At 43.6% G+C, this 531,600-nt stretch overlaps 2 protein-coding genes across 2 annotated transcripts; both read right to left on the bottom strand.

Annotated features, from left to right (window-relative positions):
• Positions 1 to 47,092: 47,092 nt before the first annotated feature.
• LOC141105655 (alpha-2-macroglobulin-like) lies at positions 47,093 to 192,351 on the bottom strand. Its single transcript, XM_073595632.1, has 36 exons — positions 192,195 to 192,351; positions 179,976 to 180,159; positions 179,388 to 179,580; positions 173,794 to 173,846; positions 166,737 to 166,757; positions 163,747 to 163,900; positions 161,358 to 161,442; positions 157,522 to 157,642; positions 155,696 to 155,816; positions 155,483 to 155,592; positions 142,894 to 143,061; positions 138,136 to 138,366; positions 126,416 to 126,482; positions 120,804 to 120,949; positions 112,725 to 112,874; positions 107,319 to 107,486; positions 98,284 to 98,371; positions 97,937 to 98,159; positions 93,156 to 93,381; positions 89,917 to 90,043; positions 88,468 to 88,589; positions 87,459 to 87,519; positions 87,290 to 87,373; positions 85,323 to 85,499; positions 84,083 to 84,161; positions 79,042 to 79,198; positions 74,374 to 74,448; positions 73,929 to 74,091; positions 70,669 to 70,871; positions 67,422 to 67,637; positions 64,479 to 64,603; positions 60,967 to 61,057; positions 60,731 to 60,799; positions 54,503 to 54,605; positions 52,904 to 52,943; positions 47,093 to 47,276 (listed from the first exon to the last, which is right to left on the bottom strand). Exons 1-36 carry the CDS (start codon positions 192,281 to 192,283, stop codon positions 47,270 to 47,272), a joined length of 4,497 nt encoding a protein of 1,498 aa, XP_073451733.1. The 5' UTR covers positions 192,284 to 192,351; the 3' UTR covers positions 47,093 to 47,269.
• An 11,281-nt stretch (positions 192,352 to 203,632) lies between these two features.
• On the bottom strand, positions 203,633 to 449,183 carry LOC141105653 (alpha-2-macroglobulin-like protein 1). Its single transcript, XM_073595630.1, has 36 exons — positions 449,021 to 449,183; positions 433,130 to 433,310; positions 430,581 to 430,773; positions 426,324 to 426,376; positions 412,507 to 412,527; positions 411,518 to 411,671; positions 410,748 to 410,832; positions 409,048 to 409,186; positions 408,182 to 408,296; positions 384,399 to 384,508; positions 378,769 to 378,927; positions 378,302 to 378,532; positions 377,091 to 377,157; positions 369,722 to 369,867; positions 354,901 to 355,050; positions 351,105 to 351,236; positions 345,690 to 345,774; positions 343,977 to 344,100; positions 330,996 to 331,221; positions 292,358 to 292,484; positions 283,783 to 283,904; positions 279,641 to 279,695; positions 277,200 to 277,283; positions 273,557 to 273,733; positions 257,640 to 257,721; positions 253,167 to 253,323; positions 246,997 to 247,071; positions 243,968 to 244,130; positions 241,876 to 242,081; positions 237,938 to 238,153; positions 237,736 to 237,860; positions 222,879 to 222,969; positions 222,617 to 222,685; positions 217,159 to 217,261; positions 207,592 to 207,625; positions 203,633 to 203,776 (listed from the first exon to the last, which is right to left on the bottom strand). Coding segments are annotated over exons 1-36 (4,419 nt in total). The 5' UTR covers positions 449,182 to 449,183; the 3' UTR covers positions 203,633 to 203,775.
• Positions 449,184 to 531,600: the final 82,417 nt, after the last annotated feature.

The following is a 531,600-nucleotide window of genomic DNA, read 5'->3' as shown; positions in this document are numbered from 1 at the left end:
ATACGTGTCCTGTAATAAACATTTGGGCCAGAAACAGAATTGTGTAATGTAAACTTTAAGGTACAGAAGTTTAAAGGATTTATCCGCCTCCAGTTGGTGATACACCAGTTGACCAGGCTGACTGTTTGTATAAAGAAACACTATTAGGATACATGTATTTTAACCTGAGCGTCTCTTCAAAATACATGTATTATACTTACCTTTACATCCTTTGTTGAATGGAATCTTCACGGTCTTCTGTTTAGTTACTACAGATATTTACAATATATAGCACTAGAAATATGTGCAGGGCTTTACATTTTGTACATTTACATCAGTCCCTACCCTTAAGGTGCTTACAACCCTTACTTTACATGCAAACATTAGGTCAATACCAGGGTCCTACTTGGGTCAATTTTAGACAGGGGCCAATGAACGTACCAAAATTGTGTTTGTAGCGCTACCCCTGCAGGAGCTGCTGGTGAATGTTGGTTATCTCCCATCCTGCACAGCCAGGCACATGAATTTTCCAATCACTCCTGAGACAAGAAGCAGTCCTAGCAGCTTTTTTTTTGTTTTATTTAGGGAAATTTAATTTGGATGGGGAAGGGTTGTTATGGGACTCAACTATATACATACGGTATATATAAACTTCTCCTTCTACCTTCAGCACAGACTTGCTTCTAGAACTACAACTCCCAGGACCAGCTATCATTGAAAAGATGGTCTGACAAGAGCGTAATCAGACCATAGCAAATGCCTTTTGCAGGCGGGGACCGTGGGCCACTTTGGTAGTGTAGCAAAAATAGAGGTCTTTGGTACTAGCTCCAGGAAATGATGTAGCTGGCAACTCCAGAATCCCATGAAAATCTTAATTTTCTACATAAAGGTCAAGATTAAAAACAGTTGACGGGTTTCGGCATAAAGCCTTGTTCACAGCATGTTTAGCATGTTTCATCGGATTCTGGAGTTGCCGGCTACATCTTTTCCTGGAGCTGCGTTTTTAATGACTAGAGTCTGTTTGAGTCAGAGCACCCAGTAAAGGACTCCACCCTTGATCTATGAGGTGTGTTCCCTGTTGTGAGCGCTGTCTTTGTGCTTTGCTTTCCTCTTTGGTACTAGCTGTCCTCTCCTGTGGCTACCGCTCCGAGTACCACTTCTTCAGGCACTGCCAGCCCTCCTGGCTGCAGTTGCCCCTTTCTCTAGCCCTCCTGGCTACTTCTCCACAGTCCTCCCAGACTGTTGACTCTGTATCCATCCCAGACTGCTTGCACCCATGCCTCTCAGTCCTCTGACTGTAACACTCACCAGCCCTCTTGGCTGTCTTTCTCCTTGGAGATTTGCCCAGCAGTGTTCTCCTTGCTCCCGTGCCTCCTGGTCAGAATCCCTCCATGTGTCATGAGAAAGAGTCCCTTCCACACCCAAGCCCAGGCCTGAGTTACCCCCCCCAGACTGGGGAGCTACTCTCAAAGGCCCCCGACAGCCTAACACTCCATCCCCATCTTCCACCCCGAACTCCACTGCCCCCAGCTGGGCTGACCCTAAGTATTTGAGGAGGCCTGTTCCCTGCCAACCCTTCTGTTGGGGATTGGTCAGGACCCTCAGAACACTCCAGCTAGCTCCTCCTAGATCTGCTTCTGGAATCTTCTCCAAGTTTCCAGCAAGCAGGGAGAGTCACCAGATGCTGCTGAGTCATCCAACCTACCTGAGTCACTCAAACCCTGACTCAGAAAGACACACACAGGCTTGGCTGCCAGCCACGCCTGACAATTTACCTAATCTAACAAAAATCCTATCACTAGCACTCCAGCCACGCTAGGGGATGCTACATGTTTATTTACACAGTGCTTTACATAACCACCTTCCGTCAGCGCTATAGCCGAAAGACAGCTGCAACGCGGACCTAATTTGCCGGGAGGGCATCCATGGATCGCTCTGTGATCAGCGAGTCTATAAAGATCGGAGTAAGGGGTCGATCCTGACCCCTACCACGTGATCAGCTGTCAGCCAATGACAGCTGATCATGTGATGTAAACAGAGCTGGTAATCGGTTAAAAAAAAAAGCGTTCACGGCAGCTGTGAGAGGGACATCAGTCCCGATCGTGGAGAGCCTCTGCAGAGGCTTCTGTGCCCACCTGTGCCACCTACCAGTGCCCACCAGTGCCACCTACCAGTGCCCAAAGTACCACCTATTAGTGCCCACAGTGTCACCTATCAGTGCCCACAGTGCCAACTATAAATGTGACCAATCAGTGCCTCATCACCAGTGCTGCCTATCAATACCACCTACCAGTGCCCATCAGTGCCACCTACCAGTGCCCATCAGTGCCACCTATCAGGGCCCATCAGTGCCACACATCAGGGCCATCTTATCAGTGCCCATCAGTGCCATCTTATCACTGCCTATCAGTATTGCCTTATCTGTGCCTATCAGTGCAGCCCATCAGTGCCCATCAGTGCAGCCTCATCAGCGAATATCAATGAAGTTGAAAAATTACCCGTTTGCAAAGTTTGAAAACAAACTATGAAACATGTTTTTTTTTTTTTTTTCCAAAAATTTCTGTCTTTTTTTTGTTTGTTTAGCAAAAAATAAAAACCCAAGTGGTGATTAAATACCACCAAAATAAAGCTCCATTTGTGTGAAAAAAAAAATTATAAAAATTTAATTTGAGTACAGTGTTGTATGACCGCGCAATTGTCATTCAAAATGTGACAGCGCTGAAAGCTAAAAATTGGTCTGGGCAGGAAGGGGGTTTAAGTGCCCAGTAAGCAAGAGGATAATGTACATTCACATCTGCCCCTACCCTCAAATCCAAGGTCTCTATCTCACATGCATACACATACTAGTGCCACTTTAGGCAGGAGCCAATTAACCTAATAGTAGAGTTCTGGTGGGCATTCGAAACAAGGACCCTAGTGCTGCAAGGCAGGAATAATACCCACTAGAGTTACAGATTTTGCTGGGATACCTCTGAGCATGTCAGATACTTTGCTCTCTCTGCTGCCCACTGTGGTTCCTCCTGCTGCTAGCCACATACCAAATGCAATATTTCAGAGCTGTAGGGGGACACTAATGACATGGCGCCATATTGGTATAGCTACAGTGCAAGAAGGAAACACAGGTGTCAGACACACCCAGAAGTGTTTGACGTAGATATGCATCCTAACAGCAAAAAGGAATCTAGCAAAGCATCTGGACACAAATCAGGCATTTAGCAATGTATTTGCAACCGTTTTTTTTTTGCATTTGTGACCCCTACATCTACAATCCTGAGCAGCAAACTGAGACAGATTTGTACAGGTCTGAGACAGATTTAGTACTGAGGTTGAGATTCTCTCTCCAGCGATGTTCAAGATGCCCTCAGACATCCAGTACACTCCTCCTCATTGGCTGAGACAGAGCAGCAGCGCCATTGGCACCTGCAGCTGTCAAACAAAGTCAGTCAGCCAATCAGGGGAGAGAGGGGGCGGGAGGCCAGGTCAGGGCTTCGTGTCTGAATGGATACATGGAGCTCTGACTCGGCTTGGGTGTCCCCTGTTAAAAAACAAAAAACAAAAAAACAAGCCATTACCATCACTTTAAGGAAACGCAGACCATAATGTGCATTAATGCACCACAATGGACTGCAAATAGGGTTGCCACTTTTTCTTTAAGACAAACACGAACACTTTAGCGATGCACAGCAATTTTTTTCTTTTTTTTGTATAGACAATAAGATAACAGACCTGGGACACCTTTGGGCGCTCCATAGAGAGGAGTAATATGGCGTGCATAGTGCCCCTCACCCTCCTGTCAGGCTATGTTCCCAGCTACATTTATGTCTGAATAATGTGCCCTGGTTTCAGGGGAACTAAAACCCGGACACATGATTCAAAACCCGGACACATGATTCAAAACCTAGACCGTCCGGGTGAATCCTGGACAGGTGGCAACCCTAATTACAAAGGTTTAAATGCAGCATTGTTGAAGTGCAGTAATTTCCCCTCCTGTTACAATCGGTACAATCTTCTTTAGGCCTCCTATACACTGGGTGTTTAGTCCATGTGCCAGAGATCCGGGCATTTTCATGTAGGTTGACAGCACAGGGCACAATCCAGCCCTGCTGCTGGCAGCCTGTAAAAGTCTATGAGATTTTGGAATCTGATGTGGCTGGAGGGGGCTGTATTCTGTACTAATGTTTAGGGCTGTATGTGCCCAGGGGCAAGTGCCAAGAATGCAGGCCTGGCTGCATATGGCCCTTAACGTTAGTGCCACTCGATAAATAGAAATTGTTGAGTTTCTTCTCTAATCTGAGTTTTATGCTATCCATTACAGCTAGATTTATTAATCTCTTCACTGTGCTACTAGGCAGGACTTCAGGCTCTTTCCTTATGATTCTGTGCTATGCTACCTCTGTCTAATGCTCCTTGTGTGTGAGTAGGTCTGCAGTGGTTCAGAGAGAATGGTGTTTGAATTAATGAACATGAGGGGCCACAATCTCTCAGTTTCCAGCTACTTCAGTAGGTGAGGATATTGGCAACTATAATGCCCCGTACACACGGTCGGATTTTCCGACGGAAAATGTGTGATAGGACCTTGTTGTCGGAAATTCCGACCGTGTGTGGGCTCCATCACACATTTTCCATCGGATTTTCCGACACACAAAGTTTGAGAGCAGGCTATAAAATTTTCCGACAACAAAATCCGTTGTCGGAAATTCCAATCGTGTGTACACAAATCCGACGGACAAAGTGCCACGCATGCTCAGAATAAATAAAGAGATGAAAGCTATTGGCCACTGCCCCATTTATAGTCCCGACGTACGTGTATTACGTCACCGCGTTCAGAACGATCGGATTTTCCAACAACTTTGTGTGACCGTGTGTATGCAAGACAAGTTTGAGCCAACATCCGTCGGAAAAAATCCTAGGATTTTGTTGTCGGAATGTCCGAACAAAGTCCGACCGTGTGTACGGGGCATTAGAAGTTAGTTGGTGGGACAACCATGTGCACAGTATGGAAGGGCGGATGAACCCAAGAGTCATTCAGCAGGTAGGTTGTATCTCAAAGTAACTTTTTTTTATACAGTATCTGTTCGGATGGTACATCTCCAGTCAATGTGACCCATTTATTATCTTCCTATCAGTACAACTGAAACTAAAAGAAACATAACCAATATTTTGGGTTTCCACCTAGTTTTGTGCCCTGTTATGCTATTTATGGATTGGCAGCAACAGTTAATTCTGAATGCATTATCATCCTGTGCTTGATAATAATACCTAAGCCATTTGCAAGTACTTGGAGACCTTGAGATATGGAAGTGGAACGTTTTCATCCCGTTATCTGCTGGATTCTGGTTTGAAGTTCACACAAACATTTTACAGGTATTTGACGAAGGAGTAAAGGTCAACTTTGGTTTTAGTATTTGCCAAGTAGAATTTACAGAACCCAGGGCCTGCTGTTATCCTTGTACTAAATAGGTTTGTGACAAGAAATGGAATTTCTATAGTAAAATTGTCTCCACAAGATATAGTTCAAGATGCAAAAACAAAATTAATGGTTTTGATTTGAGGTGTGTTAAAGTTTCTATTGATGACATTGGCAGCACAAGAAATCACATGTTAACTAGGGATGGGTTATGATTTTTGCCCTGTACACACGATCGGACATTGATCGGACATTCCGACCACAAAATCCGTCGGATTTTTTCAGACGGATTTTGGGCCAAACTTGTCTTGCATACACACGGTCGCACAAAGTTGTTGGAAAATCCGATCGTTCTGAACGTGGTGACGTAAAAACACGTACGTCGGGACTATAAACGGGGCAGTAGCCAATAGCTTTCGTCTCTCAATTTATTCTGAACATGCATGGCACTTTGTGCGTCGGAATTGTGTACACACGATCGGAATTTTGTTGTCGGAAAATTTTATATCCTGCTCTCAAACTTTGTGTGTCGGAAATTCCGACGGAAGAAGTCCTATGGAGCCCACACACGATCGGAATTTCCGACAACACAATCCGATCGCACTTTTTCCGTCGGAAAATCCGACCTCGTGCACAGGGCATAACTCTATTTTCGGCCGAACCCAGAAGTAAGCTGTCATTGGTGGCCAATGAGCTGGGGGCAAGGGGTCCCCTGCCCAACAGCTGCATGAACAAAACTGGACGGTGATGCTCTTGACATTAAATGCGCCGTAATACTATCAGTTTTTGTTCTTGGGATTAGATACGCTTTAAAGTGACATTAAAGGTTCATTTTAAAAACAAACAAACATGGTTTTGCCCAGAATAGCCCGGATCCTCCTCTTTTCAGGTCCCCCACTGGCTCTCCTGGCTCCTCCTCTTCAGCCAGTGCCCCCAATAGCAAGCTTGCTCTGGGGGAAGTGGTGCATGCTTCCTCCCGAGCCCTACTCTGTGCATCTATAGGACACACAGATCTCAGGCTCAGCCTCCCCCTCTCCTCATTGGCTCGCTGGCTGTGATTGACTGTAGCAGTAGCCAATGGCTTCTGCTTCTGTCTCAGTCAATGAGGAATGAGAGACCCGGTAGAAGCTCAGCTCTCGTGTACATTGCTGAATCGAGAGGGAGCTCAGGTCAGTATTAGGAGGGTTGGAGGAGCCACTGCACACAGAAGGTTATAGAGATTGCATGAAGATAAAAAAGATCTTGAGCCTTTAAAAGCATTTTAAATTGTAATTCCAGTCTAAACCCAACTAAGCCTAAATATACTTGCAACCACATTCTAAGCCTATTCTAACTACCCTGTAAAGGAAAGATGTCCATACTTACCTTTCCTGGGGCACTTTGGTCAAGTCACATGATCTCTCCAGCAGCCGGCTTCAGTAAAAGGGGAGATCGCCGGCAACACCTGCAGAGCCTGGGCGATGACGTCACCCATGACTATGGGACATCCATTGTCAGCTGTCCATCCTCTACGCCAGCGTTTCTTAACTCCAGTCCTCAAGGCGCCCCAACAGGTCATGTTTTCAGGCTCTCCATTATTTTGCACAGGTGATTTGATCAGTTTTACTGCCTTAGTAATTACCACAGCCGTTTCATCTGAGGGAAATCCTGAAAACGTGACCTGTTGGGACGCCTTGAGGACTGGAGTTGAGAAACACTGCTCTACACTAAAGCAAGTGCTGGGATCAGATCACGTGACCAGACTACCCTCAGAATAGGTAAGTATACACATGTTTCCTTTACAGCAGGGATATGCAATTAGCGGACCTCCAGCTGTTGCAGAACTACAAGTCCCATGAGGCATAGCAAGACTCTGACAGACACAAGCATGACACCCAGAGGCAGAGGCATGATGGGACTTGTAGTCTTGCAACAGCTGGAGGTCTGCTAATTGCATATCCCTGCTTTACAGGGTAGACGGAATAGGCTAGAATGGAGGTGGGAGTAGGTTTACGCTTATTTAGGTTTTGACTAGAATTACACTTCAGATCAATCTAAAGCATCTATGATTTGATATATGGCATTTATGTAAGTGTGAAGTGCAACTTATGGGTGGAGTTGCCCATGTTAACCACCACTGCCAGCAAAAGTAGTAAGAAAAAAAAAAAGAGGCTAGAAGTTTTGGGATTATTTGAAAAAAATATCATCATTGCATCTTCAGTTCAACATATACTGGTTTATTGAATACACTCAAACCATTTTCATATACTACTGTATATATTTCATTTATGGAGCCCTTCATAAAGAACCAGTATGGAGCAGAGAGCAACTGTTAATCTACTCAAATGAACAATATGTTAAAATCTTAAAATAGAAGCTTCCAGTATCATTTAGGCCATGTTTTGCCCTTGTTTGATTTTCTTAAATCAGAGACCTAGAAGATACGCTTTGTATACATAATAAAGATGGCTGGGCAATTCATAATGTCCCGTGAGGCTCGTGTGACTTTGATCTTGTTTTCATGTATTTGTGTTTTCATTTGTATTTTTTCCTGTATTATTTTACCTATGGGAACCGGTTTTATAATGCTGACCAACGTCATCATTCTTATGAAGAGGATCACAACAAAGGCTCAGGAAGCAGGGAGGACAATCAATGGATCTTCTGCATTACATGATCCCTGGCAAGAGTCTGGTGTCAAAACATGAAACAAGATATGTTTCCCATTGAAAAGCAAAGTCACGTAAATTACAGTATTAATGTTCTTCATAGTAATACTTAATTTTGTGCAAATATCCGTTGACACTGACAGCTCCAAGCAAGTTTATTGGAGCAATTGAGGATGGGGAGACTGTTGAGTTGGTCTACTGAAACATTTCTGCTTCTCTTATCTTTAGACTACAGAACACTTCCTTCCCTCTTTATCTCCATAACATAGGAGGATGGTGTTTTATAATTTGGCGAGATAGCAGCGGAGGCTAATAACATTGAAATTTTAGTTCATTACACACAGGGGTGGAATGGGACTCTGGGGTCCATAGGAGAAAGGGAAAAGGAGGGCCCATGTGCGGTAAAAAGTGGGTGTAACAACAAAGCACTGCATGTTGGGCGTGGTTTAGAGGCCTGGCGGGTCTACAGGGTGGCATGGCAGAGGTGGAGATGGAGGTGGAGTGATACCCCCCCGTCTTTTCCATGCTGTGGTTGAGACAGCTTGGGGAGGAATGTGGAGACCGGGTGGCACTAGCCGGTACAGTGAGGTCTGCTCTGAAAGCAATTTCAGCTACAAATTGTGGCCATAAAATGATGTAAAAGTAATTGGTGGGGGGTTGTCATTTGAAATGACAGATTCCCACTAGGTACTTCCTATACAATTTTTCCCATATGCTTGGGGCCCACTGGGGACTTCCTATGTCCTCCTGCGGACTAGTCTGCCCCTGGGTATGCTTGAAGCATACTAGATTTCAGGAATCATCAATGGGTGTGTAGGCAGGTGCAGTCTGCTTCCTCCACTGTAGGTGGTGCCCAATCAGAGAGGCAATACAGCCTGGAGAGGAAGTCAGGGGAAGCTCTTCTTCTCAATGCTGCATCCAGGTGACCCTTAGTGGCCATCTTGGGTCAGCAGAGTCTTTGCAAGGCCCTGCTCCCCAGGGTTTGGCATGCATTTGCAAGTTGATAATATAGTGACAGGTTCCAAGTCTGTCATGGACAGTACTAGCGGCAGGTAAAGGTTCCAGACCAGAGGAGGGAAAGCATAGGGTTTGCTATTTCTCTGGACTTCCTCCTGCTTGGGCAAGAGATGGTCAGGCCACTTTCTGCCCCTCCTAACAGGCTCTGAAACCTGCTTCACTGCACACTGTTGGGATTCATGAGTGTTCCTGGTTGGGCTGTTTTCGTACCAGGTTTGTTGTGAGCTGTCTTTGCTTTACTTCAATAATTCAGTTCTTAAAGTGATTGTAAACCCTTACAGACTACTTTTTGCCTACAATAAGGCTTACCTGTAGCTACCCTGGATATCTCCTAAACCTTAACGGTTTAGGAGATATCCCCTGTATTTGCATGTGCCGACGTCATCGGCCATGCGCACTGAAGCAAACTGAAGCAAGGGCACGTACGTAGACTGTGCCGTTACCGGTGGCTTCCGCCCGCATGTGCGGGAGTGATGTCCTCGCGGCCCTGGCCAATCACAGCGCTGGAGCCCACGATACCGGACCACTGCAGGGGCTTCGATTTAAGGTAAGTAATATATAATGAGCTAGTATACTATGCATATTAGCTCATTATGCCTTTGTCTTGCAGGTTTTGTTTTTTTTTGCTTGGGTATACAACCACTTTATCATTGTACCCGTGTGTTTTATTACCATTGCACCACGCTGCACTCACCTACAGGTGTTTTTCTGTACCTGCAGAAATTGTTCTCGGCCTGAAATAAAAGAAACCAATGCGGACATCACATAGAAGATCTGGTAGGCTGGAATACATTACATTTTTGCATATTGTACTTTAACTCTGCTCTGCCAGACAGGCTGTGCTGTGCAGCTGTGCTGTGTAACTCTCAGAACTGGATTGACAGACAAAACAGGTCATTTCTATGTATTCCATCTGTGTAGTTAGCTGTTTTCTGGAGTTCAGATTTAATTGTAGTCCCTGGTCCACAACTCTGCTCTCTGGGGTTGGGCTACTATCACTGCTGCTGCACTTCCTCATCTCCTCTCAAGCTGTTAAGGACAGGAGTGCCAAGGACAGAGAGGAACAGAACACTGGCCATCTGCAGGACTATCTGCAGCCACAGAGATAGCTGGGAGAAAGTCCTACCCTGCATCCGAGATCATAGAGAGGAAACTGAGTTGCTGTGGATTGTGGGAAGGACAGAGCCCGCTGGGTGCGACTATGACTTATGGGAGATGTACTTCCCAGACAAACTGAGCCTGTATTATAGATTGGAGGAGGGACTATATATCCCAGCATTACCAAAGCTCTGTGGAGAGGAAAAGGAAGGTCTTTGCACAAGCTCAAGGCAGATGTGAGACAGACCATGCTGCAAGCTGTTAGCAGGAGATTTTACCACGGCATCAGGGATCATGTAGAGAGGCAGCGTAGTGGAGATCTCTTGATACTTGAGAACACCACTGTCGCTGACTGGACCTGACACCCAATCATTGGGGAAAATGCTGCTGCTGCTGACTTCACTGAGCCACTGAAAGAGAACAAAGGGAGATGAGCTGTCACCCCAGGAGTTAGTGAAAGGCTGTTGGGCCAAATCCTACTGCACCCTATTAAAGAGGAACAGCATTGTTAGCTTGGGAACAGTGCAGGCACCTATACCTTGGTTAGGAGGAACTTATCGTGAATACTCCAAATCCAGATCGGGGCCCCAACATGCTGGCCAGCATAGAAAGGGACACAGGCTATTAGACTGTTATTGTAACATAGCCCCTTATGCAGGACCATCCCCTTTACTGTATAGGGCTTAGGGGTCATCCCCTGCATATACATATATACAGGGTTTATATATATAAACAGTATATGCTGTATATATTACCAAATGTATACCCCTATTTGCTGCTGGTTTATATATTTGTTTGAGGGGTTGTTGCCATTTCATTTGTCTGATATATATATATACACACACACACACACACACACACACACACACACACACACACACACACACACACACACACTATATTACCAAAAGTATTGGGACACTGCCTTTACACGCACATGAACTTTAATGGTATCCCAGTCTTAGTCTGTAGGGTTCAATATTGAGTTGGCCCACCCTTTGCAGCTATAACAGCTTCAATTCTTCTGGGAAGGCCATCCACAAGGTTTAGGAGGGTGTCTATGGGAACATTTGACCAGTCTTCCAAAAGCGCATTTTTCCTGGTCAGGCACTGATGTGGACGAGAAGGTCTGGCTCACAGGCTCCCCTCTAATTCATCCCAAAGGTGTTCTATCAGGTTGAGGTCAGGACTCTGTGCTGGCCAGTAAAGTTTCTCCACCCCAAACTCGCTCATCCCTGTCTTTATGGACCTTGCTTTGTGCACTGGTGCGCAGTCATGTTGGAACAGGAAAGGGCCATCCCCAAAATGTTTCCACAAGGTTGGGAGCATGAAATTATCCAAAATGTCTTGATATGCTGACGCCTTAATCAAAGGAACTAAGGGGCCAAGTCCAACCTCTGAAAAAAAACCCCCACGCCATAATCCCCTCTCCACCAAATGATTTGGACCACTGCACAAAGCAAGGCCCATAAAGACATGGATGAACGAGTTTGGGGTGGAGGAACTTGACTGGCTGGTGGCTGGTGGAGTCCTGACCTCAACTCGATAGAACACCTTCGGGATGAATTCGATTGGAGACTGCGAGCCAGGCCTTCTCGTGCCTGACCTCACAAATGCGCCTTTGGAAGAATGGTCAAACATTCCCATAGACACACTCCTAAACCTTGTGGACGGCCTTCCCAGAAGAGTTGAAACTGTTATAGCTGCAAAGGGTGGGCCAACTCAATATTGAACCCTACGGACTAAGACTGGGATGCCATTAAAGTTCATGTGTGTGTAAAGGCAGGTGTCCCAATACTTTTGACTATATAGTGTGCGTGTGTATATATATATATAGTGTTGTTTTTATTTTTTATACCAAATGTATACCTCTATTTGCTGCTGTTTCATATACTTGTTTGAGTGGTTGTTGACGTTTCCATTTTTCCATATCTATAGACCCATTATTACAATGAATTTCCCCTCTTCCGCCCAGGTGTGTCAGAGAGCATGATGCTGCTTACAGAGTAAACGACTCTTGAACAGGGGACCCCGAGAAAATTCCAGCTCCTTTCGGGGGTATGTACTATGTAATCATTTTAAAAAAAAGTGTGCTGTTGTTTTGACAGAAACATGAAATATTGACTTCAAAAATACATGTGATAATTGTCCTGTTCATATGCTTCACAATGTCAGAGATATTCTCCAGAGATTGGTACAAAAGATTGACATGAATAGGATTCTCCACCCATGAATGCACATTGTCCCTAGCACTTGTATAAAGCTGTATGCTCTGTATGGACTAGCCGAGGAGTACAAGATGCTGCTCTTACCCGTGTACCTGGCTGTGTTATGGATTCTGCAGAACAGAGGTAATGTACCACCAGCTTGCATATGAACCATCTACTTCTGGGTTAATGCCAGCGCAGATTTCATTTTGGTGACAGGGCAGTGTAGAGTTAGGCAGATGATGGAAATGAATACATCTAAAGCTGGCCATACTTGTATACATTTCTTTCATTCAGCCTGCAAGCTGAACGAAAAAAAAATCAAAGCTGAGCATATGAATCAAAGAGTTAGCAAAGCACCAACACAGGACGGAACTGCGGGGGGCTTGAGGTAGCGCAGTGTCACATCCTAAAAGTCAATTACTTAGAGAAAGTGGAAAAACGGACTTTCCAGGCACCAATCATAGAAATTAAACAATAACTTTTTATTAATAATTAAAACTTAGAGATAGAAAAACAATCAAAATAATCGCAGAGGCAACTAGACCTCTCCAATATAAATCATGAGTGTCAAAACCATGCCATACCAGACATGCATGACTGTAATAAATTACAGTAAAACCTTGGTTTGAGAGCGTTTTGCAAGACAAGCAAAATTTTGAAATAACTTTTGACTTGATATACAAGCGATGTCTTGATATACAAGTAGCGTCATGTCACAACTGAGTATAAAAGAGAAGAGAGGCGCCTCTAAGTGTAGCAATATGGTTACATTTAATAAAGGTACAACATTTAGAAACTCACATGGTTGATGATTAAAAGAGGCACATCTAAGTATGCAGGCATCCGGGGTAAAGCTGTCCACATAGACCGTCCTCCTCACCTCCATTGATGCCGTCCCTTCCACGCTGCGCTCCACGAACGGTTCAAGTCTCACTTTCAGATCGCTCTACTGCAAGGTAGTCTTCCCGGTCACGATTGCAGACCGACAGCGGTGAGAGCCGGAGGTGAGGAGGATGGTCTATGTGGACAGCTTTACCCCGGATGCCTCCATACTTAGATGTGCCTCTTTTAATCATCAACCATGTGACTTGCTAAATGTTGTACCTTCATTAAATGTAACCATATTGCTACACTTAGAGGTGCCTCTCTTCTCTTTTATACTCTGGAGCTCCTGCTGGATTTACTTCTAATCCCCTTGTGGAGGCTTCCATTTGTGGATGGACATTTTATGGTTATACAACCTATCACATTGCTATAATCTTTTTATATGGAAACTGAAAGACCTATGAATAAATGGTTGTGGAATTAATCATTTAATTTTCCATTATTTCTTATGGGGAAATTTGCTTTGCTATACAAGTGCTTTGGATTACAAGCATGTTTCCCGAACGAATTATGCTCGCAATCCAAGGTTTTACTGTATAACATTCAAATATGCTCAAGCTTATTTGAATGTTATAATTTTTTACAGTCATGCATGTCTAGTATTGCTTGGTTTTGACACTCATGATTTATATTGGAGAGGTCTAGTTGCTTCTGCAATTATTTTGCGGTATTTTAAATGTTTTTTATCTCTATGTATTAATTGTTAAAAGCTATTGTTTAATTTCTATGATTGGTGCCTGGAAAGTCAATTTTTCCACTTTCTCTAAGTAAAGCTGCACATGTGGATGCATCTTCTGCTGCTGCCCATGTATTCTGACATCTGACGGCATCAGAAAACCCAAACAGTGCCTGCATCTGATTGGACACAGGGGAAGTTCTATGGACAGTTTTGCTCCTGTCTTTTCTATTTTTGATTTTAAGGATGTCCGGTGGAGTGGTGCCAATAGAGGCTCCCACAGAGCGTACTTGGCCGGTTCATTAGGATGCAGCCCAATTTTGCTCAGTGTATGGCCAGCTTAAAACATAATTAAAGGGGTTGTAAACCCTCGTGTTATTTCACCTTAGTGCATTTTATGCATTAAGGTGAAAAACCTTCTGTCACTCAGCAGCCCCCCCCAGCCCCCCTTTCACTTACCTGAGCCCGGCTCCGGCCGGTGTCTTGTGTCCCACTGCTGTACAAACCAGCGAATGTTAAGTCAGTATACAGCCATACGTGTGACCAATGACTAATTATGATAATTACCTGCAGGCTGTGGGAATAATTTCAAAATGAGGAATTATTATTACTATTATTAATATTATACAGGATTTATATAGCACCAACAGTTTGCGCAGCGCTTTGCAACATTGGGGAAGACAGTACAATTACAATACAATTCAATACAGGAGGGATCAGAGGGCCCTGCTCATTAGAGCTTACAATCTAGAAGGGAAGGTCAAGTAGAACAAAGGGTGGTAGCTGTGGGAGATGATCAGATGGAAAAAATGAAAATACAGTTGTTAGTTGTGGGTAGGATAGGCTTCTCTGAAGAGGAGGGTTTTCAGGGATCATCTAACAGCTAATAGAAAAGGAGATAGATGGACAGATTGGGGTAAGGAGTTCCATAGGCTTGGAGAGACTCTGGAAAAGTCCTGGAGACGAGCATGGGAGGAGGTGATGAGAGAGCTAGAGAGCAGGAGGTCTTGACAAGAACGAAGAGAACAATTAGGTTGGTATTTTGAGACTAGGTCAGTGATGTAGCTGGGGGCAGAGTTGTGGATTGCTTTGTAGGTAGTTGTTAGTATTTTGAATTTAATTCTTTGGGTGAGCGGAAGCCAGTGGAGGGATTGACAGAGAGGAGTAGCAGAGACAGAGCGGTTGGTAAGGTGGATGAGTCTGGCAGCAGCATTCATGATGGACTGAAGGGGGGGATAGAGTATGCTGAGGTAAGCCAATGAAGAGGGAGTTGCAGTAATCGAGGCAAGAGATAACCAGGGAGTGAATTAAGAGTCTTGTTGTGTCATTGGTTAGAAAGGGGCTTATTTTGGAGATGTTCCGGAGGTTGAGGTGGCAAAATTTGGACAGTGATTGGACATGGGGCTTAAAGGAGAGTTTAGAGTCCAGGACTACTCCTAGTACCTTGGTATGTGGGGATGGGCTGATAGTTGTGCCATCGATTTTGACCGAGAGATTAGGGGAAGAGGCACGTGGGGGCACATGCGTGGGAATTAGTACTATAGCTTCACACTTGGTGATCATTGAACAACTTGCTACTGTATACAGTCCTTGGAGCACTTGAATATCTTTCCCTTTTTCAAACCATTTACAACTTATCAGGACAAGATTACTACTAGGATGTATAACATACACATCCAATTACGGACTGACTGACTGACAACTGGGAGTCCTTCGGGTGGTTTTCAACCAGTGCCTTAGCTATGTCTTATTCCATTGAGGGACAGTGAGATACAACCTGCTTTCAGGAATCATTTGCATGACTTTGGCCTTACGGGTGATCTATGTGTTTCTATCAGGTATACGTAGGGGGTGCTCTTATACTAGGGGAGGGATTAGGTCTGCAGACTGTGTCATTTATTTGTCCCCTCCTATCCTGTGAGGGGGTCTCTTCTAAACACATCATTTACACAGTTTGTGTTTTTTAGCCTTTGGGCTCGGTTAGAGCACTGGGGAGAACCCCCTTTCTCTTTTCTTGGGGGCCTTCCCCTCTGGCCTAATATATAAAGGGATATAGGGATTAATGCTTTTTTCTATGTATTATCACTTTTTGAAGGTAATAAAATCATTGTCGTTTAACTCATGTAGGTATGTGGAGATCTATTTCGTTTTTTATTTTATTGTGTTGGTTTAGTCTAATATTTGATCACACCCCCTGATACTCATTCGGTGAGTGCTACTATTTCTGATAGGTGGGATTCACATGTTTTTGCTCTCTTTATGTATTCCAGACGAGGTCTTACTAATGATTTGTACAGGGGCAAAATGATATCTCTCTCTCTGGAGTCCATACCTTTCTTAATACAAGAAAGGATTTTGCTCGCTTTAGAAACCGCAGCTTGGCATTGGTTATTTCCAAAAAGAACAGAGGCTGCCCACCACAGCAAGCACCAGTCCATTCACATTGGCTCCAATAACACAGTATAGGGGATGTCTTTTTGAGATTTATTGCTTGAAGAAACTTCAACTGTAGATGGGTTAGGGCATGGGATCCTCCAAAATGATTAGTACTTAGAGGGAAATCTTTCCCTGAAGTATTTGTGAGAGCTGGACAGTCTAATGCCTCACAACTGAGGACCATGAGGCAGGTTTTTTTTAAGCAGTTTAAGGCCTCATAGCTGAAGACCATGGGTAAAGTCATTTTATTTGGGTATCTTGAACATATGCTCAACTACCGTTAGCCAATGCACTTTAAGGTTTTTACTCACAAGACCCCAAGATAGCTGCCACCTTCCATCTTCCTCTGGACACAGGTCACTGAGTGTTGTGGTCCTTCTCCAGACCAGACCCCATGTGTTGAGGTCCAGCAATCAGCTTCTAGCAAGATCAATCCAAGATAGCTTCCATCTTCCTCTGGACACAGGCCAGTGATGTGGTCCTTCTCCAGACTAGATCCCATGTGTTGAGGTTCAGCAATCAGCTTCCAGCAAGATCAATCCAGGCCCTCAGCCCTGATTCCACCTCAAGAACAGCTTCACGGTTCATGGTAGCAACCTCTCAGACTTAGAACCCTCCTGGGGAATGAAAGCCCAGATCTCCACTGCTTCTGACTATTTATATCGATTCCAGCCCCCTATTGGACACTCATCTCCAGGGATTGGCTGGAACATGAACAATATTCAGGCTGGTTATTTGCATCTCCCCCCTCTTCTTCTAGATTCAGGGGGAAACAATCAAACTCCCAGCCTGTGAAACCTTGAACGGACCAGGACATATGATCACTGCTCCCTTAATTACAGAAGGAGCCAAAAACGAAATCTACTTTGCATCCTACGGTAGGAGGGTGCTACAAGCGAAAAATATGTAGTTGTGTGTTACTGATAATAATGCCTTAAGAGGAACTGCAGTCTGCTCACATATTTTGTAATAAAAACACCTTTGCCATTCTGATGCTTACCTCCAACAACTTTGCATATTATTTCATATATACTGTGATTCTGTACTTGCCAAATATGCTGCAGAAATCTCCCTCCACTGAGTCTGGATGCAGCCATTTTAACTGTGGGCAGCTGAAGCTGCTGCCTGTTTACTTTCTGGATTTACACAGACACACAGAGGCACACCTCCAGCTCTGCAGCTATCATTGGCCCTCTTATGACTCACCCCCCTCCCTTCCCGGCAAACTCTCAGGAGAGTGATAGAGAGAGCTGTGCATGATGTCATAAGCCTAGGCTAATGAAGAGACAAGAAACAAGAAGTGGGCTGTATAAGGTCATTACTGGCAGAAAAAAAAAATGTTTTATTATCCAAAGTTAAAACAACAAGGGCAGAAGATTTAGAGCGGAGTTCCACCCAAAAAAAAAAAAAAATTAGAAGTCAGCAGCTACAAATACTGCAGCTGCTGACTTTTAAAATATGGACACCTACCTGTCCAGGGCGCCCACGATGTCCTCACCCGAACCCTACCCATCCCTCGGCTCCTGGGTGGAGGCGCCGGCATCTTGAGTAAGGGAATCAGGAAGTAATGCCTTGCGGCTTCACAGCCTGGTTCCCTACTGAGCATGCGCAAGTCGCGCTGCACATCCTGACTGGTCCCTGCTGTCTTCTGGGACCTGTATGTCTCCCAGAAGACAGCGGGGGGGGATGGAGGTGGGGCTGGACATGGCGTAGATCGACGCGGATTATGCGGCGATCTATCACCTAAAGTGGGAGCAAATACCTGTATTAGACAGGTATCTGCTCCCCCCTGAAAGGTACCAAATGTGACACGGGAGGGGGGGAAGAACCGGATAAGTGGAAGTTCCATTTTTGGGTGCAACTGCGCTTTAATAGATAGAAAGTTGAAATAAATGACTGAAGAGCCGCTTTAAGAATAAGCTTTGGAATAACTATACACAAAGGGCATTCATTGTTGTAGAAATAAAGATATTTTAGAAATATGCCATAGTTGCATACAGTGCATGTATAGTGTTCATAATGACGGATATTTGACTGATTCCCTATCTTTTGACAGCCTCCACCTCTTCTTCCACTATCCAGGATGGTAAGTACATTTTTTAGCTATATGACTATAAATCACTAATGATCCATAAACAGCAAAAAAACTCAATATCACATGCTGAATAATATTAATATTGGGAAAAATCAAAGGTGATGCAAAGTGAGATCTACAGCCAGTATTAATACCCCAAGTACCCATTCAATTTCAAAAAAGTTTTTAGCATTTTTCAATATATAATGAGCACCGGTACTAGGAACTGGAACCTGGCAAGAGATAATTGTGTTTTTTATTGTTTTAAACAGTAAATAAAAGTTTAAAGAACACTTAGACCTTCTTCTTTTCAGAACACAAATGATGGTAGGCCGCGGCTCTCCACTACAACATCCTTTTCCTGGGCCACTGGAGATATATCCAAATATTAGACATGTGCAATTTGTTTAGTTCCGAATTGATTTAACAAATTTTGGCGAATTTTTCAATTTCCGAATTTCCGAATTTTTCAATTTCCAAAATTCCGAATTTTTTACATTTCCAAATTATCACATTTCCAAAAATTTGAATTTCTGGAAAATCAAATTTCCAAAAATTCTAAATTTCGGAATTTCAGAAATTCGAAATTTCGGAAGTTCGAAATTTGGAAAATCGAAGTTTCGGAAGTTCGAAATTTGGAAATTCGAAAATTCAAAAATTCAAATTCAGAAATTTGAAATTTCGGAAATTCGGAAGTTCGGAAATTCGAAATTTTGGAAATTCAGAAATTCGAAATTTCGAAATTTCCTAAATTTGAAAATTCAAAAATTTGGAAATCCAAAAATAAGAATGAAAATATGTAAAAATTCAAAAGAATGAAAATCTGAAAATTTGAAAACCCGAAAATCTGAAATAATTAACTTAACTAATAATAAATATTAAATTTTAGGTATTGGAATTACCTTTCAAATTTGACTGAACGTAACAAGTATGAATTTATCCGAAGTTACAAATTTTCTGAAATAAGGAATGTCGTATCTAAACAAATGGAACGTAATGATCTAATAATAATGAATAACAATAATAAAACCTTTTTATTACTATTATTTTTGTTCCATTCCATTTGTTTATATGTGGCATTTGTTATTTCGGATTATTCGTAACTTCAGATAAATTTGTATTAGTTATGTTCACAAACAGCCATTTTTGAAAGGAAATTCCAATACCTATAATTTAATAGTTAGTTATTATTAGTTAGTTATTATTTCAAATTTTACTGATTTTCTTTATTTTTTTCAGACTTTTGAATTTTCGGATTTTTGAATTTCCGAATTCCAAAAATTCGGAAATTCGGAATTTGGAAATTCAGAATTAGAAAATTCCAAATTTGGAAATTTGAACATTTGGAAATTCGAAAATATATAGAGTATAGTCTTCCCTATTTAAAACAACTACACAAAGCCCTTAATCAGCTACACAAATCACAACATCTTTTCCATAGATCATTTTTCAATCCCTGTTTTTAATATAAGGGAGATTATTAACCTTTTTTTACACTTAATTTTTTTAAAAAATTATCTAGTACACATTGCTTGAACACTTCAATAAAATTATTGTTATTTATAAGTTAATTAAAGTGGGAGTAAACTCCCTTGTATGATTTTTTTTATCTAAAGGTAAGCCGATATTTACTTTAGATGAAGTCGGTGATGTCTCCGGCACATACGCTCTGAAGGAACGGCAAACCTGTGCTGTTCCTTCAGAGCTTTGCCGTAAACAGTGACTCCCGCACCCATGCTCGGCAGTGACGTCATTGCGGCTTGGCCATTCATACCACTGAAGCCGACGAACCTGGAAGCAAGACTGGTTGAAGGTGGGAGTACCTTCAGCGGTGACAGCTTTTGCCGCTGGACGGCTTAGTTTTAAGGTAAGTCTGTCATAATGTGCTAGTATGACTTAAACTGCCCCGGGGCCCAATTTGTTTTTTTGTTTTGTTTTTTTGCCTCGGTTTACTACCACTTTAAATAATATGTAAACCCAACATTTAATTTTCCTGATATGTAGAAAGGTGAAAAACAAGTGCGCATCCACTAATGATTAAATGAAAAATTATGTTGATACCCTATAAGGGGATCCTACCCCAAGCAGTTCCTCGCTAGTCAAAATCACTGCGCAGCTCCTGATCTGTCAGGTTTTACATGGACCTGGAAGTGGGCAGTGATGTTGTGATATCATCCTGCTGTGTTCTCTGTCTCTGCTGGTCTTCTTGTAGCAGTGCCAAAAGACAGAGCATACATGCCAGTCACAGCAGAGTATGTAGTTGCACAGGTTAGTGATAAGCAGTGGGTTGTTTATGTCAGATTACCTAGCTATTTAGTAGTGTAGCGATGTCCTGGGGTTCCTGGGGCCTAATGGTGACCTCCAGAGTTGCGGACAGCTGACATCCTTCTATGTAGAGAGGGTTACGAGGCATGGTGGGTGCAATGCAAGGTAGTATAATGGGCGCCAGACACTTCTTGAATGCAAAGAGATTTATTTTTTCTTGAACAGAACTGGGGGAGAGAGGGTTAGGGCCAGGACACCCTTTAGTAGTTAATTTAGCAGACTTCTCTATAGGCAGACAGCCATGCAGGGAAAGGCATCCAGCTAGAAACCACATCTGCAGGAGTAGGATCGCTGTCTCCTATGGCACTAGTCTTATAACAGTTTCTAACACAAGTTGTAACAAACTCCTCTACTTTTTCTACAATCTCCTCTTGTAGGTCTTCACTCAACTGAGCTCCCAGTCTCTCTCACTAGACTTGCTGATCCACTGCCACTGAATCCCGTGAGCTCTTCCAATCTTCTCACTCAGTATCTTCCTCAAGCGTCATCCCCGCGTCCCTGCTGGGTCCCTAGCTTGGCACTCACAGATACTCCTCAAGCGTCACCCCGCTGGCCTGCTCGGTCCCTGGCTTGGCACACAATACTGCTCTGCAAGCATCACCTTCACTGGCTGGGTCCTTGGCTTGACATTTTCTGAAGTTTCCCAATTCTTCACCGTCCCCGGTTGGTGAGAATACGGCTCCGGTATTTGCTTCAGCTACTCACTGTGGTCCCTGGTAATAAGGTGGTTGGTCCCTTAGTGGCGACGGTTTCCAATTTACCTTTGACCACGTCAGGTTCTCCGGCCGGCAGAACCGTTACTTCTGGTTGGACTGCAAGCCGCAATCCCAACCCTGCGCTGCTTTTTTTGCTTCTGGATAGGCCCTCAGCCAGATCTCCCTGGGATAGACCTCAGGTCTCTGGCCTAGCAGCCCAGGGCAAGATGACACACGTTCACCCAGACAGCCATCCAGGTGGCACAGAACCTCGATCACCTGACTCCACCCAAATAAATAGGCTCTCCCAGCAGGCCAAGGGACCAAAGAAGATCCCTGCCCATTGGCTGAAACACCCCATTCATTCCTAATCCTTCCTTGCAATGCCCTTGTCTTATCTAATGTCACCAGATACCCGGCCACCCGGTGACAAAAGAGAGAAGCGCAGCGATTCCAGAATTAGGGTGAAATCAATTGACCTCCTACCAATTGGCCAAGGCAACTATCATTTGGCAGATAAATTTAAGAGCAGGAAGGTGCTACTTCAGCTAATACATTAGATAAAAAAGGGGTAGAAAATAGCTACTTTTTCAGTTTTAACACTGGGAACATGCTTGTGTGGATGTTTCTTTAATTTTTAAAAGTTGCTATTTGAATACCTGCTATTTGGACTTTTTTTTAAAATAGTAAAATAAGCAACAATTTGTGAGGATAGATTAATATGCAAAATAATAATACTAATTTCTTTCTTGTGATAGCAACTTGTCACAATAAAGGTTGACACTAGGTGTGGTAGGATTAGGCTGGGTGGCTATTCCAGTACAGTCTCACCACAAGACAAGATAAAAATCCTTGTCTTCTGCCAGTCCAGTTCACACAACCATGTTGTGGTGGTGTGCGCTGAAAAAAGTACTGCATGAACTACTTATTTCTTTCAGCGCAGTTTGAGTCAATCTACTGCCTCACATCGGACTGTGGTCAATAGAACTTAATGAGCTGTCATTGTGTGACTTCAAAAAAGTTTGTTTTAAAAAAGTGAACAGTGCGATGCCCTGTAATTGGAGCATTGGTACTGCTGTTACCCCACTGCACACCAGCCCTTGCATTCTAATATAGCCCCTGGTGTGAATGTACTTTAAATGTCGTAAAACATATTTTATGTTTCTGTTTTTATCAATTTATTTTTTTTTTTACATTTATGAATGGATTTGTGCCTGTTAGTAACATAGTTCTGATCTGTGAAGTGTGTGAAGTGAATGCAATGGTCAGTCACCATTGTCCTCACTTCAGTTGTCTACATTTATATGAATGGCTTTGTTTACTTTCAAACCCATTCATACATAATCAATGGGTCCTAAGGTATTCACAGCCATTCATACCCCCAGAGGCAGCTATCAGATTGGGACGGTGAATTGTCAGATCAGGACTCTGAAGGGTTTGTTTACCCACCCCCCACCTGCAATTTTGGTGGCCTTATCCATGCAATAAACAATTGAGCCCAGGGCAGCTATCCCTCCTGCCCACCCCTTGTCCTGACTTGCCCCTTACCTTTTGTTCTAGGGACAACTCTTAAGTCCCGTACACACAATCGGACTTTCCAACAACAAAACCGTGGAATTTTGTCCAAAGGGTGTCGGCTCAAACTTGTCTTGCATACACACGATCAAACAAATGTTGGCCAAAAATTACGAATGTAGTGACGTACTAGACGTACTACGTCGTTTTTTCAGCTCTTTAGCGCCACCCTTTAAGCTCCTTCTGCTAATTTCATGTTAGTAGAAGTTTGGTGAGCGTTGTTTCGTGCTTTTCTTTTCGCGCTTTTCAGTTCGTTTCTGAACGGCCGTTCGTCAACCAGCCATGTTGCGGAATCGGAGGAGATAATGTGTTATTTATTATTGGCCTTGGATTTATTGCTTTGACTTTTTTTTGGTTGAATAAGGATTTGATTTGGTATATTTTCTATATTTTTGGATGCATAGAATGCACTTTTTGGTTAAGTTCTATTGGCAGATAACATGTCTAATTTTTTTTTTTTAATGCACAATTAAAAAATTGTGTAGAATAATACTTGGCTATGTGTTTTACTTCAATGACAGTTTGGGAGTCGGCAGTTACATTTTAAAAAATACAATGTAAAATTAACAAGGGACACCGACATAGTTGATCTTATAATAATGGGATAATGGTGTTGTGGTAACTTGCACAAATTAAAAAAAATATATATATATTATTCTTGATATCACTAGAAAAAAAAATCCTTTGAAAATTTGTTTACAATAACTCCATCAGTATCACCAGCAAAGCAGCTTCATTATTATCCCATTAAAGAAGAAGAGAATTGTGCGCTGCATTTGGAGATTTCATAATTTGCCGCGTCAAGAATGTTAATTCTCCATTACGAACGCTCGTTTACAAGACCGACTGCTTATGCTTCCGTGCATGCGTGTTTGTACTTTGGAATTTTGTCCGATGGACTTGTGTACACACGATCGGAAAGTCCGACAAAACACATTTGTTGGCGGAAAATTTGAGAACCTGCTAGCCAACATTTGTTGGCGGAAAGTCTGACAAGAAATGTCCAATGGAGCATACACACGATCGGACTTACTGCCAACAAGCTCACATCCAACATTTCCCATCAGAAAATAGTAGGGTGAATCTCATAGTGTCATAGTATCTCTATCATATTCTGGTTTCTAGTTTTATAGTTTAGACAGTTCTGTGTTTGATTGCTGCATTCATTTAGTATTATTTTATCTACAGAGAGTCCTCCGTCATCTCTGCGGTTGGCAGATGGTGAACATGCCTGTGCAGGACGGGTAGAGATCTACCACCGAGGAGCCTGGCAAGCTGTGTGTGATGATGGCTGGAAGAGAGTTAATGCAGAAGTGGTGTGCCACCAGGCTGGCTGTGGAAGTCCTATTGTGACACTTGTTAAGTATGGACAAGGCGATGGGAAGATCATCTTTGATGATTTGAGTTGCAGTGGAACAGAGCAGACTCTATGGCAATGCTCACATCGTGGGTTCTATGTACATGACTGTATGCCTTTTGAACATGTTGGTGTTATATGCTCAGGTGATTATTTCCTTCATAGTACATGATAGAAATGCAGAAGTCTATATAGAATTTAATCTTTGGTAATGTTCAAATTCATCGTACCTTGGTGCATAATCATACAATAAAACTGAAAAGGGAAGGTGGGTGTGGAGGCACCAACTCTGCTGACACTGTTATATGGTGAAGGTGTAATACATACACTTACTGGTAAGTCGGTTCAGATGGGGTGGCGATGTCCATCAGGGGTTGTGTTGTCTGGGGATGTGCTGGTGTGCAGGCTTCACTGGCGGTCCTTCACCTCAGGGGATGTTGGTTCCTGGTTGAGAGAGGCTTGACAGCGGTGTCCAGTGTGTGGAAGCTCCACGCTAACCACGTCTGGAACCCAGAAGCAGAAGTGATGTCAGCGGTGCACAGGAAGTGTCCAGACACAGATAGGAGATAATACAGGCTATGCGCTCGGGGCTCACAGCTCCTTCTACTGGCCTGTTTGCTCTCAGGAGGAGAGCGACTTAAATGGAAGTACAGGACATCTGACTGATGGGATGTGGGCGGGACGTCCGCGGCTGTGGAACCACAACAGCCAGCGGACCCGCATTGTGAAAGCAAGGATGTAAAAATAAACAAATAAAGGTTGGTAGTGGGACAAAATGTGTTCAGAGTCAATAGTTTCATGTGCAAAAGAAAAAATGTTTTATTTAAAAAGGATCATTGATTTAATAAGCGACTATTATATAAAAAGAAAACTTTAATAAAAGATAGGTATTGTAGCAACTTATTGTAGCTTGACCCCTGCTATATATATATATTTTACATATTTTTTATCTATAAATCCTTTACTTATATATACCATATATATATATATATATATATATATATATATATATATATATATATATATATATATATATATATATATATATATATATTACCAATATTTTAACCCTTGACTATCAATTCTTGTCCCCTTTTTTTAGACATTTCCCACTGGGTTCATTTACTGTTACCCTGAGATATGGCATAACTTGGGGGATAAAAAACTTTTCCCCATCCCCCTCTAATTTTTTTTGTCCACCAACAATGCATCCTTATGCATTTTTTAATCCCATTTGTGACACTTTCCTTTTTTTTTTTTTTTTTTAACCTATCTTTTATTAAAGTTTTCTTTTTATATAATAGTGAGCCCCGAGCGCGTAGCCTGTATTATCTCCTATCTGTGTCTGGACACTTCCTGTGCACCGCTGACATCACTTCTGCTTCTGGGTTCCAGGGTGGTTAGCGTGGAGCTTCCACACACTGGACACCGCTGTCTAGCCTCTCTCAACCAGGAACCAACATCCCCTGAGGTGAAGGACCACCAATGAAGCCTGCACACCAGCACATCCCAGGACAACACAACCCCTGATGGACATCGCCACCCCATCTGAACCGACTTACCAGTAAGTGTATGTATTACACCTTCACCATATAACAGTGTCAGCAGAGTTGGCGCCTCCACACCCACCTTCCCTTTTCAGTGCTATGCTCACAGAGGCTATGGACACCCTCTGAGGACGGCTGCCTCCTCTCTCTCCTGCCCCAACCCTTTTTTTGTTCTAACATTAATGTTCTATTAGAACCATCATTATACAATTCCATTCCTGACATCACAAGATCTGAGCGCCGGAAAACCTTTCTTCTTCAAACCATAATCATACAATAGAATTTTTTATTTTTTTATGGAGTGGAAAGAGATTAGACCGTTGGGTTTTTATTGCCGTCTGTCTCTGCATGAAGAAGATTCCTCTCACTTTCATTCTTGGTGGCACCAATTGCTGGGACAAGAAGTGAGGAGTAGGCACAATTAAATCTGACAGAGGTTCTGTTCTTTTCTAATTTTATCCAAATCTATAAACATAATAAAAAAATAATCTGAGTTCCAGATTTAGGGTCCTTTCATATCTTGTTTAGCAACCTGTAATGATCCTGGTCAGCTATTGGATATCATTTGTTCTTATTCAGTAAGCTTACTAGAGCTATAAACAGCCTCAAAAAGATCTGAAGGAAACATAATATGACTTTATCTTTTGACCACTTTAATGATAAAGAAATTAAGATTGGTGGCTGAACCCCATAACTTTACCCAACCCTATTAGTTTTGACTTAGGATACCCCTTTCCCCTGGTAGGCCTGTCCTAGGTCCAATTAAGTTTTCTGCATTGATTGGGAAGAAAGGTAACCTCTCTGATGACTGGGAGATTGCAGACAGTTACAGTGTCTCACAAAAGTGAGTACACCCCTCACATTTTTGTAAATATTTTATTATATCTTTTCATGTGACAACACTGAAGAAAGGACACTTTGCTACAATGTAAAGTAGTGAGTGTACAGCTTGTATAACAGTGTAAATTTGCTGTCCCCTCAAAATAACTCAACACACAGCCATTAATGTCTAAACCGCTGGCAACAAAAGTAAGTACACCCCTAAGTGAAAAATTGTCCAAATTGGGCCCAATTAGCCATTTCCCCTCATCTGTGTTATGTGACTCAGTATTACAAGGTCTCAGGTATGAATGGGGAGCAGGTGTGTTAAATTTGGTGTTATCGCTCTCACTCTCTTATACTGGTCACTGGAAGTTCAACATGGCACCTCATAGCAAAGAACTTTCTGATAACTTGAAAAAAAGAATTGCTGCTCTACATAAAGATGGCCTAGATTATAAGAAGATTGCCAAGACCCTGAAACTGTGCTGCAGTACGGTGGCCAAGACAATACAGCGGTTTATCAGGACAGGTTCCACTCAGAACAGGCCTCGCCATGGTCGACCAAAAGAGTTGAGTGCACGTGCTCAGCGTCATATCCAGAGGTTGTCTTTGGCAAATAGATGTATGAGTGCTTCCAGCATTGCTGCAGAGGTTGAAGGGGTGGGGGGGTCAGCCACTCAGTTCTCAGAGCATACGCCGCACACTGCATCAAATTGGTCTGTATGGCTGTCGTCCCAGAAGGAAGCCTCTTCTAAAGATAATGCACAAAAAAGCCTGCAAACAGTTTGCTGAAGACAAGCAGACTAAGGACATGGATTACTGGAACCATGTCCTGTGGTCTGATGAGACCAAGATAAACTTATTTGGTTCAGATGGTATCAAACGTGTGTGGCGGCAACCAGGTGAGTAGTACAAAGACAAGTGTGTCTTGCCTACAGTCAAGCATGGTGGTGGGAGTGTCATGGTCTGGGGCTGCATGAGTGCTGCCATCACTGGGGAGCTACAGTTCATAGAAGGAACCATGAATGCCAACATGTACTGTGACATACAGAAGCAGAGCATGATAGCCTCCCTTCGGAGACTAGGCCGCAGGGCAGTATTCCAATATGATAACGACCCCAAACATACCTCCAAGACGACCACTGCCTTGCTAAAGAAGCTGAGGGTAAAGGTGAAGGACTGGCCAAGCATGTCTCCAGACCTAAACCCTATTGATCATCTGTGGGGCATCCTCAAACGGAAGGTGGAGGAGCGCAAGGTCTCTAACATCCACCAGCTCTGTGATGTCTTCATGGAGGAGTGGAAGAGGACTCCAGTGGTAACCTGTGAAGCTCTGGTGATCTCCATGCCCAAGAGGGTTAAGGCAGTGCAGGGAAATAATGGTGGCCACACAAAATATTGACACTTTGGGCCCAATTTGGACATTTTCAGGGGTGTACTCACTTTTGTTGCCAGCGGTTTAGACATTAATGGCTGTGTGTTGAGTTATTTTGAGGGGACAGCAAATTTACACTGTTATACAAGCTGTACACTCACTACTTTACATTGTAGCAAAGTGTCATTTCTTCAGTGTTGTCACACGAAAAGATATATAATATAATTAAATATATACAAAACTGTGAGGGGTGTACTCACTTTTGTGAGATACTGTAGTTGCCTCATCTCTATTTTTTGTGCAAAAACTCATGCCAAATATGGCAGCCTATATTTATTTGAGTATAGTAGCAGTGACATAGGAACCAAAATATGACTAAAGATCTTATATCATTTGCTGGTGAGCTTGTAAATAGCATCTATTTGTTGCTACAAATTGTTTTGGGTGAACAACTGTAAATTCAGCCCCTCAGGTGGTCTTTATTGCTGCCCAGGGTCCTGAAAGGAAGATTTCCACCAATCACAACTGTGATTCAAAAAGTTTGTCTTTTTAGTTGAGTTTTATTTTTCAGCTGAGCTACTGTTATGCGTAGTATGCTTTTTCCATGTATGCCTAAATAGAATAGACCAGAAAGACTTTATAATATGCCATTTAGTGGGTTCTGCTTGGAGATGTATGTAGATCACAGCGTGATGGAACAAGTAGAATTAATCGTGTCTCCCTTTATATGCTAAACAGATGCCAAGCTGTCTGGTACTGAACCGCCAGGTAAGTAAAATCAGTGAGTTTTAATTGATTTATTTGTTTATTTTTTTGTGAAAAAAATAGCCTTAACCTGTTTATACATACTGTGACTAGACTGACTAACCCAACCTGAGAATTTGTGCTAGGAGGGGGTATTTGGGGTGTTTGTGCTAGAAGCGGAGATATGGTAGAGAGGATTTGTGAAAAGAGGGATTTTTTTTTGATGGGGGGGGTTTGTGTCAGTAGGGATGATTGGGGGTATTTGTGCCAGAAGGGGAAACTGGGGAATTGGGGGGGGGGGGGATTGTGCTAGGAGGGGGAATTTGGAGTGGGGGGTGATGTGTGCTGGGGGGATTTGAGGAGAGAGAGGATTTGAGCTTGGAGGGGGGATGAGAGGGTAACGATTTGTGCCGGGAGGGGGGATTTCAGCAGGGGGGTGGATTTGTCTTGGGAGGAGGGGGTAAGCATGCAGATTATTGTAAATTTTGTTGGGGGGGGGGTTTGCTGACAGATAATGCTCATACATCTTGGGGTGGCACAGTTTGGCATATTTGCCCTGGGCTCCAGATGGCCTTGTCCCAGCACTGGATGAGACAGCTTCTCAATCTTTCAAGATGTTACCTGCAGAGAAATGTGAGATCTCGGTAGCTGGCCTCCATGGGACTTGGTGGGGCCCTTGCTTTAGAGATGTAGAGCTTCCAGCGTGTGGTATTCTGGCTGTGAAATACCTGGAGTGAGGTCCTGATGCCCTGGACAGGAGAGAGTAGGGGACAGAACACAAACTGTCCAACCCAAAAAGTGGCAATGACTGCTGAAATATTTGGTGAGGAGCTGAATGCCCTGAAATTGTATGTCATGAAGTTTTCTACCTTTAAGGTGTGAACTTAAAGCTTTGAAAATTTATTGGACTCTTCTTGCTACCATAGTTCTATCCTTTAAATTGATACTTGGCTTAGCCAGGAAGAATGTGGAGTGAAGTGCTGGTCATGGTAATGTACATGTGCTGGTGAATCTATGATATTTGGCTCCCATCTGGCCATAGATGAACTGAATCTCAGCCAGTTCAGCAGGGACCAGCAAAGATTCAATTAATCTATGGGCAGGCTGGTTATATTGAAGCTGATCCATCAATTGACTTCAGTACAACCAGCCTGTCAAATTATTCTATTGTTTTCCCCCATTGTACCCCCCAAGCATAGTTAAAAAGCCACCCCTTGCTGCCAGTGCCAAGCTCCTTCAGGAGGTGACAAAGGGAAGGCAATGCAGAATCATCCCTTATGCCACCTCTAGAAGGCACCAGCTGATCCAAACTATCTCATGGTAGCCTTGGCCCTATAAAGAATAAGGATTCTGATAAAGCTGAAACCATAGGAAGGTTTTACAGAGCAGATCATGGTGTTTCAAGCTCCTTAGCCACTAAAATGTAATCAGGTCATACACATACTACAACCTAGGATCCGTATTAAATGTTTGTGTTTCTCTTCTGGCAGAATCTGTTATAGACCTACGCCTGGTTAATGGATGGCATAGATGTGCTGGCCGTGTGGAGCTGTACTACCACAATTCTTGGGGCACGGTATGTGATGACCAGTGGGACATTAGAGACGCAGAAGTTGTGTGTAGGCAGCTTGGTTGTGGGGCTGCAGTTTCGGCTCATGGGATGGCACGCTTTGGTGAAGGAAATGGGAATATAGTCCTGGATGATGTGAACTGTGCTGGTAACGAATCTCTCCTAGGTCAATGCAAACATCGGGCATGGGGAGAACACAACTGCCAGCACAGTGAGGACAGTGGAGTCATCTGCTCAGGTATGGAAGAATGTAACTGGTTACAGATTTATGTAAGTTAAAAAGAAGCATTTGGCCATCAAGTTCAACAAAGTAGAACATGTCTATCTCTCAGCCAAATTACTAGTAGCCATTTTATGGAAAGAAATTATTTTGTTCTAATTTGTTCTAATTTCCCAAATCTTTATACTCACAAATTCAGACTGGGCGTACGATGCATACACAGCAGTTATCTTCAGTGAAAATCATATGTCAAAAGAACCATTTGATCCAGAGAGCAAACTTCAGGACAGCTGAAGTTATGACTTTTCCTGCAGTGGTTGAGCTTAGCGTACCCACCCAAGATTCTCAATTAACCCTCTATACGCCCTTACACACTTCAGGCAAACTTTGCATAAAACAGGGATTCCTGGTTCATATTTAGCACAATACATGTTCAAACCAACCAAGTGATACAAAATGATCCCTCTCTGGTCATTCTCTGTTCTACTAGAAAAATGCCAAAAATGAGGTACCTTATTGGACATGCAATGTCAATGTAGGATCAACTATGCTGGGAATTAAGAATCTAGATTGTTACATGTAGTCATACCCTTCTAATACCTCATTTGTAGTATATTGATTGCTGTTTGGATTTCAGCACAGACATTTTTCAGCTGTTGTGTGCAAGGATAATTGGGACACTTGAACATTAATATGTGGTCACACATGTGGGCTAGTGGCAGCACCAAACTTAATATTTTACTGTTTGTCTTTGTTTTTTTTTATTATTGACTTGCCTACCTACCTTTTGAAAGAGATGGGTGAATACAGCAACAAAGAGGTAGGGCTGCTGAGAGAATCACAAGACTGTGTTGCTCAAGTAAAATGCCATACTCCTCCTCAGCAGCTTTTAAGTTTTTTTTTTTTTAATAATACTCAAATAACATGGTAAGGGATAACTCTGGTAGAGCCTGTTTCAGGTCTGGAATATCTTTAAGGCTTCATGCACACTGGCTTAAAAATACCAGTTCCTTTGGCAGAAAAAAAAAAACGCTAATTTTGAGTGTTTTTATACAAGCGTTAATGCACATTTAGGCGTGTTTAGCTTTTTTTTTTCCGCCAGAAAACTGCTCTCAAAAACACAGAAGGGTTTTTTTCCTACCTCTAAACGCTGAGCTTATATTATGCCTCTAAATGTCCTAATGTGCATGGGCACATAGGATAACACTGAGCTGCTTCTGCTAGCATAATGTGTGCTTACGTGACTCCTCGGCTCTCTTCTCTCCCCGGCTGACAGCTATAACGGGAGGGGTCAAGAACTCCTGCTGATGTCAGTCGGAGAGGAGGGGAGGAGAGAGGAGAGAGCTGTGGAGTCACGTGAGCACAGGGAGATGCTCTGATATGAGGTACAGATTGGCATCTTTTTTATACAACACAGACCGTGGGGCATATATTGTTATTTTACAGAGGGGATTGTATGTTTATAGTGTAGTTATGATAGGAGAAGGAGGGGAGGGCTGGGGAGTGGACAGAGCTGACAGGCAGGGAGGGAGGGGGAGAGGAGGACAGGAGATACAGGAGAGCTGCGGATGACAGAGGCACATAACCTGACCACGGTGTCGTTAAGGGAACAGGATCTGTTTTTTTTTTTTTTTTTTTAGGGTAACAAACGCTTCAATGCGTAATTAAACCTTCCTATCCTCTACAGCCAAGGAATCTGCTTTTGTTTGATCTACAACTGCCATGGTGCTGCACATGTGATAAGATATGGCAGCAGCCATTTAGGGGTTTGACAGTATGGATGAGGACACAAGCAAACGTGACAGTTAGCAATCCTGGCAGTCCAGGAATGTAACTGTTTTTCGAAACCATTAAAGCGGAAGTAAACCCATCCATAAAACAGTTACCTTTCCAGCACGTGCTGGAAATGTAACACTCCCATTGGTTGTGCTCTCAACCAAATTGTCAGACCATCCAATGGCTGGTGTCATAACTGATCACATGTGAAGCACCATGGCAGTTGTAGCTTGAACAGAGGCCAAGATTGTAGCTTCCTTGGATGAAAACGATAGGTGGGTTTACTTCCACTTTAAATCCATGGGTTTGGTGTTGCTTTATGATTTACTGCTGTTCAGGGCCTCTGGGCTTCAACAAAATGGCAGTCTCCAGCAAGAAGAAACAGGAGCAATGCTGGAGGCAATTTACAGCACACACAAATTTTGGTAGTATATTTATTAATGTGGAATGTGTGTTCCTATAGAACGTTATTTTTTATCAAGTTGTTATGGGTAAAGTTCCGCTTTAAGTATGTTTTATTTTTATTAGCTGATACGGCTGGGGCACTGGTATTACTTTGGCAATCATAGGGGGGGGGGGGTGGCCAACTAAAACAAGAGTCATCAGACTGGTCAAAAATAAAATACTGTCTCTCTAGGTTACAGAAACTATAGAAGTCAGCTTTTTGATATTAGATTTTTGGAGCTATATTTCTAAAACAGTAAAGGTTGCATTCTACAAACGTTCGCTAGAGACATAGCTTCCTGTTGCATGTGTTTTAAATTACAATGATTGATTCATCTGCAGTCAGTTTGCTAATGTCACATTTACTGCTTTATACATTTGCCCCTTTTGAACCCTTGAGTAGGAATGAGCTCACACATGTTCAGATTCTAGTCCAAACCCACTCGAGCGATCCTGTCAGAAAGCTGTCACTGTACTTGGCCAATCGTAAGTTGCTGATGCATTCCCCTACCTTCAACCACATGTAGGAGGAGCGTGTATATGTGTGACTGTGGGGAATGCCTTGACGCTTATGATGGCACACAAGGGGGGGGGCTGGGCAACAGGGGGAAACATATGGTGGATAGGGAGGGTGAACAGTGTGGCAGGGGATCAATTACTGGAACCGATCCCCTATATAGCTCTCTCCGCAAAAATCCAATGGGAGTTAGAGGAGAAGAAGCCAGCTTTCAGCTGCTGCAGAGAGAGAGCCTTACAGGGGATTGGTTCCAGTAATTGCCTCCCCACCACAACGATCACCCTCCCTGCCGATATCCACTTCACCCTGCTGCCTAGGCCCCCTTGCTGGCCTGGGCTCCATACAGGAGGACTGGTGGTACCCCTTATCCATGGCCCTTATCCAGTGTGACATCACCACTCCACCTCTACACCTCGTCCAATCAAAGATCACTTTGCATCCCTAAGAAAATGGAAAGCATTATTTGAATGGTGCCCGTGCCCAACTGCACACCTTCCAACTCTTTGAGAGGGGAATGAGGGACACCTATTAGCAAAAGTATGTAGGCATAGGACACACCCCCTGCCACACCCCTTAAAGGAAAAACCTACAAGGAAAATGATTAGTTAAACCCACAAGTGCTTTTTTTACTACTACTATTCCTTTTTACTGGCCTTTGAAATTTACACTGTAATGCCCTGTACACACGGTCAGATTTTCCGACGGAAAATGTTCGATAGGAGCTGGTTGATGAAAATTCTGAGAGTGTGTAGGCTCTATCGAACATTTTCCATCGGAATTTCCGTCACACAAAATTTGAGATCTGGATATCAAATTTTTTTCCGACAACAAAATCCGTTGTCGTAAATTCCGATTGTGTGTACACAATTCTGACGCACAAAGTCCCACTCATGCTCGGAATCAAGCAGGGGAGCCACACTGGCTATTGAACTTCGTTTTTCTCGGCACCGCGTTCTTGAAGTTCGGAATTTCCGACAAGATTTGTGTGACCGTGTGTATGCAAGACAAGTTTGAGCTAACATCCGTCGGAAAAAAAACATGGATTTTGTTGTCGGAAAATCCTATCGTGTGTACAGGGCATTACACTGGTCCCAGCTAGACAAATTTAACTATGTTAAAAAATAAATACCTGGAATTCTTCTTTAACCACTTTAATACCGGGTAGTTTCTTGGTGGGATTGCTCAAAAGGGTTTTGACTAGGATCTGAACACGCCTAAGCTCATCTCCTACCCTTTTTTGGTGTTCAATATTTTACTTTATTGAAGCTTTACTGAGATTACATTAACAAAGTGAACTTTATCAAGTTTTAGGTAGGATCTTCTAAAAAGTTTTGCTACGAGGTGCAAATAACAAGGCAAAAAATAACCAACATATGTAATCAATGTGAGCAAATCCAGAAGCTAAACTTGAAGTATGGTGCATTGCCAAGCCTCCCCAGGCACCCAATCTGTGCCGCGGGGGGAGACAACGCACCCAACTATCAAGATACTTATTCAAAAAAGGTGTGAAAGAGTTGATTAGTAGTTTCCAGAGTATAGGTTATAACAGGAGTATTGTGTGCGAAGCAGGTACAATATGTTAGTGTATAAAACTTGTAAGGATCATGGGAGCCGAATGGCCATTCAAAAAATAAAATAGAAATAGGGGAAAGAGAGAAAAAAAAAAGGAGGGGGGGGGGAGGGTTAAGGGTGGAGCGCATCTCTACTCTTAAGTATGTTATTTGACTATTAAAAAAAACATATATTTATTTTTTACATTTCATTTGCAGGTCCTAACACAGCAGCAAAACAAAACACATCTGGTGAGTTCCTGCAGCATATTAATTGAGGCCACAGTACCTCCACTCATTTTCATCTGGGCAATAAATGTCTTTTTGTTGGACTCACATGGGCACTATGTACAGAAGAGAATCTAGCATCTCTGTTGGAATGGTGGTCTACCTTCAATCAAACCGCTCATCATGGGGTAGCAACATTTTGAAAAGTCTTAACGTCATCCCAAACCTACCAAAATGTTTTGTTTTTTGACGCATGTAGCTTCTCAGATGTCTACATAATGTCCTTTTTCCCCTGCTGTTTTAGAAATCCCCCCCAGCATAAGACTTCTTAATGGACGTCATCGCTGTGAAGGACGTTTGGAAATTTCTTATCGGAGCGTATGGGGTACAGTGTGTGATGACCTATGGGACATGGCAGCGGCTACAGTGGTGTGCAGGCAGCTTGGCTGTGGACAGGCCCAGAAAGCTCCAGGAATGGCATACTTTGGTCAAGGGACTGGAAAAATTTGGTTGGATGACGTAGACTGTAAAAGCACAGAATCTGCTATATGGCAATGTCGCCACCGACCATGGGGCACCAACAACTGTGACCACAGTGAGGATGCAGGGGTAGTGTGTGAATCAGGTAAGTCAGCTAAATATACTGCTTACGGTATATCATTACAACTTTATGAGCATCTTCATACACAGATTTTATGCTCTGATACATTTAACCCTTTTGGTAACCCACTTTTGCATTTTTTTTTTTAAAACATGTTAAAAGGCCCATTTTAAATTTGACGATTACTTGAAACTCCCAAGCATGATATAATATCAAAGAAGCTCCACTCTCCTGTCCAGCCAACCTAGTGCAGACTTGAAAATAGCCTCAGTCCAGGAGTCTCTGTTAAAGCCATGCCCCCTGACATGTTTTGCTCCGCCCACCAGAGCTTAATCATAGGGTAGGGTACTACTCTATGATTAAGCTTCGGTAGGCGGAGCAAAACTTTTAGGGGGCGTGGCTTTGATGGAGACTCATGCATGATGAGCAGGATGCACTGCTGGGCAGGAGTCCCTCAGGAGTACTGGGTGAGACTTGGCAGCAGGGAGAGCCAGGAGTCAGGAGCCAGTCCAGAAGTCAGGCATGAGTAAGCAGCAAGCAGGGTCAGGAGTCAGCCAGGGTCATTCACTGGTAATCGGGCAGTAGCAGAGACAGAGGAGCAAGCCAGAGGTCAAGCACGGATCAGCAGACAGAAGCGGGGTCACTGGAACAAGCCAAGGGTCAAAGCTGGGGATGGAGACAAGACAGGTCAAAGGCAAGCCGGGTCGGTAACAGGAAATCCAATAGTAACAAGAACAAGAACACAGGAGCATACAGGGGAGCTGAAATTTCTATGAGCTACTGGCGATTTTCAATGTGCCAATCTTCAATTTTGCTGGGTATTTGCAGGTGTGCCAATCCTTCTAAGAACCGTTCTCTGACCATGCGCAAACTCTTCATGAGTTCCCCTGGAAAACTGAGGGCACTGGCTTCAGCTGCCCTCAGTAAAAATGGCCGCCTTGGCAGTCATGCTCAGTGTGTTTACAAAAATGGCAGATTTAGAATAATAAAGTGGATACATTACACGATAGAGGTTTTTACATGCTGCATGTATTTTTCTACAACTTAAAGTCTGACTGAAGTTTCACTTTAAGTATGCTTAAAAACGACTCTGAAGACTTTGACAGGTCATATGTGCATTAATTAACAACAGGAACAGAGCAGGTTTCCAGAATTATAATTTCTTGCTCTAGCATGCAGCGGGTGAAAGTGGAAGCATAGCCAGTGACAGGCTGGCTTAAAAAATAATGGCCTCCCCTCCCCTCCCCGCTGCATGTAAAGGGCCATCAAGGATGAGAAGGACAGAACCACAAAGTGGTGACCAAGGACATAAGTTGCCACAGGCTGATGGGTTTTAAACAGGTACTTAGCAATTTTCTGCTATTTACTATATACCTGAGCATAGTTAACTAACACAGAGTTCTCAATTATCTTATTAAACAAGATTTTCAGGTTACATGAACTATAACTGCTAACTTTGATATTTTATCATCATTTTATTGTACCATGCAAGAGTATGAGTTAAATATAATGTATATCATTTTTTTGTAGGTTCTACTACAACAGCAATACCAGACTCAACAGGTATGTTCCTGCAGCATATTAAAGTGTATGTAAATCCAAACAATGAACATTTATTATTTTATCCCTCTTGATCTGTTAAATATACCTTAAAAAGCGTTTTATTATATCTGTTTGAGCAACAATACCTGGTAATCTTGAATGCAGCAAGATTCTAACTCTTTGCAGTCAGCATGACAACACATTGCATGTGCTGCACTGAAATCTTAAGTAAAATAGTGTAGTCAGTACTGCCCAGTTCACATCCTAGGCAAGAAGCCCAGGGTGGCAAGACTGTTCCACTAATATAGCCAGTGGCGGCTGGTGTTTTTTTTTAGGGGGGCAGCAAACAACCATCCCCCCCTCGGATGGTCAATCGGCTGCACCCCCCACCCTAGCACTTACCCCATCGGTTGCAGGCGGGCGGGCTCCTACAGGTGGCGGGTGGTGGCCAGGTTGCGGGCTCCTATTGGTGGGTCATGGGCTCCTATGGGCAGTGGGTTGCGGGCTCCAATGGGCGGGTTGCGGGCTCCTATGGGTGGGTCGTGGGATCCTACTGGCGGCGGGTCGCAAACAATCCACCGGCCGCCACCCCCCCTGGTCAGTCGGGTCACGGGCAGCACCCTGCCCTGGGTCGGTCAGTCAGTATTTGGGGCCCCGCACTTACCTCATCTCGCGGGCAGTGCTCTGGGTGGCGGGCTGCTTCCTTGCTTCCCCTGCATCTCCTCCCTCCTCCTCCTGGCAGCCAATCCGATTGGATCTCCTTTTGGCCAGGACTCAGGACCTGATTAGCCAGGAGGAGAATCAGTGTTACAATAGCGAATTTTCATTCGCTATTGTCACACAACTGGATGGGCTTCGGGCGCAGTGCTGTGTGCCCCGAGCCCACTCTTTTCTGAAGCCTATTAGAGCCTCTGGCTTTAATCACATGTCTGATTGGAATCCATGCGTCCGGGGCCATGCATGTAGTTCAGAGGGCCAGACACACGTATGGGGGGGCGGCGCCCGGGCGCTCCCTATGGATGGGCCACCACTGGTTAGTGGGAAGAATACTGTCCTGCCGTTGATGTTAGAGGGAGGATAAGTGCTCTATTGTTGGTATTAGTGACAGTAATCGTTGGTTTTAGTGCAAGGAATAGTGCCCCAAGGGCCGGATAAAGGCAAGTAGAGGGCCACATCTGGCCCTCGGGCCACCATTTGGAGACCAATGATATAGAAAATGGGATGAGTGCTTTGTGGGGGAGGCCAAGACAGAAAAATATTATATTTATATCACTTTCTTTTTTGGCAGGTTAATGCTACATTGTGACCTGGCTGAAGACGTCCGTACAGGTGTGATAGAACTCTATAGAGAAACCAAACAAGAGAACAACCAGTCATTCAGGAATATTGTATCCATAGAAAAGCAGAACTATAATTCATTTTTGTAATGTAGAAGCTCATAGAAGCTCATTCAATTATCAGTGCTTTCAGAATATGCATGTAGGGTGTACAAGTACAAATAAATTAGGCAAGACAACTCAAGCTGATCTGTATATGTGCCCAACGTAACACAAGTACACAGATTTCTTTTGGTAGTTGAGATGGAAAATCCAAGAATTTAAAGTGTATCTAAACCCAAGAACTAAAATGTAATATATTGCAGCTCATCAGTCCTTAGACATGGGCTGCATTTTTTTTCAGGTTGTTTAACCTTTTGATCCCGCCAGTAACACACTCATTTTATGTATCTTATCTATGGAGAAGCAGCATTCTTACTTAGCACAGGAAATGTTAGGACTACAGTACACATCCCCCTCTCCTTATCACCATAACATAGGGTGGAGGTGTTTGGTAGTTCACAGAAGAGTAACATGAAGGCCTATAACTTTGTCTAACCACTTGCTTACTGGGCACCTAAACCCCCTTCCTGCCCAAACCAATTTTCATCTTTCAGTGCTATCACACTTCGAATGACAATTGCGCGGTCATACAACACTGTACCCAAATGACATTTTTATTATTTTTTTTTCCCCGCAAATAGAGCTTTCTTTTGGTAGTATTTGATCACCTCTGGGTTTTTATTTTTTGATAAAAAAAATTTAAAAAAGACAGAATAAAAAATACAAAACCGTCTTATATTTTGTTAATACATTTTGCAAACAGGTAGTTTCTCTCCTTCACTGATATGTGCTGATGAGGCTACACTGATGGGCACTGATAGGCTGCATTGATGGGCACTGATAAGGGGACACTGATAAGGCGGCACTGATGGGCACTAATAGGCGGCACTGGTGGGCACTGATAGGTGGAATTGGTGGGCACTGAGAGGTGGCACTGATAGGTGGCACTGAAGGGCACTAATGGGTGGCACTGATAGGTGGCACTGATAGCTGGCACTGATGGGTGGCAGTGATGGGCACTGATGGGTGGCAGTGATGGGCACTGATCAGCACTGGTAGGTGACACTAATAGGCAGCACTGCTAGGTGGCACTGATGAGGCACTGATTGGCACCACTGGTGGGTATTGATAGGTGGCACTTGTGGGCACTGATAGGTGGCACTGATTGCTGGCACTTACGTACTGTGGGCACTGATTGCTGGGCACTGTGGGCACTGATTTGTGGCACTGGCAGGCGGTACTGATGGCACATGAGGCTCTTCCTCTTCATGACCGATGTCCCTGCAAACAGAAGCCGGTGATCGGCTTTTTTTTCTCCTCGCGCTGTCAGCGTGAGAAGAAAAAAAAACGATTACCGACCCTCTGTTTACATCACGTGATCAGCTGTCATTGGCTGACAGCTGATCACGTGGTAAGAGGCCGGGATCAGCCCCTTACTCGGATCTGTAATCACCTGAGTCTCATTGACTCGGGTGATCACAGCACGTGCCGCGCACGCCCTTCAGGGGGGCATGGCGAGGCTGCAAAGGAGAGGATGTAAATAGACGTACTCTCGGCAAAGCAGATCCGCGCTGTAGCCGTCATTTGGCTATAGCGCGGATCTGAAGCAGTTAAGATTTAAATTTAGCGCACAGCAAGGTACAAGCACACCGGAGTGGTGGAAGGCTCAGCGTGTCATTTTCTGTACTTGCTAAAAAGGAGCTTAGCCTAAAAAAGGAACAGGAAATGAAACATATTACATTTTTTTGCTCTTGTGCCCAGACATGAAGGTATTTGTGAACCCTCAGGGTTAGAAGAGAGCAGGTTGAGTTCTCAGCATAGCTGGAGAACTGACCACACTGTGCTCTCATGCCTAATACGGTCAGTTTTTATTAGGAAAGCAGAGTGATTGGCAGGAACAGCAGGGATTTCACGCAAAGGGAGCAGTACAAGGAGAACAGGATACATTCTCATACAAGCACATGGTACAGAAGGGCACATATCAGGAATATGAAATGTTGAGTCTACATATTCTTTAACAAGTTGCCGCACGCCCACCGTCAAATGACGGCTCTTGTTCTGGGTTGACGTCATATGACAAAAGACCGCTCTCGCATCGATTGGGGTCGCACCGTGTTGCTAGGACATGGCACGACCCCGATCTCTGTAAAGAGCTGCGGCTGCAGCTCTTTAACCACATGATCGGCTGTGTCCAATCACAGCCGGTCACATGTAGATAATGTAGTGCTGTGAATCGGCTCTCCTCGCCTCACACTGACAGAGTGTGTGGCGAGGAGTGCCGATCAGCGGCATCTCCTCGCAGGGGAGACCTGGGATGGTAATCAGGGCACTGATCGTAAGTGCCCTGATTACAGGAAAGCACTAGCAGTGCCCATCAGTGCCACCAATCAGTGCCCATCAGCGCCACCAATCAGTGCCCATCAGCGCCTATAAGTGATGCCAAGCAGTGCAGCCTTTCATTGCCCATCAGTGCCTGCTCATCAGTGCTGCCCATCAGTGTCTCCCATTAGTGCCCATCAGTACTGCCCATCAGCGCCTATCAGTGCCCACCAGTGCCATATATCAGTGCCCACCAGTACCACCTATAAGTGCCCACCAGTGCCACCTATCAGTGCTCATCAGTGCTGCATATCAGTGCCATCTATCAGTGCCCATCAGTGCGGCATATAAGTGCCTCCTCATTGGTGCCACCTAATCAGTGCCCATAAGTGCCGCCTCGTCAGTGCCCATAAGTACTGCCTCGTCAGTGCCCATAAGTTCCGCCTCATCAGTGCCGCCTCACCAGCACACATCAGTGAAGGAGAAAAATGACTTACTTACAAAATTTACTGACAGAAACTAAGAAAAACGTTTTTGTTTCAAAATTTTTGGTCTTTTTTTTTTTGTAAAGAATAAAAATCGCAGCAGTGATTAAATACCACTATTTATGTGAAGAAAAGGATAAAAGATTAATTTGGGTACAGTGTTGTATGACCGTGGAATTGTCATTCAAAGTGCGACAGCGCTGAAAGCTGAAAAATGGCCTGGGCAGGAAGGTGGTGAAAGTGCCCTGTATTGAAGTGGTTAACAAGGAATATTGGAAAGCTTCCTAATAATTGTGTGACAAATTATATGGTTGCTCCTTCAAGAAAAGTATTATTCATAAAAATTTAAAATCATACATGTTGAATAATAGTTTGTCTGGTCCCTGTAGGACTGAACCTTTCACAATCACACTGACACGAGGATGTCTGTTTATTCACCTTCCAACTTAAAATTATCATGCGGACAACTGCAAACTACTCACACATCACTCAACCAAAAAGTAAACTGGTCAGCTTGTTCAGTGGTGTCATCCCTTGGAAGTGAGGGAACGACCCATTGTAAGGGACCTCCGAGTTTTATGTGAAAGGAAATAGTAGGTATTCTGGACGACCACCCTTCTTGTAGGTACACCAACAGAGCCCTCGGATATCTGGAGACACTTTATGAACGAGAGGCAGGTTGTGTATTCATAAAATGTCTAAGTTTATTGAGCGCGAAAGTAGCTTATATTCAGTATAGAACAAAGGAGGGGGAGTGGTTAGTTTAATGCATACGTGTCTAGGGTTATACAGGTTTTTTTTTACCTGATATATATCTATCAGGGGTTAGATAGGACATCTGGCCATTAGTCACATATCTTAGCTGATCGCCTAAGGCTAAACAGGATATACATTCCGAGAACAGGTTTGACCGCAGTGAGCAAATAAAGGGGGGGTGGGGGGTGGGATGCTGTGCGAGCATTCTTACACAAGTTTGAACTTACACAATAAGGGACTTCATATAAAATGGCGTCATGATGGTTCATTCATATTATTACAAAGGACACAGTTCGTATATTAGAATACAAAACAGAAGGGGCTTTTTACATGATGCTTTCATTATGATTTTCTACAAAGAGACTATAATGTACAGTATGGGTTTAATGCAAATCACTGATTTACTAAAGGGATATACACTGTGCAAATGCAGTTGCACTCTGCACGAGCATTTGCTCCAGAGCTTAGTAAATATAAGCACAAGGAAGATTGTAGCTTTAGATACATTTTAGCATCTCCTTACTCCACAAAACTGAACTGCAGGCAGAAATAAAAGCTTCAAATGAATGCAGCTTTGTATTCATTAATACTTTAAAAGTATTTTTAATTAAAGCAAGCAGTATAAGTATATAAATTTGACCTGGTTTCAGCCTCTGGTAATCCTCTGTTAAAGCGGAGTTCCACACAAAAATGGAACTTCCGCTTTTCGGAACCCTCCCCCCCTCCGGTGTCACATTTGCCACCTTTCAGGGGGGGAGGGGGGTGCAGATACCTGTCTAAGACAGGTATTTGCACCCACTTCCGGCATAGACTCCCATGGGAGTCTATGCCTCTTCCTGTCCCTCCGCTCTGTCTCCTGGGAAACACACAGCTCCCAGGAGATAGCGGGGACCAGTTACGATGAGCAGCGCGACTCGCGCATGCGCAGTAGGGAACCGGGAAGTGAAGCCGCAACGCTTCACTTCCTGATTCCCTCACCCAGGATGGCGACGGCAGCTGCCGAGAACCGAGCGGGTTCTCGGCGTCGCCTGCCGACATCGCTGGACCCTGGGACAGGTAAGTGGCCATTTATTAAAAGTCAGCAGCTGCAGTATTTGTAGCTGCTGGCTTTTAATATTTTTTTTTTTTGGCGGTTTAGGTGGACTCCCTCTTTAAGCAGGGCTTAGACTGGCACTGGGAGAAGCAGCGCAAAGAGACAATTCATTGGTGAGCAGCATGTTGATTGGAGGAGAGAGCAAGTGTGACAGAAATGTGCTTATTAGTCTGCTGCTTCTTCACTGTCAGTCGCCTACCAGTATAGAACACCTCCCCCCTTGTTCAGTTCGCGCTGGAACTCTTAAACATCGCAAAAGTTGGGACCCAAACCATGAACCCTACTAAAGTCTATGGGTCCCGAGCTTAAAAAAATCAAAAGTCCCCATTTTTAAGGCTTCTATGCAAGTTATTGTCTATAAAAAGGGGATGGGGGCCCGGGTACTGCCCTGGGGGATATATACCAATGCAATTTTTTTTTTATAAGATCATTTTTAAAGGAGCAGTAATTTTAATGATGCTTAAAGGAAACCAATAAAAATGAAAAATTCCTTTTTTAGTGCCTGGGGTCCCCTTATTCTGCCTGTAAAGTGGCACATCTGTACCATGTATAGAACATGCTGCAGCAAAACTGACATTTATAAAGAAAAAAATGACATTTAAATTGATTTTCCATCCAAGCTTTCCTTATTTAGTAAACAACGGCTTGGGGCCACAATTTTAGTGCGCTTGGAACAAGATTAGAGAATGTTTTGGATACATTCTGATGTCTCTTTGGCAGACTTTCGATGGAAATAACATAGTTTTGCACCACAGTAAGCAAGCCTTATGTGAAGAAGACAAATTATAGCACACTCAGGTCAAGATTAACAATTTATCTTTAGATAAAGTCTGGTGTCTCTTTTGCAGATTTTGAATAGAAGTAGCAGATGCAGAAAAATTGGTCTTTGGGTGTTGGTGGTGCCTTCACACAGTACCTCTATAGAGGAACTCCTGATGAAAACAAGAATTGGCCTTGCTGTAAAAAATTGAAATGTGAAGCCCCTGTGAAACAGTTGCGTAAGAATTGGTCTTTGGGTGTTGGTGGTGCCTTCACACCGTAACCTTCTAGAGGTACTCTTGATGAAAGCAAGAATTGGCCTAGCTGTAAAAAAATGTAAATGTGATGCCCCTGTCACACATTTGCAGAAAAATTGGTCTTTGGGTGTTGGTGGTGCCTTCACACAGTACCCCATAGAGGTACTCCTGATCAAAACAAGAATTGGCCTTGCTGTAAAAAAGTAAAATTTGATGCCCCTGTCAAACAGTTGCAAAAAAAATTGGTCTTTGGGTGTTGGTGGTGCCTTCACACTGTAACCTTCTAGAGGTAACTCTTGATGAAAGCCAGAAAATTGGCCTTGCTGTAAAAATTTCATTTGAGGCCCCTGTCACACAGTTGTGGAAAAATTGGTCTTTGGGCGTTGGTGATACCCTCACCCTGTAACTTTCTAGAGGCAGAATAAACCGCTCTGGCAGCTTGGGTCTTAGAGGATGAGAATGGTTAAGTAAGCCAGTGCACCACCTCCTCTGCATGCTGTGGCTGGATAGCATGGACAACATCACTAAACAGAGACAAATGTGCCCTGCCTGAGGACTGACCACGTCCACCTTTGCCTGTGGACACATATCTACTGGCCCCCTCATAGTGGCATGGGAATCTATTCCTTTCCTTGTTGGCCTTCCAGACATGATGGGGGGGCTTATTACCCAAATTTAATCGTAACTGGTAAATGTGTGATTGGATGCACTTTATTGAATGAAAAGTGCTGTTTGGTGCACTTTAAATTGAGGACTGATGCTGACAAAAATTTAAAAACTATAAAAAAAAAAAAAAAAAAAAAAAAGGGGGAACACCAGTGTCGCAGTCAGAAAAACTGCTGTTGACAATTAAAAAAAAAGGAGGGGGGGGGGGGCACGGGACAACAAAAAAAGACAAAAAAAAACCCTCGCAGCAACCACAAAAAGAAAGGGTATACAGCACTGTATACAGCACAGCACTACACTGTACTCACATTACACTAACACTCTACACTCAGAGTCACAATAAGTGAACACACTAACTCGCTAGTAGCAAACTGAGCTGCAAAAGCTGCAAAAAGCTTCCTGTAGGAAGGAACCTTTTAGGCTTCTTTCATGCTGGGTGGGTTTTCACGCACTTCAGAGCTAGAAATAGCCTCTGGAAAGCACCTGAAAACTGCCTCCCATTCATTGCAGTGTGTTTTTTCACATTGGGGCGGTGCGCTTGCGGGAAGTTCGGAAAAGTTCTGCAAGCAGCACCTTTAAGGCCTTTTTGGAGCGCTGCATTTAGTGCTCCCAAAACTCTCTGCCCATTGCAATGAATGGGCAGCGCTTCCAAAGCGCCTGAAAAGCAATTTGAAAGCAAAAAAAAAAAAAAAAAGCCCTGTTAGCGGTGGAAAAGTGGCGCTAAAGCACCGTTAAAACTGTGCTAAAGCACCGCAGAAGCGGGCGGCGCTTTAGCGCTAATGGCCAGCGCTGCCAGTGTGAAAGTAGCTTTATAGTGTGGAGTGAGACTATGAGCACTGAGCCGTGATTGGACAAAGTCATCATCAGTTTGTCCAATCAGGGCTCTGTGCCCAAATTGGCAAAGCCTTTGCTCCCTGACCAGTGGTCAGGTGCAAGGCTTCATCCAATTAGGGCCCTAGAATGCACTCTGCAGCACGCAGTGCATTGTGGGGCACTCAGCGGGCAAACATCCCGCTGATCGCCCCCCCCCCAAAAAAATTTGGGTGTTCACTGCAGGACTGGTGCAAGGATTTTTGACACCCTAGGCAAAACCTAATTTTGCCACCCCCCCTTGGCTCCACCCCTGACCCCACCCCCTTTGCCCTGCCCATGTAAACCCCACCTTTTTAATGAAGCACCCATCAAATGCAGCCCACCAGCACCTATCAATGCAGCCTACCAGCACCCATTAATGCAGCCTACATGCACCCATCAATTAATGTTTGCTTGCTTCCATTCATTCGGAAGTCGGGACACAGACACAGTCATCTGCCGCTGCTGCGCCTTTGACACTATGTGTGAACAGAGCAACGGTTGCCTGCTGATGCTGGGACTTAGTTGCTGGTTGCAGAGATAAGAGAGTAGGAACACCAGTGGTGGACGCCCTAGGCAGCAGTGCGCCCTAGCCGGCTGCCTAGTTTGCCTAGTGGTAGCACTGGTTCACTAAACGGGTGGACAGGCAATGTTCGGGCCGAACTTTTGCTCGGCCTGAACTGTTCGCCCCAACACTACCTACCAGTTCTTCTTTACATTGTGGTTCTAAAGGCAGATTTTTTTTTCCTGAATGCATTCTCTATGTTTAGCTTTCCCCCAACCCCCTCTAAATACTTATCATATGAGCGCTCTCTTCACTGGACATGGAGAAAGCAGCGGGAGCCACTGGCTGCTGCCAATCCAAGCTGGTGAGGAGAGAGCAGGGCATGTGGCTAAGCCATCAATGGATAAACAAAGCCCGTCTCTATAGGGAGCCCGCACGAGTGCCCGCATAGCAAGCATCTTGCTATGGGTGCACTTAGAAGGTGGGAGAAGACGGGAGCGCCAGCAGGGGATGCAAGAAGAGGTGGATCGGGGCTGCTTTGTGCAAAAACACAGAGCAGGTAAGTATAACATTTTTGTTATTTAAAAGAAAAAAGTTAACCTTTACTGTCACTTTACCGCTTATTCTGTTTACTGCTTATTTCTGAACAATGTCATGGTCTACCTTCTTGATCATTTTGGCATTAAACAGTCTGCAATGTCAGTTATATTACATCATGTCCCTTTTATTACGTTTGGAATGTTGCATACAATGCAATCAACATATATACATTTAACAAACAGAAAAAGCATCTTTTCGTGCATCTTTTTTATTTTCCAGTATTGTGTCATCAGCATTCTGGAAGAGTCAATGTCATTCTTTTTCGGAATAATTGTTTCCTTCACAGCCTACAAATAAAATATAGGAATAATATTATACATATAAATAATCCAAAGAGTGAAAAAAATAAATTGAGCCTTCACAACCCATGACAATCTTTTACGTCTGTGATGGGTGGAGAAGGACCAAGGTTTAGACATCCTGGGGCTGGATACAAACACATGGAATGTCCTACAGCTGGTCTTACGCCTGAAGAATTTTGTTAGCAAATTATTGTTTTCAGAAGGTTCATTCGATTAAATCACCGGGACCAGATGGCTTGCATCCGAGGGGTACTTAGGGAACTCAGTCAAATATTTGCCAGACCGTTGTTCCTAATTTTTACAGACAGTCTATTGACTGGAATGGTACCAGCTGATTGGAGAAAAGCCAATGTAGCACCAATATTTAAAAAGGGCCCAAAATTCATCCCTGGGAATTACAGACCAGTTAGCCTAAAATCAATAGTATGTAAACTCTTGGAGGGGATGATAAGGGACTATATACAAGATTTTAGTAATAAGAATGATATCATTAGCAATAATCAGCATGGATTCATGAAGAATCGTTCTTGCCAAACCAATCTATTAACCTTCTATGAGGAGGTGAGTTGCCATCTAGATAAAGGAAGGCCCGTAGACGTGGTGTATCTGGATTTTGAAAAAGCATTTGACACAGTTCCCCATAAACGTTTACTGTACAAAATAAGGTCTGTTGGCATGGACCATAGGGTGAGTACATGGATTGAAAACTGGCTACAAGGGCGAGTTCAGAGGGTGGTGATAAATGGGGAATACTCGGAATGGTCAGGGGTGGGTAGTGGGATCCCCCAGGGTTCTGTGCTGGGACCAATCCTATTTATTTTGTCCATAAACGACCTGGAGGATGGGATAAACAGTTCAATCTTTGTATTTGCGGACGATACTAAGCTAAGCAGGGCAATAACTTCTCCGCAGGATGTGGAAACCTTGCAAAAAGATCTGAGCAAATTAATGGGGTGGGCAACTACATGGCAAATGAGGTTTAATGTAGAAAAATGTAAAATAATGCATTTGGGTGGCAAAAACATGAATGCAATCTATACACTGGGGGGAGAACCCCTGGGGGAATCTAGGATGGAAAAGGACCTGGGGGTCCTAGTAGATGATAGGCTCAGCAATGGCATGCAATGCCAAGCTGCTGCTAACAAAGCAAACTGAATATTGACATTAAAAAGGGGATCAACTCCAGAGATAAAATGATAATTCTCCTGCTCTACAAGACTCTGGTCCGGCTGCACCTGGAGTATGCTGTCCAGTTCTGGGCACCAGTCCTCAGGAAGGATGTACTGGAAATGGAGCGAGTACAAAGAAGGGCAACAAAGCTAATAAAGGGTCTGGAGGATATTAGTTATGAGGAAAGGTTGCGAGCACTGAACTTATTCTCTCTGGAGAAGAGACGCTTGAGAGGGGATACGATTTCAATTTACAAATGCCATACTGGTGACCCCACAATAGGGATAAAACTTTTTCGCAGAAGGGAGTTTAACAAGACTTGTGGCCATTTAATAAAATTAGAAGAAAAGAGGTTTAACCTTAAACTACGTAGAGGGTTCTTTACTGTAAAAGCAGCAAGGATGTGGAATTCCCTTCCACAGGCGGTGGTCTTAACGGGGGGCATCGATAACTTCAAAAAACTATTAGATAAGCACCTGAACGACCACAACATACAGGGATATACATTGTAATACTGACATATAATCACACACATAGGTTGGATTTGATGGACTTGTGTCTTTTTTCAACCTCACCTACTATGTAACTATGTAACCTATGATTATCTAAGACTTAAGGGGGTTGATTTACTAAAAGGGAAAATGACTGCACTTTAAAAAGTGTGGTTGCATTCTGCTCCAGAGCTTAGTAAATGAGCAGAAACTCTGCTGACTTCCATCATCCAATCATGTGTAAGCAAAATGCAGTTTTTTGTATTTTCCTTGCACGTGATTGGATACTTTTTACAAAGTGAAGCTTTACCTCATTTACTAAGCTCTGGAGCAACTGTACTTGCAGATGGCAATTGCACTTTGCAAAGTGCACAGTCTATTTGCCTTTAGTAAATCAACCCCAAAGTGTCATTCAACCCAGACTATGAAAAACTCTCATGCATACATGCTATATATATGCTATATAACTGAAAGTGCAGTCGCTGTAGATCTGAGGGGGACATGCAAGGAAAATAAAAAACAGCATTTTAGCTTGCACATGATTGGATGATATAATCATCAGAGCTTCCCCTCATTTCAGATCTGCCCCTAAGATCTATAGCCACTGCACTTCCAAGTGCACTTTCAGTGCACTTTTGAACCATTTGGAGGTGGACTTGCTGTTGTGTTTCGGATCATTCTCCTGCTGCATAATCCAAGTGCACTTGAGCTTGAGGTCACTAACTGATGGCCTGACATTCTCCTTTAGGATTTTCTGGTAGAGCTCAGAATTCATGGTTCCATCAATTATGGTAAGTCGTCCAGGTCCTGAAGCTGCAAAGCAGCCCCAGACCATCACGCTACCACCACCATGTCTGACTGTCGGTATGATGTTCTTGTTATGAAATGCTGTATTCGTTTTATGCCAGATGTAATGGACACACACCATCCAAAAAGTTAGGTTTTTGTCTCATCAGTCCACAGAATATTTGCCTAAAAGTCTTGGGGATAATCAAGATGTTTTTTGGTAAATGTGAGATGAGTCTTTGTGTTCTTTTTGGTCAGCGGTGGCTTTGGCCTTGGAACTCTCCCATGGATGCCATTTTTGCCCAGTCTCTTTCTTATTGTTGAATCATGAACACTGATCTTACCTTAGGCAAGTGAGGCCTGCAGTTCTTTAGATGTTGTTCTGGGTTCTTTTATGATCTTCTGGATGAGTCGTTGTCATGCTCTTGGAGTAATTTTTGTAGGCCGATCACTCCTGGGAAAGTTCACCGCTGTTCCAAGTTATCTCCATTTGTGGATAATGGCTCTCCCCATGATTCACTGGAGCTCCAAAGCCTTATGCCGCGTACACACGGTCGGACTTTTCGTCTACAAAAGTTCGACGGATGCAGACGGACTAAAGCTGGCTGACAATCCGATCGTGTGTGGGCTTCCCCGGGCTTTCAGCGGACTTTTCCAGCCGCAAATCTGACGGACTTTAGATTTGAAACATTTTTCAAATCTTCACATCGTAACTACGCCGGACCCAGAAATCCGCTCGTCTGTGTGCTAGTCCGAGGGGAAAAAACCCACGCTAGGGCAGCTATTGGCTACTGGCTATCAACTTCCTTATTTTAGTCCGGTGTACGTCATCACGTACGAATCCGTCAGACTTTTGTGTGATCGTATGTAGGCAAGTCCGTTCGTAAGAAAGTCTGCCGCAAGTCCGACAAAAGTCAGTTGAAAGTCTGTCGGACAGGCTGTCGGACTTTTGTAGCCGAAAAGTCCAACCGTATGTACGCGGCATAAGAAATGGCTTTGAATCCCTTCCTAGACCGATGCATGTACATTGCTTTGTTTTTAATCTGTTCTTGAATTTTTTTAGATTGTGGCATGATGTATGGCTTTTTGTGATCTGTTAGCGTGCTTCACTTTGTCAGACAGCTTCTATTTATGTGATTTCTTGATTCAACAGGTCTGGCAGTAATCAGGCCTGGGTGTGGCAAGTGAAATTTAACTCAGCTTTCCAACTAATTGTGGTCAATCACAGTTCCTTCATGATCCAGCATGGGAGGGGGCAATTACTTTTTCACATAGGGCCAGGCAGGTTTGAGCAGGTTATTTCCCTTAATAAATAAAATAATAATTTAAAACTACATCTTGATGTGAGAAATATGCAAAAAAAAAAAAAAATCAGGAAGGGAGCAAATACTTTTTCACAGCACTGTACATGTGTGCGTATATGTATATACCGTATGTGTGTATGTATGTACAGTATGTATGTGTGGTGTTTATATATATATATATATATATATATATATATATATATACATATATATAGTGAGTACACCCCCAATATTTTTAGTAGTGAGTGTACAGCTTGTATAACACTGTAAATTTTCTGTCCCCTCAAAATAACTCATCACACAGCGATTAATGATGATGAGGATGAAAATGTCCAAATTGGGCTCAATTTGCCATTTTCCCTCCCTGGTGTCATGTGACCCATTAGTGTTACAAGGTCTCAGGTGTGAATGGGGAGCAGGTGTGTTAAATGTGGTGTTTTCACTCTCACTCTCTCATACTGGTCACTGGAATTTCAATATGGCACCTCATGGCAAAGAACTCTCTGGGGATCTGAAAAAAGTGTTGTTGCTTTACATAAAGATGGCCTAGGCACTGAAACAGAGCTGCAGCACGGTGGCCAAGACCATACAGCGGTTTAACAGGACAGGTTCCACTCAGAACAGGCCTCACCATGGTCGACAAAAGAAGTTGAGTACACGTGCTCAGAGTCATATCCAGAGGTCCTCTTTGGGAAATAGACTTATGAGTGCTGCCAGCATTGCTGCAGAGGTTGAAGGGGTGGGGGGTCAGCCTGTCAGTGCTCAGACCATACGCCACACACTGCATCAAATTGGTCTGCATGACTGTCATCCCAGAAGGAAGCCTCTTCTAAAGATGATGCACAAGAATGCCTGCAAACAGTTTGCTGAAGACAAGCAGACTAAGGACATGAATTACTGGAACCATGTCCTGTGGTCTGATGAGACCAAGATAAACTTATTTGGATCAGATGGTGTCAAGCATGTGTGGCGGGAACCAGGTGAGGAGTATAAGGCCCCTTTCACACTGGGGCGGTAGGGGGCGTTGGCGGTAAAACAGCGCTATTTTTAGCGCTGTTTTACCGCGGTATTCGGCGGCTAGCGGTGCGGTTTTAACCCCCCGCTGGTGGCCGAAAAAGGGTTAAAACCACTCGTATAGTGTGGCTATAGCCGCGGTATTACCGCGGTATAGCCGCGCTGTCCCATTGATTTCAATAGGCAGGAGCGGTGAATACACCGCTCCTTCACCGCTCCAAAGATGCGGCTTGCAGGAGATTTTTTCTTCTCCTGCCAGCGCACCGATTCAGTGTGAAAGCCCTCGGGCTTTCACACTGAACAAACAGCGGAGGCTGTTTAGGGGCGGTTTGCAGGCGCTATTCTTAGCGCAATAACGCCTGCAAACTGCCCCAGTGTGAAAGGGGCCTTAAGACAAGTGTGTCTTGCCTACAGTCAAGCATGGTGGTGGGAGTGTCATGGTCTGGGGCTGCATGAGTGCTGCCGGCACTTGGGAGCTACACTTCATTGAGGGACCATGAATGCCAACATGTACTGTGACATACTGAAGCAGAGCATGATCCCCTCCCTTCAGAGACTGGGTCTGCAGGGCAGTATTCCAACATGATAACGACCCCAAACACACCTCCAAGACCACCACTGCCTTGCTAAAGAAAAAAAGACTGAGGGGGGAAGCCGCCGCCTATCAGCACAGGATGAGTGAGCAGGGGGACAGGGGGTGTGTGTGTCAGGTCCGTCTGCCGCCCCCTGTACATACGGTAACCCTACATACATATACATACAGCTGACACTCTGTAGAACATTTTATAGAAATATTGATAGCAGAAAGAAGAGGGACAAAAATGACAGAATTGAAGTTTGTTCTCACCAGGTACAGGGTGAGCGATAGTCCACAATAGCGTATTCATCTGAAGAAAGAAACAGATTTCTTGTTAGGTAATATAATTTAAAAGTACATTGATGTGTTTTACAGGAGAACTTATCCCGTGTTACATGATTTATCATTTGTTATCGCTGATACATCACTATGGTATAACACAACCCCATCACTTCCCACCAGGGTTCACTAAGCCATTGTTCCAGTCATTACAGGTATTTGTAGAGTAATAAGAAAAGAAGTAGAGTTAATCATTTTTTCAGAGCTAAAAATAAAGTTTATGTTTCCAGAGAGTAATACAACAATTGAATCAAAAACCAATTTGCTTGGCTAAAAAGAAGGTAAAACACAGTTAGTCAAACTAAATTGAAAAGGATCTGGCCATAAAGTGGAGCAGCCAGTCAGAGAGTGAAAGCAGCTGGGCAGAAGGTACGTCAGTTGGTCAGAGAGTGAAAGATGCTGGGCGGAAAGTACGTCAGCTGGTTAGAAAGTGAAAGATGCTGAGCAGAAGGTACGTCAGTTGGTCAGAGAGTGAAAGATGCTGAGCAGAAGGTACGTCAGTTGGTCAGAGAGTGAAAGATGCTGGGTGGAAAGTACGTCAGCTGGTTAGAGAGTGAAAGCAGATGGACAGAAAGTAGAACAGCTGGTCAGAGTTGGAAAATAGAGAAAGTAGAACGACGGATCAGAGAGGGAATATGGCAAGGCAGAAGGTAGAGCAGTTGGTTGAAGGAGGAAAGGATCTGGACAGAAAGTAGAGCAGCTGGTTAGAAAGTGAATGCAGCTGGGCAAAAAAGTACAGCAGCTCATCAGAGAGAGAAAGCAACTGGTGAGAGATTGGAAATAGCTAGAGGGAAAGTAGCTGGGCAGAAAGTAGAGCAGCTGGTTAGAGAGGGAAAGGATCTGGGCAGAAATACAGCAGCTGGTTAGAGAGTGAATGTAGTTGGGCAAAACAGCACAGCAGCTCCTCAGAGAGGGAAAACAACTGGTCAGAGAATGGAAATAGCTAGAGGGCACATACAGTTGTGCTCATAAGTTTACATACTCTGGCAGAATTTATGATTTCTTGGCCATTTTTCATTGACTGATAATAAATGGCTTCAGGATTTTATTGCTCTCTGTATCCCCATGAGTATCAAACAAAAAAAAACCCAACAGGCTTGATTGTACTGAAGTCGATCGATGGATCGACTTCAGTACAACCAGCCTGCCTATAGATGGGTTGAAATTTAGCTGGTCCCTGCTAAACCGGCCAAATTTCAATGACCAGCTTAAGATTTCCCCTTTTTTCTGTTCAGGTAAAGCATATAAGACACATCAGGAGGAAAAGAGAAAACTCTTCTTTGGAGATACAACATTTAACTAACCAAATCATTAAATCCAACAGAAAAATCTCCTCTACAAGGGCAACGTATAAAACTTGACACAGTTCCTTCCACACTCTGTCCAAAAGTAAAAAAAAATGATTTGTCTGGAGTTAGGGTTTAATTCCCCAACATTTTCTGATCTACAAATAGATGACCTAGGTAATGGATCCTGAGATATTTTATATCAGATAGCATCATTGCCTTCTAACCACACAAGGGTACTCACCAGTCTGGTAGTAGTCATACACCTTCACTGTGGTTGGCTTAAGGTTTAATATTGGAAATTCTTGCTCCACCGTAAAGGCGAACCTGATAGGAGAACGTCCGATCTGCGGGTAGAAGCGGGACATGCCATGAAGAGCTATAGAAATCATTATTACAAATTAGTGATGAGTAGTAGTGTATACGTTCATATCATATCAGTAATTTCCAGACCCTTTTAAGTTTTAGAAAAAAGATATTTCCTACATACACTAATAAAGGCCCTTTCACATTGATCAGTTTTTGATGCACTTTTGAGGTTTAAAAAGCAGAATCAGTGCCCCGATTATCCGATTATCAGTGCCTCGATTATTAGTGCCTCGGTTATTAGTGCCTCGGTTATGAGTGCCCTGATTATCAGTGCCTCAATTATCAGTGCGTCGATTATCAGTGCCTCGGTTATCAATGCCCTGATTATTAATGCCTCGATTATCAGTGCCTCGATTATCAGTGCCCCGATTATCAGTGCCCAGATTATCAGTGCCCAGATTATCAGTGCCTCGATTATCAGTGCCTCGATTATCAGTGCCTCGATTATCAGTGCCCGATTATCAGTGCCTTAATTATCAGAGCCCGAGTTATCAGTGTCTCGATTATCAGTGCCCCGATTATCAGTGCCCCCATTATCAGTGCCCAGATTATCAGTGCCCAGATTATCAGTGCCCGGATTATCAGTGCCTCGATTATCAGTGCCCCGATTATCAGTGCCTTAATTATCAGAGCCCGAGTTATCAGTGTCTCGATTATCAGTGCCCCGATTATCATTGCCCCCATTATCAGTGCCTGGATTATCAGTGCCTGGATTATCAGTGCCTGGATTATCAGTGCCTCGATTATCAGTGCCTCGATTATCAGTGCCAATATCCCTTTAGCACAAACCGGTTATCGGCTCTCTTCTCCTTTCCTCGCGCTGTCAAGCTTGAGGAAAGAAAAGCCGATAACCGGCTTGTGTTTACTTCCGTGATTAGCTATCACATGGTAAAGGGCCACTGTGATTGGCCCTTTACCCTAATCTGTGATCAGCTGAGCCCAAAGGACTCAGCGATCACAGAGTGTGCCACCCAGGTGCCGCAGGAGGCTGGGCGGGGAGCGTGATCATGGGAGGATGTCCATGTACGCCCTCTGGCAAAGTAAGCCCATGCTGTAGCCATCTTTCGGCTATAGTGTGGGCCAGTGGCAGCAAACAGTACCCCCCCCCCTGTCAGTCGGTGGGTGGGACTGATGCAGTTACCCCATCTATGCGGCGCTTCTCCCGGGCTCTCGGCGACGGCGGCTCTCCCGTTCTCCTGCTCTCCATGGGTGACGGCTCTGGCTTCTGTTTCCTACCTCCTTCTTGCGGCCAATCGGGAGTCTTCTCTTTTTGGCCAATCAGAAAACGGGTCTCACACCTGCTTCTGATTGGCCGGGTTGAGGATCAGTGTTACAACAGCGAATATTCATTTGCTGTTGTAACACCTGGGTGGGCTCATGGCGCAATGCTCTGCGCCACGATCCCACCTATTTTGAAGCCTATTATGGCTCTAATCAGGTGCTTCAAAAAAACACTCCCGCCGCTGTAATTCAGGCGCCCAGCGTCCTAAAAGGAGATGGACGCCATAATAGGGGGTGGTAGCGGCAGCTGCGGATAAATTCATGCTATGCATGAATCTATCCATTAGTCATATAGGGGGTGGCGTGGTGAAAGGGGGTGGTGCCCGGGCGCCCCTAATGGATGGGCCGCCGCTGGTGTAGGCAGAAACTGGTTAATGGTATGTATACTTTCATTTAGCCAGGTGTGCCTGAGGGGCTAAGGTTGTTCTTGCATACCTCCCAACATTTTGAGATGGGAATGAGGGACACCTACTAGCAAATGTATGTAGGCATAGGACACGCCCCCCTGACACACCCCCTTAAAGGAGAATTAACCAAAAAAAGGTTAAGTCCACAAGGATTATTTTTTACCACTACTATTCCTTTATATTGGCTTTTAAAATTTACAAATGCAGCAATTTAGAATTTGGATGAAAGGTTTAGCACTGGAAAATACTTTTTGTAAGATTAAAAAGTGCATTTTATATACAAGTATATAGATCAGACCAAAATGAGGGACAAATGAGGAGGGAAGAGGGACAGAGGGACATTGCTCCAAATCAGGGACAGTCCCTCGAAATCCGGGACAGTTGGGAACGATGTTCTTGGAGTAGAGGTGCAGAACAGAGAACCCAAATTATTAAGCGGCTCCTTCGGGGGTAGCGCTATATTTACAATTGCTACACAAGCCCTATTGTAATCGAATGTTATTAAAAATGACTTTTCCTTCTTAATAAGCGGCACTGTCATTTTCTGTAACATTCTAAGAAATATGGCAAACTGGAGGTGCTCTGTACACAGCTGGTGTATGGAACCTCCACTAGAATTGTCATTTCCTGCTTGTGTGATTGGCTCACTGATTTTTCCAGAAGTCTGCACTAATATACAAGTCAGATTTTAGAGATCCTCTTCAACAAAAATTTCTTCTAATTACTTCTAATTAATTACTTCTAAAGGGATGCAGACACTGCAACTTACCTAATTAGAACACTGAAAGTGCATTAGCTGATAAAAAAAATGAACCAGACCTTCCCATTCAGATCCAGTCTACATACTACGAGTAGCTATTTCTTCAGAGCAGAAACAGGTAGGGATCTGCAACAAAGTTTGTTAAACTCCCTGCAATATACATTGATCACCCAGAGGGGACTGTTTATTTTATCAACAAACGTGGAGTTAATCTTTAACCGCTTCAGCCCCGGAAGATTTTACCCCCTTCCTGACCAGAGCACTTTTTGCGATTCGGCACTGCGTTGCTTTAACTGTCAATTGCGTGGTCGTGCGACATTGCACCCAAACAAAATTGATGTCCTTTTTTTCCCACAAATCCTGCGGATTTTATTTTTTGCACTATAAACAAAAAAAAGCGACAATTTTGAACATTTTTTTTTTTTTCACTTTTTGCTATAATAAATATCCCCAAAATATATATATAAAAACAACTTTTTTCCTCAATTTAGGCTGATATGTATTCTTCTACATATTTTTGGTAGAAAAAAAAAATAAAAATCGCAAATAGCGTCTACAAAATAGGGGATAGTTTGATGGCATTTTTATTATTATTTTTTTTTTATTAGTAATGGCGGCGATATGCGACTTTTATCGGAACTGCGACATTATGGCGGACACGTCGGACACTTTTGTCACTATTTTGAGACCATTGTCATTTATACAGCGATCAATGCTATAAAAATGCACTGATTACTATGCAAATGACACTGGCATGAAAGGGGTTAACCACTAGGGGGCGATGAAGGGGTTAAGTGTGTCCTAGGGAGTGATTCTAACTGTGGGGGGAGGGGCTTTCACTGACATGACAGCGATCACCACTCCCGATGACAGGGAGCAGTAGATCTCTGTCATGTCACAAGGCAGAAAGGGGAAATGCCTTGTTTACATAGACGCTTCCCTGTTCTACCTCTCCACACCGCAATGGCGGGCCGCCGGAGAACATCGAGTTCCCAGGACCCGCGGGCACGCTCCCGCGCGTGCCCAAAAGGCGGCAAATTTGAAGGGACGCACCCGTACGCCCATTTGCCTGCCTGTGCCATTGTGCCGACGTACATCTGTGTGCGGCAGTCGGCAAACAGTTAAAGACCATCCACCGCATATATACTGTGGCAGGGCAGCTCTATTGCTCAAAACAATCCTGTGGGAGTGCGCGTGCCGGGGGGAGCGTGTGTGTGGGTCCCGCAGACTCAGTGTCCGCCGGCCACCCACAATCACTTCACAGAGAGGCAGAACGGGGATCTGCCTATGTAAACAAAGCAAATCCCTATTCTGACAGGGGAGGACACTGAGATGGGACAGGGGAGGACACACTTGTAATCAGGAACAGCGATCTCTGTCTTGTCCCAGTGAGCCCACCCCCCACACAGTTAGAACACACACTGAGGGAACACAGTTAACCCCTTGATCGTCCCCCCAGTGTTAAAGAGGAGCTGCACCTTAAAAAAAAATATTAAAAGCCAGCAGCTACAAATACTGCAGCTGCTGACTTTTAATAAACGGACACTTACCTGTTCCAGGGTCCAGCGATGTTGGCAGCCGAAGCCGATCAATCGCTCGGCTCTCGGCTGCCCCCGCCGCCATCCTCGGTCAGGGAATCGGGAAGTGAAGCGCTGCGGCTTCACTGCCCGGTTCCCTACTGCGCATGCGCGAGTCGCGCTGCGCCTCTGCACTAGTCCCCGTTGTGTGCTGGGAATTGTGTGTTTCCCAGCACACAACGAGGGGGGCGGGCTTCTGCGGATATTCTGCGGCTGTCTAAGCCCGGAAGTGGCTGCAGATACCTGTATTAGACAGGTATCTGCACCCCTCCCCCCTGAAAGGTGCCAATTGTGGCACCGGAGGGGGGGAGGAATCCGATGAGTGGAAGTTCCACTTTAGGGTGGAACTCCGCTTTAACCCCTTCCCTGCCAGTATCATTTATACAGTGCATTTTTTTTTTAGCACTGATCACTGTATTGGTGTCACTGGTCCCCAAAAAGCGTCACTTAGGGTCAGATTTGCCCGCCGCAATGTTGCAGTCCCTAAAAATCGCCGCCATTACTAGTAAAAAAAAAAAAAAAAAAAAAAAAAGAAAAGTCCCTAAATCTATTCCATAGTTTGTAGACACTATAACTTTTGCGCAAACCAATTAATATTTGCTTATTGCAATTTTTTTTATCAAAAATTTGTAGAAGAATACATATCAGCCTGAACTGCTGAATAAATTTTTTTGTAATATATATTTCTTTGGATATTTATTATAGCAGAAAGTAAAAAGAATATTTTTTTTTTTCAAAATTGTCGCTCTTTTTTTGTTTATAGCGCAAAAGATAAAAATCTAATATCTCCAAAAGAAAGCTCTATTTGGGTAAAAAAAGAACACCAATTTTATTTGGGTACAGTACCGCGCAATTGTCAGTAAAAGTAACGCAGCGCCACATTGCAAAAAATGGCTTGGTCATTAAGGGGGCAAAACCTTCCGGGGTTGAAGTGGTTACAAGTCTGCTACAGTAAAGAATAATTTAATTTAAACAGAATCAATGCACAGTAGACATGTGCAATTCGTTTAGTCCCGAATTAGTTTTTGAACAAATTTTGCCAAAGTTTGTTAATTCCGAAATTTCCGAATTTCCAAATTTTTCAATTTCCGAACTTCGAATTTCGGAATTTTCGAACTTCCGAAAATTCAAATTTTCGGAAATTCAGAATTCGGATTTTCGGAAATTCGAAGTTTCGGAAATTCGGAATTTCAGACATTTTAAATTTCAGAAATTCGAAATTTTGGAAATTCGAGAATTCAAATTTGAAAATTCTAAATTTGAAAATTCAAAAATATGAAAATCTGAAAATCCGAAAATAAGAATGAAAATCTGAAAATTCAACAGAATGAAAATCTGAAAATTTGAAAACCCGAAAATCTGAAATAATAACTAACTAATAATAACTATTAAATTATAGGTATTGGAATTTCCTTTCAAATTTGGCTGTTAGTGAACGAAACGAGTACGAATTTATCTGAAATAACGAATGCCGCATCTAAACGAATGGAACGTAATGATCTAATAATAATAAACAACAATAATAATAATAATAATACCTTTTTATTATTATTTATTATTAATGTATTCCATTCCATTTGTTTAGATGCGGCCTTCATTGTTTCGGATAATTCGTAACTTTGGATAAATTTGTATTCGTTACGTTCACAAACAGCCAAATTTGAAAGGTAATTCCAATACCTATAATTTAATAGGTAGTTATTATTATTTAGTTATTATTTCGAATTTTACTTATTTTCTGATTTTCTTTCTTTTTTATAAGATTTTTGAATACCAAAAATTCTGAAATTTGGAAACTGAAAATTCGAAATTGGAAAATTTGGAAAATCGAAATTCCAAAATTTGAAAATTTGAAAATTTGAAATTCGTAAATTTAAAAATTTGGAAATTCAAAATTCGAAATTTGAACATTCTAAAATTCTAAAATTCGGAAATTCGAAATTCCAAAATTCGGAGATTCGGAAATTTGAAATTCGAAAATTTGTACATTCGAATTTTCGGATTTCCGGAAAAAGATTTTTTGTCAGTGCACATGTCTAATGCACAGAAAGAATTGCAATACAAAACAAAGGTCTGACCTCATCCAGGTAAAGGTTTATGACATCATGCCCGGTCTCTGCTCTCTGTATCACTCTATTCCTCTTCAGCTATAAAAGACACAAAGGCAGGGAAATTAGATATGGAGTGATGTTGAAGATCTTCTGCGTTATACAATGATATGAATGTTTATAGCTTTGGCTGGATTTTTTTTATGTTTTCTGTAGCAATTCAGATGAACTGAATCTTCACCTTACACACGGCTTATTCAACTCACCAGTTCTATTGAGCTCTTTACTGCAGTAAAACCAGACAACATATTCACTTCTATAATAGCCATGTTAGACCTCTGACGAGAGCCTACATATCTGCAATTTACAAAAAAAATTGAGAATGTTAAAACACATTTATCAAAATGCACGAAGACAGGAAGCCCATAAGATCTAGGTTGGAACTTGGAGTTTATAAAAGGCCAAGGACCTTCTCCCTGTCTCCACTTGACAGAATTGGGTGCCTGAGCAACCAATTACAAAGCACCAGCCCTAGCGAACAGGAGGAAGAGGAGTAGTCACATGCTCCCTATACCTAGAGGTACAAGATGGTCACATGCTCAACATACATAGAGGTATAAGATGGTAACATGCTTCCCATACCTAGAGGTACAAGATGTCACATGCTCCCCATACCTAGATGTATAAGATGGTCACATGTTCCCCATGCCTAGAGGTACAAGAAGGCCGCATTCTCCCCATGCCCAGAGGTACAAGATGGTCACATGCTCCCCATGCCTAAAGGTATAAGATGGTCACATGCTCCCCATACCTAGAGGTACAAGAAGGCCACATTCTCCCCATGCCCACAGGTACAAGATGGTCACATGCTCCCCATGCCTAGAGGTACAAGATGGTCACATGCTCCCCATACCTAAGAGGTATAAGATAATACAGTGGCAGACTACCAAGTTACATGAAATAAAATTGTCTAAATGTATTCAACCCCTCACCTCATTCCAAAATTATAGTAAAAAATGGAGAGAGATTGCCCCAGGGATTTTATGGGTGGGGGGAGGAATAAACATATTTTGGGAAATATATGATTGGTATGGAGTAAGTGATCAAAGTAATAAAAAAAAATCTATAATATTCCGAAACATGTTGGGTCTTTAGTATATCATGCCTGTATGTGTTTCTGTCACTAGAATCCGCAGCAACATGATGTTAGTGAAATATTTGTATGAGCTGTTCATTGTTTTTAACCCAATATTCTGTGCAATTTTTGAATAAAGTATATATTTTTACAACTTTTGATCACTTACTCCATACCAATCATATATTTCCCACCCATAAAATCCCTGGGGCAATCTCTCTCCATTTTTTACTAGGAGGTATAAGATGGTCATATGCTCCGTATACCTAGAGGTATAAGATGGTCACATGCTCCCTATACCTAGAGGTACAAGATGGTCACATGCTCCCCATACCTTGAGGTACAAGATGGTCACATGTTCCCTATGCCTAGAAGTACAAGATGTCACATGCTCCCCTTGCCTAGAGGTACAAGAAGGTCACATGCTTCCCATGCCTAGAGGTACAAGAAGGCCACATGCTCCCCATGCCTAGAGGTACAAGATGGTTACATGCTCCCTATGCCCAGAGGTGCAAGATTGTCTCATGCTCCCCATTCCTAGAGGTACAAGATGGCCACCTGCTCCCTATTCCTAGAGGTACAAGAAGGTCACATGCTCCCCATGCCTTGAGGTACAAGATGGTCACATGTTCCCTATGCCTAGAGGTTCAAGATGGTCACATGCTCCCCATTTCCAGAGGTACAAGAAGGTCACCTGCTACCTATGCCTAGAAGTACAAGATGTCACATGCTCCCCTTGCCTAGAGGTACAAGAAGGTCACATGCTCCCCATGCCTAGAGGTGCAAGATATTTACATGCTCCCTATGCCCAGAGGTGCAAAATCGTCACATGCTCCCCATTCCTAGAGGTACAAGATGGCCATGTGCTCCCTATTCCTAGAGGTACAAGATGGTTAAATGCTCCCCATTCCTAGAGGTACAAGATGGTCACATACTCCCCATACCTAAAGGTATAAGATGATCACATGCTCCCTATACCTAAAGGTGCAAGATGGTCACATGTTCCCCATGCCTAGAGGTTCAAGATGGTCACATGCTCCCCATTTCTAGAGGTACAAGAAGGTCACATGCTCTCTATGCCTAGAGGTACAAGAAGGTCACATGCTCCCTATGCCTGGAGGTACAGGAAGATCACATGCTCCCCATGCCTAGAGGTACAAGAAAGTCAAATGCTCCCAATACCTGGTAGTACTGGGTATTCCTTTTTGACTCCCAATGTCCTTCATTCTTGCACATCCAGCTGAGGAGGATGGGAGTTAAGGGAACCTGTTTTGCCCTGCTCAGTCAAAGCACAAATTATCTTCATTCAGTCAGTGGTAGGTAGCTCAATCTGCTCACCCTTCTTTAGTTATAGTACACATACCTCTCATGACACTAGTCTAGAACCCCTCAAGAGTAATCCATCACACAAGCTCACAGAGGCAAGGACAAATGTAACTCTTCGTGAGTAGCTCCTTCAAATTTTCTTATTTTTGATAGGAGTTTTTATTCAGGAAATGAAGGTTATACAATAAAATGATGTTCTGCTGTTTATTTAGGGAGAATGAAGAAGCCCTTAGACTTTGAAGGGCAGATAGATGTGCAGGCAGGAAACAACTACCCAGGAAGCTGCAGAGTGCTCCAAAATCATACATGTGTCAATGGAGAAGAAAGTGAGAACACTGATGGCACTGCTTGTAACTGGAGAGAAAAAAAAAATGAAAAAGGCTTTTTAATGCATCCGATTGATCATTTACCTCTACAAACCATCTACCAGGAAGATGCAAAGGGCATTTATAGATATGGGATTGCCATCTGGCCAAAACTTGGTTTCTTTTGAGTGAATACCCTGAGGGGTCTGAATCTCTGATCCACTTTTCATCAAGAGTGGACAGTCATTTTAACTGAGGTACAAATGGCAAGGAATGAAAACAAGTTTGTGTACTATTTAATATTTATGTAGCTTCTCCCGCAGGATTCAACAGGTTCTTTCCCAAAAGAGTGCAAGTCAACCGGGCACACAGCAACAGTCCATTCACTCTGACCCATACATTTTTTGGAAGTTTATTTGCTAGTAGAACTTGGGAGTGGGCTTGGGATAATGCACAAATAAAGGCAGTCTATTTCAGTCCATGGTTCACGGCTGGGAACCATGAAGCAATATGAGCACAGATAAAGAGGCTCTACTCCCTGGATTTTGTTAAGCAATGAGTCCATAGGTGCAGCCTCCAACAAAGTAGTCCAGCATCCAGTCCATAAGTGCTCCAGGGGCAAGCAGCCTCCTGAAGCTCACAGATCCCTTTGCCCACAGGTTAAAGACCAACTCCTTAGGGTTCCAGATTATTTAACAAAAGCCCAGCCATCATCCCGGACACATCTCCCCAGGGATTGGCAGGGCCCTGCTAAATATTCAGGCTGTACATTTGAATCCTTCTACCCTATGCTCTAGAAACTTCCTCTAGAGGCAAGGGGGAGTAATCAAAAAGAGCAGACCAAACCAATCAATCATTGCTCGTCTGATTACAGCAGAAGCCAAAAACAAAATGAACCTAGCAGCCTTACTAGAAGTGTGCTACACTTAACTGACTGTGTATGATTATAAATCCATAAAACCTGATAGCATTGGCCCATGTAACACAATAAAAAGCTGGAACAATGTCTCACACTACAGCTATGCTCATCTCAAGTTGTGTTGGCAGGTCTCTGGTGCATTGGGTTGAATTTACATCCAGTGTGATCATGAAGGCAGCGTGGCTCCTCTTTGCAGGGATATTGTATCTCAGAACTGCCTGGTGAAAAAGAAAATTCATCAAGTCAGTTAATGTGGACCTTGCAATAAATAAACTCTAAAATATCAACTGCATTATATGACCCGCATCATTCACCCCCTCTTCCTCTGAGCCCAGTTCGTTCTGGATCCGCCCTAGAGATAGTAAAAGGAGGAACAGCACAGTGATGAGCTCATCTCTAGACATGTGCACTGCTGAAAAATTTGCTAGTTTTAGTTTGTTTCATTCGTTTTTTTTTTCGCTTTACGGGTCATTCGTTATGAACGAAATTCGTAAATTAGAAAATCCAAAATTCGTGAATTCGAAAATCTGAGAATCCGAAAATTCGTAAATTTGAAAATCCAAAATCTGGAAATTCTAAAATTCGTAAATTCCAGGATTCGAAAATCCAAAATCCAGAAATTCTAAAATTCAGGAAATTCTAATATTCAAAAAAACAGAAATTTGAAGTAATAACTGACTAAATAATAACTACTAACTATTAAATTATAGGTATTCGAATTTCCTTTCAAATTTGGCTGTTGGTGAACTTAACGAATACAAATTTATCCGAAGTTACAAATTATCCGAAATAACGAATGTTGCATCTAAAAAAAAAAGGAACGGAACAAATGAATAATTAATAATAAAAAAGTTTTTATTATTATTGTTATTTATTATTATTGATTCATTACATTTAATTTATTTAGATACGGCAGACGTTATTTTCTTAACTTCGGATAAATGCGTATTCGTTACGTTCACCAACAGCCAAATTTGAAAGGAAGTTCCAATACCTAAAATTTAATAGTTAGTAATAGTTAAGTCATTATTAGTAAGTTATTTTTTCATATTTTCGAATTTTCGGATTTTTGTTCTTCTTTTGAATTTTCATTTACAGTAAAACCTTGGATTGCGAGCATAATTCGTTCCAGAAAGCATTTGTTGTCATGACCCTCTACTTGATGAGTCTTTTGGAGGATAAAAAAAATTCTGTGACATACAGTACTGTGAAAAAAATGTAATGCGGGTGTGAAGAAGTGCTGTAAAATAAGAATGCTTTCAAATATATATATTTTAATTGTTTATTTTTGTTAATTTTACAAAATGCAAGGGGAATGAACAGAAGACAAATTTAAATTAAATCAATATTAGGTGTGACTACCCTTTGGCATCAATCCGGTATCAGGTCTTACATTTGCACACTTTGTACACTTGCAAAAAGTCAGGGAATTTGTAGGATAGGAGTCAGGTTTATGATTAACCAATTATACCAAGCAGGTGCTAATGATCATCAATTTCATATGTAGGTTAAAACACAGTTACACTATTAACTAAAACAGAAACTGCTGTCTAGGAGTCTTAAAGTGATCTCAAAGGCATTTAAAAAAAAATAACAAACATGTTATACTTACCTGCTCTGTGCAAAGCCAGTGCACAGAGCAGCCCCGAGCCTCCTTTTCTTGGGTCCTCCGCCCGCACTCCTGGACCCTCCTTCCTGCCGAGTGCCCCAGAGCAAGAAGCATGCAATAGGGGCACCCAAGCAGGCTCGTTCCCAAGCTGCTCATATATGTGTCCATTCACATACAGAGCTGTGGCTCAGCCCCGCCCCCTCTCTTTCCTCATTGGCTCATTGGCTGTGACTGACAACAGCAGGAGCCAATAGCTCCTGCTGCTGTCACAGCCAATGAAGAGGCCAAGACTCTTGTGCACATCTCTGGATCGTGATGGGACTCAGGTAAGTATTAGAGGGGGGTGGTGGCTGCTGCACAGAGAAGATTTTTTACCAGCGGCGGCCCGTCCATAAGGGGCGCCTACCCCCCTAATCTCTATGTGCCCGGCCCCTAATCTCCATACAGGGCACCGGATGAATAGAGTTCTACAGGGTTTTTTTTTTTTTAGAAGCACATGATTGGAACCTGAGGCTCTATTTGGCTTCAAAAAGGGTGGGCTCGGGGCGCAGAGCATTGCGTCCTGAGCCCACCCACTTGTGACAATAGCAAATCAACATTTGCTATTGTCTTCATGCTTCTCCCCCTGGCCAATCAGGACAGGAAGCGAGTCCAGATACCAGATTGGGCCGGGAGGAGAAGTCGGGGAAGTCACCTGGGACCTGGATAGGTAAGTGTGGGGGCTGGCGGACAGGACTGCCAAGCAGGGCTGGCGGGGGTGGGTAGGGGGCTTGTTTGCTGCCCCCCCCAAAAAATGGAGCACCAGCCGCAACTGTTTTTTACCTTCATGCACAGAATGCATGAAGGTAAAAGACCTTGAGCCTTTAGAACCACTTTAAAACTAAGTGAAAAAAAGCCAAACTCTGCTACTAAGTTGAGGTTGTGGAAGAGTTTCATGTCACAGGTCATACACCATGGCAGCAGCAACAAGACAGAAGGCATTTATACTGCATCAGCAAGATCTCTCCCAGGCAAAGATTTCAAAGTAGACTGGGGTTTCAAGATGTGCTGTTCAAGCTCTTTTGAAGAAGCACAAAGAAACATGCAACGATGAGGACCTTAGACGCAGTGGTCGGCCAAGGAAACTTAATGCAGCAGACACATCATGCTTACTTCCCTTTGACATCAGAAGATGTCCAGCAGTGCCATCAGCACAGAACTGGCGGAAACCAGTGAGACCCAGGCACACCCATCTACTTTCTGGTCAGAAGTAATCTTCATCCAAAAATTGCAGCCAAAATTAGAGAGGTTGTCCAAAATGAAATGGAAAAGTTTTGTCTTTAGTGCTACTTTTGCACACACATTGCTCATATCTCTTGTCACCCACATATCTCTTATCCAGCTTCTACAAAGTGTTGGTATAATCATGTTTGCTTGTCATCTCTCACCTGTAAATAGACACAGCCACTCCCTGTAGTTGTCACAGTGTAGTTTCCAGGAATGCCAGGTATTGTCGCCCTCTGAAGGAGGAGTCGGTTATTGTTATTCACATGGAACTTCTCCAGAAATCCTGTCTTGGAAGTGATCGTCACTGTCACATCTCTTCTACCAGTATACACCGCCTCTGCATACTTGGAAAGAGCCTGGAGAGCCACAACTGTGTCCTAAGGAAAGAAATCAGAGAAGTTGTCAAATTGCTTAAAAAAAGGAGCAACATTTTTAGAAGCAGTTATAACAGCCATTGAAAAAATACTTATTTAGCACCCTCTAGTTAGGTAGGCACTAGAGGTCAGATTTTTATATAGAGTAGGACAATTTGGGTAGGCCTAGCTGGTGGCTTGTTTTCATTCTGGGCTGGGAGTAACTCAGGGCAGGCCTGGGTGACTCACAGGTAGCATCACCTTCCTCTTCTTTCTAGAAGATGCTAGAAAGAGAGGAGGGGAGTAGAGGTGGAGCTGCCTGGGGTATTCTGAGGAGCCTTGACCAATCCCCAACATGGATTGGCAAGGGGCAGGCCTCCTTAACCCCCCTGGCGGTATTCCCGAGTCTGGCTCGGGGTGGATTTTACATACCAAAAGCGGTATCCCCGAGCCAGACTCGGGCTTGCATCGCAGGATCCAGGAAGAGATTACTTACCTTGTCCCCTGGTTCCTGCGATGTCTCCCCGCTGTGATCGGCGAGCCGCTGTGTCTCGCTCGATTCACAGTGCCGAGCTCCGTTCCCTGCGAGCGTTGCGACGCACGGGGACGGAGTTCGGCGGCAAATTCAAAAGTGAAACACACAGTAAACACACAGTATAGATACAGCATACTGTAATCTTACAGATTACAGTACTGTATCAAATAACTACACATCCCCTTTGTCCCTAGTGGTCTGCCCAGTGTCCTGCATGCAGTTTTATATATATAAAACTGTTCTTTCTGCCTGGAAACTGGAGATTGTCCATAGCAACCAAAACTGTCTCTTTACATCAAAAGTGGTTTTAGACCAGCTAGAAAACAGCGATAATAAATTAGAATCACTTGCAGAATTGAGCGATAGTGATTTGTGGGGAGATCCGTCATCAAACACTAAAAGTAATAAAAGCTAAAATTCTGGAACTGAGCAAATTTCAGTGTTTTTGATTTGATTACATTATTATATAATTTTTATTATTATTATATTATTATGTGTTTTAATTATTTATAGTTAGTTATTATATTATAATTTTTTATTTCGTTTTTCAAACTTTATCATACCCGGGATGTCTACTAGACTATTGTTTGGACAGATTTAAGTGAACTATTCCTAAGAATTACAGGCCTACAATATAAAACGCCAAATTTCTGTGCAAAATAATGGTACCGCTTTCAGCACCTAAAATCTGAAATAATCATACCGCCAGGGAGGTTAATTACCCAGGTTCAGCCCAGATGGAGAGGAGTTGTTGGGTGGGAAAGCTGGAGTGAGAGAGTGTGGAGGCTGTCGGGGCCCACAGGGAGCTCCCCAGTCTGGGGGGTGACCTTGGGCCTGGGCTCAGGTGCAGCCAGCAGGAGAAGAGATCCTCGGGTGCAGCCAGGAGGAGAAGAGATCCTGGCAGAGAGGCACATGAGAGAGCAAGGAGAGGACAGCGAGAGAGAACACTGCTAAGAGACTCCAGGGAGGACAACTGGTTGCAGCCAGGAGGGCTGTTGAGTGAAGCACAGTCAGGAGGACTGGGGAGGCATGCCTGAGAAAACTGGGAGCTTGACGTTTGAGATGGGTGCAGAACCAGAAGAGTGAACTGTGGAAAGGGCAGTGGAAAGAGGCAGCTGCAGCCAAGAGGGCTGGCAGGGCCTGAAGAGGGTTTACTGGGATCAGTAGCCATGTTGAGCACAGTTAGCACCGGAACTATTTCTACACCATAGGGGCCCAAGGCCCTTGCCCCCAAAAGGCAATTCACTGAGGCCTAGCTAAGTTAGTGTCAGGCCTAACCATGTGGTGTTAGCTGGTCCGGGAATCTGCAGCAAGTGAAGTGCTGGAGGAGTAAGGGAAAGAGGTCTTAAGCAAGAGTTGTGCTGGAGAGAAGACTGGGGTGTATATACATGAGTGTATACAGAACTCTCAAGCAAGTTACACTGAATCTTACTGGGCATCCCATAATTTCCCCATTCCTATCCAAGTTAAATCCCCTCAATAAAAACAAAACAAAAAACAAAGCCTATGGACTGTTCTATGTCTCCTGCCTGAGAGATGAATGCCGGGCTGTGCAGGGCGACAGGTAAATCACAATATTCAGCATCCCCTATGGGGGGCATGGCTACACTTATATACCCCTGTGATCTGTTTCTGTGTAATTAGTGTGTGTGTATATAAAAAGTCAATGAGTTTCTGGACTCCGGACAGACCCTTGCATCTTTCATCCAGTGCTGCACTGACATTTCTGGATTCTGAGTCATGGGGAAATGAGACATCAGACGTATGAGATACGTTCTGGATGCGTTTTTGCTTACAGCTCACACCACAAAAGCTCACTCTGGATTCATGTCATGATTTTTTATTTTTGCTGTAATGCATTCCGGTGCATTTTTTATGTGTTTTTTTATGCTTTTTGCCACATGCCAGTGCAGTGCAGAAAAAATGCAGCATGTTCTAATTTTTTTGACTGCACTAGAACGCACTGCACTGGTGTGAAGTTTGCCACTGGAACCCATATAATCTACTGTCCATGTGTTTTTGATGCAGAAAAAAAAACTGCACCTGGTGTGAACTGGCCCTAAATGTGTTGACAGGCACTTAGAGACGCCTGCACTATTGAAGTTGCCTATGGCCAGAATAGTGAAACTGAAGCAAGCAAGTAGATTAGTGGTTAGTGTTAAAGAAATTCCGCAATGTAAAACCAACTGGGGATACGCTTCTCAGTGGTTTGTAGCCTCATCAACTTGCTTGGCAAACACAAGGGCTGTCTGAAATCGAAGGCCCTATCTGAGATCAACTTTGCGGAAATGGATTGTTAAGGCATTTGTTCCCATAGATATCTATTAAATGCCCCTAACCATTGTTCATCTCTGCACAACTGATATCAGCTAAGGGCTCAGACTTCGCACACATCTAGCCCCCCCCCCCCCCCCCCAAAAAAAAGTATGAATTGTATAGTCTGAAGACTTTTACTCCTGAACAGATCCAGTTTCTAAGGATTGTCCTGAAAAACCTTTTTACATATTTCTACTTTATTACCTGGGTGGATGAAAACCCTCCAAATGCATTTTGTTGTTTGCTCAGCCATCTGACAATTTGAAAAGCACTCAGGAAGTCTACTGTGGGTGCTGAGAGCAAAGCCAGGAGGACGTAGGATGTCAATTCCACCTCCGTAGAAGAAGCCCGGTGCCAGAATGGATCAGACGGAGATGTGGGCCTTGGTTGCCAGTACAGTTCCCCCTCTGGATGAGGAGTGCAAAGACGACACAAGAAAAGTAAAAAATTGGGATATGGTTTTACCTTATTTCATGAAAAGTAGAGATTGCAAATAAGAAGTAAGCAATTATTTATGTTTCAATATGCCTGGAAAAGTGTATGTATAGTAAGCGTGCGTGTATATATATATATATATATATATATATATATATATATATATATATATATATATATATATATATATATATATATATAGACACAGTGCCTTGAAAAAGTATTCATACCCCATTGAAATTTTTCACATTTTGTCATGTTACAACCAAAAATGTAAATGTATTTTATTGGGATTTTATGTGATAGACCAACACAAAGTGGCACATAATTGTGAAGTGGAAGGAAAATGATAAATGGTTTTCAACATTTTTTACAAATAAATATGTGAAACGTGTGGCGTGCATTTGTATTCAGCCCCCTTTTCTCTGATACCCCTAACTAAAATCTAGTGGAACCAATTGCCTTCAGAAGTCACCTAATTAGTAAATAGAGTCCACCTGTGTGTAATTTAATCTCAGTATAAATACAGCTGTTCTGTGAAGCCCTCAGAGGTTTGTTAGAGAACCTTAGTGAACAAACAGCATCATGAAGGCCGAGCAACACACCAGACAGGTCAGGGATCAAGTTGTGGAGAAGTTTAAAACAGGGTTAAGATATAAAAAATATCCCTAGCTAAACATCTCACAGAGCTCTGTTCAATCCATCATCCGAAAATGGAAAGAGTATGGTACAACTGCAAACCTACCAAGACATGGCCGTCCACCTAAACTGACCGGCCGGGCAAGGAGAGCATTCCTCAGAGAAGCAGCCAAGAGGTCCATGGTAGCTCTGGAGGAGCTGCAGAGATCCACAGCTCAGGTGGGAGAATCTGTCCACAGGACAACTATTAGTTGTGCTCCACAAATCTGGCCTTTATTGAAGAGTGGCAATTAGAAAGACATTGTTGAAAGAAAGCCATAAGAAGTCCTGTTTGCAGTTTGTGAGAAGCCATGTGGGGGACACAGCAAACATGTGGAAGAAGGTGCTCTGGTCAGATGAGACCAAAATTAAACTTTTTGGCCTAAAAGCAAAATGCTATGTGCAGCGGAAAACTAACACTGCACATCACCCTGAACACACCATCCCCACTGTGAAACATGGTGGTGGCAGCATCATGTTAAGGGAATCTTTTCTTTCACACGAAAAGCTGGGGGTTGGTAAAACCCTGTGGCTGAGTCATGGTTCAATGTGAAGCAGCAGGCAGGGTCACTATTATGCCGATGTATTGCTTCACACTGACCTGAAGATCTCTTCTTTCCTGCTGCTGGCACCACGGTGGAGACGGCTAGCCAGGATAAGAGGTGGAGTGCAGTTGGTATCACTCTGAATGGGACAGGAGCCGGCACTGCAGAGCAGGCATCAGCGAATGCTGCTGTTGGTCTGCTAACGTGGCCGCACTAGCAGTGTGAAAGGGGTCTAAAGGAACAGGATCCATTTTTTATTTTTTAGGTTAGCAAACCCTTTAAGGAATGTAGAGGAATGACTCTCTTTGGGAGTGACAACTGAAGGTCAGCCCTTTGCTTGAGAGGAAACTGCATGTGCAAGGAGGTAAGTAGCAAAAGTAGAATGTATATTGTCCAGATTTAATTTTATGAAGACATTTATAAAAAGCCAAAGTATTTTGGGGGTTCAAAGGATCCTCCTTCATCGGGGTGTGGTACTGTTGGACAAAATCTGTACCAGACTGGTAAAATTGGAGTGATCCTAAAAATTTGTATGACCACTCAAGCTGCCAAATCTGCGTCTGGAGAAACCATATTAATCCTTAGGATCCTTCCAATTTTATCAGTCTAGTTTTGTTAAAATTTCCCAAGCCCAGATGAATGCAGGCCCTTAGAAACCCCCCCAAAACCAGTTGGATTTTTATGATATAAGGGTCTGAATAGAACTGAATCTGGACTATAACAATCCTGGCGTTGGTGTTTTCCTGCTTGCACACCCGGACCTTCAGTGTGTTTGCTTTCTAGTGTGTAAAGCAGGGGGTAGGCAACCTGGGGGCCCTCCAGCTGTTACAGAACTACAAGTCCCATCATGCCTCTGGGAGTAATTGTAAATGCCAGCATTGCAATGCCTCATGGGAAATGTAGTTCAACATCTGGAGGACCCCGGGGTTGCCTACCCCTGGTGTAAAGTATAAAAATATATCCCCTGTCCATGGTGCTGAAACTAGTAGTTTGCCCGGTAGTATCACTGATAGCGATATTTCTTTAATTTGACTTTGATAGAAACCACACAACTAAACTACTGAATACACTTAAAATGAAATATCCAAAAAACATTTTTCTTTGATCCACAAAAAGTCACTTATACCTTTTATGCACATAAATTAAAGTGGAGATCCATACTGAGCTGAAATACATATACCGGTAGTTTCCATACTGTTTGTAATTTTGTTCAGTTGGGCTTGTGATACACGTAGTGCTTTGTGACACAGAGCTATCGTTCTTATGACCATTTTTACCTATACAGTGGAACCTTGGATTACGAGCATAATCCATTCCAGGAGAATGCTTGTAATCCAAAGCACTTGCATATTAAAGCGAGTTTCCCCATAGAAGTCAATAGAAACGAAGATAATTTGTTCCGCATTGACTTCTATTGCATTCAATACTGCATGTAGCCAGATGTGGGGGGGAGGGGGGCACCGGAGAGCCTAGAAAGTACTCTGGGACAGCTCGGCTGAACTCGGAAAGCCTCGGAAGGGCTCGGAAACACTCGGGAACTAAGCATTTCCGAGTCTTTCCGAGTATTTACGAACAACTCTGAATGGCTCCGAACTGTTCCGAGTGTCACCGGCGCCCCCGCATCTCTGGCCAAATGTGGTAAAGCACACCCCATTAGCTTGAATTTTGCTCATTTTGCGAGACAACACTCACACACCGAGTCAGAATTAAAAAAAAAAAAAAGTTGCTCGTCTTTCAAAACGCTCGTTAACCACGTTACTCGTTAACCAAGGTTTCACTATACTTTCCCATTGTCACAGGTCTCACCTCTTCTCACAGCTCTTTGCTCCAGTCTGTTCAGCATGATCTGGCGGTTGTACATGTCACCGTATAAAGTGAATGCATAGGCCAGCAATGCCTGGGTGTACATATTAGTCACACTGAGTGCCAGTCGTTGCAGACAAGTCACTGAATCCCTGACCACTGGGCTCTGAAAAAAAGAAATCATGTCAGTACAAACCTGTTATATTGCATGTATTTGTTGGAGAGAACATGGTCATGTTATAGTATACGCATGGTTACAATAAAAAAAATACTCTATATATATATATATATATATATATATATAATAATATATATATATATATATATTACACATACATGCACAATTCCCAATGTTTTTTCACTATGCCAGTGGACTTACTCTATTATGACCCAACTTAAATAATTGATTCTGATGACTATTTCTGCGCTCAGAGTTAATGGCACTTACATCTTTTGGTAGATCCGCCTCCAGCAGTGCTATGGTCACATATGCAGACAAAGAAACATCATCTTCCACTCCTCCCTGCAACACATATATTACTGGCTCAGAGCACACATAGGAAAGAGGGACACATATAAACATAGCAATAATACTTTTCACTTTTATAAGTAACATGTACAGCTGTACGGAATATCAGAACAGAAGATAATTTAAATAATTATGATATGGGGGAGGGGATTATTTACCAATACGAAGCAGATTTCCTGTCTAGCAACCAGTGGCGGCCCATATATTAGGGGCACAGCGGCGCCACCCCCCCTCCCCCCATCCATGTGCCTGGCCCCTAATCTGCCGCAGGGTTCCCATGGTTTGTTTTTTTTTAAGCACGTGATTAGAGCCTGATGCTCTTATTGGCTTCAAAAAAAGGGTGGGTTCAGGGCGCAGAGGCCACCCACTTGTGTGACAATAGCGAATGAAAATTCGCTATTGTCTTCCTGATTCTCCTCCTGGCCAGTTAGGAAGCGAAGCGGGTCCTGATTGGCCAGGGAATCTCAGGGAGTGTCAACTGGGGCTCTCTGTGGCTGGCCGCCTGCGGGCTCCTTCTTCTGCTCACCGACTGCTTGTCCTCTGAGGGGAGGAGGCGCAGGCTGAGCCGGAAACCAGGGGGCATCTCCTTCGAGTATCACAGCTACCCCATGCTACCAGAGGCGCTGGTGGCCATGTGGCTGCAATGTCCCTCCATCAGCTGGATCTACACTATAGGACGGAGCTACGAGGGCCGGGAGCATCCATAAGGGCGCACAGGCGCCGCCCCCTCTCTCCTGCCACCCCCTCTAGCACCAATACATAGATTCATGCATTGCATGAATCTATCTATGGCCGCCGCTGTCATCCCCTATTCAGGCTCCCGGCACCTTTTCGGGCGCTGGGCGCCTGAATTACAGTGGCGAGGGGGTGTTTTTGAAGCACCTGATTAGAGCCAAAGGCTCTAATAGGCGTCAAAAAAGGTCATTTACTTTCCTAACACTAAACCGCCCCTCCGCCAATCAGGTGCTCGGATCTGTTACCCGTCACCTGGTTGGCTGAAATGACAGGCGCTGTGATTGGAAGCCTATCAGGCGTCCAATCATAGCAGAGGACGGGAAGAGAGGACAGGAAAAGACATCGAGGAGCATCGAGGAGCTGTCGCACCGAGACAGGGTAAGTGCAGACGGCGGGTGGGAGGCACACTGACAGCATTTGCTATGGCACAGTGGGAGCTTTTGATGGGGCACAGTGGCTGCGTTTGATGGCACAGTGGCTGCCATTGATGTGAACAGCTTATTTACCTTTAGTAAATCAAGTCCCATCAAGTCCCATCAAGTGGCGGCAATTGATGGGAACAGTGGTTGCTTTTGATGGCACAGAGGCGGCAATTGATGGGCACAGTGGCGGCAATTGATGGGCACGGTGGCGGCAATTGATGGGCACAGTGGCTGCGTTTGATGGGCACAGTAGCTGCGTTTGATGGTACAGCAGCGGCAATTGATGGGCACAGTGGCTGCGTTTGATGGTACAGTGGCTGTGTTTGATGGTACAGTGGCGGCAATTGATGGGTACAGTGGCTGCATTTGATGGCACAGTGGCTGTGTTTGATGGTACAGTGGCGGCAATTGATGTGCACAGTGGCAGCGTTTGATGGTACAGTGGTGGCAATTGATGTGCACAGTGGCTGCGTTTGATGGCACAGTGGTGGCAATTGATGGGCACGGTGGCTGTGTTTGATGGGCACAGTGGCTGTGTGTGATGGCACATTGGCTGCGATTGCTGGAACAGTGAGGCTGCAATTGATGGGGTTTTTTTCCAGAATTTGTTTGCCCCCCCCCACCAAAATTTTGAGCACCAGCTGCCACTGGCCGGGAGCTGCTGGTCATTGAGATCTCTGACAAGCCGGGAGAGCATGAGCCTGGTGAGTGAGTGACTGGCATCCTATGGATACACAGGGAGAGCATAGAAAATAGCCCGTCTCCCGTGGAGGGCGGAACGCCGTTAGTTTACCAAGAAATATTTAGCACCACTGCTAGCAACCCCATGGAAGAAAGCAACTGATTGTGCAGCAGCCACTAAAGGGAGCTCTTAGTGGCCCAGTGCAGTTACTCTGTTTCTCTCTTAGCAAGATATCAGCCACATAATGGGGTTGATTTACTAAAGGTAAATAAGCTGTTCACTTTGAAAGGGAATTTCCCCGGGGCTTAGTGAATATAGTGAAATTTTACTTTGCAAAGAATACTCAATTACATGCAAGTAAAAATAAACTGTATGTTTGTTTGCATATGATTGGATTATGGATGTCAGCCCAGTCTAACCTCACTGACTAAGCTCTGGAGAATGTTCCCTTGCAGAGTGCAACTTCCCTTGAAAAGTTATATGCCTTTAGTAAATCAACCACAGTGAGTGAAGGATTTTCAATCAGATGACCAACTCATATACAGTGCCTTGAAAAAGTATTCATACCCCTTGAAATTTTCCACATTTTGTCATGTTACAACCAAAAATGTATTTTATTGGGATTTTATATGATAGAACAACACAAAGTGGTGCATAATTGTGAAGTGGAAGGAAAATGATAAATGGTTTTCAATTGTTTTTACAAATAATTATGTGAAAAGTGTGGAGTACATTTATATTCCGCCCCCCGGAGTCAATACTTTGTAGAACCGCCTTTCACTGCAATTACAGCTGCAAGTCCTTTTAGGGATGTCTCTACCAGCTTTGCACATCTAGAGAGGGACATTTTTGCCCATTCTTCTTTGCAAAATAGCCCATGTATGATTGGATGGAGAGCGTCTGTGAACAGCAATTTTCAAGTCTTGTCACAGATTCTCAATTGGATTTAGGTCTGGACTTTGACTGGGCCATTTTTAAACATGAATATGCTTTGAGCTAAACCATTACATTGTAGCTCTGGCTGTATATTTAGGGTCGTTGTCCTGCTGGAAGGTGAACCTCTGCCCCAGTCTCAAGTCTTTTGCAGACTCTAACAGGTTTTCTTCTAAGATTGCCCTGTATTTGGCTCCATCCATCTTCCCATCAACTCTGATCAGCTTCCCTCTCACTGCTAAAGAAAAGCATCCCCACAACTTGATGCTGCCACCACTGTGTTTCACAGTGGGATGGTGTGTTCAGGGTGATGTGCAGTGTTAGTTTTCTGCCACACATAGTGTTTTGCTTTTAGGCCAAAAAGTTCAATTTTAGTCTCATCTGACCAGAGCACCTTCTTCCACATGTTTGCTGTGTCCCCCACATGGCTTCTCGCAAACTGCAAACAGGACTTCTTATGGCTTTCTTTCAACAATGGCTTTCTTCTTGTCACTCTTCCATAAAGGCCAGATTTGTGGAGAACACGACTAATAGTTGTCCTGTGGACAGATTCTCCCACCTGATCTGTGGATCTCTGCAGCTCCTCCAGAGTTACCATGGGCCTCTTGGCTACTTCTCTGATGAATGCTCTCCTTGCCCGGCCTGTCAGTTTAGGTGGACGGCCATGTCTTAGTAGGTTTGCGGTTGTGCCATACTCTTTACATTTTTGGATGATGGATTGAACAGAGCTCCGTGAGATGTTCAAAGCTTGGGATAATTTTTTTATAACCTAACCCTGCTTTAAACTTCTCCACAACTTTATCCCTGACCTGTCTGGTGTGTTCCTTGGTCTTTATGATGCTGTTTGTTCACTAAGGTTCTCTAACAAACCTTTGAGGGATTCACAGAACAGCTGTATTTATACTGAGATTAAATTACACACAGGTGGACTCTACTAATTAGGTGACTTCTGAAGGCAATTGGTTCCACTAGATTTTAGTTAGGGGTATCAGAGAAAAAGGGGGCTGAATACAAATGCCCCCCCCCCCACACTTTTTCAGATATAGATTTGTAAACATTTTTGAAAACCATTGATCATTTTCCTTCCACTTCACAATTATGTGCCACTTTGTGTTGGTCTATCACATAAAATCCCAATAAAATACATTCATGTTTTTGGATGTAACATGACAAAATGTGGAAAATTTCAAGGGGTATGATTATTTTTTCAAGGCACTGTACATGCATTATGAGAATGTACTCTAAAGTACAACAACTGTCCCCTGAACATACATATAGTAGTTAGCCTCTTTTAAATGCTAAATAATAATTAAAAAAAAATATTCAAAGGACCATACAATTCAAAAGTGTATATACCGCCCAAACATATTTTTGTTAGTTTTAGATTAAATATGAAAGGTTAAGACCCTGCCAGGTTTTTGTTTTTTGGCTGTCTGTTCTACTGGTGACCATTCCCATTGCTTCCATTCCCAGAGACAGAATACGAAATATGAGGATAGCTCTCCAAAGTGAGGGAATACTCCCTTCTAGAAACAGGTTGCCAAATTGTAAGATTTGCTCTTATCCTTGTGACAACTCAAAAATTATACAGTTGCAACTTTCGGGTTTCCCATTTCTATTTTAATTCTCCCATCCATGGTTAGATAATGGTCACTGGGACGAATAGTTGCTGGTGGATCTTCCCAGTAGGGACACACATGACAATACCAACCTGACAGAAGGTCTAACCACTCACCACTATCCTTATTCTGTAGACTCGATATCACAGCACCAGGACAATTCATTGACATTTGATTTGGTCAGTAGTTGGTTTACCTTTAGAGCAGAATGGAAGAGCTTGCCAACATTACGGAAGCAGCCGGTATAGTATCGGTTTTCAGTCAACCAAGAGAAGGAATTACTCAATTGAATTTCATCAATGTATATGTATTTTTTGGCTTTGCTGAATGACTTCACCACAAAGGCAGTAAGCCTGTAAAGACAATAAGGCAAATCTTAAAAAAAAAAAATGAGACAACACAGTAAAAATTGTATTACTTATAAATGATATTCAAATTGCACTTACATAAAGCAAAATCAGCGAATACATATGGAGAATACTACTCCACATAAAATCTTCCTAAACAGAGACAAATAATGTTATTAATGCTCCTACAGATATCACCCAGACCAGTTTCCTTCCATGTATCATGATGACGTCACCAACAGAACTGCATGCATTACATCTATGGAGACTTCTTTAGAGGACCACTGAAAAAGTCTCCATAGATGTACCATGTAAGGTGGAGTCCTGTCTGTGACATCATCACGCTACACAGAAGGAAGCCAATCTGGGTGCTATCTACACTAGCACGTACAGCGTTATTTGTCTCTGTTTAGGAAGATTTTATGTTGAGTCATGTCTGTGGGCACCAATATGGGGAGGGGTTAAATTTAATTGCCATGACCTCCACCTTCTATAAAGACATACTTATGCACTTGTAATGTACATTTTCTAGTTTATTTTTATAGATCTATTTTGATGCTGGCATCTTATATTTAGATATGTGTTAATTAACCACTTCAGCCCCGGAAGATTTTACCCCCTTCCTGACCAGAGCACTTTTTTTGCGATTCGGCACTGGCGTCGCTTTAACTGACAATTGCGCGGTCGTGCGACGTTGCACCCAAACAAAATTGACGTCCTTATTTTCCCACAAATAGAGCTTTCTTTTGGTGGTATTTGATCACCTCTGCTGCTTTTATTTTTTGCGCTATAAACAAAAAAAAGAGCATCAATTTTGAAAAAAAAACCACAATATTTTTAACTTTTTGCTATAATAAATATCCCCAAAAAATATATAAATCATTTTTTTTCCTCAGTTTAGGCCGATATGTATTCTTCTACATATGTTTGGAAAAAAAAAATCATAATAAGCGTATATTGATTGGTTTGCGCAGTAATTATAGCGTCTACAAAATAGGGGATAGTTTTATGGCATTTTAGTTATTAGGTTTTTTTAACTAGTAATGGCGGTGATCTGTGATTTTTAATCAGCAATGCGACATTATGGCGGACACATTGGACACTTTTGACACATTTTTGGGACCATTGTCATTTATACAGCGATCAGTGCTATAAAAATGCACTGATTACTGTAAAAATGTCACTGGCAGGGAAGAGGTTAACACTAGGGGTCAGTGAAGGAGTTAATTGTGTTCCCTCTCTGTGTTCTAACTGAAGGGGGGATGGGACTGTGTAGGGGAGATGACAGATCACTGTTCATACTTTGTATGAACAGACGATCAGTCTCTTCTCCCCTCAGAGAACTGGAAACTGTGTGTTTACACACACACAGATCCCAGTTCTCTGTGTGTCAGCAGCGATCGCGGGAGCCCGGCGGTGATTGCGACTGCCGAGCACTCGCATCGGCCCTGGGGTTGTGCATGTGCCCCTAGTGGCCACAGGGAGAAGCGACGTAACATGTGGGCGCTTCACCCAGCTGTGCCATTCTGCCGCAGTAAAACTGCAGCAGCTGGTCGGCAAGTGGTTAATAAATGTTTATACGGCCTCATGCACACTGGACGTTTTTGGACATTTTTATAGCTGTTGTTTTTGGCTTCATTTTTTTTCTACAGTCAATAAACTCTCCAGCATGTTATCCTTAACGCTATTGCAAAAACTTTGAAAAACTCACTGCAAAGCTATTGGCGTTTTTATAACGTTATTATAACTTCCAGTGTGCATGAGGCCTACATGTGTTCAAACATTTTGGATAAGTGCTTAAGCCTTTTCTCTATATACAGAGCTCAGCATAAATGAGTACACCCCAACAGATTTGTCAGAAAACCTTTCAGAATTAACATTTTCTATGGGACACTATACTACAAAATACTTCCACAAATGCAGGCCATTGATTGCAACCACGATTTTGCACACTGAAAAAAGGTATTTTTCCTAACAAATTCATTCAAGACCATGTTACAAAAAAAAAAAAAAATACACCCCAAAGGAAATCTTAGGAGCAAAGCTGAATTTTAGACAACAAAATCCTAATTAACAAGAATTCAACTACAGGTGAGTCTAATTAGTAATTGTCCAACAGACAGGTGATTATAAAAGGGCGTTACTTAGCAAAGAAAACCCCTCCCATTTCACGCTGTCAGCAATGGCACCACATGGAAGAGAAATGTCACAAGGCCTGAGAAAGAAAATAATTTCTTTACACAAGAAAGGTGAAGGCCACAAGAAGAACATCAAAGCTTTAATTATCAGTCAGAATACTGGAGCAAAAGTGATACAAAAATTGAACAAAGATGGAACTACAACCATCTCACAGAGAAGTCCAGGCTGTCCATGGAAGTTAACACCTCGACAGGAGCATCTTGTGATGAGAAGGTTTGAAGAAAATTGCTATGCAAGTTCACTGCAGTTAGCTAAAGAAGTAGAAAGCCAAACTTTCCCATGACACAATATGGGGTACACTGCAGAGGAATAGCATGCTTGGGTGCCGTCCACGAAGGAAGCCTCTCCTAAAGCCCATGCACAAAAAACCCACCTAGAATTTGCCAGGGCCCATGCTGAAAAAGAAGAAGACTACTGGGACTCTGTACTCTGGAGTGATGAGACCAAGATAAATGTTTTTTGGAACTAATGGATTCAAAACTGTATGGCGTCACAAAGGTGAGGAGTGCAAAGAAAAATGCATGGTGCCTACAATGAAACATGGTGGTGGCGGTGTCCTTCTATGGGGCTGCATGAGTGCTGCTGGTGTCGGAGAGATGCATTTCATTGATGGTATCATGAACTCACAGCTGTACTGCTCTATATTGAAAGAGAAGATGCTACCATCACTCCTTGCCCTTGGTCGTCGTGCACTTTTCCAACATGACAATGATCCAAAACACACATCTAAGGCCACTGCTGCATTTCTGAAGAAGAACAGGGCGAAAGTGATTCAGTGACCAAGTATGTCTCCTGATCTGAACCCAGTTGGGGAACACCTATGGGGAATTCTGAACAGACAAGTTTCGCATCACTCTCCATCCAGCATCCAGGCTCTAATGCCCCGTACACACGGTCGGACTTTGTTCAGACATTCCGACAACAAAATCCTAGGATTTTTTCAGACGGATGTTGGCTCAAACTTGTCTTGCATACACACGGTCACACAAAGTTGTCGGAAAATCTGATCGTTCTGAACACGGTGACGTAGAACACGTACGTCGGGACTATAAACGGGGCAGTGGTCAATAGCTTTCATCTCTTTATTTATTCTGAGCATGCATGGCACTTTGTCCGTCAGATTTGTGTACACACGATCGGAATTTCCGACAACGGATTTTGTTGTCGGAAAATTTTATATCCTGCTCTCAAACTTTGTGTGTCGGAAAATCCGATGGAAAATGTGTGATGGAGCCCACACACGGTCGGAATTTCCGACAACAAGGTCCTATCCGACTGTGTGTATGGGGCATAAGGTTGGGTTCACACTGGAGAACGCAGCGGCTCACAGCAGGAATCCGGTGCGTATCCATTCACCGTTTCAGACTCGATTTCAGCCCGAATTTAGGACTGGATTCAGACCTGAAACGGATAAAAAGACGAACAGGGCTCCTGTGCAATTTGCACCAGAGCCGCAGCGGAGATGTGTGAACCGGCTCCATAGAGAGCCGGTCACAATCTCCTGCTATGCGAATTGGATGCGGAGAACCCCTCATCCAATTTGCAGCAGTGTGAACCCAGCCTTAAAGAGGTCGTTCTTCAAGAATGGAAAAAGTGAGATGTTGCAATATGTCACCAACTTGTTTATTCCACGCCTAGAAGACTTGGTGCTGTCTTTGCATATCATGGAGGTCATACAAAATACTAGATGTAGTAGTTTTTGTTGTGGGGTGCATTTATTTTTGCTTCAACTAATTTGAGTAAAACTGAAGATTTTGTGATCCAAGTTATATTATTAACCTTACTTTCATATAATGAGCTAAACAAATGTTCTATAAAACTCAGTTTTGTCAAAAAATTGGAAATTGTTCTTGTGTTCATTGAAATATTGATTAAAATCTTACTTTTCAAAAGGGGTATACTCATTTATACTGAACATTGTATACAATTATCCTTTTTTTTCCATGCCCATCCCTTCCTCCAGCAGTTTCAGTATGGATTATACTTACATACAACATAAAGGGGGAAAAAAATCATTTAATATGACTTAAAGCCCAACTCAGAGAGAGGGTGAGCATTGCAGTACAAGTTGTTTTTCTATTTTCAGATGCCCTGGGCTTTTTTTTTCCTTTTAATTAAACCCTGGAATTTGCTTTAAACTAATGCCGCGTACACACGGTCGGACTTTTCGTCTACAAAAGTCCAACGGACGCCGACGGACTAAAGCTGGCTGGTAATCCGATCGTGTGTGGGCTTCTCCGGACTTTCAGCAGACTTTTTCAGCCTCAAATCCGACGGACTTTAGATTTGAAACATGCTTCAAATCTTTACGTCGTAACTACGACGGACCCCGAAATCCGCTCGTCTGTGTGCTAGTCCGACGGACAAAAACCCATGCTAGGGCAGCTATTGGCTACTGGCTATGAACTTCCTTATTTTAGTCCGGTGTACGTCATCACGTACGAATCCGTCGGACTTTTGTGTGGTCGTGTGTAGGCAAGTCCGTTCGTTAGAAAGTCTGCTGCAAGTCCGCCGAAAGTCCACAGGAAGTCTGTCGGACAGGCTGTCGGACTTTTGTAGACGAAAAGTCCGACCGTGTGTACGCGGCATTAGGATTTGCAACACATATTTTACAGTGGAGGAAATGTATTGTTTAATGAATTAAGTGTTTTCATTCTGATATGATACATCTCATGATATCATCAAACTCACCATGTGTTTCCATCCTCGATGTTTCCAAATGCACTGTATGATCCATCGCCATGTTTGTACTTGAGCTGCCTCTGATACCCTGCACCCAAAACACAAGTGACCACTCTAATGACAAAAATTATGGAAATAAATTTGCAGAAGAGATTCTACTAAAACCAAGGTAAATTGCTACAATTATCACACCATTACATATACACTATATTGTCAAAAGTATTGGGACACTTGCCTTTAGACACACATGAACTTTAATGGCATTCCAGTCTTATGCCTCGTACACACGATCGGACTTTCCGACAACAAAACTGTGGATTTTTGTTCGAAGGTTGTTGGCGCCAACTTGTCTTGCATACACACAGTCACACAAATGTTGGCCAACAATTACGAACGTGAGAACGCGGTGACGTACAAGACATACGACGAGCCAAGAAAAAGCAGGTTCAATAGCCAGTGCGGCTCCTTCTGCCTGATTCCGAGCATGCATGAACTTTTGTGCGACGGACTTGTGTACACACGATCGGAAATTCCGACAACAAAGTTTTGTTGGAGGAAAATTTGAGAACCTGCTAGCCAACATTTGTTGGCGGAAAGTCCGACAAGAAATGTTCGATGGAGCATACACACGGTCGGACTTTCAGCCAACATGCTCACATCCAACATTTCCCGTGTACGCGGCATAAGTCTGTAGAGTTCAATATTGAGTTGGCTCACCCTTTGCAGCTTTAACAGCTTCAACACTTCTGAGAAGGCTGTCCACAAGGATTAGGGGTGTGTCTATGGGAATGTTTGACCATTCTTCCAGAAGCGCATTGTGAGGTCAGGCACTTATGTTGGACAACTAGACCTGCCTTGCAGTCTCCGCTCTAATTCATCCCAAAGGTGTTCTATCGGGTTGAGGTCAGGACTCTGTGCAGGCCACTCAAGTTCCTCTACCCCAAACTCACTCATCCATGTCTTTATGGACATTGTTTGTGCACTGTTGCACAGTCATGTTGGAACAGGAAGGGGTCATCCCCAAACTGTTTCCACAAAGTTGGGAGCATAAAATTGTCCAAAATGTCTCGGTATGCTGACGCCTTAAGATTTCCCTTCACTGGAACTAAGGGACCAAGCCCAACCCCTGAAAAACAACCCCACTCCATAATCCCCCCCTCCACCAAATGATTTGGACCACTACAGTGGTACACATTCCACACTTTGGGAAACATAACATAAAAGTCTAAATGATAACAACAAGTCTTACCTTTCTCCATAAACCCAGTGGCTTTGCTCTTGATCTCATCAGTCAGTTGATTAGTCTTCTCCAGATACTGCAGAACAAAGATATTGGGGGCAAAATTGACCATGTTCTGCTCCCCACACCCATTTGGCATAGCCAACAGTCTGTCCAAATTCTGCATGGCTGTACCCATTAAATCTCCTGCAGGAAATAGAATGTGCAACAATATGGGTTTGAAGAAACGCTAACAGATATCGTGTGTACAGAGCAGCCTTTCTTAAGCTGGGTTCCATGGAACCCTAGGGTTCCTCCAGGGGTTTCTAAGGGTTCCTCAAGCAATGAGTGACTTCTTCCTCTCAGATGAATAACCACTGACAACAATGATATTTTTAGCTATCTGTAAGGGGGTTTCCTCCCAATGACCACAAATGTAAAGTGCTTTCTTCCTGGTAACCATCACACTAATGCATAGTGAGCTGTAGATGTAGTAATTATTAGCAGGGGTTTCCTGAACATAAAACATTTTTTCCAAGGGCTCCTCCATGTTAAAAAGCTTGAGCAAGGCCGGTATACAGCAATAGCATAAGTTATCATGTCTATCTGTCTACAATTCAAAGTACAAGCATTCATTCAAATCTAAAACAAATATTTGGATTGACCCTTTATGATATTCTGTCAGCAATATCCTTCTTCTGAATATGCCATGAAACGACATTCTGATACTATATCACCAAAAATCATTGATTTAGGAGATTGTTGGAGATCCCATTTCTCAAGCATAGGTATTCATTTGGATCCCCCTCCTCCACTCCTACACACTTTTTGGCTTCAACAGTTTCCAATCTTTTGGGACACATATATGTGGGATTTGTGTCCATTCAATTAAAGGAGCATTTTATGAGAGAAGGTAATGATGTTGGATAGGAAGGCTTGGCTCACAACAGGCATTCCAATTGATCATAAAGGTGTTTAATAAAGTTGAGTTCAGGGCTTTGCGCAGGCCACTTGAGTTCCTCCACGCCAAAATGATCAAACCATGTATTTATGGAGCTGACTTTGTGCACAGAGTCATAGTCGTTCTGGAACAAAAAACAACCTTTCCCAAACTGTTGCGAAAAAGGTATCAAGAGCAGAGTTGTCTACAATATACTTGTATATTATAACATTAATGCCCCATACACACGGTCGGACATTGATCGGACATTCCGACAACAAAATCCTAGGATTTTTTCCGACGGATGTTGGCTCAAACTTGTCTTGCATACACAAGGTCACACAAAGTTGTCGGAAAATCCGATCGTTTTAAACGCGGTGACGTAAAACACGTACGTCGGGACTATAAACGGGGCAGTGGCCAATAGCTTTCATCTCTTTATTTATTCTGAGCATGCGTGGCACTTTGTCCGTCGGATTTGTGTACACACGATCGGAATTTCCGACAACGGATTTTGTTGTCGGAAAATTTTATCTCCTGCTCTCCAACTTTGTGTGTCGGAAAATCCGATGGAAAATGTCCGATGGAGCCCACACACGGTCGGAATTTCCGACAACACGCTCCGATCGGACATTTTCCATCGGAAAATCCGACCGTGTGTACGGGGCATTAGGCCTCCTTCACATGGGCATTTACCCTCATGCACCAGATTCAAGTGGGAAGAAACAATGGATTCTAGCAGTTGGAATGACAGGTGTATGCGAATAGGGAATAGCAACAGCAGTCATCACTGTTCACATGTAGCCACACACCAAGCTGGTACCTGTGGTTAGGGATGGATGTCTGAGCCTAAACGTAGTCAGATGCATCTGATTATTACATTGTAAAGACTGACAACCACTGGGAAAAAGCAGTCGGAATCGGACTTGGTAATTCAGATCTTGGATTGGTTCATTGATGCTGCTTTGGCTTTGGGCAATTTTTGAATGCTCATTGCTAGTTTAGAGCATATACACCATAGGAAATTATGTAATCATTTAGAAGATTTTTTTTTTACCAACAAGGGTCACATATGCTCTCTCAGAATCCTCCAGAATATCTTCTGGAACCTTTAAGGAGAACTCCTCTGGGTTTGCCTGAACTAAGATAAGAAGACAGTAAACAAAACAAAGTCAGAGCAGTGTCACAGAAATTTGTAAATCTAGATACTAATGATAATTTCTTACCTTGCCCCACTGGTATGCAAACCATGAAATTGTGAGACTTGTCCACCAAGATACCACCAGGCTGAAAACATAGTACAGTTAATGGGCCTTATTAATCAATATACAGAATGTTGGGCTAGAGTTATCAAAAAACAAATCATATTATTGATGTGTAGAAATTAATTGAACATTATTCTGGGTTTTGGGATAATAAAAAGGTCTTTTGTTTTTTTTTTTTGTATATACTGTATTTCATTCCTGCATTATATTTAGGACTAGAACAATATACATTTTTTACTGCATGGTCTACTTAGTTCCAGCTAAAAGCTGAAACTCTAAGCTCCTATTTACGTGATTACCACCAGGCTGTCTTAGCTTCTTTTCTAAAATAACAAATGTTTTTTGTATACAGAGCTCAATAGCTCAAGATTGAATTTGATACACAACTGGAATACTCACCCCCCTCTCTCCAGGCTTTAGAAACAAAACCAACAAACAAAAGACAACTAACAGGATCACTCTTTACAAACCCATTGGGTTATGTGACACAAGTGTCATGCGTGCACCCTTAATTAAGTGTTTATAAAATAAAGATTTTATATAAATAGTTAAAAAACTACTATATTATAGAAAGGATACAACATGCCTCTTTAACAATGTATCAACCTTGTATTGCAGTAAGATAGCCTGTTCATTATAAGTTGGCTGTCAACACACCCCAATGAAAGTTTTAATGAACCAGCACCTTTTTTCCCTAGTATGCTATAATGTATACATGGTTCACATCTGTGCATTGTGATGCATACTGTATGAACACAGGTCTATTGTGGTGCATTGGGGATGCACATTAATGTACCATTCAAATCAAGTCGCATCACAGTGCATTGCAGTTTGTGCATTATCGCAATCCAAAAATGTGTATTCCACTTTAAAGTTTCTCCTTTATTATGCCAGTTTGAACTGTGCAGACAGCTCATGCTCTAGTTCAAAGAAAAACATAAAAAAACATGCAAATTGCCAGTCAACTCACTTTAACAATAATTGGCTTGATGATGGTGTCGATATTTCCCTGCTTTGGAACGATAGGAATTTCATTATCACACATATCTGTTGTACTTATTGCCTCTGTCCTCACTGTGATGTTCACTTCCCCTAAATCAAGATAAAAAAAAAAAAAAACACCCAAATATGGATCCAATGATAATTATATATTAGATTTGTTGGCTTTGTGCATAGCACTGTGTTTGTGCACCTCTGGGTTCCTGGGGTTGGCTGGAAAACAAAAAAATGCTCCCTTGCAGTGGGGCTGGCCACTTACTGCAAAGGTTAAATGCTCATTTAGGTTTAGGGGCTTTTTTACGTACCTGATCCTCCACTCCCCTGACAGCCTGTGCTCTCTTATGCTCCCCTATACTCTGGCAGTGGACTGGCCCTCATTGTCCTTATGTCTGATGCAAATCTAGCTATGGGTTCCTCTATTTTCTTAATGACATCAGAAGAACGGCGACTGCCGGAGCATAAGAGAGAAGAGGTGGTGTGATAATGGGTAAAAATTTATATCAATGCAGTTTGGAAATTGATTCAGTTATGGCTTCTCCAAAAGCAAATTGTAAAGGGCTATGTATTAATGCAGTTGAAGATTGCACAAAGATTGCACATCCAGCGAACATCAAAGAGTGCTCGATGAATGCGCGAGATTGTTACAATTTGACCTGTAGGTCCCTGAGGCTATTCACTGCCTTTACATCTTGCCTTTAAGGTTCTTGAAGTTGGGGGGGGATCATGTAGACTTCCTCTGTGATCATCTGTTTAAGTAAAAAACCTAAATTCTGAGCCTGGGATAGGTATGAACTTTTGTGATCTTTGATACAAGATACTTTCCACAAAAGATCAAGCCTGGGATTCGCAGGGGACCCATGAGGGTATGTCCCAAGACTTTACTTGAGGCCCTGATGTATGAAAGATCTCAGTGAGAACGTGTGTGTTAGATTAGAGAGAAGTCCATTTTCTTCCCCTGTCCCCCTTCTCCCTACTACCCTATTCCTTTTTACCTTTTTGTAAATAAATACAAATCTTGTTTCAAGATCTAGTGGTCCTTCATTGGAATTGAGGCACCTCAAATCTTAAAGTGAAAGTAAACCCATCAATTTAATGGTTTCCCAAAAAAAGTTATGTTCAAGGAATGTCGTAAAGTATAGCTTCTGATCTCAATCAAACTGTCAAGCTATCAAATGGCTGGTGTCATAACCGATCACATGTGCTGCACCATGGGAGCTGCAGATCAAAATGAAGTTAAGATGACAGCTTCCTTGGCTGTAAAAGATTGGAGGGTTTTGTTCTGCTTTAACCTCCAACCATAACATTTATGTACTTTTAAATCAATGTGTAACAGTGTTTGGGTAATAAGATGATGTCAATAAAGTACGGTACATATGACACTATAGTTTCAGTAAATGGCACATGAGCCACAGTATCTCACCCAGCTTGCTAGCTGTCACATTCCAGTAGAAGGTTTTGCTCTCGTCTGCACACAGGCAGCTGCTGTACTGACAATTGGAGCACAGTTCTTGTTCCAGTTCCAAAGAAGGCAGCAGGAGAGTTTGAACCTAGAACCAAAAGGAGATCCAAAATAGGATATATTTGTCAAGCTCTCTGAAGTTTAAAGTAGAACTACACCTTCCTACTTTTTACATTAATGGAAGCTGCCATCGTAGCCCCAAACTAACCCGGTAGCTCATGGTGCTGCACATGTGATCAGTTATGACACCAGCCATTCGAAGTCTTGACAGTTGGGCTGAGAACACAAGCAACTGTGACAGTTATCATTCATGGCATGCCTTGAATGTAACTATTTTTGGGGTTGACAAATGAACCTGTCAATAAATTCTGAATTATTTCAGAAGCATCTCAAACTAATGTCAAATTGATGCCATGGACACAAGACCAGAGCAAGTTAACACAGGCCCTAATACAGCTATTGAATAATGAACTCTCTGAGCATAAAGATGGCCTAGGTTATAAGAAGATTTCCAAGACACTGAAACTGAGCTGCAGCATGGTGCCCAAGACCATACATCAGTTTAACAGGACAGGTTCCACTCAGATTAGGCCTCGCCATGGTCGACCAAAGAAGTTATGTGCACATGCTCAGCGTCATATCCAGAGGTTGTCTTGGGGAAATAGACTTATGAGTGCTGCCAGCATTGCTGCAGAGGCTGAAGGGGTGGGGGGTCAGCCTGTCAGTGCTCAGACCATACGCTGCACACTGCATCAAATTGGTCTGCATGGCTGTCATTCCAGAAGGAAGCCTCTTCTAAAGATGATGCACAAGAAAGCCCACAAACAGTTTGCTGACGACAAGCAGACTAAGGACAAGGATTACTGGAACCATGTCCTGTGGTCTGATGAGACCAAGATAAACTTATTTGGTTCTGATGGTGTCAAGTGTGTGTGGCGGCAACCAGGTGAGGAGTACAAAGACAAGTGTGTCTTGTCTACAGTCAAGCATGGTGGTGGGAATGTCATGGTGTCATGGTCTGGGGCTGCATGAGTGCTGTTGGCACTGTGGAGCTACAGTTCATTGAGGGAACCATGAATGCCAACATGTACTGTGACATACTGAAGCAGAGCATGATCCCCTCCCTTCAGAGACTGGGCTGCAGGGCTCCCAGACGACCACTGCCTTGCTAAAGAAGCTGAGGGTAAAGGTGATGGACTGGCCAAGCATGTCTCCAGACCTAAACCCTATTGAGCATCTGTGGGGCATCCTCAAACGGAAGGTGGAGGAGCGCAAGATCTCTAACATCCACCAGCTCTATGATGTCGTCATGGAGGAGTGGAAGAGGACTCCAGTGGCAACCTGTGAAGCTCTGGTGAACTCCATGCCCAAGAGGGTTAAGGCAGTGCTGGAAAATAATGGTGGCCACACAAAATATTGACACTTTGGGCCCAATTTGGACGGTTTAGACATTAATGGCTGTGTGTTGAGTTATTTTGAGGGGACAGCAAATTTACACTGTTATAAAAGCTGTACACTCACTACTTTACATTGTAGCAAAGTGTCATTTCTTCAGTGTTGTCACATGAAAAGTTATAATAAAATATTTACAAAAATGTGAGGGGTGTACTAACTTTTGTGAGATACTGTACATAGTTACAAAGTTACATAGTAGGGAAGGTTGAAAAAAGACACAAGTCCATATGGTTAAACCAATAGAAAAAAAAAAAAAATAAAAAACATCCATATACTGTACTCACAGCTGATTTCACGAGAATTACATCACCTTCACCTAGGCTTTGGGGTCAGATGTAACGTAAATATGTTTTTTTAATTGTTCTTATTCGTTTTCTTTTTTATTTAAATAAATATAGTCGTTCTTTTTAATAGGTGGACTTTGCATTTCTCATAAGTAAGGAGTGGTACCAGAATGTGCAATTTTATTTTCTTATAAGATACGCACATTTTTTTTTTTTTACACTCCATCTTTCAATAATTAGCCCCTTTTAATTCAAATCAGAGTTTTTTAGGGAAGGCCAGTGGGAAAAGTTGTCATCTTACATTGGTGGCATAATGTAAGCAATATGAGTAATGCCCCCCTTAGAGACAGCTAAAAAGTTAATTGGCAAATGAAGCTCTGCCAAGTGGTGTTGGCCCTGGAACTATGCAGAAACAATCAGATAACCACAGCCCAAGGAACCTCTAGCAGTATGGGATGGTTCCCCCAAGGGTTTTTTTTTAGCAGCAAATTATATTGATGAAGAAGGAACAACTATTGATACATTCTTTATTGTGCCAAGGTAAATTTCAATAACATGTATTTGGTTAAAATATGAGCTCTGGTTATAGAATACAAAACACATTCCATGAAATATAGCAATATTGACACAGTGGAGCAAAACATTACATTACAGAATGCCAGCCACATTAGTACCCCAACGCGTTTCGACCCGTACATTCATGGTCTTCCTCAGAAAGAATAGTTACTTTAAAAAAAAAAAAAAAAAATATATATATATATATATATATATATATATAAATATAAAAAAACTCAAAATTCAAAGTATTTCATAATACACAAACATCTGTGTGCACAACAAAAGTTTATTTACCGCTAAACGATAGAATTTGGAACAAGAATCCTATAACCAGAAATGTAAAAGAAGTTGGATAATCCAGAAAGCTCCATGATCCATCCCGTGGAGCTTTCTGGATTATCCAACTCCTTTTAAATATATATTTTTTAGAGTAAATAATCCCCCCTGAGGAAGACCATGACTGTACGGGTCGAAACATATTGGGGTACTAATGTAATGTTTTGCTCCACTCTGTCAATATTGCTATATATCATGGAATGTGTTTTGTATTCTATAACCAAAGCTCATATTTTAACCAAATACATGTTATTGAAATTTACCTTGGCACAATAAAGAATTTTTTATTAATAGCTATTCCTTCTTCATCAATATAATTTGCTGCTAAAAAAAACCCTTGGGGGAACCATCCCATACTGCAGTTCTTCGGGGTGTGCAGCCTAATTATCTCTCGCTTGTGTGTTTTCTCCATTTACAAGGAACCCCTAATAACCTCTGGAGGAATCTTAGGCTTCCACAGAATTCTGATGGAGAATAGCTGAAGTAGACTGTACTGGATCGTAAATATAAGAAATACAGTAAGAAAAATCTGTAAAGATTAAAAAAGATAATCCAAATTGGTTTTACCTTTATACACTGCTGCAGGTAGTTGAACACAGAAGCCTTAAGAGTAAAGGACTCTCCTCTAACTACAGAGTATGGCAGAGCAAGCTCCACAAAGAATGGTTGGAAGACTCTTAGAGGCACAGAGGGAGACAAGCCAAATCCATTTGGTCCCATACACATAGCTCCTGCATTCCAGTCTGTGATAGTATCTGGGACTGGCCGACGGAGCTCTACAATGCCAGAGTTTCTGAAACAAACAGCACATCGTCATTTTTTCCAACCTTAAAGTTGTTGAAAACTCTTACATATACCCTGAAGTGACTAGCCTCTGGTGATAGAAGGAGATTAAACAAATCTTCCTAAATAAGTTGTATCTGTTTGCCTGCAGCCACCCGTCCTCTACAGTCTTTTAAGACACAGAATTTACACAAGATCTCTCAGCAGCACAAATCAGGGGGTGTGGATCTAAATTCACACACATCGTCTGTAGCGGGCGCTGTAGCGATTACCAGCTGGACACTGGATATATCACAGCTCACACCTATTTGCCAGCACACCATAGATCTTCATTTGTAGTCCAAGACTTCACCACTTGCCGACCAGCCACAGCACATACGTATACTGCATCAGGTCGGCTCTATTGTGGAAACAATGTACCTGTTGCCACCGGGGGAAGGGGGGTGGGCGCGCCAATTGGCCACAGGGGGAGCCAATCAGCCGGTCTGGCAGACGCGATGTCTGCCGGGATCTGCCAATCGTTCCCCAGAGAGATAGAATGACGGTCTGCCGATGTAAACAAGGCAGACCGCCGTCAGGCATGGACACGATGATCTTGTGTTGCTGCTAATCAAAAACGTAGCTAAGGAACACAGATCGCTGTGTCCATGCAGTGAGTCCATCCCCCGCACAGTAGGAAAGCACACCCAGGGAACACACTTAACCTCTTGATCGCCCCCCGGTGTTAACCACTTCCTTTGCCAGTGTCATTAGTACAATGTCAGTGCATATTTTTTTAGCACCAATCACTAATAACGTCACTGATTCTCAAAAAAGTGTCAAAAGTCTCAGTTAGGTGTCCGATTTGTCACACAATGACACTTCAATTCAGCATTTAGCATGCTGTGAGGTATAGTGCTCTGGGTAAAGATGCAACATGTCTGCATTTTTATGCAACGCACTACAACCTACACTGCCTTGAAAAAGTATTCATGCCCCTTGAAATTTTCCACATTTTGTCATGTTACAACCAAAAACGTAAATGTATTTTATTGGGATTTTATGTGATAGACCAACACAAAGTGGCACATAATTGTGAAGTGGAAGGAAAATTATAAATGGTTTTCAAAATGTTTTACAAATAAATATGTGAAAAGTGTGGGGGGCATTTGTATGGCGCCCCCCTGAGTCAATACTTTGTAGAACCTCCTTTCGCTGCAATTACAGCTGCAAGTCTTTTTGGGGATGTCTCTACCAGCTTTGCACATCTAGAGAGGGACATTTTTGCCCATTCTTCTTTGCAAACTAGCCCAAGCTCTGTCAGATTGGATGGAGAGCGTCTGGGAACAGCAATTTTCAAGTTTTGCCACAGATTCTAAATTGGATTTAGGTCTGGACTGTGACTGGGTCATTCTAACACATGAATATGCTTTGGTCTAAACCATTCCATTGTAGCTCTGGCTGTATGTTTGGGGTTGTTTTCCTGCTGGAAGGTGAACCTCCGCCCCGGTCTCAAGTCTTTTGCAGACTCTAATAGGTTTTATTCTAAGATTGCCCTGTATTTGTTTTTAGCATATGTATGTCACTGTAACTTACCTTGCTTATATCTTCATTTGTATAATGCAACTGTTGGCTAAATAAAGGAATTACAAAAAGATTGCCCTGTATTTGACTCCATCCATTTTCCCATCAACCCAGCTTCCCTGTCCTTGCTGAAGAAAAGTGTCCCCACAACATGATGCTGCCACCACCATGTTTCACAGTGGGGATGGTATGTTCAGGGTGATGTGCAGTGTTAGTTTTCCCCCACACATAGCATTTTGCTTTTAGGCCAAAAAGTTCAGTTTTAGTCTCATCTGACCAGAGCACCTTCTTCCACATGTTTGCTGTATCTCCCACATGGATTCTTACAAACTGCAAACAGGGCTTCTTATGGTTTTCTTTCAACAATGTCTTTCTTCTTGCCGCTCTTCCATAAAGATTTGTGGAGAGCACGACTAATAGTTGTCCTGTGGACAGATTCTCCCACCTGAGCTGTGGATCTCTGCAGCTCCTCCAGAGTTACCATGGGCCTCTTGGCTCTTCTCTGATTAATGCTTTCCTTGCCCAGCCTGTCAGTTTAGGTGGACGGCCATGTCTTGGTAGGTTTGCAGTTGTGCCATACTCTTTCCATTTTCAGATGATGGATTGAACAGAGCTCCGTGAGATGTTCAAAGCTTGGGATATTTTTTTATAACCTAACCCTGCTTTAAACTTCTCCACAACTTGATCCCTGACCTGTCTGGTGTGTTCCTTGGCCTTCATGATGCTGTTTGTTCACTAAGGTTCTCTAACAAACACCCGAGGGCTTCACAGAAAGCTGTATTTATACTGAGATTAAATTACACAAAGGTGGACTCTATTTACTAATTAGGTGACTTCTGAAGGCAATTGGTTCCACTAGATTTTAGTTAGGGGTATCAGAGTAAAGGGGGCTGAATACAAATGTACCCCACACTTTTCACATATTTATTTGTAAAAAATGTTGAAAACCATTTATCATTTTCCTTCCACTTCACAATTATGTACCACTTTGTGTTGGTCTATCACATAAAATCCCAATAAAATACATTTAAGTTTTTGGTTGTAACGTGACAAACGGTGGAAAATTTCAAGGGGTACTAATACATTTTCAAGGCACTGTACCTCAGAGTGTGTGGTGGGAACAGGACACAAACAATCGTTTTCTAGGTGTCCTTGTGTTAACCACTTGCCGACCTGCTCAAGCAGATATACGGTGGCAGGTCAGGAGAAGTGATCTCTATCATGTTCCTGGTAGCCCATCCCCCCTAGAGTTAAAACACACCCAGGGAACACAATTAACCCCTTGATCGCCCCCTAGTGTTAACCCCTTTCCTGCCAGTGTAATTTTTACATTAATCGGTGCATTTTTATAGCACTGATCAATGTAATGTCACTGGTCCCCAAAAAGTGTCATTTGGGGTCAGATTTGTCCACCGCAATGTCACAGTCCCGTTAAAAATCGCACATCACTGCCATTATCAGTAAAAACAATAAAAAAAAATAAAAGTGACTAAATCTATCCTGTAGTTTGTAGATGCAATAACTTTGACTCAAACCAATCAATATACGCCTATTGCGATTTTGTTTTTACCAAAAATATGTAGAAGAATACATATCAGCCTAAACTGATGAATAAATTCGGTTTTTTTTATATTTCTTTTTTGGCTATGTATTATAGGAAAAAAGTTTAAAAAAAACCCTTTTTTTTCAAAATTGTCTTTTTTTTGTTTATAGCCCAAAAAATAAAAACCGCAGAGGTGCTCAAATACCACCAAAAGAAAGCTCTATTTGTGGGAGAAAAAAAAAAAGGACATCAATTTTGTTTGGGTACAACGTCGCACGACCGGCAATTGTCAGTTAAAGCGACGCAGTGCCGCATCGCAAAAAAAATTGGCCTGGTCAGGAAGGGGGGGGGGGGGCGCAAATCCTTCCGGGGCTGAAGTGGTTAAACACGTATTGATCTATGCACAACACCCAAGAGTAGTGATAAAGGAAAGGATCTGTCTTCCACCTTCACACAGACTGCAGCTTACCAGCTCGTATGGATCTCTTAATTATAGGAGATCATATGCACCTATGGCTTAATACCCAGCCCAGGCCTCTGGTTGCTCTCATTCAGGATCCCAGCGCCTTTTCAAGGATTAGTGGCTCAATCAGGAGGTTAGTGGCAGATATTTTCCCAGAAAAAAATCATAAAGAGAAGGCTTCCATAGCGTAAAACCATACAGTATTTGTTTTATAAAAAGATAAAAAGTATTGCACTTACATTTGAGTAATAACATCATATGCAAAGTACATGCCGCGAGGCAAGGTAAAAAGTGAAGCCGGCCGGCTCTCTGTAAATTACGGGACTTTCGTGAATAGCGGTGACGTCAGCACGTCGCTCCTCCGTACGCGTTTCGTCACACCTGACGTCGCCCTGGGCACGGCGGTGTTAACAAGCTCTGAGAGGGTATTTACCTCACTTTTGAGAGATTTTCTCCAACTTTCTGTTGTGTCTACAGGGCAGGAAGTGAAAGGAAATCTCCCCAATGGGACAGGGATTGCAAATAAAAATAAAAGAAATGGCAGTTTTTTTTTTTTTTTTACTATTCTTAAAAAAATAAATAAATAATCAGTTCAGCTGCAGACATGGAAGGGAGTCACGGGAATGGGGGAGAGGGTGATGGTTGTAGGAGGCACTCTGTTGGGTAGTTGTGTATGAATGAGTGGGAAGAGAAAACAAGGCAGCCTGTTGATGAGAGATGGCCTAGGAATGGGTTGGGGCCAGTTACATCAATGTGCATTGCAAGTACGATAATTGTGAATATGTGGGGTTTAGAGATGTGCAGCAATTAGCAGTTCTATAGGCTCATGCTGCTGATGGTGGTGCTAACAATTTTTTTTGTGGCGCTATAGCCCACCCATGCACCCCCCTGGTGCCACCACTGCCTGCAACGATTCTAAAAAGAAGGACTCATAATTAATTATGATACTGAAGATATAATTGGCTTTATATTTATTAATCAGAGACAGTGACTTACCCAACTGGCATCAGCTCCCATATCCATGTCTCAGGAAAGTATTTCCTAATAAACTCTGGCTTTGTTAGAGTTGAGATGTCAGGGATAGCATTACGTGATGGCATTGCTCCTGGGATCATTGATCCTGCTCCTGGCATCATTGGTCCTGCTCCATAAGCTATTCCTCCTATGCCCCCGACTATAGAATATCCACTGGCTCCAACACCAGGTCCCACATATATGCCTGCACAAAAGTAAAAAAAAAAAAATGAAGTTCATTTTAAATATTATAAGCAACACATGTTTCTTAATGAAAAAAGCATGCAATTGTGTCACTTTAAAAAAAAAAAAAAAAATGACTCTATTACCTGCATTGTCTGTCTCCACATCCAATGAATCAGGACACAGCAAAGGTTTTGTCATTGGAGCACTTGTGATAATATTCAAATTCATGTCCTGTAATTAAAAAAAAATTACATGATTTAAGTTAAATGTTCACAAAAAAATTATACCGGATTACCTCAAATGCACTGAATCTCCTGTTAACTCTTTGAATAGCATGGGGGACACAGGGGGGGGGGGTAAAATATCCATATGATGGTTCCAAACTCTACCCAACCATGGAGCCTGTTATTGGGGCATTGTACTCTTGTTGTTGGATTTTACAGCTAAAAAGTAATTATTATGAAAGATGGTATTAAGATACAGCAATACCTCGGATTGCGAGTATCGCAGTTTACGAATGTTTTGCAATACCAGCTATTTTTTTTTTAAAATCCTGACTCAAGCCAATGGGGTGTGCAGTACCGCATTTGACCAGGGGTGCGGGGGCGCTGGTGACTTGGAGCCGCTCGGATGCACTCGGAGACACTCGGAAACACTCGTTCCCAAGTGTCTCTGAGCCTCTTCGACTGTCTCTGAGTGCATCCAAGCAGCTCAGAGAGGTCTCCGAGTGTTTCCGAGTGTCTCCGGCACCTCCCACCTCTGACCACATGTGGTACTGCATACAATAGAGTGTTTCCGAGTGTCTCCGGCACCCCCCACCTCTGGCCACATGTGGTACTGCATACAATAGTAGTGGCTGTGGAACAGATTATCTAAGTTTCCATTATTTCCTATGGGGAACTTTGCTTTGGGTTACAAGCATTCTTCTGGAACGAGTTATGCTCTTAATCCAAGGTACCACTGTACTATCTTTTAGCTTTACACTAACCACATTTGTGAGACAGACCCCACAATGTTAGAAAGTACACTCAATTTACTTTAAGTCCTCATTCACACTGGACGTTAAAATAATATTATAAAAACGCCAGTAGCTTTGCAGTGAGTTTTTCAACTTTTTTTTAATGTTTTTGCAATAGCGTTTTCTTTAGCATTAATTAGCGTTTTTCTGCGTTAGCGTTTTAGCATTCTTTTTTTTTTAAGAAAAAAAAAACTATATATATATATATATATATATACTGTATATATATAAGCCTTTGGGGATCTACTGTGCAGACGTGGCTAGCTCTTTAAAAAAAAATTATCTTGGGCTCCCCTATAATGTTACTAAACATTACCTTTTAAATAAATTTCATGTTTTCTACAAGTGCCAAAAATAAAATATAAAATTTGTCAACAATCTTTAGCTTGTGAATAGAATTTACAGCACTGTCATGTTCACGTAAAGGATTACTGCCTCTTGACAGAATTGCACTCTCACCTTGAGTCATTAAACTGTTTACTGTATATACTGAAGTGCCTAATACCCATGGACATATCTGGGCATTCAGCTTTGCCCTCCCAGGTGAGAGTCAGGAATCAAACACCACCCTAACTAAAAGTCAGGAATCAAAACACCATCTCAACTAAGAGTCAGGAATCTAATGTAGAACCCTCCTGATATGTTGCTATTTAGGTCAGGTAAATTTAGTTCTGGTGGCTCTCCTATAATCAGTTGAGCAGTGTGTAATTGCCTTGGGCTGTTCTGGGCTCTGCAGGCTGCAGGTTTGATTGCTCTCCCCTGTCTTCTGGAGGATTCCAGAATATGGTGGGTTGGGAGAATGCAAACCAGCAGTCTGAATATTCATGTGAATTTAGCCAATCTCTGGGGGAGGGTACCCAATAGATGAATGCAGATTGCATGAATAGTCTGGAGTCAGAGGCAGCCCTGTCTTTGTCCAGAAGAAGAAGTTCCCAGCCTAAAGGGCTACTGCCCTTCTGGGCAGCCCAGCCGAAAATTCTACTTGTGCTCATCAAGGTCCCAGCTGTGGCAGAGCTGGGTGGCCTGTTCTGTTAAAATCTCTGAAGCTAAGTGAGAGATTTCACTGAGGATCCAGTCTAGGAGACCCATGGAGGAAATGTCTGTCTGATACTGGAGGGAGGCATCCAAGTGTCCAGGAGCATTGTGAGTAAAGACCTCAAAGGAAGATCTTAGTGACTGTTGCTGCTGACATCCCTAGCATATTTTTATGGGTGCTTGCCTGGCCTGGGACATTGCTGAGGATGCCTGGGTGCTGTTCCTTTTCTTGGCTTTTGTTGAAGAGACTGTTCTGAGAAATAGTATTACAGCGGAGAGTGTCCTCAATTCATTGTTCATGGAGTATCCCACAGCTTCCTAAGGCCTATCCAAGTTAATCAGTAGGGATGGGCGAATGGTTCGGCCCGATAATAAGTTCAGGCCGAACTTTCGTTGTTCACATGTTCGCCGAACATCCGAACAAACAGTTTGTTCGACAGGGAAATTTGACACATGTGCCATGCCTGTCACATGTCCTCAATTTGGTGGTGCAGCATTTCCTAAATATGTACCCAGGTTTGCAAGATGTGCTAAACCTGGCCAGAAGAGTCTGTTGCCATTTCAGGCGGTCATACATAGCCAGTGTTCGGTTTGCTGAAGTTCAGCGGGAATTCCACCTGCCCGTAAACCGCCTGATTTGTGACATTCCCACCAGATGTAACTCGACTTTCGCAATGCTGCAGCGGCTATACATGCAGCAGAGGGCCGTCAATGAGTACCTGTGGGAATACAGCACGACGACAGGCTCAGGTCGGTTTTTTTCCCCACGCCAATGGCTGATCATTAAGGATGCATGCACTGTATTCCCGTTCCCCAGACGACGTCAGTTACAGACGAAACATACGTCGGGAGGGTGACGTTCTGACGTCATCGCTTTTCACTTGGACGGGCGCTCGCCAGCCGGACGGCGATTTTGCTCTCTTTTAACTTCATAATTGTAAGTATTCTACTTTATTTAAATAAATTTGTTATACGGAGTCACACTATGGATACCTCTTCTTTACTCCTATGTTTGTGATTCAGGGATTGGTACCTCCCTATACATGCCTGCGGCTACGCCACCAGAGGGATGCCCTAACGCTGGTTGGATATCCAGGCCTTACTTCACCCAGCTTGCCTGCCGCCTGTCATAAGCGCATAGAGGGACGTTCCAGATCTATTGTCCATCCGGCTTCTGGTTTATCGATAAGCTTATTGATCTTACTATTTGGTAAGTGTGCACTATGATGGGTGTTTTCTTATTTTCCATCTTTACACACCGATCCCTATGAACAGCGATCAAGGGTCTCTTCTCATTGCCTAGTAGACTTTCTGTTCATCTGGTTTATGGACTTGGTGTTCTTATTATTACACTTTCACTTTATGTGTTTTGGTATTATTGTTTTACATGCGCTTGATAATAGTCAGACACCAGTTTGATTTTTCATAATTTCACTCTTGTATATGAATTCATATATTTGTCATTCATTTTTCACATATATGCTTTGAGGGTATAGCGCAGTTTTTTCTTTTTCTTTTTTCCATATTGCTGTGTATATCGCACATTTGAACTGCAGCTTATTTGAGAGTTTTTTTTGAGCGCAGTGTTTTCCTACTTTTATATTTACTGTATTGTCACCATTTGAGGAGGCCACAAGGATGGTGAGCGGTGACGGTGCATGCATCTGTGACACAATCCCTGTTGTGTTCCTGCTGGAGCAGACTCTGCATGGAATTATGGAAAGGGCACTGGAGGCAGAGCAGCAGGAGGAAGAGGAGGGCTTCCTTTCCTCTCAAGGCCCACTTTATCCAGACATCATCATTCCTAAGTCACAGAAAACACAGGAGGAGAGAGGGGAGGAGGATGAAGAGGAGGATTCTGGCACTTTCATAGGCTTCAAAGAAGAGGAAGACATGCGTCAATCTGTAAGTGATGGCTTTCCAACCCCAGGACCATTGGGAGTAGTATGTGGCCGGGAGGAGGAAGTTCCAAATACTGTCATCCTGAGTGACCCCGAGGAGTCTGCTTCTCAAACCTCGGCAAATTTGAGGTGCATGGGTAACCTCATGCTTCAAAGCCTGCCAAAGGACCCAAGAATACGTGGCATAAATACGTGGCATCCCGTCCCCACAGAGAGTGCAGAAGATAAAATCTCTAGAGGACATGTTAAAGAGGATTTTATTGAACTTTTTTCCTGACTCCAGTAGGTTACAGTGTCATGAAAACGTAGTTTTTAGTCTTCTGTTGGTCAAGAGAGGTGCGTTGGAGAAGGCGCCTGCCTGCGTGAAGCATTTCGGAATTTTTTTAGTACTCACCGCCCAGGGCTGTCAGCTTCCACATCCCATCGGCAGCATCTGCATCACATGGTGGACGATTACCTCGGGGCCAAAACAGAGAAGGAGAGCTTTCCAGCTGACGATCCACTGACTTACTGGGCCATGAGAATAGACCACTGGCCAGAACTGCTCAGTATGCTATTGAGTTGTTGGTCTGCCCTGCATCCAGCGTGCTTTCAGAACGGGCATTCAGTGCTGCAGGAGGTTTCGTTACTGATCATAGAACGCATCTGTCCACAGACTCGATGGACCGTTTGACCTTTTTAAAAATTAATCAGTCCTGGATTACCAGCTATAAAGCCCCTGATGCCGATGTGACTGATTAAGTCTTTTTGGGATGTGGAATCTCTGCAGGACTTCGAGGTTTCCTAGCTTTGAGGGTGTTTAATCATGTCATCTGGAAGAATGTTTTTGGTATAGGTTTCATGGGCACAATAACACCCAGGTGCATATCATTGCAATTTTTTTTTGCCTTCATCAAGAGCACCTCTATAGGGTTAGGGTGGAAAGGCGCCCCTGACACCCAACTAGTAATTTTTCTGAACCTCTTTGACAGGTGCATATCATTGAAATTTTTTACAACAAGGCCAATTCTTGCTTTCATCGAGATTAACTCTATAGGGTTACGGTGGGAAGGCGCCACCGACACCCAAAGACCAATTTTTACGCACCCGTTACTTCTATCCAAAATCAAAGTGACACCAGAATGTATCCAAAAAATCTCTAATCTAAACCCAGTGCACTACATTGTGGCCTCATTATACACACTGGCTCCCCAGCTGTTGCTGAGTAAAATAAACGCAGCTTGCAGGGAAAATGTCATTTCTTTTGGCTTTATAAATGCAGTTATTGCTGCAGCAGATTCTAGACATGGTATAGATCTGCCACTTTACAGATAGACTAAGGGGACCCCCAGGCACTATATTGGAAGGAATTTTTCATTTTTATGCTTTCACTTTAAAAATAAAAAAAATCAATGCTCTTTTAAAAATGAAGTTTTTCACAAACTTTTTTTTTATTGATACATGTCCCCCAAAGCAGGACCCGGACCCCTTTAACCATTGTATGCCCAATTACTTGCATATAAGCCTTCAAAATGGGCACTTTTGATTTCTGACGTTCGGGTTTTCTTTGACTTTAATGGGTTCGTTATTCGAGTCCGAACTTTCGCGGTGTTTGAAAGTTCTGGTGTGAACCGATCAGGGGTCTGTTTGGCCCATCCCTGTTAATCAGCAATAAAATAAAAAAAACAGCAACCCCTAGACTGTTTATTGATCCAGAAGAGTGACTGTTGCTATATGTCTGGCTGTTATTGCACTAATCCGAGAAAGGAACCTGGGACAAATCAGCGGCCCTTTTGGGGGTGAGTGCTACATTAAAGACCAGCATAACTAAGAGTAAAGAATCTAAATACCTTCCCAACTAAGTGTCCTGATCTAAACCTCCAACCCAACTAATGCCGCGTACACACGATCGGAATTCTCGTCGGAAAAATATATGATGGCTTTTCCGACGGTATTGCCTTGCATACACACGGTCACACAAAAGTTCGCTGGACTTCCAACCATCAAGAACATCATGACGTACAACACTACGACGAGCCAAGAAAATGAAGTTCAATGCTTCTGAGCATGCGTCGAATTGTTTCCGAGCATGTGTAGGAATTTTGCGCGTCAGAATTTCTACAGACGATCGCATTTTGGGATAGAAACTTTTTCCGACCAAAAAATTGAGAGCATGCTCTCAATCTTTTGCTGGCTGGAATTCGGCCAGCAAAACTCCAATGGAGTCCAATGGAGCATACACACGGTCGCATTTTTCGACGATAAGCTCTCATCGGTCTTTTGCTGTTCAAAATTCCGATCATGTGTATGCGCCATAAGAGTCAGAATGCTAAACACCATCTTAAGAGTAAGGCAGGCCATAGATTATGCGATTTTCTTTCCTGCAACCTTGGATTACAGGAAAGAAAATCGCTCGGTACCTCCATCAACACAGTCAGTGTTGATGAGGGGAATTTCTCTACAGGGCAATTGTGTTCTCCAGCCAGGGGCGGGGGGACGAGGAGACTCGGGTACAATCATCCTGCGCATAGATGGTTTGAATCCCTGCTGAACTGGCTGAGAACCATCTATGGCTGGCTTAAGGAATTAAAATACTATCCCACTTAACAGTAAGAAAATTAAAGACTATTCCAACTAAGAGTCTAAACACCATCCTAACTAAAGAATCACAATTTTAAACAATTTCAGGAATTTGAATACCATCCAAACTAAGCATCAGGAATCTAAACACCATCCCAATTAAAAGTCAGGAATCTAAACACCATCCCAACTTAGAATCAGGAATCCAAACACAATGCTAATGCTGCGTACACACGGTCGGACTTTTAGACTGGACTTGTTCGACGGACGCCGACGGATCAAATCCGGCGGACAATCCGATCGTGTGTGGGCTTCACCGGACCTTCAGCGGACTTTTCCAGTCGCAAATCTGACGGACTTTAGATTTGGAACAGGCTTCAAATCTTTACGTCGTAACTCCGCCGGACCCAGAAATCCGCTCGTCTGTATGCTAGTCCGACGGACAAAAACTGACGTTAGGGCAGCTATTGGCTACTGGCTATCAACTTCCTTATTTTAGTCCGGTGTACGTCATCACGTACGAATCCGTCGGACTTTGGTGTGATCGTGTGTAGGCAAGTCCGGTCGTTAGAAAGTCTGTTGAAAATCCGCCAAAAGTCCGTCGAAAGTCTGTCGAAAGTCTGTCGGACTTTTGTAGCTGAAAAGTCCGACCATGTGTATGCGGCATAAGAGTCAGGAATCCAAACACCATCCCAACTTAGAATCAGGAATATAAAAACAGTGCTAAGAGTCAGGAATCTAAACACCATGCCAACTTAAGCCCCGTACACACGATACAAAAATCGGATGGAAAAATCTGTACGACGACCTGTCTGATGATTTTCGGATCGTTTATATGGTGCTTTTGGACAGCCGATTTCGCTTTTTCATCAGACAAAAGTTGGATGTGCAGACTATAACATTTTTGTCACTCAATGTCCGATTTTCGTTTCATTAGTACGGTTTTCGTACAAAAAAAAATCGTAAGAGCAAGACTACGCATCCTCAGAAACTAAAGAATAAATACCAAACCATTCAACACATTACGTCACTTCTGACATTGTATGCTGTCGTATTGTGAGTAACCTCTTCACTTTCGACACGAGAATAGCATGCCACAAAACAAAATAAAGGACTTAAGGGTCAGGAGTGTAAACACCATTCTACCTGATGGGCAGGAAGCAAAACACCATCCCAACTAAGTGAATGGTGCTGCGCTGTAACAAAACTATAAAGAAACCTGTATAGCACAGATACTGAACTGTAAATAAACAGTGATAATACAACTGTACACAAGGTGGTAGTATGGCCCAAACATCAAATACATGAGGCTTCTAAAGTGAAACTGTAAAAAGAATATCCAATGCAGGTATAACTCTAATATAAAAAATTCCAAACAGTGCTCAATAACACGTCAATACATGTGGTGAACTAATAGAAAGTCTCTATGATAATCTTGAAATAAGAAGTGAAGGTGATAATTCCAAGGTGTCTCTTCATTCCATGCAGTGACATCTCTATAAGGGGTGGCCTCTCACCTTACTACTGTAAAGTAACAGCATGTAAAAACATCAATAATTCAGATATCCTCTGTGGGTCCTTGCATGGGTGTCTGGCGGTTTCTATAACCTTTGGGGGGTCTTCCTCACATTAATCCAGGAATCAATATGAAATGATGGATGATGTCGCCGCTGTATTAGACTTCCACACTCTCCCCAACAGGATGCAAAGGGAAGAAGGGGGAATGGCCAAAATAGTGTAGTATGTCGTATAAAATTTATTGGTAAAATCTAATTTTATATTTAGATGTTCTTTTTACAGTTTCTCTTTAGAAGCCTCTTGTATTTGATATTGGGGCCATACTGCCACCTTGTGCACCGTTTTATTATCATTGTTTATTTACAGTACCTGTGCTATACAGGTTTTTTTATAGTTTTGTTACAGCGCAGCACCATTCACTTACATAATCTGTTTTTGGTCACGGATTCACCTGTTCGGTGTTTGCAGCAGTTACTTTGGTTTACACATATTGATTTCTACCTTCAGTGATAGCGCGGGAGTATCCTTCCTTTATTCTTGCATCACAACTAAGAATCAAGAATCTAAACATAGCTCCCAACTATCCCTGATTTCGAGGGACTGTCCCTGATTTGGAGCAATGTCCCTCTGTCCCTCATTCCTCCTCATTTGTCCCTCATTTTGATCTGATATATATAGGTGTATATAAAATGCACTTTTTATCTTACAAAAAGTGTTTCCCAGTGCTAAACCTTTCATACAAATTCTAAATTGCTGCATTTTTCAATTTTAAAAGCCAATATAAAGGAATAGTAGTGGTAAAAAAAAACACTTGTGGATTTAATTAACCTTTTTTTTGTTATTTCCCCTTTAAGGGGGCGTGGCAGGGGGTGTGTCCTATGCCTACATACATTTGCTAGTAGGTGTCCCTCATTCCCATCTCAAAATGTTGGGAGGTTTGATCTAAATACCGTTGAAGCTAAAAGTTAGAACTTAAACACCATCCAAACTAAGCACTTAAGCTGTGGAGGATATAGAGAGGACATACTTTGTATATGTGCCTGACTATACAGCACAGTAGACATACTGTAATCACCATAAAATGTACACTGACAATTTTCCCCGGAAAATTGGAAAACATATTAAACCTTACGGTTTCCAACAGTACCATAAAAACTTTGTGGATTTCATCCTCAGCAATCGGAATACCAAAGGGAAATTGATGATATTCTCCGGGACGATTGCGACAGCGACGGGGTTCACCATCTGGGCCACTAAAACCTCCCATAAAATCTAGGTGGAAGGGAAAATCATATTCATTGAAGAGGGCACGAACCTGTAGAATAAACATGACATTAAATTAGCCAAAAACTTGTGTAGAAAAATGTGTTGGTTATAGTTACATGAAAGAGGTCCAGTTTAGATTTCTCTTTTTTTTTTTAAAGAATAATAACAACCCCCAATTGCAATAAAAATTCTCAAAGAGTCTTATCTTATCTGACAGCTTAAAGGATAACTTCACATTTTGGATCATGTTACAAGTTATACTCATGTTTAGGGTGTAACATGTTGCATGGTTGTAGGCAGGTGCAGTCTGTTTTCTCCACTGCAGGTGGTGCTCTACCGTAACGGCAATGAAGAAGAAGAGGAAGTCAGGAGGTACATTGTTCCTTTAAGTCAGCCTTTCTCAACCTTTTCAACAGGAACCCTTGAAATTACTTTCCAGTCTCAGGGAACTCCTGCTAAAAATGACTATACTGTATCTATACTCATGATACATTAGTGTGAGGGTCAGTGAGAAGAATGCTCCTTACACTTGTGATCACTGGGAAGAATTACCCCCTTACAGATAACTAAAAAGATCAATGGTGTGAGTGGGAACTTATCTGAGAGGCTGAAATTGCTCATTGTTCAAGGAACCCCTAGCAACCTCTGGACTGGAACCCTAGGGTTCCGTGGGACCCTGGTTGAGAAACCCTGCTCTAAATTTTCCTGGGTCACTGGGGCAGTGATCCGGTTGGATGGTAACAGCCCATGTGACTCTGGCAGGCCATCTTGGGTCAGGCAGAGTCCTTTAAAGACCCTGGCTCCTGGGTTTGGCTTGCATTTCGCATGAGGACAATGTTGGAACAGGGTACCCGTTTGTCAGGAACAGTATTAATGATAGGAAAAGGTTCCAGATGAGTAGGGAAAGTCTAGGGACATGCCACTCTTTCTGGAAACCTGAGCATAGATAGAGAAAATAAAAAGGGGAAATGGCGGCACTAACCAGCATAAAATAGTAGTTTTAGTTCAGATCCATTAAAAACCAAGGGCACAGCCTGCACACACATCTCCTGTGGCTTCAGCAATGACTAAGCACAGGTGTGTGAAGCTCGTTTACTGAAGCCAGAGGTGTGTGCAGGCTCGTTTTTAATGGATCTGAAATAAAACTACTATTTTATGGTAGTTAGTGCTGCCATTCCCCCCCCCCCCCCCTTATTTTTTCTCTATCTATGCTCTGGTTGCGGACCAAGGCTGGCACCCAGCAATTGCTATAGCAGAAGAGATATCATATTTCATTTGGAGCGGTGCAACCTTTGTATTGTTTCTGGAAACCTCCCTTGGGCCTCGAAAAAGCCAGGCGGCATTTCACTCCTGAAGACAAACGCTGTCAGCTTAGCTGAGAACTGCTCCGCTACATACTGTGACATCTGTGAGTGTTCCCAGTTGGGCTGTCTTCCGACGGGTTGTTGTGAACTGTTTACTTTATTTCAATACAAGTTCTGCAATTACCTCTGAACTCAGTGCATGTTACTGCCACCGCACCATGCTGCACCCACCCACATGGTGCCAAGTCGACCCATCCCCAAAACGTCTCCGGCTTTGACAGCATGCAGGGGATCTTCTTCCAAGCAGCAAGCTGTCAGTTTTGAATTTTGCACGGTTGTGCATGGCTTCACCCACAACTCGCACAACTGCTTTGTTCTTTCACAGAGATTTGTGAATGAAAAAAATTACAAGTTACGTCTGCCTCCAGAGCAGACAGACTTGTAGTTATCAATGGAACACAGTTGCAGGGATTACCTCATCCGTAGTCCATTGACACTTCCTCCAGCTCTCGAACTGAAGTCTGTACCTCAATACAAGCAGAGGGATGGAGAAAGATTCTGCAGGAGCCTGCACATTGTACCTGCACCTGCAATCTGTTGCTAGACTTCACAGCACCAAACACATGTGTGCAGCGATTCCTTTAAAGGGGTTGGGCTTGGCCCCTTAGTCTTAGTGAAGGGAACTCTTATGCCGTCTACACACGAGCGGAATGTCCGACAGAAAAAGACCGACGGGAGCTTTTCATTGTATATTCCGATCGTGTGTATGCCCCATCAGACTTTTTACGTCGAAAATTCTGACGGACCTACAAATGGAACATGTTCTAAATTTTTCCGACTGAACCAATGCCTATCAGGAAAACCGCTCGTCTGTATGCTGTCTTGAGGTATATCTCCTAAACGGTGCACGTTTAGCAGATATGTACTGTACCTACAGGTAAGCTTTATTTTAGGTTTACCTGTAGGTACAAGTAAACAAGGTAGACTTTACTACCACTTTAAGAGCACTAAGTGTAATTTCTGTCTGATGCTTTGTTCTTCTGCTATCAGCAGTCATTTCCTGACAAGTTTTTCTGACACCAAGAGAAAAATGGTGACAGGGAGGGAGCTCTGGCTGATTGACAGCCTTGCTCTGTTCCTGCTGTGTGAAGGGGGGTGTGTCCCTTCTAGGGATGAGCCAAAGACCCCCCCGGGTCGGTTCGCACCAGAACTTGCGAACAGGCAAAACATTTGTATGAACACTCAAACACCGTTAAAGTCTATGGGACACGAACATGAAAAATCAAAAGTGGTCATTTTAAAGGCTTATATGCAAGTTATTGACATAAAAAGTGTTTGGTGGACCCGGGTCCTGCCCCAGGGGACATGTATCAATGCAAAAAAAGTTTTAAAAACATCTGTTTTTTTGGGAGCAGTGATTTTAATAATGCTTAAAGTGAAACAATAAAAATTAAATATTCCTTTAAATATCATGCCTGGGGGGGTGTCCTTAGTATGCCTGTAAAGTAATGCATCTTTCCCATGTTTACAACAGTACCACAGCAAAATTACATTTTTAAAGGAAAAAATTTCATTTAAAGCTGCTCGCGACTGTAATGTATTGTCCGGTCCCGGCAATATAGATAAAAATCATTGAAAAAAAATGGCATAGGTTCACCCCCCCCAGTCCATTACCAGGCCCTTTGGGTCTGGTATGGATATTAAGGGGAACCCAGCACCAAAAAAAAAAGAATTGCGTGGGGGGGTCCCCCCAAAATCCATACCAGGCCCTTCAGTTCTGGTATGGATTTTAAAGGGAACCCTGCATCAAAATAAAAAAAAATGGGGTAGGGGTCCCCCCAAAATCCATACCGGACCCTTATCCGAGCACGCAATCTGGCAGGCTGCAGGAAAAGGAGGGGGGACGAGAGAGCACCCCCCCCCTCCTGAACTGTACCAGGCCACATGCCCTCAACATGGGGAGGATGCTTTGGAGTCCCCCACAAAACACCATGTTGATGGGGAGAAGGGCCTCATCCCCACAACCAGGGGGGCTTATCTGGAAGCCCCCTTTAACAAAGGGACCCCCAGATACCGGCCCCCCCTATGTGAATGGGTATCAGGTACATTGTACCCCTACACATTCACCAAAAAAGTGTCAAAATGGTAAAAATGACAATTTAGGACAAGTCCTCTATTAAAAAAAAAGAAAAAAGTGTCCCGCGATGTCCATTCATCTTTAATCACAGCGTCTGATGGACCGAGAAAAAAAAGAAAAAAAAAAAAAAACAGAAAAAAACTCAGCCTCCATGGGACTGACTGCAGGCTTTCTGCATTGACAGCTGTTATATAGCTGAGGGCAGAGCCACCCGGTGATGTAAATGGGTGACCCCGCCCCCCTTTGATGCTACGTGATGTCACATGATGTCAGAAGGGGGTCTTGCCCTCAGCTATATAACAGCTGTCAATGCAGAAAAGCCTGCAGTCAGCGGGAGCCTCCCATGGAGATGGAGTCTTTTCCATTTTCTTTTCTCCGGTTGTCGGACGATGTGATCGAAGATGAATGGACATCGCGGGACCCTTTATTTTTTAAAGGTTTTTTTTGTCCCAAATTCTCTCCTGTCATTTTTACCATTTTGACACTTTTTTGGTGAATGTGTAGGAGTACAATGTACTTGTTGAAGGGGGCTTCCAGATTTTGATAAGCCACCCGCCCGCAGACCCCCACAACCACAGGGCAAGGGTTGTGGGGAAAAGGCCCTTATCCCCATCAACATGGGGACAAGGTGTTTTGGGGGGACCCCAAAGCATCCTCCCCATGTTGAGGGCATGTGGACTGGTACGGGGTTCAAGGGGGGGAGCTCTCCGCCCCCCCCCTTATCCAGCGTTGTCAGATAAGGGTCTGGTATGGATTTTAGGGGGGACCCCTACGCCATTTTTTTTACATTTTGGCTTGGGGTTCCCCTTAAAATCCATACCAGACCTGAAGGGCCTGGTATGGATTTTGGGGGGACCCCTACACCATTTTATTTTTATTTTGGTGCGGGGTTCCCCTTAATATCCATACCTGACCTGAAGGGCCTGGTATAAATTTTGGGGGGACACTCACGCAATTTTTTTTTTACATTTTGGTGTGGGGTTCCCCTTAATATCCATACCAGACCCAAAGGGCCTGGTAATGGACTGGGGGGGACCCATGCTGTTTTTTTCAATGATTTTTATCTACATTGCCGGGATCCGGCAATCCATTAGAGCTGCGAGCAATTTTAAATGACATGTTTTCCTTTACAAATGTCATTTTGCTGCTCTCATTCATAAAACTATGTACGGCTGCCGTGTAAGCAGCCTTATATGATGTGGGGTGTGGACTCAGCCCCCTGAGCCATGATTGGCCAAAGGCACCCTGCCTTTGGCCAATCATGGCTCTCACAGCAGAGCACGCTGTGATTGGCCATAGCATGCAGGTCAGGTGCATGCTTTGGCCAATCAGCAGCCGTCAATGCACTGCGATCTCGCAGTGCATTGACGGTCTAGCGGTTCATTATGGCGCATTCCACGGGTGCTCGAATTTTCCACAAAAGCCCCATAATGTTCGGTATTCGGCAAACGGGTGAACACCCGATGTTCGAGTCGAAATTATGTTCGTCTAGAACCGCAGGCTCATCGCTAGTCCCTTCCCTCCAACCAGCTCTCAGAGCTCTACTCACTGTGTAACCTGTGTAACTTCAGCTCTCCACCCCCTTTTTTCTTAACTCTCAGACAAGATTATAAATTCAGCACTTTGAATTTATGTAGAGAGGAGAAGGCTGCAGATAAACAGGCACAACTTATGTAGGAGGATTTGTTTCCTCTCTGTGTATCACCTGAGGATAGTCACTTCACTGGGTATATGTAAGGGTTATAACCACTTTAAGCTTGCTGCCTAATGAAGTATACATGTGATAAAAAGTGTGTAGCAGTCATCACTAGTATTAGATAAAATGCGAAGTATATATGAAGGTTACTTTGTCGACAGTCAGCTCCTTGTCTGGTTTCATTAACACCACACTCTGATCCACCACCCTGAGACCACAGAGAGAGCCAGGAGTAGCCTGAACCTGGAGAGACACATCTGATCCCGGGAGGACCTCATCTGGTGAGAAACCGACTTTCACCTGAATAAATAAATGAAATAAAGAAATAAGTAAATAAAAGTGTGGCACCCTCCTAGAATAGATTTCTAGAGAGGCTCAGGTAAAGTTAGTCTTTTTTGGCTCCTCTGTAAACATTGAAGCAGTGTGTGATCGTTTTTGTCTGTTCTTAGTTTCACTGGCTGCAGGCTCAACTACTCCCTGCCTTGGTAGTGGATTCTAGAATCTTGTGGCTAACTATTGGGCGCAAGTAGCACTGCACCTGGTGGCGGGCTATGGGTGGCAAGTGACACACTGCATCTAGTGGCAAATGGCACACTGCAAGTGTGGGGCAAGTGGCACATGGCATTTGGTGGCAAGCTGTGGGTGGCAAGTGGCACTGCATCTGGTGGAAGGCTATGGGTGGCAAGTGGCACACTGCATCTGGCGGCAGGCATAAAAAATATGTCTGTCCGCATCCTCTAACATCTCCTGTTCCATGTCTGCAGCCTCTAACCACCTCCTGTACCATGTCCGCAATCTCTGACCATCTCTTGTCTTTTAATATGTCTGCAGTCTCTGAGGGGGGAGTCTGGAGAGGAGTCAAGAGTGGGAGAGCCGCCAGGATGGAGTCATGGGAGAATTCAGACATGTGTGGACTATGGAGAGGAGACTATAGGATAAAACCAGAGCCACCAAGCTTGAGCCAACTGACTGAGCCCTGCACAGTGCACCTGAGAGGAGGTCAGTGACAGCGCCGCCAGGCCAGTCTGAAGGGGGGGGGTCACTGATGTAAAGGGAGAGTGAATACAATAATGTAAAGGGGCACTGATATAAAGGTTCCCCCTTATATCAGGACCCCACCACCTTAGTGCATTCACTCTGCGGAAGGTGGCCTCTGATCACCAGAATCCCCCCCCCCCTCATCAGATTTCCCGGCATACCCCTTTACATCAGTCTGCAGGATTCCCCCTTACAGTGCAAGGGGGAACTCTGTGGATGCTGATGTGAAGGGAAACTCTGATGTAAAGGACAATGCTGCACACCCTAATGTATGTGGGAACTCTGGTGTAAAGAGGAGCACAGTGGACTCTGACATAAGGTGGTCTCTGGTCACCCCTTAGATCAGAGGGGAATCTTGTAGACTCTGATGTAAGGAAGAACTCTGTGCTGGCCGGCTTATAGTAACCCGACCTTCGTGTAACTGGAGAAATATGGTTTTTGACTTTTGTTTAACTTAAACACATTGCTAATAGCACTAGCTACATGTTTTTAGTTTAAATATTGATATTTGCACTGTTTAGCACAGAACACGGCCATTTTAGGTACTTTTTTGCAGTGTCGGGGGGGGGGGATCTTGGGTGAGTTCCCACACTTCTTTCCACGACTTGACCCCTGCTTGAGATGTTTGATATATTGGAGTCTACCTGTGGTAAATTCAGTTGATTGGACTGTGTGTGTATATATATATATATATATATATATATATATATATTAGCACTAACTCACGGTGGAGCTGCTGATTTTTAGCGGGCTGTTACCGTCACCTTTTTTCCTGTAATTTCACCAGTACCGGGTCTAGGGTCCCGTTGAGCTTACTGTCAGACAATGGAGGCAACAGTCACTTGAGTACTTTTCCAGTGCTTTAATGGGGAATAACTGGAAGAAGTAGCAATAAAGAGGTAGAAGAAGAGTTGCAGGGAAGTTCAAATACCTTTTCTTGGTGTAGCATCAAGGAATTTAAATCTTTAGGATGAATGTTTCCTCAGCTTAGGAATAAATCTTTGCCCGCCCAGATAGGTCTCTCTCACTAACCTAGCAGCCGGTATGTAGCACGAACAAAAGTCTCTGCCACAGACTTGGGTGAAACAAAACTGTACGATCCTCTGCCACAGGATGTAGTAGTTTTTGATGAACAGCAAACACAGTACCAGAACCTTTAAGTCGACCCGGCAGTACTTGTGCGGTAGGGTAGTTTAGGATGCGTCCTCCAACTGAGTCACCAGGCCCTTCTTAAGACCAGCCTTGCATGGTCTCTTCCAAGATGGGTCCTCCCCTGGATCTTCAGGATTGTCCGGCTTCTTCCCGCAGGACGGACAGCACAGGACCATCCCAGCTATAGCAGACCCCAGACAGGCTTCTGGGTCTACCCGCACGGCTGCAGCAACGCAACCCTCCAAGCCGGAGGGCTACGAGGTAGAACTCACTGACACATACCTCTAGGCCAGGAGGGCCACGAGGCAAGAAGACTCCATGAAACATGGCATCTGTCCCATAAATACCCTCTCCCAGAATGCAACTCGGAGGACCACCTCCGCCGAGTTATCTAGCACTAGATTGAATCTGAACTATGTACAGAACAGATGACCCACTAAATGTACCTATAAGCAGTAGATTGAAAAATCTACCAGCGCTACATATATATATTGAGGCAGAGCGTTGCCCTGCCAAGGTCTAGAAGGAGGTTGTGACCCAGAATTCTCAACCGGATGGGTTGACAGGCTCCAGGGAGCTTGTGACATGAAGAGGAAACTGGCCTTTCGGTTTCCTTAGTGTATTTTAAAGTTTGTTTTTTGACCTGGAGCCTGGAGATTTCAAAGTGATCTGGGCAGGATAAAATCTCCAATCCTAGGTATTCAGAACAGCCAGCATACTGATGGTCAGGTGTGTGCTGGGCTTTTAGTAGTAACCTGACCATAGTTCTGGGCTCCACCCCGGCAGACAGGAAGTCTGGACCAGGAGTCAGGAGGGCTCCAAGGGGAGCCAGTGCAGCAAGAGCTTTCTAGCTGTGTGCACCAAGCTGGTCGGTGAACAGTCTGTAGGACACAGACAAGGGCCTGGAGTGTAAGGCCAGAGCAGCAGTGCTGCAAGTGAGAGCCAAATGTATGTCGTTGTTGATGGGAAAAGGAATGCTGAAAACTCCTGCGAGGGAAACCTATGTTTATGTTTTGCTGAACCTTCTTTTAATAAAAGCAAATAAAGCCCTTAAAAAGAAGAAAAAGGGTGTCCTTAAAGCCCTACATTTGATTCTAGTTCTTACATATGGTGGCGGATTCAGAGGCAGGAAGTGGAGATCCCTGCAAAGAAGTAAGTTCATCTGTTATATGAACTGTGTTTTGGTGCAGGAGACAGCACAATCTGTGTGTGCAGGTGAGGAGAACCTGCAAGAGAAAGGTAACTAGCCTTAAAGTGACAGTGCTCCAATTTGTTGCTGAACTATGCAAAAGTGTTGTGAAGATGGGGCAGTTAAAACGGAAAAAAAGAAGCAAGGATGGCTGAAATGAGAGACAGAGCTCTGTGGCTGGAGGGGTTGATACCGCCCGATTGAGCCCCGTACATGCCTGAGCAGAGTTTGCCAAAGAGAAAGAGGGTTGCGGTTGTCCCTAGCAACACTGGTGCAATGAGTGCAAAGGTGGTGGCTTTTGCCCCTAGCAACGCTCGTGCAAGGAAGCCAGTTACTAAGGTGCGGAGGCCTAAGCTTGAAAGCAGATGCAGTGTGGGAAGCCCTGACAAGACATGGAACCAAGTGCGCTGTTTGTGGTGTGGTGAGCAGTCTCCAAGTGCCCTTTGTCCCAGGCTCCAGTGCAAAGTTACCTAGTAAAGAAAAGGTCTGCATCTGTGTTTGAGGAGCCTGCTCTGAGTGCCAGGAGTGAGCAACAGGCTTACCAGAAGTTACCAGAAGTTTGAGAGGAAGTTTGAGAGGAATGTGGTTGCCCATAGCAATTGACTTAAAAGTGAAAGATCAAAGAAATCACTATATCACACAATATGTACAATGTGAAAAAAGTGCTGAGTGATTATAAATTAATACAATAAATACTCAATACATAACAGTGGAGGAAAGTGCAAAGGTAGTGTTGAAAATTCAATCAAAATTTGAGAGTAAAAAATTGAAAATTTTAATTTGCGTGAAAAATTCAAATCGCACAGAAAAAAATCGCATTCATCAGTTCATTAAGTGCATAAAGGATCAAAATCGCACAGGGAAAATGCATTCATCAGTTCATTTAGTGCATCCCATATAGGTGAAAGAGATAGAAGGATTTGAAGAAGCTTCCAAACACCAGTGGTTCCACTGGGTGTTAGAGATGTACCCTTACCAGACAAGTTGGACCTCCTATATAGCAAGGTCGTACAGGCATGCAGATATAGCCCTCTGCGGGGACAGATGGATACCAATGTCCGGGTCAGCTCGTATGCCCTGCACACAACAGGGGATGATTCCAGTGCTTCAGCGTTAGAAGGGAGACTCACTGCCAATGGTGAGTAAGAACCACTTGAGTGTGCAAAGAACGTTATTTGTTGTAGAGAGCACAGTTACCACAACTATTAATCTTGTGACCGTTCACTCCAGCATCCAGCACAGTGAGTTCTGGGGGCGGAGTTTACCTGTGACGTCACCCGCAACCTTCCCAGCTGTTCGGACGTGAACAGTCTGAGTCTTCACTGGACGTTTATATGCTTATCACTGCTTCGCTCTTTAAAATTTGCTCTAGCGCTTTTATTGTTACTGTGCCCTGGATGTCTATAATAAATCAGCTTTCCCTCTACACTTAGAGGACTTTTTTCTTTTACTTTTTTGGGCATCTCACCGATGACTTCACTTATACACCCCACTGAGGATTTTCTAAAGGAAATCACAGAGTGTTGCGATTCACGAAATTTACAGCTCGCATGAGTTTACTGGCGGATGTGGATACTGTTCTAGAGATTCAGGCCGTTCATCAAGGTTTTTGTGAATCAGGCCCGCATGACCTCCTATAACTTATAGGTCCATCACGTCCGGTAAGCGCAATTTCCTAGTGATTTGATTAGCAAGGGTGTCTGTGAAGAAAATATCCGTTCTTTTTCCATCAAGAGTGGGATTATTATCATTCATGAGTTATCAAGGACTCTAATTCATATATTCATTTATATTTATGTATTTTTTCTTTGTCCATTATCATTGCGCTGCACTTAATTTCAGTATTTCTACATGTTTTGGGTTGGTGAATCCTGTAGTGTTCAGCTTGCATACCCCCTTAAATTTTCACTCTTTGTTATATTGCAGCCATTTGTTAAAATCATTTAGGTTCATTTCTTTTCCTCATTAATGTACACACAGCACCCCATATTGGACAGAAAAACACAGAATTGTTGACATTTTGCAGATTTATTAAAAAAGAAAAACTGAAATATCACATGGTCCTAAGTATTCAGACCCTTTGCTGTGACACTCATATATTTAACTCAGGTGCTGTCCATTTCTTCTGATCATCCTTGAGATGGTTCTACACCTTCATTTGAGTCCAGCTGTGTTTGATTATACTGATTGGACTTGATTAGGAAAGCCACACACCTGTCTATATAAGACCTTACAGCTCACAGTGCATGTCAGAGCAAATGAGAATGATGAGGTCAAAGGAACTGCCTGAAGAGCTCAGAGACAAAATTGTGGCAAGGCACAGATCTGGACAAGGTTACAAAAAATTTCTGCTGCACTTAAGGTTCCTAAGAGCACAGTGGCCTCCATAATCCTTAAATGGAAGACGTTTGGGACGACCAGAACCCTTCCTAGAGCTGGCCGTCCGGCCAAACTTTGCTATCGGGGGAGAAGAGCCTTGATGAGAGAGGTAAAGAAGAACCCAAAGATCACTGTGGCTGAGCTCCAGAGATGCAGTCGGGAGATGGGAGAAAGTTGTAGAAAGTCAACCATCACTGCAGCCCTCCACCAGTCGGGGCGTTATGGCAGAGTGGCCTGACGGATGCCTCTCCTCAGTGCAAGACACATGAAAGCCCGCATGGAGTTTGCTAAATAAACACCTGAAGGATTCCAAGATGGTGAGAAATAAGATTCTTTGGTCTGTTGAGACCAAGATAGAATAAAGGCCAAAAAGTTCTATGTGTGGAGAAAGCCAGCGGTATGTGTGGAGAAAGCCAGGCACTGCTCATCACATGTCCAATACAGTCCCAACAGTGAAGCATGGTGGTGGCAGCATCATGCTGTGGGGGTGTTTTTCAGCTGCAGGGACAGGACGACTGGTTGCAATCGAGGGAAAGACTGGGCCGAAGGTTTACCTTCCAACAAGACAATGACCCTAAGCACACAGCTAAAATTAAGAAGGAGTGGCTTCACAACAACTCCGTGACTGTTCTTGAATGGCCCAGCCAGAGCCCTGACTTAAACCCAATTGAGCATCTCTGGAGAGACCTAAAAATGGCTGTCCACCAACGTTTACCATCCAACCTGACAGAACTGGAGAGGATCTGCAAGGAGGAATGGCAGAGGATCCCCAAATCCAAGTCTGAAAAACGTGTTGTCTTTCACAAAAAGACTCATGGCTGTATTAGATCAAAAGGGTGCTTCTACTAAATACTGAGCAAAGGGTCTGAATACTTAGGACCATGTGATAGTTCAGTTTTTTTCTTTTTTAATAAATCTGCAAAAATGTCAACAATTCTGTGTTATTCTGTCAATATGGGGTGCTGTGTGTTCATTAATGAGGAAAAAAAATGACCTTAAATGATTTTAGCAAATGGCTGCAATATAACAAAGAGTGAAAAATTTAAGGGGGTCTGAATACTTTCCGTCCCCACTGTATATAGATAGATAGATCCCACAGTTAACAGTGCATGTCAGAGCACAAACCAAGCCAGGAAGTCCTCTGAGACAGGATAGTATTGAGGCACATATCTGGGGAAGGGTACAAAAAATGTTCTGCAGCATTGAAGGTTCCAATGAGCACAGTGGCCCCTATCATCCGTAAATAGAAAAAGTTTGGAACCACCAGGACTCTTCCTTGAGCGGGCCGCCGAGCCAAACTGAGCAATTGGGGGAGAAGGGCCTTAGTCAGGTAAGTAATCAAGAACCCAATGGTCATTCTGACAGAGCTCCAGCGTTTCTCTGTGGAGAGAGGAGAAACTTCCAGCAGAACAACCATCTCTTCGGGCCAGGTGGAAGCCACTCCTTAGTAAAAGGCACATGACAGCCTGCCTGGAGTTTGCCAAAAGGCTCCTGAAGGACTCTCAGACCATGAGAAATAAAGTTCTCTGGTCTGATGAAACAAAGATTGAACTCTTTGGCCTGAATGCTAAGCGTCATGTCTGGAGGAAACCAGGCACTGCTCATCACCTGACCAATACCATCCCTACAGTGAAGGATGGTGGTGGCAGTATCATGCTGTGGCGATGTTTTTCAGTGGCAGGAACTGGGAGACTAGTCAGGATCAAGGGAAAGATGAATGTGCATTGCTGCAGAGACATCCTTGATGAAAACCTGCTCCAGAGTTCTCTGGACCTCAGACTGGGGCAAAGGTTCATCTTCCAATAGCACAACAACCCTAAGCACACAGCCAAGATAACAAAGGAGTGGCTACGGGACAACTGAATGTCCTTGAGTGGCCCAGCCAGAGCCCAGACTTGAACCCGATTAAACATTTCTGGAGAGATCTGAAAATGGCTGTGCACTGACGTTCCCCATCCAACCTGATGGAGCTTGAGAGGTCCTGCAAAGAAGAATGGAAGAAACTGCCCAAAAATAGGTGTGCCAAGCTTGTAGCATCATACTCAAAAAGACTTGAGGTTGTAATTGGTGCCAAAGGTGCTTCAACAAAGTATTGCGCAAAGGCTGTGAATACTTATGTACATTTTCGTTACATAATTTTTCACATTGTCGTTATTGGGTATTGTTTGTAGAATTTTGAAGAAAATAATGAATGTAATCAATTTTGGAATAAGGCTATAACATAACAAAATGTGGAAAAAGTGAAGCACTGTGAATACTTTCCGGATGCCATGTATGTATGTATGTATCTCTCTGTCTATCTATCCAGTCAAAGTGGTCATCTTCTGGGAATGTAGTAACAGGAAAAAAAACACTCATCAATCAAGGCGATCTCCCACGCAAGGTTATCTCTCACATAAAATAATGAATCTGCACTAACAATCTGTATGAATTGTACCCATTTAAGGTGCTCATACACACGCAGAACTTACATGATTTTTGAAGCATTTCTTCTCCCTGATTTTTGCAGAATCAGCTATTATCTCTCCATTAGGGAGTAAAATAAACACAAGGGCATGAAGGCTGGAGGAGTCTGTTGCTTTCACAGGAAGCTTGAGGGTCACTTCTCCACGCAGATCTTAAAGAGAAACAGCAAAATATAAAAGAATAGTGCTGTGTAAAGTGCACCTTTCATTTTGTAGAAAATTGCTGCCGGTCAAAAGGAAGGCGGGGGGATCATTTACTAAAGGAAAATCCACTTTGCACTGCAAGTGCACTTGGAAGTGCAGTCGCTGTAGATCCGAGGGGGACATGCAAGGAAAAAAAAAAGAGCATTTTAGCTTGCACATGATTGGATGATAAAATCAGCAGAGCTTCCCCTCATTTCAGATCTTCCCCTCAGATTTACAGTGACTGCACTTCCAAGTGCACTTGTAGTATCAACCCCAAAGTGTCTGCTTTGCTTTTTTGTTTTTTTTTTTTCAGAGCATGGATATGGTTTTTCTAAAGTTGTTTTTTTTTTTTTATTTACCTTGCACATATTCATACTTTTCCTTGTTTGTGCTGTTTTGTACTTTGCTCATATCAAACTGCAGATAGATGAGATTAGGCTATGTCACCGGCTACAAATATCACATACAGTATCTCACAAAAGTGAGTACACCCCTCACATTTTTGTAAATATTTTAATATATCTTTTTATGTGACAACACTGAAGAAATGACACTTTGCTACAATGTAAAGTAGTGAGTGTACAGCTTGTATAAAAGTGTGAATTTGCTGTCCCCTCGAAATAACTCAACACACAGCCATTAATGTCTAAACCGCTGGCAACAAAAGTGAGTACACCCCTAAGTGAAAATGTCCAAATTGGGCCCAAAGTGTCGATATTTTGTGTGGCCACCTTATTTTTCAGCACTGCTTTAACCCTCGTGGGCATGGAGTTCACCAGAGCTTCACAGGTTGCCACTGGAGTCCTCTTCCACTCCTCCATGACGATATCACAGAGCTGGTGGATGTTAGAGACCTTGAGCTCCTCTAACTTCTGTTTGAGGATGCCCCACACATGCTCAATAGGGTTTAGGTCTGGAGACATGCTTGGCCAGTCCATCACCTTTACCCTCAACTTCTTTAGCAAGGCAGTGGTCGTCTTGGAGGTGTGTTTGGGGTTGTTATCATATTGGAATACTGCCCTGCGGCTCAGTCTCCGAAGGGAGGGAATCATGCTCTGCTTCAGTATGTCACAGTACATGTTGGCATTCATGGTTCCCTAAATGAACTGTAGCTCCCCAGTTCCGGCACAACTCATGCAGCTCCAGACCATGACACTCCCACCACCATGCTTGACTGTAGGCAAAACACACTTGTCTTTGTACTCCTCACCTGGTTGCCACCACACACGCTTGACACCATCTGAACCAAATAAGTTTATCTTGGTCTCATCAGACCACAGGATATGGTTCCAGTAATCCATGTCCTTAGTCTGCTTGTCTTCAGCACAACTGTTTCAGGGCTTTCTTGTGCATTATCTTTAGAAGAGGCTTCCTTCTGGGACGACAGCCATGCAGACCAATTTGATGCAGTGTGCGGCGTATGGTCTGAGCACTGACAGGCTGACCCCCCACCCCTTCAACCTCTGCAGCAATGCTGGCAGCACTCATACGTCTACAACCTCTGGATATGATTCCGAGCACGTGCACTCAACTTCTTTGGTCGATCATGGCGAGGCCTGTTCTGAGTGGAACCTGTCCTGTTAAACCGCTGTATGGTCTTGGCCACCGTGCTGCAGCTCAGTTTTTGACAATCTTCTTATAGCCTAGGCCATCTTTATGTAGAGCTACACTTTTTTTTTTCAGATCCATGAGGTGCCATGTTGAACTCTCAGTAACCAGTATGAGAGAGTGAGAGCGATAACACCAAATTAAACACACCCACTCCCCATTCACACCTGAGACCTTGTAACACTAATGACTCACATGACACTGGGGAGGGAAAATGGCTAATTGGGCCCAATTTGGACATTTTCACTTAGGGGTGTTTACAAAAATGTGAGGGGTGTACTCACTTTTGTGAGATACTGTATATTAGTTAAAGTATATAGAGTGAGTGCTTAAAGTGTCTTTAAATTCAGAAGGTTTTTTTACCCTAATGCATTGTATGAATTAAAGTAAAAAACCTTCCTCTCCCAGCCCCCCATACTTACCTGAGCCTGATCTTGATCCAGCGCTGTGTACAAGAGCAGCATTGTTGCTTTCTATCTCTCCCCTCATTGGCTCAGACAAAGCATAATAAACATATTATACTTACCTGCTCTGTGAAAAACCATTGCACAGAGCAGCCCCAATTCTCCTCTTCTAGGGTCTCCTGCCGGCGCTCCTCCTCTTCTCGGTTTTCCACCATAGGAAGTGGCTTCCTATGGTGGCACACCTGCGGGCTTGATCCCAAGCCTCGCTGCCTGTGTCCATAGACACAGACAGCGCCGCTTGGCCCTGCCTCCTGCTCCCTTGTTAGAGGATTTGATTGACAGCAACAGAAGCCATTGGCTCCTGATCCTGTCAGTCACAGCCAGTAAAGAGAGAGCAGGGCCAAGCATCTATGAACACAGACAGAGCTGGCTTGGGATCAAGCCCGCATGAGTGGCCCCATAACAAGCGGCTTGCTATGAGGGCAGTCGTGGAGGGGAGCCAGAAGCGCTGGCGGGGGACTTGAGAAAAGTAGGATCGAGGGCTGCCTTCCTCTCCCCCCTTTTTTTTCCAGGTTATGTATTTTTTCATACCCTTGTATTTTTGATATTGTTTTTCACATTGTGGTTTTCAATCAAATATATTTTTTATTTTTACATTCATGTCCAATGTCATTTTTCTCATGTGTCTTCCTTGTAAACATGTGTGTTCTGGTCTGCAGGGGCCCCTGTATTCACACTTCATGTGGGCAGTCCCACTGCGACCCCCCCCTCATTCCACTGTCTGCATCAACCGATGTGCAGGGCTCTGGTGGGTATCCTAACCGGAGCCCTGCCTCTGGGCTTGAAGAGCCACTTTGGCCATCATTTCCCTATTGGGGCCACACTGCACTTCCACACCACGTGTGTTCCAGCCTGGAACACACGCTTGGTTTACCGAACACATTGGTGAATTATGTCACGCCCCTCCAGCAGGGCGGCGCTGCACGCCGCATCATCGGGGAACCCCTAGTAGTCCCGCTCTGGCAGGGCGGCCTGCTTTCACTACCAGCTGCTCCCAACATGGGAATAATTGAGGGAGGTGTTCCTCCCCATATGGCCCCTATAATTACAGTATACCACCCTATTCGTCTGTCTCAGTCTGCGGACGGAGGGGGGGGGGCATCTGGTTAGTTTGTTTTCTGCCCCCCCTCAAAAAAATGGAGCACCTGCCGCCACTGGCACTGGGGTGGCGTTAGCTGACTGATGGAGAGAAATTGAGGGAGAAGAGAAACATTGGAATACTAGACAGTACCAATGTGCAAAAAGTGTATTTCACCTCTAGCGTTGGGTGTCCTACGTGTGGATATTGCTGCATTGTGTGAAGCTATTAGAATAGTTTTTTACATTTTAGAATGGGCTGCCTCAAGACCATAATTTTAAAGGGTGCCTTGACTGAAAAAGGGTTGAGAAACACTATCCTAAATCTCTCAGGAATCCTAGTGGTGAGACCTCTCTACCAAAATGACAATTTCTTGCCAGCTGCCTCAGGTACTACAATTCCCTGTATGTTTTCACACTGGGAGGACACAAACTATTACTGGGAAATCTCACCACTTGGGTCAAGGGGAATACCAGGAGAGCAGGCGACTCACACACACAGTTCTCTCCTCAATACTGAAATGGAATTGTTGTGTGGAGTTGGCTTTCAATGTGAATGTGGCATCTGTACAGCACAGCAAAGTCACAGCACTGGAGAGCCTTTTAAATTCATATTTGTACAGGGCAGCAGCTGGGTCATTTTTGGTGACAGATATGCTTTAAAGGGATATCCCTGATCCTCTTTGCAAGCTTTTGGCAGATAAACTCTAGTAAGTATCTATGCATGCCGTAGTGAATAGCCAATTCAACAGGGTAGCAGTGCCAACATTAGACATGTGCAATTAGTTTAGTTCCAAATTATTTTTTTTTAAGAATTTTGTCAAATTCGTTAATTCCGAAATTTCCGCATTTCCAAATTTTTCAATTTCTGAAATTTCCGAATTTCTGAAATTCCAAATTTCAAAAATTTCCAAATTTCCGAAATTCGGAAATTCGTAATTTCGGAAATTCGTAATTTCAGAATTTCGGAAATGTGGGAATTCTTAATTTCGGGTAATTCGTAATTTCATAATTTCGGAAATTCATAATTTCGGAAATTCATAATTTTGGAAATTCGGAATTTCGGAAATTCGCAATTTCGGACATTTGAAATTTCGAAAATTCTAAATTCAGACATTTGAAATTCCATAAATTCAAATTCCAAAGTTCAGAAGTTCGGAAAATCATAATTTCGGAAATTCGTAATTTCAGAAATTCAGAATTTTGCAAATTCAAAATTTCGGAAATTCAAAATTTCAGAAATTCAGAAATTCGGACATTTGAAACTTCGAAAATTCAAATGTTAAAGTTCGGGAGTTTGGAAATTCAAAATTTTGCAAATTCGGAAATTCGAAATTAGGAAATTTAAATATTCAAAATTTCATAAATTTAAAAATTCTAAAATTTGGAAATTTGAAAATTCAAGAATAAGAATAAAAATCTGTAAATTCAAAAGAATGAAAATCTGAAAGTTCGAAAACCTGAAAATCTGAAATAACAACTAATAATAAATATTAAATTATAGGTGATGGAATTACCTCTCAAATTTGGCTGTTAGTGAACGTAACGGGTAAGAATTTATCCCCATTTAATTATTATTATTTATTATTAATTTGTTCCATTCCATTTTTTTAGATGTGGCATTCCTTATTTCGGATAATTCGTAACTTCAGATAAATTTGTATTCATTACGTTCACAAACAGCCAAATTTGAAAGGAAATTCCCATACCTATAATTTAATAGTTAGTTATTATTTCAAATTTTACTGATTTTCTTTCATTTTTTCAGATTTTCGAATTTTCGAATTCTCGAATGCCGAAAATTCGGAAATGCGAAAATTCTGAAATTTGAAAATTCAAAATTCTGAAATTCGAAAATTCGAATATTCGGAAATCCGAAATTTCGGAAATTCTGAAATTTGAAAATCTGAATTTTCGGTTTTCCGAATTCCGAATTTTGAAATTTCCGAATTTCCGAAAAAAGCAGAAAAACGAATGAAATGAAAACTAACAATTTTTTTGTTAGTGCACATGTCTAGCCAACATGCTGTTCATTTATTGTGACTTGGAGTCCAAAACAGGATATGTAGATCAATTATAACAAAAATGCCTTTCAATTTGTGTGCAACAGGAATTTATAGTAATCAAACTTCTTAAATAGATTCTCATTCTAAAACCAAATAACACCCAACTTTGATCCTCCAGGTCATATTTCAGTATAATCGGATTAAACACACATACAGTAAGTAAGGAATTATTAGGCCTAATCAAATGCTGGTCAGCTACAATGCTCTATTCTCTCACCTTTATTAGGCCCGCTCAAAGGTATATCCCGAGAACCGGAGTTCAGTATGGTGCTCTTAGAAGTGACCTATAGAAAACCGAACATAACAAATATTTCCAATTGTAAAAACATTGAAGCAATACTGATGATTTATGAACATGGAATTATGAAGCAAAAAAGGCATTTTGTGGTCTCTAGGTACGCCAGGACCTCTCTACTAGAATGCTCCATTTCTGGTGAACTCATGGCTTTTGTTTTATTGAAGGGTAGAACTTGGATGGGAATAGGAGCTATGGGTAGCTCAGTGTGAATCAAAGCAATTCGTTTTGTGACAACTATGTACACTCCCTGTACATACTCCTTCAGCTTCCTCCTGCACACTCTTGTTCGAAGCTCATCACTCCTCCAGCCCTTAACTTGCTGCAGACGTTACACTTAGCCACCTCCAGTATGACACTTGGTTCCCAGGATCAACTAGCACATAATGTTGGTTAGGCCTGACACTTGCTCAGACATGCCTTAGTAACTGACCTTTGCAGGCAGGGACTGCGGGCCCCTGTGGTGTAGCAGAGAAAAATGATAGAAAGTCCTTGTGCTAGCTGTCCTAACTATGGCTACTGATCCCAGTTAGCTCTCTTCAGGCCCTGCCAGCCCTCCTGGCTGCAGCTGTCACCTTCCACAGTCCACTCTTCTGGTTCTGCACCCATCTTTGACTGCAAGCTCCCAGTCCTCCCAGGCATGCCTCCTCAATCCTCCTGACTGTGCCTCACTTACCAGCTCTCCTGGCTGCGACCTGTTGTCCTCCCTGAAGTCTCTCAGCAGTGCACTCTCCCGCTGTCCTCTCCTTGCTCTCTCTTGTGCCTCTGTTCCAGGACCTTTTCAGGTGTTCTTGAAGTGGCCCCAACTACACCCGAGCCCAGGCCCAAGGTCACCCACCCCCAGACTGGGGAGCTCCCTCAAAGGCTCCAACAGCCTGCACACTCTTACTCCATCTCTTCCACCAGACAACTCCTCACCAGCTGGGCTGACCCTGGGTATTTTAGGGGGGCTGCCCCCTGTCAATCCAAGTTGGGGATTGATCAGGGCTCCTTAGAACACCCCAGGTAGCTCCACCTCCCCTCCAGCCTCCCTCTCTGGAAAACACTAGAAGATTTCAGAAAGAAGTAGGAGGTCCTAGTGATGGCACCTGTGAGTCACCCAGCACTACCTGAGCCACTCCCAGCCCAGAGTGAAAACAAGCAGGCCTAGCAACCAACCATCCCGCTTAAATTCACCTATCCTCTCTAGCACACTGGTAGAGGGTGCTACAAAAATATTTGTTGTAAGCACTGTAAATGTAAATGTAATGACTCTGTTATCACCCAGATAGCAAGGATAACTTGCCACAAATTTGTGGCAGTGTTGAACTGTAAGTCTGTTAACTTGCTGCACATTTTCACTGGCAAGTTGTACACTTGCGGAGCACTTGAAGCACTTGAAGTTCTAGTTGACACTTTTCCAATTTTTAGCAAATTTGCGTGGCAAGTCTCTAACAAGAGCAAAGTTGCAGTGTTGAGTCTACAGCAAGAGCTCTGCAAGTCTACAGCATGAAAATTCATCCACAGTGACCCCCTGTGGTGGGATGACTATTGCACAACATAACTGAACCACAATTTGCAGCAGACTTGCAGAATGTTGGCAAAGAATGTTGATCCGGAGTCGTTCAATGCAGACTTGCTGCAATTGTGCAACAAACTTGTGAAGCCTGGTAAGTCTAGCAATAGCTTAGCAAGTCATTTTCAAACTTGCAGCCCAACTGCTTGCTATCTGAACATTTTTTCATGGGTAGTGTTCTACCTTACAGTACCAGGATAAGGTGAAGGTACCAAAGTGTGCCCTGCCCCATCTTCAGCTGAGATGGATGGTGTCTACATGTTCACACCTACCGTGGCTGGGCCGCCACAAGGTGCAGAAATGAAAGTTGCTGCCTGCCATTTCTAAGGGAGCATTTGAGACAAGGAAGATTTCATTAACATTATGTTAACCAACATTTGCTTTTCCATCTGGGAACTAAAGTAGCTTATGACCTGTAAAAATGAAAAAAAAATTCTGTGGTTTGTCTCTTTTAAAGGGTGCTATGTTTCTAATAAAAAAAAAAGTTTCTTAACCACTTAAGGACCGCCTCACGCCGATGTATGCCGGCAAGGCGGCACGGGCAGGCAAAATCACGTACATACACGTGATTAGCCTCCCGCGGGTGGGGGGGTCCTCTTTTGTCCCCCGGCGATCGGAGGTGAGGGGGAGGCCATCCGTTCGTGGCCCCCCCCTCGCGATCACCTCCGGCCAATGGGAACATTCCTTTGCTGCTGTATGCTAAACAGCAGCAAAGGAAATTATGTCATCTCTCCTCGGCTCGGTATTTTCTGTTCCGGCGCCGAGGAGAGAAGACATCAATGTGAGTGCACCAACATTACACACACAGTAGAACATGCCAGGCACACAAAACCCCCCCAAACCCCCCCTGATCGCCCCCCGATCCCCCCCCAATCACCCCCCCCTGTCACAAACTGACACCAAGCAGTTTTTTTTTTTTTTTCTGATTACTGCATTGGTGTCAGTTTGTGACAGTTACTGTGGTGGGACAGTGAGTGTTAGGCCCCCTTTAGGTCTAGGGTACCCCCCTAACCCCCCCTAATAAAGTTTTAACCCCTTGATCACCCCCCGTCACCAGTGTCACTAAGCGATAATTTTTCTGATCGTTGTATTAGTGTCGCTGGTGACGCTAGTTAGTGAGGTAAATATTTAGGTTCGCCGTCAGCGTTTTATAGCGACAGGGACCCCCATATACTACCTAATAAATGTTTTAACCCCTTGATTGCCCCCTAGTTAACCCTTTCACCACTGATCACCATATAAGTGTTACGGGTGACGCTGGTTAGTTTGTTTATTTTTTATAGTGTCAGGGCACCCGCCGTTTATTACCGAATAAAGGTTTAGCCCCATGATCGCCCGGCGGTGATATGCATCCCCCCAGGCAGCGTCAGATTAGCGCCAGTACTGCTAACACCCACGCACGCAGCGTACGCCTCCCTTAGTGGTATAGTATCTGAATGGATCAATATCTGATCCAATCAGATCTATACTAGCGTCCCCAGCAGTTTAGGGTTCTCAAAAACGCAGTGTTAGCGGGATCAGCCCAGACACCTGCTAGCACCTGCGTTTTGCCCCTCCGCCCGGCCCAGCCCAGCCCACCCAAGTGCAGTATCGATCGATCACTGACACTTACAAAACACTAAACGCATAACTGCAGCGTTCGCAGAGTCAGGCCTGATCCCTGCGATCGCTAACAGTTTTTTTGGTAGCGTTTTGGTGAACTGGCAAGCACCAGCCCCAGGCAGCGTCAGGTTAGCGCCAGTACCGCTAACACCCACGCACGCACCGTACACCTCCCTTAGTGGTATAGTATCTGATCGGATCAGACCTATACTAGCGTCCCCAGCAGTTTAGGGTTCCCAAAAACGCAGTGTTAGTGGGATCAGCCCAGATACCTGCTAGCACCTGCGTTTTGCCCCTCCGCCCTGCCCAGCCCACCCAAGTGCAGTATCGATCGATCACTGTCACTTACAAAACACTAAACGCATAACTGCAGCGTTCGCAGAGTCAGGCCTGATCCCTGCGATCGCTAACAGTTTTTTTGGTAGCGTTTTGGTGAACTGGCAAGCACCAGTGGCCTAGTACACCCCGGTCCTACTCAAACCAGCACTGCAGTAACACTTGGTGACGTGGCGAGTCCCATAAGATCAGTTCAAGCTGGTGAGGTGGCAAGCACAATAGTGTCCCGCTGCCACCAAAAAGACAAACACAGGCCTGTCGTGCCCATAGTGCCCTTCCTGTTGCATTCGCCAATCCTAATTGGGAACCCACCGCTTCTGCAGCGCCCGTACTTCCCCCATTCACATCCCCAACCAAATGCAGTCGGCTGCATGAGAGGCATTTTCTTTATGTCCTCCCGAGTACCCCTACCCAACAAACCCCCCCAAAAAAGATGTCGTGTCTGCAGCAAGCGTGGATATAGGTGTGACACCCGCTATTATTGACCCTCCTGTCCTGACAATCCTGGTCTTTGCATTGGTGAATGTTTTGAACGCTACCATGCACTAGTTGAGTATTAGCGTAGGGTACAGCATTCCACAGACTAGGCACACTTTCACAGGGTCTCCCAAGATGCCATCGCATTTTGAGAGACCCGAACCTGGAACCGGTTACAGTTATAAAAGTTAGTTACAAAAAAAGTGTAAAAAAAAAAAAAATAAAATAAAAAAAAAATAGTTGTCGTTTTATTGTTCTCTCTCTCTCTCTATTCTCTCTCTCTTGTTCTGCTCTTTTTTACTGTATTCTATTCTGCAATGTTTTATTGTTATTATGTTTTATCATGTTTGTTTTTCAGGTATGCAATTTTTTATACTTTACTGTTTACTGTATTTTATTGTTAACCATTTTTTTGTCTTCAGGTACGCCATTCACGACTTTGAGTGGTTATACCAGAATGATGCCTGCAGGTTTAGGTATCATCTTGGTATCATTCTTTTCAGCCAGCGGTCGGCTTTCATGTAAAAGCAATCCTAGGGGCTAATTAGCCTCTAGACTGCTTTTACAAGCCGTGGGAGGGAATGCCCCCCCCACCGTCTTCCGTGTTTTTCTTTGGCTCTCCTGTCTCAACAGGGAACCTGAGAATGCAGCCGGTGATTCAGCCAGCTGACCATAGAGCTGATCAGAGATCAGAGTGGCTCCAAACATCTCTATGGCCTAAAAAACCGGAAGCTACGAGCATTTTATGACTTAGATTTCGCCGGATGTAAACAGCGCCATTGGGAAATTGGGAAAGCATTTTATCACACCGATCTTGGTGTGGTCAGATGCTTTGAGGGCAGAGGAGAGATCTAGGGTCTAATAGACCCCAATTTTTTCAAAAAAGAGTACCTGTCACTACATATTGCTATCATAGGGGATATTTACATTCCCTGAGATAACAATAAAAACGATTAAAAAAAAAAAAAAATGAAAGGAACAGTTTAAAAATAAGATAAAAAAGCAAAAAAATAATAAAGAAAAAAAAAAGCACCCCTGTCGCCCCCTGCTCTCGCGCTAAGGCGAACGCAAGCGGCGGTCTGTCGTCAAACGTAAACAGCAATTGCACCATGCATGTGAGGTATCACCGCGAAGGTCAGATCGAGGGCAGTAATTTTAGCAGTAGACCTCCTCTGTAAATCTAAAGTGGTAAGTACCTGTAAAGGCTTTTAAAGGCTTTTAAAAATGTATTTATTTTGTTGTCACTGCACGTTTGTGCGCAATTGTAAAGCATGTCATGTTTGGTATCCATGTACTCGGCCTAAGATCATCTTGTTTATTTCATCAAACATTTGGGCAATATAGTGTGTTTTAGTGCATTAAAATGTAAAAAAGTGTGTTTTTTTCCCCAAAAAATGCGTTTGAAAAATCGATGCGCAAATACTGTGTGAAAAAAAAAAATGAAACACCCACCATTTTAATCTGTAGGGCATTTGCTTTAAAAAAATATATAATGTTTGGGGGTTCAAAGTAATTTTCTTGCAAAAAAAAAAAACTTTTTCATGTAAACAAAAAGTGTCAGAAGGGGCTTTGTCTTCAAGTGGTTAGAAGAGTGGGTGATGTGTGACATAAGCTTCTAAATGTTGTGCATAAAATGCCAGGACAGTTCAAAACCCCCCCAAATGACCCAATTTTGGAAAGTAGACACCCCAAGCTATTTGCTGAGAGGCATGTCGAGTCCATGGAATATTTTATATTGCGACACAAGTTGCGGGAAAGAGACACATTTTTTTTTTTTTTTTTTTTTTTGCACAAAGTTGTCACTAAATGATATATTGCTCAAACATGCCATGGGAATATGTGAAATTACACCACAAAATACATTCTGCTGCTTCTCCTGAGTACGGGGATACCACATGTGTGAGACTTTTTGGGACCCCGAAAACCAAGCTGCGTACGGGACCCCGAAAACCAAGCACCGCCTTCAGGCTTTATAAGGGCGTGAATTTTTGATTTCACTCTTCACTGCCTATCACAGTTTTGGAGGCCATGGGATGCCCAGGTGGCACAAACCCCCCCCCAAATGACACCATTTTGGAAAGTAGACATCCCAAGCTATTTGCTGAGCGGTATAGTGAGTATTTTCCAGACCTCACTTTTTGTCACAAAGTTTTGAAAATTGAAAAAAGAAAAAAAAAAAGTTTTTTCTTGTCTTTCTTCATTTTCAAAAACAAATGAGAGCTGCAAAATACTCACCATGCCTCTCAGCAAATAGCTTGGGGTGTCTACTTTCCAAAATGGGGTCATTTGGGGGGTTTTGTGCCACCTGGGCATTCCATGGCCTCCGAAACTGTGAAAGGCAGTGAAGAGTGAAATCAAAAATTTACATCCTTAGAAATCCTGAAGGCGGTGATTGGTTTTTGGGGCCCCGTACGCGGCTAGGCTCCCAAAAAGTCCCACACATGTGGTATCCCGTACTCAGGAGAAGCAGCTGAATGTATTTTGGGGTGTAATTCCACATATGCCCATGGCCTGTGTGAGCAATATATCATTTAGTGACAACTTTTTGTAAATTTTTTTTTGTCATTATTCAATCACTTGGGACAAAAAAAATAAATATTCAATGGGTTCAACATGCCTCTCAGCAATTTCCATGGGGTGTCTACTTTCCAAAATGGGGTCATTTGGGGGGGGGGTTTGTACTGCCCTGCCATTTTAGCACCTCAAGAAATGACATAGGCAGTCATAAACTAAAAGCTGTGTAAATTCCAGAAAATGTACCCTAGTTTGTAGACGCTATAACTTTTGCGCAAACCAATAAATATACGCTTATTGACATTTTTTTTACCAAAGACATGTGGCCGAATACATTTTGGCCTAAATGAATGACTAAAATTGAGTTTATTGGATTTTTTTTATAACAAAAAGTAGAAAATATCATTGTTTTTCAAAATTTTCGGTCTTTTTCCGTTTATAGCGCAAAAAATAAAAACCACAGAGGTGATCAAATACCATCAAAAGAAAGCTCTATTTGTGGGAAGAAAAAGACGCAAATTTCGTTTGGGTACAGCATTGCATGACCGCGCAATTAGCAGTTAAAGCGACGCAGTGCCAAATTGGAAAAAGACCTCTGGTCCTTAGGCAGCATAATGGTCCGGGGCTCAAGTGGTTAACTTGATTGCCCAGTCAGATACTGGTGAGTAAAGCCTCGTACACACGATCGGATTGTTCGCCAACAAAACCGTGGACTTTTGTCCGAAGGGCCTTGGCCCAAACTTGTCTTGCATACACACGGCACACAATTGTTGGCCAACAATCACGAATGTACTGAGGTACTGCATTGATTTTCAGCTCTTTAGCGCCACCCTTTGGGCTCCTTCTGCTAATTTCGTGTTTGTAGAAATTTGGTGAGTGTTGATTCGCGCTTTTCACTTCACGCTTTTCATTTTGCGCTTTTCATTTTGCGTTTTTCATTTCGCACTTTTCATTTCGCACTTTTCATTTCGCACTTTTCATTTTGCGCTTTTCATTTCGTTTCTGAACGGCTGTTAGTCAACCAGACATGTTTCGGAATCGGAGGAGATAACGTGTTATTTATTATTGGCCTTGGAGTTATTGCTTTGACATTTTTGTTTTTTGGTTGAATAATGATTTGATTTGGTATATTTTCTATATTTTTGGATGCATAGAATGCACTTTTTGGTTAAGTTCTATTGGTAGATAGAATGTCTAATTTTATTTGTTTTTTTTTTTTTTAATGCACAATAAAAAAAATTGTGGAGAATAATACTTGGCTATGTGTTTTACTTCAAATGACAGTTTGGGAGTAGGCAGTTACATTTAAAAAAATACAATGTAAAATTGACAAGAGACACCAACATAGTTGTATCTTTGATCTCAAAAACTACAAGATAATGGTGTTGTGGTAATTTGCCCAAATAAAAATAAATAAATAAAAAAAGCATAATAATATTATTCTTGATATCACAAGAAAAAAAAGCTTTTGAAAATTTGTTTGCGATAACTCCATCAGTATCACCAGCAAAGCAGCTTCATTATTATCCCATTAAAGAAGAAGAGAATTGTGCGCTGCATTTGGAGATTTCATAATTTGCCGCGTCACGAATGTTAATTGTCCAATACAAACACTAGTTTACAAGACCGACCGCTTCTGGCTCGTCCTTGCTTCCAAGCATGCATGTTTGTACTTTGGACTTTTGTCCGACGGACTTGTGTACACACGCTCCGAATATCCGACAACACACATTTGTCCACGGAAAATTTTAAAAACCTGCCATCCAACATTTGTCTGCTGAAAATCCGACAACAATTGTCCGATGGAGCGTACACATGGCTGGGTTTACCACCAACAGCCTGTCATCACACATTTCATGTCGGAAAGTCCGATCGTGTGTATGAGACTTAAACCTTCTAATCCAGCAATTAGCTTCCCTGTGCAGATTCACACAGGAAAGCCTTACTTTGAGTCCATTCAAAATTCTCATTTTTAACTGAAGCCCTGATGAACGGGGAGTTCTTTTGACCCTCGAAATGCATTGGTTGTCTTTTAGCACAATAAATGAAATTAGATTCTTTTATCCTTTGGTCTTTTTTAACGTGATGTTACCAAAAATGCACAAAACTGACAAATGACTAACAAAAAAAAAAAATCAAGAAAAAATAGCTAAGACAAGAAGGGGATAAAGGGGTAAAAAAACTAAATAGGGTGAACAAAGGGTTACATAATTGGTAAGGTTGAATGACACCAGTCCATCCAAGGTTAAAAAATAAATTTTACTGAAAGGGAAACTCTTAATTGAGCTACTTAAAGCGGAGTTCCAGCCTCAAAAAAGTTTTTTTTTTAAAAGCCAGCAGCTACAAATACTGTAGCTGCTGACTTTAAATAAGGATACTTACCTGCCCAGGGAGCCCGCGATGTCGGCCTCCCCGAAGCCGATTCGTCCATCGCAGGTGCGGCCATTGCAACTAAGGGAAATCGGCAGTGGAGCCTTCAGGTTTCATAGCCGGTTTTCTACTGCGCAGGTGCTTTCTGAATGGCCTCGTTGACTTCTGGGACACACACAGGTCCCAGAGGGCAACGATGGGGGGGGGGGGGAATCGAGGTAGAAGAGGAAATTACGTACAGTGGAACCTCGGTTTGCGAGCAACGCGGTTTGCGAGCAACGCGGTTAACGAGCGTTTCGCAAACCGAGCACTGTATTTCTAAAAATCCTAACTCGGTTTGCGAGTGTTGTCTCACAAAACTAGCAGGATTCAGGCCAAAAGCGGTCTGCAGTACTGCTTTTGGCCTGAGGTGGGGGACGCCGGAGCTGAGCAGAGCCGAAAGTCGCCGATCGCCGGTGTTCGGAAATGCACGGAAAGGCCCGAGGACAGTTCGGCTGACCTCGGCAAACCTCGGAAAGGCTTGTAAACGGAGGTCCGCCAAAGTGTGCTCAAGCCTTTTCGGCCATTTCCAAGGCTCTCCGGCGCCCCCCACCTCTGGCCGCATGCGGTATTGCATCCCATTGAAGTCAATGTGCAACAAATTATTTTCGTTTCCATTGACTTCAATGGGAAAACCCGCTTTGATATGTGAGTACTCTGGATTACGAGCATACTCCTGAAACGGATTATGCTCGTAATCCGAGGTTCCACTGTACTTCAAAAAATGTGAGAAAATAAAAAAATAAATAAAAATATATGTCCAAAAACGAGGGGGGGCGGGGTAGTCTTTCTTTTAAGACCAACTTGTATTGTTGGGTGGAACTCCACTTTAATTAAATGATGCTTTTTTAAAAAGTCTACAATTTTTTTATTTAGAGGGTGTGTTTTTTAAAATGTATTTATACTAGTTTATTTTCTTCAAGGGTGTATTTATAAAGCAATTAATGTAACTTTCACCAAACATTTACTGGCAGTGGATCAATCACGGTCATTTAAAAAGCATGCACAGCCAAGACTCACCTACACTTAGGCCTCATGCACACTGAACATTTTTACAGCTGCTGTTTTTAGCTTCTGACGTTTTTTTTTCTGCAGTCAATCAACTCCCCATCATGTAATCCTATATGTCCATGCACACACAGGCTGTTATGAGCAGTTTTTGGCATGGGTGTTTTCTAGCTGGAAAACCCCCCCAGAACTAGTGGGTTTTGAGAGGAGTTTTTCAGCTGTAAAAAGGCTCTAACGCTAAAAAAAGCTGAAAACAGCTTACATTTTTTTTAAAAACTGTGAAAAACGCGGCTATTCTATGTTTATACGCGCTTTTGAGCCATAAGTTTTTATGGGAGTATAGTTTTGCAAAAAAAAAGCTAAAAAAAAAATCACAGCTAAAAAAAAAGTCTAAAAAAGCTGAAAAATGCTACTACAAAAACGCTGAAAAATTAATTCTACAGCTACAACTTTCTACAGCTAACGTTACTGGCTTTTTTATAACAGCCAGTGTGCATGAGGCCTAAATGTTTGCTGGTTGCCAGATTAACGCATATTTTGTTTTTGTATTATTTTTCTTTTTCTTTTGTGTATTTCTTTATTTCAGCACTGTCACTTTAGATGTTTCATTACTTTTTTGCACTGTTTTTTTTTCCTATTGTGAAAAAAAACCCCATATAATAATGAGGTCAAGAACAGCTCCAGACGAGAGACTACATTAGCTTAAGGCCGATAAAAATATGTGTCTATTTTTCTACTATTATATACTGTCGGGCGATGCCAGAGGCGAAACCACTGTTCCGAGATATAACTACAGAAAGCTTAACAATCACTGAATGGTTCTAGCCTTCCATACCAATTACCTTATATATGTGCATTTCTAATTGTATCCCCTAATTTTACAAGCCTTTGTCATGCTGTTTTGACTACAATGTGCAGTTGCATCTGCGACATGCGTATTGTGCACTTTTTACCTTTTTTTTCCTTCTCAATAAAAACCAATGTTTAAAAAAAGAACAGCTCCAGGATCGTTTGAAGGAGCTTCCATAACCGAAAGAGCTATTTAAATTAGATTTTTGCAGACATATTGGGGCAATGAAAATTTAGCTTATTCCTACTAATACCTGTTAGGGCTTGTGTATACAGACAAGCGCACAATGTGTTTAGGGACATTCAGCTTCAGTCAAGATTTGCCTGAATTTCTTCTGACTTTCTGAGTCTATTTTCCCTCCCTTCTAGATTGTAAGCTCTAACGAGCAGGGCCCTCTGATCCCTCCTGTATTGAATTGTATTGTAACTGCATAGCTCCCAACTGTCCGATTTCGAGGGACTGTCCCTGATTTGGAGCAATGTCCCTCTGTCCCTCACTCCTCCTCATTTTGGTCTGATCTATATAGATGTATATAAAAAAATGCACTTTTTATCTTTCAAAAAGTGTTTCCCAGCGCTAAACCTTTCACCTGATTTCTAAATTGCTGCATTTGTAAATTCCAAAAGCCAATATAAAGGAATAGTAGTGGTAAAAAAAGCACTTGTGGGTTTAACCAATCTTGTTTTTTGTACAATTCTCCTTTAAGGGGGCGTGGTATGTCGTATGTGTTGTACATCACCGCGTTCTGGCCGGTCGGAATTTGGTGTGAGCATGTGTATGCAAGACAGCTTGAGCGGAATTCCGTCAGAACTCCATCGGAAAAACCTTCAGAGTTTATTCCGACGGGAAAACCGGTCGTGTGTACAGGGCATGAGGGTAAGTTGATCTCACCAGGTAATGTAGGAGCAAGGGGCTCATCTTCTCCTCCAGTGCTGTGTGTCTGATGATGTATTCCACATAGACTTCCTCTTCTGGATCACATGACAGAATGTCCCCTACAGGCTGCAGGCTGAGGTAACTCCTGCTGTCAGAATACAGGGGCATGAGAGTCAAATGCCCATCAAAATTATGTGGGGCATTTAAGTCTGGAAAGTATCTTCTATCTTCTTCCCTGGTCGATGCCTGCAGCAAATAAACATTATTAAGGACACAAAAATACAAAATTCAGAGGCTGCTTCTCAAAATAAAGCTTTATCATCTTTAAAATGTTAGAGTGGGGGAGGCATGGAGTAGGAAGCATGTGTCTCAACAAATATCCTTCTACATTTCCTGCCCTTGCCTCTTACCCACTATCCTGCTTTTTACTACTGGCTTGAGCATACTATTCATTTTTGTTGTGATTATATCCTTCTAAAAGTGCCCTGCACTTGATATCTAAGCCAACAAGACAAAGACAAGGCTTTGAAAGATGGTGGCCCACCCACTCCAGCGTCCGACCAGGCTGCAAATATTACTACCAAGGTTTTAAATGCTATTTCTACCTGCCAGACGACCCTGATCTCAAAGATAAAGGAACTTAAAGTGTTACTAAACCTAAAAAATGTTTTACCTTAATGTATTGTTTGCAAGAAATACACAGGATAACATAACATAAGGGAAAAAGGAACAATTAAGTGAAAGCTTGTCTAAAGAAAAACGTTTTTAGGTTTGACTTGAATGAGTTTAGAGAAGCTGACTCTCTAACTCTGATTCCAGAGTTTTGGAGCAGCTTCTAACGACTGGATATATTGGATGAGACTTACCACCTTTTTACACATTTTTGTCTACATATTCCTTATCTTGCTTTTCCAATTTGGGCTTATATTGTTTTTACATTTACTGGCTCTTTTATGGCTACAACTTTGGAATATTCCTCTAAGTGGTCCTATGTTTAATGCTCAATATGTTCAACTTAAGGATTGCTTATGTTTACTAAAATGTATGCTAATATAAATTGGGGACAGTGTACAGGTGGGTTTGAGTTTTTTTGCTCCGTTCTTTCTGTAGGTATTCTGCTGTCTCCTGCATGCAAGCTGCTAAAGTGATTCTCTTAATTTTCTCTTGTGGCTCTATTTGACCAATGGTTCTCTCCTACTTTTCCTATATTGAACTCCAAAGGTAGTGATTAGGTTAAGCTTGATGTCATATTGTTATTTCTTATAAAACAATAGGCTGGCATTATTGTACTTTTAGAAACTCATATTGAGGGCCATATGCAAAAAAGGTTAAAGGGCCATTGGGTAGCCAGGGCATATCATGCTACCCATACTTCTAACTCCAGACAAGTTTCTATTCTTATCACCAAGGGGGTGCAATCTAAACAACTGGGGCTATTGCTGAGAGGGTAGATACATTTTATGTATGCCTATTCATTTCACATCTCTTTCCTCTTCCTTGCTTATTATGTTCCTCTTCCATATTGTTCCACGGTGGTTAACAATGGTCTTTCATTCACTGCCCAACATCATACTGGTCAGGTGATTTTACTAAAATCAATGATCCTTGTCTGGACAAATGAAACCTGGCAGGAGGGGTACTGATTTGATGGTCCTGCACAAGATTTGGAAGATTAATTGATGAGTTTTCGTTGACAGATGCTTTGCGATATAAATACCCTACCAAAATAGTTTTCTTGTCTTTCTCCATAATGTATTACATTACTTTTTATTGTTTTTGACTGCCTTGTTCCCTTACTTAGAGACATGGGCTGTTATTCCAGACTTCCAATCCAATGGATCACTTGCCATGCTGGATTGAACTGGAGAGCGCCATTAAATCCATGTCTCCAGCCCGGCGACTCAGTCCATTTTGGCTCAACCTGTTGCCAGATCCTGATGTACTTGTAGGTGAATGGGATTCTTTTTCTTTTTTTTTTTTTTTTTGCAAGGAATAAATATACAGCCCCTATACTTTTAGTCTAGAAATCCTTTACATGCATGTACAAACCTACCTTTTTCTCTTATATCAATAGCATTAAACAATCTTCTAAACTCAGGGAACAGCAAGTAGTGTTGCAATTGGACTAATTGGACTAATTGGACTAATTGGATTAACACTTAAATTGCCCAAAAGCCTTCCACTGAGAACATTGCATGCTTTGAACTTCAGACAAGGGTAGTTGAACACTAAAAAAAAAACCCTTCTCGCTGATAAACAGAGGTGAGGAATGTGGTTAACTGTTGGCTCATCTAGCACGGTGACACCAAACCCCTGGTTGTTAAAACCTTACAATCTGCAGAGGGTGACCACATCAGGGACCTTTAACTCATCTCTGAACAAGTTGCAATGTATTCTGTAACCTGCAGTCTACTAAACTTAAATTTGTGGAAAATTGCAGTTGTACAATTTCTTAATTGCATCTCATTTCTGCAGTTAATACCTGAGCAAACTATTTTTTTATTCGATTTCCTTTAGATTTACTTTCTATGTAGTGCAAGGGCTTGATTGCATACACATTGAAAGTGTTTAGGATTGACCTCATATAATATTTTGGTAAATCTAAAGGAAAACTGTACAAGAAAATTGTATAAAGTATGGCCAGCCTTATTGAGACTCTGATGGAAGGGAAAATAGAATTGGCAATTATGCGGCCTGCAAAGACTATTCCTGTAAATTGTGGCTTACCAACTGAATTCTGTGCTATTTATTAAAAGGTTTTAGTTCACAAATTATAAGAAGAATTTAACTCTCGCTTTAATTCTTTCACACTACCCAACTCTTTGAAGCCTTGCTAATCTTAAATCATGTAAAAGCGGGGAATAATGTATCCTCTAGAGCAGTGGTTCTCAACCCTGTTCTCAAGTACTCTCAACAGGCCATGTTTGCATGTTTTTCTTTATCTTGCACAGGTGCTTTAAATCAGAGTCAATGGCTTGGTATTTTGGACAGCTATTTTATCTAAGAGAAATTCCCAAAACATGGCCTGTTAGGGGTACCTAAGGACAGGGTTGAGAACCACTGCTCTAGACTTGAGGAAATAATATGAATACAGTAAAACCTTGGATTGCGAGCATAATTTGTTCCAGAAACATGCTTGTAATCCAAAGCACTTGTATAACAATGCAAATTTCCCCATAGGAAATAATGGAAACTCAAATGATTTGTTCCACAACCATTTATTCATAGGTCCTTTATTTTATAGTACGTATAAAAAGATTATAGCAATGTGACCAGGTTGTGTAACCATAAAATGCCCATCCACAAATGGAAGCCTCCACAAGGGGATTAGAAGCAAAATCCAGCAGGAGCTCCAGAGTATAAAAGAGAAGAGAGGCGGTGTGGCAATATGGTTACATTTAATGAAGGTACAACAATTAGAAACTCACATGGCTGATAATGAAAACAGGCACATCTATGTATGCAGGCACCCGGGGTAAAGCTGTCCACAGACCATCCTCCACACCGCCGACTCTCGCTGCTGTCAGTCTGCAAATGTGACCAGGAGGACTACCCTGCAGTATAGCGATTGAACAGCTTGTGGAGCGCAGCGTGGAAGGGATGACGTCGATAGCGGTGAAGAGGATGGTCTATGTGGACAGCTTTTCCCCGGAGGTCTGCATACTTAGATGTGTCTGTTTTAACCACTTCCTGCCTGGCCTATAGCAAAATGACAGCCGGGCGGTGGTTCAGTTATCCTGACTGGGCGTCATATGATTGGCACCAGTATGTACTAACAGGCATTACTGATGCCCAGCAATGCCACCCATCAGTATCATTAGTGCCACCCATCAGTGACATCAGTGCAACCCATCAGTGCCACCTGTCAGTGCCCATCCATGCCCATCAGTGCCACCTATCATTGCCACCCATAAGTGCCCATCAGTGCCGCCTACAAGTGCCCATCAGTGCCGCCTACAAGTGCCCATCAGTGCCGCCTATGAGTGCCCATCAGTGCCACCTATGAGTGCCCATCAGTGCCACATATCAGTGCCACCTATCAGTGCCCATCAGTGCCATCTATCAGTGCCCATCAGTGCCACCTATCAGTGCCCACCGTCAGTGCCCGTCAGTGCCACCCCATCAGTGCCACCTCAATCGGTGCCCATCAGTGCCGCCTTATCAGTGCCCGTCAGTGCAGCCATATCAGTGCCCATCATTGAAGGAGAAAATTTACTTATTTACAAAAATTTTTAACAGAAACAAAGAAAAACTTGTTTTTTTTAAATTTTCGGTCTTTTTTTATTTGTTGCGCAAAAAATAAAAATCCCAGAGGTGATCAAAAACCACCAAAAGAAAACTCTATTTGTGGGAACAAAATTATAAAAAATTTGTTTGGGTACAGTGTAGCATGACCGCGCAATTGTCATTCAAATTGCGACAGAGCTGAAAGCTGAAGATTGACTTGGGCAGGAAGGTGTCTAAGTGCCCGGTATTGATGTGGTTAATCATCAACCATGTGAGTTGCTAAATGTTGTACCTTCATTAAATGTAACCATATTGCTACACTTAGAGGCGCCTCTCTTCTCTCCTATAGCCAGTTGTGACAGGACGCTACTTGTATATCAAGACATCGCTTGTTTATCAAGTCAAAATTTTTTAAAAAATTTTGCTTGTCTTGTAAAACGCTCTCAAACCAAGTTACTCTCAAACCAAGGTTTTACTGTAATAGTAAATAATAAAACACAATGTCCATCACTGAAAATGGTGCCTGTAATTAGCTTTTGTACTCACTGTTAAGTATACGTTGTCCACCCAGCTTTTGGTATTGTTCAGCCTAAAAGCAGCACGTCCATTGCCATCTGTAATCAGAGTGTGTTTGGAGGTCGTATTTCCATCTTGGCAGGTAAGGGTAACTTTCTGGGCAGGAACAGGGATTCTCTGTTCATTGAGTACTTCTACCTGAAGCAACACATAATTGATCAATTACAAATTTTCCATCAAAGTCAGTAGCATGGAAGTGTTTAAGGGTAGACTAAGGCAGACAAATGTCATAGATGGCTAAGCAATGTTCCATGCATTGGGTACTGCTGTAACACTCGTTCATGGTTTGCATGACTTTACATTCATCATAAGTGATAGGCAGTGATAGGATCAAAGATTGATGGCGAAAGAGTCATGGGATAGTTCTCAAAATCCCATGCAGCAATCCGAACAAATAATTTCAAAGCCCGCTGACTTACTTTTCAAAGTTTAGATCCTCATGCCGCGTACACACGAGCGGACTTTCCAGCAGACTTGGTCCGGCGGACAATTCGATCGTGTGGGGGCTCCAGCAGACTTTTTTTCCCCAAAAGTCCGACGGACCTAGAAATAAAACATGTTTCAAATTTTTCCGACGGACTTGAGTCCGGTTGAAATATCCGCTCGTCTGTATGCTAGTCTGACGGACTAAAACCGACGCTAGGGCAGCTATTGGCTACTGGCTATCAACTTCCTTATTTTAGTCCGGTCGTACGTCATCACGTTTGAATCAGTCGGACTTTGGTGTCATCGTGTGTAGGCAAGTCTGTTCAATAGCAAAGTCTGTCGGAAGTCCGCCACAAGTCCGTCGGATAGACCGTCGGACCAGTTCGGTCGAAAAGTCCGCTCGTGTGTACACGGCATTAGTGAACCCTGTAGTTTATATCCTCTATTTCAATATTTGTTTATTGGAGAGATTTTACATAGACAAATACAATACACAAGAAATATTTGAAGTTCCAATGTTCAAAGAGAACACTTGCATACGCCTTTGTACAAGTTACAGTTAGAGGAAAAAAGTATTTGATCCCCTGCTGATTTTGTACATTTGCCCACTGACAAAGAAATGATCAGTCTATAATTTTGATGGTAGGTTTATTTTAACAGCGAGAGACAGAATAACAAAAAAAAATATCCAGAAAAACAGATTTCAAAAAAGTTATGACTTGATTTGCATTTTAATGAGTGCAATAAGTATTCTATACAGGTAACAAGCTGAGATTAGGAGCACTCTCTTAACTGCTTGCCAACCAGCCGCCATCACTATAAAGCGGCAGGTTGGCTCTCCTGCGCGAATCACCGTAGCCGTACGGCGGCACGCGCTCATACCTGCTGCAGGAGGGTGCCCACGGGTTGAGCACACTTGATGTCCCGCAACCGCCCATTACAGAGGCAGAACTGTGATCTGCCTTTGTAAATAAGGCAAATCCCCATTCTGACAGGGGACATGACAAAGATCTACTGCTCCCAGTCATGGGGAACAGTGATCTCTGTCATGTCTCCGGCAGCCCATCCCCCCTACAGTTAGAACACACCCAGGGAACACACTTAACCCCTTGATCGCCCCCTAGTGTTAACCCCTTCCCTGCCAGCGTCACTTTTACATTGATCAATGCATTTTTATAGCTCTGATCACTATAATAATGTCACTGGTTTCAAAAAAGTGTTTTTTGGATATGTATTACAGCAAAAAGTAAAAAAAAAATTATTTTCCAAAATTTCGCTCTTTGTTTATAGCACAAAAAAAAAACGCAGAGGTGATCAAACACCACCAAAAGAAAGCTCTATTTGTGGAAAAAAAAGGACATAAATTTTGTTTGGGTACAGCGTCACACGACCGCACAATTATCAGTTAAAGCGACGCAGTGCCGTATGGCAAAAAATGGCCTGGTCATTAAGGGGGCAAATTCTTCCGGGGCTGAAGTTGTTGTCCTAATCTCAGTTTGTTACCTGTATAAAAGACACCTGTCACAGAAGCAATCAATCAGATTCCAATCTCTCCATCACGGCCAAGACCAAAGAGCTGTCCAAGGATGTCAGGGACAAGATTGTAGACCTACACAAGGCTGGAATGGGCTACAAGACCATCACCAAGCAGCTTGGTGAGAGGGTGACAACAGTTGGTGTGATTATTCGCAAATGGAAAAAAAACAAAATAACTGTCAATCTCCCTCTGTCTGCTGCTCCATGCAAGATCTCACCTTGTGGAGTTTCAATGATCATGAGAACGGTGAGGAATCAGCCCAGAACTACACAGGAGAATCTTGTCAATGATCTCGAGGCAGCTGGGACCATAGTCACCAAGAAAACAATTGGTAACACGCTATGCTTGAAGGACTGAAATCCTGCAGCGCCCGCAAGGTCCCCCTGCTTAAGAAAGCACATGTACAGGCCCGTCTGAAGTTTGCTAATGAAAATCTGAATGATTCAGAGGAGAACTGGGGGAAAGTGTTGTGGTCAGATGAGACCAAAATTGAGCTCTTTGGCATCAACTCAACTCACCATGTTTGGAGGAGGAGGAATGCTGCCTATGACCCCAAGAACACCATCCTCACCGTCAAACATGGAGGTGGAAACATTATACTTTGGGGGTGTTTTTCTGCTAAAGGGACAGGACAACTTCACCGCATAAAAGGGACAATGGACGGGGCCATGTACCGTCAAATCTTGGGTGAGAACCTCCTTCCCTCAGCCAGGGCATTGAAAATGGGTCATTGATGGGTATTCCAGCATGACATTGACCCAAAACACATGGCCAAGGCAACAAAGGAGTGGTTTAAGAAGAAGCACATTAAGGTTCTGGAGTGGCCTAGCCAGTCTCCAGACCTTAATCCCATAGAAAATATGTGGAGGAAGCTGAAGGTCCGAGTTACCAAACGTCAGCCTCAAAACTTTAATGATTTGGAGAGGATCTGCAAAGAGGAGTGGGACAAAATCCCTCCTGAGATGTGTGCAAACCTGGTGGGCAACTACAAGAAATGTCTGACCTCTGTGATTGCCAACAAGGGTTTTGCCACCAAGTACTGTTTTGCGAAGGGATCAAGTACTTATTTCACTCATTAAAATGCAAATCAATTTATAATTTTTGAAATGCGTTTTTTTTTTAATTTTTTTGCTTTTATTCTATCTCTCAATGTTAAAATAAACCTACCATTAAATTACAGACTGATCATTTCTGTCAGTGGGCAAACGTACAAAATCAGCAGGGGATCAAATACTCACTGTATCTAATAACAAATGTGGAAATGTGTCTGCGTTTCTTCCCCCCCGGGAGTCCTGTGACACATGGAGCCCATCCCTGAGTATACATAGGCAAATTCGCGATCGGTGCTACAATAGGAATGTCTTGTCATAACAAAATACTATGATCTAAAACACTACCATGATCAGATTGATGTTAAAAAGGAACGCATATGTAATTTTAATTTAACACGTACCCGCGGCCATCTCCTCACAATAAAATGAAATGCACATAAAAAAACATGTCATAAAAACAAGCATATCCATAAATACCCCTATCTATCAGAAATAAAACAGTTGAGATCAAACTCAACGTTTAACCCCCTAGGGACAGCTCCCCTGGTTTCATGGATCCATAGGGACTCCCGCTGGCTCAACTGCCTTATGTAATTACCCCCTCTCCAGTGTTTAGTAACTTTTTCTAAGCCCCAAAATTGTAATTTACAGCAGTTGAGCCAGCGGGAGTCCCTATGGATCCATGAAACCAGGGTAGCTGTCCCTGGGGGGTTAAACGTTGAGTTTGATCTCAACTGTTTTATTTCTGATAAATAAGGATATGGATATGCTTGTTTTTATGACATTTTTTTATGTGCATTTCATTTTATTGTGAGGAGATGACCGCGGGTACGTGTTAAATTAAAATTACATATGCGTTCCTTTTTAACATCAATTTAATCATGGTAGTGTTTTAGATCATAGTATTTTGTTATGACAAGACATTCCTATTGTTGCACCGATCGGTGTCCCCTCAGATGAATTTCACCGGTGTCTAGACGGATTTCCGCTTCCGGTCTCGTTTTACCTACTTTGCTGACAGTCGGCTTCTATTTAAGGCTCCCGGGTGACTCTTTGGCTCCACCCTCGCTGACGAAGTCCTATTGGATGTAACGCCACGTACGGGGGCGGAGCTTCACTACACACGTCACCCGCTGCCATCTCATCAGCTGTTCAATCGGAACAGGCTATTTTTATAGCTGATTCATTAGTGCTACTGTGCCGTTGCTTTTTAAGTTTTGCGCCATTGTTGACGCTTGTGTTTTTTACCCAATAAATCTACCACCTTATGGTATACGCTTAGATTTTTGCTCTCTTTTTTGTGGGCTGCTGCATTCCCCTGACCATACATCTCTTTGGAGCCATTATCCATATCTTCTTTTCGGAGTCTCGTCTGATGGTGTGGAATTGGATGTCCAGAGTAGCTAATGAGTGCTGACCCGTTTCTGAGCTGATACATGCGTGTATGACCTCCTATAATAAGAAGTCCACCCTATCTGGTAAGCACATTTGTGTACCTATGGTGGAAGATATTGTCACTGTTTATAGAAGCCTGTGTTCCCCTCTCTGCACATGAGGAATCTACTCTTCTGTTTTATGTCTCTACATGTTATGGACTTTTTATATCTACATGCGCTGCACTAACATTGTTTTTTGAATAGTTTCGTAGGATTTGTGATTGCCTATAAGTGTTCAGCTTGCATATAAGTGTTAACAGTTTGCGCTGATTGTTCCCATTTACATATTTCATTGTTTTATCACTATTCTATCAGCTGCATTCATGGAAGTTTTTTCTTTCTTAGATATAAGAGAAGTTAAACTTAATAAAGTTTTCTCTAATACTCAGTCTGCTAATATGTCAGATGTCCTGTCCACCAGCTTTAGAAAACTAGGTTATCTTTTTGAAAAAAAGATCAAAGCATGGTGGGACATTGCGTCCTTTGAACAGTATACTAAAAGTAAATTAGTGCCCAGAAGACTTAGGTGGGATGTTCCCCCCAATGATGGTCTTACTGATGATGAATCTATACAAGAATGGTACCAGTTTTTTAATAATAGAGGTCAGGAGTTGATTGACTTCTTACTCATTAGAAAACGTAAAAAAATGCTGCTACTGGATAAACAAATTTCAGAACTTAAGAGCTTATTAGAACCCCTACAAAACTCTCCTGATTTCTTGAGGTTATCTGGTGAATTAAAAAACAAAATGGTAAAATGGGATACAGAGGTACAAGAGAAGAAAAGAAACAAGTTCATCAGGGATTCTGGTGATTTCTCTAGGGGAGAGGTTTTTAAGTGGCAATCTAGGATGCAGACCCCAGAATCTGCACCTGTAACTTCCACTCAACCGACCTCTAATGTACCATCATTGGTTAATCCGAGAACCCAAAAGCAATCATCCCAGCGCCGGCCCCTCCCCTCCCAAGGAGGTGTCCCCAGACATTTTACCCATCCCAATAAACGTGGAAGAGGTAATTCTTCGAGGGGGGCGCAAATAGGGTTAACCACTACCAGCATCCACCTCCCCATGATCATATTCATAGAAGTGACAACTGGGGGCCTCCTCGTCCCCCTAGAAGTAGGAACCCTAGTAACATGACCAATAGGGACCGTTATCCATATCCTGAACAGGATTCATATTATGGAGACCAGGATCATCTGTATGATAGAGCTCCTTTACTCATGAACAATAGATTTACCCCTCTGTTCAAAGATGACACTTATTACCAAAATGATTTTTTAGAGAATCCCAAGCCGTATTGGCCGGACCCAGGGAACCACACACCAATGGGAAACAGACAAGGGGGCAAAAGAAGGCAAAGAGAGGGAGAAGAGCTGGACGGAAAACAAAAAAGACAAAAGTCCCATTAGGCACGGGCATTTATAACATCAGTGGTATAGATCTTTCAGAGGACGAATTGAGAGTCCTGGACAAGGGCCTCAAATTTGCTCCGGTTTGTAATTTTAGCAAGTTCAAAACCTATATTAGTTTACAAAAATTTGTCAGTACCCCTAACATTAGGAGATATTTTCTCTCTAAACCTGGAGAAAGGTCTGCTCGTACGGGGTCTACAGTTATCTCTAATACTCATTCCAACTTGGCCAATAAGTCAGTTTTCAACCCTCCCAAGAATGACCATAGACATATAGAGGTCTTTAAGAATATGGTCATTGGTGATTTGGAAGAGATGAAAACCAAAAGAGTAGGAGACCCCTCCTTCTTTAAAAAAGGAAAAGAACAAGGATATAGTCATCCACCCCGCCGATAAGGGGGGAAGCTTGGTTATTATGAGCAAATCCTATTACAAAGGAGAAATGGACCGCTTACTATCTGACAGGAACACTTATCAAGTGTTGAGCCATGACCCTATTACTCGATTCAAAGAGGAGTTGGATTCTTTGATCTCCTTGGGTAAAACTTGGGGAGTTTTAAACAAAAAGGAATCAATGTACCTCAGTCCGAGTGCTTGCAGAAGACCCATCATGTATTTTTTACCTAAGATACATAAAAATCTTCAGTCACCTCCGGACAGGCCCATGGTAAACGGTATTGATTCTGTTTCAGCACGATTAGGCCAGTACATAGATTATTTTTTGAAACCCCTAGTATCTACCATGAGAGCGTTCCTAAAGGACACTAAACACATTATACAAATAGTGGAAAGGATACCCTGTAAAGAGAGAAGCCTATTGATAACAGCTGACGTTAGCTCACTGTACACCATAATTGGCCATTCTGATGCCATGCATTCTGTACAGTGGGCCTTAGATAGATCCGACCTATCTCCCCAGCTTAAAGAATTCCTTTTAAAAGCTCTTGATTTCTGCTTAACCAGAAATTGTTTCTGGTATGACGGAAAATTCTTTTTGCAAACACTCGGAGTGGCTATGGGCGCTCGTTTTGCGCCGAGTGTCGCGAATATTTTTATGGCACTTTGGGAAGAGGATTTTGTCTTTGGTAGCAGGCCAACACAGCTGGTCTGCTATCAAAGATACATTGATGACGTCTTTATGATATGGGAGGGAGACCTCATCAGCCTCCAACTGTTCATGTCCTGTCTCAACGGTAACACCAAAAACATTTGCTTGTTTTGGAATGTGGATGTCTCTAGCATTGCCTTCCTTGACTTGGAAATTTTTAAACAGGATAATCTCTTTAGAACCAGGAACTATTTTAAGCCAACTGACAGAAATGGCTATATCCCCTTGGATAGCTGCCATCACAGGTCTTGGCTACAAAATATCCCCAGAGGGCAGTTTATCCGCCTTCAGCGGAATTGTACTCTGGACAATGATTATTATTCACAAGTTAATGTGTTGGCAGAAAGGTTCTTACAAAAGGGATACACTAAAGAAGAGATTGAGAAAGTGGGCAATATGGACCGATCTACTTTGGTTGCCGATTTAGTTAGGAATAAAAAGAAAGAAGGTTCTGAATATCGAATCATTTTGGATTACAACATTCAACACAAGAAATTTTAAAAAATTATCCTGAGATATTGGGATATTTTGAAAAAAGACAATATCTTAGGCCCAACCCTTCCAGCTCGTCCCAGGTTTATCTACAGAAGACCACCAACCTTGAGGGATATCCTAGCCCCCAGTGTGGTGGACCCTCCTGTGGTTAAAGAAAATAGACCCTTTAGTTTTATGCCTGGGTTTTACGCATGCGGTAAATGCCCAGCATGCAGGCAATGCAGACATAATATCAAGAAAAGGAAGAAATTTATTGCTGCTGCCACCAACAGAACTTATCAAATAAAGAATCTGATTACATGCGACACTGTAAGGGTGGTATACATGTTACAATGCGATTGCAGACTTCAATACGTGGGGAGGACCTCGAGACCCATGGGAGTCCGCATAGCAGAACATGTCAGTAATATCAAAAGAGGCGTTAAGACACACAATGTGTCAAAACATTTTAGGATTTTTCACAACAGGGATCCATGTAAATTACAATTTTGGGGCTTAGAAAAAGTCACTAAACAGTGGAGAGGGGGTAATTACATAAGGCAGTTGAGCCAGCGGGAGTCCCTATGGATCCATGAAACCAGGGTAGCTGTCCCTGGGGGGTTAAACGTTGAGTTTGATCTCAACTGTTTTATTTCTGATAAATAGGGGTATTTATGGATATGCTTGTTTTTATGACATGTTTTTTTTATGTGCATTAAATTTTATTGTGAGGAGATGGCCGCGGGTATGTGTTAAATTAAAATTACATATGCGTTCCTTTTTAACAACAATCTGATCATGGTAGTGTTTTAGATCATAGTATTTTGTTATGACAAGACATTCTTATTGTGGCACCGATCGGTGTCCCCTCAGATGAATTTCATCGGTGTCTAGACAGATTTCCGCTTCCGGTCTCGTTTTACCTACTTTGCTGACAGTCGGCTTCTATTTAAGGCTCCCGGGTGACTCTTTGGCTCCACCCTCGCTGACGAAGTCCTATTAGATGTAACGCCGCGTACGGGGGCGGAGCTTTACTACACACGTCACCCGCTGCCATCTCATCAGCTGTTCGATCGGAACAGGCTGTTTTTATAGCTGATTCATTAGTGCTTTTTAAGTTTTGCGCCGTTGTTGGCGCTTGTGTTTTTTACCCAATAAATCTACCACCTTATGGTATACGCTTAGATTTTTGCTCTCTTTTATGTGGGCTGCTGCATTCCCCTGACCATACATCTCTTTGGAGCCATTATCCATATCTTCTTTTCGGAGTCTCGTCTGATGGTGTGGAATTGGATATCCAGAGTGGCTGATGAGTGCTGACCCATTTCTGAGCTGATACATGCGTGTATGACCTCCTATAATAAGAGGTCCACCCTATCTGGTAAGCACATTTGTGTACCTATGGTGGAAGATATCGTCATTGTTTATAGAAGCCTGTTTTCCCCTCTCTGCACATGAGAAATCTTCTCTTCTGTTTTATGTCTCTACATGTTATGGACTTTTTATATCTACATGCGCTGCACTAACATTGTTTTTTTAATAGTTTCGTAGGATTTGTGATTGCCTATAAGTGTTTAGCTTGCATATAAGTGTTAACAGTTTGCGCTGATTGTTCCCATTTACATAGGTCAAGACAAAGTCACCACCTAAGAACAGACATCCTGGCAATGTTGATTAAGCTCATCATCTCACCCCTCATTATCATTGCTCCCCGTTTACAAACATCACAAGTTACCAGCCCTAATAGTCGCTGCATTTGTTGTGGAAAGTCATTGCCTGCCAAGCTAGTATGTCAAATCTGCCTGAAACAAGCACTATACAGCCCTGCAAGGACCTCAAGATGAAGAGAGCCTATCTAGAGATCCCACATGGGGTGTCACACTAGTGAAGTGGACCAGTCACGACTGCAAATATTACCAATGTTAATGATACTGGTTATTATGTACTTAATGCACTAGTTTATTTTGTATGGACAAAGTTGTACTTTACCCAGCATGGAGTTATTTTCAATGCATTGTCCACTCATACGTCGATGCACGACGTACAATGTTCAATTGTACAATGTATACTCTGTGAAAATTAATAAAAAATTATTGAAGAAAAAAAAAGATGAAGAGAGCCTGCTAAAAGCCAGAACAGTCACCGTTCAAAGCGCAGACATACAGGCAACATTAATCAATGGTATTAACTCATCTCTCATTTTGTTTGCTCCCCGATTACAAACACCACAGATTACCAGCCCTAATGGTTGCGGCATTTGTGGTGGAAAGTCATTGCTTGACAAGCTACAGTGCATGAATTGCCTAGCACTTCCAGCCAGAGCCAGTGGGTGGTGTCCAAATAGGAAAACTTGCCATGAGAAGAAAGCGTTAAAGGGGCCACAAGCTTTGAAGATTGCCCAAAAACTTTTTTGCAAGGGCAGCTAAGGACGCAATTGCCTGGGTTGAAGTGGAGGAAACGCTCCACAATTTTAGAAAGTACTAATTTCCTTCACTGAACAACTGGATGAGTTAATCCAGGAAGATTTGAAGGGGTCAGAGAGAAATGCCCTTATAAACAGGCTGTCAAAACTGTATACCCTGAAAAAGCTAGAGGTAAACCTGCTGCAATCTCCTCCGATGATGGATGCATCATGAATGTAGCTGGCAAGACATGTCACATTCAAGGAGGCTCTAGTCTGAAAATTAGATCTAGATCTGAAGTGCTCCTACATACTGTAGCATCTGCAGGTGCTGGCACACCAGCATTAACCAGCCCATGTGCTGAGTAAGTCTAATGGGAGTGGTTTTATAATTATCAACCAGCTGGTGCACCTGCAGGACTCTGAGGAAAGTGGCAGGGTCTGCATCCCTTTAGACGTGATTCCCTATTGGGAGTATCTTATCAAAAATGAAATTTTTATTGCAGTTGATGCCAAAAAATCTGACTTTTATCTTGGTGCAGACTTCTGGGAAAATCAGTGAACCAGTCATACAAGCAGGAACTTATGTTTCAGGGGGGTGTTCTGTACACTATCGGTGTACAGAGCACCTCCAGATAGTCATGTTTCATTGCATTTTACAGAAAATTGCAGCCCTGCAGATTAAAAAAAAAAGTGGAGTAACCCTTTAAATAAGCCTGTCTGGAAGAAGTGAAGAGACAAGGTGGTAACAGCCTTGTAAGAGCTGAAATTGGCGTCATACTCTGTGGTGGATGTGTCAGACGCCAATTGATGTTTTTCAAGAGCGGTGTTGCATTCTTAGGCTGTCAGCGAAGCTTCCTGTATCAATAATTGCAAATATACCATTTTCGCTTAGGAGGCTCTAGTCTCTCTCTCTCTCTCTCTCTCTCACTCTTAAGCTCTTCACCACTGCCGCTTCCAGTGATGACGGATTGCTCTCTCATGGACAGTTTTGCCATCCAGCTCCAAGAGAATACTTTTGATGACATGGAAGTTGAGAGGTAGTGGCTACCAAGTCAAGCATGCTCAGTGCAGGTAGTGCCTACCTTGTGTCAAACCAGAGAGGTCTTCATGAATAAGATTTACCAAAGAATATGGGAAAATGATGCAGATCTCACACAGTAAAAGCCTGGAGTCCTTTATCACCTAAACCAGCCAAGGTTCTACAGTTCTTACAACTGGGGTTGAACAGGGGCCTAGGTTCAAATATGTTTAAAGCTACAAGTTCAGCCTTGTCTGCACTTGTAAGGGTTTAAGGAGTCCTTAACCCTTTAGTGATGCAATTCTTAAAAGGCTTGCATGAAGTTATAGACCTCCCAGGAAACCATTGTTCTCTATGTAGAACTTGCTTATGGTTCTCATTTCTATCAAGGCCTCATTTCTATCCTACAGAATTGACTATACTCTGCAAACCCTAAAGACTTTATTTCTGGTTGCTACAACCTCTGTGAAAAATGTCAGAACTGCAGGCTTTGTACTTAAGGAACCTCACTTAACGTTCTACCCAGACAGAATAGTCCTAAAACTCCAGACTGCTTTTATCCATGGGGTGTCTTTCTCCTTCCAATTTAACCAGGAAGTCAATTTGCCGTCTTTCTTCTTTGAGTGAGAGAACCACATCCCCTGGATGTTAAGCTAACGCTGGTGACCTGCTTGGCAGCTACCTTTTCATTCAGGAAAGCTGAAATATGTTCTTGGTTCCAGCATGGCTTAAAGGCAGGGTCAGTCAGCATCAACACGTTCAGTCACCTCCTAGATTGTTAAGACAATTAAAAGAGCCTACTCTTCAAGCCCTTCCTGTTTTGGAGGTTTTAAGAGCACATTTAACTAGGGCAGTGCCAGCTCCGTGGACAGCTCAACGCTGAGTGTCTCCTGAGGTTATTTGTAAGTCAGCAATATGGTCCTCCCAGGACACCTTCATTACACTTTAATAGGTGAACCGGGCTCGCGACAGTAAAATTTGGAAAATTCATGGTGCATACTACTGATGATTACAAAATTTTTTTTGCACCCTCCCGTATAGCGAGTTAGTCCCCATATGTATGCTGCCATGATGCACCAGGAAAATGGAAAATTGTATACTCACCTTTCCGTAATTTTCCTTTCCTGGTGCATCTTCATGGCAGCATACAGATGCTCACCCAAATGGTGAGAGTTACAGAGAATGCTGTGAGCCGGGTCTGTTTTTGATTTATAGTTAACTATCAGGACTGGTCATGTATGCTGCCATGAAGATGCACCAGGAAAGGAAATTACGGAAAGGTGAGTATACAATTTTCCATTTTACTGCATCACTTGTGAAGGTGAATTGCCACAGTGTCTACATCCTCTGAGGTGAATAACTAGTCTTAAAGCTTGGTAATTGCTTGTTAAGAATTTATAAATATTTGAATTTTCATAGTCTGGGGGTTCAGGAATTGGAAAGCTAAGTGTTAGAGGGATGCTTTAGTGTAGTTGATAGGTTCTTAGTGAAACACAGGGCCACCACGCTATGCACTTCAGTTTTCTATGCTGGGAGCCTTGCAAAAAAAAAAAAAAAAAACCTACCAACACCAGATTTCTGATGCTAAGACCAAAAGTATCAAAATAGGTGATTTAATTAGAGGAACCACACAGATTATTATATTCAGACATTCCATGTAGCTAATCAAAATAAGTCCAAGACTTAACTGTTCCAGAATATGGAATCCCAGGCCTGTACGTTTTCTTGGCATTAGGAAAATCTAGTAAATGGGTTATGGTTGTGATTCTGGATTCTCCAATTGCAGACATTTCTATTCCTAAATATAAACAATATGAATATACAACATGTCATTTTTCCAAAGAAGGCAAGTGTTTTTTGAAAAAAATGCCAATTTCCTAAAATGGTTGTGCATGACTCACCTGTCCCCTTTTCTGTGACAGTAGCCTCTCCCTGTATAGATGTTAGCATGGTGTGTGTTAGGTGTTGAAGGTAAAAATTATAAGACTTCATGGTTAACTTGGCACAACCCAGCTTGTCCAGCTAAGAAGTACAAACACAAATTGAAACAATTACCAAGAGAACTGTACAAATCATAAATCTGCAGTTATACTCTAAGCCAGGGGTCTCCAAACTTTCTGAACAAAGTTTACTGTCCTTCAGGCTTTGAGGGGGGCTGAACTGTGGCCAGTGTGAGCAGAAAATGCCCTGGCACCAACGGGAGTAAAGAATACCCAATCATTGGCATTAGTGTGAGGAATATTGTCCCATTGTTGGTATTAGGGGAAGAAATGGTGCCCCATTATTGGGGTCATTGGGAGGAATAGTGCACCATTGTTGGTAACAGGAGAAGGAATAGTGCCCCCTCTTTGATTCCAATGGGAAGAATTAGTGCCGCATTGTTGGTATAAGGTCAATGAATAGTGCCCCATTATTGGTATCAGTGGGAAAAACAGGGCCCTGCAGTTGGTGCCAGTGGGAGGAATAGTATTCCATCATTGGTGTCAGTGGGAAGACTAGTGACCCATTGTTGGGGTCAGTGGTTGTATTAGTGCCCAATTTTTGTTATCCGTGACAGGAATTACGCCCCATTGTTGGTGTAGAAGGAATAGTGTATCAGTGGGAGGAATAGTGTCCCAAGGGCCTGATAAAAGCAAGCAAAGGGCCACAGTTTGGAGACCAATGCTCTAAGCAATGAAGGAACACATGATCAATGGCATTTCCTCTTTGGGTGCAATGAGTGCCAAGCACACGGCCCCAGGAGGGTTGGGGTGCATTGTGCTCTCACACAATACACAAGCTTGGGCAAACACTGTTCAGTTCTGTGTTTTGCTGAAGCCGTACTTGTCACACACAGGGGTAGGACTGTAAGATGACCCATCCAGTGTTTGTGTATGCGTATGCCAATTTAATGCATCACCTACTACTGACCCCTGAACTCTTTGTCACCTACCACTGACCCCTGAACTCTGCGTCACCTACTACTGACCCCTGGACTCTGTGTCACCTACTACCGACTCCTGAACTCTGTGTCACCTACTACTGACCCCTGAACTCTGCGTCACCTACTACTGACCCCTGAACTCTGTGTCACCTACTACTGACCCCTGAACTCTGTGTCACCTACTACTGACCCCTGAACTCTGTGTCACCTACTACTGACCCCTGGACTCTGTGTCACCTACTACTGACCCCTGGACTCTGTGTCACCTACTACTGACCCCTGAACTCTGCGTCACTTATTACTGAACTCTAAACTCAGTGTGACTTACAGCTGACCCTTGAACTCTGTGTATCTTACTATTGCTCCCCTGAATAGGTGCCCCAATGTCTAATGCTGAGCTCTAGCCCCTCATATGTACCTCCACAGATACTGTGCCCTACATTCCTGTGCCGTACATTCGTGTATTTAACCACACACCTTCAAGCAACACCTAAATTTTAGGGCAATGAAAACCATGCCCCATTTTTGCTGCAACGCATTTTTTTTTTGCTTAAGCAAGGGGGACTTATGATCTTGCATACTGACCCACTTCTTTCAGAAAACACCCCTGCTTTCCAGCTTTCTATGAGACTATGATCAAAAATCTAGCAATGCATAGCAATCAATCAAAATTCATCTTTTAATAATTTTACAAAAGCAACAAAAAAATGATTAGCTGGAATAATGTATAGCCCAAAAAACTTGATTGATCAGAACTTGAATTGCTCTTTAGCTTAGCTGTAAAGTAACCCCCATTTATCTCACCTCTCCTTTGAAACGAACACAGGCATGTCTTTGAGTTGAAAATGGTGTGTTGAATCCAAACATTTGTCTCCGACACAAGCTGCCTTTATACTGGCCTGAAACCGGCTTTCCATAAGTGTACCTGGTTGGTGGAAATGGTATATGAGTAACATTTCAATGTAAACATCACAGTGCCATTAAAGAACTCATTTAATGTCCAACCTGTGGTTAGCGGGAAAATGTAATGATGAGTGTTACACTGTCTTCTGCACCCCTAGTACCTATATATTATGTTGATGGGGTATTCAACAAAAAGGGTGCAAATGATTCAGGGCAGAGTGCATTGCTTTTAGCAACCAAACAGATTTCATCCCGTAATAAAGATAATATATATTTTACCCCTTATGCCGTGTACACACGAGCGGTCTTTCCGTCAGAGTAGACTCTGACGGTCTTTCCAACGGAGTTCCGCCGAAACGGACTTGCCTGTCAAGTCTGATCGTTTAGAACGCGATGACGTACGACGGGACTAGAAAAAGGAAGTTCAATAGCCAGTAGCCAATAACTGCCCTTGTGTTGTTTTTGGTCCGTCTGACTAGCATGCAGTCGAATGTTTTTCTCGATAGGAATCGAGTCCGTCAGAAAGATATGAAACATGTTCTATTTCTAAGGCCCGTCAGAATTTTCGAAAGAAAAAGTCAGATGAAGCCCACACACGATCGGAAAGTCTCTGCCGGAAAGTCCGGTCGCGTGTACGCGGCATTAGTGATTGAGATTTGATTTGTTATGAATTTACCTTCAATTTAATTCACCGTTGGGTGGGAGGGCACATATTGGGTTACCAGTAGTTACTTGCATGAGTACATCCCTTCATTTGTGATTTATTTCCAAGATCTGCACAAATCTTCAGAGATTCTCAGGGCTATAGATTCAGGCCCATAAAGTCTGTATGGAATGTCCCAATACCAGGAGGTTAGTTTCTAAAATTCCTTTTTACTTTCATACCTTGACTTAACCACTTGCCGATATACGTTGGCAGAATGGCACTCCTGTGCAAATTGACGTACCTGTATGTCAGTCCACAAAAGCAGGTTTGCGGGCGCGCGTGCACCGTTGAGCGCCTCAGGACCGTGCTCGCGGGTCCCGCGGACTTGATTTCCGCCGGCGGCCCGCGATCGCGGTGAGGAGAGGCAAAAGGAGAAAATGCCTATGTAAACAAGACATTTCCCTGTTCTGCCTAGTAACATTGGCAGAGATTTTCTGTTCCCTGTCATAGGGAGCAGTGATCTCTGTCATGTCAGTGTAAGCCCAGTTAGAACACACTGAGGGAACACACTTAACCCCTTGATGGCCACCTAGTGTTTTAGCTCTGATTGCTGTATAAATGTCAATGGTCCCAAAAGAGTGTCTGCCGCAATGGTTGCAGCCCTGATAAAAATCGCAGATTACCGCCATTACTAATAAAAAAATAATAATAAAAATGCTATAAATCTATCCCCTATTTTGTAGACGCTTAAACTTTTGCGCAAACCAATCAATATACACTTATTGCGATTTTTTTTTCCAAAAATATGTAGAAGAATACATATCGGCCTAAACTGAGGAAGAAATTGGCTTCCCATGGGGGCACTAGTGCGTCCATTTACACAAACAGGGGGGGTCGCCCCCCCCGCTCTGTCGTTACTGGCTTTGATTGACAGCACTAGGAGCCAATTGCTCCCAGTGATCCAGAAAAGCCAGCAAGACCCGGAAGTGAGGGAAGAAACAATCTGCCACTGTGTACGGCGCTGGATTGAAAGGGGTCTCAGGTAAGTAAAGGGGGGCTGAGGAGGCAATGCTGACACCTAAACATTTTTTACATTAGACCCCTTTCACACTGGGGCCACGGCTGCTTTAGCGCTGTTTAAGCTGCGCTTTTCACCCGTTAGCGGGCCGCTTTTAACCCCAAAGAAGGGGTTAAAAGCTCACGTGGTGTTGCACTTCCGAAGCGCTTTTCAGGCGCTTTGGAAGCACTGCCCATTCATTTCAATGGGGCAGGGCATTTGGGAGCGCTGTATATAGCGCTCCCAAACCGCCCCAAAGATGCTGCTTGCAGGACTTTTCCTAACATCCCGCAAGCGCAATCGATCCAGTGTGAAAAGTCACACTGAAATGAATGGGAGGCGGTTTTCAGTCACTTTACAGGTGCTATTTCTAGCTCTAAAACGCCTGGAAAACGCCTCAGTGTGAAAGGGGTCTTAATGTAAGGAATGCATTAAAAAAATGTTTAGACTAAATTCTTTAACCACTTAAGGACCGAGCGTATTTCTGTGATTGTTGTTAAATTAAAATGCAATAAAAAAAACAAAAAATGTCATATAAAAAAATGAAAAAAATAAATGGCCCTTTTAAGAGCTATGGGCGGAAGTCACGTTTTGACATCACTTATGCCCTGCACTGTAATGGAGACGGGTGGGGGCCATCTTCCCCTCACTCGTCTCCATACCCAGGCAGGGGACAGACGCGATCGCCTCCGCCGCTGCCGACGGCTCCGACAAGTGGCGGAGGGCACCGGATCGCGGCAGGAGGGGGGCCGATAAAAGTGATCTTGTGGATCCGAATCCGCCGCAGAGACCACTTTTATCTTAAACTGCACCGCTCACTGAAGGCGAGGATACCGGGGTTATGGCAGCTAGCTGCTGCCATAACAACGATATCCTCCTTCAAATACCGACGTATAACGACGGGGGGGGGGCAGTCCGGAAGTGGTCAAGGGTACTTTAACACTGGGGCGGTGCCAGCATTAGCAGTAAAGCTTTTTTTAGCGGCGATTTACCGCTGTTACAGCGGCTCTTTTGGGCCGCTAGCGGGGGTTAGAAGCGCCCTGCTAGGGGACAAAGAAATACCGCTCCCGCACCACCCCAAAGATGCTGCTTGCAGGACTTTTTTTTCCCATCCTGCAAGCGCACCGCCCCAGTGTGAAAGGGGTCTAACTGGGAAAGGAAGGTGGGGAGCATTGAGGAAACCAGTCTCACACACCCAACCAATTAGTGTGCTGGCTGTTAACAAAACTTGGACCCACGATTGGAGATTCCATCCCTTCCGGATCACTTTGAAATCTCCAGGCTCCAGGTCCCAAAACAAATTTTACCACACACTGAGGAACCTGAAAAGCCAGATCCCTGGAGCCCCTCAACCCACCTGATTGAGAATTCTGGGTCATAATTATTCCCTGGCATGGCAATGCTGTAAATAAATATATAATCTTATTAGGACACAGTATTGTCTGGTGGAATTTGTGTGTTCTGTCCCACTTATATGTATTTGTTCTGTGTTACATTAAACAGCAGCAGGTTACTATTGTGTAGTATGCTGACATCTAGTAATGGTCTAGTAGGGCCACTACACTTGGTTTACTTATGTGATTTGGTATCTCCTCCCTCTGCCCCCCCCCCCCCCCCCCCCGTCTAGTGCTAGTTAGCTCAGTTCTAGCTAAACGATCCCTGTTTTATCCCTCAGTCAGTTATAGTACTTCACAAATACAGGGCTCAGGAGAGGCATTGTCTTCTAATGCTTCAAAAGACTGGAAAAACAACCTTTGTACTGCATTTAACTGAAGTAAAATTGCATTGGATTCTGTGTTTTATTGAAGAGTTAAGTTGCATGTGGATGGTGCTAAATCAGCAGGTGACTGTACTGACTGGCCAGACTGGGACTAAGAAGATGTGTGAATGCATAAAGAAACATTTGATACAGAACATTGTGATGTAGTAAAAAATAAGTATGGAATCTCATTCCTAAATGTACAGATTATCTGCTTATTCCTAAATTTAACTCTAAAATGTAATTTTATTTAGTGATTAGAATTCAAGCCTCACCTGGCACATATTTTAACGGGGAATGTTTCCTTGTTGGTCAGGAGAAACTGTGGGAGCTCAAAGATGACCTCAAATCTTGGAAGCACTGTGAAGGAAAAAGGCATTAAATAAGGTGCTGAAGGGTATTTTCCGAGACAATTTGGAAATGATGCTCATATTCACGGGACTCATCAAGGAAGTTCCTCAAATAAAATAAAATACGTTTTTGGTATTGGGTTTAATTGGCCACAGTAGCCAATAATTCAAACAATAAATCATTCTACAATCATTTAAATTACAAATATTAACAATTCCAATTAACAAGAAGGAGGTCTTTGGTCCCAATATTCTTTAGATAGAAAAATCTGGTCCTCAGCCACACCTCAACAGTCTTAAAACCGCTTACAAAACCTTGACATCCCCTGAGATGTTTCCCCTTTTTACTGAAATCACCTTACAGTCTGTAAATGCCAAAGACCCCTTACCATCTTGCTTGCCATGATGAATATTTATGTAAGAACTAATAAATAACAAAGGAAGAGATGAGTGGGCGGGACAATTTTAAGCTCAGCAGAAATCTTTGCAATTTCTTACCAAAAGGCAACCTCTTCAAAGTCAGCCCTATGACTCAACCCCTCAACTTTCTGACCGCCTTCTTCCTGTAAGGTAAGCTTTACCTATCCACATATGCTATACTACCAAAAGTATTGGGACACCTGACTTTACACGCACATGTACTTTAATGCCATCCCAGTCTTAGTCCGTAGGGATCAATATTGAGTTGGCCAATCCTTTGCAACTATAACAGCTTCAACTCTTCTGGGAAGGCTGTCCACAAGGTTTAGGAGTGTCTCTATGGGAATGTTTGACCATTCTTCCAGAAACACATTTTTAAAGGTCAGGCACTGATGTTGGAGAGAAGGCCTGGCTCGCAGTCTGCACTCTAATTTATCCCAAAGGTGTTCTATCGGGTTGAGGTAAGGACAGTCAAGTTGCTCCACCCCAAACTCACTCATTCATGTCTCTTTGAACCTTGCCTTGTGCACAGTCTTGTTGGAACAGGAAGGGGCCATCCCCAAACAGTTCCCACAAAGTTGGGAGCATGAAATTGGTATGCTGACGCCTTAAGAGTTCCCTCCACTGGAACTAAGGGGCCAAGCCTAACCCCTGAAAAACAACCCAACACCAAAATCCCCCCCTCCACCAGATAATTAGGACCAGTGCATAAAGCAAGGTCCATGAAGACATGGATGTGCAAGTTTGGGGTGGAAGAACTTGACTGGCCTGCACAGTCCTGACCTCAACCCGATAGAACACCTTTGGGATGAATAGGAGCACAGACTGCGAGCCAAGCCTTCTCTCCAACATCAGTGCCTGACCTCAAATATGCGCTTCTGGAAGATTGCTCAAACATTCCCATAGACACACTCCTAAAACTTCCCAAAAGAGTTGAAGTTGTTATAGCTGCAAAGGGTGGACCAACTCAATATTAAACCCTTCGGACTAAGACTGGGATGCCATTAAAGTTCATGTGCATGTAAAGGCGGGCGTCGCAATACTTTTGGTAATATAGTATATTTACACATACCCAGTGTAAATTTCCCACCCAGTCATTAATTCCCTCGACTGAGTCTTTTTTCTCTTTTTTGTGACTCACTTTGACTGAAGGCAAAACACTCTTCCAAAGATACAATTCAATCTCAACTGGGTCTTAAGAAAGTGTGTGGTAATCCAAGAAAAACTGATATGCTACGTACACACGATCGGAAATTTGGCCAGCAAAAGACCAATGAGAGCTTTTCGTCAGAAAATGCGACCATGTGTATGCTGCATCTGACTTTTGCTGGCCGAATTCCAGCCAGCAAAAGATTGAGAGCATGTTCTTAATTTTTCGGTCAGGAAAAAGTTCCTATCCGAAAACGCGATCGTCTGTAGCAATTCCGACGTGCAAAATTCCTACGCATGCTCGGAAACAATTCGACGCATGCTCGGAAGCATTGAACTTCATTTTCTCGGCTCGTCGTAGTGTTGTACGTCACCGCGTTCTTGACGGTCGGAATTTCAGTGAACTTTTACGTGAGTATGCAAGGCAAGCTTGAGCGGAATTCAAACATCATATCTTTTTCCGATGAGAATTCCGATCGTGTGTACGCGACAGTAGAGTGTCTTTATCATGCTTTTGTCGGTAATATTCAGAAATGTGCATCTGATGAGCACCATTGAACTTATTGCTCTATTGTGATTTATTTTAGATTCTATCCCTGTTTGAAATATCCAGCCAAGGGCCTGGACTCTTTTATGTCCAATTATTTACTTATTATATCTGGTTATATAGATGTGCATGACGACCATTTAATGTATTGCCCAAAATACATGCTTGTATCAACTTTGTTTAAATGTGGTTTCTCACCATATTCCTCCACGCTGAACATGTGGATTTTGCTCTCCACTATAATAGAATATTCCCCTAACTGTGGTTCAGAAGACAGAGGATATGATAGGTCAGCCATTCCCTGATTAAGTTTCACATCCAACCATTGACCAATCCTGTTGAGTTTTGGATCCTGAAAGGCAATGAGTCACCCAAATTGGAAAAAATCTTTAACAATATCATAGTTACATAGTTACAGAGTTGGTGAAGTTGAAAAAAAGACATCGCTGCGCAAACTGTTGGCGCTATATAAAACCTGTATAATAATAATAATAATAATAATAATAATAATAATAATAATAATGATGTGTATGTGTGTGTTTTTGTCAATAGTACATTGTATATCCCTGTATGTTGTGGTCGTTGAGGTGCCTGTCTAATAGTTTTTTTAAACTGTTGATGCTCCCTGCTTATACCACTGCTTGTGGAAGAGAATTCCACATCCTTAAGGCTCTTACAGTAAAGAACCCTCTATGCAGTTTAAGGTTAAACCGCTTCTCTTCCAGCTTTAGCAAATGACCGCTTATCTTTTTAAAATTCCCTTTCGCCGAATAGTATTTTCTCTCTATGCTAGGGTCACCAGTACGGTATTTATACATTGATATCATATCCCCTCTCAAGCGTCTCCTCTCCAGAGAGAAAAAAATCAATGCTTGTAGTCTTACCCCCATAGCTGAGGTCCTCCAGCCCCTTAATTAGCTTTGTTGCCCTCCTCTGGATTCTCACCAGTTCCAGCACATCCCTCTTGAGGACTGGTGCCCAGAACTGGACAGCATACTCCAGGTGCGGCCGGACCAGAGTCTTGTAGAGCGGGAGAATTATTGTTTTATCTCTGGAGTGAATTCCCTTTTTAATGCATGCTAATATTCTATTGGCTTTGCTTGCAGCAGTTTGGCATTGCATGCCATTGCTGAGCCTATCATCTACTAGGACCTCCAGGTCCTTTTCCATCCTAGATTCCCCCAGAGGCTCTCTCCCCAGCCAGTAACTTGCGCTCGTATTTTTGACACCCAAATGCATTACCTTACATTTTTCAACATTAACCACTTAAGGACCAGCCCTTATACTGCGGCAGGTTGGCTCCCCTGGGCGAATCGCCGTCATGGAGCTCTAGGGCCCGTGGCGCGATTCTGGAGCCGTTGCATGCGGCCAGCGGTTGCGATGCGCCTGACAGAGACGGAATGGAGATCAATGTAAACAGACAGATCTCCGTTCTGTCAAGGGAGGAGAGACAGATCTGCTGCTCCTAAAGATTAGGAACAGCAAACGGTCTCCTCCTCCAGGCAGTCCCCTCCCCCCACAGTTAGAACACACACGAGGGAACACATTTAACCCCTTGATCGCCCCCTATTGTTAACCCCTTCCCTGCCAGTGTCATTTTTACAAAAATCAGTAGTTATTTTTAGCTCTGATCAATGTATAAACGTCACTGGAACCAAAAAAGTGTCAAAAGTGTCTGATCTGTCCGCCGCAATGTCGCAGTCCCACTAAAAATTGCTGATCACCATCATTACTAGTAAAAAAAAAAAAAAGAATAATAAAAATGCCATAAATCTATCCCCTATATGGTAGACGCTATAACTTTTGCGCAAACCAATCAATATACGCTTTTTGCTATTTTTTAACAAAATATGTAAAACAATACATATTTGCATAAACTAATGAAGAAAATTATAATTTTTTTAAAATTTTGGGATATTTATTATAACACAAACTAAAAAATGCCCGGCTGTGGCTTCACCCCTGTGTTGTTAGTGAATGTAATGAATACGAATTTATCTGAAGTTACGAATTATCCAAAATAACGAATGCCACATCTAAACTAATGTAATGTAATAAATTAAAAATAATGAATAATAATAATAATAATTTGTTACGTTGCATTTGTTTAGATGCGGCATTCGTTATTTCGGATAATTTGTAACTTTGGATAAAGTCGTATTCTTTATGTTCACTAATAGCCAAATTTGAAAATTAAAAATAAATTCAATACCTATAATTAATAGTTAGTAATAGTTATTATTAGCTAGTTATTATTTTGGATTTTCAAATTTTCGGGTTTTTGAATTTTCGTTCTTATTTTAGAATTTTCGGATTTTCGCTCTTTCGAATTTTCGGAAAAATTTGTTAAAGGGTTTTCGTTAATTAGAAGATTTCCGCATGAACAAATTTGTCGAATTTCATTGAAAAACAAATTCGAAATGAATTGCACATGTCTAGTGGCTGGAGTGTGCAGGGAAAAAATCAGCACAAGGAGCTAATCAGTTTATATGCTGACAGGAGGAGAGAACAGATATGAGCTCATCTCCATGTACTACAAAACACTTTCACCTATTATTGTGTTAGGTGGGTTAACACAATGTTAATGAATACGAAGTTATGAACATAACAAATACAAATTTATTCGAAGTTCCGAATTATCTGAAATAACGAATGCCGCATCTAAACGAATGGAATGTAAAGAATTAATAATAATTAATAATAACAATACATTTTTTAAAATGACTCTTATTATTCATTTGTTACCTTCACTAACACCCAAATTTGAAAGGAAATTCCAATACCTATAATTTAATAGTTATTAATAGTTATTATCAGTTAGTTATTATTTTGGATTTTTGGATTTTCAAGTTTTTGGATTTTCGTTCTTATTTTAATTCTTTTGAATTTTCATTCTTATTTTTGGATTTTAGATTTTGGTTCTTTCGAATTTCGGATTTTCGTTCTTTCGAATTTTTCAGAAAAAATTTGTTAAAGGGTTTTCGTTAATTGGAATGTTTCCGAATGAACTAATTCCTCGAATTTCAGCGAAAAAGGAATTCGGAACTAAACGAATTGCGCATGTCTAGAGGCTGTAGTGTGTGGGGAAAAAATCAGCACAAGGAGCTAATCAGTTCATTTGCTGACAAGAAGCATGCTGATAGGAGGAGAGAGTTGTCAAATAATTATGTGTTTGTCATATATCTTACCTGTAATTCTACCAAGGCTAGCTAAAGGGAAAAAAAGAAAACAAAGAATAATTAGTGACCGACGCTTGCACCATATATTGTAGGTTTTCAGAGTTTGAGCAAAATTTCGTTATAAGCCTAGAATATTAAAGGAACATTGTCTGTATTGCCAAAGGAACTATTCCATTTTCTTTTTCTAGATTTAAAACATTAATTTATTTCCATACTTTACCTTGTGTGGTTCATGAAGAAGGCCAAGCAATACTTCTCTTTGCTCAGCCATTGGTTTCAGCTCTTCAATGGATAAGGCAAAATAATGGATAATGGCAGGCCAGCAACAAGATATACAGTGCCTTGAAAAAGTATTCATACCCCTTAAATTGTTCCACAATTTTGTTGTTTTAACACCAAAAACGTAAATGTATTTTATTAGGATTTTTTGTGATGGACCAACACAAAGTGCCACCTAATTGTGAAGTGGAAGTAAAATGATAAATGGTTTTCAAAATGTTTTTTGCAAATAAATATCTAAAAAATATCTGAAAAGTGCGTCGTGCATTTGTATTTATCCCCCTTTAATCTGATACCCCTAACTAAAATCTAGTGGAACCAATTGCCTTCAAAAGTCACCTAAATAGTTAATAGGGTCCACCTGTGTGTAATTTATTCTCAGTATAAATACAGCTGTTCTGTGAAGCCCTCAGAGGTCTGTTAGAGAACCTGAACAAACAGCATCATGAAGACCAAGGAACACACCAGACAGGTCAGGGATAAAGTTGTGGAGAAGTTTAGAGCAGGGTTAGGTTATAAAAAACATCTCAAGCTTTGAACATCTCACGGAGCACTGTTCAATCCCACATCCAAAAAATGGAAAGAGTATGGCACAAATGAAAACCTACCAAGACATGGCCGTCCACCTAAACTGACAGGCTGGGCAAGGAGAGCATTCATCAGAGAAGAGCCAAGAGTCCCATGGTAACTCTGGAGGAGCTGCAGAGATCCACAGCTCAGCCAGGTGGGAGAATCTGTCCACAGGACAACTATTAGTCGTGCTCTCCACAAATCTGGCCTTTATGGAAGAGTGGAAAGAGGAAAGCCATTGTTAAAAGAAAGCCATAAGAATTTCCGTTTGCAGTTTGTGAGAAGCCATGTGGGGGACACAGCAAACATGTGGAAGAAGGTGTCCTGGTCAGATGAGACCCATATGTAACTTTTTGGCCAAAAAGTAAAACGCTATGTGTGTCATGAAACTAACACTAAACACATCATCCCCACTGTGAAACATGGTGGGGGCAGCACCATGTTGTGGGGATGCTTTTCTTTAGCAGTGACAGGGAAGCTGGTCAGAGTTGATGGGAAGATGGATTGAGCCAAATACAGGGCAACCTTAAAAGAAAACCTGTTAGAGTCTGCAAAAGACTTGAGACTAGGGCGGAGGTTCACCTTCCAGCAGGACAATGACCCTAAACATACAGCCAGAGCTAAAATGGAATGGCTTAGACCAGTGGTCTCCAAACTGCAGCCCTGGGGCCCCATGCAGCCCTTTCCTTTTTTTTATCTGGCCCTTGAGGCACTGTTCCATCCACAGATACCAACAATGGGGCATAATTCCCCCCACCCACCCCCTTTCCACTGACACGAATGAAGGGGCACAATTCCTCCCACTGACACTAACATTGTGGCACAATTCGTCCCACTGACCCCAATGATGGGACACTATTCCTCCAATTGACCCCCACGATGGGACACAATTTCTCCTACTGATACTAACGATGGGGCATTGTTTTTTTCCCCACTGTCTTCGGGACCTTTTCTTTCCCCAATGACCACAGCTCGGCCCCCCTCAAGTCTGAGGAACAGAAAACTGTCCCTTTTGCCTAGAAAGTTTGGAGACCCCTGGTTTAGACCAAAGCATATTCATGTGTTAGAATGGCCCAGTCAAAGTCCAGACTTAAATCCAATTGAGAATCTGTGGCAAGACTTGAAAATTGCTGTTTACAGACACTGTATATCCAATCTGACAGAGCTTGAGCTATTTTGCACAGAAGAATATGCAAAAATGTCCCTCTCTAGATGTGCAAAGCTGGTAGAGACATCCCCCTGCCAAAATACTGGCAGCTGTAATTGCAGTGAAAGGCAGTTCTACAAAGTATTGATTCAGGGGGCTGAATACAAATGCACACCACACTTTTCACATATTTATTTGTAAACAATCTGAAAACCATTTATCATTTTCCTTCCACTTTCCATAAAATCCCAATAAAATACATTTATATTTTTGGTTGTAACATGACAAAATGTGGAAAATTTCAAGGGGTATGAATACTTTTTCAAAGCAGTTCCAACTAGTATTCTTTGGGTCCGCCTCAGAGCTTCTTATCTGCTGGACATGTTTGGTGAAGACTCTTGAGACATTTAAACCAGTGTGAACTCTTGCGCTACCAGTCACTCAGTGTGCATGAATAATGATTAAATAAACTATAATATAATACACTAAAATAAAACACCTCTGCAAACACAGAGAATGTGTTCCCACAATTAAGTAGACAATAAATTAAGACAGAAGTCCTGTGCTGCTTACCGGCTTGTGAAGTATGTGAAAAAATTTGACAAAAAATATAAAAATAAAATAAAACCAATCCTATCTTGTTATCACTGTGCAATCCAAAAGAAACACATTACCACTTGTATATTACTCCATCAATTTTGTTATATGGTCATAATAACAATACATACTGTAGGTGTCATTGAATTTATAAACATAAATGTTTAGCAATAGAAAAAACACTCTTCATCAACACGTTGTTTCTTTAGTGCTCATAAAGACCCACATAACTTTGTTGTCCCCTCTCATGAAGTCACATGGTCGTGACGTAACGCGTAGGGCGTGTCGGAGGAAGCCGCGGATCGGAAGTGACGTAGAAGTGAGCTTATCCCGGTATTTTAACTTTCATTGTGGCATTTGAAAATATTTGTATATTGTAGATGCAATTTTTATTCAACAAATAAGCCCAGTTTTAACTACTGCACCATGGAATGTTCTCTTTTAACATGAACACCATCGCGTGAGTGACCTGAAGTTGTAAAGGGGCCAGAGCCCAATTAAATTGGTGGTAATATAAACGATGCCTGGAGAGGCCCTAGTGGACAGGAGTCTTGTAAATCACATTTATAATTACAGTGTTGATGGATGATGACAACTAGGCACAGTTTCTGATGTATAGGTGAGACTCTTGAGACATGCCCATGTAAAGGGGTGACAAGACCCCTTACCAGATATGCAATTCAAAGATTCAACTTGGTACTCCTTTCATTAAATTCTGGGTTCAAACCCCACACAGTGCCTTATGTTCATGTGCTTTTGATGATTGTACAAGTGTCCTCCAATGCCTTCCTACCATTGGAATTTCGTATTAGCTGGAGAAGTTTGGTGAAGCTTCTAGTAGAGCCTATTGGTACATATGCATGTTAACGGGTGACAGGACCCCTTACCAGATAGGCTGATGTTTGTATAAATGTGTTTTATAGACATGTGCACTGAAAAAAAATGTGTTTGTTTTAATTTTATTTGTTTTTTTGCTTTTTTCGGAAATTCAGAAATTTGAAGATTCGGAAATCCGAAAATTTGGATTTCCGAATTTCCGAATTTCCGAATTTTTGAATTTTTGAATTTCCGAATTTCGATTTTTCGGATTTCCAAATTTCGAATGTTCAAATTTCTGAATTTAAAATTTTCCGATTTCCGAATTTCCAAATTTTCTAATTACAAATTTCTGAATTTTCTGAATTCGAAAATTCGGAAATTCAAAAAATTTGAAAATCCAAAAATTCAAAAATCTGAAAAAAAGAAAGAAAATTAGTAAAATTTGAAATATCTATTAAATTATAGGTATTGGAATCTCCTTTCACATTTGGCTGTTTGTGAATGTAATGAATACATTATCTGAAGTTACGAATTATCTGAAATAATGAATGCCGCATCTAAACAAATGGAATGGAACAAATTAATAATAAATAATAATAATAAAAAGGTTTTATTATTATTATTATTATTGTTATTTATTATTATTAGTTTGTTAAGTTCCATTTGTTTAGATGCAGCATTCGTTATTTCAGATAATTCGTAACTTTGGATAAATTCATACTCGTTACATTCACAAACAGCCAAATTTGAAAGGAAATTCCAATACCTATAATTTAATAGTTATTATTTCAAATTTTACTAATTTTCTTTTTTTTTTTTTTTTTTAGATTTTCCGATTTTCAAATTTTTGAATTTCCAAATTTTCAAATTCCGAAAATTAGAAAATGGAAAATTCGGAAATTCAGAAACTCAAAAATTTGGAAATTTGAAAATCCAGAAATTCAAAATTCGGAAATTCGGAATTTGAAAATTCAGAAATTTGAAATTTGAAAATCCAGAAATTCGAAATTCGAAAATTCAGAAACTCGAAAATTCCAAATTTGGAAATTTGAAAACTCAAAAATTCGAAATTCGTAATTTGAAAATTCAGAAATTCAGAAATTCGAAATTTTGGAAATTTGAAAATTCAGAAATTCAAAATTCGGAAATTCGTATTTTGTAAATTCGGAAATGCGAAATTCGTAAATTCAAAATTTGTAAATTCGTAATTTCAGAAATTGAAAAATTTGGAAATTTCGGAATGGTTTAGATCAAAGCATATTCATGTGCTAGAATGGCCCAGGCAATGTAGATATAAAATATAATGAACTGTTAACTAGATCAGCTGCTTCTATAGGATAAGATGTTTGTGCCTAGAGGATATAATCTTCTTCTCTATCATTTTCCTATACAAGAATTGAAATAGCTGGTGACCCTTTCTTTGAGTGATGGAAGTGATTAAAAAACAAATTCGGAATTCGGAACTAAACGAATTGCACATGTCTAGTGTTTTATTGTCTTCCTACAATTGAAAAAACATACTACTGACCTAACTGAGTTCCTCTTATATTGGCTCTAATATATGAGTTGGTAGGAACATTAGATTGTGAGCTTCATTGGAGGACAGTGAATTATGTGAACGGGTCTCTGTACACTGTAAAGCCCTGTGTAATTTAATGATGCTATGTAAACATGAGAAATAACAAGCACTGACTCTCCTGGACTGCTATCCACTTTATAATGGTGGCCCAGTCAACCAATTCTGCTACACCTGTAAATTTATATTTGCTAGCAAACCATAACAATTGGATGAGAATAGAAATGCAGACTAACTGATGACCTGCTGTTTCTGCGATATTATAGCTGTATATCAATGTCATGCTTCTGATTTCCATCACTCAAAGAAAGGGTCACCACCAATTCTTGTATCGGAAAATGATAGAGAAGAAGATTTTATCCTCTAGGCACAGACATATTATCCTAAAGAAGCAGCTGCTCTGGTAAACAGTTCAATATATTTTATATCTACAGTGCCTTGAAAAAATATTCATACTCCTTGAAATTGTCCACATTTTGTCATGTTACAACCAAAAACGTAAATGTATTTTATTGGGAATTTTTGTGATAGACCAACACAAAGAGGCACATAATTGTGAAGTGGAAGGAAAATGATAAATTATTTTCAGATTTTTTTACAAATAAATATGTGAAAAGTGTGGTGTGCATTTGTATTCAGCCCCCCTGAGTCAATACTTTGTAGAACCACCTTTCACTGCAATTACAGCTACAAGTCTTTTTGGGGATGTCTCTACCAGCTTTGCACATCTAGAGAGGGACATTTTTGCCCATTCTTCTTTGCAAAATATCTCAAGCTCTGTCAGATTGGATGGAGAGCATCTGTGAACTGCAATTTTCAAGTCTTGCCACAGATTGTGAATTGGATTTAGATCTGGACATTGACACACATGAATATGCTTTGATCTAAACCATTCCATTGTAGCTCTGGCTGTATGTTTAGGGTCGTTGTCCTACTGGAAGGTGAACCTCCGCCTCAGTATCAAGTCTTTTGCAGACTCTAACAGGTTTTCTTCTAAGATTACCCTGTATTTGCCTTCATCCATCTTCCCAGCAACTCTGACCAGCTTCCCTGTTCATGCTGAAGAAAAGCATCCCCACAACATGATGCTGCCACCACCATGTTTCATGGTGGTGATGGTGTGTTCAGGGTGATGTGCAGTGTTATTTTTACGCCACACATAGCGTTTTGCCAGAAAGTTCCGTTTTGGTCTCATCTGACCAGAGCACCTTCTTCCGCGTGTTTGTATCCCCCACATGGCTTCTCGCAAACTGCAAACAGGACGTCTTATGGCTTTCTTTCAACAATGACTTTCTTCTTGCGGCTCTTCCGTAAAGGCCAGATTTGTGGAGAGCACAACTAATAGTTGTCCTGTGGACAGATTCTCCCACCTGAGCTGTGGATCTCTGCAGCTCCTCCAGAGTTACCATGGGCCTCTTGGCTGCTTCTTTGATTAATGCTTTTCTTGTCCAGCCTGTCGGTTTAGGTGGATGGCCATGTCTTGGTAGGTTTGCAGTTGTGCCATACTCTTTCCATTTTTCAGATGATGGATTGAACAGAGCTCCGTGAGATGTTCAAAGCTTGGGATATTTTGTTATAACCTAACCCTGCTTTAAACTTCTCCACAACTTTATCCCTGACCTGTCTGGTGTGTTCCTTGGCCTTCAAGATGCTGTTTGTTCACTAAGGTTCTCTAACAAACCTCTGAGGGCTTCACAGAACAGCTGTATTCATACTGAGATTAAATTTCACACAGGTGGATTCTATTTACTAATTAGGTGACTTCTGAAGGCAATTTGTTCCGCTAGATTTTAGTTAGGGGTTATCAGACAAATGCACGCCACACTTTTCACATATTTATTTGTAAAAACTTTTGAAAAACATTTATCATTTTCCTTCCAATTCACAACAATGTGCCACTTTGTGTTGGTCTATCACATAAAATTCCAATAAAATACATTTACGTTTTTGGTTGCAACATGACAAAATGTGAAAAAATGTCAAGGGGTATGAATACTTTTTCAAAGCACTGTATATGCACATTACCTGCAGCTGTGATTCTCATTTACCCTATTCCAACACCTGGTTTTCCAACTCACCTTAGTATCCGCAGGTTCGAAGTTTGCATTCAACGAGACGATTCGAAATTTCACTAAGAGAATAAAAGATGATTATTTTAACTGAATAATGAGTATTATATTACTGTCCATGGAACAGTTCCATACATTTTTTGATAAATTATTTGGCAAATTCAATTAGACTTATTCATGAAGGCAAACAGCATTGTACAAAGTGTCATAATCCATGACAGCTAGTGAAAAATTATTCTTCAATTATTTAGCTTTTGTAATGTGTGATCTGGTTGGTTATTATGGGTCATTCACATTCACAGCTCATGGCACTTCTTTACTCTTTTACTCAAAGAATGGCCTTGCCATTTTTATTTTTTTTTATAATATTTCCTTAGAGCTTTCAGAGTTAGTTAAAGACCCCCTCAAACCATACAATGTTTGACGCAGAGTAATGATATAATAAAAAGTTGGTGCTACTGAATTTGCATGTCGTGTGATAGTTGCGCACATGGAGAGTAGGAAAGGAAGGGATCCCCGATGCTGCATATCCACGCAAGTGTTCAATGGTAGAACCACAACCTCAGCCTAGGCTCCCGTTAGGGTACACCCTAATGTGTTTTGCTCCACCGCCCGATATACGTCGGCACAATGGCAGTGGTGGGCAAATGAGCGTACATGTACGTCCCCTTTAATTGGCGGGGCTAGTGGGTGCATGCGCCCACCGTGTACAGCGTGATTGTGCCCGCGGGCTCGATGTCTGCCGGTGTCCCGCGATCATGTCACGGAGCCGCAGAATGGGGAGATGCCTATGTAAACAAGGCATTTCCCTGTTCTGCCTAGTGACAGGACAGGGATCTACTACTCCCTGTCATCGGGAGCAGTGCTTGCTGTCATGTCAGTGGTAGCCCATCCCCCCCAAGTTAGAATCACTCCCTAGGACACACTTAACCCCTTGATCACCTCCTAGTGTTTAACCCCTTCCCTGCCAGTGTCATTTGCACAGTAATCAGTGCATTTTTATAGCACTGATCGCTGTATAAATGACAATGGTCCCAAAATAGTGTAAAAGTGTCTGATGTGTCCGCCATAATGACGCAGTCACGATAAAAATCGCAGATCGCCGCCATTACTAATAAAAAAACAATTAATAATAAAAATGCCATAAAACTATCCCCTATTTTGTAGATGCTATAACTTTTGCGCAAACCAATCAATATACGATTATTGCGTTTTTTTGTTTTTTTTTTACCAAAAGTATGTAGAATAATACATATCGGCCTAAACTGAGGACATTTTTTTTTTTCAGGGGAAATTTATTATAGCAAAAAGTAAAAAATATTGCTTTTTTTTTTTTTCAAAATTATCGCTCTATTTTTGTTTATAGTGCAAAAAATAAAAACCACAGAGGTGGTCAAATACCACCAAAAGAAAGCTCTATTTGTGGGAAAAAAGGACGTCAATTTTGTTTGGGTGTAATGTCACACGGCTGCGTAATTGTCAGTTAAAGCAACGCAGTGCTGAATCGCAAAAAGTGCTCTGGTCAGGAAGGGGTTAAAATCTTCTGGGGCTGAAGAGGTTAATCAGGGGGGGCAATTAAGCTCAGAGGGGCGTGGCAAAATGTGTTGGGGGCGTGGCCTGGCGGAAGCCTAGGCTGAGGTTGCCGTTCTACCATTGAACACTTGCGTGGTTGTGCGGCATCGGGGATCCCTTCCTTTCTCTCTCCAGCTGCCTTAGAAGCCAGGACGGGCTCCAATCCCCCGCCAGCACTCCCGTAGCAGCGGATACTTCCATATCTCACACCATTCCCCGAATCAGCTGATCCTGAGTGGCACACCACACCGTCCAATGGTCATAGTTGTGCACATGTTTACCAAAGTGATACAATGCGGGGTCACAATGTATTGTTGTGCATATAGTCGAATATATGAAGGTTTTACAAAAATAAAAACACAACACACACCAGTGCATGATGCAATATGTATATAGTGTATTAGTAGGGGACTGAAGGGGAAGAATCAGGAGGCACCATGTACAGTTGTGCTCAAAAGTTTGCATACCTTGGTAAAAATCTTGACATTTTGGCGCTGGTATTGAAAATATGAATGGTCATGCCAAAAAACTGTCTTTTATTTAACCACGTACCTACAGGGCACTTTCACCCCCCTTCCTGCCCAGGCCATTTTGTAGACTTCAGCGCTGTCACACTTTGAATGACAATTGCGCGGTCATGCAACACTGTACCCAAGTTCATTTATTGGACTTTATTGTGTCTTTTTTCAACCTCACCAACTATGTAACTATGTAACTTTCAATAATTTTCTTCACACAAATAGAGCTTTCTTTTGGTGGTGTTTAATCACTGCTGGGTTTTTCATTTTTTATAAAAAAAAAACTTTGAAAGAAAAAAGTTTTTTCTTAGTTCCTCTCCAGTAAATTTTGTAAATAAGTATTTTTTCTCCTTCACTGATGGGCACTGATAGGCTGCACTGATGAGGTGGCACTTATGGGCACTGATGAGGTGGCACTTATGGGCACTGATGAGGCAGCACTTATGGGCTCTGATTAGGTGGCACTGATGAGGAGGCACTAATATGCTGATAGGTGACACTGATGAGCACTGATAGATGGCACTGATGGGCACTGATAGGCAGAACTGATGGGCACTGATAGGCTGCACTGATGAGATGGCACTTATGGGCACTGATGAGGTGGCACTTATGGGCACCGATTAGGTGGCACTAATATGCTGATAGGTGACACTGATGAGCACTAATAGGTGGCACCGATGAGCACTGATAGGTGGAACTGATGGGCGCTGATAGGTGGCATGGATAGGTGGCACTGATGGGCACGGATAGGCAGCACTGATGGGCACTGATTGGCAGCACTTATGGGCAGCACTGATGGGAGGCATTGATGGGCTTTGATGGGCAGCACTGATGGGCACTGAAAGGCAGCAGTGACTGGCATCACTGATGGGCACTAATACTATGATCAGTGCCCTGATTACATTTCCTGGTGTTCCCTGCGAGGAGATGCCACTGATCGGCTCTCCTCGCCACACACATGCATAAGTAGCTGCGTGATCGGCTCTTTATGGAGATTGGGGTCGTGCCGTGTTGCTAGAACACAGCTGCGATCTCCGCGCCCCCATGTCCTGGGCGCCGCCATATGATGTGCACCCAGAACGGGATCCGTCATTTGACATTGGGCGGGCGGGAAGTGGTTAAGGATAGTGATCATATGATGCCATTTATTATCACATAGTTGTTTGGCTCCTCTGATCAAATGTTTACATTCCCTGGAATGTTTGGCCTTGGTACAGACACACAAGGTGACAAACACAGGTTAAAATGGCAATTAAATCTTTTTAAACTGCAATTAGTGTCTGTGTATAAATTGTCAATGAGTTTGTTAGCTCTCATGTGGATGCACTGAGCAGACTAGATACTGAGCCATGGGGAGCAGAAAAGAACTGCCAAAAGACCTGTATAACAAGGTAATAGAACTTTATAAAGATGGAAAAGGATATGAAAAAAGATATCCAAAGCCTTAAATTTGCCAGTTAAGTACTGTTCAATCACTCATTAAGAAGTGAAAAATTCAGGGTTCTCTTGATACCAAACCTAGATCAGGTAGACCAAGAAGGACCGCAAGTGTGGACTGAGCAGGCTACAATCTGCTCCATGTGGCAGATGCTGTTGGCATCTTCCATTCTACATATTGCTCGTCCACTGCTGTCTTGTAAGTGGCTGCGGTCAGGTGTATTTCCCCACTGGGCCTATTTCACTTGCTGAACTTTTCTACAATACATTGTTACTGCCAAACATGGACTCTGTGTGTTTACTGTCCAACGCTGCACCTAACCCACAAGCCAGTATAAAGAATATTATTCATTCATTGGCTTACATAAGCAGATAGGTAAGGGAAACACAGACTACTGTCTGCAGGGACTCTGAGGGCCACACAATAAAATACCAAAGAGACTATAGGTTGGGCACCAGGGGCCTCAATCAGTTCTTCAAAACAAATAGATATAAATGTGGAAAGAAATAAAGTGGAAAAAGTGAGCGCTGATAAGGTATTCAATAAGCAGCTAGCACCCATAAAGGTAAATATACAGCCTTCAATGAACAATGAAATAACAAAAAAAGAGCAGCGCTTCACAATAATAAAAAAATGTCTATGTGTTGGGTAGCATTCCAAGTACAAACAATCCTATTAGGCAGAAAGTCCTCAATAGGCTCCAAAGACCAATGGTGACAGTGTAGTGTGCCACAACACTCACCAGAAAATGAATGAAAGCCAGCAAATCATAAACTTAAGGGGCCAGAGTGATACACAGTGCTCCTAATCTGTGGTATCCATTCACCAATTCAATACACTCACCAGATAACAAGCCATTATGAGTTTTGTGTCAATGTCTTGGAGCTTGGTGACATCCTATCCAGGGTTGTGGACAGCAAGGTAAACCTCACGGGAGACCAGCACTGTATTAGATATCTGTGACTGCAGCCGTGTGCTCTGGAGTGTCCGATGGGCTCCAGGGTTTATGCTGCAATCTATCACCAGGGACAGCGTCCAGCAGTGACAAGGAGCACTGTGTATCACTCTAGACCAGTGGTTCTCAACTTCTGTCCTCAGGATCCACTAACAGGCCAGGTTTGCAAGATAACTGAAATATTTAATAGGTGATATAATTTTCTGCTCAGTGATTGCAGTATTCTAGTCTGCATCTCCCAAAGGTAATATTTAAAATCTGGCCTGTTAGTGGGTCCTGAGGACAGGGGTTGAGAACCACTGCTCTAGACCCTCAAGTTTATGATTATATTCTGGTTTTCATTCATTTTCTGGTGAGTGTTGTGGCACACTACACTGTCACAATTGGTCTTTGGAGTCTATTGAGGACTTTCTGCTGAATGGGATTGTTTGCACTTAGGACTGTACCCAACACATGGACATTCACATATAAATGTGGGCTGCTTAATAACCCCTTCAGATCCGTGCTATAGCCGAATGACAGCAACAGTGCAGATCTGCTTTGCTAGGAGGCCGTCAATAGACATCCTCCCCTTCGCATGCTCGCCACGCTCCCCTTGAAGGGCACGCGCAGCGCGTGCTGTGATCACCCGAGTCAATGAGACTCGGGTGATCACAGATCGGAGTAAGGGGTTGATCCTGGCCCCTTACCACGTGATCAGCTGTCAGCCAATGACAGCTGATTACTTGATGTAAACAGAAGACCGGTAATCGTTTCTGTTGAAGGGACATCGGTCCGGAAGAGGAAGAGGCAAAGCTGCCTCATATGTGCCCACCAATACTGCCTGCTAGTGCCACCTGCCCGTGCCACGAATCAGTGCCCACAGTGCCACGAATCTGTGCCCACCAGTACATAAGTGACAGCAATCAGTGCCACCTATCAATGTCCACCAGTGGTGCCAATCAGTGCCTCATCAGTGCCACCTAGCAGTGCTGCCTATCAGTGTCACCTACCAGTGCCAGTCAGTGCCCATCACTGCCACCCATCAGTGCCAGCTATCAGTGCCACCTATAAGTTGCCACAGTTGCCAAAACAAAGCTAGTGTACAGTATATGCCAGCTCTTCCAAATCTTAGTGTTACCAGTCTGTCCAGGCTTGTATACAGATTTGTCAGTCTGGATCAAGATTTGTGGAGCAGCGAACATCTTCTTTGGCTTCAGTGTTACTGTTCGATTTTCACGTATGTTCTCCCCAGAATTCTTGATGATAACTTGAAGTTCTGTTTTTTCAGGACTGTACATGTTCACTGAATAATCTGCAGGTAGCTGTGGGACCTGCAATTTGTTGAAAATATATATACTTTACTAAACGTATGAAATAAATCCAGAACAAGTATCTCAAGTTTCAGCTGGCCATACACATTATGAAATCATGAAATCCTCCATCTGCTCTAAGCAACATTGATAGAGGAATATCAGATATCGGCTACTGTATTCAGTATTGAACAGTGCTTGAATCTGATTGGATACAAGAGCTATTTGGCTGAGAATTTTTGGACCAGCTCGTTCAATAAAACATAAAAAAAAAAGGTGGTGGTGGTGGGGGTATTGGCGTTTGGGGGAGAGGATGACAGGGTCACCCACAGCTCGAATTTTGGAGGAAATTCAAGCTGTGGGTCAGCAAACTAAATAGGTTTAACGCAATGAGAACTACAAAACTGCTGAGATACCATGATTGGAAGACAGGTGAATACAGGATTCTCTGAGAAGGTCCTCTCTACCAACAATTTGGTACTTCTTCTTGATATAAGAAAGACTTGAAGTTGGCCAAATCCTTGCAATCCCTCCATATGCAAGCATGCAAGTTCGGGATGTTCAGATTGAAGTGAACTAGGGAAGATAAAAGCATAGCGCCTACAAAAGAAGAAAAAAGACAAAGCATTATTATTGGTGTCATTTGTAATTTTAGACTTTCTACTGCCTGAACCGTACACTCAAAAGAATATATCATTTTCAAGTACTTAGTTCCAACACAATACAATAGGGACACAGATAGCTAAACAGGAGCAAGGAGACAGATTTGAGGACTTCTTCACACACCACAATGCAGTTTGCTGTACTGTATAGACAATTCGTTTTGTTCCAAATTTGTTTTTAACAAATTTCAACAAATTCGTTAATTCTGATATCTCCCAATTAACAAATTGGTCGAAATCTGTTAAAAACAAATTTGGAACAAAACGAAACCCATTTAATTAATTTTTCCGAAATCTTTGGAAATTCGAATATTCAAAAATTCAGAAATTGAAAAGTTCGGAAATGCGAAATACGAAAAGCCAAAAATCCGGAAATTCTAAAATTTTAAAATCTGAAAATAAGAATGAAAATCCAAAATTTCGAAAATCTAAAAATTTTAACTAATTAATAACTTAACCACTTAAGGACCAAGCCTCTTTCGGAGATTTGGTGTTTACAAGTTAAAAACATTTTTTTTTTGCTAGAAAATTACTTAGAACCCCCAAACATTATATATTTTTTTCTAACACCCTGGAGAATAAAATGGCGGTTGTTGCAATACTTTCTGCCACACAGTGTTTGCAAAAAAATACACTTTTTTTGCATTCATTTACCATTACTATTCCATTATTTTGGCTTTTGAAGTTTACAAATGCAGCAAATTAGAAATTGAATGAAAGGTTTCGCACTGGGAAACACTTTTTGAAAGATAAAACGTGCATTTTATATCCAACTATATAGATCAGACCAAAATGAGGGACAAATGAGGAGGAAAGAGGGACAGAGAGACATTGCACCAAATCAGGGACAGTCCATCGAAATCAGGGACAGTTGTGAGCTATGGACAAAAGTCTGTAAGTAGCCTTAAGCTTAGATTTTTGGATGACCGAACGTCTGATTTTTGTGGCTTGCTAGTCTCATGTCGGAAGTGAAGAGGTTACTGACAATACAAACATTTTGGGACGACAGAATACAACGTCAGAAGTGACGTAATGTGTTGAATAGTTTTGTATGTATTTTTTTCATTTCTGAGCATGGGTAGTCTTGCTCTTATGATTTTTTCCATACGAAAACTGTACTAATGAAATGAAATTCGGACGTGGAGTTCACATCCGACAAAATTTTTATAGTCTGCACATCCAGCTTTTGTCTGATGAAAAAGCTAAATTGGCTGTCGAAAGCACCGTACTAACGATCTGAAAATCAGCAGACAGCTCATTGTACGAATTTTCTTATCTGATTTCTCGTATCGCGTGTACGGGGCTTTATGGAGTTCTATATTTAAAACGTATGTTACCCCAACATTTCATATTCCTAATATGTGTCTACATTACCATGTACTTGTGTTAAAAAGTATCCTGTTCTCTTTGCATTGCTTCCTTTGTGTGAAATACCTGGTGATCCTGCCAGTCCCCCTGCTTTCCTATTTCAAACTGACAACGCTAGGACATGGAAGCACATCCTTCCCAGCGTGGTCAGTTTGCTTCTTTGCATTGTATTTGGGAGCGCAGCCTGACTTTGCTCAAGTGGCCAGACTTGTGCTGACACGCCTCCCCCCTGCACAGCTCATCACTGGGAAGATCAGTGTACTTCTGTTTCTCTGCCTCCTGCTGACATGCCCCCTCTAAGCCCCATATGCAGATGAGAACAGAGATTATGGGGGTGGTGTTGGTTTACTAAAACTGGAGCGTGCAAAATCTGGGGCAGCTGTGCATAGAAAGAAGCCAGGTTTTAGGCTTGTTTCACACTAAGTTGTGCGATTTTCAATGCAGCTTTGGAGTTGAACTTTAATGTGACTTTGAAGTGACTTTGATAAGACTTTTACGGTCTCTGTCATTGAAGTCATCTCAAAGTGGGAACGAAGTAGTGCAAGAGCCCTTTCTGAAGTCGCACAGAGTTCAGTAGTGTCAATTGGAACGGCTCTCATAGAGATAAATGGTATTTCACATGTCCTGTGACTTTGGGTCTCAAAGTCGGATCCTAAGTTGCACAAGTATGAATGGAGCCTAAGGCCCTGTACACACGATCGGAAATTCAGCCAGCAAAAGACCGATGAGAGCTTTTGGTCGGAAAATGCGACCGTGTGTACGCTCCATCGGACTTTTGCTGGCGGAATTCCAGCCAGCAAAAGATTGAAAGCATGTTCTCAATTTTTCGTTCGGAAAAAGTTCCTATCCGAAAATGCGATCGTTTGTAGCAATTCCGACGCGCAAAATTCCTGCGCATGCTCAGAAACAATTCGACGTATGCTCGGCAGCATTGAACTTCATTTTCTCAGCTCGTCGTAGTGTTGTACGTCACCGCGTTCTTGACGGCCGAAAGTTCAGAGAACTTTTGTGTGACCGTGTGTATGCAAGGCAAGCTTGAGTGGAATTCCGTCGGAAAAGCCGTCATATCTTTATCCGACCAAAATCCCGATCGTGTGTACACGGCATTACTGTCAAATTGAACAAGCTGAACTTAGAAGCTGATTGGCTACCATGCACAGCTGCTCTAGATTCTGAGTGCTCCAGTCTTATACTGTGTATATAAATGTTTTTTCTTTGCATTTCTATTTTAAACTGAATGGGTTGTTTTACAAGGTCAGGGTTCACATAAACATTAATCTTTACTTTAACCACTTTCGGACCAGCCGCCGCATTTTTACTGCGGCAGGTTGGCTTGGCTGGGCAAATTGACGCTACCTTACGTCACTTTTCCTTTTTGCCGCTAGGGGCACGTGCACGCCCGCAGCGTGTGCCTGGAGCCGATGCTAGTGCCCGGCGGGCGCGATGACCGCCGGGCACCCGCGATCGCTCGTGACAGAGAGGGAACTGGTTCTTTCAGGGGAGAGGAGGCAGATCGTGTGTTCATACTAAGTATGAACACCGATCTCTCTCTCTCCTCCTAGACAGCCCCATCCCCCCTTCAATTAGAACACAGAGAGGGAACACAGTTAACCCCTTGATCGCCCCCTAGTGTTAACCCCTTCCCTGCCAGTGACATTTATACAGTAATCAGTGCATTTTTATAGCACTGATCGCTGTATAGTTGTCAATGGTCCCAAAAATGTGTCAATAAGTGTTCAATTTGTCCGCTGCAATATCACAGTCCCGATAAAAATCACAGATCGCTGCCATTACTAGTAAAAAAAAAAAATAATAATAAAAATGCCATAAATCTATCCCCTATTTTGTAGACGCTATAACTTTTGCGCAAACCAATCAATATACGCTTATTGCGATTTTTTTTTTTCTTACTAAAAATATGTAGAAAAATACATATCGGACTAAACTATGGAAAAATATAGTTTTTTTGAAAAAAAATGTGGGATATTTATTATAGCAAAAAGTAAAAGATATTGTGGGTTTTTTTTATATTGTCACGCTCAGTGGCGGAACTACCACCATAGCGACACAAGCGGTCGCTATGGGGCCTGCGGTCGCTATGGGGCCCCGGCATGCTCCTGTGTCTGTCCATGGTGCTGCACAGAAGCTAGAACACCGGCCGACGCATCCCCATCCCAGCGGCGTGAGCCGCGTGACGTCACTCGGCGGAGGAGGGAGAAGCGTCGAGACTTGCAGAGAGAGAGAGCCTGCAACGAAGAGGAGCCGAGCCAGGCAGCGCCGCTGAGGAGGAGGAACCAACCAACTGTATTGCAGAGCGCCAGAGACAGATTCAGACTGAGAGAAGATCATTCACGACCGTTTCACAGGTAAGTAAAAGAATGCAGCAGTACACTCCATCCACACACAGCTAAATTAATCTGAGATGATTCAGTGATCCCATACGGCCAGACTGAGGAATATAAACTAACTGTGTCTCGGTGTCTGTGTTCTCTAATATGCAGCATGGTGGGGGGTGGGGGGAGGGGGGTAAATGTCCTGCACTGAAGTCAAGTAACTGCTGTATTAATGTCCTGCAGGCTGCACTGGTCACCTCATGGTCCCTGAGAAATGATTGCACTGGTCACCTCATGGTCCCTGAGAAATGATTGCACTGGTCACCTCATGGTCCCTGAGAAATGATTGCACTGGTCACCTCAGGGTCCCTGAGAAATGATTGCACTGGTCACCTCACGGTCCCTGAGAAATGATTGCACTGGTCACCTCATGGTCCCTGAGAAATGATTGCACTGGTCACCTCACGGTCCCTGAGAAATGATTGCACTGGTCACCTCATGGTCCCTGAGAAATGATTGCACTGGTCACGTCACGGTCACCGATGAATGATTTACTGGTCACGTCACGGTCACTGAGAAATGATTGCACTGGTCACCTCATGGTCCCTGAGAAATGATTGCACTGGTCACCTCATGGTCCCTGAGAAATGATTGCACTGGTCACCTCATGGTCCCTGAGAAATGATTGCACTGGTCACCTCACGGTCCCTGAGAAATGATTGCACTGGTCACCTCATGGTCCCTGAGAAATGATTGCACTGGTCACCTCATGGTCCCTGAGAAATGATTGCACTGGTCGCCTCACAGTCCCTGAGAAATGATTGCACTGGTCACCTCACGGTCCCTGAGAAATGATTGCACTGGTCACCTCACGGTCCCTGAGAAATGATTGCACTGGTCACCTCACGGTCCCTGAGAAATGATTGCACTGGTCACCTCATGGTCCCTGAGAAATGATTGCACTGGTCACCTCACGGTCCCTGAGAAATGATTGCACTGGTCACCTCACGGTCCCTGAGAAATGATTGCACTGGTCACCTCACGGTCCCTGAGAAATGATTGCACTGGTCACCTCATGGTCCCTGAGAAATGATTGCACTGGTCACCTCACGGTCCCTGAGAAATGATTGCACTGGTCACCTCTTGGTCCCTGAGAAATGATTGCACTGGTCACCTCACGGTCCCTGAGAAATGATTGCACTGGTCACCTCACGGTCACCGATGAATGATTTACTGGTCACGTCACGGTCACTGATGAATGATTTACTGGTCACGTCACAGTCCCTGAGAAATGATTGCACTGGTCACCTCATGGTCCCTGAGAAATGATTGCACTGGTCACCTCACGGTCCCTGAGAAATGATTGCACTGGTCACCTCACGGTCCCTGAGAAATGATTGCACTGGTCACCTCACGGTCCCTGAGAAATGATTGCACTGTTCACCTCATGGTCCCTGAGAAATGATTGCACCGGTCACCTCACGGTCCCTGAGAAATGATTGCACTGGTCACCTCATGGTCCCTGAGAAATGATTGCACTGGTCACCTCATGGTCCCTGAGAAATGATTGTACTGGTCCCCTCACGGTCCCTGAGAAATGATTGTACTGGTCCCCTCACGGTCACTGATGAATGCATTTACTGGTCACTGTCACTAGGGCTGGGCAATTTTCTAAAAAAAAAACAACAAAAAACTGCGATTTAAAAAAATAAAACTCGATTCACGATTCAAATTTATTTTTTTGGACACCGCACCGGTCCTGAGGAGCTGCGGGCAGGAGTTTTTAGGCGAGGCCGCTGCTTCGGCCTAGTCCGCGGCGTCCGGCCTCGCGGACTAGGCCGAAGCCGTGGCCTCGCCTAAAAACTCCTGCCCGCAGCTACTCAGGCCCGGTGCTGTGAAAAAAATAAAAATCTAAAAAAAATCGATTTGCTTAAATTTTGAATCGATTTGACCTCTCAACTCAATTCAAGATTTAAATCGATTTTTTCCCCAGCCCTAACGGTCACTGATGAATGAATGTACTGGTCTCGGTCTCTAATGAATTACTGTACTGCCACTGCTGATCATGGTCACTGATGGTGATGATTATGAACTGTGATTTTTCTAATATGCAGCATGGCAGGGGGAGGGGGGTAAATGTCTTGCACTGGTCATAGTAACTGATGTAATAATGTCCTGCAGGCTATACTGGTCATAGTAACTGCTGTATTAATGTACTATAGTGCTCTCTGTATAACTTAAAACAATTCCTTTTATTATAAGACAGGTACTCACATCTGTAGCACTATACCCAGTGCTAGGAAATAAGGCGCATGTAGTTTACAAGTGACAGTGAATGATAAGGCAGCTGCAGCGACGTCTAAACGGGATAAAACTACGTCGCTGCAGCTGCCTTATCATTCACTGTCACTTGTAAACTACATGCGCCTTATTTCCTAGCACTGGGTATAGAGCTACAGATGTGAGTACCTGTCTTATAATAAAAGGAATTGTTTTAAGTTATACAGAGAGCACTATATTATTTCTTTATTTATTTCATGCGAATTTGGATGAAATCTTTTAAGTCATATTAAGGAAGAGGTTTCCGGCTTTCCAGTCAAGATATTACCCCGACCACTATTAAGTGGTGAATGCTTATGAGACCTTCCTGCTAGTTCAGGGGTCACAGCAAAAAGGTGAGTGGTTTGACTGGCAAGAGAGGGGAGCACGTATTTAAGAGCACTTTGGATTTTCATGAAAGCACCCTGCATCACCGTTTATACCAGTGGTTCTCAACTCCAGTCCCCGGGACCCACCAACAGGCCAGATTTTAAGTATTACCTTGGGGAGTTGCAGACTAGAATACTGCAATCACTGAGCATCAAGTGATATCACCTGTGATGTATTTCAGTTATCTTGCAAACCTGGCCTGTTGGTGGGTCCTGAGGACTGGAGTTGAGAACCACTGGTTTATACTCTCTGTTTTTTTATTAATTTATGGACTTTTATGATAATTGATTAGTAATTTCAGCGCTGCACTATATTTGTTACTGTATTATATGAAAGGACTTATATATTTGCCTTTAGTGTTCAGCAGCTTTTCTTATCTGATGGTTTTTGCGCTGACTGTTTTGTCTTTGAGTATTAATGTACTGCTACTAGTCACAGTCACTGATGAATGAATTTACTAGTCACGGTCTCTGATGAATGATGTTACTGGTCACGGACGGTCACTGATGAATGAATTTTATTGGCAGTGTTTTTGTTTTGTTGTTAACTATGTAATTGAGGAGTAAGGGTCTTTCCTTGTACTGTATTTTCCAGTTTCAACCATAATGTCCAGTTACCATCATCAAAGTGGCGCTCACAAGCGTAAAAAGAAAAGGGAAGACACCTACAAAACGGAGAAACTTCCAAAAATCACACATTTTTTTAATGTGCCCAATGTTGGTCAGAACTCTACAGCAGACCATGATGCAGAAAAAGTTGCTGAGGCAAGCCCAGAAAGCCTTGACCCCACAATTACTGACATGCCAGTACAGGAGCAATTGCTACTTAGCCAGTTTCCCCTGAACGAACCAAGTACAAGCCAGGAGTTAGGTGGTGTTACTATGGGGAATATTGAAAAAGATAATCCTGAAACTGAGCCATTTGCAGCAGCCGATGTTCACTTGCCTAGTAGTGACATAGCTATGTTAACTGACATTGCATCTACAAAATACGTCACAGACAGGGCAAACTTTCCCATTACAATTAGAGATGCACATGTGAAGAGATTTATCATCACAAATGGTCCTTACAGACCTACAGGGCCCTTTAAGAGAGACAATGATGAGGAACAGAGGTGTTTTTCAATAAAATATTATGAAAAAACAACAAAAACAGGACTTAAACTCCCCATTACCTGGCTCTGTTATTCCCCCAAATTAAATGTTGCATACTGTGAACCATGCTGGTTATTTGGTGACCGTAAAAAACTAGGCTCTGAACCAGCATGGGCAAAGGGGATACAAAAATGGAAAGGCTTGTCAACAAAAATACAGGTTCATGAAACATCTCAAACTCATATAGATTCTTGCATAATCTATGATCAGTGGTGTATAAAGGGAACAATTGATGAGGAAAGCGAAAAACAATTAAGAAAAGAAAAAAACTTTTGGAGAGGTGTTTTAAATAGAATAGTGAATGTCACCTTGACTATGGCTATGAATAACATGGCCTTCCGTGGCCACAGAGAAAAAATAGGAGAAGTCAACAGTGGAAAATTCCTGGCAATAATTGAACTGCTAGCTGAGTATGATCCCATATTAAAGCAATTGCTACAGTTACCACAGGGAAAAGTCAAATACCTCAGTCCAAAAATTCAAAATGAAGTTATAGATATTTTGTCAAAGCAAATTTCTCTGGATAAGTGCCGTGGTAAGGGCTATGATGGTGCTGCCACAATGAGTGGAATCTATTCTGGTGTGCAGACTCGAATTTTGCAGAGAGAGGAACATGCACTTTATGTTCATTGTGCAGCACACAATCTTAATTTGGTCCTCCAAGATGCTGTGGCAGAGATATCCTCTGTGAAGGATCTTGCACATTTGCTCTTAGTTGAGAATAGTGCTCTTTCATCAAATCTGCCAGATGTGTGCACAGCGTTGCTTTTATTCCTAACAGTACCTGTGACTGTGGCCTCAGCAGAAAGATCCTTCTCAAAACTAAAACTAATAAAGAATTATCTCAGAAGCACTATGTCTGAGCAAAGGCTTTCTGGGCTTGCTATCCTAAGCATTGAAAATGCTAGAGCAAAACAGCTGGACCTAAACCACATTGTGGACACTTTTGCAGAATTGAAGGCACGCAGACGTGTTTTCTAAGATGTGGTGTTTTGTGAGTATACAAGTTGGAAGAGCTTTCAAAGTTCATGTTTGGTTTTGTTGCCAGCCATGGGGTCTATTTATAACCTATTCACAGAGCCATTCACCCTCTGAAAATGTCAAAACATTTCTTTTTTGCCACTTGGCACAAAAAGATATGTTCTTTGTTTTTTGGTTTTTCAGGTCAAACTTATGGAATATAATATTGTATTTTGACTATTAGATGAAGCTGAGGAGCATGGGAAATATGTTATAAATAGAACCCTTTGGTTCTAGTGTGGCAAATAATAAAGTGGAACTTTAGGCAAATATTTGAATAAATACATGGTAGAATTGGCAGCTTATGTTTGAGTGTGCAGTAAAGGTACAATGGTGCAAACCTGACTGGCTTTCTAAGATCGCTTTGATGTGTAAAACTGAAAACTGGCTGAACTGAATTATAAGTATTTGGCAAATATTTTGTCTGAATGCTTATATGTATGTCAGCTTTGTACTTTGTTGTGTGGACTAGAGTTCCACTTTACTCGTTTAACTAGCCTCAGTTCTTGAATTGGCTTGTTAACCGATACTTTCCTTTTTCATACCTGTCCACAGCTGCCCCACGTGCCCACTTTGAGCATTGCAAATCAGGCAAAATTTCATCCTATGTGAATCAAATATTTTTTTTTAATCCAGTCAAAATTAGTTTTCTGCATACACTCTTTTGTAAAGTGTGTGTAGACCTTGCCCATTTACCCATCTAAATCTTCCTTTTTGATGACAAATGACACCTTTCTAGTCAATTAAATTAAAGGATGGCAAGTTTTTTGGCTTCTGCACTGCCTGTTTGGCTGGAAAACAGCTTTGGAGAGAAATGGATAGAATCAAATAAAAGAAATATAGTAAGATATTGTTAATTTATCATCATCATATCTTCATATTTTAGATCAAGATTCACTCTTTTTCAGGTTGACTTTTTCTAATGTTCTGTTGCCCTACATTTGGCTTGTTTTTGGCTGTTGGATGTTGAAACCATGGCTTCTTTTCCTTTGGTTATTTTTAAAAGACATGTTGAAAATATGTACGTTAAGCATCAAGGTCTAAATCAAGTAGGTGTGAACTCAAAAATTAAGACTTTTATGCCAAGTTAAAGTGCATAGAACGTAAGACCTAATTTCTTCCTTCCCTTACAAGGTTGTCATCCTGTTAATTTTCCTCTCAAACCGGTGCAGTTTGCGTTGTTTGCCCTTTACAAAACGTAAGTATAAAAGAGTAAGAGTAGTACACACAATGCTTTGAATTTTGCAATTTATTATATGGTTATTTAAATTTTTGTTTTGTTGTTCGAAATTAATATAAGCGGTTGCCTGGGTACTGTGCCACATGAGCGTGGTAATCTGTTGTTCAATAGAATTAGTTATTTTTTTTTGGGGGGGGGGCCCATACAACATTTTGCTATGGGGCCCTGTGATTTCTAGTTACGCCCCTGGTCACGCTTCTTTTGTTTATAACGCAAAAAATAAAAACCGCAGAGGTGATCAAATACCAGAAAAAGAAAGCTCTATTTGTGGAAAAAATGGGATGTCAGTTTTGTTTGGGTACAGCGTCGCACGACCGTGCAATTGTCAGTTAAAGCGACGCAGTGCCCTATCGCAAAAAATGGCCTGGTCATTGAGCAGCCAAATCTTCCAGGGCTGAAATGGTTAATACAGATTTCTATATATCTGGATCTAAAGCTTCTTATTACATATCATTAACAAAGGCTGTAGTATTAAAAGGAATGTATATTTTCCTTGATCTTTTAGATAGAGATGAAAAAGAGGTTTGGCTTGATGCAGGAAATCTTATCAGAGTTTGATAACCTAAAAAAATACTTGATTACTCCCCTTTGGATTTTAGACTCCCTGAGCCATTGATCCAGCCAATGCTGCCCACCTTCCCTTCCTTTATCAGATGCAGCCTCACTGTGCCCCATCAAATGCAGCCTCACTGTGCCCCATCAAATGCAGCCTCACTGTGCCCCATCAAATGCAGCCTCACTGTGCCCCATCAAATGCAGCCTCACTGTGCTCCATCAAATGCAGCCTCACTGTGCCCCATCAAATGTTCCCACTGTGCCCCATCAAACACAGCCACTGTGCCATATCAAATGCTGCCAGTGTGCCCCCTGCCTGCGGTCTGTACTTACCCTGTCTCGGTGGGACAGCTCCTTGATGTATTCTCCTGTAATCTCTTCCCGTTCTCTGCTATGATTGGATGCCTGATAGGTGTCCAATCACAGCACCTGGCGTTTCAACCAATCAGGTGACGGGTAACAGATCCGAGTACCTGATTGGCGGAGAGGCGGTTTAGTGTTAGGAAAGCGATTATTCATTTGCTTTTCTAACACAGCTGAGTGACCTGCAAGCGCCCAGCATGGCGCTCGCAGGTCACCTTTTTTGACACCTATTAGAGCCTATGGCTCTAATCAGGTGCTTAAAAAAAACCTGCCGCTGTAATTCAGGCGCCTGAAAAGAGGATGCATGAATCTATCTATTGGTGCTAGAGGGGGGTCACCCTTTTTGACGCCTATTAGAGTCAATGACTCTAATCAGGTGCTTAAAAAAACCCGTTGGTATTCAGCCACTAGCGGGGCGGTTTTACCCCCCGCTACCAGACGAGAAAGGGTTAAAAACCACCACAAAGCGCTCCTTCATCGCTCCAAAGATGCTGCTAGCAGGACTTTTTTTACCGTCCTGTCAGCGCACCGCTCCAATGTGAAAGCCCTCATTGGAGACAAAGCAGCGGCACTTTCAGGTCAGTTTGCAGGCGCTATTTTTTTTTAGCGCAATAGCGCCTGCAAACCGCCCCAGTGTGAAAGGGGCCTATATAATCAGGCACTTACCTGTCCAACGATCCAGCAATGCGGGCGTACGAAGCCCCACTCCTCTCCCCCTCCTCTCCACGGTGCCCGCATTCTTACTGTGGGCGCCCGGCAGTGGCTTCACAGCCGGGCGCGCAATGCGCATGCACGAGCCGTGCTGTGCGCTGTGAATGGCTGACCAATCTTCTGGGACCTGTGACGTGTCCCAGAAGATTGCACCGAGGGAGGGGGGAGAGGTAAACTTTCTTCCGGTGCCGCAGAGCCCCAGGAGGAAATGGGAGATGGGTGCCTCCAAAAAGAGGATATCCGCTCCCCCTCCCCAAAAAAAAGACATGCCAGACGTGGCATGTCAGGGGGTCACTATCACTTAAAGCGTAAGTTCCATTTTTGGGTGGAACTCCGCTTTAATATATTACTCTTGAAGAGTATCATAGAGAACAGACTGTCATGTCATACTACATTGTCTTGTTGAATACCTTAAATAAAGAATGTAATATAAAAACAAAAAAAACAAACAGACAAAACACTAGGCACAATTACCCTGAACATAATAAATACACTGGATGTACAAAGATTGAACACTCACAGTTTAGCTTCCAGCGATCCAGAAATAAGCAGTAATATTACACACATGGGTACATAGTGGAGAGACATCCTATAATGGAGCTTCTTCATTGCATGAGAGATTAGCCAGTCCGTTAATACACAATAAGTGACACACACTTTCTATATCTGCTGCTGGTTGTAGTACAGTTTGCTCGTTTACTCTTGCAAGGTCAATATTTGCTGAGTTACTACTGGTCAGCTCAAGGTTAATGTGGGTGTAACAGAAGTGAAAAAGTGATTTTCACATTCCCCAGAAAAATATCACAAACACTGATTTACTGGAATCTGACCTAAATAGGTGCCAGGTGTATCCCCTTCAGATTGTATTGTCTGATTGATTTTTTTGTTTGGTTCACCCAATTACATAATGTATAAAGCTGCCTAAAACCAGACCAACAGAGCAGACTATCACGGTACCAAATGAGGAGTATATGCATAATAATTTTACAATAATTTTATTTATACAAAATTAGATAAAATATTTCCATAAAAACATATAAATATTCCCTTGCGGTTCATAAACATATATTGCTCAAATTTCTGTCTGTAAAGATGGTTGACGTGTTTCACATAGTTGCTTCCTCAGAACCATTTACATATGACAGTATGATCAGGGAACCTTAAATAGGAAAACATGGGAGAAAATCATTAGAGACAGGAACATGCGCTAAAATATCCTAGGATCCTGGGATAAATGGGCACATAATTCACCTTTGATTTTTTTTTAAAAGAGAATGATTATTTTGCACCTGGGAAAAGTTTAATTGGGGGGAACTGGATAAAAAAGGACACTGCACAATTGAAAGATATATTGAAGAATGGCACAATAAGCACTTACCAGGAATTAAGAACGGACACTAAATTAATGGTGATAGATAGATGGCGGTACCTCCAGTTAAGACACTTTGTCGAGAAACTTCCCCACCCAATAAGAGATGGGGAGGATCTCAGGCCCCTAGAGCGGTTATGTACGAGCGGGAAATCAAGAAACAACTTAGTTTGGATATATAAAATACTATCTGCCGGAGGGGATATGGAGGCCCCGCCATATATCAAAAAATGAGAACAAGAATTAGGGACATCACAAAATAAATACACTATTGATAAAATTATGAAATTAACACATAATTTGTTATAACACATAATCAGTTTGGCAAGGTGGTATGCGACTCTGGAAAAATTAAGTAAATATCAACCGGGGAAATCCCCGGATTGCTGGAGAGGATGTAAGACAGTTGGAACAATGGCCCACTTATGGTGGGATTGTCCCATTTATTAAACAATACTGGAAAGAGATCTTAAAATTAATCAAGGAAATTAATTATAATGTAATCCCAGAAGACCCCTGGATATGTTTGTTCCATGGGGTTGAGGGTTCAGTAAAGCGGTATAGAGCTTCTGTAATCCCCACCTTGATTAATGTAGCCAAAAGCTTTATGAAAAAAAAAATGGCAGGAACCTGAAAGCCCAAAAATATGAGACTGGATAATCGGTATAAATGACATTTATAACTTTGAGAGTTTTGACATAAGTAGGGAAGAAGTGGAGAGGAAAGAGCAAAAGGACAAATGGGATAGTTGGACAAGGTTTAAAAAGACATGGAGATACGTAGAGGTAATAATCCAACAATAGTAGGAGGTTAGGAGTGAAATAAGTGAAAAGCAACATAAATTAGATTGAGATTTGTGTTCCAGGATAGGGTGTGAGGGGGGGGGGGGGTGAATGGAAACTGTGGAAAATGTCTTGCAATTTTGAAAATGTAATGATGTTGTGGATTTTGTAAAAAGATATTTTCTATTTTAAAAAAATTAAATAAAGAATAATAATAAAAAAACTGCAGCCTCACTGTACCCCATCAAATGTTCCCACTGTGCCCCATCAAAAACAGCCACTGTGCCATATCAAATGCTGCCAGTGTGCCCCCTGCCCGCCATCTGTACTTACCCTGTCTCGGTGGGATAGCTCCTTGATGTCTTCTCCCGTAATCTCTTCCCGATTTCTGCTATGATTGGACGCCTGATAGGTGTCCAATCACAGCACCTGTCGTTTCAGCCAATTAGGTGACGGGTAACAGATCCGAATACCTGATTGGCGGAGAGGCGGTTTGGTGTTGGGAAAGCGATATTCATTCGCTTTTCTAACACAGCTGAGTGACCTGCAAGCGCCCAGCATGGCACTCGCAGGTCACCTTTTTTGACGCCTATTAGAGCCTATGCCTCTAATCAGGTGCTTAAAAAAAACCCGCCGCTGTAATTCAGGCGCCTGAAAAAGGGATGCATGAATCTATCTATTGGTGCTAGAGGGGGTGGCAGGAGAGATGGGGTGGCACCCACCACTGAAAAAACTAAGAATGAAGATCCAGCCCAACTGCCCTGGCTTCTGTGTTTTATCTAGGCATTGCAATCGCTCTCCAGGCCATCCTACTCCTACTGAAATGTCTGGTGACCTAATTCACAGGGAGCACCATTTCTTGAGCCTTGTGCATATGCAGGCTAGGTATTCCCAACCCCTGCCCTTAAAGTCAGACACACTGTATAGTACAGCAAGAAGAGTAGGCCTTCCCAGAATCCTTGATGGCTTGATAATTCTGGATAAAGCTTAAGGGGCCACTATTGGACTTAATATTATTATCCCCTATTACACATCCATTGAGTCTATTTATATTCTCGGATGATGTTTCTTTGGGATACTGTATAATTTTTTAAATATGTGTGTGTATATATATATTTGACACTGACAGTTTTGTAGACTTGTTACTTTCCCGGGGCCGCTTTCTTCCGACGTTATATGTTGCCATGACAGTGGTTCTGTTTAAAAGAGGATGGGTGACTCTGTAGCTCCACCCTGCTGACAAATTTCTTGTGAACGTAACGTGTACGGGGGGAGCTACATCTGACCTCACCCACTGCCAGTGTTGCCAACCGTCAGTATTTTTACTGGCAGCCAGTAAAAAACATGCACTTTTCTCCTGCCAGTAAATGCCAGTGACAGGCAAAGGTTGCCAGTAAAAAATATGGCTGTGATGCTTGGAGATGGCCGAAATCATCCGAGTGCCTGCTACAGTGTGTTAAGGTGGCCTCAGTGGGGGCGGATCTCGCAGCAGCAGTGCCTGAGTGTGTCATGTGATGTCACAGTGCAAGGCAGCCGAGCGGAGTGGCTGGAGCCTCGTGTGCGGGTCTACAGGAAGGGAACAAGGCAAGCCAGGAGAGGGACTGTCAGTGCTGTTTGGAATGGATTGGACTGAAGGGACCTGGCTTGGAAAGAGGCTGTCCCTGTGACTCAGGAGGGGGCATGTTGAGTCTGTGAGGTGGCATGATCATCTGTGCTGCTGCACACTGCTGTCAGTGTCACTGTGAGAGTCAATTTCATGTGTTTTGACAGCGAGAGAGCGCTTGCGCACAACAGCTGACAGCTGGCGAGCTCATGTCGGTGAGGGGCGGATTTGTACATGTTGTGGGCAGATTTATAAATGATGGGTAGTTGGGGGCGGAATTTTTAAAGATGGCCAGTGCTGCAAAACAAAACTTTTTATGCTATTCTTCGAAGCCGTCACAACAGCTGATTGTAAAATCAACTGTTGTGTTCCGTACGGTGGATGCGCCATTCGTCTCGGGCACTTCTCGACAGACACCGGCTCTGTGGAATGATTGGCAGATATGGAGCCAACCCATCACTTTCACCTTGAAGCTGGTAGCCGGCTAAACAAAACACGCTACAGCAAGCCATAAGCTTGGGATTAAAGGGGGACTCTTTGGACTGGTTATACAGAAGTGACAATCTACGTCTCTCCTGCAAAGAAGGATCCTTCCTCTGCAAACTTCCTAAAGGAGAACTTCACCTTTTCATAACGTTCCATCCATATTCAGGGTGCAAGATGTTACAGATGCAGCGGCCCCCACACCCCTGTTGTGACAGCGGCCCCCGCACACCTCCCGTCCCCTGTTGTGACAGCTACAAGTTAGTTTAGTGTGACCTCTGCACAGTGTTCAGCTAAAGCTACAAGTTGGTGTAGTGCGTCCTCCTCACAGTGTTCAGCTAAAACTACAAGTTAGTGTAGTGTGACCTCTGCAGAGTGTTCAGCTAAAGCTACAAGTTAGTGTAGTGCTTCTTCTGAACAGTGTTTAGCTAAAACCACAAGTTAGTGTAGTGCAACCTCTGCACAGTGTTCAGCTAAAGCTACAAGTTAGTGTAGTGCGTCCTCCTCACAGTGTTCAGCTAAAACTACAAGTTAGTGTAGTGCGACCTCTGCACAGTGTTCAGCTAAAGCTACAAGTTAGTGTAGTGCGTCCTCTGAACAGTGTTCAGCTAAAACTATAAGTTAGTGTAGTGCAACCTCTGCACAGTGTTCAGCTAAAGCTACAAGTTAGTGTAGTGCATCCTCCTCACAGTGTTCAGCTAAAACCACAAGTTAGTGTAGTGCGAGCTCTGCACAGTGTTCAGCTAAAGCTACCTGTAGAAGGTTGGTGGTGTTTTCCTGATCCTATCAATCCTATAAATAAGCTACAAGTTAGTTTTTTGCGAGCTCTGCACAGTGTTCAGCTAAAGCTACCTGTAGAAGGTTGGTGGTGTTTTCCTGATCCTATCACTACCGCAGGCAGATAAATAAGCTACAAGTTAGTTTTTTGCGAGCTCTGCACAGTGTTCAGCTAAAGCTACCTGTCGAAGGTTGGTGGTGTTTTCCTGATCCTATCACTACCGCAGGCAGCTAAAGAAGCTACAAGTTAGTTTTTTTACGAGCTCTGCACAGTGTTCACCTAAAGCTACCTGTCGAACGTTGGTGGTGTTTTTCTGATCCTATTACTACCGCAGGCAGCTAAATAAGCTACAAGTTAGTTTTTTGCGAACTCTGCACAGTGTTCAGCTAAAGCTAGCTGTAGAAGGTTGGTGGTGTTCTCATACTACAGGCAGGCAGTTGATTTTGCTAGCTGCAGTATCAGTACATATATATATATATATATATATATATATATATATATATATATATATATATATATATATATATATATTTATCTATATATCACAGCTTAGTGCAGCTACAGGCCATTAGTATGTCTGGAAGGCCAACAAGGAGAGGCAGACAGTCACAAGCCAATAAAAGCAGTCTCTGTGTCTAGAGGCAACAGTGCTGGTCGTGGAGACGGTGCATCCTCATCAGCACGTGACCATGGGACAAGCTTGGCCTTTTTTTCGGCAGCTGGCCGTGTTGAGCCACAACATGCGGAAGACGTGGTTGAGTGGATGACCAAGCATCCTCAACCTCATCCTCTCTCACCCATGCTCAGGGTACTTTTTCTGGCAAGGCAGCTGCCAACGCGGCCTCTTCCCTAGGCCCAATGGCATCAGTGACTCCTTCTCTAGCCCCACCATGTCCTCCTGAGGAGTCCTCTCGAACTGTTTGACCACAATGTTGGGTACATGCTCCAGGAGGATGCCCAGCGTTTAGAAGGCTCTGATGATGATACTGAGCTAGATGAAGGCAGTAACGTGAGCACGGACAGAGGAGGTGCTCAGGAAGGACAGCAATCTGGCAGTCATGCTCCCCCTGCAGCATACTGCCAGGTTTGCTTCAGTGATGAGGAGGGAGGGGATGATGAGGTCACTGACTCAACGTGGGTGCCTGATAGGAGAGAGGAGGAGGAGGAGGAGGCACATCACCAACGAGGCAGGATGCCCTCCAGGGGCCAGCCTAAGGGCAGCACACTGACTGCATCACACCCCAAAGCTCCGCATGTGCAGGGAGGTGCTGTCTCTGCGCGTTATTCTAAAAGTTCTTTGGTGTGGGCCTTTTTTGAGACGAGTGCATCAGATCGCACCGCTGCTATTTGCAACATATGTCTCAACAGTATCTCGCGTGGCCAAAACATCCCGCTTGGGCACCACATGCTTGACCAGACATATGTTGACCTGCCATGCAGTTCGTTGGCAAGCGTATCTAAAAGACCCACACCAAAGAACAAAGAGGACCTCTCCTTGCTCCTCATCAGCTGAGATCTCCAACCCCACTATACCTTCAGTCCTCTCTGAGACCTGAAAAGAGAGGAATGAAGGTGTAAAATTAGGTGTGTCACAGCCAAGTACTTGTGGGCAATCTGCTTTCGGTACACCAACGTCAGATTGTACCAGGCAAATTTCCCTGCCCCAGCTACTGCACCGCCGAAAGAAGTTCGCTCCCAGCCATCCACATGCCCAGCGGTTGAATGCTAGCTTGGCAAAATTGCTAGCACTTCAACTGCTGCCTTTTCAGTTGGTAGACTCTGCCCCCTTCCGTGAGTTTGTGGAATGTGCGGTTCCTCAGTGGCAGGTACCCAAACGCAACTTTTTCTCACGGAAGGCGATTCCGGCTCTCTACCGGCATGTGGAAGGCAATGTCTTGGCCTCGCTGGACAGAGCGGTCAGCGGTAAGGTGCATATTACCGCTGACTCATGGTCCAGCAGGCATGGACAGGGACGTTACCTAAGTTTCACCGCGCATTGGGTGACTCTGCTGGCAGCTGGGAAGGATGTAGGACAAGGTGCAGTAGTGTTGGAGGTTGTTCCACCACCACGCCTCCAAAATGCCACTACTAATGATTGTGACACACCTCTCTCCTCCACCTCCTCCTCTTCTTCCTCCATGGCCTCTTCCTGTGCTTTGTCCTCGGAACCAGTGGTGCTCCGTAGCCATTCAAGGGGCTACGCAAGTATGCAGGCCAAAAGATGCCATGCGGTGCTTGAGCTGGTGTGCTTGGGGGACAGGAGCCACATTGGGGCAGAGGTTCTGTCAGCTCTGCAGGGGCAGGTTCAGAGGTGGCTGACGCCACGCCAACTTAAGGCAGGAATGGTGGTTTGCGACAATGGCACCAACCTCCTCTCTGCCCTCCGACAGGGACAAATGACCCATGTGCCCTGCTTGGCTCACGTCCTTAACTTGGTGGTGCAGCGGTTCTTGGGCAGGTACCCCGGCTTACAGGATGTCCTGAGGCAGGCCAGGAAAGTCTGTGTGCTTTCCGCTGGTCATATAATGCCAGTGCTCGGCTGGCAGACCTCCAAAAGGAGTTTAACCTGCCCAAGAACCGCCTAATCTGTGACATGCCCACCAGCGTTGGCCATGCTGCAGCGGCTGCACATGCAGCAGAGGGCCATCAATGAGTACCTGTGTGACTATGGCACCAGGACAGGGTCAGGGGAGCTTGTTTTTTTTTCCCCACGCCAGTGGGCCATGATCAGAAATGCATGCACTGTCCTGTCGCCATTTGAGGAGGCCACGAGGATGGTGAGCAGTGACAGTGCATGCATCAGTGACACTGTCCCCCTTGTCCACCTGTTAGAGCACACGCTGCGTGGAATAATGGACAGGGCACTTGAGGCAGAACAGGGGCAGAAAGAGGAGGACTTCCTTAGCTCTCAAGGCCCCCTTTATCCAGACAGTGTTCCTGCGTACCCGCCGATCACACAGGAAGAGGATGAAGAGGAGGAGGAGGAGGAGGATTGTGTCAGTATGGAGGTGGAGGACTTCCTTAGCTCTCAAGGCCCCCTTTATCCAGACAGTGTTCCTGCGTACCCGCCGATCACACAGGAAGAGGATGAAGAGGAGGAGGATTGTGTCAGTATGGAGGTGGAGCCTGGCACTCAGCATCAGCAGCAGTCTTTAGGGATCAGTCCCAAGAAACACATGGACTTGTATGTGGCTGGGAGGAGGTGGTTGTGGACCATGTCGTCCTTAGTGACCCAGAGGACTCCGGACCGAATGCCTCAGCAAACCTACGCTGCATGGCCTCCCTGATCCTGCAAAGCCTGCGTAAGGATCCTCGTATTCGTGGTATCAAGGAGAAGGACCAATACTGTCTGGCAACCCTCCTTGATCCACGTTACAAGGGTAAGGTTGCGGACCTTATTTTGCCATCACAGAGGGAGCAGAGGATGAAACATCTTCGGGAGGCCTTGCAGAAAGGTCTGTGCAACACGTTCTCAGAGACTAGTAGGTTACAAACTCCTGTTTCTGGACGTGTTGCTGAGGCTTCGGTCATTCAAAGAAGTAGCGGTGGAGAAGTTGGCCGTTTGACTGATGTGTTCAGACAATTTTTTAGTCCGCAGCCCCAAGGTATGATCGGTTCCAGCAACCATCGCCAGCGTCTGTTTTACATGGTGCAGGAATACCTAAGGGCAAGATCTGACTTGGACACCTTTCCCACTGAAAATCCTCTGGGTTACTGGGTCTTGAGGATGGATCACTGGCCAGAGCTTGCACAGTATGCAATTGAGCTACTGGCCTGTCCTGCATCCAGCGTTCTTTCGGAACGCACATTCAGTGCTGCTGGAGGCTTTGTAACCGATCACAGGGTGCGTCTGTCCACCAACTCGGTCGATCGACTGACCTTCATAAAAATGAATCAGTCTTGGATCACCACCAGCTACCAAGCACCTGATGCTGATGTAACCGAATAATTTTTTTTGAAATCTCAGATCCCTTCAAAGACTGCCTATGCTGATGCTGAGTGACTATCCTGAGTAATTATCCTCTTCCTCCTCAATGATCACGCTGATAGCTTGTAAGAACATTTTTGGTTCTGGGCGCCGCCACCAGTGCCTTAGGACCAATTTTTCAGCCCCTGTGGGCGTGTAATTACAATTTTTGATGCAATACTTTGCAGCAGGGCTCATTCCTGCGTTCCAACTAGAGTATCTGTGAGGGGATGCAGTGTTGTGGCACCAGCACCAGTGCCTAAGGCCCAATTTTTCAGCCCCTGTTCAACAGGGGCGTGTAATTACAATTCTTGATCTAATATTTCACAGCAGGGCCCTGTGAGAGCTTACAGTGTTGTGGTCACAAAAACACCTAAGGCCCAAATTTCTGCTTAGTATATAGGGCAGGCCCCTACTTTCAAACATCCAACTTACAAACGACTCCTACTTGTAAACGGAAGGAGACAACAGGAAGTGAGATGAAATCTGCCCCTAGGAAGGGAAATTCTCTCCTGTAAGAGTTAATATGGGAAAAACATTTCTCCTTTCCACTGATGCTTTATCACCAATCCTTGTTTCACAAAAAAACCCAAATTTTCAAAAGACTTTTGTCATTGGGACAAAAAGTGAGGTTAAATTTTCTGAAGAGGAGCACAGACAGCAAAACAAATGTCACAAGGGTGATAACCCTTCCCTATGTTTTCCAAAAAGCCTAAAATAGATTTTTTGGCTGGAGCTAAACACGTTAAAAATGTAACAGTTCAAAATTACAAACCGATTCTACTTAACAACAAACCTACAGTCCCTGTCTTGTTTGCACCGCCTGTATACTGCTGTTCAGAGTACAGAGTCTGTATACTGCTGTTTCCTTTTTTAATTTGGGTGCGGGGTTCCCCTTAATATCCATACAAGACCCAAAGGGCCTGGTAATGGACAGGGGGGTACCCATGCTGCTTGTCTCACTGATTTTCATCCATATTGCCAGGACCCGACATTACATTAAAGCCGCAAGCAGTTTTGAATTAGTTTTTTTCCCTTAAAAATGACATTTTGTGCAGGGACTGTTCTAAGCACGGGAAACATGCGCCACTTTACAGGCATACTATAGACACCCCCCAGGTACGATATTTAAAGGAATATTTCACTTTTTTTTTTTTTTTACTTTAAGCATCATTAAAATCACTGCTCCCGAAAAAACGGCCCTTTTTAAAAGTTTTTTTTGCATTGATACATGTCCCCTGGGGCAGGACCCAGGTCCCCAAACCCTTTTTAGGACAATACCATGCAAATTAGCCTTTAAAATGAGCACTTTTGATTTTGAAGTTTGAATCCCATAGACGTCAATGGGGTTCTAATGTTCGTGCGAATTTTCGGTCCGTTCGCAGGTTCTGGTGCGAACCGAACCGGGGGGTGTTCAGCTCATCCCTAATGTAGACACACACCCCGCTGCTATAGCTCCCAGCTGCCAGCTTTTTAGTATGGATGCATTCACACCTGAGCGTTTTCAGCTCATAAAACGCTCATCTCAAAAGTTCCAAAACGCCCAACAAGCAAAATCCCATTCATTTAAATCATCCCTATTCACATCTGAGCGTTCTGTCTCCTGAAGCAAAATGCCTGAAGCTCAAAAAAGTACATGAGCTTCTTTTTTGTGCAGATTACAGGCGTTTATCTGCTTTTTACATTGGTGACCTTTTGACCTGTACAAAAATGCAGCAAAATCGTGGTAAAAACTTGCGACTTTCCACCTAAAAAAAAATACGCTCAGGTGTGAATGCAACCTAAAAGTGATTCAGGAGACTGTAAAGACACCCAGTTACTTCTACATGCTCAAAAAATGTTTCATTTGAGTGTATTTTTTTACTGAAAATATAGATTTGATAAACAGTAGCAAATTTATCTTATCGTTATACGTCGGTATTTTGAAGAGGGATATCATTGTTATGGCAGCAGCTAGCTATCCTCTTTTTCAGCAGGCGGTCCGCTTTCAGATAAAAGTGGTCTCTGCGGTGGATTCACCGCAAGATCACTTTTATCGGTGGTGGGAGAGGGGCCCCCCTCCTCCCGCCGCTCTCCGGCGCTTACCGGAGCCGCCAGGAGCGGCGGAGTCGATCTCGTCCTTCTCCCTGTTAGGTATGGAGATGAGTGAGGGGTGTTAGAAAAAAAAATATATATATATAATGTTTGGGGGTTAATAATCTAAGTAATTTTCTAGCAAAAAAACAACCTGTTTTTAACTTGTAAACACCAAATCTCAAAACGAGGCTCGGGGATGAAGTGGTTAATAAAACAACTGCCACCATTTTAAGGTCTCTGCTTTCAGAGAATTTATAATCTTTTGGGGGTTTTGAGTAATCTTCCAGCCTAAAATATGTAACAATGTGAAGAATATGAAAAAAAAAATTGCTCTGGCATCCAAAGAGGTTAAAGGGGATGTATAATCTTTTCAAAGATTTTTGCATGTACTGTACATGTAAAAGATATCAACTTGATATAAATATACTTATCATTATTTGTTTTTTTTTTTTTTTTTTAAATAACAGTGTTTACATCAAAAAAACAAATAATGATAAGTATATTTATGCAACCTTGGCCCTCCAGCTGTGGTGAAACTACAAATCTCATCATGCCTCTGCCTCTAGGAGTCATGCCTTGCAATGGGTCTTGCAATGTCTCATGGGACTTGTAGTTTCAAAAAAGCTGGAGGGCTGGGGTTGCCTACCCCTGTCTATATGATCCATTGCCGGTCCATATCCCGGTGAGTGCAGGGTGTTTTGGACCTGCCCTCTAGGGGGCATCAGTAAGTTGCCCACCACTCAAAGAACTTTGATGTGGAGAACTGTGCTGAAGTCACCATGTCAATGACACGTTCTGCATCAACAGACAGTAGACAATGTCTGAGAAAACACTGGACAGGTATGGTAGAAAATTAACTATTGACTTGGCTGTAATAATTATGAAATAATGCAACAGAAATAATGTGACACTTGGTATCAGAAATTTATTTTTGCAGGACACAACCTCAACATAATGTATACTGCATTACTTCAGGCTTGTCGCCTTCTGGAGCATTTCAGTTCAATTTGGTTTTCCTGCTTTATCTTACATTTCCTTTAGTATCTGGAAACAAAAAAATAATGTAAGAGGGCAACATGGTTATACCTTAAAACATTGCCAAACATGCACTTATTAATAGTTATTATAAGTCAGCCATACACTATATGGTTATAACGCCTCAAAAAGGCCCTGTCCCCGGCCACATCACAGCATCACCAGCACATAGAGGCCAGAAAAGGAAGCGGGGTGTCTATAACATTGTATATAATTGTGCCAAAAACCATGAAAACACAAATAAGTATTACTCAATCATGGTGTGTGTTAGTGACTGATGATTTTCTGACTTTGTAAAACTCTTCTGCCAAAAAATAAACCCTTTACCCATCTGCTGGAATGTTATTTTTTTTTTTGTGCACAGTTGCTTGTGTCACATGCGCAGTGCAGTGTACAGTCTTGGGCCTCTCCTACTATCTGTAAGATGGTGAGAATGGATCTGGGGGCTGGGATGAGGTAACACTGGTATGCTAACCCAGAGGTTACATCATCAGTGTCCAGCCAATGGCAGAGGAAAGAGGACCCTGTGCCGGATGAAATAAAAGAGGAGAGGGCAGAGATGAAGGATGAAGTCATGAAGAGAAGCATGGACCTTGAATTGCTTGCGGCTAAACTATATGGCAATTCTGCCATAATGTGCAAGAATATCGTCCATTGGTTGCTTTTGTTCTGCTTTAATTCGTGCACCTTTATGATTATACATTAACCACTTAAGGGCCGGAAGGATTTGCCCCCTTAATGACCCAGGCCATTTTTTTGCCATACGGCACTGCAAAGCTTTAACTGACGATTGCGCGGTCGTGCGACGCTGTACCCAAACATTTATGTCTTTTTTTCCCCACAAATAGAGCTTTCTTTTGGTGTTATTTGATCACCTACGGTTTTTTTTTTCTGTGCTATAAACAAAAGATTTTGAAAAAACAATATTTTTTACTTTTTGCTATAATAAATATCCCCAAAAAAAGTAAAAAAAAACAAATTTCGTCATCAGTTTAGGCCGATATATGTATTCTTCTACATATTTTTGGTACAACTGCGGTGGCTGGTCTTTAAGTGGTTAATGTCTCCTGACACAAGGAGGAGAAACAATCAACAGACATACTTGAGTTGTACAGATCAGTATCTCCATAAGAATGATCAGTACCAAAGCCATGTGGTGGCACAATACAGTGGGGGGTGGTGTATTACGATTTGAGATAAAAAGTGTTGAAGGGGTTGTGTTTTTTTTTTGTTGCAGTAGTTGAAAACGAATTGGTAGTATGTCCCAGCAGTCCTGGAGAAATTTCTATGGCTAGGCCAGTGGGGACTAATCTGAAATGCTTTGAAGGCATTGTACGCATTCAAACATTTTTGTTGCTTTAACTAGGTATTAGTGTAGATATATCCCCTGTGTCTTTACCTTGTAACGATGGGCTCACATGTCGTGGTTGTAGTTTGTGATGTCATAGCTGATCAATTCCTCTATGTTCATGTATTTCTACAGCTAGCCTGTCCCTATTCCCAAAGAGACAAGACAACTTCCTGTTCCAGGTCACACAATATCCAATGCATGTCTTATTATTTGCTCTGTTGCATCACAAATATGGGAGTGCCAATGTAATAAAAATAAATCTTCCAATTGCATTGTGAGCTCTTGGTGTTTGTGAATGCTCTAGTAACTATTCAGCTCTCAACTGCAGAGCACTAGACAGAGAGAACAATGGATTGTGGGATATGTAGTTTCTTTACAGTAATTGTCAGTTTCACACTACTAACAATGGTCATGCATTAGCCTGTGCAGTGCCATACTGAATACCCTAGGAATGTGAAGACTTACCCTACCATGGACTGTGTGTGCAGAACAACAAATGACACAATGGAGTTGATTAACTAAAACTGGAGAGTGCAAAATCTGGTTCAGCTCTGCATAGAAACTAATCAGCTTCCAGTTTTTTTTCTGTCAAACTTTAATGGAACAAGCTGGAGTTAGAAGATGATTGGCTACCATGGAGAGCTCTTCCAGATATTGCACGCTCCAGTTTTAGTACATCCATACCTCCCAACTGTCCCTCAATTGGAGGGACTGTCCCTGATTTGGAACAAAGTCCCTCTATCCCCTCATTTTCGTCTGATCTATATAATTGTGTATAAAATGCACTATTTATCTTTCACAAAGTGTTTCCGGGTGCTAAATCTTTCATCCAATTACTAAATTGCTGCATTTGTAAACTTCAAAAGCCAATATAAAGGAATAGTAGTGGTAAAAATAAAGCACTTGTGGGTTTAACTAATAATTTTTTGTATAATTCTCCTTTAAGGGGGGCGTGTCCTATGCCTACATACATTTGCTAATAGGTGTCCCTCATTCCCATCTCAAAAAGTTGGGAGGTATGTAAATCAACCCCATTGAAACGACATGATCAATGCACACCTTATGCAAGTGAAAAGCACAAGGTGCAGGTAAGAAGCTTTACAATGCCTTTAAAAATGTGCATAAACAGAACCGTCTTTAGACCATTCAGGTTATGTGTGTTATACTGATAGAGTGAAGACCTTCAGTGGTTGCCTGTTTATATTCAGTTATTTTCTTTAATAGTCCTTTTCATCCTTGAGCACATTGCTTTAGCAACAAAGAGTACAACCTTTGGACACTAGTATTGCATGGGATCACTGTAAATACTCCAAAGTAGATAATGTGGAGAAAACTCCTTTTTCAGACATCATGTACAAGCAAAAAATTAGCTACACAAGTTAGTAAATATTTTGATAGCCTTCTGAGCCTTAACTGTTCATCCTATCTATCTTCTTAAAGGGGACTTCCATATTCTGATAAGCCCCTTGCCACAAACCCCCACAACCACCATCCAGGGTTGTGAGAAGGAGGCCCTTGTCTCCATCAATATGGGAACAAGGTGCTTTGGAGTGGGGGGCACAGAGCCTCACCTGCCCCAAAGCCCCCATACCCTCTTCACGTTGAGGGCGTGTGGCCTTGTATGGTCCAGGAGGGAGGGGCGCTCGCTTATCCCCCACTTTCCTGACCTGACGGGCTGCATACTCGGATAAGGGTCTGGTATGGATCTTGGGGAGGACCCCATGCCATTTTATTTTTTTTTTGGCATGGGGATCCCCCTCAAGATCCTCAGAGCACAAGTCGCACCACAAGTCGGATCATCATTATCCGACTTGGATGCAACTTCTACTTAAATCAATGGGCTGAAAGTCAGACGGCTCTCATAAGGAACCATTGCTTTTGAATAGAGACAGAGAAACGCTGCTAAAAGCTAACGCGGCTTTTGCCTGGCATTGGTAGTGGCCTTTCAGCTAGCTGAATGACTGAGCTCTCTTCTGTAGTAATCCGAAGGGTCTGGTATGGTCTTGGGGGGGGGGCCCGCGCCAAATTTTTTTTTCTTCAACTTGGCATGAGGTTCCCTTTCAAGATTCATACCAGACTCGAAGGGCCTGGAATGGATCTTGGGGGGACCATGCAGTTTTTTTCATTTTGGCGTGGGGTTCCCCCTCAAGATCCTGACAGCACAAGTCGCCCCACAAGTCGGATCATCATTATCCGACTTGGATGCGACTTCTTTTTAAATCAATGGGCTGAAAGTCAGACCAGTTAAGACGGCTCCCATAAGGAACCATTGATTTTGAATAGAGGCAGAGAAATGCTGCTAAAAGCTAACGCGGCTTTTTCCTGGCGTTGGTAGTGGCCTTGCAGCTCATTTTTGCATGAGGCCTTACTCTTGGAAGCTGAATGACTGATCTCTCTTCTGCAGTAATCCAAGTACATGAGGCTCTGTGCTGGTTGGAATATGAAAAACTGGAAACAGAATAAATGCACTTACCAGGGAGAGTTGTATTCTGCAAAGGCTTCATCAGCTAAAAAACAGCAACAGGTAGGACACTGTGAGTAAGTGTTTTCATTCAAATGTATAATAACTGAAGCTGTAAATGTAGCAGCTGAGTGTTGTACTATGTAAGCCATCAAATGAAACAGAATGTTTGGTCTTTATGTCATGTCTTTTATTAGCTAATGTAAAGTTTATCTAAACTCTAACAATGAACTTCTCTCAATTGTTTCCTCTTGGTTTGTGAAATATACCATTTAAAGTCTTTTTTATGTGTCGTTAACAACAAAAATACCAATTGATCCTGCCAGAAAACCAGCAAGCTTCTAACTGCAGTGAGCTAACAATTCTACACTAAAATCTACAAAACACCTTCCCCTATTTTTCAAAGATGGGCAGGAATGTCCTGTAATCCTATCTCACTTCCTGTCTTAGGGGGACAACGTTGCTTCTCCATAGATATAGTACAATGAAGGCTGAAAAAAATAAAACAAATGCAGCCACCTCATCCAAGGACTGGTAAACTGAAATATAGACAGATACTTTTATGATGCAAAGTTACATACAGTTACATACCCTGTTTCCCTGAAAATAAGACCTAGTGTGATTGTCGGTGATGGCTGCAAAATAAGCTCAACACCCCCAAATAAGTCCTACCGTGTTTCCCCGAAAAAAAGCCCTACCCTTAAAATAAGACCTACAAGGACTTTAATTAGGGCTTAATTGGGGGGTAGGGCTTATATTGCAGCCATCACCGACAATCACGCTAGGTCTTATTTTCGGGGAAACAGGGTAGTTAGTCAGGTTGAAAGAAAAGACACAAGTCCATCTAGTTCAACCTACAGAAAGAAAGAAACAAATAGCAAACCTCCATATACATAACTCTATACCCACAATTGACCCAGAGGAAGACAAAAAAATTCCAATAAAGCCTCAGCAGGGGAAAAAAAATGACTTCCCGATTCCCCAGAAGGCAAACGGATATTCCCTGGATTAACTGCCCCTGGTTTTATTACCTAAAAATGTTAGTATTCAGTTATACTTTGTGCATGTAGGAATGCATCCAACTCTATTTTTAAAACTATCTGCTAGTTTTTGAGGGAGCCTATTCCACATTTTCACAGCTCTTGGGCCCCTTTCACACTGGGGCGGTTTGCAGGTGTTATTGCGCTAAAAATAGCGCCTCCAAACCGACCCAAAACAGCCTCCTCTGTGTGTTTAGTGTGAAAGCCCGAGGGCTTTCACACTGAAGCGGTGCGCTGGCAGGAGAAGAAAAAAATATCCTGTCAGCCGCATCTTTGGAGCGGTGAAGGAGCAGTGTATTCACCGCTCCTAAACCGCTCCTGCCCATTGAAATCAATGGGACAGCGCGGCTAAACCGCGGTAATACCGCGACTATAGCCGCGCTATACGAGGGGTTTTAACCCTTTTTGGCCGCCAGCGGGGGGTTAAAACTGCACCGCTAGCGGGCGAATACCGAGGTAAAACAGCGCTAAAAATAGCGCTGTTTTGCCGCCAACTCCCCCTACCGCCCCAGTGTGAAAGGGGCCTAACTGTGAAAAATCCTTTCCACATTTAAAGGCTAAATCTCTTTTTTCCTCCAGATGTAAAGAGTGCCCCCTTGTCCTGTGTAATGACCTCAAAGTGAATAACTCAACATCAAGTTCACAATATGGACCACTTATGTATTTATACATGGTGAGTAGGGATGAGCTCAATGTTCGAGTCGAGCGTAAGTTCGACTTGAACAGTGGGTGTTCGCCTGTTCGCTGATTAAGGAATATTACGGGACGTTCGCTGCAAATTTGAGCGTGTGCATTTATGTCTGATGATTGGCCAAAGCATGCACCTGACCTGCATGCTTTTGCCAATCACAGCACACTCTGCTGCGAGAGCCATAATTGGCCAAAGGCAGGATGCCAATCATGGCTCAGGGGGACTAAGTCCACACTATATAAGGCTGCTTACACAGCGGCCGTGTATAGTGTGTGACTGTGGACGGAGATATATATATATATATATATATATATATATATATATATATATATATGTTTTTTTTTGTTTTTTTTTTAATTTATTCTGCATTTAGTGTAGACTAAATATTCAATGTAGACTCTATATACAGACAGTGCAGGCAGTGTAGTGTATATAACAAAGTGTATTGAAGTGGTTAAGGGGAACCCTACGTCAAAATGTAAAAAAAAATGGGCCTCATCCCCACAACTAGGGTTGTCCCGATACCGATACTAGTATTGGTATCGGCACCGATACCGAGTATTTGCCCAAGTACTTGTACTCGGGCAAATGCTTCCGCCGATACCTGGACAGTCAGCAGTGATCAGCGCGTGGGGGAGTTACAAGCTTCTCCCCCTGCGGCTTTTAGCTGCTTTAGTGACATACAGCGGTGATCGGTGCTTGTAACTCCCTCACACGCGATCACTGCTGACTGTCACCTCATCCTCCATGCCCCCTCCTTTCCTCTGTCCCTCTTCGTTCTGCTGTCCCCCTCTGTTATGCCGTTCCGCTGTCCCCCTCTCCTTCTCTGTCCCCCTCCGTTCCGCTGTCCCCCTCCGTTCCGCTGTCCCCCTCTCCTCTGTTCCCCTCCGTTCCGCTGTCCCTCTCTCTTCCTCTGTCCCCCTCCGCTGTCCCTCTCCGCTGTGTGAATGGACCGAGTCAGCTGACTCGGTCCATTCACATAACTGAAACATTGTAATCTCCTGTGATTACGATGTGTCAGTTTATGAATGGAGAGGAGCCGCTGTCTTCTCTCCATTCATTCTCAGTGCAGTTGAGGCTGCAGAGAAAAGGACTGGGGAATCTCTATCCTCGGTCTCTTTCTATGTCTGAAGGGGGAGATATCAGGGGTCTGTTAGGACCCCTGATATCTCACCAAAGCGCCCCAACAGGGCTGATTAAAAAAGAAAAAAAAACATATTGCAATAAAGAATAAAAAAAAAAATTATTGTAAAAAATAATAAATGCAAATAAAAAAAAACACACAGACACCATTCACCCCCTCCCCCCCCAAAAAAAAGAAAAAAAAAGAAAGCATTGTAAAAAAAAAAAAAAAACTGTCACGTGACATTAAAAAAAAAGTATCGGTAATCGGTATCGGCGAGTACTTGAAAAAAAGTATCGGTACTTGTACTCAGTCCTAAAAAAGTGGTATCGGGACAACCCTACCCACAACCCTTGCCCGGTGGTTGTGGGGGTCTGCGGGCTGGGGGCTTATCGAAATCTGGAAACCCCCTTTAACAAGGTTGCCCCCAGATCCCAGCCCCCCCATGTGAAGGGGTAGGGGTACCTCTACCCATTCACCAAAAAAAGTGTAAAAATATGAAAATGACAGGAGACAGTTTTTGACAATTCCTTTGTTAAAACACCCCCAAAACGGGTGACCCCACCCCTTCTGACATTGCGTGATCACCCGTTTACATTAATGGTTTTTCATCTATATTACCAGGAGCCTACAATACATTACAGCCACAAGCAATTTTAAATTAAATTTTTTCCTTTAGAAATGTCATTTTGCTGTGGCACAGTAAAACACATGGGAAAGATGTGCCACTTTACAGGCAGACTAAGGAGACCCCCCCCAGGCACGATATTTAAAGGAATGTTTCATTTTTATTGTTTCACTTGAAGCATTATTAAAATCACTGCTCCCTGATACACATAACCAATGGCACCAATTTTTACACTTCTCATGGAACCGTTAGCAGACAGTATCAGATCCCACCATAATATCACAGGCCTCTCCATAGCCGGTACAGAACATAAAATAAGCCTGTTCACTGACGACGTCATGCTCATACTATCCAATCCCAAGACTTCCCTGACAAAGACACAGAAACTATTACAATAATTTAGTGCTGTATCATACTATAAACTGAATGCCACCAAATCCCAAATACTAGGTATCAACATCCCTACCCACATGCGCACCTATTTAACCAGGGAATTCCCCTTTATTTGGTCTCCCCACTCACTGCCCTTTTTGGGAACTCAATTGACCCAATACACTTCACAACTTTACAGATACAATTTTAAGTCCTTCGTGGAATGTTTACCCCAACAACTGTCCCACTTACACACCCAAGATCTGTCCACAGCAGGGAAAATAGCGTCTTTAAAAATGCTGATCCCCCCAAACTCTATTTATTCCGCACAATAATAATCCCCCTACCACGCACCTTCCTTTGCTCGGTCCAAATAATTTTCAGCCAGTACATATGGAACCGCAATCCTCCCAGGTGCTTTCTCCTTATGTTAAAACATAGAAAACATGGCGGAATGGGAGTCCCCAATGTTACAGCATATTACAAAGCCTATGTCATGGACCAGCTTAAATATTGATGGACCCCCTCTGCACACAAATCCTGGACACCCACGGAGGCTAGTAGTACTCTACACAAAGACCTCAAGTCGACCCTTATCACCATCAAATTAGGAGCCTCTGTCCCTATTTCTCCTATCCCAACAGTACAGATATCCAATAAACTGTGGTCAGAGCTCCCCGCTTTCTAATCAACTAATGGATCATTCTGTAAAATTTCTACCCTAATCTCAGTGCTCGAACACTTCATACCTTGCCTGGACTTGAAACTCTTGAAATCAAATGGCCTTAATCTTCTAAAAGATCTATATCAGGATTCATCCCTCCAGGATTTTGATTGTTTGGTCTCCCAATTTAAGCCCCCCCCCCCCCCCCCCCTGCACATTTTCCCTATTTACAAATTTGAACCTTTCTAAGGAAACACCCCCTACCTTTCCACTTGGAATTACCAGCCTCAATATACACGTTCTTTCAAGACCCTACTATTCCAATCAAAGGAATTTACCTATTCTACCACATCTATAATGCCCTGGAATCATTTTCCAAAACTACCACTATGACTAAATGGGAAAAAACCCTGGGTAAGACTTTTCCAGATAACTACTGGAAAATAGCATTCTTCACCACATACTCTTCTTCCAGATGTGTTAACAAGGGAATATTTTCAAAAAGTAGTACATCCTGGTACCTTACCCCTACAAACTCTCTAAGTATTACCCCGACCACACAAACCTGTGCTGGAGGAACTGCGGAGAATTAGGCACATTGTACCATATCCTATGGTCATGCAAATCCATACAATCCTTCTGGAACAAGACCTTCTCAATACTATCAGACATATGCGACCGACACATAGATCCCAATCCTGAACTTGCATCACTACATCTAACGATACAAGAATTCTAACCCATCTTAAGAGTAGTGGTTACACAACTTTTGTTAGCAGCAAAACTAACTATCACAAGGCTGTGGAACACAGCCAAATCCCCATCTCCCACTGATGCTATATTTACTCTAAACCACCAATGCGAGATGGAGAATCTACTAGCAATCACCGACCTCAAGAGCAAATCATTTAGAGCTAAATGGGATTGCTGGCTATCCAACCCAAGATGTACAGTCAAAGGATGATAAATTATCCATCAAGGCCTATTCACCCAGTCCATACTTTATGTATACCTTGATTCCTTATATATAACGACTAATGTAGGGTGACTGTTCTTTCACACTTCCTCTCACCTCCCAGCTAGCAAGTGCACCTTCCTACCCACATATATACCCGAGGATAGTACCTATGGATGGTTATAGCAACAACATAATAAGGTGTAATTTGTTACACTGAATTTTCTATCAACCGGTGCATCTTGTTACCTATACTAATTATATCTATTTCCTCCCTTATTTCCCACTCTTTCTTCTTCCTATTATCCTTTTCTTTTCTAGTTTTGTCTTTATATCTGTTTAGTAGGTGCACTAGAAGTGATCACAATGACAGTCGGTGTGTTGTCTCCCCTTTCTGATACAGTTTGAACCCATCGGGGGCGTCTAGGAGGGAGTAGACAACACCTGTTACCTGATAACTTAGCAATTGAATTCTTCCCAACATTCACTCTATTGCTACCAGGATCTGTCCTTTGTATTCAACTAAATGTGTCAACTTACTATGTCAACTGTATGACAGACACCATTCACACCTGTTTTATTTTCCTTTGTTTATGTGAAAAATTCAATAAAAAACCATTGAAAGTAAAATCACTGCTCCTAAAAAAACAGCCGTTTTAAAAACTTTTATTTTGCATTGATACATGTCCCCTGGGACAGGACCCAGGTCCCAAAAAAACTTTTTATAGCAATAACTTGCATATAAGCCTTTAAAATGAGCACTTTTGATTTTTCACGTTCGTGTCCCATACACTTTAATGGTGTTTGCACAAATTCTTTGTCTGTTCGCATGTTCTGGTGTGAACCAAACCGGGGAGTGTTCGGCCCATCCCTAATGGTGAGCATATCACCTCTTAATCACCTCTGCTAAGGAGAGAATACATTCATTTTGGCTGAGCTTTTCCATGCCTGTTATTAGTTTGGTTGCCCTCCAGTTCTCCTATATCTTTTTTGTGAATTGATACCCAAAACTGAATTTACTAATTTTTGGAGAGGGAAAATTATGTCTCTCCTTTGGATCTATAGCTCTTTTAATACTATTTTATGTGTAGCGGGAACCTACTTTTAAGTATGTGACTTTTTTTGTTAGTTTATAGTTTCAGGTAAATTTAGGCAGGTTTGTACCATTTTAGCAGGCCTGTTTGTTCATTTGGGATTTGAGTGGCAGGTAGTTTGTATGCTAGTCCCGGACAATCATTAATTTGTTGGATAACGCCCCGGGACTCTCATATAAAAGCCGGGTCACATGGTCAGTCAGGGAGTTTCCTGTTCAAGCTTGGAGAGGAGCCTAGCCTGGTTCCCGGAGGGGAGAGGTTCCCCCTAGGGGGAGCCAACAGAGCCCCCCCCCTGCGAGGAGGGTGGGGAACCGGCACCCGTAGAGGAGTAGATGACACCGCACAGCATGTAGTCGCTGGTGTCGTTGGCCGCCCCTGCGGGGAAGGGAGCATGCCATAAAGGAGGATCAAGGAATCATTGCTGAAGAAGTAGCAACTAAGCGGAGGACAACTGGGCGATCGATCGTTTATGAGTGGTACATGGACTATTAAAGCCCAAGGGAAGGGTACTGCCAGAGGCTGGAAGGATGTTGGTACGCAAGTCAGTGAGACAGGCGGTGATGGCCTGTGACTTTGGGTTCAACAATGCCCCGGGATTCCAATCAATCAAGCGGGAGGAGTTATTCAGAGTGATTTTTCTTTAGCTCAACTTGGAAGTCCCATGCAGATGGGAAGTAGTGGTAAAGAGGTGGCGGTGAAGCTGCTAGTACACATATAGAGATACAGACTGTCCTAAAAAAGTTCTGCAGATGAAGAAGTTATTCAGAGTGACTCTTTATCAATTATTCTCTATTAAATCTACTTCCATCTTTCCTGATGAAGAAATCGCATAGAGTGATTTCCTATTATCCGCAATGCTGCTAGGTCTTTTGCATGAGAGGCAAAGAAAAGATTACAAAGCAACAAAAGAGCATCTCAAAAGAACCCTTCTCCTATCCCAGTTAATGTTACTTAATAAAGCAAGAGAAAAATGCAATATGGACTGTTTCTGATTTTATGGGCTGCGATGGGTCAGGTGGTAAACGTGAATTACGGATATAACAATTAATCAGCCGCTCCTTCGTGGGGTAAGCGCTATATATGTATTCTGCTAGCTTTAGAAACTGCAGTTTGGCATTGCTTGCTATTATTAGGCTTATGAACCTTCTCATCCATTGACTCCCCCAGTTGTTCTCCTTTTGAATGTCAGAGTCACTGTGCCAAGTATTGTGAAGTGGCCCCAAGGGATTGCGAGCCCCTGGCACCCTTTGTAAAAGGTAATTAAAGCTTATTTTAGTTGTTGCTGGTGTACTGGGCAGTTTCTTGGCTTTTCTTTTTGTCTGTTTCATGTTCTCCCTTTTCAGCCATTAACTGTCCCTTGGCAGATCAGCTATTTGCTCATCACCTTTGGATTGGCTATGGACTTTGGAGAGAAATCCTGTTATCCAATTGGGATTCACACTCACCTTTAAATATATTCTTTTTGAGGTGATTTTCAATCATAGGAGTGCTTAATAGTCCATTCCATCAATATGCATCATCAGATAACTATTATAAGATTATTATTTATTTTTACATACTTACTTATTTATTGGATACATATTGTTAATGATTTACAGTATATTGTTTATTGTTATATGTGTAATGATACAATCACATCTATTTACTGTATATGTATTGTTATATGATCATATCTACACATCTCTTGTTTCAAACGATATTTTTAATCATCATTGCAGTGGTCGAACCTATACCTATCTGTAAACAGAAAGCATCCACTTTGACTATTTTAACTATATTCTTTTGTAACCTACTTATTTTAATTTATTCAATTGTGGAACTGAATTATATTATTTTGTTCTACACTGTTTGCTTTACACCTTTTTCTGATGAAGTAAAGAGCCAAACAAAACCTTGATGGTGTGTTTTACCTGTTTTGTGACCAATAAATACCTACCCGGTGTGAGGAACACACTTGACAGTTTCTTTCTAAGCCGTGGGCACCTCTGCTTTTTGAATTTTGGGGTCTCATCCCTATACTTTTACCTCAGACTAACATCAAGCCATTTACTGTATTTTCAGTTTGAAGTGTCCAGATATATGACAGGCTTAAGCTGGTCCTACACTAGTGGCATTTCATTACAAAAGCTTTGTTTTTAGAAAGTTGGTTCAGTGTCCTAATCAATAATGAGGTGAAAACAATGTTTGTATTTGGTCCTAGTGGCAGGAAAAATTTGAAGTAGCAAGATGGGAATTTTGCCTTAAATTAACACATTTCTTACAATGTACAGTATGATTGATGGTGACGCCTTGTACCTCGTGCCCGCCGAGATGTGGGTAAGCAGTATCGTTCTTCCCCCTTCTATATATAATATTTCACTTAATTGACATGCTGCATTAAACTTTGCTATTGTTTATGTTCTTAGTAGAGTTATACTGTTCTTGATCATCTGTTTATCAAATTACAGATACCCCCCTGATGAAGCGGCAATAGTCCGCGAAACTAGTTGAGATGTTATCCGTGATCAACTATCCCATTGCGATCTCCTCTGTTTGGGGATCATTGTCTTGGTGATATATATATATGGACTGTTATCATGTTTTTAACCTCTAAATGATGATTATTTTTGTATTAATAAACTTTTGCAGTACTTTTATATATCTGCCTACACCATTGAATGTATTTGCCTTACCGTACCGAGATAGTCCAATTACCCCTTTTCTCTTGGGAAGCTTGGTTGGGGACCCGATCTCTTTATTTCCAAATTCTGGATGATGATACATATTATGTCTTTTTACCGTCATTATTGACCACAGAGGCTACCCCCTTTTTTCAATGTACAGTATGTGGTATTTGAATGGGAAATTATGTTCATTCCAAAGCTGAATGTTAAAATCACATACAATTTTGAAGTCTTTGTAGGCATTATTGAGTGTGCTGACTAGAATTTTTTGTACAACTGTTTGTATGAAAATCTTAAACTGGAAATATTTCAGTTAATGACAGAGCCTAATGCTAATTTCACATCTCACCTGTCTCGTAATAATCAAACACTTTCACAGGGGCAGGCTTCGGGTCTATAACCTCGATGTCCTGTTCTATCAGGATGTTGATATGTACAGGATCATGACTTATCTAAGGAGACAAAAAGACACAAATCAGGGCTGAATATATCCAAACAATAGATGACAAAATAACTTCTAATAACATTTGCTGAAAATTGAGTCACTGTTTCTGTCCCTTCCACAACAAATAGGTGTGTTGGAGGAATTCAAATAAACAAAAAATGTATTTCTGCGCTGGTCTGATAATAAATTGATGCAACCCAAATCCTGGACAGGAATATAAACACTAAAAAAAACGAATGGTGCGCTGTTCCGTTAAATAATCTCAGCATGTGTGACCATGTATTGAGAAAAATAAGTGATACAATCTAATTGAATGATACTTCTAACTTGAATGTATTATATATAAACTGTGCTGTAAACTAAAAATCCACACAAAAAAAAAAAAGTAAATAAATTGAGAACACCCCTAAGTGAAAATGTCCAAATTGGGCCCAATTAGCCATTTTCCCTACCCGGTGTCATGTGACTCATTAATGTTACAAGGTCTCAGGTGTGAATGGGGAGCAAGTGTGTTAAATTTGATATTATCGCTCTCACTCTCTCATACTGGTCACTGGAAGTTCAACATGGCATTGGCTGGAATTGTTGTTCTACATCAGGGGTCTCAAACTGGTAGCCCTCCAGCTGTTGCAAAACTACAAGTCCTATCATGCTTCTGCCTGTGAGAGTCATGGTTGTAACTGTCAGGCTTGCAATGCCTCATGGGACTTGTAGTTTTGCAACAGCTGGAGGGCCGCCAGTTTGAGACTCCTGCTCTACATAAAGATGGCCTAGGCTATAACAAGATTGCCAAGACCCTGAAACTGAGTTGCAGCACGGTGGCCAAGACTATACAGTGTTTTAACAGGGCAGGGGGTCCACTCAGAACAGGCTTCGCAATGGTCGACCAAAGAAGCTGAGTGCATGTGCTCAGCGTCATATCCAGAGATTGTCTTATATAGAGTCATATTTTCCAGAGGTTGGGAAATAGACGTATCAGTGCTGCCAGCATTGCTGCAGAGGTTGAAGGGTCAGCTTGTCAGTGCTCAGACCATACGCCGCACACTGCATCAAATTGGTCTGCATGGCTGTCATCCCAGAAGGAAGCCTCTTCTAAAGATGATGCACAAGAAAGCCTGCAAACAGTTTGCTGAAGACAAGCAGACTAAGGACATGGATTACTGGAACCATGTCCTGTGGTCTGATGAGACCAAGATAAACGTATTTAGTTCAGATGGTATCAAGCGTGTGTGGCGGCAACCAGGTGAGGCATACAAAGACAGGTGTGTCTTTGCCTACAGTCAAACATGGTAGTGGGAGTGTCATGATCTGGGGCTGCATGAGTGCTGCCGCCACTGGGGAGCTACAGTTCATTGAGGCAACCATGAATGCCAACATGTGCTGTGACATACTGAAGCAGAGTCTGATCCCCTCCTTTCGGAGCCGCAGGGCAGTATTCCAACATAACAACCCAAAACACACCTCCAAGATGACCACTGCCTTGCTAAAGAAGCTGAGGGTAAAAGTGATGGACTGGCCAAGCATGTCTCCAGACCTAAACCCTATTGAGCATCTGTGGGGCATCCTCAAATTGAAGGTGGAGGAGCGCAAGGTCTCTAACATCCACCAGCTCTGTGATGTCGTCATGGAGGAGTGGAAGAGGACTCCAGTGGCAACCTGTGAAGCTCTGGTGAACTCCATGCCCAAGAGGGTTAAGGCAGTGCTGGAAAATAATGGTGGCCACACAAAATATTGACACTTTGGGCACAATTTGGACATTTTCACTTAGGGGTGTACTCACTTTTGTTGCCAGCGGTTTAGACATTAATGGCTGTGTGTTGAGTTATTCTGAGGGGACAGCAAATTTACACTGTTATACAAGCTGTACACTCACTACTTTACATTGTAGCAAAGTGTCATTTCTTCATTGTCACATGAAAAGATAGAATAAAATATTTACAAAAATGAGAGGGGTGTACTCTCTCTCTCTCTCTCTCTCTCTCTCTCTCTCTCTCTCTCTCTCTTTATAAATACATATATACACAAATACACACACACACATATATAGAAAAGAGTTGGCCATCATAGAGGTGTTGGCAGGGGCGTACCAAGGGGGGGGGGCGATCCGCCCCGGGGTGCCACACATTGGGGGGTGTCAGTGGCCGGATGGCATTACTATAGGGGTGCTCTCTGCACCCAGGTCAGGTGACACTGTCTGACAGAATCCCGAGGGCATCCCTGGCTCTGGCTGCTCTGTTTAGTAGTTTTTTTGTCAGCTGGAACACCCCCAGCACCGTGGCCAAAATAGTATGGTCTGATTACTGTTTTCCCCTGCTAGCTCCACCCACTGCTGAGCAGCTGAGCTGTGTGTGTCATCATTCAGCTTGGGGGCGGCTGCTGTTACACACTGTGTCCACACAGTCTTCCAGAGTCCAGACGTCCCCAGCTGAAGCTGAGAGCCTGAGGTGAGCTAGTGATAGGTGGTGTGTGTGGGTTGCGAGAAGAGGCTGGAGGAGTGTTTGTGTCTGCCCTGCCACCCTGACTGTGCTGGTCTGACAGAGAAAGGGGGGTTTCCACCACCACCCAGGTATAGGAAGCTGACCTGATAGGGGGGGGGGGGTTGCAGAATCCACACATGTGCTATGTACAGGTTGCAGAATCCAGGCATGTGCTATGTACAGGGTGCAGAATCCAGGCGTGTGCTATGTACAGGGTGCAGAATCCAGGCATGTGCTATACACAGGGTGCAGAATCCAGGCATGTGCTATACACAGGGTGCAGAATCCAGGCATGTGCTATACACAGGGTGCAGAATCCAGGCATGTGCTATTGTGCTATACACAGGGTGCAGAATCCAGGCGTGTGCTATGTATAGGGTGCAGAATCCACACATGTGCTATGTACAGGTTGTAGAATCCACACATGTGCTATGTACAGGGTGCAGAATCCAGGCGTGTGCTATGTACAGGGTGCAGAATCCAGGCATGTGCTATATACAGGTTGCAGAATCCAGGCATGTGCTATACACAGGGTGCAGAATCCAGGCATGTGCTATACACAGGGTGCAGAATCCAGGCATGTGCTATTGTGATATACATAGTGTGCAGAATCCAGACATGTGCTATGTACAGGGTGCAGAATCCAGGCGTGTGCTGTATATTGCTGTGTGACCACCACCCACCTATAGTAGCTGAGCTGTGAGCTAATCTGATAAGGGGGGTGGTGGTGTTGCTGTGTTCACCACCCAGGTATAGAGTAGATGAGCTGGTCTGATAAGGGGGGGTGTCTGCAGCCCAGGTGTAGATATACATTGACCTACACCCACATCTTGCAGCCATGAGATCCATCCAGCAAGCAGCAGGTCACAGCAGCATCTTGCCATCTTCCCTGCGGTCATCAAATCCTGTCCATGGTCCAGCAAGCAACACGCCTTGTCAGCAGGTCAGTTCCAAAATCTGAATCAAATCATCAATGCCAATGATGCCATTGTCTGCTGTCCCCAGGGACAGATCTGATCCAGAGATTGCCATAGAGTGGGATCTCTTTATCAGAGCTGTCCCTTAGGACAGCAAATAATGCAAAGTATGGGCCATACTTTGTATCGTCGGCTGTCTCCCCATCTCACTCGGATGTCTCCCCATAGCAGCTCCAGTCCAGCTCTCCACTTCCCTGACCGTGGCATGATCTGTCCAAAAATGTGGGATCTGCTCACACTTGAGTGACTGACACCTCTGTCCTGTCCCATCCATTGTCACTGGCTGCCACGGATGAACAGAGACATGCTGGTAGGTTAATTGGCTTCTGTCCAAAATAAAAAAAAATTGGCCCTAGTATATGATTGTGAGTTGGCGACCTTGGATTGTGGGCTCCTTAAGGGTAGAGACCGATGCGAGTGTGCGATATATGTGTGGAGAGCTGCGTAAATTCACGGCGCTTGGTGGGTACCTTAAATAATAATAATAGATGAGCATCTTAATGAGACACAATGTATAGTGATAGGGATAATTGTGGACACACACCCACACTCACTCAGGTTGAACTGGATGGACTGATGTCTTTATTCAACCTTACTAACTATGTAACTATGTCAATATGGGGTGATTTGCTTCCCTAGGTGAACCGAGGCTGTGCCACATCCAAGTACAAATATATATAGAATAAGGAAATTGATAGGTGAGATACTATGCCCCATTGAATTGGGACCACCACCAATTGATACCACTCAGCACTATTTTTGATGCTTTCATGACAACTGCACCAGCAACAATGCCCAATGCCATTCCAATTTTGGATTTTTAAAGTAACCCAATTTAGCATATTACAAAGTGAGTGATTTACTCTTACTTGACTATGATTGGATAAATATATACCTATATATATAATTTGTGACAATTCACTCATTATCCTATATTCTAATTGTTTTAGACGAAACGCTCTCTTTTTTGCTACATCCCTGAAGAAGGACAAAAACACTGTTTATTCCGAAACGCGTTGGGTGTGAACCCTTGCATAACTCACTGTTTGTGAAGAATACCACACTGTTGATTATGTAATTATGTGATATGCTCTGTTGAATCTATGAAACATTATGTTTTTAAGCCATGTTGTGTTTAAATAAAAAATCCTTTTATTTCTTATACTCTGTCATATACTATTATTATGTAAATATATACATATTTTTTAGCAAGTGCTGGTAAAGTCCATTTAGGGGAATTTCCTTATTATATATATATATATATATATATATATATATCTATGTAACAGCATCGGCTGTTATTACAAGGAGCAGGAGGGGATGTCTCCATCCCCCCACAGCTCCACCCAGGTTTCCCATCCCACCCGGAGACCTGAGCCACCAGCCGGCTGGCCAGAGACCCGAACAAAGCCGGATTTGCCTTTGGTCGGGTCTCTGATGTAGAAACCCCGAAGCGACAGCACAGTGTCACTTCTGGTTTGCTCGGCAGCCAACAGCGCCATTTTTAAAAAAGAATTCAGAATTCAAAAACGCTGATCTTGGCAGAGGAGGGTGTTTTTTTGTGGGTGTTTTTACATTTTACAGTTGGAGGGGGATTGCCAGATATAGGATGGGCCCCGGGTGCCAAATGCTCTAGGTACACCCCTGGGTGTTGGCATGCACATTTTTACATCTGTTTACATATTAAACTGTGTAGGGTCCAATTTTATGCTATGTATTTTAATAGATTTTGTGCATTAAATTTGAAATATCGTTAGCATATTATTCAGTTCTGCTATTTGTGGGTGGTACCTCTGAACTCCCTTCTGTATCTCATAGTATTTGTTTCTACACCTGTTTTGCCTTTAGTTATACTTAAATGTGTTAATGCATATAGACACAAAAAATCTAAATACAGTAAACCCAAACCTCATTCAGATAAAATGTCACCAAGTCATTGTTGATCTCACATCTTTGGATCCCATGTTTTTTCTCCATCTGTGAAGAGAAAATACTGTATATATTAGAAGGTATTAGGACTCCACAGTACAATGCACATGCGATTGTGTTAAAGCGGTTGTAAACCGCTGGATGTTTTTTTTTATTTCCTGCAAGGCAAAGTCATAATGTGCTAGTATCCATCGCATAATAAATCTAAATCCAAACACAAAGGGAAATGGCAATGACATACCTCTCTTAGCGAGCTCTTCACAGGAATATAGCCAGACAACATCTTCACCTCTATAATAGCCATGTTGGATGTCTTTCGAGCACCTGTGTATCTGCAAATATTTTAAAAAAGTTGTAGCATGATTTTATTGTTCAGTATGAGACCCCCAAAACATCCCAGAAAATTACAGTTATGAAGTCATCATCATTTCTATTTTTATTTTGTTGATTATCCTGCAGAGCTTTATAGCTGTATGTTCTGTCATCTTTCTCTTTTTTTGTAATCTTAGTGCAGCTCCAGGATTTGGTTACTCTTATTCTCGTCGGCCGCTGGTTTCCCTACTGTCTACCACTCCGCTGGCTTCCCCACACAGTCCACCGTAAGGCTGCATCCTATTGCTCACTGCTGTTGTGCACACCTCTGCGGCTTGTACTTGCATATTGTGTATGCGATGTGTTACTATTGAGGCCGTACCTCAATAGGAGCAAATCACATACAGAATACGCATTACGCAGTAATGAAAGTGCATGCTGATAAAACAAACGACAGAATCAAATAATTTTGAAGGGAAAACTAGATGTAGTATTTGGGGTCCAGGTACTCTCTCCACTCCTCTGTACCCCGAACCTGCCTAGCTACATAATAATGGATGTCCTCAGAATTGCCCACCACCACCTTGTGCATGTAAATATAACATCCATCGTTCCACTCCTGATATACTCTGTATAGGTGGCTGTCCCTTCCGCAAGCACCTGATAGTGTTTAGGCACCTGGAAAAAGGCCACTGTGCCTCTAAGATATGAAACAAAGCTTTCAGGACATAGGGGAACTCAAGTCCATAAAGTTCCCTAACGTCCCTGATCATCCACCACTGGAGCCATGACAATGGCATGAGGTGGCAGCCCTGTCCTGGGAGAAGGTAGGATGGTGGGCGTTGGGGGGGGTCTCTGTGGCACTGCTGGTCTTCCCCCTTCCTCCTCCATTAACTCGATGGTAAGGAGGGTGCCAGGTCTTCCATGGTATTCCATGGTATGTGGACCTTGTGTTAGCGCTTCCTCTCAGGCAAAACAGCGGTGGGGACTGGTGAAGATGTTGCAGGTGGAGCGACCTGAGTCACAGATTTTTCCAGCTCCGCCAGCTGTCCCACAAAGCCCCAGGCCATGCCTCAAGCTGAATGATCACCACCGACTGTATTGGTTCCTCGGCGGCTATACCACCAATGATCTTAGAGAACCACTTTCTCCTGCTGGGTGTGCTGCTGTAGGTGGTGGTGCCTCAATGGCTTCCATGGATGGCACCTCTGATGCAGGCTCTCGACAGAGCTTGACCTCGCTGGCACTGGGGAAGCGCTCAACCCCATAGTCCATGGGGGAGCCCTGGTGAGTACTATCTTCCTCTCCTTTTTCACCAGGTCTGGAGAGACCCGGTGTTGCTCTGCAGATGATGTGGCCACATTGGTGACCTTAGAAGCAATGGTCCATAGTGCATTGTGTCTTGGCAGGGTACCAGGTAGTTACATAGAGACTCACCAATTGGGGGCACCTCAAAGAGGAAGGCCCGGCACTCCCCACAACAGGCCCAGGATGTGAGAGCCGATGTCAGGGTTCCGCACTCAGAACATACAGAGACCAAGTTTTCTGTGATCCCAGTGCGGCACACTGCTAGACCCCAGCACACTGCCCCATGGCACAAAGTCCAGCATCCAGAGAAACATTACAGATAGCAGGTAATATAAAGCGGGACTGTGTCGTGTCACACAAGATACAGGCTGTTTTAATATTTTCTACTCATTTTAAAAAAAATGTAAGTTTTATTTTTTATTTTTTGTGGGGGGGGGGGGGGTGCAGGAAGATGGTCTTGCCTTGGGTGCAAAATAGTCTAGCACCAGCCCTGCTCTTATTACTAGGTTGGAAGTGAACATATCTGTGCATCTAGTTCTGAGTCAAGTGTTTGATGAGCATGAAGCTAATAAAAAAAAACCAAAACAGTAAACATACAGTACATCCAAGTGTTACCAAACAACAGAAATGGCAATACTTATATTTCTACATATATATATTGTCTACATATTCAGCAGCTTTTTACTATGCTTTTATTTATTATATTTATATATTTATTTAAATTATTACTGTTGAGGTTACCATCTAAAGTTGCCTGGGAACCTCACATGGTATTTGGGCATAGGGATGGGTGAACGGTTCGGCCCAAGCATGAGTTCGGGCCGAACATTTGCCTGTTCGGCCATTCACCGAACACTCCAATTTGCAGGGTGTTCGCCTGGTGTTCGCCCCGATGAACACCCTGCAGTGCACTGAGCGCTGCACAGTGCATTCATTGCCCTGATTGGGCAAAGCTTTGCCCAATTAGGGGGCAGTGTAAGCTCGTTGTTAAGGAATGGGGCTGGGAAGCCGGCCGCCGTGTCCTTAACAACTGATGAGTCATCATCTGTCAAGGTGTTTCCCCGCTGACAGATGAATAAAAAAAAGTGCTGGTAAAAAAAAATAAAGTAAACCCCCCCCCCCCCACCCATACCAGGCCTTTGGGGTCTTGTATGGATTTTAAGGTATGGTATGGATTGTAAGGGGAACCCCACACCCCACACCAAAATTACATAAAAAAACTGTGTGGGCCCCCCCAAAATCCATACCAGACCCCTATCTGAGCATGCAGCCCGGCAGGTCAGAAAAAGGGGAGGGGATGAGCAAGTGCCCCCTCCCCCCTCCTGAACCATACCAGGCCTATGCCCTCAACATAGGGGGGGGGTGCTTTGGGGCAGGGGGAGCTATAGCCCCCACCTCAAAGCAACTCATGTTGATGGGGACAAGGGCCTCTTCCCTGGGGGTCCCCAGATCCTGACCCCCCCCTCTTGTACCCCTACCCATTCACCAAAAAAAAGTAAGAAACACAGGAAACTGTTTTTGACAAATCCCTTATTAAAAAAAGTGTTCCTCAATGTAAATCCACCGTCAATCGCGACTCCTGAGGAACCCAAATAATAGAAAAACTGGAAAATGCTTCTGCCTCCATGGGAGGCTACCCGCCGTATGATCTCTCTGTACTTTGACAGCTCTTATATAGGCAAGGAGTGGGGTGATGTAACCGAGTGACCCCGCCCCTTCTGAAGTCATGTGAAGTAATTTTTTTCTATTTTTCAGGTCCCAAGGGCGTCGTGATTGATGGTGGATGTACATTGACACTTTAAAAAAAAAAAGGATTTGTAATAAACTTTTTCCTGTTTTTCTTACTTTTTGACACTTTTTCTGGTGAATGGGTAGGGGTACGATGTACCCGATATCCATTCACATAGGGGGCAGGATCTGGGGGTCCCCTTGTTAAATAATTCTAAAGGAAATTGGTAAATTGTTACGACAGAGACACACTTAACAAAGACAACACAAGATCACAGCAATAAACTGAACAAGATGCAAAAACACAACAAAATTACCAATATCAGCCATTAACACCAAATAAAATTAAGAAAATTAAAACTACACTACAAATAAATCATCTATACAAATAAAATACAACATAGAATAAATAACACATATTAAAATACCAGGCAAACTACTGTAGCGCAGGGATTTTGCCACTCAAGTTACTATGTTAAATAATGTGATTATCTTTAAGTAAGAGTTTGGCTCCCTCTAGTGTCCTTTTCTTTTAATGCAGTTAGGACTTTTGTTTGGTTTCTGTAAAGCCACGCATCAAAGCATTGTGGGGGATGTAGTTCAATGAGGAAGTGACTCATGTGCTTAAACTCAGCCTGGGAATTACTGACCCACAATGCCCAGTTTACCTGCCCACAATGCCAGGTCACAGAACAGTCTGCTGGGTAAGCAAATAAAAAGGGCAGCGTGGCCATTTTCCGGCCTCTTGGGACGCCATTTAAAGCCTGCTTGCAGTGAGGTCTGTGTGTGTGACCGATGGACTGGGGCCTGTAAGGCGCAGAGTGGAATCGTTTGGCCTCGGAGGAGTTCCAGAGCACAGTTAGCTGGACCAGCGTGCAGATGACCGAAGAACACAAGATTTCTAGAGGTTTCCTGCATTACAGTCATCAGCCATCTTAAGGAGTGGTGCGGTGTGACGGCGCCAGTTTGGCTCGGGACTGAGATATCAGGAAAGGAGCCTTGCAAGCATTTGGGCTGTTGTGGTGAGCGGGCACTTGCCCAGATCAATATAGTGTACTGTTGACTAAGTGTGTCAGCTATAGACTGTTGGTGAGACTTGCAGTCCCACAGAAGTGATCTCACTTATCCATAGGCTGTATCACATCCACTACTAAGGAGAAATACTATAAGTGCCTTCTGTTTTGCAAGTACACAATTATCAGCACATCACTTATCCTATAGCCTGCTGTCTACCTTTCTCTCTGTTGGATTTACAAATACTGCAGTCTAATACCCTGAGCTAGCTCAAGATCAAGAAGACAAGGGACCTCTATCATCTTCTACATAGCACCATAGTTTATTTTGCATTGGGAACATTGCATTACAACCTAGGGGGAGCCCTTGAGCATAGGATATATGTATTGTGTTGTACTACTGCATGTTCATAACTGTTATCGCAGATTTGGTGCGTATGCTTTGAGGTTAGTGGGAAGGCGCTTAATATAAGTGTTTGAGGATATTGAGCGTCGGTCTTACTGTACGCCTGTCTGCATACACATCCTTATGGTGGTCATTGAATTATCAGTTTCATGTTCATATTGACTGTTATATATTGTCATTCTCTATATTTAAGTTACCACTTTGTTTTTTGTGCTAAGTATCTTCTCAGTAAACTTCTTACATGGTTAATTGACAATTGGTGTGAGACTATATGTATTACTGCAACCGGTGAAGTGACAGGTTCCAAGGATATGATAAATATACTGTGTGGTGTACCATTACTGTATTTCTCCTTACTGCTAGGTCTCACACTAACATCACCATACAGGTGTGGCAGAGAGGTTGAGTCTGTTCTTGGGGTTGATAGGCAGGGTACAGGATGAAACATTCACCAGCAGCTCCTACGGGGGTGAGTGCTACATGTGGGGGCTCGTCTGGGATCCTGTTACTCTACAATCAAACCCCCCCCAGAGGGCACTCTTGAGAGAACAAGAATGGATCCTACCACTGTGATTCAGTGATGTGAGGCAGAAGGCGCCCCCTCAGAATCGAGCATGGCAATTGAGCTCCCAGGGGAGGCCTGGGAGGAAGAGCAAGTCAGACAAGTGGTAAAGGCCCTGTCCCCAGACAGAAAGGCATGGGTGATTGACGTCAGAGCAGATCAGAAGACCTCCCGCACTCATGCACTGTTGGAGTGGAGAAAGGGGGTTCCAGAACACTTCAAAGGTACAAGTGTGCAACTGGCTAACAAAACAAAGTTCTACCTAACCCACCCTGAGGGTCCAGGTGAAAACTCTACCAGCTCCAGATAATCAGAGTCTGCAGCCAACAAAGGCCGTTTTCCGTCAACTCTGAATAAACGTGTGTTAGAGCTCCTTGACAAGAAGAAGAGAGATCCCCAACCGGGACAGCCATTAGCCGATCTGAAGTATCACAGTATACAAAAAAGGTTCCAGGAGACCTCCAGACTGATGGCGGAGCAGATAAGGGAACTAAATACTAAGAGCAAAGGTTCAAGTGACAGTCACCCAAAACAAGGACCTGTCTCGGTCATGCAGACACTTGCCCGTGGTAACCTGCAAGAGGTGACAATCAGGAAGGACTTTAAGATTGAAGGTCAGATAGGTGAAAAGGAAGAGAAAGACAAGCTGTCCTACACAAACCTAATGCATCAGATCAATGTGGGATTTCACAGAGGGTATCCTGAATCCAAGATTGTAGAAGCTGTAGTAAAAGCAATTAGCCCCGGCCTAAGTCTCAGAAGTATGGTGGAAATGAAGAATGGCCTGACCCTAGTATAACTAAGGAGAATATTAAAAAGCCATTACAAGGAGGAAAATGCTTCTGAACTGTATCAGCAACTGTTAAATATGGCACAGAACAGTAGAGAAACCCCTCAGAATTTCCTGTTCAGGGCTATCGAGTTGAAGCACCGTCTGTTGTTAGTCTCACAAGGAGAAGACCCAGATGAACACTTAGGGACTGAGCTGATACAAAAGAAATTCTTAAGGTCAGTGAGTACAGGACTGAGAAGTAATTACATCAAGTTCCAATTAAGGCAGTATTTGGATGATCCCTCCATTTCAGATGAAGTACTCATAGAGGAAACTAACGAAGCAGCCAACATGGAGATGGAAAGGGAAAAGAAGCGGAAGAAAGTTCAGCCCAACAACTCATTGAAGGGAGATGAATGTCAGCCAAATGTCTTCCAGAGTCTTCAAGAACCCAGTGTTCTGACGGTGACCACTGACCCAATGGTTTGGTCCCCACGTACCCAACATTCTTCAAGGAGCGATATGGAATTGGAAAACCTGATGCTTCAGATGCAAAGAGAGGTGTTAGAGATGATGGCCATGGTGACCGCAAAACTAACTGTTCCACAGAGTGATGAGGTTTCGGCACCCAAGAAACCGTCAAACCCTACAGTTGCTCGGGTTAAAAAGGTGGAAAACCAAGGGATCTGTTACAACTTTGGAGGAGTTTAACATCATCACCAAGTGTGCCCAAGCCCAGTGAAGTCTGAGGCACAGCGCCCAAGGCCGGCGGGAAACTCCAGAGGGCCCCGGTGAAGGAGTCAACTGGGTGCCCTGTTACATCAACAAGCTCCAAAAAACCCAACCATACCTAGAAACTGCAGCAAGGTTCCAAGCACTCACAGGAGCAGACTCCCAGAGCTCATCCTAGGCTCAAGCCAGATCAGAACCCTCGCAGGAGAGGAGTCAAGATACGAATTACCAAAATGGCTCAACCTGTTACTCCTCACAGATTCCCTCCCAGGCTAGTGGGACCCTCTCCAGTTTTCCCCCAGAGGGGATCTATACCAAGGCCCTCTTGGATACTGGTGCTCAAGTGACTCTTCTTTACAGAGACTTCTGCGACTAGCACCTCAAGCACTTGCCATTACAGAAGTTAGAAGAGCTGGAGATTTGGGGCCTCAGGACTCAGAACTTCCCCTTTGATGGCTATCTACCAATCAAGCTGGCCTTTGACCCCTCTGTAGCAGGAAAGGCCTTTGATACAGTTCCCTCATCATAGGGACTAATACTGATCTAGTGAGAAGGCTGCTAGTATCTCTTATTCAAGAGCAGAGCACTTCAAACCCCAGTGTGCACCCTATGCTGAGACAAACCTATCAGCGCATGGTGCAAGAAGAAAAGGCCCCAACAGAAGGAGTGGGCAAAATCTGGCGGTTCGACCGGAGTGAGAAGACATTACAGCCCGGTGAGGTAGTTTGTTTGAGAGTGTCCATCAAGTTGAATTGGAAACAGCCAGGCCCTTTCATTGTCCTTGAAGCGGACAGTCAGAAGGAAGATGGAGGGTTGGAGATAATTCCAGAGGTGATCTCAACCCAGACACTACAGAGAAGTCACGGAAGGATCTTGGTCAGTGTTTGTAACACTGCAGCCTCATTGGTGAAGATGTCGGCTAGGATGTTGCTGGGGAAAGTAAACACAGCGACCCCAGTCTCGCCATATGATTTGAGGGGCAGAGAGAAAGATGAAATCTCAGTGGAGGAGGTTTATCCAAAAAACAGTCTTCTCACACCCGCCTGGATGGAAAGGGCCAAGACTCAGCTCCAAAAATGGCGAGCGGCATTCTCGAAGAGTGAGTTTGACTTTGGGTGCGCAAAAAGTGCCCAACACCGGATCCGCCTGGAGGAAGACAAGCCTTTTCGAGAAAGAGTCAGAAGGATTCCTTTAGGAGACTTGGAAGACCTGCGAGAACAGCTGGCCGAGCTGAAGAGAGCAGGAGTTATCTGAGAGTTCCGGAGTCCATATGCTTCCCCAATAGTGGTGGTAAGGAAGAAGAATGGGTCGTTGAGGTTGTGTATCGACTACAGGACACTAAACCGAAGGACAATTCCTGATAAATATACCACACCCAGGATAGAAGATGCCCTACAGAGCCTGTTAGGGATGAAGTGGTTCAGCGTGCTGGATCTGAAGAGTGGATGCTATCAAATCCCCATGCACCCTGAAGATAGGGAGAAGACCACTTTCATTACCCCAGTAGGATTCTTCGAATTCGACCACATGCTTCAAGACCTGTCTGGCGCCCCAGCCTCCTTCCAGAGATTGATGGAAAAGACTGTGGGTGACATGAACCTGATTGAAGTATTGGTATACCTAAATGATATCATTGTGTTTGGCAAGACTTTGGAGGAGCATGAAGAATGCCTGGAGAAGGTCCTGAAGAGGCTCCATGATGAAGGCCTGAAGCTCTCCATGGAAAAGTGCCAGTTCTACCAACCTTCAGTCAATTACTTGGGTCACATTGTGTCTGCTGAAGGAGTGGCCACAGACCCCCAGAAGCTGAAAGCTGTCACCTCCTGGCCGAGACCCACTAATGTGACCGAGCTTAGGTCATTTCTGGGATCCTGCTCGTATTACCGGAGATTTGTTGAGGGGTTTGCTAAAATAGCCCGTCCACTCACTGAGCTATTGAAGAAGGAGGAAGATGATGATCCAGACTCAGTCAAGTCTGTAAAACCAACAGGAGGGGCCAGGAAGCCCAAAGAATCCATACAAGAACAGTGGACCACCCAGTGTGAACAGGCTGGACCTTCCGGACCGTTCCCGCCTCGGTGTGCTTCTTTGCCTGTTTGACCTGGTGTCGCTGACATCCAGGTCCACTGGCTCTGGTAAGAGTACCCATCTTTACTTTACCATTGACGTCAATGTCTCCAGATATACATTCAACCATCCCTGGCCTCTGTATATGAATGACCCTGTGTTTGTGGCACATCTGTTGTTTGTTTTTTGGGACTGATATATTCGATCTCTGTTCCAGCTCCTTCATTTATTTATTTTTTACTCATCTATGTTTATAATTTACAATTTTTTGTTATTTATGCACCTATACAGGTTTTCTAGCACTGTTTATTTATACATGTTACTTGGCATTGTTTATTTATATACAGGGTCACTCTTGTGTTTATACAATTCATTAACACTGTTTTATTTTTAGCGCTACATTTCCCACTTTCACCTTTATATGAATTTCTGTCACATTCATGTGTAGCAGCTCCCTCTTTTCTTTTTACACAGGTTAGCGCAATCATTTTCTGTATTGCAATTTCACCCATTATGCCCAGGCATTTCCCACAAGAGATCAACAGGCATCCACGGTGGCCAAAATCCTAGTGGAGAAATTCTTCGCCCATTATGGCCTGCCCCAGCGTATCCACTCAGACCAAGGGAGAGACTTTGAGAGACTCTTAGATTTGTTGGCTATCCAAAAATCTAGAACTACCCCTTATCATCCTCAAGGAGATCCTCAACCAGCAAGATTCAATCGAAATCTCTTGAACATGCTGGGAACTCTAACCTCTGAGCAGAAGCACACTGGAGCAAGCACATAGCGGCCATAGTGCACGCTTAAAACAGTACTATAAGTGATGCCACAGGATACTCTCCATATTGCCTGATGTTTGGACGGGAAGCCCAACTACCAGTGGATCTAGCTTTTGGCACATCCCTGGACTATACCTCAGCAACTTCCCACAGGGGGTATGTGGACCGACTGCGGAGAAGCCTGAAAACCGCCTATGATAAGGCGCAAGCTGTCTCAGATGCCTGAGGACAGAGGAACAAAAGAAATTTTGACCTCAGGGTACGAGTACAAGACTTACAACCAGGAGACAGAGTGTTATTGAGGAATCTGGGCATACCTGGGAAACACAAATTGGCTGATCGTTGGGAGTCACAGGCCTATGTTATATGCAAACAACTCCCAGGGTTGCCAGTGTACCAGATTAGGCCAAAAGGAAACACAGGGCCATTAAAGACTTGCATTCGTAATCACCTTTTGCCTCTATCAGAAGCAGTCCGGGTAACTTCCCAGCAAGATTCATCATCCACATCTACCACCTCTCAGAGACCTCGACCATTGACTAGTTCCCAGTCTAGGCCTCTTGCTGCCAATGATGAAGGTAATGAAGAAGAGATGGAAATAGGCTGGTTGTGGTCATCTCACACACCAGAGATTGCTACCACCTTTTTTCCTCATCCCACAGTGACAGATAAGGGAACTCTTCAGCCAGAGGCCCCTGAATTTGTGCCACAAGATAGGTCTCCTGAAGATCCTGAAGACTCTCCACACTCCTTGCAGGGTACAGACTCTGAGAGTTCTTTTTCCTTCACTGAAGCTGAGATACAAGATACTGAAGTACCGGAGGCTGAAGTGGAGAAGGACATTGTCAGTGTGCAGGTTGCACCAGAGCCCAAAGCACATAGAGCAGAGAGGATTATTCAACCACCCAAGAGACTAACCTATGACATTCTGGGTAAATGCTCCAAGGAGACCTGTCCTGCTTCAAGAAGAACTTCTGAAATGCCTGGTGCCTCCACCGCTGATTTGGTGGAAGACAACCCCATCTCACCCACTGGCACATCTATACAAGACACCACTGTGTCAGTAGCAGGTGTACAGAACAGTCTCCCTTCATATGATAATTGGTGGGAGGCTCCTCTGTCAGTTCTGTGTCATCGCTTGAACGCAAAAACATGTAACAGGTCAAGAATTTTGACTATCTTTGGGGACCAAAGATTCAAAGTAGGGGGAGTATGTATCACAGGGGTTTTGCCACCCAAGTTACTATGTTAAATAATGCAATTATCTTTAAGTAAGAGTTTGGCTCCCTCTAGTGTCCTTTTCTTTTAATGCTGTTAGGACTTTTGTTTTGTTTCTGTAAAGCCACGCATCAAAGCATTGTGGGGGATGTAGTTCAATGAGGAAGTGACTCATGTGCTTAAACTCAGCCTGGGAAATACTGACCAACAATGCCCAGTTCACCTACCCACAATACCAGGTCACAGAACAGCCTGCCGGGTAAGCAAATAAAAAGGGCAGCGCTGACAATTTCTGGCCTCTTGGGACGCCATTCAAAAGCTGCCTGCAGTGAGGTCTGTGTGTGTGACCGACGAACTAGGGCCTGTAAGGTGCAGAGTGGAATTGTTTGGCCTTGGAGGAGTTCCAGAGCACAGTTAGCTGGCCCAGCGTGCGGATGGACCAGAAAACCCAAGATTTCTAGAGGTTTTCTGCATTACAGTCATCAGCCATCTGAAGGAGCGGTGCGGTGTGACGGCGCCATATTGGATCGGGACTGAGATATCAGGAAAGGAGCCTTGCAAGCATCTGGGCTGTTGTGGTGAGCGGGCACTTGCCCAGATCAATATAGTGTTTTGTTGACTAAGTGCGTCAGCTATAGACTGCTGGTGAGACTTGTAGTCCCACAGAAGTGATCTCACTTATCCATAGGTTGTATCACATCCAATGCTAAGGAGAAAATACTACAAGTGCCTTCTGTTTTGCAAGTACGCAATTATCAGCACATCACTTATCCTATAGCCTGCTGTCTACCCGTCTCTCTGTTGGATTTACAAATACTGCAGTCTAATACCCTGAGCTGGCTGAAGATCAAGAAGACAAGGGACTTCTATCATCTTCTACATAGCACCATAGTTTACTTTTCATTGGGAACATTGCATTACAACCTAGGGGGAGCCCTTGAGCATAGGATATATGTATTGTGTTGTACTACTGCATGTTCATAACTGTTATCGCAGATTTGGTGCGTATGCTTTGAGGTTAGTGGGAAGGCGCTTAATATAAGTGTTTGAGGATGTTGAGCGTCGGTCTTACTGTACGCCTGTCTGCATACACATATACACATCCTGAGCTGGCTGAAGATCAAGAAGACAAGGGACTTCTATCATCTTCTACATAGCACCATAGTTTACTTTTCATTGGGAACATTGCATTACAACCTAGGGGGAGCCCTTGAGCATAGGATATATGTATTGTGTTGTACTACTGCATGTTCATAACTGTTATCGCAGATTTGGTGCGTATGCTTTGAGGTTAGTGGGAAGGCGCTTAATATAAGTGTTTGAGGATGTTGAGCGTCGGTCTTACTGTACGCCTGTCTGCATACACATATACATATACACATCCTTATGGTGGTCATTGAATTATTAGTTTCATGTTCATATTGACTGTTATATATTGCCATTCTCTATATTTAAGTTACCACTTTGTTTATTGTGCTAAGTATCTTCTCAGTAAACTTCTTACATGGTTAATTGACAATTGGTGTGAGACTATATCTATTACTGCAACCGGTGAAGTGACGGGTTCCAAGGATATGGTAAATATACTGTGTGGTGTACCATTACTGATTTTCTCCTTACTGCTATTGTAGGTCTCACACTAACATCACCATACAGGTGTGGCAGAGGGGTTGAGTCTGTTCTTGGGGTTGATAGGCAGAGTACAGGATTAAACATTCACTAGCAGCTCCTACGGGGGTGAGTGTTACACTACCAAATACAAATAGTACACCAGTACACACGATCAGACATTCCGACAACAAAATCCATCAGATTTTTTCCAACGGATGTTGGCTCAAACTTGTCTTGCATACACACGGTCACACAAAGTTGGTTGGAAATTCCGAATGTCAAGAACGCGGTGACGTACAACACGTACGACGAGCGGAGAAAAATGAAGTTCAATAGCTAGTGCTGCTCTTCTGCTTGATTCTGAGCATGTGTGGCACTTTGTACGTCGGAATTGTCTACACACGATTGGAATTCATGCAAACGGATTTTGTTGTCGGAAAATTTTAGATCCAGCTCTAAAACTTTGTGTGTCGGGAATTCCGATGGAAAAAATCTGATGGAGCCTACACACGGTCAGAATTTCCGACGACAAGCTTTGATCGTACATTTTCTGTCTGAAAGTCTGCCCGTGTGTACAGGGCATTAGGTTGGGTTCACATATGTGCGAATTGGATGCAGGTTTCCCCGCATCCAATTCATATGACATGCAAGTGTGCTTGGCTCGCAATATACAGTGGGGACGGAAAGTATTCAGACCCCCTTAAATTTTTAACTCTTTGTTATATTGCAGCCATTTGCTAAAATCATTTACGTTCATTTTATTCCTCATTAATGTACACACAGCACCCCATATTGACAGAAAAACAGAACTGTTGACATTTTTGCAGATTTATTAAAGAAGAAAAACTGAAATATCACATGGTCCTAAGTATTCAGACCCTTTGCTGTGACACTCATTGATTTAACTCAGGTGCTGTCCATTTCTTCTGATCATCCTTGAGATGGTTCTCTTCCTTCATTTGAACCCAGATGTGTTTTGATTATACTGCTTGGACTTGACTAGGAAAGCCACACACCTGAATATATAAGACCTTACAGCCCATAGTGCATGTCAGAGCAAATGAGAATCATGAGGTTAAAGGAACTGCCTGAAGAGCTCAGAGACAGAATTGTGGCAAGGCACAGATCTGACCAAGGTTACAAAAAAATTCTGCTGCACTTAAGGTTCTTAAGAGCACAGTGGCCTCCATAATACTTAAATGGAAGATGTTTGGGACGACTAGAACTCTTCCTAGAGCTGGCCGTCTGGCCAAACTGAGCTATTGGGGGAGAAGAGCCTTGGTGAGAGAGGTAAAGTAGAATCCAAAGATCACTGTGGCTGAGCTCCAGAGATGCAGTCGGGAGATGGGAGAAAGTTGTAGAAAGTCAACCATCACTGCAGCCCTCCACCAGTTGAGTCGTAGCCTGAAGGAAGCCTCTCCTCAGTGCAAGACACATAAAAGCTGCATGGAGTTTGCTAAAAAACACCTGAAGGACTCCAAGATGGTGAGAAATAAGATTCTCTGATCTGATGAGACCAAGATAGAACTTTTTGGCCTTAAATCTACACGGTATGTGTGGAGAAAACCAGGCACTGCTCATCACCTGTCCAATACAGCCCCAACAGTGAAGCATGGTGGTGGCAACATCATGCTGTGGGGGTGTTTTTCATATGCAGGGCTCAGGATGACTGGTTGCAATTGAGGGAAAGATGAATGTGGCCAAGTACAGGGATATCCTGGACGAAAACCTTCTCCAGAGTGCTCAGGACCTCAGACAGGGCCGAAGGTTTACCTTCCAACAAGACAATGACCCTAAGCACACAGCTAAAATAACAAAGGAGTGGTTTCAAAACAATTCCGTGACTGTTCTTGAATGGCCCAGCCAGAGCCCTGACTTAAACCCAATTGAGCATCTCTGGAGAGACCTAAAAATGGCTGTCCACCAACATTTACCATCCAACCTGACAGAACTGGAGAGGATCTGCAAGGAGGAATGGCAGAGGATCCCCAAATCCAGGTGTGAAAAACTTGTTGCATCTTTCCCAAAAAGACTCATGGCTTTATTAGATCAAAAGCGTGCTTCTACTAAATACAGAGCAAAGGGTCTGAATACTTAGGACCATGTGATATTTCAGTTTTCTTCTTTAATAAATCTGCAAAAATGTCAACAATTCAACAATGTCAACAATTGTGTTTTTCTGTCAATATGGGATGCTTTGTGTACATTAATGAGGAAAAAAATGAACTTAAATAAGTTTAGCAAATGGCTGCAATATAACAAAGAATGAAAAATTTAAGGGGGTCTGAATACTTTCCGTCCCCACTGTAAAGCTGGTTCACACAGGTCCGGGGCGGCCACAGTCCTCATTCCAAAAGGGTCCTGTGCATCTTTGGGTCTGGTTCAGGTACGAATTCAGGCAAAAATTGGCACCTGATTTGCACCTGAACCGGTGAACAGGGAAGCACGGGACCCCATGCTGGGAACCGTAGCCGCATATATGCGAACCCGGCCTGAAAGAACCTGCACTCAGAGGATACTTTTGTAGTTAACTATTAAGTTAATTATGAAATCTTATATGATGTTGAATATAAATACAGTTTGACTTACTGAGCAGTTATATGAAGTCCAAGGTTTTTCACTGGATCTTGCACACTTTTTTTTGGTGTTACCTCAACACTGACTGCAAAGGCGGCCTCATTTCTTACCACAGGGATGTTGAATCTAAGAACCGTCTACAAGGAAAGGATAGCAAAATTAGATGGTTGCAGAATGGATGGACCAGAAGAAATATATGGGATTTACCACGTACCTGTACAAAGACACAACCACCTCCTGTAGCAGTCACTGTGTACTCTCCGGGGATGGTTGGTAGTGTCCTCTTCTGGAGGAGAAGTCTGTTTTTGTTGTCTACATGGAACTTCTCCAGAAATCCTGTCTTGGAAGTAACGGTCACCTCTATATCTCCCTTGCCACTATATGTAGCCTCTGCATACTTGGCCATGGCCTGGAGAGCCACGACTGTGTCCTATAAGAGAAAATGCCTAGACGTTATATACAAAGGATATTACAATAGAATGAAGGAGACTGAACAGTTCACCAATATAACTTAAAGTGGTTGTAAACCATCGCCATTTTCACTTTAATGAATTTTATGTAATAAGGTGAAAAACCTTCTTTACTGCAGCAGCGCCCCAGAGCCCCTCTTATACTTATCTGAGCCCCATAATTCCCACGACGCGAACGAGGGCACCATCTCCGGCGGGTGTCTCGTGTCCTGATTTGATAGATTGATTGCAGCGCAGCCATTGGCTCCCGCTGCTGTCAATCAAATCCAGTGATGCAGGCGCTGGGGGGGCGGAGCCAAGTCCTGCTGTTTGTGTCAACAGACACAGCAGCAGGACACGGGAGAACGCCTGCATGGGTGTCCCGTCGGAGAGCGCTTCTCCAGGGGGGACACTCGAGAAGAGGAGGAGCCAGGAGCGCCGCTGAGGGACCTGAGAAGAGGAGGATCGGGGCCACTCTGTGCAAAACCAACTGCACAGCGGAGGTAAGTATGACATGTTTGTTTTTTGTTTGTTTTTTTAAACTGAACTTTTACAATCACTTTAATGTACTGTATATTTCTGTTTTTTAATCAATATCCTGTTGTCTTTATTAACGCTCTAGATTTTTTTTTTTTTGATAAAAAGCAAAATTATGTTTGTCTCCGCTACAAAACAAGATTTCATTTTCAAGTATCAGTGTATGGCATATCAAAAACTGGTTCTCATAATTGTTATGACGTGGGAAAGTGCTTTTTCTTGAAGAAGAAGAATGACACTTTAAACGAACAAAAGTATGCAATATTAGTGATTCTAGAGGTTCATTTTTAAAATAAATGAGGATGTTATACTTACCTGCTCTGTGCAATGGTTTTGCACAAAGCAGCCCCGAGCCGCCTCTTCTGGGGTCCCCTGCCGATGCTCTTGGGTCCTCCTCCCTTTCTAGTGCCCTCATAGCAAGCTGCTTGCTATGGGGGGCACGCATGCAGGCTCTATCCTGAGCTGGGCTGTGTGCATCCATAGACACACACAGCCCGGCTCATCTCCACACTCCTCTCCCTCCTCACAGGATTTGATTGACAGAAGCAGGAGCCAATGGCTCTTGCTGCTGCCACCATGTCCTGCGAGGAGAGAGAGAAAGGAGAGCACTACTGCTCTGGGGCACAGTGCTAGATTGATATCGGGCTCAGGTAAGTATTTAGAGGGTCTGGAAAGGGCAGCTGACCATGGAAGGTTTTTTTTTTTACCTTATCACAGAGTGCATCAAGGTAAAAACCATTAGGCCTTTACAACCACTTTAAGCAAGAATAGACACAATTTTCATGATAATGTTACATGCAACAAAGGTTTGTGTACATCACAGCACTATTAACCACCTCCCACCCGGCCACTGCACATATACGGCCGGGTGGGCGCTTCCTCCTTCTGAGTGGATGTTCGGGAACGTCCCTCAGAAGGAGGGGGATTGTGCACGCGTGTGCCTGTGCAGCAGCACGATCCCAAAACGCATGTGTCACCCGGACAAGGCGCATCTCCGACGGGCAGGAGGGCTCTGTGATTAGCCCTCCTTATCACATGACGGTTGCGTCCAATCACAGCCGTCATGTGATGTAAATAGAGAGCCAGTTGCTAGGCGATCGTCTCTCCTCTCCTCTCACACAGAAGTTGTCAGTGAGGAAAGGAGAGCGGATTGCTGAAGCCAGCCAGTGATCAGTGAGTATGAGCTGTTTTTTACAGCTTTTTACACACTGATCACTGGCCCAGTGTCCCCACACATGTCCCCACACAATGTAAACACACAATGTCCCCAAAACACTGTCCCCACACAGTAAAAACACCTGTCCCCCACATATGTAATAGTAAAATCATATGTCCCAATGATCATCTGCACACATATGTCTGTGATCATCTGCGCACATCTGTTTTTACCAAAGACATGTGGCAGAATACATTTTGGCTTAAATTTATGACAAAATTAGATTTTATTGGATTTCTTTAAAATCAGAAAGTAGAAAATATATATTTTTTTAAATTTCCGCTGTGTTTTCTGCTTATAATGCAAAAAATTAAAAATAAATGATTTGTGAATAAATACCACCAAAAGAAAGCCCTATTTGTGTGAACAAAATGATAAAAATGTAATTTGGGTACAGTGTTGAATGACCGCGCAATTCTTATTGAAAGTGCAAGAGCGCTGAAAGCTGAAAATTGATCTGGGAAGGAATGGGGCAAAAGTGCCTTTTATTGAAGTGGTTAAAGAAGGGCAAATGTGTGCTATGGTTGTCAATATATTTTAGGTTTCCATCAGTTTTTATTTGTTAAAGGGGTAGCCCCTTTTTCATACAAACTAAATTGAGTCATTGAGCCTGTAAGCTGGGTTAAAATAGCCAGGGTAGGAGTTAATGCTTTCCCAGTTCATTGGTCTTTTTGGTGCGTATTTCTCTGCGTTCAACCCACTGATCTTGTGTTATAAAATAGGGACAGAGGTCCAATGCAGAGAGGTTAAGGTCTAGGCTGAGGTCCTGGGAGCCTGGGACCAAGAGCCCCAGAGAGAAAGTTCCCCTTGCAGAAGAGAGAGATCTGGTGCCTGTAAAGGAGTGAGACAGAGAACAACACCTGCGAGGAGCAAAAGGATGTTGCTTGTTACTACTGGGATGTAAAGTCATCAGAACTTGTGGTTGGCCCTGAAGACACCAGCTGCTGGAGAATGCCTTTTTGGACTCTGTAATTACATGGGCACTAATTTTGCAGGTATGCCAGGGCACTACACAAGTCTGAGTTTGGGTTTGGGATGTAGGAAAAAGTTCTGTCTCTCAATATTGGACTTTGTAATGCCTTTTGCACTTTTTCAAGTAAAGTTTTGTGACCTTGTTCCCATCTGGTCGGAAGTTCCTAAAGGGGTGTGATGTAAATAACCGGCACCATCCCATGGTTCAGGTTACTAAGGTACTTGCGATATGAAGACATCATTATGGAAGTAATGTAATGCGAAGACACCAGTGCGTACCTAGGGTAACATATGTCTAACAAGCAGCCTGTTGGAAGCTTATGCCTGTTGCAGGTGAAATGGCCTCTGGCAGCGAGGCAGATGTTGTCGGCACTCCAGCAGTTTGTCTCACATAGCAACAGGAGCGGAGGTGCACTGCGGGAACTGTAGTGGAACTGTAGTGGAAATGCTGGACAGGTGAAAATGGACAAGGCTCAACATGTCCCTCCTGAATGCAAGTTACAGAGAAGGTGTACCTGTCACAGGAACCCCAGATTTAACTGGAAAACAGCTATGGTGAAATGTACTGGGTGTATGTTCATCTATAGAAATTAGAGGCCCACCTTAAGGTCGACTATCCCCCCCACGACAGCCTTGTCCCAGGGCATTGATGAAAATGGCACAAGAGCAAAGGTACCTTATGTGTAGAGCAAAGTGAATCCATCACAGGTGCCTATTGTTGCCCAGAAGAACCCATCCCGGGGTAGGCCTCTCATGTGATTCTTGCTTGGCGCCCAATGAGGAGGGAAACATGGAGGATGTGATGATCAACCTACCCTAGCTACAAGCCAAAACAATTGTGTGTTTTAGGCAGGAGATTTTGATTAGCCCTGAGACTGTCTGGGGATTTTGGAGCCACTTGTCTCTTCTACATGAGGTAGCTCTACCCACAGATGGCCATTGGTGTACCACATCGTGGACACACTTTTTATCTGTTACCTGTGTAGATGAGTAGCCTCCATAGGGGTTCTGTTGTTTGCTCAGCCAGTTGGCAATCTCTTTAGCTGTGTCCAGATTAGGATCAGGTTGAGACATTATAGCCTGTAAGACATAGGCGGTCATCTCCACCTCTGCAGTTGCAGCTCTGTGCCAGTATGGGGTATCAGAGGAAGGAGTAGACTCACGTTCCCAGTGTAGCTGTCCTTCTATAAAAGAGTAAAAAAAAATAAAAGCTTACACTAATATAAAATACATATATGCACATGAACAGTCTCCCAGATCAAATTGCATTTGGCCAAATTGGACAACCATATCATTTCTATGTAACAGTTTTGGACTTTCTCACACAACTGTTCTGGAGAGAGAAAGCGATCAGGTAGGTTACAAAACCTTCTCTGACTGCTATTGTTTCCCTTCAAATAACTGTAAATGAGGATGATAGCCCCAAAGAAGATTCACATCTAGACTTGTAATCCACATTTATATATAATTAGCACAAATTTCTTAGCAAAAAAAAAAAACTTCATTAATGAAAATGTATGCTTTATTAATACCAAACACTTAAGCAAAACCCAGTAAAACCAGCAAGACACCTGGCTTGCCTCGAAAATCCAACTTTATAGTGCTACAACACACCTGAATGGTTCTAAAGGCCCGTACACACCATCAAACTCTCCGACGGGAAATGTTGGATGTCAGGCTGTTGGCGGACAATCCGACCGTGTGTATGCTCCATCGGACAATTATTGTCGGACTTTCCTCCAACAAATGTTGGCTAGCATGTTTTCAAATTTTCTGCCAAGAAATGTGTGTTTTCGGACTTTACGATCGTGTGTACACAAGTCCGTCAGACAAAAGTCCAAAGTACAAACATGCATGCTCGGAAACAGAAGCGGTCGGTCTTGTAAACTAGCGTGTGTAATGGAGAATTACCATTCGTGACGCGGCAAATTATGAAATCTCCATTATAATTATGAAATTATGAAAGCGCATAATTCTCTTCTTCTTTAATGGGATAATAATGAAGCTGCTTTGCTGGTGATACTGATGGAGTTATTGCACATAAATTTTCAAAGGCTTTTTTTTTTTCTAGTGATATCAAGAATAACATTATTATGTTTTTTTTTTTTTTTTTATTTGGGAAAGTTACCACAACACCATTATCCTGTAGTTTTTAAGATCAAAGATACAACTATGTTGGTGTTCCTTGTCAATTTTACATTATATTTTTTAAAATGTAACTGCCTACTCCCAAACTGTCATTTGAAGTAAAACACATAGCCAAGCATTATTCTCCACAATTTTTTTATTGTCCTTTAAAAAAGAAAACAAATAAAATTAGACATGTTATCTGCCAATAGAACTTAAGCAAAAAGTGCATTCTATGCATCCAAAAATATAGAAAAAATACCAAATCAAATCATTATTCAACCAAAATAAATAAAAATAATGTCAAAGCAATAACTCCAAGGCCAATAATAAATAATACGTTATCTCCTCCGATTTCACAACATGGATGGTTGACGAATGGCCGCTCAGAAACGAACTGAAAAGCACGAAATAAAAAACGCGAAAAGAAAAGCACGAATCAACATTCACCAGACTTCTACTAACACAAAATTAGCAGAAGGAGCCCAAAGGGTGGCGCTAAAGAGCTCAAAAACCATGTTCATAATTGTTGGCTAACAATTGTGTGGCCGTGTGTATGCAAGACAAATTTGAACCAACACCCTTTGGACAAAATACCACGGTTTTGTTGGCGGAAAGTCCGATCGTGTGTAAGAGGCATTAGTGCTGCCCTTCCCTCTCCTGGTGAAAGCTCTGCTGTACAGGGAATTATTGCAGGCTGATACTGAGTCAAATGCAAATATCTACACTAGTTGAACTAAAAAATGCATTTATTGACATTAATGTTAACCTTCATTTATTGCTATTTTTAATATGTTCCAGGAGTTCACGTTTATCAATTACTGGTTACTATGAACATTTCTTTTCTTATGTGCTTCTCCAAATGTATTTATTTATTTACATCAAATACAGGAGAAAGCAGCAGACATAAATCCCATGGTGAAAATACTCCATCAGTACTCACCTCCTTTCACAGCCTTTTCATCCAGTCTGTCGAATACTATTTTCCTGAACTCCATTTCTCTGCACAAAGTAAAGGTGTAGGCAAGAAGAGCCAGGGTGTATACACTGGTCACATTCACAACTTCCTTCTGCAGACAGGACACTGCGTCCCTGATCAGAGGGTCCTGGATCAGAATACAATTTTAGTATGTTATTTCTTTACTTGAATAACCAGCTTGGTTTAGTTCATTTCCTGCCATATTTTTTTAGAATAATAAAATCATCCAAATGTATACCAAGCTATGAAGATGCTGCATGGCTGTACAGATAGCTGATCCAAGCTAAACTCATGTGCGTGTGTACAAAAATATTTGACATTTCTAGACTTAATCAAAAGTTAAACAACCATCTCCATAGTCCTAAAAATTGAAATTGAAAAAGTTGTTCAACCTCAAGTATTGTCAAGGGCTATCATTTAGAATTATACCTGGAAATGGAGAAAATTATTAGATGTAATGGTCACTGTGATCAACCACTTGTAGCGAGGTCCCAGGCCTCCTTTAGTCTAATGAGAATCTCCAGAGCCAGGGACAGCTGACATCCTTCTATATAGAGTGGGTTACTAGGCATGGTGGGTGTAGTACAAGATAAGATAGATTCATGGGCGCCAGACACTTCTTGAATGCAAAGAGATTTATTTTGTCTTGAACAGAACTGTGGGAGAGAGGGTTAGGGCCAGGACACCCTTTAGTAGTTGCAATGTTAATTGGCAGACTCCAAGACTTCTACAAGCAGACAGCCATGCAGGGAAAGGCATCCAGCAAGACACCACATCTTCATGTGTAGGAGCGCTGTCTCCTATGGCAACAGTCTTATAACAGTTCCTAACACAAGTTGTACCGAACTCCTTTACTTCCTCAACAATAACTTCTTGTAGATTCTCAGCCCACTGAGTTCCCAGTCTCTATCACTAGACTTGTTGATTCACTGCCACTGAATCCTGTGAGATCTTCCAATCTTCTTACTCAGTATATTCCTCAAGCGTCACCCCCACTTCCCTGCTGGGTCCCTTGCTTGGCACTCCAGATACTCATCAAGCGTCACCCCACTGGCTGGGTCCCTGGCTTGGCACCTGCTGAAGCTTCCTGATTCTTCACTGTCCCCGGTTGGTGAGAATACTGCTCTGGTATTTGCTTCAGCTACTCACTATGGTCCCTGGTAATAAGGTGGTTGGTCCCTTAGTGGCAACAGCTTCCCCTCTACCTCTGAACACAACAGGTTCTCCGGCCGGCAGAACCGTTACTTCTGGTTGGACTGCAAGCCCCAATCCCAACCCTACACTACTCTCTTGCTTCTGTATAGGCTCTCAGAAAGCCTAGCAGTCAGATGTACCCAGGATAGGCCCAAACTCCATCCTAGCAGCGCGGGCAGCTCAACACACGTCCACCCAGACAGTCGTTCAGGTGGCACAAAACCCTGATCACCTGACTCCACCCAAATATATAGGTTCTCCCAGCAGACTAAGGGGCCCAAGAAAACCCCTGCCCATTGGCTGAGACACCCCATATACTCATAATCTGTCCTTGCATCGTCCTTGTCTTATCTAATGTCACCAGGTACCCGGCCACCTAGCGGCAAAAGAGAGAAGTGCAGCAATTCCAGACTTAGGGTGAAATCAATTGATCCCTAACAATTGGCCAAGGCAACTATACCTGGCAGGTAAATTTAGGAGCAACCCTGCCAAAACATCAGGGTGCTACACACACTTTCCAGTTTTAATACATTAACAAAGCCCAGGATTGTTGTGTTTATAATAGTTTAGGTATCAGTCAAATGTCCCCAAATCCTTCTCATTTATTTTTTAATATGAGAATCAAACTGAAAGTGCTACTGGACTGTGGCTGTGAATGTGGACTGTCATATCTGAACAGCTAACACTGGAAAAAAGGAGATGGTTCATGTTATGTAAGATACACTGAATAGAAATTTTGGTGCCGAAACCTAAAATGCAGGATGCACAAAAAGTGAAACCGAAGCCTAAAATGATAGTTTTAAAAAATATATATATATTTATGCATAATTGCATTATATTTGACTTTTTAATTAATATCATGAATTTAAAGGAAAATGATGTTATTGTCGGCCATTATTGTCCAAGAAAAGCTCAAGAAAAATGCATCCATTTAAATTCTATGTATGTCTTCACATTGGTCTGTTGCGCTTCAGTTGTGGTGTTAAAAATCTTGTTTGCTGCATTTTTGGTCAGTTAAAAAAAAATATACCAAAAACGCACCTCTCTGTTCAAATACATTGAAAACGCAGAAAGAACACATCAATAAAGCTCCCATGTTACGATTTTTAATGTGGTTTTTGAGTCAGTCACGTGATCTATGAAAAACACACCATGAACAGTAAAATTGTGGTAAAATCGCATCAAAATCATGGTAAAATCACTGAAAAATTGCGTGCGTTTTCGATACCAATATTTGCACCTTTCTCTTTTTCGGCAAAATGCCAAAAACATGTTTTGGCTGCTGAAATTTCGATGCATCTCTAATACATGGTCATTTGAGTCTTGCATCCTCCCTCTCTTCCAAAATTGTAAATATTGTTCGTTGGTAGTGTGTTCTCTTATTTTGCTTCCATAACTATAAGGGTGCTTTAACACTGTCCCAATGTTGTTTGGCTGCGACGTGGGCGCAGTGCAGTGTAACCATGGTTTTCAAGCAGGTTACCTCCAGCTTCCCATAGACTTCTATTATGTCCTGGATTTTGGAGTATTTTCTCAAAGCGAACCAAAAGACCTGCATGCTGCATCTTTGGTATGCTTTTAGAAAATGCACCATAAAGGCAGGATATAATAGAAGTCTATGGGAAAGCACGGTACCCTGCGCCGCACCTGTGCTGTAGCCAAACCGCAGTGGAGCAGTGTGGATGCACCTTAGGGCCTTAAGCATGTCATGGTAGATATGACTATAAGATGAGCCCCATTGTCCTCTCTATGTTTTAATATGATATCAACCATAATATTCCCGTGATGCAATCTCTTACCTCTACAGATACACCAGACTCTATCAATGCGATTGTTACATAGGCTGATAGAGAAATGTCATCTTCCACTCCTCCCTGGAACATAGAGATTACAACATTGATATTCACAATATAAACAAATCTGAAAATTCATTAAGGGCTCATGTACACTACAGCTTCTAAACTTAAGTTTAGGAGCGTTTGGCGTTTTTTGTGCCAAAGCTCCTAAACTTAACTCCATAAAAGCCTATGTGTCCATGCACACATACTGTAGGCCTTTACAAGAGTTTAGAAGCTGCTACAGTCAGCAGAGGTTCAACCTTCCTCAACCTCCCTCTCCTGAACATGGAAAATTTGTGTTCAGGATAGGAATGTTTTGACCGCCGGCCACAAAACCCGTCCAAGTTGCGGTAAAATTGTGGCGCAATTTTCATGGGTTTTGTCGCTGCTGGCGGTCAACCCAGTCTATGTGTATATGAGCCCTAAGGAAAGCAGGCTGGAGATGTAAATCACTGGTCAGTGGAGTGATTGATCAGTAAGTTTTTAAACCCTCCAGCATTTTACAAAAATTGCATATTTCAGTTTTTGGTTCATGCTGGGAAGCTAAACCACATTACAGTTTCTTATATCTCAGGTGAAACTGGTTGATGGAACTAAAGCCTGAGATCACAATGCCTGTACACCAGTTATGGCCATTACAAGGGAGTCTTATGCCGTGTACACACGACCGGACTTTTCGACGGACTCAACGCGAAAGGACTTTTCGACGGAGTTTCAACGGAGTTCCATCGAATCGGACTTGTCTACATATGATCACAACAAAGTCCGATGGATTCGACCGTAATGACTTAGGACCGGACTAGAATAAAGAAGTTCATAGTCAGTAGCCAATAGCTGTGGTTTTCGCTCGTCGGACTAGCATACAGATGAACGGATTTTTCGACTGGACTCGAGTCCCTCGGAAAGATTTGAAACATGTTCTAGATCTAAAGTCCGTCTGATTTTCCGACAGCAAAAGTCCGATGAAGCCCAAACACGGTCGAATTGTCCGACGGATTCGTTCTGTCGGGCCTTTGCTGTCGAAAAAGTCCGGTCGTGTGTACACGGCATAATACTCTCTGTTGTAATATTTTGAAGAAGGCTACAACAAGAGTTGTGGGAGCATTTTGAACTTTAAGACCTACAAGCAGAATCTTTGGGGCGGGTTGTATTTAGTGCTCCCAAAATGCAGTGCGTATTGGAATGAATAGGCAGCGCTTTGAAAGCGCAGCAAAATGGGAGTTTTTAACCCTTTTTTGGGGTTCAGAGTGCCCCGCTAGCAGCTGAAACAGTGCTAAAACTACTCTCTAAAGCACTGCTAAAATGAGTGTGTAAAACTTTCAGTGTGAAAGAAGCCCATCATACTTCTGAAATAAGTAAAATATTCCTGATCCCTAAATAGACCCTTTAAATATACCGCACCCAACCAGAAATGAGAGCAAAACAAATCTGCCCTCAGGCCCTCAGCCTTTTCCAGGTAACTACAGCTTCCCTAGCTGCAGAGGAGGCTGGTGCTCAATATTTTGATGGCAGGAGATGGATGAGAATGCAGCGATTCCCCCTGTGCGCATGGTAGACAGACGGGAATGCGGTGGACCCCCCCCATGCCTGAGATGAATGGTAATGCGGGCCCCCCACGCAGGAGATGGATGGGAATGCGGCAGCAATCAGAGGCCACCTTACCCTAGGAAGGAGGCAGATCAGGCAGACATGGAACTGGGCTGCAGCTCCTCGCTTCGGGGCCATTGCTAATCCTCCAGGCCGAACAGGATCTGGGACCTGACTCCTGACTGAGAACCCGATTGGCCGGGGGGTCCTAAGACTCCCGGCCAATCGGGTCTCTGGAACCGCTTCCTAATTGGCCGGGAGGAGAATCAGGAAGACTGTGATGGGAGGGCATGTGGAACCCAGAATCTTTGGGGAGGTTGGGAAACCCTTGTTTTAGCTCCCCATGCACCTCCTATGTCTAAGTCACCTTGTGTCTCTCTAATAGGAGCACAGGGTGACCGAGAACCCAAGTCTGATCTGTACTAATCTGACTCACTGTACAACCACACTGGAATATATATATATATATATATATATATATATATATATATATATATATATATATATTATATTGTCTCATTTTGTTGCTGGGTCGTTTTGGGTGGGCGTGGCTGTATTCCACTGTTCTATTGTGTCTGTCTGCCTTGGATATTATGGGATGTGTAAGTGTGTTTGTTGTGAGAAGGGAGGGGGATTCCTCCAACAGGTCTCCCTGCTGATTGGACAGTCTATCCTGCCCGGAATTGTCCCGCGTATTACCTGTGTACCTGTGTTTTCAATAAACAGTCCATGGTGAGTAACCAAACAAGTATTGTCTTGTTTGTGGTTGTCAGCGGTTGGAATATCCAATACCTATATTCAGACTGGAAGGAAGCGGTGTATGACGAAAGCACTCAAGACGTTTCGTTACATTGGTGGCAAGCAGTGGGACACTTCCTGCAGTCTGGGATATCCAAACCTCCACCTGGATCTAAGGTCCAGATAGCAGGAGAGGAGATTTACAGATACCAGCTGCCATGGAAGAGGAATTCGGAAGGAAGTTGCGAGAGATGCAGATACAGCACTGAGAACCAGTATCAGAGCAGGTCCTGCTGGGATAGTATGATTCTATCCGCTGCAAACTCTGGAAGGAAACGCTAGCCCGTGAGCAGCACCACCAGGGAAAAGTTCTCCCCTCCATCCAGGAAAGGTATGGATTGCAGTATGGATTGCGGTTGCTGCTTTTGGGAGAAAAAACACAGAAGGAGCAGACAGCTGAGTTAAGCAGGCTGGTCTAGGCAGAGATGCGGTTGAATGAGAGCTACAGAGCCCTCCGGTGGCATGTTTCCCAAGCTTGCCCTTGGATAGCAGATGACAGTCCAACACAAGGCTTTGGCTATGGCGACCTGGGACTGTTGTATGTGAAGCTGACAGGGGACCCTAACTGTGGGAGTGATTTGGAGTGGCGTTTAGATGAAATCATGGATTTCGGAGAAGAGATACTGAACGTCTCGGAAGTGCACTGGGCACTGGAAGATATAGAGTGTCTGGCCGTTCAGGAATGGGATCTGGAGATCACCTACAGGCGGCTGCTAGACTCTGCTCAGCGCCAGGGCTGGGCTCCCTTTGCCCGGGACTATCAAGAAGTATCAGCAGACAGCTCTGAAATCCTGGATGAAGAGTTGGCAATGTGGCGTAGTAACAGTGTGCTTTACCCACTTGCCCCCCGCAGCTATGGACGCAAAGGTCTTATGGCAAATGCAGCAAGTGCTGACTGACCTTGACGATCCTGTTTCTGCACAAAATGAGGTTGGGTGGAGGAATGTGCCTGTCCAGCAGCATGCCAGAGAATCGGCAGTGGAAAATCCGGAGATTGCCATCCCCAAAGCTGAAGTGCTGACAACAGGGCAGAGCTCTGCTAACCTCTGCCCTGCATGTGATAGCATCTTCTGGGTTCCACAGACAGGAGATGGTGAACCTCTATTCCCAGACACCAGTTGCAGAGACGGGGAATTTGATAGACTTTTTTTCTGAGGAAGAACAACCGGGTGAGCTTCCAGCAGAAGAGCTGGTATCAGGGCCAAACTTCACTGAGTTTTGCCCAGCACCAACAGAAGCATCTGTGGCGTTACAAGAGACTCCTCCAGCTGAAGCACTAGCCAATGGACAGAGGGTCCAAGACCTCTGCCCCACAGTTCCAGGGGCCCATGGTGAGAAAGTGACGGTCACTCCCCAACAGTTAGCCAGAGTGGATGATGTGGGGTCCTCGGCTGTAGTGCTAACAGGGCAGAATGCTACTGGCCTCTGCACACAACTGCAGCTTGAGCTGTTATTGGTGGACGGAACTGTGGTCTCCACTCACAACAACCCAGCAGAAGAGCTGACAACAGAGCAGAGTGCTGCTGGCCTCTGCCCTCAACTAACAGAAGAGGGAGTTCCTGTGAAAGTGGAAATGACTTCGGTCTCCACTAACAATCCCAGAAAATGGTGCAGCACTGAGATAGGAGGATGTCAGCCATGCTTTGCAAGCATTGGGGGATTTTTATCTACCAAAATTGGAGGGGACTTCAGTCTCCACTTATACGCCAGGGATGCTGGGCAGTCGGCCAAGATCCCCAACAGCATGATGGAGTGAACCCAGTCAACCTGTCTTTTCTCCAGTGGCTGAAAGCACTCCAGGGAGAAGGGCCAGTCTGCACGTCTCCCCAGCAGCGGGTATGTACTCTGAGAGAGGCAGAGGTTGGCTGGGTGAGTAATGCTCTGTTTGGGACAATTTATTTGGGGTACTGTGTGGATACCGGCATTGGGGGACTGGAACTACTGACTAACTTCAGGGTCAACCCCTCTGGGGTTTCCTCCTCTGTTAATCTCCTGCCGAAAGGGGAGCTGTGTGAACCCAGAATCCCTTGGGGAGGTTGGGAAACCGTTGTTTCAGCTCCCCATGCACCTCCTATGTCTAAGTCACCCTGTGTCTCTTTTAGGGCAGAGGGTGACCGAAAATCCCAGTCTGATCTGTACTAATCGGGTTCACTGTAAAACCACACTGGAATGTTGTGTGTGTGTATATATATATATATATATATATATATATATATATATATATATATATATATATACAGGGCTTTTTTTCTCGGAGAATAGGTGCAGGAACTCCTCCCGTCTGAGTCACCCCTTGTCTCTGCCCCCTACCCACCTCTAACCACTGTCCCTTGATTCCACCCCCTACCCACCTACCAGTACTGCCCCTTTTAGAGAATACAGAACCAAGTATCATTTTGTGGTGCTAAAACATTTGTATGGAACAAGTTGATGATAAAAAGAAAAAGCAGTAAAATAGATCCCCTGCAGCCAGGAACAATAGAATCCCAGCAATAGATCCTCACACAACAATAGACTCCCCCAGCAACAATGGACTCCACCCCAACAACAATAGATTCCCTGCAGCAACAGTGAACTACCCACAACAAAATATCACACCCAGTAACAAAATATCCACCCAAGCAACATTAGACCCCCCCAGCAGCAACAACAGATCTCCCAGCAGCCAGCATCAATAGATCCTCCATCAGCCAGTAAAAATAGACCTCTCCCTCAACAGTAGACCCCTTCCAGCAACATAAGACCCCCCCAGCAACAATAGATTCCCCATCACCAACAATAGACCCTCACACAAAATCAGATCCCCACCAGTGACAATAGATCCCCCAGCAGCCAACATCAATAGACCCTCCAGCACACCTCACACCCCATGCAATTACATACATTCAGTGCTGGAGGTGCCGGAACTGCTTTCCCCCGCGTTCCCGCTGAAAAAAAGCCATATATATATATATATATATATATATATATATATTATATTGTTTCATTTTGTTGTGTACTCTCTGCTGGGTCATTTGGGGTGTGCTTGTATTCCACTGCTCTATTGTGCCTGTCTGCCTTGGATATTATGGGATGTGTAAGTGTGTTTGCTGTGAGGAGGGAGGGAGGGGGATTCCTCCAACAGCTCTCCCTGCTGATTGGACAGTCTACACTGTCCATAATGCAAAGGGGGGGGGGGGATTGTCCCGAGTATTACCTGTGTATCTGTGTTTTAAATAAACAGTTCATGGATGGTGAGCAACCAAATGAGTATTGTCTTGTTTGTGGTTGGCGGTGGTTGGAATATCCGATACCTACATTCAGACTGGAAGGAAGAGGTGTATGACGAATGCACTCAAGTGGAGTGTGGGACGTTTTGTTACAAAAGACAATAGTGAATATTAATTCACTATTGTCACACAAGTGGGTGGGCTCGGGGTGCAGTGCTCTGCCCCCTGAGCATGCCCTTTTTTGAAGCCAATTAGAGTATGTAGATTAGGGAGCCGGACGCATGGATGGGGGGGCGGCACCCGTGTGCCCCCTATGGACGGGCCGCTACTGCCTAGCAGGCGGATCTGCTTCGACAGTCTGTAAAAATCCCAGTGCTTCCAGGTATGAGAAAGCAAGTGAGATGTCACCTGTCTCCCCAATATAGCCCATGGGGCCTGAGTGGGCAATCAGTGAGGAAAGTAAACAACGGATGGGATTCTATCACATACGACATGTAGTTATTTACTTCCATGTATTTCTAACAAACTTTACTGTACCTTCAAGGCACTATTAAAGAGTTGTCCCACACTTCTGAAGCACCCACTTTCCTTACGATGCTCTCGTAGCCAGTTGAACGATTTATTCAAGTGTGTTTCATCTATGAAGATGTATGGGCGAGCATTGCTGAAAGATTTCACTACAAAAGCTGTCAGCCTGCAATAAAGTCAAATAATAAATAATGAAATAGAGATAATGTTCTGAATTTTGGCTGTTGTTATAAACTGTGGCTATATAGGGATTTGGGATAAAGCATGTCTTATGATACAATACAACGTCAATGCATACAGCATTTGGTAATCAGTTCTGCTGATAAAACAGATGAAAAATTACAATCCAGCACAGATTTACATTGGGGTTGATTTATTGAATTGGGAGAGTACAAATTCTAGTTCAGCTGTGCATGGTAGCCAATCAGCTTTTAACTTCAGCGTGTTCAATTAAGCTTTGACAAAAAAAAAAAAACCTGGAAGCTGATTGGTTTCTATGCAGAGCTACACCAGGTTTTGCACCCTCCAATTTTAGTAAATCAACCCCATTGCATCAATAGAGTATTGTTCAAGGTCTGAGGGCTTTTATACTTTATACTGCAACCCTTTAGCAGCCACTTCTTGTCTACATGAATGCACTCCAGCAAAGGATGGCTGCCTGGCATTTCTCAGGGCAGGATCATCAGGTATTATTTTAATGAAAGCTACTGAAAATATTGAAAATGACTTTTAAAATTAAATTAACCTGATAAATCATAAAGGATTTAATTGTTTATGTGTACATCTAGCTCAATAACAAGCTTCACCTTCTCCTAAGTATCAAAGATTTAGAAATTTTAAATTGGAAACCTTTAGAATCCCCATTAGAATCCCCTTCCAGATAAGACATATGCCCCGTACACACGGTGGGATTTTCCGATGGAAAATGTCCGATCGGAGCGTGTTGTCGGAAATTCCGACCGTGTGTAGGCTCCATCGGACATTTTCCATCAGATTTTCCGACACACAAAGTTGGAGAGCAGGAGATAAAATTTTCCGACAACAAAATCCGTTGTCGGAAATTCCGATCGTGTGTACACAAATCCGACGGACAAAGTGCCACGCATGCTCAGAATAAATAAAGAGATGAAAGCTATTGGCCACTGCCCCGTTTATAGTCCCGACGTACGTGTTTTACGTTCAGAACGATCGGATTTTCCAACAACTTTGTGTGACCGTGTGTATGCAAGACAAGTTTGAGCCAACATCCGTCAGAAAAAATTCTAGGATTTTGTTGTCGGAATGTCCGAACAAAGTCCGACCGTGTGTACGGGGCATTAAAGCGGAACCTTCAGTCATTTTTTCAACTTTCCATCTATTAAATCTTCTGCCCTTGTTGTTGTTTTAACTTTGGACAGTAAAACATTTTTTTTTCTGCCAGTAAATACCTTATACAGCCCACTTCCTGTTTCTTGTCTGGTCATTAGCCTAGGCTGATGACATCATGCACAGCTCTCTATCTCACTCTTGTGAGTGTTTGCCAGGAAGGGAGGGGGGATGAGTCATAAGAGGACCAATGAGAGCTGCAGAGCTGGAGGTGTGCCTCTGTGTAAATACAGGAAGTGAACAGAAAGCAGCTTCAGCTACCCACAGTCAGACTCAGTGGAGGGAGATTTCGGCAGCATATTTGGCAAGTACAGAATCACAGTATATATAAAATAATACGCAAAGTGGTTGGAGGGAAGCTTCAGAATGGCAAAGATGTTTTTATTACAAATTATGTGAGCAGACTGCAGTTCCTCCTTAATAAGGGTATACATGTTCAGTCTTTTGTTCGTTCAAACGAAAAAAAAAAATGTACAGATCCCCACATCAACACAAACGATGTGTGATGTAGGGATCTCCTTTGCTGCTCTGTTTGTATTCTGACAAGGGAGATCCTCCCACCTGAATACACAGATCATCGCTCGCAGCCATTGGCTGCAAGAGCTGATCGAATGCTGTTTTCCAGCATGACCATTTTACAGAAGCTGGTCGTTAGACTTACTTCTGTTGATCAGACAGCAGTACACAAGGACCAAAAGTCATTTTCAGTCCATGTACACCCTGCTTTAATGCCAAAAAAAAAAGGCCTTCATGGCTTTGAAGTTCATGTACTTCCATACTTCTACCTATTGCAAACAGTTTTCTTCCCCCACTTACACTGCACATTTGTTTGAGTAAAGCTTTTTTCAACTTTGTCATATTTTTAACATTGCTTGTTTGGAGTTTGGAATGGGAGGAAATATGCAACTAGTGCACAAAAAGTCGCCCTTTAGGACTTTTAAGGCAGAGAAGTATAGAGAGTAACAATATGTAAAAAATGCACATAAGTGCCAACTTTATTAATTATAGAAAAAATAGTAATAGAGATATATGAATACAGAATTCACTTTAAAAAATATAAATGAATCAGTCATATACAAGGTAATTGTATCAACCCAAAGCTCACAATCCACTGCCTAAATCGAGTTGGGGTCAGACGGATAGATTTACGGCATACATCCCGACATGTTTTGGAAATTCACATTGATATATAATATTCCTTCATCAGGGGATTTACAATTGGGTGATTTGATCCTTATCTGTAATATAAATTTAATCATATAATAGTAGAGGTAATAACAGCATTCGTGTGGTGATATAGGAAAGTGCCAATAATTACACTTTACATGGTTTTCTATATCGAGGCTCGTGATACTTACATAGATGGGATTCATTACAGCCTGTATAGATAATCTATTTACCTTCAAGTGTACAGTTGAAGGTAAATAGATTATCTATACAGGCTAACCAAGGATACATATTCCCCTGTCTCTATGCTGTAATTTCTCATATTCCTTTATGCCATATGTAGGACTAATTTAATTTGTCCTCTCTGTGTGATTTCCTAAACAGTATATCTTGAATGCTAGACTCCAATCAGGCGTTTCTTGTGGATGCGCTGCAGTGATTTTTTGGATCCATGACTGCCCATCCTACATCTCTGTGGACCTCTCAGCCAGCCTTTTTCCTCCCTGGTTACTGCTTCTCTCTTGTTATGATTTGTAATGAATCCCATCTACCCTGTTTCCCCAAAAATAAGACCTAGCGTGATTGTCGGTGATGGCTGCAATATAAGCCCTACCCCCCAAATAAGTCCTACAAGGACTTTAACTAGGGCCAGGGGCGTTGCTAGGTCTACAAATGATCTGGGGCTAGAGCCCATAGCAGTGTAGTAAAGAAAGCCATGCGCTTAGGTGGGCATACACATGTATATTACTTAAAATACATGTGTATGTATATACCCAGAGAGCCCCCCACTTACATCAGGGTCCCCAGAGAGCCTCCCCCTTATATCAGGTTCCCCAGAGAGCCTCCCCCTTGCATCAGGGACCCCAGAGAGCCTCCCCCTTGCATCAGGGTCCCCAGAGAGCCTCCCCCTTGCATCAGGGTCCCCAGAGAGCCTCCCCCTTGCATCAGGGTCCCTAGAGAGCCTCCCCCTTGCATCAGGGACCCCAGAGAGCCTCCCCCTTGCATCAGGGACCCCAGAGAGCCTCCCCCTTGCATCAGGGACCACAGAGAGCCTCCCCCTTGCATCAGGGTGCCCAGAGAGCCTCCCCCTTATCATCAGGATCCCAGAGAGCCCCCCCACTTACATCATGGTCCTCAGAGGGCCTCCCCTCCCCTTGGGGACCCCTGCAGAGACTCGGGGCTATGGGCCCCAGTTTCAGGGCTATAGCCCCAAAAGCCACCCCCTAGCGACGCCACTAACTAGGGCTTATTTGGGGGGTAGGGCTTATATTGCAGCCATCACCGACAATCACGCTAGGTCTTATTTTTGGGGAAACAGGGTATTTAAGTATCACAAGCCTCAATATAGAATACAGTGTAAAGTGTAATTATTGGCACTTTCCTATATTACCACACGAATGCTGTTATTACCTCTACTATTATATGATTACATTTATATTACAGATAAGGATCAAATCACCCAATTTTAAATCCCCTGATGAAGGAATATTATATATCAATGTGAATTTCCAAAACATGTCGGGATGTATGCTGTAAATCTATCCGTCTGACCCCAACTCGATTTAGGCAGTGAATTGTGAGCTTTGGGTTGATACAATTACCTTGTATATGACTGATTCATTGATGTATTTTAAAGTGAATTTTGTATTCATATATCTCTATTACTATGTTTTCTATAATTAATAAAGTTGGCACTTATGTGCATTTTTTAACATATTGTTACTCTCCATACTTCTCTGCCTTAAAAGTCATAAGGGGCGACTTTTTGTGCACTACTTGCATATTTCCTCCCATTCCATTTAACTAAGGATGTTGGCAGTACCCTATACATTTCCAATTCTCACATAATTTCCTCCATCTCTTGTTTGGGGTTTGCATTCAGAAATCCTTCATTATTTAATCCATAATACCACATATTATAAATAATGCATAATAAAGATAATAACTCACCATGTGTTACCCTCTGGATCTCCCGATCCAAATGCACTATATGACCCGTCATTATGTTTGAATGTCAGCTCTCTCTGATATCCTATATAAAATAAATGAATTACATTCAGTACAGCTATTCATTATTTTAGTTTTCATTAGCTATTATGATAAAAGACAAAAAAAACAAAGCAAACAACACACAAAATTAACGATTCTCTGCTATATTTTTTTATTGTTGCGAGCCTCAATAGTCCATTTTATAGCCAACTTACTTGTTGGCTAGCTTTAAAGAGTGCTGGGGACCTTTTATAATAACCAACTTTTATCAATACTCTAACACAAGCAATGGTCCTCATTCCTCATTCATAAAGGGGGCTTGAATAAGAATGTCTGTAAAGCCCAAATCCATTGGTCAGGTTCTCCCTGCTGGTTGAAAAAAATAATGTGTAGGTGGTGGCCTAGTATGAGTGAGGTATTGATATTCCTGGATCTGTCACAGAATTAAATCCTCCTTCTCTGGTGCCAATGTGAAGTGAATGTGCCGTACAGATAGACCTTGTTCTGGTCTTGGCTGCTACTTCTCTGATGGTTCCACACAGAACACTCAATGGGTGGTAAAACACTGAGGTGGGTATTGGGGAGCACCCAGTACAAACATTCATGAAACAAAAATGTCATATCCCTGTATGTTGTGGTCGTTCAGGTGCTTGTCTAATAGTTTTTTGAAACTAACGATGCTCCCTGCTGAGACCACCGCCTGTGGAAGGGAATTCCACATCCTTGCCGCTCTTACAGTAAATAACCCTCTACACAGTTTAACCTCCTCACGCCCGCCGGCCGTCAAATGATGGCTAGGCGGCGCGGCTCTCGTTCTGGGAGGCTGTCATATGATGTCCACCCAGAATGACCGCTCTTGCGCGCCTGTAGGGGTGCGCATCGTGGCGATTGGTGGTGCGGTGTGTCAGTCAGACACACCGCTACACCGATCTCGATAAAGAGCCTCTGACAGCTCTCCTCTCCTCTAGCTACTCTCCTGACAGGGGGGGTCTGTGCTGATTATTTATCAGCGCAGTCACCCCTCGGATGCCCACCCAGGACCACCAGGATGCCGCCAGGACCACCAGGGATTGGCACCACTCTGGACCACCAAGAATGCCACCCTAGACCACCAGGGAAATGCCAATCAGTGCCCAGGCAGTTGCCAATCAGTGCCCATTCCCAATGCCTGCCAGTGCCATCAGTGATGCCTATTAATGCCATCTATCAGTGCCGCATATCAGTGCCCATCAGTGCCACGCATCAGTGCCCAGCAGTGCCGCCTCTCAGTGGCCATCAGTGCCCAGCAGTTCTGCCTATCAGTGCCACCCATAAGTACCCATCAGTGCAGCCTTTCAGTGCTCATCAGTGTCGCCTATCAGTACCCATCACTGCCCACCAGTGCCACCCATGAGTGCCCATCAGTGCCCACCAGTGCCACCCATGAGTGCCTATCAGTCCCGCCTATCAATGCCCATCAGTGCTGCATATCAGTGCCACCCATCAGTGCTGCCTATCAGTGCCCATCATCAGTGCCCATCAGTGCCACCACATTGGTGCCACCTCATCAGTGTCACCTTATCAGTACCCATCAGTGCCGCCTTATCAGGGCCCATCAGTGAAGGAGAAAACTTACTTATTTACCAAGTTTTATAACAGAAACAAAAGAAAAACTTTTTCTTTTTTAAAAAATTTTAGGTATTTTTTTATTTGTTTAGCAAAAAATAAAAACCACAGAGGTGATCAAATACCACCAAAAGAAAGCTCTATTTGTGGGAACAAAATGATAAAAATTCTGTTTGGGTACAGTGTAGCATGACTGCACAATTGTCATTTAAACAGCGACAGCACTGAAAGCTGAAAATTGGCTTGGGCAGGAAGGGGGTGTAAGTGCCTGGTATTGAGGTGGTTAAGGTTAAACCTCTTTTCTTCTAACTTTAATGAGTGGCCACATGTCTTGTTAAACTACCTTCTGCAAAAAAGTTTTATTCCTATTGTGGAGTCACCAGTACGGTATTTGTAAGCGTCTCTTCTCCAGAGAGAATAAGTTCAGTGCTCGCAACCTTTCTTCATAACTAATATCCTCCAGACTCTCTATTAGCTTTGTTATTCTTCTTTGTACTCGCTCCATTTCCAGTACATCCTTCCTGAGGACTGGTGTCCAGAACTGGACAGCATACTTTAGAGTCTTGTAGAGTGGGAGAATTATTGTTTTATCTCTGGAATTAATCCCCTTTTTAATGCTTTGTTAGCAGCAGATTGGCATTGCATGACATTGCTGAGCCTATCATCTACTAGGACCCCCAGGTCCTTTTCCATCCTAGATTCCCCCAGAGGTTCTCCCCCCAATGTATAAATTGCATTCATATTTTTGCCACCCAAATGCATTATTTTACATTTTTCTACATTGAACCTCATTTGTCATGTAGTTGCCCACCCCATTAATTTGTTCAGATCTTCTTGCAAGGTTTGCACATCCTGCGGAGTAGTTATACAGAGATTGAACTGTTTACCCCATCCTCCAGGTCGTTTATGAACAAAATAAATAGGATTGGTCCCAGCACAGAACCCTGGGGGACCCCACTACCCACCCCTGACCATTTATCACCACCCTCTGAACTCGCCCTTGTAGCCAGTTTTCAATCCATGTACTGACCCTATGGTCTATGCCAACAGACCTTATTTTGTACAGTAAACGCTTTTACAAAATCCAGATAGACCACGTCTACGGGCCTTCCTTTATCTAGATGGCAACTCCCCTCCTCATAGAAGGTTAATAGATTGGTTTGGCAAGAACGATTCTTCATGAATCCATGGTGATTACTGCTAATGATACAGTTTTTATTACTAAAATCTTGTATATAGTCCCTTACCATCCCCTCCAAGAGCTTGCATACTATTGATGTTAAGCTAACTGGTCTCTAATTCCCAGGGATGTATTTTGAGCCCTTTTTTAAATATTGGTGCTACATTGGCTTTTCTCCGATCAGCTGGTACCATTCCAGTCAGTAGACTGTCAGTAAAAATTAGGAACAATGGTCTGGCATTTACTTAACTGAGTTCCCTAAGTACCCTCGGATGCAACCATCTGATCCCGGTGATTTATTAATGTTAAGTTTTCCAAGTCTAATTGTAATTCTGTCCTATTTTAACTATGGAGGTGCTTCCTGTGATGTGTCATGAGGATAAACACTGCATTGGGAAAACCGCTCGTCTGTATGCTGTTCCGATGGACCAGAACGACACATGCTCTGAAGCAAGTACGAGACGTAAGCTATCGGCTACTGGCTATTGAACTTCTTTTTTCTAGTCCCGTCGTATGTGTTGTACGTCACCTCGTTTTGGACGGTCGGACTTTGGTGTGACCGTGTGTATGCAAGTCCGCTTGAGCGAAATTCCGTCGGCGTTCCGTCTGAGAAACCTTCGGAGTTTATCCTGACGCAAAACCGGTCGTGTGTACATGGCATTAGCCACCCTAATTGCACCCTTACATTTCTTGTTGCATTCTTTAAAAAGTCTGAATGCTGATGATGATCCCTCAACCTTGTATTTTTTGAAGGCCTTCTCCTTTGCTTTTGTATGCATTTTTACATTGGAGTTAAGCCATCCAGAACTTTTGTTCGCTCTTTTAAATTTATTTCCCAATGGGATGCATTGGCTAATGCCCTTATATAATATGCTCTTAAAGCAAACCCACCTCTCCTCCATGTTCTTTGTTCCTAAGATTTTATCCCAATTTATATCTTTTAGCAAGGTTCGTAGTTTAGGGAAGTTGGCACTTTGGAAATTCAGTGTCTTTGTATTCCCCTTATGTTTCCTATTTGTGTGATTTATACTGAAGCCAATTGACCTGTGATCGCTGTTTCTTAAATTTCCACGTATTTCCACATCCGTGATCAGGTCTGTATTATTGGTAATCAGTAGATCTAGTAACGCTTTATTTCTAGTTGTTGCGTCTACCATCTGACCCATGAAATTGTCTCACAAGACATTTAGGAACTGGCGAGCCTTAGATAAATGCGCGGTTCCCTCCGCCCAGTCTGTCTGGATAGTTGAAATCCCCCAATTATGATAACACTTCCCATCCTTGATGCTAATCCAAATTGTGATAGAAGATCCGTCTTCCCCTCCTCCCCCAGGTTAGGGGGCTATAGCATACTCCCAGTATTATTTTCCTCTTAGCTTCGTCCCTTTGGAGCTCTACCCATAAGGATTCCACCTCCTCCCTAACTCCCTTAGTGATGTCATCTTTCACATTCACTTGCACATTATTCTTGATATATAGGCATACCCCTCCCCCTTTTTTACCCTCTCTATCCCTGTGATAAAGGGTATACCCTTGAATGGTTGCCAGCCAATCATGAGAGCTGTTGAACCAGGTCTCTGAAATTCATACAAAATCCAGATCCTCCTCATACAACAGTATCTCTAGTTCATCCATCTTGGCCGCCAGGCTCCTGGCATTGGTGAACATGCCACGTAGTTTAGACCGGTCGCATACTTTCCTCTTATTGGTTGTTCTGAGATTGCAACTAGGACTTGTTACTATACTTACCTTTGGATTTATATGCTTTAATCAACCTACCACTAATGCCCCCAATACTACCCTGTGGAATATGTTCCGCACTGACTATCTCTACCTCTGGACCCTCCCCCCTGTCGCCTAGGTTTAAATTAAGATGAGGGGTTATACATCTCTTGGATAAGAAGAATATAGAAAACAAGTTGGTTGTCATAATCAAACCTGGGGTATGATTTACCAAGATGACAATGATCAAACCACTGTGGTTTAATCTCATATGCCCAATGGCAACAGATTACACCTATTTTCTTGTCAAAGAGGTTTATTGATTTTAAGATAAGACATATGTAGAAACAGGCATCAAGTACATGTGTATACAAGAGGGTATTTGGGCAATCAGTCTTAACAATAAAAGAGTTACAAGCAACAAACAAAGACGGGTGCTGGTAAGTAAAGTCAGCTGGCTAGTACTGTAAAGTTGGTACCTTAAACATACACTGGAAAAGCTGATGTAGGTGATTGCACCCAAACATAGTAAATATCTGTGTAGATGATCACACCTATTTTCATCATAGTGAGTGATGAAGCCACCTGTTCAGTTTTTGCACCGCTAAACTTTAGCAAACCTTCAAAGCAAGCTCCTCTGTGAGCTCCAATGTGCTGCCAGCAAGTTCAGCATGGAGAATGGAAAATTGCAGCTCTCCTATCCCGTCACTTTACACTGAACCTGGAAGTGCTCAGCTCTCAATCCAAGCTGTCAGACTCCTGGCTTGGTTGCCTGGTAAGTTATAGTTTGGGGTTCTATGTCAGTCTTAGGATACAGAAGGTGAAAGAGTTTGTAATCTATTTGGGTATCTGAGGGAAGATACTGGAGGCATAACTTACAGGTCATCGGAGAATCAAGTAGTAATAATGAAGATGATCTGTGTATATGCCACCACTCTAATGCCCCGTACACACGGTCGGATTTTCCGACGGAAAATGTGTGATAGGACCTTGTTGTCGGAAAGTCCGACCGTGTGTGGGCTCCATCACACATTTTCCATCGGATTTTCCGACACACAAAGTTTGAGAGCAGGCTATAAAATTTTCCGACAACAAAATCCGTTGTCGGAAATTCCGATCGTGTGTACACAAATCCGACGGACAAAGTGCCACGCATGCTCAGAATAAATAAAGAGATGAAAGCTATTGGCCACTGCCCCGTTTATAGTCCCGACGTACGTGTTTTACGTCACCGCATTCAGAACGATCGGATTTTCCGACAACTTTGTGTGACCGTGTGTATGCAAGATAAGTTTGAGCCAACATCCGTCAGAAAAAATCCTAGGATTTTGTTGTCGGAATGTCCGAACAAAGTCCGACCGTGTGTACGGGGCATTAGACACCCCATGAAAAGCTCCTGAGGCATGTGTGCCCATTAAAGAGGCATATATGCCTATGTAGAGATGTAAAGATCTAAAGACCACATCTTGCTACTAATGAAGCATTTATTCCTCATTAAATGTGTTTATGGTTTTAAGGGTTAAAAAAAGATTAATTGATTTGGCCAGTCAGATGTAAAAAACATATTTTAACATCTCCCTCTCTGATTGCCTCAATCTCTATGATCAAGCACAGGATTAAATGAAACACACTAGAGACGTGGTCTCAGGTGAGAAGTTTTGCAGTAAGCATTGTGTGTCCTTTCTGCATGCTCATTAAACCTACTGGACCTTTTAAATGTCATCATTGTGGGATCTGATTCTTTCAGTAATATTTGAAGTGGTTCTATGCATGAAGGTAAAAAAAACCTTCTCTGTGCAGCAGCCCCCCTAATATTTACCTGAGCCCCATTGCAATGCAGGGATGTGCATGAGAGCCTCAACTCTCCAGGGACTATCCCACCTCATTGGTTGAGACAGCAGCGGGAGCCATTCCTATGAATCACAGCCAGTGAACCAATGAGGAGAGAGGGGGGGATGAACATGCAGAGCAGCGGCTCGAGAGCGAGTATACTTGGGTGCCCCCTCAGCAGGCTGCTTGTTCTGGGGGCACTCGGCAAGAGGAAGGGGACAGGAGCACCAGCAGGGGATCTGAGAAGAGGCGGATCAGGGCTGCTCTGTGCAAAACCACTGCTCAGAGAAAATGAGTGTGGCATGTTTGTTATTTAAAAAAAAAATATGCCTTTAATATCACTTGAGGTGAAAAGATTTGATATATTTATCTTATATTATATCGTGTGAACAAGGTAAATATATGGAGGGGCCTATTACTGGGACCCTGTTTGGTCTTAATCCAGTACAGAGTTTATACATTAAAGGTATCAGCTTAGATTCTAATTCATGAGGATATAATTCTGGAAAAAAAGGCAGTCATCAGGACTAGCGGGCATCAGCAGATAGTCTAAACATTATTGTTAATCTCAATTAGGGATGAGCTTCGTGTTTGAGTCGAACCCATGTTCGAGTCGAACATCGTCTGTTCGCCCGTTCGCCGAATTGCGAACGATATGGGCCGTTCACGCCAAATTCGTGTGTCGCGTCACGGCCCATAATTCACTGCGGCATCGCAGTGGATTGCTGGCTGATGATTGGCCAAGCATGCACTATGACCCGCATGCTTGGCCAATCACAGCGCCGTCTGAACAGAGAGCCGTATTTGGCCAAAGCCAAGGAGGCTTTGGCCAATTATGGCTCAGGGGATTTAGTACACGCCCCACACTATATAAGGCCGCCTGCACGGCGGCCCTGTGTAGTGTGTGTTCCGGCGTTGAAAGAGATAGACAGAGAGACAGTGTCATTTGATTTGAGTTCGATAGATTAGGCAAAACAGTCAGTCAGTTAGCTGCACTTACAGTGTATTGTGTATATACATGCATCCCAGGTGTTGCATATATATATATACACTGTATTCAGTTTAGCTAGATCCGTTCCTGTTATCTTCCTACTGACAGGCAGGCTTGTCTTGTTACAGTATTTACAGCTACCTGAAGAAAATTGCTGGTGTTCTTTTGATCCTATTAGTACCACAGTCAGGTAGCTAGACTATTTACAGTTAGTGCAGTGCGTCCTGCTCACAGTGTTCAGCTAAAACTACAAGTTAGTGGGGTGCGTCCTGCTCACAGTGTTCAGCTAAACTTACAAGTTAGTGGGGTGCGTCCTGCTCACAGTGTTCAGCTTAACCCACAAGTTAGTGCTGTGCGCCTCCTCACAGTGTTCAGCTAAACCTAGAAGTTAGTGCGGTGCGTCCTGCTCACAGTGTTCAGCTAAACCTACAAGTTAGTGTAGTGAGACCTCTGCACAGTGTTCATCTAAAGCTACAAGTTAGTGGGGTGCGTCCTGCTCACAGTGTTCAGCTAGATCCGTTCCTGTTATCTTCTTACTGACAGGCAGGCTTGTCTTGTTACAGTATTTACAGCTACCTGAAGAAAATTGCTGGTGTTCTTTTGATCCTTTGATCTTTTGATCCGCAGTCGGGTCAACTGTATCAAGAACCCCAATGGAGGGAGTATCCACAATGGGAAAGGAATTATCTCGACTATCCTCGACAAAGGAAAGAAGAACAAGGGGATGCAGGGCCGGGAGAAGGGTCCAAAAAAAGAAGGAGAGAACAGGAATAGGGGGTATCTTTAATCTGAGTAATGTTACCTTGACTCATAAGGAAACTAATATTCTTAATATGGGCTTGAAGTGTGGCCTGAAAAGGCCGATCAATAAATTTGATGTTTTTATTGACATACACAAATACATTAGAAAGGTCAATATGAAAAAGTATTTCCTAAATAAAAATTCCCAGCCTGTCAGTGCGGTGGCCTCGGCTCCTATAGATAGTGGACTGAGGAACAAGTCATTGTTTAACCCTGTTAATGGAGCAAATCAGCAAATCAGCAAATCAGCAAATTGAGGTGTTCAAGGGGTTAGTTATACGGGATTTGGAGCATTTAGTCCCCAAAAAGAATGTTAACCCGCACCACATTTTAGATGGTATAACTATGTTGGAAGAAAGGAAGGATGTAGTTATTAGACCCGTGGACAAGGGGGGAGGGGTTGTGATTTTAAACAAAGAATTCTACCATATCCAATTGATGGAAATGTTGAGTGATGAAAGCACCTATGTGAGATTAGAGAAAGATCCCACTGTACAATATACCAAGGATTTGAAGTGTCTGGTTGACATGGGATACTCAACAGGCGTGCTGTCAAATCGAGAGAAGAAATACCTTGTACCAAGTGCTAGTAGAATACCCACAATCTACACCCTCCCAAAGATTCATAAAGACACACAGAATCCCCCTGGGAGGCCGATCGTTAATGGGATTGGGTTAATTACATCCCGGATGGGCCAGTATCTGGATCGTTTCCTGCAAGAGAGTGTCAAAAGGACTAGGGCATACCTGAGGGATACAAAAAGTCTGTTACAGATTTTGCAGCAGATTGATTTAACAGACAGGCAGGAACTTTATCTGGTAACAGCGGATGTGGCATCTCTGTATTCAATTATTCAACATGATGATGCCCTCCTGGCTCTAAATTGGGCGATTTGCCAGAGAGATGATCTTCCGCACAACCAAAAAATGTTTATACGAAACGCCCTAGATTTTTGTCTGAGCCATAACTTTTTTTGGTACAACAACCATTTTTATTCCCAATGTAGAGGTGTTGCTATGGGGGCAAAATTTGCCCCCAGTATAGCAAACCTGTTTATGGGAGAGTGGGAGGACAAGATTGTCTTTTCAGTTGCTCGTCCGCAGCTCCTAGTATATAAAAGATACATAGATGACCTGTTTTTTATCTGGGAGGGATCCACTGACTCTCTACAGGGATTTCTTAGTGAACTTAATTTGAATACGAAAAGTATCAAACTGACTAGTGAATATAGCCAGAGTGATATTCATTTTTTGGATATCACTATTTTCAGACAGGGAAACAGTTTGGGGACTAAGGTATACTTCAAGCCCACCGACTCTAATAGTTACCTGCCCACTAGCAGTGGACACCACCCTATGTGGCTCAAGAACATTCCCAAGGGCCAGATAGCTAGAGTAAGAAGAAATTGCTGAAATGAGACTGACTTTCTGTTACAGGCTCAGGTTATTAAGAAGAGATTTATTGAAAAAGGGTATCTAGAAAAGACCCTGGATGCTACGATTCAAGAGGTGGCTCTAGTACCGAGAGAGTCGTTTTTGGAGGAATCTCGGCCCTCTCGAAACAATGATGCCCAGGAGTGGAGCTTCATTTCAGGCTTCCACTCTCAATATAGAGAGGTGGAAAATATCTTTGCTACCCATTGGCATGTCCTACTGATGGACAAAATACTACATTCAGTGTTACCTCCTAAACCAGGTTTTATTTATAGAAAGGCATTAAGCTTCTCTGATAAAATAGTGAAAAAAATACTGGACCCTCCTGTGAGGCCCCCCACTTTTTGGGAGAGAGATGGGTTCTACAGTTGCAGGAAATGTAAAGCCTGCAAAGAAGTGAACAGGCCATTGAGGGCCCTAGATAGGTTTATATCGACCTCTAACAATAGAGAATTTGATATCAAGGAATTCATCACGTGTAACACTTCTCATGTAGTATATGCTCTGCAATGTCCATGTGGTCTTATGTATATAGGACGAACAAAGAGACTGTTAAAAATTAGAATTGCAGAGCATATAGCGAATATAAAATTGGGTTTTAAAGACCATAATGTCTCGCTCCATTTTAAATTGAAACATAATCGGGACCCTCAGGTTTAAAATTTTGGGGCATAGACCACCTTAAGCCCAAGTGGAGGGGCTCCAATCTGGTTAGAGATCTATCCAAGAGGGAGACCCAGTGGATATTCTTGGCAGACACTTTAGCGCCAAAAGGGTTAAATGTCGATTTGGACATTAATTGTTGTGACTATTGAGTAAGAATAGGTCTGTGATTAGGGCCATGTCAGGGGCGTGTGGATTTATTATTTCTTTCTAGATATTAATTTTAATATTTGTTTTTTCATATTTATTTGAGTTTTTGATATACCAATTCTCTTATATATATGCTATTTTACATAGTTTTATATACACAACTTTGACCCTCTGTGAGTGGCACTCTCTCTGAGTAATTTTATCTTTTTTATCTTTTTTATTGTAGAGGGTTTATGACTACTTGTAATAAGCTGTTTTTAGACTACAATGTTTAGCTCATCTCTTACATGTAATGATCGTAATATGATAAATAGAGCATGTATGTTTTATTATATAATATCATGCTGGCATATTATCACCTCTAATGGGTTAAAATAGAATCTGCAGACATTAGTATGTTAAAGATAGTTTGTTTTGAATGCGTGTCTGCAGCCGTTTTAAGACTCTTTATTGTTTACTGTTGTTATGGTAATCGTATGGTATGAAGTGCAGTATGAGGCTTTTTGTCCCTCTCCCCCTCCTGTTGAATACTTTCGCTGTTTCCTGGGTGAGGTTGACGTGCACCTGTCAACCCCCTGAGGCTGTGATTGGATGCGGAGGTAAGAGACGTGAGAATTTAAGCCCGTACGTTTAGCCGTGTAGCCACGCCCTCTGTCGAAGTCAGGATATGACGAAACGCGTCAGGGCGTGGCTTACACGACGCAGGAAGTGACGTTTGCGCTCCATCGAGGTCGGACCCGGAACAAGGAAGGTATCACCGCTCTGTCTATTGCAGAGACCGGTTCCAAACGGCCACGGTGCGGTGCATATTAATTTAATCTGCTCTGTTTTTATTCATAATCTGGTACGTTGTTAGCATTGGGGAGGTGGTTATGGTGTTTATCATTAATAAAACGGAATTACGCTATATATGCCTTATCTCGTTTTTTGAATGGTTTGGAGCCCCTGTATCTCCCTTTTGCCCAGAGAAGTGCTGTATTGAGGTGGTCCAGAATATCTCTTAAAAATTGGATGCTCTGATTTTTAAAGTTCTGGTGAGTTTGACCCCCGAAGGGGAGTGTGTTCACATATGGTGGAGTTGGAATGTTCGGTGGAAGGTGCACGCTGTGACATGCTCTAGGATCTACTTGAACACTCTCTGAATCACAACTGATACTGCACTAGTCTTATGGACTCTTTATGTGTGTAGTTGGCCACACTTCTGTTTATGTTCAACCTAGCGCTGTTTTGGTATATGACCATCTGTTATCATATGAATGTCTTATATACTGTTTATTTATATTGATTTGCTTTTTTAAACAGCTGCTTTTTCTTTGTCTCCTTACCCTTGGTTTTTATATCTTTATTTCAGAGGGTCAGGTAGATAGCTTTGTTTATGTCCTTTTATCTGCTGAAGGATCTGGATTAATGTGGTTAGAGGGTCTGTGGTGCTGAGTGGTGTACTATAGGCCGAAATTTACACTGTTCTGTGTTCTTTTGATCCTATTAGTACCACAGTCAGGCAGCTAGACTATTTACAGTTAGTGCAGTGCGTCCTCCTCACAGTGTTCAGCTAAAACTACAAGTTAGTGGGGTGCGTCCTGCTCACAGTGTTCAGCTAAACCTACAAGTTAGTGGGGTGCGTCCTGCTCACAGTGTTCAGCTAAACCTACAAGTTAGTGTAGTGAGACCTCTGCACAGTGTTCATCTAAAGCTACAAGTTAGTGCAGTGCGTCCTACTCACTGTGTTCAGCTAAAACTACAAGTTAGTGTGGTGCGTCCACCTCACAGTGTTCAGCTAAACCTACAAGTTATTTTTTTGCGAGCTCTGCACAGTGTTCACCTAAAGCTACCTGTAGAAGGTTGGTGGTGTTTTCCTGATCCTATCACTACCGCAGGCAGCTAAAAAAGCTACAAGTTAGTATGTCTGGAAGGCAAAGAAGGAGAGGCAGACAGTCACAAGCCAATAAGAGAGGGCAAGCAGGCTCTGTGTCTAGTGCTGGTACCTTCTTGGGCAGGTACCCAGGCTTACAGGATGTCCTGAGGCAGGCCAGGAAAGTCTGTGTGCATTTCCGCCGGTCATATAATGCCAGTGCTCGGCTGGCGGACCTCCAAAAGGAGTTTAACCTGCCCAAGAACCGCCTAATCTGTGACATGCCCACCAGGTGGAACTCAACGTTGACCATGCTGCAGCGGCTGCAAATGCAGCAGAGGGCCATTAATGAGTACCTGTGCGACTATGGCACCAGGACAGGGTCAGGGGAGCTTGTTTTTTTTTCCCCACGCCAGTGGGCCATGATCAGGGATGCATGCACTGTCCTGTCACCATTTGAGGAGGTCACGAGGATGGTGAGCAGTGACAGTGCATGCATCAGTGACACTGTCCCCCTTGTCCACCTGTTGGAGCACACGCTGCGTGGAATAATGGACAGGGCACTTGAGGCAGAACAAAGGCAGGAAGAGGAGGACTTCCTTAGCTCTCAAGGCCCCCTTTATCCAGACAGTGTTCCTGCGTGCCCGCCGATCACACAGGAAGAGGACGAGGAGGAGGAGGAGGAGGAGGAGGAGGAAGATTGTGTCAGTATGGAGGTGGAGCCTGGCACTCAGCATCAGCAGCAGTCTTTAAGGGATCAGTCCCAAGAAACACATGGACTTGTACGTGGCTGGGAGGAGGTGGCTGCGGACCATGTCGTCCGTAGTGACCCAAAGGACTCCGGACCGAATGCCTTAGCAAACCTACGCTGCATGGCCTCCCTGATCCTGCTAAGCCTGCGTAAGGATCTTCGTATTCGTGGTATCAAGGAGAAGGACCAATACTGGCTGGCAACCCTCCTTGATCCACGTTACAAGGGTAAGGTTGCGGACCTTATCTTGCCATCGCAGAGGGAGCAGAGGATGAAACATCTTCGGGAGGCCTTACAGAAAGGTCTGTGCAACGCGTTCCTAGAGACTGGGAGGTTACAAACTCCTCTTTCTGGACAACATGTTGTTGAGGCTTCGGTCAGTCAAATAAGGAGCGGTGGAGAAGGTGGCCGTCTGACCGATGCGCTCAGACAATTTTTTGGTCCACAGCCCCAATGTATGAACGGTTCCAGCAACCATCGCCAGCGTCTGTTTTAAATGGTGCAGGAATACCTAGGGGCAAGATCTGACTTGGACACCTTTCCCACCGAAAATCCTCTGGGTTACTGGGTCTTGAGGATGGATCACTGGCCAGAGCTTGCACAGTATGCAATTGAGCTACTGGCCTGTCCTGCATCCAGCGTTCTTTCGGAACGCACATTCAGTGCTGGAGGCTTTGTAACCGATCACAGGGTGCGTCTGTCCACCGACTCGGACGATCGACTGACCTTCATAAAAATGAATCAGTCTTGGATCACCACCAGCTACCAAGCACCTGATGCTGATGTAACCGAATAATTTTTTTTGAAATCTCAGATCCCTTCAAAGACTGCCTATGCTGATGCTGAGTGACTATCCCTGAGTAATTATCCTCTTCCTCCTCAATCATCACGCTGATAGCTTGTAAGAACATTTTTGGTTCTGGGCGCCACCACCAGTGCCTAAGGCACGATTTTTCAGCCCCTGTTTAACAGGGGCGTGTAATTACAATTTTTGATGCAATACTTTGCAGCAGGGCTCGTTTCTGCATTACAACTAGAGTATCTGTGAGGGGTTGCAGTGTTGTGGCACCAGCACCAGTGCCTAAGGCCCAGTTTTTCAGCCCTTGTTTAACAGGGGCGTGTAATTACAATTTTTGATGCAATACTTTGCAGCAGGGCTCATTACAGCATTCCAACTAGAGTATCTGTGAGGGGTTGCAGTGTTGTGGCACCGGCACCAGTGCCTAAGGCCCAATTTTTCAGCCCCTGTTTAACAGGGGCGTGTAATTACAATTTTTGATGCAATACTTTGCAGCAGGGCTCGTTCCTGCGTTCCAACTAGAGTGTCTGTGAGGGGTTGCAGTGTTGTGGCACCAGCACCAGTGCCTAAGGCCTAATTTTTCAGCCCCTGTTCAACAGGGGCATGTAATTACAATTCTTGATCTAATATTTCACAGCAGGGCCCATTTCTGCACCCACCAAGAGCGAGTGAGGACTTACAGTGTTGTGGCACCACCACCACCACCACCAAAGGCCCAATTTTTCTGCCCTTGTTCAACAGGGGCATGTAATTACAATTCTTGATCTAATATTTCACAGCAGGGCCCATTTCTGCACCCTCCAAGAGCGAGTGAGGACTTACAGTGTTGTGGCACCAGCACCACCACCACCACCACCACCAAAGGCCCAATTTTTCTGCCCCTGTTCAACAGGGGCATGTAATTACAATTCTTGATCTAATATTTCACAGCAGGGTCCTGTGAGGGCTTACAGTGTTGTGGCCACAACAACACCTAAGGCCCAAATTTCTGCTGAGTATATAGGGCAGGCCCCTACTTTCAAACATCTAACTTACAAATGACTCCTACTTGCAAACGGAAGGAGACAACAGGAAGTGAGATGAAATCTACCCCTAGGAAGGGAAATTCTCTCCTGTAAGAGTTAATATGGGAAAAACATTTCTCCTTTCCACTGATGCTTTCCAATCCTTGTTCCACAAAAAAACCCAAATTTTCAAAAAACATTTGTCATTGAGACAAAAAGTGAGGTGAAATCTTCTGAAGAGGAGGAAAGACAGCAAAACAAATGTCACAGGGGTGATAACCCTTCCCTATGTTTTCCAAAAAGCTTAAAAAAGTTTTTTTGGCTGGAGCTAAACACGTTAAAAATGTACCCGTTCAAAATTACAAATAGATTCTACTTAACAACAAACCTACAGTCACTGTCTTCTTTGCACCGCCTGTATACTGCTCTTCAGAGTATATAGGGCCTGGTGGCCCCACACCTTTCCTTATTTTCATTTGGGTGCGGGGTTCCCCTTAATATTCATACAAGACCCAAAGGGCCTGGTAATGGACTTGGGGGTACCCATGCCGTTTGTCTCACTGATTTTCATCCATATTGCCAGGACCCGACATTACATTAAACCCGCAAGCAGTTTTAAATGAGATTTTTTCTTTTAAAAATTACATTTTGTGCAGGGACTGTTCTAAACACGGGAAACACGCGCCACTTTACAGGCATACTATAGACACACCCCAGGTACGATATTTAAAGAAATATTTCACTTTTTTTTTTTTTTTTTACTTTAAGCATCATTAAAATCACTGCTCCCGAAAAAACGTCCGTTTTTAAAAGTTTTTTTTGCATTGATACATGTCCCCTGGGGTAGGACCTGGGTCCCCAAACCCTTTTTGGGACAATACCATGCAAATTAGCCTTTTAAATGAGCACTTTTGATTTCGAACGTTCGAGTCCCATAGACGTCAATGGGGTTCTAACGTTCGTGCGAATTTTCGGTCCGTTCGCAGGTTCTGGTGCGAACCGAACCGGGGGTCGTTCGGCTCATCCCTAATCTCAATGCAAAGGTTAAAATAACAATTTTGGATAGATATTTTATCATTCGTAATGAGTAGCTCACCACTATTGAGAAATTTGATAGCTTTGCTCTTGATCTGATCGGTCAGCTGATGAGTCTTCTCCAGATACTGCAGAATGAAGATGTTGGGGGCAAAGAGGACCATGTTCTGCTCTCCACACCCATATGGCATGGCCAGGAGCCGGTCCAGGTTTTCCAGGGCTGTGCCCATCAGATCTCCTATGAAAGAGACAAATCATAGAAATATAGAAAAGTGACGGCAGAAAAAGACAGAGTAGTGCATCAAGTCTGTCCATTATTTTTTGTTTTGTTTTTTTTATTTATTTATTTTTGTTTGTTTTTTGGTTAACTTTTTTCTAAGCCTATTTCAAGGATCAACTACCCTTTCAGTAAAATAATACTTTCTAAGATTAGTTTTGAACTTTCCTCCAGTTAGTTTGAGGCCATACGTTCTGTTTTGGTTTCATATTGAAAAAACTGCCCTTCTGAACCCTATTCATCACCTTAATGTAGTTAAAGGTTTCAGTCGTGTCTCCCCTTTCCCTTCTTTCCTCCAGATTGTACATATTAAGTTCCTGAGGTCGTTTCCCCAAACCTTTCACCATTTTTGTTACCCATCTATGGACTCATTCTATTTTATCAATCAAGGAGGATCTTTCAAATATCAAGAAATGTCAGAGTCTTGTGTATTTAATAGTTTCCAGGAAGCATATTATTATTGCTTTACACATAGCAGGACCCAGAGAGGATGAGTTAAGCTGCCTAAGTTACCACAAAATAAATTTCATATTTTACTGTTCTAGGAGATTATGGAGATAATCCTCTTCCAAGACTCTTCTGGATGTGACTGCTTACTTTGTTGAAAAGCTGCAATACAATCTACTGAACCTTTTTATGTGGGCTAAGGATAGTAGGTAAAATGTTATGTATGGAATACTAGTGTGCTAAGTACAAGAAGAACTGAAGGACAAATCTTATTTTCAACAATGTCTAATGCCGCGTACACACGGTCGGACTTTCTATCCTACTTGGTCCGGCACACTTTCCGACGGACTTTGTCCGCCAGGTGCGCCGGACTTTAAAACGGACGGACTTGCCCACACACGCCGGGACTTTCCGGCGGGCTAGGTCCGCCTGTCTTTCCGACGGACTTTCGCCGGAGTTCCGGCGGACTTTCAGAATGAACGGACTTGCCCCCACACGGACAAGTCCGTTCATTTTGAACGTGACTCAGGTGCGACGGGACTAGCAAAGGATGTCGCTTTTATCGGCGAGATTGACACCTTGCGAGCCCCGTTGCGAGGCATACCAGGCCCTTAGGTCTGGTATGGATTATAAAGGGAAGCCCCTACGCCGAAAAAACGGCGTGGGGTCCCCCCTAAAATCCATACCAGACCCCGATCCGAGCACGCAGCCTGGCCGGTCAGGAAAGGGAGTGGGGACGAGCGAGCGCCCCCCCCCCTGAACCGTACCAGGCCGCATGCCCTCAACATGGGGGGTGGGTGCTTTGGGGGAGGGGGGCGCCCTGCGGGGCCCCCCCACCCCAAAGCACCTTGTCCCCATGTTGATGAGGACAAGGGCCTCTTCCCGACAACCCTGGCCGTTGGTTGTCGGGGTCTGCGGGCGGGGGCTTATCGGAATCTGGGAGCCCCTTTAATAAGGGGGCCCCCAGATCCCGGCCCCCCACCCTATGTGAATGAGTATGGGGTACATGGTACCCCTACCCATTCACCTAGGGAAAAAGTGTAAGTAATAAAACACACTACACAGGTTTTTAAAATAGTTTATTAAACAGCTCCGGGGGGGATCTTCCTCCGGCTTCGGGGGTCCCTCCGCTTCATCTTCTCCCGGCGTCCGGTTGGTTCTTCTCCCGGTGTTCCAGTTCTTCAGCCGGCTCCTCTGCTGTCTTCAGGTAGCTCTCTTGCCAGCAGAGGTCCGGACTTGTGGGCTTCTGGGCTTCTGGGCTTCTTCTCTTCTCTTCTCCAGATGTTGACACGACGCTCTCTCCGGCTGGACTGCTCTCCGAGGGCTGCGTTGTGACTTATATAGGCGGAGACCCCGCCCCCTTTTGATGTCACAGTCCCTGGGCATGCTGGGACTGTGACGTTTTAGGGGGCGTGGTCAACATCACCCAGTGACCATGCCCCCTAAAACGTCACAGTCCCAGCATGCCCAGGGACTGTGACATCAAAAGGGGGCGGGGTCTCCGCCTATATAAGTCACAACGCAGCCCTCGGAGAGCAGTCCAGCCGGAGAGAGCGTCGTGTCAACATCTGGAGAAGAGAAGAAGCCCAGAAGCCCAGAAGCCCACAAGTCCGGACCTCTGCTGGCAAGAGAGCTACCTGAAGACAGCAGAGGAGCCGGCCGAAGAACTGGAACACCGGGAGAAGAACCAACCGGACGCCGGGAGAAGATGAAGCGGAGGGACCCCCGAAGCCGGAGGAAGATCCCCCCCGGAGCTGTTTAATAAACTATTTTAAAAACCTGTGTAGTGTGTTTTATTACTTACACTTTTTCCCTAGGTGAATGGGTAGGGGTACCATGTACCCCATACTCATTCACATAGGGTGGGGGGCCGGGATCTGGGGGCCCCCTTATTAAAGGGGCTCCCAGATTCTGATAAGCCCCCGCCCGCAGACCCCGACAACCAACGGCCAGGGTTGTCGGGAAGAGGCCCTTGTCCTCATCAACATGGGGACAAGGTGCTTTGGGGTGGGGGGGCCCCGCAGGGTGCCCCCCTCCCCCAAAGCACCCACCCCCCATGTTGAGGGCATGCGGCCTGGTACGGTTCAGGAGGGGGGGGGGCGCTCGCTCATCCCCACCCCCTTTCCTGACCGGCCAGGCTGCGTGCTCGGATCGGGGTCTGGTATGGATTTTAGGGGGGACCCCACGCAGTTTTTTCGGCGTAGGGGCTTCCCTTTATAATCCATACCAGACCTAAGGGCCTGGTATGCCCCGCGCTCGCCGCAATAGGAAAATGTGTTTTTCCTATTGCAGCGAGCGCGAGATGCAATACCCTGCCCTCGTGTCGTATCTGGTCCGTCGGACCAGCATACACACGAGCGGGCTTTCCGTCGGACCAGCACACACACGAGCGGACTTTCCGCCCGAAACTGAGTCCGGCGGAAAGATTTAAAACTTTCTTCAAATCTCGGTCCGGCGGGCTTTTGGGAAAAAGTCCGCCGGAAAAGTCCGCCGGCGCCTACACACGGGCGGATTGTCCGGCACACTCTGGTCCGCCGGACCAAGTATGCCGGAAAGTCCGACCGTGTGTACGCGGCATTAGACCTAAAAGCCTCACTACTGTTGACTACATCACTAGTGTATTATCAATGTATATCTAAAGGCCACAACTTATTACTAGTGTACTATCTATTATTAGGATGAACTAAAAGCAACATCTTAATGCTAGTGTAGTATCCATGTATAGAAAGATCTGACGGCCACTTCCAATTACTAGTGTACTATCAATGAATAGAAAGATCTGAAGCTCACATCTTTTTTCATTGGAAACATGCCAAAGTCTTCTTTTGTATTTAGTGGTGGAAGAATTATGTATCTATGAATAGGAAAAACTAAAGGCCACATCCTAATACTAGTGTATTAGTGTGCTAACATTTTAGCACTGAAATCACAAGAGAGGTTTAGGGTTTACATTTACTTTAAGTGATTCCATACAACTTACCCAGAACGGTTACATAGGCTCTTTCAGAATCTTTTAGAATATTCTCTGGAATTTCCAGAAAGACGTTCTCTATCTTTGATTCTCCTGATGTAAACACACTGGTGTTAGATTCACATAAAGACAAAACAAGCAAAATACAACGATATAGATCAGTGGTTCTCAACCTTATTGAGACCAGGTCTCTGTAAATTATTTTATAACCTTTTATGCTCCAACAGTAAAAAAGAAAAAAAAAAGTTTATACTCGCACAATAAAAGTATGGAAAAGCCAACTATTTATTAATATGCCAGGAGGCTCTGAATGGGGTTGGGTGTCAGTGTAGGGATGAGGGTTCTGGGGGGGGATTAAAGTACTCTGCATCAGACTTGATGGCCTTGTAGAGGATGAGGTTCTGGAGGGGGCTGGGGTCTCTCAGGGTCACTGGGGGCTTTGCAGGATACTGTGGAAGGTTAGGAGGCCATGTGGGATGCTAAGGGCTTTGTGAGGGCTGAGAGCTCTCAGGGGGCCAATGGCACTGTGGGGGAGGTTTAGGGGCACAACTGGCAAATATGAGAGTTTGGGAGCTATATGGGAATTTGGAGGTATTGCGGAAGGGTTTGGCAATCTGCAGATAGCTGAAAGTCCTGGAGGAGGGAGACTATGGGCTGGAAGCTGGCCATTATCCTAGTGGTTGAGAACCACTGATATAGGCCATATATGTTATTCATGCTCTGACTAAAACTTAATGCGTGTGTGTATGTGTATATACCATAACACATGTAACATACATCAAAGTTTACAAACCCAGACTTTGATTAAGTGAGATAGATCTCAATGTCATTTTAAAGGGAGTTTGCAGAAATAGGAGTTACCCTAGTGTATGATTAGATGTTAGACATGCACACAGCTTCATCAAGGCAAATTATATCTGTAGGCAAAACCTTTTTTTACTTTTGGATAGAGGATAGGTTAGACAGGATTTTATTGCTGTCTGTATCCCCACTGGGAAGATTCACACTCTCTATTTGTAGTGGTGACCACTATCACCTAGAAAGAAAGTGAGGGAAAATCCAAACTTATTGTCTCCAGAAAAAGAGGTGAGGGTAAACGGGGACACCTTTTCCAATCATCCAATTCTCCATGCACATGGCTGTACAGCATGCAGAGCCCGCATAATGACGCTCCTATTACCCTTGGCTGCCATTTATTTTTTTGGGGGGAGTGGGGGTGTATTTCAGGTAGTTTTAGTTCATTTAATTCAGAATTCTGTATTTTTAAAATGTATTGTATTTATGTACTGTCACGTTAACTTTTTCATTATACTTCTTTCCATCAGTTTTTTTATCTCATACTGTGAAAATATCAAGGCTTTGGAGGAGCCATTTCTGACACAAGAGCAAGTCTATGGTAGTTGAAAAGAGCTTTTTTAACCTAAATAGCATTAGGGGGGATGTCTTCCAGTAGGTTTGGTGACTACCAGGATTTCCCTCACTTTGTAGGGATTTCCTCTCACTTCCTGATGTGGATTTGGCACAGGGCTAAAGGGAAATATTCCCAATGGGAATGGGATGGCAAACAAAACAACCTTACAGGGCTTATAACTCGCCCTTACCTTATCCAAAATGAAAAAGAAAAAAATATTTTGCCTTCACTAGTTTTATTGCTGGTCTATCCTTTTGTAAATACTTTTTCGGTTTTCTTGCACCTGGCCTTTATTTCACATTCTAGATTTCGGTACGTGTTCTGGGCACTTGTAGGCAGGTGTATTTTGTCCTCCCTGCATAGAGAGTGGAGGATAGAATGAACCTATGAGGCCTCCATAGGTGTCATCAGGAGAACAGCTATCCAATTGGGTACTGCTACCCCAGGTGACCTCTGCAGTCACCTTTGATGGGGCAATGCTTATAAAAAGTACTGACTCACGGCAGTTGGCACGCATTTTGCGTGTGGTTATGTTAGGGACAGGAACCCACTGGCTAAGGAGAGTGTACATAGCTTGGGGAGAGGTTCCAGTGGAGGAGGGACAGAGTAGGGACTGTCTGCCTATTCTACAGATAGGAGCCTTCCCTCTTCAGTTACACGCCCGCCTTCCAGCTGCCCCCTCTGCCAGGTGCTTTCAGCATTAGTGTATCGCTCCAGGCTACTGTTACACAGTTCTCTGTAGATGTTGCTGACCAGACTGTTGCCATCACATAGGCTTTGTTACTGTTTTGTTGTGACTTCCACCTTAATACAATTCCTTGAAAATTTGGGTCTCTGTGTGTGTCTTTCCTTCCCTCTGGGTATCCAGCGCTTGGGCCCTGCTTACACACTCGTAGTCAGTTTACCTAAATTTGCACTGGAAAGTCACTTACATGGGAAATTTTCTATGGTGGGCTATGGTTATTGGGTCCAGAAACAAACGCATTACATATTTGTTTTTCTATATCCCCCAGCTATAGAATTCACAGTAATTCCTTACCTTCTTGGTTACAAAGCAATGCACTGTAAGACTTTTCTTGTAGGACTCCTCCAGGCTGCAAGTACAAATAAACAAAGTTTAGCTAAACGAACAAAGGGGACCAAGAGCCAGGGGCGTTGCTAGGCCTACTAAAGATATGGGGCTAGAGCCCATAGCAGCAAAGAAAAGAAAGTCATACGCTTGGGCGGGCATACACATGTATGTAATAAAAATGTGTGTGTGTGTGTGTGTGTGTGTGTGTGTGTGTATATATATATATATATATATATATATATATATATATATACACAAGAGGTGATGCAGAGGCTGTGGACATGATACAGGAGATGTCAGAGGCTGCGGGCATGGTACATGGGATGTCAGAGGCCGCGGGCATGGTACAAGAGATGTCAGAGGCTGCGGGCATGGTACAGACCACCCCCCTCCATCAGTACAGACCCTCCCTCAGTACAGACCACCCCTCCTTTAGTATAGACCTCCCCCATCAGTATAGACACCCCCTCAGTGCAGCCACCCCCCCCTCAGTGCAGACCCCCCATCAGTATAGACCCTCCTCAGTGCAGACCCCCATCAGTATAGACACCCCCCTTCAGTGCAGACCCCCCCATCAGTATAAACGCCCCTCTCCCCTCCCATAGTCCCCTGCACATGTCCACCTACATACTGTATAGTAAAAATGTACAGACCTCAGAACAGCGCTGACGGATATACTGTACACAGTGGTGTGTCCCTCGTGATCCTCCTCCTCCTGTGTGGATGTAAACAGAGAGGAAGGGAAGGCAGCCCCCCACCCCCCCAGCGACACCACTGGTTCGGGCTCCCACTGTGTCACTCAGGTTATGTGACATCACGGGTTGCTAGACCCTGGGTGGCTCTAGCAACCAGTGCAGTGGCAGAACAAAAGTAAAATGGCTGAGATGTTAGTTATCTGCACGGCACCCACATCCGCCACTGATGGCATCGCTTCCCCCAGTGAGAGACTCGGGGCTATGGGCCCCAGATTCGGGGCTATAGCCCCAATAGCCACCCCCTAGCAACGCCTCTGCCAAGAACAAAGATGAGATTAATGATTGGGGTTGATTTACTAAAGGCAAATAGGCGTTGCACTTTGCAAAATGCAGTTGCACTCTGCAAGAGCAGTTGCTCCAGAGCTTAGTAAATGAGATAAAGCTTCACTTTGCAAAGAATACCCAATCACATGCTAGGAAAATAAAATTAAAAAACAGCATTTTTGCCCGCACATGATTGGATGATGGAAGTCAGCAGAACTTCTGCTCATGCACTATGGTCTGGAGCAACTGCTTTTGCAGAGTGCAACTGTACTTTGCAAAGTGTACAGTCTATGTGCCTTTACTAAATCAACCCCATTATGTGCAGTGACCCACAGGGGTTCATTTACTAAAGGAAAATCCACTGTGCACTACAAGTGCTTTTGGAAGTACAGTTGCTGTAGATCTGAGGGAAGATCTGAAATGAAGGGAAGCTCTGCTGATTTCTATCATCCATTCATGTGCAAGCGAAAAATGCTGTCCATCTCAATTTTCTTTTCTTTCTTTTCTTTTCCCTGTTTGGATATTTTTTCATATATATTTAATTAATATATTTTTTCATTTATTATTGTATATACATATTTTTTTTTCATAAATGTTTTCTTTATATTTTTTTCTTATTTTTTTTATATACATATTCCCCTCTCTCTCTCTCTCTCTCTCTCTCTCTCTCTCTCTCTCTCTCTCTCTCAGGTCCTATTTAAGGAAGGTCAGCACTTCATTTTAGGGCAATGATTAATCACATGATTCCGGTGTGAAATGCGTCTGCCTTGTTGCTGTCTCCCTTGGTGTGTCACTTTGTTTTATGGATAAAGTATCAAGAATAAAGGACTCATATTCGTATCTTGGTGTGCAGCCATTCCTTCTTCTTTTTAAATCTACAGCGACTGCACTTCCATGTGCACTTGTCTTTAGTAAATAAGTCTCACAGTAGCCATTAAGAGTTAAATTTTCTTAGACAAATCTTTGAAATGTTAAATCGAATTGGTTACTTTGGTCTACAGCAGTGGTTGCCAACCTTTTCGGACCTCCCGGACCACTGAACTCAACAATTTTGAATCCCATGGACCACTAACATGAATTTTGCATACCTTATACACACAATGCTCCAGCTCTCTGCCCCCTCCCCTGGATCACACCGCTTCCTGACACACACAATGCCCCCCTCTGCCCCCCTCCGCCCCCCCTCCGGACGTTGCATCACACTGCTACCTTACACAGACTCATCATTGGATCTCACCTCTTTATCCAGCCATGTGCCTGAGCTCGGTGCTCCCTCCCAGTCTGTGATCAGTGCTGCCATTGGAAGTCCTCTCCTTCACCTCCCACTCTCTGCACTACTCTCAGCGCATCCCTCCAAGTTTACAGGAGCCAACACTAGACATGTGCATTGCCGAAAAATTTGCTCGTTTTCGTTTCATTCATTTTTTGTTTTTGTTTTTTAGTTTGTCGGGTCATTCATTATGATCACAATTTGTAAATTTGTAAATTTGTAAATTTGAAAAATCACAAATTCATAAATTCCTAAAATTCGTAAATTTGAAAATTCGTAAATTCGTAAATTTGAAAATTCGTAAATTCGGAAATAAGAAAGAAAATACAAAAATTTGAAAGAACAAAAATCCGAAAATTCTAATAATAACTAACTATTAATTATAGGTATTGGAATTTCCTTTCAAATTTGGCTGTTAAACGAATAAGAATTTATCCAAAGTTACGAATTATCCAAAATAACGAATGCTGCATCTAAACAAATGGAACGGATCAAATTAATAATAAATAATAATAAAACGTTTTATTATTATTATTATTGTTATTTATTGTTATTAATTTGTTATGTTCCATTCGTTTAGATATGACATTCGCTATTTTGGATAACTTGTAACCTCAGATAAATTCATGTTCGTTACGTTCGTTCAGCCAGATTTGAAAGGGAATTCCAATACCTATAACTTTAGAAATATGCCCCGTACACACGGTCGGATTTTCCGCCTGAAAATGTGTGATAGGACCTTGTTGTCAGAAATTCCGACCGTGTGTAGGCTCCATCACACATTTTCCATCGGATTTTCCGACACACAAAGTTTGAGAGCAGGATATAAAATTTTCCGACAACAAAATCCGTTATCGGAAATTCCGATCGTGTGTACACAAATCCGACGGACAAAGTGCCACGCATGCTCAGAATAAATAAAGAGATGAAAGCTATTGGCCACTGCCCCGTTTATAGTCCCGATGTACGTGTTTTACGTCACCGCGTTTAGAACGATCGGATTTTCCGACAACTTTGTGTGACCGTGTGTATGCAAGACAAGTTTGAGCCAACATCCGTCGGAAAAAATCCTAGGATTTTGTTGTCGGAATGTCCGAACAAAGTCTGACCGTGTGTACGGGGCATTAGTTATTATTTCAGATTTCAGTGTTCTCTGATTTCCTAATTTCCGAGTTTTCTAATTTCCAAATTCCTCAATTTCCTAATTTTTGAATTTGCTAATTTTTGAATTTCTGGTTTTCCAAATTTTAGAATTTTTGAAAAAAATTGTTAAATGGGTTTTCACTAATTTGGATGTATCCAAATTAACAAATTTGTCAAAATTGGTAAAAAAACGAATTTGGAACTAAATGAATTGCACATGTCTAGCTGGAACTACAGAGGCGGCACCGGGTATCAATGCGCACTAACAGTATTGAGAACAACACTGGAAACAACATTGGGCGGTATACATCCAGCACAATGTTGATTTGCAACAGAACACCTGGAAACCACCAAAATGTTCCCATGGACCATCAGTGGTCCATGGACCACTAGTTGGCGACCGCTGGTCTACAGCATTTTGCACAACTGCATTTTACTATAGGACTGCTAGAGTGACTTCCTAATCTTGTATAAGCAAATCATTTGGAATCAAGGGTCTTGTTTTCAGACAGTTTCTTGCATATATTTTAAGTGAAATAAAGCTCTCCAGATTTAACTGCAACCAATAATGTGTGTACATAGCATAAAGTAACAACTGTAAGACCAGAATTACAAATGTATTCTACCCTTTATATCACCTGAATAGAACTATGAGAATGAATTATCATGATACTAACCTGTACAAGAAGAGGCTTAATAATTGTATCAGAGCTGCCTTGTGTGGGGACAATAGGTATTTCATTCTGACACAGGTCCAATGAGTTAACAGCTTCTGTCGTCACTGTGATATTTACTTCTCCTGGAAAGAAAGAAACATGCTAAAGTAATGAAATGGTAGCTATTAAGATCGTTTAAGTCAAATAATGAATAAAAAGATTAGCACAAGGAATGGTAATTACGTTTTTCTTGTGCTGGTACCAGCTATCATAGTAGAAATCCAAAGTCCTATGCCCCCCCCACATACCTCACAACCATAATATTCCAGTGTTGCAGGGGTTCATACAAGCTTGGGGGACCTGTCATAGGTGCTCGTCTAGAGTCCTTATTATATCTGTCCTTTCTGCCCCCTTCCTCCATTTATAAAAGCTGTACTGAAGCTTCCATAAATAAAACGAAATCTATGAAAGGAGAATAGCATACCTCCCAACTTTTTGGAATGGGAACGAGGGACACTTGTTAGAAAAAGTATGTAGGCACAGGACACACCCCCTTTAGGCTACTTGCACACTGAGGCGGGCGGGCGCTGGCGGTAAATCAGCGCTACATTTAGCGCCACTTTACCGTCGATTTAGTGGCGCTATTCGCCCACTAGTGGCAGTTTTAACCCTTGCTAGCGGCCGAAAAAGGGTTAAAACCGCCCGCAAAGGGTTTGCAGCACTGCCCCATTGTTTTCAATGGGAAAGGGCGCTTTAGGAGCGGTAAATACATGCAGGTTGCAGGACTTTTTTGACCGCCCTGCAAGCGCACCGCTCCAGTGTGAAAGCCCTCGGGCTTTCACATTGGAGTGAATTGAGCGGCTCTTTCAGGGCGCTTAGCAGGCACTATTTTTAGCACTTTAGCGCCTGCAAAGCGCCTCAGTGTGAAAGCAGCCTTAAGGAGAATTATACAACAAAAAATGATTAGTTAAACCCACAAGTGCTTTTTTTACCATTACTATTCATTTATATTGGCTTTTAGAATTTACAAATGCAGCAATTTAGAATTCTGATGAAAGGTTTAGCGCTGGCTTTTTAAAAGATAAAAAAGTGCATTTTATATACAACTATAGAGATCAGATCAAAATGAGGGACACATGAATTGGAATGAGGGACAGAGGGACTTTGCTCCAAATCAGGGACAGTCCCTCTAAATCAGGGACAGTTGGGAGCCATGGAATAGGCAGATGAACAATTCATAGAGAGTTTTTCATTCATGGAAGAAAAAGTACAGCTTCTATGAATAGAAGAGGGGGGCAGAGAGATTGTGCATAGTCAACATTCTTGATGAGTTCCTGTGACAGGTCCAGCCCTCATTTTAACTCCACGCAGTACCAGAAGGAGCACAGCTGCAGGGTATGGTGGGAGCAGAGGTCTTCAGATTTTAACTATGACAGCCAGAACCAGCACAAGCGACATTTTGCAATAAATGTAAGCATGGGCCCTTGTGCTGGTTTAAAGAAAAATGACCCAAACTTAGACTTTAACTGGGGCCTCAATCAACATAACCTGCAGAGTTCAGACCACTCTAAACAAAAGACAGGACTATAGCCAAATAAAGAGAATAAAGAGTAGTTGAAGTTTGACATTTGGAAGCTGCCATTGCTGACTTGTTTAAGTACAGGCTCCCAGATTGTTTATTTATTATGTACTAGGTCCTGAGGATGGATGTACAGGAAATGGAGCGAGTACAAAGAAGGGCAACAAAGCTAATAAAGGGTCTGGAGGATATTAGTTATGAGGAAAGGTTGCGAGCACTGAACTTATTCTCTCCAGAGAAGAGACGCTTGAGAGGGGATATGATTTCATCTTATAAATACCGTACTGGTGACCCCACAATAGAGATAAAACTTTTTCGCGGAAGGGAGTTTAACAAGAAACGTCGCCACTCATCAACATTAGAAGAAAAAAGGTTTAACCTGAAACTACGTATAGGGTTCTTTACTGTAAGAGCGGCAAGGATGTGGAATTCCCTTCCACAGGCGGTGGTCTCAGCGAGGAACATCGATAGTTTCAAGAAACTATTAGATAAGCACCTGAACCCGACCGCAACATACAGGGATATACAATGTAATACTGACATATAATCACACACATAGGTTGGACTTGATGGACTTGTGTCTTTTTTCGACCTCACCTACTATGTAGGTGAGGTCCAGAGTCTTGTAGAGTGGGAGAATTATCGTTATATCTCTGGAATGAATCCCCTTTTTAATGCAGGTCAATATTCTGTTTGCTTTGTTAGCAGCAGCTTGGCATTGCATGCCATTGCTGAGCCTATCATCTACTAGGACCTCCAGGTCCATTTCCATCCTAGATTCCCCCAGAGGTTCTCCCCCCAGTGTATTGATTGCATTCATATTTTTGCCACCCAAATGCATTATTTTACATGTTTCTACATTGAACCTCATTTGCCATGTAGTTGCCCACCCCATTAATTTGTTCAGATCTTTTTGCAAGGTTTCCACATCCTGCTGAGACATTATTGCCCTGCTTAGCTTAGTATCGTCCGCAAATAAATAAATTCTTCTTTCCCCTCTCTTGATATTGTGTAAATGGAAAATGGTATAGGCAGTTCCAGGACCTACTGCAAGCAGTTTGTCCCTTGGATGGTACACTACCTAATCTTCAAACTAATCTGAGTCTGATACCCTAAATTGATAGACCCTGTGTACCCTGAATTGACCTTCTGGTTTGTTTTTTTCCATGCAAATATATTGGATATTTTATTGGTTTCACAATGTTGTTTAATAACCTGGACATGCCTTTTGTGCCTTAAATAAAATAAAAAAAAAAAGTCAGCAGTGGCAGCTCCACTCATAGGTAAAGGAGTAGGGATGCCGCTTGCATGGTACTACTGCCTGGTGTATGCCGCCAGCTGCAGCATACTGCTAGGTTTGCTCCAGTGACGAGGATGGAGGGGATGATGAGGTCACTGACTCTACGTGGGTGCCTGATAGGAGAGAGGAGGAAGAGGAGGCACATCAACAAAGCAGGATGCCCTCCAGGGGCCAGCTTAAGGACAGCCAACCGACTGCATCACACCGCAGAGCTCCGCATGTGCAGGGCGCTGTTGACTCCACGCGTTTTTTGAAAAATTCTTTGGTGTGGACCTTTTTTGAGTCATGTGCAGCAGATCGCACCATTGCTGTTTGCAACATATGTCTGAAAGTGTATCAAGCATGGCCAAAACAGCAGCCGCTTGGGCACCACATGCTTGACCAGACATATGTCGAACTCCCATGCAGTTCGTTGGCAAGCGTACTTAAAAGACCCACACCAAAGAACAGGCAGGCAGTTGATTCAGTTAGCCGCAGTATATTCAGTACTGTATCCTGTGCAGCTAGATCTCACTGCAGACCATTCCTGTTGTTCTCTTCCTAATATACTACAGGCAGGCAGTTGATTCAGTTAGCCGCAGTATATTCAGTACTGTATCCTGTGCAGCTAGATCTCACTGCAGACCGTTCCTGTTGTTCTCTTCCTAATATACTACAGGCAGGCAGTTGATTCAGTTAGCTGCAGTATATTCAGTACTGTATCCTGTGCAGCTAGATCTCACTGCAGACCGTTCCTGTTGTTGTCTTCCTAATATACTACAGGCAGGCAGTTGATTCAGTTAGCTGCAGTATATTCAGTATATATATACATCCCAGCTTTGTGCAGCTACATCTCACTGCAGGCCATTCCTGGTGTACCTATTCAAATACATTACAAATACATCAAATACAGTATGTCTGGAAGGCCAACAAGGAGAGGCAGACACTCACAGGCCATGAAAAGAGGGCAAGCAGGCTCTGTGTCTACAGCCAACAGTGCTGGTCATGGACACGGTGCATCCTCAGCATGTGGCTGTGGGGCACGCTTGTCCTTTTTTTCGGCAGCTGGCTGTGTTGAGCCACAACATGCAGAAGAGTTGGTAGAGTGGATGACCAAACCGTCCACATCCTCCTGATCCTCTGTCACCCAGGCTCAGAGTACTTTGGCTGCCAAATGCAGCTGCCAAAGCGGCCTATTCCATCGGCTCCAGGTCATCAGTTACTCCTTCCCTAGCCCCACCATTATGCACAGAGGAGTCCCCCGAACTGTTCGACCACAGTGTTGGGTACATGCTGCAGGATAATGTGCAGCGTTTTGAAGGCTCCGATGATGGTACCCAGCTTGAGGAAGGCAGTAATATGAGCCCAGAGAGAGGGGGTGCCCAAGAAGGACAACAAATTGGCAGTCATGTTCCCCCAGCTGCAGCATACTGCCAGGTTTGCTCCAGTGACGAGGAGGGAGGGGATGATGAGGTCACTGACTCTACGTGGGTGCCTGATAGGAGAGAGGAGGAGCATCTCCAACAAAGCAGGATGCCCTCCAGGGGCCAGCTTAAGGGAAGCCAACCGACTGCATCACACCGCAGAGCTCCGCATGTGCAGGGCGCTGCTGACTCCGCGCGTTTTTTGAAAAGTTCTTTGGTGTGGGCCTTTTTTGAGTCGTGTGCAGCAGATCGCACCATTGCTGTTTTCAACATATGTCTGAAAGCGTATCAAGTATGGCCAAAACAGCAGCCGCTTGGGCACCACATGCATGACCAGACATATGTCGAACTCCCATGCAGTCCGTTGGCAAGCGTACTTAAAAGACCCACACCAAAGAACAAGGCGGACCTCTCCTTGCTCCTCATCAGCTGGGATCTCCAACCCCACTATACCTTCAGTTCTCTTAGAAACCTGCACTGAGAGGAAAGAAGGTGTAGAATTAGGTGTGCCAAGTACTTGCGGGCAATCTGCTATCGCTACACCAACGTCTGATTGTAGCAGGCAAATTTCCCTACCCCAGTTGCTAAACCAGCAAAAAAAATTTGGTCCCAGTCATCCACATGCCCAGCGGCTGAATGCTAGCTTGGCTAAATTGCTAGCACTCCAACTGCCACCTTTTCAGCTGGTAGACTCTGCCCCCTTTCGTGAATTTGTGGAATGTGCAGTACCTCAGTGGCAGGTTCCCAAATGCCACTTTTTTTCACGGAAGGCGATTCTGGCTCTCTATCGGCATGTGGAAGGCAATGTCTTGGCCTCGCTGGACAGGGCGGTCCGCGGTAAGGTGCATATTACCGCTGAGTCATGGTCCAACAGGCATGGACAGGGATGTTACCTATCTTTCACCGCGCACTGGGTGACTCTGCTGTGCAGCTGGGAAGGATGCAGGACAGGGTGCAGTATTGTTGGAGCTTGTTCTGCCACCACGCCTCCAAAATGCTACTAGTGGTGATTCTGACACACCTCTCTTCTCCAACCCCTCCTCTTCTTCTTCCTCCATGGCCTCTTCCTCTATAGATTTGTCCTCGGAACCAGAGGTGCTCCGTAGGTGTTCAGGGGGCTACGCAAGCACTCAGGCAAAAAGATGCCATGCAGTGCTTGAGCTGGTGTGCTTAGGGGACAGGAGCCACACTGGGGCAGAGATTCTGTCAGCTCTGCAGGGACAGGATCAGAGGTGGTTGATGCCACGCCAGCTTCAGCCAGGAATGGTGGTTTGCAACAATGGCACCAACCTCCTCTCCGCCCTCTGACAGGGACACTTGACCCATGTGCCCTGTTTGGCTCATGTCCTTAATTTGGTGGTGCAGCGGTTCTTGTGCAGGTACCCGGGCTTACAGGATCTCCTGAGGCAGGCCAGGTAAGTCTTTGTGCATTTCTGCTGGTCATATAATGCCAGTGCTCGGCTGGCTGACCTCCAAAAGGAATACAACCTACCCAAGAACCATCTAATCTGTGACATGCCCACCAGATGGAACTCAACGTTGGCCATTCTACAGCGGCTGCATACGCAGCAGAGGGCCATCAATGAATACCTGTGCGACTATGGAACAGGACAGGGTCAGGGGAGCTTGGCTTCTTTTTGCCACGCCAGTGGCTCATGATCAAGGATGCATGCACTGTCCTGTCACCCTTTGAGGAGCCCACGAGCATGGTGAGCAGTGACAGTGCATGCATCAGTGATACTGTCCCTCTTGTCTACATGTTGGAGCACATGCTGCGTGGAATAATGGACAGGGCACTTGAGGCAGAAGAGAGGGAGGAAGAGGAGGACTTCCTTACCTCTCAAGGCCCCCTTTATCCAGACAGTGTTCCTGTGGGCCCGTCGATCACACAGGAAGTGGAGGAGGAGGATTGTGTCAGCATGGAGGTGGAGCCAAGCACTCAGCATTAGCAGCAGTCTTCAAGGGATCGTATACAGTCCCCAGAAACCCATGGACTTGTACCTGGCTGGGAGGAGGGGGTTGCGGATCATGTGGTCCTTAGTGACCCAGAGGACTCCGGACCGAATGCCTCAGCAAACCTACGCTACATGTCCTCCCTGATCCTGCAAAGCCTGCGAAAGGACCCTCAGATTCAAGGAGAGGGATCATTACTGGCTAGCAACCCTCCTTGATCCATGTTACAAGGGTAAGGTTGCGGAACTTATCCAGCCATCGCAGAGGGAGCAGAGGATGAAACATCTTCGGGAGGCCTTGCAGAAAGGTTTGTGCAACGTGTTTCCAGAGCTTGGGATGTTACAAACTCCTGGTCCTGGACAACATGTTGCTGAGGCTTCGGTCAGTCACAGAAGGAGTGGCGGAGAAGGTGGCCGTCTGACAGATGCGTTCAGACATTTTTTTAATCCGCAGCCCCAAGGTCTGATTGGTTCCAGCAACCATCACCAGCGACTGATTTACATGGTGCAGGAATACCTAGGGGCAAGATCAGACTTGGAGACCTTTCCAACCGAAAATCCTCTGTTATTGGGTCTTGAGGAACGCACATTCAGTGCTGCTGGAGGCTTTGTAACCGATCACAGAGTGCGCCTGTCCACCGACTCGGTTGATCGGCTCACCTTCATAAAAATGAATCAGTCTTGGATCACCAGCTACAAAACACCTGATGCTGATGTAACCGAATAATTTTTTTATGAATGTGAGATCCCTTGAAGACTGCCTATGCTGATGCTGAGTGACTATCCTATTCCTCCTCAATGTTGATAGGCTAAGGCCCAAACTTTCTACCCTTTTAAACAGGGGCGTGTAATTACAATTTTTGCTGTAATATTTTGCAGCAGGGCTTGTTCCTGCGCTCAACTAGAGTATCTGTGAGGGGTTGCAGTGTTGTGGCACCAGCACCAGTGCCTAAGGCCCAATTTTTCTGCCCCTGTTCAACAGGGGCGTGTAATTACAATTTTCGATCTAATATTTCACAGCAAGGCCTGTTCCTGCGCCCACCAAGAGTAACTGTGAGGGCTTACAGTGTTGTGGCAACACCACCACACCACCACCAAAGGCCCAATTTTTCTGACCCTGTTCAACAGGGGCATGTAATTACAATTCTTGATATAATATTTCACAGCAGGGCCCGTTTCAGCGCCCACCAAGAGTAACTATGAGGGCTTACAGTGTTCTGGTACCACCAACACCTAAGGCCCAAATTTCTGCAGAGTATATAGGGCAGGCTCCTACTTTCAAATATCCGACTTACAAACGACTCCTACTTACAAATGGAGGGAGACAACAGGAAGTGAGAGGAAATCTACTAGGAAGGGAAATTCTCTCTTGTAAGAGTTAATATGGGAAAAAGGTGTCTCCTCCACTGATACTTTATCACCAATCCTTGTTTCCCTAAAAACCCCACATTTTAAAATCCATTTGTCATTGGGGCAAAAGTGAGGTGAAATCTTCTGAACAGGGACACAGACAGCAAAACAAATGTTACAGGGGTGATAACCCTTCCCTATGTTTTCCAAAAAGCTTAAAAATAGATTTTTTGTCTGGAGCTATACTTAGAAAATGTACCTGTTCCAAATTACAAACAGATTCAACTTAAGATCAAACCTGCAGTCCCTGTCTTTCTTGGGACCACCTGTATACTTCTGTTCAGAGTATATAGGGCCTGGGGGCCCCACGCCTTTTCTTTTTTTAATTTGGGTGCGGGGTTCCCCTTATTATCCATACAAGACCCAAAGGGCCTGGTAATGGGCTGGGGTGTCACCCATGCCGTTTTTCTCAATAATTTTCATCCATATTTCCGGGACCCGACATTACATTACAGCTGCAAGCAGTTTTACATGACTTTTATTCCTTTAGAAATGTCATTTTGTGCAGGGACTGTTCTAAACACGGGAAACACGCGCCACTTTACAGGCATACTATAGACACCCCCCAGGTACGATATTTAAAGGAATATTTCACTTTTATTTATTCACTTTAAGCATCATTAAAATCACTGCTCCCGAAAAAACGGCCGTTTTTAAAACTTATTTTTGCATTAATCCATGTCCCCTGAGGCAGGACCCAGGTCCCCAAACCCTTTTTAGGACAAAAACTTACATATTAGCCTTTAAAATTCACACTTTTGATTTCCCACGTTCGAGTTCCATAGTCTTTAACGGTGTACGAAAGTTCGCGCAAACTTTCGCTCCGTTCGCATGCGAACCGAACCAGGGGGGGGGTTCGGCTCATCCCTATAAAGGAGTATAATTTATTTTAAAACCTTCTCAAAGCAGTTGGGTAATGCACTGAGTATTTCTCACTGGACACACGACTCACCCATCTTAGATGCTTTAAGTCTCCAGTAGAACGTTTTGCTTTCATCAGCACTTAGACAGCTGCTGTACTGACAGCCAGCACATGGTTCCTCATCCAATTCTAAGGAAGGTAACAGGGTGGTTTGTACCTGTCAACAGGGAAAGAAATCTTTATACTTAGTGAAGTTAGGAGAGCGTTAAAACTGCACTATACAAATACAGAGCATATAACAAAACAGCAATTGGGTTTTAATATAGTATTTTAAATGAAAAAAATAGTGGCGCTGCAAATATATGAATCCGTGACAGAAACTCAAACCTAAATCAGACAATGAATTAGAAAACTAGTGACAGTAAATCATACATTTAGTGTCTAATGAATGTCAAAAACAATCTCCACGTGTCAGAGTGTCCAGAACTAATCAAGAAAAAAAAGAAAAAATTAAGAGTCCATGGATAGTGATAACGTTCTTATAAAGTGAATAATCTTAGACCAAAACGATATAAAAATATCTTCCACCACACCAAAATGTGACTGTGATCCACTCCCTTTTGAAATCGCACTCACCAAAAAGATATGCCTCGCATGCTCATGCTTGGCACACAAGCTGTTACAAACCCACCAAGGTTAATCAAACCTCAGCTTTCAGCAGCACTCAATGAGGGAGGAAATTCCCAACAGTGAACAAGAAATGAAAAAAGCTTCTAATAGTGTGATATTGCAAACAATTTATTTAAAATGGTATAAAAATCTTCAACTATTGCACTCACATAATTCCAGTCATGTAAAGCTTTCCAGGAATTCAAATTACTTGTCACAGAGCCAAAAGCGATGTGTTGCAGTCACAGTGGACCCGGGATGCAGTGTGTTGGAACTCGCTGTCTCGATCACCTCGCTTGCTCATGACACCACCTCGTCACACTCGGAAGCAGCAGAGCATCAAACACTAATCCTCACAGATGGTTGCCGTACAGCCACGCCCCCGACATGTTTCGTCATTCCAACTTACTCATGGGGTTGGCTGTACAGCACGGCAACCCTCCCCTTTGTACCTCTCCTACCAACTAATGGCAGAAGTAACACTAGGGCGCGTGCGCGCATCCTGTGTCCCCCTGACCACAACACAGTGGCTTCAGCATTCTTATTCCTATAGTAAGAAGTACTACCATCCTGTACAGAGGTTAAAAACTACTAAAGCATAATTAATGCATATGACACATCCATAACTTTCATTGAAAGAGTCCATAAGCTAAAGGTATACCTTACTAAAAGCATGTTATGTAACCAAACAAAACTATATACATATAAATCCCTTACAGCATAATAGCTTTACACATTAATGAAGCTTTAACCGATCTAATATAATACAAATCGCTAATATTTAAATAGCAAAAAGTTAAAAATAATAAACAAGTAAAAAAATATATATATATCTATAAAAAATATATTATATATATATATATATATATATATATATATATATATATATATATATATATATATATATAAAATATTATTAGAATTTAAAAGGTGGTTGGAGTTAACGTAAATCAATGAAAGCATATCAATACTAAAATTCAGGTTCAATGTATCAAACATAAAAACATAAAAACATAAAACAATTGAGATCTAACTCAATGTTTAACCCTCTCGGATAAAGACTCTTTAAAAAAAAAATCCATTTCGTTTCTCTCTGGGACAAGTCCCTAACCAGATTAGAGCCCTCCACGATGGAGAGACCTGATCAATTCCACAGAATTGGAGTAGAGATGGATCCTGATTATGTTTTTCCTTAAAGTGCAATGATACACTATGGAATTTGAAGCCATTCCTAATGTTCGCTAAATGCTCAGCTATCCGTACCTTCAAAAGTCGCTTAGTTCTTCCCACATAGTACAACCCACATGGGCACCACATCAGATAGACCACATGAGAAGAGTTGCATGTAATGAATTTGTCTATCTCTAATACTTCATGATCCGGGTTAGTAACATTAGTCAGACCCCTGTTAATTCTATTCACAGTTCTGAAGCAAATGCATTTTCTACAGGAAAAAAAGCCTTTTAGATCTATTCTAAGAGTTCGTTCACTGGGTGGGTCCAGGATTTTTCGTACTACTTGATCTCCAAAATTGGGGACCCTTCTGTAAATGAACTTTGGTCTGCTAGGTAGAGATTCTCCCAAGTGTCTGTCCCTGCATAAAACGTGCCAGTGTTTAATAAAAATATTTTCTATCTCCTTATACTGGTAATGGAAATTGGAAATGAATCCCCATTGGTGTTGATCATTAGCAGGTTTGGCTTCTTTATTCCCCAAACATTGCTCTCTTGGTATTTGTGCTGTTTCAGTGATCAAATTATTCAAACCCTCCTCTCTATACCCTTTCTGCATGAACTTATCTTTTAGTGTATTAGCTTGTATAAAGTAGTCATCCAGTTCAGTGCAGTTGCGTCTAACTCTAATGCCTCGTACACACGGTCGGATTTTCCGAAGGAAAATGTGCAATCGGAGCTTGTTGTCGGAAACTCCGACCGTGTGTGTTTTGTGTGTCAAGTTACCACAACACCATTATTATCTTGTATTATTTAATCTCAAGGAGATTGTTTGGTGTTTGTGTCTTGTTAATTTCACATTGTATTTTTGAAATGTACCTGCCTCCTCACAAACAAACTGTCCTTTATGAAGGAAAACACACATAATTGAAACAAAAATTCCTTTATTAAGGGCTCAGAACCAAACAAAGAGGGAGGCAACCCTGGATAAATATCATAAATTGGCGAAGCCTTTGACCCCCAGGGCACACATCAATTATTTTCCTGCAAAATTGGTAGCCTGAGGAGTCCATATTTAAGGGAGTACAATCTGGTCCAGAAGTCCCAGAGATCATGAAAGCAGCAGATGACATCTGTGTCCCCAGGCTGTGGTCATACAAGAGGCTGCATATTTTGCCAGACCAGACTGAACCCAGGGTCATCACTCTCTGGTCTTCCTTCCACACTTCCTTCCCGGCTGTGGCTCTGGTGTTGGAGATGTGGCAGGAGGAGGAGTAGGACCTGGAGGAGGAGGAGGAGGAGGAGGTGGAGGAGGACCTGGAGGAGGAGGAGGAGGACCTGGAGGAGGAGGAGGAGGATTATGGGTGAGGTGACAAATGTGGGTTGCACATGTGATTTGGCCCCTCAACCCCTTATTTAGAGCTTCCAAATTAAGAACTCACATAGGAGTCGTTGGCCCTCCTTCATCTGCATCATTTTGCAGGCAGTTATGCCAGCAAAGTCCTCCTCCACAGTGTGGGGTGTTCGGGGGCCTCAGTAGCCTTCCAAAAGAGGCCTATGGCAGCCTCCTCCAGGCTACTCCTCTTCCTGCCACTTTGTCTTTGAAGGTGTAGGGGAGGGACCTGGGTATCAGGCAGCCTGCTTGGCCAGCCACCTCCTGGCTGAGACTTCCCTGTGTATGAAAAAGGGAAATGGTTTTAGTTTTTGCATCATCAATCACAATCCTAAATTAGTACTCCAAACTAACATCTATTTAACATCATTGATTGGACAACCAGAAATATTTAGAAGAATGCTATACCTGGCTCAAGCTGGGCTCCTCCACATGTTGCTGCCTGGAAGGCCCAGGTTGGACATCAGAAGCCTCAGCTGGGGGGGAAGGAAGCATGGAAGGAAGAGTGGAGAGTGCTGGCCTGGGTTCAGTCTGACCTGCCAGAAAATGCAGCCTATCATAGTACCACAGCCTGGGGACATAAATGTCATCTGCAGCTCCTGATCTCTGGGAATCCTGGACCTTCTTGCGCTCCCTTAGATAAGTGCTCCTCAGGCCACCAATTAGGATCTTCAAATAGATGATGTCTGCCGTGGGGATCACCGTCTTCACAAATTGCAGCAAATTATCCAGCGCTGCCTTCCTCTTTGTTTGGTTCTTATATTCAGGGTGGTTTATCTGCCACAGACAGGGCAGCTTCCTGAACATATCTATGAAGATTGGCTTAAAGTCATGATCCTTCAAGATATCCATTTTAACTGCAAGACACAACACAAGACAAACCCTAATGTCAGCCTAAAGCCTTCTAAATTTGGCCAAATACAGGCCTCAATCTAGAAGCAGGCCCAATTTTAAATCTTACCTTCGTTATCACGATCGGCGCCTCTGATACTCCTTCCTCTGCTCACAGATCGTACGTACTATGCACGCGTGTTACGCTTTATAGACACTGCGCATGCGTGAAACTCTGCCCGCCCCTGACGTTCTTTCTAGTCTATTCCCCGCCCCTTCTCGTTCGTCGCAGTGGTGGAAGAGCACATGGCGGAGACAGAGCAGGTGTCTGATAATTATACCAACGAGGAGGAGGAAAAGCCCGGAGCCTGAAACGTCCCGATCCAGAAGGAGACGATTTAAGGCATCAAATATGTCCTTTGGGGAGATGTTGGAAATGGTGGACATCCTGAAGAAAGCCGACTATGACGGGAAGTATGGACCTTACCACAACCCCAATGTCCGAAAGGCCAAGATCATGGCGAAAGTGGTAAAGAGTCTGCACCAGAATTTCGGGGTACGACGATCCAAGGATCAGCTCAGGAAGCGGTGGTTGGACCTGAAATTAAGGGAGCACGAGCAGTACAGAAGGATCAGGAGAGTGCTGCAAAAAAGTAAGTAGTTGTGCTGTGTTCCTATTCTTTATGTTTCTTACGTTCGTGCTGCTCCATGTGCTTTTCTTTACTGTTGTACAGTTTAAAATGGCAACTTTCATGTTCATGGGCACATTATTCGTTCGTATGAAACATTGTTCGTTCGGCCTAGAAAACACCATTGTTTTGGCCATATGCATTTGAAAACATTTTTTATGGCCTATTTGTCATAAAATAATTTGGTTGTGTAAATGGGGTTTTAACTAGAATGAAATGCAAACTAGATTCTGTGTAAGGAGAGGACACTCAGTAGCTGTTTACACATCTGGACACAGGAGCACTAGTGTGGGACCCCAGAACACCCTCTTTATTAGGGGGTCCCACACAGGTGCTCCAGTGTATACTATAGGGGTGTCTCCATCTGTGAAGCTTGTACAAAACAGGTAAGTATTCAAGCTTGACAAAGGACAAAAATATTTCTTCATCTTAGAACTCTGCCCTAACAGACAATTGTACCCCACTTCCAAGCAATGTTTCATATTTCTAGTTCTGCAATCAAATATCTGTGTGCGAACTATACCTATTTTTATTTACATAGGGGAGAAAAGACTCGGCGGACACCCCTCATCCGAGGAGACCACAGACCCCACACCTCTGGAAGAAGTGGAGACCCACCAAAGACAACAGGAGGAGGACGGAGATGTGGTGGAAATTGTCACCACAACAGGTGAGAGTCTGCGACCACAGGCTCAGGTAAGAGATGGATGCCGGCAGATTTATAATACATGGTGTGTTTTTGTTTCTATCTTTTTAGGTGATCGTGATGTTGTGGATCCAGATCATTTCATCTCTGAAAGTGCACAGATCCTGATTGGGGAGATCATGGGGTATAATAATGACTTTGAAAACATCCATAAAAACATCAATGATGTTAAAAAAAAAAATGAAGAACATCATTGATGTTTTAGGGAGAGTTTAAAACCCATCCAAATCCCTTTGTTTTTTTGTGCTTTTTGTGATCTAAAAATTCATATCATTTTTTGACATATTTGCGAAAAGCCAAATTTTGAAGATGCACACAGTGTGTCAACATGTGCTATCTGCCGTCACGGGAGATCAATGTAGGCGTTTTGGGGGTGCAACCCCTTCCTCAACAATAAAGTAGCTGTGAAGAAGGGGTTACACCCACAAAACACGTCCCTTGATCCCCCATGATGGCAGCTAGCACATGTTAACATTCGACAATTTGTGAGCATCTTCAAAATTTGGCTTTTCCTGGGGTGAGTTCAACCCATCTGAACGCAATATCAAACACAGTTTGTAAATACTCATGTCTGATATTGCCTTCAAGTTCTACCAAATGTGAACTTTGTAAGTTCAAGATTTGTGTCTTTCTTGTTGGTTTTAAACATGCCTGTTTTATCTTAAATGGACATTTCTACTTTTTCTAATGTGACCCCAAAAATTGTTATACAACAAACATGTTGGTTTGTTTTAAAAACCTTTTACAAATGCACATGTGATTGTGCTGGGATTAAAAAGATTGATAATCAAGAATGTGTGGATTATTGTTTCAATGCTCCCAAACTTTTGTTTGACCAATGGGTGTTATTTCCTAAGGTAAAATCCACTTTGCACTACAAGTGCAGTTTCAAGTGCACTTGTAGTGCAAAGTGTCTTTGCCTTTAGTAAATAACACCCAACAGTGCTTTGTAATGTTACACAATCACGCCATTTTCCGGACTCACCAAATTTCTGTCAGGGTCAGCTAAAAGAAACACAAGCATTAAATGTCACCAAAGATTTTAGTAGTTAAAATGATTTTTTTATTTGAAAAAGGTTTCAGACAATGTCTGGCATATTGATGGCCCCCCTACCCGAAAAGTATTCCAGGTATCTTAGACAGACCTCACGGGCACTCAGGGGGGGCAAGCCAGGACGGACACTTTCAAGCGCCGTCAGGGTTGGTTAATTCGGAAGAAGTTGTGTAGAACACAGCACACCAGGATTATATGATTAAGTTTGTACTCCGCCATGTGTATTGGTGTAAGAAATAGGTGGAACCGGCTGGCCATGATTCAAAACGTGTTCTCCACCACTCTTCTGGCTCTGGCCAGCCGGTAATTAAAAACCCTCTGGTCCAGGGTGAGGGTCCTCATCGGGAATGGCCGCATAAGATGGTCCCCCAGCGCAAACGCTTCATCCGCAACAAAGACGAATGGGAGTCCTTCCGCATTGTCTTCTGGAGGTGGCAAGTCCAATCTGCCATTCTGGAGACGCCTGTAGAACTCCGACTGGGCGATGACTCCATCATCAGACATCCGGGCCATTCTTCCCCACGTCCACATACAGGAACTCATAAGTAGCCGACACCACTGCCAACATCACAATACTATTGAACCCCTTATAGTTGAAATGGTATGACTCCGAGTTGGGTGGTGGGACGATGTGGACGTATTTCCCATTAATTGGCCCTCCGCAGTTAGGAAAGTCCCACTGTTGGGCATAGTGGGAGGCCACAGTCTGCCATTCCTGTGGGTTGGAAGGAAACTGTGGAATCAAATAAGAAAAAAAAAATAATAATTTTGCACATAAACAGGGAAAGCAGATTAGACACAAACATTCTTGGCCAACATCAAGAAAACATTTATTTGAGGGAGTTTTTAAAGACCAAGGTATAAGGTACACCTATCAGATTCCCCCTTCCCCCCTCTTATGGGCCATTTCTAACATTATAGGGGGGGGAGCTCTTGGACAGGTAACCCTCTCCACTTCATTGAGAGATGAATGCCTAAATAATGTGTGTTACTTTGGCCAGCGCCTCCTTGGTTACACTATTGACAGCCCACTGGACAGGAAGTGTCAGAATACAAAGATATAAATACACACTGTACACATTTGAGCACATTTGGACATTCTGCTATTACCTATCAAGATAATAATAGTATACCAAAACTTTAAACATTACCGTTTGAAAGTATACAGGCAGGCCCTTGCACTACATGCTTTGGGGAATTCATCCATACATCTGACCACAAAAGAGATGGGTATAGTGTGTATGGGTTTGGCAAAGTCAGCAGATAGATGATTGAGGATAGATAGAGGATTGGTATCAGCTGACTTAGCGGTTGGGGGGAGGGAGGGTTCCAAATGATTTGGGGACCCCCAAAAAAGCCTCTGGCACTCTGCCTGAATTTTAAGCACAAATCACATTTTAAAACATTTTAGGGGGTGTTTGGGGTAAAGCACTACTATGGAGCTGATAAAATACATTGTTAAGTGACTACATGAGGTGAATATAGGGCCAGGAGACCATGCTGGGGAGGTTAGTCAAGGCAAATATGTATGAAGTACAAAAAAAATAATTACATAAAAATCTAGCATGCATGAGGACAAAGGGGACATTCACAGCATATTACAATCATGGTAATTAGTGAATGAGGAAAGAAATACAATATATTATCAAACATTATATACAATAAAATGTGATGTTAAAGGATAAAAATCTTACGTTAATATACTCCTTCTGCAGGACCTGGATGATGGCAGAACAGGTCTCTGGGATAATGATCCCCAGAGCCTGGGGGGAGATGCCTGTTGAGAACTTGAGGTTCTGCAGGCTTCTCCCCGTCGCCAAGTACCGCAGGGTGGTGACGAGCCTCTTCTCCGGAGTGATGGCTTGCCTCATGCAGGTATCCTGCCTGCTAATATAAGGGGTCGGCAAAGCCAACAAATGGTGAAATACAGGGTCCGTCATCCGGAGAAAGTTCTTGAAATCATCAGGATTATTCTCACGGATCTCACGGAGCAAAGGCATATGACAGAACTGGTCACGCTGGAGCAACCAATTATTGGACCATGAACTCTATCCCACCCTGTTCATGGACTGGACTTGTGTCAAGGTAAGGACCCCAACACCAAGCCCCCGCACAGCATGAACTCTACGAGGAGTACGTATACGCAACATGGCTAGAAAACGGTCGGCTGCTCAGAACGAAGTAACAGAATGCACTGAAGAACAGCAAGGCCTGTGAAGAGCGACCTGAAAAATAGTAACGAACGAACAAGAACACAATGACAGAGTCACTCGTAACTCGCTGCACACACTGAAGACCAGATATAAACCCACAAGCACAAACTGAACAGCAGAAAACGATCTGAAAGCCACGAGTCTGAAAAAGCGCGAATCGTCTCTCATCAAACTTTTACTAACACGAGATTAGCAAAAGGAGCCCAAAGGGTGCCGTGCTTGGTTCGGACCTGACCTTTTCTAGTCTCGTCGTACGTGGTGTACGTGACCGCGTTCTTGGCGATCGGAAATTACGTCAACTTTGTGCGACCGTGTGTATGCCAAACAAGTTTGAGCCAACATCCGTCTGAAAAAATCCATGGATTTTGTTGTCGGAATGTCCAATCAATGTCCGATCGTGTGTACGGGGCATTAGTATTTGCCCTTTAGGGATATTCCTAATCCAAGCTGGATGATGCCGGCTTTTGATAGACAAATAGCTGTTTCTATCAGTAGGTTTCCCAGCATTTCCTTAAGCTGGTTGTGGTAGAAGGATTTATCCATCACCACAACCCCACCACCCCTATCCGCCGGTTGGACTAACAATTGGGTTTTGTGATGCGGTAATTGTGATTTATAAATACATTTAAACAATTTAGTTCAGTGATTAATTGTAATTGGTTTAAATTATATATTACACTTTATTCATTGCCCCTTTTCTTACTGAATAATCTCACACATGCAAAGGGTTAGTAGCCCCAACAGTGCTCTGGACAGGACCTAAAACTAGCAAATCACTGAAACTGGAGTCATTGGCATCATCACATGTAGGGATGAGCTTTCTGTTTGGGTCGAACACGAGTTCGATGTGAACATTGGCTGTTCGCCCGTTCGTTGAAAACCGAACATTATGGGCCGTTCAGTTTTGAGCAGCGCGTAACAGCCCATAATGCACTGCGATAGCGCAGTGCATTGCTGTATGATGATTAGCCAGAGAAACTTTATTTCTTTATTCACATATTTCCTAATTTTTACACAATGTATCAAAACAGACATTTCCTCCAGGGCCCAACCTCCCTCCCCTATGCATTCATCCCCATACATGGGCAGTGTGTGTAATATCACCTGTACACATGTTGAGTATTGCTTAGGTGGGGAGGGGGTCCTGCAGGGGGACCTGTCTAGAGTTCTATTTGGATCTAAATTCACAACCAATTCGCTACACCCTCTCAGCTCCATCCAATCCTCTCATTCATTCATCTTTCGATCTCTCATGGTCTGTTTTCCTTTAGGTCAGTACCCGTCATTTCAGTGTTTTTCTACACTAATAGAGATTACACGTTGATCCCTCTTGCTTCCCACCAGAGTTTCCCAATCAAATCATATTTCTTTAGTGCCCCTTGCTTTATATATACCGATTTCTCCTTGAGAATTACCCCATTCATACTGTTCAGCCATTCCCCACTGGACATGACTCCCCGGTCGATGACTCCCGTCACCTCCGCCCAGTAACGGAACAGCTTCAGGCATCTCCAAAACATATGGAGCACATCCGCTTCTAAGTCCCCATACCTAGGGCATCTTGAGTGCAGCCAATGGCCGAACTGAAAGAGTTTGAGGGGCATAGTAAGTTCTATACAGCAAGAACAAATGTGACATCCTCTGAGAGGGGGATAGCGAGACTAGTGGGGCCAGTTCCAAAATTCTGTTCCACTGCAATTCGGAGATGTCTCCCATGTCTTTTTCACATTTTCTTCTGTATAGGGGGGGTTCCATCCCTCCCATTCTTCCCTTATTGATATATGGATATATTTTTTAAAGTAGACCTTTTCCTGACTCAGCGTTGATTAATTTTTGAAGTACTGGAATTGTACTCCATTCTAAGGAGCTCCCTCTGAACTGTTCATCCAGTGCATGCCTGACCTGCAAATATCTAAAAAAAGATTTATTCGGTAGGGCATATTGGTCTCTCAGTTCCTGGAAAGTTTTCAGGGTGCCGTTTAAATATAGCTGGGCAATATGTTTTATTCCGCATCTCTCCCATTGCCTTACTACCCCCATCTTTTGTAGTTCTCCCAGTTTGCTATTCTCCAACAAGGGGGTGTATTCCGTGAGGCCTCTGTACTTCAATATTGTTTTTGCTGTGTCCCATACTCTCATCAATAAATTCAAGGGAAAGGAACCTGCCTCTAAGTTTTCAGCTATTGAATCATGTGGGGTGTTTTGTAGGAGCATCTTTCTTCCTGCTTCTCGGCCTGCTAGGTTACACCACGCTATGTGCTGAAGTTGTGATGCCAGGAAATAGCTAAAATGGATCTGAGACTGCAGGGAAGTTAACCGAATTCTTGCTGGACCACCCTTCCAGATCATTTCTCTAAACAGAGTGTCTATCCTTTGAAACCACTTTTTATACAGCCAAATTGGGGAATTATTTAGTACATAAAGGAGCTGTGGCATCCAAATCATTTTAATTAGATTACAGCGACCTGCCATAGAAAGCGGCAGTCGTTTCCACACTTTTATTTTTCCCCTAAATTTGGCTAATAACGGGTCAATATTGTCTAAGGTATAAAGCTAGGGATCCCTGGAGATATTTATACCCAGGTATTTAAATTTATTTACCACTTGGTTCTGGGCCACCTTCTCGGGCAGGGGGCCTCCCAAAGGGGTCTACAGGTAGCAGGTTAGATTTTGCCCAATTTATCTTTAGTTCGGAGATTTGATCAAATCTATTAATAATATTCATAGATTAGATAGGGGGAATCCTGCGCATCTCCGAGAAATAGCAGAAGATCGTCTGCATATAATGCGAGTTTTTCCTCCAGATCACCTCTTCTAAAGCCCCTCACCTGGTCAGAGGATCTGAGGGTAATAGTAAGAGGCTCAATCGCAATGGCAAAGAGGAGGGGTGACAGGGGACACCCCTGTCTCGTCCCCCTCCCCAGTCCAAATTTATCAGATTGTTCATTATTTACCTTTACCCTGGCCTTTGAAGCCCTATAAAGCATTTTGACCCAGTTGATGAAGCCTGGACCGAGTTGGACTGATTCCATTTTGTTCAACCTAGCTGCCAAGACCTTTACGAGGATTTTCATATCTGTGTTCAGCAGAGCAATGGGCCTATATGAGGCAACATCAAGAGGGTCTTTGCCCTCCTTATGTATGGTAATTATAGTGGAATCCATCATTGATGGGGGAAGCACTCCCGTTGCCAGCGAGCAATTCAATACCCTCAACAGCTCAGGGAGCAATACCTTCCCATAATGCCGGTATATCTCGGCTGGAATGGGCCATCTGGGCCCGGGTATTTCTGCCTCGCCATCTCATTAGTGGTCCGCTGCATCTCCTCTAGCATTATGGGGCGATCCAACTCTGCTCTATCCGCCTCAGTGAGAGAGGGGAGGTCCCTGAAAAATCTATCCATTCCATCCCTCGTCTCATTCTGTCGACAGCTATACAGGTCCTCGTAGTATTCTTTAAATTTACCCACTATTTCTGGAGTATATGAGGTCACTCTTCCATCCTCTGTATTAATCGCGGGTACCACAGAAGTGGAGGAGTTTGCCCTAACCATTTGCGCCAACATGCGGCCCACACCTTTGTCCTCTCCGACGGCAGCTTGTCTCTGAAAAAGATATTTGTTTTCTGTCTTCCGGAGGGTTACTAGGCAATAGTTGTGTTGCTCTTCTGTCCAATTCCTGAGTGTATCAGGTGTTGGGTTATTAATATATTGTTCCTCCGCTATTGTTACCCTCTGCCCCATTAATCTCTCCTAATCCTTGGTCTGTTTTTTAATTCCAGAAATCGCAAAAAGGCCTTCAAAGTGTCTCAAACTATTTCTTCTGGAGTGGTGCCCCGATTCGAAATGATAAACTATAGCAGGGACACCAGTATCTCATTCGGGTCTCCCATCAGTTCGATCCAAAAGGGGCTTTACCTCCACTCCCCAGGATGATTACATTCGCCCAACTCTAATGACACCGTCACCGGGGAATGGTCCGACAGGCCTCTAGGTTTGTAATTCACATTTTTTATCAGGGGCATCATCTCATCATTTCCCAAGACTAAATCAATCCCGGAGATGGTTGAGTGTGTCCTGGAAAAACACGAATACTGACAGGTCTCCGGATTCCGTATTCTCCAGATGTCTCTCAGTCCGGTTTCTTTAACAAAATTAGCAAGCCCGGCATCCACTACACTACCTGTATATGTCCCTAAGGGGAACCTGTCTAATTTCCGGTCCATTACCATATTGAATATCCCCTGTTACTATTGCCTGCACCCCTGGCTAATCCAGGAGAAACTCAGTCAGCCCGCAAAGGATCGAATCATCAAAAGGGGAGGGAGGTATACATTTGCCACTACGCAAGATCTATTTTCAATCTTGCACTACAGGAAAATGTATCGGCCTAGTTCATCTATCTTAGACTGTATACAAGAAAAAGACACTCCAGATCTAATAAAAATGCTCACCCCTCTAGAGTAAGAGGAGTGAACTGAGTGGAATTGTGTACAGTAGTCCCGCCACCTCAGTTGAGGGATAGAAGTTTTAGTAAGGTACCCTCTGGATTGCTATCAAATGGACCTCTATATACAGCATCCATAGTTTGTAAAACCAGAGGATATCATTATATATGATTATCATTTTGTCCACATCTCTACGGGAGCTCCCTATTGAACACTTCACGTTAAGCAGCACCTGGCCGTTTCATGGGATTAAGGTTATCTTCTATTAAACTATCCCTCAAGGGTGGTAGTCCTTTCACTGACCTTTTGCATATCATGCCTAACGAAAGACAGTTCTTCCCGCACGGTTTTGAGCTGGGCAGACATTTAATTTATAGAGCTGTTGCAGGAATTAATTGCGTGCAATATTTCCGTTAGTGATGGTTCTGCTTCCCCCAGAGCTAGCGTACTAGGTGGTGACTTTGACCACCCTTGAGCGTCCTCCATCCCCTCAGCCGGTAAGCTTCTTATAGGGACACACGCCCCCTTCGCAGGGGTTACCTGGCCTTGTCCCAGACTCTTCCTTGTAAGATTAGCCCCAGACTGTGGTTTGGATAACACAGTGGCGTGTTGGGTCTGTTTGCTTTTTTTAGGCGGGGTCTGTTTTTGCGGGTGAGAAAATTCCTTTAATTTGGCAGCAGCTGCCTGACTCATCTTTGTGGTACGCTAAGATGGCATAGTCACATAAGGTTATATATGGAAGTTTATATTTGTCTCTATCCCTTTTTCCCGTCCTCTACCATCCTATTTGGAACCAGAGGGGAAAAAGGGGAAGGGGGAGAGAGCGGGGAGAGGGAGAGAAAAGGTGCCCAAAAAAAAAAAAAAAAAAAGAAAGGGAACAAGGGATCCGCCCCCCCACAGTTCAAAAATTGTGGTTCACAGTCCCAAGCTCTTAGCTTTACACCATGAGGCAGTGAAATGGGGTGGGATAAAAATACTTTGACTCTAGTTTATGTCCTTCCCCCCTTTCCCAGGAGTAAATAATTGAACGTTTCTCACACAGAAAAGTTCACATATCCTAGTATAAAAAAGTCGCTCTCCTTTGTTCCAACGTATGAAGCTGTGACAGTATTTCAGGGGAGGGACTCTCACACCTCCACTTGTCAGCACAATCCACCAGGGGAATACCTCACGTCCTGTGAGGTGGGGGGATGGTGAGGGCCTCTCACATCGTCACCGTTACTCTCCTGTATACCATGTCTTCATTAGGGAGGTCTTAAGACCTCTCCAACCATCAATGAAAAGCACAATTAAAACAGCGTCTAAGATTCATGGGGTATTCCTCACTGTTTTAATGCTTTTGCGATTGTCCCATAAACCAGCTCTCTTTCAGTCTCCTACACTGGTTTTGAAGCTAGTTTTATATTTTTAAACACAAAGTCCTGAAAACTGGCAGTTAGCACCTTGCATTTTTATTACTTAATTTAAATTGATGGTACACAGAGAAGGGCAGGCAAAAAAGAAAAAACAATCTTTTCACCTTTCATCCAGTGCTGCAGGGGTTAAACTTCCAAGTCTCAACTCTGTGTAGCAGTTATATTGCAAGTAGGTCTGTCCCAACAAGGAGCCCCCTGGCAGCCTCTCACGCTGCTTCTTAGGGCCTTAGGGCCAGTTCAATGCTTGGTACAAAAAAGACAGAGTGAATATCCTCGCTCCCCCCCCCCCCAGGCCAGCAGATCAATGAAAAAAAAAAAAAGTCAGCAAAAATGGAGGGAGAGAGGAGGAAGGGCTTTCACCTGTATCCAGCATCCACAAGCTCGTCCTCAGAGTCGGGTTTCACTGCATCAAGACTTTCCACCAGGCACGCATGCCGCTGCTGAGGCTGTTTTTTGTTAAATCGCAAACTGCTGACTAGCAAGGGGGGCCTCTCACACCACCGCTGTGGATCCACCAGAACAGTCTGCACGAGCCTCTGAGTTAAACAGGAGAGCGGAGCAGAGCGGAGCAATTAGGGGCCATTCAGCACAGTCTGGTGGCTCTCACCCATCTCCGGCCGGCCTGCATGTCCTCAATCAGCATCCCAGCTGTTCAGAGAGGAGGGAGGGGGAGCTGCACACATGTCCTCTCACTTCCACATCCGATCACCGCCCCCCGGACTCTTGCTGAAGGGAGCGATAATTGGCCAAAGGCAGGGTGCCCTTTGCCAATCATGGCTCAAGGGGACTAAGTCCATGCCCCACACTATATAAGGCCACTTTCACGTCGGCCTTGTGTAGTGTGTCGTTGCCGTTGGACGGAGAGAGAGTGTAATTTAGATTGAGCAGGCAGGTAGGTTATTTAGTTAGCTGCAGTGTATTTAATATATATATATATATATATATATATATATATATATATATATATATATATATATATATATATATATATATATGTATATGTATATACAGTCAGTCTCGTATATATATATATATATCCACTGTATCCAGTTTAGCTAGATCTGACTAAAGTCCTTTCCTGCTGTACTGTTTCTAATATACTTCAGGCAGGCAGGTGATTCAGTTAGCTGCAGTGCATTTAATATATATATGCAGTCAGTCTCGTATATATATATATACATATATATATATATATATTTATATATCTATCCACTGCATACAGTTTAGCTATACTGTATCTCACTGCAGGCCGTTCCTGGTATACTCTTTCTAATATACTTCAGGCGGTGTATACAGTATACAGTGCTGTGCACCCATAGTGCAGTTGCTCATACTTTTCTGGTGGTCAATACAGTACAGTACCGTGTACCCCTAGTGCAGTTACTATTACTTTCCTGGTGGTATACACTAGGGATGAGCCGAACACCCCCCGGTTCGGTTTGCACCAGAACCTGCGAATGGACCGAAAATTCGCACAAACGTTAGAACCCCATTGAAGTCTATGGGACTCAAACGTTCAAAATCAAAAGTGCTAATTTTAAAGGCTAATTTGCATGGCATTGTCCTAAAAAGGGTTTGGGGACCTGGGTCCAGTCCCAGGGGACATGTATCAATGCAAAAAAAAATTTTTAAAATGTACGTTTTTTCGGGAGCAGTGATTTTAATGATGCTCAAAGTGAAAAAAAAAAGTGAAATATTTCTTTAAATATTGTACCTGGGGGGTGTCTATAGTATGCCTGTAAAGTGGCGCGTGTTTCCCATGCTTAGAACAGTCCCTGCACAAAATTACATTTTTAAAGGAATAAAGTCATTTAAAACTGCTTGCGGCTTTAATGTAATGTCGGGTCCCGACAATATGGATGAAAATCAGTGAGACAAAAGGCATGGGTACCCCCCCCCCCCCCCCAGTCCATTACCAGGCCCTTTTGGTCTTGTATGGATATTAAGGGGAACCCCGCAACCAAATTAAAAAAAGGAAAGGCGTGGGGCCCCCAGGCCCTATATACTCTGAACAGCAGTATACAGGGGGTGCAAACAAGACAGGGACTGTAGGTTTATTGTTAAGTAGAATCTGTTTGTAATTTTGAATTGGTACATTTTTAAAGTGTAGCTCCAGCCAAAAAAATCTATTTTTAAGCTTTTTGGAAAACATTGGGAAGGGTTATCACCCCTGTAATATTTGTTTTGCTGTCTGTGCTCCTCTTCAGAATATTTCACCTCACTTTCTGTCACAATGACAAATGTTTTTAGAAAATTTGTTTTTTTTTAGTGAAACAAGGATTGGTGATAAAGCATCAGTGGAAAGGAGAAACATTTTTCCCATATTAACTCTTAAAGGAGAGAATTTCCCTTCCTAGGGGTAGATTTCATCTCACTTCCTGTTGTCTCCTTCCGTTTGCAAATATGAGTCGTTTGTAGGTTGGATGTTTGAAAGTAGAGGCCTGCCCTATATACTCTGCAGAAATTGTGGCCTTAGGTGTTGGTGTTGCCACAACACTGTAAGCCCTCACAGGGCCCTGCTGTGAAATATTAGATCAAGAATTGTAATTACATGCCCCTGTCAAACAGGGGCAGAAAAATTGGCCCTTTGGTGGTGGTGGTGGTGCTGTTGCCACAACACTGTAAGTCCTCACAGTTACTCTTGGTGGGCGCTGGAACGGGCCCTGCTGTGAAATATTCGATCAAGAATTGTAATTACATGCACCTGTTGAACAGGGGCAGAAAAATTAGGCCTTTGGTAGTGGTGCCACAACACTGTAAGTCCTCACAGTTACTCTTGGTGGGCGCTGAAACGGACCCTGCTGTGAAATATTAGATCAAGAATTGTAATTACATGTCCCTGTTGAACAGGGACAGAAAAATTGGGCCTTAGGCACTGGTGCTGGTGCCACAACACTGCAAACCCTCACAAATACTCTAGTTGGAGTGCAGGAACAAGCCCTGCTGCAAAGAATTGCATCAAAAATTGTAATTACATGCCCCTGTTAAACAGGGGCTGAAAAATTGGGCCTTAGGCACTGGCGGTGGTACCACAAAACTGCAACCATTCACAGATACTCTAGTTGGAACGCAGGAATGAGCCCTGCTGCAAAGAATTGCATCAAAAATTGTAATTACACGCCCCTGTTAAACAGGGGCTGAAAAATTGGGCCTTAGCCACTGGTGGCGGTGACCATAAACAAAAATATTCTTACAAGCTATCAGCATGATCATTGAGGAGGAAGAGGATAGTCACTCAGCATAACAGGATAGTCACTCAGCATCAGCATAGGCAGTCTTGAAGGGATCTGACATTTCAAAAAAATGTATTCGGTTACATCAGCATCAGGTGCTTGGTATCTGGTGGTGATCCAAGACTGATTCATTTTTATGAAAGTCAGTCGATCGACCGAGTCGGTGGACAGGCGCACACTATGATCGGTTACAAAGCCTCCAGCAGCACTGAATGTGCATTCCGAAAGAACGTTGAATGCAGGACAGGCCAGTAGCTCAATTGCATACTGTGCAAGCTCTGGCCAGTGATCCATCCTCAAGACCCAGTAACCCAGAGGATTTTCGGTGGGAAAGGTGTCCAGGTCAGATCTTGCTCCTAGGTATTCCTGCACCATGTAAAACAGACACTGGCGATGGTTGCTGGAAGCGATCATACCTTGGGGCTGCGGACTAAAAAATTGTCTGAACGCATCGTCCAGACGGCCACCTTCTCCACCACTCCTTCTTTGACTGACCGAAGCCTCGGCAACACGTTATCCAGGAACAGGAGTTTGTAACCTCCCAGTCTCTGGGAACGCGTTGCACAGACCTTTCTGCAAGGCCTCCCGAAGATGTTTTATACTCTCCTCCCTCTGCGACGGCAAGATAAGGTCTGCAACCTTACTCTTGTAACATGGATCAAAGAGGGTTGCCAGCCAGTAACGATCCCTCTCCTTGATACCACGAATACAAGGATCCTTCCGCAGGCTTTGCAGGATCAGGGAGACCATGCAGCGTAGGTTTGCTGAGGCATTCGGTCCGGAGTCCTCTGGGTCACTAAGGACGACATGGTCCGCAGCCACCTCCTCCCAGCCACGTACAAGTCCATGCGTTTCTTGGGACTGTAAATGATCCCTTAAAAACTGCTGCTGATGCTGAGTGCCAGGCTCCACTTCCATGCTGACACAATCCTCCTCCTCATCCTCTTCCTGTGTGATCGGCGGGCATGCAGGAACACTGTCTGGATAAAGGGGCCTTGAGAGCTAAGGAAGTCCTCCTCTTCCTGTCTCTGTTCTGCCTCAAGTGCCCTGTCCATTATTCCATGCAGCGTGTGCTCCAACAGGTGGACAAGGGAGACAGTGTCACTGATGCATGCACTGTCACTGCTCACCATCCTTGTGGCCTCCTCAAATGGTGACAGGACAGTGCATGCATCCCTGATCATGGCCCACTGGCGTGGGGAAAAAAAACAAGCTCCCCTGACCCTGTCCTGGTGCCATAGTCGCACAGGTACTCATTGATGGCCCTCTGCTGCATGTGCAGCCTCTGTAGCATGGCCAGCGTTGAGTTCCACCTGGTGGGCATGTCACAGATTAGGCGGTTCTTGGGCAGGTTAAATTCCTTTTGGAGGTCTGCCAGCCGAGCACTGGCATTATATGACCATGGAAATGCACACAGACTTTCCTGGCCTGCCGCAGGACATCCTGTAAGCCTGCCCAAGAACCGCTGCACCACCAAGTTAAGGACATGAGCCAAACAGGGCATATGGGTCAGTTGTCCCTATCGGAGGGTGAAGAGGAGGTTGGTGCCATTGTCACAAACCACCATTCCTGGCTTAAGTTGGCGTGATGTCAACCACCTCTGAACCTGCCCCTGCAGAGCTGACAGAATCTCTGCCCCAGTGTGGCTCCTGTCCCCCAAGCACACCAGCTCAAGCACCGCATGACATCTTTTGGCCTGCGTACTTGCATAGCCCCTTGAACGCCTACGGAGCACCGCTGGTTCCGAGGACAAAGCACAGGAAGAGGCCATGGAGGAAGAAGAAGAGGAGGGGGTGGAGGAGAGAGGTGTGTCAGAATCACCAGTAGTGTCCTGCATCCTTCCCAGCTGCCAGCAGAGTTACTCAATGCACCGTGAAACTTAGGTAATGTCCCTGTCCATGCCTGCTGGACCATGAGTCAGAGGTAATATGCACCTTACCGCTGACTACCCTGTCTAACGAGGCCAAGACATTGCCTTCCACATGCCGGTAGAGAGCCGGAATCGCCTTCCGTGAGAAAAAGTGGCGCTTGGGAACCTGCCACTGAGGAACTGCATATTCCACAAACTCACGGAAGGGGGCAGAGTCTACCAACTGAGAAGGTAGCAGTTGAAGTGCTAGCAATTTTGCCAAGCTAGCATTCAACCGCTGGGCATGTGGATGGCTGGGAGCGAACTTCTTTCTGCGGTGCAGCAGCTGAGGCAGGGAAATTTGCCTGGTACAATCTGACGTCGGTGTACCGATAGCAGATTGCCCGCAAGTACTTGGCTGTGACACACCTATTTCTACACCTTCATTCCTCTCAGTGCAGGTCTCAGAGAGGACTGAAGGTATAGTAGGGTTGGAGATCCCAGCTGATGAGGAGCAAGGAGAGATCCTCTTTGTTATTTGGTGTGGGTCTTTTAGGTATGCCTGCCAACGAACTTCATGGCAGGTCAACATATGTCTAACCAAGCATGTGGTCCCCAAGCGGGAGATGTTTTGGCCACGCGAGATACGCTTGAGACATATGTTGCAAATCGCAGCGGTGGGATCTGATGTACTCACCTCAAAAAAGGCCCACACCAAAGATCTTTTGGAATAACGTGCAGAGACAGCAGCGCCCCGCACATGCGGAGCTCTGCGGTGTGATGCAGTCAGTGTGCTGCCTTTAGGCTGGCCCCTGGATGGCATCCTGCCTCGTTGTTGATGTGCCTCCTCCTCCTCTCTCCTATCAGGCACCCACGTGGAGTCGGTGACCTCAACATCCCCTCCCTCCGCATCAATGGAGCAAATCTGGCAGTATGCTGCAGCAGGGGCAACATGACTGCCAGATTGCTGTCCTTCTTGGGCACCCCCTCTGTCCGTGCTCACGTTACTGCCTTCCTCTAGCTGAGTACCATCATCGGAGCCTTCAAAACACTGGGCATCCTCCTGGAGCATGTACCCAACACTGTGGTCAAACAGTTCGGGGGACTCCTCAGGAGGACATGGTGGGGCAAGGGAAGGAGTCACTGATGCCATTGAGCCGAGGGAAAAGGCCGCGTTGGCAGCTGCTTTGCCAGACAAAGTACCCTGAGCCTGGGTGAGATAGGATGAGGAGGATGAGGAGGATGAGGACGGCTTGGTCATCCACTCGACCAAGTCTTCCGCATGTTGCGGCTCAACGCGGCCAGCTGCCGAAAAAAAGGCCAAGCGTGTCCCACGGCCACGTGCTGATGAGGATGCAGTGTGTCTACGACCAGCATTGTTTCCTCTAGACACAGAGCCTGCTTGCCCTCTTTTATTGGCTTGTGACTGTCTGCCTCTCCTTGTTGGCCTTCCAGACATGCTATTGGCCTGCAGTGAGATGTAGCTGCACAAAACTGGAATGTATATATATATACCGATTATACTACAGCTAGCAGAATCAACTGCCTGCCTGTAGTATTATTAGCATGACAACACCTGCACTTATCTTCAGGTAGCTATACTGTAGGTGCAACTGTGCAGGGTACACAGTACAGTAACTGGAAATACGTCAAGAGCCTAAACAAGCACCTGGCTTCAGGTAGCTATACTGTAGGTGCAACTGTGCAGGGTACACAGTACACTAACTGGAAATACTTCAAGAGCCTACACAAGCACCTGGCTTCAGGTAGCTATACTGTAGGTGCATCTGTGCAGGGTACATAGTACAGTAACTGGAAATACGTCAAGAGCCTACACAAGCACCTGGCTTCAGGTAGCTATACTGTAGGTGCAACTGTGCAGGGTACACAGTACAGTAACTGAAAATACGTCAAGAGCCTACACAAGCACCTGGCTTCAGGTAGCTATACTGTAGGTGCAACTGTGCAGGGTACACAGTACAGTAACTGGAAATACTTCAAAGAGCCTACTCAAGCACCTGGCTTCAGGTAGCTATACTGTAGGTGCAACTGTGCAGGGTACACAGTACAGTAACTGGAAATACGTCAAGAGCCTACACAAGCACCTGGCTTCAGGTAGCTATACTGTAGGTGCAACTGTGCAGGGTACACAGTACAGTAACTGGAAAGTACACTGGAAATACGTCAAGAGCCTACACAAGCACCTGGCTTCAGGTAGCTATACTGTAGGTGCAACTGTGCAGGGTACACATTACAGTAACTGGAAATACATCAAGAGCCTACACAAGCACCTGGCTTCAGGTAGCTATACTGTAGGTGCAACTGTGCAGGTTACACAGTACAGTAACTGGAAATACGTCAAGAGCCCACACAAGCACCTGGCTTCAGGTAGCTATACTGTAGGTGCAACTGTGCAGGGTACACAGTACAGTAACTGGAAATACGTCAAGAGCCCACACAAGCACCTGGCTTCAGGTAGCTATACTGTAGCTGCAACTGTGCAGGGTACACAGTACAGTAACTGGAAATACGTCAAGTGCCCACGCAAGCACCTGGCTTCAGGTAGCTATACTGTAGGTGCAACTGTGCAGGGTACACAGTACAGTAACTGGAAATACGTCAAGTGCCCACGCAAGCACCTGGCTTCAGGTAGCTATACTGTAGGTGCAACTGTGCAGGGTACACAGTACAGTAACTGGAAATACGTCAAGAGCCCACACAAGCACCCGGCTTCAGGTAGGTATACTGTAGGTGCAACTGTGCAAGGTACACAGTACAGTAACTGGAAATACGTCAAAAGCCTACACAAGCACCTGGCTTCAGGTAGCTATACTGTAGGTGCAACTGTGCAGGGTACACAGTACAGTAACTGGAAATATGTCAAGAGCCCACACAAGCACCTGGCTTCAGGTAGCTATACTGTAGGTGCAACTGTGCAGGGTACACAGTACAGTAACTGGAAATATGTCAAGTGCCTACACAAGCACCTGGCTTCAGGTAGCTATACTGTAGGTGCAACTGTGCAGGGTACACAGTACAGTAACTGGAAATATGTCAAGTGCCTACACAAGCACCTGGCTTCAGGTAGCTATACTGTAGGTGCAACTGTGCAGGGTACACAGTACAGTAACTGGAAATACGTCAAGAGCCCACACAAGCACCTGGCTTCAGGTAGCTATACTGTAGGTGCAACTGTGCAGGGCACACAGTACAGTAACTGGAAATACGTCAAGTGCCCACACAAGCACCTGGCTTCAGGTAGCTATATTGTAGATGCAACTGTGCAGGGTACACAGTACAGTAACTGGAAATACATCAAGAGCCCACGCAAGCACCTGGCTTCAGGTAGCTATACTGTAGGTGCAACTGTTCAGGGTACACAGTACAGTAACTGGAAATACGTCAAGTGCCCACGCAAGCACCTGGCTTCAGGTAGCTATACTGTAGGTGCAACTGTGCAGGGTACACAGTACAGTAACTGGAAATACGTCAAGAGCCCACACAAGCACCCGGCTTCAGGTAGGTATACTGTAGGTGCAACTGTGCAAGGTACACAGTACAGTAACTGGAAATACGTCAAAAGCCTACACAAGCACCTGGCTTCAGGTAGCTATACTGTAGGTGCAACTGTGCAGGGTACACAGTACAGTAACTGGAAATATGTCAAGAGCCCACACAAGCACCTGGCTTCAGGTAGCTATACTGTAGGTGCAACTGTGCAGGGTACACAGTACAGTAACTGGAAATATGTCAAGTGCCTACACAAGCACCTGGCTTCAGGTAGCTATACTGTAGGTGCAACTGTGCAGGGTACACAGTACAGTAACTGGAAATATGTCAAGAGCCTACACAAGCACCTGGCTTCAGGTAGCTATACTGTAGGTGCAACTGTGCAGGGTACACAGTACAGTAATTGGAAATACGTCAAGAGCCTACACAAGCACCTGGCTTCAGCTAACTATACTGTAGGTACAACTGTGCAGGGTACACAGTACAGTAACTGGAAATACGTCAAGAGCCCACACAAGCACCTGGCTTCAGGTAGCTATACTGTAGGTGCAACTGTGCAGGGTACACAGTACAGTAACTGGAAATACGTCAAGAGCCCACACAAGCACCTGGCTTCAGGTAGCTATACTGTAGGTGCAACTGTGCAGGGCACACAGTACAGTAACTGGAAATACGTCAAGTGCCCACACAAGCACCTGGCTTCAGGTAGCTATATTGTAGATGCAACTGTGCAGGGTACACAGTACAGTAACTGGAAATACATCAAGAGCCCACACAAGCACCTGGCTTCAGGTAGTTATACTGTAGGTGCAACTGTGCAAGGTACACAGTACAGTAACTGGAAATATGTCAAAAGCCCACACAAGCACCTGGCTTCAGGTAGCTATACTGTAGGTGCAACTGTGCAGGGTACAAAGTACAGTAACTGGAAATACGTCAAGAGCCTACACAAGCACCGGGCTTCAGGTAGTTATACTGTAGGTGCAACTGTGCAGGGTATACAGTACAGTAACTGGAAATACGTCAAGAGCCCACACAAGCACCTGGATTCAGGTAGCTATACTGTAGGTGCAACTGTGCAGGGTATACAGTACAGCAACTGGAAATATGTCAAGAGCCCACACAAGCACCTGGCTTCAGGTAGCTATACTGTAGTTGAAACTGTGCAGGGTACGCAGTACAGTAACTGGAAATATGTCAAGAGCCTACACAAGCACCTGGCTTCAGGTAGCTGTACTGTAGGTGCAACTGTGCAGGGTACACAGTACAGTAACTTGAAATATATCAAGAGCCTACACAAGCACCGGGCTTCAGGTAGTTACACTGTAGGTGCAACTGTGCAAGGCACACAGTACAGTAACTGGAAATACATCAAGAGCCCACACAAGCACCTGGCTTCAGGTAGCTATACTGTAGGTGCAACTGTGCAGGGTACACAGTACAGTAACTGGAAATATGTCAAGAGCCCACACAAGCACCTGGCTTCAGGTAGGTATACTGTAGGTGCAACTGTGCAATGTACACAGTACAGTAACTGGAAATACGTCAAAAGCCCACACAAGCACCTGGCTTCAGGTAGCTATACTGTAGATGCAACTGTGCAGGGTACACAGTACAGTAACTGGAAATATGTCAAGTGCCTACACAAGCACCTGGCTTCAGGTAGCTATACTGTAGGTGCAACTGTGCAGGGTACACAGTACAGTAACTGGAAATATGTCAAGAGCCTACACAAGCACCTGGCTTCAGGTAGCTATACTGTAGGTGCAACTGTGCAGGGTACACAGTACAGTAATTGGAAATACATCAAGAGCCTACACAAGCACCTGGCTTCAGCTAACTATACTGTAGGTACAACTGTGCAGGGTACACAGTACAGTAACTGGAAATACGTCAAGAGCCCACGCAAGCACCTGGCTTCAGGTAGCTATACTGTAGGTGCAACTGTGCAGGGCACACAGTACAGTAACTGGAAATACGTCAAGTGCCCACACAAGCACCTGGCTTCAGGTAGCTATATTGTAGATGCAACTGTGCAGGGTACACAGTACAGTAACTGGAAATACATCAAGAGCCCACGCAAGCACCTGGCTTCAGGTAGCTATACTGTAGGTGCAACTGTGCAGGGTACACAGTACAGTAACTGGAAATACGTCAAGTGCCCACGCAAGCACCTGGCTTCAGGTAGCTATACTGTAGGTGCAACTGTGCAGGGTACACAGTACAGTAACTGGAAATACGTCAAGAGCCCACACAAGCACCCAGCTTCAGGTAGGTATACTGTAGGTGCAACTGTGCAAGGTACACAGTACAGTAACTGGAAATACGTCAAAAGCCTACACAAGCACCTGGCTTCAGGTAGCTATACTGTAGGTGCAACTGTGCAGGGTACACAGTACAGTAACTGGAAATATGTCAAGAGCCCACACAAGCACCTGGCTTCAGGTAGCTATACTGTAGGTGCAACTGTGCAGGGTACACAGTACAGTAACTGGAAATATGTCAAGTGCCTACACAAGCACCTGGCTTCAGGTAGCTATACTGTAGGTGCAACTGTGCAGGGTACACAGTACAGTAACTGGAAATATGTCAAGAGCCTACACAAGCACCTGGCTTCAGGTAGCTATACTGTAGGTGCAACTGTGCAGGGTACACAGTACAGTAATTGGAAATACGTCAAGAGCCTACACAAGCACCTGGCTTCAGCTAACTATACTGTAGGTACAACTGTGCAGGGTACACAGTACAGTAACTGGAAATACGTCAAGAGCCCACACAAGCACCTGGCTTCAGGTAGCTATACTGTAGGTGCAACTGTGCAGGGTACACAGTACAGTAACTGGAAATACGTCAAGAGCCCACACAAGCACCTGGCTTCAGGTAGCTATACTGTAGGTGCAACTGTGCAGGGCACACAGTACAGTAACTGGAAATACGTAAAGTGCCCACACAAGCACCTGGCTTCAGGTAGCTATATTGTAGATGCAACTGTGCAGGGTACACAGTACAGTAACTGGAAATACATCAAGAGCCCACACAAGCACCTGGCTTCAGGTAGTTATACTGTAGGTGCAACTGTGCAAGGTACACAGTACAGTAACTGGAAATACGTCAAAAGCCCACACAAGCACCTGGCTTCAGGTAGCTATACTGTAGGTGCAACTGTGCAGGGTACAAAGTACAGTAACTGGAAATACGTCAAGAGCCTACACAAGCACCGGGCTTCAGGTAGTTATACTGTAGGTGCAACTGTGCAGGGTATACAGTACAGTAACTGGAAATACGTCAAGAGCCCACACAAGCACCTGGATTCAGGTAGCTATACTGTAGGTGCAACTGTGCAGGGTATACAGTACAGCAACTGGAAATATGTCAAGAGCCCACACAAGCACCTGGCTTCAGGTAGCTATACTGTAGTTGAAACTGTGCAGGGTACGCAGTACAGTAACTGGAAATATGTCAAGAGCCTACACAAGCACCTGGCTTCAGGTAGCTGTACTGTAGGTGCAACTGTGCAGGGTACACAGTACAGTAACTTGAAATATATCAAGAGCCTACACAAGCACCTGGCTTCAGGTAGTTACACTGTAGGTGCAACTGTGCAAGGCACACAGTACAGTAACTGGAAATACATCAAGAGCCCACACAAGCACCTGGCTTCAGGTAGCTATACTGTAGGTGCAACTGTGCAGGGTACACAGTACAGTAACTGGAAATATGTCAAGAGCCCACACAAGCACCCGGCTTCAGGTAGGTATACTGTAGGTGCAACTGTGCAATGTACACAGTACAGTAACTGGAAATACGTCAAAAGCCCACACAAGCACCTGGCTTCAGGTAGCTATACTGTAGGTGCAACTGTGCAGGGTACACAGTACAGTAACTGGAAATATGTCAAGAGCCATCACAAGCACCCGGCTTCAGGTAGCTATACTGTAGGTGCAACTGTGCAGGGTACACAGTACAGTAACTGGAAATATGTCAAGAGCCTACACAAGCACCTGGCTTCAGGTAGCTATACTGTAGGTGCAACTGTGCAGGGTACACAGTACAGTAACTGGAAATATGTCAAGAGCCTACACAAGCACCTGGCTTCAGGTAGCTATACTGTAGGTGCAACTGTGCAGGGTACACAGTACAGTAATTAGAAATACGTCAAGAGCCTACACAAGCACCTGGCTTCAGCTAACTATACTGTAGGTACAACTGTGCAGGGTACACAGTACAGTAACTGGAAATATGTCAAGAGCCCACACAAGCACCTGGCTTCAGGTAGCTATACTGTAGGTGCAACTGTGCAGGGTACACAGTACAGTAACTGGAAATACATCAAGAGCCCACACAAGCACCTGGCTTCAGATAGCTATACTGTAGGTGCAACTGTGCAGGGCACACAGTACAGTAACTGGAAATACGTCAAGTGCCCACACAAGCACCTGGCTTCAGGTAGCTATATTGTAGGTGCAACTGTGCAGGGTACACAGTACAGTAACTGGAAATACGTCAAGAGCCCACACAAGCACCTGGCTTCAGGTAGTTATACTGTAGGTGCAACTGTGCAAGGTACACAGTACAGTAACTGGAAATACGTCAAAAGCCCGCACAAGCACCTGGCTTCAGGTAGCTATACTGTAGGTGCAACTGTGCAGGGTACAAAGTACAGTAACTGGAAATACGTCAAGAGCCTACACAAGCACCGGGCTTCAGGTAGTTATACTGTAGGTGCAACTGTGCAGGGTACACAGTACAGTAACTGGAAATACGTCAAGAGCCCACACAAGCACCTGGCTTCAGGTAGCTATACTGTAGGTGCAACTGTGCAGGGTATACAGTACAGCAACTGGAAATATGTCAAGATCCCACACAAGCACCTAGCTTCAGGTAGCTATACTGTAGTTCAAACTGTGCAGGGTACGCAGTACAGTAACTGGAAATACGTCAAGAGCCTACACACGCACCTGGCTTCAGGTAGCTGTACTGTAGGTGCAACTGTGCAGGGTACACAGTACAGTAACTTGAAATACATCAAGAGCCCACACAAGCACCTGGCTTCAGGTAGTTATACTGTAGGTGCAACTGTGCAGGGTACACAGTACACTAACTGGAAATACTGTAAAAACACCTGCCTGCCTGTCAGTATATTAGGAAGATATATATACACAAATCACCTGAGATGCATATATATACACAATACACTGTAAGTGCAGCTAACTGACTCGACCTGCCTACTCTAACTTAAATCAAATGACACTGCCTCTCTGTCCATCTATCTCTCTCCAGTCTCCACCGCAACACACTACACAAGGCCAACATGGAGGCGGCCTTATATAGTGTGGGGTGTGTACTAAACCCCCTGAGCCATAATTGGCCAAAGCCTCCTTGGCTTTGGCCAATTACGGCTCTCTGTACACACAACGCTGTGATTGGCCAAGCATGCGGGTCATAGTGCATGCTTAGCAAATCATCAGCCAGCACTGCACTGCGATACCGCACTGAATTATGGGCCGTGACGTGCCACTCGAATTTGGCGCGAATGGCCCATATCGTTCGTAATTCTGCGAACGACCGAACACACGATGTTTGAACACGAAGCTCATCCCTAGTGTACACAATACATACAGTGCACCCATAGTTGTCATTAAACTTCTGTTGATGTACACAGTACCGTGCACCCCTAATGCAGTTGCTATTACTCTCCTGGTGGTGTACACAATACATACAGTGCACCCATAGTTGTTATTAAACTTCTGTTGGTGTACACAGTACCGTGCACCCCTAGTGCAATTGCTACTACTTTCCTGGTGGTGTACACAATACATACAGTGCACCCATAGTTGTTATTACACTTCTGTTGGTGTACACAGTACCGTGCACCCCTAGTGCAGTTGCTACTACTTTCCTGGTGGTGTACACAATACATAAAGTGCACCCACAGTTGTTATTACACTTCTGTTGGTGTACACAGTACCGTGCACCCCTAGTGCAGTTGCTACTACTTTCCTGGTGGTGTACACAATACATACTGTGCACCCATAGTTGTTATTACACTTCTGTTGGTGTACACAGTACCGTGCACCCCTAGTGCAATTGCTACTCCTTTACTGGTTTTGTACACAGAACACAATACAGTGTAGTGTTTTTTTGCTAAACAAAATTTACAATTTATTAAAATAATTTAATATTACCTCGTTCCACCCTTCACCTGAAGATGTCAATAACACTTCTGACATCTACGACTATGACTGTTCAGAGATCACACACACCACAGACGATTACCCATGTACAGAAGATGACCTGTCCAGGTTACTCACACAACACCTTGCCACATCACCACCTATTATACATTCTGATTTGAAGCCCAAATCCATCTTCTTCCCAACACACTCAAAAGGACCTTATATAGAAAGCTTCTACAGAGTAGTATTCTCCGACATGACTTTGTAACACCACATCCACCTCCATATCACATAACCTTTCATCATTAGAAACTAGGTCCCTACAACAATTCATCTCAGCAGAAGACCTTATCATCAAGCCTGCTGATACAGGAGGCGGTATCATACTCCAAAATAAGACTGACTACATTGCAGAGGCTGAAAGGCTCCTGTCAGACCACACCACTTACACAAAACTCTCCAAAGATCCCACCAATGATTTCACTTCAGAAGGTGGAGAGCCTCTTCTTCCGCAAATCATTCTATTCCATACTTTTACCATCTACCTAAAATCCACAAAAACCAGCATAATCCCCCAGGTAGGCCAATCGTGGCCTCAATGGACAGCTTCACTTCAGGTTTCAGCCTATATGTTGACAGATACTTACAACCTCTAGTACACCAACTACATACGAGATGGGACACATCTCATGGAACAACTTTTACCATACAGTTGGGAACCCACTTACTCTTGGCTATCTTTAGACGTAAGCTCCCTGTACACTTCAATTCCCCACGATTTTGGCATTATGGCCCTCGAGTACTTCCTCTCGAAGGATCCACTTATCAATCCCCGCCAGGCTACCTTCATCATAGAAGCCACCAGGTTTTGTCTAACACACAACTACTTCACATTTAACGGTAACTTCTACCTACAGCTACAAGGGACTGCGATGGGGGCAAATTTTGCCCCCTCATACGCAAACCTGGCCATGGGGTTTTGGGAACAACACCACATCTACCACAATAACCCCTATTCGGCTAATATCGTCTTTTTCGGCAGATATATTGACGATATCATAATTATCTGGGATGGACCCCTAGACCTTATTCCATCATTCACCACACATTGTAACAATAACAAGTACGGATTATCTTTTACATATGACAGCAATCAGACTTCTCTTGCTTTTCTAGATCTAGAATTACGACATGACAACCAGGAGATTTATGTCAAGAACTACACCAAGCCTACTAGTGGCAACTTGTACCTTCATTTTAAGAGTTGCCACTATCCGCCATGGATTAAAAATATCCCAAAAGGTCAATTTTGTAGGTTGAGAACAAACTGTACCAGACAAGTTGATTATATAGATGCCAGTACTCACCTTAAAAAGAAGTTCCTTGAGAAAGGATATCCGGAAGATTTAGTGGAGACTGCTTACAACCTATATCTTCACGGGAAACCCCCACGCAGTAACACACCCCCCACGAATTGCCCCATCAGATTTATCACTACCTTTCATTCTCAACACAATAAAATGGAGAAGATTCTCCGGAAACATTGGGATATCCTCCAACAAGACCCCCATCTTAGACCCACTCTCCCTACACACCCACAGGTCACCTATCGAAGGGCTCCTAATCTTAAAAACATAATCGCCCCCAGTAAACTTAAGACTACTCCGGCTTTCCCGTCCATTACCCCACTCATCCCCCTTGTAGGGATGTTTCAATGTCGGAAAAAATTGTGTAAGATCTGTCACTTTGTCCACCATGGCCAAAAATCCTTTTCTACCAAAGGCCAGACATACATCCTCAAAGACTTCTACAATTGTTCACCCGACTATGTGGTGTATGGCTTGATCTGCCCATGTGGTCTCATATATGTTGGCCGCACCATTCGGCCTTTGAGACAAAGGTTCGGGGAACATAGGAGATATATTGAGGGGGGCACTGACCCCCACAGTGTATCGAAACATTTCGCTGCAGCCCATAAGGGCTCCACCCTTGGACTGTCAGTTTGGGTCATAGAACAGATCCCTAGGTCTTTCTCGCCTGCCGAAAGGTTCAAAAAATTATGTGCGAGGGAGACCTATTGGATCTACCGTCTAGATGTTCTCTCGCCTGGAGGAATAAACGAGTGTATTGAAACTTCCACCATTTTGTGAGATTCATATTACATGGTACCTACCCCCTCATCCTTCAACACATTCACATTTACCTATTTTAAATTATGATTTTATATTAGTTCTCATGATAATTGTCATCATGAGATTTTTATCTAGCGTCTTAGTCTGTAACGAGGATTTTTATCTAGTTCGAGTAAATGTTTTAATTTATCTTGTGACATAGATGTTGATAATGTGTAGACATGCTACCCCTATTGTATTCTGATCTGGACCCTGTATGCAGGTATATACAGGTGCCTCCTATTTTCCCCCTCCCTTCCTTCCCACTACCATTACCCTCTTTATTCATCATTATTGAATTTTTCCTCCCCCCCCCCTTTAATCTTTCCCCTCCCCCCCTCCTTCTCATCCCCCTTCCCCCCCCCGGTTCCCTTTTCCTTTATTCCCCCTCTTCCATGCAGATGTGTACACACATGTGTGTGTATTCTCTTTTTCCCCCCTCCATGCATGTGTATGCGCATACATATGTATATACATAGGTGTATTTATGTGTATGCATATATACCGTCTTCCTTTTTCTCCCCCCCCCCCCCCTTTTTTCCCCACCTCTGTATTTTTTCGTACTATTTGTGGGGATGTGCATCAGTATATGCATATATTACCCACCCAAGCTATATACCATGCACTCATAATTACACATGCCCTCTAGTTTATATGGTTATCATTTCCCCTTTAATATTAATTTGTAAGCCATACATCGATTTTGATCCACTCATTAATGGGCTAACATATACCATTAGGATATGCAGCATATTTCTAATCGCTTCCATATTCCATATACATATGTCTGCATATACACTCTCTCTGTGTCTATTTTAAGACACATACAGTCATGGTCATCCTCCCCATATATAATTCTCTATACTAAATTTCTTATGCACATGTCTTTTTTTCCTTTTTCCACTTTGCAGCCTTCCTTTATATTTATTTTTATCTTTATTTTTATACATTTTTTTACATTTTCATGTTTTTACTCTTTTAATCCATTATATTTTTTCTGCCTCCTCTCCATTTATCATTTGTTCATTCTTTCCCCTTCGTTCCTTCTTTTCCCCATCCTGCATCATCTTCTGTCTAACTCCTCCACTGCTGACACTTCTATACACAGGACCTCTGGCCACCCCCCCTCTCCCTCCCCTTCCTTCCCCCTCCCATCATCCCCCATTCTGCTTTCCTCCACATCATTGTCTCACATATAAACATCCTGTTTAGCTCCCAGCCAATCAGCTTGACAAAGGAGCGCCGCCGTCATACCACTCACGGCGTGCCAGCTTAGGAAACGCGTCGCACATCATGTGACGTCATCATCCCTCGACAGGATCGGCTGTAACCCAAGCCTCATTCTGGTGCCTGTCTCCGCTGTTCGGCCGAGGACATCCAGTGCTTTGAGACTGCCCAGACCCCCTACATCTACCAGCCGAGAGAGATGACTCCAAGGACCCCCTGGATTGACCTGGGACATTGCTATGTTTGATATCCACCACACAAATGTGAGTGTATTACCAGCTGTTGTTGCTTTTTAATAAATTGTTTTAAACGTCTGCACTCAGAGGCGCCTCCTCTTTCTTGTTTTTGCAGTACTCTTGGGATAAAGGCTTTCACCCCTACCGGAAGGCTGCCCTGAATGTGGACTTCACACAGTATTTTTGCCCCCTCCACTTGTAGCGTCACAACACGGACTCATATTTTTTTTTTTTTTTAATATTAATGATAATTTCCCAAAATTAATTTCTGTACATAACTGTTGATATGGATATAGCTGTCACTATTTTGCGCCAATAACTTGTTACAAACAAAATTTACAGCATGTCTGGAAGGCCACCAAGGAGAGGCAGATGCTCACAGGCCACTAAAAGAGGGCAAGCAGGCTTTGTGTCTACAGTCGACAGTGCTGGTTGTGGACACGGTGCATCCTCAGCACGTGGCTGTGGGGCACGCTTGTCCTTTTTTCCTGCAGCTTGCCGTGTTATTGAGCCACAGCATGCAGAAGAGTTGGTGGAATGGATAACAAAGCCCTCCTCATCCTCTGTCACCCAGGCTCAGAGTAGTTTGCCTGCCAATGTAGCTGTCAAAGCGGCCTATTCCATTGGCTCCATGTCAATAGTCACTCCTTCCTTAGCCCCACCATCATGCATGGAGGAGTTCCCTGAAGTATTCGACCACAGTGTTCGGTACATGCTGCAGGAGGATGTGCAGCGGTTTGAAGGCTCCGATGAAGGTACCCAGGTTGAGGAAGGGAGTAACGTCAGCCTAGAGAGAGGGGGTTCCCAAGAAGGTCAAGAAACTGGCAGTCATGTTCCCGCAGCTGCAGCATACTGCCAAGTTTGCTCCAGTGACAAGGAGGGAGGGGATGATGAGGTTACTCACTCAACTTGGGTGCCTGATAGAAGAGAGGAGGAGGAGGCACATCTCCAACGAGGTAGGATGCTCTCCAGGGGGCAGTTTAAGGGCAGCCACCCTATTGCATCACACCGCAGAGCTAAGCAGGTGCAAGGCGCTGCTGACTCCCTGCATATTTTCAAAAGTTCTTTGGTGTAGGTTTTTTGACACGTGTGCAGCAGATCGTACCGTTGCTGTTTACAACATATGTCTGAAGCATATCAAGCATGGCCAAAACAGCAGCCACTTGGGCACCACATGCTTGACCAGACATATGACGACCTCTCATGCAGTCCATTGGCAGCAGCACTTAAAAGACCCACATCAAAGAACAAGGTGGACCTCTCGTTGCTCCTCATCAGCTGGGGTCTCCAACCCCACTATACCTCCGGTCCTTTCAGAAACCTGCACTGAGAGGAATGAAGGTATAGAAATAGGTGTCCCAAATACTTGTGGCCAATCTGCTAGCGGTACACCAACATCAGATTTTAGCAGGGAAATTTCCCTATCCCAGTTGCTAAACCGTGGAAAGAAATTCGGTCACCAGCCATCCACATGCTCAGCGTCTGAATGCTAGCTTGGCCAATTTGCTAGCACTGCAACTGCTGCCTTTTCAGCTGGTAGACTCTGCTCCCTTTTGTGAATTTGTGGAATGTGCGGTACCTCAGTGGCAGGTTCCCAAACGCCATTTCTTTTCACATAAGGCCATTCCGGCTCTCTACCAGCATGTGGAAGGCAATGTCTTGGCCTCGTTGGACAGGGCGGTCAGCAGTAAGGTGCATATTACCGCTGACTCATGGTCCAGCAGGCATGGACAGGGATGCTATCTTTCTTTCACAGCGCACTGGGTAACTCTGCTGGCAGCTGGGAAGGATGCAGGACAGGGTTCAGTATTATTGGAGCTTGTTCCACCACCACGCCTCCAAAACGCTAGTAATGATTCTGCCACAGCTCTCTCCTCCACCCCCTCCTCTTCTTCTTCCTCTATGGCCTCTTCCTCTGCAGATTTCTCCTCTGAACCAGCGGTGCTCCGTAGGCATTCAAGTGGCTACGCAAGCACTCAGGCAAAAAGATGCCATGCGGTGCTTGAGTTGGTCTGCTTAAGGGACAGGAGCCACACTGGGGTAGAGATTCTGTCAGCTCTGCAGGGGCAGGCTCAGAGGTGGTTGACATCATGCCAGCTTCAGCCAGGAATGGTTGTATGCGACAATGGCACCAACCTCCTCTCCGTCCTCCAACAGGGACCCTTGACCCATGTTCCCTGTTTGGCTCACATCCTGAATTTGGTGGTGCAGCGGTTCTTGAGCAGGTACCCAGGCTTACAAGATCTATTGAGGCAGGCCAGTTAAGTCTGTGGTCATTTCTGCCAGTCATATAATCCCAGTGCTCGGCTGGCTGACATTCAAAGAGAACGCAACCTACCCAAGAACCGCCTTATTTGTGACATGCCCACCAGGTGGAACTCAACGTTGGCAATGCTGCAGCGGCTGCACGTGCAGCAGAGGGCCATCAATGAGTACCTGTGTGAGTATGGTACCAGGACAGGGTCAGGGGAGCCTGGATTTTTTTCGCCACGCCAGTGGCTACTGACCTGTCCTGTCACCATTTGAGGAGGCCACGAGGATGGTGAGCAGCGACAGTGTATGCATCATTGATACTGTCCCTCTTGTCTTCCTTGGAGCACACGCTTCGAGGAATAATGGAGAGGGCACTTGAGGCAGAACAGCGGGAGGAAGAGGAGGACTTCCTTACCTCTCAAGGCCCCCTTTATCCAGATACTAGTATTCCTGCAGGCCCGCCGATCACACAGGAAGAAGAAGAGGAGGAGGAGGAGGAGGAGGATTGTGTCAGCATGAAGGTGGAGGATAACACTCAGCATCAGCAGCAGTCTTCAAGGGATCGTTTGCAGTCCCCACAAACCCATGGAGTTGTACGTGGCTGGGAAGAAGTGGTTGAGGATCATGTGATTCTTAGTGACCCAGAGGACTCAGGATTGAATGCCTGTGCAAACCTACACTGCATGGCCTCCCTGATCCTGCAAAGCCTGCAAAAGGATCCTAGGATTCGTGGTATCAAGGAGAGGGATCATTGCTGGCTGTCAACCCTTCTTGATCCACATTACAAGGGTAAGGTTGCAGAACTTATCCAGCCTTCGCAGAGGGAGCAGAGGATGAAACATCTTTGGGAGGCCTTGCAGAAAGGTTTGTGCAATGCGTTTCCAGACCCTGGGAGGTTACAATTTCCTGGTGCTGGACAACGTGTTGCTGAGGCTTCATCAGTCACAGAAAGAGCGATGGAGAAGGTGACCGGCCGACCGATGCCTTCAGGTAATTCTTCAGTCCTCAGCACCCCGGTCTGATTGGTTCCAGCAACCATCGCCAGCGTCTGAATTACATGGGGCAAGATCAGACTTGGAGACCTTTCCACCAGAACATCCACTGGGTTACTGAGTCTTGAGAATGGACCACTGGCCAGAGGTTGCTCAATATGCAATTGAGCTACTGGCCTGTCCTGCATCCAGCGTTCTTTCTGAACGCACATTCAGTGCTGCTGGAGGCTTTGTAACCGATCACAGAGTCTACAGACTCTGTTGATCTGCTCACATTCATAAAAATGAATCAGTCTTGGATCACCAGCTACCAAGCACATGATGCTGATGTAACCAAATGATTTTTCTATGGATGTGGGATCCCTTGAAGACTGCATATGCTGAGTGACTATCCTATTATGCTGAGTGACTATCCTATTCCTCAATTTTCATTAAGATAGCTTCTAAGAATATTTTCGGTTCAGGGCACCACCACTACCTAAGGCCCAATTTTTCTGCCCCTGTTTAACAGGGACGTGTAATTACAATTTTTGATTAAATATTTCACAGCAGGGCCTGTTCCTGTGCTCAATAAAAGTATCTGTGAGATTTTACAGTGTTGTGCCACCACCACCGCCTAAGGCCCAATTTTTCTGCCCCTGTTTAACAGGGGCTCGTTCCTGCGCTCAACACGAGTATCTGTGAGGGGTTGCAGTGTTGTTGCACCACCACCACCGCCTAAGGCTCAATTTTTCTGCCCCTGTTTAACTGGGGCGCGTAATTACAATTTTTGATCCAATATTTCACAGCAGGGCCTGTTCCTGCGCTCAACAAAAGTATCTGTGAGGATTTACAATATTGTGCCACCACCACCACCGCCTAAGGCCCAATTTTTCTGCCCCTGTTTAACAGGGGCGTGTAGTTACAATTTTTGATCTAATATTTCACAGCAGGGCCTGTTTCTGCGCTCAACAAAAGTATCTGTGAGGCTTTACAGTGTTGTGCCACCACTAGCACCACCGCCTAAGGCCCAATTTTTCTGCCCCTGTTTAACAGGGGCATGTCATTACAATTCTTGATATAACATTTCACAGCAGGGCCGTTCCAGCGACCACCAAGAGTAACTGTGAAGACTTACAGTGTTCTGGTACCACCAACACCTAAGGCCCAATTTTTTGCAGAGTGTATAGGGCAGGCCATATAGTATATACAGGCTGTCGCCTATTTTCAAACATCCGACTTACAAATGGAGGGAGACAAGAGGAAGTGAGAGGAAATCTACCCCTAGGAAGGGAAATTCTCTCCTATAATGCCCTGCACACATGGTCGGACTTTCCGACGGAATATGTGCGATCGGAGCTTGTTGTCGGAAATTCCGACCGTGTGTGGGCTCCATCGGACTTTTTTCATCGGAAATTTCCGACATACAAAGTTTGAGAGCAGGCTATAAAATTTTCTAACAACAAAATCCGTTCGTGTAAATTCCGACCGTGTGTGGACAATTCCGACGCACAAAGTGCCACGCATGCTCAGAATAAATTAAGAGATGAAAGCTATTGGCTACTGCCCCGTTTATAGTCCCAACGTACGTATTTTACATCACTGCGTTCAGAACAATCGGATCTTCTGACAACTTTGTGCGACCGTGTGTATGCACAACAGAGACTGTGCAGAGACTGTTCTAAACACAGGAAACACGCGCCACTTTACAGACATACTATAGACACCCCCAGAAACAATATTTAAAGGACACAAAAAAAGAGGAAAGTGCACCAAAAATAAGCCACGTCCATAAATCATTGAGGATACAAAATAAGGTAGTACTGAGTATTACCAGGGAGGAGGACTTTTAGGCTAAGGAACAGTGGAGAAGATATAGCAGTAAAAAAATATAAATTTATTGAAAAATACAATATCTAAAAAACAATGACAATTGTAACATATAGCATCTATGATTATTGTGCAGTGAGCCCTTGTACGTCTACGCGTTTCACCGTTAGGCTTCCTCAGGACACGGCCAAGGTTCTCAGATGAGACAGAGAAGGGAATATGTCTCTCTATCTTAAATTGGAATGCAAAATCATGCAAGTCACGGTAGCATGATAAAGTTCAATCAGCAGTAATATTTAAAGGAATATTTTACTTTTATTTTTTCACTTTAAGCGTCATTAAAATCACTGCTCTCGAAAAAACTGCCGTTTTTAAAAGTTTTTTTTGCATTGATACATGTCCCCTGGGGCAGGACCCGGGTCCCCAAACACTTTTTATGACAATAACTTGCATATTAACCTTTAAAATTAGCACTTTTGATTTTTCACGTTCGAGTGCCATAGACTTTAACAGGGTTCGCGTGTTCGCACAAATTTTTGGTCTGTTCGCATGTTCCGCAGCAAACCGAACCGGGGGGGGTGGGTGTTTGGCTCATCCCTAATCACATGTGTTTTTACATCCTCTGACCAAACACCATTACTGACCATCAATGTGTCCAGAAGAAAATGTTATAAATGTTCTTACCTTTATACTTTGCTTCAGGTAGTTAAACACAGTGGCTTTGAGAGTGAAACTTTCTCCTCTCACTACAGAGTATGGAAGGGTGAGATCCACAAAGAATGGCTGGAAGACCCGAAGAGAGACAGGAGGAGACAGGCCAAATCCACTCTGACCCAAACATACGGCCCCGGCATTCCAGTCTGTGATGGTGTCTGGAGCCTTGTGCTGGAATTCAGCTCTGCCAGAATCCCTGAATAGAAAATTAATTAAAAAAATGAAATGATGATGTTTAAATCGAAGAGTCAGCGCGAAAGCCTATTTTTAAATACTGGTGGGCATGTTTCTGTGTCTTACATTATTGCAGACATCAGTGGTAATTTTCCTTCCTATTCTACCAAACATTGGGGGTTATTTACTAAAACTGAACGGTGCTAAATCTGCTGCAGCTCTGCATAGAAACCAATCGGCTTCCAGGTTTTAGAAAGCAAAGGGGTTTTGGGACTTTTTTTTTTTTAAATTGTATTTTTTATTAAATTTTTTCAAGAAAAAGGATACAAACAGAAATTAGAGAATAAATGCCAAACATGTAGTACAGCTTATAAGAATGTTGATTAAAAAGGCATATAACAGATGTTAAAACCATAGATATCGCTACAATGCTACAAAATACACAAGAGCAAAATAATTCAATAATTGGTATAAACCAGGGAGGGTGGAAAGGGGGGGGGTGACCCAGGGAGCATGCGGCACAAATAAAAACAATATTTCACATAAAAGGAATTGTTGTCCTCTGGATTCAGTGTCAGTGGGGTCCCCAGAGTGCCCAAACTGAGGAACCAGGACGACCCAGGGAGAACCCACCTAGGAGGGGGGAGAGTGGGAAGAAAGGGAGGGAGCACCATGGAATCACAAAAAGAACAAGCTGACAAGACTAAAGAAACATAAAATTTAGCACCTATGCTTAAAAGTTTGCTGCACTACTGGAGGGATAGTGAAACAGCACCTGGGTTAAGCTTCGACTGATCCCACATGTCCCAAGTCCTGGAAAATTGAGGAAGTGTATCATGGACTGTCGCAGCTTTGTGTTCCATCCTGCAAATTTGTTTCAATATTTGCAGAAGCTGTGTAAGGGTGGTTGGGGAGGGGGACAACCATCTCAGAGGTATCGCCCTTTTTGCTGCCAGGAGAAAAAAGGCAGCTAACTTTTGGGCATGTCTGGAGATACCAGGGTACGGCAAGCCCAAAAGATATTGGATCGGGTCCAGAGGGAGAGTAGTTTCAAAGAGCTCTTGTAGATGGGTTTGGATGGAGGACAAAAAAGGCTGAATCATGGGACATTCCCAGAAAATGTGGAAATGGGAGCCAATGTCACCCTGGCATCTCCAGAACACCTGGGAAGCTTTGGGATCGTATATATCTATGATCTCTGGGGTCCTATACAAAAAAAGTAGTATCTTATAGGTCATCTCCCTATGCTCCACACACCTTGAAGACTTGGAAGTGGCCTCCCAAATCTTCTGCCACTGAGGGAGTTGGATAGGTCGCTTAATAATCTGGGACCATTTCTGTATGTAGGAGTGAAATGTGTCGGTGAGTGAAGAAATTTCATGATGGTATCTATAGATATCTGAAATAAGATGGGCTTGGTATGGGCCTTGAGAACATAATAGTTCAAATGAGGTAGGTTTATCTAAGGTCAAAGTAGCGTATTTAGAGGAAAAATAATGTTGGAATTGGAGATAAGAGTAAAATAAATGCTTAGGAATCTGATATTTATGCTGTAGTTCATTAAAAGGTAAAAGTGTGTGGGTGAGCGGGTGCACAAGATTTCTGAGCTGGAAAATTCTTGCTTGTGTCCATGGGAGCATTTGAGTATAAGAAAGGCTATCCGGGACATAGGGGTTGAATAATACATTTAATAGGGGCGGACATGTAGAAGAGAGGGAGAATTTACATGAGCACTTCTTCCATATGGAAAGAGTGAATAACATTGGGTGCAAGCAAAGGCTTTGGAGTTGAGTCATAGAGGTTTCTAAGTTTGTCCAAATCATAGAGCAGCACCCCAGATGATGACCGTGGAGTCGAAACGCGTCGGATGGACCTCCTGTTTGCATCGCTCTTTGTTACATACATGCTTTTTTCTACTCTTCAAAATGTGAGTGTTTTATTCTATTTTTAATAAATTGCCTTTTTTATACAGTATCACGCTATGTTAGCCCATCTTTTCATCTTCCTGGCATTTACCTTCCACCCTCCTCACGATGATTGGAGCCTTCAAGTCACTATTCAGTGACAGTCCAAGGTCGATTGATTGATACAGTTCTAGGACCAGTTGTTTCCAACAGATGTGTTCAACCTAATAAGCTCTGCAGACTTGGGTGATGTAAGCCCCGCCCAGTCAATAAGATCTGGTAAGCCTCCCCCTGTTTATGGTGGTGGTACTTCTGTTTTTTCCTTCACAGTTCATACCGGTGATTGGAATCCCCCATATGTCTAACGGGACTGCACATCTAATTGGATTTCTTTGGACTTTACAATTCACCATTTCTGTTTTTTGAACTTTGTCTATTGTGCAGTTATACTAGCACATTATTATACTAGCACATTTTTCAGAAATTATTCTCTTTTTTCTGAGTTTGAACTCACATTTACTATGTGTTAATCCTTGTTTATTTGATGTGTTTCTGTTCAATATTAACACCCCAATTTCTATCTCTCACCTATTTATGGTATAGTCACCATACTAGCACATTTTTCATTATACCAGCATTTTTTTCTTATGTTTCCTTTTTACCGGGACTGCACATCTAATTGGATTTTTTTGGACTTTATAAATCACCATTTTCGTTTTTTGGACTTTGTTTATTGTGCAGTTGTTATACTAGCACATTATTATACTAGCACATTTTTAAGAAATTATTCTAATTTTTTCTGAGTTTGGACTCACATTCATTATGTGTTAATCCTTGTTTATTTGATGTGTTTCCGTTTAATATTAAATAAATAATATTAACACCCTAATTTCTATCTCTCACCTGATTTATGGTAAAGTCACCATACTAGCACATTTTTCACCATACCTGTATTTTTTCAGAAATGTCACTTTCTCTTTGGTTGATTCACATTTCACCATGTATGAATCTCTGTTTATTTAATATATTTATGTTTAAGACACATTTATATAATTTATGCAAATTTGCTTTTTTGCAACCTTAGCGCTGCACTTATTTATTCACATAGAGCAGGGGTGCACTGGTCTAGTGATACTCATTTCAATCTCCAATCAGATGCTGGATGCCATTCGAGAAGACCAAGTGATAATCGGTTTGAGGTGGGAGGCAAAGAAATATTTAATAAGGTCTGGGGCCCCCAATCTGCCCCTAGATCTAGAGGCCAATACCACCGAGCTGGCTATTCGATGGGCCTTATAGTACCAGATAAAGTTAAGGAAAGATCTCTGAGTGGCTTTAAGCTGTGACATAGGAACAGGAATCGGCAAAGTCTCAAATAGATAAAGGAGTCTCGGTAGAACAGACATCTTCAGGACATTGATGCGACCCAAGAGAGAGATGGGATAAGTGTCCCATTGTCGCAGGAGTCAGTCAATGTCGCAGAAGAGAGGGGGGAAGTTGGCCTGATAGAGTGTTGAGTATGAAGGGGTGAGGTGTATCCCTAGGTATTTAAGAGAGTTTGAGCACCAGTGATAGGAATAGTTTTGCTGTAGGGTGACAAGATCTGAAGGTGGGATGAGTATTGGTAGGGCCTCTGTTTTGCTTGTGTTGATTTTATACACTGAAAGGAAACTAAATTCTTTAAGCAAGGTATGTAAACTTGGGAGAGAGGTGTGAGGTCTGGTCGGAGTCAATAGAATATCGTCTGCAAACAATGATAGTTTGTACTCATTATGACGCAGGGAGACCCCCCGAATATCAGGGTGAATGCGGATGGCTGTGGCTAGGGGTTCGAGACAAAGGATAAAAAGTAAAGGGGATAACGGGCATCCCTGTCTGGTACCGTTACTCAGAGAAAAGGATGGGGATAAATAGGAAGACAGTTGGACTTGGGAGGAGGGTAAAGAATATAGAACAGTGCTGCCATAAAGGGGCCGCTGAAACCATAATGGGAAAGTGTGGCAAACATAAAGGGCCAACTGAGCCTAAGGCTTTCCGCACATCAATGCTCAATACTAGAGCTGGACGATTTGTCCTGTTCAATAAATCTATAAGGTCGATGGTGCATCTTGTGTTGTCGCCGGCATGTCTGGCAGTTACAAAGCCTACTTGGTCTTTATGCATGAGTCTAGGTATGAATTGTGAGAGTCGATTCGCTAAAATTTTGTAAATATCTTGTAATTAGAGTTCAGTAAAGCAATGGGCCTATAATTGTCAGGGAGGGAGGGGTCTTTACAAGGTTTGGGAATTACGGAGATATATGCATGAAGGAATTGAGGGTGGGGGGTAGTACCTTGAAGTAGGGAAGTAAAAAGAGAAAGTAAATGTGGGCTCAAAATTGGCAAAAAGGTTTTATAATATGAGTAAGGCAGGCCATCCGGGCCAGGGGTCTTTTGAGTAGGGAGGTTTTTGACCACTTCAGCTAATTCTTCAGGGGTGATTGCAGAGTTCATAGAAGAGAGGTGGTCAGGAGAGAGTGTGGGCAAATGTAGTGAGCTAAAGAAGGAGTAAAATTTCTCCTGTGTAAAATTGTAGTTAGGGTCCGTTTGTAAACAGTTATATAATTTGTGATAAAATTCTCCAAAAACTTTGGACATGGTGAGAGGGCAATAGGTAGGAGTACCGTCAGTTTGTCTGAGAAAATCTGGGGATGAGAGAAAGGGGCGAGGTTTCAGCTTATTCACTAGCATTCTGTGGGGTTTATTTGAATATTCATAGAATTTCTGTTTGGACCACAAAAGGGATTTATCAATCTTTTTCATATCCAATGACCTGAGTTGATTTTGCACGAAAGTAACGGCCCGTCGCCCAGGCACCGTGGGGGAAGACAGCAAAAGGCTCTCAGCTTTACGGAGTTTGGACAGGATAGAGGAGCGTTGAAACGCTGCATCTTTTTTCAGACAAGAGCCCATAGCAATGCAATGTCCCCGGAAGACGGCCTTATGGGCCTCCCACAGGGCGGAGGGCCCCGAGACCGTATTCTCATTAAGCTGGAAGTATTCAACTAGGCCTCTGGACAAAAGGTCTCTAGTTTCAGGGATACGAAGGAAGATCTCATTAAGGCGCCAATGACAATTTCTGGGAAAGGAGGAGGAAAGGGAAATATCTAGGTGAACAGCGGAGTGGTCTGACCAGGTTATAGGGTTAATTTCAGAGGAGATTGTGGACGTCAAAAGGAGTGAAGAGATGAAGAAATGGTCCAATCTAGAGTAAAGTTTGTGGAGGTGTGAGTAGAAGGTGTATTGTCTGTGCGTGGGGTGTTTAACCCTCCAAATGTCCAGGAGATTTTTGGCTAATGAGTTTGCAGAAAGATTTGGAGAGGCGGTCAGATGTAGATGAAGTTGTGGATGGGAATAATATATGCCTGTCTTTACTGGGTGACATGTTCATACTGAAATCTCTGCCTATTACCAGAAAGGGTTGTGAAAATTAGTCTAGTGTATCAAACATGTTGGTGAGGAACTGGACCTGACCAGAATTAGGAGCATAGACATTAACTAAAGTGAGGGATTGAGTGAGAAACGAACAGTCCAGGATAATAAATCTGCCCTGGGGGTCCAGGTGAGAGGATCTAACTCTTAAAGGGCAGGAGCGTCTAATTAAAATCGCTACACTTGCTCTCCCAGATGAGTCAGAAGCCATGAAGGATATCGGGAAGTGTTTACTAGCAAATTTAAGGGATCCCCCTTGACGGAAGTGAGTCTCCTGGACCAAAATTACATCAGCCTTCGAAGCTTTAAACTCCTTCAAAGCCAACCATCTATTTTGAATAGAGTTTAAATCTTTCACATTACAAGTTAAAAACTTTAACATCATAACCTTTCAACCTGGTGGATAAGCATAAGATAAGCTGCTAAACATACATTAAATGAAAAATTCCATGGTGCAAAGGTCATATAATAGGTAAGAGAGAACATAACAGTTAGTATAAAAGTAGCATTTTAACTGAAAAGTAACCAGTCTAGAAAGTGTAGCAGCCGCAGGTCAGGAAAAAAAGACCTGAGGAAAACAAAACACAAAAACAAAAATGAAAAGTGGAAATAAAAACGAAGAAAAAAAACAAGAAAAAAAAGAAAAACTGTGCTGTATTCAAAAAGAAGCCTGGGAGGCCAAGCGCCTCCAGGAAACCCAGGTCTAAGCCTGGGACTGGAAGGGGAGCATGAGGGCTGCCAAAAATGGAGGGGACGGTCCCCCTTCACCTTCCAATGCATCAAGGGCTGGACCACAAACTAAAAACTGTGGGAACAAACAAATTCTCGGTCCAGGGTGTCATAAAAACAACAGGCAATACACCCCACGGCAAGGGGGTGAACAAGCCCACTCAGAAGAGATGGGCTAGACAGGAACATCAAAGAACCATATAAAATTAGTAATCAAGGCTGCAGCCAAGTGTATGTATCTTCAGGCTGGGCATCTGGAAGAAGGGCGCCTCTGGGGTGTGAAGTTGGATTTAGGTGGCTTCTGCCACGCCGGGGTCCAGATGCGGCCTGGTGCTGTCGGTGGTTTAGGAGTAGCAGGAAGTGGCACAGGATCTTCATCAGGGAGAGGCGGCAGGCCTAAGTTATGTAGGAAGTTGTCACTTTCATGGAGGTCACGTAGAGAGTACTGTATGCCTTCACGAGATGCAGAGAGGCGAAATGGGAACCCCCAATGATACATGACCTTGTGGTTCTGAAGATGAAGTGTCAGCGGGCGTAGATTTCTTTGCCTGGCTAGGGTGATAGGCGAGAGATCACTAAAGATCTGGATCTTAGATCCTTTAAAATCTAGCCTGGATTGGTTGCGGGTGGCAATAGTGAGTGCCTCTTTACTGTCGTAGTAGTGAAATCTGACAATCACATCCCTCGGGTTGGCTCCATTCGGGGGTTTAAGGCAAGGGATCTGTGGGCCCTGCCCAGGCACCAGTCAATGTCAGGAATGTTGGGGGCCACCACATTAAACAAGCTTAAACGATAGGAGCGGAGGTCTCTGTCTTCCACTGCTTCAGGGATACTTCCGATTCGCAAGTTATGTCTGCGTTCCCTATTTTCGAGGTCCTCCTTTTGTGCTTGGAGCTGTGTGATTGAGTGTTTCATGGTGGCATTGTTCTCCTCAAGGACTTGAACATACTGTACAAGCTCCTCAAATTTAGATTCTAGGGTGTCCGTGCATTCTCCCAATTGGCCTATTTCTCCCCTTAGTTCTTTGGCAAGTTTACTCACCTCTTGGGCAACGTTATGTGTATTGGCCTGGAGTAACGATTGTAGTTTGGCATCAAGTATGTCAGCCGTCAATGGGGGAGGTGACCCCTGTACATGTGTAGGAACAGTATCAAAGAGAGTACCTGTCACAGGTTCAGAGCATTCTGGAGGGTCCGGCGCTACATTCTGGCTACTCGAGGTTACGGATGAGGGCCTATGTACGTAATGGTCCATGGTGGAGGGGGCACGATGCTGAAGTGTTGTGGCGTAGTTCTGTCTTTGGTCTCCAATCTTGCCCATGGGGTGCACACTCACTGCGGGAGTTTGAGGAGGTAACTCCCGGGGGTTGGCAGAGCTTCAAATCAGCGGGAGTTCCGGGAAGACGGTGGGGGATGGAGCACTGGGCTCACTCGTCTGTCATTTCCAGAAGCCACACATACGCCCACTTTAAGAAAATTATCTGTCCATTACTGGGGGGGTCATGGCCCAGCTGACCAAAGTCCTCTGACCTCCAGGAGTGGCTTACCAGTTGTAGAGGATGCAGAAGGAGAGCACCAGGTGTACCAAGATGGCCGCTGTACACCGGCTGATATTCTTCCTACAGGTTGCTGTGGGGGAGTGCCAGTGAATGATACAGGCAGCTGTTAGCAGGTCGATGAGTTCAGGAGGCTATATGGAGGAAGAGTAATGTCCAGGTTGGTCTGGGGGGCCAGGATTCAGTGTTGGTACTGTTCTGGGTGGAGTAAAATGGCCGCCGTACACTAGGCCTGAGCTGGTATTCTTCTGGGATCTGTGGAGCGAGTGGTAAGGGGATAGGCTCCGGAGGCTGTTGGATGTCCAGGCTGGCCTGGGGGACCAGGATTGAGTGTATATTCTGCTGCCGGTTGTAGCAAAATGGCCGCCGCTTCCGAGGCTTTGCGGGAGCCGCGGCCTGTCCTCCGGGAGGCCACGGATACTGGGAAACGCCGCGATTTTGGCCCCTAGCGGTGTGCCGGCTGTCTTCTTGTACCGGAGGTACAGCTGTGGATGGGCGGGATGGAGCAACCGCTTACCTCGCAGGTCACAGCAGCCAAGAGCGTAGGATGCAGGAGGCCTCGCAGGCCTCAAGATGGCGGAGGGCCTCGTAAATATGGAGCCGATTGCAGGCCTGATGACACTGTATGAGAAAAAAGAAAAGGGGGCAAGAGGAGGCCTCCTAAAAAAGATGGTCCGCTCAAGAACAAACTGTTGTGAACCTGAAAAAACTTTATTGTGTCAATTTACTAAATAGAAACATAATCCACTAACCATGTATATTTAAAAAATAGGGCAAAGAAAGTCCTATTGTGTGCTGGTGGCCACCACAGACATTACACATACATCAAAATTTCATGCACTCCCACTCATCAAATTAATGTCACTGAAGACCCGGGTCTGTACAATTTTCATGGGATTCCAGAGCAAGGAGATGGCTTCATGAATAATAGACATTCGGTCCTTCTAGGATAAAGTGCAAGTGCTGGTGAAAAACAAGGGTCCCATACAGATGTGAGCCAATAGCTGATTGGGCATATATGTGTGTCAACCGACAAGGAGAAAAGGGGGGAAGAGCGTCCTGATTGATTAGTGAACGACTGCAACTCCAAGGGGGGGAGGAGGAGGAATGGTGGAGAAGGAGCAGCCTCACATGTATAGCATTGAAGATAGACGGAGGATAGCCATAGATAAAGTGCCTCCTATATGTAAGGGTACATTTTTAGCTCACCGTCTGACGTCTTCAGTAAAGTCAAGGGCTGCTGATGACCGCACTCATGTGGGTAAAAGACACGTTCATGCGGCATATAAGTTTATTGTAGACGTGGGCTGTTACTTCCAGGTATCCTCCAGCAAGATGTGCGGTGAGTCACAAGGTTCAAACATACTGACATTTCATACCTAGTAGTACCAGCTCTGAGGAAGCTTGGAAACAAGCGAAAGTGCTCAGCATCTGACTTATGTGCAGGTGGCACACAGACTTTCACACATCAACAAGGATATTCCCGAAATTGGATGTGAACATTTTAACTGTCTCAACCTGATCTTGGACATCAGACGGAGCCTTTGTGGTGAACATTGACTCTGAGGGTTCCCTATGACTGCTTAATCCACTAGGTATGAAATGTCAGTATGTTTGAACCTTGTGACTCACCGCACATCTTGCTGGAGGATACCTGGAAGTAACAGCCCACGTCTACAATAAACTTATATGCCGCATGAACGTGTCTTTTACCCACATGAGTGCGGTCATCAGCAGCCCTTGACTTTACTGAAGACGTCAGACGGTGAGCTAAAAATGTACCCTTACATATAGGAGGCACTTTATCTATGGCTATCCTCCGTCTATCTTCAATGCTATACATGTGAGGCTGCTCCTTCTCCACCATTCCTCCTCCTCCCCCCCTTGGAGTTGCAGTCGTTCACTAATCAATCAGGACGCTCTTCCCCCCTTTTCTCCTTGTCGGTTGACACACATATATGCCCAATCAGCTATTGGCTCACATCTGTATGGGACCCTTGTTTTTCACCAGCACTTGCACTTTATCCTAGAAGGACCGAATGTCTATTATTCATGAAGCCATCTCCTTGCTCTGGAATCCCATGAAAATTGTACAGACCCGGGTCTTCAGTGACATTAATTTGATGAGTGGGAGTGCATGAAATTTTGATGTATGTGTAATGTCTGTGGTGGCCACCAGCACACAATAGGACTTTCTTTGCCCTATTTTTTAAATATACATGGTTAGTGGATTATGTTTCTATTTAGTAAATTGACACAATAAAGTTTTTTCAGGTTCACAACAGTTTGTTCTTGAGCGGACCATCTTTTTTAGGAGGCCTCCTCTTGCCCCCTTTTCTTTTTTCTCATATATATCTTTATGGTCCATTGAACAACTATCTGATAGCTTGTTAGCTACACACCATTGAGTTAATTGACAAATGATTTGGGTAACCTTAGGGGTATAATTAATTTGATTAATTGTTTCATTGGGTGGTAAATCCCCCTTTCCCCTATCCGTCTTCCCCTGAACCTATTCTTGGATGAATTAAGGTGTCCTCCCCTCTTTTTTCTGCTGATGACACTGTAGCCGGTCAGACTCTGCGATAACCATTGGGGCTGCGATGCAAGGTGCCCAGGGGTAAGCAGAAGGATTCCGGAGGTGCACCTGGGCAAAACAAGCGGTGGATGGCAACGGATTGTGGCTGGATGTGTGGAGCTCTGCACCAACACATCCTCCCTGTTTCACGTCCAGACACGCCCCAGGTTTTGGGACTTTTAAATGAGGTGCATGATAACATGCACCTCCATCCCTAAATCAGAAATACAAAAGGGGTTTTTGGGACTTTGAGTGAGGCACAAGACATGTGGTAGGAGAAATTGTAAAATTGTTCAATTGGCATATACACAAAGCAAACCTCATAAACATATACATGATTAAACAAGAGTATTTTTGTCTATATACAAGGCGATGGCATACAAAAAAGAGGAATTCATATATACATGCACACATCTGAAATCGCATAGTATCCCATAGAAGTAACTAGTATAAAAAGCTAAATGCTTATTGAGTAATGGATACAAATGGGTTATAGGATACAAATGAACCACAGCTGAGGTCAAGCTATGTGTTGGGAACATGATGACATTGATAGGCTCAACGCGTTTTGTGGCCAGTTGCCACTCATCAGGAGAAAACGCCTAGCATATGTATAGATTGTTCTAAATTAGCAGTGTTGCAAGTCAGGATTTGCGAGACAAGTCTATCCCGGGAGCTGAGGAAATTAACCCAAGGGAGAAGCGAGCACACCGACACACCCCAGGAGCAAAAACGTAATAGGCAAGGGTGAAAAAATTTAAACATGTCTGGTGATATTGCACAGAGCCATGCTCTGAGACATGATGTGCATGTGTGAGGAGAAAAGTCTGTGATTCATTTGTACCCTATAGCCCATTTGTATCCATTACTCAATAAGCATTTGGCTTTTTATGCTAGTTACTTCCATGGGGTACTATGCGATTTCAGATGTGTGCATGTATATATATGATCTCCTCTTTTTTGTATGCCATTGCCTTGTATATAGACAAAAATACTCATGTTTAACCATGTATCATATGTTTATAAGGTATGCTTTGTTTATATGCCAATTAAAATATTTTACAATTTCTCCAGCCACGTGTCTTGTACCTCACTCAAAGTTTCAAAAACCCCTTTCTTATTTTAGCTTCCGGGTTTTATTTTCAAAACTTAATTGAACAAGCTGAACAAGCTGATTGGCTACCATGTACAGCTGCACCAGATTCTGTGTGCACCAGTTTTGGTAAATCTTCTTCTCATTATACCGAACATCCCACCAACATGCAATCCCTGAAACACGCTATGTCATTGGTGCTCAACCTGTGGCCCTTCAGCTGTTGCGGAACTACACGTCCCATGAGGCACTGCAAGCCATTGACAATTATTAGCATGACTCCCAAAGGCAGAGTCATGATGGGACTTGTAGTTCCATAAAAGCTGGAGGGCCACAAGTTGTGCACCCATGTAATATTAAAAAGAATTATATCTGATTGTGAGAGAGGGGCTTCATAATATCCATAGAAACTGTAATTTTGAGCTATAAGACAAATAGGCTGCTGTTGTACCTGCAACTTTCTTGCGGGTTTGCTGAACTTAGCCATAGACTTCTATTTTATCCTGCTGTTTTACCATCCCCCAACTTTACGTGTGAACGAGCCCTAAGGTGCCACTGCTAAATGCAACTAAGGGCTCATTCAGGTGCTGCTCCTCTGAAAAGCAATCCGAGTGTGTGTTGATAGGTGGCGAGGAGGCAATATGTTGCCTTTTTACCACCTGATTTAAACCCATGATTGCCATGCAATGCACACATTTGCGACACGGTACTACGGCAATTAGAGGTTTTAATCAGGTGTGAGAAGGCGACATTGTGCCCAGTAATCTTTGACTTCTCCTGTGTTGTTCAGGTAGATCTCCACCACTTTAAGGTTGCCTACCCCTGCTTTATATCTAAAAGATTTTCTCTAATAAAATGGATCAAACATTTTTTTGCAGAAATTATGTACAAACACTTTTTCATTTTCTCTCTAGTAAGGTGAAAAACATTTCATAGCAATGGCAAACAATATCCAATGCATTTTTATAATGGTGTTTAGGGTGTATCTTACCAATTTCTTGGCCCTTTTATTAGGCCTGTCTAACAAATTGTGCCTATAAAGATGTCGTCATTGCCCCTCATGAAATTATTTGCCATGGTACATAAAATATGGGATATTTTAGCATTTAGTACACACTAACTTAGGTGGCAGTTAACACATATTTCATGCCAGGAAGGCCAAAATGGAGGCGAGCCAACTCTTGTAACCTCTGTTGGTACACCACCTCCAATACATACCGTACTATAAATGGTCCAGGTACAAAAGTAACTTTTCTTGCAGCTAATTGGACATAGTCAGCTCTAGCATAAGAAAAGTAAATACAAAAGTAAATAGGGCCTCAACCATCCACCAGTCCACTCAAGTCCATTCAGGTGGAATAATCCCTTAATATGCAATAGACTCAGCAACATATTTATATTCTGAATTAACACTCTGTATAACATAATATTTGCAGAGGTTGACTCACCCAGCAGTTACCAACTGCCATATCCATGTCTCTGGAAAGTAGATCCGTGGCTTCTCCTTTTCTACAGGGCTACTGGGATGCTCAATTTCATTGAGAACCTTGTTTTCCAATTCTGATTCAAAATCTAAAAGTTAAAACATATGGTAGGGATATAAGATTAGTAACATGTGAATCTATCACAATTTGATTCACTGTTGAATTTGCACAAACTGCATTCAAGTCTATGAGGAATGGAGAGGGAGGGGTGCTGGGGGGGCAAATCTGTCCTAATTGTAAGGTTAATAGGTAAGCTATTATCAAAAAAAGATGTGGGAAGCCAGGCACTACCATGGTTGCTAAGGCTAAAAATTTTACACTATGAGGCTTCTCCCTTTTCATATATGATCTTTGAACACATGAAGCTCATCCCTGCAAGTGTATCAAGACACGCTGTTTGAAATCTCCGCACCTGTGATCATCCCGGCATAAGCTCTGTAATAGGGATCCATCAGATCTGGTAAGGGACCACTCTGTTTTCTTGTGGATGGAACACTGCAGTTTTTCTTGAACACTGATAGCCAAGGAGCTGAATACCATTTCATTTGTCACACCCTGTATTAAGTGTATGGGTTTTCTTATGGACTTGAACTTTTTTAATTTAACCCAATTTTTTTACACGCTGGAATTTCTTGCAATTTTTTGCACATTGAAACTTTGAATAATGCATTTGTTATGCCATCTGTTATTTGCATCATTACGTTGCTATCATATTGTTCACACACACATACCATTCCAACTTTACAAAGAATACAACAAGAAATGTAAAGGTGCAATCAGGGCGGCTAAGATAGAACATGAAAGGCACATAGCAGAGGAGAGTAAAAAAAGTTCCAAGAAATTCATTAGGTACATAAATAGTAAGAAAGGGAGGTCAGATCATATTGGTCCCATAAAGAATGATGAAGGGTATCTGGTTACTAAGGATGGAGAGATGGCGAAGGTATTGAATTTATTCTTCTCCTCAGTCTTCACAAGGGAATCGGGGGGCTTCAGTAACCAAAACTGCAATGTTTATCCTCATGACATGTCACAGGAAGCACCCTCATGGCTAACAGAGGACAGAATTAGAATTAGACTTGAAAACATTAACATTAATAAGACCAGATGGCTTGTACCCGAGGGTCCTTAAGGAACTCAGTCAAGTGATTGCCAGACCATTGTTCCTAATTTTTATGAACAGTCTACTGACTGGAATGGTACCAGCTGATTATAGAAAAGCCAATGTAGCACCAATATTTAAAAAAGGAGCCAAGATACATGCCCGGGAATTACAAACCAGTTAGCCTGACATCAATAGTATGCAAGCTCTTGGAGGGGATGATAAGGGACTATATACAAGATTTTATAAAATTACAACGGTATCATTAGCAGTAATCAGCATGGATTCATGAAGAATCGTTCTTGCCAAACCAATATATTAACCTTCTATGAGGAGGTGAGCTGCCATCTGGATAAAGGAAGTCTAACAAAACAAACAAAACAAAACACAAAAACAAAACATATTACAGAGCAAAATAATATTTAAGCATACAGCGAAAGCAGAGTAGACCCAGAGACATTATAAACAACATGAACGTAAGCACATAGCAGTAGTGCAACAGAAGGACCAGATAGATATAACTATTGGTATACTTTTATAAGGTCTAAGGTTTAGTAGAAAAAAAATCTTCCTACCTCCTGCCAAACTGTACATAACGTCCAGAATACACTTCTCAGGCGACTTAATTTCTGCACTTGTAAATATTTTTAACTTCATTTGCTGAAAGAAAAGAGGAAACATTTTTTTTTTTAATTCTAAAAAAACTGCACAAAAGGGAACATTTCTTGTTGCCTGTAGCAACCAGTAACCCGAATGAATCAGAATAAATCTTTGGACACTTTTCATAATTAGGCCCAAACACTTTTTATTATTATATAAAAGGCAGGTTGACTCATTATTGGTGATGATTGTGAATTGAATGGCACACCACCTGCCCTGTATACTGGCATAAGGGCCTGGTGATTGGCCGCTCGAGCACCATGCACTGTACTGTGGAGAGGCAGATAACATGCCATGTGTTATTTCATGCCTGGAGGGTGGGAGCCTTGGACAAAGCTGGTGGATGGAATTTTTTTTGTGACAAGTTTGTTTTAAAGCGGAGTTCCACCCAGTTCTTACACATAACAGGCCGGGCGCCCACAGTGACAATGAGAGGAGGGGGAGAGGAGCGAAAAAGTTTTATCCCTATTGTTGGGTCACCAGTACGGTATTTGTATATTGAAATCATATCCCCTCTCAAACGTCTCTTCTCCAGAAAGAATAAGTTCAGTGCTCGCAACCTTTCCTCATAACTAATATCCTCCAGACCCTTTATTACATTTGTTGCCCTTCTTTGTACTCACTCCATTACCAATACATTCTTCCTGAGGACTGGTGCCCAGAACTGGACAACATACTCCAGGTGCGGTCGGACCAGAGCCTTGTAGAGTGGGAGAATTATCGTTTTATCCCTGGAGTTAATCCCCTTTTTAATGCATGCCAATATTCTATTTGCTTTGTTAGCAACAGCTTGGCATTGCATGCCATTGCTGAGCATAAAATCTACTAGGACCCCCAGGTCCTTTTCCATCCTAGATTCCCCCAGAGGTTCTCCCCCCAGTGTATAGATTGCATTCATATTTTTGCCACCCAAATGCATTATTTTACATTTTTCTACATTAAACCTCATTTGCCATGTAGTTGCCCACCCCTTTTAACAATTCACTACCCAAACAAGAACAAATATTGGACTATATGTAAGGCCAGATTTTGAGAGGCTTATCCCGCCCCTTTCTAGCACAACTGACAGGCTCGCTTTATTGTCACACTAACAAGATCAGTCTTCATAGCCAGACAAGACACACGGAGGACAGGGGACAATGAGACAAAAGATCAAATATTTATATATTTTTATATTTGTTCCACTTGTGTAGTTTTTTGTCAGCCTGGAGTACAGCATTATTAATAGAGTATTTGTATTATTTTAAATAGTATTATTATGACTACATTAACCCCTCTAGTCAGTTTCCCCATTTATAGGTCTGTGAATAAGGCCATCTGCAGTTTGGTTTTGTTCACCGGGTCATGTGCGATTCAGATGTGAGTTCAAGTCAAAATTCGAACCCAAAATTGCACAGGATCCTTTTCATAAACAGACCGCGGCCGCCTTGGACCTGTGTGAACCGGCTCCATTGAAAGCCGGTCCAATTCACATGTAATGAGAATCAAATGCGGTTAAAAACGCATCCGATTGACATATATGTGAACCGAGCCTAATCGACAACATCCATCTTTTTATCAAACATATAAACCTTGTGCAGTTGTGGATAGTAACCAATCAGCTTCCAGGTTTTATTGTGAAAGCTTAACCACTTGCCGACCAGCTCACGCAGATATACTGCGGCAGGTCAGCTCCCCTGCGTGAACCGACAAACTTGTACGTCGGTCCGTGCAAGGAGGATAGCAGGCGCGTGCGTGCCGCTGCTCGCCGTAGACGCGTGTCCACGGGTCTGCCGGCGGCTTGCGATCGCGGTGAGGAGAGGCAGAACGAGTAACTGCCTATCTAAACAAGGCGCTTCCGCGTTCTGCCAGATGACATGACAGAGATCTACTCTTACCAGTGATCGGGAACAGTGATCTCTGTCATGTTCCAGTAAGCCCATCCCCCCTACAGCTAGAACACACCCAGGGAACACATTTAACCCCTTGATCACCATCTAGTGTTAACCCCTTCCCTGCCAGTGTAATTTTTACATTCATCAGTGCATTTTTATAGCACTGATCAATGTAATAATGTCACTGGTCCCCAAAAAGTGTCATTTGGGGTCAGATTTGTCCACCGCAATGTCGCAGTCCCCCTAAAAATTGCAGATCGCCACCATCACCAGTAAAAACAATAAAAAATCCCATAGTTTGTAGAGGTGATAACATTTGCGCAAACCAATCAATATACGCTTATTGTGATTTTTTTTACCAAAAATATGTAGAAGAATATATATCGGCCTAAACTTATGAATAAATTAGTTTTCTTATATATTTTTTTGGGATAGGTATTATAGCAAAAAGTTTTTTTTTTTTAATTGTTGGTCTTTTTTTGTTTATAGCGCAAAAAATAAAAAACACAGAGGTGATCAAATACCACCAAAAGAAAGCTCTATTTGTGGGTAAAAAAGGATGTCAATTTTGATTGGTTACAGCATCGCACGATCGCGCGATTGTCAGTTAAAGCGACGCAGTGCTGTATCGCAAAAAATGGCCTGGTCATTAAGGGGGCAAATCCTTCCGGGGCTGAAGTGGTTAAAGTTATTGTAAAGTCTCCTTTTTTTTTCTATAAAAATAACAAACATGTTATACATATGTGCTCTGTGCACTGGATTTGCACTGAGCAGCCCAGATCCTCCTCTTCTCGGGTGACTCTTCTGTGCTCCTGGCCCCTCCCTCCCATTGAGTGCCCCCCCACAGCAAGCAGCCTGCTATGGGGGCACTCAAGCCGAGCCGCAGCTCTGTATGTCCATTCAGAGGCGGAGCTGTGGTTCGGCCCGCCCCCTCTCTCTCCTGACTGGCTAACTGATTTTGATGGACAGCAGCAGAAGCCAATGGTGCCGCTGCTGTGTCTCAGCCAATCAGGAGGTAGAGTCCTGGATGGTGGAGACACTCATTGACATCGCTGGACAGAGAAGGGGCTCAGGTAAGCATTAGGAGGGCTGAGGGGAGCTGCTGCATAGAATGCATTCTATACATTAAGATAAAAAACCTTCTGACTTTACAACTCATTAAATTGAACAAGCTGACGTTAGAAAAGGATTTATATGCACAGTTGCATCAGATTCTGTGTGCACCAGTTTTAGTAAATCTCTCACTATATTGGTAAGTCATATTGCAGTTCATGGTAACAAGAAAAAGTTCTATAGTTCTTTTTACACACACAGTCAAAATTTATTTTACATGTAAGCACAAGGCTGAATCTCCAAGAAAGTAAAAAGAAGCACTTGGCATCTATTTCTGACTCAAACCTGACCCTGACATCCTTCTGGGTTCTCAAAGCTTCATGCTGCTGTGATAGATATGGGGTAGGATAATAATATTTCAGAGAAGATTGACACGTGGCCGTATTCTCTCTTTTTCAATCATATGTAGAAGAATTTTAATGTTGCCATCACTTAGGGCTCTTTCACACTTGTGGACTCCGCCAGCGGAAGGTGCCTCACTGAGCAGGCAGATGACAGGTCCATGTCCGCTCCGATGATGTTTGGATCTCTTTTACTTTCTGTCCCAGGAACAACTGTCCATGTTTTTCCTTACTTTCTGTCTCAGTGACAACTGACTATGATGGGATGTCCCCAGGTCTGGAACAAGGATTTTTTACACCCTAGGCAAAACCTAATTTTGCAGCTCCCTTGGCTCCACCCCTGACTCCACCCCCTTTGCCATGCCCATGTATGCCCCCACCTTTTTAATGAAGCGCCCATGAAATGCAGCCTCATCAGCGCCCATCAAATGCAGCCTCACCAGCGCCCATCAAATGCACCCTCACCAGTGCCCATCAATGCAGCCTACCAGCACACATCAATGCAGCCTACTAGCGCCCATAAATGCAGCCTACCAGCGCCCATAAATGCAGCCTACCAGCGCCCATCAATGCAGACTACCAGCGCCCATCAATGTAGACTACGAGCATCCATCAATGCAGACTACCAGCGCCCATTAAAAACCTGACATTTGGAATCATTACCCACTCTATCCAAAAATTAATGCATTTTTAGCTTGAGTTTCAGATTAAATATTGGACATACTGTATATCCTGTAATCTGCAAAAAGGCTGAACCTTTAAAGTGGTAGTAAAGTCATTTTGACTTGTACCTACAGGTAAGCCTATAATAAGGCTAACCTGTAGGTACAGTGAATATCTCCTAAATTTGCACTGTTTAGGAGATACTTCCACTGCATGCGTGCCGTCCCTTCAGAGCTCCATGTTGTAGTGATTGATATAGTAGTGAGTAGATGATTATTAAGTAATTTTTAGTATGATGCAAATGATTTCCAGCAGCAACTCGATTCTTCCAGAGAGATGCATTTATTGAAACTTCAGACAGAACAAAGTCCATAAGATACTTGCAACAGATGACAAAATCCAACAGAGTAAATATGACCATAAACAGTAGCCTAGGTCAACCCAAAATACTCTTTGATCTTATTGTTAACCAATGTGAAAAGACTCTACTTGTAAGTACCATCAATACATACTCCTATGGTCCTTTATCATCCTTAAGTATGTAAACAATGTACCCTTTGATTAACAGGCCATTCCTCACATACCTAGCTAGACTTGCATAAGATTAACATATCAAAGAAACGCCACCTGTCCCTTTGATATGTTAAAATTGAGTTTGCAACTCAACCATTATCAACTGAATTCTGGCCTGGTCAATATGTCAGTATTTTATTGTATGTGTACACAATCACATATATAATAATATAATATCCTACATAAATCGGCCAACATATTACAACATATACCCCCACTTGATTTGATTCTAACTACTAGAACTGACCCATAAATCAAACAACAAACATATCATTATGATTTAAGGTATTGAATGCTTTACAATGGCTCATATAAACTATGAAGTTAAAACTGGTTACATCTCTCTTCGCCAGCCACTAAAATATTCCCATGAAACAGTTATTAGATAATATAACTTTAGACCATGACTGGAAAAGGATTTGGTAAACATCAGTGGCCCGTATAGCTGTTAGACCTTATTTCAAAACTTGCAGTTTCTTTCTTCAGTATATCACATCAAGATCTTGAATATTGCGCAAAGACAAGCTGATTTCACAGTCCAGTCCTCGGTCTGACTTTATCACATCTCTCACCATCTCACTGAAAGTAAAGCTTGGTATGCTCTGGGAGCTCCAATCCACATAAGTCCAGGGTTCTCTCATCTCCAGACTCAAGGGTTTCATTTTTTTTTTACAAGGAGAGAAAAGCCTGGCGCGCTATGGTCCATGAGGTCAAGAAGAGTCAGACACGACTAAACGACTGAACAACAAATAATATGACATCATACCTTAAATAGGCTGTATACATCAAGAGAACGTTTGAGCCTCTCAATAGATTGTTCTGAATAATAGCAGCTTTCCCTTTCCTGGATTCGATAGTCATAGTCACCAGAATCCGAATAAGGAAACAGATTGTAAATCTGGAAAAAATGGGAATTACCAGAGGTTATGAGAATTAAATAATGTACATACAAGACTGTGGCATATGTGAACAGTGTATACAATGAATCATCCTCCTTTAAGCCACTCCCACTGTTAGGCGCAACATGGCCATGCTCATGACACATACATTGCAGGGCACCTTTCCTCATTGTGCCCCAGGTCTTTCACAACTCCAGCCACACCACTGGTATTTCCAATCCCACCATCTGCTACATAAATAATAATTCTGTGAGATGCAAGACAACAGGTAAGGGGTTCTTAACGCCTCTTTATCCCTTCTCCAAGGTAATGGGCTCCTTTAATTTGTACCTTGTACAATAACCCCTCCCCACATTATGGCATTTACTTCAGTGCATTTGGAATTGATTCCACATTTTGATGAACCCTCTTAAAGACCCCTCTCAAATGCTGGAAGTCAAGCAGAAATGAGTATGGCAGCATGCTGCTCTTTGCAATGGAAATACCAGCCTAAATGTCTGTGCAGGGTTGAAAAAAAATCTAGCTGTGCTGCTGTACATGGCAGAAATAGTGCAATACCAATGTTTCTATTTGCTTGAGCAAGTGAATAGCTAATGTTAAAGTGCATGTACAGCCAAAACGTTACTATTAGTTTTAGGTTGCATGAGAAGGGTTAGAACCCATGTCCCATTTTCATTGCTGTCTATGTCACCACTGGGAAGATTCAACCATTTTATTTGTCCTGTTGTAAAACATTTTACAGGTATTACCAAAACAGGAATAGAGGGGAAGCCTTCCAATAGGGACACTTGTTTTGGGACAACTGTCTAAGAAGGAAATTTCATTAAGTTTGTAGACATTTACTCTCACTTCCTGTTCTGTCTCCCTGAAAGGAAGTGAAGATAAATCTCCACAACAGATCAAATGCAGCAAAAAATATCCCCTCTCCCAGCCTACGGCACCACCCCCAGCTCACACTATCTATGTGGCCATGTACTGTGTGGGGCGCCAGACCAATAGGTTTTTACCAGGTCCGTTACCCCCTCATAGGCACATGACCACATGCCGAGGCCCTAATTGGCCAATTTTACATTGTCTTTAGGGGGCAGTCCTCTGCACCCCGAGCCCTCCCACCCTGTAATGACAGCAAATCAGCATCGGCCATTCGGAGAGACACCACTCTCTTCATAACTGACAGGTCAGCCGAGCCAGTGAGGCGGTGGGGAGCAGTGACAGAGTGTTGGGGGAAGAGGACCGCCTCCGGCCGGACACGTGTCTTAACCCATCATGTGCCCGCAGCTGTCACCAAGACATACAGGGAGAGAGGGAGGGGAGGGGGGCCATGGGACCAGTGCCGGGCATGAGGACATGCGATTCCCTTTGGCGCCGGGGACAGGTAGACTAATGGCAGAACTTTGTACACAGAGGACGGATTAGAGATGACAGCAGTCTGGAGAGTGAGGGAGGATAGACTGGAGGAGCAGCCTTCTTCACAGACAGTCCAGGGGAGCTCCGCCGTAGGGTAATTGCGGACCTGGAGGGGGCCCCCCAAAATCCTCCAGCATCAGCCTCCACTGCTTATTACAGTCCTAACCAGAAAAGTTCAAGAAACCGATGCTTGAACACAGTTTATAGGCTTAGTGGTCAATGGGAGTCAATAACCACATTTATTTCCTTATAATCTAAACATGAGCCCACTTCTCTTCTTGTCAATCCTTGTAGGACAACAAAGACTAATGATGAGGACACCTGGTCAGGACCTCAACTGTCTGTGTACAAGGAGTTTATTCAGAGGAACACTTTCCTCTCTTCAGCTGAATATATAACCTGCGTGTACTGGATTTCAGAACTTGATATGCAGAACTACAGCCCTATTTCACTATGGAGCATGCGTGTCATGGAGTTCCTTAGACCTGCTATAACACCAGTGGCAACAGTCAACAGCAGGTAGGAATGCTGCTAGAGCGGTGTAAAGCTGGCCTTACACTGAGCAAATTATGGTTGATGATCAAATTAGGCACAGACAAACAGATCTCAACCCTTTTTCTATCAGGCACCTCTTTAAACTGAGAATCAGTGGTCCTATATTTACCTGGTAGGTTTATGCATGGCACTGGATAAATAATCTTTGGGCAACTATCTGCTCGGTAATCCTTGTATACTGAATGAGCCATCATTAGACTAAGGGACTTCGTATCATGTGGTGGCTGTAACTGGCCACCACAGTGATCGCATGTTATTGTTTACTGTGTTGATCCCTCCCCTTCCCCTTAAAACAGGGGGAAGGAGAGACATTGAGTTCTTGTGGGGAGGAGGTTCAGGTGGGGTGGGGTCGGCTGCCTCTTCCCAGTATAGGCTGCCATGCGGCCTTAAGTGCCTGATCTGAGGGCCTAAATTCTAAAAGCCTCAATCCAGGGTTCCCATGCAAGCTGACTGAGGGAGGAAGTCTATGGATCTGGTCTGGCATCACTGGTATAGAGTGTCGCTTGGAAGTTGGAAGGAGGCTACCAGCTGTCCATGGACATTTTGTGAGTACAGACCCTGAAGGGCTCCCGGAGACTGTGTGTGTTGCTGAAATCCCCCTCTGGTCCTAGAAGTCAGCATATTGGGTGTGTGAGATAAAGGAGACACTGGCTAGAAGAGTCTTGAAGACTTAAGTCCACTAACAAAGTCCACTGAGTCTCTTCTGTTACAGAGAGACTTGTTCTTTCATACAGACGCTGTATGGTTCAGCAGATAATCTGCTCCACAGTTCTACAGAAAGAGCGTTGTCCTCACTTGTGCATAGTTAATTTGGAGTATCACACTAATTCCCCTCTCCTATCCAAGTTCTCCAAATAAAACATAAAAACAAATCCCCCTACACTGGTCATTGGAGACGAGTGGAAGAGTGAGTGCATCTGGCTTTGTGAAAATACCATGTAACTGGCTACAGGATAATCAGTGGGGGGCCCAGGGGAGTCTAAATTTAGCAACCCCCATGGGGGCAGTGCTACAAAGGTATTTGGGTAAAGTGCCGCATGAGTAACTGTCAGTCAAATTATCTGAGCACTAAAAAAACGGTCTGGAAATGACAGGTTATTTTAGACTGGTACTCAAGCGGTAAAACAGAATCCAGGTTCTAGTCTGGTAAATGGAGCAATGATCGTTACAGTGGTCACTTCACCTCAGATCTGCAGTCACACACCATGCACTATGAAGCCGCTCTTCTGCTCTGTCAACACTCATTTCCAGGTTTCCCTTACACAGCAGTATACCTGTGCTTATCCACACTGATGAAACAATGTCCATGAAATTAAGCCTTTCATGATGTTGCCCTGCTGACATGCTTCCTTTGCTGCTCACGTCAGAGTCTGGTAACTCTTCCAGCAGTGGTGATTGGTGCCAAATATTTTGGGGGAGGGGCGGCAAGCTAATGTCACCCCCCCCAGGGGGAGAGGCACAGGAAGGCGGCGACCACCGCAAGCACCTCAACCCCCACGTGGGAGATGGATGGTAGATGGACCACCACAAGCGTACAAGAACGTGGCGGAGATCCACCTCCTTGTTTCTGTATATAAATAACATCTCCATCAGTGACAAGGATGGTTTCCAGACCTTGTCACAATTTTAGGGCCCTGAATACTCCTTTCAAATGTTTCTGGAGTAATACACGAAGAACACACTTGCGACCAACTGGCTTACTTTTTCATTAGTCAGCTCAGCTTCGGGTTTCATTAGCACCACACTCTTGTCCACCACCCTAAGACCACAGAGAGAGCCAGGAGCAGCTTGAACCTGAAGAGACACATCTGATCCTGGGAGGACCTCATCAGGAGAGAACCCAAGAGATACCTGGGGATTAAAAAGTAGGACAAAGATAAAGATGTAAATGTCAAAGCTGGAGACAATCATAAAAAGAACACCACATACAATGACCTTTATAGAGGAATTTTGAAAAGTATGAGCAGCTCTCAAATTAGTTCTTAAATCAATAAAAGTGGTATCACTCTAAATGCAGTGCTGCAGTAATAAATCATACAATAAATTAAAAAAATCTCTTACAATAAAATTATAAGGCAGAAAATACCGCACTTATACAATAGTGTTAAATTGGAGCAATAATAATATTAATAATAAAAAATTATTATAAGGGAGATAAACTGGATTGAACAATCCCCCCTCAAAGGCTATATTATGTAGGATAGTGGATAGGGGATGGAAAGAGATGGGGTTAGGGCACCCTTATCCTATTCTGGTTTCACCTAACCCCCAGAGAGGGAGAGGAGAAAAATAGAGGGGAAGTGGAGGAAAATTAGAAGTTCAAAACGATTTGCCCATTGCCCATTTGCCCAACGCTTCTGACACCTCAACTTCCTCATCTTTTCAATCCCAAACAACCTACACGCACCAAGGCTTCTAGCCTCACAGCATGGGACCCACTGCCTCCTCACAAGACAATTCAGACACAATTCGCACTCAAGCATCTAAAAGAAAAACACCTCCAATGTCTGATGGGGAGGACATTGTCCCAACCCCCCCAGACATGCGAGGTACACTACATTTAAGTGGAGTGGCATCAGGAGCGACTCCTAAGCAACCGAGACCATCAAATTTTCGGGCACCAGCCTCCAAAGACAGGGTCCCTACGACCCCCAAACCACCACACAATGCAGCACAGAGTCACATAGATCAGTTCATCACTCGTCCCACATAACTCAATCTTGTACATTTGATGTAATTAACCTTACGCCACAGATTTTCACTAAAATAGAATTAGAGATTCTAGGCTTGGGACTCAATTTTTTTACCTCAGATCATTTTGAGGTCCTGAAGGATATTAATATGTTCGCTAGGAAATTGAATTTCAAAACTGTTTGGCATAATCAAACTAATAAAGCACAAATAAGTCCAGAGATCAAATGGTCCCGCATGGACTATAAAATGCTAAAAGTTTTAACACAACTGGAAATGGAAGGTGGGGTTTGGGATGACCCCAAGATAATGCATCAAATGCTGACCGACACCGAGGACACAGCATCCCCGGTGCTTACAACACCACTTGAATAAAAGAAAAAGTCACAAAAATTCCCTGCCTTCTCCAACCCAAACCTTAAATTATTTGTCGACCACACAACCCAAGACATCCGAAAGATGAATGCTATCCCAATAAGATCCAATCTAACACACACTCAGAGAGCAGCCTTAAATTAAATCAAAAAGAGAGATGACATAATAATCAAATCATCCGACAAGGGAGGTAACCTCGTTATACAAACCACTGAAGGTTATACGGCCATGTGCTATAAGATTCTGGAGAACTTCTCTTGATCTCTCCCTCTAGGATCCACGATTATAAATGGGAGTTCTTCAGAATCATAGACTCAGCCTTTTCATAAAATCTTATTTCCAGAAATACACGTGATTTCCTAAAAGTCCAACACCCCATCACCCTTACCCTTTCCGCCCTACCGAAAACTCACAAATCCCTTTCCCAACCGCCAGGCAGGCAGGGGTAGGATGCCTTACCCAACAAGTCAGCTCCCTAATAGACAATTACCTATGCCCTCATGTTGAAAGTCTACCCACATATTTGAAAGATACTATTCACGTTCTGACAGTTCTAGATGGCCTATTTGTCCCTACCAACACCATTCTTGCATCCATAGACGTAGAGGCCTTATACTCCAGTATTCTGCACGAGAAAGGGGTTGCAACAACATCCACCTTTCTAAATGAAAGAGATCTGGACTTAAATGATTATACACTGCATGTCGGAATATGTATCACATTCATGTCTAGGTATCTTTGGACATGTACTCTTTACATTTTTTTGGATATTTTTTTGGTGTAATTAACTTGGTAATATGCACCCCATACTGAGAATCCGTCTTGGGCCTTCACCCTTTTTTTCTTATTATTTATAAGATTTTTTATTTACATATCTAAGAATAATGAGTCTGGGAGATGGCTTTATATTTAATACTAGCCTACCTGTTTTAAATCCCAGCTCCTCCGTCTATCTACATTGCACATTTATTTTTATGTCTACACACCTTAACACTAGATTTAAGAACTAAGAGTCTGGGAGATGGTTTATGTGTAATTCTATTCCATCGTTTGTAAATCCCAGCTTTTTTCCTTCACTTACATTTCACATATTAATCACACTCACCTTGCAGATAATAATTCACATATATACACACTGGTGTTCAGATTCTAGTGTAATTTATACATTTTGGTGTAATGTATACATGTGTCATAAATAATGCGGACACACTACCTGTTATCTTAAGATTTTATTTATTTCTTGCACCCCCTTTTGGTTACACTTTCACGATTGTGCAAGAGTAGTCCTATAGTAAAACGTTTTCGGATTATACATGAACATCTTTAGTTTATGTATTACCATCTATCACTATAAATACACACTACACATTATAGAAGTAGAATGTCACTTCTAAAGGGAGGCGTACTGATAAGGCAGACCGCTAATGACGACATTGCGTTCTCCGCTGTTCCAGGACGTGGTGCGCATGCGTTGGAGAGCGGATCGCCAATGACGACATCGCGCCATGTCTTTTGTCATATGGAGGCGTGGCACGCATATGGCGAACGGCCGTCTGGCTTGCGCTCCATATGGGCGGAAGCCAAGGCCAAACACATTATGGGCAACGGACATCCGGATCTAACCACTTCCTGAGGGTGATCCGGTTGTCTTCTTAAATCATACTAGTAATTCTTTTTCCCTCTACACAGCACTGATGGTATCTATTATTTATAAGACTCAGCAACAGGATAACAATTGGCCATTTATGTTTCCTATTTTTGCACAAGGGATGGTTGGAACACATAGAAGCCACTGGAAAGAGGCTTGGAACGCACGCGGGGCCGCCATTTTGGCGACACCCGGAAGTGCAAGTAAACAAGTGGCACACGCCGGATTCTCATCAAAGGGGGTCTTAGTGGGTATATAAGTAAGTATGGCAGCGGTGGTAAGGTACCCCAGAGGAAGTCTAATGAGACGAAACGCGTCGGGAGACTCCACTGCCTGCCATTAAGTCTATTTTAAGCGCTTTTTTACCATGGAACATGTAAGTTTTTTACCACAATAAATTTTATTTCTTTTAAACGGTATTACACTATGTGGCCTCTTTTTTACTTTCCATGAGCCACTACTGAATTGGGCCATACAAGAAAGAAATCTGTTGGGAGCCTTGGATACAGTATCCGGATTCCATATTGGTCCAGCGTGATACTTCATTTACTGCCCGGTGGCAACACAAGCATTTCTGACTCAAGGGATATATGTCTCTGTGAGTCCAACGGTTCTGGTAAGCCTCCATCATTATACACCACCTTTTTCTCAACCTATGTGACGTAGAGACATCATCATCTACTTTGGATTTATATTATCTCCAGTTTCTACATAAATAGACACTTACGGACATTCCAGTACTATCTAGAATATATGGTGTTGTGAACCAAATAGTTATATGTATATTTTCCTTGTCCCCCTTTTTTTGCTTACTGCTTCTTTCAATTTAACTATGGGGTGCATAGACACTACCATTAGAGTCTGACCCTTTATTGGTCTCCAGATTTCTTTCAGGTGAATAGATATTTATCTAAATCCTTCTTGGCCCCACTCCATAAGTGTGCAGTGGTATGAATTGGTCACTATGCTTTTTTGTGACTTTTAATTTTTTGTGATTTAACATTAGCGCTACACTGTTTATACACACTCAGAGAGCAGCCTTAAATTAAATCAAAAAGAGAGATGACATAATAATCAAATCATCCGACAAGGGAGGTAACCTCGTTATACAAACCACTGAAGGTTATACGGCCATGTGCTATAAGATTCTGGAGAACTTCTCTTGGTACCGTCTGATCTCTCCCTCTAGGATCCACGATTATAAATGGGAGTTCTTCAGAATCATAGACTCAGCCTTTTCATAAAATCTTATTTCCAGAAATACACGTGATTTCCTAAAAGTCCAACACCCCATCACCCTTACCCTTTCCGCCCTACCGAAAACTCACAAATCCCTTTCCCAACCACCAGGCAGGCAGGGGTAGGATGCCTTACCCAACAAGTCAGCTCCCTAATAGACAATTACCTATGCCCTCATGTTGAAAGTCTACCCACATATTTGAAAGATACTATTCACGTTCTGACAGTTCTAGATGGCCTATTTGTCCCTACCAACACCATTCTTGCATCCATAGACGTAGAGGCCTTATACTCCAGTATTCTGCACGAGAAAGGGGTTGCAACAACATCCACCTTTCTAAATGAAAGAGATCTGGACACTATCCCATATAATTCATTTATTATCGAAATGCTGTATTTTATTTTGACTCACAATGCTTTTATTTTACCTTTGATGGCTCCTACTACCTCCAGGTACAGGGCGTTGTGATGGGGACCAAGTGTGCCCCGTCGTACCCAAACCTGTACCTGGGGGGGTGGGAGCATGAGGTCTTCGCCTTGGATGCTTCCTAGATATACCTGCGCCACACTTTGTTGTGGCGCAGGTATATCGACGACATCCTGATTCTGTGGACAGGTACACCCGAACTCCTAACAGAGTTCATGGAGAAATTCAATTATAATGACTACAATCTGTCATTCACCTTTAATTGGCATAGAGAAACTCTCCCTTTTCTTGATTTGAATATACATAAAGACACAGAAGGAGCTATCACCACTAATTTACATTGGAAAGATACAGCAGGCAACTCCTTACTACGTTCCACAAGTGCTCATCCATCCCATTTAATTAATTCCATTCCCAAGGGCCAATACTTACGGGCCCGACGGAATCGTACCAATGAAAAAGATTTCAAAATCGAAGCCTCTGAGTTGCAGAAGTGGTTTCTAGACCATGGATATAGCAGGAGATCTCTTAAAAAAGCATTTAAAAACACAAATGATAGTCTACGCGACCTTCTACTGTTTCAAGGCGAGAAAGAAACCTCATCCCAGCCCCAGGGCATTCGCCCCATTACTAAATTCAATAACCAATCTCAAACTATAAAAATAATTTTACACACCTATTGGCACCTTCTAAGTGACGATCCCACTTTAAAACTATTTGTAGAATCTGAGCCACATGTGATCTACAAACGCAATCAGTCATTGCTAGACATTCTAGTCTTAAGTCATTTTATGCCACGGGGATCCAGGGATCCTTGCGGCACCCTACCACGGGGTACATTTCAATGTGTAAATTGTGACTTTTGTAAGTACATTCTAACTGGCAACAACGTCATCTTACCCACAGGGGAAAATCTGAGTATGAAACATTTTGTAAATTGCGACTCCATCGGCATTGTATATCTGCTTACATGTGGATGTGGAAACCACTATGTAGGCAAAAACAAAAGAATTTTTTGGAGACGGATCAAAGAACATGCTGTAGACATACAGATAGGTATAACAGAAAAGCCCATACCTACATACCTAGGCATTTTGCGGAATTTCATGACTACTGTACAGCATTGCTAAAATTCCAGGTATTGGCCCGGGTACACCCCCAAACACAGGGTGGTAATTTTGATCAAAAAATCCTCCAAATGGAGGCCAACTGGATCTTTAAAATAAGGGTAACTCACCCAGCAGGAATGAACAATGCCATTAGCTATGCTCCCTTTCTATAATTATTTAATTTGATCCACTTTCTCCATCCGTTTATTATTTGGTTTTATCATTTTTATACATAGTGTTTAACACAATGTTTAATAAAATGACACCCCTGTGGGACACACCAAGTATTGAATGCATTTACTTTGTCCACTATAACATGGTGAACTGTATATCCTTTGCCATGTATGTAATGTTTTAATTTCCAGCGGTGCTTTGAACATGTGGAAAATCGACTAAGGGTCCTTATTAGACCTTTCCCCCCTTTTTCTTAAGTATATGTTAGTAACTATTTACATTTTTATTTAATCATTTATGTGTTTCGCGGCATGCCTTTGCACTCTACCTATGGACTGCCCTCGGTTTTGACTCCCGACAGGGGGGGACCTCTGGCCTCGCCCATGTCTATCCACTGCCTGAGGGGTCTGTCGACATGCCGTCCTCTTAGATGGCAATGGTTCCGACAGTTTCCTGGTGTTTACCAGGACCCCCAGAGGCGTTCCCTTAGATTCTCCATCTGGGGACACCGACACCCGACAGCCCTCCGGCTGACGAGTGCACGGTTCCTCCCCCCTCTCTTGTGGAACGCAGCTTTGCCGACGCAGGTTTACCAGCGCCGGCTTGACGCCTTGACGTTTGGGTCCCGCCCCCTCTCTGCACTGAATGGCCTCTATTGCTCCTGTCGGCCTATTACAGCCGGCGGAGTAAAGAGATCCACCCCCTCCCTTTCCTCACACTCTGGGATGTGCACCAGGGGATACGGACTGGGGGTTTCCTGCATGCAATTCCTAGCATGTGAACCCCACGGCAATCAGTGCATAGATGGGTTCGTCCCTGCCCCTCTGGATCCACTGGATTTAGCTCAGCTCTTTTTGATCCGGGCGACTCGAGTGACCCCAGGAATCCTCCTTCCACACACACCTCTCTGGATGAATTATAGCGGTCATAACTTCCTATATAAGGTACACCCCTTCAGTTTCTCCTCAGCGGCTCATCTTTCCACTTGTGGGGGATGCTGAGGGGAAACTCTATGTGTAAAACCATAGGTATGTAAACCTTTTTTTTCACCTTGGTCATTGGTCTAAGTGTGTGTTTCCTTACACGTTCAAATAGCTCCTTCCCACAAGCTAACATTTGTTTGGATTAGATTTCCATCAGCTGGGAACCCAATCTTTCCTTTCATCTTGGGATGCTTTCCTTTGATTGTCCTTTCAAACCCATATACATATACCTCACTTCTTACCGAAGTGAAAATTACAACTCAGTCCTTATGAATTCCTTGATATCAAAGATTGTATTAATCTTCTAATAAGGTCTGTTACAATCTCCAAGGTACTTACTTGGTAAGTATTTTCTAATACACTTTTGTTTTGGGGGACTTATTCTTATTGTTTTCCTCACCTTCAGAGTTTCTCACACTCTGTGTATTGTGATTTTCAGTTTTTCTTTCCTGTCCCCCCTCTCCCCTTCCCCTCCCTTTCTTTTTCCCTTTTCTCTTCTTTCCTTTTTTCTCTTTTCCCTTTTCCTCTTTTTCTTTTCTCCCTTTCCCCTGTTTCTTTTCTCCCCCTCTTCCCCTTCCCTCTCTTCTCATTTCCTCTTTTCCTTTTTCCCCAAATTTCCTTCCATTCCTCCCCTCCCCCCTCTCTCCCTTTTTCTTTCACTTTCTTTTTTTTCCCTTTTCCCCCTCATCTCTTCCCTTTTTCTCCCCTCCCATTTCTTTCTTTCCCCCTTTTTTTATGTTTTTCATTTTCTCTCTCCTTTTCTCACTCATTTGTCTTTGTCCACTTCCCCCCTCCCTTTCTTTCCTTTTTCCTCTCTCTTTCTCTTTCTTTTCTTTTTCTCTAGTTTCGCCCCCTTTCCTTCACTTCCTTTCCTTTTCCCCTTAATTTTTTACTTTCTCTGTTTTCAGTTTCTTTAGGTCCTTTTTTCTACTACATGTTTTATTACATTTTACCATCTGTACATATAGGGGCCCACCTATTCTCGTTGGTTGAGGCGGGGTGGAGCATTCCCATGGGTTCCCAGGCCTTACAACGCCCCGTCAAGCCGGCATCTTCTGACTACAGTCTTTTGGTAAGTGGGAGATACACGCCAATTAAACACTATGCTTCATATCTAGGGAAAAAACTTTAATGCTACATATCTAGATAGCTAATAGTATGTAATTGACCCTTCCCACTTAAGCTCCTCATGTGAGAAGCACCGATGTACACCATCAAGTACAAAATGTAACCGTATTTGTATGTTCAATGATTCACAATGCAATATATAGATTTCATTAACAAATATTTAATGTGTCATGATGTGGATACAAATTTATGTAAAGATCAATGCATTAATATGTTTATGTATTATTCATCCTTTACTCACATAATCATATAATGTATGTAGTACTAATTAATATTTTATCTGTAGAATTCATACGACGTTCCATTGTGCTACTTTCAAGGCCCTGACGAAGCGGAACTATCCGTGAAAAGCATAGGCCATATCTCTGTAAACTGTTGGGGACCTGCACACCCTGAATTCAAATTCAATCATACAGACTGTAATGTATCTTAACCTGCTTTTAGATAATAAAATTGTTTATTTTTCTATAATTATAGTATTGAATTCTATCTGTCTACACTCCTCTGAGGTACAATTAAAGTCCCATCCTGTTCTACATTTTTTTAAAACATATTTGCATAGAAGTTCCAAAGGATTTGCCCATTACAATGTTCGTCTTTAGCATTCTCCCACTTGCCTTGCCACAATGATACTTCAAGTAGTTGTAAAGTCACTAATCACAAATCCTGGAATCCCCTGTGTTACAGCAAGCTATACTCTGAAGTGTATGTGTTTTTTAAAAATTATGTAGCAAAATACCTTAATTTACAGCGCCACTGTGCGGTCACGTGACCTCCCAGTTCTCTTGCTCTGAAATAGGGTATTTTGCTGCATAATTTAAAAAAAAAGCAACAGGATATTTTTTTTTCTTTAGGGTTACAACCACTTTCATAAGAGCAGAGAGTCAGGGATAAATATGGGTGGCATCTTTAAAGGGGATAGTTTGGGTTCCCCATGCTCTCGCTATAACCCTCTTTGCTGCCATAAGAATATGCATGACTAGTTTAAATTGGGCGTTGATGCAACCTGTAGGTTGTCTAGTCGATCGCTTTGTATGGGATTTTATATAAAGGACATACCCGTAACCGTATAGAGCATTCGATAGACCATAATCCAAAATCTTTTCACATTTGCCCAGTCCCACCAAATATGCCCTTAAATAACCATCTGTTTGACATCCTGAAAAGCATTGGGTTGGGATTGCACAGGAAATTCTCAGGGGGACAAGGTACTATGAAAGAATTTCCTTATAGTTCCTTAAGCTTAAGCCAGACTTATCAGGCAATGGTAAATCAAATCTCAAGCCCACTATATCATGGTCAGACCTATCATGGTTAGGGATAGGGATGATAGATGCACTGTCTGTCAGGGGGTGAAAAATATGATGAATCAATTTGTGAGAGAATGAGTTGTGGGGATTAGAGTGAAATTTATAAGATACAGTAGAGGGATGCTTTTCCCTCCAAACATCTACAATACTGTACTAAGGCAAAAAAAACCCAGAACTTCCTGACCATGGAAATATCCACTTTGGATACAGTATGGTTACTTGGATCATGAGGATCCTTATGAAGAAAGATACATGACTGAGTTTGAGTTCCCACAAAACACTAAGGCCGCGTACACACGAGCGGACTTTTTGGCAACAAAAGTCCGACGGCCATTCCGGCGGACTTTCGTCAGACTTTTGATGGACTTCCGACGGACTTTTGAACGAACGGACTTGCCTACACACGATCACACCGTACGACCAGACTAAAATAAGGAAGTTCATAGCCAGTAGCCAATAGCTGCCCTAGCGTGGGTTTTCTTCTGTTGGACTAGCATACAGACGAGCGGATTTTTTGACCGGACTCGACTCCGTCGGAAAGATTTGAAGCATGTTTCAAATCTAAAGTCAGTCAGATTTTCAACTGGAAAAGTCCGCTGAAGGTCTGATGAAGCCCACACACGATCTGATTGTCCGCCGGACTCGGTCCGTAGGACCAGTCCGGTCGAAAAGTCCGCTCATGTGTACGCTGCATAACATAACGTGAGTGAGAGAGTCAAATACTCTGAGAAAATGTGTAAAGTATTCGGTTTGACCCAAATTAAGAGCACAGTAGGTGGCAAACATTATAGAAGAATTATAAATTGAACCCACCAGAACCAGATACCCGCCATCAGGGTCAGCAATTAGTGGTATCAAAAAAAAAGGAGGAAAAAAAAACAAACAAACAAGGGAAGATGGGGAAGAGAAATAAAATAGTCTTTGTAGACTCACCTGGGGGATCGGAGGGCTCAGAAAGAGAGGAAGGGTAGAGAATAAGGTATGTAGTGAAAAGCTATTTAATAGGTCACCAATTAGTTACCCTATATAGTGTGAATGTGGGGGTGCATGCTAAATCAGACCATGTTAGGGGCACACACATACCAGTTACATAATGCATTAGATAAAGAGTTGCAAACTTATATAAGCACTTAAGTGGACTATTTTGAGCCGTATTTGCCTTGGTTGGCCAAAAAGTCCACTTATAACAAGAGGAATTTTAACTGGGCCTAGCATTAGTTAGGAGTGCCACACAGAATAGCACACCAGATACAGTCAGGTCCATAAATATTGGGATATCGACACAATTCTAATCTTTTTGGCTCTATACGCCACCACAATAGATTTGGAATGAAACAAGCAAGATGTGCTTTAACTGCAGACTTTCAGCTTTAATTTGAGGGTATTTACATCCAAATCAGGTGAACGGTGTAGGAATTACAACAGTTTATATATGTGCCTCCCACTTTTTAAAGGACCAAAAGTAATGGAACAATTGGCTGCTCAGCTGTTCCATCGCCAGGTGTGTGTTATTCCCTCATTATCCCATTTACAAGGAGCAGATAAAATGTCCAGAGTTTTGGAATCTGTTGCTGTCAACTCTCAATATGAGATCCAAAGAGCTGTCACTATCAGTGAAGCAAACCATCATTAGGCTGAAAAAACAAAACAAACCCATCAGAGAGATAGAAAAAACTTTAGGTGTGGCCAAATCAATTGTTTGGAACATCCTTAAAAAGAAAGAATGCACCGGTGAGCTCAGCAACCGATGAGCCTCAAAAACAGGAAGGCCAGATTAGAGTTTGCCAAACAACATTCAAAAATGCCTTCACAGTTCTGGAACAGCATCCTATGGACAGATGAGACCAAGATCAACTTGTACCAGAGTGATGGGAAGAGAAGAGTATGGAGAAGGAAAGGAACTGCTCATGATCCAAAGCACCTCATCAGTGAAGCATGGTGGTGGTAGTGTCATGGCGTGGGCATGTATGGCTGCCAATGGAACTGGTTCTCTTGTATTTATTGATGATGTGACTGCTGACAAAAGCAGCAGGATGAATTCTGAAGTGTTTCGGGCAATATTATCTGCTCATATTCAGCAAAATGCTTCAGAACTCATTGGACGGCGCTTTACAGTGCAGATGAACAATGACCCGAAGCATACTGCGAAAGCAACCAAAGAGTTTAAGGGAAAGAAGTGGAATGTTATGCAATGGCCAAGTCAATCACATGACCTGAATCCGATTGAGCATGCATTTCACTTGCTGAAGACAAAACTGAAAGGAAAATGCCCCAAAAACAAGCAGGGAACTAAAGACAGTTGCAGTAAAGGCCTGACAGAGCATCACCAGGGATGAAACCCAGCGTCTGGTGATGTCTATGCATTCCAGACTTCAGGCGGTAATTGACTGCAAAGGATTTGCAACCAAGTATTAAAAAGTGAAAGTTTGATGGATGATTGTTAATCTGTCCCATTACTTTTGGTCCCTTAAAAAGTGGGAGGCACATATACAAACTGTTGTAATTCCTATACCGTTCACCTGATTTGGATGTAAATACCCTCAAATTAAAGCTGAAAGTTTGCAGTTAAATTTCAAATTTAAATTGCAGTTTATTTCAAATCCTTTGTGGTGGTGTATAGAGCCAAAAAGATTAGAATTGTGTCGATGTCCCAATATTTATGGACCTGACTGTATTACTAACACAAGGCATTGGCTCTTGTTCCATAGGGGAACTCCCCTCTCTGTATCATCTGATCCATTTAAACCATGATCAGGAGTAGGGATGAGCTTTATGTTTGGGTCCAACATAAGTTCAACTAGAACATTGGCTGTTCACCCGTTCGCCGAATAGCGAACAATTTGGGGTGTTCGCGGCAAGAGGGGGCGGGTTCACCGATGGCCCTGCCCTCAGTTATATAAGAGCTGTCACAAGAACAGAAGCATCACACAAAGGGAGCCTCCCATTGAGGCGGATTGTCCGGAGGACAAAGCAGGGAAGAAGAAGCCAAAGGAAGATGCCAGAGGAACATCAAGAAGATCGGAGGAAGAAGCAGAGGACCGGAGGAAGAAGCAAGGAAGAATAAGATGGAGGAAGAAGGAGAAAACAGAAGGAAGACCAGAAGAAGATGGAAGAAGAAGTGGGGAAAGAAGAAGCCATTAATAAAGGAATTGTCAAAAACTTGCTATTGTCTTTAACATTTTTGACACTTTTTTGTGAAATGGTAGGGGTACTAGCCCCCCGCCCGCATACCCCCACAACCACCAGGCAAGGGTTGTGGGGATGAGGCCCTTGTCCCCATCAACATGGGTACATCCTCCCCATGTTGAAGGCATGTGGCCTGGTACGATTCAGGAGGGAGGGGTGCCACTCTCATCCCCCCTCTTTTCCTGCGGCCTGCCATGTTGCGTGCTCGGATAAGGGTCTGGTATGCATTTTTGGGGGGACCCCCCCCACGCCATTTTTTTTAATTTTGGCGTGGGGTTCCCCTTAAAATCCATACCACACCTGAAGGGTGTGGTATGGATTTTGAGGGGGACCCCCACACAATCTTTTTTTAAAAATTTTGGTTCAGGGTTCCCCTTAATATTCACACCAGACCCAAAGGGCCTGCTAATGGACTGTGGGGGAATCCCATGCCGTTTTTTTCAATGACTTTTTGTGTATTGCCGGGACCAACAATTCATTATAGCCACAAGTACTTTTAAATTACTTTTTTTCCTTTAGAAATGTCATTTTGCTCTCGGACTATTCTAAACACGGGAAACATGCGCCACTTTACAGGCATACTATAGACACCCCCCAGGTACGAAAGTTAAAGGAATATTTCACTTTTTTTTTTAAACATTTTTTTTCCATTGATACATATCCCCTGGGGCAGGACCCAGGTTCCGACACACTTTTTATGACAATAACTTGCATATAAGCCTTTAAAATTAGCACTTTTGATTATTCATGATCGTGTCCCATAGACTTTAATGCTGTTCGCATGTTCAAACAAATTTTTTGCCTGTTCGCATGTTCTGCTGCGAACCGAACCGGGGGGGTGTTTGGCTCATCCCTAATCAGGAGCAAGGCTCCCATAGATATGTTAAGAGAGCTAAAATGCAGTCAGGAATGTTGTAGGGAGCAGTAGGCCCAAAAACAAAACAGATGCCCTGTTTGTGAGAATGGAGGTGTCACCCAGCGAGGGTTCCAAGTAGGGTCGCTACAATTTTTTTAAATTCCTGTAACATGTAGACAGTGGACAGCATGTTCTGCTAAGGGAAATGCAATGCAAGCTTGGTAGTGGTTCCATAAGATCCTAATGTAAGAGCACCTACATATTCAGTTCTAAGAGTATTAGTGTTGTCACTTTGCAAAAGTAATGTCACATCAACCCTTACCAGGTCACAGATGTAAACATAACATCAAATAGTGAGCAAGCTCTGCCCTACCAGGTAAAGAATCCAGGATATAATGTCCATGCTTATGCAAGAACGCATCCCCACATTGTCCATAGAAAACTGTTTAAAATCATAGCAAGGGACCTCTGCCTACTCTCTTCTGAGGTCAGGGTAGACATGTGCAATTAGTTTAGTTCTGAATTTGTTTTGTAACAGATTTCGATAAATTTGTTAATTTGGAAATATCTGAATTAACGAAAACCTGTTTAACAAATTTTTCAGAATATTCGTACATTCAAATATTTTAAAATTTGAAAATTCGTAACTTTGAATATTTGAAAATTCTTAAATTTGTAACTTCGAATATTCGTAAATTCGAATATTCATGAATTCGTAAATTCGAAAATGAGAGAATATGAAAACTAGAAAATTCGAAAATTAGAAAATCCGAAAATTAGAAAATCCAAAAATAAGAATGAAAATTCAAAAGAACGAAAATACAAAAATAAGAACGAAAACCCGAAAATCCCAAAACCTGAAAATTGGAAAATCTGAAATAATAACTAACTAATAATAATTTAACTATGTCTATTAAATCATAGGTATTGGAACACCTTTCAAATTTGGCTGCCAGTGAACTTAATGAATAAGAATTTATCCATAGTTATGAATTATCCGAAATAACGAATGCCGCATCTAATCGAATGGAACATACTGAATTAATAATAATAAATAACAATAATAATAATAAAAAAAGTTTTAATATTATTTTTATTTATTATTAATTTGTTCCGTTCCATTTATTTTGATGCGGTGGTCATTATTTTGGATAATTCGTAACTTCGGATAAATTCGTATTCGTCAAGGCCACTAACAGCCAAAAATTAAAGGAAATTCCAATACCTATAATTTCATAGTTAGATATTATTTCGAATTTTCGTGCTTTGGAATTTTCAGATTTTCTTTCTTGTTTTTGGATTTCCGAATTTCCAAATTTCCAGGTAAGTAAAACAAAAAAAAGGGATCCTTTATTATCACTTTAACTGAGAGAGAGAGAAAGACCCGTTGACTCACTTTATTTTTGAAACACCTCTGTATTTTGAATACTGTTGAATCCCAAACAAGTTCTCCATTTGGTAGTAAGATGTAAACAAATACACGGAGCGATGATGATGTTCCGGGTGAAAGAGAAAGCTTGACAGCAGTTTCACCTTGTAAGTCTATGAGAGAAATAGTTATAAAGTTATTGTTTGGTAAAAAACTGTGGGCTCCATTCACAAAGTGGTATCTTACAGCATCCGAGTATGTGTTAAGATGCCACACAGAGTTTTTGAAAAAGTGTTTTGGGATTCGTTAAAAAAAGCTACTAAAATACGTTATTTTATGAAGTCATGCAGTATTTTAGTAGTGAAAGCCTGTGGTAATTTACCACCGACAGTAGCCAGCATCCTTAACACAGGCTGTAAATAGCTGGTTGTTAGGACGCAGGAAGCTTAACAACCAGTAATTGTCATGGTTGTTAAGGAGCAGGTGGCCATTGCATTCTTACCAACCAATGAGTCATTAGCTAACAGTTGGATGTAAGAAAAAAATGCAGGCAATAAAAAATTAAGAAAAAAAATGGTGTGAGGTCTCCCCCAATGGTATGGATTTTAAGGGGTATCCCCACACTAAAATTAAAAAAAAAAATGGCATGGGGTCCCCCCCAAAAATCCATACCAGACCCATATCCGAGCATGTAGCCCAGCAGGTCAGGAAAGAGGGGGATGGCCGAGCCCCCCCTCCTGAGCCATACCTCAACATTGGGGGGTGCTTTGGGACAGGGCCCCCTTCCCAACAACCCGGGGAAGGAACGCTGGTTAATGAGATCTGGAAAGCTCTGGGTCTCCTGTTGTCTACTAGTCTGGAGGGTATTTCACCCATTGTTAATTGTGCTAATTAACAGACCTATTGTCTGCTAGCAAACTACTGTGGGTTTGTGCTGCAGCTGCCCCCCAGAGCCCCCCTTTTTCTTACCTGAATCTGATCGTTCTAGTGACGAGCACAGGCCCAGCAGCTCCAGCTGCTGTCAGGGGTCCTCTTTGGATAGATTTATAGCAGCTGGCTCCCACTGCTGTCAATCAAATCCAGTGAAATGGGAGTTGGGGGGACTGTGCTGAGTCCCGCTGTCTGTGTGTCTCCGTGGGGGCACCCGATGAAGAGGAGGAGCCACCCCAGAAAATGAGGATCAGGGCCACTCTGTGCAAAACCCTTGCATAGAGCAGGTAAGTATAACATGTTTGTTATTTAAAAAAAAAAAAATGAAGCTTTACATTCACTTTAAGTTTTTTTTGTGTATTTAAATCTGCTAGTCTCCCACCCCACTGACTGACAATAGACATGCACAATTCGTTTCCTTTGGAATTAATTTTTTAACGAATTTCAACAAATTTGTTAATTCAGAAACATCCAAATTAACAAAAACCCGTTTAACGAATCTTTCAGAATATTCGTAAATTCTAATATTCGAAAATTCATAAATTCGTAAATTCAAAAATTCGAAAATCCAAAAACCTGAAAAACTAAACTATTATTAGCTATTAAATTAAAGGTATTGGAATTTCCTTTCAAATTTGGCTGTTAGTGAACATAACGAATATGCATTTATCTGAAGTTACGAACTATCGGAAATAACGAATGGAACGTAACGAATGGAACGTAACGAATAAATAAATAATAATAAATAACAATACTAAAAATAAAAATGTTTTATTATTATTATTTGTTATTAACTTATTCCGTTCCATTTGTTTAGATGCGGCATTCGTTATTTTAGATAATTTGTAACATCGGATAAATTCGTATTCGTTACGTTCACCAACAGCCAAATTTGAAAGGAGATTCAAATACCTATAATTTAATAGTTAGTTATTATTAGTTAGCTACTCTTTCGAATTTTTTGATATTCTTTCTTATTTTTGGATTTTCAAATTTTCTAATTTACGAATTGCGATCATAATAAATGACCCGAAAAAAGAAAATGAAAAAAAATACCCGAATGAAACGAAAACGAACACATTTTTTGGAAGTGCGCGTCTGACAATACTACTGTCCAAAGGTGTTGGGGGCACTCTACTACAGGAAGTGTGTTACTGAACTGATCACCAGAGGAAAACAGCCTAAAAAAAAGATCACTAATGCATCTAAAGAAAACAAATACTGTATTTATTGGCGTATAACACTCACTTTTTCACCATGAAAATCGGGTGCAAATAGCATGTGCATGTTATATACCAATACTTCAATTTTAGCTGCCTCTGAGGGGACAGGGAGGGGGCGGGATGAGCGCCGTCAGATTACATACAGCGAGGATCTCCTGTTTACTTGACGGCCTCTGTAATAGAAAGTCCCTTCTCCTGGGCAGCCATTGGACCACTGTTCGGTCTATCATAGGAGATTCTCACTGTATGTAATCTGTCTGCGCTTGTCCCGCCCCCCTCCCTGTCCCCTCTAGGCTGCAGATGGGCATCGATCAGGCTGCATTGATGGCAGTGGTGAGGCTGCTGCATTGATGGCAATGGCAAGGCTGCTACATTGATGGCGAAGGTGAGGCTGCATTGATGTAGACTAATGAGGCTGCATTGATGGCACTTGTGAGGCTGCAGATGGGCATTGATCAGGCTGCATTGATGGCAATGGTGAGGCTGCAGATGGGCACTGACCCTTATTTTGCTTCAAGTTCCTTATTAAAAATTTAAGTTTTTTTCCTGAAACTTCCCTCTTAAAATGAATGTGCGTGTTATACGCCTGTGCGTGTTATACGCCGATAAATATGGTACATCACTAATATAGGTAATAATTGGTAAGCTGAAATCTATCAAATTTTTTTGCTGTGGGTTTATTGCTGCTTTACGACTTGGGAGGAGTCACCCCTGGGTGGTTTTGAGGGTGTCGGCAGTGAAATGTTTTTCCTCACTGCAGGATTGTACCTTGGGGAAAGCAATGTGGGATCAGTGGAGTAGCACCACAGCACACCACCTGTGAAACATGCCAAGTGTGAATCAATCACTCAGTGTTCCAAGGCATGGAAAAGATATCTTTGTCTTTCTAATACCAAATGTTTTGGACTGTTACATGTGATATTGCACTGATGTAATTTCAAGTTGTGGATAGTTGTAACCAGGGCTGTCTTTTGGCATGGGCACCCCTAGGCACTGCCCAGGGGCCCCGGGTACATGGGAGACCCCACCCCCCTTCTCCCCCTACATGTGGACAGGAGGTGGTGATCATTGGCGGGGCTGTGACATTTCAGGCTGCTGTGGGGATCTTCAGGATTCTCAGATGCCAGTAAATATGTAATTTTCTGGCACCTTCCTTTTCTAATTGATTACAATCAGTGATCGGTACCACTCACTAAATGCGTTCAATTATAACTGAAGCATAGCAAACTGTGTGTTTACTAAGCTTCAATGTAGAAATGAACAGGAGCATCTATCTCCCGTTCATTCATTTTCAGTGCAGCTGAGGCTGCAGAGAAAGGGACTGGGGACTGGGTTTCCTCAGCCCTTTTTTCTGTTTCAAAAAGGAGACTTTAGTGGTCTGTTTAGACCCCTGATATCTCACCAAAGATCACCCCTCCCCCATCAGCATTGTACCACACCCAATATGTAGCATAATTTATCAAGGCTCTCTGAGGGAATGGGGAACCTGGGGACTTGCTGGAATTGGGTACCTATGATGGACTAATCGCTTTTTACGGATTATTGCCAACTATGGACCCCTTGGACTCTTTGCCCCCTCCTGTGGGTTATATGTCATTATGGACTCTGCCTTTAACGGACTGCTTTAATGACTCCGAGATCCCCCCAACAACACTGTGCCACGCCCAACATGTAGCATCATTTAGATCCCCCAACAGCACTGTGCCACACTCAATATGTAGCATAATTTAGACCCCCCAACAACACTGTGCCACTCCCAATATGTAGCATAATTTAGATCCCCCAAGAGCATTGTGCTATGCCCAATATGTAGCATATTTTTGCCTCCTCCTCTGTGCCGTGGCGTGCTGTACACTCTGCAGGTCACAACCTCCCTTGAAGGGGCCCCAGTGCATTACTTTGTCCAGGGGCCCATCATCCTATTAAAATGGCACTGGTTGTAACTTGTTTATTACTGAACAAGTTAAAGAAAGTTTAAGCAAAGAAATTCCTGGCCTCATTACAGTGGCAAAAGAGACTGCATTACAGAAAGTGGACATTTGAATTCAATTAAGAGTGGAGGAGAGTTAAACTCTGAAGTTTCTGTGTAAACCTGGTTGGCTCAGGGGCTGGTGGTGGGATCAGAATCACCCTCCTGGCAGTGGTAGATACCTCAGGTATCATGGACCTCATGTGTTGGGTTGGATTCTCAGAGCCTGGAACATGAAAGACATAGGTCTATGTGAGAAGGTGGGCATTAGGGTGTAAGTGGGTGCTTCCAATGTGTTAAAGTTTTTTTCAATGCAGACTTAAGTTTCTCTGGGTTAAGTCTGCTTTTTTTCTGTTACAACTGTTACAATGTTGTTGTGTGCACTCTTGGTTGCACACAACAACAATAGCAGTGGTGGCCCGTTCATAAGCGGTGCAGGAGCACCGCCCCCCCTAATCCTTGTGCCCGGCTCCTAATCTACATGCAGGGTGCCGAACGCATGGCTTCCAAGGGTTTTTTTTTTATTTTGGAAGCACATGATTAGAGGCTGAGGCTCTAATTGGCTTAAAAAAAGGGTGCCCACCCAGTTCTGTGACAATAGAGAATTAATATTTGCTATTCTCTTCCTGATTCTCCTCCCAGCCAATCAGGAAGCAGGTCTTAAGACCCGATTGGTTGGGGGGAGAAGCGATCATATTGGCCGCCAAGAAGGAAGCCGCAGAGGAGGAGGAGATGCAGGGTAAGCCGTCATGAAGCCGCCGAGGAGGAGGAGACGCAGGAAGGAACCAAAGCTGCCTGTGACCTTGATGGGGTAAGTTCAGGGCTGGTGGGCGGACTAGCGAGCGAAGGGGGTAGGGGGATTGACCAACCGACCGGTTGGGGGTGTGGTGGGTGATTTGTTTGCCGCCCCCCAAAAAAATGGAGCACCAGCAGCCATTGTCCAATACAAAGGTATTAACCTTGCTGACCAAGTTTTCCCAGCAAAACCCTGGGACCCAACGCCCCCTACAGGTCATCCCATATACATAGGAGCTCCGTTGCTGGAACACTGCCAAAATGTAGGCTGCTGGACTGAGTCCAGCCAGGACTGCTTTAAGGACTTTGCTACTACTCAGTTATAATTACCCAATGGGCACTAGAGCACCTTTGTACAGGATTATGTGAGAAGTTGCTTTACAAGAACTGTTCCTGTATGTTTGCATCTCTTTAGTAAAAACTGTTAGTATTCCTCTAAATGCCTGGTTTAAAATCTCAATCAAAGTGGTGAATCGCATGCTGTATCCAAAGAACAAGGCTTACATCAGAAGACTTTTAGTGAAAAGAGATACAGTAGATTTAGAGGAAAGAGACGATGTAATAAACGGGTTATATGGCCATTCCTAGGGACAACCATACTTGTATCATTGCTTAAAACAGCCAACCAGCCAGGAAATGGGTGATGTAGCATATGGTGATGGTTACTCTGGTAGTGAAGGGGTGTTGTGCTTATCCCCTTTACTAGTAGCCGGTTCCCCACATACTGGGACCAGACCCGTGGCACAGCATACTTAGGGACCTAGCCTGGATGGCCCCCGAGAGAGAGAGAAAGCAAGCACAAATTTACAGAATGAAGTTAATTTCCTGTCTCCATTGATAACTGGACATGTCACTGCTGATTTTGCATGGCCACAGGAACCTAGGCAATTAGCAAGTGAAGTTCTTAGTGTCTCCCACTAGGGTGTCTAAGCCCTGCCCACAAAGGGGTTAAAGGACTGTTGGCTACTGAGATGAGAGAGAGTGTAAGAGCTTGCATCTGTGCACATGGGAAAGATACAGGCCATGGCCAATCAGTTGCCTGAAGTTCTGTTTGTTAGGAAAGCTGCTAAGCTGCATGTGTTGGTCACATGTATAGTATTGAGTAACCTTCTTGCATACTTCGGTGCTCCAACACACCAGGTACAGGTCTCTTACACAGCAGTCATAGTGTTGTTTGTGTAGCACCCTCCAAGGTAGGTGCTTAGAAGAGAGTGTAGTTTTTGGTCTTTCTGCTTACCAGGAAGATTGTCAGGTAAACATAGAGTGCTCTCTGTCTACCAGGAAGCAAGATCTATTGGTTAGGTCTGCTCGTTGTGCTCCGGTGCAGCTCAGCTTGTCTGAATGTCCCACACTGGTTCAATAAAGAGGCATATTGGACAGTGGGAGGGGACCTGACAAGTGAGGGCCCAGGCATTGTTACAGCCCTGGCTATTGGCAGAGGAGAGTGCTGCATTGCATGCTGGGATACTGTATAAATGTTAAGGGCACATGTGCTTGGGGTCTTTAGGCTGGAGAGTGGGGTCTCGGAGGGAGGGGATGGCTGACCCTTCTCCGTAGAGGTTGCCATGCAGCCTTGGGTAGTCGACCTAAGGGCCTGAAGTCAGAGAAGAGCTGAATCCAGAGGTCCTGCAGAGCTGACTGGAAGGGGGACATCAGAAAGGATCTGATTTTGCTGACTGTGAGTACAGATCTGTGTCTTTGGGCCTAACCTGTGAGGGCCACTCCTTCAGCTAGAAGAGTCAGTGGATGAGTGTCAGTCAAGGGGATGCTAAAGAGTGTCCTGAAGATAAAGTAGTTGCATCAAGTCTGCTGCTAGTGAGAGCGAGATGAGTTAACCTTTCCATACATGTGGCTGTATGGTACTGTCTACTCTTCCACAAGTAATCCGGTGAGGCCAAATGAGAGTTGTCCTTATCTACTGTGAGTAGTTCAAGTTGGAGTATCCCACTAATCCCTTCTCCCACCCAAGTTCTACAATAAATATCAAAACCACAAATACCCTGGACTGTTTATTGAGTAACGAGCAAACTGGAGTAAGGGGGCAATAAGTGAAAATCCTCTAGCAACTGGCTGCAGGTAATCAGAGGGAGGCCTAAGAAGTCAACACACAGCAAGGCCTACGGGGACAGTGCTACATTTGCAACAGTACTGTCCGTCCCTCCTCTTTCCTAGACCAATCACAGAGTACTTAGAATTCTGTAAACTTACCCATTCAATAAATGCAAAGCTTTCAGTAAATAGACAGGGAAGAGAAGAGCAGGCAAAGTGGCTGCTGTGCAAAAGAACTGTATCTCTCTTCTTGGAGTGCTGAAGTATATAGCGAGAGCACTATCTGTGCTTAATAAACCAGTAAATTGTAAACAAAAGAGAGAGAGATCCAGAAGTTGGCATACACCACCTTGCACGCAACTCCTTGTCTACCCACAGATTTTAAATGTGTCTTATTTTCTGGAGTTCTTCTTCTAACAAAATGCTTTACCTTCATTTTCATTGGAAATTGGTATTGACAATAATCCAGACTGCTGAATTGATCCTTTAAAAGTAACCTGAAAATAAATGAAAGGAGCTGGAGTTAAATTCTGCAGAAATCAGTGGGAATTGAGGCTCTAATTGGCTTAAAAAAAGGGTGGGCTGGGGGCGCAGAGCACTGCGCCCTGAGCCCACCCAGTTGTGTGACAATAGCGAAATTAATATTCACTATTGTTTTCCTGATTCTCCTCCTGGCCAATCAGGAAACCCAATTGGCTGAGCAGAGAAGCGATCCTATTGGCCACAGAGGAGACGCCGGGTGAAGCCGCCACCTGCTGCCTGGAGGAAGAGCTGCCCGCGACCTAGATGGGGTAAGTGGGGGGCTGGTGACCGACTGATCTGACCGACCGCCCCCCCCCCCCCCCAAATATAGTGCCAGTCACCACTGAGTGAAAAGAGCGGATTGGAAGGAAGGGAAACACCCCCTTTAACACAGCACACAGGAACAGAACAGAACTGAGGGTTTAAATCACTGGAGCTCCCTCCCTCATGTCACCTCTTTTCTCTAAAGGCCCATATACACGATCAGAAAATTTGAAGATAAATTTCATCCGATGAACGATCTGTCGATTTTCTGATCGATAGTATGCTGCTTTTGACAGCCAATTACGAATTGGTAGACAAAAACTGTATTTGCAGGCTTCAAAATTTTTGTCTGATGTGACCACAACGTCCAATTTTCTTTTCATTAGTACAGTTTTCTGTCAAAAAAAATTTGAAAAGCAAGACTAGGCATGCTCAGAAAAAAAAGAACACATACAAAACAATTCAACACATTACGTCACTTCTGACTTTGAATTCTGTCGTCAGAATATTTTCGGATGGCGAGTATCCTCTTCATTTTCGATTTAAGATGAGCATCAAACAAAAAACTGACGAAAATTCGTCCAATAATCTGACCGTGTGTACGAGGCTTTAGTGTCAGGAAAACTTGTCAGAAGTGACTTTTACAAATAGCAGAGGAACGAGGCAGCGGGGGGAAATAACACTTGGTGCTCTGGAGTGGACTGAGACAAGTACACACTATAGAGGGGTGTGCTTTGTTCATATTTCATGTCTGAGATTTACAACCACTTTAATGGTATTTGTTCAAGTTTATGAAGTACAAAAAAAAATCATACTTGACAATAAGCAATTTGGATGGGAAAAATCAAGGCTTACCAGATACTGCAAATCCAAGTGCTCGGCTTTATGCTCCAGCTCTGTGCGCTTAATGATATAGTCCACCTTGGCCTCATGCTGCCCCTCACATGGAAGAACCACATAAAAGGAGTGGATTCTCAGCAAACTCTTGCTACGAGAGTAGACGGAATTAAGGTTGAGTTCAGCATAACCGTAATCTGGTGTAATAAAATTGGGCACATGTTTTTGCTCTGATAGGTTTGTTCTGGCCTATAAAAGAAACAACAGTAAAAACGTATAGATAAAATATTATAACACCATCACCTACTACCTTACAATGGAATACCCACTAAGTGCAGTACAGCACCTCACATGCTTGTCATAGATCAAGCAGAGGAGAGCTTTGTGGTAGACTCGTCTACCAGCCTTCCCCAGACCCTGTTCACATGTACCTGAAAAGGGCAAAATTATTTTCCAAACCCAGAAGTACTTATTCAAATAGTTACCACCAATTTTACTTGTCCTGTCCAGCTGCTCGTGTTCTCGAATGTGAAGGACACTTGCCCCTTCTCATTGGTCACAAGAGTCTGCATATTTTGGCTTGGAAAACTGAGGTGCACTGTATGGCCAGCAAGAGGATCACCAAAGGAATCTGTTACAGAAAGCTATAGAGGGACATAAATATAGTAAGAATAATACCATTTTTTATTTAATATTACAGGTATTTATATAGCGCAAACAATTTTACGCAACGCTTTAGATTATATTGTACATTCAATATCCGCTGATCCCCACTGAACAGGTGGATGAAAGGTCCGTCTCTGCTCACTGTGTAGAGACGGACCTGTCAGAGCCCCGCTCTCCCCTCTTGGGGTTGGGCCCTGTGCTCCTTGTGGGGGGCTTGAGTTGGGCTCACTGCTCCCCATCCTCTTGGACTTCTGGTGTCTCATGGCGGCAATGTTGAATGTTTAAACGTTGCAGCTATTTAGGATATGAATATACAGTATATCCATATGGTTAGTAACTACATAATGAAATTATGTTATATCAAACATGTTTGTGAAGCTTCTAATTGTATTTCCATTCCCCCTAATTTTTCCACTGTAGATACTATTGTGTAATTATAACCACCTACCCTTGAAGAAGAGGAACTACGTAATCTCTCGAAACACTTGGGATCTTGGTTGTACCATTGACAGAGAATTGTGGTTATTCATTTTGTATTGATTATGTTTTCACTGTAACCTCATCAATTGTATTGGTTTAATTCTGCACTACAATTTTTTGGCTGTTAACATTTACAAATAAAACATTTTTAGACCTTTTTAATTATAAATCCTACTTCTTCGGAGTTTATGCCCTTAAAAGTCCCTCTAGAGGGTTTTTCTCTAGATTAGTTAGGTGGGGATGTGGGCATCCTCTACTAGTCCCTCTCACAGCAATTAGCACATCAAATTCTTGCTCTCCTCTATGGGGAGATCAGATGAAAATGGACCGCTGTTCGTTTTCATTCGATCCCATCCGATCAAATCCTCCAGAAGGATGGAAAATAGGGTCACTATCCCTCTGGATTTCACAGATGGGGTGAATTGAGGGTCCAATTGGGTCCACCTGAAAAACTGACAGGTGGATCAGAAAGCCTTTGTGAAAGGGGCCTTACTGAACTAGCTGAAGCCATATTGATTGCCTTGCCTTGCACAGATGTTCCAGATTATGTCTGTTCTAGTCTTAGTAAATTGCCCCAGCATTCATAAAGTTATGAGGAGGTTGGATTGGTGAAAGTAGTCCTACTGACTTTGGGAAAGTTGCCTATCTCCATTACATGGATGGCTAGGTAGAGGGGTGGTAGAAACTGGTAGCCAAGACACAGTTTTATTGCCCCAACCATTTAACTACTTGCCGACCGCCCGACGCAGTTAGACTGTGGCAAGGTGGCACAGCTACGTGAATCGACATACCTGTACGTCATTTCGTACACTAGCTCCTGTGGGCGCACGCCACCGGTGGTCAGAGGGGGAGCCAATCAGCGGGTCATTCCCCACAGAGGCAGAACAGGGATCTGCCTATGTAAACAAGACAGACTGCTGTTCTAACAGGGGACAACACTGAGATCTTGTCTTCCTGCTAAGCAGGAACACGGATCTCTGTGTTGTCCCAGTCAGTCCATCTCCCACATAGTAATGCCCCGTACAGACGATCGGATTTTCCGTCGGAAAATGTGTGATAGGACCTTGTTGTCGGAAATTCCGACCGTGTGTAGGCTCCATCACACATTTTCCATCGGATTTTCCGACACACAAAGTTTGAGAGCAGGATATAAAATTTTCTGACAACAAAATCCGTTGTCAGAAATTCCGATCGTGTGTACACAAATCCGACAGACAAAGTGCCACGCATGCTCAGAATAAATAAAGAGATGAAAGCTATTGGCTATTGCCCCGTTTATAGTCCCGACATACGTGTTTTACGTCACCGCGTTCAGAATGATCGGACTTTCCGACAACTTTGTGTGACCGTGTGTATGCAAGACAAGTTTGAGCCAACATCCGTCGGAAAAAATCCTAGGATTTTGTTGTCGGAATGTCCGAACAAAGTCCGACCGTGTCTACGGGGCATTAGAAAACACTTCCAGGGAACACACTTAACTCCTTGATCGCATCTCGTGTTGACCCCTTCCCTGCCAGTGTCATTAGTACAGTAACTTATTGGGATTTTTTTTTACCATAAATATAGTATCTCACAAAAGTGAGTACACCCCTCACATTTTTGTAAATATTTTATTATATCTTTTCATGTGACAACACTGAAGAAATGACACTTTGCTGCAATGTAAAGTAGTGAGTGTACAGCTTGTATAGCAGTGTAAATTTTCTGTCCCCTCAAAATAACTCAACACACAGCCACTAATGTCTAAACTGCTGGCAACAAAAGTGAGTACACCCCAAGTGAAAGTGTCCAAATTGGGATCAAAGTGTCATATTTTGAGCGGCCACCATTATTTCCGAGCACTGCCTTAACCCTCTTGGGCATGGAGTTCACCAGAGCTTCACAGGTTGCCACTGGAGTCCTGATCCACTACTCCATGACAACATCACAGAGGTGGTGGATGTTAGAGACCTTGTGCTCCTCCACCTTCCGTTTGAGGATGCCCCACAGATGCTCAATAGAGTTTAGGTCTGGAGACATGCTTGGCCAGTCCATCACCTTTACCCTCAGCTTCTTTAGCAAGGCATTGGACGTCGTGGAAGTGTGTTTGGGGTTGTTATCGTGTTAAAATACTGCCCTATGGCCCAGCAGTCCAAGGGAGGGGATCATGCTCTGCTTCAGTATGTCACAGTACATGTTGGCATTCATGGTTCCCTCAATGAACTGTAGCTCCCCAGTGCTGGCAGCACTCATGCAGCCCCAGACCATGACACTCCTACCACCATGCTTGACTGTAGGCAAGACTCACTTGTCTTTAGACTCCTCACCTGTTTGCCGCCACACACGCTTGAAACCATCTGAACCAAATAAGTTTATCTTGGTCTCATCAGACCACAGGACATGGTTCCAGTAATCCATGTTCTTAGTCTGCTTGTCTTCAGCAAACTGTTTGAGGGCTTTCTTGTGCATCATCTTTAGAAGAGGCTTCCTTTTGGGAGACCAATTTGATTCAGAACTTAGGACTTTAAGAACCCAGGATATGGAGTCTCCTAGAGTGCCCTGCACTGGGCGGTGCCTAATATTGGCTGACATAGTGAGCTTGAGGCTCGGTTCACATTGGTGCGATGTGGGAAGCCCTGCAAATCCACTACGGGTTCCAGCATCGCACCCGACTCGCAGGCAGCTCACACTGCCATATGCGAACCGCTGGGAGTGTCAATGCAAAGTTAATGACACCCCCAGATCAATTCGCATATTGCAGTGTGAACTGTTAATTCACACATGAATCGGATTGCTTGGGTGTGAACACCCAAGCAATCCAATTCTGGTGCGGACCAAAAAAAAGGGTCCTGCACGACTTTGGTCCGAATGCGATGCAAATTCAACCATACAATCTGAATTTGTATCGCACAGACATCGCATGTGATTTGTTCAGCAGTGTGGTGCGAATTACATGCGATGTCGCTTAGCGCACTAATGTGAACCCAGCCTTGTTTGTCAGTGCTAGCAAATGTTTTGGTCTAATGTCTAACTCCAGCCAAAATCATTTTTCACTTTTCATTCTCTTTTTTGTTTTCTTTGTTTGTTTTGGATAGTGTGGAGAAAGGTTAGAATTTCTGTCAAGTTTTAAGTTTCTGTGTCATATTAAGGTGTTTTACCTTTTCCCACTCTATAGAAACGGTTTCAGATGTAGCTGGCCTTAAAGTGATTATCCCAATTAACCACTTCAGCCCCAGAAGGTTTCACCCCCTCAATGACCAGGCCATTCTTTGTGATACAGCGCTGTGTTAGTTTAACTGACAATTGCGTGTCCTTGCGACGTTGTACTCAAATAAAATTGATGTCCTTTTTTCCCTACAAATAGAGCTTTCTTTTGGTGGTATTTAATCACTTCTGCGGTTTTAATTTTTCGCACTATAAACAAAAAAAAGACCAACATTTTTTTTTAAAAAATAATATTTTTTACTTTCTGCTATAATACATATCCATTAAAAAATTTTTTAAAAATATAATTTCTTAATTAATTTAGGCCAATATGTATTCTGCTACATATTTTTGGTAAAATAAATCCCAATAAATCCCATTATTGATTGGTTTGCGCAAAAGTTATCGTGTCTATAAACTAGGGGATATTTTTATGGCATTTTTATTAATTGTTTTACTAGTAATGGCAGTGATCAGCGATTTTTAGCTGGACTGTGACATTGCGGTGGACAAGTTGGACACTAAGTGACACTTTTTGGTGACCAGTGACAGTAATATAGTAATCAGTGCTAAAAAAAAATGCACCGTCACTGTACTAATAACACTGGCAAGGAAGGGGTTAACATCAGCGGCAATTAAAGGTTTAAGTGTGCTCCTAGGGATGGATTTCTAACTATGCGGGGGATGGTTTAACTGGAGGAAGAGAGAGATCTATGTTCCTGATTAGCAGGAACACAAGATTTCTCTCTTCCTATCTGACAGACGGCCGTTCTGCCTCTCCAGTGAATGATCGACAGGACCCGGTGGCCAACACGGCCGCTGGACCCGCTGATTGGCTCCCGCTGTGTCCAATCACAGCGGGAGCAGGTTGCCGGTACCCAGAACAGGAAACAACGTACAGGTATTTTGTTTCTCGCACTTGGGCCGCCATGCTGCATTAAATGTGTGGTGGGCGGTCCAGAAGCGGTTAAAGGAAATGGAGGCTGTCATTGCTGACCACTACTACTAAAAATTATAGTTGTCTATCATGGGTCACTGATCCAAACCAAGTATGCAGATCTGGAGTTCTGACCTCAGTCTGATTTACTAATCTATATTCTTGTTTTGGGTTATTGATCTAGAACAGGGATCTCCAAACGTTTCTAATTGTATTTCCCTTCCCCCTAATTTTTTCCACTGTAGATACTATTGTATAATTATACCCACCTACCCCTGAAGAAGAGGAACTACGTAATCTCTCGAAACACGTTGGGGACTACTCTGATCTTGGTTTGTACCATTGACAGAGAACTGTGGTTATTCATTTTGTATTGATTATGTTTTTACTGTAACCTGATTGTTTCAAACATATTGTCCTTCAGGCTTTAGGAGGGCCGGAGTGTGGCCAGCAGGGGTAGAAATGTCATGGGCCTGGCATTAGCAAGAATAAATATGGCCTCAGGGTTGGTGGTCGAAGAGGAGGAGTTTTGCCCCTATTAGGAGGAGGAATAGTATCCCGTCATTGGTATCGGTGGAAGAAATAGTGCTCCATTGTTGGTGTCAGTGGGAGTAAGAGTGCCTCATATCAGTGGGAGAAATAGTGCTCCAAGGGCCGGATAAAGGCTAGCAAAGGGCCGCATCTGGCCTTTGGGCCACAGTTTGGCAACCCCTGATCTAGAAGATTCTGAAACAACAAGAATTAACGGAGGTAGGTCAGCAATGACAGCTTTTCAGTACAGGTTTGCTTTAAATAGTAATACTGTAAGAATTCAAGGTAGAAAATGGAGAACAAAGTAGTATAACTCACCAATCCACTGTATGGTATTCCAGGTTTGTAGGTGCTTTCATAGTCAACAAACTGCACTTTGTTTATGATATTTGAGATTGGTGTCACACTGCTGGCTGATAACTCAATTCCTGCACAAAGTTAGAAAAAGGAACACATTTATAGATTTAGGAGTGCAGTACACTGGGGTGCCGTGACGTGGCCTCTACAGCTTATGAATATATTTGCAATGTGTGCAAACGAAACCCCTTATTTTAACGTGAACTGTAAGAAAGGGTAACTCAGTATGTTGCAGGCTGGCTGGTAAGTGAGCTGGGAATTTTTGTTTGTTGACATTTTGACTCGAGTCGCCTTTCCAAAAGGAACACAAAGCCCAACTTATTACAAGTACTAATAATACAGCAAGTAATTGGTGAACACAAGTGTAGTAAACCACAGTATTCAATCAGCAGCTGGTTGTCAAATTGTATAAGCTTCTCCTTCCAGTTTTATTAACCACTTCAGCCTGGGAAGGATTTACCCCCTTAATGACCAGGCCATATTTTTGTGGTCGTGCGATGCTGTATCCAAACAAAATGTATGTCCTTTTTTTCCAACAAATAGAGCTTTCTATTGGTGGTATTTGATCACCTCTGCGATTTTTATTTTTTGCGCTATAAACAAAAAAAGAGTGACTGTTTTGAAAAAAAAAACAATATTTTTTACTTTTTTGCTATAATAAATATCAAACAAATAAATAAAAAAAATAATTCTTCATCAGTTCAGGCCAATATTTAGTCTTCTACATATTTTTGGTAAAAAAAAAATCACAATAGGCGTATACTGATTGGTTTGCGCAAAAGTTATAGTGTCTAAAAAATAGGGGATATATTTATGGCATAAGTTTTTTTTTTTACTAGTAATGGCGGTGATCAGCGATTTTTAGCCGGACTGCGACATTGCGGCAGACAAATCGGACACTTTTGACACTTTTTTGGGACCATTGACATTTATACTTGTGTCTTTTTTCAACCTCACCTCCTATGTAACTATACAGCGATCAGAGCTAAAAATAGCCACAAATTACTGAATAAATGACACTGGCAGGAAAGGGGTTAACACTAGGGGGATCAAGGGGTTAATTGTGTCCTAGGGAGGTGTTTCTAACTGTGGGGGGAGGGGACTGACTGGGAGTACAGAGAGATCGCTGTTCCTGATCACTAGGAACAGCAGATCTTTCTCTATTTCCCTGACAGAACGGGGATCTGGTTGTTTACATTGACAGATCCCCATTCTGGCTCTCTGAGGAGCGATTACGGGTCGCTGGCGGACATCGGAACCTCGAGCCATGCGCATTTGCTCCGGTGGCATGAGCGTGCCCCCATAGCCCTTAAAGTGGCTGCTGTACAGTTACGGCAATTCGTTTAGGGGAGCCAACCTGCCGCCATATAAAAAAACAGCGGCTGGTCAGCGAGCAGTTAAAGGAGTGGAGTATGCTCACTCTGCAAACTCTATTTTCATGTATCTGAATATAGTGAATGAGGTGAAATAAACTGAAAATCCACTTTGCAAAGAATACTCAGTAATAGGGATGAGCCAGATGTTCAACTCGAACATTGGGTGTTCACCTCTTCGCCAAACAGCGAACATTAGGCGGTGTTCGCGGGAAATTTGAAAAGCCGCAGAACACCATTAAAGTCTATGGGACACTAACATGAAAAAATAAAAGTGCTCATTTTAAAGTTATTGCCATAAAAAGTGTTTGGGAACCCGGGTCCTGCCCCAGGGGACATGTATCAATGCAAAAAAAGTTTTAAAAACGGCCGTTTTTTCAGGAGCAGTGATTTTAATAATGCTTAAAGTGAAACAATAAAAATGAAATTACATTTCTAAAGAAAAAAAAGTCATTTAAAACTGATCGCGGCTGTAATGAATTGTTGGGTCTCGGCAATATAGATAAAACTCATTGAAAAAAATGGCATGGGTTCCCCCCAGTCCATTACCAGGCCCTTTGGGTCTGGTATGAATTTTAAAGGGGAACCCCAAACCAAAAATTTAAAAATTGCGTGGGGGTCCACCCAAAATCCATACCAGCCCCTTCATGTCTGGTAAGGATATTAAGGGAAACCCTGCTCCAAATTTTTAAAAAAATGGCGTAGGGGCCCCCCCCAAAATCCAAGCCAGATCCTTATGCGAGCACACAACCTGGCAGTGAAATATAAAAGTAACAATCAGCGCAAACAACTGTAACCAATCCCCCAATTGCAAGCTGAACACTACAGGTAATCACATATGCCTGAAAGGTAACTGAAATAAAGGGGGTAAATGCAGCGCAATTTAAAAATTGAATGAATTCCCCAATATTCACCAATAGGGTGATTTTGAATACAAAATTATCCTTGATTACAATATTCAACACAAAAAATTTGAGAGGATAATTCTTAAACATTGGGATATCCTCAAAAAAGATAGCATTTTGGGTACAGTATTGCCCCCCGTCCCAAATTCGTTTATCGAAAAACCCCCACGTTGAGAGACATTTTAGCACCTAGTGTGGTGGATCCCCCTGCAACCAAGAAGGAAAATCGGATTTTCAATTTCCTGACAGGCTTTTATGCCTGTGGGAGATGTCAGGCCTGCAAGCAATGTAGGGGGAATATCAAGAGAAGGAAAGACTTCACAGCGTCAGCTACTTATAAATACTATCAGATTAAACATTTCATAACGTGTAATACAGTAGGGGTCGTTTACATGTTGGAATGCGACTGCGGACTCCAATACATAGGTAGGACTTCAAGACCTATGGGAGTCCGCATTGCCGAACATGTGAACAATATCAAGAGAGGACTTATTACACACAACGTTTCTGAACATTTTAGGATGTTTCATGACCGCAATCCCAGATGTTTAAAATTTTGGGGCATAGAAAAAGTGAATCCACATTGGAGGGGGGGTAATTTTATCAGGCAACTGAGCCAGCGTGAATCCATGTGGATTCATGAGACTCAGGTTTTGATCCCCAAGGGGTTAAATGTGGAATTCGATCTAAATTGCTTTATATCAAATAAATAGTTCTATATGGGTTATGTCCAGATGGTATATTTTAGTTATTTTATTGTTATTATTTTTTATCTTTTTGTTTATTTTTGTTATTTTTTGTATGTTCGTTTGCAATACACACAGAGATGGCAGCTGGAGATTACTTCCGTTATTTTTATTGGTTTATACTGTATTTTTAGCATTTAATTCAATTGATATATTTACCCTTTTTGGGATATATATAATAATTTTAAAATTTTTCATTGTATGGGTGAATTATTTTTCCCTTGTGGTGGTGTCCCCGTGTTGAATGAGGTTTATTATTTAACTTCCGGTTCCGCCACTTAGTATGTATATAGGGTTTGACTTTTGTTTGGACGTAGGACTGGTTGTTGTGATGGTCCGGTTGCTAAGGAGGCTTTTTACTTCCGTGCGTGCCGTAGCCCAATGAAACACCGTCCATTCTCCATAAAGGCCGCCGGGTGACTGTCAGGCTCCACCCCTCGCTGATGAAGTCCAATAGGACGTAACTCCGCGTACGGGGGGAGGAGCTATGTTGCGGACGTCACCCGCTGCCAGACTGTGCGTGTCGGTACTGCATTGCACTGCAGTCCGACTTTTTAAACTTGATACCACTAACGCTGATGAGCGCCTGGTTTTTATGATATTTGATTGAACTCTTTTCATTAAACGGATTACTCTTAGAGAGTTTTTTCCTATTTTTTTATATCCACATATGGAGCGGTTTTCATCTGGATTTGGAAGTTCACATCCCTGGGGTCTCTGTGTTGGATGGCTGGCTCATCCCTTCGGATAATTGGATCCTTAAACTACAGTGTTCCTCTTCAGTGACATCACCAAGGAGTATCATCATCCCCCAGGGGATACACGTGAGTTTGACCCCTGCTGTGCAGAGGTCCACTTCCTTTGGTAAGCGCAACAGGATACTGCATGCAAGATTGTTCCCTCTGTCGCTGGATATTATAAGTGGACTTGTCCAGATTGAATATTGGGGAATTCATTCAATTTTTAAATTGCGCTGCACACACAACCTGGCAGGCTGCATGTAAAGAGGGGGGGGCGAGAGAGTGCCCCCCCTCCCCCCTGAACCATATCAGGCCACATGCCCTCAACATGGGGAGGGTCCCCCCCAAAGCATCTTGTCTCTGTGTTGATGGGGACAAGGGCCTCATCCCCACAACCCTTGCCCAGTGGTTATGGGGGTCTGCGGGCGGGGGGCTTATCGGAATCTGGAAGCTCCCTTAAACAAGGGGTCCCCCAGATCCGGCCCCCCTATGTGAATTGGTAACGGGTACATTGTACCCCTAACCATTCACCAAAACAAAATGTCAAAAATAGTAAAGAAGACAGGAGACACTTTGGGACAAGTCCTTTATTAAAAAATAAAAAAATAAAAATGTCCCGCGATATAAATCTATCTCACGCCGCCCAACGAACTGAAAAAAGAAAAAAACAAACAGCTCCACCCCCATGGAAGGCTCCCACCCAGTGACGCTTCTTCTCGATGACAGCTGTTATATAGCTGAGGGCGGGGCCACTCAGTGATGTAAATGGGCGACCCCGCCTTGCTCTGACGTCACGTAGTGTCAGACCTGAAGGGCCTGGTATGGATTTTGGGGGGACCCCCACGCAATTAAAAAAAAATTGGTTCGGGGTTCCCCTTAATATTCATACCAGACCCAAAGGGCCTGGTAATGGACTGAGGGGGGACCCAAGCCATTTTTTTCAATGATTTTTATCTATATTGCTGAGACCCGACAATTCATTACAGCCACGATCAGTTTTACATTACTTTTTTTTCTTTGGAAATGTTATTTTGCTGCGGTATTGTTCTAAACGTGGGAAAACTGCGCCACTTTACAGGCATACTATAGACACCCCCCAGGCACGATATTTAAAGGAATATTTAATTTTTATTGTTTCACGTTAAGCATTATTAAAAACACTGCTCCCCAAAAAACAGTAGTTTTTAAAACTTTTTTTTGCATTGATACATGTCCCCTGGGGCAGGACCCGGGTCCCCATACACTTTTTTTGGCAAAAACATGCATATAAGCCTTTAATATGAGCAATTTTAATTTTTCATGTCCGTGTCCCTCAAGCCTGGGCACATCATCTCCTGGAACAACAGGCTGAATCTCTAACAAAACACCTTCCACCTTCTTTGACGCCATGGCACAGCTGTATGAGGACCCTCAGCAAACCACCACCACTGAAACAGCACTACATTCTCTCTAGCAAGGCCACCGAGCGGCTGAAGATTATGTAGCCGAATTCAGGCGTTGGAGTTCCGACACAAATTGGAATGATGCTGCCCTCCGTTACCAATTCCGTATGGGCCTGTTAGATTCCCTAAAGGATGAGTTAGCACGGGTAGGAGTACCTCAAACTCTGGATGCTCTTATCAATCTCTCAATCCAGATTGATCAACGTCTGAGAGTGTCAATCCAAGAGATCTTTGGGACAATATTGTCCAACCTGGATGTTACCCAAGGTTCCCAGTTTCCCCAGTCAGGCTCCTCCAACTACGGCAGTTTCTGTTCCTGATACTGAGCCTATGCAGCTGGGCTTGCTTCGTCCATCTCTCACTACAGAAGAGCGCCAATGCCGTCAACAGCACCATCTGTGCATGTATTGTGGAGAACTGGTGCATTACGTGAGATCCTGTCCTGCAAAATTACATAAGTGACTATCAATCTCATCTTCTCATACCTCTGCCTTGTCCAACCAGTCCTCTCATCTCGAAATTCCTATCCTGTTACAGCTTTCAGGAAGGAACATCCAGGTGTCCGCCATTATTTATTCTGGAGCCTGCAGCTGCTTTGTGGACCTGTCCTTTGCAGCTAAACACCTGATTCCGCTCCAAACAAAGACCCAAGGACTATCTGTACATCTGACCGATGGGACTATGATTAAGTCTGGTCCAGTCACCCAGGAAACTGTCCCTCTGCCGGCCATCATCTCCAACCACCATCAAGAGTTACTTCGCCTGGATGCCATCTCATCGCCTCTCTTTCCTATCATCTTAGGCATGCCTTGGCTACAGGCTCACAATCCTCACATCAACTGGGCCACTGGGGAAATCACATTCCCTTCTACCTACTGTCAGCAACATTATCTACAAGAGGTTACAGGTGACCCTTCACCCTTGCTCTGTCTGGACTCTGTCTGAAATGCGGCAAGTAGTTCCAGTGGCGTAACATGATTTCTTGGATGTGTTCAGTAAGAAAGGGGCAGAGACCCTTCCTCCCCACAGGTCCTATGACTGTCTGATTGAGCTTTTGCCAGGGGCCGAAGTTCCGTTCGGGAGGATCTTGCCCTTAACTGAGCTAGAACTGGGCACACTGAGAGAATACATTGACGATAATTTGAAGAAGGGATTTATTCGTCCATTCACCTCTCCTGACTGATCCTCATCCCTGTGGCATCAGGAATTCTGGAGCAGCTCCTCTGACAACCAACTCATACCACTCATACCATTCTGCACTCTCAGGTCCCCTGTCTGCTCTATCAGGGGCCGTGAGTCAGATATGTAAGGAAGGCCTTCTTCTGCATTACTGGGCTCATCCACAAGGTACGTGAGAATGTGACAGTAATGCAAAGGGGTACAGAGGTACGGGGGCTGTGAAATGTAAAGGGTTCCAGAAGTACGGAGGCTGTGTAATGTAAAGGGGTTCAGAAGTGCGGAGGCTGTGTAATGTAAAGGGGTCCAGAGGTACGGGGACTGTGTAATGTAAAGGGGTCCAGATTATTATCTTAATTTATTAGCAGATGAATGCAGCCCTGCATGCATTTAAATCCAGCCCTTAAGTTGAAAAAGTTTGCGGACCTCTGCTTTACTCCTTTACTAAATCAAATTTTGGGTTGAAGGTTTTGTCCTCAGCAATTGCTTAAAAAAAAATGTAAATTAAAGCGGAGTTCCACCCAAAAATAGAACTTATGCTTTAAGTGAAGGTGACTCCCTGACATGCCACATTTGGCATGTCATTTTTTTTGGGGGAGGGGCGGATACCCTCTTTTTAGAGGCACCCAGCTCCCAATTCTTCCCGGTGCTCAACGGGGCCGGAAGGAAGTTCACCTCTCCCCCTTTCCTCCATGCAATCTTCTGGGACATGCGCTGTGCGTGCCCGGATGTGAAGCCACAGCCGGGCACCCACAGTCAGAATGCCGTCACTGCGGAGAGGAGGGGGAGAGGAGCGGGGCTTCGTTCGTCTGCATCGTTGGACCGTGGGACAGGTGAGTGTCCGATTTATTAAAAGTCAGCAGCTCCAATTTTTGTAGCTGCTGATTTTTATATGGGTGGAACTCCCCTTTAACTTCTCTCTTTATAACATACAATTGGAATTTCACAATCCCTGAAACCTTTTAACTTCCACTAAAAGCATCGTTAACAAATGTTAATGTTAAAAAATTTGATTATCTATAACAGAAGTGCCCAACCTGTCGTCCATGGGTCGAGACAGCTATGAATGCAGCCCAACACAAAATTGTAAACTTACCTAAAAATGTTGATTTTTAATTTTTTTTTGTAAAAATGTATTTACACTTAGCAAAAACACTAAAGAAAAATTGGACAGTGTCTCTTTACTGGACTTTTTATAGTTTTATCTTTCCAAAGAAAAATATCTCACTCTTCACAATCACGCCTTATTCATGTCATCAATTTTCAAGAACAAAGCACAAAATTATGAATGAGGCAAAATTATAACCAAAATATCCAATGAGCACCTTGAGAATTCATTGAGAATTGATACTCCATCCATCCAACCAGATATTGATGCGTTAGTTTATCAAAAACAGTGTCAAATATTGCACTTGTTTTATGTTGCCTTCTTTTACTTTTATCATAAAAAATATTTCAAAAAATTTAGGTTTATTACTCAGATTGGTAAATTATTTATATCAGTGATTGTTAACTTGTGACCTGCCTGACTTTTTCTGCTCATCAGCTATCCTTATTGTAATGCCGCGTACACACGATCGCACATTCCGACAACAAAATCCAGGCTTTTTTTCCGAAGGATGTTGGCTTAAACTTGTCTTGCATACACACGGTCACACAAAGTTGGTCGGAAATTCAGAACGTCAAGAACGCGGTGACATACAACATGTACAACGGGACTATAAAAGGGAAGTTCAATGCCAAGTGCGCCACCCTTTGGGCTCCTTCTGCTAATCTCGTGTTTATATCGTGTTAGTAGAAGTTTGGTGAGAGACGATTCACGCTTTTCAGCCTCATGCTTCAGATCGTTACTGCTTTTCAGTTTGTGCTTGTGGTTTCGTATCTGGTTTTCAGTGTGTGCAGTCAGTTTGCATTTGTTTGTCAGTGCGTATTATTATTATAGTACATATTTGATTTACAGTGCGTTTTTGTCCACTCGTTTCTGATTTTCAGCTCGCTCTTCTCAGGCCTTTCTGTTTCTCAGTGCTTTCTGTTAGTTCGTTCTGACCAGCCGACCGTTTTGAAGCCATGTTGCGGGTAAGTACTCGTCGTAGAGTTCGTGCTGTACAGGGGCTTGGTGTTGGGGTTCTTACTTTGAGCCAAGCCCAGTCCATGAATAGGGCGGGGAGGAGTTCATGGACGAAGAATTGGTTGCTCCAGCGTGACCAATTCCCTCACATGCCTTTGCTGTGGGAGATCCGTGAGAATAACCCTGATGATTTCAGGAATTATCTCCGGATGATGGACCCCGTTTTTCACTGTTTGCTGGTTTTGCTGTCCCCTTATATTAGCAGGCAGGACACCTGCATGCGGCAAGCCATCACTCCTGAGCAGAGGCTAATCACCACTTTGCGGTACTTGGCGACAGGGAGAAGTCTGCAGGACATCAAGTTCTCGACAGGCATCTCCCCCAGTGTCTGGGGATCATTATTCCAGAGACCTGTTCTGCCATTATACAGGTCCTGCAGAAGGACTATATTAAGGTAAGATGTCTTCTTTAACATCACATTCTATGTATTTAATGTTTGCTAATGTATTCTATTTCTTTCATCATTGCCTAATTGCCATGAATGTAATATGCTGTGAATGTCCTCTTTATCCTCATGCATGCTGGAATATTTTAAAGTTCCTTTTTTGTCCTTCATGCATATTTGCCTTCACTAACCTCCCCAGCATGCTATCCTGGGCCCATACACACCTAGCCTAGTCACTTAATGTATTTTGGCAGCTCCATAGTACTGCTTTACCCTAAACACCCCCTAAAATGTGTACAAATGTTATTTGTGTCCTTAAATTCAGGCAGAGTGCCAGAGGCTTTTTTTGGGGGTCCCAAAATCATTTGGAACCCTCCCTCCCCCCAACCGCCAAGTTAACCGATACCAATCCTCTATCTGCTGTCTTTGCCAAACCCATACACACTATACCTACCTCTTTTGTGTTCATATTTCTGGATGAATTCACCAAAGCATGTAGTGCAAGGGCCTGCCTGAATACTTTCAAATAGTACTGTTTAAAGTTTTGTTCTCTTATTATCTTGATAGCTAATTGCAGAATGTAAAAATGTGCTTCCATTTGTACAGTGTGTATTCATATTTTTGGATTATGACACTTCTTACCTGTCCAGTGGGCTGCCAATAGTGTAAGTAATGAGGGGCTGGCCAAAGTAACACACATGTAACATTAAATGTTTACAATCGGCCATCAGAGGGGGGGGGATCTGATAAGTGGACCTTATACTTTTGTCTTTAAATACTCCTTAAAATAAATGTTATACTGATGTTGGCCAAGAATGTTTGTATCTAATCTGCTTGCAATGTTACTAATTTGTTTTTTCTTTTTTGACTCCACAGTTTCCTTCGACGCCACAGGAATGGCAGACTGTGGCATCCCACTTTGCCAATCGTTGGGACTTTCCCAAATGTGGAGGGGCAATTGATTGGAAACATGTCCACATAGTCCCACCCCCAACTCGGGGTCATACTATTATAACTATAAGGGGTTTAATAGTATTGTGATGTTGGCGGTGGTGTTGGCAACATATGAGTTCCTCTATGTGGACGTGGAGAAGAATGGCCAGATGTTGAATGGTGGAGTCATTGCCCACACAGAGTTCTACAGGTGTCTCCAGAGTGGTGGCTTGGGATTGCCACCTCCGGAAGAGAGCGTGGAAGGACTCCCATTTGTCTTTGGTGCTGATGAAGCATTTGGGCTGGGTGAACGTCTGATGAGGCCATTTCCCATGAGGACCCTCACCCCGGACCAGGGTTTTTTTGATTACCGGCTGGCCAGAGCCAGAAGAGTGGTGGAGAACGCTTCGGGATAATGGCCAACCTATTCCTCACTGCAATAAACGTGGCAGAATATAAACTCAATCACATCGTTCTTGCATGCTGCATATTGCATAACTTTTTATGAAAAAATGCATCCAACTATGTGGCCTCAGTTGGGACTGAAGCCGGCTTATTACCAGATCCAATCAATCTGACGGCTCTTGAAGTTGGCCGTCCTGGCTTTCCCCCCCAAAGCGCCCGCGAAGTCCATCAAAAATATATGGAATACTTTGGTACCATTGATATGCCAGCAAATGTCTGAGACATTTTTAAATAAAGATTTTTTTTAATCTGAACTAATATTTCATTTGATTTACTGCTTGTGTTTCTTTTAGCTGTCTTCTAGGTTCTCCAATGGGCTTTTCTTTTCTGGCCATTTTCTTCAATAGTGCAAACGTAATTTCTTTGATACATGAGGTGACAATCACTTCTTAAGCTAACTATTATGTTGTGGGTCTGCTACACACACACCTTGTTTTTGTTGTTAATGCATGTAATGCATTAATAATAAAAATATTCATAATTGTAAGCACCATGAGGTAATTTTTGGGAATCACGAAAATGGCATGATTGTTGCAAATTATAAAGCACTTTGGATGTAATTTATTAAAGGAAAATCCACTTTGCACTACAAGTGCACGTGAAACTGTACTAAAAGTGCACTTGTAGTGCAAAGTGGATTTGCCTTTAGTAAATAAAAAAAGAAGAATAAAAAGTCCTAGAATCCGCACTCACCAAAAATACTATCAATAGATAGAGTACCGGCCGTTTCGTCAGTATAAGACGGGATACCTGCCCAATGAGCAATAGCACTATATGAAAAAACAAGGGGAAGGGACAAGAGAGTCCCCAGAAAGCAAAAAGGGAATGGTCAACAACGGCTTATGGTACAAAAATACAAAAAAGGCTTTATTGGGGGGGGGGTTACAAATTTCAAACAAAATTCAATTATATGTAAGATAAACAGTGCATCTAAATAACACAATCCGTCTCACTAAACTAAACCGAAGTCTAAAAACCATGCTGCAACCATGATGAATAAAACTGCAGAGCATGCCTGCGGGCCAAAAAAGCATGCAGTCTCTATGTACTCCAGAGAAAAATAGCACTATATATTACCTAGGGTATGCCAATAATTAGATCTAGAGTCCCATGTAATCATGTATTTACTGAACATCAGATTGGCAAATACTATAGGAAGGCTGCATATATCCACATAGGCAATAGTCCTCACGTAGCTTGATCAGGTAGTGTTTTTTTACCCTCTGCTTGAAAAGTCCTCAGCAAGCAGCTACCAGCCTCAGTGCACTAGATATATATATTCACTAGTTGTTTTAAAATGGAAAAGACAGCGTTCATATTACTGAGTATATCCAGTGCATAGATACTCATCCCTCAATGCAGCATCTATAGAGTATAGAATAAACAGCTCCAGAGAGTAGACTTAGTCTATTTTCAGATCTAGACCAGTGTGAGAGTTTCACAGTTCACCAGTTTCTCATGTGTCAACCATGCCTCTATGCGGGAGGGCAAACGGCAAGCAGATACAGAGACTAGTAGTATATGGATGGAAAGAGAAAGAGAGACTGCCCAGCCGGGCTCTCACCACTCCGGTCGCTAGAGATTTTCTCATGCTCTGCTGTCTCACTGCTTGGCATGGAGTAGCGCTCAGTCAACACGGAGCAACGCTCGGTATGAAGTCACAACGTGCCGCTCTCCTCAATGGTAGACACTCCGAGGTGTGTGATCACATGACCGGTCAGATGGTTCAGAAGAACCAGGGACCAGGAACGTTGAATTCAATTGCCAATGCAATTTGAAACTACACTGAAAGTGCACTTGTAGTGCAAAGTGGATTTGCCTTTAGTAAATAACCCCCATTGCCACTGTAAACACCAACTTACTCCAAAAATTTCTGTTGTGCATTGAAAGAAGAAGAAGCCACACATTGTTGAGTAGAAAACATTTTACTCTGTGCACATTCACATGTGCGTTATAAAAGGGTTTTTGAACAAACCAACATCTTTGTTGTATAACTTTTTTTTTGTCACATTAGAAATAGCCTTTTTTTGGTTAAACAGGCATGTTTCAAAACATAACATACACAACTTACAAAGTTCAACTTTGATAAAGTGAAGGCAATATTAGACATTAGTATGTCCAAACTGTGTTGATCTTACCTTCATCAGATGGGGTGATCTCACCCCTGTAAAAGCCAAATTTTGAAGATGCACACAAATTGGAATTCAAAATAGGGATTTCCCTCCTGATCCCATGCCTAAGGTCAACATGTGCTAGCTCCCATCATGGGGGATCAATGGACGTGTTTCGGGGGTGCAACCCCTTCCTCTCAGCTACTTGAATTGCGAGGAAGGGGTTGCATCCCCAAAACGCGTACATTGATTTCCTGTGATGGCAGATAGCACATGTTGAGTCACTGTGTGCATCTTCAAAATGGGTAGAGAAAATGCCATGTTCTCTACCCACTGCGCCGAAAAAGAAGGGGTGGGGAATACACTAAAACGAACATCAGGGGCGGGCAGAGTTTCACGCATGAGCAGTGTATATAAAGCATAACACGCGTGCATTGTACGTGCAATCTGTGGATGGAGGACGGAGCATCGGAAGCGACGATTGTTATAACGAAGGTACAATTTTAACTTCGTGCATCAGTGGCCTATACTGCTTATAGATTGAGGCCTATATTGGGTCAAGATTAGGAGAGTTTACCCTGACATTAGGGTTTGTCTTGTGCTGTGTCTTGCAGAGAAAATGGATGGGTTCAAAGACCACAGCTTTCTCCCAATCTTCATAAACAAGTACAGGAAGCTGCCCTGTCTATGGCAGGTCAAACATCCACATTATAATAACAAAATAAAGAGGCAGGCAGCGCTGGAGAAACTGCTGAAGTTGGTGAAGCCGCAGGTCCCCACAACAGACATCAACTATTTAAAAAAAAAAATTGGTGGCCTGAGGAGCACATATAATCGTGAGCGTACTAAGGTTCAGAAAATCATGAGATCAGGAGCAGCAGCAGATGACATTTATGTACCCAGGCTGTGGTACTATGAGAGACTTCATTTTCTGGCAGACCAGACTGAAGTCAGGGAATCCCTCTCAACCCTACCTTCCACACTTCCTTCCACCCCAGCTGAGGCTTCTGACATCCAACCTGGGCCTTCCAGCCAGAAAGAAGTGGAGGAGCCCAGCTTGAGCCAGGTATAGCATTGTTCTACATATTTCTTGTCGTAAAATAAATGATGTGAAATAGATGTTATTATTGATCACTAATTGCTGATTTAATAAAGTGTTTTATATATCAATAGACAATAGTGGCCAAAAAGGTTTGGGACAAGAATGAAAAATGCTGGTGTCAAAATTATAGTCTTTTCTATTTGTTAACATTCAATTTGCAACAGTCATGAGCTGAAAACTGTGTGTGATTGATGACCAAAAAATAAAACGATGTCCCTTTTTCATAAACAGGAAAGCCTCAGCCAGGAGGAAGCTGTGGAATGTGGCAGCCAGGAGGAGGTGGGCCTAAGTGTCAGCCAGGAGGTGGCGGGGCCCAGTAGCCTGACACAATCTCAGGTTCCTCCCCTCTGCCTTCCACAAAAAAGGGCCAGGAAGGGGAGTAATGTGGAGGAGGCAGTGCTCAGGCTGATTAGGGAGGCTAATGCTGCCCTCAGAACCCCCCTCAATCCTCAAGAGGCCTTTGCCTCCATGGCAGCCTGCAAAATGCAGGACATGGAGGAGGGCCAATGCCTCTTGTGTGAGAAAATCATTTATCTCACATTAAATAAGGGTTTTAGGGGACAACTCACAACCAAAACCCACCTGTGTGAGTTCGACCATCATCCTCCACCTCCTCCTCCACCTCCAACACCACAGCCACAGCCTGGAAGCAAGCTTGGAAGCAAGCATGGAAGGAAGACAAGAGTGTGATGGCCAGGGTTTTGTCTGGTATGACAAAAGATGCAGGCTGTTGTATGACCACAGCCTGGGGACATATATGTCATTTGCTGCTGTTCCTGATCTCTTGGACTCCTCGACCTGATAGGGCTCACTATTATATGGACTGCTCAGGCCACCAATTTAAAAAAAAAAAAAAATTCAAAAAGATTTTATTTAGATTTACAAAGTGTAAAACATAGTACACGACCTTTTGTAAGACATTTTACAGAGGAAAAAAATTAGGTACATACATATGTTTATCTAGGGGATATACACATACATACCAGGATGGGAGGGCTAAATAACATAAAATAAACAGATCATAGCAATCCAATAGCTGACTACTAAGAGGAGATACCTGGATGGATCTGTTTATAGGAAATCCCTAGGATTTGCTAGATAAAAAACATAGGATAACAAAACAAGAAGGGGGGGGGAGGGTAATAGAGTAGGGCATAGTGGGGGGGCTGCATGGCTGAGGCATAGACAATTGTGGAGGTAAGCTTTACAATATTGAATAGCTAGTGATGAATGAATGAGGGCAAAGCTGATGGTCTGAGCTAAAGTCCATTAGATGTGAGATGCCCTTTGGATGGGGAGGTTGCCTCTTTTGGGATTGGAGGGGAAGTATTGTAGTATGAGAACGAGAATTGGCTGAAATTGGCTAGTTCCTCCTGAGAGAGAGTTGAGAGCATGAATAGATGCTATTTGGAGTAAAAGCGGTCTTTAGATTTTTCCTGTTTGAAATCCGTGTTTAGACGGTCCTTGATTAGGAGATGTAGGAGCTCTCATTTGATTTGGGTGATATTGGGGCTGTGAGGGGAAGTCCAATTTTTCTAAATGGTTCTTCTTGCAATTAAAAGACAAATCAAAGACCAGTCTTTGTGGGATGGGTTATCTTTTGAGATTCCCGCGAGTCCTGTATTAGTAGTTTGGGACCAAGGCAGCAATTTGGGGTCCCAGTGACCAAAGATGAGGAGTAGCTGGTCTGTTGGTAGTTTTAATAAGCTTACTTCAAAGATGTAGGATAATACCTGGTCCCAGAAGGTAGAGATATAGGAGCAGTTTCAGAAGCGATGGGTCAGAGATGGCTTCGGTAGGTTGCAGAGGGGGCAAAAGGCTTTGCTCTGATCTGTTTTTGAGGACAAGAAAGGTATGTATGCTTGGTGGACTATTTTCAATTGCGTTTCTCTCCAAATTTCGTTGGGTGTTAATTTTTGTACTGCGTTAAGGCCTGCATTTTTTTCCACTAGGTTTGGGTCAGGGAAGTCTTTCCGCCAGTTGTCGACAAAGGAGGATGTGAGAGGAAGAGAGGTCTTATGGAGAAGAGATTTGTAGATGTCCGAGATTTTGTAGGAGCCATCCAGGATCATTTGGTCTGTGTTGTTTGGCTGAAACCTCTTGCTATCTTCTTTACGTGCGTCCTTTATAAAGCTGATGCATTGGCCATAGTGGAAGGCATGCGTTATGGGTAGTGAGAAGGTTTCCACTATGTTGGCAAAGGGTAATGGCCGCCCCGTCGCTGTATTGCAGGAGGAGAGTTTTGTCAGGCCCTTTTGTTCCCAGACGGTGAAGGGTTTGTGTTCCAAGCCCCGGAGGAAGACAGGGTTTTCCTGAATTGGAAGGTGGCTTGACATGAAAGGAGATAACTTAAGTTGTTTCCTGGCTTCTCTCCATGCTATTGATGTATCTCTTAGCAGGAGGTTGTGTTGGTAAAGAGGGGGGACTGACTTCCATTTGCAGTGGAGAAGGGCTACTAATGAATACGGATGGGCCATGTCAGATTCCAAAGAATAGTTAGAGTAGCGGGAGGATTGTGTTATCCAGTCCAGACTAGTTCTGAGTAAACATGCTAAATTATAGATTCTAATATAGGGAAGACAGATGCCCCCTTCGCGTCTGGGAAGATATAGTTTTTTGAAGGTTATACATGGTCTTTTGTTTTGCCATAGAAATTTTGGTATGATTGAACTGAGAAATTTCACATCCTTGTGATGAAGTAGCGGAATAGTTTGCAATGGGTATAATAATCTAGCAAAACTGACCATTTTTATCAGGTGGCATCTTCCCAGGAGCGAGAGGGGCAGATCCATCCAGGTAGTTAATTCTTGAGTTATTTTTTAAATCAAAGGAGGGTAATTGAGGTGGTATAAGGAGGAGGGAAGTTTCTCTATTTTGATTCCCAAGTAGGTAATATGTGAATTGGCGACTGGAAAGATGGAGTGTTGGGCCCAAGGTGGTTTAGAGAGAGTGCCTATGGGGAGGATTTCGCTTTTGCCATAGATAATGCGGAGGCCTGAGCAGGAACGAAATTCGTCAAATACCTTTTTTATGGTGGACATATCTGATGGGGGGTTGGCTGAGAATATAAGAACGTCATCCGCAAAGAGGGAGGTGCGTAGGTCGTATTTACCAACTTTAATGCCATGTAAGGGAGCTGTTAAGGTTCGATACCTAGATAGGGGCTCTAGGGCAATGTTAAAGAGGAGCTGGAACAGGAGGGATCCTTGGCATGTACCCTTATGGAGGCGGAATTCATCCGAGAGAAGGCCTACTGCCACCAGTCTAGCTGCCGGAGCTGTGTACATGGTATTAATAAGATGGTGGAAGGGACCATTAAATCCCATTGCTGACATGGTCATGGAGAGCCATTCAAAAGGAACATTATCAAAGCCTTTCTCCGCATCTAACATGATAATGGCATGGTCCGTGCCTGGGTTCTGTTTAGCATGCTCTAAGGCCAGCATGACCTTGCATATGTTAAGGGTGGCGGTTCTGCCTTTCACAAAGTCAGATTGGGCGGGGTAGATTAGTGAGGGGATGATGTCTGCTAACCTAGTAGCTACGATCTTGGATAGAATTTTAACATCTAGATTAAGAAGTGAGATGGGTCTATATGAGCCCAGGTCCTGGGGGTCTTTTGCCCTTCTTGGATAGTAATTTTATAATGCCCTGGTTCCCCGACTGTAAGTATGTACCACCTGACCAAATACCATTGTATACTTGGTGGAGAGTGGGTTCTAAGATAATTTGTAGGGTTTTGTAAAATTCACTAGTAAATCCGCTGGGACCCGGGGCCTTGGAGAGGGTTAAGTTACGGATGGTGGTCGATATTTCGGAGAGGGAAATGGGAGCATCAAAGGCCTCTAGTTGTGATGGAGAAATTTTGGGCATGTTTATTTTCTCGATGAAAGAGCGTGCTTTTTGTTTATCTATGGGGTCTGGGGCGTAAAGTGTTGAGTAAAATTTAAGCATGACCTTGTTGATTTGCTGTGGTGTGGAGTGGACAATTCCCTTGTTGTCTTGAAGAGATGTGATATGGGTCAGGCGGAATGGACTTTGCACAGCCTGGCTAAGAGTTTGCCTGCTTTTTTTCCGAACTTGTGGAGGGTGGCGTCTAAGTGGGCCTTTTTGGTTAGTTCAAGGGTGTTTGCCCAGGTATCGAAGTCTCTTTTCGCTGCCTGCCATTCATTTCTGGCGTCTGGGGAGTCTTTGGTGTATATGGAGTGTTGTGCCTGGTGTAAGCGTGCGCTGGCTGCTTTGTATTTTGTTAAAGTGTTTCTTTTAAAGGAGGTGGCATAGAAAATGATTCGACCCTGGAGGTATGCTTTGCTGGCATCCCAGAAGAGGTTTGGATCATCTATGTGGGGGGCGTTGGTCAAAGAGTATTCAGACCATGATTTGGACATGAACAGCTGGAAGTCAGTGTTATTATGTAAGTAGGAAGGAAATCGCCAAATTTTTGGGCGTGGAGGTAAGTCAAGATTATCGAGTGTCACCTCTATGGGGGCATGGTCGGATATGGTTATGTCATGAATGTCAGCACTGTGGAGCATGGGGAGAAGGTTGTCTGACCCAAAGAAATAGTCTATCCTTGTGAAGACATTGTGTGGGTTGGAGTAAAAAGTAAATTCCCTGTCAGCTGGTTGAAAGAGGCGCCATAGATCCTGGAGGTGGATGGCATCCATAGTGGTTGCAAAGTATGAGGGGGCGGAACTAGGTTTAGGGCGCTTGGGGGATGATCTGTAATCCGTCTGATGGATGATGTCTTTGAAATCTCCTCCAACCAAATGAGGGAGGTGGGTGTTGCTAACTAGCCATGTAGACAGTTCATTGTAGAACTGTCTGCCTGGGCTATTGAGAGCGTAGACATTTGATATCACTAGCTCCTTGGAGCCTATTTGTATATGTGCCGTGATAAAATGTCCCTGGTTGTCTGATTTCACGGACAAGACTATGCAGGAGAACACCCGCTTTGCGTCCAACCGCATACGAGCCTAAGGCAGTGCCTACCCAAAGCTTCTTCATGCAATGAAAGTTTGGGGTTAGCAAGTGAGATTCCTGAAGTAAGGCTATGTCAGTTTTGATTCGTTTGAGATGTCGGAAAATTTTCATCCTCTTGTGGGGGGATCTGAGACCTTTTACATTCCAGGAGACTATTTCCATATTGGAGGGGTCGTGAGAGGGATATGGGCCGATATACTAGATTTGTCACTGTGTAAGTGGTGTGATAAAGTCACAGCTATATCAGGAAGTAGGATATTGTTGTTATGATGGGAATGTGGAGGAGAGAGGTATGGAGGTTTGCATGAGCCTCAGAGGAAAGGGAGAGGGTAGGGGGGGATATGTCAGGGGGGGAAACCTGATAAGAAAACAAAACATTCAAACATGTGAACTTCTCTTTTTTCCGCATAGAGTCACTATGTTGGTCAACTCCCAGGACAGGACCCTAATGATACGACATTAGAGAGCCCATGGCTGGGTAGAGGGTTCTTGTGAGGCTCCTTTGGGCCGTGTATAGGGGAGGATGAGTTAAGCTGTACACAGTGAGGCCAGTAAGGATTGTAGAACATATTAGAAGACATTTGTAAAAGAAGATATTTGATAACTTAACAATGTAGCATAGTAACATAGGGCATATTGGAGTACATACCGAAGTAAATAGTGATGTTTAGCAGGTATAGGTGGTGAGGTGAGAGGAGGAAGAAAAAAATAAAAAATAATAAAAGAAGTAATGAGATAACGATAATCATGTGAGTGCATGAGCACAGACAGAGACAAGTCCTGGAGTGGTGCAGTATGAGCTACCTTAAAGGAATGGTTATCCAAGAACATAGACTGCAAGTCCTTTTTCATCGAGGGGGGAAGCGATGCTGATCTGGGACCGATGATCTGAAACGTTTGGGGGAGTCTTTGCGTGGGCTCCTTTGGTCCAGGGAGCGATTGATAGGAGCAGCTTAGGATGGGGTGTGCGGGTGAGGGTTTGGATGTAGAGACCGCAAATAGGCTTCCGCTTCAGAGGGGTCTTGAAAGGATAGCTGATCGCCGCTTAGTGTCTTAAGAAGGAGGGTGGCCGGGAAGGCCAGTGTGAATTTGATTTGTTGTTTAAAGAGTTCTGTGCAAACCTGCTGGAAGGCTTCATTTCTTAGAGACCCTGATTGAGTAGTCGGCAAATATCAGAACCCTTATGCCATCAATTTGGAGTGAGCGGGTTTGTCTGTACTTTTGGAGGATAAGGGCCTTGTCAGAGTAGTTTAGGTATTTAGTGATTATAGGCCGAGGGTTCTTGCGTTCTGTGTTATAGGACCGCATACATTGGGCACGTTCCACTGTGCAAGAGCCTGGAAGGCCTAGCGCTTCCGGGATGCGTTGTGAGCAAAATTCAGATAGAGCAGGTGCTTGTAGGGATTCAGGTATACCCACGAATCGCAGGTTGCTCCTTCTGGATCTGTTTTCCAAATCGTCGAGTTTTTGGATAATATACTGATTTGTCTTGTCCTGTGCTTGTTCTGTGGCCTGGGCCTGGTATATCTCCTCTTCAATGCTGGATAGGTGGTGTTTCAGCTCGTTCAGCCTAGTGGTGTGTTCTCCTAGCCGGGCCCTTATTTGCTTTATCCCCGCGTTTACTGGCTTTTCCACTGAGACAGAGATCATATGGGACAGGAGGGCTGCCACAGCCTGCGCTATGCGCTCTGTGCTGTGATCCCCATTATGCTGTGGAGTGGAGGATTGTGGGGAGAAGGCCTGTGTGAGGGAGGCTTGTGGAAAGGAGACATGGGGAGGTTGTGGCTGAGCAGAGGAGGCATGTAGGGAGGTATGAGTGGCAGTGCAGCCGCTTACCTCCATCTCCGCTATCTGTGAGCCTGTGTATGGCTCCGTGTAGGCCGAGACCAGGGCCTCAATTTGCGGCTGGGTCGGCGGCACCGTCTGGGCCATTTGCGTGTGGGAGCCGGTTTTCTCTACCCACAAACCAGTCCATAGGCTGTCGGATGTCACCCGGAGGTAGCTGAGGGTGGATGAGGAGGCGCTAGGTAGATTTTACAGGCAGATTCGGTCCGTAATGCGGGAGCTGCAGAGAGGAGCAGCTACTCCATGCGGCGCCAGAACTGGAAGTAGGCCACCAATTTTGGCTGGCAAATAGTTGATGTGTGCCCCGGGGTCCAAAGGCTTCGCCAATTTCAGCAGTTTCCCCAGCGTTGCCTTCCTCTTTATTTTGTTATGACCCAGAATAAATGGCTATTTGATTTTTGGAAATACTTGCCTATGTGTTTTACTTCAAAAAGGACAGCTTGTTTGTGAGTAGGCAGGTACATTTCCAAAATACAATGTCAAATTAACAAGGGACACCAACACAAACCAACCTCCTTGAGGTTAAAAAATACAGGATAATAATGGTGTTGTGGTAACTTGACACACAAAACCAAAAAAAAGATTAGTGAGATCACTAAAAAAAATAAATTAAAAAAACAGGAGATCTTGATTAAAAAAAAACACCAAAAAAAAAAAAATCACTATAAAAACTAAAACAAAAAATTATTCTGGAGATCTGACAAAAAAAATAAAAAACTAATTCAGGAGATCACGAAAAATAAGAAAGAAATCAGTTTGTCAGAACTCTGTGTGAACATCAGCAGCAAACCAACTTCATTCTTCATGCATTATAAAGAAGAAGAGAATGCGCTGCATTAAAGGATTTAAACATTTGCACCGTGACAAATGTGCTATCTCCATTACAAACGCTAGTTTTACCAGAACGAGCGCCTCCGTCTCGTACTTGATTCAGAATGAGCTCCATGTAAAAGTGATACAGTGGCTAAATAGCCGCTAGGATCACTTTTAACCACTTGCCGCAAAATCACATACCTATACATTATTTTGCTTCAAGTGGTTGTACCGGAATCATGTCTGCAGCTGTACCATTTTTTAAAACCAACGGTCGGCTTTCTTGTAATAACAACTGCTGGCTGGTTTTACAAGTAATGCGAGGGGATATCCCTCCCCCTCCCGCTGCCTTCCACCACACCGCCCTGGCTCTCCTGTCCCACCAGAAGACCTGAGCGATCCTGTAGTAACCTGGAAGCGGTGTCACAACGTCACTTACGGTTAAACTGGAGTCTTAAAGACACCAGTTTTAAAAATGTGAAAGTATTCAAAAACGCCGATCTTGGTGTTTTGAATGCTTTCAAGTGTAGAGGAGAGGTTTATAGACTTTAGAGGTTTATAGTCTTATAGACCCCAGATCCCTCCATAAAGAGTACCTGTCAGTTCCTATTACTGTTACAAGGGATGTTTACATTCTTTGTGACAGCAATTAAAATGATCAAAAAAAAAATGAAAAGGACAGTGTAAAAATAAAAAATAAAAAGTAAAATAAATAAGAAAAAAAAGAAGTGAACACATATGTAAGTCGCAACCGCAAATATAAACAGTGTTCAAACCACACTTGTGAGGTATTGCCATGATTGTTAGAGTGAGAGCAATATAGATCTCCTCTGTAATTCTAAACTGGTAACCTGTTAAAAAATTGTAAAGCGCCGCCTATGGAGATTTTTAAGTACTGTGGATTGTCACCATTCCACGAGCGTGCGCAATCTTAAAGCGTGACATGTTAGGTATCTATTTGCTCGGCATAACATCATCTTTCACATTATACAAAAAAAAAATTGGGTTAACTTTACTGTATTGTTTTTTTTTTTTATTAAAGTGTTTGTAAACTCTCCACTTTCACTTCAGCTCATTATAAACTGCATAGAACAGGCAGCTGATCGCTGCCTGTGAAATTTCACTTACTCTAACAGTTTCCTCACAATCCGTCCTGCAATCTGTAATGATGTCACCGGCGCATGCCCAGTCCATAGCTTCTTTAATCGCAGCCATGCTGTTTCACTATCCACAGCATGTCAGCTTATTTCCTTTCACTGAGAACGACACAAGAAAGGAAGCCTCGCGATACTGTGCACTCCTCCTCACCTTCCTGGAAAGAGGCTTGGTTTACACGCGACCGCGATTGCGCATGCGCAAGATTTACACAGGGAAGGAAAGGAAGGGCGGAAATGATGTCCACACAAGAGCCAGCAATCAATAGTAAAGATGGCGCAGCCAATTCCCGGAAGAGGAGGAAATTTATAAAAGCAAAAAAAGTATTTACTAACCTCGTTTTAGTAATCTTTTTATATGCAAGACTTCTAAATACATTGCTGGATGATAATATTTAAAAAAGAAAAAGTAAAGGGTTTACTTCCTCTTTAATTAAAGTGTATTTTTTCTTTAAAAACTGCGTTTGCAAGACCACTGGGCAAATACAGTGTTATATAAAATAATGCAACAAATGCCATTTTATTCTCTAGGGTCTCTGCTAAAAACATATATATATATATATATATATATATATATATATATATATATATATATATATATATATATATATATATGTATATATTTAAAGTTTGTGGGTTCTAAGTAATTTTCTAACAACAAAAATGCTGATTTTAACTTGTAAGCAACAAATGTCAGAAAAAGGCCTGGTCTTCAAGTGGTTAAATTATTCAGCCGACTGACCAGATTGATACTGGGGGTCATGACTGCTATGAAAATTCTCACTCTCAGTACATTTGAATGTCATTCAAAAATAGTTCAAGGTCTTGTTTGCTTTTAACGTTCAATTTTGGAATGAATGGACTTTACTGAACAAAACCCACATACACTGTTAGAAATTTGTAAAAAAAAAAATTCCACCCTGCTCATTTGAAATTTCTTGTCACTGTGGCTGAAAACAAACGTCAATTTGGTCCCACTAGTGATTCGAAAAACAAATGAACTTTCTTACAACATAAAATGTCAGATTAAATTCTACTAGTGTATACCAGGCCCATACCTCCCAACTTTTTGAGATGGGAATGAGGGAAAAGCATGTAGGCATAAGACACGCCCCCCCTGCCATGCCCTCTTAAAGGAGAATTAACTTAAAAAAAAAAAGATTAGTTAAACCCACAAGGGCTTTTTTTTTTTTTTTACCACTACCATTCCTTTATATTGGCTTTTGAAGTTTACACATGCAGCAATTTAGATTTTGGATGGAAGGTTTAGCACTGGGAAACACTCTTTGAAAGATAAAAAGTGCATTTTATATAGAACTATATAGATCAGACAAAAATGAGGGACAAATGAGGAGGAAAGAGGGAAATTGTTCGAAATCGGGGACAGTCCCTCGAAATCAGGGACAGTTGGGAGCTATGCAGGCCTACCTTACCCAGACTTACCTGTACCCTGTTCTGTGATGTAGGCGGATCCCTCCAAGCTCAGGCTCAAGTCACTTCTTGTTAAACTGAAATCTTCAGACTTTATCTGGTCTGTGGTACATCCCGAATGATCCAGCTGAAAAGAAGATGCAGTGAGTCATGTAGACTGCTAATGGTACAGTTTTAATAGTAATTAATGGCACCCACATTTTTTTTTTTGGGGAGGGCAGCAAAAAAACCTGCCCCTCCACTCACACTACCCCTTTCCCCCCCTCCGACACTCAATCGATCAGGAAGGCGGCGATCCATGGCCTTAACCTTAGGCGGAGAGGCGTGGGGAGGAGGTTGCGGAGGGAAGAGCAAAGCCAGGGCCGTTGCTTCTCCTCCCGGCCGAACGGGAAGTGGGTCCTGAGACCTGATTGGCTGGGAGTCCTAAGACTCCTGGGCAATCGGTTCTCAGGACCCACTTCCTGATTGGCCGGGAGGAGAAGCAGGAAGGCATTAGCTAATATTAATTCGCTAATGTCACACAAGTAGCTGGGCTCTGCACACCGATCCCACCCTTTTTGAAGCCAATTGTAATCACGTGCTTCTAAAAACAAAAACAAAACAAAAAATCCATTGAAATCCATGTGTCCGACGCCCTGCATGGAGATTAGGGGCTGGGGGCATGGATTACGGGGGCGGCGCCCCTAATGAGCAGGTCGTCACTTATAGTAATACAACCATATTCAGCATTGCTAAGATATTTGTTTCATGTAAGAAGCCAACAAAATCAAAGAATTATGAGTACTCCTTTTGCATCCAAAGGGATTTAAATGCAAAAAAAGAAAAAGTAGAAAATATATAAATTGATAAGCTCATTATTGTCTCTTCTAATAATTTACCTTTCCAGTGTAGTTTACACAGATATTAAGGGGCTCAGTGAATTGAATGCTGTGCAACACAAGCGGATGATATCTGATTCTTCTTCTACGGCATATCTCAATCCTGTAATCTCCCAATACTGGCTTTCCATAGGTGTACCTGAAGAAACATTCCATAGACTTTAAGTATCTGTTGTTTACCATTAGTCAAGGACAGGTAAAATAGTATATTGTATTCATTTAAAAAGGGGAGAGTAAAGCCTGGTACATACAGGTAGTTTTTTTCTGTCATCCCAGTGGGCTGAACGAAAAAAGGAGGTTGCTGTACTAACTATGCAATGTTAGTACAGCAATATCCCCGCTGTGCTATTGTGTTCTGACAGTGGGACTGCCGCCCCCCCCCCCCCCCCAGAACAGACACCGGTTGGCAATCGCAGCCAGTGATCGGATGCTGAACATCTGCTGGTTTTCCAGGATGCTCGTTCGTCAGAAGCCGATCGTTGGAATGAGCCAGGCTAAAAGTCAGCCGGTAACTTCTGAACCAACTGTTTTCGGATGATTTTCAGTCCATCTGTAAGCTCTCATGAGTATGGCCTTGGTAACGCTCTTGTTTTTTTTACTGTATTGTAACTGTAATTTCTCCCTTTACATTTTAAAGTGCTGCACAAACTGTTGAGGCTAAATAAATCCTGTAAAATAATAATAATAATAATAATAATAATAGGTAGACATGTGCACTGCCGAAAAATGTGTTCGTTTTCGTTTTTGTTTCATTCGTGTTTTTTTTTGTTTTTTTGTGTCATTTGTTATGATTGCAATTCGTAAATTTGAAAACTCTTAAATTCTAAAAAATTGTAAATTTGTAAATTCGGAAATTAGAAAATTAGAAAATCCGAAAATAAGAAAGAAAATCCAAAAATTTGAAAGAATAACTAACTAACTAAAAATAGCTGGCTATTAAATTATAGGAATTGGAATTTCCTTTCAAATTTGTCTGTTAGTGAACGTAACAAATACAAATTTATCTGAAGTTACGAATTATCTGAAATAACGAATGCCGCATCTAAACAAATGGAAGGGAACTAATTAATAATAAATAATAATGTTATTATTATAAAGTTTTTATTAATATTATTGTTGTTATTTATTATTATTAATTCATTACGTTCAATTCGTTTAGATAAGGCATTTTTTATTTCGGATAATTCGTAACTTTGGATAAATTTGAATTTGTTACGTTCACTAACAGCCAAATTTGAAATGAAATTCCAATACCTGTAATTTAACAGTTAGTAATATTTAAGTTATTATTAGTTAGTTATTATTTCAGATTTTCGAATTTTTGAGTTTACATATTTTCGTTCTTTTGAATTTTCATTCTTAATTTTGGATATTCGAATTTCCGAATTTTCAAATTTTCCGAATTACTAAAAGTTCGAAATTCCGAATTACTAAAAGTTCGAAATTCCGAATTTCCGAATGTGCAAAAATTAGAAAATTTCGGAAGTTCGGAAATTTGAAAATTCTGATATTTCCGAATTAACAAATTTGTCAAACTAAACAAATTGCACATGTCTATTTCATACAAATAACACTCCCCATTCCATGTGCGCTGGGCAAGTTTCATTGCACAAAATTTTAATTTCACTAAGCTTAAGATCAGTTTACAGTAAAATTATATGAATCATGTCATAATCCAGCTAACATTTTGTATGCTTCACCTGCCACATAGTTTAACTGGTACAGTTTCACTGTTGAAGAGAACAACCTTGGGAAACTGGAGCGTTACTTCATATTTTGGGAGGACTGTGGTGACAAAAAAACAAATAATTTCAATACAGACCTAGGAATACATATAGAAATATACAGTAAACATAGGGGTTTATTTGCTAAAATTGGATAGAGCAAGATCTGGTGCAGTTGTGCATGGCAGACAATCAGTTTCTAAGCTTTTGCTTGTACAATTAATGTATAACTAAAGGCAAAACTTTTTATTTTTTAGTTTTGGATAGATTGGAGAGGGATTAGAATGCTTACCAGTTTTTATTGCTGTCTGTGCCCGTGTCTATTTGTCCTGTTTACCATTTATAATTGAAAACGAAAGGAAAAGAAAATCCCCAATTTTGGGTTGTCCCTAGAAAAGTAATAGAGGGGAAATCTTCCAATGGGGACACTAGTCCTGATGACCTGGGGGTCCCCAAGTAATTACCTTAATTTGGAGGGATTTCCTCTCACTTCCTGTTTGGTTATGGGACAGGAAGTGAAGGGAAATCTCTGCAATGGGACATAGATGGCGAAGAAAAATCTGACAGGGTTATAATCCTCCCTTGCTCTATCCCAAATAAAAAAATAAGTTTTGCTTTTAGTTCTACTTTAAGCTATGACAAAAAAAAAAAACAAAACTGTAAGCTGATTGGTTTCTATGCAGAGCTGTACCAGAGTTTGTATTCTATATTTTAGTAAATCAACCCCAAAAAGAGTAGTTCTTCACCATATTCCTCCACATTAAAGTGATGGACTGTGTCCTTCACCCGGATGGTGTATTCCCCCAGCGGAGGCTCAGAGGTAAGTGCAAGGGAAAACTCAGCCAATCCCTGATTGACTGTCACATTTAACCACTGGCCAATCCGATTCTTTCCTGGATCCTGAAAGCAAAATGATAGAATACTGTTATTAACACAACTGCATGTATCAAATTATTCTAAATAAGAGCTATAGTATCTCAAAAGACCATCTTTAGATAGCTCGACAACTCAGAAATTTACCTACTACCTATCTCATTTAGTTAAAAAAAAACCTGTAGCTGTTTGTGAGCGGAGAGAGCCAGCCGCCGATATACATACATAGCCGAGTGTACTCGGCTAGGCTCGGCTAGCTCCGCTCTCAGTCATGCCCAGTCCTGCCCTATGATGGACATAACACAGGGACTAGGTGTGACTGTGAGCAGAGCTAGCCGAGCCTAGCCGAGTACACTCGGCTATGTATTTATATCGGCGGCCGCTAGTCTGGGCGGGACTACAAGAAGAGCCTAAAAGAGCTGGCTCTGTGTATCTCAGTGCCGGCGGCGCCATTTTCAAACTGCAGTGATACTGACAAGTCACTGCAGTTTAACTGCAGCCTGGGCAAGGCTACAGATGGACACTGACAAGGCTGCAAGGCTGCAGGTGGACACTGATAAGGCTGCAAATGTCACTGACAAGGCTGCAGATGGACACTGACAAGGCTGCAAGGCTGCAGGTGGACACTAATAAGGCTGCAAATGACACTGGCAAGGCTGCAAATGACACTGGACAAGCATGCAGATGGACACTGATAAGGCTGCATTGATGGGCATTGTTTTTCCTTAAAAAGTTTTTTTCCTTAAAATTCCCTCCTAAACATGGGGTGCGTGTTATACGCCGGCACGTGTTATAGGCCAATAAATATGGTATTTAAACACATACTCTAAATATGCACAGCAAAATATGTAATCAGTATTACCTGTAATTGTACAGATTGAATCTGAAAAACAAAAAGCAGTAAATAGTAAGGAAACACAGTTACTAAAGACATGCCTGGCAACATTTCTTGATCAGATTAATACCAAACTGACTTTTTGTTAATATGCTCAAAATCCACCCGAATCTTTTACTGTAATTCCATCTACTAATATCCACCACCATACCCAAAATTATTTTTATCTCCTTAAATGTAAATGCACTGTATCGTTGACATCAGTTTTTAGCCTGACACGTGGTCTTTGTGGCAAATGGTAATATACATAATTCAAAGGTAGACTAAACTTAAGGAAACTGTAACCTGTTCTTTACCTTCAAAAAGATGGTTTTGAAAAAAACGTACTAGTATGACTGTAGCATTAAACTGTCTACTTAGCCAAAAAACAGTTGTGAGAGGGGGCACATGCGCAGCTCTTCAAGATGGTGGACGTGTGATCCGTGAGCTCCGGACCTGCTCTGCTCTCTGTGACCCCTGCACAGCTCCATAGGCATACATTCACAATGGGGGTAAGACATTCAGACCCCCAGAGCCTCCTATTATCCCACGGTAAAGATCGGGGACCAACAACCTTACTAACGGACCATGCAAGCACTGTGGCCTGTAGTCACAATGGACTGCTACTTGACTAGGCCTCAATTCCCAGTCTCAATTACACAAGGAGACCCGGAGGAGTACGTTAGCACCCTGATGGCGGATGATAACTCCCAGCAAGCCCTTCCCCCACATCTTCCTTCACCCTCTCAGTCCGTTTTAACCCCTGAACTGCTCGATGTCAAACTACAGGCTCTAGCACAGCAGCTCAGAAGGGAAATAGCGTGGGGAAGATTTCCAGGGAACTCAGAGGGGAGATTGACCAGCTTGGTGAGCACACAACAACTTTGGAAACCAAGTTTGATGAGACACTATAGTATGTTCAGGCCCTGGAAGAGGAAAATGCCTCTCTTAAAAACTCTGTGTCCCTGCTACAACTTCAGCAAGAAGACCTGGAAAAAAGAGAAAGGCGCCAAAACCTCAGGATTCGCGGGGTCTCAGAAAATGTGGATGATACAACCGTACTTATTAGGCCTGTTTAACCACCTTGCTCCTGACATAGTGGACATAGACTGGCTCCTTGATCGGGCCCACAGGTCTCTGGCATAATGGTATGGTTCCACTATTATGAGAGTAAAGAGGCGCTGACCCTGGCTACCCGCAACCGATCCTATATTGATTATAAAGGGGGCATAATTCAAATATTTACCTCTCTCCAATCACCCTGGCTAAAAGGCGCTCACTACGTCCCATCACCTCTCACCTTCAACTACACAAGATTCCTTACTTCTGGGGCTTTCTGTTCCGCCTTAGTGCAACAAAAGATGGCGCCCAACATACCCTCCGGGATCTGTAAGAAGGAGATTCTTTCCTCAAAAACCTGGGCCTACCACCATTACCGGTGGATGAAGGGCAACCAATGCCTACTACACCCCGACTTCCTACAGCCCCATCATCGATCTGGGCCCCAGTGCGAGGAAAAGATCGAAGGCTTACTTCACTCCTCAACAGCCTAGGCATCCTACCTGAACCCCCCCCGTGAGTCGTCATTCAGGAGGTTTTTCTTTCCTTGGGATCACGGACCCCCGCAACCCCTTCTCACAGATTTGATTTGTTCCGATTCACCTTGTTGCTAACGATGGAAGATTAACTGCTCTGTTTATTTTTTTTTGCCCTCTTTTGCCATCGGGTTGTTTTGAATTGTTGTTTTCTATTTCCTTCTGTAAGAATATTTGATTCTCTATATAAGGCTGTCTATGGAGCCTTTTGTCTGTTAACACCACTAATGGAGCAGCACGGTTCTCTCAATTGGAGTCTGCCTTGCTCCCTCATTTGTCCTCTGGCTGTGGCTGAGGACTCCTAAGTAGGGATGGGCCGAACAACCCCCCGTTCAGTTCGCACCAGAACATGCTAACAGGCAAAAAATTTGTTCGAACACTCGAACACCATTAAAGTCTATGGGACATGAACATGAAAAAGTGCTAATTTTAAAGTCTTATATGCATGGTATTGTCTTAAAAAGTGTTTGGGGACCTGGGTCCTGCCCCAGGGGACATATATAAATGCAAAAAAAAGTTTTAAAAACGGCCGTTTGTGTAATATTCCTTTAAATTTCGTACCTGGGGGGTGTCTATAGTGTGCCTGTAAAGTAGTGCATGTTTCCCGTGTTTAGAACAGTCTGACAGCGAAATGACATTTCTAAAGGAAAAAAGTCATTTAAAACTACTCGCGGCTATAATGAATTGTCAGTCCGGCAATACACATAAAAGTTCATTGATAAAAATGGCATGGGATTCCCCTACAGGGGAACCCCGAACCAAAATAAAAAAAATGCCTGGGGTCCCCCAAATTCCATACCAGGCCCTTCAGGTCTGGTATGGATATTAAGGGGAACCCCGTGCCAAAATTTTTTAAACAAATGGCGTGGGGGTCCCCCTCAAAATCCATACCAGACCCTTCATGTCTGGTATAGATTTTAAGGAGAACCCCGCACCAAAATTTTAAAAAAAAATGGCGTGGGGTCCCCCCAAAAATCCATACCAGACCCTTATCTGAGCATGCAACCTGGCAGGCCGCAGGAAAAGAGGAGGGATGAGAGAGCCCCCCCCTCCTGAACCGTACCAGGCCACATGCTCTTAACATTGGGAGGGGGCTTTGGGGTAGCCCCCCAAAGCACCTTGTCCCTGTGTTGATGGGGAGAAAGGCCTCATCCCCACAACCCTTGCCCGGTGGTTGTGGGGGTCTGCGGGCGGGAGGCTAATCGGAATCTGGAAGCACCCTTTAACAAGGGGATCCCCAGTACCTGGGCCCCCCTGTTTGAAATGGTAACGGGTACATTGTACCCGTACCATTTCACGAAAAAAGTGTGAAAATGGTAAAAAAAACACAACACACACCGTGGGAGAAGTCTTTTATTAAAAAAAAAAAAAACTGTCCCATGTAGTCCATTCACCTCCGCCGACGGACCAAAAAAAAAAAAAGAAAGAAGATCTGCCTCCATGGGAGGCACACGCCATATGACGTGTCCTCGCAGGTGACAGCTCTTTTAAAACTGTGGGCAGGGCCACACGGTGTCGTCGCCAGGTGACCCCACCCCCTCTGACACACAAGGACATTCCTATGGCTTCCCCGTAGTGTCAGAGGGGGCGGGAACACCCGGTCCGCCTCTCTCTGACGCACAAGGACATCCCTATGGCTTCCCCTGTAGCATCAGAGGGGGGCAGGGCCACCCGGCGACGACACCGTGTGGTCCCGCCCACAGTTTTAAAACAGCTGTCACCTGCGAGGACACGTCATATGGCGTGTGCCTCTCATGGAGGCAGATCTTCTTTATTTTTTTTCGGTCCGTCGGTGGAGGTGAATGGACTACGTGGGGCAGTTTTATTTTATTTTTTAATAAAGGACTTCTGTTTTTTTTTTTCTACCATTTTCACAATTTTTTTGTGAAATGGTATTGGTACAATGTACCCGTTACTATTTCAAATGGGGGGGCGGGATCTTGGGGTCCCCTTGTTAAAGCCCCTCACCGCAGACCCCCAAAACCACTGGGCAAGGGTTGTGGAGATGAGGCCCTTCTCCCCATCAACATGGGTACAAGGTGCTTTGGGGGGCTACCCCAAAGCACCCTCCCAATGTTGAGGGCATGTGGCCTGGTACGGTTGAGGAGGGGGGGCACTCTCTCGTTCCCTCCCTCTTTTCCTGCAGACTGACAGGTTGCGTGCTCGGATAAGGGTCTGATATGGATTTTTGGGAGGATCCCACGCCATTTTTTTAAAATTTTGGCGCGGGGTTCCCCTTAAAATCCATACCAGACCCTTCAGGGTCTGGTATGGATTTTGAGGAGGACCCCCACACCATTTTTTTCTTTTAATTTTGGCGTGGGGTTCCCCTTAATATCCATACCAGACCTAAAGGGCCTGGTATGGAATTTGGGGGGACCCCACGCATTTTTTTTTAAAATTTTGGTTCGGTGTTTCCCTGTGGCGGAATCCCATGCCGTTTTTATCAATGAACTTTTATGTGTATTGCCAGACCGACAATTCATTATAGCCGCGAGTAGTTTTAAATTACTTTTTTTCCTTTAGAAATATCATTTTGCTTTCAGACTGTTCTAAAAACGGGAAACGTGCCACTTTACAGGCATACTATAGACACCCCTCAGGTACAAAATTTAAAGGAATATTACACTTTTATTGTTTCACTTTAAGCATTATTGCAATCACTGCTTCCGAAAAAAACGTCAGTTTTTAAAACTTTTTTTGCATTGATACATGTCCCCTGGGGCAGGACCCAGGTCCCCAAACACTTTTTATGACAATAACTTGCATATTAACCTTAAAAATTAGCACTTTTGATTTCTCCCATATAATTTTAAAGGGCATTCCGCGGCTTTCGAATTTGCCGCAAACACCTCAAATTGTTCGCTATTCGGCAAACGGGCGAACAGCCAATGTTCGAGTCAACCTGAACATAAAGCCCATCCCTACTCCTAAGTCACTGTTTTATTCAGACCTACACATGTTATTAGGTCAACTTTTTTTAGGCCAACCCAGCCTTTTTGTTATTTTGCAGCTGCACATCCTCAGGACTTTTTTTTTTTAACTTTTTTTTTTTGTTTTTATGTTCACTTTTTTCTTTCTTTTTTTTACCTTTGCCATTTTTCTAATGTTTTCCACAGTTCAGTAGGTATGTTCATTAATATAAGGCTATTAACCTATAATCCCACTGTTGGGAAGGTACCTGTTCCACTATATCTACACTGGCTAAATTCTACTACCTTGGTATGGCTCTGAAGCTGTTGTCATACAATGTGAAAGGCCTGAACTCCATCAAAAAATGATGGCTGGCTTTGAAGGAGTGGTGCGGATGTGATCCTGATTCAGGAAACCCACTTCCGCACTGGAGGTTCCTTTAAATTTGCATCCAAATATTTTCCGATCTCTCACATGGCGTCTGACTCATCGGGTAAGGCTGGCGTTGCAATACTGATTAGATGCTCTTGCCCTCTCCAGATCCAGTCCATGCATCTAGACCCACACGGTCGCTACATAATAATGCATTGTGTTTATATGTCTTGTCCCATTACAATTATAAATGTATATGCACCTAACTCAGGTCAGATCAAATTCTTAACCGAGGCATTTGAACAGCTCCAATGCGTCTCACGGCCCTTTACGGTGATCGGTGGAGACTTCAATGCCATTTTCTCCCCTACATGAGATAAGAGATCCCACCACCTGTTTGACACCTGGTGGATTAAACACCCAACTAGCAAACAATTTTCATTCTATTCTCCTCCTCACAATGTTCTCTAGACTTGACCACTTTTTCGTGATGGCCCCCCCTCCTACCCAACACAGAGTCAGCTGATTTAGGCCCCATCACCTGGTCGGACCATGCCCCCCTGACCCTAGACCTTTCCCTCGCCACTGTGTACCCTAAGAAATATCACTGAAAGGCTTAATGAATCACTGCTAAATGGCCCTAAAACTAAAGATGTACTTTCCCTCGCTCTGACACAATACTTCCAGCTCAATGTAGGCACTGTCTCCAGTCCATCCACTCTATGGGAAGCTCACAAGGCGTATTTCAGTGGGCAATGATTTTTAGTAAGCTCCCGTAGAAAGAAGGATGCCGCTCTCCTAAAATCATCCTTACTGGCCGAACTGCAAACAGCTGAGCGCTCCCTAGTTCACTCTCCCATGGTGGCTCAACTACGGACAGTAAATTCGCTACGAAACAGGCTAAAATGCCTGGAGATGTCAGCTATAGACAAATCCTTCCTATTGGCTAAGCAAAAGTTCTACGAGTTCTCCAACAAACCACATAGAATGTTAGTCTCCAGGCTCAACCCTAGGCAACTCCATTCCTTTCCGGATCACCTTAAACAATCCGATGGGACCCCCACCCACTGCCCACAAACCATGACTCTTTGGTGAGTTTTACGCTAAACTTTACAATTGCTTAACCCCAGAACTTTGTCCCCCATTTGATCAGGAGACTTTTAAGACTTTTCTGTCAGGCTTAAAACTACCAAAACTGACCAAACCTGACTTACATATCTTAAACGCCCCCATTACTGGAGAAGAATTAGCTAATACTATTAATCACCTACCTCTACACAAATTGCCGGGCCAGACGGTCTCCCCTATTCCTACTACAGGACATTTTCACCGATCTTGTCACCCCAACTATTATCTTTATACAACTCCCTTCTACAGGGCTTCGGATTACAAACTCTTCACTACAATTCTGGCCAATCGCCTATCCCAATTCCTAACCAAATTGATTGATAGAGACCAAGTAGGCTTTGTCCCCACTAGAGACGCTGGGGAAAGCACTAGGTGCACCATCGATATCATCGATATGCTGAACAGAGTACGCAGACCAGCATTGATCCTAAGCTGGCCCTACATGTTTGCTACCCTTTCCAAATTTGTGTTTTACGGTCCATTTGTATCTGCTTTATCGGCTCTCTATTCCAACCCCTCATCTCAGGTCCAAATGGCCTCATTTACCTCCCAGACCTTCCCTATGTCAAACGGTACAAGACAGGGCTGCCCTCTATCCCCACTCCTATTCATTCTATGTCTGGAACCCTTGGCGGAAACGATATGGTCCCATCCTGATACCTGAGGGGTTCAAATGCGCCATAGAGAATATAAATTATCCCTATTCACGGATGATATTCTGCTGACCCTCACCCACCCTCACATTTCCCTTCCATCCGTACACGCTCTCCTTTCCCGGTTTAGCTCCCTATCTGTTTACAAAATCAACACCTCTAAACAGAAGCCTTGGCTCTACATATCCCCCCGGAAGATCTAACATCCCCAAAAAAGCTCATAACCATACCACTGGTGTACTTCGTTTCTCAAATATCTAGGCGTACAAATTACCCCTACCTACTCCTCCCTGTACTTAACCAACTACACACCACTGTTTAAGGACATCAATGCCATGTTAACTCGCTAGAATTTACTTTTAATATCGTTTTCCAATAATCAATGTGTTGAAAATGTCGGTCATGCCTAAACTACTATACTTTTTCGAGACCCTGCCAGTCCCCATACCATTGTCTCAATTTAAACTGATCAAACAATGGTTCCTCAGATTCATATGGGGAAATAAGGCACACAGAGTAGCCAGCTCAGTGATCTTATCTCCCAGAAACTGAGGGGGTCTGGGGGCCCCAGACATTCACAAATACTACCTGGTCTCACATCTTCGCGCAGTGGTATCCTGGTCTAGCCTCTCGCCACCAAATAGGTGGTCAGTGATTGAGATGGGTTCTCTGTTCCCTACTCATCCCTGTTCCCTAGTCTGATCTCCCCCACTGCACCAAGATCCCAAACTTCAAAGTTTATGCCTGGGTCCTATGCTGTTCTCATTAAAGATATGGCGTACATGTGCTACAAGGTTCTCTTTCTCTTCGCCATGCCCCCACCCCCCCCCCCCACTCTCCAATGTACTTTACAACCCTTTAATCCCAGATAGCCTATCCCACACTCGAATGCTTCCCTGGGTACAGGCAGGTCCGTATCAGCTCCGCCAATTTGCTCATCCAATTATCCGAACGCTCTGGACCTTTGCGGACCTCCAGTCTAAGCACCAGATACCCAACAATTTGTTCTACTCATATCTCCAAGTGGGTCATTATCTATCAATCAATATAAAATATGTTGGTGCGCTTATCAAACTATCCCCATCTGTTGGAGTGGTGCTTATATATAAAATCCTAAACCATAAAAATACCCTGATATCATAATCAGTAAAGTGAATAAGTGCAAATAAATAATCAATCAATAAAGTGAATGAATGCAAAAATATGCATCAAAAAACATATACCCTGATATCACAATCAGGGAGAAGGAGTCAGTGACATCTTCGCATAGTGTTCGGCAAACACAGCGATAGCTGTATGAACGGTGAAGCTGTCTGACCATTATAACAAAAGCGATTCAGCTACTGCAAATGTGTGAGTGGATTACAGTGTTTGCCCAGTCTTGTAGCATTTAAAAACACTGCGCAATGATGGTTTTTCTTTTATCTATATGTGAATCATCACCTTGCAAATGTAATTCATCATGCAACTGTGATCTGTGAGAATTGAACTATAAGCAAGTTCATCAAAGGCAACTGATTGGACATTTAGACCTCAGCTGGATTAACACAAACAGACAATATTTATTGCTTTTTTTTTTTTTTTCATCTACATATATCTAGGGATATGTGTTCCCCTATATGTTTTTTGATGCTTCTATTTGCATTTATTCACTTTATTGATTGATATATTTCTTTGCACCTATTCACTTTACTGATTGTGATATCAGGGTATATGTTTTTGATGCATTTTTTTGCATTTATTCACTTTATTGATTGATTATTTATTTGCACTTATTCACTTTACTGATTATGATATCAGGGTATGTTTATGGTTTAGGATTTTATATAAGCACCACTCCAACAGATGGGGATAGTTTGATAAGCGCACCAACATATTTTATATTGATTTATAGCAACAGGTGTCACAGCCCTAATTGGTTGGTTGCAGCTTACACATTTCTTTTTAGTGTTTTGTTATTTTATAGAGAATCCACATCAGCGCTTTAGTTTTCTTTTTTCACATTTTTTTTATTATCTATTAACTCTCTCTCTGCCCTATACTCTACCTAAACCAATGGCCTTTGAGCTCCTTTGTTCCCAAGGCCCCCATCAAATGCGGCGAATATCTACCATATATCAATTACTGCAGGAGTCCCCTCCACTCTCTGAAGACTTACACACTTACGTGCGCAAATGGGCCATATCACTCAAAAACCAATCTCCCTCCCTCAATGGGATAAGATCTGGACCTCAACGTCCAAAGTATCCAGGTGCGTGACGCAAAGAGAGACAGCACTTAAAATACTACTCTTCTGGTACAGGACTCAAGAAATACTGCATCGTTATGACCCCTCCCTCTCTCCTCTTTGTTGGAGATGTGGTAAATCTAAAGGCACTCACTACCACTTCTTCTGGCAATGTGAACTACTTGTGCCCTTTTGGTCCATGGTGATGTCTCTGCTTCAGCGTATATTTGAGCATTCTCTTCCACTGGATGTGTTACATCTCCTTCTGGGTCTCCCCTTCTCTGGCCTGGGGAAAGCTTCAAACAAATTAGCCTCCTATATCTTGCTAGCCGCCAAGTGAGTTATCCCTATCTGTTGGTTGTCCCCCACCACCCCCCATCTCAGGATCAATTTTTACAGGCTATTGCCGAAATTCGTAGAATGGAACACATGACAGACCAGGTAGATGATGCAGTGGACAGATTTGATAGAGTTTGGGATTAGTGGGACAAATCTGAGTACGGCATCACACCCCTAAATACCACCTAATACCCACATATCAACCCAATATCTCAGTCCCTTATCTTCAGTTTCCAACTATTTCTCGGTTATAGCCCTCTGATTATACCCCTTTGTATACACTTTTATTTTATTATACATTTTGTACTAGATCTGTTTGATGTTACTTGATCTACAATTGATTCTTTTAAATTTCAATGTACCAAATGTGTTTTTCTTTGCATTTTTTTTTAAGTTTCTGTACTCTACCACGTTCTATATTCAATAAAACCACAATTTATAAAAAAAAAAAACAAAAAAAAAACTGTTGTCAATTATTTTGATAGCAAGGAGTATACTATGCCACCACAATGATTTCAAATTTGGCACTCTTGAATTTTACACTTATTTTACAGTACATAAAAATCAGCTAAGGGATCATGACAACTTCCTTCATCGTTTTAATGGCCATAGTACAGAAACCTTGCAGAGCTCTCCTTACATTAATATGCTGAAATACAAAACTCAACCCGATATCCACCCTCAAATACAGAATACTCTATGATACTCTAATGCCGTGTACCCACGAGCGGACTTCTCGTCGGACTGAACTCCAAAGGACTTTTCGACGGTGTTCTGAAGGAGTTCTGATGGAGTTCAGATGAAACGGACTTGCCTACACACGATCACACCAAAGTCCGATCGTTTCAAACATGATGACGTATGACCGGACTAGACAAGGAAGTTCAATAGCCAGTAGCCAATAGCTGCCCTTGTGTCCTATTTGGTCCGTCGGACTAGCATACAGAAGAACGGTTTGTTCGATAGGAATTGAGTCCGTCAGAAAGATCTGGAACATGTTCTATTTCTAGGTCCGTCGGAATTTTCGACAGAAAAGGTCCGATGAAGGTCTGATGAAGCCCATACACGATTGGAATGTCCGACAGAATCATTCCATCTGACCTTTTCTGCCAGAAAGTCCGCTCGTGTGTACACGGCGTTAGTATACAGTGCATCCGGAAAGTATTCACAGCGCTTCATTTTTTCCACATTTTTTCATGTTACAGCCTTATTCCAAAATAGATTAAATTCATTATTTTCTTCAAAATGCTACAAACAATACCCCATAATGACAATGTGAAAGAAGTTTGTTTGAAATCTTTGCAAATGTATTAAAAATAAAAAAGGGAAAAAAGTCACATGTACATAAGTACTGACGGCCTTTGCTCAATACTTTGTTGAAGCTCCTTTGGCACCAATTACAGCCTCAAGTTTTTTTGAGAATGATGCTACAAGCTTGGCACACCTATTTTTGGGCAATTACTCCGATTCTACTTTAAGGGGTCTCTCAAGCTCCATCAGGTTGGATCTCTCCAGAGATGTTCAGTCGGGTTCAAATCTGAGCTCTGGCTGGGCCACTCAAGGACATTCACAGAATTTTGCCATAGCCACTCCATTGTTATCTTGGCTGTGTGCTTAGCCACTTCAGCTCCAGAAGGTTTTACCCCCTTCCTGACCAGGCCATTTTTTGTGATACCACACTGCACTGCTTTAACTGACAATTGCACCGTCGTGCAATGCTGTACTCAAATAAAATTGATGTCCTTTTTTTCCCACAAATAGAGTTTTCTTTTGGTGGTATTTGATCACCTGCGGTTTTTTGAAAAGAAAACAAAAAAAAACTATATATTTTTACTTTCTGCTATAAAACACCCAATAAATTGTTAAAAAAATCTAATTTCTTCATCAATTTAGGCCAGTTTGTATTCTGCTACATATGTTTGGTAAAAAAAAAATCCCAATAAGCGTATATTGATTGGATTGCGCAAAAGTTAAAGCGACTACAAACTTTGGGTTAGTTTTATGGACTTTTTAAAATTTTTAATTGTTTTTACAACCCAGATCTCCTGACGACCCGGCTTGTTTCCTGGACCCCTCTGAACTCTGCCTGCACCCGACCTCTGGCCTGTCTGACTATTCTTCTGCCTGCTCCACTGTACCTTGTTGCCTGCCTGTTGCCGAACCCAGCCTGCCTCCTGACCATCCTGCTCAGTCCTGTTGCCTGTGTTCCAGCCTGCACCTGCTGTTAAAGACTGCTGTTCCATCTGCACCTGGACTCCAGTATCAGGCTCTCATACCACTCCGTACTCCTGTGCTTCCTGTTTACCCTACCAGGGGCCGCGAGTCGGACGCGTAAGGGAGCCTACCCTCTGCCCAAGCGGACTCACTGGTCTGGTAAGTAGTAGTCTGATAGTCACTGATTGGCTCCTGCTGTGTCCAATCACAGTGGAAGTGGCACTTTGGCTCGCATGCACAATATCACGTACAGGTACGCGATTTTGCACAGCCGGGCTGCCCTGCCACAGTATATAAATGCAGTGGGTGATCTAGAAGTTGTTAGAGTCATTGTCCTGTTGGAAGATGAACCTTTGCCCCAGTCTGAGGTCCAGAGTGCTCTGGAGCAGGTATTCATCAAGGATGTTTCTGTACATTGCTGCATTCATCTTTCCCTCGAACCTGACCAGTATCCCAGTACCTGCCGCCAAAAAACATCCCTGCAGCATGATGCTGCCACCACCATGCTTCACTGTAGTGATGGTATTGGCTAGGTGATGAGCGGTACCTGGTTTCCTCCAGACAGGGCGCTAACCATTTAGTCCAAATAGTTCAATCTTTGTTTCATCAGACCAGAGAATTTTGTTTCCCATTGTCTGAGAGTCCTTCAGGTGCCTTTTGGCAAACTCCAGGTGAGCTGTCATGTGCCTTTTACTGAGGAGTGGCTTCCATCTGGCCACTCTACCATACAGGTCTGATTGGTGGAGTGCTGAAATCGGTGCGACCAGAAATGTGTGGACCACGATTGAGAAAACCAAACGCGTGTAAAATAATAATATGCTTTATTAAAAGGATAAGTAAATAAGTAAAAGTAAACACACCTCTAATATAACAAACAATAAAATAAACCAGCAACCAACCACAGTGACACACCACAAATAACTACCCAAACCAAATGTATATACAGGTGTAAGATACAATCACAATCATAAAAAAGCCAGGGTCATACACAGGTGATCAAGCAGATGGGGCTGGGAGCAAGACAGGACAGGGAGAGGGTAACAGGAAACAGGGAGAGAAGGCAGAAGGGATCAGGCTGCAGGGCAGGAGTCCAGGAATGGATACAGGGTTCAGGATCACAGGAAACAGGATTCAGGATACAAGGTAGCAAACACAGGTCAGGGCACAAGGAAACATTACTAAGGCGATGAGTGCAATAATCTGCCGGGTATATATACACCTCCTGCAATCAGTCTCAGGTGATGCCTGATTGCAGGAGATGATGTCAGCTCCAGACAGTAGTGCAGCCCATAGATCTGGGAGAGACTGTGCCACCAGCAGGTGAAACTTTTTCTGACATGCAGAGATGGTTGTTCTTCTGAAGGTTCTCCTCTCTCCACCGAGAAATGCTGGAGCTCTGTCAGAGTGATCATTGGGTTCTTGGTCACCTCCCTGACCAAATCTGTGCCTCTATATAATCCTATCTGGGAGGTCTACAGACAATTCCCTGGACTTCATGGCTTGGTTTGTACTAAAACATGCACTGTAAACTGTAGGACAGTAGTCTCAGACTGGCGGCCCTCCAGCCGTTGCAAAACTACAAGTCCCATCATGCCTCTGCCTGCGGGAGTCATGCTTGTAACTGTCAGCCTCGCAATGCCTCATGGGACTTGTATTTTCGCAACAGCTGGAGGGCCGCCAGTTTGAAACCACTGCTGTAGGACCTTCTATAGTAAGGTGTGTGCCTTTCCAAATCATATACAATCAACTAAATTTACCACAGGTGGACTCCAATCAAGTTGTAGAAACATCTCAAGGATGATCAGTGGAAACAGGATGCACCTGAGCTCAATTTTGAGTGTCATGGCAAAGGAATTTTATTTTGTTTTTTTTATAAAAAAATTTGCAAAGATTTCAGACAAACTTCTTTCAGGTTGTCATTATGGGGTATTATTTGTAGAATTTTGAGGAAAATAATGAATTTAATCCATTTTTGAATAAGGCTGTAACATGAAAAAATGTGGAAAAAGTGAAACGCTGTGAATACTTTCCAGATGAACTGTAGCTACTGTTGCTGAAAATTCTCATGTTTTAAATAATTTGCAAGGATCTGTCATGGCAAGAAGGAATAGTTAGACACTCTGCTAGTGTCTCCAAAATACAAAGGATTCTGGGTGATTTAACCCCTTCATAGCCACCATTTTAGTTTTACATGGACTTAACTTTCTAGAGATTTAAAAAATCTTCTGGAAATTTTTAGAACACCAACTGGAACTCATATTGTACAGGTGAATGACTATGTGAGTCAATATAAAAGTATAAACATCTGGTAGTATTTATATATTAAGCTAATTGATAACATATGTGACTGTTCTTTTATATTACCGCATCTTGTACAGGTTGAAGGTCTTCGTTAAGTGAAAGAATTCGGAATTTCACTGTTGGTACAAAAAATAAAATAATTTTTGAAACTTTGAGTTAGCATAGCACAATAATGCATCAGATATCTTCCTAACTAAACATGAGAATAAAACTATGGACATCTTTACCTATAGCTAAGTTTGACTCCCTCCTGTGACAATCACCTTGCTTGATTCTGGCCACATTATCATTACAGCCTCTGTCTTAGAAGCCAATCAGTGGCTCTCCTTTTTTAGCTGTAATAAAGTGGCCAATAAGAAGGGGAGCGCTTGTCACTGTAGAGAACCAGACTGATACATAACATACAAAATAGTAGAAAAAAACAAAAATCTAAAAAAAATTGTTCAGGAAAAAGGGCGTGGTTTCACTCTCTCTATTTGTCACAGAATGGTGAAATTGAAGTAAGAATGAGAAAAAAAATGTTGCCTTTTTGCCAATTTTTTGTTCACCATATCATGTACGACATTCAGAACACTATGCACATTCCAAATTTTTATGGTTACAGCATATGAATTTAATCTCTTTCCCTAACTTTTTGACATTGACATTGGCTGAATGACTGGAACTGCTACATAAACTCTCATCAATAATCTCCCCCTGCCACTGATTAGAAAACTCTACCAGAGCTGGACCATTTGCACTAAGAATGTAGTTTTGACGTTTGCAGTAAATAAAATTGAATTCAGTTTCTCTAGTGTGGTCCTCTGCTAACTTTGGCATATGGTATTAGAAACACTACATTGTGTCAGATTTGAGGAGCAGTAACTTCTGTTTCAGGCCAGGTGAAATGCTTAAAGAAACATTGTATTAACTTTGTACAATTGTTTTCATAGGTATCTTGGATCTTGATGAATCCTTTCACTCAAAATTCAGCCACCTTGTATATAATGGTGCTGGATAGAACAGCAGTTCCCGTGATTTTGTCCCAGGACCCTCCCCGATTCTTCTCCAGATGGGATAGACACATACCTAACTTCTGGGAGATATCTCGCCATCTTGCCTCTCTCATTCTGGCCTGAGGCCCATCTCCCCATATATTCCCACCCTGAGGCCTTTTACCAGGAATACAGATTGCCCAGTCCAAGTGCTTTTTAATGCTTTACTGCATCAATTCAGCAATATTTCCTCTTCATGGTACACAGTTTGACCATAGAGCACTCTGTATCAATATATAGTACCATTGCAACCAGTCATCTTTCCGGTTGTTTCAATCTGTCCCCCAAAGGTGGTTCCACACACAGGGTGTCCCTCAGTCCTAGGCCCTGAAGGAACTTTGAACCAAACCACAGACCTGTAAGCCCGGGTTCACACCTATGCGAATTAGATGTGCGTTTCCCAGCATCTAATTCGCAGAGTAGGAGAATGTGACTGGCTCCCTATGGAGCCGGTTCACATATCTCTGGGGCGGCTGCGTAGCGCACTGCACAAAAACGCTGTGCATCTTTGGCTCCCTTTCAGGGCCGAATTTAGGCATAGAATCGTCCCTGATTCGTCCCTGAAACAGGGAACAGGGACGCACAGCGCTCCTGTGCGATCCGCAGCCTGGTATAGTGTGAATCCGGGCTTAAATGAAGGTCGGGGTAGTTAGGTTCTTCCACTTTCTCCCTTGCGTTTCCAGACCTAGTCCTTCTGGCAGTTCAGTCCTGCAAAGGGTTCTCTCTCACTCATGCACAGACCAGAGGGCAAGGTGGATAAAAATCAATGATTTAAAAAAAAAATGTTTTTCTATTTAAATACATTTTTTTTTATTTTTTATCAAATTTATTTTGATAAAATGCTTTTGGAGTGAAAATCTATCTAAATATAGTTTTCTATTTAGGATACATTAATAATTTAGTTTATTCAGCATGAAACCGAGCTTAGTTATGTAGCATGAGGCTGTATATTCTGCAATATTTACATTTTTGGTAAACTCATTGCTCTGCAAGCTGAGATAACATGCACTGCATTGATGCATTCACACAATTTTACAGTAACCATGAGATAAAATATAGTTCAGGAATATTCGCCGTGAGATCACTGTTATCGGCGGCGGGAAAGGGGCCCACCCCTCCTGCCGTGCTCCGCCAATACCAACTGCTCCGGTAAACGGCGGAGACGATCGGGTCCTTTCCCCTCACTGCCTGGATGCCGAGTGAGGGAAAGATGGCCCCCGCTCGGCTCCATAGCACTGGAGGTGACGTTTGACGTCGCTTCCGGACCAATGCTCTTAAAAGGGGAAAAAGGGGAAAAAAAATTTGTAAAAAGAAATGACATATCATTTAAAAAAATTTTTTTATTGTATTTTAGTGTAAATATGACATCTGCGGTCTTTTTTGACCTCACATTTAAGAGGTTCTGTCATGCTTTTTTTTCTATTACAAGGATGTTTACATTCCTTGTAATAGGAATAAAGGTGACCCAAACATTTTTTTTTAAAAGGACGGTGTAAAATTAAAAAATAAAAAGTTAATTAAATAAGAAAAAATTTAAAGTGCCCCGTCCCATCGAGCTTGAGTGCAGAAGCGAATGCATACGTTAGTTGCGCCCGCATATGAAAACGGTGTTCAAACCACACATGTGAGGAATCGCCACGATCATTAGAGCAAGAGCAATATTTCTAGCCCTAGACCTCCTCTGTAACTCTAAACATGTAACCTGTAGAAATTTTTAAACGTCGCCTATGGAGATTTTTAAGGGTAAAAGTTTGTCGCCATTCCATGAGCGGGTGCAATTTTGAAGCGTGACATGTTGGGTATCAATTTACTCGGCGTAACATTATCTTTCACAATATAAAAAAAAAATTGGGCTAACTTTACTGTTGTCTTATTTTTTAAGTAAAAAAGTGTATTTTTTCCAAGAAAATTGTGCTTGTATGACCGCTGCGCAAATACGGTGTGGAATAAAGTATTGTAACGACCGCCGTTTTATTCTATTGGTTGTTAGAAAAAAAATTAAATGTTTTGGGGTTCTAAGTAATTTTCTAGCAAAAAAAAAATGATTTTAACTTGTAAACACAGAGTCTGAAAAATAGGCCGGGTCCTCGAGAGGTTAAAAATTATGATTTCACTTGAGTTGATTTAAATCAAGCCTTTTTACAAGTGATTTAAATCATGATTTAAATCGACTTGATTTATAACAAATCCACCCTGCCAGCGACCCACATGATGTTGGTCAGGGGTGACTTGTTCCAATACTCAAACTGCCACCCACAATGGTATTAAGAGGTCAGAGTCTCCACTCACTACAGCATCAGAGAAGGGGAAACAAATAAAGGACACTACACCACCCAACATCGTACCTCCCAACTTTTCAAGATGGGACCGAAGGACATCTATTAGCAAATATATGTATAGGATACACCCCCCGCCACGCCCCTTTAAAGGAGAACTATACAAAAAAAAAAAGATTGATTAAACCCACGTGTGCTTTTTTTTTTTTTTTTTACCACCACTATTCCTTTATATTGGCTTTTGAAGTTTACAATTGTAACAATTTAGAAATTGTATAAAAGGTTTAGCACTGGGAAACACTTTTTAAAAGATAAATAGTGCATTTTATATACAACTACATAGATCAGACCAAAATGAGGGACAAATGAGGAAGAATGAGGGACAGAGGGACATTGCTCCAAATCAGGGACAGTCCCTAAAAAATCAGGGACAGTTGGGAGGTACGCCCAACATGTAGTTCATACACCTTCTGGTCAATTAAATACTGGATAAAGGACAGATTACCTCAGGGACATCCTGATATCTATGCTGCTCATACTGGAGAACACAATATTAACAACTGTATATTTAAAAGGCCCAAAGCAGTGACAGGCAATTATTTTTCCCATGGGGGCACATGAAAAACTGGCATGTTGTGAAGGGCTGAACTTAATTCTGAGCAACATTAATTTTGGACCTGGGAAGGTCCCTAAATATCTAAACAGATAGAAAACAAAAGGACAACACAGCTTGTTAAACTTGCCCATTGAGTTCAGTGGGGCTCCCCACTGCATTACACGTGATTACGGTGCGGTAGTGCGGCATTATAGGGTTTAATCAGGTGGTGAGAAGGCAATATAACACCTCCTTACTTCCTGTTGAATGCTCTCTGAAAAGCACTGCGACTGGAAAAAGAGAGCCTGAGATGAGTAGAGTGGGGATTCAGTACATTCGGAGATCGATACAGTGGAGAAGTTTATTGTTATGGGTAACATACATTTAAACCTTGTATATGGACAAGAGCCATTACCTGTCTGTCCTGGCTTGTATATAGCCTTGTCTGTTTGAATGAGGGTTTTATATCTCTCCTTTTTCACAATAACTTTAGTATTGTTTCTTACTACCAGGTTTAATACTGGTAGTTCTATAGGGGACTCCATATCAATAAAGATCAAAACGGCTAGATCAGCAATCTCTTCATTCCCGTGAGAGGGATTCGGAATCTACAGTTTGGAAGAAAAACTGGTAATTATTGAGAATATTCAGTACAGTTCACCCTAGAGAGTCACTAAAATCTACTACAATAAGCCCCCCCCCTCCCCCACACACATCACATCCAAGATGGCAGTGCTCAGTAACATTCTCAGGTCTTTTGGATGTCTACACAAAGGAGGCTTTTACAAGTAAATAACTTTTATATATTAAATGCACATACTGGATAATCTTATGGGAAGTGGTCTGGTAACAGGGTCACTTTAACCACTTCCCGCCGGCTGGGAGTACATGGATGTCCTCCAGTTTCAGTGGTTATAACGGGATGATGCCTGCATCAAAAGACAGTCTGCTGGTTCCAGGAAGCAGCAGGTTCTCTCACAACCTTATCTGCATTCCAACATAGGACGTGATGTCACTGCGGTGCCTTAGTCTGCGTCTGATGCATTTTGCCCCTCCCACAGGGCTTTACCAAGACTTTGATATCACACTAAGGCAGGTCATACACGGGTCGAATTTCGAAAGAATTTTCTTTCGAAAACCTTATCTAAGAATTTTCGTTCATATTTTGCACCATTAGTGGGCTGTAGCAACAGCCGATTTCCATGCGTCAGTCAAATTTGAGTAATCAGATATGTTGGAATTTTTTTTGAAAATTTTTTTTTTTTTTGAAAAGCAAACGATTTTCTAATCAATGATGGGAGAATCGTGTGAGACATGTAATCGAAAAAAGAAATGCGCGTGTGCAAGAAAAGAAAATTTCCAGAAAGAAAAGAAGATTCCCAGCCACGAAAAAAATGTTTTCTGTAGCAACAAGAGGTGAAATTGAAGGCTTGATTGGCCGAATTTCGAAATCTATGGTGGCACCGTCGGGTCACAAAATGTACAAATGTTCTGATTTTCAAAAGAAAATTCTTTCGATATTCGACCGTGTATGGCCAGCCTAAGCCTGTTCGACCCACAACGCAGTATTGCTTGAGAGGTCCATTGAATCTGGTGAGTCTAACCAGATTTTTTGCACATTTATTTTAACTTTCACTGGCTACATGGTGGTTTATGAATTTTCGCTTGTTTTTTTACACATTTAGTTTAAGCACAACACTTGCAAAATAAATTTATGGAGATGTATATATGCATTTTTGCACATTTCGAATTTTCACTGGCTACATGCTTGTTTATGAAATTTCACAAATTTATTGTGTTTTTTGCACATTTAGTCTATATTAGCACTTTACTATTATCCGATCAGACCAATCTGTGTCTTATCAGCTACATGGGAGACCAGAGGAGACCAGAGGAGAGATGTGGGGTCTAATAGACCCCACATCTCTCCATAAAGAGGACCTGTCACGGCCCATGCTATCACAAGGGATGTTGTTCATCCTTTGTGATAGCAATAAAATTAGTACAAAGAAAAAAAAATGTCAAAAATAATATTGTATAAAATAAATAAATAAATAAATAAATATATATATATATATATATATATATATATATATATATATATATATATATATATATATATATATATATAAAAATTTGAGGTCTCCCAGTCCCACCGTGCTTATGTGCGCATACATTACTCCCGCACGCATATGTAAAAGGCAATCGAACCACACATGTGAGGTATTGTCGTGAACTTCAGAGCGAGAGCAATAATTCTATCACCAGACCTCCTGTGCAATTCTAAACTGGTAACGTGTAAAGGCGTTTAAAGTGTCGCCTATGGAGAATTTTAAGCATCATCATTTGCTGCCATTCAACGGGCACATGCAATTTTAAAACGTGACATATTAGGTATCTATTTACTCAGCGTAACATCATCTTTCACATTATACAAAAAAATTGGGCTACCTTTACTTTACTGTTTTTCTTTTTTTTTTTTTATTTGTGAAAGGGTTTTTTCTCCCCAAAAAACTGCGTTTGAAAAAACCGATGCACAAATACCGTGTGACATAAAAAATTGCAACACTCACCATTTTATTCTACAGGGTCTCTGCTAAATATATATATATATATATATATATATATATATATATATATATATATATATAAAATATATAAAAAATATATATATATATATATATATATATATATATATATACATATATATATATAATGTTTGGGGGTTCTAAGTAATTTTCTAGCAAAAAAAAAAGGATATTTTTACATGTAGGAGCGAAGTGTCAGAAATGACTTGGGTGCAAAGTGGTTAATCCTCTGCAAAGATCTTTCACTAATAAGCCATGCCACTAATAGTTCCATGTTTCACTGCTATACTATTTAATCCTTTAATAGTGTTCTTTTCAACTATTTCCCACACTTCACTTCAGCAAGCTGTGCTTGGATCCTATAAGTATACTGTACCAGAACAGGAATACAGGTGGATGTGTCTTGCTGGAACCTCTTGTATATGAGGGTGGTGGACTTTTCTTCTTGCCTTAGAAAAATGTGTACTTCGCTCCCTCCCTGAGCACCCATCAGGTATATACAGAAACTTTCATAGTGCTGAGAGCGCAGCTCTGAGGGAAAGATGACAACATGGTGCCTGAAGAAATAAAAAGGAACAGAAAAAGTGTTTGCATTTCACTGATCACCAGCAGAATTGTGCACATTCACTGAGCAATAGTAATATAGTGGAGACAGAATACATGTCAGTGGATCATGCTGGGTGTTGTAATTGTACATGGATTGCAGAGATTCACAGGGATGCTATGAATAATCTTTGCTTTGGATGGGGTGGGCAGTGTGGAGTACGAAGTTCAAGCAAGGCCCGGAGTAAGGAAAAGAAACCTAGACGGAGGGCCGACATGATGGGGTTATAAGGGGGTTTGTACTGGTAGGAGTTTTAGGGAGGTTAAAAGTAAATATAAAGGGGAGGCTTGGTGGAGTGTAAGGAATGAGTGTAAGGAATGGGTGAGACTTCGGGGGTCGACCAGTAGGAGGATCCTGGTGAGGTCTTCACTCGGGATAGAGACTACATCTAAAAAAAAAACTTCCCACCTTCACTTCCCTTTTCTGTGGTTAAGTTCTTGGGAATTTTGTGCTTTTTGGGGCACTTGGTGGCCTGTCATGGCAGCTGGCAGGGTACATGGTCCTTGAATGTGCTTTATTTGATAAATGTACATTGGTAGGGACCCGTTTTGGGTATGGCTCCCTGTAGTTTGTTTGGGTTGTATCTGGTAGTAGTGGTGTTGTCTCTGAGTCTGTCTTTTGATTGATTAAGCAGGTACTTGAAGTAGTGGTGCCCAGTGGTCGCCACCCCCCTATGTGTATAATGGATGGATTCATGCATGGCCACCCCCTATTCAAGCGTCCGGCCCCTTTTAGGATGCCAGCCGCCTGAATTACAGCTTCGGGGGGGGGGTTTTAAAGCACCTGATTAGAGTCATAGGCTCTAATAGGCTTCAAAATAGGGCGGACTTGTGGCGCAGAGCATTGATCTACGAGCCCACCCAGGTGTGTTAGAAAAGCAAATAAATATTTGCTTTTCTAACACTGAAACGCCTCTCTGCCAATCAGGAAGCACAGATCTAATACCTGTCAGCTGATTGGCTGAAAGGACAGGCGCTCCTATTGGATGCCTAGCAGGAAGAAAGAAGAGGCGCATGGAGGACACAGCTTGCCACTGCCTGACCTGCTGCCCATCCCACACCTCTATGCGGTCACCCGCTGCCTGACCCGCCACCAAGATGGGGTAAGTGCCGGTCAGACAGCAAGCAGGTGGGCAGGAGGTCACAGCGGCTGCATTTGATGGGCACAGTGGCCACAGTTGATGGGCACAGTGGCCGCATTTGATGGGCACAGTGGCTGCATTTGATGGGCATAGTGGATGCAATTGTTGTTTATTTTTCAGAGTTTTTCAGTTTGTTTGTGCCCCCCCCAAAAAAAATTTTGAGCACCAGCCACCACTGGTGGTGCCTACACGTACCTTGGGGCTCCAAAGTTTTAGACCATACTGACTGTTATTTGTATGTTTTTGTATATGTTATTTGTACAATTTGGTTTAATAAAAGGCGGATTTGGCCATTAACCACTTGGCATCTGTGCTATCGCCGAATGATGGCCACAGCGCGGACCTGAATTCCGGGTAGGCCGTCATATGACGGCCTCCCCTGTGCACGCGCTGTGATCACCGAGTCACTGAGACTCGGGTGATCACCGATCTAAGGAAGGGGCCGGTCCCTTGCCAATGACAGCTGATCACATGATGCAAACAAAAGATCGGTAATCGTTTATTTTTTTCTACTCAGCGTGAGCAGAAAAAAAGCCGATCTCCGGCTCAGATGTGAGGGACATCGGTCCCGAAGTGGAAGAGGCACATCTGCCTCATCAGTGCCACCTAATAGTGCCACATAACAGTGCCCACAGTGCCACCTAACAGTGCCCACAGTGCCACCTAACAGTGCCACCTAACAGTGCCCACAGTGCCACCTATCAGTGCCCACAAGAGCCACCTATCAATGCCCACAAGTGCCACCTATCAATGCCCACAAGTGCCAGCTATATACAATACCCACCAGTAGTGCCAATCAGTGCCACCTAGCAGTGCTGCCTATCAGTGTAACTGATCAGTGCCCATCACTGCCGCCTCATCAGCGTACATCAATGAAGGAGAAAAATTACCTGTTTTAAATTTTTTTATAACAAAATATAAAAAAATTATTATTATTATTTTTTTTTAATTCAGTTTTTTACATTTTTTTAACAAAAAGTAAAAACTGCAGAGGTGATCAAATACCACCAAAAGAAAGCTCTATTTGTGGTGAAAAAATGATAAAAATTTCATATGGGTACAGTGTTGTATAACCGCGCAATTGTCCTTCAAAGTGCGTCAGCGCTGAAAGCTGAAAATTGGTCTGGATAGGAGGGGGGTTTGAGTGCCCTGTAAGCAAGTGGTTAAACTCCAGTTTTTGGTGTCTAGTGTGTTACTTGGGTAAGGCAAAAGGGGGTGTTTTGGTCTAGCATTCAGAGGGACAAAATCATCTTTTATACCCTAGTCATGTTTATTTATGTGGGTTGGAAATAACAGTAACAGATGCAGCAATAGCAGAAATCACAACTGTTAGCAATTCTGAACCTGAAGAATGTGGAGATGTTCCTCAAGCAGATTGAAGGCCTGGTCTGAGCAGTAATACTGTATAGGAAATTTGTCTAAGATTGTAGCTGATCCATTTGCTCTGTGGCTGGAGGTGAGCAAGATTGCCAGAACTGTCAACCCAGGTAGATGTTTAGCAGGGTGAATGGCATGTTGCAGCAGAAAGTGGGTAGGACATCCTTGGGTTGAAGTGGTTATACTTGCAGCTGGCAGGCATCATCCTGGTATCAACATTTTCAGTCAGTTATTCCCTTCAGTGTAGAAGTGATTAGAGCGGCTTTAGAGCTACTCAATCACTTCTACAGGCAACAAAAGGGAGTCCCCCCTCCCGCCACAGCTTTTCCTTGGCTCTCCTGTCCCATCAGGGAGCTCAGAACTGCTCCAACCGGTGGCATCTAGTGCACAGAGAGAGAGGAACAGATGTTGTTCTTCCCCCTCTGTGACATCAGAAACTAGAAGCAACAAGGATCTTGTCACCTTCAGTTTCATTTTTATCTTAAAGTTGGTGTAAACCTGATTCATGAAATTTGAGCTGGGCACATATATCTGCAGTGGTAACTAGTGGGTTTTTTTTTCGGTGAGAGGTCGGTAAACACCCCCCCCCCGTGTCTCCGGTGGAGTACCGGTGCACTAGCACAACTGCCACCTACCCCCCCTGTGACGTGGCACGGCATCGAACGAACACTCCCCCCCCCACTACCCACAGTCCTTACCCTGGATGTGGGATGTAAGAGCAGCAGTCGGAGCTGATGCAGCCATCTTCCAGCATGGTGGGCTTGGGGAAAGCTGCTCCGGTGTCCTCTCCTGGAGCATCTTTTGCGGTGCGTCTCCTCTCTGCTCCTACCGGCGCTAGGCATCCAATAGGATCGCCTGGTGTTTTGGCCAATCAGGAAAGGGTTTCTAACCTGCTTCCCAATTGGCTGGGAGGAGGATCAGTGTTGCAACAGCGAATCTTCATTCACTGTTGCAACACATTTATTGCGTGTGGCCGGCAGGCGTGATGCACGAGTAAACACACAAATCCCCGAGCTGTCAGAGGAGAGAAGACAGATCATGTGTTTCTACAAAGTAGATACAGCGATGTGTCATCTCTCCTAGTTAGTCCCATTCCCCCACAGTTAGAACACACACATAGGGAACACATTTAACCCCTTGATCGCCCCCTAGTGTTAACCCCTTCCCTGCCAGTGACATTTACAGAGTATCAATCAGAGTATTTTTATAGCACTGATCGTTCTGTAAATGTCAATGGTCCCAAAAATGTGTCAAAAGTGTCCGACCTGTCCGCTGCAATGTCACTAAAGATCACAGATCACCGCCATTACTAGTAAAAACTAAATAAATAATAAAAACGCCATATAAATGCCATAAATCTTTCCCATAATTTGTAGATGCTATAACTTTTATAACCAATCAATACACACTTATTGTGATTTTTTTTTTTTTTAACCAAAAATATGTAGAATACATATAGGCCTAAACTGAGGAAAACATTTTTTTTTTTTTAAATTGGGGTATTTACTATAGCAAAAAGTAAAAGATAATGGGGGTTATTTACTAAAGGAAAATCCACTTTGCACTGCAAGTTCACTTGAAAGTGCACTTGGAAGTAAAGTCACTGTAGATCCGAGGGGGACATGCAAGGAAAATAAAAAACAGCGTATTAGCTTGCACATGATTGCATGATAAAATTAGCAGAGCTTCCACTATTTTCAGATCTACCCCTTCGATTCAGAGCAACTGCACTTCCAAGTGCACTTGCAGTGCAAAGTGGATTTGCCTTTTGTAAATAACCCCCATTGCGTTTTTTTCAAAATTGTCTTCTTTTGTTTTTGGCGCAAAAAATAAAAACCACAGAGGTGATCAAATACCAACAAAAGAAAGCTCTATTTGTGGGAAAAAAAGGACGTCAATTTTGTTTGGGTATAATGTCGCACGACCGCGCAATTGTCAGTGCCGTATCGCAAAAAATGGCCTGGTCATTGAGCAGTCAAATCTTTTGGGGCTGAAGTGGTTAAGGCCTCCTCCCGGCTCCTGTTTGTGAAACAGAGCTTTTGAGGAGGAGGGGGTGGTGGGGAGCAGGTACCCAAATTTGACAGGTACCTGCTTCCCACTTCCATTCCGGTCGTCTTGGCGACCACAAGCAGCAGCTCTCCCTCCTGAAGTCTTCTGGGACACGACAGGTCCTAGAAGACTTCGGGGCCAGTCACAGACCGCATCGCTGCTCGCGCATGCGCAGTGGGGAGGACACGGGGAGAACACGGCTGCGGTGAGTACCCCGCTGGACTGTGGGACAGGTGGGTGGCTGTTTATTAAAAGTCAACAGCTACACTTTTTGTAGCTGCTGACTTTTAATAAACAAACAAATTAATGTAACTCCGCTTTAACCACTTAAGGACTGGAGGATTTGCCCCCCATATGGCACTGCGAAACATACCCAAACAAAATTGATGTCCTTTGTTTCCCACAAATAGAACTTTCTTTTGGTGGTATTTGATCACCTCTGCAGGTTTTATTTTTTGGGCTATTAACAAAAAAAGAGCGACAATTTTGAAAAAAAAACAAAACATTTTTTTCATCTGAGTACTGAGCACCTGTCACAGTCCATCTGAGTATCTTTTACAGTTCATCTGAGTACCTGAGAACCTGTCACAGTTCATCTGAGTACCTGAGTACCTTTCACAGCCCATCTGAGTACCCGAGTACCTGTCACCAGCCCATCAGAGTACCCGAGTACCTGTCACCAGCCCATCAGAGTAAACGAGTACCTGTCTCCAGCCCATCAGAGTACCCGAGTACCTATCTGCAGCCCATGCTTCATAGAATATACGTTGGGGTGTTTGCTTTCCAAAATGGGGTCATTTTGTGGGTAATTCCATTGTCCTGGTGCTCAAGGACCTTCAAAAGTGTGATAGGTAGGAATGAAATGAGATGTGTAATTTATGCTCCTAGGACGCCTGAAGGTGCTACTTCAATGTTGGGCCTCTGTACGTTGCCAGACTGTGTAAAAGTCTCAAACATGTGGTATCGCCATACTCAGGAGGAGTAGTAGAATGTGTTTTGGGGGTGTAATTTTTGCTATATACATGCTATGTATTAGAAATATCTTATAAATTGACAACAAAAAAAAGATTTTAATTTTCTTTCCACGATTTCTGAAGACTTTTGTAAAAAAAATAACCGTTCAAAAGACTCATAATGTCTCATAGAATATACGTTGGGGTGTTTGTTTTCCAAAATGGGGTCATTTTGTTGGTAATTTATGTGCCTAGAACGCCTGACGGTGCTCCCTTCATGTTGGGCCCCTGTATGTGGCCAGGCTGTGTAAAAGTCACACACATGTGGTATCATCATACTCAGGAGGAGTAGAAAAATGTATTTTGGGGTGGTTTTTTTTGCTATACACATTCTTTGCATTAGAAATATCTTATAAACTGACCACTGTGTGTAAAAAAAAATATGTTTTAATTTTCTTTCCACGTTTTCCGAAGACTTGTGGAAAAAAAACGAACCGTTCAAAAGACTCATTATGCCTCATAGAATAGACGTTGGGGTGTTTGCTTTCCAAAATGGGGTCATTTTATTGGTAATTCCACTGTCCTGCTGCTCCAGGGCCTTCACCTCTAGGAAATTAGAGGTGTAATTTATGCTCCTAGAACCCCTGATGGTGCTCCTTGCTAGGGATGAGCCGAACACTAGACATGTGCATTCATTTTCGTCCAAATGCATTTTCGTCCGAATTTCAGGTATTTTCGTCATCGTTTTAACAAACGATAACGAAAGTGCAGAATCCAAAAAATGAAAGATCCGACATAAACAAATGCTTTATTTTCGTTTTCATTGCTACAACAGTTCGATATAGATAGGAGATTCGACATGATGATGACAATAACAATCTTTGTCCATCAAACCTGTGGTCGAATGTGCCTAACCTTAACTCTATTAGTCCAAGATTATTCTACATAGAGAGAAAAGTTTCGACATAGGGAGAAAAGATTCGACGTGGGGAGAAAAGATAAATAAAAATAAAGATGATGATGAATGTTATTGGCTGATTGTAACCAAAGAGGAGGAGCAGTAAAATAGCTAGAACTAAGTACACATGTAGTTTGGCTTATGGTGCAGGTAAACTATATGGCGTCGTACAGTTTAGCTGCTCCGTCAAATCTTCTTTGAACATTCGACAGACACCATAAGCTTTCAATGACAGATTCGACCTTAATTTGGATTTTCGGACGAATGCAATTTTTAACGAAAAACGAAATAAATAAAAACGAATTTCGGGAGTAACTAAATAAATTTATTTTTAGGACGAAAACAAAATTCCGAAATGAAATATTTCAGTGTGCACATGTCTATCGAACACCCCCCAGTTCGGTTTGCACCAGAACCTGCGAACGGACCGAAAATTTGCACGAACGTTAGAACCCCATTGACGTCTATCGGACTCGAAATCAAAAGTGCTAATTTTAAAGGCTAATTTGCATGGTATTGTCCTAAAAAGGGTTTGGGGACCCGGGTCCTGCCCCAGGGGACATGTATCAATGCAAAAAAAACTTTTAAAAATGGCCGTTTTTTTTGGGAGCAGTGATTTTAATGATGCGCAAAGTAAAAAAAAAAAAAAAGTGAAATATTCCTTTAAATATCGTACCTGGGGGGTGTCTATAGTATACCTGTAAAGTGGCGCGTGTTTCCCGTGCTTAGAACAGTCCCTGCACAAAATGACATTTTTTAAAGGAAAACAAGTCATTTAAACCGCTTGCGGCTTTAATGTAATGTCGGGTCCTGGCAATATGGATGAAAATCAGTGAGACAAACGGCATGGGTACCCTCCAGTCCATTACCAGGCCCTTTGGGTCCTGTATGGATATTAAGGGGAACCCCGCACCCAAATTAAAAAAAGGAAAGGTGTGGGGCCCCCAGGCCCTATATACACCGAACAGCAGTATACAGGTGGTGCAAACAAGACAGGGACTGTAGGTTTGTTGTTAAGAAGAATCTGTTTGTAATTTTGAACTGGTATATTTTCAAAGTGTAGCTCCACCCAAAAAATCTGTTTTTAAGCTTTTTGGAAAACATAGGGAAGGGTTATCACCCCTGTGACATTTGTTTTGCTGTCTGTGCTCCTCTTCAGAAGATTTCACCTCACCTTTTGTCCCAATGACAAATGTTTTTTGAAAATTTGGGGTTTTTTAGTGAAACAAGGATTGGTGATAAAGCATCAGTGGAAAGGAGAAAAGTTTTTCCCATATTAACTCTTACAGGAGAGAATTCCCTTTCCTATGGGGTAGATTTCATCTCACTTCCTGTTGTCTCCTTCCGTTTGCAAGTAGGAGTCGTTTGTAAGTTGGATGTTTGAAAGTAGGGGCCTGCCCTATATACACAGAAGAAATTTGGGCCTTAGGTGTTGTTGTGGCCTCAAAACTGTAAGCCCTCACAGGGCCCTGCTGTGAAATATTAGATCAAGAATTGTAATTACATGCCCCTGTTGAACAAGGCCAGAAAAATTGGCCCTTTGGTGATGGTGGTGGCGGTGCTGGTGCCACAACACTGTAAGTCCTCACAGTTACTCTTGGTGGGCGCTGGAATGGGCCCTGCTGTGAAATATTAGATCAAGAATTGTAATTACATGCTCCTGTTGAACAGGGGCTGAAAAATTGGGCCTTTGGTGGTGGTGTTGGTGCTGGTGCCACAACACTGTAAGTCCTCACAGTTAATCTTGGTGGGCGCAGAAACGGGCCCTGCTGTGAAATATTCGATCAAGAATTGTAATTACATGCCCCTGTTGAACAGGGGCTGAAAAATTGGGCCTTTGGTGGTGGTGGTGGTGGTGGTGTTGGTGCCACAACACTGTAAGTCCTCACAGTTAATCTTGGTGGGTGCAGAAACGGGTCCTGCTGTGAAACATTAGATCAAGAATTCTAATTACATGTCCCTGTTGATCATGGGCTGAAAAATTGGGCCTTTGGTGGTGGTGGTGGTGGTGTTGGTGCCACAACACTGTAAGTCCTCACAGTTAATCTTGGTGGGCGCAGAAACGGGCCCTGCTGTGAAATATTAGATCAAGAATTCTAATTACATGTCCCTGTTGAACAGGGGCTGAAAAATTGGGCCTTAGGCACTGGTGCTGGTGCCACAAACATGCAACCCCTCACAGATACTCTAGTTGGAACGCAGGAACGAGCCCTGCTGCAAAAGAATTGCATCAAAAATTGTAATTACACGCCCCTGTTAAACAGGGGCTGAAAAATTGGGCCTTAGGCACTGGTGCCACAACACTGCAACCCCTCACAGATACTCTAGCTGGAATGCAGGAACGAGCCCTGCTGCAAAGTATTGCATCAAAAATTGTAATTGCACGCCCCTGTTAAACAGGGGCTGAAAAATTGGGCCTTAGGCACTGGTGCTGGTGCCACAACACTGCAACCCCTCACAGATACTCTAGTTGGAACGCAGGAACGAGCCCTGCTGCAAAGTATTGCATCAAAAATTGTAATTACACGCCCCTGTTAAACAAGGGCTGAAAAATTGGGCCTTAGGCACTGGTGCTGGTGCCACAACACTGCAACCCCTCACAGATACTCTAGTTGGAGCGCAGAACTAGCCCTACTGCAAAGAATTGCATCAAAAATTGTAATTACATTCCCTTGTTAAACAGGGGCTTAAAAATTGGGCCTTAGGCACTGGTGGCGGCACCCAGAACCAAAAATGTTCTTACAAGCTATCAGCATAATCATTGAGGAGGAAGAGCATAATAACTCAGCATAACAGGATAATCACTCAGCATCAGCATAGGCAGTCTTTGAAGGGATCTGACATTTCAATAAAAAAATATTCGGTTACATCAGCATCAGGTGCTTGGTAGCTGGTGGTGATCCAAGACTGATTCATTTTTATGAAGGTCAGTTGATCGACAGAGTCGGTGGACAGACGCACCCTGTGATCGGTTACAAAGCCTCCAGCAGCACTGAATGTGCGTTCCGAAAGAACGCTGGATGCAGGACAGGCCAGTAGCTCAATTGCATACTGTGCAAGCTCTGGCCAGTGATCCATCCTCAAGACCCAGTAACCCAGAGGATTTTCGGTGGGAAAGTTGTCCAAGTCAGATCTTGCCCCTAGGTATTCCTGCACCATGTGAAACAGACACTGGCAATGGTTGCTGGAACTGATCATACCTTGGGGCTGCGGACTAAAAAATTGTCTGAACGCATCGGTCAGACGGCCACCTTCTCCACCGCTTGTTCTTTGACTGACCGAAGCCTCAGCAACAGGTTGTCCAGAAACAGGAGTTTGTAACTTCCCAGTCTCTGCGAACGCGTTGCACAGACCTTTCTGCAAGGCCTCCCAAAGATGTTTCATCCTCTGCGATGGCAAGATAATGTCTGCAACCTTACCCTTGTAACGTGGATCAAGGAGGGTTGCCAGCCAGTATTGGTCCTTCTCCTTGATACCACAAATACGAGGATCCTTACGCAGGCTTTGCAGAATGAGGGAGGCCATGCAGCGTAGGTTTGCTGAGGCATTCGGTCCGGAGTCCTCTGGGTCACTAAGGACGACATGGTCCACAGCCACCTCCTCCCAGCCACGTACAAGTCCATGTGTTTCTTGGGACTGATCCCTTAAAAACTGCTGCTGATGCTGAGTGCCAGGCTCCACCTCCATACTGACACAATCCTCCTCCTCTTCCTCCTCCTCCTCCTCTTCCTGTGTGATCGGCGGGCACGCAGGGACACTGTCTGGATAGAGGGGGCCTTGAGAGCTAAGGAAGTCCTCCTCTTCCTGCCTCTGTTCTGCCTCAAGTGCCCTGTCCATTATTCCACGCAGCGTGTGCTCCAACAGGTGGACAAGGGGGATAGTGTCACTGATGCATGCACTGTCACTGCTCACCATCCTCGTGGCCTCCTCAAATAGTGACAGGACAGTGCATGCATCCCTGATCATGGCCCACTGGCGTGGGGAAAAAAAAACAAGCTCCCCTGATCCTGTCCTAGTGCCATAGTCGCACAGGTACTCATTGATGGCCCTCTGCTGCGTGTGCAGCCGCTGCAGCATGGCCAACGTTGAGTTCCACCTGGTGGGCATGTCACAGATTAGGCGGTTCTTGGGCAGGTTAAACTCCTTTTGGAGGTCTGCCAGCCGAGCACTGGCATTATATGACCGGCGGAAATGCACACAGACTTTCCTGGCCTGCCTCAGGACATCCTGTAAGCCCGGGTACCTGCCCAAGAACCGCTGCACCACCAAGTTAAGGACGTGAGCCAAACAGGGCACATGGGTCAGTTGTCCCTGTCGGAGGGCAGAGAGGAGGTTGGTGCCATTGTCGCAAACCACCACTCCTGCCTTAAGTTGGCATGGCGTCAACCACCTCTGAACCTGCCCCTGCAGAGCTGACAGAACCTCTGCCCCAGTGTGGCTCCTGTACCCCAAGCACACCAGCTCAAGCACCGCATGGCATCTTTTGGCCTGCATACTTGCGTAGCCCCTTGAATGCCTACAGAGCACCGCTGGTTCCGAGGACAAAGCACAGGAAGAGGCCATGGAGGAAGAAGAGGGGGTGGAGGAGAGAGGTGTGTCACAAACATTAGTAGTGGCATTTTGAAGGCGTGGTGGTGGAACAACCTCCAACACTACTGCACCTTGTCCTGCATCCTGCCAAGCTGCCAGCAGAGTGACCCAATGCGCCGTGAAACTTAGGTAACGTCCCTATCCATGCCTGCTGGACCATGAGTCAGCGGTAATATGCACCTTACCGCTGACCGCCCTGTCCAGCGAGGCAAAGACATTGCCTTCCACATGCCGGTAGAGAGCCGGAATCGCCTTCCGTGAGAAAAAGTGGTGTTTGGATACCTGCCACTGAGGAACCGCACATTCCACAAACTCTCGGAAGGGGGCAGAGTCTACCAACTGAAAAGGTAGCAGTTGAAGTGCTAGCAATTTTGCCAAGCTAGCATTCAACCGCTGGGCATGTGGATGGCTGGGAGCGAACTTCTTTTGGCGGTGCAGCAGCTGGGGCAGGGAAATTTGCCTGGTACAATCTGACTTCGGTGTACCGAAAGCAGATTGCCCACAAGTACTTGGCTGTGACACACCTAATTCTACACCTTCATTCCTCTCAGTGCAGGTCTCAGAGAGGACTGAAGGTATAGTGGGGTTGGAGATCTCAGCTGATGAGGAGCAAGGAGAGGTCCTCTTTGTTCTTTGGTGTGGGTCTTTTAGATATGCTTGCCAACGAACTGCATGGCAGGTCAACATATGTCTGGTCAAGCATGTGGTGCCCAAGCGGGAGATGTTTTGGCCACGCGAGATACGCTTGAGACATATGTTACAAATAGCAGCGGTGCGATCTGATGCACTCGTCTCAAAAAAGGCCCACACCAAAGAACTTTTGGAATAACGTGCAGAGACAGCAGCGCCCTGCACATGCGGAGCTTTGCGGTGTAATGCAGCCAGTGTGCTGCCCTTAGGCTGGCCCCTGGAGGGCATCCTGCCTTGTTGGTGATGTTCCTCCTCCTCCTCCTCTTTCCTATCAGGCACCCACGTTGAGTCAGTGACCTCATCATCCCCTCCCTCCTCATCACTGGAGCAAACCTGGCAGTATGCTGCAGCAGGGGGAGCATGACTGCCAGATTGCTGTACTTCTTGGGCACCCGTTCTGTCCATGCTCACGTTACTGCCTTCATCTAGCTCAGTATCATCATCAGAGCCTTCAGGACGCCTGGGCATCCTCCTGGAGCATGTACCCAACACTGTGGTCAAACAGTTCGAGGGACTCCTCAGGAGGACATGGTGGGGCTACGGAAGGAGTCACTGATGCCATTGAGCTGAGGGAAGAGGCCACGTTGGCAGCTGCTTTGCCAGACAAAGTACCATGAGCATGGGTGAGGGAGGATGAGGAGGATGAGGACGGCTTGGTCATCCACTCGACCAAGTCTTCCGCATGTTGCGGCTCAACACGGCCAGCTGCCGAAAAAAAGGCCAAGCGTGTCCCACGGCCACGTGCTGATGAGGATGCACTGTCTCCACGACCAGCACCGTTGCCTGCTTGCCCTCTTTTATTGGCTTGTGACTGTCTGCCTCTCCTTGTTGGCCTTCCAGACATACTAATGGCCTGTAGCTGCACTAAGCTCAGATATATATATATATATATATATATATATATATATATATATATACTGATACTGCAGCTAGCAAAATCAACTGCCTGCCTACAGTATGAGAACACCACCAACCTTCTACAGGTAGCTTTAGCTGAACAGTGCAGAGGTCGCACTACACTAACGTGTAAATACTTTAGCTGCCTGCAGTAGTGATAGGATCAGGAAAACACCACCAACCTTCTACAGGTAGCTTTAGCTGAACACTATGCAGAGGTTGCACTACACTAACGTGTAAATACTTTAGCTGCCTGCGGTAGTGATAGGATCAGGAAAACACCACCAACCTTCTACAGGTAGCTTTAGCTGAACACTGTGCAAAGGTCGCACTACACTAACTTGTAGCTTTAGCTGAACACTGTTCAGAGGACGCACCACACTAACTTGTAGCTTTAGCTGAACACTGTGCAGAGGTCGCACTACACTAACTTGTACTTTTAGCTGAACACTGTGAGGAGGACGCCCTACACTAACTTGTAGCTTTAGCTGAACACTGTGAGGGGGACGTACTACACTAACTTGTAGCTTTAGCTGAACACTGTGCAGAGGTCACACTAAACTAACCCGTAGCTTTAGCTGAACACTGTGAGGAGGACGCACTACACTAACTTGTAGCTTTAGCTGAACACTGTGAGGAGGACGCACTACACTAACTTGTAGCTTTAGATGAACACTGTTCAGAGGACGCACTACACTAACTTGTAGCTTTAGCTGAACACTGTGCAGAGGTCACACTAAACTAACCTGTAGCTTTAGCTGAACACTGTGAGGAGGACGCACTACACTAACTTGTAGCTTTAGCTGAACACTGTGAGGAGGACGCACTACACTAACTTGTAGCTTTAGATGAACTATGTTCAGTGGATGCACTACAATAACTTGTAGCTTTAGCTGAACACTGTGCAGAGGTCGCACTACACTAACTTTTAGTTTTAGCCAAACACTGTTCAGAGCATGCACTACACTAACTTGTAGCTTTAGCTGAACACTGTGCAGAGGTCGCACTAAAATAACTTGTAGCTTTAGCTGAACACTGTGCAGAGGTCGCACTACACTAACTTGTAGTTTTAGCTGAACACTGTGAGGAGGACGCACTACACTAACTTGTAGCTTTAGCTGAACACTGTGCAGAGGTCACACTAAACTAACTTGTAGCTTTAGCTGAACACTGTGAGGAGGACGCACTACACTAACTGTAAATAGTCTAGCTGCCTGACTGTGGTACTAATAGGATCAAAAGAACACCAGCAATTTTCTTCAGGTAGCTTTAAATACTGTAACAAGACAAGCCTGCCTGTCAGTAGGAAGATAACAGGAACTGATCTAGCTAAACTGAATACTGTGTATATATATATATATATATATATATATATATATATATATATATATATATATATACAACACCTGGGATGCACAATACACTGTAAGTGCAGCTAACTGACTGACTGTCCTGCCTAATCTGTCTAACTCAAATGAAACAACACTCTCTCTCTCTCTATCTTTCAGCACGCCGGAACACATTACACAGGGCCGCCGTGCAGGCGGCCTTATATAGTGTGGGGAGTGTTCTAAACCTTCTGAGCCATAATTGGTCAAAGCCATCCTGGCTTTGGCCAATTACAGCTCTCTCTACTGACGGCGCTGTGATTGGCCAAGCATGCGGGTCATAGTGCATGCTTGGCCAATCATCAGCCAGCAATGCACTGTGATGCCGCAATGAATTATGGGCCGTGACGCGCCACAGGAATTTGACGCGAACAGCCAATATCATTCAAGATTTGATGAACAGTCGAACAGACGATGTTTGAGTCGAAAATGGGTTCGACTCGAACACGAAGCTCATCCCTACTCCCTGCATGTGGTATCGCCATACTCGGGAGGAGTAGAAGAATGTATTTTGGGGTGTAATTGGAAGTATGCACATGCTGGGGGTGAGAAATAATGACTATGACAATTTTGTGAAAAAAAAAATTCTTAATCTTTCCAAGAATTGTGGGAAAAAGTTACAACTTCAAAAAACTCACTATGCCTCTTACTAAATACCTTTGACTGTCTACTTTTCAAAAAGGGGTCATTTGGGGGATATTTGTACTTTCCTGACATTTCAGAGCCCCAAGAAATGAGATAGGCTGTCAGTGCATCGGGTGTGATCAATTTTCAATAATTTGCACCATAGCTTGTAGACTCTATAACTTTCACAGAGACCAAATAATATCCACTAATATGTATGTATATGTAGCAGTATAAATTTTTGCCCAAATTTATGAACAAAAATTACTTATTTGCAAAATTTTATCATAGAAACTTAAAAAAAGTGTTTTTTTTTTCAAAATGTTTGCTCTTTTTTCACTTATGTCGGAGAAAAAAAAAAAAAAACAGTGGTGATTAAATACCGCCAAAAGAAAGCGCTATTTGTTTGAAAAAAATGATGAATTGTTTTTTGTGTACAATGTTGCATGACTGAGTAATTGGCATTCAAAGTGTGAGAGCACTGAAAGCTAAAAATTGGTCTGGGCAGGAAGGGTGTATAAATGCCCTGTATTGAAGTGGTTAAGGTGAAAAACCTCGAGGGTTTACAACCCCTTTAAACACTAGATTAAACACTGCTAAACGCCAGCAAAAACATTAAAACATTAGCGTTTTTTTTTTTTTGTCCAGTGTTTCTAAAGCAGTTTTTAGCTTTCTAGTATGCATGAAGCCTTATAAACAAAATGCCACAAAAAAACTATAAAATACATGGAATACAGTACCCAAAAGGTCCATGATACCAAACCTTTAGTTAAAAATAAACAAAAATATAAAGAAATAAAAGTGATCGATAGATTAGCAAATAATGCTCAGGAAAGAAAATTCCATATTGAAAAGACTTTCTGAGAATAAACACTGAAATCTGCTAGTCTAATATTATCTGCTGTGCCAATTTAACAGCTAAGGGTTGGTGGTCACAGAAAGTGTATCAGTTATATCCTTCTTGACTGACCAATAATATACATAAGAAATACTCACAGTTTTGCTTGCACCGAGTAGATCTGCAAAAGGATCAGCCCAACACATAAAGTCCAGAGAGACATTATGTGACACAGACCAGCCAATACTTGTGTGTTAGGAGTTGCTATTTGTCTGGTCTTATATTGCTCATATGATGACATGGTTGCAAGGCTGGGCATTGACCACAACACATCAAATATTTGTTTGGGAAGACACATCCAGTCCTGTGTTTGTGTTGAGGGGGGATTGGCAAGATATGAAGGTTATTTGATATGAGTTAGAATAAAAACATAGATGGAATTAAATTAAAGAGGAATTCAAATTTATACAATGTCATTTTCATACAAATCGCAAGTGCTGGACCCTCCATCTTTCAATAAACATTTTGTGAACATATGAGCCTGCAAGATATCTGATGCTTCACTCTTTACTTTGTTTATCAGCAGCCTTGAAGCCCAGTCTATTATGCCTCACTCAACCTCCTCAGTCATAACAGGATTACACATTCAAAAGTCTTTGGTAACTTATTACCAGGCCGGTAACTAGAAGTATCCGAGATTAACTTGGTGATGACATGGCTTCCTTAGAAAACAAAGAGTTAAGTTCATTGTTAGGATTAAAGCCCAATTCCAACTCTTAGTGTAAAAAAATACTCAAGCCTTTTTCAAATAAATGGCTGCATAACCTTTTTTTATCCATTATTTATTTAAAGATTATACATTTTTACATTGCAGAGAATACATACAAAAATACTGTCCAAAAAAAAGTCAGAAACAAAGTAAAAAGTCACATAGGTGATTACAATAGACTTTTTTCCCTTATTAATAAAAGTAACATGAGAATAAATCATAGTGTGGACAATGAAATAACATGGGGTTTGAAAGGGAAGTAGAAAAAAAAAACAACTGATCCAAATGGGAAGACTTCCAGATCTACAGTGTATGTGTATGTGTGTGTGTGTGTGTATATATGTATTTTGTAGTGGTGCCCCCGTGGGGTCACTGCGTGTTTCAACATCCACACATCACCCTGCTTGGTCAGACATCCATTTTAGGCACAATTCTCCAGTCTCTTGCTTGTTTTTGTTGTTTTTTTTAGGGGATTAAACTTGGATGGGGAAAAGGGACATGGGATGCCCAAAGGATAAATACTTCTTAGTTGAAATAAAGGTAATTGAATCCAAACTGACAGTCTCTGTTACTTCACATCTCCTCCAGCACACTACTTAAGATCACTTGCTTTCCTTCACTGTCCAATTCTGTCCAATTCTAGATTCCTGTCACCGTTAGCACATGGCTAGGCCTCACTCTGAATAGGACCTAACATTTTCCTAGTAGCCATTTTCAGTCAGGGGGGTCTGCAGTCCCCTCTGTGATAGCAACCATTATAGATGAGAAGAATAATTGTGCTGATACTTGGTGGACTACTGATCCCAGCTAGTCTGGTACAAATCCTGCCACCCCTCCTGGCTGTAACAACTTGACTTCAACAACACCACAGTCTCTCCCTCTGGCTCCACATACAATCCTGGCATGTTTCTCCCAGAGGTTTTCACTGTTCTTCTCACTCACCGACTGGATCCCTCCTGAATGACTTATCCAGCAGTGCTCCCAACTGTCTTCCTCCTGCTCCTGTTTCAGGACACCTCTCAATGACCATGTAAAGAGAGGCTCCATCCCAGCTCCCAAGCTCCAGGCCTGAGGTCACCCCCCACCCAGAAAGGGGGTTCCCTCAGACCACGACAGTCTAATACTCCATCATTCAGTTCTTCCACTGAAAGGGAGTTATGATCCTTCCAGCAGAGAAAATCAAATCAACACCACCACATATATTTCCTGCTTGTTTTGTTCTGTCAGAAGAGAACTACTAACCTAAAAACAGAACAACAACAAAACATATATGTACAAACTTGTTAACAGTCCTTCTTTGGCTCCTGATAGGAGGGGCCCCTCCTCAAACAACAGGCTCCAAAAGAGGTGGGCAGGAACAGTACACCCAAAGTGTCCGTAATTAGACAGTCCCTCTATCAGGCACACTGGGTGGCAGGCATAGGTTGTCCCTGCAAGAAAATATCAGAAAGGAAACACCAAACACAACTCTGCCACTTCCCTGCAGTCCTTGTGGCTGCTTCTATGGTGGCTATATGGCACAAAAGTCCTCCTCACACATAGAAGCGGGGATCCGGCAATCTCCTCCTGCTATCCCCTTCCTCTCTGACAGAGACCAAATGGCTCCTAGTAGGCCGACCCGCCTTTACAACCAGAACTCGATCCCTGTAAATGGCACGTCCCAGCTTCCATTCCTCCCGAATTTCCATAAACCAGGCCCAGACATCACTCTCTGGCACCCGCAAAGGCTTTGGGACGTGCAGAAAATCCCAGGCAAGGTCATCCTTCCACTCTCCCCAGGAGTTCTCTACGATGTCCATTATTTGGGAGGGGACATATGGGTAGTCCAGACCCCACTCCAGAGCACCCCTTCTCTGTATCTCCCTCCGGGAGCGGGAGAACCTGGGTAAGTCTTTTTTTTTTATTGTTTATTTATAGATGTTTGCAGAGTTTTCAAAAGAATGTAGAAAATGAAACATTTCAGACATTTCAAATATACACTGTCAAATAAATGGAAATGTGAGAACAATGAGTATCAAAAGTATGGTATGAACCAACATTGAATTGGGGGCTCTTTAAAAGGATGTCAGTTGCACCCATGTGGTGCTGTTTGTCTGCAGCTCTGCACCTGTGTTCCTGAATCTGCCTGCTGTTGTTATTCCTGTTATTGACCTGTTATTGTTAAGGACTTCTACTCAGCTCCTGTGCCGGCCTCTGCAAGAACCTTCACCAGGCACTCCTATCCACTGTGCTCAAGAGACCACTGTTCCTACTCCAGTGGCTCCTGAACCAGTGCTGTAAGAGAGGTCTTCTTCTACCAGTCAGGCTCAACTAACAGGTACCTAACAGTACGAACAGCCATGACTGAGCCTGCAGGAGAGACCTCTCCCATTAAGGAGATCTACACGCACTTAGCGGCGCTCACCCAGGCCGTGAAGACTTTGCAAGATAGCTATACCAGACTGGAGGGACAAGTCCTGAGCCTCACTGGTCCTGGAAGTGGGGCTTCTGCCTCAGCGGCTGCCCCAACACAGACTGTCTCATCTCCCTCTGTGGTAATGCTTCCACCTGAACCGATGGTCCCCATCCCAGAAAGGTTTTCTGGGGACCGAACCAAGTTCCGGGCCTTCCGCAGCGCTTGTCAGCTTTACTTTGCACTGCAGCCACGAACCTTTTCTCTAGAGGCTACTAAAGTGGGATTTGTTATATCCCTCCTACAAGGAGAACCCCAGACTTGGGCTCACCGCTTGCTTGAAACTGACTCTGTACAAATCTAGTCCTTGCCTTCCTTCTTCGAAGCCATGGCCCAGCTATACGAGGATCCTCAGCGGACTGCCACAGCTGAGTCAGCTCTGTTCGCACTCCAGCAAGGCCGCAGACCGGCCGAGGACTATGTCACGGACTTCCGACGCTGGAGCGCAGACACTCAATGGAACAATGCAGCCTTACGCCACCAATTCCGCATGGGTTTGTCAGAGGGCCTGAAGGATGAGCTTGCTCGGGTTGGTATGCCTGATACCCTTGAGGAGCTTATCGCTCTAACGATCCAGATTGACCGACGCCTCCGTGAACACCAGTCTGAACGTTCTTCCCAGCAAGCACGCCCAGTGTGGATGACCGCAAGAGTTCTAGCTCCTGCTTCCCGTTACTCATCTCCCTTCTGCTCAAACTCGGCCACTCCAACACCTGATGATCCTGAACCCATGCAGCTAGGACTAATGTGTTCTTCTCTGTCCCCAGAAGAAGGGCATGCCAACGCCAGCTAAACCTTTGCCTTTATTGTGGTGGAGCAGGCCACTATGTGAACAACTGGTGGGCCAAGACCCGTAAGTGTTTCTCTTCTACTCCGGCCAGTTTATCTGCTTTGACCGCCAATGCAACTTGCTCTCCCTCTCTCGTTACAGCTCCAGGGAAGGACAATACAAGTCAACGCCATTATTGACTCCGGGGCATGCAGCTGCTTTATTGACTTGGTTTTTGCCACTCAACAAAATCTTCCCCTGAAAAACAAGACACATAAACTTTCAGTTTTCCTGGCCGATGGGTCCCACATAAAATCTGGACAAGTCTCTCAAGAAACCCTTCCTCTGCCTGTCACCAGTTGATCTCAGCATAAAGAAATCCTAACCCTGGACGTTATCTCCTCTCCGCTGTTCCCGATCATTTTGGGCATGCCCTGGCTCCAGGCCCATAACCCCCACGTCAATTGGACCATCGGTGAAGTCAAGTTTTTGTCGCCCTACTGTTAAAAACATTGCTTACATGAACCCTCCAGATCTTCTGCCACCTTACTATGTATGGACATTGATCAGGATCTACTCCAAACCATACCGGAGGCCTACCGGGAGTTTGCGGATGTGTTCAGTAAGAAGGGAGCAGACTCCCTGCCACCCCATCGTCCTTATGACTGCCCAATTGAGCTGCTCCCTGGGGCCGAGATTCCTTTCGGGCTCATCTTTCCGTTATCTGAAAAAGAGCAAGAAGCACTTAAGTTGTACATCAACGAGAATCTCGAAAAAGGATTTATTCGACCTTCTACCTCCCCAGCTGGTGCCGGAATATTTTTCGTCTCTAAAAAAGATCAGACTCTTCGTACATGTGTGGACTATCGGGAGCTAAACAACGTCACGGTTAAGAACCGCTACCCGTTGCCCCTGATACCTGAACTGTTTCAGAAGTTGAGATCTGCCATCATCTTTACCAAACTGGACTTAGGAGGAGCCTATAATCTGGTCCGCATCTGGGCCGGGGATGAATGGAAGACGGCTTTCCCGACCCGTTTTGGGCACTATGAGTATTTAGTCATGCCCTTTGGCCTATGTAATGCTCCTGCCACATTCCAACATCTGATCAATGATGTATTCAGAGACTTCCTGGACATCTTTGTAATCGTTTATTTGGATGATATTTTGATTTTCTCTAGGTCACTTAATCAACACCGGGAACATGTTCGCAGAGTCTTGGGTCGTCTTCGTCTGCATGGGTTGTACGCTAAAGCCGAGAAATGCGAATTTGAACAGAAGGACATTCAGTTTTTGGGGTTAGTGATCTCCCCAACTGGTATCAAAATGGATCCTCAGAAGGTGTCCGCCGTGCTAGATTGGCCAGTTCCCCAAGGACAAGAAGGGTGTGCATCGCTTCATAGGGTTCGCAAATTTCTACAGAAAATTCATTAAGGGGTTTTCCGCCATCATCTCACCTATCACGCAACTAACCAAGCAGAACTGTCGCTTTCACTGGAACGGGGAGGCTCAGGACGCCTTTGAAAGACTGAAAAGGCGCTTCACTTCAGCTCAGATTCTCAGTCATCCTGACCCATCCTTACCTTTTATCCTAGAGGTTGATGCTTTCGAAGTGGCCGTGGGAGCAGTCATCTCTCAACGGCAGGGCAACAAGGATCTTATGCATCCCGTGGGATTCTTCTCTCAAAAACTCTAGCCGGCTGAACGGAATTATGATGTGCGTGATCGGGAACTACTCGCTATCAAGACAGCATTGGAGGAGTGGAGGTATCTGTTAGAGGGCGCAGTCCATCCGGTATTAATATATACCGATCACAAAAATTTTGAATATTTAAGATCTGCCAAACGACTGAAACCTCGACAAGGATATTCTTTACATGTTTTTGTTTCCATATCACATACCGGCCAGTAACTAAGAATGTTACACCAGACGCGCTATCGCGCATGTTTGATAACCCTAAAGACTTATCTGTACCTGACACCATTCTGCCTGCAAACAACTTTTTACTTCTATAGACGGATCTCCTGTCCCTGATCAGAGAGGCATCCCCAGAACCTTCAAGCCTCCAGGGATTCACCTTAACACCTCGAGATGGATTATTGTGGAGAGGAAGCCAAATATTTGTTCCAGAGAATGTTCGAGTCAAGGTGCTGACTCTACTTCACGATCATCCACTTGCAGGACATTTTGGGGTCCGTAAAACTCTTGAACTCGTGCAACACACGTTCTGGTGGCCTAATCTGAAGGAGTTCTGCAGGAAGTATGTCAGCTCTTGCCCTGTCTGTATCCAGAATAAAACCACAAGGAACCGAGCCTGGGGACTGTTGAGACCCTTGCCAGTACCAGACAGACCCTGGAGGATGATAGCAATGGACTTCATAGTTGAACTACCATGCTCAGAAGGGTGTTCAGCGATCTTTGTGGTCGTCGACCGCCTGTCTAAAATGGCCCATTTTGTACCCTTAAATAGAACACCTTCTGCTGTGGAGACGGCCCGTGTGTTTATCAAGGAAATTGTCAGGCTGCACGGAGTTTCTGCAAATATAGTGTCTGACAGGGGGGTGCAGTTTACTTCACGCTTCTGGAAGGCCCTGTGTGAGATCCTGAAGATTGAACTAACCCTGTCCTCAGCATACCATCCCCAAACTAACGGGCAAAAGGAAAGGACAAATCAGACTTTAGAGCAATACATTAGGTGTTTTACATCTTTTGTACAAGATGATTGGGTGTCCCTGCTGCCCCTAGCGGAATTCGCTTATAACAATGCTAGCCACTCTGCCACTGGTCAGTCCCCCTTCTTTGCCAATTATGGTTTTCATTTATCCTTTTTACCTGATTTTCTTCCAGAATCCTCAGTTCCAGCGGTCCAGGACACATTGCAGTTTCTCAGCCATAATAACCAGATATTACAGGAAGCGGTATCCAAGGCACAAGCAGACAGTAAAAGGACCTTCGATTAGAAAAGAAGAAAGGATCTAAACCTTCAGCTGGGCGATAAGGTATGGCTGTCTACCAATAACATTAAATTGACTTGTCCTTCCAAGAAGTTTGCTCCTAAGTTTATTGGCCCTTTTCCGGTGAAAAGGAGGATTAATGAGGTGTCTTATGAACTATGTTTACCTGATTCACTTAAAATTCACCCTGTATTTCATGTGTCGCTGTTGAAGCTTGCCGTGCCTGATCCTTTTCCTGATAGGGGTACCAGGGTCCCTGAACCTGTCCTGGTGGACGGAAATGAGGAGTATGAGGTGGAGGCCATCCTCGATTGCAGAAGAAGACTGGGGTAAGTACAGTTTTTTATAAAATGGAAGGGGTATGGTCCAGAGAGTAATTCATGGGAACCTGACATCAATATCCACGCCAAACGTTTAATCCATGTTTATTTTTCTGCCCACCCTGAAAAAAAGAGTTACCTGGGCATCCGGAGGCTGCCCGTTGGGAGAGTTGTTTGTCTGCAGCTTTGTACTAGGGATGAGCTTCGAGTTCGAGTCGAACTCATGTTCGACTCGAACATTGGCTGTTCGCAAGTTCGCCGAACAGCGAACAATTTGGGGTGTTCGCGGCAAATTCGAATGCTGCGGAACACCCTTTAAAAGTCTATGGGAGAAATCAAAAGTGCTAATTTTAAAGGCTAATATGCAAGTTATTGTCATAAAAAGTGTTAGGGGACCTGGGTCCTGCCCCAGGGGACATGGATCAATGCAAAAAAAAGTTTTAAAAACGGCCGTTTTTTCAGGAGCAGTGATTTTAATAATGCTTAAAGTCAATCAATAAAAGTGTAATATCCCTTTAAATTTCATACCTGGGGGGTGTCTATAGTATGCCTGTAAAGGGGCGCATGTTTCCTGTGTTTAGAACAGTCTGACAGCAAAATGACATTTTGAAGGAAAAAACTCATTTAAAACTACCCGCGGCTATTGCATTGCCGACAATACACATAGAAGTTCATTGATAAAAACGGCATGGGAATTCCCCAAAGGGGAACCCCGAACCAAAATTTAAAAAAAAAATGACGTGGGAGTCCCCCTAAATTCCATACCAGGCCCTTCAGGTCTGATATGGATATTAAGGGGAACCCCGGCCAAAATTAAAAAAAAAAAATGACGTGGGGTTCCCCCTAAATTCCATACCAGATCCTTCAGGTCTGGTATGGATTTTAAGGGGAACCCCGCGCCAAAAAAAAAACAAAAAACGGCGTGGGGTCCCCCCAAAGATCCATACCAGACCCTTATCCGAGCACGCAACCTGGCAGGCCACAGGAAAAGAGGGGGGGACGAGAGTGCGGCCCCCCCCCCCTGAACCGTACCAGGCCACATGCCCTCAACATTGGGAGGGTGCTTTGGGGTAGCCCCCCAAAACACCTTGTCCCCATGTTGATGAGGACAAGGGCCTCATCCCCACAACCCTGGCCGGTGGTTGTGGGGGTCTGCGGGCGGGGGGCTTATCGGAATCTGGAAGCCCCCTTTAACAAGGGGACCCCCAGATCCCGGCCCCCCCCCTGTGTGAAATGGTAAGGGGGTTCTTACCCCTACCATTTCACTAAAAAACTGTCAAAAATGTTAAAAATGACAAGAGATAGTTTTTGACAATTCCTTTATTTAAATGCTTCTTCTTTCTTCTATCTTCCTTCATCTTCTGGTTCTTCTGGCTCTTCTGGTTCTTCCTCCAGCGTTCTCGTCCAGCATCTCCTCCGCGGCGTCTTCTATCTTCTTCTCCTCGGGCCGCTCCGCACCCATGGCATGGGGGGAGGCTCCCGCTCTTCTCTTCATCTTCTTCATCTTCTTCTCTTCTTCATTTTCTTCTCCGGGCCGCTCCGCAACCCATGCTGGCATGGAGGGAGGCTCCCGCTGTGTGACGGAGCTCCTCGTCTGACAGTTCTTAAATAACGGGGGGCGGGGCCACCCGGTGACCCCGCTCCCCTCTGACGCACGGGACATGACGGGACTTCCCTGTGGCATTCCCCGTGACGTCACAGGGAAGTCCCGTCAAGTCACCGTGCGTCAGAGGGGGCGGGGTCACCGGGAGGCCCCCCCCCCTGTTATTTAAGAACTGTCAGACGAGGAGCGCCGTCACACAGCGGGAGCCTCCCTCCATGCCAGCATGGATTGCGGAGCGGCCCGGAGAAGAAAATGAAGAAGAGAAGAGGAGAAGAAAAGAAGAAGAGAAGAGCGGGAGCCTCCCCCCATGCCATGGGTGCGGAGCGGCCCGAGGAGAAGAAGATAGAAGACGCCACGGAGGAGATGCTGGACGAGAACGCCGGAGGAAGAACCAGAAGAGCCAGAAGAACCAGAAGAACCAGAAGATGAAGGAAGATAGAAGAAAGAAGAAGCATTTAAATAAAGGAATTGTCAAAAACTGTCTCTTGTCATTTTTAACATTTTTGACACTTTTTTCGTGAAATGGTAGGGGTACTTATGTACCCCCTTACCATTTCACACAGGGGGGGGGCCGGGATCTGGGGGTCACCTTGTTAAAGGGGGCTTCCAGATTCCGATAAGCCCCCCGCCCGCAGACCCCCACAACCACCGGCCAGGGTTGTGGGGATGAGGCCCTTGTCCTCATCAACATGGGGACAAGGTGTTTTGGGGGGCTACCCCAAAGCACCCTCCCAATGTTGAGGGCATGTGGCCTGGTATGGTTCAGGAGGGAGGGGGGCCGCACTCTCGTCCCCCCCTCTTTTCCTGCGGCCTGCCAGGTTGCGTGCTCGGATAAGGGTCTGGTAAGGATTTTTGGGGGGACCCCACGCCGTTTTTTTTTTTTTTTTTGGCGCGGGGTTCCCCTTAAAATCCATACCAGACCCTTCAGGTCTGGTATGGAATTTAGGGGGAACCCCACGTCATTTTTTTTTTTAATTTTGGCCGGGGTTCCCCTTAATATCCATACCAGACCTGAAGGGCCTGGTATGGAATTTAGGGTGACCCCCACGTCATTTTTTTTTTTAAATTTTGGTTCGGGGTTCCCCTTTGGGGAATTCCCATGCCGTTTTTATCAATGAACTTCTATGTGTATTGTCGGCAATGCAATAGCCGCGGGTAGTTTTAAATGAGTTTTTTCCTTCAAAATGTCATTTTGCTGTCAGACTGTTCTAAACACAGGAAACATGCACCCTTTACAGGCATACTATAGACACCCCCCAGGTACGAAATTTAAAGGGATATTACACTTTTATTGTTTGACTTTAAGCATTATTAAAATCACTGCTCCTGAAAAAACGGCCGTTTTTAAAACTTTTTTTTGCATTGATCCATGTCCCCTGGGGCAGGACCCAGGTCCCCAAACACTTTTTATGACAATAACTTGCATATTAGCCTTTAAAATTAGCACTTTTGATTATTCATGTTCGTGTCCCATAGATTTTAACGGTGTTCGCGTGTTCGAACGAACTTTTTTCCTGTTCGCATGTTCTGGTGCGAACCGAACAGGGGGGTGTTCGGCTCATCCCTACTCTGTACCTGTGTCCCTGAATCTGCCTGCTGTTGTTATTCCTGTTATTGACCCGGCTACGTCTGACCTTCCTGCTATCTCCAATCCGACCCGGCTTGCCTGACTCTGCTAACTTCTTGTGACCCGTTGCCGAACACCTGCCTGCCTGCCTGACTATTCTGTGATTACCCATCTGCCAATACCTGCCTGATCTCCTGCCAAACGGACTGTCTAACTCTGCTTTTGCCTGTGTCCTGTGACGCTGCTTCTCAGCCTTCTCATCCAGCTCTAGGTTCTGCTACTGCTACACCTCCTACCTGCCTGCCTGCTGATACGCTACAGCCTGCCAGCATCTGCAGCTCAGCCATTCCGGAAGGACTTCTACTCAGCTCCTGTGCCGGCCTCTGCAAGAACCTTCACCAGGCACTCCTACCCACTGTGCTCAAGAGACCACTGTTCCCACTCCAGTGGCTCCTGAACCAGCGCTGTAAGAGAGGTCTTCTTCTACCAGTCGGGCTCAACTATCAGGTACCTAACAGTAGGGCTGTTTGCCTCAGAGCAATATTCAGAATCTTCCCACACCTGCCATATTTTAGAATTTTTTTGTAGTGAGCTATCTATTAATGCAGTCAGATGTTCCATCCTGCGTATATATCTACCAAAGTAGCTACAAATTGTGGAAATTTAGGGGTGAGGTGGATAAAAAATGTCTGGGGATAACCGTTTAGCTGCCAGTAATATAAGGGACATCAACCTCCCTTTAGGCCTAGAGATGCCTGGGAAAGGAAGACCCAGCAAATAATGTATAGGGTTCAAAGGAATGGAAGTCTCAAACAGTTTTTGCAAAAGGATTTGAATCTGGGCACAAAATTGGCTAATAGAGAGGCACTCCCAGAAGATATGGAAATGGGTACCCACAGCATCATTACATCTCCAGCATTGCCCGTAGGCTGCTGGGTTACGGGCATGTAAGACATCTGCAGTCCTGTACCAGAATAAGAGGATCTTAGATGCGGTTTCTTTGTGGGTCGCACATCGGGAGATTTTGGATGAGGACTCCCAAATTTTCCCCCAGTCTGCCAAGGTAATAGGTTGTTGTAGGACCCAAGACCATTTCTTCATATAATTGTCACTACTCTCAGTTAGGGGAATGGCTTCATATAGAATTTTATATATAGATGAAATTAATTGGGGTTCAATTAATTGGCACATACCATTTCAAAATCAGTTGGTCTTTCTAGTGAAAGGGATGGAGATCTAGTAGAAAAAATGTTAAAATCTGGTGTTTCTTTTGTAGATCAACAAAGGTCATAAAATTACATGTCACTGGATTTACAAGTTGGTGTAACTGGAAAATTCCTGCTTGAGTCCAGGGTAGCATTCGATCATAGGACAGACTATCTGGGATATCCGGATTGAAAAGCATATTTAGAAGAGGGGGGCATGAAGAAGAGAGAGTATCGCGTGGAGCATTGTCTCCAGATCGATAAAGTAAATAACATCGGAGCTAAACATATATTCCTTAATTGAGGCATATGTTTGCTGGAGGAAGGCCATATCATATAGCAAGGATGAACCGGTGAAGTGACACCCATCTCAATCTCAGACCACCTATTTGGGGCTTTCCTGGACGTCCAGCAGGTCAATACCCATAAATGTGAGGCAAAGTAATATTTTATAAAGTCTGGGGCACCTAGACCACCTCTATTTCTCCAAGCCAGGACCACCGATCCCGCAATCTGATGGGAAGCTGTCATGGTTATGCAAAAGAGTTTTGTCTGTCAGCTTATCTGTCTCCATGTGTTCATCTCTAAAGACCAGCTGACTCTCACCTGGCTGGTTTTATAACTTCTCCTCTAAGCATGGCCCCACCCCAGGCCCTATCAGGGAACCCTATATTAACCTGTGCACTGCAAGCCAGCAGTGCTGATCAACCATTGTGTGTTAGCTTTCGTGTGTACCTGCTGTGTTTCCTGCATCGGATTCCAGTTACCGATTTTGGCCTGTTCTCGACTATTCCTGTCTACTCGTGACCCTGACTTTTGGCGTGTCCCAGACTATCCCTGTTTGTCTGTGACCCTGAATCTTGGCATGAACTCTGTTGTCCTTGTCTGCTTGTGGCCCCGACCTTGGCTTATTCCCTTACTATCCCTATCCTCCTGTTTCCTACTGTGGGTGTGAGCTGGGGGACCCTGGCGGTCGCGACCTGGAGCCAGTTGCAGCCCAGTCTATCCTCACCAGTAGAGGCTCTGGTGAATACCTGCTGGCTCTTAGACTCCGCGCCGCAGGGAATCTTACGCTCTAACCCATGGTGGGATCCGTGCTGGTGTTCCAGCGGCCCTGCCTTCCTTACCACCCTGACTCCCATCCGTGGCAGTCAGCCATAGGATCCTCTACCTTGCGGTGCACTCCTGTTCCCTACGGTGTGCATCTGCCACCTAGCCTCAAGGTGACCTGACAGAAGCATTTTTCCAAACAAAGCAAAGACATCTCCTGTGAAGAGCTTTCAGTTGCGATGGTGGAATCGACACGTCTAAAATAGATAAAGTAGTTTGGTGAGTATCGACATTTTAAGAACATTAATTTTTCCAAGGAGGGAGAGAGGGAGGGTGGTCCAATGGGTCAATAAACAGTTAACAGAGGGGTAAAGTTAGCCTGATATAGAGTGGAATAAGAAGGTGTAAGCTGAACTCCCAGATATTTGATTGCATGGGGACACCAGTGATAGTCAAAGTTTTGTTGAAGAGATGTAAGGTGGGTTGGAGAAATATTAATAGGTAACGCTTCTGTTTTGGAGGAGTTGATCTTGAACCCCCAAAATAGAACTAAAAGAGGTTAGAATGTTGTGTAAAGAGATGTGTGTGAATGTGTGAGCATCAATAGAATGTCATCAGCAAAAAGAAACAATTTATACTCCCGTTGTCGCAAGTGTACCCCACGAATGTCAGGATGGCACCTAATAGGCGCGGCAAGGGGCTATAAACTCAGAATAAAGAGTAAAGAAGACAGAGGGCAACCCTGTCTAGTACCGTTACTAAGGGGGAACACCTGCGACAGATGGGAGGACAACTGTACCTGAGAGGTAGGCTTTGAGTATAATGCATGTAGGGCCTGGATAAAAGGGCCATAGAACCCGTACTGGGACAGGATTGCAAACATAAACGGCAAACTCAGTTGGTCGAAGGCTTTTTGAGCGTCTAAACTGAGCAAAAAGGCAGGACGCCTGGTTTTAGTCAGCAGGTCTATAAGATCTATTGTACATCTTGTGTTATCACCTGCATGTCTCATGGGTACAAAACCTACCTGATCCCTGTGTATCAGTGACGGCAGAAACAATGAGAGTCTATTGGCCAGTATGTTAGTAAAAATGTTATAATTCGAGTTTACCAGGGTAATAGGACGGTAATTATCGGGTAGGGACGGCTCCTTACTTGGCTTAGGGATGACTGTTATAAATGCATGTAAAAAGTGAGTGTGGGAGGGTGCTCTTTAGCAGAGAGGCAAATAAGTTCAGCATGTGTGGGACTAGGAGTGGGAGAAAGGTTTTGTAGTATGAGTAGGGGAGCCCGTCGGGGCCCGGAGATTCATGCGACGGTAGGAGTCTAATCACTTCCGCACAGTTTAAGCTTATTGACCAACATCCTATGTGGTTTGTTAGCATATTCACAAAACTTTTGTTTAGACTATAACATTGATTTGGAGATTCTGCTCATATCTAATGATTTAATATGATTCAGAACAGATACCACAGCGCAGAAACAATCCACCGTGGGGGAGTGAAGTAAATACGTCTCGCATTACGCAACTGAGCAAGAAGCTCAGTCCTTAGCTTATTAATCTCACGTTTCAAGCGGGAACTGGCAGAGATGCATTCACCCCTAAAAAAGTCCTTATGATCTTCTCGCAGGGTGGAGGTTTCCAAGACGATACCCCCATTCAATTGAAAAAATTCACATAATTTTTGTTGTAATCGATCTGTAGTGTCAGTGTTTCATAGTTAAGCTGCCAATGGCATGTTTTAGGCATTGAGGTAGATAAGGCAATATCAAGAGTGATAGGGGCATGGTCAGACCATGTGACAGGACTTATCTCTGAAGAAACAATATTAGGTAATAAGGGGGCAGTCACTAAAAAGTGATCTAATCTAGAATATAATTTGTGGGGGGGGGGGTAGAATGTATATTGTCTGTGAGTAGGGTGTTTCACCCTCCATGCGTCAAAAAGATTGTTGGAGCGAATCAGTTTGTGAAAGGAGGCAGATAGTTTTTGAGCCTAAAGTGGTGGGGTAGACTGAAAGAGAGCATACCTATCTCTATCTGGAGACATACACATGTTGAAATAACCTCCTATAATCATGAAGGACTGTGAGAGAGAACGCAATCTCTCAAAGACCTTTGTGAAGAAACCAATCTGTCCCAAGTTAGACACATATATATTAGCCAAAGTAAAGGACGTATTCAGGTGAGCACAGCTCAGGAGAAAAAAAACAAACGTGGGGATCAAGAACTGAAGAATGAATTCGTATAGGGTTAGAGCGTTTAATCAAAATTGCAACTCCAGCTTTCCCAGAAGGCAACAGAGGCAACAAAAGCAGTAGGAAATAGGTTGGAGGCAAACTTAAAAGAAGCCCCCGGTCGGAAGTGAGTCTCCTGAACCATGGTCACGTCTGCTCAAGAAGATTTGAATTCATTCAAAGCTAACCATCGCTTATGTATGGAATTCAAGCCTTTCACATTACAAGAAAATACTTTTAAAGCCATATTGTCTCATTGAAAGAGACATCATACAGTATCTGAGCAATATAGGTGCAAAAAAGGTCCCATGGTGCATAAAACAGTAAATTCAACGTGTAATAAAATTCTTTGAAAAATTGTAAGACAGTGAGGAGATGGTTACAATCATATATCAAAAACAGGTCAAAAAAGGACATGAGGAAAAAAGAGAATTTTTTTTTTTTTTTTTATAAAAATAAAGAAAAAAGTTTGTAGAAGGCCTGAAGGGTAAAAAACATTCAGGAATCCAAGACAACTGCCCAAGGATATGGTGAGGTACATGACGGTCTGCAAGATCTGACAAAACAGGTCCTGCTCCTTCTGAAAAAAGATAACATATAAACATAACATAACCGGAATCAGACGGGCAGCAGAAGAACCCAGCAACCTGGAGGTAGGGCCGGGGGACTTCCCAAAATGGAGAAAAGGATTCGCCTTTCAGAGTCCAATGGACAACAGATGAAATCCCATTCCTCTGTAGGGAAAAAACAAGAACTTCAGGAGAGCAGTAGGGCTTCAGGTTGGAAATCTGGATGGAGAGCCACGTTGAGGGGTGGAAGAAGCTTTCTGTGATCTCCAACGAACTGGGGTCCAAATCTTCGCAGGCGTCAGAAGGGGTTTCAGAGCCAGGGCAGGAAGCTGAAGGTCCTTCTCAGGAATAGGTGGAAGACCTAGGCTGCGTACAAAGGCTCGCATTCATGGAGATCTCCTATAGAGTATTGTGTTCCATCTCTTGAGGCAGAAAGTCAGAAAGGGAATCCCCACCGATATGCTACTTGGTGGTGTTGGTGATGGGTCGAGATTGCATCTCTTTGCCAAGGTGATGGGCGAAAGATCACTAAATATTTGAATCTTGGATCCTTTAAAGTCCATGTGAGTTTTGGTACTCATAGCCACTATGAGAGCCTCTTTACTATCGTAGTAGTGAAAACGTACAATGATATCTCTTGGGTTAGATCCAGGTGGTGGCTTAGGGGCCAAGGATCTATGAGCTCTGTCAAGGCGCCAGTCTATATCTGGGATGTGTGGGGCTAAAGTAACAAACAAACCTAGAAGGTATGGATGTATTTCTTTGTCACTGACAGTTTCAGGAACCCCACTAATCCTTAAATTATGACGGCGTTCCCTGTTTTCCAAATCTTCCTGCTGCAATTCTATCTGGGAGACATTGTGCTTAAGAGCAGCATTATCCTTCTCAAGGACATGTACATATTGAATAAGTTCGTCAAACTTGTTTTCTAGAGTATCAGTTCTTTCACCTAACTGATCAATTTCCCCTCTAAGTTCCTGAGCAATTTCCCCAACTTCTTTGGTAATATTGTGGGTCAGGTCTTGTAATAGGGCTTGTAATTTCAAGTCCAGCACTGCCATTGTAACCATTTTGGTAGATATTGGCAGCTGAGGTGGGCGAACATTTTGTAACATACCTGCGGCAGATGTGAGCAGGTCCGCGGGATCCAACGGGTTACTTGAGAGATTGCGGCCTAAGCAGGAAGCGATTCATGTGTTGTGCTGGCCGGAACTTCAGCGGCTGATTAAAACCCCGATAGATGTGCTTTTGAAAGCTGATTTTGCCCATGGGGTGCCCGGAGGATTCTGGGAGCAGACAGTGTGGGTCCTGTGGTTTTGGAAGTTAATGTAGCGGTGCAGGAGCCCTGAAGGAATGAACAGGGAGGAACTAGTCTCTCATGCCTCCACCATCTTGCAAGCTGCGCATGCACCTGAACCTGGGTAAGTCTTTAGGCTTCCCCTTCCCTGGCAAGACACACGAATCATGGATTTCACCACCCACTGCCTGAAGGTGGGCGCTCTGGTCTGGGTAGTGGAAGGTTGGCTTACAAAGAGTTTGGTGCTAGGGACAGGGGCACATACTGTGGGCTGAGCATCTTCTCCTGCCTCTGACTGGGTCTCTGTGGGATGGGAACCTCCTGTCTCCCACTCCTCCTCTTCAGAACTTTCTTCAGGGGATAACCATTCAAACAGTCCTTCCAAAGACCCAAACTTTTCCAGTATTCTGGGAGAACCCTGATCTATGACCATAGCTATCATTAAGCACCAGATTCAGGTGTGAAACATGTAAGCTGCTTGCATCCCCCTCTTTTGTACCATATGTATTGACTGCTGTACACTGGATTTTAACCCAATAAAGGTGTTGTATCGGAGTGCTGCCATCCAGGCTTCTTCGTTTGTTCTCTGATCCCAGCAGAGCTTGCACCTGAGTGCTTATCAAGGGTGTGTATCATTTGGAACTTGTGCTTTGAGAGCGGCTTTGCTTTTTATTCCCTAGAGACTGATAGCAGGTGCATTGTCCAGTGGTTGCCTATGGCAACAATAAAGTCAATAACCAATGCCTCACTGTAAAGGACTGACTTAAAATAGTGCCACCCGCAGGCACCCCCAGGCTGCTTCCTATCACCCGGGGTAACAGTAGACATTCTCACACACACTTTACTGTTTGCAAGCAGGAGTTTGGAGTAAAGTTTAAGTTTCCTGTAATCCAGTGGGAAATGTCCATGCCATGCACATATTTGTAATCCATGGGCGCGATCGCCTGCTGTGGTTGCCACGGGTGACGGCACATATTTTACAGTCACTGAATTGCAGAATAGGTACAAGTGTCTGCCCCAGCACTGGTTGGGTGACTGGGTAGCAGAAATAACAATATTGACAATCCTGGATGGTTGCTATTGACAACGGCACTTGTAAAAGCTGAATTGCAGGCAAAGACACAATCTTTTCCCTTAGTTGAATCTTCTGCGTTGCCAGCAGGTTAACCGTGACAGTGGATCTCTTGGGACCTCCAAATGTAGCGGTGCCCCCATGGGGTCGCTGCGTGTTTCAACATCCACGCATCACCCTGCTTGGTCAGACATCCAATTTAAGCACAATTCTCCAGTCAATGTATAGTCTCTTGCTTGTTTTTGTTGTTTTTATTAGGGGATTAAACTTGGATGGGGAAAATGGACATGGGATGCCCAAAGGATAAATACTTCTTAGTTGAAATAAAGGTAATTGAATCCAAACTGACAGTCTTTGTTACTTCACATCTCCTCCAGCACACTACTTGAGATCACTTGCTTTCCTTCACTGTCCAATTCTAGATTCCTGTCACCGTTAGCACATGGCTAGGCCTCACTCTGAAAAGGTCCTAACATTTTCCTAGTAGCCATTTTCAGGCGGGGGGGGGGGGGGCTCTGCAGTCCCCTTTGTGATAGCAACCATTTTAGATGAGAAGAATAATTGTGCTAATACTTGGTCGACTACAGATCCCAGCAAGTCCAGTGCAAGTCCTGCCAACCCTCCTGGCTGCAGCAAATTGACTTCAACAACACCACAGTCTCTCCCTCTGGCTCCACATCCAATCCTGGCATGTCTCTCCCAGAGCTTCTCACTGCTTCTCACTCACTGACCCCGGCATGGATCCCTCCTGAATGACTGAATGTCAAACAGTGCTCCCAACTTTCCTCCTCCTGCTCGACACCTCTCAATGACGGTGTAAAGAGAGGCTCCCTCCCAGCTCCCGAGCTTCAGGCCTGAGGTCACCCCCCCAGAAAGGGGGTTCCCTCAGACCATGACAGTTTAACACTCCATCATTCTGTTCTTCCACCCGACGAACTGATTATGCTCGTAATCCGAGGTTCCACTGTATACAGTATCTCACAAAAGTGAGTACACCCCTCACATTTTTGTAAATATTTTCTTCTATCTTTTCATGTGACAACACTGAAGAAATGACACTTAGCTACAATGTAAAGTAGTGAGTGTACAGCTTGTATAACAGTGTAAATTTGCTGTCCCTTCAAAATAACTCAACACACAGCCATTAATGTCTAAACCGCTGGCAATTAAAGTGAGTACACCCCTAAGTGAAAACGTACAAATTGGGCCCAATTAGCCATTTTCCCTCCCCGATGTCATGTGACTTGTTAGTGTTACAAGGTCTCAGGTGTGAATGGGGAGCAGTTGTGTTAAATTTGGTGTAATCACTCTCACTTTCTCATACTGGTCACTGGAAATTCAACATAGCACCTCATGGCAAAGAACTCTCTAAGGATCTGAAAAAAAGAATTGTTGCTCTACATAAAGATGGCCTAGGCTATAAGAAGATTGCCAAGACCATGAAACTGAGCTGCAGCATGGTGGCCAAGACCATACAGCGGTTTAACAGGACAGGTTCCACTCAGAACAGGCCTTGCCATGGTCAGTTAAAGAAGCTGAGTGCAAGTCATAACCAGAGGTTGTCTTTGGGAAATATAGGTATAAGTGCTGCCAGCATTGCTGCAGAGGTTGAAGGGGGGGGGGGGGGGTCAGCCTGTCAGTGCTCAGACCATACGCCGCAGACTGTATCAAATTGGTCTGCATGGCTTTTAGCCCAGAAGGAAGCCTCTTCTAAAGATGACGCACAAGAAAGCCTGCAAACAGTTTGCTGAAGACAAGAAGACTAAAGACATGGATTACTGGAACCATGTCCTGTGGTCTAATGAGACCAAGATAAATGTATTTGGTTCAGATGGTGTCAAGCATGTGTGGCGACAACCAGGTGAGGAGTACAAAGACAAGTGAGTCTTGCCTACAGTCAAGCATGGTGGTGGGAGTGTCATGGTCTGCTGACACTGGAGAGCTACAGTTCGTTGAGGGAACCATGAATGCCAACATATACTGTGACATACTGAAGCAAAGCATAATCGCCTCCCTTCGGAGACTGGGTCGCAGGGCTGTTTTCCAACATGATAACGAACCCAAACACACCTCCAAGACGACCACTTCCTTTCTAAAGAAGCTGAGGGTAAAGTTGATGGACTGGCCAAGCATGTCTTCAGACCCAAACCCTATTGAGCATCTGTGGGGCATCCTCAAATAGAAGGTGGAGGAGTGCAAGGTCTCTAACATCTACCAGCTCTGTGATGTCGTCATGGAGGAGTGAAAGAGGACTCCAGTGGCAACCTGTGAAGCTCTGGTGAACTCCTTGCCCAAGAGAGTTAAAGCAGTGCTGGAAAATAATGGTGGCCACGCAAAATATTGACGCTTTGGGCCCAATTTGGACATTTTCACTTAGGGGTGTATTCACTTTTGTTGACAGCGTTTTAGACATTAATGGCTGTGTGTTGAGTTATTTTGAGGGGACAGCAAATGTACACTGTTATACAAGCTGTACACTCACTACTTTACATTGTAGCAAAGTGTCATTTAGGGATGGGCTATCTGTTCAAGTCGAACATGAGTTCGACTCGAACATTGGCTGTTCGCCCATTCGCCAAACAGTGAACAATTTGGGGTGTTCGCAGCAAATTTGAAAAGCCGCGGAACACCCTGTAAAAGTCTATGGGAGAAATCTAAAGTGCTAATCTTAAAGGTTAATATGCAAGTTATTGTCATAAAAAATGTTTGGGGACCCGGGTCCTGCCCCAGGGGACATGTATCAATACAAAAAAAAGTTTTAAAAACAGCCGTTTTTTCTGGAGCAGTGATTTTAATAATGCTTAAAGTGAAACAATAAAAGTGAAATATTCCTTTAAATTTCGTACCTGGGGGGTGTCTATAGTATGCCTATAAAGTAGCGCATGTTTCCTGTGTTTATAACTGTCCGAGAGCAAAATGACATTTCTAAAGGAAAAAAAAGTCATTTAAAAGTACTAGCACTAGTGGCGGCTATTATTGAATTGTCGGTCCCAATAATACACATAAAAGTCATTGAAAAAAAAAAATGCGTGGGGGTCCCCCAAAATTCCATTACCAGGCCCTTCAGGTCTGGTATGGATATTAAGGGGAAACTCTGCGCCAAAATTTTTTTAAAAATGGCGTGGGGTTCCCCCCAAAAATCCATACCAGACCCTTCAGGTTTGGTATGGATTTTAAGGGGAACTCCACACCAAAATGAAAAAAAAAATGGCGTGGGGTTCCCCCCAAAATCCACACCAGACCCTTATCCGAGCATGCAACCTGGCAGGCCGCAGGAAAAGAGGGGGGGATGAGAGAGCGCCCCCCCTCCTGAACCGTACCAGGCCACATGGCCTCAACATGGGGAGGATGTCCCCATGTTGATGGGGACAAGGGCCTCATCCCCACAACCCTTGCCCGGTGGTTGTGGGTGTCTGCGGGCGGGGGGTTTATCGGAATCTGGAAGCCCCCTTTAACAAAGGGGACACCCAGATCCCACCCCCCATGTGAATTGGTAAGGGGTACATTGTACCCCTACCATTTCAGAAAAAGAAAGTGTCAAAATGTTAAAAAACCACAGGAGACGGCTTGGGACAAGTCTTTTATTAACCACTTGCCGACCGCCTAACGCAGATATACTGCGGCAGAATGGCACGGGCAGGCAGAATCACGTACCCGTACGTGATCTGCCTCCCGCGGGCGGGGGGTCCGATCGGACCCCCCCCGGTGCCAGCTGCGGTCGGCATTTCACTGGGAGCATTGGGAGGCGAGGGGGAGACCATCCGATCGTGGCCCCCCGCTCGCGATCGCTCCCAGCCAATCGGAATCCTCCCCTGCCTGTGTGTAGTTTCACACAGGCAGAGGATGTGATGTCATCTCTCCTCGGCTTGGCAGTTTCCGTTCCAGCGCCGAGGAGAGAAGACATGTAAGTGCACAAAACACAAACACACACAGTAGAACACGCCAGGCACATAAAACACCCCCGACCCCCCCCCCCCGATCCCCCCCCGATCCCCCCCCAATCACCCCCCCCGTCACAAACTGACACCAAGCAGTATTTTTTTTTTCTGATTACTGATTGGTGTCAGTTTGTGACAGTTACAGTGTTAGGGCAGTGAGTGTTAGCCCCCTGTAGGTCTAGGGTACCCCCCTAACCCCCCCTAATAAAGTTTTAACCCCATTTTTCTGATCGCTGTATTAGTGTCGCTGGTGACGCTAGTTAGGGAGGTAAATATTTAGGTTCGCCGTCAGCGTTTTATAGCGTCAGGGACCCCCATATACTATCTAATAAATGTTTTAACCCCTTGATTGCCCCCTAGTTAACCCTTTCACCACTGATCACCGTATAACCGTTACGGGTGATGCTGGTTAGTTCGTTTATTTTTTATAGTGTCAGGGCACCCGCCGTTTATTACCGAATAAAGGTTTAGCCCCCTGATCGCCCGGCGGTGATATGCGTCGCCCCAGGCAGCGTCAGATTAGCGTCAGTACCGCTAACACCCACGCACGCAGCATACGCCTCCCTTAGTGGTATAGTATCTGTACGGATCAATATTTGATCCGATCAGATCTATACTAGCGTCCCCAGCAGTTTAGGGTTCCCACAAACGCAGTGTTAGCGGGATCAGCCCAGATACCTGCTAGCACCTGCGTTTTGCCCCTCCGCCCAGCCCACCCAAGTGCAGTATCGATCGATCACTGACACTTACAAAACACTACACGCATAACTGCAGCATTCGCAGAGTCAGGCCTGATCCCTGCGATCGCTAACAGTTTTTTTGGTAGCGTTTTGGTGAACTGGCAAGCACCAGCGGCCTAGTACACCCCGGTCGTAGTCAAACCAGCACTGCAGTAACACTTGGTGACGTGGCGAGTCCCATAAGTGCAGTTCAAGCTGGTGAGGTGGCAAGCACAAGTAGTGTCCCGCTGCCACCAAAAAGACAAACATCACAGTTATCACAGTTTCGGAGGCCATGGAATGCCCAGGTGGCAAACCCCCCCCCAAATGACCCCATTTTGGAAAGTAGACACCCCAAGCTATTTGATGAAAGGTATAGTGAGTATTTTGCAGACCTCACTTTTTGTCACAAAGTTTTGAAAATTGAAAAAAGAAAAAAAAAATTTTTTTTCTCGTCTTTCTTTATTTTCAAAAACAAATGAGAGCTGCAAAATACTCACCATGCCTCTTAGCAAATAGCTTGGGGTGTCTACTTTCCAAAATGGGGTCATTTGGGGGGGTTTGTGCCACCTGGGCATTCCATGGCCTCCGAAACTGTGATAGGCAGTGAAGAGTGAAATCAAAAATTTACACCCTTAGAAATCCTGAAGGCGGTGATTAGTTTTCGGGGCCCCGTACGCGGCTAGGCTCCCAAAAAGTCCCACACATGTGGTATCCCCATACTCAGGAGAAGCAGCTAAATGTATTTTGGGGTGCAATTCCACATATGCCCATGGCCTGTGTGAGCAATATATCATTTAGTCCTCATGCACACGGACGTTTTTACAGCTGCTTTTTTGAGCTTTTTTTGCAGCTTAAAAAGGCCTGTCTATGTTAGTCTATGGCTTCATGCCCACCTAGGCGTATTTGAGCTGCAAGTGGCATAGGCGTTTTTAAGCTGTAAAAAAAACCTAGGACCAGTGGGTTCTGAGAGACGTTTTTCAGCTGTAAAAACGCTCTAACGCTGAAAAACGCTCAAAAACGCTCAAAAACGTCATTCACCAACGTTTTTTAGCGTTTTTGATCCATTGAAAAAAAATAAAAAAAAAATAAAAAAAAAAAAAACGCGGAAAAACGCTAACGCGGAAAAACGCTCAAAAACGCTATTGCAAAAACGCTGAAAAACGCTGAAAAAAGTTAAAAAAAAATCACTGCAAAGATACTGGCGTTTTCATAACGTTTTTTTTAACAGCCTGTGTGCATGAGGGCTAAGTGACAACTTTTTGTAATTTTTTTTTTTGTCATTATTCAATCACTTGGGACAAAAAAAATGAATATTCAATGGGCTCCACATGCCTCTCAGCAATTTCCTTGGGGTGTCTACTTTCCAAAATGGGGTCATTTGTGGGGGGTTTGTACTGCCCTGCCATTTTAGCACCTCAAGAAACGACATAGGCAGTCATAAATTAAAGGCTGTGTAAATTCCAGAAAATGTACCCTAGTTTGTAGGCGCTATAACTTTTGCGCAAACCAATAAATATACACTTATTGACATTTTTTTTTACCAAAGACATGTGGCCGAATACATTTTGGCCTAAATGTATGACTAAAATTGAGTTTATTGGATTTTTTTTAGAACAAAAAGTAGAAAATATCATTTTTTTTCAAAATTTTCTGTCTTTTTCCGTTCATAGCGCAAAAAATAAAAATGGCAGAGGTGATCAAATACCATCAAAAGAAAGCTCTATTTGTGGGAAGTAAAGGACGCAAATTTCGTTTGGGTACAGCATTGCATGACCGCGCAATTAGCAGTTAAAGCAACGCAGTGCCGAATTGTAAAAAGTGCTCTGGTCAGGAAGGGGGTAAAACCTTCCGGGGCTGAAGTGGTTAAAAAATAAAAAAATAAAAAAAGAGATTCCAGTGATGTAATCCAATAAATTCATGCTCCTACTCCAGCGATGTAATCCAATTCTCGATCTCCAGCAAGATTAGAGGGGGGCAGGGTCACCTGTACACGTCACTGGGAAACCCCGGCGTTTCCCCTTGTTAGAGGAGGATGGGGTCACTTGATGGGTGGCCCTGCCTCAGCTACATAAGAGCTGTCAAGCTGGCGCCGCGTCATTGGCTGTGTGCCTCTGGTGGAGGCAGGATCCTGTGCACGTTTCTCGCTGGAGTCACTGGAGATCATCCATCGCTGGAGATCGAGAATTGGATTACATCGCTGGAGTAGGAGCATGGATTTATTGGATTACATCACTGGAATCTCTTTTTTTTTTTTTTTTTAATAAAGGACTTGTCCCAAGCCGTCTCCTGTGTTTTTTTAACATTTTGACACTTTCTTTTTCTGAAATGGTAGGGGTACAATGTACCCCTCACCAACTCACATGGGGGGCTGGGATCTGGGTGTCCCCCTTGTTAAAGGGGGCTTCCAGATTCCGATAAGCCCCCCGCCCGCAGACCCCCACAACCACCGAGCAAGGGTTGTGGGAATGAGGCTCTTGTCCCCATCAACATGGGGACATCCTCCCCATGTTGAGGGCATGTGGCCTGGTACAGTTCAGGAGGGGGGGGCGCTCTCTCGTCCCCCCCTCTTTTCCTGTGGCATGCCAGGTTGCGTGCTCGGATAAGGGTCTGATGTGGATTTTTGGGTGAATCCCACGTCATTTTTTTTATTTTGGCGCGGAGTTCCCCTTAAAATCCATACTAGACCTGAAGGGACTAGTATGGATTTTTTGGGGGGAACCCCACGCCATTTTTTTTACATTTTGGTGTGGAGTTCCCCTTAATATCCATACCAGACCTGAAGGCATTTTTTTTTTTCAATGACTTTTATGTGTATTGTCGGGACCCAAACACTTTTTATGACAATAACTTGCATATTAACCTTTAAAATGAGCACCTTTTGATTTTTCATTTTCGTTTAACGGTGTACGAACAAATTTTTTGCCTGTTCGCATGTTCTGGATGCGAACCGAATAGGGGGTTTTTCAGATCCATCCCTAGTGTCATTTCTTCAGTGTTGTCACAGGAAAAGATATATTAAAATATTTACAAAAATGTAAGGTATGTACTCACTTTTGTGAGAAACTGTATATATATATATATATATATATATATATATATATATATATATATATATATATATATAAAAGACATACCTTAAAGGTGGTAAGGGCTTCCTGAAGGAGAAAAGTCAGTAAATAGGACTTCCAGGGAGCTGGGATGCAAGATCGGGCGGCATTTACTAAATTATTAAGGACTGAATTTTAGTACACTGAGCAAAATTATAAACACAACACTTTTGTGTTTGCCCCTATTTATCATGAGCTGAACTCAAAGATCTATGACTTTTTCTATGTACACAAAAGGCCTATTTCTCTCAAATATTGTTCACAAATCTGTCTAAATCTGTGTTAGTGAGCACTTCTCCTTTGCCGAGATAATCCATCCACCTCACAGGTGTGGCATATAAAGGTGCTGATTAGACAGCATAATTATTCCACAGGTGATCCTTAGGCTGGCCACAATAAAGGCCACTCTAAAATGTGCAGTTTTACTGTATTGGGGGTTCCGCGGGGTCTGAAAACCAGTCAGTATCTGGTGTGACAACCATTTGCCTCATGCAGTGCAGCACATCTCCTTCGTATAGTTGATCAGGTTGTTGATTGTGGCCAGTGGAATGTTGGTCCATTCCTCTTCAATGGCTGTGCAAAGTTGCTGAATATTGGCAGGAACTGGAACACGCTGTTGTATATGCCGATCCGGAGCATCCCAAACATGCTCAATAGGTGACATGACCGGTGAGTATGCTGGCCATGCAAGAACTTCAGCTTTCAGGAATTGTGTACAGATCAGGGAGGAGAATCAGGAAGATAATAGTGAATATTAATTTGCTTATGTCACACAACTGGGTGGTGTCAGGGCACAGTGCTCTGCACCCCGAGAGCCCACCCTTTTTTGGAGCCAATTAGAGCCCCAAGCTCTAATCATGTGCTTAAAAAAAAAAACATTGGAATCCATGCATCCAGCTCCCTGCATCTAGATTAGGGGCCGGGTGCATGGATTAGGGGGGTGCGGCAACCCTTGCGCCTCGTATGAACGGGCTGCCGCTGGTAGGAACAAGACCAAAAGATATGTAAAAGGTATGTCTGAGATAAGCGGATACATTGAGTGTAGAAATCTAGGAGTACAATACCAGCAAGAGAGTACCTTTTATCCAGTTTCCTGGTATTGATTACTTATAGACAAGCAAATCGATAAGGTAAGTATTTTAGATCTAGCCTGTGGTGAAAATTTAATATTAGGATCTTGTTCCCATTGATCTATAAATCTGGGAGCGTGTTTTATATCATAAAGTAAGAGTTTATAGGAGAATAATAGGGCATGGTGAAGGGGAACTGTTGCCTTGCATTCCTGTTCAAATGTTGTTAGTGAGCATCCAAATAATTCAGCATTTGGTAAAGAGCGTAGAAAGTGTCTATAATGGTTCCATTGAAGAGAAAGAGGCATCAGTTGACATTTAGGAGGTCGTCAGACGTCAGCCAAGTCAAACTTTGTATAAAGTGAATTGCCAGATATTTTTCGTAGTTTAATATTGGCAGAAGTAAAGAGGGGAGAGGGGTCCAGTGATGAGCCTTTTTCTGGTTGAATGGCATCCAAGATTATTCCACCCATGTACTGTGATCAAGGCCATTGACTTGTCCCCTTGCGAAAGCATCACCAGAAAGCCACTTAATGCCATGTTGGCACTGACATACTGATCTGATACTGATACTGTTACAAAAAAGGCAAATTGTTTTTTCTATTTCAAGATAATTTCACCAAAGCAATCCACATGGCGAAAAGTGAGGCTACTTTTAATTAAACATTAGTGAAGGCTTTATTAATGGTGTTGCTGTGTAATCAAATCACTTCACTCAACCCTATCCATGCTAAGGAGGAGAACCATAAACATAAACAAGAAGTGAGGTTCTTTTTTTCAGAGAGAGTTACAACACTTTGACAGGAAATTCTAAATTCTGTCTAAAAAGGCATCCATATTGTCAGGAGTGTGCAACGCTTCTGTACCCAGGGCTACTGATAGGGCAGTACAGGCAGCCCTCCTGTACCGGGACCGAGCTCTGTCACTTCAGAAGAGGGACCTGGGCACCTGCAGAGCAGGAGAGCCGGCTGAACTGCCTTCTGACACCTGTGGATCCCCTTGCAGCGCTGCCAGCTTTCTCCATCCAGCAACTCTGCAGGGGGATTGGTTCTACATACTGGCAAAGTGTCCCAGAAGGAGACAGCTGCAGTCTCCAAATACTTGGCTTACAGCTGCAATGCAGTCTCACAATGTAAAAATGCCATTCAGCCATACCTGTTTTTAACCTGTCAAGCCCTTAGTGTCATGTTTGTGATAGTGTTTGCAACACATGCTTCAAGCTCCCTGTTTCCCTGCCCTGTTCCCATGCCTTGACCTTCACTTTCACCCAATCCTGCTATAGGGCTGCTGTAGTCGAAGAACACAGAGCCAGTCACCACCAACACTAGGGGTAAGTGTGACACAAATGTTTTAAAGTGATTGTAAAGTCTTGTTTTTTTTTTTTTAACAAACATGTTATACTTACAGTATCTCACAAAAGTGAATACACCCCTCACATTTTAGAAAATATTTTATTCTATCTTTTCATGTGACAACACTGAAGAAATGACACTTTGCTACAATGTAAAGTAGTGAGTGTACAGCTTGTATAACAGTGTACATTTGCTGTCCCCTCAAAATAACTCAACACACAGCCATTAATGTCTAAACTGCTGGCAACAAAAGTGAGTACACCCCTAAGCGAAAATGTTCAAACTGGGCTCAAAGTGTCAATAGTATGTGTGGCCACCATTATTTTCCAGTACTGCCTTAACCCTCTTAGGCATGGAGTTCCCCAGAGCTTCACTGTTTGCCACTGGAGTCCTCTTCCAGTCGACAACATCACAGAGCTGATGGATGTTAGAGACCTTGCACTCCTCCACCTTCTGTTTGAGGATGCCCCACAGATACTCAATAGGGTTTAGGTCTGGAGACATGCTTGGCCAGTCTATCACCTTTACCCTTAGCTTCTTTAGCAAGGCAGTGGTCGTCTTGGAGGTGTGTTTGGGGTCGTTCTCATGTTGGAATACTGCCCTACGGCCCAGTCTCCGAAGGGAGGGGATCATACTCTGCTTCAGTATGTCATAGTAAATGTTGGCCTTCATGGCTCCCTCATTGAACTGTAGCTCCCCAGTGCCGGCAGCACTCATGCAGCCCCAGACCATGACACTCCCACCACCATGCTTGACTGTAGGCAAGACACACTTGTCTTTGTACTCCTCACCTGGTTGCCGACACATGCTTTACACCATTTGAACCAAATAAGTTTATGTTGGTCTCATCAGACCACAGGACATGGTTCCAGTACTCCTTGTCCTTAGTCTGCTTGTCTTCAGCAAACTGTTTGTGGGCTTTCTTGTCCATCATGTTTAGAAGAGTCTTCTTTCTGGGACGACAGCCATGCAGACCCATTTGATGCAGTGTGCGGCGTATGGTCTGAACACTGACAGGCTGACCACCCACCCCTTCAACCTCTGCAGTATTGCTGGCAGCACTCATGCATCTATTTCCCAAAGACAACCTCTGGATATGATGCTGAGCACATGCACTCAACTTCTTTGGTCGACCATGGCGAGGCCTGTTCTGAGTGGAACCTGTCCTGTTAAACCGCTGTATGGTCTTCTTGACCACCGTGCTGCAGTTAAGTTTCATGGTCTTGGCAATCTTCTTATTGCCTAGGCCATCTTTATGTAGAGCAACAATTCTTTTTTTCAGATCCTCAGAGAGTTCTTTGCCATGAGGTGCCATGTTGAACTTCCAGTGACCAGTATGAGAGAGTGAGAGTGATAACACCAAATTTAACACACCTGCTTCCCATTCACACCTGAGACCTTGTAACACTAACGAGTCACATGACACTGGGGAGGGAAAATGGCTAATTGAGCCCAATAAGGACATTTTCACTTAGGGGTGTACTAACTTTTGTTGCCAGCGGTTTAGACATTAATGGCTGTGTGTTATTTTTTGTGGGGACAGCAAATTTACACCTTTATACAAGCTGTACACTCAATACTTTACATTGTAGCAAAGTGCCATTTCTTCAGTGTTGTCACATGAAAATATATAATAAAATATTTACAAAAATGTGAGGGGTGTACCCACTTGTGTGAGATACTGTACCTCCTCTGTGCAGTTGGTTTTGCACAGAGCAGCCCAGATCCTCCTCTTCTCAGGTCCCACTTCGCTGCTCCTGGCCCCTTCCTCCTGTCAGGTGTCCCCACAGCAATCAGCTTACTATGGGGGCACCCGAGCTGAGCTGCAGCTCAGTGTGTCCATTAAGTCCCAGTTCACACTTTTGCGATGCGGGAACCCTACGAATCAACTGCGGGATCCCACATCGCACCCAACTTGCAAGGCAGTTCACACTGCCATATGCGAACTGCTGGGAGTGTCAATACAATGTTAATGACACCCTCATTTCAGCACACATATCGCACTGTGAACTGACAGCTCGGACATGAATCGGATGGCATGGGTGTGAACACCCATGCCATCTGATTCTGGTGCGGACCAAAAAAATTGGTTCTGTGCGAGTTTGGTCCGAATGCGATGCGACTTTAGCAATACTATATCTATGGCTGAAATCGTATCACACATACATTGCATTTGATTTGTTCTGCAGTGCGGTTCGAATCACATGTGATCTCGAACCACGCACTGGTGTGAACCCAGCCTCAGACACAGAGCTGCTGGATGGCCCTGCCCCCTCTTTCTCCGGATTGGCTAACTGACTTTGATTGACAGCCATGGGAGCCAATGGCACCACTGCTGTGTCTCAGCCAATCAGGAGGGAGAGTATCGGACAGCCGAGGGACTTGTGGATATCGCTGAAGAGAGATGGGGCTCAGGTAAGTAATTAGGGGGTGCTGGGGAGGCTGCTGCACACAGGTTTTTCATCTTAATGCATAGAATGCATTAAGATAAAAAAAAAGTCTGCCTTTACAACTCCTTTAAGGTTGAAGTCTAGCCGTAACCCCCCCCACAAAGAATTCCACTGCACTCTATTTAACCACTTCAGTATGTGCTTGCATGTTTCACCTCCTTCATTACCAGTCAATTCTTCATGTTTCAGTGCTGTGATTGTTTGACTGACAATTACTCAGTCATGCAACACTGTATATAATTTCATTTTATACCATTTATTGAGACAGCTAGAGCTTTCCTTTGGTGGCATTTATTAACCACTTTTTTTTTATTTTATGTTTTACTACAAAAAGGAAAAAAAAAATTTCCCTTGCCATCTGTTATATACTGTATATACTGTATTTATTGGCGTATAACACTCACTTTTTCACCATGAAAATCGGGTGCAAATAGTGCATGCGTGTTATACGCCAATACTTCAGTTTTAGCTGCCTCGGAGGAGACAGGGAGGGGGGGCAGGACGAGCACCATCAGATTACATACAGTGAGAATCTCCTGTTTACTTGGCGGCCTCTGTAATAGGAAGTCCCGTCTCCTGGGCCGCCATTGGACCACTGTTCTGTCTATCATAGGAGATTCTCACTGTATGTAATCTGTCGGCGCTCGTCCCGCCCCCTCCCTGTCCCCTCTGGGCTGCAGATGGGCATCGATCAGGCTGCACTGATGGCAATGGTGAGGCTGCATTGATGTCGACTGATGAGGCTGCATTGATGGCACTTGTGAGGCTGCAGATGGGCATTGATCAGGCTGCATTGATGGCAATGGTGAGGCTGCAGATGGGCACTGACCCTTATTTTACTTCAAAGTTCCTTATTTAAAATTTAAGTTTTTTTCCTGAAACTTCCCTCTTAAAATGAATGTGCGTGTTATACGCCTGTGCGTGTTATACGCCGATAAATACGGTATATTTATAGTATGGTTGGTAAGGTTGAAAAAAGACACAAGTCCATCAAGTTCAACCTGTGTGTGCGCTTTTATGTCAATATTACATTGTATATCCCTGCATGTTGTCATCGTTTAGGTGCCTATCTAATAGTTTTCTGAAATTATCTATGCTCCCCGCTGAAACCTCTGCCTGTGGAAGAGAATTCCACATTCTTACCGTTCTTACCGAAAAGAACCCTTCTATTCATTTTTCAGTTAAATTGCTTTTCTTCTAATTTTAGTGAATGGCCGCATGTCTTTTTCTTGTCAAATTTGTTTATTGATTTTGAAATAATAAACATTGGTACAATTAACAAAATATTGATTACATTAAATGGTAGCATTAGTTGAATTTACATATCAGATCTTAGTATTTCTTGTAGTTACCAGCAATGAAAGACTTAAATAGGCTATATGTTTTAGAAAGACTTATGCCCCGTACACACGGTCGGACTTTGTTCGGACATTCCGACAACAAAATCCTAGGATTTTTTCCGACGGATGTTGGCTCAAACTTGTTTTGCTTACATACGGTCGCACAAAGTTGTCGGAATTTCCGATCGACAACCACGCGGTCACGTACACCACGTACGACGAGACTAGAAAAGGCCGGTTCAGAACCAAGCGCGGCACCCTTTGGGCTCCTTTTGCTAATCTCGTGTTAGTAAAAGTTTGGTGAGAGACGATTCGCGCTTTTTCAGACTCGTGGCTTTCAGATCGTTTTCTGCTGTTCAGTTTGTGCTTGTGGGTTTGTATCTCCTCTTCAGTGCGTGCAGTCAGTTCGTATCAGAGTTTTCTGTGTGATCTTGCCTGCTCGTTGCTGTTTTTCAGGTCGCTCTTCACAGGCCTTGCTGTTCTTCAGTGCGTTCTGTTACTTCGTTCTGAGTAGCCGACCGTTTTCTAGCCATGTTTCGTATGCGTACTCCTCGTACAGTTCGTGCTGTGCGGGGGCTTGGTGTTGGGGTCCTGACCTTGACACAAGTCCAGTCCATGAACAGGGTGGGGAGGAGTTCATGGACCAAGAATTGGTTGCTTCAGCGTGACCAGTTCTCTCATATGCCTTTGCTCCGTGAGATCCGTGAGAATAATCCTGATGATTTCAGGAACTTTCCCTGGATGACGGACCCCGTGTTTCACCGTTTGTTGGCTTCGCTGACCCCCTATATCAGCAGGCAGGATACCTGCATGAGGCAAGCCATCACTCCGGAGCAGAGGTTGGTCGCTACCTTGCGGTATTTGGCCACAGGGAGAAGTCTGCAGGACCTCAAGTTCTCGACAGGCATCTCCCCCCAGGCTCTTCTTTGTGGACATTTACTGCTTGTGTTTGTTTGAGCTGACCCTGACAGAAATGTGTGGAGTCCAGAAAATGTCGTGATTGTGTAACCTTATACAAAGCACTGTTGGCTGTTATTTACTAAATGCAAAGACACTTTTCACTACAAGTGCACTTGCAACTGCACTGAAACTGCACTTGTAGTGCAAAGTGGATTTCCCCTTAGGAAATGACCCCCATTTTCTCATAAAACAACAATTACATCACCCCAAAAGTGTTGTAGCGTGAGACAATAATCCACACATTCTTGATGAACAATCTTTTTAATACCTGCACAATCACATGTGCATTTACCAAAGGTTTTTCTGACAAACCAACATGTTTGTTGTATAACAATTTTTGTGGTGTCATTATCCAAAATCAAAATGTCCATTTTATAGAAAACAGGCCTGTGTAAAACCCACAAGAAAGACACAAATCTTGATCTTACAAAGTTCACATTTGGTAGAACTGGAAGGCAATATCAGACATGAGTATTTAGGAACTGTGTTTGATATTGCGTTGAGATGGGGGGAAATCACCCCTGGAAAAGCCAAACTTGGAAGATGCATACAAATTTCCCAATGTCAACATGTGCTAGCTGCCATCACGGGGGATCAAGGGATGTGTTTTGGGGGAGAAAGCCCTTCCTCACCGCTACTTTATTATTGAGGAAGGGGTTGCACCCCCAAAACGCATCCATTGATCTCCCGTGATGGCAGATAGCACATGATGGCACACTGTGTGCATCCTCCAAATTTGGCTTTGGGAAAAATCACAAAAACATTTAGCACATTGTAGCACACAAAAGAAGAAAGTGATTTGGAGGGGTTTTAAACTCGCCCCAAAACATCAATGATGTTTTTATATTTTGGAATAACATCATTGATGTTTTGCTTGATGTTTTCCAATTGTAAATTACACCCCATGATCTCCCCGATCAGGATCTGGGCACTTTCGGATGTGAAAGGATCTTCATCCACAACCTCACGATCACCTAAAAAGAGAGGAAACCCAAAATAAATTAGGTCTAAAAAATATGCCGCCATCCATCTCTTATCTGAGCCTGTGGTCGCAGACACTCACCTGTTGTGGTGACTACTTCCACCACGTCTTCATCCTCCTGCTCATCTTGTGTTGGGGGGATTTCCCCTTCTTCCAGGGGGGGGGCTCTGGTCTCCTCGGATGAGGAGTGTCTTCCGAGTCTTTTCTCCCCTATGTAAAACAAAAATGGTATAATTAGCACACAGATATTTAATGTCAGAACTATAAAGATGAAACATTGCTTGGAAGTGGGGTACAATTATCTATTTTAGCAGAGTTCCAACATGTAGCTTTTTTAGTGCCCTTTGTCAAGCTGCAATACTTTACCTGTTTGGTAAAAGCTTCACAGATGGAGACCCCCCCTATAGTATACACTGGAGCACCTGTGTGCCCCCCCTAATAAAAATGGTGTTCTTGTGTCCCACACTAGTGCTCCAGTGTCCAGATGTGAAAATAGCTGCTCAGTGTCCTCTCCTTACACAGAATCTAGTTTGCATTTCATTCTAGTAACAAAGCCATCTACACAACCCAATTCTTTGAAGACAAGTATAGGGCGTCAAAATGGTGGCCAAATGCATATGGCCTAAACAATGGTATTTTATCGTCCGAAATAACAATGTGTGATCCGAACGAATAATGTGCCCATGAACATGAAAGTTGCCATTTTAAACTGTACAACAGTTCCTAAAAGCACATGGAGCAGCACGAACGTAATAAACATAAAGAATAGGAACACAGCACAACTACTTACTTTTTTGCAGCACTCTCCGGATCTTTCTGTACTGCTCATGTTCTCGTAATTTCAGGTCTGACCACCGCTTCCTGAGCTGATCTTTCGATCGTCGTACCCCGAATTTCCGGTGCAGACTCCTGACCACTTTCGCCATGATCTTGGCCTTTCGGACATTGGGGTTGGGGTAAGGCCCATACTTTCCATCATAGTCGGCCTTCTTCAGGATGTCCACCATCTCCAACATCTCCCCAAAGGACATATTTGAGTCCTTTAATCTCCTTCTGGATCGGGACGTGTCCGGATCCGGCCTTTCCTCCTCCTCGTTGCTACAATTAGCATGATCCTGCTGTCTATCCGCCATGTGCTCTTCCCCCACTGCGCCGAACGAAAAGGGGCGGGGAATAGACTAGAAAGAACGTCAGGGGCGGGCGGAGTTATACGCATGCGCAGTGTGTATAAATCGTAACGCGCGCGTCTTACGTACGATCTGTGAGCGGAGGAAGGAGCATCGGAGACGCCGATCGTGCTAACGAAGGTAGGATCTAAACTTGGGCCTATACTGCTTCGAAATTGAAGCCTATATTGTAACAAGATTAGGGGAGTTTGGCCTGACATTAGGCTTTGTCCTGTGTTGTGTCTTACAGAGAAAATGGATGGGTTCAACGACCACAATTTCCTGCCCCTGTTCATAGACAAGTACAGGGAGCTGCCCTGTCTGTGGCAGGTGAGACACCCCCACTATAATCACAAACAGAAGAGGCAGGCAGCGCTGGAGAAACTGCTGGAGTTGGTGAAGCCGGTGGTCCCCACAGCAACCATCCCTTATTTGAAAGCTAAAATTGGTGGCCTGAGGAGCACTTATCTTAGGGAGCGCAAGAAGGTCACAGATTCCCAGAGGTCCGGAGCTGCAGCAGATGATGTTTATGTCCCCAGGCTGTGGTACTACGAGAGACTGCGATTTCTGTCAGACCACACTGAAGTCAGGGAATCCCTCTCCACTCTTCCTTCCACGCTTCCTTCCACCCCAGCTGAGGCTTCCGATGTCCAACCTGGGCCTTACAGCCAGGAAGAAGTGGCGGAGCCCAGCTGGAGTCAGGTATAGCATTCTTCTACAGATTTCTGGTCAATAAATAAATGATGTTTATTAGATGTTATTATTGATCACTAATTGCTGATTAAAAAAAGTGCTTTACATATCAATAGACAGTAGTGGGCACCAAAAATTGGGAAAAGAATGAAAACTGCTGGGCTCAGAAGGATAGTCTGTTATATTTGTTAACATTCAATTTGCAGCAGTCAGGAGGTGAAAATTTTGTGTGATTGATGAATAAAAAACTAAAACTATGTCCCTTTTTCATACACAGGAAGACCTCAGCCAGGAGGAGGTTGTGGAATGTGGCAGTCAGGAGGAGGCGGGGATTAGTGGCAGCCAGGAGGAGGCGGGGCTAAGTGTCAGCCAAGAGAAGCCAGGGACAAGTCGCAGCCTGACTGAGTCTCAGGTCCCTCCCCTCCGCCTGCCATATAAACGAGCCAGGAAGGCCACTCCCAGTCCTGTGCAGGATTCAGCTACAGGCTGATCCAGGAGGCTTCGGCGTCCCTCAGAGCCTTCCCCAGTCCTGAAGAGGCCTTTGCCTGCATGGCTGCCACAAAATTGCAGGGCATGCAGGAGGGTCAATGCCAGATCTCTGAGGACCTGATTTATAAAGTCCTTCGTAAGGGGGAGAGTGGGGAACTGACACACAAGACAGATGTCATTGAGATCGACGATCCTCCTCCTCCTCCTCCTCCTGCTGCCACAACTCCACCACCACAGCCAAAGGCTGGAAGGAAGCGTGGAAAGAAGACCTGAGAGTGATGGCCCTGGGTTCAGTCTGGTCTGACAGAAGATGCAGTCTCTCGTATGACCACAGCCTGGGGACACAGATGTCATCTGCTGCTTTCCGGATCTCTGGGACTTCTGGACCACACTGCCCTCCCTTATGATATGGACTCCTCAGGCCACCAATTTTGCTTTTAAATAGTTGATGTCTGCCCCGGGGGTCCAAGGCTTCGCCCACTTCTGCAGTTTCTCCAGCGTTGCCTCCCTCTTTGTTTATAGTTGTGACCCCTTAATAAAATTTTTTTGGGTAAATTCTACTCTCCTGTGTGTGTTTTCATCCAAAAAGGACAGTTTGTTGGTGACGATTCAGGTACATTTCTAAAGTACAATGTGAAATTAACAAGGGACAACAACACCAAACAATCTCCTACAGATTAAATAGAACAACATATTAGTGGTGTTGTGGGAACTTGTCACAAAAAACACACAAACATTTTCGGGAATACAAATCAAAATCACCAAAAAAAAATAAATAAAAAAGAGAAGCACAAAAAAAGAATCTACATTAAAGTCCAAAAAAAAAAAAAAAAATTTTGTTGTCAGATGTGAGAAATCAAAATATATTGAGGGAATCCCGATAAATAGTAACGAAATAAGTTTGTGAGAAGTGTGTGTGAATATGAGCAGCAAAACTACTTAATTCTTGACACATTATAAAGAAGAAGAGAGTGCGCTGTATTAAACCATTTTGAACATTGCAGCGTGACGAAAGTGCTGTATCCATTCCGAACGCTACGTTTACCAGAACGAGCTGTCCCGTGTCGGAATTTCTTCTGAGCATGCGTGGCACTTTGTGCGTCGGAACAGGCCACACACGGTCGGAATTGACGCGATCGGATTTTGTTGTCGGAAAATTTTATCTCCTGCTGTCCAACTTTGTGTGTCGGAAAATCCGATGGAAAATGTCCGATGGCGCCCACACACGGTCGGAATTTCCGACAACACGCTCCGATCGGACATTGTCCATCGGAAAATCCGACCGTGTGTACGGGGCATTAGGTGTTACAATCAATTTTAACAATTATATAATCAAGAGCAACAAAAAATGAAAAAAGTTGTTAAACTTTTAACTTTGAGTAATATGTAATAAAGAAATAATATTAATTACTACGAGATTCGGTTATTTATAATAGGACATTAGAGCTTACTATCTATTATTGTATTATAATTGGACATTATAAAAGTGAATGTTTTGCTACCATTTCGTTATGTAAAAATAAATAGGAGAAGACAGGATAGAATGAGAAAAGAAAAGAATTAAAGGAAAGTAAAGATAAGAAGAAGAAAAAAAAAAGTCTGGATTAGTAGAGGTTTCCGGGGATTTCTTAGTAACAATATGTACATAGTATCTTTTTATCAGTTATTCAAAACAAAGTTATATAGTTACCAAGGTTTTAGTAAAGAAGTGTCAAAATTAGAAGAAAAAAAGTGGGTCACCCAAGGACTCCAAATTTTCTCAAATTTAGGTATGTTATCGTTGGATATGGCATCTGTTTTCGAGAGAATCATGGCCTGATGTATTCTAGTCGTAGTTTCAGAAAGCATAATGATGAGGACTTACACGTTTTGGCGATGGTCTGCTTTGCGGCTGTGGTAATTTGTAGAAGGAGTTTAAATTGTGTATAGGAGATTTGAGTAGGCTTTAAATTTAGAAGCACAATTGTCGGATCTGGGATGATAGTTTTCTTGAATAATTTAGAGAGCATTAGGAATATTTCTTTCCAAAAATTTTTTGCTATATGGCAATCCCAAAAGATATGAAAATGCGTTCCTAGATCACCACAGCCGCGAAAGCAAAGTGGAGAGTATTGTGGAACATATTTTGCGATCCTAACAGGGACCAGATACCAATGCATAAGTACTTTATAGTTCACCTCTAAGGCTACTATATTATGAGAAGATATTTTGGTATTGGCCCAGACTTTATCCCATTTGGATGAGTCCATGTGAAAACCAAGATCATTCTCCCATTTTTTCACATAGGAGGGTGTTTTTGTATCAGGCAAAGTATTCAGGTGACTATACAACATTGACACAAGCCCCTTTGAGTGGAGGTCATTTTTACAAATATGTTCAAAATGCGTTATGTCACATAGATTATCTCTACCTTGTATAAATGGAATAAAAAAAATTTTGATCTGTAGATAACGAAAAAGTTCTGAATCTGGAAATTGATGGGTTTCACATATTTCAGGAAAGGTTTTAAGTGAAGTGGTCATTATCAGGTCATAGATTTGTGTTAAATCAGCAGAAATCCATTTTTTAAAAGTTTTAGGAGATGTAAGAGCCGGGTAGAAGAGTGGATTTCTAATAAATGATACAAGAGATATATGCGGAGATTGTAGTCTTTTGATTACTTTGAATCTATCCCATATAGCAATTGTATGTTTAGTAATCCTATTTTTTATTATTTTATGGTCAGAAGAGGTAGACCATATTAGATTTGGTATGGAGATCGGATCACAGTTGATTGATTCAATCGCTACCCAGAGGGGGATCTCGTGTTTCGTGTGATATTTAGGAATATGTGCTATTTGTGCTGCATGGAAATAATCAGTAAAATTAGGGAAACCTAAACCTCCTTTAAGTTTAGAAAGATAAAGAGTGTGGGTAGGTAAGTGAGATTTTAAGGAGCTCCATATGAATGCTTGTGTTTTACGTTGTAGGTTCCTAAGGAAGTATGCTGGGATAGGAATGGGTAATACACGAAAGAGATATAACATTTTAGGTAATACAGTCATTTTTATTACATTTATTTTACCAATCCATGATATTGGCAACGAGGACCATTGTTTAAGAAAATTAATACTTTTCCGTAGTAGTGGAGGATAGTTAGCAGAGAAGATATCAGATAGATTGGGGGTAAGAGTAATACCTAGATATGTGAGGTGAGACGTTGACCATGTAAAAGGCAGAGATGTTTGAGCTTGTTGTAGTGTTTGCGGGGGTAAATAGACATTTAAAGCTGTTGATTTTTGTGAGTTTATAATTAGTCCAGAAATTTAGGCAAAGTGATCTAGTTTGCTTATAAGTTTGGGAGCAGAAATATGAGGGGAAGACATAAAAATGAATATATCGTCAGCAAATAATTTATGTTGATGGCCTGCTAAATCTATGCCCTTGATTGAGGGGTCTGTATGGATAGCCTGGGCAAGAGGTTCAATGAGTAAGGCAAATAAAAGGGGGGAGAGAGGACAACCCTGATGTGTTCCTCTATTTATGTCAAACATGTCTGATTTGTATCCTGCGTATTTAACATATGCCTTGGGATTATTATAAAGTGAAGTGACCCAGCTTAGAAAATGAGGGCCAAAGCCCCATTTTTGTAGAGTGAAATTTAAGTAGGGGCATGTCACTGTATCAAATGCTTTTTTGATATCTAATGACAGGAGACACAGAAGTATTCGCCTTGTTTTAGCTGCTTGAATCAATAATGATGCTCTACGGACATTATCTGCTGCTTGTCATAAAGGGATGAAACCTACTTGCTCTTTGCTTATTAATGAACCAATTATATTATTACTTTTGCTAGTAGTTTTATATCTAGGTTTAATAAGGATATAGGTCTAAAGTTAGTACAAGATGAGTCATCAGACTGAGCTTTAGGGATCATTGAAATTATTGCTGTTAAAGTTTCCGGTCAGAAGGATTGTTTGTTAAGTAGGGAGTTAAATGCTTTTGTCAGGATGGGAGTAAGAATATGGGAACATTTTTTATAGTAGAGGGCTGAGAATCCGTCAGGGCCTGGTCGTTTATTTAACTTAAGGGATTTAATTGCTATTTCGATTTCTATAGGTTCAATAGGACCTTCAAGGTTATCGTATTGAACTTGAGAAATGGTTGGAAGTTTAACTTGTGAGGATTGGTCGAAGGATCCTTCTTTTTTGTGTAAAGAAGTAAGATGTTTATGAAAGATGTGTAATATCTTTACTGGGTTACTAGTGTATTTATCATGGGGTATATAAGGGGTCCATATAGTGAACTTGGTGTTGAGTTATTCTCTTTATGGTCAACCCAGAGGACATGGGGCACTCTTTACGTCTAGAGGAAAAGAGATTTCATCTCCAAATACGGAAAGGTTTCTTCACAGTAAGAGCTGTGAAAATGTGGAATAGACTCCCACCAGAGGTGGTTCTGGCCAGCTCAGTAGATTGCTTTAAGAAAGGCATGGATACTTTCCTAAATGTACATAATATAACTGGGTACTAACATTTATAGGTAAAGTTGATCCAGGGAAAATCCGATTGCCTCTTGGGGGATCAGGAAGGAATTTTTTCCCCTGCTGTAGCAAATTGGAGCATGCTCTGCTGGGGTTTTTTGCCTTCCTCTGGATCAACTGAGGGTATAAAATTTTGGCATATTGGATTGTACGATATTTTTTATTTTATTTATTTATTGTTTTTAAGGTTGAACTGGATGGACTTGTGTCTTTTTTCACCCTGACTAACTATGTAACTATGTATTTTTAGGCGAATTTGCTTAAAGGGGTTATTTAATTTTTGAAGCGCACGTGCAAGAAGGGTGCCAGGTTTATTAGCTTTAAAGTAGAATTTATGTTTAGATTTACGTATTGTTTTGTCCACCGATTCTGATAGGAATAGGTCAAGATTTAAACTTACCTTATCAAGTTGTGCTTTTGACACTGGAGTAGGGTTTGATTGGAAATTTGTTTGGCAGTCATTAAATTCTTTTTCTAGTTTTTGTTGTAGTTGTCGTTTTTCTTTTTTAAGGTATGATGCTTGTCGTAAACAAACCCCTCTAAGAACAGGTTTATGGGCTTCCCACAATGTCAGTGGGGTTATATCAGGAGTATCATCGTTTCCCAGATATTCTTTTATTGCTGATTCAAGTCAGATGAATGTGATGGGTGTGTGAGAATTGAATCGTTTATGTGCCATGTGGGGTCTTGAACTTTTGGGATTAAAGAAGTAAAGGTTGAAATTATCGCACAATGATCTGTCCAAGTATAAGGTTTAATATAAGAGTTGAGCATTTCTGGTGACATACTTATAGATATTAGGATATGGTCAATACGGGAAAAAGATTTATGTGGGTTGGAGTAAAAAGAGAATTGACGTTTTGAAGAATTTATTTCACGCCAGGAATCTAGCAGTGAATGTTGTTGAAGAAGTCTTTGAGACATACGAGATTGAGAGCTGGATACGGTTGGAGTAGGGGATTTATCTAGATAGGGGTATAGAACTTGATTTGAATCACCACATATCTAAAGTGTGCCCATTTTATGCAAATCTATTACTTGTAGCAAGTGAGAGAGGAATGATGTTGGTCTTTTATTAGGTGCATAATAGGAAACAATTGTTAGTGGGATATCACATAGATGTCCCAAAAGTATGAGATAGCAGCCTTCTGGATCTTTGATCTCTGTTATGAGGGAAAAAGGTGTAGTTCGGTGAAATGCTATTAGTACTCCTCTGCGTTTTGATTTAGCTGAAGCAGTATAAACTTGGGGGTAGCATGTTCAAAAATATTTAGGGGTTGAAATTTCAGTAAAATGCGTCTCTTGGAGGCACACTATATGGGCTTTTGAGGAGGATAAAGATCTGAATACTTTAGTTCCCTTATGAGGAATGTTTAGACCTTGGACATTTAAGGTTAGGACATTTAAAGGAGCCATATATAATTTTTACATAAGATATATCGATATATTTCTGTTATCAGGTGCGGAATCAAAGAAATCCCAGGGAAAGATTGGATAAAAGAAAAAAGGAGAAGTAGATTATGAGAGAAGAAAGAAATAATAAGAGTCATATATTTAAAATAAGTTATAATTACTAATATATGTATAAAAATAAAACAATGGCGTACTGAGCACGCAAATCTGCTAGCTCAGAGGCACAAAGTCTATCCAAGGAGGTCCCTCACACTGTAACCCAAGTGGAGGAGAGTCCTAGGACAGAAAAATGGGGGCAGCAGTGACCAATTCTTGGGTCCCCCGCGGCCAAATTTTATTAAAAAAATTAAAAAATTAAATTTAGACATCCGATTTTGGCTATATTCCTTAAAAAATAAGCAAACATAAGTCAGATTAAATAGTATTCATTTTAACAAATCCTTAGTTAATTATATATGAATATTTGAATGTAAAGTTATATACTTTAACTTATAACATATTAAGAACTTGAAATATTTAAAATGAAAGATAAGGTAGGTGAACCGTTAATTTGAATGAGCTTCAGAGAGAAATGCAAAATGAGTTCAGTCCATTGTGTCTGGTGGGTCTAGGTCTGGGGAATTGAATCGACCCCTTTTTGATGCACTTTGTCTGCTTCTGTCAGTTCCAGGCTTAGATGCACTTTGTGGAGAATTAGATGTTGTACGTCAACGAGGGATAGTAGAGGGCCCATTGTATAGATGAAGGTTTTGCAAAGTGTTCTGTAACTGTTCGAAGGATCTGCTTGAATATCTGGTGCCTTGAAATGTAAAACGAATAGAAAATGGAAATCCCCATTGATAAGGGATATGGTGGTGTTGGAGATTTTGGAGCAAAGGTTTCATCACGCACCATTTAGCAACTGTTATTGGTGATAGGTCAGCAAATATCTGGTATGAATGACCTTGAAAAGTAAAAGATTCTTTGTTCCTGGCAGCTGTCATAAGTTGCTCTTTTGTGCGAAAAAAGTGGAACTTTACAATTACGTCACGAGGGGGACCTTCAGCTTTGCGTGGCGCCAAAGCTCTATGGATTCTGTCCATTTCCAACCTTTCAGTTGGGATTGATGATGTTAATTCCTGAAAAAGAGCAGTCATAGTCGATTGAAGGTCAATGATTGACTCAGGCATACCTCGTATGCGGAGGTTTGAACGATTTGCCCTATTCTCAAAATCTTCTAACGTTAAATTTTCATCTTTAAGAGACTCCAATTGATTGTCATGTGATAGTACATTAGTTTCAATGTCATCCATTCTCTTTTCCGATTCAGCTGTGCGTTGGCCTAAATCACATATTTCTTTTGTCAGTTTCTCTGTAATTTGGTCAGAGGTCTGCTTTAAAGCTTTCTGTAGCATTTTCTCTGTTTGTTTTAATATATTTGGGTGTAATGTATCTGCTTGTTGTGGCTGGGAGCTGGCGCTGTATTCACTGTCTGTGTCATACAGTTCCTGAGGTAAATGCAGCTGTTTCTTGTCACCGCGGGCCTTGACTGAGCCAAATTACAGGAGCCTATGAGCGTTTTTTTCTTGTGGCTTTTCACTTTTGTTTTGCCTCGGACAGCTCCCAAAACCATTCTATTTGGTTCACAGGGTACTAAGGAGGATATTAGTATGCTTTTTGTTTAGTTACCCTGCCATTTGGGTGTCTGTGGTAGCCGCGAAGTCCCGGGAATAACAGAGCCTCAGCGGGACATGTCCATCGCTGTCTGCTCCGCGCATGCACCCCCCTGCTGCGTGTCTTTTTAAATGTCCTTTCGCAGAAATGTTTTATCCCTATTGTGGGGTCACCAGTACAGTATTTGTACATTGAAATCATATCCCCTCTCAAGCGTCTCTTCTCCAGAGAGAATAAGTTCAGTGCTTGTAATCTTTCCTCATAACTAAGATCCTCCAGTCCCTTTATTAGTTTTGTTGCCCTTCTCTGGACTCTCTCCATTTCCAGCTGTCAGAAACCATGAATCAGACTGAGACAGAAGTACAGTTAAATCTCACTTGTTTAATAATAATAAAAAAGGTAAACGGAGTAAACGTAGTCAAAACATAGCCAGAGTTCAGGAACCGGAACGGATAGTCAGACAAGCCAAAACGTCAGGGAGCCAGAGATGAGCGTAGTAGAACAGCAAGCAGGATCTGAAGCCAGAAGGAATGTCAGCCAAGCAAGTCTTTAACAGGAAAACAGGAGAGTGTCTCTAGAGATGTGACCAAGGTGAAGGCAGAAATCATCTGGGCTGGATGGCTTAAGTAGGCAGGACTGACGAGCAGGATATCATCAACAGGTGAATCACTGTGGAGAGATAGGAGCTGGCAATCAGCCAACAGCTGAGCAGCCAGCTCAGAGAAGGAGGGGCTGAGCCCAGCCCTGACACCAGCACATCCTTCCTGAGGACTGGAGCCCAGAACTGCATGGCATACTGCATGTGCGGCTGGACCAGAGTCCTTTAGAGTGGAAGAATTATAGTTTTATCTCTGGAGTTTATTCCCTTTTTAACCACTTCAGCCCCGGAAGAATTTACCCCCTTCCTGACCAGAGCACATTTTGCGATTTGGCACTGCGTTGCTTTAACTGACAATTGCGCAGTTGTGCGACGTTACACCAAAGCGAAATTGACATCCTTTTTTTCCCACAAATATTGGTGGTATTTGATCACTTCTGTGGTTTTTATTGAGAGAGAGAGAGAGAGAGAGAGAGAGAGAGAGAGAGAGAGAGAGAGAGAGAGAGAGAGAGAACTGGATAAAGAGATAGAGAGAGAAACAGATAACTGGATAAAGAGATAGAGAGAGAAACAGATAACTGCATAAAGAGATAGATAGATAGATAGATAGATAGATAGATAGATAGATAGATAGATAGATAGATAGATAGATAGATAGATAGATAGATAGATAGATAGATAGATAGATTACTTTTTGCTATAATAAATATCCCCAAAAAATATGTAAAAAAATAAATGTTCCCCTCAGTTTAGGCCCATATGTATTCTTCTACATATTTTTGGTAAAAAAAATTGCAATAAGCGTATATTGATTGTTTTGCGCAAAAGTTATAGCGTCTACAAAATAGGGGATAGATTTATGGCTTTTTTATTATAACTTTTTTTTATTAGTAATGGCGGCGATCTGCGATTTTTATCATGAATGCAACATTACGGTGGACACATCGGACACTTTTGACACTATTTTGGGACCATTGTCATTTATACAGCGATCAGTGCTATAAAAATGCACTGCTTACTGTGTAAATGACACTGGCAGGAAAGGGGTTAAACACTAGGGGGCGGTGAAGGAGTAAGGTTTGTCCTAGGGAGTGATTCTAACTGTAGGGGGGGTAGGCTCACTACAACATGACAGAGATCACTGCTCCCGATGACAGGGAACAGTAGACCTCTGTCATGTTGCTAGGCAGAACAGGGAAATGCCTTGTTTACATAGGCATCTCCCCATTCTGCCGCTCCCTGACACCATCGCGGGACACTGGCGAACACCGAGTCCGCGGGACCCGCGGGCATGGTCACGCAGTATGCTGCGGGCGGGCGCCCACTAGCCTGTGAATCAAGGGGGACGTACCTGAACGCCCATTTGCCCATCGCTGCCATTGTGCCGACATATATCGGCGTGCAGCGGTCGGCAAGTGGTTAATGCATACCAATATTACATTGACTTTGCTTGCAGCAGCTTGGCATTGCATGCCATTGCTGAGCCTCTCATCTGAGGTCCTTTTCCATCCTAGATTCCCCCAGAGGTTCTCCCCCTAGTAAGCAGATTGCCCTCATGTTTTTGCCACCTAAATGCATTATTTTAAATTTTTCTTATTTAAACCTCATTTGCCATGTAGTTGCCCATCCCATTAATTTGTTAAGATCTTCTTGAAAGGTTTCCACATCCTGCGGAGAAGCTATTGCCCTGCTTAGCTTAGTATCGTCTGCAAATACTGAGATTGAGCTGTTTATTCCATCTCCCAGATCATAAATTAAATAGTATTGGTCCCAAATAAGACAGAAACCCGAGGGACCCCACTTTCCACACCGGACCATTCCGAGTACCATTACCCTCTGAACTCGCCCTTGTAGCCAGTTTTCAATCCAGGTACTCACCCTATGGTCCATGCCGACAGACCTTAGTTTGTACAGTAAACGTTTGTGGGGAACTGTATCAAATGCCTTTGCAAAATCCAGATACACTACGTCTACAGGCCTTCCTTCATCTAGATGGTAGCTCACCCCCTCATCGAAGGTTAAAAGATTTGTTTGGCAAGAATGATTTTTCATGAATCCATGCTGATTTCTGCTCATGATACCGTTTTCATTACTAAAGTCTTGTATATAGTCCCTTATCATCCCTTCCAAGAGCTTGCATGCTATTGATGTTAGGCTAACTGGTCTGTAGTTCCCAGGGATATATCTTGGTCCTTTTTTAAAGATTGGTACATTATTTTTTCTCCAATCAGCTGGTATCATACCAGTCAGTAGACCGTTTGTAAAAATTAGGAACAACTGTCTGGCAATTACTTGACTGAGTTCGTTAAGGACCCTCGGGTGCAAGCCATCTGGTCCCGGTGACTTATTTATGTTACGTTTTTCAAGTCTGTTTCTAATTTTATCCTCTGTTAACCATGCAAGTGCTTCCTGTGTTCTCATGAGGATAAACCTTGCAGTTTTGGTTACTGAAGCCCCCCGTTTCCCTCATGAAGACTGAGGAGAAGAATACATTCAAAACTTTCGCCATCTCACCATTCTTTGTAACCAGATTCCCTTCATCATTATTTATGAGGCCAATATGGACTGTTCTCCCTCTTTTACTATTTATGTACTTAAAGATTTTTTTTTTTACTCTCCTCTGCTATGTGCCTTTCATTTTCTATCTTAGCCGCCCTGATTACACCCTTACATCTCTTATTGCATTCTTTGTAAAATTGGATAGCTGATGATGACCCCTCAGCCTTGTATTTTTTGAAGGCCTTCTCCTTTGCTTTTATATGAATTTTTACGTTGGCGTTAAGCCACCCAAGGCTTTTATTAGCTCTTTTAAATGTAATACCCTTTGGGATGCACTGACTAATACCCTTATTTAATATGCTCTTAAAGCACACTAATTTTTCCTCTGTGTTCATTGTTCCTAGGATTTTATTTTATAGTATCTTCTAGCAAGGAGCATCATTTCTGGAAGTTGGCTCTTTTGAAATTCAGTGTCTTTGTATTCCCCTTATGATTCCTATTTGTGTGATTTATGCTGAAACTAATTGACCTGTGATTGCTGTTTCCTAAGTTGCCCAGTATTTCTACATCCGCGATCAAGTCTGTATCGTTAGTAACGATACAGACTTGACTTGTTGGTGCATTTACCATCTGACCCATGAAATTGTCCTGTAAAACATTTAGGAAATGGCAAGCCTTAGACGAATGCGGGGTTCCTTCTGCCCAGTCTATGTCTGGATAATAAAAGTTCCCCTTTAAAATGACACTTCCCATCCTTGCCGCCATTCCAAACTGTGATAGAAGGTCCGTCTTCCCCTCCTCCCTCAGGTTAGGGGACCTATAGCATACTCCCAGTATTACTTTCTCCTTGGTCTCCTTCCTTTGTAACTCTACCCATAAGGATTCCACCTCCTCCCTAGCTCCATTAGTGATGTCATCCTTCACATTCATCTGTATATCATTTTTGATATACAGGCATACCCCTCCCCCTTTTGTACCCTCCCTGTCCCTGCGATATAGGGAATACCCTTAAATGGTTACCAGACAATCATGAGAGCTATTGAACCAGGTTTCTGAATATCCCACAAAATCGAATTCCTCCTCATAAAGTAGCAGCTCTAGTGCTCCCATCTTGTCCGCCAGACTCCTGGTATTAGTGAACATGCCTCGTAGTTTTCACCCCTACAATTTCTAATTTTCTTTTTGTTTATTTTTTAAATTATGATTTGAGTTGTTCTACTTTATTTATTTTTTGTGCAGAGAATGCGTTTTTTATTTAATTTAGTTTATTTGATTTGTTAAAGAATGCACAAGAAAAAAAATGGCCTCAGCCGATGTGGAAGGAAGCGTTGAGAGTGATGGCCTGGGTTTGGTCCGGTCTGGCAAAAAACGCAGGCTGTGGTAAGACCACAGCCTGGGGACATATATGTCATCTACTGGTGCTCCTGATCTCTCGGAGTCCATGACTGTATTGTGCTCCCTATGAAATGGACTCCTCAGGTTCCCAATTTTGCACTTCACATAATTGATGTGGGGTACAAAGGCTTCACCAATTCCAACTGTTTCTTCATCGCTGCCTTCCTCTTGATTTTTATATGACCGTGTGATCCCTATTAAATAAAAAATATTTAGTTTGAAAAATACTTGGCTATGTGTTTTACTTAAAAAAGGACAGTTTGTTTGTGAGTAGGCAGGTACATTTCAAAAATACAATGTCAAATTAACAAGGGGCACCAACCTAGTTATATCTTTGAGCTTAAAAACTATGAGATAATAATGGTGTTGTGGTAACTTGACCCAAAATAAAAAAAAATTAAAAAATATATATTATTCTGGATATCACTAGAAAAAAAAGCCATTTGAAATTCGTTTGGCAGAACTCTGTCAATATCACCAGCAAAGCAGCTTCATTATTATTCCATTATAAAGAAGGAGATAATGTGCACTGCATTGAGAGCATTCATAATTTCACATCACAAATGTGATATCTCTCATATCACAAATGTGATATCTCCATTATGAACGCTAGTTTTACAAGACCGACCGCTTCTGGCTCATCCTTGCTTCAGAGCATGCGTGTTTGTACTTTGAACTTATGTACACATGCTCGGAAAATCCGACAACACATATTTGTTTGCAGAAAATTTTCAAACCTGCTAGCCAACATTTGTCTGCAGAAAATTCGACAACAATTGTCCGCTGGAGCGTCACACGGTCGGATTTACCGCCAACAGCCTGTCATCACACATTTCCCATCGGAAAGTCCGATCATATGTACGAGGCTTAATTCTTGTAAACTGCACCCTTGGTGTAGTATATATCCACCTGAGGTGATGACAACTTACAGTAGGGATGAAACTATTACAATCATTTTTTTTTTTTAAAGTTTTTTGTGCATATCTTACCATTTCTTTTAAAAAGAGACAAATCTTTACTCCGTTCCCCTGACCCAACTGACTGGTGTGAGGCTTCAGATTACCAAGATGGTCCTTAATATCCCATTGTATTTACTGCTGGTGAGTCACCTGCAAAAAAATACAGTGGAAAGTGGCGCAGGCTGTAGTATATAACATACAACATAAAACCATACAAGAGTCCTTTGAGCTCTCTAGCTCTGTGTGAGAAGACAGTCTGTAATGTCAGGGCAGCCTTGCAGGGGGAGTTAAAGCACACTCCAAACATGTGAAGAGAAAACAGGGAATAGGCGCCTCTGAGTAAGACTGTTATGTTTAATAGACAAAAACGTATTAAAAAACTCAAATTGTAGTATCTTTAAACAGGCACAGTAGAGTCCAGTGAACCGCATGATCTCCGTCTCAGCTGTCAGCAGTGAACTCTTCCTGCACTGGGTAGATGTTAGCAGTGTGCACTCCTTTGTCAAGCTTAAAAAAGGAGCGTGCACTGCTAACATCTCCTCAGTTCACATTCTCTGAAACGCGCTGCGATAACGCCTGTGACGCCATCTCGCTATATGCTGCATTCCAGCCTCTCCTGTGATCCGCCAGCTGCGTTCCAAACCTCCCGCCTGAGCGCAGAGAGACTCCTGCAGGCCAGGACGCCGGCCCCACACAGATCAACAGGAAGAGTTCACTGCTGACAGCTGAGACGGAGATCATGCGATTCACTGGACTCTACTGTGCCTGTTTAAAGATACTACACTGTGAGTTTTTTAATAGCTGTCACCTGCAAACAGTGGTGGCAGGAGAACTGGGTGGGGGATTTAGGTGTGTTTAACTTGCTTTAGCAGCCAAGAGCAAACAAAACCTTGCAGGATAAGTTATAAGTGGATGGGTGGGAGAGGAGGGTCAAATTTTACCCAAAATAAGACTTTAGTTTGCTTGTTGATTAACCGCCCCTCTTCCCTACAGGAACATGTTTCTCTGAATTTCAGGGCACAGTTCCTGTGCTGACTACAAGATGAAGAGATCTTTGGTCTCTCATGGACCCCACCTCAGGTATGTGAGTGCCTTGGTTCTGAGGAAGTCCGCGAATTGGCAGGCGAAACACAAGCGTCAACGGAGTGAAGTCATCACACCCAGATGCAAAACCAGGGTGCCCCCGCGCTGATGCACACACACAGACAGTATAACGAATAGCCAGCCGTGTTGCTCTGTACTCTGTGACAAATGAGGATATCTCGCTTTTGGGACAGAAACACTGGAGAGAACTGCAGCTGCTCCACCCTGGCAAATCACAACTGTAAGTTACCTGGCTATCTGCCTAAGAAGAACTAGAAATCTGAACTGCATGATGAAGATAGAGCAGTAGGTAACCACACCACTCAATTGTGATACAACTTCTTGCAGTCTCTGCAGTTTTTGTTTGTGCTTGCTTTGCTCCCTTCTGGCTTGTGTGTGCTCACATTACATACAGCTGATATTTTGGAGTTCTGAATGGCTTGGACAGCAGCATGAGAGATATCGGAGAAATTTATGTAAGGAAGATAGAGCAATGATTGAATACATCTCATGGAGGCAGAATTAATAATTGTAACTGTGCATCTTCTGCTTCTCCTCCCTAAATCTGTCTCAGCTTCTGCCTTTAATATCCATAGGCATAAATCGCCTCTTATCTACAGCAATTGCCTATAAATCTACAAACTATACCACCTTTATCATCCCCCATCTTTCACCAAGATATAAAATATACTTGGAATGAACTCTCTGACTTCAAACAAATAACATGATTTTGAATGAGCAATTTTCAATCTTATAGAATCCTGTACACAATATAGCTACCATTTGCTCACACAGTATGTAACTGTCTGATACGCGATCTACATCACTCAATATACCTGCATTGCTATATGACTTGATATATATTAGCCTTTGAAGCCGCCACTTTGTCAATCATGGTTTATCTAACTGTTACTACCATCACCAGCAGGGACTTATCCTCAATATCCACCTCTAAACCGCAACAATCTGCTCTTTACCCACTGTGACTCCACTATGATCGAGTATACCAGTGGTCTCCAATCTGCAGTCCTTTGCTTCCCTATTTCGGTATTTATCGGGGGCACTATTCTTCCTACTGACACCAATAATGGGGGCATACTTCTTACCACTGACACCAACAATGGAGCACTATCCCACTGATACCAATGATGGGCACACTTCCTCCCACTGGCACCAATGATGAGGTACTTTTCCACCCACTGACACCAACGATGGGGCTTTATTCCTTCTACTGAATCCATGGATTTTTTCCGACGGAAGTTGGCTCAAACTTGTCTTGCATACACACAGTCACACAAAGTTGTCGGAAAATCCGATCGTTCTGAACGCGGTGACGTAAAACACGTACGTTGGGACTATAAACGGGGCAGTAGCCAATAGCTTTTGTCTCTTAATTTATTCTGAGCATGCGTGGCACTTTGTGTGTCGGATTTGTGTACACAGGATCGGAATTTCCGACAACAAAATCCTGTTGTCGGAAAATTTTATAGCAAGCTCTCAAACTTTGTGTGTCGGAAATTCCGATGGAAAATGTGTGATGGAGCCTACACACGGTCGGAATTTCCGTCAACAAGGTCCTATCACACATTTTCCACCGGAAAATCTGACCGTGTGTACAGGGCATTAAGCTGTTTTTTCTCTAATGCCGCGTACACACGATTGGAATTTCAGCCTGCAAAAGACCAATGAGAGTTTTTCATCAGTAAATGCTGTGACGAACGCGGGTGTCAGATCCCCTCCCTCCTCGCTAACTTGCAACGAAGGACCGGCCAACCTCACACCACGCTGTCACTTACGTAACAATGCCACTCTCAGCTGTGCCCAGCACAAAGATTTTCCAGCTTGCGGGATCACAATCTAGGTGCGAGCAGCCTGAGAGTGATTGTCACTGGGCTAATTACACAATTAACCCTTTAACTGCCACCACCCCCGTTTAAAAGACTGAGCCGGGGAGACTCGTAATTTTAGCAATACCAATTATAATTTTAGAATAAGGGTCTGCCACACACACTGTCACCACAGACAGGTCTGCTCAGAGGTCTTACTCTACAACAGTAGCGCCCTTCAAGAGGCAGGTTCGTTTATAGCTTGCATTAAGAGCTTTAGAGGCAAGGTTAACACTTTTCAACATAAGAGTTTATTATGAAAAGGTCAAAGTTGGTGAAAATAAAATATTTACAGAAAAAAGATGTTTCAAAAAGATAAAGACAATATACAGCCACAAAGAAATAAGGTAGAATTGGGAAGAAAGAATACTTGCAATTAATGTCCGAGGGTTGATCAGAGTTCGATCGATGAGCTAGGTAATCGGTTCTCGACTTGGCAGATGTTTCTTCTTGGATGGTAAAAGGAGAACTGCCCATTGTCTTGGCATCTCCTTTTTTCTGTCAAATCAAAGGGGGTGTTGACAGTGACCAGTAACCAATCGTCTGGTCATCTTGTTGAGGGGTTGGTTGCTGGGAGGTGTCTACACTCATGACCACGTCCCAGGTAGATTTTGTAATACATATTCATATATCTGTATCTATAGTGTTTACAGACTCCCAATATCCATATTATTATTCAACTTGAGATTTCCTTCAAAACAAGTCTAAACATGCCATCTCTATAACTTATAGCCTGCTTTGGAGGAATAAGTGGTCCCAGGGGTTTCCCATATGACCTGACATAGGGGTGTCTGGACTTGAAACGTTCCATATTATCTGAGGAAACTAAATATGTCCAGATTATGGCTGTGCTATTACTAAGTCAGAAGTTAGGACACATGCTGAAATTTCATACTTATAAGTTGGAGGTGTATTCAGACAATTTACAACCGGGGCCTGTTAGGTCTCTGAATGGGGAGGGTGACAATTTTACAACAGGCCTGAACACTGCCCTTACAACAAATGTTTTCTACTGACCTAACCTGGTTCTGTTTTCTCTGTTGAGATAACCTTTTCTGTTGAACTTAAAAGCTTTGAATTCCTAAGACAAGGGAGGAGGGAGGAGGGAGTTCAGATTTCTCTGTATGTTACATGGTTAGCCAAACTGTCATGGCTACTTCCACACAAGATGGCAGCTAGCTACAGCTTTTCATGTCCCGTACGTGATATCGTTACACCTCCCCCCTTAGGTGGTTGCATGGGAAGGAACTACAATTTCCCTCCTGACGCAACCGACTCCTGCAGGCTCGGCTTGTCATGACAACCCATCAGCATTGCCATGGGCGCTGCCTTTCTTATGCTGGATGGTGAAATCGTATTGCTGAAGAATTAGGCTCCACCGAAGTAGTTTGCCATTCTCCCCAGCAAAACGATTTAGCCAGCTCAAGGGATTGTGATCCGTGATCAAAGTGAAGGGCCGTCCATAAAGGTACGTTTGTAACTTCTGGAGAGCCCACACGATCGCAAGACACTCCTTTTCGATCGTGGCATATGCTACTTCCCTGGGAAGCAGCTTCCTGCTCAGGTAGAAGATGGGATGCTCCTCTCCGGCCTCGTCCACCTGGCTCAGGACTGCACCCAATCCATAGGCAGAGGCATCCGTCTGCACAAGGAAGCGGCGGGTGAAGTTTGGAGCCTGCAGCACACGGGCACTGGCCAGCGCCTCCTTCAAGGCCTGAAATGCCTGCTCACATTCTGGTGTCCAAGACACCACCTTGGGCAGTTTCTTTTTGGTTAGGTCAGTCAGAGGTTTGGCCAGGCTACTATAGTTACATATAAATTTCCTATAGTAGCCAGCGGTCCCCAAGAAAGACATAACCTGCTTTTTGGTTTGGGGGGTAGGCCAGGCCAGGATGGCCTCAACCTTCCCTGTCTCGGGTTTCAGGGTACCTCCTCCTACCTGGTGTCCCAAGTACTGCACATCAGTCATGCCAATCTGACACTGGGTTTTACAGTCAGATTGGCAGCTGTCAGTTGGTCCAGGACCTGTGACAGGTGCACCAGGTATTCTTCCCAGGTAGGGCTGAACATGGCGATGTCATCCAGGTAGGCTACGGCAAAGGTTTCCAGCCCCTCCAGTAAGTCATTCATGACTCTCTGGAAGGTGGCTGGGGCATTCTTCATCCCAAACGGCATGACGGTAAACTCGAACAATCCGAATGGGGTGATGAAGGCCGACTTTTCCCGAGCCTCAGGGGCCAGAGGAATTTGCCAGTACCCCCTGCTCAGATCCATGATTGTTATATAACGGGTGGCCGCCAGCCTATCTAACAACTCATCAATCCGGGGCATGGGATAGGCATCTGCAGTAGTGATGGCATTCAGCTTCCGGTAGTCCACACAGAACCTGGTCGTCTGGTCCTTTTTGGGGACCAAGACTACTGGGGACACCCAGGCACTGTGGGACTTCTGAATCATCCCCAGCTGCAACATTTCCTCCACCTCCCTTTTCATGTTGGCCAGCACCTCCAGGGAGACGCGATAGGCCGACTGTTTAATGGGGGGATGTGCCCCGGTGTCCACCTGGTGGACAGCGAGGTGTGTCCTCCCAGGTTTTCCCGTAAACCTGCTACCATGTACTGCCAGCACTCGCTTCAGTCCAGGTACCTGGGTGGGGGTAAGATTGGAGTTTATCAGGAGTTCTGAGTCTACCTCCCTGGTGTCTGCTAGCAGGTCTAGAAGTGGATCAGCCACCTCAGACTCTGGCCTGCTGCAGACCGGCATGACATAGGCCGTGCGCTCATGATGGGCTTTGATCATGTTAACATGAATGGCCTTCTGCCGTCTATGCCCTTCTCCCAACCTGACCAAGTAGGTGACATCATTCAGATGCTGGGTGATGGTGTACGGGCCTTCCCATGCTGCTTGGAGTTTGTTCTGCCGCAGGGGAAGCAGAACATACACCTTCTGACCAATATCATAGGTCCGCTCCCTAGCATTACGGTCATACCACTCTTTCTGCCTAGTCTGGGCCTGGGTCATGTTCTCCCGCACAATTTCCACCAGCGTCTCCATTTTATCTCTGAATTTTAGGACATAATCCACAACAGAGACCTTTGAGTCGGCAATCTTGCCCTCCCAGGTCTCACGGATTAGGTCCAGGGGTCCTCTTACCCTCCGTCCGTACAAAAATTCAAATGGTGAAAAGCCTGTGGACTCCTGAGGCACCTCTCTGTAAGCAAACAGCACATGAGGCAGATATCGTTCCCAGTCCTTACCCTGGGAGTGCACAAAGGTGCACAACATTTGTTTCAAGGTTCCATTGAAACGCTCGCACAATCCGTTCGTTTGTGGGTGATAAGGACTGGCCATGATATGCGTCATCTGTATTTTCCGACAGAGAGCTTGCATCAAGTCGGACACAAACTGAGGGCCTTGATCGCTAATGAGCTCAGCCGGGAATCCCACTCTTGTGAAGATTCCCAGCAGAGCATCAGCGACCTTGTCTGCCCGGATGCAGGAGAGAGCCACCGCCTCTGGATAACGTGTGGCATAGTCGACAACTGTAAGGATATAACATTTGCCTGAACTGCTAGGGATGGCCAAAGGCCCAATGATATCCACTGCCACCCTCTTAAAAGGTTCGTCAATCACAGGCAAAGGTTTTAGCGGAGCCCTGTGTACATCCCCTGTCTTGCCAACTCGCTGGCAGGTAACACAGGACCGACAGTAGTCAGCTATGTCAGCGAGCATCGTAGGCCAATAAAAGTTATGTATCAAACGCCCTCGGGTCTTAGTGATCCCCAAGTGCCCTGCGAGGGGAATCTCATGAGCCACTTTTAGCAGCTGTCCCCTAAATTGACTGGGTACAACCAGCTGCCTGCTACCTAGGTCAGCCTCATTCCCCTCTGCAGGCATATTTTCTCTGTACAGTTTACCTTTGTCCCAATAGACCTTTTGTTTCTCATTCTCTGCAGGGGGGCAATCAGCTAGACTCCTGAGCTGTGCTAGTGTTTGGTCTGTCTGCAGTGCTGTTTCAAAGGCGGAACAACAGGTCCCAGCAAGCAGTCCTGTGGCAAACATGGGCGGCTGCTGAGGCTCAACAGAGGTGGAGTCCACTGGGTCAGAACAGGGAGAGGGCCCAGAGACCTCCTCCTGCTGTTCTGCGACCAGGGCCTGCACCTCGGTTGCCTTTGCAGCACTACGAGTGACCACCAATACTGGCAATGCATCATCATTATCATCATCATCTTTATCATCACATTTAACCTTTATCAGTTCAGCATCATTGGAACATACATCAGTTACCTTCACGAGCAAGGGGGCCTCCTCTCCTGTCTCTGAAGAAGGAGGACCTTGCACTTCCACTCCACCCTCCCCCTCCCTCTGTCCATCTACAGGTTGCCCAGATATTGCCCCAACATCTGTAAACAGTACCTTGGTAGGTCCAGAGAGATCAGTGGGAGCATCCGGGGTGCTCTTAGCAGGGGCATAGTACGAAACAAGGGTACCTAAATCAGAACCCAACAACACCGCAGTGGGGATCTCCTCCGAGACACCCACCTCTCTCATCCCACTTCCAGCACCCCAATCAATGAAAACATAGGCACGGGGTACACGGGAACGGGTCCCCCCAACTCCGGTGAGGGTAAGGAACTTCTCTGGGATGATGTCTGTTTCTTCTATAACCTCTGGTCTGACCAATGTGACTTCGGCTCTGGTGTCACGAAAGCCTGTTACAGTCCGGTGGCCTACGATGACTGGCTGCAAGTTGGCATTGGTTCCGGGAGGTTTCCCACTGACTAGCAGCACAGCAGAAGGGTTGCTAGCCGGATGGCCAGGGGTTGTCATCTTCTTCTGCTCAGGGCACTGCGTCCTGAGATGTCCGGCTTCCCCACAGTTGTAGCATTTGCGTTTGTCAGTTAGGAAGGCCTTGGCTCCAGGAGCTGCAGGTTCCGGCCGCTGAGGAACTTGGTTGGTAGGCGGAGGAGGGGTTGCCGTGTGTGATTTCCCTCCTTTCCAGCCATTTGGAGGAGCCTTGCGATGGTCAGATACCCGAGAGTGGATATAGGTATCTGCCAGTTCTGCTGCTCCTATGGCAGAGGTTGGCTTTCCCTTCAAGAACAAACTGTCTGACGTCTGTAGGACAGATGTGCAAAAGTTGATCTTCAATCATAAGATCTTCCAGGGATTCAAAAGAATCGGCTTTCAAGCCTTTAGTCCACTGCCGGAATGTGGTACGTAAGCGACCTACCACATCCATGTATGAGTCCCCAGGCCCCTTTTGCAAGGACCTAAAACGCTTCCGGTACACTTCCAGGGTTAGCTGAAACTTTTGGATGATTGCAGCCTTTAGGGCCTCAATCGTAGCACTGCTCTTCTGACAGTTCAACATAAGCATCCAGGGCCTTGCCTCATAGCCCTGGTGTCAGGTACCGGGCCCATTGTGCTGGGGGCAGACGGTACTGGCGGCAAGTTTTTTCAAACGACAGTAGATACACGTCAATGTCACTGTCCTTTTCCATAACTGGAAATTTGGCTGCCGGGATCACTGGCAGAGAGGCATCCCTGTGCTCTAGGGATCCGAGGTTCTGAGCCTGTCGCTGCTGCTGGAGCCTAGCCATCTCCAATTCGTGCCGACGATCAGCCTCCCTCTCAGCCTGGCGTTCTGCCGCCTCTCGCTCAGTCCTGCGCTCTTCACGCTCAGCCTGGCGTTCCAGAAACTGCAGGTACACCACAGGATCCGTCTCCCTGAGGTTTTGTAGAGTTACTTGCATTTGAGGAGAGTCTATGATGGTTTCAGCCAATCTGATGCTGGCCTGCTCTTGTGATGGCTTAGAGGTAACAATCCGTAGTATTCCAGTGTCAGTCTCTGCTTGCCCATCTGGTGAGGCCGCCTCTGAATCACTGGGCTCTGGAGTAACGGAAACCCTTTCTGGTCCAGTTTCCCCCAGGTTCTGGTCTGCACGGATATCAAACTCCTGTAAGGCATATATCAAGCCTTCACGATTTTTGCCACCGACATCAATTCCTCTTCCTCTGCACTCAACAGCCAGTTCATTCTTGCTCATCTTTTTATATGCTGATAACCCAGACATTTTGCAAGCAGAAAAGATAGAACAGAAAGAATAGATAGGAAGAAGGTGTAGGAAGGAGCTTTTGCTGTATGTCTCTCTTGAAAAAATAAAAATAAAAAAAAATATGCACCAGCTTGTCTCTAAGGACTGTTTCCACAAAGGTTACAATCCTTCAGTGCAGAGCTAATTCCTAACAATGCACTGAATGCTCTTAATGCGAAACTATGCCGCTACGCTGCCAGCCAATATGTGAGGAACGCGGGTGTCAGATCCCCGCCCTCCTCGCTAACTTGCAATGAAGGACCGGCCAACCTCACACCACGTTGTCACTTACGTAACAATGCCACTCTCAGCTGCGCCCAGCACAAAGATTTTCCAGCTTGCGGGACCACAATCTAGGTGCGAGCAGCCTGAGAGTGATTGTCACTGGGCTAATTACACAATTAACCCTTTAACTGCCACCACCCCCGTTTAAAAGACTGAGCCGGGGGAGACTCGTAATTTTAGCAATACCAATTATAATTTTAGAATAAGGGTCTGCCACACACACTGTCACCACAGACAGGTCTGCTCAGAGGTCTTACTCTACAACAGTAGCGCCCTTCAAGAGGCAGATTCGTTTATAGCTTGCATTAAGAGCTTTAGAGACAAGGTTAACACTTTTCAACATAAGAGTTTATTATGAAAAGGTCAAAGTTGGTGAAAATAAAATATTTACAGAAAAAAGATGTTTCAAAAAGATAAAGACAATATACAGCCACAAAGAAATAAGGTAGAATTGGGAAGAAAGAATACTTGCAATTAATGTCCGAGGGTTGATCAGAGTTCGATCGATGAGCTAGGTAATCGGTTCTCGACTTGGCAGATGTTTCTTCTTGGATGGTAAAAGGAGAACTGCCATTGTCTTGGCATCTCCTCTTTTCTGTCAAATCAAAGGGGGTGTTGACAGTGACCAGTAACCAATCGTCTGGTCATCTTGTTTAGGGGTTGGTTGCTGGGAGGTGTCTACACTCATGACCATGTCCCAGGTAGATTTTGTAATACATATTCATATATCTGCATCTTTAGTGTTTACAGACTCCCAATATCCATATTATTATTCAACTTGAGATTTCCTTCAAAACAAGTCTAAACATGCCATCTCTATAACTTATAGCCTGCTTTGGAGGAATAAGTGGTCCCAGGGGTTTCCCATATGACCTGACATAGGGGTGTCTGGACTTGAAACGTTCCATATTATCTGAGGAAACTAAATATGTCCAGATTATGGCTGTGCTATTACTAAGTCAGAAGTTAGGACACATGCTGAAATTTCATACTTATAAGTTGGAGGTGTATTCAGACAATTTACAACCGGGGCCTGTTAGGTCTCTGAATGGGGAGGGTGACAATTTTACAACAGGCCTGAACACTGCCCTTACAACAAATGTTTTCTACTGACCTAACCTGGTTCTGTTTTCTCTGTTGAGATAACCTTTTCTGTTGAACTTAAAAGCTTTGAATTCCTAAGACAAGGGAGGAGGGAGGAGGGAGTTCAGATTTCTCTGTATGTTACATGGTTAGCCAAACTGTCATGGCTACTTCCACACAAGATGGCAGCTAGCTACAGCTTTTCATGTCCCGTACGTGATATCGTTACAAATGCGACTGTGTGTATGCTCCATCGGTCTTTTGCTGGCGGAATTCAAGCCAGCAAAAGATTGAGAGCATGCTCTCAATTTTTCGGTCGGGAAAAGTTCCTATCCGAAAATGCGATCGTCTGTGGCAATCCTGATGCGCAAAATCTCTACGCATACTCGGAAACAATTCGACGCATGCTCGGAAGCGTTGAACTTCATTTTCTCGGCTCGTCATAGTGTTGTATGTCACCACGTTCTTAACGGTCGTAATTTCAGCGTACTTTTGCGTGACAGTGTGTATGGAAGGCAAACTTGAGCGGAATCCCGTCGGTTTTCCGACGAGAAAATCGATCATGTGTACACGACATAATGGTTCTGTTTTTCGGCATAGACCACACCCAACAGGTGAGTCAGTGAGTAGTTAACCCCTCTCACTCTGGGTAATACTCACCCATTCTTCTATATCTATGTGAATGCCTACCATATTTCACGGTGCTAATCATGGTTTCTATCATGTTTCTGTTTCTAAATGATTTTTTCTCTTTTTTTCCTCTTCTTAACAATGTATCATTCTGAATTGTGAAAACTGTAAAGAATTCTGCACTTTGTCATTTACTTGCACAATGAACTGTTCCAGTTAATAATTCTTAGACTCCCTCCACCGGTACACTGAAATCAGGATGCAACTATCTTTACAACTTTGTCTTTATTCATATTTAATATCAAAACAAAGTAAGAAACAGAAATGTGTGTTAAATGAGGTGTTTATGTGTGTTTATCAGGAAAGCGAAACATGAAACTGCTGCTTTTTAAACTATGTGTCGGGTATCATTTACAGTTGCAGCAGGTTTTGGTAAGACAACTGTCACAGAAGAGGCACAAAAGTGCAATGCATGCACAAAGTACGAGTCAGACAATGAATTCATTATTTTAAAAAGCTTAAACTAAGTAAAAACTATTTTACTTTAGCCTTGTAGGAGGATACCTTTGTGTTTCATACTGTAAAACATTATGATAGTTTCAAATCCATGGAATGTACTTGGACTTTAACCACCTCAATACTGGGCACTTTCACCCCCTTCCTGCCCAAGCCATTTTTCAGTTTTCAGTGCTGTGGCACTTTGAATGACAATTGCGCGGTCATGTTACACTGCACCCTAATGAAATTTTTATCATTTTTTCCCCACAAATAGAGCTTTCTTTTGGTGGTATTCGATCACATCTGTGTTTTTTATTTAACGCGCTATTCACAAAAGAAGAGGGACGATTTTGAAAAAACACAATATTTTTTACTTTTTGCTATAATAAATATCCAATTTTTTTTTTAAACAAATTTTTTCCTCAGTTTAGGCTGATATGTATTCTTCTACATATTTTTGGTAATAAGCGTATATTGATTAAAAAACAAAAAAGAGAGGACACTGGAGAGAAGGAAAAGGATTGCTGCTCACCCCTTAAAGACTGAAAACAAAAAGGAAGAATTTCCCCAGGGTGGGGTTTTTAGGCAGCACAATGACAAATAGAGTCAATGATATATGAAAAAATATAACAAATTTATTGACTAGTATACCATAAAAGTTAAAACAATGAGCTCCAGTGGGGGGTACTTGAAATTAAAATTAGATAGGCTGAACATACATTGGCAGACACATATTCATAACAACGCTTGGTAACATGAATATTAAACCTGATGCGTTTCAACCCCTATACTCAGGGTCTTCTTCAGAGGGTCAGTCTGCTGGAAAATATACATGAATAGAGTTGATATACATATATGGATTCCATTGATATAACAATAATTACATTCACCATGTAGTGCATAAGTACAGTATAATTACCCAATAATGTATGTCCAGCAGGAAAAGAGAAAGACCTCCCACATGGAAATCCCCTAAAAAGACTGTCCTCCCCTCTTCCCCAAAGGGAGGATCCCAGGCACCTCTATCGCCAACGCGACTCAGACCAGGGTAGTGAGAACAGCGACATGACTTACGAGAGGTCACACTCTTAGGCACCACCCGCCAGGCCAGACGAACGGCCAGGAAAAACAAAAACACACCTGTGATGAGAATAAGCGTCCATAGTAAATTTAATTAACATTGTTACATTTGTTATGTGGACAAAAAAGGCCACTAGGGGACGGGAGTCTCCAATATGTATCGTAGGTATAAGTATCAAGTAAATATACATAAGTATATATTGGGTATTGGTAACCACTCAGTCGGTGCTCTATATAAATATATTGGTGATAACAAAGTGAAAGAGTGAAAGAATGAACAGGTGGTGAAGCAGTGAGTGGTGAGACAAACCATGCAGTGTGAGAGTGTGATAAACAATGGAACCATAGGTGCTAATATATGTGGATCAACCAAAAGTGAACTGGAGGGAGAGGGTGGGGTAGGGAAAAGGGAGGGGGGAGGGGGGGAAGGGGAAGGTAGGGAATGGGGAGGGGGAGGGGGGGAGGAAGAGGAAAAAGGGGGGTGTTGCCCATGATGGGAAGAAAAAAAGGGAGGAAAAAGAAAGGGGTCACAGATGTGAATATAAATCATTACCTCAAAGGGTGCTAGGTAGCGCATGTGTTTGCACCATGTTGCCCCATATCGCTAGACTGTTGCTTGTCAGCCAACCCGGTATTAGTCACAAACTGTATCAGACTCAGTGGATTAGTATCCAACCCTGAGTCCAACAGTCTAGGAATAAACAAGAAAATATAAAAAGAAGTATAGTAACCGTATCATTGTGAGTCAATGAATGAGGGTCAATGTGGAATTAATTGATTTCCACATGAACCCTTATTGTATAGGGCAGAGGATGGTGCAAAGAAAAAAGAAAACACATCGCTAGACGTGTACTTACTAAGTGAAAAACGGAGGGTGCTTGCAGTCCACCGAGCAGGAAGAGACTGAGGGTGTGTTGCAAATACCACCTTTATATTTGCCATTTATTGGGGGTGTGTACCTTATTATGATTCATCCAGGTGTGTACATTCCCTCGATCGCTCCATGGTGGGCGGCATGGCCGCCATACAGGCAGCCGAGCGTGACCTCCCCGGCGTTCAGGAAAAGCCAATGGCTCCGACTGATCGTCACTCTCGCCGAAATCTCGCGATGCCCATGACGTCACATTGCACGCGCGGGGCCCCGCGCATGCGCAGTGACGAAGAGCGTCCGAGAGTGTTCTGGAACGCAGCCGGCAAGGAGGGGAAGATTCCCAACACGGCGCTCGGTGGCCATCCAAGCGTCCAATGGGGAAACACGGGGGGGAGGAGCCGCCTACGTAGGCTGGCTCCTCCCCCCCCTTGCCGTGAAGCCACATCACAGGTCACCCCCGAACCGGAGGTGAGAGCGGAGAAGGCGCCAGAGCTCCCCTAGTCTGAGGAGAAAACAATCTCACAGGGGGGAGACACAAAATAAAGTTTTGGAACCTGGCATATATATATGCTGATTCACAGTTCAAAAACAGTGCCATTAATGCTAAACATTGCATATCTTATATATATGTGTATATAGAGAGCATCAGTAAAAACAGGAAGAATTCAATCACATGCGTTGGTAACTGTACAACATCAAATTGAAGGTAGAAAGATGAATAAAAAATAAATAAAAATTAAAAATTAAAAATTAAAAAAATGGAAAATGGAGATAAGGGTGCATTAAACCAGAGAGCGGGGGAAAAAAGGACGGGGAGAAAAAAAGAGGAGCATGGTTGGAGGTCCTGATTATTTTTGTTTTGTTTGGTTATATTCTCTTCTAACCAATCAAAAAAGAACCTAACTATTGCGTTTTTCCAGAAACAAAGCCCTTTAAGAATGGAGCAAACGAAATGGCCTCATTCAATCCCGGGAACGAGGTGGAATTTAATTTAAAAATCTACCCCTGTTCGTGCTGCAGCAGGATTTTGTTCCAATCGCCGCCTCGCACTGGTATGTGGATTCGATCGAGTGCGGCGAAAGATACTTTGGGCATGTTATAATTGTGAATTTCCATTACATGTCGCCCAAGTGGTAAATACGGGTTACTAATTTGCATATGGTAAATATGTTTAGATATTCGCCGGTGGAATTCTTGTTTGGTCTTACCAACATAGTGTGCTCCACATTCACAGGACATGAGGTACACCACTCCTCGTGTCTGGCAGTTGGTAAAATGCATCAGTTTAAAGATTGACCCGTTTGGAAGATAAAAGATCTTTTCTCGTCTTATATATTGGCAATACGAGCAGTGCCCACAAGGAAATGATCCCAGAACAGAACAGTGTTTTCGTCTTTTTTGTGCACTTTTGAACTCACTCTGAACTAATTTGACCCTTAGCGAAGTAGCTCGTCTATAGGGGATCGAAGGGGTATCTGAGATGAACCTGCTGACTTTCGGATCATCCAGAAGTATAGGCCAATGCTTTCGAATAATGTTTCTAATCTCATTATGCTGTTTAGAGAAGCGCAAAATCACCCTGGTGGGATCCATACCAGGGTCACCCTTAACCCTCTCTCCAAACAGCAACGTATGTCTAGGCTGTGCAACCGCTCGATTGTATGCCCTACGTAGACATGAGCGGCTGTAACCTTGTGCTAATAGTCTAGTTTGTAGTTTCTGTGCTTCTTGCTTAAAGAGAACCTCATCAGAACAGTTCCTGCGTAAACGCAGGTATTGTCCATATGGGCTGGAGTTCTTTAAGCCTGTGGGGTGAAAACATGGAGGATGGTATTTCCTGCGGTACTTTTCCAAAAGAGAGTACTGGAGATTAGGTCCTCAGGAGTACGTCTCAGCTGTACGTCCAAGAAAGTTATCCGATCACGATCATAGGTCATAGTAAATTTTAAGTTATATTCGTTTTGATTAATGTGATCAAAGAACTTCAATAGCAGTTCTTCAGGGCCCTCCCAGACAAGGAGGACATCATCAATGTATCGTCACCACATACGTATGTGGCTCCTATACATGGCAAGGCCCTCATCATCTCCGAGCGCCCTCTCCCACTCCCACAGGTACAGGTTGGCATAGGCCGGGGCACAGCACGTGCCCATAGCCACGCCCTGCACCTGGAGGTAGTGGGAGTTGTCAAAAATTAAGAAATTATGATTCAGAATGTACTCGAGTCCATTGATAATGAACTCGTTTAATGCTCCATCATATTTCTGATTTCTTAGTAGGAGTGCCCATATAGCTTCGATCCCCTTGTTATGGGGGATCGAGCTATACAGGGCCTCGACATCAATGGCCACAAAAAATGAATTCGGTGAGAGTAATACTCCCTGAATCAGTTGGAGTAGATGCATTGTGTCCTTTAGGAACGAGGGCATACAAGTGACAAATGGTTGTAGGAGAGAGTCGATCACTTTACTCAGGTTTTCTGATATTCCTCCATTACCGGAGACGATTGGTCGTTCGGGAGGTTTTGTTTGGCTCTTATGAATTTTGGGCAAGCTGTAAAATGTGGCCATGCGTGGATGTGTAATTCGAATAAATTCGTACTGGTCTCTGGTGATGACTTCTTTGTCAAGGGCGGACTGAATTAGATCATAAAATTAAGTATGGGACTTTTGTATAGCTTTAATTGAGATTGTTTTATACCATTCACCATTGTCTAAGATGTCTTGGCACATACGTACGTAGTCCTGATTGTCCATCAGGACCACGTTGCCTCCCTTATCGGATGGTTTTATTGTAATTTCAACATTGTTGCACAGAGAATCGATAGCTATCGATTCCTCAGCAGTTAAATTTTGAGGTCATGTTTTTTTGTGTGGAAGTTTAGAAATATCTCTGAGTGTTTGTTTAACAAAGATCTCTATACTTGGGTTCAAATTAAGTGACGGAAATTTTCCAGAGGGTTTTTTGAAACTTGTTACGAGGTTCTGTGTGGGTTCATTAGCACTTTCAAGCAGGGTTTCCAAATCAATTTGATCTATGAGATCTATGGTATTATTTTCTTGGAACAAAAGCATCCGAGAGTGTTCCGGAACGCCGCCGGCAATGAGGGGAAGATTCCCAACACGGCGCTCGGTGGCCATCCGAGTGTCCAATGGGGAAACACGGGGGGGGGAGGAGCCACCTACGTAGGCCGGCTCCTCCCCCCCCTTGCCGGGAAGCCACATCACAGGTCACCCCCGAACTTGGAGGTGAGAGCGGAGAAGGAGCCAGAGCTCCCCTAGTCTGAGGAGAAAACAATCTCACGGGGGGGAGACACAAAATAAAGTTTTGGAACCTGGCATATATATGCTGATTCACAGTTCAAAAACAGTGCCATTAATGCTAAACATTGCGTATCTTATATATATGTGTATATAGAGAGCATCAGTGTCCTCCAGTGTCTCTCCAGTGTCCTCTCTTTTTTGCAATTTAATTGGGTGGTTAAACACCCCTTCCCCTTTGACACATGAGAGTGGAAACATGAGCTTCAGTATATAGGATTGATCGTTCATTTGTTGTTGGTATTTATATAAGAGTGATAAGAATTGTTGTCAACATGAGTAATTTTCAGGGTGCGGAATGGGTAAGCTTGATGTCAGGCTATGAAACAGATTTTGAACAGGGGGACCGAGCTAAAACTCAGATCTCATCCCTTTTTCACAAATTGAATAGAACACTTGAGAAAAAATCTGCACTATTCTGGCACATCAAAACTTTTAACAGATACAAAGAAGATAAAATCAACCCTCTAGGTTTACGGATCCAAATATTTCCTAATTTGGACCAAATTAGCACTGAATGCAAAAGCGAATGGGAGGCTAATTTGAATGCCTGTTCCCAGGAGATGATGACTAGGGATGAGCTTCGTGTTCGAGTCGAACCCATGTTCAACTCGAACATCGGCTGTTCGACCGTTCGCCGAATTGCGAACGATATGGGCCGTTCGCGCTAAATTCGTGTGGCGCGTCACGGCCCATAATTCACTGCGGCATCGCAGTGCATTGCTGGCTGATGATTGGCCAAGCATGCACTATGACCCGCATGCTTGGCCAATCACAGCGCCGTCAGTAGAGAGAGCTGTAATTGGCCAAAGCCAGGGTGGCTTTGGCCAATTATGGCTCAGGGGATTTAGTACACACCTCACACTATATAAGGCCGCCGCACGGCGGCCCTGTGTAGTGTGTGTTCCGGTGTGCTGAGAGATAGAGAGAGAGAGAGACAGTGTCATTTGATTTGAGTTAGATAGATTAGGCAGAACAGTCAGTCAGTTAGCTGCACTTACAGTGTATTGTGTATATATATGCATCCCAGGTGTTGCATATATATATACACTGTATTCAGTTTAGCTAGATCCGTTCCTGTTATCTTCTATCTAGACTATTTACATTTAGTGCAGTGCGTCCTGCTCACAGTGTTTAGCTAGATCCGTTCCTGCTATTTACATTTAGTGCAGTGCGTCCTGCTCACAGTGTTCAGCTAGATCCGTTCCTGTTATCTTCTAGACTATTTACATTTAGTGCAGTGCGTCCTGCTTACAGTGTTCAGCTAGATCCGTTCCTGCAATTTACATTTAGTGCAGTGCGTCCTGCTCACAGTGTTCAGCTAGATCCGTTCCTGCTATTTACATTTAGTGCAGTGCGTCCTGCTCACAGTGTTCAGCTAGATCCGTTCCTGCTATTTACATTTAGTGCAGTGCGTCCTGCTCACAGTGTTCAGCTAGATCCGTTCCTGTTATTTACATTTAGTGCAGTGCGTCCTGCTCACAGTGTTCAGCTAGATCCGTTCCTGCTATTTACATTTAGTGCAGTGCGTCCTGCTCACAGTGTTCAGCTAGATCCGTTCCTGCTATTTACATTTAGTGCAGTGCATCCTGCTCACAGTGTTCAGCTAGATCCGTTCCTGCTATTTACATTTAGTGCAGTGCGTCCTGCTCACAGTGTTCAGCTAGATCCGTTCCTGTTATCTTCTAGACTATTTACATTTGGTGCAGTGCGTCCTGCTCACAGTGTTCAGCTAGATCCGTTCCTGTTATTTACATTTAGTGCAGTGCGTCCTGCTCACAGTGTTCAGCTAGATCCGTTCCTGCTATTTACATTTAGTGCAGTGCGTCCTGCTCACAGTGTTCAGCTAGAGCCGTTCCTGCTATTTACATTTAGTGCAGTGCGTCCTGCTCACAGTGTTCAGCTAGATCCGTTCCTGTTATCTTCTAGACTATTTACATTTAGTGCAGTGCATCCTGCTCACAGTGTTCAGCTAGATCCGTTCCTGCTATTTACATTTAGTGCAGTGCGTCCTGCTCACAGTGTTCAGCTAGATCCGTTCCTGTTATCTTCTAGACTATTTACATTTAGTGCAGTGCGTCCTGCTCACAGTGTTCAGCTAGATCCGTTCCTGTTATCTTCTAGACTATTTACATTTAGTGCAGTGCGTCCTGCTCACAGTGTTCAGCTAGATCCGTTCCTGTTATCTTCTAGACTATTTACATTTAGTGCAGTGCGTCCTGCTCACAGTGTTCAGCTAGATCCGTTCCTGTTATCTTCCTACTGACAGGCAGGCTTGTCTGGTTACAGTATATAAAGCTACCTGAAGAAAATTACAGGTGTTCTATTTGATCCTATTAGTACCACGGTCAGGCAGCTAGACTATTTACATTTAGTACAGTGCGTTCTGCTCACAGTGTTCAGCTAGATCCGTTCCTGTTATCTTCCTACTGACAGGCAGGCTTGTCTGGTTACAGTATATAAAGCTACCTGAAGAAAATTACAGGTGTTCTATCCCAGCTTAGTGCAGCTACAGGCCATTAGTATGTCTGGAAGGCCAAGAAGGAGAGGCAGACAGTCACAAGCCAATAAGAGAGGGCAAGCAGGCTCTGTGTCTAGTGCTGGTCGTGGAGACGGTGCATCCTCATCAGCACGTGGCCATGGGACACGCTTGGCCTTTTTTTCGGCAGCTGGCCCTGTTGAGCCGCAACATGTGGAAGACTTGGTCGAGTGGATGACCAAGCCGTCCTCATCCTCCTCATCCTCTCTCACCCATGCCCAGGGTGCTTTGTCTGGCAAAGCAGCGGCCTCTTCCCTCAGCTCAATGTCATCAGTGACTCCTTCCCTAGCTCCACCATGTCCTCATGAGGATTCCCTCGAACTGTTTGACCACAGTGTTGGGTACATGCTCCAGGAGGATGCCCAGCGTTTGGAAGGCTCTGATGACGATACTGAGCTCGATGAAGGCAGTAACATGAGCACGGACAGAGGGGGTGCCCAAGAAGGACAGCAATCTGGCAGTCATGCTCCCCCTGCTGCAGCATACTGCCAGGTTTGCTCCAGTGATGAGGAGGGAGGGGATGATGAGGTCACTGACTCAACGTGGGTGCCTGATAGGAGAGAGGAGGAGGAGGAGGAGGAGGAGGCGGCACATCACCAACGAGGCAGGATGCCCTCCAGGGGCCAGCCTAAGGGCAGCACATTGACTGCATCACACCCCAAAGCTCCACATGTGCAGGGCGCTGCAGTCTCTGCGCGTTATTCAAAAAGTTCTTTGGTGTGGGCCTTTTTTGAGACGAGTGCATCAGATCGCACCGCTGCTATTTGCAACATATGTCTCAAGCGTATCTCGCGTGGCCAAAACATCTCCCGCTTGGGTACCACATGCTTGACCAGACATATGTTGACCTGCCATGCAGTTCGTTGGCAGGCGTATCTAAAAGACCCACACCAAAGAACAAAGAGGATCTCTCCTTGCTCCTCATCAGCTGAGATTTCCAACCCCACTAGACCTTCAGTCCTCTCTGAGACCTGCAGTGAGAGGAATGAAGGTGTAGAATTAGGTGTGTCACAGTCAAGTACTTGTGGGCAATCTGCTTTTGGTACACCGACGTCAGATTGTACCAGGCAAATTTCCCTGCCCCAGCTGCTGCACCGCCGAAAGAAGTTTGCTCCCAGCCATCCACATGCCCAGCGGTTGAATGCTAGCTTGGCAAAATTGCTAGCACTTCAACTGCTGCCTTTTCAGTTGGTAGACTCTGCCCCCTTCCGTGAGTTTGTGGAATGTGCGGTTCCTCAGTGGCAGGTACCCAAACGCCACTTTTTCTCACGGAAGGCGATTCCGGCTCTCTGCCGGCATGTGGAAGGCAATGTCCATGCCTCGCTGGACAGGGCGGTCAGCGGTAAGGTGCATATTACCGCTGACTCATGGTCCAGCAGGCATGGACAGGGACGTTACCTAAGTTTCACGGCGCATTGGGTGACTCTGCTGGCAGCTGGGAAGGATGCAGGACAAGGTGCAGTAGTGTTGGAGGTTGTTCCACCACCACGCCTCCAAAATGCTGATTGTGACACACCTCTCTCCTCCACCCCCTCCTCTTCTTCTTCCTCCATGGCCTCTTCCTCGGAACCAGCGGTGCTCCGTAGGCGTTCAAGGGGCTACGCAAGTACGCAGGCCAAAAGATGCCATGCGGTGCTTGAGCTGGTGTGCTTGGGGGACAGGAGCCACACTGGGGCAGAGGTTCTGTCAGCTCTGCAGGGGCAGGTTCAGAGGTGGTTGACGCCACGCCAACTTAAGGCAGGAATGGTGGTTTGCGACAATGGCACCAACCTCCTCTCTGCCCTCCGACAGGGACAAATGACCCATGTGCCCTGTTTGGCTCACGTCCTTAACTTGGTGGTGCAGCGGTTCTTGGGCAGGTACCCGGGCTTACAGGATGTCCTGAGGCAGGCCAGGAAAGTCTGTGTGCATTTCCGCCGGTCATATAATGCCAGTGCTCGGCTGACGGACCTCCAAAAGGAGTTTAACCTGCCCAAGAACCGCCTAATCTGTGACATGCCCACCAGGTGGAACTCAACGTTGGCCATGCTGCAGCGGCTGCACACGCAGCAGAGGGCCATCAATGAGTACCTGTGCGACTATGGCACCAGGACAGGGTCAGGGGAGCTTGTTTTTTTTTCCCCACGCCAGTGGGCCATGATCAGGGATGCATGCACTGTCCTGTCACCATTCGTGGAGGCCATGAGGATGGTGAGCACTGACAGTGCATGCATCAGTGACACTGTCCCCCTTGTCCACCTGTTGGAGCACACGCTGCGTGGAATAATGGACAGGGCACTTGAGGCAGAACAGAGGCAGGAAGAGGAGGACTTCCTTAGCTCTCAAGGCCCCCTTTATCCAGACAGTGTTCCTGCGTGCCCGCCGATCACACAGGAAGAGGACGAGGAGGAGGAGGAGGAGGAGGAAGATTGTGTCAGTATGGAGGTGGAGCCTGGCACTCAGCATCAGCAGCAGTCTTTAAGGGATCAGTCCCAAGGAACACATGGACTTGTACGTGGCTGGGAGGAGGTGGCTGCGGACGTTGTTGTCCTTAGTGACCCAGAGGACTCCGGACCGAATGCCTCAGCAAACCTACGCTGCATGGCCTCCCTGATCCTGCAAAGCCTGCGTAAGGATCCTCGTATTCGTGGTATCAAGGAGAAGGACCAATACTGGCTGGCAACCCTCCTTGATCCACGTTACAAGGGTAAGGTTGCGGACCTTATCTTGCCATCGCAGAGGGAGCAGAGGATGAAACATCTTCGGGAGGCCTTGCAGAAAGGTCTGTGCAACGCGTTCCCAGAGACTGGGAGGTTACAAACACCTGTTTCTGGACAACGTGTTGCTGAGGCTTCGGTCAGTCACAGAAGGAGCGGTGGAGAAGGTGGCCGTCTGACCGATGCGTTCAGACAATTTTTTGGTCCGCAGCCCCAAGGTATGATCGGTTCCAGCAACCATCGCCAGCGTCTGTTTTACATGGTGCAGGAATACCTAGGGGCAAGATCAGACTTGGACACCTTTCCCACCGAAAATCCTCTGGGTTACTGGGTCTTGAGGATGGATCACTGGCCAGAGCTTGCACAGTATGCAATTGAGCTACTGGCCTGTCCTGCATCCAGCGTTCTTTCGGAACGCACATTCAGTGCTGCTGGAGGCGTGGTAACCGATCACAGGGTGCGTCTGTCCACCGACTCGGTCGATCGGCTGACCTTCATAAAAATGAATGAGTCTTGGATCACCACCAGCTACCAAGCACCTGATGCTGATGTAACCGAATAATTTTTTTTGAAATCTCAGATCCCTTCAAAGACTGCCTATGCTGATGCTGAGTGACTATCCCTGAGTAATTATCCTCTTCCTCCTCAATCATCACGCTGATAGCTTGTAAGAACATTTTTGGTTCTGGGCGCCACCACCAGTGCCTAAGGCACAATTTTTCAGCCCCTGTTTAACAGGGGCGTGTAATTACAATTTTTGATGTAATACTTTGCAGCAGGGCTCGTTCCTGCATTCCAACTAGAGTGTCTGTGAGGGGTTGCAGTGTTGTGGCACCAGCACCAGTGCCTAAGGCCCAATTTTTCTGCCCCTGTCTAACAGGGGCGTGTAATTACAATTTTTGATGCAATACTTTGCAGCAGGGCTCGTTCCTGCGTTCCAACTAGAGTGTCTGTGAGGGGTTGCAGTGTTGTGGCACCAGCACCAGTGCCTAAGGCCCAATTTTTCTGCCCCTGTCTAACAGGGGCGTGTAATTACAATTTTTGAAGCAATACTTTGCAGCAGGGCTCGTTCCTGCGTTCCAACTAGAGTGTCTGTGAGGGGTTGCAGTGTTGTGGCACCAGCACCAGTGCCTAAGGCCTAATTTTTCAGCTCCTGTTCAACAGGGGCATGTAATTACAATTCTTGATCTAATATTTCACAGCAGGGCCCTGTGAGGGCTTACAGTGTTGTGGCCACAGCAACACCTAAGGCCCAAATTTCTGCTGAGTATATAGGGCAGGACCCTACTTTCAAACATCTAACTTACAAACGACTCCTACTTGCAAACGGAAGGAGACAACAGGAAGTGAGATGAAATCTACCCCTAGGAAGGGAAATTCTCTCCTGTAAGAGTTAATATGGGAAAACAATTTCTCCTTTCCACTGATGCTTTCCAATCCTTGTTCCACAAAAAAACCCAAATTTTCAAAAAACATTTTTCATTGGGACAAAAAAGTGAGGTGAAATCTTCTGAAGAGGAGGAAAGACAGCAAAACAAATGTCACAGGGGTGATAACCCTTCCCTATGTTTTCCAAAAAGCTTAGAAAAGATTTTTTGGCTGGAGCTAAACACGTTAAAAATGTTCAAAATTACAAACAGATTCTACTTAACAACAAACCTACAGTCCCTGTCTTGTTTGCACCGCCTGTATACTGCTGTTCAGAGTATATAGGGCCTGGTGGCCCCACACCTTTCCTTATTTTAATTTGGGTGCGGGGTTCCCCTTAATATCCATACAAGACCCAAAGGGCCTGGTAATGGACTGGGGGGTACCCATGCCGTTTGTCTCACTGATTTTCATCCATATTGCCATGACCCGACATGACATTAAACCCGCAAGCAGTTTTAAATGAGATTTTTTCCTTTAAAAATGACATTTGGTGCAGGGACTGTTCTAAACATGGGAAACACGCGTCACTTTACAGGCATACTATAGACACCCCCCAGGTACGATATTTAAAGGAATATTTCACTTTTTTTTTTTTTACTTTAAGCATCATTAAAATCACTGCTCCCGAAAAAACGGCCGTTTTTAAAAGTTTTTTTTGCATTGATACATGTCCCCTGGGGTAGGACCCGGGTCCCCAAACCCTTTTTAGGACAATACCATGCAAATTAGCCTTTAAAATGAGCACTTTTGATTTCGAACGTTCGAGTCCCATAGACGTCAATGGGGTTCTAACGTTCGTGCGAACTTTCGGTCCGTTCGCGGGTTCTGGTGCGAACCGAACCGGGGGGTGTTCAGCTTATCCCTAATGATGACCATTCTTACCAGGGAATATAACAAACAAATGGTATTGTTGGATACGGAAATTGGTAACATAGAAACCTCTTTGAGACCCTTTATGCAACACGCCCTATATTTGGAACTACAGGCAAACCTTCGGAATGACCTGTCGACCTATAATAGGAATGTCTTGCAGAAAAAGGAGTCAAAGTTCAAGTTCTGGAGAGATCATGCCGCTTTCTCTGAAGGACGAGCATACAAATGGAACAATAATTCCCAAACAAATTATCAGAAAAATAAGCAACACATGTCACAGCAACAATCTAAACACACAAACAATACATCGAAGCCTAAAAAAGACTTCGATTTTAGCCAGAATCCAAAAAACACCCAAGGAACGGGGTAAATTTAAGGGAAGCCATAATAACAAGGGCTCCCCAGAACAAGATAGAAAAAAGCGGACTATGGAGACCACCTCGGAGATTGGTCCGGTGGTCCATGCGAATGAGGTGAGGCCCGTAGGACCTAAATCTGATACATCAAACTCAGCCACGAACGAAATAGATGCCCCTTTCAACACTTCAGCAAATAAAACACATACAAATCCACCATTAGGATGTCAAAAATTTGGACCACAGAGCCCTTTAAACCAAGTACGGGGATCCTCTCCATTCCAAATAAACAGGGGAGTAGGGAATTTGGACACGTATGTCACGCGGATCCAACAGAATCCCTCAGCGTGATCAATTTGTCATCTTATTCTCTATCTCCAGCGGAAATCGATGTACTGTCACGTGGATTGACTTTCTGTCCACAAGAAAACTTCGATGTATTCGAGGTTGTTACTGATCTACAATTATTTGCACGTCGGCTACTGTTGAAGAGCCTTCATGCAAAAACTGATACCAACATGGATATGACTGAGTGGGCCACCTTCAGTATGAAGGAATTCAAAGCCCTGCGCGATCTGACGCTTTTGTTCCAAGAAAATAATACCATAGATCTCATAGATCAAATCGATTTGGAAACCCTGCTTGAAAGTGCCAATGAACCCACACAGAACCTCGTAACAAGTTTCAAAAAACCCTCTGGAAAATTTCCGTCACTTAATTTGAAACCCTGCTTGAAAGTGCCAATGAACCCACACAGAACCTCGTAACAAGTTTCAAAAAACCCTCTGGAAAATTTCCGTCACTTAATTTGAACCCAAGTATAGAGATCTTTGTTAACCACTTGAGCCCCGGCCCATTATGCTGCCTAAGGACCAGAGGTCTTTTTCCAATTTGGCACGGCGTCGCTTTAACTGCTAATTGTGCGGTCATGCAATGCTGTACCCAAACGAAATTTGCGTCCTTTTCTTCCCATAAATAGAGCTTTCTTTTGATGGTATTTGATCACCTCTGCAGTTTTTATTTTTTGTGCTATAAACGGAAAAAGACCGAAAATTTTGAAAAAAAATGATATTTTCTACTTTTTGTTATAAAAAAATCCAATAAACTAAATTTTAGTCATACATTTAGGCCAAAATGTATTCGGCCACATGTCTTTGGTAAAAAAAATGTCAATAAGCATATATTTATTGGTTTGCGCAAAAGTTATAGCGTCTACAAACTAGGGTACATTTTCTGTAATTTACACAGCTTTTAGTTTATGACTGCCTATGTCATTTCTTGAGGTGCTAAAATGGCAGGGCAGTACAAAACCCCCCCAAATGACCCAATTTTGGAAAGTAGACACCCTAAGGAAATTGCTGAGAGGCATGTTGAAACCATTGAATATTTATTTTTTTTGTCCCAAGTGATTGAATAATGACAAAAAAAAAAAAAATATTTACAAAAAGTTGTCACTAAATGATATATTGCTCACACAGGCCATGGGCCTATGTGGAATTGCACCCCAAAATACATTCAGCTGCTTCTCCTGAGTATGGGGATACCACATGTGTGGGACTTTTTGGGAGCTTAGCCGCGTACGGGGCCCCGAAAACCAAGCACCGCCTTCAGGATTTCTAAGGGTGTAAATTTTTGATTTCACTCTTCACTGCCTATCACAGTTTCGGAGGCCATGGAATGCCCAGGTGGCACAAAACCCCCCCAAATGACCCCATTTTGGAAAGTAGACACCCCAAGCTATTTGCTGAGAGGCATGGTGAGTATTTTGCAGCTCTCATTTGTTTTTGAAAATGAAGAAAGACAAGAAAAAACTTTTTTTTTTTCTTTTTTCAATTTTCAAAACTTTGTGACAAAAAGTGAGGTCTGCAAAATACTCACTATACCTCTCAGCAAATAGCTTTGGGTGTCTACTTTCCAAAATGGGGTCATTTGGGGGGGTTTTGTGCCACCTGGGCTTTCCATGGCCTCCGAAACTGTGATAGGCAGTGAAGAGTGAAATCAAAAATTCACGCCCTTAGAAAGCCTGAAGGTGGTGCTTGGTTTTCGGGGTCCCGTACGCGGCTAGGCTCCCAAAAAGTCTCACACATGTGGTATCCCCGTACTCAGGAGAAGCAGCAGAATGTATTTTGGGGTGTAATTTCACATATTCCCATGGCATGTTTGAGCAATATATCATTTAGTGACAACTTTGTGCAAAAAAAAAAAAAAAAAAAATTTGTCTCTTTCCCGCAACTTGTGTCGCAATATAAAATATTCCATGGACTCGACATGCCTCTCAGCAAATAGCTTGGGGTGTCTACTTTCCAAAATGGGGTCATTTTGGGGGGGTTTTTAACTGTCCTGGCATTTTATGCACAACATTTAGAAGCTTATGTCACACATCACTCACTCTTCTAACCACTTGAAGACAAAGCCCTTTCTGACACTCATTGTTTACATGAAAAAGTTATTTTTTTTTGCAAAAAAATTACTTTGAACCCCCAAACATTATATATTTTTTTAAAGCAAATGCCCTACAGATTAAAATGGTGGGTGTTTCATTTTTTTTTTTCACACAGTATTTGCGCAGCGATTTTTCAAACGCATTTTTTGGGGAAAAAACACACTTTTTAAAATTTTAATGCACTAAAACACACTATATATATATATATATATATATATATATATATATATATATATATATTGCCCAAATGTTTGATGAAATAAAAAAGATGATCTTAGGCTGAGTACATGGATACCAAACATGACATGCTTTAAAATTGCGCACAAACGTGCAGTGGCAACAAAATAAATACATTTTTAAAAGCCTTTAAAAGCCTTTACAGGTTACCACTTTAGATTTACAGAGGAGGTCTACTGCAAAAATTACTGCCCTCGATCTGACCTTCGCGGCGATACCTCACATGCATGGTGCAATTGCTGTTTACGTTTGACGACAGACCTCCGCTTGCGTTCGCCTTAGCGCGAGAGCAGGGGGCAACAGGGGTGCTTTTTTTTTTTTTTTTCTTTATTATTTTTTTGCTTTTTTATCTTATTTTTAAACTGTTCCTTTCATTTTTTTTTTTTTTTAATCATTTTTATTGTTATCTCGGGGAATGTAAATATCCCCTATGATAGCAATAGGTAGTGACAGGTACTCTTTTTTGAAAAAATTGGCCCTAGATCTCTCCTCTGCCCTCAAAGCATCTGACCACACCAAGATCGGTGTGATAAAATGCTTCCCCAATTTCCCAATGGCGCTATTTACATCCGGCGAAATCTAAGTCATAAAATGCTCGTAGCTTCCGGTTTCTTAGGCCATAGAGATGTTTGGAGCCACTCTGGTCTCTGATCAGCTCTATGGTCAGCTGGCTGAATCACCGGCTGCATTCTCAGGTTCCCTGTTGAGACAGGAGAGCCAGAGAAAAACACGGAAGACGGTGGGGGGGGGCATTCCCTCCCACGGCTTGTAAAAGCAGTCTAGAGGCTAATTAGCCGCTAGGATTGCTTTTACATGAAAGCCGACCGCTGGCTGAAAAGAATGATACCAAGATGATACCTAAACCTGCAGGCATCATTCTGGTATAACCATTCAAAGTCATGGATGGCGTACCTGAAGACAAAAAAATGGTTAACAATAAAGCACAGTAAACGGTAAAGTATAAAAAATTGCATACCTGAAAAGCAAACATGATAAAACATAATAACAATAAAACATTGCAGAATAGAATACAGTAAAAAAGAGCAGAACAAGAGAGAGAGAATAGAGAGAGAGAGAACAATAAAACGACAACTATTTTTTTTTATTTTATATATTTTTTTTTTTTACACTTTTTTTGTAACTAACTTTTATAACGGTAACCGGTTCCAGGTTCGGGTCTCTCAAAATGCGATGGCATCTTGGGAGACCCTGTGAAAGTGTGCCTAGTCTGTGCAATGCTGTACCCTACGCTAATACTCAACTAATGAATGGTAGCGTTCAAAACATTCACCAATGCAAAGACCAGGATTGTCAGGACAGGAGGGACAATAATAGAGGGTGTCACGCCTATATCCGCGCTTGCTGCAGACACAACATCTTTTTTGGGGGTTCGTTGGGTAGGGGTACTCGGGAGGACATAAAGAAAATGCCTCTCATGCAGCCGACTGCATTTGGTTGGGGATGTGAATGGGGGAAGTACGGGCGCTGCAGAAGTGGTGGGTTCCCAATTAGGATTGGCGAATGCAGCAGGAAGGGCACTATGGGCCGACGGGCCTGTGTTTGTCTTCTTGGTGGCAGCGGGACACTACTTGTGCTTGCCACCTCACCAGCTTGAACTGCACTTATGGGACTCGCCACGTCACCAAGTGTTACTGCAGTGCTGGTTTGACTACGACCGGGGTGTCGTACTATACCACTAAGGGAGGTGTATGCTGCGTGCGTGGGTGTTAGCGCTACTGGCGCTAACCTGACGCTGCCTGGGGCTGGTGCTTGCCAGTTCACCAAAATGCTACCAAAAAAACTGTTAGCGATCGCAGGGATCAGGCCTGACTCTGCGAACGCTGCAGTTATGCGTTAAGTGTTTTGTAAGTGACAGTGATCGATCGATACTGCACTTGGGTGGGCTGGGCCAGGCGGAGGGGCAAAATGCAGGTGCTAGCAGGTATCTGGGCTGATCCCGCTAACACTGCGTTTTTGGGAACCCTAAACTGCTGGGGACGCTAGTATAGATCTGATCGGATCAGATATTGATCCGTTCAGATACTATACCACTAAGGGAGGTGTACGGTGCGTGCGTGGGTGTTAGCGGTACTGGCGCTAATCTGACGCTGCTTGGGGCTGGTGCTTGCCAGTTCACCAAAATGCTACCAAAAAAACTGTTAGCGATCGCAGGGATCAGGCCTGACTCTGCGAACGCTGCAGTTATGCGTTTAGTGTTTTGTAAGTGACAGTGATCGATCGATACTGCACTTGGGTGGGCTGGGCTGGGCCGGGCGGAGGAGCAAAAAGCAGGTGCTAGCAGGTATCTGGGCTGATCCCGCTAACACTGCGTTTTTGGGAACCCTAAACTGCTGGGGACGCTAGTATAGATCTGATCGGATCAGATATTGATCCGATCAGATACTATACCACTAAGGGAGGCGTATGCTGCGTGCGTGGGTGTTAGCGGTACTGGCGCTAATCTGACGCTGCCTGGGGCAACGCATATCACCGCCGGGCGATCAACTAACTCAAGCGATGAACTAACCAGCGTCACCCGTAACAGTTATACGGTGATCAGTGGTGAAAGGGTTAACTAGGGGGCAATCAAGGGGTTAAAACATTTATTCGGTAGTATATGGGGGTCCCTGTCGCTATAAAACGCTGACGGCGAACCTAAATATTTAGGTCCCTAACTAGCGTCACCAGCGACACTAATACAGCGATCAGAAAAATGATCGCTTAGCGACGCTGGTGACAGGGGGTGATCAAGGGGTTAAAACTTTATTAGGGGGGGTTAGGGGGGTATCCTAGACCTACAGGGGGGTAATACTAACTGTCCCAACACTGTAACTGTCACAAACTGACACCAATGCAGTAATCAGAAAAAAAAAAAAAAAAAACTGCTGGTGTCAGTTTGTGACAGGGGGGGGGGTGATTGGGGGGTGATCGGGGGGCGATCGGGGGGGATCAGGGTGTTTTGTGTGCCTGGCATGTTCTACCGTGTGTGTGTAGTGTTGTGCACTCACATACCTGTCTTCTCTCCTTGGGCCGGAACGGAAATTACCGAGCCGAGGAGAGATGACATAATTTCCTTTGCTGCTGTTTAGCATACAGCAGCAATGGAATGATGTGATTGGCCGGCGGCGATCGCGAGGGGGGGGGCCACGAATGGATGGCCTCCCCCTCATCTCCGATCGCCGTGGGACAAAAGACGACCGCCTCGGGCACCGGGGGGGGGGGTCCGATCGGACCCCCCACCCGCGGAAGGCAAATCACGTATATGTACGTGATTTTGCCTGTCCGTGCCACCTTGCCGACGTAAATCGGCGTGAGGCGGTCGTCAAGTGGTTAAACAAACACTCAGAGATATTTCTAAACTTCCACACAAAAAAACACGACCTCAAAATTTAACTGCTGAGGAATCGATAGCTATCGATTCTCTGTGCAACAATGTTGAAATTACAATAAAACCATCCGATAAGGGAGGCAACGTGGTCCTGATGGACAATCAGGACTATGTACGTATGTGCCAAGACATCTTAGACAATGGTGAATGGTATAAAACCATCTCAATTAAAGCTATACAAAAGTCCCATACTTAATTTTATGATCTAATTCAGTCCGCCCTTGACAAAGAAGTCATCACCAGAGACCAAGACGAATTTATTCGAATTACACATCCACGCATGGCCACATTTTACAGCTTGCCCAAAATTCATAAGAGCCAAACAAAACCTCCCGGACGACCAATCGTCTCCGGTAATGGAGGAATATCAGAAAACCTGAGTAAAGTGATCGACTCTTTCCTACAACCATTTGTCACTTGTATGCCCTCGTTCCTAAAGGACACAATGCATCTACTCCAACTGATTCAGGGAGTATTACTCCCACCGAATTCATTTTTTGTGGCCATTGATGTCGAGGCCCTGTATAGCTCGATCCCCCATAACAAGGGGATCGAAGCTATATGGGCACTCCTACTAAGAAATCAGAAATATGATGGAGCATTAAACGAGTTCATTATCAATGGACTCGAGTACATTCTGAATCATAATTTCTTAATTTTTGACAACTCCCACTACCTCCAGGTGCAGAGCGTGGCTATGGGCACGTGCTCTGCCCCGGCCTACGCCAACCTGTGTCTTTAAGCAAGAAGCACAGAAACTACAAACTAGACTATTAGCACAAGGTTACAGCCGCTCATGTCTACGTAGGGCATACAATCGAGCGGTTGCACAGCCTAGACATACATTGCTGTTTGGAGAGAGGGTTAAGGGTGACCCTGGTATGGATCCCACCAGGGTGATTTTGCGCTTCTCTAAACAGCACAATGAGATTAGAAACATTATTCGAAAGCATTGGCCTATACTTTTGGATGATCCGAAAGTCAGCAGGTTCATCTCAGATACCCCTTCGATCACCTATAGACGAGCTACTTCGCTAAGGGTCAAATTAGTTCAGAGTGAGTTCAAAAGTGCACAAAAAAAGACGAAAACACTGTTCTGTTCTGGGATCTGTTCCTTGTGGGCACTGCTCGTATTGCCAATATATAAGACGGGAAAAGATCTTTTATCTTCCAAACGGGTCAATCTTTAAACCGATGCATTTTACCAACTGCCAGACACGAGGAGTGGTGTACCTCATGTCCTGTGAATGTGGAGCACACTATGTTGGTAAGACCAAACAAGAATTCCACCGGCGAATATCTAAACATATTTACCATATGCAAATTAGTAACCGTATTTACCACTTGGGCGACATGTAATGGAAATTCACAATTATAAAATGCCCAAAGAATCTTTCGCCGCACTTGATCGAATCCACATACCAGTGCGAGGCGGCGATTGGAACAAAATCCTGCTGCAGCACGAACAGAGGTGGATTTTTAAATTAAATTCCACCTCGTTCCCGGGATTGAATGAGGCCATTTTATTTGCTCCATTCTTAAAGGGCTTTGTTTCTGGAAAAACGCAATAGTTAGGTTCTTTTTTGATTGGTTAGAAGAGAATATAACCAAACAAAACAAAAATAATCAGGACCTCTAACCATGTTCCTCTCTCCCCCCCCCCTCGTTTTTTCCCCCGCTCTCTGGTTTAATGCACCCTTATCTCCATTTTCCATTTTTTTATTTTTTTATTTTTTATTTTTATTTATTTTTTATTCATCTTTCTATCTTCAATTTGATGTTGTACAGTTACCAATGCATGTGATTGAATTCTTCCTGTTTTTACTGATGCTCTCTATATACACATATATATATAAGATATGCAATGTTTAGCATTAATGGCACTGTTTTTGAACTGTGAATCAGCATATATATGCCAGGTTCCAAAACTTTATTTTGTGTCTCCCCCCCTGTGAGATTGTTTTCTCCTTAGACTAGGGGAGCTCTGGCGCCTTCTCCGCTCTCACCTCCAGTTCGGGGGTGACCTGTGATGTGGCTTCCCGGCAAGGGGGGGGAGGAGCCGGCCTACATAGGCGGCTCCTCCCCCCCGTGTTTCCCAATTGGACGCTCAGATGGCCACCGAGCGCCGTGTTGGGAATCTTCCCCTCCTTGCCGGCGGCGTTCCGGAACACTCTCGGACGCTCTTCGTCACTGCGCATGCGCGGGGCCCCGCGCGTGCGACGTGACTTCATGGGCATCGCGAGATTTCGGCGAGAGTGACGATCAGTCGGAGCCATTGGCTTTTCCTGAACGCCGGGGAGGCCATGCTCGGCTGCCTGTATGGCGGCCATGCCGCCCACCATGGAGCGATCGATGGAATGTACACACCTGGATGAATCATAATAAGGTACACACCCCCAATAAATGGCAAATATAAAGGTGGTATTTGCAACACACCCTCAGTCTCTTCCTGCTCGGTGGACTGCAAGCACCCTCCGTTTTTCACTTAGTAAGTACACGTCTAGCGATGTGTTTTCTTTTTTCTTTGCACCATCCTCTGCCCTATACAATAAGGGTTCATGTGGAAATCAATTAATCCCACATTGACCCTCATTCATTGACTCACAATGATACGGTTACTATACTTCTTTTTATATTTTCTTGTTTATTCCTAGACTGTTGGACTCAAGGTTGGATACTAATCCACTGAGTCTGATACAGTTTGTGACCAATTCCGGGTTGGCTGACAAGCAACAGTCTAGCTATATGGGGCAACATGGTGCAAACAC

The sequence above is a fragment of the Aquarana catesbeiana genome, linkage group LG08, assembly GCF_042186555.1.
Source record: "Aquarana catesbeiana isolate 2022-GZ linkage group LG08, ASM4218655v1, whole genome shotgun sequence".
Taxonomy (NCBI): domain Eukaryota; kingdom Metazoa; phylum Chordata; class Amphibia; order Anura; family Ranidae; genus Aquarana; species Aquarana catesbeiana.
Note: the sequence above shows the minus strand (reverse complement) of the source record. Positions and strands in the feature narration are given on the sequence as shown.

What these genes read in the sequence shown, in the direction of transcription:
- LOC141105655 (XM_073595632.1), bottom strand. Translation starts at nt 192,283, where the DNA reads ATGAAGAAGCTCCATTATAGGATGTCTCTCCACTATGTACCCATGTGT. An exon ending in TTGCATACCAGTGGGGCAAG is followed by an intron (nt 87,374 to 87,458) that starts GTAAGAAATTAT and finishes TTCTTATCTTAG; the next exon opens with TTCAGGCAAACCCAGAGGAG. An exon ending in GTGGCTGTGTCTATTTACAG is followed by an intron (nt 64,604 to 67,421) that starts GTGAGAGATGAC and finishes CTTTTTCACCAG; the next exon opens with GCAGTTCTGAGATACAATAT.
- LOC141105653 (XM_073595630.1), bottom strand. Translation starts at nt 449,181, where the DNA reads ATGCCCAGCCTTGCAACCATGTCATCATATGAGCAATATAAGACCAGA. An exon ending in AGAGGTGTTTCAAAAATAAA is followed by an intron (nt 355,051 to 369,721) that starts GTGAGTCAACGG and finishes TTTAATCCCCAG; the next exon opens with GTATCTCTTGGGTTCTCTCC. An exon ending in GGACTTCATATAACTGCTCA is followed by an intron (nt 222,970 to 237,735) that starts GTAAGTCAAACT and finishes AAATATTTGCAG; the next exon opens with ATACACAGGTGCTCGAAAGA.